Source organism: Carcharodon carcharias, chromosome 2, assembly GCF_017639515.1.
Source record: "Carcharodon carcharias isolate sCarCar2 chromosome 2, sCarCar2.pri, whole genome shotgun sequence".
Lineage (NCBI taxonomy): Eukaryota > Metazoa > Chordata > Chondrichthyes > Lamniformes > Lamnidae > Carcharodon > Carcharodon carcharias.
The window spans coordinates 234,000,733-234,577,448 of record NC_054468.1 but is presented as its reverse complement, the minus strand read 5'-3'; the positions used below and the strand labels follow the sequence as shown (position 1 = coordinate 234,577,448).

The 576,716-nt window shown below is 48.9% G+C and overlaps 4 protein-coding genes across 4 annotated transcripts; 3 read left to right on the top strand and 1 right to left on the bottom strand.

The window, feature by feature from the left end:
* The first annotated feature begins 116,290 nt into the window (after nucleotides 1-116,290).
* On the top strand, nucleotides 116,291-146,668 carry dnajc27 (DnaJ (Hsp40) homolog, subfamily C, member 27). The gene is made up of 7 exons (XM_041176650.1): nucleotides 116,291-116,392; nucleotides 121,902-121,984; nucleotides 132,497-132,566; nucleotides 134,307-134,471; nucleotides 144,328-144,450; nucleotides 145,514-145,671; nucleotides 146,343-146,668. The coding sequence occupies exons 1-7, from the start codon at nucleotides 116,306-116,308 to the stop codon at nucleotides 146,473-146,475; spliced, it is 819 nt and encodes a 272-aa protein (XP_041032584.1). The 5' UTR covers nucleotides 116,291-116,305; the 3' UTR covers nucleotides 146,476-146,668.
* A 21,472-nt stretch (nucleotides 146,669-168,140) lies between these two features.
* LOC121288982 (adenylate cyclase type 8-like) lies at nucleotides 168,141-385,373 on the top strand. Its single transcript, XM_041207846.1, has 18 exons — nucleotides 168,141-168,962; nucleotides 179,088-179,237; nucleotides 188,762-188,886; nucleotides 231,158-231,269; nucleotides 259,876-260,003; nucleotides 274,755-274,913; nucleotides 276,228-276,564; nucleotides 284,135-284,329; nucleotides 294,197-294,297; nucleotides 298,758-298,959; nucleotides 316,349-316,447; nucleotides 320,441-320,607; nucleotides 338,532-338,613; nucleotides 339,254-339,412; nucleotides 357,971-358,117; nucleotides 369,375-369,467; nucleotides 379,617-379,740; nucleotides 384,074-385,373. The coding sequence occupies exons 1-18, from the start codon at nucleotides 168,141-168,143 to the stop codon at nucleotides 384,436-384,438; spliced, it is 3,567 nt and encodes a 1,188-aa protein (XP_041063780.1). The 3' UTR covers nucleotides 384,439-385,373.
* Nucleotides 385,374-399,057: 13,684 nt separating this feature from the next.
* Nucleotides 399,058-454,136, bottom strand: LOC121275426 (TATA element modulatory factor-like). Its single transcript, XM_041183012.1, has 2 exons — nucleotides 454,005-454,136; nucleotides 399,058-401,095 (listed from the first exon to the last, which is right to left on the bottom strand). Exon 2 carries the CDS (start codon nucleotides 401,082-401,084, stop codon nucleotides 399,579-399,581), a length of 1,506 nt encoding a protein of 501 aa, XP_041038946.1. The 5' UTR covers nucleotides 401,085-401,095; nucleotides 454,005-454,136; the 3' UTR covers nucleotides 399,058-399,578.
* A 5,360-nt stretch (nucleotides 454,137-459,496) lies between these two features.
* Nucleotides 459,497-552,628, top strand: LOC121288972. Its single transcript, XM_041207837.1, has 5 exons — nucleotides 459,497-459,577; nucleotides 461,729-462,031; nucleotides 543,227-543,362; nucleotides 549,272-549,349; nucleotides 552,562-552,628. Exons 1-5 carry the CDS (start codon nucleotides 459,526-459,528, stop codon nucleotides 552,626-552,628), a joined length of 636 nt encoding a protein of 211 aa, XP_041063771.1. The 5' UTR covers nucleotides 459,497-459,525.
* The last annotated feature ends 24,088 nt before the right edge of the window (nucleotides 552,629-576,716 follow it).

Below are 576,716 nucleotides of genomic sequence, written 5' to 3'. Positions count from 1 at the left end.
ACATCCAAACTCTCCCAATCCCAAACACTCACAATCCCAAACACTCCCAATCCCAGACTCTCTCCCACATCCCAAACCCTCCCACATCCCAAACCCTCTACAACATCCCAAACAATCCCAATCCCAAACACTCCCAATCCCAAACACTCCCAATCCCAGACTCTCTCCCACATCCCAAACCCTCCCACATCCCAAACCCTTACAACATCCCAAACACTCCAAATCACAAACACTCCCAATCCCAGACTCTGTACCTCATCCCAATCCCAAGCCCTCTACAACATCTCAAACACACCCAATCCCAAACACTCCCACATCCCCAACCCTCTACAACATCCCAAAAACTCCCAATCCCAAACACTCCCAATCCCAAGCACTCCCAATCCCAAACTCTCTCCCATATCCCAAACACTCCCAATCCAAAAACCTCCCAATCCCAAACACTCCCAATCCCAAACACCCTCCCATATCACAAACATTCCCAATCCCAAACACTCCCAATCCCAGATTCATTCACAATCCCAAACACTCCCAATCCCAGACTCTCTACCTCATCCCAATCCCAAACCCTCTACAACATCCCAGACCCTCCCAATCCCAAACCCTCCCACATCCCAAACACACCCATTCCCAAACACACACAATCCCAAACTCTCTCCCAATCCCAAACACTCCCAATCCCAGACTCTCTACCTCATCCCAATCCCAAACCCTCTACAGCATCCCAAACACTCCCAATCCCAAACCCTCCCACATCCCAAACCCTGTCCCACATCCAAACTCTCCCAATCCCAAACACTCCCAATCCCAAGCACTCCCAATCCCAGACTCTCTCCCACATCCCAAACCCTCTACAACATCCCAAACAATCCCAATCCCAAACACTCCCAATCCCAAACACTCCCAATCCCAGACTCTCTCCCACATCCCAAACCCTCCCACATCCCAAACACTCTACGACATCCCAAACACACCCAATCCCAAACACTCCCACATCCCAAACCCTCTACAACATCCCAAACACTCACAATCCCAAACACTCCCAATCCCAAACACTCCCAATCCCAAACTCTCTCCCCCATCCCAAACCCTGTCCCACATCCAAACTCTCCCAATCCCAAACACTCACAATCCCAAACACTCCCAATCCCAGACTCTCTCCCAAATCCCAAACCCTCCCACATCCCAAACCCTCTACAACATCCCAAACAATCCCAATCCCAAACACTCCCAATCCCAAACACTCCCAATCCCAGACTCTCTCCCACATCCCAAACCCTCCCACATTCCAAACCCTTACAACATCCCAAACACTCCAAATCACAAACACTCCCAATCCCAGACTCTGTACCTCATCCCAATCCCAAGCCCTCTACAACATCTCAAACACACCCAATCCCAAACACTCCCACATCCCCAACCCTCTACAACATCCCAAACACACCCAATCCCAAACACTCCCACATCCCAAACCCTCTACAACATCCCAAACACTCCCAATCCCAAATACTCCCTAAACCAAACACACCCAAACACCAACACTCCCAATCCCAAACCCTCCCAATCTCAATCTCTCTCCCAGATCCCAAACACTCCCAATCCCAGACTGTGTACCTCATCCCAATACCAAGCCCTCTACAACATCTCAAACACACCCAATCCCAAACACTCCCACATCCCCAACCCTCTACAACATCCCAAAAACTCCCAATCCCAAACACTCCCAATCCCAAGCACTCCCAATCCCAAACTCTCTCCCATATCCCAAACCCTCCCACATCCCAAACCCTCTACAACATCCCAAACATTCCAAATCCCAAACACTCCCAATCCCAGTTTCTCTACCCCATCCCAATCCCAAGCCCTCTACAACATCCCAAACACACCCAATCCCAAACACTCCCAATCCCAGACTCTCTCCCACATCCCAAACCCTCTACAACATCCCAAACAATCCCAATCCCAAACACTCCCAATCCCAAACACTCCCAATCCCAGACTCTCTCCCACATCCCAAACCCTCCCACATCCCAAACACTCTACAACCTCCCAAACACACCCAATCCCAAACACTCCCACATCCCAAACCCTCTACAACATCCCAAACACTCACAATCCCAAACACTCCCAATCCCAAACACTCCCAATCCCAAACTCTCTCCCCCATCCCAAACCCTGTCCCACATCCAAACTCTCCCAATCCCAAACACTCACAATCCCAAACACTCCCAATCCCAGACTCTCTCCCACATCCCAAACCCTCCCACATCCCAAACCCTCTACAACATCCCAAACAATCCCAATCCCAAACACTCCCAATCCCAAACACTCCCAATCCCAGACTCTCTCCCACATCCCAAATCCTCCCACATCCCAAACCCTTACAACATCCCAAACACTCCAAATCACAAACACTCCCAATCCCAGACTCTGTACCTCATCCCAATCCCAAGCCCTCTACAACATCTCAAACACACCCAATCCCAAACACTCCCACATCCCCAACCCTCTACAACATCCCAAAAACTCCCAATCCCAAACACTCCCAATCCCAAGCACTCCCAATCCCAAACTCTCTCCCATATCCCAAACACTCCCAATCCAAAAACCTCCCAATCCCAAACACTCCCAATCCCAAACACCCTCCCATATCACAAACATTCCCAATCCCAAACACTCCCAATCCCAGATTCATTCACAATCCCAAACACTCCCAATCCCAGACTCTCTACCTCATCCCAATCCCAAACCCTCTACAACATCCCAGACCCTCCCAATCCCAAACCCTCCCACATCCCAAACACACCCAATCCCAAACACACACAATCCCAAACTCTCTCCCAATCCCAAACACTCCCAATCCCAGACTCTCTACCTCATCCCAATCCCAAACCCTCTACAGCATCCCAAACACTCCCAATCCCAAACCCTCCCACATCCCAAACCCTGTCCCACATCCAAACCCTCCCAATCCCAAACACTCCCAATCCCAAGCACTCCCAATCCCAGACTCTCTCCCACATCCCAAACACTCTACAACATCCCAAACAATCCCAATCCCAAACACTCCCAATCCCAAACACTCCCAATCCCAGACTCTCTCCCACATCCCAAACCCTCCCACATCCCAAACACTCTACAACATCCCAAACACACCCAATCCCAAACACTCCCACATCCCAAACCCTCTACAACATCCCAAACACTCACAATCCCAAACACTCCCAATCCCAAACACTCCCAATCCCAAACTCTCTCCCCCATCCCAAACCCTGTCCCACATCCAAACTCTCCCAATCCCAAACACTCACAATCCCAAACACTCCCAATCCCAGACTCTCTCCCACATCCCAAACCCTCCCACATCCCAAACCCTCTACAACATCCCAAACAATCCCAATCCCAAACACTCCCAATCCCAAACACTCCCAATCCCAGACTCTCTCCCACATCCCAAACCCTCCCACATCCCAAACCCTTACAACATCCCAAACACTCCAAATCACAAACACTCCCAATCCCAGACTCTGTACCTCATCCCAATCCCAAGCCCTCTACAACATCTCAAACACACCCAATCCCAAACACTCCCACATCCCCAACCCTCTACAACATCCCAAAAACTCCCAATCCCAAACACTCCCAATCCCAAGCACTCCCAATCCCAAACTCTCTCCCATATCCCAAACACTCCCAATCCAAAAACCTCCCAATCCCAAACACTCCCAATCCCAAACACCCTCCCACATCACAAACATTCCCAATCCCAAACACTCCCAATCCCAGATTCTTTCACAATCCCAAACACTCCCAATCCCAGACTCTCTACCTCATCCCAATCCCAAACCCTCTACAACATCCCAGACCCTCCCAATCCCAAACCCTCCCACATCCCAAACACACCCAATCCCAAACACACACAATCCCAAACTCTCTAGCAATCCCAAACACTCCCAATCCCAGAATCTCTACCTCATCCCAATCCCAAACCCTCTACAGCATCCCAAACACTCCCAATCCCAAACCCTCCCACATCCCAAACACTCCCAATCCCAAACACACCCAATCCAGAACACTCCCAATCCCAAACACTCTACCACATCCCAAACTCTCTCCCAATCCCAAACAATCCCAATCCCAAACCCTCCCATTACCAAACCCTCTCCCAAATCCCAGGCACTCCCAATCCCAAACACTCTCCCACATCCGAAACTCACTCCCAATCCCAAACACACCCAATCCCCAACCCTCCCAATCCCAAATTCTCCCAAACCCAAACTCAATCAGACATCCCAAACAATCCCAATCCCAAACACTCCCAATCCCAAACTCTCTCCCACATCCCAAACATTCCCAATCCCAAACACTCCCAATCTCAAACACACCCATCCCAAACACTCCCAATCCCAAACACTCCCAAACCCACACACTCCCAATCCCAAACTCTCTCAAACATCCCAAACACTACAAATCCCAAACACTCCCAATCCCAAACCCTCCCAATCCCAAACTATCTGCCACATCCCAAACACTCCCAATCCCAAACACTCTCCCACAGCCCAAACTCTCTCCCAATCCCAAACACTCCCAATCCCAAACCCTCAACCACATCCCAAACACTCCCAATCTCAAACACTCCCAATCCCAAACACTCCCAATCCCAAACTCTCTCCCCCATAGCAAGCCCTGTCCCACATCCAAACTCTCCCAATCCCAAACACTCCCAATTCCAAACACTCCCAATCCCAGACTCTCTCCCACATCCCAAACCATCCCACATCCCAAACCCTCTACAACATCCCAAACAATCCCAATCCCAAACACTCCCAATCCCAAACACTCCCAATCCCAGACTCTCTCCCACATCCCAAGCCCTCCCACATCCCAAACCCTCTACAACATCCCAAACATTCCAAATCCCAAACACTCCCAATCCCAGTTTCTCTACCCCATCCCAATCCCAAGCCCTCTACAACATCCCAAACACACCCAATCCCAAACACTCCCACATCCCAAACCCTCTACAACATCCCAAACACTCCCAATCCCAAATACTCCCTAAACCAAACACACCCAAACACCAACACTCCCAATCCCAAACCCTCCCAATCTCAATCTCTCTCCCAGATCCCAAACACTCCCAATCCCAGACTCTGTACCTCATCCCAATACCAAGCCCTCTACAACATCTCAAACACACCCAATCCCAAACACTCCCACATCCCCAACCCTCTACAACATCCCAAAAACTCCCAATCCCAAACACTCCCAATCCCAAGCACTCCCAATCCCAAACTCTCTCCCATATCCCAAACCCTCCCACATCCCAAACCCTCTACAACATCCCAAACATTCCAAATCCCAAACACTCCCAATCCCAGTTTCTCTACCCCATCCCAATCCCAAGCCCTCTACAACATCCCAAACACACCCAATCCCAAACACCCCCACATCCCAAACCCTCTACAACATCCCAAACACTCCCAATCCCAAATACTCCCTAAACCAAACACACCCAAACACCAACACTCCCAATCCCAAACCCTCCCAATCTCAATCTCTCTCCCAGATCCCAAACACTCCCAATCCCAGACTCTGTACCTCATCCCAATCCCAAGCCCTCTACAACATCTCAAACACACCCAATCCCAAACACTCCCACATCCCCAACCCTCTACAACATCCCAAAAACTCCCAATCCCAAACACTCCCAATCCCAAGCACTCCCAATCCCAAACTCTCTCCCATATCCCAAACACTCCCAATCCAAAAACCTCCCAATCCCAAACACTCCCAATCCCAAACACCCTCCCACATCACAAACATTCCCAATCCCAAACACTCCCAATCCCAGATTCATTCACAATCCCAAACACTCCCAATCCCAGACTCTCTACCTCATCCCAATCCCAAACCCTCTACAACATCCCAGACCCTCCCAATCCCAAACCCTCCCACATCCCAAACACACCCAATCCCAAACACACACAATCCCAAACTCTCTCCCAATCCCAAACACTCCCAATCCCAGACTCTCTACCTCATCCCAATCCCAAACCCTCTACAGCATCCCAAACACTCCCAATCCCAAACCCTCCCACATCCCAAACCCTGTCCCACATCCAAACTCTCCCAATCCCAAACACTCCCAATCCCAAGCACTCCCAATCCCAGACTCTCTCCCACATCCCAAACCCTCTACAACATCCCAAACAATCCCAATCCCAAACACTCCCAATCCCAAACACTCCCAATCCCAGACTCTCTCCCACATCCCAAACCCTCCCACATCCCAAACACTCTACGACATCCCAAACACACCCAATCCCAAACACTCCCACATCCCAAACCCTCTACAACATCCCAAACACTCACAATCCCAAACACTCCCAATCCCAAACACTCCCAATCCCAAACTCTCTCCCCCATCCCAAATCCTGTCCCACATCCAAACTCTCCCAATCCCAAACACTCACAATCCCAAACACTCCCAATCCCAGACTCTCTCCCACATCCCAAACCCTCCCACATCCCAAACCCTCTACAACATCCCAAACAATCCCAATCCCAAACACTCCCAATCCCAAACACTCCCAATCCCAGACTCTCTCCCACATCCCAAACCCTCCCACATCCCAAACCCTTACAACATCCCAAACACTCCAAATCACAAACACTCCCAATCCCAGACTCTGTACCTCATCCCAATCCCAAGCCCTCTACAACATCTCAAACACACCCAATCCCAAACACTCCCACATCCCCAACCCTCTACAACATCCCAAAAACTCCCAATCCCAAACACTCCCAATCCCAAGCACTCCCAATCCCAAACTCTCTCCCATATCCCAAACACTCCCAATCCAAAAACCTCCCAATCCCAAACACTCCCAATCCCAAACACCCTCCCACATCACAAACATTCCCAATCCCAAACACTCCCAATCCCAGATTCTTTCTCAATCCCAAACACTCCCAATCCCAGACTCTCTACCTCATCCCAATCCCAAACCCTCTACAACATCCCAGACCCTCCCAATCCCAAACCCTCCCACATCCCAAACACACCCAATCCCAAACACACACAATCCCAAACTCTCTAGCAATCCCAAACACTCCCAATCCCAGAATCTCTACCTCATCCCAATCCCAAACCCTCTACAGCATCCCAAACACTCCCAATCCCAAACCCTCCCACATCCCAAACACTCCCAATCCCAAACACACCCAATCCAGAACACTCCCAATCCCAAACACTCTACCACATCCCAAACTCTCTCCCAATCCCAAACATTCCCAATCCCAAACCCTCCCATTACCAAACCCTCTCCCAAATCCCAGGCACTCCCAATCCCAAACACTCTCCCACATCCGAAACTCACTCCCAATCCCAAACACACCCAATCCCCAACCCTCCCAATCCCAAATTCTCCCAAACCCAAACTCAATCAGACATCCCAAACACTCCCAATCCCAAACACTCCCAATCCCAAACTCTCTCCCACATCCCAAACATTCCCACATCCCAAACACTCCCAATCCCAAATACACACATCCCAAACACTCCCAATCCCAAACACTCCCAATCACACACACTCCCAATCCCAAACTCTCTCCCACATCCCAAACACTACATATCCCAAACACTCCCAATCCCAAACCCTCCCAATCCCAAACTATCTCCCGCATCCCAAACACTCCCAATCCCAAACACTCTCCCACAGCCCAAACTCTCTCCCAATCCCAAACACTCCCAATCCCAAACCCTCTCCCACATCCCAAACACTCCCAATCTCAAACACTCCCAATCCCAAACACTCCCAATCCCAAACTCTCTCCCCCATAGCAAGCCCTGTCCCACATCCAAACTCTCCCAATCCCAAACACTCCCAATTCCAAACACTCCCAATCCCAAACCCTCTCCCACATCCCAAACCCTCCCACATCCCAAACCCTCTACAACATCCCAAACAATCCCAATCCCAAACACTCCCAATCCCAAACACTCCCAATCCCAGACTCTCTCCCACATCCCAAGCCCTCCCACATCCCAAACCCTCTACAACATCCCAAACATTCCAAATCCCAAACACTCCCAATCCCAGTTTCTCTACCCCATCCCAATCCCAAGCCCTCTACAACATCCCAAACACACCCAATCCCAAACATTCCCACATCCCAAACCCTCTACAACATCCCAAACACTCCCAATCCCAAATACTCCCTAAACCAAACACACCCAAACACCAACACTCCCAATCCCAAACCCTCCCAATCTCAATCTCTCTCCCAGATCCCAAACACTCCCAATCCCAGACTCTGTACCTCATCCCAATACCAAGCCCTCTACAACATCTCAAACACACCCAATCCCAAACACTCCCACATCCCCAACCCTCTACAACATCCCAAAAACTCCCAATCCCAAACACTCCCAATCCCAAGCACTCCCAATCCCAAACTCTCTCCCATATCCCAAACCCTCCCACATCCCAAACCCTCTACAACATCCCAAACATTCCAAATCCCAAACACTCCCAATCCCCGTTTCTCTACCCCATCCCAATCCCAAGCCCTCTACAACATCCCAAACACACCCAATCCCAAACACTCCCACATCCCAAACCCTCTACAACATCCCAAACACTCCCAATCCCAAATACTCCCTAAACCAAACACACCCAAACACCAACACTCCCAATCCCAAACCCTCCCAATCTCAATCTCTCTCCCAGATCCCAAACACTCCCAATCCCAGACTCTGTACCTCATCCCAATCCCAAGCCCTCTACAACATCTCAAACACACCCAATCCCAAACACTCCCACATCCCCAACCCTCTACAACATCCCAAAAACTCCCAATCCCAAACACTCCCAATCCCAAGCACTCCCAATCCCAAACCCTCTCCCATATCTCAAACACTCCCAATCCAAAAACCTCCCAATCCCAAACACTCCCAATCCCAAACACCCTCCCACATCACAAACATTCCCAATCCCAAACACTCCCAATCCCAGATTCTTTCACAATCCCAAACACTCCCAATCCCAGACTCTCTAACTCATCCCAATCCCAAACCCTCTACAACATCCCAGACCCTCCAAATCCCAAACCCTCCCACATCCCAAACACACCCAATCCCAAACACACACAATCCCAAACTCTCTCCCAATCCCAAACACTCCCAATCCCAGACTCTCTACCTCATCCCAATCCCAAACCCTCTACAGCATCCCAAACACTCCCAATCCCAAACCCTCCCACATCCCAAACACTCCCAATCCCAAACACTCCCAATCCCAAACACTCCCAATCCCAAACACTCTACCACATCCCAAACTCTCTCCCAATCCCAAACATTCCCAATCCCAAACCCTCCCAATACCACCCCTCTCCCAAATCCCAGGCACTCCCAATCCCAAACACTCTCCCACATCCGAAACTCACTCCCAATCGCAAACACACCCAATCCCCAACCCTCCCAATCCCAAATGCTCCCAAACCCAAACTCACTCAGACATCCCAAACACTCCCAATCCCAAACACTCCCAATCCCAAACTCTCTCCCACATCCCAAACATTCCCAATCCCAAACACTCCCAATCTCAAACACACCCATCCCAAACACTCCCAATCCCAAACACTCCCAAACCAACACACTCCCAATCCCAAACTCTCTCCCACATCCCAAACACTACAAATCCCAAACACTCCCAATCCCAAACCCTCCCAATCCCAAACTATCTGCCACATCCCAAACACTCCCAATCCCAAACACTCTCCCACAGCCCAAACTCTCTCCCAATCCCAAACACTCCCAATCCCAAACCCTCAACCACATCCCAAACACTCCCAATCTCAAACACTCCCAATCCCAAACACTCCCAATCCCAAACTCTCTCCCCCATAGCAAACCCTGTCCCACATCCAAACTCTCCCAATCCCAAACACTCCCAATTCCAAACACTCCCAATCCCAGACTCTCTCCCACATCCCAAACCCTCCCACATCCCAAACCCTCTACAACATCCCAAACAATCCCAATCCCAAACACTCCCAATCCCAAACACTCCCAATCCCAGACTCTCTCCCACATCCCAAACCCTCCCACATCCCAAACCCTCTACAACATCCCAAACATTCCAAATCCCAAACACTCCCAATCCCAGTTTCTCTACCCCATCCCAATCCCAAGCCCTCTACAACATCCCAAACACACCCAATCCCAAACACTCCCACATCCCAAACCCTCTACAACATCCCAAACACTCCCAATCCCAAATACTCCCTAAACCAAACACACCCAAACACCAACACTCCCAATCCCAAACCCTCCCAATCTCAATCTCTCTCCCAGATCCAAAACACTCCCAATCCCAGACACTCTCCCACATCCCAAACTCTCTCCCAATCCCAAAGAGTCCCAATCCCAAACCCTCTCCCACATCCCAAACACTCCCAATCCCAAACACTCCCAATCACAAACACTGCCAATCCCAAACTCTCTCCCACATCCCAAACCCTCTCCCAGATCCCAAACATTCCCAATCCCAAACACTCACAATCCCAAACACACCCAACCCCAAACACTCCCAATCCCAAACACACCAAATCCAAAACCCTCCCAATCCCAAACTCTCTCCCACATCCCAAACACTCCCAATCCCAAACACTCCCAATCCCAAACTCTCTCCCACATCCCAAACAATACGAATCCCAAACACTCCCAATCCCAAACCCTCCCAATCCCAAACCATCTCCCACATCCCAAACACTCCCAATCCCAAACACTCTCCCACAGTCCAAACTCTCTCCCAATCCCAAACACTCCCAATCCCAAACTGTCTCCCACATCCCAAACCCTCTCCCACATCCCAAACCCTCTCCCACATCCCGAACACTCCCAATCCCAAACACTCCCAATCCCAAACACTCCCAATCCCAGACTCTCTCCCACATCCCAAACCCTCCCACATCCCAAACCCTCTACAACATCCCAAACACTCCAAATCCCAAACACTCCCAATCCCAGACTCAATACCTCATCCCAATACCAAGCCCTCTACAACATCCCAAACACACCCAATCCCAAACACCAACATATCCCAAACCCTCTACAACATCCCAAACACTCCCAATCCCAAACACTCCCAATCCCAAACACTCTCCCGCATCCAAAACTCTCTCCCAATCCCAAAGAGTCCCAATACCAAACCCTCTCCCACATACCAAACACTCCCAATCCCAAACACTCCTAATCCCAAACACTACCAATCCCAAACTCTCTCCCACATCCCAAACCCTCTCCAGATCCCAAACATTCCCAATCCCAAACACTCACAATCCCAAACACACCCAACCCCAAACACTCCCAATCCCAAACACACCCAATCCCCAACCCTCCCAATCCCAAACGCTCCCAATCCCAAACTCTCTCCCACATCCCAAACACTCCCAATCCCAAACACTCCCAATCCCAAACTATCTCCCACATCCCAAACACTACCAATCCCAAACACGCCAATTCCCAAACCCTCCCAATCCCAAACTATCTCCCACATCCCAAAAACTCTCAATCCCAAACACTCTCCCAAAGTCCAAACTCTGTCCCAATCCCAAACACTCCCAATCCCAAACCCTCTCCCACATCCCAAAAACTCCCAATCCCAAACACTCCCACTCCCAAACACTCCCAATCCCAAACTGTCTCCCACATCCCAAACCCTCTCCCACATCCCAACCAATCCCAATCCCAAACACTCCCAATCCCAAACACTCCCCATCCCAAACTCTCTCCCACATCCCAAACCCTGTCCCACATCCAAACTCTCCCAATCCCAAACACTCCCAATCCCAAACACTCCCAATCCCAGACTCTCTCCCACATCCCAAACCCTATACAACATCCCAAACAATCCCAATCCCAAACACTCCCAATCCCAAACACTCCCAATCCCAGACTCTCTCCCACATCCCAAACCCTCCCACATCCCAAACACTCTACAACCTCCCAAACACACCCAATCCCAAACACTCCCACATCCCAAACCCTCTACAACATCCCAAACACTCACAATCCCAAACACTCCCAATCCCAAACACTCCCAATCCCAAACTCTCTCCCCCATCCCAAACCCTGTCCCACATCCAAACTCTCCCAATCCCAAACACTCCCGATTCCAAACACTCCCAATCCCAGACTCTCTCCCACATCCCAAACCCTCCCACATCCCAAACCCTCTACAACATCCCAAACAATCCCAGTCCCAAACACTCCCAATCACAAACACTCCCAATCCCAGACTCTCTCCCACATCCCAAACCCTCCCACATCCCAAACCCTCTACAACATCCCAAACATTCCAAATCCCAAACACTCCCAATCCCACTTTCTATACCTCATCCCAATCCCAAACTCTCTCCCACATCCCAAACACACCCAATCCAAAACACTCCCTATCCCAAAAACACCCAAACACCAACACTCCCAATCCCAAACCCTCCCAATCCCAATCTCTCTCCCAGATCCCAAACACTCCCAATGCCAAACACTCTCCCACATCCCAAACTCTCTCCCAATCCCAAAGAGTCCCAATCCCAAACCCTCTCCCACATCCCAAACACTCCCAATCCCAAACACTCCCAATCCCAAACACTCCCAATCCCAAACTCTCTCACACATCCCAAACACTCCCAATCCCAAACACTCACAATCCCAAACACACCCAATCCCAAACACTCCCAATCCCAAACACACCCAATCCCCAACCCTCCCAATCCCAAACGCTCCCAATCTCAAACTCTCTTCCACATCCCAAACACTCCCAATCCCAAACACTCCCAATCCCAAACTCTCTCCCACATCCCAAACACTACCAATCCCAAACACTCCCAATCCCAAACCCTCCCAATCCCAAACTATCTCCCACATCCCAAACACTCCCAATCCCAAACACTCTCCCACAGCCCAAACTCTCTCCCAATCCCAAACACTCCCAATCCCAAACCCTCTCCCACATCCCAAACACTCCCAATCCCAAACACTCCCAATCCCAAACACTCCCAATCCCAAACTGTCTCCCACATCCCAAACCCTCTCCCACATCCCAAACACTCCCAATCCCAAACACTCCCAATCCCAAACACTCCCCATCCCAAACTCTCTCCCACATCCCAAACCCTGTCCCACATCCAAACTCTCCCAATCCCAAACACTCCCAATCCCAAACACTCCCAATCCCAGACTCTCTCCCACATCCCAAACCCTCTACAACATCCCAAACAATCCCAATCCCAAACACTCCCAATCCCAAACACTCCCAATCCCAGACTCTCTCCCACATCCCAAACCCTCCCACATCCCAAACCCTCTACAACATCCCAAACACTCCAAATCCCAAACACTACCAATCCCAGACTCTATACCTCATCCCAATCCCAAGCCCTCTACAACATCCCAAACACACCCAATCCCAAACACTCCCACATCCCAAACCCTCTACAACATCCCAAACACTCCCAAACCCAAACACTCCCAATCCCAGACTCTCTCCCACATCCCAAACCCTCCCACATCCCAAACACTCTACAACATCCCAAACACACCCAATCCCAAACACTCCCACATCCCAAACCCTCTACAACATCCCAAACACTCACAATCCCAAACACTCCCAATCCCAAACACTCCCAATCCCAAACTCGCTCCCCCATCCCAAACCCTGTCCCACATCCAAACTCTCCCAATCCCAAACACTCCCGATTCCAAACACTCCCAATCCCAGACTCTCTCCCACATCCCAAACCCTCCCACATCCCAAACCCTCTACAACATCCCAAACAATCCCAGTCCCAAACACTCCCAATCCCAAACACTCCCAATCCCAGACTCTCTCCCACATCCCAAACCCTCCCACATCCCAAACCCTCTACAACATCCCAAACATTCAAAATCCCAAACACTCCCAATCCCACTTTCTATACCTCATCCCAATCCCAAGCCCTCTACAACATCCCAAACACACCCAATCCCAAACACTCCCACATCCCAAACCCTCTACAACATCCCAAACACTCCCAATCCCAAACACTCCCTAAACCAAACACACCCAAACACCAACACTCCCAATCCCAAACCCTCCCAATCCCAAAATCTCTCCCACATCCCAAACACTCCCAATTCCAAACACTCTCCCGCATCCCAACCTCTCTCCCAATCCAAACAGTCCCAATCCCAAACCCTCTCCCACATCCCAAACACTCCCAATCCCAAACACTCCTAATCCCAAACACTCCCAATCCCAAACTCTCTCCCACATCCCAAACCCTCTCCCAGATCCCAAACATTCCCAATCCCAAACACTCACAATCCCAAACACACCCAACCCCAAACACTCCCAATCCCAAACACACCCAATCCCCAACCCTCCCAATCCCAAACGCTCCCAATCTCAAACTCTCTTCCACATCCCAAACACTCCCAATCCCAAACACTCCCAATCCCAAACTCTCTCCCACATCCCAAACACTACCAATCCCAAACACTCCCAATCCCAAACCCTCCCAATCCCAAACTATATCCCACATCCCAAACACTCCCAATCCCAAACTCTCTCCCCCATAGCAAACCCTGTCCCACATCCAAACTCTCCCAATCCCAAACACTCCCAATTCCAAACACTCCCAATCCCAGACTCTCTCCCACATCCCAAACCCTCCCACATCCCAAACCCTCTACAACATCCCAAACAATCCCAATCCCAAACACTCCCAATCCCAAACACTCCCAATCCCAGACTCTCTCCCACATCCCAAACCCTCCCACATCCCAAACCCTCTACAACATCCCAAACATTCCAAATCCCAAACACTCCCAATCCCAGTTTCTATACCCCATCCCAATCCCAAGCCCTCTACAACATCCCAAACACACCCAATCGCAAACACTCCCACATCCCAAACCCTCTAAAACATCCCAAACACTCCCAATCCCAAACACTCCCTAAACCAAACACACCCAAACACCAACACTCCCAATCCCAAACCCTCCCAATCTCAACCTCTCTCCCAGATCCCAAACACTCCCAATCACAGACACTCTCCCACATCCCAAACTCTCTCCCAATCCCAAAGAGTCCCAATCCCAAACCCTCTTCCACATCCCAAACACTCCCAATCCCAAACACTCCCAATCACAAACACTGCCAATCCCAAACTCTCTCCCACATCCCAAACCCTCTCCCAGATCCCAAACATTCCCAATCCCAAACACTCACAATCCCAAACACACCCAATCCCAAACACTCCCAATCCCAAACACACCAAATCCAAAACCCTCCCAATCCCAAACGCTCCCAATCCCAAACTCTCTCCCACATCCCAAACACTCCCAATCCCAAACACTCCCAATCCCAAACTCTCTCCCACATCCCAAACACTACCAATCCCAAACACTCCCAATCCCAAACCCTCCCAATCCCAAACTATCTCCAACATCCCAAACACTCCCAATCCCAAACACTCTCCCACAGTCCAAACTCTCTCCCAATCCCAAACACTCCCAATCCCAAACTGTCTCCCACATCCCAAACCCTCTCCCACATCCCAAACACTCCCAATCCCAAACACTCCCAATCCCAAACACACCCAATCCTCAACCCTCCCAATCCCAAACGCTCCCAATCTCAAACTCTCTTCCACATCCCAAACACTCCCAATCCCAAACACTCCCAATCCCAAACTCTCTCCCACATCCCAAACACTACCAATCCCAAACACTCCCAATCCCAAACCCTCCCAATCCCAAACTATCTCCCACATCCCAAACACTCCCAATCCCAAACACTCTCCCACAGCCCAAACTCTCTCCCAATCCCAAACACTCCCAATCCCAAACCCTCTCCCACATCCCAAACACTCCCAATCCCAAACACTCCCAATCCCAAACACTCCCAATCCCAAACTGTCTCCCACATCCCAAACCCTCTCCCACATCCCAACCAATCCCAATCCCAAACACTCCCAATCCCAAACACTCCCCATCCCAAACTCTCTCCCACATCCCAAACCCTGTCCCACATCCAAACTCTCCCAATCCCAAACACTCCCAATCCCAAACACTCCCAATCCCAGACTCTCTCCCACATCCCAAACCCTCTACAACATCCCAAACAATCCCAAACCCAAACACTCCCAATCCCAAACACTCCCAATCCCAGACTCTCTACCACATCCCAAACCCTCCCACATCCCAAACCCTCTACAACATCCCAAACACTCCAAATCCCAAACACTACCAATCCCAGACTCTATACCTCATCCCAATCCCAAGCCCTCTACAACATCCCAAACAAACCCAATCCCAAACACTCCCACATCCCAAACCCTCTACAACATCCCAAACACTCCCAAACCCAAACACTCCCATTCCCAGACTCTCTCCCACATCCCAAACCCTCCCACATCCCAAACACTCTACAACATCCCAAACACACCCAATCCCAAACACTCCCACATCCCAAACCCTCTACAACATCCCAAACACTCCCAATCCCAAACACTCCCAATCCCAAACACTCCCAATCCCAAACTCTCTCCCCCATCCCAAACCCTGTCCCACATCCAAACTCTCCCAATCCCAAACACTCCCGATTCCAAACACTCCCAATCCCAGACTCTCTCCCACATCCCAAACCCTCCCACATCCCAAACCCTCTACAACATCCCAAACAATCCCAGTCCCAAACACTCCCAATCCCAAACACTCCCAATCCCAGACTCTCTCCCACATCCCAAACCCTCCCACATCCCAAACCCTCTACAACATCCCAAACAATCAAAATCCCAAACACTCCCAATCCCACTTTCTATACCTCATCCCAATCCCAAGCCCTCTACAACATCCCAAACACACCCAATCCCAAACACTCCCACATCCCAAACCCTCTACAACATCCCAAACAATCCCAATCCCAAACACTCCCTAAACCAAACACACCCAAACACCAACACTCCCAATCCCAAACCCTCCCAATCCCAATCTCTCTCCCAGATCCCAAACACTCCCAATTCCAAACACTCTCCCACATCCAAAACTCTCTCCCAATCCCAAAGAGTCCCAATCCCAAACCTCTCCCACATCCCAAGCACTCCCAATCCCAAACACTCCTAATCCCAAACACTCCCAATCCCAAACTCTCTCCCACGTCCCAAACCCTCTCCCAGATCCCAAACATTCCCAATCCCAAACACTCACAATCCCAAACACACCCAACCCCAAACACTCCCAATCCCAAACAAACCCAATCCCCAACCCTCCCAATCCCAAACGCTCCCAATCTCAAACTCTCTTCCACATCCCAAACACTCCCAATCCCAAACACTCCCAATCCCAAACTCTCTCCCACATCCCAAACACTACCACTCCCAAACACTCCCAATCCCAAACCCTCCCAATCCCAAACTATATCCCACATCCCAAACACTCCCAATCCCAAACTCTGTCCCCCATAGCAAACCCTGTCCCACATCCAAACTCTCCCAATCACAAACACTCCCAATTCCAAACACTCCCAATCCCAGACTCTCTCCCACATCCCAAACCCTCCCACATCCCAAACCCTCTACAACATCCCAAACAATCCCAATCCCAAACACTCCCAATCCCTAACACTCCCAATCCCAGACTCTCTCCCACATCCCAAACCCTCCCACATCCCAAACCCTCTACAACATCCCAAACATTCCAAATCCCAAACACTCCCAATCCCAGTTTCTATACCCCATCCCAATCCCAAGCCCTCTACAACATCCCAAACACACCCAATCCCAAACACTCCCACATCCCAAACCCTCTACAACATCCCAAACACTCCCAATCCCAAACACTCCCTAAACCAAACACACCCAAACACCAACACTCCCAATCCCAAACCCTCCCAATCTCAATCTCTCTCCCAGATCCCAAACACTCCCATCCCAGACACTCTCCCACATCCCAAACTCTCTCCCAATCCCAAAGAGTCCTAATCCCAAACCCTCTCCCACATCCCAAACACTCCCAATCCCAAACACTCCCAATCACAAACACTGCCAATCCGAAACTCTCTCCCACATCCCAAACCCTCTCCCAGATCCCAAACATTCCCAATCCCAAACACTCACAATCCCAAACACACCCAATCCCAAACACTCCCAATCCCAAACACACCAAATCCAAAACCCTCCCAATCCCAAACGCTCCCAATCCCAAACTCTCTCCCACATCCCAAACACTCCCAATCCCAAACACTCCCAATCCCAAACTCTCTCCCACATCCCAAACACTACCAATCCCAAACACTCCCAATCCCAAACCCTCCCAATCCCAAACTCTCTCCCACATCCCAAACACTCCCAATCCCAAACACTCTCCCACAGTCCAAACTCTCTCCCAATCCCAAACACTCCCAATCCCAAACTGTCTCCCACATCCCAAACCCTCTCCCACATCCCAAACACTCCCAATCCCAAACACTCCCAATCCCAAACACTCCCAATCCCAAACTCTCTCCCACATCCCAAACCCTCTCGCACATCCCAAACACTCACAATCCCAAACACTCCCAATCCCAAACACTCCCAATCCCAGACTCTCTCCCACATCCCAAACCCTCTACAACATCCCAAACACTCCCAATCCCAAACACTCCCAATCCCAAACACTCCCAATCCCAGACTCTCTCCCACATACCAAACCCTCCCACATCCCAAACCCTCTACAACATCGCAAACACTCCAAATCACAAACACTCCCAATCCCAGACTCTATACCTCATCCCAATACCAAGCCCTCTACAACATCCCAAACACACCCAATCCCAAACACTCCCATATCCCAAACCCTCTACAACATCCCAAACACTCCCAATCGCAAACACTCCCAATCCCAAACACGCTCCCACATCCAAAACTCTCTCCCAATCCCAAAGAGTCCCAATCCCAAACCCTCTCCCACATACCAAACACTCCCAATCCCAAACACTCCTAATCCCAAACCCTCCCAATCCCAAACTATCTCCCACATCCCAAACACTCCCAATCCAAAACACTCTCCCACAGTCCAAACTCTGTACCAATCCCAAACACTCCCAATCCCAAACCCTCTCCCACATCCCAAAAACTCCCAATCCCAAACACTCCCACTCCCAAACACTCCCAATCCCAAACTGTCTCCCACATCCCAAACCCTCTCCCACATCCCAACCAATCCCAATCCCAAACACTCCCAATCCCAAACACTCCCCATCCCAAACTCTCTCCCACATCCCAAACCCTGTCCCACATCCAAACTCTCCCAATCTCAAACACTCCCAATCCCAAACACTCCCAATCCCAGACTCTCTCCCACATCCCAAACCCTCCCACATCCCAAACCCTCTACAACATCCCAAACACTCCAAATCCCAAACACTCCCAATCCCAGACTCTATACCTCATCCCAATACCAAGCCCTCTACAACATCCCAAACACACCCAATCCCAAACACTCCCATATCCCAAACCCTCTACAACATCCCAAACACTCCCAATCCCAAACACTCCCAATCCCAAACACTCCCAATCCCAAACACTCCCAATCCCAGACTCTCTCCCACATCCCAAACCCTCTACAACATCCCAAACAATCCCAATCCCAAACACTCCCAATCCCAAACACTCCCAATCCCAGACTCTCTCCCACATCCCAAACCCTCCCACATCCCAAACACTCTACAACCTCCCAAACACACCCAATCCCAAACACTGCCACATCCCAAACCCTCTACAACATCCCAAACACTCACAATCCCAAACACTCCCAATCCCAAACACTCCCAATCCCAATCTCTCTCCCCCATCCCAAACCCTGTCCCACATCCAAACTCTCCCAATCCCAAACACTCCCGATTCCAAACACTCCCAATCCCAGACTCTCTCCCACATCCCAAACCCTCCCACATCCCAAACCCTCTACAACATCCCAAACAATCCCAGTCCCAAACACTCCCAATCCCAAACACTCCCAATCCCAAACTCTCTCCCACATCCCAAACCCTCCCACATCCCAAACCCTCTACAACATCCCAAACATTCCAAATCCCAAACACTCCCAATCCCACTTTCTATACCTCATCCCAATCCCAAGCCCTCTACAACATCCCAAACACACCCAATCCCAAACACTCCCACATCCCAAACCCTCTACAACATCCCAAACAATCCCAATCCCAAACACTCCCTAAACCAAACACACCCAAACACCAACACTCCCAATCCCAAACCCTCCCAATCATAATCTCTCTACCAGATCCCAAACACTCCCAATTCCAAACACTCTCCCACATCCAAAACTCTCTCCCAATCCCAAAGAGTCCCAATCCCAAACCCTCTCCCACATCCCAAACACTCCCAATCCCAAACACTCCTAATCCCAAACAAAACCCAATCCCAAACTCTCTCCCACATCCCAAACCCTCTCCCAGATCCCAAACATTCCCAATCCCAAACACTCACAATCCCAAACACACCCAACCCCAAACACTCCCAATCCCAAACACACCCAATCCCCAACCCTCCCAATCCCAAACGCTCCCAATCTCAAACTCTCTTCCACATCCCAAACACTCCCAATCCCAAACACTCCCAATCCCAAACTCTCTCCCACATCCCAAACACTACCAATCCCAAACACTCCCAATCCCAAACCCTCCCAATCCCAAACTATCTCCCACATCCCAAACACTCCCAATCCCAAACACTCCCAATCCCAAACTCTCTCCCCCATCCCAAACCCTGTCCCACATCCAAACTCTCCCAATCCCAAACACTCCCAATTCCAAACACTCCCAATCCCAGACTCTCTCCCACATCCCAAACCCTCCCACATCCCAAACCCTCTACAACATCCCAAACAATCCCAATCCCAAACACTCCCAATCCCAAACACTCCCAATCCCAGACTCTCTCCCACATCCCAAACCCTCCCACATCCCAAACCCTCTACAACATCCCAAACATTCCAAATCCCAAACACTCCCAATCCCAGTTTCTATACCCCATCCCAATCCCAAGCCCTCTACAACATCCCAAACACACCCAATCGCAAACACTCCCACATCCCAAACCCTCTAAAACATCCCAAACACTCCCAATCCCAAACACTCCCTAAACCAAACACACCCAAACACCAACACTACCAATCCCAAACCCTCCCAATCTCAATCTCTCTCCCAGATCCCAAACACTCCCAATCCCAGACACTCTCCCACATCCCAAACTCTCTCCCAATCCCAAAGAGTCCCAATCCCAAACCCTCTTCCACATCCCAAACACTCCCAATCCCAAACACTCCCAATCACAAACACTGCCAATCCCAAACTCTCTCCCACATCCCAAACCCTCTCCCAGATCCCAAACATTCCCAATCCCAAACAGTCACAATCCCAAACACACCCAATCCCAAACACTCCCAATCCCAAACACACCAAATCCAAAACCCTCCCAATCCCAAACGCTCCCAATCCCAAACTCTCTCCCACATCCCAAACACTCCCAATCCCAAACACTCCCAATCCCAAACTCCATCCCACATCCCAAACACTACCAATCCCAAACACTCCCAATCCCAAACCCTCCCAATCCCAAACTATCTCCCACATCCCAAACACTCCCAATCCCAAACACTCTCCCACAGTCCAAACTCTCTCCCAATCCCAAACACTCCCAATCCCAAACTGTCTCCCACATCCCAAACCCTCTCCCACATCCCAAACACTCCCAATCCCAAACACTCCCAATCCCAAACACTCCCAATCCCAAACTCTCTCCCACATCCCAAACCCTGTCCCACATCCAAACTCTCCCAATCCCAAACACTCCCAATCCCAAACACTCCCAATCCCAGACTCTCTCCCACATCCCAAACCCTCTACAACATCCCAAACACTCCCAATCCCAAACACTCCCAATCCCAAACACTCCCAATCCCAGACTCTCTCCCACATACCAAACCCTCCCACATCCCAAACCCTCTACAACATCCCAAACACTCCAAATCCCAAACACTCCCAATCCCAGACTCTATACCTCATCCCAATACCAAGCCCTCTACAACATCCCAAACACACCCAATCCCAAACACTCCCATATCCCAAACCCTCTACAACATCCCAAACACTCCCAATCGCAAACACTCCCAATCCCAAACACGCTCCCACATCCAAAACTCTCTCCCAATCCCAAAGAGTCCCAATCCCAAACCCTCTCCCACATACCAAACACTCCCAATCCCAAACACTCCCAATCCCAAACCCTCCCAATCCCAAACTATCTCCCACATCCCAAACACTCCCAATCCCAAACACTCTCCCACAGTCCAAACTCTGTCCCAATCCCAAACACTCCCAATCCCAAACCCTCTCCCACATCCCAAAAACTCCCAATCCCAAACACTCCCACTCCCAAACACTCCCAATCCCAAACTGTCTCCCACATCCCAAACCCTCTCCCACATCCCAACCAATCCCAATCCCAAACACTCCCAACCCCAAACACTCCCCATCCCAAACTCTCTCCCACATCCCAAACCCTGTCCCACATCCAAACTCTCCCAATCCCAAACACTCCCAATCCCAAACACTCCCAATCCCAGACTCTCTCCCACATCCCAAACCCTCCCACATCCCAAACCCTCTACAACATCCCAAACACTCCAAATCCCAAACACTCCCAATCCCAGACTCTATACCTCATCCCAATACCAAGCCCTCTACAACATCCCAAACACACCCAATCCCAAACACTCCCACATCCCAAACCCTCTACAACATCCCAAACACTCCCAATCCCAAACACTCCCAATCCCAAACACTCCCAATCCCAAACACTCCCAATCCCAGACTCTCTCCCACATCCCAAACCCTCTACAACATCCCAAACACTCACAATCCCAAACACTCCCAATCCCAAACACTCCCAATCCCAATCTCTCTCCCCCATCCCAAACCCTGTCCCACATCCAAACTCTCCCAATCCCAAACACTCCCGATTCCAAACACTCCCAATCCCAGACTCTCTCCCACATCCCAAACCCTCCCACATCCCAAACCCTCTACAACATCCCAAACAATCCCAGTCCCAAACACTCCCAATCCCAAACACTCCCAATCCCAAACTCTCTCCCACATCCCAAACCCTCCCACATCCCAAACCCTCTACAACATCCCAAACATTCCAAATCCCAAACACTCCCAATCCCACTTTCTATACCTCATCCCAATCCCAAGCCCTCTACAACATCCCAAACACACCCAATCCCAAACACTCCCACATCCCAAACCCTCTACAACATCCCAAACAATCCCAATCCCAAACACTCCCTAAACCAAACACACCCAAACACCAACACTCCCAATCCCAAACCCTCCCAATCATAATCTCTCTCCCAGATCCCAAACACTCCCAATTCCAAACACTCTCCCACATCCAAAACTCTCTCCCAATCCCAAAGAGTCCCAATCCCAAACCCTCTCCCACATCCCAAACACTCCCAATCCCAAACACTCCTAATCCCAAACACTCCCAATCCCAAACTCTCTCCCACATCCCAAACCCTCTCCCAGATCCCAAACATTCCCAATCCCAAACACTCACAATCCCAAACACACCCAACCCCAAACACTCCCAATCCCAAACACACCCAATCCCCAACCCTCCCAATCCCAAACACTCCCAATCCCAAACTCTCTCCCACATCCCAAACACTACCAATCCCAAACACTCCCAATCCCAAACCCTCCCAATCCCAAACTATCTCCCACATCCCAAACACTCCCAATCCCAAACACTCCCAATCCCAAACTCTCTCCCCCATCCCAAACCCTGTCCCACATCCAAACTCTCCCAATCCCAAACACTCCCAATTCCAAACACTCCCAATCCCAGACTCTCTCCCACATCCCAAACCCTCCCACATCCCAAAACCTCTACAACATCCCAAACAATCCCAATCCCAAACACTCCCAATCCCAAACACTCCCAATCCCAGACTCTCTCCCACATCCCAAACCCTCCCACATCCCAAACCCTCTACAACATCCCAAACATTCCAAATCCCAAACACTCCCAATCCCAGTTTCTATACCCCATCCCAATCCCAAGCCCTCTACAACATCCCAAACACACCCAATCGCAAACACTCCCACATCCCAAACCCTCTAAAACATCCCAAACACTCCCAATCCCAAACACTCCCTAAACCAAACACACCCAAACACCAACACTCCCAATCCCAAACCCTCCCAATCTCAATCTCTCTCCCAGATCCCAAACACTCCCAATCCCAGACACTCTCCCACATCCCAAACTCTCTCCCAATCCCAAAGAGTCCCAATCCCAAACCCTCTTCCACATCCCAAACACTCCCAATCCCAAACTGTCTCCCACATCCCAAACCCTCTCCCACATCCCAACCAATCCCAATCCCAAACACTCCCAATCCCAAACACTCCCCATCCCAAACTCTCTCCCACATCCCAAACCCTGTCCCACATCCAAACTCTCCCAATCCCAAACACTCCCAATCCCAAACACTCCCAATCCCAGACTCTCTCCCACATCCCAAACCCTCCCACATCCCAAACCCTCTACAACATCCCAAACACTCCAAATCCCAAACACTCCCAATCCCAGACTCTATACCTCATCCCAATACCAAGCCCTCTACAACATCCCAAACACACCCAATCCCAAACACTCCCATATCCCAAACCCTCTACAACATCCCAAACACTCCCAATCCCAAACACTCCCAATCCCAAACACTCCCAATCCCAAACACTCCCAATCCCAGACTCTCTCCCACATCCCAAACCCTCTACAACAACCCAAACAATCCCAATCCCAAACACTCCCAATCCCAAACACACTCAATCCCAAACACTGCCACATCCCAAACCCTCTACAACATCCCAAACACTCACAATCCCAAACACTCCCAATCCCAAACACTCCCAATCCCAATCTCTCTCCCCCATCCCAAACCCTGTCCCACATCCAAACTCTCCCAATCCCAAACACTCCCGATTCCAAACACTCCCAATCCCAGACTCTCTCCCACATCCCAAACCCTCCCACATCCCAAACCCTCTACAACATCCCAAACAATCCCAGTCCCAAACACTCCCAATCCCAAACACTCCCAATCCCAAACTCTCTCCCACATCCCAAACCCTCCCACATCCCAAACCCTCTACAACATCCCAAACATTCCAAATCCCAAACACTCCCAATCCCACTTTCTATACCTCATCCCAATCCCAAGCCCTCTACAACATCCCAAACACACCCAATCCCAAACACTCCCACATCCCAAACCCTCTACAACATCCCAAACAATCCCAATCCCAAACACTCCCTAAACCAAACACACCCAAACACCAACACTCCCAATCCCAAACCCTCCCAATCATAATCTCTCTCCCAGATCCCAAACACTCCCAATTCCAAACACTCTCCCACATCCAAAACTCTCTCCCAATCCCAAAGAGTCCCAATCCCAAACCCTCTCCCACATCCCAAACACTCCCAATCCCAAACACTCCTAATCCCAAACACTCCCAATCCCAAACTCTCTCCCACATCCCAAACCCTCTCCCAGATCCCAAACATTCCCAATCCCAAACACTCACAATCCCAAACACACCCAACCCCAAACACTCCCAATCCCAAACACACCCAATCCCCAACCCTCCCAATCCCAAACACTCCCAATCCCAAACTCTCTCCCACATCCCAAACACTACCAATCCCAAACACTCCCAATCCCAAACCCTCCCAATCCCAAACTATCTCCCACATCCCAAACACTCCCAATCCCAAACACTCCCAATCCCAAACTCTCTCCCCCATCCCAAACCCTGTCCCACATCCAAACTCTCCCAATCCCAAACACTCCCAATTCCAAACACTCCCAATCCCAGACTCTCTCCCACATCCCAAACCCTCCCACATCCCAAAACCTCTACAACATCCCAAACAATCCCAATCCCAAACACTCCCAATCCCAAACACTCCCAATCCCAGACTCTCTCCCACATCCCAAACCCTCCCACATCCCAAACCCTCTACAACATCCCAAACATTCCAAATCCCAAACACTCCCAATCCCAGTTTCTATACCCCATCCCAATCCCAAGCCCTCTACAACATCCCAAACACACCCAATCGCAAACACTCCCACATCCCAAACCCTCTAAAACATCCCAAACACTCCCAATCCCAAACACTCCCTAAACCAAACACACCCAAACACCAACACTCCCAATCCCAAACCCTCCCAATCTCAATCTCTCTCCCAGATCCCAAACACTCCCAATCCCAGACACTCTCCCACATCCCAAACTCTCTCCCAATCCCAAAGAGTCCCAATCCCAAACCCTCTTCCACATCCCAAACACTCCCAATCCCAAACTGTCTCCCACATCCCAAACCCTCTCCCACATCCCAACCAATCCCAATCCCAAACACTCCCAATCCCAAACACTCCCCATCCCAAACTCTCTCCCACATCCCAAACCCTGTCCCACATCCAAACTCTCCCAATCCCAAACACTCCCAATCCCAAACACTCCCAATCCCAGACTCTCTCCCACATCCCAAACCCTCCCACATCCCAAACCCTCTACAACATCCCAAACACTCCAAATCCCAAACACTCCCAATCCCAGACTCTATACCTCATCCCAATACCAAGCCCTCTACAACATCCCAAACACACCCAATCCCAAACACTCCCATATCCCAAACCCTCTACAACATCCCAAACACTCCCAATCCCAAACACTCCCAATCCCAAACACTCCCAATCCCAAACACTCCCAATCCCAGACTCTCTCCCACATCCCAAACCCTCTACAACAACCCAAACAATCCCAATCCCAAACACTCCCAATCCCAAACACACTCAATCCCAAACACTGCCACATCCCAAACCCTCTACAACATCCCAAACACTCACAATCCCAAACACTCCCAATCCCAAACACTCCCAATCCCAATCTCTCTCCCCCATCCCAAACCCTGTCCCACATCCAAACTCTCCCAATCCCAAACACTCCCGATTCCAAACACTCCCAATCCCAGACTCTCTCCCACATCCCAAACCCTCCCACATCCCAAACCCTCTACAACATCCCAAACAATCCCAGTCCCAAACACTCCCAATCCCAAACACTCCCAATCCCAAACTCTCTCCCACATCCCAAACCCTCCCACATCCCAAACCCTCTACAACATCCCAAACATTCCAAATCCCAAACACTCCCAATCCCACTTTCTATACCTCATCCCAATCCCAAGCCCTCTACAACATCCCAAACACACCCAATCCCAAACACTCCCACATCCCAAACCCTCTACAACATCCCAAACAATCCCAATCCCAAACACTCCCTAAACCAAACACACCCAAACACCAACACTCCCAATCCCAAACCCTCCCAATCATAATCTCTCTCCCAGATCCCAAACACTCCCAATTCCAAACACTCTCCCACATCCAAAACTCTCTCCCAATCCCAAAGAGTCCCAATCCCAAACCCTCTCCCACATCCCAAACACTCCCAATCCCAAACACTCCTAATCCCAAACACTCCCAATCCCAAACTCTCTCCCACATCCCAAACCCTCTCCCAGATCCCAAACATTCCCAATCCCAAACACTCCCAAACCCAAACACACCCAGTCCCAAATACTCCCAATCCCAAACACACCCAATCCCAACCCTCCAAATCCCAAACCCTCCCAATCCCAAATTCTCTCCCACATTCCAGACACACCAAATCCCAAACACTCCCAAACCCAAACTCTCCCCCACATCCCAAACACTCCCAATCCCAAACACTCCCAATCCCAAACTCTCTCCCCCATCCCAAACCCTGTCCCACATCCAAACTCTCCCAATCCCAAACACTCCCAATTCCAAACACTCCCAATCCCAGACTCTCTCCCACATCCCAAACCCTCCCACATCCCAAACCCTCTACAACATCCCAAACAATCCCAATCCCAAACACTCCCAATCCCAAACACTCCCAATCCCAGACTCTCTCCCACATCCCAAACCCTCCCACATCCCAAACCCTCTACAACATCCCAAACATTCCAAATCCCAAACACTCCCAATCCCAGTTTCTATACCCCATCCCAATCCCAAGCCCTCTACAACATCCCAAACACACCCAATCGCAAACACTCCCACATCCCAAACCCTCTAAAACATCCCAAACACTCCCAATCCCAAACACTCCCTAAACCAAACACACCCAAACACCAACACTCCCAATCCCAAACCCTCCCAATCCCAATCTCTCTCCCAGATCCCAAACACTCCCAATCCCAAACTCTCTCCCACATCGCAAACCCTCTCCCAATCCCAAAGAGTCCCAATCCCAAACCCTCTTCCACATCCCAAACACTCCCAATCCCAAACACTCCCAATCACAAACACTGCCAATCCCAAACTCTCTCCCACATCCCAAACCCTCTCCCAGATCCCAAACAATCCCAATCCCAAACACTCACAATCCCAAACACACCCAATCCCAAACACTCCCAATCCCAAACACACCAAATCCAAAACCCTCCCAATCCCAAACGCTCCCAATCCCAAACTCTCTCCCACATCCCAAACACTCCCAATCCCAAACACTCCCAATCCCAAACTCTCTCCCACATCCCAAACACTACCAATCCCAAACACTCCCAATCCCAAACCCTCCCAATCCCAAACTATCTCCCACATCCCAAACACTCCCAATCCCAAACACTCTCCCACAGTCCAAACTCTCTCCCAATCCCAAACACTCCCAATCCCAAACTGTCTCCCACATCCCAAACCCTCTCCCACATCCCAAACACTCCCAATCCCAAACACTCCCAATCCCAAACACACCCAATCCTCAACCCTCCCAATCCCAAACGCTCCCAATCTCAAACTCTCTTCCACATCCCAAACACTCCCAATCCCAAACACTCCCAATCCCAAACTCTCTCCCACATCCCAAACACTACCAATCCCAAACACTCCCAATCCCAAACCCTCCCAATCCCAAACTATCTCCCACATCCCAAACACTCCCAATCCCAAACACTCTCCCACAGTCCAAACTCTCTCCCAATCCCAAACACTCCCAATCCCAAACCCTCTCCCACATCCCAAACACTCCCAATCACAAACACTCCCAATCCCAAACACTCCCAATCCCAAACTGTCTCCCACATCCCAAACCCTCTCCCACATCCCAACCAATCCCAATCCCAAACACTCCCAATCCCAAACACTCCCCATCCCAAACTCTCTCCCACATCCCAAACCCTGTCCCACATCCAAACTCTCCCAATCCCAAACACTCCCAATCCCAAACACTCCCAATCCCAGACTCTCTCCCACATCCCAAACCCTCTACAACATCCCAAACAATCCCAATCCCAAACACTCCCAATCCCAAACACTCCCAATCCCAGACTCTCTCCCACATCCCAAACCCTCCCACATCACAAACCCTCTACAACATCCCAAACACTCCAGATCCCAAACACTACCAATCCCAGACTCTATACCTCATCCCAATCCCAAGCCCTCTACAACATCCCAAACACACCCAATCCCAAACACTCCCACATCCCAAACCATCTACAACATCCCAAACACTCCCAAACCCAAACACTCCCAATCCCAGACTCTCTCCCACATCACAAACCCTCCCACATCCCAAACACTCTACAACATCCCAAACACACCCAATCCCAAACACTCCCAATCCCAGACTCTGTACCTCATCCCAATACCAAGCCCTCTACAACATCCCAAACACACCCAATCCCAAACACTCCCATATCCCAAACCCTCTACAACATCCCAAACACTCCCAATCGCAAACACTCCCAATCCCAAACACGCTCCCACATCCAAAACTCTCTCCCAATCCCAAAGAGTCCCAATCCCAAACCCTCTCCCACATACCAAACACTCCCAATCCCAAACACTCCTAATCCCAAACCCTCCCAATCCCAAACTATCTCCCACATCCCAAACACTCCCAATCCAAAACACTCTCCCACAGTCCAAACTCTGTCCCAATCCCAAACACTCCCAATCCCAAACCCTCTCCCACATCCCAAAAACTCCCAATCCCAAACACTCCCACTCCCAAACACTCCCAATCCCAAACTGTCTCCCACATCCCAAACCCTCTCCCACATCCCAACCAATCCCAATCCCAAACACTCCCAATCCCAAACACTCCCCATCCCAAACTCTCTCCCACATCCCAAACCCTGTCCCACATCCAAACTCTCCCAATCCCAAACACTCCCAATCCCAAACACTCCCAATCCCAGACTCTCTCCCACATCCCAAACCCTCCCACATCCCAAACCCTCTACAACATCCCAAACACTCCAAATCCCAAACACTCCCAATCCCAGACTCTATACCTCATCCCAATACCAAGCCCTCTACAACATCCCAAACACACCCAATCCCAAACACTCCCATATCCCAAACCCTCTACAACATCCCAAACACTCCCAATCCCAAACACTCCCAATCCCAAACACTCCCAATCCCAAACACTCCCAATCCCAGACTCTCTCCCACATCCCAAACCCTCTACAACATCCCAAACAATCCCAATCCCAAACACTCCCAATCCCAAACACTCCCAATCCCAGACTCTCTCCCACATTCCAAACCCTCCCACATCCCAAACACTCTACAACCTCCCAAACACACCCAATCCCAAACACTGCCACATCCCAAACCCTCTACAACATCCCAAACACTCACAATCCCAAACACTCCCAATCCCAAACACTCCCAATCCCAATCTCTCTCCCCCATCCCAAACCCTGTCCCACATCCAAACTCTCCCAATCCCAAACACTCCCGATTCCAAACACTCCCAATCCCAGACTCTCTCCCACATCCCAAACCCTCCCACATCCCAAACCCTCTACAACATCCCAAACAATCCCAGTCCCAAACACTCCCAATCCCAAACACTCCCAATCCCAAACTCTCTCCCACATCCCAAACCCTCCCAACATCCCAAACCCTCTACAACATCCCAAACATTCCAAATCCCAAACACTCCCAATCCCACTTTCTATACCTCATCCCAATCCCAAGCCCTCTACAACATCCCAAACACACCCAATCCCAAACACTCCCACATCCCAAACCCTCTACAACATCCCAAACAATCCCAATCCCAAACACTCCCTAAACCAAACACACCCAAACACCAACACTCCCAATCCCAAACCCTCCCAATCATAATCTCTCTCCCAGATCCCAAACACTCCCAATTCCAAACACTCTCCCACATCCAAAACTCTCTCCCAATCCCAAAGAGTCCCAATCCCAAACCCTCTCCCACATCCCAAACACTCCCAATCCCAAACACTCCTAATCCCAAACACTCCCAATCCCAAACTCTCTCCCACATCCCAAACCCTCTCCCAGATCCCAAACATTCCCAATCCCAAACACTCACAATCCCAAACACACCCAACCCCAAACACTCCCAATCCCAAACACACCCAATCCCCAACCCTCCCAATCCCAAACGCTCCCAATCTCAAACTCTCTTCCACATCCCAAACACTCCCAATCCCAAACACTCCCAATCCCAAACTCTCTCCCACATCCCAAACACTACCAATCCCAAACACTCCCAATCCCAAACCCTCCCAATCCCAAACTATCTCCCACATCCCAAACACTCCCAATCCCAAACACTCCCAATCCCAAACTCTCTCCCCCATCCCAAACCCTGTCCCACATCCAAACTCTCCCAATCCCAAACACTCCCAATTCCAAACACTCCCAATCCCAGACTCTCTCCCACATCCCAAACCCTCCCACATCCCAAACCCTCTACAACATCCCAAACAATCCCAATCCCAAACACTCCCAATCCCAAACACTCCCAATCCCAGACTCTCTCCCACATCCCAAACCCTCCCACATCCCAAACCCTCTACAACATCCCAAACATTCCAAATCCCAAACACTCCCAATCCCAGTTTCTATACCCCATCCCAATCCCAAGCCCTCTACAACATCCCAAACACACCCAATCGCAAACACTCCCACATCCCAAACCCTCTAAAACATCCCAAACACTCCCAATCCCAAACACTCCCTAAACCAAACACACCCAAACACCAACACTCCCAATCCCAAACCCTCCCAATCTCAATCTCTCTCCCAGATCCCAAACACTCCCAATCCCAGACACTCTCCCACATCCCAAACTCTCTCCCAATCCCAAAGAGTCCCAATCCCAAACCCTCTTCCACATCCCAAACACTCCCAATCCCAAACACTCCCAATCACAAACACTCCCAATCCCAAACTCTCTCCCACATCCCAAACCCTCTCCCACATCCCAAACACTCCCAATCCCAAACACTCACAATCCCAAACACACCCAATCCCAAACACTCCCAATCCCAAACACACCAAATCCAAAACCCTCCCAATCCCAAACGCTCCCAATCCCAAACTCTCTCCCACATCCCAAACACTCCCAATCCCAAACACTCCCAATCCCAAACTCTCTCCCACATCCCAAACACTACCAATCCCAAACACTCCCAATCCCAAACCCTCCCAATCCCAAACTATCTCCCACATCCCAAACACTCCCAATCCCAAACACTCTCCCACAGTCCAAACTCTCTCCCAATCCCAAACACTCCCAATCCCAAACTGTCTCCCACATCCCAAACCCTCTCCCACATCCCAAACACTCCCAATCCCAAACACTCCCAATCCCAAACACTCCCCATCCCAAACTCTCTCCCACATCCCAAACCCTGTCCCACATCCAAACTCTCCCAATCCCAAACACTCCCAATCCCAAACACTCCCAATCCCAGACTCTCTCCCACATCCCAAACCCTCTACAACATCCCAAACACTCCCAATCCCAAACACTCCCAATCCCAAACACTCCCAATCCCAGACTCTCTCCCACATACCAAACCCTCCCACATCCCAAACCCTCTACAACATCCCAAACACTCCAAATCCCAAACACTCCCAATCCCAGACTCTATACCTCATCCCAATACCAAGCCCTCTACAACATCCCAAACAAACCCAATCCCAAACACTCCCATATCCCAAACCCTCTACAACATCCCAAACACTCCCAATCGCAAACACTCCCAATCCCAAAAACGCTCCCACATCCAAAACTCTCTCCCAATCCCAAAGAGTCCCAATCCCAAACCCTCTCCCACATACCAAACACTCCCAATCCCAAACACTCCTAATCCCAAACCCTCCCAATCCCAAACTATCTCCCACATCCCAAACACTCCCAATCCCAAACACTCTCCCACAGTCCAAACTCTGTCCCAATCCCAAACACTCCCAATCCCAAACCCTCTCCCACATCCCAAAAACTCCCAATCCCAAACACTCCCACTCCCAAACACTCCCAATCCCAAACTGTCTCCCACATCCCAAACCCTCTCCCACATCCCAAACACTCCCAATCCCAAACACTCCCAATCCCAAACACTCCCAATCCCAAACACTCCCAATCCCAAACTCTCTCCCACATCCCAAACACTACCAATCCCAAACACTCCCAATCCCAAACCCTCCCAATCCCAAACTATCTCCCACATCCCAAACACTCCCAATCCCAAACACTCCCAATCCCAAACTCTCTCCCCCATCCCAAACCCTGTCCCACATCCAAACTCTCCCAATCCCAAACACTCCCAATTCCAAACACTCCCAATCCCAGACTCTCTCCCACATCCCAAACCCTCCCACATCCCAAACCCTCTACAACATCCCAAACAATCCCAATCCCAAACACTCCCAATCCCAAACACTCCCAATCCCAGACTCTCTCCCACATCCCAAACCCTCCCACATCCCAAACCCTCTACAACATCCCAAACATTCCAAATCCCAAACACTCCCAATCCCAGTTTCTATACCCCATCCCAATCCCAAGCCCTCTACAACATCCCAAACACACCCAATCGCAAACACTCCCACATCCCAAACCCTCTAAAACATCCCAAACACTCCCAATCCCAAACACTCCCTAAACCAAACACACCCAAACACCAACACTCCCAATCCCAAACCCTCCCAATCTCAATCTCTCTCCCAGATCCCAAACACTCCCAATCCCAGACACTCTCCCACATCCCAAACTCTCTCCCAATCCCAAAGAGTCCCAATCCCAAACCCTCTTCCACATCCCAAACACTCCCAATCCCAAACACTCCCAATCACAAACACTGCCAATCCCAAACTCTCTCCCACATCCCAAACCCTCTCCCAGATCCCAAACAATCCCAATCCCAAACACTCACAATCCCAAACACACCCAATCCCAAACACTCCCAATCCCAAACACACCAAATCCAAAACCCTCCCAATCCCAAACGCTCCCAATCCCAAACTCTCTCCCACATCCCAAACACTCCCAATCCCAAACACTCCCAATCCCAAACTCTCTCCCACATCCCAAACACTACCAATCCCAAACACTCCCAATCCCAAACCCTCCCAATCCCAAACTATCTCCCACATCCCAAACACTCCCAATCCCAAACACTCTCCCACAGTCCAAACTCTCTCCCAATCCCAAACACTCCCAATCCCAAACTGTCTCCCACATCCCAAACCCTCTCCCACATCCCAAACACTCCCAATCCCAAACACTCCCAATCCCAAACACACCCAATCCTCAACCCTCCCAATCCCAAACGCTCCCAATCTCAAACTCTCTTCCACATCCCAAACACTCCCAATCCCAAACACTCCCAATCCCAAACTCTCTCCCACATCCCAAACACTACCAATCCCAAACACTCCCAATCCCAAACCCTCCCAATCCCAAACTATCTCCCACATCCCAAACACTCCCAATCCCAAACACTCTCCCACAGTCCAAACTCTCTCCCAATCCCAAACACTCCCAATCCCAAACCCTCTCCCACATCCCAAACACTCCCAATCACAAACACTCCCAATCCCAAACACTCCCAATCCCAAACTGTCTCCCACATCCCAAACCCTCTCCCACATCCCAACCAATCCCAATCCCAAACACTCCCAATCCCAAACACTCCCCATCCCAAACTCTCTCCCACATCCCAAACCCTGTCCCACATCCAAACTCTCCCAATCCCAAACACTCCCAATCCCAAACACTCCCAATCCCAGACTCTCTCCCACATCCCAAACCCTCTACAACATCCCAAACAATCCCAATCCCAAACACTCCCAATCCCAAACACTCCCAATCCCAGACTCTCTCCCACATCCCAAACCCTCCCACATCACAAACCCTCTACAACATCCCAAACACTCCAGATCCCAAACACTACCAATCCCAGACTCTATACCTCATCCCAATCCCAAGCCCTCTACAACATCCCAAACACACCCAATCCCAAACACTCCCACATCCCAAACCATCTACAACATCCCAAACACTCCCAAACCCAAACACTCCCAATCCCAGACTCTCTCCCACATCACAAACCCTCCCACATCCCAAACACTCTACAACATCCCAAACACACCCAATCCCAAACACTCCCAATCCCAGACTCTGTACCTCATCCCAATACCAAGCCCTCTACAACATCCCAAACACACCCAATCCCAAACACTCCCATATCCCAAACCCTCTACAACATCCCAAACACTCCCAATCGCAAACACTCCCAATCCCAAACACGCTCCCACATCCAAAACTCTCTCCCAATCCCAAAGAGTCCCAATCCCAAACCCTCTCCCACATACCAAACACTCCCAATCCCAAACACTCCTAATCCCAAACCCTCCCAATCCCAAACTATCTCCCACATCCCAAACACTCCCAATCCAAAACACTCTCCCACAGTCCAAACTCTGTCCCAATCCCAAACACTCCCAATCCCAAACCCTCTCCCACATCCCAAAAACTCCCAATCCCAAACACTCCCACTCCCAAACACTCCCAATCCCAAACTGTCTCCCACATCCCAAACCCTCTCCCACATCCCAACCAATCCCAATCCCAAACACTCCCAATCCCAAACACTCCCCATCCCAAACTCTCTCCCACATCCCAAACCCTGTCCCACATCCAAACTCTCCCAATCCCAAACACTCCCAATCCCAAACACTCCCAATCCCAGACTCTCTCCCACATCCCAAACCCTCCCACATCCCAAACCCTCTACAACATCCCAAACACTCCAAATCCCAAACACTCCCAATCCCAGACTCTATACCTCATCCCAATACCAAGCCCTCTACAACATCCCAAACACACCCAATCCCAAACACTCCCATATCCCAAACCCTCTACAACATCCCAAACACTCCCAATCCCAAACACTCCCAATCCCAAACACTCCCAATCCCAAACACTCCCAATCCCAGACTCTCTCCCACATCCCAAACCCTCTACAACATCCCAAACAATCCCAATCCCAAACACTCCCAATCCCAAACACTCCCAATCCCAGACTCTCTCCCACATTCCAAACCCTCCCACATCCCAAACACTCTACAACCTCCCAAACACACCCAATCCCAAACACTGCCACATCCCAAACCCTCTACAACATCCCAAACACTCACAATCCCAAACACTCCCAATCCCAAACACTCCCAATCCCAATCTCTCTCCCCCATCCCAAACCCTGTCCCACATCCAAACTCTCCCAATCCCAAACACTCCCGATTCCAAACACTCCCAATCCCAGACTCTCTCCCACATCCCAAACCCTCCCACATCCCAAACCCTCTACAACATCCCAAACAATCCCAGTCCCAAACACTCCCAATCCCAAACACTCCCAATCCCAAACTCTCTCCCACATCCCAAACCCTCCCAACATCCCAAACCCTCTACAACATCCCAAACATTCAAAATCCCAAACACTCCCAATCCCACTTTCTATACCTCATCCCAATCCCAAGCCCTCTACAACATCCCAAACACACCCAATCCCAAACACTCCCACATCCCAAACCCTCTACAACATCCCAAACAATCCCAATCCCAAACACTCCCTAAACCAAACACACCCAAACACCAACACTCCCAATCCCAAACCCTCCCAATCATAATCTCTCTCCCAGATCCCAAACACTCCCAATTCCAAACACTCTCCCACATCCAAAACTCTCTCCCAATCCCAAAGAGTCCCAATCCCAAACCCTCTCCCACATCCCAAACACTCCCAATCCCAAACACTCCTAATCCCAAACACTCCCAATCCCAAACTCTCTCCCACATCCCAAACCCTCTCCCAGATCCCAAACATTCCCAATCCCAAACACTCACAATCCCAAACACACCCAACCCCAAACACTCCCAATCCCAAACACACCCAATCCCCAACCCTCCCAATCCCAAACGCTCCCAATCTCAAACTCTCTTCCACATCCCAAACACTCCCAATCCCAAACACTCCCAATCCCAAACTCTCTCCCACATCCCAAACACTACCAATCCCAAACACTCCCAATCCCAAACCCTCCCAATCCCAAACTATCTCCCACATCCCAAACACTCCCAATCCCAAACACTCCCAATCCCAAACTCTCTCCCCCATCCCAAACCCTGTCCCACATCCAAACTCTCCCAATCCCAAACACTCCCAATTCCAAACACTCCCAATCCCAGACTCTCTCCCACATCCCAAACCCTCCCACATCCCAAACCCTCTACAACATCCCAAACAATCCCAATCCCAAACACTCCCAATCCCAAACACTCCCAATCCCAGACTCTCTCCCACATCCCAAACCCTCCCACATCCCAAACCCTCTACAACATCCCAAACATTCCAAATCCCAAACACTCCCAATCCCAGTTTCTATACCCCATCCCAATCCCAAGCCCTCTACAACATCCCAAACACACCCAATCGCAAACACTCCCACATCCCAAACCCTCTAAAACATCCCAAACACTCCCAATCCCAAACACTCCCTAAACCAAACACACCCAAACACCAACACTCCCAATCCCAAACCCTCCCAATCTCAATCTCTCTCCCAGATCCCAAACACTCCCAATCCCAGACACTCTCCCACATCCCAAACTCTCTCCCAATCCCAAAGAGTCCCAATCCCAAACCCTCTTCCACATCCCAAACACTCCCAATCCCAAACACTCCCAATCACAAACACTGCCAATCCCAAACTCTCTCCCACATCCCAAACCCTCTCCCAGATCCCAAACATTCCCAATCCCAAACACTCACAATCCCAAACACACCCAATCCCAAACACTCCCAATCCCAAACACACCAAATCCAAAACCCTCCCAATCCCAAACGCTCCCAATCCCAAACTCTCTCCCACATCCCAAACACTCCCAATCCCAAACACTCCCAATCCCAAACTCTCTCCCACATCCCAAACACTACCAATCCCAAACACTCCCAATCCCAAACCCTCCCAATCCCAAACTATCTCCCACATCCCAAACACTCCCAATCCCAAACACTCTCCCACAGTCCAAACTCTCTCCCAATCCCAAACACTCCCAATCCCAAACTGTCTCCCACATCCCAAACCCTCTCCCACATCCCAAACACTCCCAATCCCAAACACTCCCAATCCCAAACACTGCCCATCCCAAACTCTCTCCCACATCCCAAACCCTGTCCCACATCCAAACTCTCCCAATCCCAAACACTCCCAATCCCAAACACTCCCAATCCCAGACTCTCTCCCACATCCCAAACCCTCTACAACATCCCAAACACTCCCAATCCCAAACACTCCCAATCCCAAACACTCCCAATCCCAGACTCTCTCCCACATACCAAACCCTCCCACATCCCAAACCCTCTACAACATCCCAAACACTCCAAATCCCAAACACTCCCAATCCCAGACTCTATACCTCATCCCAATACCAAGCCCTCTACAACATCCCAAACACACCCAATCCCAAACACTCCCATATCCCAAACCCTCTACAACATCCCAAACACTCCCAATCGCAAACACTCCCAATCCCAAACACGCTCCCACATCCAAAACTCTCTCCCAATCCCAAAGAGTCCCAATCCCAAACCCTCTCCCACATACCAAACACTCCCAATCCCAAACACTCCTAATCCCAAACCCTCCCAATCCCAAACTATCTCCCACATCCCAAACACTCCCAATCCCAAACACTCTCCCACAGTCCAAACTCTGTCCCAATCCCAAACACTCCCAAACCCAAACCCTCTCCCACATCCCAAAAACTCCCAATCCCAAACACTCCCACTCCCAAACACTCCCAATCCCAAACTGTCTCCCACATCCCAAACCCTCTCCCACATCCCAACCAATCCCAATCCCAAACACTCCCAATCCCAAACACTCCCCATCCCAAACTCTCTCCCACATCCCAAACCCTGTCCCACATCCAAACTCTCCCAATCCCAAACACTCCCAATCCCAAACACTCCCAATCCCAGACTCTCTCCCACATCCCAAACCCTCCCACATCCCAAACCCTCTACAACATCCCAAACACTCCAAATCCCAAACACTCCCAATCCCAGACACAATACCTCATCCCAATACCAAGCCCTCTACAAAATCCCAAACACACCCAATCCCAAACACTCCCATATCCCAAACCCTCTACAACATCCCAAACACTCCCAATCCCAAACACTCCCAATCCCAAACACTCCCAATCCCAAACACTCCCAATCCCAGACTCTCTCCCACATCCCAAACCCTCTACAACATCCCAAACAATCCCAATCCCAAACACTCCCAATCCCAAACACACCCAATCCCAAACACTGCCACATCCCAAACCCTCTACAACATCCCAAACACTCACAATCCCAAACACTCCCAATCCCAAACACTCCCAATCCCAATCTCTCTCCCCCATCCCAAACCCTGTCCCACATCCAAACTCTCCCAATCCCAAACACTCCCGATTCCAAACACTCCCAATCCCAGACTCTCTCCCACATCCCAAACCCTCCCACATCCCAAACCCTCTACAACATCCCAAACAATCCCAGTCCCAAACACTCCCAATCCCAAACACTCCCAATCCCAAACTCTCTCCCACATCCCAAACCCTCCCACATCCCAAACCCTCTACAACATCCCAAACATTCCAAATCCCAAACACTCCCAATCCCACTTTCTATACCTCATCCCAATCCCAAGCCCTCTACAACATCCCAAACACACCCAATCCCAAACACTCCCACATCCCAAACCCTCTACAACATCCCAAACAATCCCAATCCCAAACACTCCCTAAACCAAACACACCCAAACACCAACACTCCCAATCCCAAACCCTCCCAATCATAATCTCTCTCCCAGATCCCAAACACTCCCAATTCCAAACACTCTCCCACATCCCAAACTCTCTCCCAATCCCAAAGAGTCCCAATCCCAAACCCTCTCCCACATCCCAAACACTCCCAATCCCAAACACTCCCAATCCCAAACACTCCCAATCCCAAACTCTCTCCCACATCCCAAACCCTCTCCCACATCCCAAACACTCCCAATCCCAAACACTCACAATCCCAAACACACCCAACCCCAAACACTCCCAATCCCAAACACACCCAATCCCCAACCCTCCCAATCCCAAACACTCCCAATCCCAAACTCTCTCCCACATCCCAAACACTACCAATCCCAAACACTCCCAATCCCAAACCCTCCCAATCCCAAACTATCTCCCACATCCCAAACACTCCCAATCCCAAACACTCCCAATCCCAAACTCTCTCCCCCATCCCAAACCCTGTCCCACATCCAAACTCTCCTAATCCCAAACACTCCCAATTCCAAACTCTCTCCCACATCCCAAACCCTGTCCCACATCCAAACCCTCCCAATCCCAAACACTCCCAATCCCAAACACTCCCAATCCCAGACTCTCTCCCACATCCCAAACCCTCCCACATCCCAAACCCTCTACAACATCCCAAACAATCCCAATCCCAAACACTCCCAATCCCAAACACTCCCAATCCCAGACTCTCTCCCACATCCCAAACCCTCCCACATCCCAAACCCTCTACAACATCCCAAACATTCCAAATCCCAAACACTCCCAATCCCAGTTTCTATACCCCATCCCAATCCCAAGCCCTCTACAACATCCCAAACACACCCAATCGCAAACACTCCCACATCCCAAACCCTCTAAAACATCCCAAACACTCCCAATCCCAAACACTCCCTAAACCAAACACACCCAAACACCAACACTCCCAATCCCAAACCCTCCCAATCTCAATCTCTCTCCCAGATCCCAAACACTCCCAATCCCAGACACTCTCCCACATCCCAAACTCTCTCCCAATCCCAAAGAGTCCCAATCCCAAACCCTCTTCCACATCCCAAACACTCGCAATCCCAAACACTCCCAATCACAAACACTGCCAATCCCAAACTCTCTCCCACATCCCAAACCCTCTCCCAGATCCCAAACATTCCCAATCCCAAACACTCACAATCCCAAACACACCCAATCCCAAACACTCCCAATCCCAAACACACCAAATCCAAAACCCTCCCAATCCCAAACGCTCCCAATCCCAAACTCTCTCCCACATCCCAAACACTCCCAATCCCAAACACTCCCAATCCCAAACTCTCTCCCACATCCCAAACACTACCAATCCCAAACACTCCCAATCCCAAACCCTCCCAATCCCAAACTATCTCCCACATCCCAAACACTCCCAATCCCAAACACTCTCCCACAGTCCAAACTCTCTCCCAATCCCAAACACTCCCAATCCCAAACTGTCTCCCACATCCCAAACCCTCTCCCACATCCCAAACACTCCCAATCCCAAACACTCCCAATCCCAAAAACACCCAATCCTCAACCCTCCCAATCCCAAACGCTCCCAATCTCAAACTCTCTTCCACATCCCAAACACTCCCAATCCCAAACACTCCCAATCCCAAACTCTCTCCCACATCCCAAACACTACCAATCCCAAACACTCCCAATCCCAAACCCTCCCAATCCCAAACTATCTCCCACATCCCAAACACTCCCAATCCCAAACACTCTCCCACAGTCCAAACTCTCTCCCAATCCCAAACACTCCCAATCCCAAACCCTCTCCCACATCCCAAACACTCCCAATCCCAAACACTCCCAATCCCAAACACTCCCAATCCCAAACTGTCTCCCACATCCCAAACCCTCTCCCACATCCCAACCAATCCCAATCCCAAACACTCCCAATCCCAAACACTCCCCATCCCAAACTCTCTCCCACATCCCAAACCCTGTCCCACATCCAAACTCTCCCAATCCCAAACACTCCCAATTCCAAACACTCCCAATCCCAGACTCTCTCCCACATCCCAAACCCTCTACAACATCCCAAACAATCCCAATCCCAAACACTCCCAATCCCAAACACTCCCAATCCCAGACTCTCTCCCACATCCCAAACCCTCCCACATCCCAAACTCTCTACAACATCCCAAACACTCCAAATCCCAAACACTACCAATCCCAGACTCTATACCTCATCCCAATCCCAAGCCCTCTACAACATCCCAAACACACCCAATCCCAAACACTCCCACATCCCAAACCCTCTACAACATCCCAAACACTCCCAAGCCCAAACACTCCCAATCCCAGACTCTCTCCCACATCCCAAACCCTCCCACATCCCAAACACTCTACAACATCCCAAACACACCCAATCCCAAACACTCCCACATCCCAAACCCTCTACAACATCCCAAACACTCACAATCCCAAACACTCCCAATCCCAAACACTCCCAATCCCAAACTCTCTCCCCCATCCCAAACCCTGTCCCACATCCAAACTCTCCCAATCCCAAACACTCCCGATTCCAAACACTCCCAATCCCAGACTCTCTCCCACATCCCAAACCCTCCCACATCCCAAACCCTCTACAACATCCCAAACAATCCCAGTCCCAAACACTCCCAATCCCAAACACTCCCAATCCCAGACTCTCTCCCACATCCCAAACCCTCCCACATCCCAAACCCTCTACAACATCCCAAACATTCAAAATCCCAAACACTCCCAATCCCACTTTCTATACCTCATCCCAATCCCAAGCCCTCTACAACATCCCAAACACACCCAATCCCAAACACTCCCACATCCCAAACCCTCTACAACATCCCAAACAATCCCAATCCCAAACACTCCCTAAACCAAACACACCCAAACACCAACACTCCCAATCCCAAACCCTCCCAATCCCAATCTCTCTCCCAGATCCGAAACACTCCCCATTCCAAACACTCTCCCACATCCAAAACTCTCTCCCAATCCCAAAGAGTCCCAATCCCAAACCCTCTCCCACATCCCAAGCACTCCCAATCCCAAACACTCCTAATCCCAAACACTCCCAATCCCAAACTCTCTCCCACATCCCAAACCCTCTCCCAGATCCCAAACATTCCCAATCCCAAACACTCACAATCCCAAACACACCCAACCCCAAACACTCCCAATCCCAAACAAACCCAATCCCCAACCCTCCCAATCCCAAACGCTCCCAATCTCAAACTCTCTTCCACATCCCAAACACTCCCAATCCCAAACACTCCCAATCCCAAACTCTCTCCCACATCCCAAACACTACCACTCCCAAACACTCCCAATCCCAAACCCTCCCAATCCCAAACTATATCCCACATCCCAAACACTCCCAATCCCAAACTCTCTCCCCCATAGCAAACCCTGTCCCACATCCAAACTCTCCCAATCCCAAACACTCCCAATTCCAAACACTCCCAGTCCCAGACTCTCTCCCACATCCCAAACCCTCCCACATCCCAAACCCTCTACAACATCCCAAACAATCCCAATCCCAAACACTCCCAATCCCAAACACTCCCAATCCCAGACTCTCTCCCACATCCCAAACCCTCCCACATCCCAAACCCTCTACAACATTCCAAATCCCAAACACTCCCAATCCCAGTTTCTATACCCCATCCCAATCCCAAGCCCTCTACAACATCCCAAACACACCCAATCCCAAACACTCCCACATCCCAAACCCTCTACAACATCCCAAACACTCCCAATCCCAAACACTCCCTAAACCAAACACACCCAAACACCAACACTCCCAATCCCAAACCCTCCCAATCTCAATCTCTCTCCCAGATCCCAAACACTCCCAATCCCAGACACTCTCCCACATCCCAAACTCTCTCCCAATCCCAAAGAGTCCCAATCCCAAACCCTCTCCCACATCCCAAACACTCCCAATCCCAAACACTCCCAATCACAAACACTGCCAATCCGAAACTCTCTCCCACATCCCAAACCCTCTCCCAGATCCCAAACATTCCCAATCCCAAACACTCACAATCCCAAACACACCCAATCCCAAACACTCCCAGTCCCAAACACACCAAATCCAAAACCCTCCCAATCCCAAACGCTCCCAATCCCAAACTCTCTCCCACATCCCAAACACTCCCAATCCCAAACACTCCCAATCCCAAACTCTCTCCCACATCCCAAACACTACCAATCCCAAACACTCCCAATCCCAAACCCTACCAATCCCAAACTATCTCCCACATCCCAAACACTCCCAATCCCAAACACTCTCCCACAGTCCAAACTCTCTCCCAATCCCAAACACTCCCAATCCCAAACTGTCTCCCACATCCCAAACCCTCTCCCACATCCCAAACACTCCCAATCCCAAACACTCCCAATCCCAAACACTCCTCATCCCAAACTCTCTCCCACATCCCAAACCCTGTCCCACATCCAAACTCTCCCAATCCCAAACACTCCCAATCCCAAACACTCCCAATCCCAGACTCTCTCCCACATCCCAAACCCTCTACAACATCCCAAACACTCCCAATCCCAAACACTCCCAATCCCAAACACTCCCAATCTCAGACTCTCTCCCACATACCAAACCCTCCCACATCCCAAACCCTCTACAACATCCCAAACACTCCAAATCCCAAACACTCCCAATCCCAGACTCTATACCTCATCCCAATACCAAGCCCTCTACAACATCCCAAACACACCCAATCCCAAACACTCCCATATCCCAAACCCTCTACAACATCCCAAACACTCCCAATCGCAAACACTCCCAATCCCAAACACGCTCCCACATCCAAAACTCTCTCCCAATCCCAAAGAGTCCCAATCCCAAACCCTCTCCCACATACCAAACACTCCCAATCCCAAACACTCCTAATCCCAAACCCTCCCAATCCCAAACTATCTCCCACATCCCAAACACTCCCAATCCCAAACACTCTCCCACAGTCCAAACTCTGTCCCAATCCCAAACACTCCCAATCCCAAACCCTCTCCCACATCCCAAAAACTCCCAATCCCAAACACTCCCACTCCCAAACACTCCCAATCCCAAACTGTCTCCCACATCCCAAACCCTCTCCCACATCCCAACCAATCCCAATCCCAAACACTCCCAATCCCAAACACTCCCCATCCCAAACTCTCTCCCACATCCCAAACCCTGTCCCACATCCAAACTCTCCCAATCCCAAACACTCCCAATCCCAAACACTCCCAATCCCAGACTCTCTCCCACATCCCAAACCCTCCCACATCCCAAAACCTCTACAACATCCCAAACACTCCAAATCCCAAACACTCCCAATCCCAGACTCTATACCTCATCCCCATACCAAGCCCTCTACAACATCCCAAACACACCCAATCCCAAACACTCCCATATCCCAAACCCTCTACAACATCCCAAACACTCCCAATCCCAAACACTCCCAATCCCAAACACTCCCAATCCCAAACACTCCCAATCCCAGACTCTCTCCCACATCCCAAACCCTCTACAACATCCCAAACAATCCCAATCCCAAACACTCCCAATCCCAAACACTCCCAATCCCAGACTCTCTCCCACATCCCAAACCCTCCCACATCCCAAACACTCTACAACCTCCCAAACACACCCAATCCCAAACACTGCCACATCCCAAACCCTCTACAACATCCCAAACACTCACAATCCCAAACACTCCCAATCCCATACACTCCCAATCCCAATCTCTCTCCCCCATCCCAAACCCTGTCCCACATCCAAACTCTCCCAATCCCAAACACTCCCGATTCCAAACACTCCCAATCCCAGACTCTCTCCCACATCCCAAACCCTCCCACATCCCAAACCCTCTACAACATCCCAAAAAATCCCAGTCCCAAACACTCCCAATCCCAAACACTCCCAATCCCAAACTCTCTCCCACATCCCAAACCCTCCCACATCCCAAACCCTCTACAACATCCCAAACATTCCAAATCCCAAACACTCCCAATCCCACTTTCTATACCTCATCCCAATCCCAAGCCCTCTACAACATCCCAAACACACCCAATCCCAAACACTCCCACATCCCAAACCCTCTACAACATCCCAAACAATCCCAATCCCAAACACTCCCTAAACCAAACACACCCAAACACCAACACTCCCAATCCCAAACCCTCCCAATCCCAATCTCTCTCCCAGATCCCAAAAACTCCCAATTCCAAACACTCTCCCACATTCACAACTCTCTCCCAATCCCAAAGAGTCCCAATCCCAAACCCTCTCCCACATCCCAAACACTCCCAATCCCAAACACTCCCAATCCCAAACACTCCCAATCCCAAACTCTCTCCCACATCCCAAACCCTCTCCCACATCCCAAACACTCCCAACCCCAAACACTCACAATCCCAAACACACCCAACCCCAAACACTCCCAATCCCAAACACACCCAATCCCCAACCCTCCCAATCCCAAACGCTCCCAATCCCAAACTCTCTCCCACATCCCAAACACTCCCAATCCCAAACACTCCCAATCCCAAACTCTCTCCCACATCCCAAACACTACCAATCCCAAACACTCCCAATCCCAAACCCTCCCAATCCCAAACTATCTCCCACATCCCAAACACTCCCAATCCCAAACACTCTCCCACAGCCCAAACTCTCTCCCAATCCCAAACACTCCCAATCCCAAACCCTCTCCCACATCCCAAACACTCCCAATCCCAAACACTCCCAATCCCAAACACTCCCAATCCCAAACTGTCTCCCACATCCCAAACCCTCTCCCACATCCCAACCAATCCCAATCCCAAACACTCCCAATCCCAAACACTCCCCATCCCAAACTCTCTCCCACATCCCAAACCCTGTCCCACATCCAAACTCTCCCAATCCCAAACACTCCCAATCCCAAACACTCCCTATCCCAGACTCTCTCCCACATCCCAAACCCTCTACAACATCCCAAACAATCCCAATCCCAAACACTCCCAATCCCAAACACTTCCAATCCCAGACTCTCTCACACATCCCAAACCCTCCCACATCCCAAACCCTCTACAACATCCCAAACACTCCAAATCCCAAACACTACCAATCCCAGACTCTATACCTCATCCCAATCCCAAGCCCTCTACAACATCCAAAACACACCCAATCCCAAACACTCCCACATCCCAAACCCTCTACAACATCCCAAACACTCCCAATCCCAAACACTCCCAATCCCAAACTCTCTCCCACATCCCAAACCCTCCCACATCCCAAACACTCTACAACATCCCAAACACACCCAATCCCAAACACTCCCACATCCCAAACCCTCTACAACATCCCAAACACTCACAATCCCAAACACTCCCAATCCCAAACACTCCCAATCCCAAACTCTCTCCCCCATCCCAAACCCTGTCCCACATCCAAACTCTCCCAATCCCAAACACTCCCGATTCCAAACACTCCCAATCCCAGACTCTCTCCCACATCCCAAACCCTCCCACATCCCAAACCCTCTACAACATCCCAAACAATCCCAGTCCCAAACACTCCCAATCCCAAACACTCCCAATCCCAGACTCTCTCCCACATCCCAAACCCTCCCACATCCCAAACCCTCTACAACATCCCAAACATTCCAAATCCCAAACACTCCCAATCCCACTTTCTATACCTCATCCCAATCCCAAGCCCTCTACAACATCCCAAACACACCCAATCCCAAACACTCCCACATCCCAAACCCTCTACAACATCCCAAACACTCCCAATCCCAAACACTCCCAATCCCAGACTCTCTCCCACATCCCAAACCCTCCCACATCCCAAACACTCTACAACATCCCAAACACACCCAATCCCAAACACTCCCACATCCCAAACCCTCTACAACATCCCAAACACTCACAATCCCAAACACTCCCAATCCCAAACACTCCCAATCCCAAACTCTCTCCCCCATCCCAAACCCTGTCCCACATCCAAACTCTCCCAATCCCAAACACTCCCAATTCCAAACACTCCCAATCCCAGACTCTCTCCCACATCCCAAACCCTCCCACATCCCAAACCCTCTACAACATCCCAAACAATCCCAGTCCCAAACACTCCCAATCCCAAACACTCCCAATCCCAGACACTCTCCCACATCCCAAACCCTCCCACATCCCAAACCCTCTACAACATCCCATACATTCCAAATCCCAAACACTCCCAATCCCACTTTCTATACCTCATCCCAATCCCAAGCCCTCTACAACATCCCAAACACACCCAATCCCAAACACTCCCACATCCCAAACCCTCTACAACATCCCAAACACTCCCAATCCCAAACACTCCCTAAACCAAACACACCCAAACACCAACACTCCCAATCCCAAACCCTCCCAATCCCAATCTCTCTCCCAGATCCCAAACACTCCCAATTCCAAACACTCTCCCACATCCAAAACTCTCTCCCAATCCCAAAGAGTCCCAATCCCAAACCCTCTCCCACATCCCAAACACTCCCAATCCCAAACACTCCCAATCCCAAACACTCCCAATCGCAAACTCTCTCCCACATCCCAAACCCTCTCCCACATCCCAAACACTCGCAATCCCAAACACTCACAATCCCAAACACACCCAATCCCCAACCCTCCCAATCCCAAACGCTCCCAATCCCAAAACCTCTCCCACATCCCAAACACTCCCAATCCCAAACACTCCCAATCCCAAACTATCTCCCACATCCCAAACACTACCAATCCCAAACACGCCCAATCCCAAACGCTCCCAATCCCAAACTATCTCCCACATCCCAAACACTCCCAATCCCAAATACTCTCCCACAGTCCAAATTCTGTCCCAATCCCAAACACTCCCAATCCCAAACCCTCTCCCACATCCCAAAAACTCCCAATCCCAAACACTCCCACTCCCAAACACTCCCAATCCCAAACTGTCTCCCACATCCCAAACCCTCTCCCACATCCCAACCAATCCCAATCCCAAACACTCCCAATCCCAAACACTCCCCATCCCAAACTCTCTCCCACATCCCAAACCCTGTCCCACATCCAAACTCTCCCAATCCCAAACACTCCCAATCCCAAAAACTCCCAATCCCAGACTCTCTCCCACATCCCAAACCCTCCCACATCCCAAACCCTCTACAACATCCCAAACACTCCAAATCCCAAACACTCCCAATCCCAGACTCTATACCTCATCCCAATACCAAGCCCTCTACAACATCCCAAACACACCCAATCCCAAACACTCCCATATCCCAAACCCTCTACAACATCCCAAACACTCCCAATCCCAAACACTCCCAATCCCAAACACTCCCAATCCCAAACACTCCCAATCCCAGACTCTCTCCCACATCCCAAACCCTCTACAACATCCCAAACAATCCCAATCCCAAACACTCCCAATCCCAAACACTCCCAATCCCAGACTCTCTCCCACATCCCAAACCCTCCCACATCCCAAACACTCTACAACCTCCCAAACACACCCAATCCCAAACACTCCCACATCCCAAACCCTCTACAACATCCCAAACACTCACAATCCCAAACACTCCCAATCCCAAACACTCCCAATCCCAATCTCTCTCCCCCATCCCAAACGCTGTCCCACATCCAAACTCTCCCAATCCCAAACACTCCCGATTCCAAACACTCCCAATCCCAGACTCTCTCCCACATACCAAACCCTCCCACATCCCAAACCCTCTACAACATCCCAAACAATCCCAGACCCAAACACTCCCAATCCCAAACCCTCCCAATCCCAAACTATCTCCCACATCCCAAACACTCCCAATCCCAAATACTCTCCCACAGTCCAAACTCTGTCCCAATGCCAAACACTCCCAATCCCAAACCCTCTCCCACATCCCAAAAACTCCCAATCCCAAACACTCCCACTCCCAAACACTCCCAATCCCAAACTGTCTCCCACATCCCAAACCCTCTCCCCCATCCCAACCAATCCCAATCCCAAACACTCCCAATCCCAAACACTCCCCATCCCAAACTCTCTCCCACATCCCAAACCCTGTCCCACATCCAAACTCTCCCAATCCCAAACACTCCCAATCCCAAACACTCCCAATCCCAGACCCTCTCCCACATCCCAAACCCTCCCACATCCCAAACCCTCTACAACATCCCAAACACTCCAAATCCCAAACACTCCCAATCCCAGACTCTATACCTCATCCCAATACCAAGCCCTCTACAACATCCCAAACACACCCAATCCCAAACACTCCCATATCCCAAACCCTCTACAACATCCCAAAAACTCCCAATCCCAAACACTCCCAATCCCAAACACTCCCAATCCCAAACACTCCCAATCCCAGACTCTCTTCCACATCCCAAACCCTCTACAACATCCCAAACAATCCCAATCCCAAACACTCCCACATCCCCAACCCTCTACAACATCCCAAAAACTCCCAATCCCAAACACTCCCAATCCCAAGCACTCCCAATCCCAAACTCTCTCCCATATCCCAAACATTCCCAATCCCAAACACTCACAATCCCAAACACACCCAATCCCCAACCCTCCCAATCCCAAACGCTCCCAATCCCAAACTATCTCCTACATCCCAAACACTCCCAATCCCAAACACTCCCAATCCCAAACTCTCTCCCACATCCCAAACACTACCAATCCCAAACATGCCCAATCCCAAACCCTCCCAATCCCAAACTATCTCATACATCCCAAACACTCCCAATCCCAAATACTCTCCCACAGTCCAAACTCTCTCCCAATCCCAAACACTCCCAATCCCAAACTGTCTCCCACATCCCAAACCCTCTCCCACATCCCAAACACTCCCAATCCCAAACACTCCCAATCCCAAACACTCCCCATCCCAAACTCTCTCCCACATCCCAAACCCTGTCCCACATCCAAACTCTCCCAATCCCAAACACTCCCAATCCCAAACACTCCCAATCCAAGACTCTCTCCCACATCCCAAACCCTCTACAACATCCCAAACACTCCCAATCCCAAACACTCCAAATCCCAAACACTCCCAATCTCAGACTCTCTCCCACATACCAAACCCTCCCACATCCCAAACCCTCTACAACATCCCAAACACTCCAAATCCCAAACACTCCCAATCCCAGACTCTATACCTCATCCCAATACCAAGCCCTCTACAACATCCCAAACACACCCAATCCCAAACACTCCCATATCCCAAACCCTCTACAACATCCCAAACACTCCCAATCGCAAACACTCCCAATCCCAAACACGCTCCCACATCCAAAACTCTCTCCCAATCCCAAAGAGTCCCAATCCCAAACCCTCTCCCACATACCAAACACTCCCAATCCCAAACACTCCTAATCCCAAACCCTCCCAATCCCAAACTATCTCCCACATCCCAAACACTCCCAATCCCAAACACTCCTCATCCCAAACTCTCTCCCACATCCCAAACCCTGTCCCACATCCAAACTCTCCCAATCCCAAACACTCCCAATCCCAAACACTCCCAATCCCAGACTCTCTCCCACATCCCAAACCCTCTACAACATCCCAAACACTCCCAATCCCAAACACTCCCAATCCCAAACACTCCCAATCGCAGACTCTCTCCCACATACCAAACCCTCCCACATCCCAAACCCTCTACAACATCCCAAACACTCCAAATCCCAAACACTCCCAATCCCAGACTCTATACCTCATCCCAATACCAAGCCCTCTACAACATCCCAAACACACCCAATCCCAAACACTCCCATATCCCAAACCCTCTACAACATCCCAAACACTCCCAATCGCAAACACTCCCAATCCCAAACACGCTCCCACATCCAAAACTCTCTCCCAATCCCAAAGAGTCCCAATCCCAAACCCTCTCCCACATACCAAACACTCCCAATCCCAAACACTCCTAATCCCAAACCCTCCCAATCCCAAACTATCTCCCACATCCCAAACACTCCCAATCCCAAACACTCTCCCACAGTCCAAACTCTGTCCCAATCCCAAACACTCCCAATCCCAAACCCTCTCCCACATCCCAAAAACTCCCAATCCCAAACACTCCCACTCCCAAACACTCCCAATCCCAAACTGTCTCCCACATCCCAAACCCTCTCCCACATCCCAACCAATCCCAATACCAAACACTCCCAATCCCAAACACTCCCCATCCCAAACTCTCTCCCACATCCCAAACCCTGTCCCACATCCAAACTCTCCCAATCCCAAACACTCCCAATCCCAAACACTCCCAATCCCAGACTCTCTCCCACATCCAAAACCCTCCCACATCCCAAAACCTCTACAACATCCCAAACACTCCAAATCCCAAACACTCCCAATCCCAGACTCTATACCTCATCCCCATACCAAGCCCTCTACAACATCCCAAACACACCCAATCCCAAACACTCCCATATCCCAAACCCTCTACAACATCCCAAACACTCCCAATCCCAAACACTCCCAATCCCAAACACTCCCAATCCCAAACACTCCCAATCCAAGACTCTCTCCCACATCCCAAACCCTCTACAACATCCCAAACAATCCCAATCCCAAACACTCCCAATCCCAAACACTCCCAATCCCAGACTCTCTCCCACATCCCAAACCCTCCCACATCCCAAACACTCTACAACATCCCAAACACACCCAATCCCAAACACTGCCACATCCCAAACCCTCTACAACATCCCAAACACTCACAATCCCAAACACTCCCAATCCCAAACACTCCCAATCCCAATCTCTCTCCCCCATCCCAAACCCTGTCCCACATCCAAACTCTCCCAATCCCAAACACTCCCGATTCCAAACACTCCCAATCCCAGACTCTCTCCCACATCCCAAACCCTCCCACATCCCAAACCCTCTACAACATCCCAAACAATCCCAGTCCCAAACACTCCCAATCCCAAACACTCCCAATCCCAAACTCTCTCCCACATCCCAAACCCTCCCACATCCCAAACCCTCTACAACATCCCAAACATTCCAAATCCCAAACACTCCCAATCCCACTTTCTATACCTCATCCCAATCCCAAGCCCTCTACAACATCCCAAACACACCCAATCCCAAACACTCCCACATCCCAAACCCTCTACAACATCCCAAACAATCCCAATCCCAAACACTCCCTAAACCAAACACACCCAAACACCAACACTCCCAATCCCAAACCCTCCCAATCCCAATCTCTCTCCCAGATCCCAAAAACTCCCAATTCCAAACACTCTCCCACATCCAAAACTCTCTCCCAATCCCAAAGAGTCCCAATCCCAAACCCTCTCCCACATCCCAAACACTCCCAATCCCAAACACTCCTAATCCCAAACACTCCCAATCCCAAACTCTCTCCCACATCCCAAACCCTCTCCCAGATCCCAAACATTCCCAATCCCAAACACTCACAATCCCAAACACACCCAACCCCAAACACTCCCAATCCCAAACACACCCAATCCCCAACCCTCCCAATCCCAAACGCTCCCAATCCCAAACTCTCTTCCACATCCCAAACACTCCCAATCCCAAACACTCCCAATCCCAAACTCTCTCCCACATCCCAAACACTACCAATCCCAAACACTCCCAATCCCAAAACCTCCCAATCCCAAACTATCTCCCACATCCCAAACACTCCCAATCCCAAACACTCTCCCACAGCCCAAACTCTCTCCCAATCCCAAACACTCCCAATCCCAAACCCTCTCCCACATCCCAAACACTCCCAATCCCAAACACTCCCAATCCCAAACACTCCCAATCCCAAACTGTCTCCCACATCCCAAACCCTCTCCCACATCCCAAACACTCCCAATCCCAAACACTCCCAATCCCAAACACTCCCCATCCCAAACTCTCTCCCACATCCCAAACCCTGTCCCACATCCAAACTCTCCCAATCCCAAACACTCCCAATCCCAAACACTCCCTATCCCAGACTCTCTCCCACATCCCAAACCCTCTACAACATCCCAAACAATCCCAATCCCAAACACTCCCAATCCCAAACACTCCCAATCCCAGACTCTCTCACACATCCCAAACCCTCCCACATCCCAAACCCTCTACAACATCCCAAACACTCCAAATCCCAAACACTACCAATCCCAGACTCTATACCTCATCCCAATCCCAAGCCCTCTACAACATCCCAAACACACCCAATCCCAAACACTCCCACATCCCAAACACTCTACAACATCCCAAACACTCCCAATCCCAAACACTCCCAATCCCAAACTCTCTCCCACATCCCAAACCCTCCCACATCCCAAACACTCTACAACATCCCAAACACACCCAATCCCAAACACTCCCACATCCCAAACCCTCTACAACATCCCAAACACTCACAATCCCAAACACTCCCAATCCCAAACACTCCCAATCCCAAACTCTCTCCCCCATCCCAAACCCTGTCCCACATCCAAACTCTCCCAATCCCAAACACTCCCGATTCCAAACACTCCCAATCCCAGACTCTCTCCCACATCCCAAACCCTCCCACATCCCAAACCCTCTACAACATCCCAAACAATCCCAGTCCCAAACACTCCCAATCCCAAACACTCCCAATCCCAGACTCTCTCCCACATCCCAAACCCTCCCACATCCCAAACCCTCTACAACATCCCAAACATTCCAAATCCCAAACACTCCCAATCCCACTTTCTATACCTCATCCCAATCCCAAGCCCTCTACAACATCCCAAACACACCCAATCCCAAACACTCCCACATCCCAAACCCTCTACAACATCCCAAACACTCCCAATCCCAAACACTCCCAATCCCAGACTCTCTCCCACATCCCAAACCCTCCCACATCCCAAACACTCTACAACATCCCAAACACACCCAATCCCAAACACTCCCACATCCCAAACCCTCTACAACATCCCAAACACTCACAATCCCAAACACTCCCAATCCCAAACACTCCCAATCCCAAACTCTCTCCCCCATCCCAAACCCTGTCCCACATCCAAACTCTCCCAATCCCAAACACTCCCAATTCCAAACACTCCCAATCCCAGACTCTCTCCCACATCCCAAACCCTCCCACATCCCAAACCCTCTACAACATCCCGAACAATCCCAGTCCCAAACACTCCCAATCCCAAACACTCCCAATCCCAGACTCTCTCCCACATCCCAAACCCTCCCACATCCCAAACCCTCTACAACATCCCATACATTCCAAATCCCAAACACTCCCAATCCCACTTTCTATACCTCATCCCAATCCCAAGCCCTCTACAACATCCCAAACACACCCAATCCCAAACACTCCCACATCCCAAACCCTCTACAACATCCCAAACACTCCCAATCCCAAACACTCCCTAAACCAAACACACCCAAACACCAACACTCCCAATCCCAAACCCTCCCAATCCCAATCTCTCTCCCAGATCCCAAACACTCCCAATTCCAAACACTCTCCCACATCCAAAACTCTCTCCCAATCCCAAAGAGTCCCAATCCCAAACCCTCTCCCACATCCCAAACACTCCCAATCCCAAACACTCCTAATCCCAAACACTCCCAATCCCAAACTCTCTCCCACATCCCAAACCCTCTCCCAGATCCCAAATATTCCCAATCCCAAACACTCACAATCCCAAACACACCCAATCCCCAACCCTCCCAATCCCAAACGCTCCCAATCCCAAACTATCTCCCACATCCCAAGCACTCCCAATCCCAAACACTCCCAATCCCAAACTATCTCCCACATCCCAAACACTACCAATCCCAAACACGCCCAATCCCAAACGCTCCCAATCCCAAACTATCTCCCACATCCCAAACACTCCCAATCCCAAATACTCTCCCACAGTCCAAATTCTGTCCCAATCCCAAACACTCCCAATCCCAAACCCTCTCCCACATCCCAAAAACTCCCAATCCCAAACACTCCCACTCCCAAACACTCTCAATCCCAAACTGTCTCCCACATCCCAAACCCTCTCCCACATCCCAACCAATCCCAATCCCAAACACTCCCAATCCCAAACACTCCCCATCCCAAACTCTCTCCCACATCCCAAACCCTGTCCCACATCCAAACTCTCCCAATCCCAAACACTCCCAATCCCAAACACTCCCAATCCCAGACTCTCTCCCACTTCCCAAACCCTCCCACATCCCAAACCCTCTACAACATCCCAAACACTCCAAATCCCAAACACTCCCAATCCCAGACTCTATACCTCATCCCAATACCAAGCCCTCTACAACATCCCAAACACACCCAATCCCAAACACTCCCATATCCCAAACCCTCTACAACATCCCAAACACTCCAAATCCCAAACACTACCAATCCCAAACACTCCCAATCCCAAACACTCCCAATCCCAGACTCTCTCCCACATCCCAAACCCTCTACAACATCCCAAACAATCCCAATCCCAAACACTCCCAATCCCAAACACTCCCAATCCCAGACTCTCTCCCACATCCCAAACCCTCCCACATCCCAAACACTCTACAACCTCCCAAACACACCCAATCACAAACACTCCCACATCCCAAACCCTCTACAACATCCCAAACACTCACAATCCCAAACACTCCCAATCCCAAACACTCCCAATCCCAATCTCTCTCCCCCATCCCAAACCCTGTCCCACATCCAAACTCTCCCAATCCCAAACACTCCCGATTCCAAACACTCCCAATCCCAGACTCTCTCCCACATACCAAACCCTCCCACATCCCAAACACTCTGCAACATCCCAAACACACCCAATCCCAAACACTCCCACATCCCAAACCCTCTACAACATCCCAAACACTCACAATCCCAAACACTCCCAATCCCAAACACTCCCAATCCCAAACTCTCTCCCCCATCCCAAACCCTGTCCCACATCCAAACTCTCCCAATCCCAAACACTCCCAATTCCAAACACTCCCAATCCCAGACTCTCTCCCACATCCCAAACCCTCCCACATCCCAAACCCTCTACAACATCCCAAACAATCCCTGTCCCAAACACTCCCAATCCCAAACACTCCCAATCCCAGACTCTCTCCCACATCCCAAACCCTCCCACATCCCAAACCCTCTACAACATCCCATACATTCCAAATCCCAAACACTCCCAATCCCACTTTCCATACCTCATCCCAATCCCAAGCCCTCTACAACATCCCAAACACACCCAATCCCAAACACTCCCACATCCCAAACCCTCTACAACATCCCAAACACTCCCAATCCCAAACACTCCCTAAACCAAACACACCCAAACACCAACACTCCCAATCCCAAACCCTCCCAATCCCAATCTCTCTCCCAGATCCCAAACACTCCCAATTCCAAACACTCTCCCACATCCAAAACTCTCTCCCAATCCCAAAGAGTCCCAATCCCAAACCCTCTCCCACATCCCAAACACTCCCAATCCCAAACACTCCTAATCCCAAACACTCCCAATCCCAAACTCTCTCCCACATCCCAAACCCTCTCCCAGATCCCAAACATTCCCAATCCCAAACACTCACAATCCCAAACACACCCAATCCCCAACCCTCCCAATCCCAAACGCTCCCAATCCCAAACTATCTCCCACATCCCAAGCACTCCCAATCCCAAACACTCCCAATCCCAAACTATCTCCCACATCCCAAACACTACCAATCCCAAACACGCCCAATCCCAAACGCTCCCAATCCCAAACTATCTCCCACATCCCAAACACTCCCAATCCCAAATACTCTCCCACAGTCCAAATTCTGTCCCAATCCCAAACACTCCCAATCCCAAACCCTCTCCCACATCCCAAAAACTCCCAATCCCGAACACTCCCACTCCCAAACACTCTCAATCCCAAACTGTCTCCCACATCCCAAACCCTCTCCCACATCCCAACCAATCCCAATCCCAAACACTCCCAATCCCAAACACTCCCCATCCCAAACTCTCTCCCACATCCCAAACCCTGTCCCACATCCAAACTCTCCCAATCCCAAACACTCCCAATCCCAAACACTCCCAATCCCAGACTCTCTCCCACATCCCAAACCCTCCCACATCCCAAACCCTCTACAACATCCCAAACACTCCAAATCCCAAACACTCCCAATCCCAGACTCTATACCTCATCCCAATACCAAGCCCTCTACAACATCCCAAACACACCCAATCCCAAACACTCCCATATCCCAAACCCTCTACAACATCCCAAACACTCCCAATCCCAAACACTCCCAATCCCAAACACTCCCAATCCCAAACACTCCCAATCCCAGACTCTCTCCCACATCCCAAACCCTCTACAACATCCCAAACAATCCCAATCCCAAACACTCCCAATCCCAAACACTCCCAATCCCAGACTCTCTCCCACATCCCAAACCCTCCCACATCCCAAACACTCTACAACCTCCCAAACACACCCAATCCCAAACACTCCCACATCCCAAACCCTCTACAACATCCCAAACACTCACAATCCCAAACACTCCCAATCCCAAACACTCCCAATCCCAATCTCTCTCCCCCATCCCAAACCCTGTCCCACATCCAAACTCTCCCAATCCCAAACACTCCCGATTCCAAACACTCCCAATCCCAGACTCTCTCCCACATACCAAACCCTCCCACATCCCAAACCCTCTACAACATCCCAAACAATCCCAGACCCAAACACTCCCAATCCCAAACCCTCCCAATTCCAAACTATCTCCCACATCCCAAAGACTCCCAATCCCAAATACTCTCCCACAGTCCAAACTCTGTCCCAATGCCAAACACTCCCAATCCCAAACTCTCTCCCACATCCCAAAAACTCCCAATCCCAAACACTCCCACTCCCAAACACTCCCAATCCCAAACTGTCTCCCACATCCCAAACCCTCTCCCCCATCCCAACCAATCCCAATCCCAAACACTCCCAATCCCAAACACTCCCCATCCCAAACTCTCTCCCACATCCCAAACCCTGTCCCACATCCAAACTCTCCCAATCCCAAACACTCCCAATCCCAAACACTCCCAATCCCAGACCCTCTCCCACATCCCAAACCCTCCCACATCCCAAACCCTCTACAACATCCCAAACACTCCAAATCCCAAACACTCCCAATCCCAGACTCTATACCTCATCCCAATACCAAGCCCTCTACAACATCCCAAACACACCCAATCCCAAACACTCCCATATCCCAAACCCTCTACAACATCCCAAACACTCCCAATCCCAAACACTCCCAATCCCAAACACTCCCAATCCCAAACACTCCCAATCCCAGACTCTCTCCCACATCCCAAACCCTCGACAACATCCCAAACAATCCCAATCCCAAACAGTCCCACATCCCCAACCCTCTACAACATCCCAAAAACTCCCAATCCCAAACACTCCCAATCCCAAGCACTCCCAATCCCAAACTCTCTCCCATATCCCAAACCCTGCCACATCCCAAACCCTCTACAACATCCCAAACATTCCAAATCCCAAACACTCCCAATCCCACTTTCTATACCTCATCCCAATCCCAAGCCATCTACAACATCCCAAACACACCCAATCCCAAACACTCCCACATCCCAAACCCTCTACAACATCCCAAACACTCCCAATCCCAAACACTCCATAAACCAAACACACCCAAACACCAACACTCCCAATCCCAAACCCTCCCAATCCCAATCTCTCTCCCAATCCCAAACACTCCCAATCCCAAACACTCCCAATCCCAAACACTCCCAATCCCAGACTCTCTCCCACATCCCAAACCCTCTACAACATCCCAAACAATCCCAATCCCAAACACTCCCACATCCCCACCCCTCTACAACATCCCAAAAACTCCCAATCCCAAACACTCCCAATCCCAAGCACTCCCAATCCCAAACTCTCTCCCATATCCCAAACCCTCCCACATCCCAAACCCTCGACAACATCCCAAACATTCCAAATCCCAAACACTCCCAATCCCACTTTCTATACCTCATCCCAATCCCAAGCCCTCTACAACATCCCAAACACACCCAATCCCAAACACTCCCACATCCCAAACCCTCTACAACATCCCAAACACTCCCAATCCCAAACACTCCCTAAACCAAACACACCCAAACACCAACACTCCCAATCCCAAACCCTCCCAATCCCAATCTCTCTCCCAGATCCCAAACACTCCAAATTCCAAACACTCTCCCACATCCAATACTCTCCCAATCCCAAAGAGTCCCAATCCCAAACCCTCTCCCACATCCCAAACACTCCCAATCCCAAACACTCCTAATCCCAAACACTCCCAATCCCAAACTCTCTCCCAAATCCCAAACCCTCTCCCAGATCCCAAACATTCCCAATCCCAAACACTCACAATCCCAAACACACCCAACCCCAAACACTCCCAATCCCAAACACACCCAATCCCCAACCCTCCCAATCCCAAACGCTCCCAATCTCAAACTCTCTTCCACATCCCAAACACTCCCAATCCCAAACACTCCCAATCCCAAACTCTCTCCCACATCCCAAACACTACCAATCCCAAACACTCCCAATCCCAAACCCTCCCAATCCCAAACTATCTCCCACATCCCAAACACTCCCAATCCCAAACACTCTCCCACAGTCCAAACACTCTACCAATCCCAAACACTCCCAATCCCAAACCCTCTCCCACATCCCAAACACTCCCAATCCCAAACACTCCCAATCCCAAACACTCCCAATCCCAAACTGTCTCCCACATCAAAAAACCCTCTCCCACATCCCAACCAATCCCAATCCCAAACACTCCCAATCCCAAACACTCCCCATCCCAAACTCTCTCCCTCATCCCAAACCCTGTCCCGCATCCAAACTCTCCCAATCCCAAACACTCCCAATCCCAAACACTCCCAATCCCAGACTCTCTCCCACATCCCAAACCCTCTACAACATCCCAAACAATCCCAATCCCAAACACTCCCAATCCCAAACACACCCAATCCCAGACTCTCTCCCACATCCCAAACCCTCCCACATCCCAAACCCTCTACAACATCCCAAACACTCCTAATCCCAAACACTCCCAATCCCAGACTCTATACCTTATCCCAATCCCAAGCCCTCTACAACATCCCAAACACTCCCAATCCCAAAATCTCTCCCACATCCCAAACCCTCTCCCCCATCCCAACCAATCCCAATCCCAAACACTCCCAATCCCAAACACTCCCCATCCCAAAATGTCCCCCACATCCCAAACACAATCCCAGATCCCAAGCCCTCCCAATCCCAAACACTCCCAATCCCAAACACTCCCAATCCCAAACCCTCTCCCACATCCCAAACCCTCCCACATCCCAAACCCTCTACAACATCCCAAACACACCAAATACCTAACACTCCCAATCCCAGACTCTATACATCATCCCAATACCAAGCCCTCTACAACATCCCAAACACACCCAATCCCAAACACTCCCATATCCCAAACCCTCTACAACATCCCAAACACTCCCAATCCCAAACACTCCCAATCCCAAACACTCCCAATCCCAAACACTCCCAATCCCAGACTCTCTCCCACATCCCAAACCCTCTACAACATCCCAAACAATCCCAATCCCAAACACTCCCACATCCCCAACCCTCTACAACATCCCAAAAACTCCCAATCCCAAACACTCCCAATCCCAAGCACTCCCAATCCCAAACTCTCTCCCATATCCCAAACCCTCCCACATCCCAAACCCTCTACAACATCCCAAACATTCCAAATCCCAAACACTCCCAATCCCACTTTCTATACCTCATCACAATCCCAAGCCCTCTACAACATCCCAAACACACCCAATCCCAAACACTCCCACATCCCAAACCCTCGACAACATCCCAAACATTCCAAATCCCAAACACTCCCAATCCCACTTTCTATACCTCATCCCAATCCCAAGCCCTCTACAACATCCCAAACACACCCAATCCCAAACACTCCCACATCCCAAACACTCTACAACATCCCAAACACTCCCAATCCCAAACACTCCCTAAACCAAACACACCCAAACACCAACACTCCCAATCCCAAACCCTCCCAATCCCAATCTCTCTCCCAGATCCCAAACACTCCAAATTCCAAACACTCTCCCACATCCAATACTCTCCCAATCCCAAAGAGTCCCAATCCCAAACCCTCTCCCACATCCCAAACACTCCCAATCCCAAACACTCCTAATCCCAAACACTCCCAATCCCAAACTCTCTCCCAAATCCCAAACCCTCTCCCAGATCCCAAACATTCCCAATCCCAAACACTCACAATCCCAAACACACCCAACCCCAAACACTCCCAATCCCAAACACACCCAATCCCCAACCCTCCCAATCCCAAACGCTCCCAATCTCAAACTCTCTTCCACATCCCAAACACTCCCAATCCCAAACACTCCCAATCCCAAACTCTCTCCCACATCCCAAACACTACCAATCCCAAACACTCCCAATCCCAAACCCTCCCAATCCCAAACTATCTCCCACATCCCAAACACTCCCAATCCCAAACACTCTCCCACAGTCCAAACACTCTACCAATCCCAAACACTCCCAATCCCAAACCCTCTCCCACATCCCAAACACTCCCAATCCCAAACACTCCCAATCCCAAACACTCCCAATCCCAAACTGTCTCCCACATCAAAAAACCCTCTCCCACATCCCAACCAATCCCAATCCCAAACACTCCCAATCCCAAACACTCCCCATCCCAAACTCTCTCCCTCATCCCAAACCCTGTCCCGCATCCAAACTCTCCCAATCCCAAACACTCCCAATCCCAAACACTCCCAATCCCAGACTCTCTCCCACATCCCAAACCCTCTACAACATCCCAAACAATCCCAATCCCAAACACTCCCAATCCCAAACACTCCCAATCCCAGACTCTCTCCCACATCCCAAACCCTCCCACATCCCAAACCCTCTACAACATCCCAGACACTCCAAATCCCAAACACTACCAATCCCAGACTCTATACCTCATCCCAATCCCAAGCCCTCTACAACATCCCAAACACTCCCAATCCCAAACTGTCTCCCACATCCCAAACCCTCTCCCCCATCCCAACCAATCCCAATCCCAAACACTCCCAATCCCAAACACTCCCCATCCCAAACTCTCTCCCACATCCCAAACCCAGTCCCACATCCAAACTCTCCCAATCCCAAACACTCCCAATCCCAAACACTCCCAATCCCAGACCCTCTCCCACATCCCAAACCCTCCCACATCCCAAACCCTCTACAACATCCCAAACACTCCAAATCCCAAACACTCCCAATCCCAGACTCTATACCTCATCCCAATACCAAGCCCTCTACAACATCCCAAACACACCCAATCCCAAACACTCCCATATCCCAAACCCTCTACAACATCCCAAACACTCCCAATCCCAAACACTCCCAATCCCAAACACTCCCAATCCCAAACACTCCCAATCCCAGACTCTCTCCCACATCCCAAACCCTCTACAACATCCCAAACAATCCCAATCCCAAACACTCCCACATCCCCAACCCTCTACAACATCCCAAAAACTCCCAATCCCAAACACTCCCAATCCCAAGCACTCCCAATCCCAAACTCTCTCCCATATCCCAAACCCTCCCACATCCCAAACCCTCTACAACATCCCAAACATTCCAAATCCCAAACACTCCCAATCCCACTTTCTATACCTCATCACAATCCCAAGCCCTCTACAACATCCCAAACACACCCAATCCCAAACACTCCCACATCCCAAACCCTCTACAACATCCCAAACACTCCCAATCCCAAACACTCCATAAACCAAACACACCCAAACACCAACACTCCCAATCCCAAACCCTCCCAATCCCAATCACTCTCCCAATCCCAAACACTCCCAATCCCAAACACTCCCAATCCCAAACTCTCTCCCCCATCCCAAAGCCTGTCCCACATCCAAACTCTCCCAATCCCAAACAATCCCGATTCCAAACACTCCCAATCCCAGACTCTCTCCCACATCCCAAACCCTCCCACATCCCAAACCCTCTACAACATACCAAACAATCCCAGTCCCAAACACTCCCAATCCCAGACTGTCTCCCACATCCCAAACCCTCCCACATCCCAAACCCTCTACAACATCCCAAACATTCCAAATCCCAAACACTCCCAATCCCACTTTCTATACCTCATCCCAATCCCAAGCCCTCTACAACATCCCAAACACACCCAATCCCAAACACTCCCACATCCCAAACCCTCTACAACATCCCAAACACTCCCAATCCCAAACACTCCCAATCCCAGACTCTCTCCCACATCCCAAACCCTCCCACATCCCAAACACTCTACAACATCCCAAACACACCCAATCCCAAACACTCCCACATCCCAAACCCTCTACAACATCCCAAACACTCACAATCCCAAACACTCCCAATCCCAAACACTCCCAATCCCAAACTCTCTCCCCCATCCCAAACCCTGTCCCACATCCAAACTCTCCCAATCCCAAACACTCCCAATTCCAAACACTCCCAATCCCAGACTCTCTCCCACATCCCAAACCCTCCCACATCCCAAACCCTCTACAACATCCCAAACAATCCCAGTCCCAAACACTCCCAATCCCAAACACTCCCAATCCCAAACTATCTCCCACATCCCAAACACTACCAATCCCAAACACGCCCAATCCCAAACCCTCCCAATCCCAAACTATCTCCCACATCCCAAACACTCCCAATCCCAAACACTCTCCCACATCCCAAACACTCTCCCAATCCCAAACACTCCCAATCCCAAACCCTCTCCCACATCCCAAACACTCCCAATCCCAAACACTCCCAATCCCAAACACTCCCAATCCCAAACTGTCTCCCACATCAAAAAACCCTCTCCCACATCCCAACCAATCCCAATCCCAAACACTCCCAATCCCAAACACTCCCCATCCCAAACTCTCTCCCTCATCCCAAACCCTGTCCCGCATCCAAACTCTCCCAATCCCAAACACTCCCAATCCCAAACACTCCCAATCCCAGACTCTCTCCCACATCCCAAACCCTCTACAACATCCCAAACAATCCCAATCCCAAACACTCCCAATCCCAAACACTCCCAATCCCAGACTCTCTCCCACATCCCAAACCCTCCCACATCCCAAACCCTCTACAACATCCCAGACACTCCAAATCCCAAACACTACCAATCCCAGACTCTATACCTCATCCCAATCCCAAGCCCTCTACAACATCCCAAACACTCCCAATCCCAAACTGTCTCCCACATCCCAAACCCTCTCCCCCATCCCAACCAATCCCAATCCCAAACACTCCCAATCCCAAACACTCCCCATCCCAAACTCTCTCCCACATCCCAAACCCTGTCCCACATCCAAACTCTCCCAATCCCAAACACTCCCAATCCCAAACACTCCCAATCCCAGACCCTCTCCCACATCCCAAACCCTCCCACATCCCAAACCCTCTACAACATCCCAAACATTCCAAATCCCAAACACTCCCAATCCCAGACTCTATACCTCATCCCAATCCCAAGCCCTCTACAACATCCCAAACACACCCAATCCCAAACACTCCCACATCCCAAACCCTCTACAACATCCCAAACACTCCCAATCCCAAACACTCCCTAAACCAAACACACCCAAACACCAACACTCCCAATCCCAAACCCTCCCAATCCCAATCTCTCTCCCAATCCCAAACACTCCCAATCCCAAACACTCCCAATCCCAAACACTCCCAATCCCAGACTCTCTCCCACATCCCAAACCCTCTACAACATCCCAAACAATCCCAATCCCAAACACTCCCACATCCCCACCCCTCTACAACAACCCAAAAACTCCCAATCCCAAACACTCCCAATCCCAAGCACTCCCAATCCCAAACTCTCTCCCATATCCCAAACCCTCCCACATCCCAAACCCTCTACAACATCCCAAACATTCCAAATCCCAAACACTCCCAATCCCACTTTCTATACCTCATCCCAATCCCAAGCCCTCTACAACATCCCAAACACACCCAATCCCAAACACTCCCACATCCCAAACCCTCTACAACATCCCAAACACTCCCAATCCCAAACACTCCATAAACCAAACACACCCAAACACCAACACTCCCAATCCCAAACCCTCCCAATCCCAATCTCTCTCCCAGATCCCAAACACTCCAAATTCCAAACACTCTCCCACATCCAATACTCTCTCCCAATCCCAAAGAGTCCCAATCCCAAACCCTCTCCCACATCCCAAACACTCCCAATCCCAAACACTCCTAATCCCAAACACTCCCAATCCCAAACTCTCTCCCAAATCCCAAACCCTCTCCCAGATCCCAAACATTCCCAATCCCAAACACTCACAATCCCAAACACACCCAACCCCAAACACTCCCAATCCCAAACACACCCAATCCCCAACCCTCCCAATCCCAAACGTTCCCAATCTCAAACTCTCTTCCACATCCCAAACACTCCCAATCCCAAACACTCCCAATCCCAAACTCTCTCCCAATCCAAAAATCTCCCAATCCCAAACACTCCCAATCCCAAACCCTCCCAGTCCCAAACTATCTCCCACATCCCAAACACTCCCAATCCCAAACACTCTCCCACAGTCCAAACTCTCTCCCAATCCCAAACACTCCCAATCCCAAACCCTCTCCCACATCCCAAACACTCCCAATCCCAAACACTCCTAATCCCAAACACTCCCAATCCCAAACTCTCTCCCAAATCCCAAACCCTCTCCCAGATCCCAAACATTCCCAATCCCAAACACTCACAATCCCAAACACACCCAACCCCAAACACTCCCAATCCCAAACACACCCAATCCCCAACCCTCCCAATCCCAAACGTTCCCAATCTCAAACTCTCTTCCACATCCCAAACACTCCCAATCCCAAACACTCCCAATCCCAAACTCTCTCCCACATCCCAAACACTACCAATCCCAAACACTCCCAATCCCAAACCCTCCCAGTCCCAAACTATCTCCCACATGCCAAACACTCCCAATCCCAAACACTCTCCCACAGTCCAAACTCTCTCCCAATCCCAAACACTCCCAATCCCAAACCCTCTCCCACATCCCAAACACTCCCAATCCCAAACACTCCCAATCCCAAACACTCCCAATCCCAAACTGTCTCCCACATCAAAAAACCCTCTCCCACATCCCAACCAATCCCAATCCCAAACACTCCCAAACCCAAACACTCCCCATCCCAAACTCTCTCCCTCATCCCAAACCCTGTCCCACATCCAAACTCTCCCAATCCCAAACACTCCCAATCCCAAACACTCCCAATCCCAGACTCTCTCCCACATCCCAAACCCTCTACAACATCCCAAACAACCCCAATCCCAAACACTCCCAATCCCAAACACTCCCAATCCCAGACTCTCTCCCACATCCCAAACCCTCCCACATCCCAAACCCTCTACAACATCCCAGACACTCCAAATCCCAAACACTACCAATCCCAGACTCTATACCTCATCCCAATCCCAAGCCCTCTACAACATCCCAAACACACCCAATCCCAAACACTCCCACATCCCAAACCCTCTACAACATCCCAAACACTCCCAATCCCAAACACTCCCAATCCCAAACTCTCTCCCACATCCCAAACCCTCCCACATCCCAAACACTCTACAACATCCCAAACACACCCAATCCCAAACACTCCCACATCCCAAACCCTCTACAACATCCGAAACACTCACAATCCCAAACACTCCCAATCCCAAACACTCCCAATCCCAAACTCTCTCCCCCATCCCAAAGCCTGTCCCACATCCAAACTCTCCCAATCCCAAACACTCCCGATTCCAAACACTCCCAATCCCAGACTCTCTCCCACATCCCAAACCCTCCCACATCCCAAACCCTCTACAACATACCAAACAATCCCAGTCCCAAACACTCCCAATCCCAGACTGTCTCCCACATCCCAAACCCTCCCACATCCCAAACCCTCTACAACATCCCAAACATTCCAAATCCCAAACACTCCCAATCCCACTTTCTATACCTCATCCCAATCCCAAGCCCTCTACAACATCCCAAACACACCCAATCCCAAACACTCCCACATCCCAAACCCTCTACAACATCCCAAACACTCCCAATCCCAAACACTCCCAATCCCAGACTCTCTCCCACATCCCAAACCCTCCCACATCCCAAACACTCTACAACATCCCAAACACACCCAATCCCAAACACTCCCACATCCCAAACCCTCTACAACATCCCAAAAACTCACAATCCCAAACACTCCCAATCCCAAACACTCCCAATCCCAAACTCTCTCCCCCATCCCAAACCCTGTCCCACATCCAAACTCTCCCAATCCCAAACACTCCCAATTCCAAACACTCCCAATCCCAGACTCTCTCCCACATCCCAAACCCTCCCACATCCCAAACCCTCTACAACATCCCAAACAATCCCAGTCCCAAACACTCCCAATCCCAAACACTCCCAATCCCAGACTCTCTCCCACATCCCAAACCCTCCCACATCCCAAACCCTCTACAACATCCCAAACATTCCAAATCCCAAACACTCCCAATCCCACTATCTATACCTCATCCCAATCCCAAGCCCTCTACAACATCCCAAACACACCCAATCCCAAACACTCCCACATCCCAAACCCTCTACAACATCCCAAACACTCCCAATCCCAAACACTCCCTCAACCAAACACACCCAAACACCAACACTCCCAATCCCAAACCCTCCCAATCCCAATCTCTCTCCCAGATCCCAAACACTCCCAATTCCAAACACTCTCCCACATCCAAAATTCTCTCCCAATCCCAAAGAGTCCCAATCCCAAACTCTCTCCCACATCCCAAACACTCCCAATCCCAAACACTCCTAATCCCAAACACTCCCAATCCCAAACTCTCTCCCACATCCCAAACCCTCTCCCAGATCCCAAACATTCCCAATCCCAAACACTCACAATCCCAAACACACCCAATCCCCAACCCTCCCAATCCCAAACGCTCCCAATCCCAAACTATCTCCCACATCCCAAACACTCCCAATCCCAAACACTCCCAATCCCAAACTATCTCCCACATCCCAAACACTACCAATCCCAAACACGCCCAATCCCAAACCCTCCCAATCCCAAACTATCTCCCACATCCCAAACACTCCCAATCCCAAATACTCTCCCACAGTCCAAACTCTGTCCCAATCCCAAACACTCCCACATCCCAAACCCTCTCCCACATCCCAACCAATCCCAATCCCAAACACTCCCAATCCCAAACACTCCCCATCCCAAACTCTCTCCCACATCCCAAACCCTGTCCCACATCCAAACTCTCCCAATCCCAAACACTCCCAATCCCAAACACTCCCAATCCCAGACTCTCTCCCACATCCCAAACCCTCCCACATCCCAAACCCTCTACAACATCCCAAACACTCCAAATCCCAAACACTCCCAATCCCAGACTCTATACCTCATCCCAATACCAAGCCCTCTACAACATCCCAAACACACCCAATCCCAAACACTCCCATATCCCAAACCCTCTACAACATCCCAAACACTCCCAATCCCAAACACTCCCAATCCCAAACACTCCCAATCCCAAACACTCCCAATCCCAGACTCTCTCCCACATCCCAAACCCTCTACAACATCCCAAACAATCCCAATCCCAAACACTCCCAATCCCAAACACTCCCAATCCCAGACTCTCTCCCACATCCCAAACCCTCCCACATCCCAAACACTCTACAACCTCCCAAACACACCCAATCCCAAACACTCCCACATCCCAAACCCTCTACAACATCCCAAACACTCACAATCCCAAACACTCCCAATCCCAAACACTCCCACATCCCAATCTCTCTCCCCCATCCCAAACCCTGTCCAACATCCAAACTCTCCCAATCCCAAACACTCACGATTCCAAACACTCCCAATCCCAGACTCTCTCCCACATCCCAAACCCTCCCACATCCCAAACCCTCTACAACATCCCAAACATTCCAAATCCCAAACACTCCCAATCCCACTTTCTATACCTCATCCCAATCCCAAGCCCTCTACAACATCCCAAACACACCCAATCCCAAACACTCCCACATCCCAAACCCTCTACAACATCCCAAACACTCCCAATCCCAAACACTCCCTAAACCAAACACACCCGAACACCAACACTCCCAATCCCAAACCCTCCCAATCTCAATCTCTCTCCCAGATCCTAAACACTCCCAATTCCAAACACTCTCCCACATCCAAAACTCTCTCCCAATCCCAAAGAGTCCCAATCCCAAACCCTCTCCCACATCCCAAACACTCCCAATCCCAAACACTCCTAATCCCAAACACTCCCAATCCCAAACTCTCTCCCACATCCCAAACCCTCTCCCAGATCCCAAACATTCCCAATCCCAAACACTCACAATCCCAAACACACCCAACCCCAAACACTCCCAATCCCAAACACACCCAATCCCCAACCCTCCCAATCCCAAACGCTCCCAATCTCAAACTCTCTTCCACATCCCAAACACTCCCAACCCAAACACTCCCAATCCCAAACTCTCTCCCACATCCCAAACACTACCAATCCCAAACACTCCCAATCCCAAACCCTCCCAATCCCAAACTATCTCCCACATCCCAAACACTCCCAATCCCAAACACTCTCCCACAGTCCAAACTCTCTCCCAATCCCAAACACTCCCAATCCCAAACCCTCTCCAACATCCCAAACACACCCAATCCCAAACACTCCCAATCCCAAACACTCCCAATCCCAAACTGTCTCCCACATCCCAAACCCTCTCCCACATCCCAACCAATCCCAATCCCAAACACTCCCAATCCCAAACACTCCCCATCCCAAACTCTCTCCCACATCCCAAACCCTGTCCCACATCCAAACTCTCCCAATCCCAAACACTCCCAATCCCAAACACTCCCAATCCCAGACTCTCTCCCACATCCCAAACCCTCTACAACATCCCAAACACTCCCAATACCAAACACTCCCAATCCCAAACACTCCCAATCCCAGACTCTCTCCCACATCCCAAACCCTCCCACATCCCAAACCCTCTACAACATCCCAAACACTCCAAATCCCAAACACTACCAATCCCAGACTCTATACCTCATCCCAATCCCAAGCCCTCTACAACATCCCAAACACACCCAATCCCAAACACTCCCACATCCCAAACCCTCTACAACATCCCAAACACTCCCAATCCCAAACACTCCCAATCCCAAACTCTCTCCCACATCCCAAACCCTCCCACATCCCAAACACTCTACAACATCCCAAACACACCCAATCCCAAACACTTCCACATCCCAAACCCTCTACAACATCCCAAACACTCACAATCCCAAACACTCCCAATCCCAAACACTCCCAATCCCAAACTCTCTCCCCCATCCCAAACCCTGTCCCACATTCAAACTCTCCCAATCCCAAACACTCCCGATTCCAAACACTCCCAATCCCAGACTCTCTCCCACATCCCAAACCCTCCCACATCCCAAACCCTCTACAACATCCCAAACAATCCCAGTCCCAAACACTCCCAATCCCAAACACTCCCAATCCCAGACTCTCTCCCACATCCCAAACCCTCCCACATCCCAAACCCTCTACAACATCCCAAACATTCCAAATCCCAAACACTCCCAATCCCACTTTCTAAACCTCATCCCAATCCCAAGCCCTCTACAACATCCCAAACACACCCAATCCCAAACACTCCCACATCCCAAACCCTCTACAACATCCCAAACACTCCCAATCCCAAACACTCCCAATCCCAGACTCTCTCCCACATCCCAAACCCTCTACAACATCCCAAACACTCACAATCCCAAACACTCCCAATCCCAAACACTACCAAACCCAAACTCTCTCCCCCATCCCAAACCCTGTCCCACATCCAAACTCTCCCAATCCCAAACACTCCCAATTCCAAACACTCCCAATCCCAGACTCTCTCCCACATCCCAAACCCTCCCACATCCCAAACCCTCTACAACATCCCAAACAATCCCTGTCCCAAACACTCCCAATCCCAAACACTCCCAATCCCAGACTCTCTCCCACATCCCAAGCCCTCCCACATCCCAAACCCTCTACAACATCCCAAACATTCCAAATCCCAAACACTCCCAATCCCACTTTCTATACCTCATCCCAATCCCAAGCCCTCTACAACATCCCAAACACACCCAATCCCAAACACTCCCACATCCCAAACCCTCTACAACATCCCAAACACTCCCAATCCCAAACACTCCCAATCCCAAACTCTCTCCCACATCCCAAACCCTCCCACATCCCAAACACTCTACAACATCCCAAACACACCCAATCCCAAACACTCCCACATCCCAAACCCTCTACAACATCCCAAACACTCACAATCCCAAACACTCCCAATCCCAAACACTCCCAATCCCAAACTCTCTCCCCCATCCCAAACCCTGTCCCACATCCAAACTCTCCCAATCCCAAACACTCCCGATTCCAAACACTCCCAATCCCAGACTCTCTCCCACATCCCAAACCCTCCCACATCCCAAACCCTCTACAACATCCCAAACAATCCCAGTCCCAAACACTCCCAATCCCAAACACTCCCAATCCCAGACTCTCTCCCACATCCCAAACCCTCCCACATCCCAAACCCTCTACAACATCCCAAACATTCCAAATCCCAAACACTCCCAATCCCACTTTCTATACCTCATCCCAATCCCAAGCCCTCTACAACATCCCAAACACACCCAATCCCAAACACTCCCACATCCCAAACCCTCTACAACATCCCAAACAATCCCAATCCCAAACACTCCCTAAACCAAACACACCCAAACACCAACACTCCCAATCCCAAACCCTCCCAATCCCAATCTCTCTCCCAGATCCCAAACACTCCCAATACCAAACACTCTCCCACATCCAAAACTCTCTCCCAATCCCAAAGAGTCCCAATCCCAAACCCTCTCCCACATCCCAAACACTCCCAATCCCAAACACTCCTAATCCCAAACACTCCCAATCCCAAACTCTCTCCCACATCCCAAACCCTCTCCCAGATCCCAAACATTCCCAATCCCAAACACTCACAATCCCAAACACACCCAATCCCCAACCCTCCCAATCCCAAATGCTCCCAATCCCAAACTATCTTCCACATCCCAAACACTCCCAATCCCAAACACTCCCAATCCCAAACTATCTCCCACATCCCAAACACTACCAATCCCAAACACGCCCAATCCCAAACCCTCCCAATCCCAAACTATCTCCCACATCCCAAACACTCCCAATCCCAAACACTCTCCCACAGTCCAAACTCTGTCCCAATCCCAAACACTCCCAATCCCAAACCCTCTCCCACATCCCAAAAACTCCCAATCCCAAACACTCCCACTCCCAAACACTCCCAATCCCAAACTGTCTCCCACATCCCAAACCCTCTCCCACATCCCAACCAATCCCAATCCCAAACACTCCCAATCCCAAACACTCCCCATCCCAAACTCTCTCCCACATCCCAAACCCTGTCCCACATCCAAACTCTCCCAATCCCAAACACTCCCAATCCCAAACACTCCCAATCCCAGAATCTCTCCCACATCCCAAACCCTCCCACATCCCAAACCCTCTACAACATCCCAAACACTCCAAATCCCAAACACTCCCAATCCCAGACTCTATACCTCATCCCAATATCAAGCCCTCTACAACATCCCAAACACACCCAATCCCAAACACTCCCATATCCCAAACCCTCTACAACATCCCAAACACTCCCAATCCCAAACACTCCCAATCCCAAACACTCCCAATCCCAAACACTCCCAATCCCAGACTCTCTCCCACATCCCAAACCCTCTACAACATCCCCAACAATCCCAGTCCCAAACACTCCCAATCCCAAACACTCCCAATCCCAGACTCTCTCCCACATCCCAAACCCACCCACATCCCAAACCCTCTACAACATCCCAAACATTCCAAATCCCAAACACTCCCAATCCCACTTTCTATACCTCATCCCAATCCCAAGCCCTCTACAACATCCCAAACACACCCAATCCCAAACACTCCCACATCCCAAACCCTCTACAACATCCCAAACACTCCCAATCCCAAACACTCCCTAAACCAAACACACCCAAACACCAACACTCCCGATCCCAAACCCTCCCAATCCCAATCTCTCTCCCAGATCCCAAACACTCCCAATTCCAAACACTCTCCCACATCCAAAACTCTCTCCCAATCCCAAAGAGTCCCAATCCCAAACCCTCTCCCACATCCCAAACACTCCCAATCCCAAACACTCCTAATCCCAAACACTCCCAATCCCAAACTCTCTCCCACATCCCAAACCCTCTCCCAGATCCCAAACATTCCCAATCCCAAACACTCACAATCCCAAACACACCCAATCCCCAACCCTCCCAATCCCAAATGCTCCCAATCCCAAACTATCTCCCACATCCCAAACACTCCCAATCCCAATCACTCCCAATCCCAAACTATCTCCCACATCCCAAACACTACCAATCCCAAACACGCCCAATCCCAAACCCTCCCAATCCCAAACTATCTCCCACATCCCAAACACTCCCAATCCCAAACACTCTCCCACAGTCCAAACTCTGTCCCAATCCCAAACACTCCCAATCCCAAACCCTCTCCCACATCCCAAAAACTCCCAATCCCAAACACTCCCACTCCCAAACACTCCCAATCCCAAACTGTCTCCCACATCCCAAACCCTCTCCCACATCCCAACCAATCCCAATCCCAAACACTCCCAATCCCAAACACTCCCCATCCCAAACTCTCTCCCACATCCCAAACCCTGTCCCACATCCAAACTCTCCCAATCCCAAACACTCCCAATCCCAAACACTCCCAATCCCAGACTCTCTCCCACATCCCAAACCCTCCCACATCCCAAACCCTCTACAACATCCCAAACACTCCAAATCCCAAACACTCCCAATCCCAGACTCTATACCTCATCCCAATACCAAGCCCTCTACAACATCCCAAACACACCCAATCCCAAACACTCCCATATCCCAAACCCTCTACAACATCCCAAACACTCACAATCCCAAACACTCCCAATCCCAAACACTCCCAATCCCAGACTCTCTCCCACATCCCAAACCCTCTACAACATCCCAAACAATCCCAATCCCAAACACTCCCAATCCCAAACACTCCCAATCCCAGACTCTCTCCCACATCCCAAACCCTCCCACATCCCAAACACTCTACAACCTCCCAAACACACCCAATCCCAAACACTCCCACATCCCAAACCCTCTACAACATCCCAAACACTCACAATCCCAAACACTCCCAATCCCAAACACTCCCACATCCCAATCTCTCTCCCCCATCCCAAACCCTGTCCCACATCCAAACTCTCCCAATCCCAAACACTCACGATTCCAAACACTCCCAATCCCAGACTCTCTCCCACATCCCAAACCCTCCCACATCCCAAACCCTCTACAACATCCCAAACAATCCCAGTCCCAAACACTCCCAATCCCAAACACTCCCAATCCCAGACTCTCTCCCACATCCCAAACCCTCCCACATCCCAAACCCTCTACAACATCCCAAACATTCCAAATCCCAAACACTCCCAATCCCACTTTCTATACCTCATCCCAATCCCAAGCCCTCTACAACATCCCAAACACACCCAATCCCAAACACTCCCACATCCCAAACCCTCTACAACATCCCAAACACTCCCAATCCCAAACACTCCCTAAACCAAACACACCCGAACACCAACACTCCCAATCCCAAACCCTCCCAATCTCAATCTCTCTCCCAGATCCTAAACACTCCCAATTCCAAACACTCTCCCACATCCAAAACTCTCTCCCAATCCCAAAGAGTCCCAATCCCAAACCCTCTCCCACATCCCAAACACTCCCAATCCCAAACACTCCTAATCCCAAACACACCCAATCCCAAACACTCCCACATCCCAAACCCTCTACAACATCCCAAACACTCCCAATCCCAAACACTCCCAATCCCAAACTCTCTCCCACATCCAAACCCTCCCACATCCCAAACACTCTACAACATCCCAAACACACCCAATCCCAAACACTCCCACATCCCAAAGCCTCTACAACATCCCAAACACTCACAATCCCAAACACTCCCAATCCCAAACACTCCCAATCCCAAACTCTCTCCCCCATCCCAAACCCTGTCCCACATCCAAACTCTCCCAATCCCAAACACTCCCGATTCCAAACACTCCCAATCCCAGACTCTCTCCCACATCCCAAACCCTCCCACATCCCAAACCCTCTACAACATCCCAAACAATCCCAGTCCCAAACACTCCCAATCCCAAACACTCCCAATCCCAGACTCTCTCCCACATCCCAAACCCTCCCACATCCCAAACCCTCTACAACATCCCAAACATTCCAAATCCCAAACACTCCCAATCCCACTTTCTAAACCTCATCCCAATCCCAAGCCCTCTACAACATCCCAAACACACCCAATCCCAAACACTCCCACATCCCAAACCCTCTACAACATCCCAAACACTCCCAATCCCAAACACTCCCAATCCCAGACTCTCTCCCACATCCCAAACCCTCTACAACATCCCAAACACTCACAATCCCAAACACTCCCAATCCCAAACACTACCAAACCCAAACTCTCTCCCCCATCCCAAACCCTGTCCCACATCCAAACTCTCCCAATCCCAAACACTCCCAATTCCAAACACTCCCAATCCCAGACTCTCTCCCACATCCCAAACCCTCCCACATCCCAAAACCCTTACAACATCCCAAACATTCCAAATGCCAAACACTCCCAATCCCACTTTCTATACCTCATCCCAATCCCAAGCCCTCTACAACATCCCAAACACACCCAATCCCAAACACTCCCACATCCCAAACCCTCTACAACATCCCAAACAATCCCAATCCCAAACACTCCCTAAACCAAACACACCCAAACACCAACACTCCCAATCCCAAACCCTCCCAATCCCAATCTCTCTCCCAGATCCCAAAAACTCCCAATTCCAAACACTCTCCCACATCCAAAACTCTCTCCCAATCCCAAAGAGTCCCAATCCCAAACCCTCTCCCACATCCCAAACACTCCCAATCCCAAACACTCCTAATCCCAAACACTCCCAATCCCAAACTCTCTCCCACATCCCAAATCCTCTCCCAGATCCCAAACATTCCCAATCCCAAACACTCACAATCCCAAACACACCCAACACCAAACACTCCCAATCCCAAACACACCCAATCCCCAACCCTCCCAATCCCAAACGCTCCCAATCTCAAACTCTCTTCCACATCCCAAACACTCCCAATCCCAAACACTCCCAATCCCAAACTCTCTCCCACATCCCAAACACTACCAATCCCAAACACTCCCAATCCCAAACCCTCCCAATCCCAAACTATCTCCCACATCCCAAACACTCCCAATCCCAAACACTCTCCCACAGTCCAAACTCTCTCCCAATCCCAAACACTCCCAATCCCAAACCCTCTCCCACATCCCAAACACACCCAATCCCAAACACTCCCAATCCCAAACACTCCCAATCCCAAACTGTCTCCCACATCCCAAACCCTCTCCCACATCCCAACCAATCCCAATCCCAAACACTCCCAATCCCAAACACTCCCCATCCCAAACTCTCTCCCTCATCCCAAACCCTGTCCCACATCCAAACACTCCCAATCCCAAACACACCCAATCCCAAACACTCCCAATCCCAGACTCTCTCCCACATCCCAAACCCTCTACAACATCCCAAACACTCCCAATCCCAAACACTCCCAATCCCAAACACTCCCAATCCCAGACTCTCTCCCACATCCCAAACCCTCCCACATCCCAAACCCTCTACAACATCCCAAACACTCCAAATCCCAAACACTACCAATCCCAGACTCTATACCTCATCCCAATCCCAAGCCCTCTACAACATCCCAAACACACCCAATCCCAAACACTCCCACATCCCAAACCCTCTACAACATCCCAAACACTCCCAATCCCAAACACTCCCAATCCCAAACTCTCTCCCACATCCCAAACCCTCCCACATCGCAAACACTCTACAACATCCCAAACACACCCAATCCCAAACACTCCCACATCCCAAACCCTCTACAACATCCCAAACACTCACAATCCCAAACACTCCCAATCCCAAACACTCCCAATCCCAAACTCTCTCCCCCATCCCAAACCCTGTCCCACATCCAAACTCTCCCAATCCCAAACACTCCCGATTCCAAACACTCCCAATCCCAGACTCTCTCCCACATCCCAAACCCTCCCACATCCCAAACCCTCTACAACATCCCAAACAATCCCTGTCCCAAACACTCCCAATCCCAAACACTCCCAATCCCAGACTCTCTCCCACATCCCAAACCCTCCCACATCCCAAACCCTCTACAACATCCCAAACATTCCAAATCCCAAACACTCCCAATCCCACTTTCTATACCTCATCCCAATCCCAAGCCCTCTACAACATCCCAAACACACCCAATCCCAAACACTCCCACATCCCAAACCCTCTACAACATCCCAAACACTCCCAATCCCAAACACTCCCAATCCCAAACTCTCTCCCACATCCCAAACCCTCCCACATCCCAAACACTCTACAACATCCCAAACACACCCAATCCCAAACACTCCCACATCCCAAACCCTCTACAACATCCCAAACACTCACAATCCCAAACACTCCCAATCCCAAACACTCCCAATCCCAAACTCTCTCCCCCATCCCAAACCCTGTCCCACATCCAAACTCTCCCAATCCCAAACACTCCCGATTCCAAACACTCCCAATCCCAGACTCTCTCCCACATCCCAAACCCTCCCACATCCCAAACCCTCTACAACATCCCAAACAATCCCAGTCCCAAACACTCCCAATCCCAAACACTCCCAATCCCAGACTCTCTCCCACATCCCAAACCCTCCCACATCCCAAACCCTCTACAACATCCCAAACATTCCAAATCCCAAACACTCCCAATCCCACTTTCTATACCTCATCCCAATCCCAAGCCCTCTACAACATCCCAAACACACCCAATCCCAAACACTCCCACATCCCAAACCCTCTACAACATCCCAAACAATCCCAATCCCAAACACTCCCTAAACCAAACACACCCAAACACCAACACTCCCAATCCCAAACCCTCCCAATCCCAATCTCTCTCCCAGATCCCAAACACTCCCAATTCCAAACACTCTCCCACATCCAAAACTCTCTCCCAATCCCAAAGAGTCCCAATCCCAAACCCTCTCCCACATCCCAAACACTCCCAATCCCAAACACTCCTAATCCCAAACACTCCCAATCCCAAACTCTCTCCCACATCCCAAACCCTCTCCCAGATCCCAAACATTCCCAATCCCAAACACTCACAATCCCAAACACACCCAATCCCCAACCCTCCCAATCCCAAATGCTCCCAATCCCAAACTATCTTCCACATCCCAAACACTCCCAATCCCAAACACTCCCAATCCCAAACTATCTCCCACATCCCAAACACTACCAATCCCAAACACGCCCAATCCCAAACCCTCCCAATCCCAAACTATCTCCCACATCCCAAACACTCCCAATCCCAAACACTCTCCCACAGTCCACACTCTGTCCCAATCCCAAACACTCCCAATCCCAAACCCTCTCCCACATCCCAAAAACTCCCAATCCCAAACACTCCCACTCCCAAACACTCCCAATCCCAAACTGTCTCCCACATCCCAAACCCTCTCCCACATCCCAACCAATCCCAATCCCAAACACTCCCAATCCCAAACACTCCCCATCCCAAACTCTCTCCCACATCCCAAACCCTGTCCCACATCCAAACTCTCCCAATCCCAAACACTCCCAATCCCAAACACTCCCAATCCCAGAATCTCTCCCACATCCCAAACCCTCCCACATCCCAAACCCTCTACAACATCCCAAACACTCCAAATCCCAAACACTCCCAATCCCAGACTCTATACCTCATCCCAATACCAAGCCCTCTACAACATCCCAAACACACCCAATCCCAAACACTCCCATATCCCAAACCCTCTACAACATCCCAAACACTCCCAATCCCAAACACTCCCAATCCCAAACACTCCCAATCCCAAACACTCCCAATCCCAGACTCTCTCCCACATCCCAAACCCTCTACAACATCCCCAACAATCCCAGTCCCAAACACTCCCAATCCCAAACACTCCCAATCCCAGACTCTCTCCCACATCCCAAACCCACCCACATCCCAAACCCTCTACAACATCCCAAACATTCCAAATCCCAAACACTCCCAATCCCACTTTCTATACCTCATCCCAATCCCAAGCCCTCTACAACATCCCAAACACACCCAATCCCAAACACTCCCACATCCCAAACCCTCTACAACATCCCAAACACTCCCAATCCCAAACACTCCCTAAACCAAACACACCCAAACACCAACACTCCCGATCCCAAACCCTCCCAATCCCAATCTCTCTCCCAGATCCCAAACACTCCCAATTCCAAACACTCTCCCACATCCAAAACTCTCTCCCAATCCCAAAGAGTCCCAATCCCAAACCCTCTCCCACATCCCAAACACTCCCAATCCCAAACACTCCTAATCCCAAACACTCCCAATCCCAAACTCTCTCCCACATCCCAAACCCTCTCCCAGATCCCAAACATTCCCAATCCCAAACACTCACAATCCCAAACACACCTAATCCCCAACCCTCCCAATCCCAAATGCTCCCAATCCCAAACTATCTCCCACATCCCAAACACTCCCAATCCCAATCACTCCCAATCCCAAACTATCTCCCACATCCCAAACACTACCAATCCCAAACACGCCCAATCCCAAACCCTCCCAATCCCAAACTATCTCCCACATCCCAAACACTCCCAATCCCAAACACTCTCCCACAGTCCAAACTCTGTCCCAATCCCAAACACTCCCAATCCCAAACCCTCTCCCACATCCCAAAAACTCCCAATCCCAAACACTCCCACTCCCAAACACTCCCAATCCCAAACTGTCTCCCACATCCCAAACCCTCTCCCACATCCCAACCAATCCCAATCCCAAACACTCCCAATCCCAAACACTCCCCATCCCAAACTCTCTCCCACATCCCAAACCCTGTCCCACATCCAAACTCTCCCAATCCCAAACACTCCCAATCCCAAACACTCCCAATCCCAGACTCTCTCCCACATCCCAAACCCTCCCACATCCCAAACCCTCTACAACATCCCAAACACTCCAAATCCCAAACACTCCCAATCCCAGACTCTATACCTCATCCCAATACCAAGCCCTCTACAACATCCCAAACACACCCAATCCCAAACACTCCCATATCCCAAACCCTCTACAACATCCCAAACACTCCCAATCCCAAACACTCCCAATCCCAAACACTCCCAATCCCAAACACTCCCAATCCCAGACTCTCTCCCACATCCCAAACCCTCTACAACATCCCAAACAATCCCAATCCCAAACACTCCCAATCCCAAACACTCCCAATCCCAGACTCTCTCCCACATCCCAAACCCTCCCACATCCCAAACACTCTACAACCTCCCAAACACACCCAATCCCAAACACTCCCACATCCAAACCCTCTACAACATCCAAACACTCACAATCCCAAAACGATCCCAATCCAAACACTCCCACATCCCAATCTCTCTCCCCCATCCCAAACCCTGTCCCACATCCAAACTCTCCCAATCCCAAACCTCCACGATTCCAAACCCTCCCAATCCCAGACTCTCTCCCACATCCCAAACCCGCCCACATCCCAAAACCACTCTACAACATCCCAAACAATCCCAGTCCCAAACACTCCCAATCCCAAACACTCCCAATCCCAGACTCTCTCCACATCCCAAACCTCCCACATCCCAAACCCTCTACAACATCCCAAACATTCCAAATCCCAAACACTCCCAATCCCACTTTCTATAACCTCATCCCAATCCCAAGCCCTCTACAACATCCCAAACACACTCAATCCTAAACACTCCAACATCCCAAACCCTCTACAGCACCCAAACACTCCCAATCCCAAACACTCCCTAAACCAAACACACCCAAACACCAACACTCCCAATCCCAAACCCTCCCAATCTCAATCTCTCTCCCAGATCCTAAACACTCCCAATTCCAAACACTCTCCCACATCCAAAACTCTCTCCCAATCCCAAAGAGTCCCAATCCCAAACCCTCTCCCACATCCCAAACACTCCCAATCCCAAACACTCCTAATCCCAAACACTCCCAATCCCAAACTCTCTCCCACATCCCAAACCCTCTCCCAGATCCCAAACATTCCCAATCCCAAACACTCACAATCCCAAACACACCCAACCCCAAACACTCCCAATCCCAAACACACCCAATCCCCAACCCTCCCAATCCCAAACGCTCCCAATCTCAAACTCTCTTCCACATCCCAAACACTCCCAACCCAAACACTCCCAATCCCAAACTCTCTCCCACATCCCAAACACTACCAATCCCAAACACTCCCAATCCCAAACCCTCCCAATCCCAAACTATCTCCCACATCCCAAACACTCCCAATCCCAAACACTCTCCCACAGTCCAAACTCTCTCCCAATCCCAAACACTCCCAATCCCAAACCCTCTCACACATCCCAAACACACCCAATCCCAAACACTCCCAATCCCAAACACTCCCAATCCCAAACTGTCTCCCACATCCCAAACCCTCTCCCACATCCCAACCAATCCCAATCCCAAACACTCCCAATCCCAAACACTCCCCATCCCAAACTCTCTCCCACATCCCAAACCCTGTCCCACATCCAAACTCTCCCAATCCCAAACACTCCCAATCCCAAACACTCCCAATCCCAGACTCTCTCCCACATCCCAAACCCTCTACAACATCCCAAACACTCCCAATCCCAAACACTCCCAATCCCAAACACTCCCAATCCCAGACTCTCTCCCACATCCCAAACCCTCCCACATCCCAAACCCTCTACAACATCCCAAACACTCCAAATCCCAAACACTACCAATCCCAGACTCTATACCTCATCCCAATCCCAAGCCCTCTACAACATCCCAAACACACCCAATCCCAAACACTCCCACATCCCAAACCCTCTACAACATCCCAAACACTCCCAATCCCAAACACTCCCAATCCCAAACTCTCTCCCACATCCCAAACACTCCCACATCCCAAACACTCTACAACATCCCAAACACACCCAATCCCAAACACTCCCACATCCCAAACCCTCTACAACATCCCAAACACTCACAATCCCAAACACTCCCAATCCCAAACACTCCCAATCCCAAACTCTCTCCCCCATCCCAAACCCTGTCCCACATCCAAACTCTCCCAATCCCAAACACTCCCGATTCCAAACACTCCCAATCCCAGACTCTCTCCCACATCCCAAACCCTCCCACATCCCATACCCTCTACAACATCCCAAACAATCCCAGTCCCAAACACTCCCAATCCCAAACACTCCCAATCCCAGACTCTCTCCCACATCCCAAACCCTCCCACATCCCAAACCCTCTACAACATCCCAAACATTCCAAATCCCAAACACTCCCAATCCCACTTTCTAAACCTCATCCCAATCCCAAGCCCTCTACAACATCCCAAACACACCCAATCCCAAACACTCCCACATCCCAAACCCTCTACAACATCCCAAACACTCCCAATCCCAAACACACCCAATCCCAAACACTCCCACATCCCAAACCCTCTACAACATCCCAAACAATCCCAATCCCAAACACTCCCTAAACCAAACACACCCAAACACCAACACTCCCAATCCCAAACCCTCCCAATCCCAATCTCTCTCCCAGATCCCAAAAACTCCCAATTCCAAACACTCTCCCACATCCAAAACTCTCTCCCAATCCCAAAGAGTCCCAATCCCAAACCCTCTCCCACATCCCAAACACTCCCAATCCCAAACACTCCCAATCCCAAACTCTCTCCCACATCCCAAACCCTCTCCGACATCCCAAACACTCCCAATCACAAGCACTCACAATCCCAAACACACCCAATCCCAAACACTCCCAATCCCAAACACAACCAATCCCCAACCCTCCCAATCCCAAACGCTCCCAATCTCAAACTCTCTCCCACATCCCAAACACTCCCAATCCCAAACACTCCCAATCCCAAACTCTCTCCCACATCCCAAACACTACCAATCCCAAACACTCCCAATCCCAAACCCTCCCAATCCCAAACTATCTCCCACATCCCAAACACTCCCAATCCCAAACACTCTCCCACAGCCCAAACTCTCTCCCAATCCCAAACACTCCCAATCCCAAACCCTCTCCCACATCCCAAACACACCCAATCCCAAACACTCCCAATCCCAAACACTCCCAATCCCAAACTGTCTCCCACATCCCAAACCCTCTCCCACATCCCAACCAATCCCAATCCCAAACACTCCCAATCCCAAACACTCCCCATCCCAAACTCTCTCCCTCATCCCAAACCCTGTCCCACATCCAAACTCTCCCAATCCCAAACACTCCCAATCCCAAACACTCCCAATCCCAGACTCTCTCCCACATCCCAAACCCTCTACAACATCCCAAACACTCCCAATCCCAAACACTCCCAATCCCAAACACTCCCAATCCCAGACTCTCTCCCACATCCCAAACCCTCCCACATCCCAAACCCTCTACAACATCCCAAACACTCCAAATCCCAAACACTACCAATCCCAGACTCTATACCTCATCCCAATCCCAAGCCCTCTACAACATACCAAACACACCCAATCCCAAACACTCCCACATCCCAAACCCTCTACAACATCCCAAACACTCCCAATCCCAAACACTCCCAATCCCAAACTCTCTCCCACATCCCAAACCCTCCCACATCCCAAACACTCTACAACATCCCAAACACACCCAATCCCAAACACTCCCACATCCCAAACCCTCTACAACATCCCAAACACTCACAATCCCAAACACTCCCAATCCCAAACACTCCCAATCCCAAACTCTCCCCCCCATCCCAAACCCTGTCCCACATCCAAACTCTCCCAATCCCAAACACTCCCGATTCCAAACACTCCCAATCCCAGACTCTCTCCCACATCCCAAACCCTCCCACATCCCAAACCCTCTACAACATCCCAAACAATCCCTGTCCCAAACACTCCCAATCCCAAACACTCCCAATCCCAGACTCTCTCCCACATCCCAAACCCTCCCACATCCCAAACCCTCTACAACATCCCAAACATTCCAAATCCCAAACACTCCCAATCCCACTTTCTATACCTCATCCCAATCCCAAGCCCTCTACAACATCCCAAACACACCCAATCCCAAACACTCCCACATCCCAAACCCTCTACAACATCCCAAACACTCCCAATCCCAAACACTCCCAATCCCAAACTCTCTCCCACATCCCAAACCCTCCCACATCCCAAACACTCTACAACATCCCAAACACTCCCAATCCCAAACACTCCCACATCCCAAACCCTCTACAACATCCCAAACACTCACAATCCAAACACTCCCAATCCCAAACACTCCCAATCCCAAACTCTCTCCCCCATCCCAAACCCTGTCCCACATCCAAACTCTCCCAATCCCAAACACTCCCGATTCCAAACACTCCCAATCCCAGACTCTCTCACACATCCCAAACCCTCCCACATCCCAAACCCTCTACAACATCCCAAACAATCCCAGTCCCAAACACTCCCAATCCCAAACACTCCCAATCCCAGACTCTCTCCCACATCCCAAACCCTCCCACATCCCAAACCCTCTACAACATCCCAAACATTCCAAATCCCAAACACTCCCAATCCCACTTTCTATACCTCATCCCAATCCCAAGCCCTCTACAACATCCCAAACACACCCAATCCCAAACACTCCCACATCCCAAACCCTCTACAACATCCCAAACAATCCCAATCCCAAACACTCCCTAAACCAAACACAACCAAACACCAACACTCCCAATCCCAAACCCTAACAATCCCAATCTCTCTCCCAGATCCCAAACACTCCCAATTCCAAACACTCTCCCACATCCAAAACTCTCTCCCAATCCCAAAGAGTCCCAATCCCAAACCCTCTCCCACATCCCAAACACTCCCAATCCCAAACACTCCTAATCCCAAACACTCCCAATCCCAAACTCTCTCCCACATCCCAAACCCTCTCCCAGATCCCAAACATTCCCAATCCCAAACACTCACAATCCCAAACACACCCAATCCCCAACCCTCCCAATCCCAAATGCTCCCAATCCCAAACTATCTTCCACATCCCAAACACTCCCAATCCCAAACACTCCCAATCCCAAACTATCTCCCACATCCCAAACACTACCAATCCCAAACACGCCCAATCCCAAACCCTCCCAATCCCAAACTATCTCCCACATCCCAAACACTCCCAATCCCAAACACTCTCCCACAGTCCAAACTCTGTCCCAATCCCAAACACTCCCAATCCCAAACCCTCTCCCACATCCCAAAAACTCCCAATCCCAAACACTCCCACTCCCAAACACTCCCAATCCCAAACTGTCTCCCACATCCCAAACCCTCTCCCACATCCCAACCAATCCCAATCCCAAACACTCCCAATCCCAAACACTCCCCATCCCAAACTCTCTCCCACATCCCAAACCCTGTCCCACATCCAAACTCTCCCAATCCCAAACACTCCCAATCCCAAACACTCCCAATCCCAGAATCTCTCCCACATCCCAAACCCTCCCACATCCCAAACCCTCTACAACATCCCAAACACTCCAAATCCCAAACACTCCCAATCCCAGACTCTATACCTCATCCCAATACCAAGCCCTCTACAACATCCCAAACACACCCAATCCCAAACACTCCCATATCCCAAACCCTCTACAACATCCCAAACACTCCCAATCCCAAACACTCCCAATCCCAAACACTCCCAATCCCAAACACTCCCAATCCCAGACTCTCTCCCACATCCCAAACCCTCTACAACATCCCCAACAATCCCAGTCCCAAACACTCCCAATCCCAAACACTCCCAATCCCAGACTCTCTCCCACATCCCAAACCCTCCCACATCCCAAACCCTCTACAACATCCCAAACATTCCAAATCCCAAACACTCCCAATCCCACTTTCTATACCTCATCCCAATCCCAAGCCCTCTACAACATCCCAAACACACCCAATCCCAAACACTCCCACATCCCAAACCCTCTACAACATCCCAAACACTCCCAATCCCAAACACTCCCTAAACCAAACACACCCAAACACCAACACTCCCGATCCCAAACCCTCCCAATCCCAATCTCTCTCCCAGATCCCAAACACTCCCAATTCCAAACACTCTCCCACATCCAAAACTCTCTCCCAATCCCAAAGAGTCCCAATCCCAAACCCTCTCCCACATCCCAAACACTCCCAATCCCAAACACTCCTAATCCCAAACACTCCCAATCCCAAACTCTCTCCCACATCCCAAACCCTCTCCCAGATCCCAAACATTCCCAATCCCAAACACTCACAATCCCAAACACACCCAATCCCCAACCCTCCCAATCCCAAATGCTCCCAATCCCAAACTATCTCCCACATCCCAAACACTCCCAAACCCAATCACTCCCAATCCCAAACTATCTCCCACATCTCAAACACTACCAATCCCAAACACGCCCAATCCCAAACCCTCCCAATCCCAAACTATCTCCCACATCCCAAACACTCCCAATCCCAAACACTCTCCCACAGTCCAAACTCTGTCCCAATCCCAAACACTCCCAATCCCAAACCCTCTCCCACATCCCAAAAACTCCCAATCCCAAACACTCCCACTCCCAAACACTCCCAATCCCAAACTGCCTCCCACATCACAAACCCTCTCCCACATCCCAACCAATCCCAATCCCAAACACTCCCAATCCCAAACACTCCCCATCCCAAACTCTCTCCCACATCCCAAACCCTGTCCCACATCCAAACTCTCCCAATCCCAAACACTCCCAATCCCAAACACTCCCAATCCCAGACTCTCTCCCACATCCCAAACCCTCCCACATCCCAAACCCTCTACAACATCCCAAACACTCCAAATCCCAAACACTCCCATTCCCAGACTCTATACCTCATCCCAATACCAAGCCCTCTACAACATCCCAAACACACCCAATCCCAAACACTCCCATATCCCAAACCCTCTACAACATCCCAAACACTCCCAATCCCAAACACTCCCAATCCCAAACACTCCCAATCCCAAACACTCCCAATCCCAGACTCTCTCCCACATCCCAAACCCTCTACAACATCCCAAACAATCCCAATCCCAAACACTCCCAATCCCAAACACTCCCAATCCCAGACTCTCTCCCACATCCCAAACCCTCCCACATCCCAAACACTCTACAACATCCCAAACACACCCAATCCCAAACACTCCCACATCCCAAACCCTCTACAACATCCCAAACACTCACAATCCCAAACACTCACAATCCCAAACTCTCCCAATCCCAAACTCTCTCCCCCATCCCAAACACTGTCCCACATCCAAACTCTCCCAATCCCAAACACTCCCGATTCCAAACACTCCCAATCCCAGACTCTCTCCCACATCCCAAACCCTCCCACATCCCAAACCCTCTACAACATCCCAAACAATCCCAGTCCCAAACACTCCCAATCCCAAACACTCCCAATCCCAGACTCTCTCCCACATCCCAAGCCCTCCCACATCCCAAACCCTCTACAACATCCCAAACATTCCAAATCCCAAACACTCCCAATCCCACTTTCTATACCTCATCCCAATCCCAAGCCCTCTACAACATCCCAAACACACCCAAACACCAACACTCCCAATCCCAAACCCTCCCAATCCCAATCTCTCTCCCAGATCCCAAACACTCCCAATTCCAAACACTCTCCCACATCCAAAACTCTCTCCCAATCCCAAAGAGTCCCAACCCCAAACCCTCTCCCACATCCCAAACACTCAAAAATCCCAAACACTCCTAATCCCAAACACTCCCAATCCCAAACTCTCTCCCACATCCCAAACCCTCTCCCAGATCCCAAACATTCCCAATCCCAAACACTCACAATCCCAAACGCACCCAACCCCAAACACTCCCAATCCCAAACACACCCAATCCCCAACCCTCCCAATCCCAAACGCTCCCAATCTCAAACTCTCTTCCACATCCCAAACACTCCCAATCCCAAACACTCCCAATCCCAAACTCTCTCCCACATCCCAAACACTACCAATCCCAAACACTCCCAATCCCAAACCCTCCCAATCCCAAACTATCTCCCACAACCCAAACACTCCCAATCCCAAACACTCTCCCACAGTCCAAACTCTCTCCCAATCCCAAACACTCCCAATCCCAAACCCTCTCCCACATCCCAAACACTCCCAATCCCAAACACTCCCAAGCCCAAACACTCCCAATCAAAACTGTCTCCCATATCCCAAACCCTCTCCCACATCCCAACCAATCCCAATCCCAAACACTCCCAATCCCAAACACTCCCCATCCCAAACTCTCTCCCACATCCCAAACCCTGTCCCACATCCAAACTCTCCCAATCCCAAACACTCCCAATCGCAAACACTCCCAATCCCAGACTCTCTCCCACATCCCAAACCCTCTACAACATCCCAAACAATCCCAATCCCAAACACTCCCAATCCCAAACACTCCCAATCCCAGACTCTCTCCCACATCCCAAACCCTCCCACATCCAAAACCCTCTACAACATCCCAAACACTCCAAATCCCAAACACTACCAATCCCAGACTCTATACCTCATCCCAATCCCAAGCCCTCTACAACATCCCAAACACACCCAATCCCAAACACTCCCACATCCCAAACCCTCTACAACATCCCAAACACTCCCAATCCCAAACACTCCCAATCCCAAACTCTCTCCCACATCCCAAACCCTCCCACATCCCAAACACTCTACAACATCCCAAACACACCCAATCCCAAACACTCCCACATCCCAAACCCTCTACAACATCCCAAACACTCACAATCCCAAACACTCCCAATCCCAAACACTCCCAATCCCAAACTCTCTCCCCCATCCCAAACCCTGTCCCACATCCAAACTCTCCCAATCCCAAACACTCCCGATTCCAAACACTACCAATCCCAGACTCTCTCCCACATCCCAAACCCTCCCACATCCCAAACCCTCTACAACATCCCAAACAATCCCAGTCCCAAACACTCCCAATCCCAAACACTCCCAATCCCAGACTCTCTCCCACATCCCAAACCCTCCCACATCCCAAACCCTCTACAACATCCCAAACATTCCAAATCCCAAACACTCCCAATCCCACTTTATATACCTCATCCCAATCCCAAGCCCTCTACAACATCCCAAACACACCCAATCAAAAACACTCCCACATCCCAAACCCTCTACAACATCCCAAACACTCCCAATCCCAAACACTCCCAATCCCAGACTCTCTCCCACATCCCAAACCCTCCCACATCCCAAACACTCTACAACATCCCAAACACACCCAATCCCAAACACTCCCACATCCCAAACCCTCTACAACATCCCAAACACTCACAATCCCAAACACTCCCAATCCCAAACACTCCCAATCCCAAACTCTCTCCCCCATCCCAAACCCTGTCCCACATCCAAACTCTCCCAATCCCAAACACTCCCGATTCCAAACACTCCCAATCCCAGACTCTCTCCCACATCCCAAACCCTCCCACATCCCAAACCCTCTACAACATCCCAAACAATCCCAGTCCCAAACACTCCCAATCCCAAACACTCCCAATCCCAGACTCTCTCCCACATCCCAAACCCTCCCACATCCCAAACCCTCTACAACATCCCAAACATTCCAAATCCCAAACACTCCCAATCCCACTTTATATACCTCATCCCAATCCCAAGCCCTCTACAACATCCCAAACACACCCAATCAAAAACACTCCCACATCCCAAACCCTCTACAACATCCCAAACACTCCCAATCCCAAACACTCCCAATCCCAGACTCTCTCCCACATCCCAAACCCTCCCACATCCCAAACACTCTACAACATCCCAAACACACCCAATCCCAAACACTCCCACATCCCAAACCCTCTACAACATCCCAAACACTCACAATCCCAAACACTCCCAATCCCAAACACTCCCAATCCCAAACTCTCTCCCCCATCCCAAACCCTGTCCCACATCCAAACTCTCCCAATCCCAAACACTCCCGATTCCAAACACTCCCAATCCCAGACTCTCTCCCACATCCCAAACCCTCCCACATCCCAAACCCTCTACAACATCCCAAACAATCCCAGTCCCAAACACTCCCAATCCCAAACACTCCCAATCCCAGACTCTCTCCCACATCCCAAACCCTCCCACATCCCAAACCCTCTACAACATCCCAAACAATCCCAGTCCCAAACACTCCCAATCCCAAACACTCCCAATCCCAGACTCTCTCCCACATCCCAAACCCTCCCACATCCCAAACCCTCTACAACATCCCAAACATTCCAAATCCCAAACACTCCCAATCCCACTTTCTATACCTCATCCCAATCCCAAGCCCTCTACAACATCCCAAACACACCCAATCCCAAACACTCCCACATCCCAAACCCTCTACAACATCCCAAACACTCCCAATCCCAAACACTCCCTAAACCAAACACACCCAAACACCAACACTCCCAATCCCAAACCCTCCCAATCCCAATCTCTCTCCCAGATCCCAAACACTCCCAATTCCAAACACTCTCCCACATCCAAAACTCTCTCCCAATCCCAAAGAGTCCCAATCCCAAACCCTCTCCCACATCCCAAACACTCCCAATCCCAAACACTCCTAATCCCAAACACACCCAATCCCAAACTCTCTCCCACATCCCAAACCCTCTCCCAGATCCCAAACATTCCCAATCCCAAACACTCACAATCCCAAACACACCCAACCCCAAACACTCCCAATCCCAAACACACCCAATCCCCAACCCTCCCAATCCCAAACGCTCCCAATCTCAAACTCTCTTCCACATCCCAAACACGCCCAATCCCAAACACTCCCAATCCCAAACTCTCTCCCACATCCCAAACACTACCAATCCCAAACACTCCCAATCCCAAACCCTACCAATCCCAAACTATCTCCCACATCCCAAACACTCCCAATCCCAAACTCTCTCCCCCATAGCAAACCCTGTCCCACATCCAAACTCTCCCAATCCCAAACACTCCCAATTCCAAACACTCCCAATCCCAGACTCTCTCCCACATCCCAAACCCTCCCACATCCCAAACCCTCTACAACATCCCAAACAATCCCAATCCCAAACACTCCCAATCCCAAACACTCCCAATCCCAGACTCTCTCCCACATCCCAAACCCTCCCACATCCCAAACCCTCTACAACATCCCAAACATTCCAAATGCCAAACACTCCCAATCCCAGTTTCTCTACCCCATCCCAATCCCAAGCCCTCTACAACATCCCAAACACACCCAATCCCAAACACTCCCACATCCCAAACCCTCTACAACATCCCAAACACTCCCAATCCCAAACACTCCCTAAACCAAACACCAACACTCCCAATCCCAAACCCTCCCAATCTCAATCTCTCTCCCAGATCCCAAACACTCCCAATCCCAGACACTCTCCCACATCCCAAACTCTCTCCCAATCCCAAAGAGTCCCAATCCCAAACCCTCTCCCACATCCCAAACACTCCCAATCCCAAACACTCCCAATCACAAACACTGCCAATCCCAAACTCTCTCCCACATCCCAAACCCTCTCCCAGATCCCAAACATTCCCAATCCCAAACACTCACAATCCCAAACACACCCAACCCCAAACACTCCCAATCCCAAACACACCAAATCCAAAACCCTCCCAATCCCAAACGCTCCCAATCCCAAACTCTCTCCCACATCCCAAACACTCCCAATCCCAAACACTCCCAATCCCAAACTCTCTCCCACATCCCAAACACTCCCAATCCCAAACACTCCCAATCCCAAACCCTCCCAATCCCAAACTATCTCCCACATCCCAAACACTCCCAATCCCAAACACTCTCCCACAGTCCAAACTCTCTCCCAATCCAAAACACTCCCAATCCCAAACTGTCTCCCACATCCCAAACCCTCTCCCACATCCCAAACACTCCCAATCCCAAACACTCCCAATCCCAAACACTCCCCATCCCAAACTCTCTCCCACATCCCAAACCCTGTCCCACATCCAAACTCTCCCAATCCCAAACACTCCCAATCCCAAACACTCCCAATCCCAGACTCTCTCCCACATCCCAAACCCTCTACAACATCCCAAACACTCCCAATCCCAAACACTACCAATCCCAAACACTCCCAATCCCAGACTCTCTCCCACATCCCAAACCCTCCCACATCCCAAACCCTCTACAACATCCCAAACACTCCAAATCCCAAACACTCCCAATCCCAGACTCTATACCTCATCCCAATACCAAGCCCTCTACAACATCCCAAACACACCCAATCCCAAACACTCCCAATCCCAAACACTCTCCCACATCCAAAACTCTCTCCCAATCCCAAAGAGTCCCAATCCCAAAGCCTCTCCCACATACCAAACACTCCCAATCCCAAACACTCCAATCCCAAACACTCCCAATCCCAAACTCTCTCCCACATCCCAAACCCTCTCCAGATCCCAAACATTCCCAATCCCAAACACTCACAATCCCAAACACACCCAACCCCAAACACTCCCAATCCCAAACACACCCAATCCCCAACCCTCCCAATCCCAAACGCTCCCAAACCCAAACTCTCTCCCACATCCCAAACACTCCCAATCCCAAACACTCCCAATCCCAAACTATCTCCCACATCCCAAACACTACCAATCCCAAACACGCCCAACCGCAAACCCTCCCAATCCCAAACTATCTCCCACATCCCAAACACTCTCAATCCCAAACACTCTCCCACAGTCCAAACTCTGTCCCAATCCCAAACACTCCCAATCCCAAACCCTCTCCCACATCCCAAAAACTCCCAATCCCAAACACTCCCACTCCCAAACACTCCCAATCCCACACTGTCTCCCACATCCCAAACCCTCTCCCACATCCCAACCAATCCCAATCCCAAACACTCCCAATCCCAAACACTCCCCATCCCAAACTCTCTCCCACATCCCAAACACTCCCAATCCCAAACTCTCTCCCCCATAGCAAACCCTGTCCCACATCCAAACTCTCCCAATCCCAAACACTCCCAATTCCAAACACTCCCAATCCCAGACTCTCTCCCACATCCCAAACCCTCCCACATCCCAAACCCTCTACAACATCCCAAACAATCCCAATCCCAAACACTCCCAATCCCAAACACTCCCAATCCCAGACTCTCTCCCACATCCCAAACCCTCCCACATCCCAAACCCTCTACAACATCCCAAACATTCCAAATGCCAAACACTCCCAATCCCAGTTTCTCTACCCCATCCCAATCCCAAGCCCTCTACAACATCCCAAACACACCCAATCCCAAACACTCCCACATCCCAAACCCTCTACAACATCCCAAACACTCCCAATCCCAAACACTCCCTAAACCAAACACACCCAAACACCAACACTCCCAATCCCAAACCCTCCCAATCTCAATCTCTCTCCCAGATCCCAAACACTCCCAATCCCAGACACTCTCCCACATCCCAAACTCTCTCCCAATCCCAAAGAGTCCCAATCCCAAACCCTCTCCCACATCCCAAACACTCCCAATCCCAAACACTCCCAATCACAAACACTGCCAATCCCAAACTCTCTCCCACATCCCAAACCCTCTCCCAGATCCCAAACACTCCCAATCACAAACACTCACAATCCCAAACACACCCAACCCCAAACACTCCCAATCCCAAACACACCAAATCCAAAACCCTCCCAATCCCAAACGCTCCCAATCCCAAACTCTCTCCCACATCCCAAACACTCCCAATCCCAAACACTCCCAATCCCAAACTCTCTCCCACATCCCAAACACTACCAATCCCAAACACTCCCAATCCCAAACCCTCCCAATCCCAAACTATCTCCCACATCCCAAACACTCCCAATCCCAAACACTCTCCCACATCCCAAACTCTCTCCCAATCCAAAACACTCCCAATCCCAAACTCTCTCCCACATCCCAAACCCTCTCCCACATCCCAAACACTCCCAATCCCAAACACTCCCAATCCCAAACACTCCCAATCCCAAACTCTCTCCCACATCCCAAACCCTGTCCCACATCCAAACTCTCCCAATCCCAAACACTCCCAATCCCAAACACTCCCAATCCCAGACTCTCTCCCACATCCCAAACCCTCTACAACATCCCAAACACTCCCAATCCCAAACACTCCCAATCCCAAACACTCCCAATCCCAGACTCTCTCCCACATCCCAAACCCTCCCACATCCCAAACCCTCTACAACATCCCAAACACTCCAAATCCCAAACACTCCCAATCCCAGACTCTATACCTCATCCCAATACCAAGCCCTCTACAACATCCCAAACACACCCAATCCCAAACACTCCCAATCCCAAACACTCTCCCACATCCAAAACTCTCTCCCAATCCCAAAGAGTCCCAATCCCAAACCCTCTCCCACATACCAAACACTCCCAATCCCAAACACTCCTAATCCCAAACACTCCCAATCCCAAACTCTCTCCCACATCCCAAACCCTCTCCAGATCCCAAACATTCCCAATCCCAAACACTCACAATCCCAAACACACCCAACCCCAAACACTCCCAATCCCAAACACACCCAATCCCCAACCCTCCCAATCCCAAACGCTCCCAATCCCAAACTCTCTCCCACATCCCAAACACTCCCAATCCCAAACACTCCCAATCCCAAACTATCTCCCACATCCCAAACACTACCAATCCCAAACACGCCCAACCGCAAACCCTCCCAATCCCAAACTATCTCCCACATCCCAAACACTCTCAATCCCAAACACTCACCCACAGTCCAAACTCTGTCCCAATCCCAAACACTCCCAATCCCAAACCCTCTCCCACATCCCAAAAACTCCCAATCCCAAACACTCCCACTCCCAAACACTCCCAATCCCACACTGTCTCCCACATCCCAAACCCTCTCCCACATCCCAACCAATCCCAATCCCAAACACTCCCAATCCCAAACACTCCCCATCCCAAACTCTCTCGCACATCCCAAACCCTGTCCCACATCCAAACTCTCCCAATCCCAAACACTCCCAATCCCAAACACTCCCAATCCCAGACTCTCTCCCACATCCCAAACCCTCTACAACATCCCAAACAATCCCAATCCCAAACACTCCCAATCCCAAACACTCCCAATCCCAGACTCTCTCCCACATCCCAAACCCTCCCACATCCCAAACAGTCTACAACCTCCCAAACACACCCAATCCCAAACACTCCCACATCCCAAACCCTCTACAACATCCCAAACACTCACAATCCCAAACACTCCCAATCCCAAACTCTCTCCCCCATCCCAAACCCTGTCCCACATCCAAACTCTCCCAATCCCAAACACTCCCGATTCCAAACACTCCCAATCCCAGACTCTCTCCCACATCCCAAACCCTCCCACATCCCAAACCCTCTACAACATCCCAAACAATCCCAGTCCCAAACACTCCCAATCCCAAACACTCCCAATCCCAGACTCTCTCCCACATCCCAAACCCTCCCACATCCCAAACCCTCTACAACATCCCAAACATTCCAAATCCCAAACACTCCCAATCCCACTTTCTATACCTCATCCCAATCCCAAGCCCTCTACAACATCCCAAACACACCCAATCCCAAACACTCCCACATCCCAAACCCTCTACAACATCCCAAACACTCCCAATCCCAAACACCCCCTAAACCAAACACACCCAAACACCAACACTCCCAATCCCAAACCCTCCCAATCCCAATCTCTCTCCCAGATCCCAAACACTCCCAATTCCAAACACTCTCCCACATCCAAAACTCTCTCCCAATCCCAAAGAGTCCCAATCCCAAACCCTCTCCCACATCCCAAACACTCCCAATCCCAAACACTCCCAATCCCAAACACTCCCAATCCCAAACTCTCTCCCACATCCCAAACCCTCTCCCAGATCCCAAACATTCCCAATCCCAAACACTCACAATCCCAAACACACCCAACCCCAAACACTCCCAATCCCAAACACACCCAATCCCCAACCCTCCCAATCCCAAACGCTCCCAATCTCAAACTCTCTTCCACATCCCAAACACTCCCAATCCCAATCACTCCCAATCCCAAACTCTCTCCCACATCCCAAACACTACCAATCCCAAACACTCCCAATCCCAAACCCTCCCAATCCCAAACTATCTCCCACATCCCAAACACTCCCAATCCCAAACACTCTCCCACAGTCCAAACTCTCTCCCAATCCCAAACACTCCCAATCCCAAACCCTCTTCCACATCCCAAACACTCCCAATCCCAAACACTCCCAATCCCAAACACTCCCAATCCCAAACTGTCTCCCACATCCCAAACCCTCTCCCACATCCCAACCAATCCCAATCCCAAACACTCCCAATCCCAAACACTCCCCATCCCAAACTATCTCCCACATCCCAAACCCTGTCCCACATCCAAACTCTCCCAATCCCAAACACTCCCAATCCCAAACACTCCCAATCCCAGACTCTCTCCCACATCCCAAACACTACCAATCCCAAACACGCCCAACCGCAAACCCTCCCAATTCCAAACTATCTCCCACATCCCAAACACTCTCAATCCCAAACACTCTCCCACAGTCCAAACTCTGTCCCAATCCCAAACACTCCCAATCCCAAACCCTCTCCCACATCCCAAAAACTCCCAATCCCAAACACTCCCACTCCCAAACACTCCCAATCCCACATTGTCTCCCACATCCCAAACCCTCTCCCACATCCCAACCAATCCCAATCCCAAACACTCCCAATCCCAAACACTCCCCATCCCAAACTCTCTCCCACATCCCAAACCCTGTCCCACATCCAAACTCTCCCAATCCCAAACACTCCCAATCCCAAACACTCCCAATCCCAGACTCTCTCCCACATCCCAAACCCTCTACAACATCCCAAACAATCCCAATCCCAAACACTCCCAATCCCAAACACTCCCAATCCCAGACTCTCTCCCACATCCCAAACCCTCCCACATCCCAAACAGTCTACAACCTCCCAAACACACCCAATCCCAAACACTCCCACATCCCAAACCCTCTACAACATCCCAAACACTCACAATCCCAAACACTCCCAATCCCAAACACTCCCAATCCCAAACTCTCTCCCCCATCCCAAACCCTGTCCCACATCCAAACTCTCCCAATCCCAAACACTCCCGATTCCCAACACTCCCAATCCCAGACTCTCTCCCACATCCCAAACCCTCCCACATCCCAAACCCTCTACAACATCCCAAACAATCCCAGTCCCAAACACTCCCAATCCCAAACACTCCCAATCCCAGACTCTCTCCCACATCCCAAACCCTCCCACATCCCAAACCCTCTACAACATCCCAAACATTCCAAATCCCAAACACTCCCAATCCCACTTTCTATACCTCATCCCAATCCCAAGCCCTCTACAACATCCCAAACACACCCAATCCCAAACACTCCCACATCCCAAACCCTCTACAACATCCCAAACACTCCCAATCCCAAACACTCCCTAAACCAAACACACCCAAACACCAACACTCCCAATCCCAAACCCTCCCAATCCCAATCTCTCTCCCAGATCCCAAACACTCCCAATCCCAAACACTCTCCCACATCCCAAACTCTCTCCCAATCCCAAAGAGTCCCAATCCCAAACCCTCTCCCACATCCCAAACACTCCCAATCCCAAACACTCCCAATCCCAAACACTCCCAATCCCAAACTCTCTCCCACATCCCAAACCCTCTCCCACATCCCAAACACTCGCAATCCCAAACACTCACAATCCCAAACACACCCAATCCCCAACCCTCCCAATCCCAAACGCTCCCAATCCCAAACTCTCTTCCACATCCCAAACACTCCCAATCCCAATCACTCCCAATCCCAAACTCTCTCCCACATCCCAAACACTACCAATCCCAAACACTCCCAATCCCAAACCCTCCCAATCCCAAACTATCTCCCACATCCCAAACACTCCCAATCCCAAACACTCTCCCACAGCCCAAACTCTCTCCCAATCCCAAACACTCCCAATCCCAAACCCTCTCCCACATCCCAAACACTCCCAATCCCAAACACTCCCAATCCCAAACACTCCCAATCCCAAACTGTCTCCCACATCCCAAACCCTCTCCCACATCCCAACCAATCCCAATCCCAAACACTCCCAATCCCAAACACTCCCCATCCCAAACTCTCTCCCACATCCCAAACCCTGTCCCACATCCAAACTCTCCCAATCCCAAACACTCCCAATCCCAAACACTCCCAATCCCAGACTCTCTCCCACATCCCAAACCCTCTACAACATCCCAAACAATCCCAATCCCAAACACTCCCAATCCCATACACTCCCAAACCCAGACTCTCTCCCACATCCCAAACCCTCCCACTTCCCAAACCCTCTACAACATCCCAAACACTCCCAATCCCAAACACTCCCAATCCCAAAATATCTCCCACATCCCAAACCCTCTCCCACATCCCAAACACTCCCAATCCCAAACACTCCCAATCCCAAACACACCCATCCCAAACACTCCCAATCCCGAACACTCCCAATCCCACACACTCCCAATCCCAAACTCTCTCCCACATCGCAAACACTACCAATCCCAAACACTCCCAATCCCAAACACTCCGAATCCCATACTATCTCCCACATCCCAAACACTCCCAATCCCAAACACTCTCCCACAGCCCAAACTCTCTCCCAATCCCAAACACTCCCAATCCCAAACACTGCCAATCCCAAACTCTCTCCCACATCCCAAACCCTCTCGCACATCCCAAACGCACCCAAACCCAAACACTCCCAATCCCAAACTCTCTCCCACATCCCAAACACTACCAATCCCAAACACTCCCAATCCCAAACCCTCCCAATCCCAAACTATCTCCCACATCCCAAACACTCCCAATCCCAAACACTCTCCCACAGCCCAAACTCTCTCCCAATCCCAAACACTCCCAATCCCAAACCCTCTCCCACATCCCAAACACTCCCAATCCCAAACACTCCCAATCCCAAACACTCCCAATCCCAAACTGTCTCCCACATCCCAAACCCTCTCCCACATCCCAAACAATCCCAATCCAAAACACTCCCAATCCCAAACACTCCCCATCCCAAACTCTCTCCCACATCCCAAACCCTGTCCCACATCCAATCTCTCCCAATCCCAAACACTCCCAATCCCAAACACTCCCAATCCCAGACTCTCTCCCACATCCCAAACCCTCTACAACATCCCAAACAATCCCAATCCCAAACACTCCCAATCCCAAACACTCCCAATCCCAGACTCTCTCGCACATCCCAAACCCTCCCACATCCCATACCCTCTACAACATCCCAAACACTCCAAATCCCAAACACTCCCAATCCCAGACTCTATACCTCATCCCAATCCCAAGCCCTCTACAACATCCCAAACACACCCAATCCCAAACACTCCCACATCCCAAACCCTCTACAACATCCCAAACACTCCCAATCCCAAACACTCCCAATCCCAAAATCTCTCCCACATCCCAAACCCTCTCCCACATCCCAAACACTCCCAATCCCAAACACTCCCAATCCCAAACACACCCATCCCAAACACTCCCAATCCCGAACACTCCCAATCCCACACACTCCCAATCACAAACTCTCTCCCACATCCCAAACACTACCAATCCCAAACACTCCCAATCCCAAACACTCCCAATCCCAAACTATCTCCCACATCCCAAACACTCCCAATCCCAAACACTCTCCCACAGCCCAAACTCTCTCCCAATCCCAAACACTCCCAATCCCAAACACTCCCTATCCCAAACTCTCTCCCACATCCCAAACCCTCTCGCACATCCCAAACACACCCAAACCCAAACACTCCCAATCCCAAACACTCTCCCACATCCCAAATTCTCTCCCACATCCCAAACACTCCCAATCCCAAACCCTCCCAATCCCAAACCCCCCAATCCCAAACACTCCCAATCCCAAACACTCCCAATCCCAAACACTCCCAATCCCAAACTCTCTCCCACATCCCAAACTCTCTCCCACATCCCAAACACTCCCAATCCCAGACTCTCTCCCAATCCCAAGGACTCCTAATCCCAGACTCTCTACCTCATCCCAATCCCAAACCCTCTACAACATCCCAAACCTTCCCAATCCCAAACCCTCCCACATCCCAAACACACCCAATCCCAAACACACCCAGTCCCAAACTCTCTCCCAATCCCAAGCACTCCCAATCCCAGACTCTCTACCTCATCCCAATCCCAAACTTTCTACAACATCCCAAGCCCTCCCAATCCCAAACCCTCCCACATCCCAAACATTCCCAATCCCAAACCCTCCCAATCCCAAACACTCCCAATCGCAATCTCTCCCAATCCCAGACTCTCTCCCAATCCCAAACACTCCCAATCCCAGACTCTCTTCCTCATCCCAATCCCAAACCCTCTACAACATCTCAAACCCTCGCAATCCCAAACCCTCCCACATCCCAAACACACCCAATCCCAAGCACACCCAATCCCAAACTCTCTCCCACATCCCAAACACACCCAATCCCAAACACTCCACCCCAGACTTTCTACCACATCCCTAACCCTCCTGACACTTGCCACCCCAATCCCAAACCCTCTACCACATCCCAAACCCTCCCAATCCCACACACTCCACCCCAGAATCTCTACCCCATCCGAAACCCTCCTGACACTCGTCGTCCCAATCCCAAACCCTCTACCCCATCACAAACCTTCGTGGCACTCACCATCCCAATCCTAAACTCTCTTCCACATCCCAATCCTTCCTGACACTCACCATCCCAATCCCAAACTCTCTGCCACACCCCAAACCCTCCTGACACTCACCATCAAAATCGCAAACTCTCGACCACATCCCAAACACTCCCAACCCCAAACACTCCACATCAAACTCTCCATCGCATTCCAAACCCTCTGCCACTTCCCAAACCCTCCTGACATTCACTATCCCAAATCCACCCAATCCCTAATACTCCATCCCAAACTCTCTCCTACATCTCAAACCCTCTACACCATCCCAAACCCTCCTGAAGCTCACCATTCCAAACGCTCCCACGCACATGCCCACATCCTAAACCCTCTACCCCATCCCAAACTCATCCCCCACACACCCCAACTCAATATCCATTATTGGATATTGGACAAGCAGTGTGAGAATTTAGACACAGTGGAGGGGTTGAGAGAGGCCATGTTGACATGGGCTGAGTGTCATCAATACACATGTGGATCTGATGTGTTTTTGGATCATATTGTGGAGGGGCAGCGTACAGATAAGAAATGGAATCAAAGGGACAGTGGCAACATGGATTCAAAATTGTTGAGTGACAGGGAACAGAGTAGTGGTTAATGGATGTTTTTTTGGGCTGGAGGATGTTTTGCAGTGGGGTTCCCCAGGAGTTGCTATTGGGACCTTTGTTTTTCCTGACATATATTAACAATCTAGACTTTATTGTACAAGGCACAATTTCAAACTTTGCGGACAATACAAATCTTGAAAGCGTTGTGAACTGTGAGGAAGACAGTGTAGAACTTCAAAAGGACATAGACAAGGTAATTTTAAAACAAAACTTATTTTAACAAGTTGCAAGTACTGGTTAACACACAATCAGGAAGTATAATTATCTATCTTTTCCTAAAAAATTCCCCCCAGCACACACACACACACACACACACACAGACACACAGACAAACAAAGGACAAACAGATAGAGTCTCACTGCAGAGATGGGCTTTGGAGGATGGGCGTTATAAAATAAGGAATAAAGTCCGCAGGGTCTCGCACTGTTGACCTGGAGTTCTCTCGTGTGCAGTTGGGCTGCTGGTCCCAGTGGGTGCCTGGAAGTTCCCATCACTGGTCTCAGCTCTGCAGGTCGAAATGGAGACTGGTTACACTGAGTTGAGGATCCTCTGGCTACAGGTTGATAGCTAAACATAATTTTAGAAAAGGTAAAGAGAGGGAGCCAGTCAAGGTAGCTTTGTGTCCTCAGCTTGTTCCCCAACAAAACTGCTTTCAAAACAAGCAGGTTCACAACTTCAGTTTTTTTCCTCTCTCCCATGTGATAGCCTTTGTCTCCCAGCTTTTCAATAATTAAAGTGCTTTTCACTTCAACATAAACAAACAACTCCTTCTCAAGTACCATTAGGGTCGTGTGATTTCTTGGAAGAGGCCTGCTTGCTGACTGTTCCAAGGTGAACTTGTGACCCTTAAAAAAAACTCTTAGCAACCTCCAAATGTCCAAATGCTGCAATGTCCTTCCATATTGTAAAAAGAAAAATCTATCTTGTAGAGATATGATTCTAACAGCAGTGAGAGGTTAGGGTCTGGAATGCACTGCCTGAGAATGTGATGGAGGTAGGTTCAACTGAGGTGTTCAAGAGGCAACTGGATGACTATTTGAAAAGAAATAATCTGCAGGGTTACAGGAAAAAGGCACTAGGTGAGATGCTCATTCGGAGAGCTGGTGCAGACACGATAGGCCGAATGGCCTTGTGCATTGTGACAATTCTGTGAAACAGGGCTAGAGATAGATCCTTGAGGTCACGAGAGGTAGGTGTGCAGGAAGAGAAGCCATTGCAGGTGATTCTGTGGCTGCAATTAGATAGATAAGATTAGAACTAATGATGTGCAGTACCATCCAGATGAGAAGCTTTGGAGGAGGATGGTATGGTCAAATGTGTCAAAGGCTGCAAACAAGGTCAAGAAGGATGGGGACTACAGTCATGTAGAATGTCATTTGTAACTTTGATGAAGACGTTTTTGGTACTGTGACAGTATCAAAATATCCTTGATTGGAGAGATTCAAACATGGAATTGTGGGAAAGATGGGCATGGAATTGGAATGTAAAAATGTTCAAGGATTTTGGAGAGAAGAGGGAAGTTGGAGATGGGCCATTAGTTTGCAAAGCATGTTTTTTTTGAGGAGAGGAATCATGAAAACAAATTTTTAGAGAGGGGATAGAACATTAGGAGTAAGAGCCATTAACAATATTAGTTAGCACGGAGCCCAGGAATGGAGGTAGAATGGTCAACAGGTTGGATTAGAGTAGATGGAGCAAATTGGGAGTCATGTAGATAAGATGGGCTCATAGGGAGCAAAGTAAGATATGGGATAGAATCCAGAAAAACATGTGCATTCAGGGCTAGGAAAGTGGGGATGTTTGGTCCAGTGGATAAAGGGAAGGGCGAGAAGAGGGAGAGGCAGCTAAATGGATGGTCTTAACTTTATACACTACCCTAAACCCACCTCAACTTTCCCTTTCCAACCCAAGCTCTGAACCTGTTCAAACCCTCCTCATCCCAACCTCCCTTCACATCTCACACCAGACCAATTACTAAACCTTCCCCCAACCTCCTGACTACAAAATCCATCCCATTTCCCTCAACCCTGCCTCCCCAAACTCCATCCCAATATCTAAGCTCAACCTCACCACTATGTCCCAATCTACCCTCCTCACCCCACATATTCTCACCATTAAAACCACCCCCATTTTCCCCATTTTATCCCTGCCTCCTCTCCAATTATCCCCAAACCTCACTGCAGGCCTTGTGGAGAAATCCCTGTACTCTACCATAACACCAAACTTACATTTATTGAAGCACCTTCAATATAGTAATATATCCCAAGGCACTTCACAGGAGCACAAATGAGACAAATTTTGACAAAGCCACATAAGAAAAGTGTGGGCATGCACTCCCAAGTTCCTTTGTTCCTTTATGCTTCTCAGAATCCTACCATTTATTGTGTATTCCCTGGCCTTCTTTGTCCTCACCAAATTATTAACAAACACTTCTCTAGACTGAACTCCATTTTCCATTTTCTGCCCACCTGACCAGTCCATTGATATCTTCCAGCAGTCTCCAGCTTTCTCCTTCACTATCAACCACAGAGCCAATTTTCATATTTATCTGCAAACTTCCAAACACACTAGTTCTACCATCTAGAAGGACAAGGGCAGCGGATGCATGGGAACACCATCACTTGCAAGTTCCTTTCCAAGCCACATACCATCCTCACTTGGAACTATGTCACCATTCCTTCACTGTCAGTGGATCAAAATCCTGGAACTCTCTTCCTAACAGCACTGTGGGTATTCTTACAGTACGGATGGACTGCAATGGTTGAAGAAGATGGCTTACCACCACCTTTTCAAATGCACTAGGCAACAGCACCCACAACCCATGAATGAATAAATAAAAAAAAACTTCTTAACCTTGTCTGCTTAATCCTGTGGGGTTGAGGGAAATTTGGTAGGAAATAGAGATAGTTAAAGTAAATTATATTTGTGTTTGTGGGTGTTAGGAATGAATTTTAGCTTCAATGTTTAATTTGTATTTCTGTATTTGTGTTAAGAAAAGTTGAGTTTTAGTTTCACTTTAAAAGGTGCCTGCATTCTAATGAGAATTTTATGACTGTTGAAGGGAAGTTAAAACAAACACAAAAGCAGAGAAAAAAACTGTGTGATTGCCTAGCAACAGGGTCCAGAAAGGGAGGCCCCTCCCACACACATGAACACACACACACACACAAACAAAACTAGAAAAATAGTTTCAGTTCAGTAGAAGTCAGGATTCCAGAGAGACTGCTTAGCAGAGGGACAGATAGCAAGTCCCAAACCAAAGCCCAGATGAAGCCAGGATTCCAGAGAGGCTGGACAGGAGAGCGAACTGCAGAGGAAGCAAGTTCCCCCAAACAAACTAAAGAAGAAAGTCTCCAAATCCAGGGGAGTAGAACAGGAAAGGTTCCAAGAGGACAGTGTCATGACATGGCAGATGATGTGTGCCAGGTGAATCAAATCCACGAGGGAAATCTGATCATGCTATCACAACAGTTTTGCAATTTGTATTTATTTTGAGATGTGTGCACTGAATTCAGCAGTAATAACTCCACGAAGACTTTAGAGATTAAAAAAAAACTAAAATTAAAATATTTATTAACAAAAGAAAAGATTTTAAGCACATACATAGGTCTACAAATTATTACTGTAATAACTCTTAAAATCCCTAATTAACCAGAGTCTCAGTTACACCCCCTTTAAGGCAACAGTCCAGAAATAGATTAGAAATTTGAAACAGATCCAGCAAATTAACACAATACCCTGGACAGTGGAATTTCAAATGGTTTTATCCTACAGCTTCAGTTCCTATAGACAGCAGGCATTTGCACAAATACTGGAGGCTTCGCACACTTCTGTTAGATTTTACAATACCTTCTCCTGACACATAGCCTCATTCTCCTTTATACATGTTTCACCCTTTTTAATATGTAAATTCCATTGTTTCCATATGTCTTTGGAACTTTACCTTTCTTATAATATAAACCTTTTCATGTTGCTACTATTCGCATTAACCTCCTTGAAATTCAATCCCTTTCATCTATCTAAAATGCAAATTCCCCTTACATCTTACATGTTTACTCATTAGCTTATTAAAGACATGTCTATTCCTTACTTCTTTTGATAACTTCAGCTTGCAGTCTGCTTGGCTACAAAATATATTTAAATCACACAAACAGAACAACATAATCTCCCATAAACTTACTTTACAATAAACCAGAAAAATATTATGAAAATGATTATATTCCCATGACATCTCCTTTCTTATGATAAAATGAACCATCATAATTTAAAAAGACAACTTCATTTTCTTAGCTCATTTTACACTACCAACTAAATTTATCTATATACTCACACGATTACATTACCAGATGCATGCATTAACCTAACTATATATATATATATATATATATATATACATACATACACACACAAATCCTTTGTATCAACATAAGTCATTTCAATCCAGTGTCCAGGTTTTAAATGTTCAATTTCCCTTTGAGCTTTAAACTCTCAACAATGCATCTGCTATTAGATTTTCTCATCCAGCCACATGGATAAGCTATAGATTAAATTGTTGCAGCAGTAAACTCCATCTGAGCAGCCTTGCATTTCGGTCTCGAAATGTATCCAGAAACTTTAAAGGTCTGTATAAACAATTGTTTCTGATTAATTGTTTCTAATGTAAACCTCAGAATGCTGCAATGCTAACAAAGGGCTGTGGAGTCGCAGTCCTTGTGTGTTTTCAAAGCAGAGGTCGGTAGATTTCTGGATACAATGATATTAAGGGATACGGGGATAGTGCGGGAAGATTGCATTGAGGTCAGTGATCAGCCATGATTTAATTAAACGGCAGAGCAGGCCCTTGGGTCCTAGGCTCTCCCACAAGGGGAAATAACCTCTCGAGAAGCCAAATGGCCTACTCCTGCTCCAATATTCTTACATTTAAATCTAAATCATCGATACATACCGCAAACAGGAAGGGACCCAATACTGAGTCCTGTGGAAGCCCACTAATAACTTACCAGTCATAAAAATACCCATTGACCATGGCTTCCTACCACTGAACCAATTTTGCATCCAACTTGCCATTTTCCTTTGGATCCAATGGAATTTTAATTTTCTGTTGTGTTTGCCATTTGGGACCTTGCCAAATGCCTTGTTAAGATCCACGTTGACTACATGAAATGTTCTACCCAAATCAAGCCTCCTTGTTATCTCCTCAAAAGTTCACTTGTTAGTCAGGCTTGACTTTTCTTTCACAAAGTCATGCTGATTGTCCTTGATTAATCTGTGTCTTTCTAAATGACGATTTATATTGCCTCAGAATTTTTTTCCAATCATTTCCCCACCACCTAGGTTAGGCTGACTGGCCCGTAATTACTTGATAAATCTTTCCTCCCCCTATTTTAAACCAGCACAATGTTAACAGTCCTTGAGCAACATGCCGGTGACCAGAGGGAATTCGAAAACAATGGGCTTCTGCTATTTCTTGTTTTGCTTCCTGGGATACATTTCATCTGGGTCTGGTGATTTATCCATTTTCAAGGATGTTCAACAGTTTAATATTTCACCTCTCACTATGTTTAGCCCATTCAACATTGGGGGGAGTCGTAGTATAGTGGTGTTGTCACTTGACGAGTAATCCAGAGACCCAGGATAATGCTCTGGGATCTGGGGTTTGAATCCCACCACGGCAGATGGTGGAATTCAATCAATAAAAATCTGGAATCAAAAGTAGAAACCACCTAGTTCACTAATGTCCTTTAGAAAAGGAAATCTGCTGTCCTTACCTGGTCTGGCCTACATATGAGTCCAGATCCACAGCAATGTGCCAGACTTTTAAATGGCCTAGCAAGCTACTCAGTTGTATCAAACTACTAGAAAGTCTAAAAAAAAAGAAACCAGATAGAATATCTGGCATCAACCTAGGCATTGGAAACGACAATATCAGCCCTGTTGACCCTGCAAGATCCCCCTTACTAACATCTGGGGGCTTGTGCTAAAACTGGGAGCTTGACAATTATTTTATTCATTCAGGGGATCTGGGCATTGCTAACGAGGCCAGCCATAAGATCATAACACGTAGGAGCAAAATAAAAGCCATCGAGTCTGCTCCGCCATTCAATGAGATCATGACTGATCTGATAATCCTCAACTCCACTTTCCTGCCTTTCCCCATAACCCTTGGTTCCCCTACTGATTAAAAATCTGTCTATCTCAGCCTTGAATATAATTACCGAGCCAACTTCTACAGCCCGCTGCAGTAAAGAATTCCACAGATTCACTACCCTCTGAGAAGAAATTCCTCCTCATCTCTGTTTTAAATGGGCAACCCCTTACTCTGAGATTATGCTCTCTGGTCCTAGACTCTCCCACAAGGGGAAACAACCTCTCAGCATCGCCCCTGTCAAGACCCCTAAGAATCTTATGGGCTGAATTTTCTGTTTGGCGGGAGGGGTGGGCGGAGCAGGAACAGGAGCGGGCGTTGGTGGGCACGGACCTGATCGATGCCCACGGCGAGGTCCGTACTGCCATTTTAAATGGGTGGGCCAATTAAGGCCCGCCCAGTGTAATGTGCGGCTCCCAAGGATAGTGGGAATGGGCAGGCGGCAGTGGGAGTGCAGCATTGTCCGCCAGGTCCAATGGCAACCTGACGGCCTGTTTATCTGAAGTGCTGGCAGCAGCCCCTGCAAGGCTGCTCACAATGGCAAGTGGAAGGGCTCACCAGAGGGCTTCTGGTTAGCAGGCCAGTCCGGAGAGTGGGGCAGGGGGACAGGCCAGTCCGGAGAGTGGGGCAGCGGGACAGGCCAGTCCGGAGAGTGGGGCAGGGGGACAGGCCAGTCCGGAGAGTGGGGCAGCGGGACAGGCCAGTCCAGAGGGTAGGGCAGGGGGACAGGCCAGGCAGGAGGGTAGGGCAGTGGGGCCAGTGTGCCCCTCATTTCTCGGATGACTTCCTTGCTGCCCTCCTCGAGGAGATGGCATCACGTTGCGAGGTGCTGGTTCACCAGGATTGGAGGAGGTGGTGGAGGTGGTGAGCTCCTGTGACGTGGTGCGGCGCACCTGGATCCAGTGTCGCAAGCGCTTCAATGACTTGTTGCTCTCTGGCAGGGTGAGTACCGTGTTGGCATTGGTCATGTAACCCTGCAAGTCGGCTTACCCTCCTGCTGCCCACCTCTTCCCTCTCCCCAGTGACGTCTGAGTGTAGGGACTGCATTGAATCATTAATGTGTCCTTTGCTGATTGGACAAGCAGATACTGCCTATGCTGATGTCAGCCTGAGAGGGTGATGAAGGGATGGGTTTTGCCCCCACGAGTCCCACATGACTGGTTTGGGGGCAATCTGAAGGAGCTGCACCTGGGCACTGTGCTTGAACTCCAGGATTTGTCCAATTCAGCGTGGTGACATGCTGGGAGGGGAGTTTCAAGGTGACTTGGCAACGAACCATCTGCTGCCCTCTGCGCTCCACTTGCTTGTGCCTCCTTGCTATGGAAGGATATACCGTGTGGTGCCTAAAGTGATGTAGGCAGCATGAGTCCGGAGGGGGGGTGGGGAGGGGCTGGGGGGTGTGGAACAGGCCTAACATCTTTGTGAGTGTTTGGCAGCTGCAGGATGAGGAGGCACTGGAGCGCTGATATGTCCCAGTCCGGTTGGGGTGGACTGTGCACGAAGAGAGTCCATGTGCAATTTTTCACTAATCAATGCTGGTCTCTCACTTTCAGGAGAAGAATGCTCATAGTGCAGCCGAGCAGGTGAGGACTAGCGGCAGCCGGGCGCAGATCACCATTCTTAGTCAATTTGAGCAGGAGGCCCTGGATCTGGAGAGGCGCCAAGCGCCCAGGTCCACTGGTGTGGGTGAGGCTGGGGTGCCACGGGCAGGTATTTATGCCCAACAGTGAGGTCAGCATTGTCCTCCCAACAGCCACAGAACTGCTGAATGTTAATTGATTTAATTTTGCAACATGCCTTGACCATTGGTTATGGAAGGATGAGCCCATAATGATCCGGGGGACAGGGATACACATTGTCATTGTCTCCACGGTAACTGATCCAATGTCCTTGTTCTTCCTTTCAGCATCATCAGAACAGGGCCGGGAGGAGGAGCAGCAGAGGCCCCCTCTCACACCCGAGGGCCCTGAAGTCTCACCAGCGTCACACCATCTCTGCCAGGCAGGCACCAGCGCAGATATTGGCATTTCAATGGGAATTCGAACATCGGCTAATGTCCCTGGCACAGCGGTGAGGGCATTTCACAGTCGCTGGAGGAGCTGGCAGAGAGTGCCCATGGCGCCAGCAGTTGGAGGACTGCAGGGGACCAGGCACATGCTCAGTCTGTGCCTGATGTGCCTCTGGAATCGTCCGCGACACAGCAAATGCAGGAAATGCGGCCGGGTGTGCGGGAGCATCTGGGGGAGATACATGAGGCAGTGCTTGGCTTGGTCTCGGTGATGGAGGAGTCTACGCAAACGATTGCTGAAGCAATGAGCCATGCATCCTCCATGGAGAGAGTGGCGACTCTTGTGGAGAGAGTCCTCCAGGAGAGCCATCAGCACTTCCTGGAGATGTGGTCTGACCAGCAAGCCCTGACATCGGCATTGACCTCAGCTGGTCAGTACCTGTGTGGGAGATGGTTTGGGCATCAACTATCTCAGCTCGGTGCCCATCCATCCGTGGTGAGCAGGGAGGTCCAAAGCGACCTCACGTCAGCACAGCAGCTGCCTGTTGTCTCTACAAACTCCTCTCAGGGCGCTCCGGATGAGGGTCCCTCTCCCAGTGACCATATCATCCGGCTAGACTGCGACGACTGGGGAGGTGCCAGCTGTGGAACTGGCAGCTCCCTCCCAGGCGGGGCCAGCACAGGCTCCACGGGCCAGACGATGTCCGCCAAGGTCATCGAGGCCAACAGGACAGCAGAGTCTGCAGGCTGGCTCAGATGCCACTCCGAGTGATGGGGCGGCACCAAGATGCAGCACCAGTAAACATTAGCATAAAGCATGTTAGGCACTCCATCGGTTTTTCACTGGTGCTTTTGTGTTGGCCCGAGGTGAGGTCCTTATGATTTGCTTTGTTTGGTAACACTATTCGCTTTTTTTGGAATAGGTTGGTTCACTTGACATAATAAATTCAGATGTCACCATGGCTGAGGCTGCCTCTTTGCTTCTGCATGTGGATGGTTTTCAAAACTGTAATGAGTGCTTTGTTGGACATTCAGCTTTATTAACAAGGCCCTTAGTGACAGATCCTAACCTAGCAAATTTTGTGCTTAGGTGTCGAGTATCAAGCCTACAGCCCAGGCTTGTCCTGGTGGTCCATCTGTGGTTTGCTAGCTGAAGGTTCATTGCATTAAAGCCTCCCGGGTGTCCCTGCCTCCCTGGAGTATGCCCGGTCAGCGTCTACCCCCTCAGCATTTCCCTGTGTGTGCTCATCCTCGGACTCACTGCTGGACTCATCGTGTGCAGCTGCAGCCACTGCGTCGACATCTTCATCGTCCACTGTGTCCCCTCTATCCAGCGCAAGATTGTGGAGAGCACAGCGTGCAGCCACTATCACCGAGACACAATCTGGGGGGTACTGGAGTGCACCCGCTGAACGGTCCAGGCATCGGAAGCACATCTTGAGAAGACCAATGGTTCTCTCCACCACAGCTCTTGTGGAGCCGTGGCTCCTATTGTAGCGCTGCTCAGCTTCTGTTCTTGGATGGTGGAGAGGTGTCATGAGCCACCTTCTGAGGGGATAGTCCTTGTCACCCAGCAGCCATCCATCCAGCCAGGCTGGAGCACTGAAGAGCCCCGGCACCTGGGAGTGTCTGAGGATGTAGACATCGTGGGAGCTGCCTGGGTACCTTGCACAGACTTGGAGAATCAGCATCCTGTGATCACACACTATCTGCACGTTCATGGAGTGGAAGCCCTTCCTGTTGACGAAGGCACCGGGCTCACCTGCTGGCACCTTGATGGCCACATGTGTACAGTCTATAGCACCCTGGACACGGGGGAAGCCAGCAATGGCCGCGAAGCCTCTAGCTCACTGTGTCTGACTGGCCTGGTCCCAGTGGAAGTGGATGAAGGTCAATGCCCGTCTGAACGGAGCGTCTGTAACCTGCTTGACACAAGTGTGGACAGCTGATTGGGAGACACCACAAAGATCACCTACTGAGCCCTGGAAGCAGCCAGAGGCATAGAAGTTGGGGGCAGCTGTGAGCTTCAGAGCCACTGGCATGGGGTGTTAGCGGAGATCTCAGGTCCAATCATCTGACAGATATAGTTGACTGTCCCCCTTGACAGTCGGAGCCTCCTTCAGCACTGCACCTCAGTCATATTGAAGTAGCTGCTTTGCCGCCTGTAAACCCTGGCAGCAGGATAGTGGCGTCTTCTGCTACTCCTTCCGCCTTGGACAACCTCTTGAGCCTGTGCCCCTTGTGCCTGCGTGTGGCCTCCCAAAGGTGGCTCCCCTGGAGGCTGAATGTACATTCCTGGCCTCCTCCCCCTTCTAGCCCTCCCTTCCTCCTCAGGGGAGCTGCCTCCAGTGGACAGTTTAGCTCCCATTCCCAGGCTAAGGGAAGGCTTCCTGAAACCTGCAGGCCCAGAAAAGATTCCTCACTGCAGAGTGCTGACCTGAAGGTTAAGGAGTCCAGAAAAAGCAGTTGGTGTGCGTTTTGAAGTACTGCAGGCAAGTTTCAAAAACTTTCATAAATAAATACTTGACAGAGCACACTTGCAACCCCACTGAGCCCTTTTATCCCGCCCGTGGATGAGGTTAATACAAATGTGTCCTACCCGCTTTCCCATTGCAGCGACCAGATCGCACGGGCGCCAAAAAATCGGTGTCAATTGGCGCCACAAGGGCCTTAAGTGGCCCGTTAGTTAATGGCGGGCGAAATATCACAATGGCGCGTGGTGATGCTGGGACACTCGCCCAACATCACCGTGAGTCATTTTACACGTGGACATGCGGGGCCCGCCCCTTCACGACAAAGGGAAAATTCTGCCCTATATGTTTCAATAAGGTCACCTCTCATTCTTCTAAACTATGAGTACAGGCCCAACCTACTCAACCTCTCCTCATAAGATAACCCTCCATACCCGGGATCGTCCTCGTGAACCTTCTCTGGACTGCCTCCAATGCCAGTATATCTTTCCTTAGATAAGGGGACCAAAACCGTTCACAGTATTCTGGGTGTGGTGCCTTGTATAGTTTTAGCAAGACTTCCCAATTTTTATATCCTATTCCCTTTGCAATAAAGGCCAACATTCCATTTGCCTTCTGAAACAAAACTAAAATTTGGTGGAAAAACTCAGCAGGTCTGACAGCATCTGTGGAGAGAATGACAGAGTTAACGTTTCGAGTCCGTAGGACTCTTCCTCAGAAGAGTCTTGCTTTTATAATCCATTTGCCTTCCCTATTACCTGCTGAACTTGTATGTTAGCTTTTTGGGATTCATGCACGAGGACTCCCAAATCCCTCTGTGCTGCAGCTTTCTGCAATCTTTCTCCATTTAAATAATATTCAGCTGCTCTATTCTTCCTGCCAAAGTGCATAACCTTTCCCAAATTATATTCCAGCATTTATTGCCCATCCCTAATTGCCCTTGAGAAGGTGGTGGTCAGCTGCCTTCTTAAAGATGGTGGGTTGACATAGTCATACTCACGGAATCATACCTTACAAATAATTTCCCCACACCACCATCACCAACTCTGTATTGGTGCATTGGTTGGAGAAGAGGGGAGGGTGGCTGAAGTGGAGGGGGTTGTGGGTCACTGTCTTTGGGGGAGGGGGTTGTGGGTCACTGTCTGGGGTGGGGTTGAGGGTCACTGTCTGGGATGGAGAGGGTTGTGGGTCACTGTCAGGGGGGTTGTGGGTCACTGACTGGGGGGTTGAGGGTCACTGTCTGGGATGGAGAGGGTTGTGGGTCACTGTCAGGGGGGTTGTGGGTCACTGACTGGGGGGTTGTGGGTCACTGGGTGAGGGGGGTGGGTTCTGTGGGTCACTGGGTGAGGGGGGTGGGTTCTGTGGGTCACTGGGGGGGGGGGGTGGGTTCTGTGGGTCACGGGGCGGGGGGGGCGGGTCAGTGGGTCACTGGGTGAGGGGGGTGTGTGGGTCACTGGGTGAGGGGGCGGGTCTGTGGGTCACTGGGTGAGGGGGGCGGGTCTGTGGGTCACTGGGTGGGGGGGGGGCGGGTCTGTGGGTCACGGGGTGGGGGGGGCGGGTCTGTGGGTCACGGGGCGGGGGGGAGGCGGGTCTGTGGGTCACTGGGTGGGGGGGCGGGTCTGTGGGTCACGGGGCGGGGGGGGCGGGTCTGTGGGTCACTGGGCGGGGGGGGCGGGTCTGTGGGTCACGGGGTGGGGGGGCGGGTCTGTGGGTCACGGGGCGGGGGGGGGGCGGGTCTGTGGGTCACTGGGCGGGGGGGGAGGGTCTGTGGGTCACGGGGTGGGGGGGCGGGTCTGTGGGTCACGGGGCGGGGGGGGGCGGGTCTGTGGGTCACTGGGTGAGGGGGGGCGGGTCTGTGGGTCACTGGGTGGGGGGGCGGGTCTGTGGGTCACGGGGGGGGGGGGGGGGGGGGTCTGGGGGTCACGGGGTGGGGGGGGCGGGTCTGTGGGTCACGGGGCGGGGGGGGGGGGGCGGGTCTGTGGGTCACGGGCTGCCTGGTGCCAGTTGCCGCGTGCGGACATCTCGCGAGAAGGCGGTTGGGGGCGGGCGCGGCCCTCGCGAGATTCCGGCAGCGCCGGTGGCGAAAGCGGCGGCCGGGGCCCGATTCCTGTGGCCGGGGCTCTGAGCAGCTGCAGCGGGGAGAGGCTGCCGGCGGAGCCCGGGGCTCGGAGCTATTGGCCGGTCAGCCGGCCCGGCCCAGGCCCAGGCCAGCGGGAAGAGGCTGCGGGAGGCCGGGCGGAGCCGCCCAGCGGGAGGGCGGGAGGGGGGGAGGGGGAGGGGGAGGCGGCCGCCGTCACCATGGAAACGAACGCGCAGAAACGGAGCGAGAACAAGAAACCGCTCAGGGTGAAGGTGATCAGCCTGGGGAGCGCCGAGGTGGGAAAGGTGAGGGGGGAGGGGGAGGGAGGGGGGGGGGGGAAATGGGGGGGAGGGGGGAAATGGGGGAGGGGAAATGGGGGGGGGAGGGGGAATGGGGGAGGGGGGAAATGGGGGAGGGGGAGGAAATGGGTGGGAGGGGGAATGGGGGAGGGGGGAAATGGGGGGGAGGGGGAATGGGGGAGGGGGAAATGGGGGGGGAGGGGGGAAATGGGGGAGGGGGAGGAAATGGGGGGGAGGGGGAGGAAATGGGTGGGAGGGGGAATGGGGGAGGGGGGAAATGGGGGGGAGGGGGAATGGGGGAGGGGGAGGAATTGTGGAGAGGGGGGGAAATTGGGGAGTGGGGGAGGGGGGGGGGAAATTGGGGAGTGGGGGGGAATTGGGGAGTGGGGGGAGGGGGGTAAAATTGGGGAGTGGGGGGAGGGGGGAGGGGGGTAAAATTGGGGAGTGGGTGAGGGGGGAATCGGGAAGTGGGGGAGAGGTGGAAATTGGGGAGTGGGGGGAGGTGGGGGACAATTGGGGAGTGGGGGGGAATTGGGGAGTGGGGGGAGGGGGGTAAAATTGGGGGAAGGGGGTAAAATTGGGGAGTGGGGTGAGGGGGGTAAAATTGGGGGAAGGGGGTAAAATTGGGGAGTGGGGTGAGGGGGGTAAAATTGGGGAGGGGGGAGGGGGAAATTGGGGAGTGGGGGGAGGGGTGGGAAATTGGGGGAGGGTGGAGGGGAGAAATTGGGGAGTGGGGGGAGGGGGAGGGGGGAAATTGGGGAGTGGGGGGAGGGGGAGGGGGGAAATTGGGGAGTGGGGGAGGGGGAGGGGGAAAAATGGGGAGTGGGGGGAGGGGGGAATTGGGGGAGGGGGGACAATTGGGGAGGGGGAAAAATTGGGGAGGGGGGAAATTGGGGAGTGGGGGGGGAAATTGGGGAGTGGGGGAAATTGGGGAGTGGGGGAGGGGGAAATTGGGGAGTGGGGGGGAAATTGGGAAGTGGGGAGTGGGGGGGGTAAAATTGGGGAGGGGGGTAAAATTGGGGAGTGGGGGGAGGGGGGTAAAATTGGAGAGTGGGGGGAGGGGGGGTAAAATTGGAGAGTGGGGGGAGGTGGGGTAAAATTGGAGAGTGGGGGGAGGGGGGGTAAAATTGGAGAGTGGGGGGAGGGGGGTAAAATTGGGGAGTGGGGGAGGGGGGATTGGGGAGGGGGAAATTGGGGAGTGGGGGGAGGTGGGGATAAAATTGGGGAGTGGGGGAGGGGGTAAAATTGGGGAGTGGGGGAGGGGGTAAAATTGGGGAGTGGGGGGAAAGGGGGTAAAATTGGGGAGTGGGATGGGGGGGTAAAATTGGGGAGTGGGGGGAGGGGTGTAAAATTGGGGAGTGGGGGGAGGGGTGTAAAATTGGGGAGTGCGGGGAGGGGGGTAAACTTGGGGAGTGGGGGGGAGGGGGAAATTGGGGGGAGGGGGTGGGTGGGGAATTGGGGGGAGGGGTGGGAAATTGGGGGGGGGGAATTGTGGAGTGGGGAGAGGGGGGAGAAATTGGGGAGTGGGGGGAGGGGGGGAATTGGGGAGTGGGCAGAGGAAATTGGGGAGTGGGGGGAGGGGGGGAATTGGGGAGTGGGGGGAGGGGGAGGGGGGGAAATTGGGGAGAGGGGGGAATTGGGGAGTGGGGGAGGGCGAAATTGGAGAGTGGTGGAGGGCGAAATTGGAGAGTGGGGGGAGGGGGGAAATTGGGGAGTGGGAGGAGGGGGGAAATTGGGCAGTGGGGGAGGGGAGGTGAATTGGGGGGGAGGGGGGAAATTGGGGAGTGTGGGGAGGGGGCGGGAATTGGGGAGTGGGCGGAGGGAATTGGGGAGTGGGGGGAGGGGGAATTGGGGAGTGGAGGAGGGGGGGCAAATTGGGGAGTGTGGGGAGGGGGGTTGGGGGAGTGGGGGGAAATTGGGGAGTGGGGGGAGGGGGCAATTGGGGAGTGGGGGGGAAATAGAGGAGAGGGGAGGCGGGGGGAAATTGGGGAGGGGGGGCGAAATGGGGGAGGGGGTGAGGGGGGGGAAATGAGGGAAGGGGGAGATGGGGGGAAATGAGGGAAGGGGGAGATGGGGGGGAAATGGGGGAGGGGGGAGATGGGGGGGAAGGGTGGAAATGGGGAGGAGAGAGAGAGGGAAATTGGGGAGATGAGAAATGGGGGAGGGGGGAATTAGGGGTGGAAATTGGGGAGGGGGGAAATTGCGGAGGGGAGGGGGGAAATTGCGGAGGGGGGAGGGGGAGGTGGGGGGGAAATTGGGGAGGGGGGGGAAATTGGGGAGGGGGGCGAATTGGGGGGAGGGGGGAGGGGGTGGAATTGGGGGGAGGGAGGGAGGGGAGGGGGTGAAATTGGGGGGGAAATGGGAGGGGGTGAAATTGAGGGGGAATGGGGGGGGAAATTGGGGGGAGGGGGGAAATTGGGGGGAGGGGGGAATTTGGGGAGGGGGAGGCGGGAAATTTGGGAGGGGGAAAATTGAGGAGTGGGGGGAGGGGGGAAATTGGTGAGGGGGGGGGAAATTGGGGAGAGGGGGAGGGGGGAAATTGGGGAGAGGGGAGGGGGGTGCAATTGGGGGGGAGAGAATTGGGGGAGGAGGAGGGGGAAATTGGGGGGGGGATCTTGGGGGGGAGGGGAGGGGGAAATTGGGGTGGAGGGGAGGGGGTAAATGGGGATGGAGGCGAAATGGGGGGGGGGAAATTGCGGCAGGAGGGGGCGAAATTGGGAGGGGTGAGGGGGGAATTCGGAGGGGGAACGGGGGAAATTGGGGGGAGGGGAGAATGGGGGGAGGGAGGAGGGGAGGAAATTGCGGGGAGGTGGGGGAAATTGGGGGGAGGTGGGAGCGGGGGGAAAATTGGGGGGAGTGGTGAGGGGGGGAAATTGGGGGGAGGGGGCATGGGGAGGAAATTGGGGGGAGGGGGCATGGGGAGGAAATTGGGAGGGGGCATGGGGAGGAAATTGGGGGGAGGGGGCATGGGGAGGAAATTGGGGGGAGGAGGCATAGGGGGAATGGGGGGGAGGGGGAGAAAATTGGGGGGGGTGTATGGGATGGGATGGGGTGGGGTGGAGGGGAGGGGGAATTGGGTTGGAGGGGCGGTGGGATGGTGGAGAGGTGACGGGGGATGGGCGGTGGGGGGAGGAGAGGATGGGAGGGGGGTGGGGAGCGGGTTGGGGAAGGAGGAGAGGGGATGGGGGGTGGGGGTGGGCGGTGGGGAAGTGGAAGCGGAAGCGCAGAGCGCTGAACCCAGAAGACGGACTAGCACATCCCCAATAAAGTGTCGAGGACATCAAAACAATCCAGAACATGGGCAACAAAAGGCCCCAGAGCCAGGGGGCACTTTTCAAGTAAACCACAAGATGGTTGCTTACCATGTCACTGCAATAAAATGCACGAGCCAAAGACTCCAGTGCAGAAGAAAGAAATGGCTGAGAAACAGCCAAAAGGCTTAGAAAGAGTTCTTTGAAAATGCTGACACAATACCCAAACTGCAACAGCAGATGGCAGAGCAGAATGAGATGGCTGTGAATGAAGGAAAGTTATCTGAGGTAACTCAAAAGAAGCAAAACGTGCAAGAAGTAAATTAAGCCGTTGTACAGCAAAATGTTTGCATCAGAGCTGAGCTGGAAGTTTCGAAACAGAAGATTCAAGCTGAGTATATGTCTTTAAAAATGCATGATAAACCGAAGTCTTCAATGCACCCAGCTGTTCGAGATCTGAACAAACAAATTTCAGAGACAACACAAAGGCATCAGGGGGAAATAACAACTCTCAATTCCATTGTTGGCAAATCAAAGCGGGAGTTGGGAAAACTCAACCAGATGTACAGCCAGGTAAAACAGTAAGCAGAGAAGATGTGACCCTGAAAGACTCCATGGAGAATCAATATGTAGCCATAAAAAAACAAGAAGCCAAAAAGGACGTTGAAAATTACTTCAGAAAATGTTGCGTTGGAACTATCAGTAGCAACGAAATGATGCACTGAGGCCGAAGGCAAATGGAGTGTAGCCAACTAACTGAGTAAAGACTTGGAGTTTGGTGAAAGGGGAGTTTTAAGTGTTAATTTTGCTCTTAAAATCTAATCTAGCCTGTAATTAGTAACTGAAAAGTACTTTCTAAGCAGGCTAAGATCCTCGTTTCTTGCAGTTTAGACAGGGTAAACTCACTCACAGCTATAGGAGCTGAGTCGTTAATTAGCTAACTGGTTGAATCTCATTACTGTAGCCCCAGTTCAGTTTATTACAAATTCAGGATTCTTTAGTGAATAAAAACTTATCAACTTGTACTATTTCTGATTCCTTATTTAATCCTGTAATTCTCCTATAAACTAAAAATTTTCTTCTCTGAGACTCCCGCTCTTTCGTCTGGTTTAGCCATTTCCTTATCCAAAATGGGTCCGGCTCTTCTAATTTTCTATTCATAGTTTTTTTTTGTAATAATTGCAGCTTTAAATGTCATTGCCCCTTTAAAGCAGTAACCGTTCTTTTCACTCAGGCTGTCTCTGCAGCTGTTGACCCTCTCTATTTTTCCTGTGCTTTTTTGGGTTTGACAGGATCCCCATGATCACGGACCTTTTTTTTAAACTTTTAAAAATTGCAGCAGTTTCTTCCTTTAATCTCACAAATTATTTTCCCTTTATTTTTACTCTCAGTGCCATTTTTAAAAATCTTCAGAACAGCGACGATTCTGTTTCTTCTTTATGGAAAAACTCAACTACTTTTCCCGACTGAAATGGGTTCCCTTTCTCTTAAACTCTGCAGGCTTTCTACTGTGCTCTGCAGGTTTCTCTCTTTACTCTTCCGTTTTCTTTTTAACTTGTTTTTACTTACAGCTGTCTTACAGCTTCTGCATCTGTTGAGCCCATGGGACTGCCACTTTTTCTATAGTGTAAGTACAGCTTTTTTGTATTTTTGCTCACCTGTATCTGACCAGGATCTTTTTGGACTTTCAAAAGGCATTTGATACAGTGTCACACAACAGACTTGTGAGAAAAGCTATTGCTCATGGAATAAAAGGGGCAGTAGCAAGGTACTACTACTAGTATTACCAGGTATACTACTTCAAGGTATTATTAACCCTTTCTCACCAAAAATGATCCATGATATTGTTAAACTTTACAAACATAAAATTCTTGCAGATGCATTTTAGTGAAAGTTGGGTGCAGGTTCTTGGAGATTGGGGGTGGCATGGAAACAGAGACGTTATTATATTGAAATGTGCCATTGCACCCAACCATAGGTCAAGTGGATGATAGGAGACATCGTTGCCAAAACTTTCCCACCCTTTCCTGATACCCCCCCACACACACACACACACACGCTGGAGTCACTGGGTAATGAGTACAGGCTGAGGATGGAGCCTGGGCACTTTCAGTTCCGTGTGGGGCTCAGCATCACACTGGGTGAGATCAACCAACTGAGCACAGGCTGGAGATGGAATCCTTTCAGTTTAGCATGGCTCAGGCAAGTGTTGCTTTTTTTAGTGCAACTGAAATTGCTGACGCTAATTGTGTTTTTTTTCCCAGAGCTGTATCATTAAACGATACTGTGAGAAGAGGTTTGTCCCAAAATATTTGGCAACTATCGGAATCGACTATGGAGTTACAAAGTACGTACTGTGCTAATTTTCCCCCCATTTTCGGTGATCTGGTTTTGCTTGTAATTTTTTTGAATATTAATAAATGGGTAGGTAACGTGAGAATGGATTGTTACTCTTATTGATTTGAAATGGGCTTAGAGATACTTCCCCCCCCAGCCACAGAAATCAAGAAACTCCCCCATGCATGCCTCCATCCCCCGCCCCACCACATGCTCACCATCCCTTCCCCCATTTCCATTCCCATTCTTTGCTGATCTGGTTACTCACAGCTTGCGTGGAGTTTGGGTGCTCAAATTGGCTTGAGTGCCCTGGGTTAGAGAGCAGAGCAATCGGTGTCCTGTTATAAGCTGCTAATATAATTAGGAGTAATACAGCTGCATTTGTTAAGTGTCTTTAATATAAAGTTCCACAATCTTTTAGAAAGAGGCATTGGGAAAACTGATGCTGAGACAAGAAGGGAGAGGTTGGAGTGAGGCTGGGGGCCTGGGAGTGTGGAGATAGTGGGAGGTGACTGAAAACTAAGTCAAAAGCAGGAGTTGGGCATTCAGCACCTCAATCATTCGATTAGATCTGTACCTCAGCTATTTCCCGATTTAACTTCATGGGGAAAGTTTTTCCTATGGTGGGTGGGCGGGGGCAGGTGCGGAGCCAATCGCTGCCCGCAATCGGCTGCACGCTGCCATTTTACACAGGCGGGCCAATTAAGGCCTGCCCAGTGTAACGCGCGGCCAGTAGAGCTCAGTGCTACCTGGGCGGTAGGTTGGGGCGGCGGGGGGGGGGGGGGGGGGGGGGGGTGGGGGGCGGTGTGCAGAGGAGGAGGAAGATTTGGGGCCTGCGCTCTTGTGTACGCAAGAGTGCAGCAATCTCCACGAGGCACGGAGCTGCCTCAGAGATTGAATGGATTAGAAAACTTTTTAATAAATAAAGTAAAAAATTTACTTAAACATTTCCTCTCATGTGACAGTGTCACATGAGCTGGGACATGTTGGTTAAGTTAGGAAAACTTATTTATTTATTTTATAAAAGCTTCAAGGAAACCTCATCCCGCCCTGGATGAGGTTTCCTGAAAAACATGAAGGCCGCTTGGGCTCTTCGCCTGCCCAATCTTAAAGTTGGATGGGCAGAGTTCTTAACAAACTTAATTACTTTTTTAATGGCCTTGATAGGCGGTTGATAGTTTGATGTGTGCATGCCCGCCGTACGAAATATTTGGATGACACGCCTGATGTCATCGTGCATCATTTTACGTGTTGGTGTGTTGGGCCTGGCTCTGCATGCTGACTGGAAGATTCAGGCCCATATTTCTTGATACTCTTACCAATGTGCCCTCTTAGCTGCATTAGTGCAGCAACAAGAATGTGCTGTGCAGGGAACAAACTGACTGTGCACAAGCAATGTTTCCTTTCAGATGTGCATGTGTGCCTGCATGTCAATCTTAAAGGAACTGCACAGTGCAACAAGCCAACTGTACACGGCAAATGGAAGTTAGAGAAAATGTCGACCAGCGTCAATAAAAATCTATCAGTCCCAGACTTGGAAGCTCCAATTGACCTCCAGTATCCACAGTCTTTATGGGAAGAGTCTATCTGATTTCTATTACCCTTTGTGTGAAGAAGTGCTTCCTGACATTACTCTTGAACTGCCTAGCTCTAATTTTAAATTTGTGTCCCCTGTTCTGGTCTGTTCTGTGGTGGTCAACCCTGTGTTAAGCATCTCCTGTCTCAGGAGCCTCACACTAGTCTCTGCCACATTTGCTGCAGAGGAAGACAGTTGCCTGACAAGGTGCACGATTCACTGGCCTCTGTTTTCTCTGTTGTTTCTGCTCACCTCTTCCAATGTTCCTCCGAACAGTTAGCCTCCAGAAGTCACAGCCGTTTGCCACTGCCTTCCAGTTGTCAGCGTCACTGTCTGTCATTTTCATACTTGTAGCAGAGGAATGGACATCCAGTAGGTCTTGACCCAGTGGCTAGTTCACCGTGCAGCAAGTCTTTGGGTAAAAGGCCGTCATCCATTGATGAATGTGGCCTAGCTAGCACCCACGTTGTTGGTTTAACAACGAGTGCATGCTGATGGAATTAGAAAGCTTCAGACCCTCTGAGTTGGTGACCTTGTTCTGCCAAGAGATGCCGAGGATATGTCTGAGACAATGAAGGTGGAAACTGTTGAGCCTTTTCTCCTGCCTAGCATATGTTATCCAGGACTCTCCACTGTAGAGGAGTGCACTGAGTATGGAGGCTTGTTAGACTCGCAGTTTTGTGTTCTCAGTCAGATTGCTGCTGTTCCACACTCTCTTACTCAGCTTTGACATAATAGCTCTGGCTTTTGTGACGTATGTGTTGATTTCAGCATGATGCAACAGATTGTGGATGATTGTGGAGCCTAAATATACAAAACTATCAACAAGCTCCAGTGTCACATTGTCAATGCTGATAGATGGCAATATGGCAGCATCCTGGACCATGACATTTGTCTTCCTGATGCTAATGGTCAAACCAGACTCTTTACAGGCATGAGAGAGTCTGTCCATTTGCCCCTGCAGATGTTCCTCATATGGAATGTTAATGCAGCACCTATCCTGAGGGGGTATAGTGCCAGGAACTGAAAAGATTTATTTGGGGTTGAGGGAGGTGGGAGGGAGGCGGAGAGATTTGGGGAGGGAGTTCCAAGGTCTGTTAGCATAGTTGAGGATGAGAAGGGGGAATGGGATGCATGAAAATGCCAGAGTCAGAAGGAAGGGCAAGGCCATGGAGATGAGGAAAAAAATGTAAAATTTAATATGTTGGATAAAGGGGAGGCAGGGTAGGTCTACAAGTGTAGGTGTATTAGGTGAATGGGACTTGGTATAGGTTGGGATATGCACAACAGTATTTGGATGAGCTGAAGTTTACAGAAGGGTACAGCACAGGAGGCCCGTGAAGAGAGTATTGGAAGAGTTGAGTCTGGAGTTAATGATCATGAGTCATTAAGGGGCAGAGGTAGGAACAGGTGTACGCTGTGTTCTGGAGATGGCCGTGGGAACGGGTAGATATTGGATTAGAAACTCGGCATAGGGTCGAATAGAATGCTGAGCTTGTGGACAGCCTTAGTCAGCCTAAGAGAAAAGTGAAATTAGAAATTGAGAGGGAAAGTGCTGGAATCAATTATTAAGGGAGTCTTAACAATGCACATAGAAAATCATAGTGTGATCAGACAAAAGGGAAACCATGTTCGTCAAATTTATTAGAGTTTTTTGAGAATGTAACTTGTAGGGTAGTTAAAGGGGAACCAGTAGATTTCCAAAAGGCATTCGATAAAGTGCCAGACAAGAGGTTAATAGGCAAGATAAGGGCTCCTGGAGTTGGGGGTAATATATTAGCATGGATAGAGGATTGGTTAATGGACAGGAAGTAAAGAGTAGGGCTAAATGGGGCATTTTCAAGTTGGAAAGCTATAACTAGTGGAGTGCCTCAAGGATTAGTGCTGGGGCCTCAGCTATGTACAATCTATATTAATGGCTGTGACAGAGTAATGTTTCTAAGTTTACTGATGGTACAAAGCTGGGTGGAAATGTAAGTTGTGAGGAGGATAGAGAGGCTGCAAAGAGATATGGACAGGTCAAATGAGTAAGCAACAAGATGGCAGATGGAGTGTAATGTGAGAAGTGTGAGGTTATTCACTTTGGTCGTAAGAATAGAAAAACAATTTTTTTTTTAAAAAAAGTTGTGAAACTTATAAACATTGATGTTCAAAGAGACTTGGCTGTGCTCGTACAAGGAACACAAAGTTAGCATGCAAGCGCAGCAAGAAATTAGGAAGGTAAATGACATGTTGGCCTTTATTGCTAGGGGATGAGAGTCCAAGAATAAAGAACTCTTGCTACAATTGCTTTGCTGAGACTACACCTGGTGTACTGTGTGCAGTTTTGGTTTCCATATTTAAGGAAGCATTCTCTTTTATTATGCCATTGTTCATTTTCATTCCAAAGTACATAGCTGCAGTTGCTAGTCTATCTACTAATTCTTGTAATCCTCCTCCTGTGTCTTGCTACAAATGCTTTGCCATCTCCAAATCTAACTGATATTATCATTCACCCTCCCAATCTTAGCACCAGATTCTGTGTCTTCAGACATTTCTTTGATCATTACTTCTGCATAGATGTTAAAGAGGACTGATGATAAGCAACACCTGTGTTGAACTACTCTTCCAATTACACATAGTTCGGACTCTCCCTGGCTACTTTCCCTGTTGCCGTTTGACCCATGTACAAATTTCTTATCTATCTCTCCAGTTTATTCCAATGTCTTTCAGCACTGTCAAAAGTTTAATACAGTTAACCAGATCGAATGCTCAAGCATTTTGGAAGCATATTATCTGCAGATGGAGATGCGACAAAGGAATGAGTATTGCTGCAAAAAGAGACATTGCTGAATCCTTGAAAGCACGTGTAACTGATCTAGCGCATTAATTTTGCGGATTCCGAACGACCTGCCTGATTTTCCCATGCAATGCAAATGTCTTAGTGTTGTGAGGCCTTAAGACCAACCTGGACATACACAGAATCACAGAATCTCACATTGCAGAAGAGGCCCTTTGGCTCATCGAGTCGGCACCGACACGTGGGAAACACCTGACTGACCTACCTACCTAATCCCATTTACCAGCACTTGGCCCATAGCCTTGAATGTTATGACGTGCCAAGTGCTCATCCAGGTACTTTTTAAAGGATGTGAGGCAACCTGCCCACACCAGCCTCCCAGGCAGCGCATTCCAGACCGTCACCACCCTTCACATCCCCCCTAAACCTTTTGCCCCTCACCTTGAACTTGTGTCCCCTTGTGACTGACCCTTCAACTAAGCAGAACAGCTGCTCTCTATCCACCCTGTCCATGCCCCTCATGTACATCTCGATCAGGTCGCCCCTCAGTCTTCTCTGCTCCGACGAAAAACAACGCAAGTCTATCCAACCTCTCTTCATAACTTAAATGTTTCATCCCAGGCAACATCCTGGTGAATCTCCTCTGCACCCCCTCCAGTGCAATCACATCCTTCCTATATGGCGACCAGAACTGCACACAGTACTCCAGCTGTTGCCTCACCAAAGTTCTATACAACTCCAACATGACCTCCCTGCTTTTGTAATCTATGCCTCGATTGATAAAGGCAAGTGTCCCATATGCCTTTTTCACCACCCCACTAACATGCCCCTCCGCCTTCAGAGATCTATGGACACACACGCCAAGGTCCCTTTGTCCCTCAGAACTTCCTAGTGTCATGCCGTTCATTGAAGACTTCCTTGTCAAATTACTCCTTCCAAAGTGTATCAACTCACACTTTTCAGGGTTAAATTCCATCTGCCACTTATCTGCCCATTTGACCATCCCGTCTATAACTTCCTGTAGCCTAAGACACTCAACCTCACTGTTAACCACCTGGCCAATCTTTGTGTCGTCTGCAAACTTACTAATCCTACCCTCCCACATAGTCATCTATGTCGTTTATATAAATGACGAATAATAGGGGACCCAGCACACACATAGATTTCTCTTTTCCCACATATTTCCATTATTTTTAAATCTTTTATGCCCTGCTAGTCTTTCCACCCCACCCCCACTAGAGCTGTACCTTGAGTGCCCTACCATCCATTCTTAACTAGCACATTCGTTTAGATAATATCACCAACTTCAACACCTCTGTGTTCTTTTGTTCTTTTGTCTGTGACATCTTTTGATTATCTGCTCCTATCATTGCTTGCTTGTCCCTACAACTACACCACCCCCCAACTTCTCTCCCCCCTCCCCCCTTCCCCACCTTAAAACAGCTTATATTTCACCCCTCTCCTTATATTCGCTCAGTTCTGTGGAAGGGTCACGAGGACTCGAAACGTCAACCCTTTTCTTCTCTGCCGATGCTGCCAGACCTGCTGAGTTTTTCCAGGTAATTCTGTTTTTGACCCAGCACACATCCTTGTGGTACGCCATTGGAGACTGAGCTCTGAAGAAGAATCATACGGATTCAAAATGTTAACTCTGTCTTTCTCTTGACAGATGCTGTTAGACTTGCTGAGTTTTTCCAGCATTTTCTGTTTTTGATACACGTAATAAATATGACAAAGGGACAGGAATAGTCATCCTTAACAAGTGTGACTATATGAACAAAATGCACACCATTCTTAACGACAGGTCCAAATTTGTATCCATTGGACCTGCTGCTCAACGCGATTGGACATCCTTGCTCGAAAGGAAGCTAAAAAAAAACGCTTGCTGGACTTGTGAAAGAGTGATGAGCCATCTGATATATATGACAGGGTTTGTCCTCGTGGCTTGCTGCATCTGTTGTATGTATGGGCTGCCCAAGACACAAAAGTGATGTCCCTTTACACCCTATCTTACCCATGACCAGTTCTGCACAACATGAAATGGCCAAATGGTTGGGTGAGTTGTTATGACTGGTTTTGAGCAGGTTTTCCAGATACATGGTGAAGGATTCCTTCACATTTGCGAAAGCCATCCAGAACTTGCATGTCGATAGCAATGCTGTGTCCATGTGCTCATTTGACATTGCTAGCTTATTCACCAATGTTCCACTTAAGGGAGCCATGGATATTTGTGCTGCAGCACTATATCATGGGGATCTAGACCCGCCACTATCGTGTGAATCAGCGTTCATTGAACTTATGAGCTTGGCAACTCGTGAAGTTGAGTAATGACACCATGTATGCCCAAATAGATGGTGTTGCCATGGGATCCCTTCTAGGCCCAGCTGGTGCAAATATCTTTGTTGGATTCCACAAGAAATGTGTCTTTGGAATGACAGTTAACCTCTTACTCCTCACATATTTCTGATACGTGGATGATATGTTGGCTATATTTAAATCTGCAGCTGCATATAATCATTTGCTTGCATGCCTTAATGGGCTCCATCCTGCGCTCAAATTCACCTTTGAAATGGAGCAGTCAACTTAACTCCCTTTACTTAACTTACTAGTTGAGAAATCTGCTAGGGAGTTCTCGATCATGGTTTACCACAAGCCTACCTTCACTGGTCAATACACGCGATGGGATTCTTACACTTCGATGTGCTAGAAGATCGGCCTTATTGGCAACCTTGTAAATACAGCTGAGCTATTTGTTCACCATACAAGCTTTATGCTGAAATAGGGTGCATCAGAGACATCCTGTGGGATAATGACCACCTTGATCAGATCATTGCAGGTTGTATATTGCGCAAACTCATGAACAGGTCCAAGGTTATCACTTTCAGCTCTGAAAAGTGCCCAACTACTTCAGTTTACCCTGGAAGGGCAAGGTATCTCAAAAAAATTGAGCATCAGGTGAAGCTAGCTGTTTTACGCTGCTACTATGCAGTAGTAACACGAGTGGTATTCACCACTAACAGGATGCTGCCGTCAAGCCAAAAAGACATTCTGCCTATTACAAAAATTTGTAATGTGGTGTATGAACTTTAGTGCCATTGTGATGCTAGGCTGTATGCCCCAAAGACTGGCGGATACGGACCGTATCCAACCAGATCGTGATTGCAAAACTCAAAACAAAGCATCTAACATTAGATACGATTCTGTGATTGGACAATATTTGCTAAATAATCCTCGGTGTGCTAAAAATTACACTGACAACTGATTTAAGATTGTCAATTGGGCTCGCAGTGTGGCGCGTCTGCATGTACTGGAGGCTACATACATTAATGCACAGGGCCCTGTTCATTGCAGACAGAAAGAGCATGTATACACATTGCACTTGTCTCAGCTAAACAAAAGTAAGTGATAGCCATTCACTGGTTCATTCCTCAGGGTAATGCCTTGACTAATCAGAGTCAAACTGCCTGGTTTAAATTTCAAACAACGCTTGGCAGTTAACTGCCAGTCACCATCAACTGCATTCTCAATGGCAATGCCTCTACCAATCAGAGTCTGCATTCCAAACAATCAGCATTCTCCTCTCATACACTATAAATATGTTGTTTCCCCTAAAATTTGCATTTTCTTGCAAATTGTACTGACGAGTGCAAGACAAAAAACTTCAACAAAAACTGTATCTTTTTTTCAGCAATACTCAAGTTCTGTACTACCAAATGACTAAAGAAATACAACAAAGATAACAATGTGAAAGGTGTATTTAGTAAGATTTGGTTGCTCACTCAAAAACTGAATAAACAATTCATTGTCTCTGCCTGTTATTAATTCCTGTCAGTTAACGCTGCAGGCTAACACAATATTCTTACCAATGTTTATTGTTATGGAGTATATTTAAAATATATTAAAGGCCTGGGTTTTGCTCACATCAATAATTCAATTACTACCATTTGATCATTAAAAATCCAGGACAAAATCCAGGATGTTCGTCTCATTCAGTGAAGTTTAACTATGGGAATTAGCTTCACTTTCCATGTGATTTTTAAAAAATATTTTGGGGAATATTTTGTTATTTTGTAAAGAAAACTGGGTGTGTCTGTGTGATTTAATTAAGCTGGCCTAGAGTTTGATAGGAGTCAGGTTTCATGTTTGGAAACATGAAAAGGATAGAGGCGTTAAGTTGAGGTACAAGTAAATTGGTTCGATCTAACATTTGCATTTTTAGATAAGTTGAGAGGTTGTTTGAATATCAAAGGGGAGTCAGAGGTAAGAAGGAAAATGTTTGCATCTTGTGGGAGTTTATAGGTAAACAAGTAGTGCAGGTATGATATTTATTGATCCGAAAGCAAAAATAAGGTGTAAACATGAAAGATCTTACAATTGGAAGGGTTTGAGTTTCAAAGGGGTGAGAGAACAATGGAACTGAGATGAAAGGGACAAAAGGTATATTAGAGTTACTGTGGATAGCTGTTTTTTTTAGCTGTTGAGCTAGAGATGGCTGGGAATAGCTGGAGCTGTTGAGATAGCTGGAACTCGGGGCTGGGAGAGGATGCAGTTTGAATCACCCATCCAGTCAAGCCAGAAAAGTCTTGGGCTGCAGCAAGCAGTTTTATTCAGAAGTGGATTCCACCACAGAGTGGAAGAGGGTAAAGTGGTACACCTTTATTGAAGCTACAGCAGTTTGCCTTGTGTAATATTGAATTTCATGTTTAAACACCTATAAGGGGGCGTTGCCTGGAACGTGATTACTTGTGGGGTTTGACCGAGTAAAGAGTTTTTGGGGGAATGTTTTGTAAGGCTAACCTTAATTGTGTAACTGTAATCGTGTGTGCTTAAGTTGTCTTTTTTTTTTGTTAATAAAACTTTTAATTTAAAAAAACCCCAAAAGTATTACTGTATCTCTTACTGCTGAGATCGGTATGTTTCCTACACATTATCAGAATGCAAAAATAAGGTTGTGGTCCTTAAGCTAAATTTCCCTCTGGGATTTGGTTTGTGCAGCAATTAACACTGGCTGTGGTCATAACAACATGGCCCTGGGAAAGTAACTGCAGGACAGGGAGGTTCCAGACACACAGGGCCTTGGGAAAGTACCCCCAGGACAGGGAGGTTCCAGACACACAGGGCTCTGGGAAAGTACCCTCAGGACAGGGAGGTTCCAGACACACAGGGTTCTGGGAAAGTACTCCCAGGACAGGGAGGTTCCAGACACACAGGGCCTTAGGAAAGTACCCCCAGAACAGGGAGGTTCCAGACACACAGGGCTCTGGCAAAGTACCCTCAGGACAGGGAGGTTCCAGACACACAGGGCTCTGGGAAAATACCCCCAGGACAGGGAGGTTCCAGACACACAGGGCTCTGGGAAAGTACTCCCAGGACAGGGAGGTTCCAGACACACAGGGCCTTGGGAAATTACTCCCAGGACAGGGAGGTTCCAGACACACAGGGCCCTGGGAAAGTACCCTCAGGACAGGGAGGTTCCAGACACACAGGGCCCTGGGAAAGTACCCTCAGGACAGGGAGGTTCCAGACACACAGGGTTCTGGGAAAGTACTCCCAGGACAGGGAGGTTCCAGACACACAGGGCCTTAAGAAAGTACCCCCAGAACAGGGAGGTTCCAGACACACAGGGCTCTGGCAAAGTACCCTCAGGACAGGGAGGTTCCAGACACACAGGGCTCTGGGAAAATACCCCCAGGACAGGGAGGTTCCAGACACACAGGGCTCTGGGAAAGTACTCCCAGGACAGGGAGGTTCCAGACACACAGGGCCTTGGGAAAGTACTCCCAGGACAGGGAGGTTCCAGACACACAGGGCCCTGGGAAAGTACCCTCAGGACAGGGAGGTTCCAGACACACAGGGCCCTGGGAAAGTACCCTCAGGACAGGGAGGTTCCAGACACACAGGGCCCTGGGAAAGTACTCCCAGGACAGGGAGGTTCCAGACACACAGGGCCCTGGGAAAGTACCCACAGGACAGGGAGGTTCCAGACACACAGGGCTCTGGGAAAGTACTACCCCGACTTGGGAAGTCTTCAGTCTCTTGGAGCCTTGGTGAAAGTGTGGGTTGAAGATGTGATTTGGATAAATGTTGCAGAACAACAAGTGTAATTGAGCACAAGAAATGCAAAGCTGCTTACCAGAAGGTTTTATTTTTGTTTCTTGTCCCCTCAGGGTGCAGGTGAGGGATCGAGAGATTAAAGTTAACATCTTTGATATGGCGGGTCATCCTTTCTTTTATGAGGTAGGTAAGAGAGTGAAAGATCTTGCATTTATTATGATTGCTTTCACCTCCAGCGAAGTGTGACAAAGTGCTTTCTAGCCAGTGAAGTATATACAGACAGCCTTATGTAGGCAAATACACCAGCCAGTTTGCACATGCAGGGTCATTCAGCTTGCAATGAGATGACCAGTTCATTTGTTTTTGGTGTTGTTCAAGGAATAAATGTAGCCATTGAAGCTCCCTTGGTCTTCAAATCACGGCATGTGATTCTGTGACATTAAAATGACACAGGTATTGTAACAAGAGATGGGCAGTAGAGCCCAACAACTGTGTTGGTGCTTGTTCTCCATACTAGCAGTATCCAAATCCCTCTTGTTAGACCTCAGCTGGAATATTGTGTACACTTCTGGGCACCACACCATAAGAAGGATATGAACACATTGGAGACAGTGCAGAGGAGGCTTACAAGAATGTTCCAGGGATGAGAAACTTCAGCTATGAGGATATATTGGAGAGATTGGGACTGTCCTCCTTGGAGAGAAGGTGGCCAAGAGGAGATTTGATAGAGATGTTCAAAATCGTGAGGGGGCTGGACAGAGTAGATAGGGAGAAGTTGTTACCGCTCGTAAATGGATCAAGAATGATGGGGCTCAGATTTAAAGTGATTTGCAGAAGGAGCAAATATGACGTGAGAATAATCTTTTTCACACAATAGTTCAAGTCTGGAATGCACTGCCTGGAAGTATGATGGAGGCAGGTTCAATCGAGGCATTCAAGAGGGCATTAGATGATTATTTGAATAGAAACAATGTGCAGTGGTAGGGGGAAAAGGCAGGGCAATGGCACTAGGTCATAATGCTCATTTGGAGAGACGGTGCAGACACAATGGGCTGAATGGCCTCCTGTGCTGTTAAAATTCTCTGATTCTGTGATCCTGCTCTCAGTCTGAAATCTCTCTTATTTAATCTTGTACTATCTCTCCAGTTTGAGAATGGAAACATTCTTTCCATCTGCTGAAACCTATCCTTCCGTAATTTTAAACATCTTTATCAAATCATCATCTTATCTTCTAATCAAAACAGCCCCAATGTTTAAGTCTTGTTTTTATTCCCCTTGCTGTCCCTTCCTTCCTGGTTTAAATGACTCTTCACTTCTCTATGTACCCATTTTGTCAGTTCATTAGCTGCTATCCTGTTCAGTTGTCTCCTATCCTTGCAGAACAACTCTTCATTTTCCTTACAGCTGGTGACAAAGAGGCATTACTTCGAAGGCCTAATGTTTTAGTGGAGGTCTTGTGGAGCAGCGTTTAGCATCCCTGCCTGTGAGCTAGAAGCTCCAAGTTCAAATTCCACTCCAGGCCTTGATGGCCACAGAAGGTGCATTCATAACACGGTCAAACAGGTTGATTAACAACTTACAAATCCTGGTGGTAATAAAGGGAGAGTCTCCTGGTCAGCCATGCTTGATGTGGAGTGGCAGCCCTCAAGCTATAGCCTCTGGTGATAGGCTGGGAACCTGTTCCAGGAAAAACTAGCCATGGAAGCAGACATAAACACATGCTTTTATGCCTTGTGTGTCATCTGTCATGGGAAAGCTCTAAATCTCATATTTTAGCCATGCCTTGTGTTGCCAAATGCTTTCCTAAGCTGGACTGCAAAAGATAGTGTCCACTTTTCAACTGTTGGGTTCCCTATGACCACTGCTCAGGTCAGTAGTACTACTTGGTTGCTTGATTGTCAGTAATAGTTTTGTCTGTAACAGGTGCGCAATGAGTTTTACAAAGACACTCAAGGGGTAATCCTTGCCTATGATGTTGGACAGAAGGACACCTTCGATGCGCTCGAGAGTTGGCTTGCTGAGATGAAGCAGGAATTGGGGCCTCATGGGAACATGGAGAACATTGTGTTCGTTGTCTGTGCTAACAAGGTAATAAATTATGGTGTCACTCATTACACCAGCAGGTCTTGCTTTCTATCCACACTCAGGACAATGTAGAGGAGCTTTACTCTGTATCAAACTTTGAGCTGTACCTGCCCTGGGAGTGTTTAATGGGACAGCATATGTTAATTCTATCAATTGAGGTTAAGTATATTAAGATGAGAGGGCATTGATTAGATACTTACCTGAGCCAGTATGAAGAGACATGTACTGACACAGGGTGGGGTCATGTGTGGAGGTACACCTTTAATGATTTACTCTGTAAATAAACTTATTCCAAATAAAGACTGGCTCTGGTTTCTTCCTTCACCAACTGGCTATCAGGACTGTAACATGGTAACAGAGAATGGTGGCCGAGAGGTGAAGGTTGGAAACTAAGGAAACATTTTTTTTTCAAACAGAAGATTACAATCCTAGTGGCCATTGTGGAAAATGGCAGAAAGCAAGTATAAATTGTCAGGGTATGATTACCCTCCGATGTTCTCAGAGACTGATCCAGATGACCAATGGAAGAATGAAGTCAATATGTGGACACAGGTTACGTCCCTACCAAAGAGGAAACAAGGTATGGCCTTGGCATTGTCACTTCCTAATAAAAAATACAATCCAAAACAAAGTATTTTGTGAGCTGGATGCTGCGTTAGTTGGATATTGATGAAGGTTTGGATTTTCCTATTAGGGTTCATGGATGAAATTTCCAAAAAAGAGGCTGCCCATGAGGCATGTTCAGCTTTTGATAGATTTCAAAAGACACATGGAGGAATATATCATGGATTTGAACAGACTATATAAAAGATTGAAGAAATTCAATTTAGAGATCCCTGGTTCACTGCTAGCATTTAAATTGCTGGATTGTGCTAAGGTGTCACAAACGGACGGACTCCTGGTTCTAACTGGGTTTTGGCTCTCAAAGAGAGATTTCCTGTTGGATCAGATGTGTGGTGCCTTAAAAAATCCTGGGGAAGCAGTCATTTCCAGCTGTCTTGGTGGAACAAAGAATAGAGGACTTGATGATTTTCGAGATTGAGCAGATATTCGATGCAGGCATCAGTACAACAGAAGAGATACAGACAGGAAGAATGAGGATGAAAGCACCTTAGTAGATTTGGATATCACAGCAGAAGACAGGATTGAAATAGCAATAATAGGCGAATGAACTCCAAGGATCCCTGGGGAACAGTTAACAGGTGCTTCAGATGTGACTCAAAATATCATTAAACGATGAACTGCCCAAGGCAAAAAGCAGGGTTTTCAAAGTGACACATGGCACAGAATTCTAAGGCTGAAGATGATGATCAATTAAAAGGCATTGTACTAGTCACAAGGAACTTTAGTCTGGTGATGAGTGTGTTAGTAGTGGACTCTTTCAACTGTGCTATGTTAGATACTGCTTGCACCTCAACATTATGTGGAACTGCTGCTGCTATTTGCAGCTACTCGTGTCAAGAGATCTGCTGTCATAGTATGTCACACTTTTCTGTCTTGCACCATCCTCAAACATCCACTGTAACTTGTCTGCAACCACTTTGTGATGTTTGTCACCCAACAATGTCTAGGCCGACCCTTTTTCTGCTGCCCTCCACTTTGTCCTCTAGATTTTCAGCCCTGTCAACATTTTGGCCATTTGATCATTTTCTTTTCTGGATGTCACTTTTTAGAGTTTTTTTTTGTTCTTGCAACTTCAAGCACCGTTTTTTTTATTCATTTACTGGATGTGGACTTCCAGCATTTATTACCCATCCCTAATTTCCCTGAGAAGGTGGTGGTGAGCTGCCTTCTTGAATCGCTGCAGTCCTTGTGGTGTAAGTACACCTACAGTGCTGTTAGGGAGGGTGTTGCAGGATTTTCATCCAGTGACACTGAAGGAATGGCGATATATTTCCAAGTCGGGATGGTGAGTGGCTCGAAGGGGAACGTGCTGGTGGTGGTGTCCCTTGTATCTGCTGTCCTTGTCCTTCTAGATGGTATCAGGTGCTGTCCAAGGAGCATTGGTGAGTTTCTGCTGTGCATCTTATAGATGGTACACACTGCCACTGTTCATTGGTGGTGGAGGGAGTGAATGTTTGTGGAAGGGGTGCCATTCAAGTGGGCTGCTTTGTCCTGGATGATGTCAAGCCTCTTGAGTGTTGTGGGAGCTGCACTCATCCAGGCAAGTGGGGAGTATTCCATCACATCCTGACCTGTGCCTTGTAGAAGGTGGACAGATTTTGGGGGGGTCAGGTGGTGAGTTACTCACCGCAGGATTCCTAGCCTCTGACCTGCTCTTGTAACCACAGTATTTATGTGGCTTGTCCAGTTCAGTTTCTGGTCAGTGGTAACCCCCAGGTGATAGTGGGGCACTCAGCAATGGTTGGATTCCCTCTTCATTTGTCTTATAGTCTGTATATGGAATTTTAAGCAAGGCCTTTATTTTCTTCCATAGGTCTTTACTTATTGTCCAGGATTCTGAGGCATACAGGAAAGTGGATAAATATAGCACATTATGAGTGGAGTTTTACGGTGGGGGAAAGGACCTAAAATGCAGAGAACCATTCAAAAATCCATTGACTTCGGCAGGACCATAAAGTCCTGCCGGTGTAAAATTCCACCCTATGAATTCTTTCCTTGTGACAAACTTGAGTTTTCTTCTTGTTAATGCTTCATGCATCTTCACAAAAGTACTTCTGGCTATCCCTATCCTCCCCTTAATTTCGGCATTGCATCTGCCATCTTCGGTTATCATATGTCCTAAATAGATAAAGTTATCTACTTTTTCCAGTGCGACACCGTCGACTTCAATCTTCACTAATTTCATTTAACGTATTCCTTCTAACCATTGTTTTTGTCTTTTTGGTGTTCGTACTAAATCCATATTCTAAGCTACTACATTTTACTTGATCCAAGATATTTTGTGGGGCCGCTTCTGATTCTGCAGGTAGAGTTGTGTCAGCATGTTCTTGCCACTGCATTTTACCCCTGGAAGTACATCTAACACTTGGAGTTTGATAGAATTAGATTAGACAACAGTAAGTCATTAGATGGGGTCAGAATAAGGGGGAAAGTAAAAACGCCTAAATCAGGGCTAATGTGCATGTGTGTGAATACACGGAGTGTGGTTAATAAGATTGATGAACTGCAGGCACAGGTTGACAAATGGAATGATATTATTGCTATAACAGAGACCTGGCTCAAAGAAGGGCAGGACTGGGCGTTAAATATTCTGGGGTATAAGGTGTTTAGGAGAGATAGAAAAGGTGGGGAAGGGGAGGGGAGCGGCAATATTGATTAAAGATGGCATTATCGTACTGGAGAGAGAGGATGTTCCAGAGGGGTCAAGAACGAAATCTCTCTGGCTAGATGGAAGGAATGAAGAAGGTGCAATAACATTGATCGGTGTAATATGTAGACCTAGACTAGTGGAAGGAATGTGGAGCAACAAATTTGCAAAGGAATTACAGAGAGGTGCGAGAATTATAGAGTAATCATAATGGGGTCTTCAGTTATCCAAATATAGACTGGAATAGGAATAGTGCAAAGGGACAAGAGAGGTGAGAGTTCCTGGAATGTGTTCAGGATAATTTTCTGCAGGTGTGTGTTTCCAGTCTAATGAGAGGATGTGCACTTTTGGACCTGGTTCTGGGGAATGAGTTGGCCCAAGTGGATCAAATGTCAGTGGGAGAGCCTCTAGGGGACAGTGACCATTGTATCATAAGGTTTAGGTTAATCATGGAAAAGGACAGGGAACAATCCATAATTAACTGGGAGAAAGCCAACTTCGATGGGATGAGAATGCATCTGAGTAACATAGAAAGTGCAGGGTGGAGCTTAAGAAAGCAATTAGGAGAGCAAAGAGGGGATATGATAGAGCTTTGGCTGGTAAAAGTAGGTAAAATCCCAAGATATTCTATAAGTATATCAATGGGAAGAGGAAAACAGGGAAAGAGAAGGGCCCATTAGGGACCAAAGGGGCAAGCTATGGGTGGAGCCAGAGGACATCGGTAGAATGTGGAACGAATACTTCACATCCACTTTCACCCAAGAGAATGAGGATGAAGATATGGAACTCGGGGAGAGGGACTGTGAGGTTCTTGAGCAAATTGATATAGGGAGTGACAAGATATTGGAGGTGTTGGCAGGCTTAAAAGTGGACAAATCTCCAGGTCTGGATGATCAGGGATAGTCAGCATGGCTTTGTCAGAGGGAGGTCATGCCTAACAAATTGGATTGAATGTTTTGAGGGGTGACCAGGTGTGTAGATGAGGGTAGTGCAGTTGATGTAGTTTATATGGATTTCAGCAAAGCCTTTGACAAGGTCCCACATGGGAGATTTATAAAGAAGGCAAAGGCATATGGGATACAGGGTAATTTGATAAGGTGGATTCAAGATTGGCTTAATTGTAGGAGACAGGGTAATGACAGGAAGATGCTTTAGTGACTGGAAGCCAGTGTCCAGTGGCGTACCACAGGGATCTGTGCTGGGTCCCCTATTATTCGTCATTTATATAAACTACATTGATGACTATGTGGGGGGTAGGATTAGTAAGTTTGCGGATGACACAAAGATTGGCCAGGTGGTTGACAGTGAGGTTGAGTGTCTTAGGCTACAGGAAGATATAGACGGGATGGTCAAATGGGCAGATGAGTGGCAGATGGAACTTAACCCTGAAAAGTGTGAGGTGATACACTTTGGAAGGAGTAATTTGACAAGGAAGAATTCAATGAATGGCATGACACTAGGAAGTTCTGAGGAACAAAGGGATCTTGGCATGTATGTCCATAGATCTCTGAAGATGGAGGAGCATGTTAGTGGGGTGGTGAAAAAGGCATTTGGGACACTTGCTTTTATCAATCGAGGCATAGCTTACAAAAGAAGGGAGATCATGTTGGAGTTGTATAGAACCTTGGTGAGGCCACAGCTGGGGTACTGTGTGCAGTTCTGGTCACCACATTATAGGAAGGATGTGATTGCACTGGAGGGGGTGCAGAGGAGATTCACCAGGATGTTGCCTGGGATGAAACATTTAAGTTATGAAGAGAGGTTGGATAGACTTGGGTTGTTTTCGTTGGAGCAGAGAAGACTGAGAGGCAACCTGATCGAGATGTACAAGATTTTGAGGGGCATGGACAGGGTGGATAGGGAGCAGCTATTCCCCTTAGTTGAAGGGTCAGTCACAAGGGGACACAAGTTCAAGGTGAGGGGAAGGAGGTTTGGGGGGAATGTGAGGAAAAACCTTTTTACCCAGAGGGTGGTGACAGTCTGGAATGCACTGCCTGGGAGGGTGGCGGAGGTGGGTTGCCTCACATCCTTTAAAAAGTACCGGGATGAACACTTGGCACGTCATAACATTCAAGGCTATGGGCCAAGTGCTGGTAAATGGGATTAGGTTGGTAGGTCAGGTGTTTCTCATGTGTTTGTGCAGACTCGATGGGCCGAGGGTTATTATGTGATTCTGAGTCGAGTGAGTTGGAATAAAATGTTGGCAGAAAAGATAGTGGCTGAACAATGAGCCACCTTCAAAGAAAAAGTGTTGTACACAATGTCAAGGTATATTTCCTTGACAGGGAAAGGTCGGACAGATAATTCCAGAATGTCCTGGATGACGAGAGATAGAGGTAAAGATGAAAAGCAAGAAATGTACATACTACAAATGTCAGGTAGAAAATACAATGGAGAATCAGGCTGAATATAGAAGGACTAGAGAGGAATTGAAGAAACCAATAAGAAAAGCAAGGAGAGAGCATGAAAAGAGACAGGCAGCAAACATAAAAGGCAATCCCAGGGTCTTCTATTAGAAGTAATTATTAAAAGGATGGCAAAAGAAAGAGTAGAGCCGATTAGCGGCACAAAAGGGGACTTGCATGTGGAGGCTGGAGAAATAGCGGAGGTGTTGAATGAGTATCCTGCACCTGTCTTTACAAAGGAAGAAGATGCTATCCAGGCTGAGGTGAGAGAGGAGGTAACTGGTACTCTAAAAGAACTTGCAATTGAGAGGAAAGTGGTGTTGGAAAGGCTATCTTTATTTAAAATAGATGAGGTACCAGGACCAGATGAGATGCATGCCAAGGGTACTGAGGGAAGTGAGAGTGGAAATTGCAGAGGCACTAGTGATAATCTCTAGTCTTCCTTAGACACAGGGAGGTGCCAGAGGACTGGAGAATTGCGAATGTTACACATTTATTCAAAAAGGATAAAGCTGGCAACTACAGACCAGTCAGTTTGACTTCAGTGGTAGGGAAACTTCTGGAAACTATAGTACGGGATAAAATCAATAGTTACTTGGATAAGTACAGGATAATAAAGGAAAGCCAGCATGAATTCATTAAGGAAAAATCATATTTAATTAACTGGCTGGAGTTTTTTGAGGAGGCAACAGAGAAGGTTAATAAGAGAAACGCTGTTGATGTGGCATATATGGATTTTCAAAAGGTATTTGATACAGTGCCACAGAACTGACTTGTGAGCAAAATTCTAGCTCATGGAATAAAAGGGAAAGTACTCTCTTGGATAAGAAATTGGCTGAGTGACAGGAACAGTAGTAATAAATTATTGCTCTTCATATTGGAGGAAGGTTTGTAGGGTTCTTCTGGGGTCATTGTTGGGACCCTTGCTCTTCCTGATATACATTAATGACCTAGACTGTGGTGTGCAGGGCATGATTTCAAAATTTGCAGATGATACGAAGATTGGAAATGTTGTTAGCTATGGTGGGGATAGTCTTGAACTTTTTCTGCACTTGAAATTTTTGCTGCACATTTGAATGCGTTACATGTAGGGAGATGGACTTTCTTCAAGGATGAGATTTCAGGGGGAAAAAATTCAGAGAGCTCAAAGGCATCATATAAAACCATCATGATAGACTAACTCAGGAGATTTGGTGTGTGCCAAAAGAGAGGCCCAAAGGGAAATTTAAAGGTCCTGGTAAGGTACAGTAATAGGTCTTGATGGTTAAGACAATGGTTATCCAAAATGATAATCAAGCTGTTGAGGTTCATTCCTCATGGTTAATCAGGATTGATTACAAAATGTCAGAATCTGAACAGCTGGTAGAAGGTGCTGAGGCACCTGTACCTCGCATACTCACATGTTTTGTGATCACAGTGCTGAGGAACAGAATGTGATAGACCAAGGGATGGATGATGGTTAGGTGAGTGATCATGATGTATAGGACAAGGCTATCACATTTGAAAGGCCAACTGCCTGGAGTGGGAACTTGGGTGACATATATTTCAGAGAGGGCTAGTGAATAAAGCGATGCAACAATTATGGAACATGCAGGAAAAGTTACTGGTGAGTTTATATTGGTTGAATGTTCAGGATGATGACACAGAAATGAGGTCCATGGACTAGCAGTATGGGGTATAAGAATGGCAAGTAAGAAAGTGCAATGTGAGCTCTAATAGTGGACCTGAGAGTGACTGTTGCATTAGAGAACAATCACGTACTGGAGAAAGAGCCTTCGGCCGTGCGAGAAAGTGATCTTGCAGTAGTAGTCCCAAAAGACATTGCAGTATAAGTAAAGGCCATAGCTGGAATAGATTATACAAATGAAATGAAAGCTACAGAATAGAGTCCCAACAGAACTAGGAGCAGATGTCCTCATGAGCATGAAGTTTTGGTGGCTGCCAAGAGGCTTAAATAGTTAGAATTTTAGTTTATTCTCAGGTACCAGATAGGGGACAACCAGCTTCGTTACAAAGATGGATTTGTACTGAAAAAGTCCTTGCAGATGGGGCTTATAAGGTTAAAGTCGGGCTAATTGTTCGGGCTTTTGAAGAGTGACTGGGTGAAGCAAATGTTAGAGTGGACTCTCTTAACAGTGGGAAAAATAATCCTGAAAATCTTTTTACTTCTTTTGGCCACATACTCGTGGGAGTGTAGATCAGACGACATAAAAGCTGCGTTTCTGTAAGGATGATAACTTTCAGAGAGAAATGTTTCTGAAACTGTGCAAAGAGGCAGGCAACACAGAAGGGAAACTAAACAAATGCGTCTGTGCCCTGAACGATGGCTCGAGAGTGTGGTATTTTTCAGTGTTTTGCTAAAAGTAGGCTCTAGTCAACTAAAAGTAACTCCTGAAGTGTTTTATTGCTATTGAAAAGAGAAACTTTTATACATCTTTATGACACATGTTGATGATTTCTTATGGTGTGGTACTGTGGAATTTGAGAAGTGTGTTATTAAAAAAATTAAAAAAGAATTTAAGATTGGGTGTCAGGTTACTGGGGCTTTTAAATATATTGGTTTAGATATTAAGCAGAGTAGGGCTGGACTAACTTTAAATCGGTAATTCCTGTTTGGACAATGCTACCCCCATCCCGTTTAATTGTGCTAGGTCATCACAGAAAGATGGATCTTACTTCTAAGGAAGAGACAGTGTAGTTGTGAAGTTTGATTGGCCATTTGAATTGGTTATGCACTAAGACAAGACTAGATGCTGGTTTGATTTATTGGAATTAAGTGAAACAATCTATAGTTGAGAATGTTTTAAGAGCAAAAAAACAGTAAAACCTTGAATATGGAGAAATGCGTACTGAAGTTTCCATTCTTGGGTGACTAAAAGAACATGAAATTAGTCACTTTACTGATGCTTGACATGTTAACCTTCCTGATGGGTATTCAAGTGCAGCTGGTTTCATAATATTTTCAGAATTTCACAGAATTTGTACAGCCCAGAAAGAGGCCATTCACCCCATCATGCTACTTTCCCTTTTATTTCATGAGCTATAACTTTGCTCACAAGTCTGTCGTGCAGTACGAGTATCAAATGCCTCTTGAAAGTAAATTATTTTTGATGATTTGAAATGGGGAATATCTATAGGTCTGGGAAGCTTATAAAAAAAGTTGCTCTAAGTACTTTAGTTGCTTTAGCAGTGGATGTGGGATTCTATTTGTCAAATATTTTTGGGGAAATTTTATATAAGGAGTGTATTGAAGAGAGTTTTCCCAATTAATGTTATATAGATAAATGGTTCCCTGCAGGATTGTGTGTACACTACAAAATGTGTGAATGAAAAAAGATTAAAGATTGACTTTGACTGGAAGCAAATGTTGGAGCGAAAGGAAATCCCCAAGATCAAGTGGCTTGATTCAAGTCATCAATTTTCTTATTGTTTCACAAAAAGAAATTGTTGGGTGTTCTAGAAGAGGAGTGTCTTGAAGTATGATGCTTTGTACAGAATATAATGTGGAGGGAGCTTTACTTAGTATCTAACCCCCTGCTGTACCTGTCCTGGGAGTGTTTGATGGGGACAGTGTAGAGGGAGCTTTACTCTGTATCTAACCCCGTGCTGCACCGGTCCTGGAGGTGTTTGATGGGGACAGTGTAGAGGGAGCTTTACTCTGTATCTAACCTTGTGCTGTACCTGTCCTGGGAGTGTTTGATGGGGACAGTGTAGAGGGAGCTTTACTCTGTATCTAACCTTGTGCTGTACCTGTCCTGGGAGTGTTTGATGGGGACAGTGTAGAAGGAGCTTTACTCTGTATCTAACTCTGTACTGTACCTGTCCTGGGAGTGTTTGATGGGGACAGTGTAGAGGGAGCTTTACTCTGTATCTAACCCCGTGCTGTAACTGTCCTGGGAGTGTTTGATGGGGACAGTGTAGAGGGAGCTTTACTCTGTATCTAACCCTGTGCTGTACCTGTCCTGGGAGTATTTGATGGGGACAGTGTAGAAGGAGCTTCTATCTGTGTCTAATCCCTACTTGTCCTGTTTGATCAGATCCAGAGTTCCAGGAATGGAAAGTGTTGCTTTCTCTGGTGCTAACCTCATTTCAGCATAAATTGAATCGAAAAAATGTCTCTGCCTAATGTGTGAGATGTACGCGTTGTTTTCCTAATCCTATGTTGTGAGTTTTCTTTCCGTAGGTTGACTGTGGGAAACGGCGTGTAGTTGATGAGAGTGAGGGGCGGCTCTGGGCAGAGAGCCGGGGATTCCACTACTTTGAAACGTCGGCGCAGTCTGGAGAGGGCATTAATGAGATGTTCCAGGTACCCATAAAGGCTGGAGTTATCTCAATGAGCTATTGAGATAGTCACAGAACTAGATCAGGAGGAAGAGGCATTCAGGAGCAGGGAGCCAGGGAATATGGGTGGCCTATTCACATGTTTGTGATAAGAGCGCATTCACATTCCTTATTTTGGGCACAATACAGAACCCTGTTACAACACAAGCAAGCTCCCCCTACCACTGCCTGCTACGCACACCACCCCCTGCCACTGCTACCAAGCTTCTGTTTACAATCTTGTATTTTATTTCTGCTGCTACCTTTCCAGTACTGGGGGTCCCACTACCGCTGCTGGCCACCAAGGGAAGTGATTTGCTCAAGTGCTTTCAGTGGTAGAAAAGCAGACGAAAATACTCTATCCAAGGAGTGGGGAGGCTGACAAATGTATGATTCCTAGGAGTGGGGTGTACAGGCAATGCTTTAATTCCTAGAAATGCTGTGCTGTCAGTGAGAAACAGGAAGGTGGGAGAGGGGGCCACCATGAAGTGCGAGGAGGTTGGGAAGTTTGGTCAAGGAGTGTGAATTACAGATACTTGAGGCAGGAGTGCCTTACGCAGGATGTGGGGGTAAACTTAAGGCAGAAGCAGGCGCTTTACTGTGTTTACCTTGCGCTCCTGCCAGGTCTGAAGAATGCTTCTGCCGCCACAATGCCCAACAGAAACAGAACAGTTCTCAATAAGGCAAGCAGGAAAGGAGGAACTGGCGAACCTGGCAAGTCCTGCTTGGCCAATGATTGCTGTTGTTCAGAACTGCTTCTTCTGGCAGTGTCCAAAGCAGCCAATCTGGCGCATAGACCACCCCGATTGACAGGCTACTTAGCTAATGATTGCCGTTGTCCTGGCAATGAACCTGGCTCCCACCCCCAGAGCATGGGCCTGGGAGTTTTTGCACCTTGTGCACCCCTGCTCCCGGGCCTTTGCTTGGGACTGTGGCGCTGTGATCCCCGGAGTAGAGTGTCTGGGGAGTGCCATGATCTGTGAAGAACTCTAACCCAAATCCATGTTTAATTCCTGTTTTTCCTTTCTCTACATTCCATCTGGATCCAGATGTTCTTCTCGTCAATTCTTGACATGTGTGAGAATGGTAAACGGCCTCAATCTAGTGTGAGTCTGGGGTTTACCAAGGAGCAGGCAGATACCATCCGCAGGATACGGAACAGCAAGGATAGCTGGGAAATATTGGGAATGAAGCCCGGAGCATCCAGGTAAGGCAAATCCTCATTGGCCTTATCATCACTCAGTCAAAGAACTTTTAGCACACACAACCACAAGGGAACTTTTATGTTCATGCGCAGCCTGCTTGTGGCTCAGTACTGCTTCTAGCACATGCACTTTGCACAGTCAGAAAGCTATTTGACCATATGCATAGGAACATAAGAAATAGGAACCGGAGTAGACCATTTGGCCCCTTCAACTGCTGCACCATTCAGTAAAATCATGGCTGATCATCTACCTCAACTTAAGTCCCTGCATTGACCCTCAATTCTCTCGGTAGACAAATATCTATTGTCCTCAATCTTGAATATGCTTAACGACAGAGCACCCACAACTCTCTAGAGAATTCTAAAGATTCTTGAAATTAAATTCATTTTCACAAACTGTCCTGATGAGGTTTGAAGTGATGTTCAAATCAAGTTCAAACTCATGTTGATTATTAATCCTGTCACTATATTATTGTGGAGACCGTAAAAATATAAAATAATAGAAAAGCACAACAGGCCCGTGAGCATTGGAAAGAGGGAAGACCGTCTAGATCAGAACTGAGTTGTGATGAAAATGTTTGTGTTCCTTATGCCCTGTCAGATACTAAGTGAGCAGCCATTTTGTGTGTAATGGGTGGGTGATTGTGGACCCTGAGACTGTGTCACTTTTACAGGGACGAGGTAAACAAAGCTTATCGGAAGATGGCCATGCTCCTTCACCCAGACAAATGCCTCGCCCCAGGGAGCGAAGATGCCTTCAAAGCAGTTGTCAACGCAAGGACTGTGTTGCTGAAAAACATCAAGTAAAAAAGGAGAGCATCACCAAAGTTGACTTTGACTCTGACACCAGATAAGAAGCCGTCTTCTGCACAGACTGTGTTGCACCATCTGTACTTCAAATTTCAAAGGAAAGGAGTCAGAAAATGTTATTTAATATTTGGATGTAGGTTGCAAGATTAATAAACCTGAACATTTACACTTGGTGTAATTCTTACACTGATCGGCATAATCTTGTTTCACTTATCTAATCACCTTGTAAGAGGAGGCAAGCTGCAACAATGTCCTTTAAAGGGAAAGTGGTTCAGAGATGGTGGGCCACATGTGAGGAGTATTAAAGAGGCAGTTAGAGAGAGATATCTATTCTAGGATGACCAAGGTGGAGATTGAAAAGAACTTTAGACGTACAGAATGCGATTCCTTCAAGGAGCACACATGAGTATCGGAGCAATATTGCATGTGCTTCTCTCCATCTGAACCTCAATAATCTAATTCAGGTGTTGGGCTTAACAATCTCCTGCCTTCGATATACGAACCCTCACTGATATCACCCAAAGAATGTAAACACTCTGTTCATTGCTCCACGAGCCTGCGCCGCCAGCCAGTAACATCACGGCTGATCAGATTGTAACCTCAACCTCACATTCCTGCCTACCTCTGATAACCTTTCACCCCACCCCCTCGCTTATCAAGAATCTATCTAGTTTTGCCTTAAAAATGTTCAAAGACTCTGGGCAGTATTTTCTGCCTGTCGGGCGGGCAGGCCCAACCCAATCTCCGGCGGGTGGGGAGCCGATCCCTGCCAGAGAAGCGGGCGCGGTCGCAATTTTATGTGGGTGGGCCAATTACGGCCCACCCAGCGTGACGTCCAGCAGGAAGCACTATGCACTTCCTGTCCGGGGCGGGGGGGTGGTGGAGTCCCTAAAATCGAGAGTGAGCTCTATCGCGCGTGCGCACGGAAGAGCGCACATCTCCCTGAGGCTAAGTGCAGCCTCAGGGAGATCGCTTACACTTTGAAAAATATGAAAAATAGAAAAATAAAATTCCCTGACAATGTCACATGAGATGGGACATGTTCATAATTTACAGTAAAACTTTATTAAACTTTTAAAAACCCTACATGAAACCTCATTCCACCGGTAGATGAGGCTTCATGACTTATCTATTGCCCGCCAGGGCTTACAGCCTGCCCGCCAACCTTAAGGTTGGGTGGGCAGGTACTTTAATTCTTTAAATGATCCTGTCAATGGCCTCAATTGGCCATTGATAGGTCGGCGGGCCTGCAGCTGATTTTGCTGAGCCCCCGCCTTCCTGAAAATTTAAATGGGGCGGGATAACATCAGGGGTTCTGCTCGATGTCATCCCGCGTCATTTTCCGTGTCAGTGAACGGGCCCCACCCACTGCTCGCCAACAGCAAAATTCTGCCCTCTGCTTCCACTGCCTTTTGAGGAAGAATTTTCCAAAGACTCATGACCCTCAGAGAAAAAAATGCTCCTCACCTCTATCATTCTAGATTCTCCCACAAGGGAAAACATCCTCTCCACATCCACCCTGTCAAGTCTCCTCAGGATCTTAAAGGCTTCAATCAGGTCACCTCTTATTCTTCTAAACTCCAGTGGATACAAGCCTAATCTGTCCATGCTTTCCTTGTAAGACAATAGAGGTGTTACGTTAGATATTTTCCAATGCACTGGGACCCTTCCAGAATCTAAAGAGTTTTGGAAGATTATGACCAATGCATCTACTATTTGTGCCATCACTTTTAAGATCCTAGCATGCAAGCCATCAAGTCCTGGGACTTAACAAGCTTTAGGTCTAATAGTTCTCCCAGATCCCTTTCCCTGGTGATGTTGATTGTTGTTCTTCCCTCCCTATCATCTCTTGATTTTCAAGGATCTTTGGGAAGTTTTCTAAGTCTTTTACTGTGAAGAGAGACACAAAATACCCATTCAATGCCTCCATCATTTTTTTGTTTTTCGTTACCATAGTTATAGGTGATGCATCTTTCCAGTACCTCAGCTGGTTTACCTTTCTTGACCAAGACACTTGGCAGCGGCAAATTGTTTAACAACCGATCCAACCTGATTGGCCTCTGTCTGCACACACAGTCACATACTAGCAATCAGAAGAGTCTGTTTCCTTCCTATCTTTCACAGAAATCATAGCACTTCACCTGGTGCCCTCTCTGAGATGCACAATGGGCCTCCAGGCTGCAGTGTTCTGCTGTATTTAACATAGTGCTACAGTAGAGAGTGTGTTTGCCACTGATCATATGACAAGATTTTAAAGAAATTGGAAATAAATAGTCCATAAGCCATGAGGTAGATTGGCAGTAGTGATAGCCAGATGAGTATCGTCCATTCACGGACAATGCCTCGCTCCTATTTCGCTATTAATATTCATGGTTATCATTGAATCAGGAGCTGGAACTGGTTTTAAGATCATGAAGCCAGTTGGTGCCAATGTGATGAAGATTGCAAACTAATGCTTATAGGTACACCCATCTATGCCACCAGATCTCACCCTGGCACACTTTACCAAGTTGAGGGTGTCAGACATCTGCTGCCCATTTAAGTTTGATAAGGGAGTATACACTTGTGTGCCTGCCTGTTCAATAGTGAATGCTTGATCCATCCTGATCTTCGAGCTTGAGAACTGCTGATCCACAGAGAAGACTATTAAGTACGCTGGTGTTCAGCACAAGTTATTCTGTGCGGAGAAGACTAATTTCATGCTGCTGATAATTGATTGTTACTAACCTGATGGACATGAACCTGGGTAACTATTTTTTGGGTAACTATGTTGAGAGATGCTCTTCTGGAAGAGGGATCTGTTAAAGTGTATAACTTTTAGTTGCAGGCGGTAGTAGTTTTTAATAAGCATAGCAAATTGTAGTTACATAGGATTTATTCTCAGCTAATTAAGAAAGGAACTAAATTAACTAAATAACATGAGTAGCAATGGCAGGGTAGGTGCTATATGAGGGCTTTGGAGGCCAAGGCGATGCAGGACAAACACATCTGCAGAAAATGTAAGCAGTTAGAGGAATTCTGGATCAGGATGTTGATCTGGAGGCTGAACTGCAGACATTGTGCAACATAAGGGAGGGGGAGAAAAACCTGGACACTTTGTTCCAGAAGATGGTCACACCTCTGAGTATAAGGTCATCTGTTTTGGTCAGCAGTGAGGGACAGGAGGATCTGACTGAGAGTGATGGGATTAGTAGGTTGGTCAGGTGTTTCTCACATGTTGGTGGAAACTCGATGGGCCAAAGGGCCTCTTCTGCACTGAGAGATTCTGTGATGCAGGTAAAGGGACCAAGCAAACACTGGTGGAGGAGCCTCAGACTTTGCAATTGTCAAAACAGATACAAGATGCTTGCCTATATGTGTGGATGAAAGCGAGGTCTAAGGGCGGATGAACAGACTGGCCGTGGTACAGGAAGGTGTTCAAGTGGGGAGAGCGAAAAGGAATGTAGTGGTAGTAGGGGACAGTACAGTGAGGGGGTTTGACTAAGAAGCAGAAGCTCAAAGGTAATAATCCCTGGATTATTACCTGAGCAGTGTGCAAATTGGCATAGGGCAAATATTCTTATTCCCTAAATAAGATTAGGGAAATGAATGCATGGCTCAAAATGTATGGGAGAAGTGATTTCCAGTTCATGGAGCACTACCATCAGTACTGGGGACTGTACCGTGGGATGGTCTACACCTGAATCGTGCTGGGACAAGTGCTCCAGTGAGCCATATAACTAGAGACATAGAGAGGGCTTTAAACTAAACAAGGAAGGGGTGGGAGGGGGGCTGCGGGGTGAGGGTCAAGCTTGGGTAGAGGCAGCAAATAAAGGGGTAGAGTCAAGGCAGGAGAACAAAATAGTAATATGGGAAACAGGGTTCAGAGAATGGTAGGAAGGGACAGAGAGAAAAAAACCTAAGAGTTCACCAACAGTCAAGTCTAGATGTTACAGCATTCAGTAAATGAATTGATAGAGCACATTGAAGTAAATAAATATGATCTGATAGCCATTACGGAGATGTGGCTGCAGGATGCAAAGACTGGGTCCTGAATACTGACGGGTACATGACATTCAAGAAGAATAGGAAGCTAGGTAAAGGTGGAGGGGTAGCGTTAATCAAAGAGGGCAATGTTGCAATAGTTAGAGATGACCTTGATTCAGGAGATCAGGATGTAGAATGGGTTTGAGTGGGGATGAGGAATAGTAGGGGAAAGAAGTCACTAGTGGGAATGGTCTACAGGCCCCCTAACAGTCACCATGATGTAGGACAAAATATAAAAGAAGAAATGTGTGCTTGTAACCAAAGGACGGCAATAATCATGGGTGATTTTAATCTACATATAAACTGGAAAAATCAGATTGGCAGTAGTATTCTGAATGAGGAGTTCTTGAATGCTTTGAGAGAGTTTGCGGCACATTCTGGAACATGATTGATCATCTCTGCATCCACCACCCTCGGCAACAAGTTCCAGATCATTACCAGTGGCTGCATAAAAAAATTCCTCTTCACATTCCTCCTGCGTTTCTTGCCCAAAACCTATTTGCCAGTTCTTTGGTATCATTGGCAAATTTTGAAATTTTACAGTGTATTCCAATATCCAAGTCATATATATCAAAAAAAGCTGTGGTCTTTGCACTGACTGTCTACATCTTCCAGTTTGAAAAACATCCATTTATCGTGATTCACTGTTTTCTGCCCTTAAGCCATTTTTTTATTCAGACTGCCACTGATCTTCCTATTTCAAGAGCCTCAATATATGAGATTGTAGAGTTTTATAAGGCTAGTTGAAAGTCCAATTACATGCTCTCCACTGACTTTTTAAAGGCTTTCAATCAATGGCCTTGTGAAGCATGTGCGAAGCTATGGCCATTGGCAGCCCAATTGTGGGTCTCGACATGTTCCTCCATAACCAGGTTTTGTGTAGTGAGAGACGAGACTCACTGAATCTAACTCGTGAAAGAGGAAGATCAATACTTAACATTTTAGAGATTTTGTAAAGGTCTTTTACTATGAACCATGACTTAATTTGTCAGCTTCACTTTTGCCTCTGAGCTAGAAGGTTGAAGGTTCAAGTTACTTTCCAGACTTGAGCATATCGTCCAGGCTTATACTTCAGTATAGCACTGAGAGAGCACTGTACTGCTGAATATGATGTGCTGAGAGTGGAAGCCTGGCTCAAAACAGGACATGGTACTAAGTATTCCTGGATACAAGGTGTTCAGGAAAGATAGGGAGAAAGGAAAGGAGGTTGGGTAGTTGTATTGATTAAAGATAATAAGACAGATCTGGAGAGAAAAGAATTCCTAGAGGGGTTAAAGATAGAAGCTATTAGAGCTAAGAAACAACAGAGGTACCATTACATTATTGGGTGTATTCCACAGTTCACTGACTAATGGGAAAGACATTGAGGATCAAATTTGCAAGGAAATTGCAGGAAAGTGCTGGAACTATAGACTAGTTATCATGAGGGACTGTAACAATGCCTATATAGACTGGGATAGTAAAAGTATAAAGGGTAGAGACAGAGAAAAGTTTATGAAGTGTATTCAGGAGAATTTTCTGGATTAGTATATTTCTGGCCCAAAAATGAAGGAAGCATTGCTGAATCTTATATTGGGAAATGAGATTAACCAAATGGACCAAGGATTAGGTGACAATGATCATAGTAGCATAAGGTTTAGGTTAGCTTTGGAAAAGGATAAGGAGCAATCAGAATAAAAAGTAATTAATTGGAGGAGGGACAACTTCAATGGGGTGAAAACAGATTTGGTCCAGGTAAATGAGAATCAAAGATTGGAAGGCAAAGCTGCAACGGAACAATTGATTGCCTTCAAAGAGGAGATTTTGAAGTACAGTTGAGGTACATTGTAATGAGGGGAAAGGTAGGGCAAACAAATCCTGGACGGCGAAGGTGATAGAGAGCAAAAGAAAGCAGGAAAAGGGTACATATGACATATGTCAGGTAGATAATACAATTGAGAACCAGGCTGACTATAGAAAAACTCAGGGTTGTGAGTTTCTGCCATGGGTCTTGGGAAGATGGAGATGACCTTTTTTTTAATATTTTTGGGAATATGGTGGTATTCTGTAAAGAAGGCTGTGTGTTTGTGTGTGTCCTTGGGTAATTAAACTGGGGTGGTGGGGGTGGAAGTTTAGTAAAGACACCTTGTCTGTGGGAAGTGAGAGATGAAAAGTAGAAAGCTAGATGCATGCATTTGTAATGAGAGGCTATGGTGAAGTTGAATGTACAAGTAAATAGGTTGAGTTTTGAAATTTGCATTATAAGTTAAGTAGGGACTTGACTTTTCAGCTGTTAAATTTCAAAAGGTAGTTTAGAAGTAACAAGGGACTTTTACAACTTCCAAGGGTTTCATAAGTAAATGAAGATGATTAAATTTTATTTGACCCGAAAGTGGAGGCAATAGGAAGACATGAAAGATTTTTATAATCTGGGACTGTTGAGTTCAAAGAGGTGCTTAGGACAATGGAGTCTAAGATGAAAGGGAAAAAAGATATTTAATGAAAGATGTTTAGTTGAGTTGTGTTGGCTGTGGTGGAGATGTCCTGAGACCAGCTCTGTGCTGAGAAGAGTTGTCAATTTGAAGCAGCTATCCAGTTTCAAGCCAGAAAAGTTTGTGTTTTCAGAATGCAGTCTGGTCCTGAACATTTTTTTGGATTTCCACAGCAGAGTGGAAGAGAATGAGAAATCATGTGGTATACTTTATTAAAGTAACAGCAAGTTGTGCCTTGGATAATATTACTGGATTTTTATAGTTAAAAATCTATAAGGGATCTATAAGTTTACTTGTGTGTTCTGACCAAATGGGCTCTTTTTGGTAAGGGTGGGCGGAGGGGAGGATGCTTTTTTAAGACTGTTTTAACTGTGTAATATTAAACTTGTGTGCTTAAGTAAGTTCTTTTTTTCTTCTTGTTAATAAATCTTTTAATTTTAAATTCCTAAAAGTGTTCCTGGGATGCTATGCTTCTGGGATCTGTAGTTTTTCCCTTGTTTTCAAAATACAAGAAAAGCTATGATCAGGAAGACAATTTTCCCTCTGGGATTTAGCTTGTTCAGCGAATAACATTGGCTTCAGTCGTAATAGTCTTCATGTGACTGAACAGGCCGATTCTTGACCAACAGATCTTTGGGCACATGGTCCAGGATGCCTCACAAGCTAGTGGGATCTGGAGTGCAGGATTTGCTTCCTTTCCTTTCCTTCTCTGCCACCACTTTGCCTCATCATTAAGATTTTGTGACTCAAAGCGTGATGCAGCTTGTTAGAGAGGTTTTTGCCATTTTGAATGATTGGTAGCAAGCTCCCTCAGACATTAAGGTCAATTGTGCCGGGCTTCAAGGAGACTGTCTTTGAAGCATTTTCTCTGTTCCCTCTGGAACTTTGGCCATTTGAGACTTGAGAAAATAGAGCCTGGCGGGGCAGACATTTTTCAGCCATCAATCATAGTTGATTTTTCAGGAGTTTTGCCTGAATGCTTGTGGAGCTGGCTTCAAGAGGACACCAGCATTTGTTTAACGGTCCTCCGTTTAAACCAGAAGGATCCAATGGGGTATTGCTGCTGGAATTTCTCTAGCCCTCTTATGTGTCGCTGATACACAGTCCAGGTGTCACTGCAGCACAGGAATGCAGTGATGACAACTCAGGCTTTTATTGACTTGGAGCTTTCTGTTGCCAAACACCCAACACCATAGTTTGTAGAAGGTTGAGTTAGCACAGCTGATCCAGTGTCAGCTGTCCTCATCAGTGTTGGCCTTATGAGAGTGGTGACTGCCAAGATATGGGAAGCCTTAGAGTCATACAGTTTTACAGCACGGAAAGAGGCCCTTCGGCCCATCGTGCCCACACCGGTCATCAAGCACCTATCTACTCTAATCCCATTTTCTACACTTGGCCCGTAGCCTTGTATGCTATGGTGTTTCAAATGTTCACCTAATACTTCTGAAATGTTGCGAGGGTTCCTGCCTCTATCACCCTTTCAGGCAGTGAGTTCCAGATAGCCCCCACCCTCTGGGTGAAAACATTTTTCCCCAAATTCCCTCTAAACCTCCTGCCCCTTACCTTAAATCTATGCCCCCTGGTTATTGACCCCTCCACTAAGCGGTAAAGTTTCTTCCTATCTACTCTATCCATGCTCAAAATTTTGTATACCTCAACCAGGACCCCCTCAGCCTTCTCTGCTCTAAGGAAAATAACCCAAGCCTATCTCATCTCTCTTCATAGCTGAAACGCTCCAGCCCAGGCAGCATTCTGGTGAATCTCCTCTGCACCCTCTCCAGTGTAATCACATCTTTCCTATGGTGTGGCGACCAGAACTGCACACAGTACTCCAGATGTGTCCTAACTAATGCTTTATACATCTCCATCATAACCTCCCTGCTCTTGTATTCAATGGCTCGACTAATAAAGGCAAGTATCCCATATGCCTTCCTAAACACCTTATCTACCTGTCCCCTGCCTTCAAGGATCTATGGACATGTACACCAAGGTCCCTCTGATCCTCTGTACTTCCTAGGGTCCTACCATTCATCGTGTACTCCCTTGCCTTGTTAGTTCTTCCAAAATGTAACATCTCACACTTTTCAGGATTAAACTCCATTTGCCACTGTTCTGCCCATCTGACCAGCATGTTTATATTGTCCTGTAGTCTAAGGCTTTTCTCCTCTCTATTTACCATGCCACCAATTTTCATGTCATCTACGAACTTAGTGATCATACCACCCACATTCATGTCTAGATCATTAAATGTACACTACAAACATCAAGGGACCCAACACTGAACCCTGCGGTAAGCCACTGAACACAGGCTTCCAGTCACAAAAACAATCTTCTACCATCATCCTCTGCCTCTTGCCACTAAGCCAATTTTGGATCCAATTTGTCAAATTGCCCTGGATCCTGGAGAAGTGCTCAACATATGTGAGAGGTGGAATTAGCTGACCAGATGTATGTTGACATCAGTTTTATTTTGGCAGCATTCAAGGACAGGCCGAATTTCTTGTGTGCAGAATTGAAGATATCGAGAGCGGCATGCAAATCTAGTGCAGAGTGGGCAAAGAGACTGCAGTCATCCACAAAGTGTAGATCATTTATATCAATGGTGGTCAGCTTGGCTTAGGCACGGAAGCAACTGAGGTTAAGGAGTTTTCCTTCTAGTTGTTATTTAATACTGACACCAGAGGGCAATACATTCTTGAGAGAGGGTCTTAGATCAGAAGATCAGGTTGTGGAATCCGTTTGGATGGATCTGAGAAACAGCAAGGGACAGCAAACATTGGTGGGATTTATTTATAGACCACCAAACAGTAATGGTAATATAGTACATGGTATAAATCAGGAAATTTGAGGTGCATGTGACAAGGGTAATACAGTAATCATGGGAGAATTCAATCTACATATAGACTGGGATAAGCCAAATTAGCACTAATGCTGTGGAGGATGAATTCCTGGATTTTATACAAGATGGTTCTCTAGAACAGTTTGTTGAGGAACAACTCAGGAACAGGCTATTTTAGATCTAATATTGTTCAATGCGAAAGGATTAATTAATAATCGTTTTGTAAAGGAGCATTTGGGAAAGAATGAGCATAATATGATAGAATTTTACATTAATTTTGAAAGTGATGTAGTTAAATCCAAAACAAGGATCTTAAATCTAAACAACGGAAACTACGAAGGTATGAGGGGCAAGTTGGCTGCAGTAGGTTGGGAAAGTACATTTCAAGGTACGACAGTAGACAGAGAATTAATACATAGTTTGCAACAAATTTATATTCCTTTGAGCATTAAAACCCAACAGAAAAATGTATCCAGCCATGGCTAACAAGAGAAGTTGGAGTAAATTGCCAGATAAACACAGCAGGTCTGGCAGCATCTGTGGAGAGAGAAACAGAGTTAATGTTTTGAGTCCGTATGAATGTTCTTTGGAACTCATTGGTGACTGAGTTCTGAAGAAAAGTCAAATTGAACTCAAAATGTTAACTCTGTTTCTCTCTCCACAGTTGCTGCCAGACCTGAGTTGTTCCAGTATTTTCAGTTTTTATTTCAGATTTCCAGCACTGGAAGTATTTTGTTTTATGATAAAAGAGTTAATGATTATATTAGATGAGGGAAGTGGTTTATAAAGTTGTCAATAAAAAGTAGCAAGCCTGCAGATAGTAAGAGTTTCTACAAGTGCTTAAATGGGATAAGAGTAACTAAAGCTAGTGTTAGTCCTCCTGTGAGTCAGCCTTGGAATTGATAATGGAAAACAAGGGGATGGCAGAGGCATTCAACTGGTATTTTGTGTCTGTCTTCACTGTAGAAAACTTCCCAAAGACACTTGGAAATCAAAAGTTGAATGGGAGGGAAAAACAATCAGCATCACTAGGGAAAAGTTGCTAGGAAAACTATTAGACCTAAAAGCTGTGCTCTAGGATCTTAAAATAAGTGGCTGCAGAGATAAGTAGATGCATTGATTATAATCTTCCAAAAGCCCTTAGATTCTGAAAGAGTCCCAGTGGATTGGGAAATAGCTAATGTAACACCTTTATTCAAGAAAGGAGGGAGACAGAAAACAGGAATATACAGGCCAGTTAGCCTAACATCTGCCATAGAGAAATTGCTAGCATCCATTATTTAAGAGGTTAAAGCAGGATACTTAGAAAATAATAATTTGATCAGGCAGAGTCCATATGGCTTTGTGAAATGGAAATTGTGCTTAACTAATTTATTAACATTTTTTGAGGGAGTAACAAGCAAGGTGAATAAAGGGGAACCTGTAGATGTGGTGTACTTGGATTTTCAAAAGGCAAAAGGCGGACCAAGCTCAAGGGACCAAATGGCCTACTCCTGCTCCTAATTCTTATGTTCGTATTTGGTAAGGTGCCAGATCAAAGGTTACTACACATGATAAAGGAACATGCTGTGGGGGGAAACATGAACATCGATACAGGATCGGTTAGCTAACAGGAAGCAGAAAGTAGGAATAAATGGGTCTTTTTCAAGATTGCAAGCTGTAAGTGGACTGCCATAGGGATCAGTGCTGGGGCCTCGGCTATTTACAATATATAACAATGACTTAGATGATGGGACTAAATGTATGGTAGCTAAATTTGCCAATGACACCAATATATGTAGGAAAGTAAATTGTCAAGAGGAGGTAGAGAGTCTGCAAAGGGATAGTGACAGGTTAAGTGAATGGGCAATAATTTGTCAGATGGAGAATACAGTGGGAAAATGTGAACTTGTCCAATTCAGTAGGAAGAATAAAAAAGCAGCAAATTATTTAAACGGAGAGAGGTTGTAGAACTTGGTGATACAGAGGGATCTGGGTGTCCTGGTACATGAATTACATAAAGTTAGTATGCAAGTACAGCAAGTGATTAGGAAGGCAAATGGAATGTTGGCAGTTATTGAAAGGGGAATGGAATATAAAATTGGGAAGTTTTACTGCAGCTGTACAGGGCCTTGGTGAGACCACATCTGGAATACTGTGTACAGATTTGATCTTATTTGAAAAATATATAATTGCATTGAAGCAGTTCAGAGAAGGTTCACTCGACTTATTCCTGGGGTAAAGAGCTTATGAAGAAAGGTTGCACAGGATGGGCCTGTACTCATTGGAATTTAGAAGAATGAGAAGTGACCTTATTGAAACATATAAGATCCTGAGGACGTTCGATAGGGTAGAGACTAAAAGGATGATTCAACTTGTAGGTGAGACTAAAACTAGGGGACAAAGTTTAAGAATAGGAAGCCTACCTTTTCAGACTGAGATGAGGAGACCTTTTTTTATCTCAGAGGGTTGTTAGTATGTGGAATTCTCTTCCACATAGGGAGCAGTGGAGGTTGGATCATTGAATTTATTCAAAGCTGAGGTAGATAGATTTTTAGTAGACTGGGGAGTCAAAGATTATGGGATGGGGGGGGTGCGGGGTGGTGCACTGGGTGGGCAGACAGTGGAATTGAGACCACAGACAGATCAGCCACGATCTTATTGAAAGGCAGAGCATGTTCAAAAGGTTGAAGGCCTTACTCCTGCTCCTATGTTCCTATGAAAGCTAACATGCAGGTGCAACAAGCAAATAGGAAGGCAAATGGGATGTTGGCCTTCAGGAGTAAAGATGTCTTGATTCAATTGTATAGAGCTTTGGTGAGACCGCACCTGGAGTATTGTGTACAGTTTTGGTCTCCTTACCTAAGGAAGGATATACTGGCCATAGAAGGAGTGCAGCGGAGGTTCACCAGACTAATTCTCAGAATGGTGGGACTGACCTTTTAGGAGAGATTGAGGAGACTGGGCCTGTATTCTCTGGAGTTTAAAAGAATGAGAGATGATCTCATTGAAACTTACAAAATTCTTATGGGGCTAGACAGGGTAGATGCAGAAAGGATGTTTCCCCTCGCTGTGGGATCTGGAACCAGGGAACACAGCTTCAGAATAAGAGGCAAGCCATTTAGGACTGAGATGAGGAGGAATTTCTTCACTCAGAAGGTGGTGACTCTTAGGAATTCTCTACCCCAGAGGGCTATGGAAGCTCAGACATCGAGTATGTTCAAGACAAGAGATCAATAGATTTCTAGATACTAATGACATCAAGGGTTATGGCAATAGCATTGGAAAATGGTGTTGAGGTAGACAATCAGCCATGTCTAGTTGAATGGAGTAAGCTCAAGGGGCTAAATGGCCTACTCCTGCTCCTATGTTCCTATATTCCTATAAATAAGTACTTTGCATCTGTATTTACCAAGGAAGAAGATGCTGCCCAAGTCATAGTGAAAGAGGAGATAGTTGAGTCACTGACTGAAAAATTGATATAGAGGGGGTATTAGGCTGAAATAAAAACAGAAATGATGGCAATACTCAGCAGGTATTGCAGCATCTGTGGAGAGAGAGAGAGCTAGCATTTCAGGTTGTGACCTTTCATTAGAACTGGGAAAACTTAGAAACAGAATAGGTCAGGAAGAGGCGATTGTGAAGTGGTAATGTCACTGGACTAGTACTCCAGAGACCCAGGATAATGCTTTGGGGAACACAGGTTTGAATCCCACCACGGCAGCTGATGGAATTTAAATTTGATTAATTAATCTGGAATTAAAAGTTAATCTTGGTAATAGTACCCATGCAGCCATTGTCAATTGTCATAAAAATCCATCTGGCTCACTAATATTCTTTAGGGAAGGAAATCTGTCATCCTTACCTGCTCTGGCCAACATTGATTCCAGACCCACAGCAAAGTGGTTGACTCTTAATTGCTCTCTGAAATGGCTTAGCAAGCCACTGAGTTGTATTAAACTAGAAATTAACTGAAAAAAAAATTACCAAAAGGAATGAAACAGGATGGATCACCGGGATTGACCTCGACACCAGAACTGACAACGGCAAACCCAGACCTGTTGGCACTGCAAAGTCCTCCTTACTAAAACCTGTGGGGTTGTGCCAAAATTGGGAGAGCTGTCCCAGAGACCAGTTAAGCAACAACCTGACATAGTCATACTCACAGAATCATACCTCACATGCAATGTCCCAGACACCACCATCACCATCCCTGGGTATGTCCTGTCCCACTGACATGACAGACCCAGCAGAGGTGACAGCACAGTGGTATACAGTCAGGATGGAGTTGACCTGGGAGTCCTCAACATCAACTCTGGACTTCATGAAGTCTCTTGGCATTAGGTCAAACATGGGCAAGGAAACCTCTCGCTGATTACCACGTACCAACCCCCTCAGCTGATGAATCAGTGCTCCTCTTTTTGAGCACAACTTACAGGAAACACTGAGAGTGGCAAGGGCGCAGAATGTATGCTCGGTGGGGAATTTGAATGTTCATCACCAAGAATGGCTCAGTAGCAGCACTACTGACCCAGTTGGCCGAGTCCTAAAGGACATAGCTGCTAGACTGGGTCTGTGGCAGGTGGTGAGGGAACCAAAAAGGAAGAAAAACTAATTGACCGTGTCCTCTCAAATGTACCTATTACAGATACATCTGTCCATGACATTATCGGTAGGCATGACCACCGCAGAGTCCTTTTGGAGATGAAGTCCCATCTTCACATTGAGGATACCCTCCATCGTGTTGTGTGGCACTAGCACCATGCTAAATGGGATAGATTTCAAACAGATCTAGCAACTCAAGACTGGGAAACGTTGAGGTGCTGTGGGCCATCAGCAGCAGCAGAATTGTACTCGAACACAATCTGTAACTTCGTGGCCCGGCATATTCCCCACCCTACCATTATATCAAGCTGGTGGATCAAACCTGGTTCAATGAAGAGTGCAGGGAGGCCAGGTGCAGCACCAGATATACCTAAAAATGAGATGCCGACATGGTGAAGCTACAACATAGGGCTACTTGCCTAACAAATAGCAAAAGCAGCTTGTGATACACAGCTAAACAATCCCACAACCAACAGACCAGATCTAAGCTTTGCAGTCCTGCCATATCCAGTTGTGAATGATCCATCTTGGCCTCCTTCTGAGATTCCCAACTTCACAGCTGAATTCAAGAGGTGAGGTGAGAGTGACTGCCTTTGAATCAAGGCAACATTTGACTGGATGTAGCATCAAGGAGCCCTAGCAAAACTTGAATCAATGGAAATCAGTGGGAAAACCCCCCACTGGTTAGAGTCATACCTAGCACAAAGGAAGATGGTTGTGGATGTTGGAGGTCAGTTATCTCAGTTCTAGGACATCACTGCAGGAGTTCTTCAGAGTAGTGTCCTCAGCCCGAGCATCTTCAGCTGCTTCATCAATGATCTTCCTTCCATTATAAGGTCAGAAGTGGGATGTTCGCTGATGATTGTACAATATTCAGCATCATTAGTGATGACTCAGATACTAAAGGAGTCTGTGCCCTTATGCAGCAAGACCTGGACAATATTCAGGATTGGGCTGTTTAGTGGTAAGTAACATTCAAGCCATAGAAGTGCCAGGCAATGACCATCTCCAGCAAGACAGAATCTGACCATTACCCCTTGACATTCAATGGCATTACCATTGCTGAACCCCCCACTATCAACATCCTGGGGGTTACCAGTGACCAGAAACTGAACTGGACTAGCCATATCAATATTATGGTTACAAGAGCAGATCAGAGGCTGTGAATTTTGTAGAAAGTAACTGACCTCCTGACTCCCCAAAGCCTGTCCACCATCTACAAGGCAGAAGTCAGGAGTGTGATGGAATCCTCTCCACTTGCCCGGATAAGTGCAGCTCCAATGACACTCAAGAAACTTTACACTATTCAGGCAAAGTAGCCCATTTGATTGGCACCCCATACACCACCTTCAACATCCCCATCCACTCCCTCCACCACCGACACACAGTGGCAGCAGTGTGTACCATCCACAAGACGCACTGCAGCTACTCACCAAGGCTCCTTCGACAGCACCTTCCAAGCCTCTACCACGCAGAAGGACAAGGGCAGCAGACACATGGGAACATCATCACCTGGAAGTTCCCCTCCAAGCAACAAAACAAGATTAAGGTCGACACATGCAATGAAATGGAAAAAGAATGGGACAGCAGAGATTTATGGTCTGAAATTGTTAAGTCCAGAAGGCTGTAAACTGCCTAATTGAAAGTTGTGATGCTGTTCCTCAAGCTTATTTTGAGCTTCATTGGAACACTGATGTAACCTGAAGACAGAGATGTCAGCATGAAAGCAAGATGGAGAGTTAAAATTACAGGCACTGTCGGTTTGGGGTCATGCTTGCGGACTGAATGTTCCACAAAGTGATCACCCAATCTGTCTTTGGTCTTCCCAGTGTAGAGGAGGCTGCATTGTGAACAGTGAATACAGTATACTAAATTGACAGAAGTACACATAAATCACTGTTTCATCCCGAAGGACAGTGAACAGAGGGCAGATATAAGGGCAGGGATTACATTTCCTGTGCTTGCATGGAAAGCTGCTGTGGGTAGGGAACAGGTTGTTGGGGGTGATGGATGAGTGGACCAGGATGCTGCGGAGGGACATTGGAAAGCTGAAAGTGAGAGGGGAAAAAGTGTTTCTTTGTGATCTCGTTCTAGAGGTGGTGGAAATGGTCTGTTGTATAGGAGTCTGGTGGGGTGGACAATAAGGGAAACCCTATCTTGGGTCTGGAAGGGAGGGGAAGGGGTAAGAACTGAAGTAGAGGAAATGGGTCTGACATGGATAGGCCAGCTGTACTTTAAGTTGATAAGTGATCAGGACCAGATTAGATGCATCTAAGGATACTGAAGGAAGCAAGGGTGGAAATTGGGAGGCACTGGATATAACCCTCTATTCTTTCTTAGTTAAAGGGATCAAAATCATTTGGTTCCAGGATTGGCCTTCTGAGTCACTTGAGGAATCGAATCATGAAGCCTGACAGACACTATCCTCGTTTCAGTGGAATGACGACAATGAGATACATGGGTGGTGCCACGGGACTGGAAATTGCAATTGTTACGCCCTTATTCAAAACAGAGTACAAGGATAAGCTCAGAATCTACAGGTTAGTCCGTTTAACCTGGGTGGTGGGAAAGTTTTTAGAAATGATAATTTGAGCAAAATTATGTCATTTAGACAAATACAGATTAATTAAGGCTGACTTGTAAAGGACACAAAAAGTTTAATTAACTTGCATGAGTTTTGTGATGAGGTAACGGAGGGTTGATGAGGATAATTTGATTGATGGACTTTCAAAAGGCATTTGATAAAGTGCTACATAAAAGACTTATCAACAAAATTAAAGCACATGGAATAAAAGGGACACCAGCAGCATGGATACAAAATTAGCTTAGCGACAGGAAACAAAGTGGTGAATGGTTGTTTTTCAGACTCAAGGAAGGTATATAGTGGGCTTTCCCAGGGGTCAATGTTAGGATCACTGCTTTTCTTGATATATATTAATGACCTAAGCTTGGATGTATAGGGTACAATTTCAAAATTTGCAGACGATACAAAACTTGGAAGTATTGTGAACGATGAAGAGGATAGAGATATACTTCAAGAGGACATTAGCTGATGGAATGTGTGGACAAGTGACAGATGAAATTTAATGCAGAGAAGTGTGAAGTGATTCATTTTTATAGGAAGAACAAGGAGAGGCCATATAAAATAAAGGGAGCAATTTTAAAGGGGGTGCAGCAGCAGAGAGATTTGGGGGTGTATGTGCACAAATCACTGACAGTTGAGAATGTGGTGACAGAATCTTACAGGATTCTGGGCTTTATAATTAGGGGCATTGAGTACAAAAATAAGGAAGTTTTTATGATAAACTTGTATAAAACACAAAACAAAAACAAAAATACCTGGAAAAACTCAGCAGGAGAGGGACACAGTGTCTAGTTCTGGATACCACATTATAGGAAGGATGTGAAGGCAGTATAGAGGGTGTAGAAAAGATTCACAAGAATGGTTCCAGGGATGAGGATAGCTTGGAGAAGCTGGGGTTGTTTACCTTGGCGAAGAGAAGATTAAAAGGAGATTTGATAGGATGTTCAAAATTATGAGGGGTATGAACAGGGTAGATAGAGAGAAACTTCTCATTGGTGGGAGGATCAAAAACCTGAGAGACACAGATTTAAGGTGATTGGCAAAAGAAGCAATGGCGACATAAGGAAAAAACTTTTTATGTAGCAAAGTGGTTAGGATCTGAAATACACTGCCTGAGAGTGTAGTGGAGGCAGATTCGGTCAAAGCCTTCTAAAGATAATTGGGCAATTAATTGGAGAGAAAAAATGTGCAGGCTTCCCAAAGAAGGTGGATGAATGGGACTCTTGCAGAGAGCTGACATGGACACGATGGGCTGAATGGTCTCTTGTGCTGTAACAATTCTCTGATACCTTTCAAAGAGATGTTAAGCTGTGGACCTGTGATGTACCATATAAAACAACACTATACCAAGATGAGTAAGGGAGATCTCACCATTGTCCTAGTCAATACTTATCCTTCAACTAACATAATTAAAGTAGATTATCTGGTTATATATCTCATGACAATATGTAGGATCTTGCTCTGCAAATTCATTGCAGTGATATCCACATTGCAACAATGACAGCACTTCAAAAGTAATTAATTGGCTAGAAAGCATTTTAGGATGCCCTGTGGTCATGAAAGGTGATAAATAAATGTAAATCTTTCTTTATATCACAAAACTCTTAATCAGAATACAAATAATTTGTCCCTCATTGCATGTCAAATGTTTAATATACCCAAGTGCCTTCAGGCTTTAGCTTTGACACTTTAGGATGATGCTTTTAATGCAATTATCACTTTTAGGTGAGCCTGATGTTTTTGTGCTCTGGCTTTCCACTATACTGTGGGCCCCTGATCTTACTGATAGCTATCAGTAAGTCATGATTGATGAGCCTTAAAAGCTGCTAATCTGGGTTAATGTGCTATTATCATGAGAAATGCCATTGACTTCACTAGTCAGAGACTGATGGATGGTTGTTCCCAATGTAATGATTAGACAGCTTGTTCTATCCATGGAGTTGGACCACTTGGGTTTGCTGGCTGTTGCTTGTGACATGCTTACATATGTTAATCCACATTAAGGGAGGTTATTACTGCCAATCAGGTTACAGGTGCCACTATGTCACCAATATAAATCATAGACTCATAGAATGGTTACAGAATAGAAAAAGGTTTAATCAATTTATTGGAGTTCTTTGAAGGAGTAACATGTGCTGTGGATAAAGGGGAGCCTTGGATTTCAAGAAGGCATTTGATAAGGTGCCACATCAAAGGTTATTGAGGAAAATACAAGCTCATGGTGTAGGGGATAACATATTAGCATGGATAGAAGATTGGCTGGTTGGCAGAAAACAGACAGTATGTATAAATGGGTCTTTGATTGGCAGGATGTGACGACTGGAGCCCCACATGTGTCTGTGCTGGGGCCTCAAATTTTTACAATTTCTATCAATGACTTAGATGAGGGGAGTGAAGGCATGGTAGCTAAATATTCAGATGACATAAAAATAGGTAGGAAAGCTTTTTGTGAAGAGGCCATAAGGAGGTTGCAGATAGATATAGATAGGTTGAGTGAGTGGGCAAAAATCTGGCTGATGGGAGTATAATGTGGGAAAATGTGAAGTTGTTCACATTAGCAGGAGAATAAAAAAGCAGAGTACTACTTAAACTGAGAACAGCTGCAGAATTCCGAGGTGCAGAGAGATCAAGTGTTCTTGTCACAAAAAGTTAGTATGCAGGTACAGCAAGTAATTAAGAAGGCGAATGGAATGTTATCCTTTATTATGAAAGGAATTGAACATAAAAGTAAGGATGTTATGCATCAGTTATACAGGGCATTGGTGAGACCACATCTTGAATATCATGTGCAGTTTTGGTCTCCTTATTTATGGAAGGATGTAAAAACGTTGGAGGTGGTTCAGAGGAGGTTTACTAGATTGACACCTGGAGTGAGTGGGTTGTCTTATGAGGAAAGGTTGGACAGACTGGGCTTGTTTCCACTGGAGTTTAGAAGAGTGAAAAGCGATGATTGAAATGTATGAGATCCTGAACGGTATTGACAAAGTGGACGTGGAAAGGATGTTTCCTCTTGTAGTTGAATCCAGAACTAGGGGGCACTGTTTTAAAATTAAGGGCCACTCTTTTAGGATAGGAATGAGGAGAATTTTTGTCTCTCAGAGGGTTGTGTGACTTTGGAACTCTCTGCGTCAGAAGGTGGTGGAGGCGGGGTCATTGTATATTTTTAAGGCAGAGGTAGATAGATTCTTGTTAGGCAAGGGAATCAAAGGTTATCAGGGGTAGATGGGAATGTGGAATTCGAAACACAAACAGATCAACCATGATCTTATTGAATGGCAGACCAAGCTCAAGGGGCTGAATGGCCTACTCCTGCTCCTTTTTTGTATGTTCGTATGTCTGTTTGTAAAGCCATTCAGTCCGTTGTGTCTCTGCTGGCTCTCTGAGACAGCACTACTCCTAGAGCCATTCTCTCACCTTCTACCTGCGGACTTGCACATTTTTTATTTTCCAATAACAGTCTAATTGCTTTTTGAAAGCCTCAAATGAATCTGTCTCCACTACACTTCCAGGCAGAGCATTCCACGTTCTAACCTCTTACTGCATGAAAAAAATGTCCTTGTTTTGCCATTGCTTCTTTTGCCAATTACCTTAAATCTGTGCCCCCCTGGTTCTCAATCCTTACCAATGGAAACAGTTTCTCTCTACCTTTTTTTTATTCGCTCATGGTATGTGGGATTTGCTGGCTGGGCCAGAATTTATTGCCCATCCCTAATTGCCCTTGCGAAGGTGGTGCTGAGCTGCCTTCTTGAACTGTTGCAGTCCATGTGGTGTAAGTACACCCACAGTGCTGTTAGGGAGGGAGTTCCAGGATTTTGACTCAGTGACAGTGAAGGAACGGTGATATATTTCCAAGTCAGGATGGTGAGTGACTTGGAGGGGAACTTCCAGGTGGTGGTGTTCCCATCTATCTGCTGCCTTGTCCTTCTAGATGGTCATGGTTGTGGGTTTGGAAGGTGCTGTCTAAGGAGCTTTGGTGAGCTTCTGCATTGCATCTTGTAGATGGTACACACACTGCTGCTACCGTGTGTCGGTGGCGGAGGGAGAGAATGTTTGTGGATGTGGTGCCAATCAAGCTGGCTGCTTTGTCCTGGATGGTGTCGAGCTTCTTGAGTGTTGTGGGAACTGCATTCATCCAGGCAAGTGGGGAGTATTCCATCACACTCCTGACTTGTGCCTTGTAGATGGCGGATCTACTCTGTCCAGAGTCCTCATGATTTTGAATACCTCTATCAAATCTCCTCTCAGCTTCTCTTCCAAGAAAAACAGTCCCAACTTCTCCAATCTTTTTACCTAACTGAAGAAACTTCAAAGACATTTCATCATGACCAATACGCGCAGGGCTTCCTTACGCTTGCCCCAAACGCAAATAGGCTCCGATGCATTTCTCCGCAGTGAATAGTTGTTGGTGTAGGATCGAAGCTTTCAGTACCGGGAACAGTTGGCTACATTTAGGCCGGAGTTGGTCCTCGGGGTTCTTGGTCTCAATGATGCTTCCCCAGCAGCCGGATCCGTCATCGTCATATTGTCTCATCTAAACTAATGAGATCAGGAATTAGCTGCCCAATGGAATTTAGCGATGCCAGAGCTTTAATCTCATCGCTGATCACTAATAGGACCTGCCGACGCCAACAATGAAGCTCAGTGTGAGGTGAGGCCCTGAACAATCGCATTGTGACTGGACAATGGTTGGGGAGTGTTACAAGTGAGGTGTGGGCAGAGGGCAGAAGGGCTGGGACAAGGGATCAGGCGGAGTCAACAACAACGGCAAGGCGCAGCCACTCTTTAGCACCCTGGATAGCGACAGCTCTCCATCAAACATTGGCAGCTCCATCCAAGGAATCCGAGATTGGTTGAAAGGAGCATCTGAGACACACCAGAAAGTGGGCGCACTCCATTTGTTCTTCCTTAAATACTTGAACTTTGTTTTAATAAAAACTGCAATTCAGTTTAAATAAATCATTTGCTTTGAAGTTAGCAATTAATTTTGAAGTGTTTTGACGCTAATTTAGGTTAACGGAGCTGGGAACAGTCGAACAGTCCCTGAACGATGACGTGGCTTCAGAATCCCTAAGCATTTGAAGATTTAAAAAGCGGTTGTTTCACATACTCGCCCCCAACGTGTTTTCAGACAATCTCTGGCACATTGAGAAGGTGAAGAATGGACACCTTAGTGGAGTCCACCGAATTTGAAGTGGGCACTCTCACCGACGCTCGCCACACCCCCATAACATCCCGGCAGTGGCATAACATGGTCAAGGTCATCAGTAAGCGGAAAGAGCGACTCACCGACATTGATGAACTCCCAAAACGCAGGCTCTCCATCAAAAATGAATACATCCAAGACATCAACCAGCAGATCTTAGCCAAACTCGTCGGCCAGGATAGGGGCTCTGTCTTCCCGACCCTAATGTCCACAATCGTCCCGGGCGAGAGGATGTCCGAAATCTTCGTGTCCACTGGTTACACCTGGCGGGGAGTGTTACTGCCCACCATAAACCAGATATTCAAATCCCATGAATTAGAGAAGCTCTACCAGCGCTACTTTGCCCGTCAGAGACGTATCTCTCTCATGATGATGAATATCATAGACTGTTTCACCAAGTTTAACATTATGATGGTGTTTTTCTTTGCCACGCCCGAACTGATCCAGCCCATAATGAGCGGGGTGACCGGCCTCTTCATCCTGCTCTCCTGCATGTTGTGTTTTCTCGTCCAAGCCGGCAAAGATGCCATATCGCACAACTACCTGCAATATATTGGCCTGGCTACCTGGTTGTACCAGTCTGTACAGGTTCTCATGGACTTGGGTCTGGGCTTGGAATCCAACGAGACCTGGTTCATTCTGTTCATTGTGTTCGGCACTTACACCATGCTCCCTATCCCGCTGCTCTGGTGTATACTTGCTGGTACCATCTCCTCAGTAGTTCACTTGCTGATAGAAGGATTTCGGTACGCCAGAGGCGAAATTCTCCTACATCAGGTACATTTCAATTTCTACCTCTTTTCCGGTCTACCCTAACTTCAGGTCAGATTGGACTAATACAATTTAGCTTAATTACAGAGTTTTAATCAGCCACATAATCAAGGCTGGAACCTAGACAAATTAAACAAAATAATTAATTTAGCCATATAAAGATTGAGATTTTAGTACAGAGAGTGCATAGCGCCTCTTACCTTTTCCATCCTATTTATTTTCTACTTATTTGCTTCTCCATCTATTCCAACAAATATTTAATTTTGGGAACACCTTCAGTCTGTCCGCAAGCATTACCCAGACCTCCCTGTCACTTGCCATTTTAACACTCCACCCTGCTCTCATGCCCACATGTCCGTCCTTGGCCTGCTGCATTGTTCCAGTGAAGCTCAACGCAAACTGGAGGAACAGCACGTCATCTTCCAACTCGGCACTTTACAGCCTTCCGGACTGAATACTGAGTTCAACAACTTTAGATCATGAACTCTCTCCTCCATCCCCATCCCCTTTTTAAATCTGATTTAATTAATTACTTTATTTTATTCTTTTATTTATTTGTTCATTTTTAATCCTTTTTCTCCCAAACCCCCCTCCTCATCTGTCACTTGTTCCATGCTGCTCTTTCACAGAGTGCCGACCCTTGTTCTGCTATTCACACATTCTGCTTTCTTATCTTTATGCCACTATCAGTACCTTCTTTATACTTCACCACTACCATTAACACTCCCATTGTCTTGTGTCAGTGACATCTTTGTCAATATCTCCTTAACTGTCATCAATCTCTGACCTTCTATCTTGTTCCAACTGCTCCACCCCCTCTTAAACAGCATAAAATCCAAAATCCATCACATTTCTACTCTTTAGATCTGAAGAAGTCATACAGACTTGAAACGTTAACTCGCTTTCTCTTTCCATAGAGGCTGCCAGACCTGCTGAGTTTTTTTTCCATCATTTTCTGTTTTTATTTAAGTATTTAACTAATCCTTTCTCCAATATTGTGATTGACTTGGCCACAATGGCTACACCCATTGAGTGCTTGGTCACAGCATTTCTGTCTCTGAATCAAGAGGTGAAAATTTCTTACCCCACTCCAGACAGGCTGCTGAGTGAAGACCAGAGTGCCTAATCTGAATTTGAATCTGAACTGTTGGCATCAGGGTTCTTGTACCCTTGCATGTGGATGTATCCTGTCGTAAGGGTAAGCAGACTCTGTCACCTTGGTTGCAGCCCACACACAGGAAATTCACTGAAGAAAAAGCCATGAGGAAAGTAATGGGAAACAGTCTCAGCTACTCTTCTCTAGTACGTGCCTCAAGAATCTCATGTGGGAGAACATAACACATAGAAGGAGGAGGACGCCATTCCAGCTATGCCATCACTAAGATCATGGCTAATTTGATAGTGGCCTCAACCCCACTTTCCTGCCTGTCCCTCATAACCTTTGGCCCCCTTGTAGCTCAAAAATCTGTCTAACAGAGCCTTGAATAAATTCACTGACCCAGGCTTGGGAGACTTGAGTTAGGACCTCCTTGAGGGCAGGTTACATTGAGCAGATGTACTCTTGCAGTTGTTTGCAGACCACTAAGCTGGTGCATTAAACAAGCTTTCTCATTAAAACCTACCATTTTGTAATATTCTAAGTATAACATTTTTGAGAATTCCAATTTGTTAAACCTATTTCCTAATGCCATGACTTAGTAATGCCTGAAGGTAAGTCCAAATGTGATGCTTGCTTCTAATTGTTTTAATAGCTTCTAAAAATTTATTCTTTCACAGGATGTGGGATCACTGACAAGGCCAGAATTTATTGCCCATCCCTAAATGCCCCTTAGAAGGTGGTGGCGAGCTGCCTTCTTGAACTGCGGCAATCCATGTGGTTAGCAAGCGACAGTGAAGGAACAGTGATATATTTCCAAGTCAGAATGGTGAGGGGTTTGGAGGGTAACTTCCAGGTGGCGGTGTTCCCATGTATCTGCTGCCCTTGTTCTTCTATATGATTTGGTCATGGGTTTGGAAGGTGCTACCTAAGGAGCCTTGTGAGTTGCTGCAGTGCATCTTGTAGATGGTACACACTGCTGCTTCTGTGTGTCGGTGGTGGAGGGAGTAGATGTTGAAAGTGGTGAATGGGGTGCCAATCAAGTGGGCTGCTTCGTATTGGATGGTGTCAAGCTTTTCACCATCCTGACTTGGAAATATATCGCTGTTCCTTCACTGTTGCTGGGTCATAACCCTGGAACTCCCTCCTTACAGCACTGTGGGTGTACCTACACTACATGGGCTGCAGCGCTTCAAGAAGGCAGCTCACCACCACCGTCTCAAGGGCAGTTAGGGATGGGTAATAAATGCTGACCCAGCCAGCGAAGTCCACATCCTTTGAATGAATAAAAAAAGGAATTATAAAAAATCCATTACCTTCAGCTATTTCTTAATATCAGGTGGAATGAATCGAATTGCTTGAAGACTGGCATCTATGATGCTGGGGAACTGAGGAGGAGAGCGAGATGGATCTAACAGCTAACACTGTAATGTCTGCTGTTCTCTTATCACTAGCAAAGATTGCCCTTTTGGCCTATTGTAATCAGCAAACTTAATTCCATGAACTAAATATGAGCTTCACTGGTATTTAATGATATCTTGCAGCAGGGAGTTGCTGGGATATTAGTAAAAGGTTTTCTTTCCTGGCCCAAGCCAATATTCTTCTCTCTGCTGCAGGTGTTGACTCCCTGCTGTGGTACATTTCACTATTACTACTCCTCTTCTGGTGCCAAGGAACCAATCTTCTTAAACAATCTAGATTTCTGTAATTAGTGCAGTTTATACCTAAATGGCTGATGATGGGTTTTAGTCAGTATGTTAGAATTATGATCTTAGTAAAGAATTTTCTGAGGTTATCTCATATACATTGAATGTTAGAATGATACAGCCCAGGAGGAGGCTACTCCACCTATTGTGTCTGTGCAATTGGCTGCATTTATTTGTGCTGCAACACTAGGGGGAGCATTTCCTGCACATGTGCAGATGCAGTGTCAGTCTCAATGGGCTGAAATGTATGGGCCACCCATGTGTGGGAAAACAGGTGGACCTGTAGATTTAGGTGCCATGCCATCAGTGGCATGCCCACCATCAGCTGGCCTGCCCATGCCCCCGCTGCAGTTTCACAGGCGAACAAGGCAGGTGTGGGTGAGTCGCCTACCCATCGCCCAATTGAGACCCTTAATTGGGCAATTAATGCCCAATTAAGAGCCTCAACCCACGGCTGCTTCGATTTTAATGGGCACCAGGAGAGGCTGGTGCCTAAAATGCAGCCAGCAGGTTTAATCCTCCAGGTTACGGGTCAGTGAAAGTAGGTGGATGCCTCCTTCCAGGCCCGTTGTGCCAGTCAGAGGCTCAGAGGCCCCTCACCACAGTTTTGCCTTCCTGTGTCCTTTCTACCCCCTCCCTCCCCACCCACCCCCCCCCCCAAACTATGTCCAACATGCCCCCCTCCCTTTCCCCAGTGAGGCCTGCCAACCTGGCCCCCGTGAAATCCCAGGGTTACGTGGAATCCATTGTTGCTCCTCCTCCCGAGCCTCTGGCAATACCAGTAGTGGTCACCGATCCTGGTTCCTTTTTCCCTGGGCTCCAATTGGCCAACAGCTTTATGAGGCAGACTTACTCCTGGAGATGGACTTAAGTCCTGCTTCATGCTAATTAATGAGTCCTCGTCTGAAAATTAAAGTGGGGTGAACTGGTCAAGTGGAGATGGGCTCACAATTATGCTGGGGTATGAGTGCCAGCCCTCAGCCTATAATCCAATCTGGCATGTCAGAGTCTTCAGAAAGCACCTCAACACATTATTTGTTTTCTGCTGTAAACTTTTCCATCATAACCTTTATCTGCTCCATCTACCCATTCCACCATCAATTATCTCTTCCAGTCTTTTGCTGTCTTCCCCATTCTTTTTCTAAGTCAGATCTTATCAGCAAACTCTAAGATTGTGTTCCCTTCATCCAAGTCCAAATGATCCATATGAACATAGAGCGATAGAATATAAAAGCCAAGAAGCAATAATGAGCATATACAATCTTAGAGTATCATGAGTAGCATTGCACTCCGTCTATCACCTACTCTATGTGTAATACACCCGAATGTCCTCTACTCTACATGTAATACACCTGACTTTACGTGTAATAGACTCAACTGTCCTCTACTTTACATGAAATATGCTGACTGTCCTCTGCTCTACATGTAGTACACCGACTGACTGTCCTCTATGTGTAATACACCAACTGTCCCCAACTCGATGTGTAATAAGACCAAAAGACATAGGAGCAGAAATTAGGCCTTTCGGCCCATCGAGTCTGCTCCGCCATTCAATCATGGCTGATAAGTTTCTCAACCCCATTCTCCCACCTTCTCCCCATAACCTTTGATCCCCTTACCAATCAAGAACCTAACCATCGCGGTCTTAAATACACTCAATGACCTGGCCTCTACTGTGGCAATGAATTCCATAGATTCACCACTCTCTGGCTAAAGAAGTTTCTCCTCATCTCTGTTCTAAAAGGTCTTCCCTTTACTCTGAAGCTGTGCCCTCGGGTCCTAGTCTCTCCTACTAACGGAAACATCTTCCCCACACCCACTCTATCCAGGCCTTTCAGTATTCTGTAAGTTTCAATCAGATCCCCCCTCATCCTTCTAAACTCCATCGTGTATAGACCCAGAGTCCTCAAACGTTCCTCATATGTTAAGCCTTTCATTCCTGGGATCATTCTCGTGAACCTCCTCTGGACCCTCTCCAGGGCCAGCACATTCTTCTTGAGATACGGTGCCCAAAATTGCTCACAATATTCTAAATGTGGTCTGACCAGAGCCTTATAAAGCCTCAGCAGCACATCCCTGCTTTTATGTTCTAGTCCTCTCGAAATAAATGCCAACATTGCATTTGCCTTCCTAACTACCGACTCAACCTGCAAGTTAACCTTAAGAGAATCCAGGACTAGGACTCCCAAGTCCCTTTGCACTCCAGATTTCTGAATTCTCTCCCCATTTAAAAAATAGTCTATGCCTCTATTCTTCCTACCAAAGTGCTTGACCTCACAATTGCCCATGTTGTATTCCATCTGCCATTTTTTTGCCCATTCTCCTAATCTGTCCAAATCCTTCTGCAGCCTCCCCGCCTCCTCAATACTATCTGTCCCTCCACCTATCTTTGTATCATGTGCAAACTTAGCCAGAATGCCCTCAGTTCCTTCATCTAGATCATTAATGTATAAAATGAAAAGTTGTGGTCCCAACACTGACCCCTGCGGAACTCCACTAGTCACCGGCCGCCATCCTGAGAAGGACCCCCTTATCCCCACTCTCTGCCTCCTGCCAGACAGCCAATCTTCTATCCATGCTAGTACCTTGCCTCTAACACCGTGGGCTCTTATCTTACTGAGCAGCCTCCTGTGCAGCACCTTGTCAAAGGCCTTCTGGAAGTCCAAGTAGATAACATCCATTAGCTCTCCTTTGTCTAACCTACTCGTTACCTCCTCAAAAAATTCCAACAGATTTGTCAGGCATGACCTCCCCTTGATGAAACCATGCTGACTTTGCCCTATTTTACCATGCACTTCCAAGTATTCTGAAATCTCATCTTTCATAATGGACTCTAAAATCTTACCAACGACAGTAATACACCGACTGTCCCCTAATCTACATGTAACACACCTAACTGTCCTCTGCTCTGCTTGTAATACACCTAACTGTCCACTACTGTATGTGTAATACACCCAAATTTCCTACATTGTACATGTAATACTCCCAACTGTCCTCAACGTGTAAAACACCGACTGTCCTCTACACATAATATACCGACTGTCCCCCTACTCAACATGTAATACACTGACTGTCCTCCATGTGTAATACACCCGACTTTCCTCCATTGTATGTGTAATACACCTGACTGTCCAAAACATGTAATACACTGCCTGTCCTCTACTCTATGTGTAATAAACCCGACTGTCTTCTGCGTGTAATACAGCCGACTGTCCTCTACTCAATGTGCAATACTCTGACTGTCCCCTACGCTTAGGTGTAATACACTGACTGTCCTCTACGTGCAATCATAGTGTCAGTTATGGCACAAAAGAGTCCATTTGGCCCATCGAGTCCATGTCAGCTCTCTGTGGAGCAATCCAGTCTGTCCCATTCCCCTGGATGTTCCCCATAGCCCTGCAGGTTTAATCCCTTCAAGTGCCCAACAATTTCCTTTTGACATCACTGTCTGTTTCAGCTTCTACCAGAAGCAAGTTCCAGATCATTAGCACTCACTGTGCAAAATGTTCCTCCTCACCTCTCCTGGTATCTCTTTTCCAAAGCCTTAAATCTGTGTCCCCCAGTCTTTGTAGCATCAGCCAATGGGAACTGATTTTCTTTGTCTACCTTATCTAAACCTGTCATCATCTTGTACCCCTCTATCAAACCTCCCCTCAATCCCCTTAGCTCCAAGGACAACAACCCCAGCTTCTCCAATCTGATCTTATAATTAAAATTCCACATGAATGGAATTATTTTGGTCAATCTCTTCTGCACCCTCTTATATCCTTCCTAAAGTGTGGTGACTGGAACTGGATGCAACACTCTGGTTGTGACCTTACCAGAGCTTTATAAACTTCAGCATAACTTCTCTACTTTTGTACTGTAGGAGTTTCTATCTTTTGTAAGACACCCTACTTATAGTTCTTTGATGCCAGATTTACAAGAGAGCAAATTGACTCACTCAAAATGTTGTTATACTTAAAGGAGTTAGTTTATTCGTACCCATGATTACAGATTTAACATGGACACAGTTTTGAAATGATTACAGATTTAATGGGTTGAGAAAGGAAAATAATAATTTAAAAAAGCAGCTGCTTTGTTACCTTACTGCAGCAAAACAACTCTTCACTGAACCACATGGACTGCAGCAGGTCAAGAAGGCAGCTCACCACCTCCTTCTCAAGGGCAACTAGGGATGGGCAATAAATGCTGGCCCAGCCAGTGAAGCCCACATCCCAGGAAATAATAATTGAAAAAATAATCACAGAATCACACATTGCAGAAGAGGCCCTTCGACCCATCGAATCTGCACCTGACCTACCTGCCTAATCCCATTTACTAGCCCTTGGCCTATAGCCTTGAATGTTATGACGTGCCAAGTGCTCATCCAGGTACTTTTTAAAGGATGTGAGGCAACCTGCCTCCACCACCCTCTCAGGCACTGCATTCCAGACCCTCACCACCCTCTGGGTGAAAAAGTTTTCCTTCACATCCCCCCTAAACCTCCTGCCCCTCACCTTGAACTTGTGTCCCCTTGTGACTGACCCTTCAACTAAGGGGAACAGCTGCTCCCTATCCACCCTGTCCATGCCCCTCATAATCTTGTACACCTTGATCAGGTCACCTCTCAGTCTTCTCTGCTCCAACGAAAACAACCCAAGTCTATCCAACCTCTCTTCATAACTTAAATGTTTCATCCCAGGCAACATCCTGGTGAATCTCCTCTGCACCCCCTCCAGTGCAATCACATCCTTCCTATAATGTGGTGACCAGAACTGCACACAGTACTCCAGCTGTGACCTCACCAAGGTTCTATACAACTCCAACATGACCTCCCTACTTTTGTAATCTGTGCCTCGATTGATAAAGGCAAGTGTCCCATATGCCTTTTCACCACCCCACTAACATGCCCCTCCGCCTTGAGAGATCTGTGGACACACATGCCAAGGTCCCTTTGTTCCTCAGAACTTCCTAGTGTCATGCCGTTCATTGAATACTTCCTTGTCAAATTATTCCTACCAAAATTTTATAACCTCACTTTTCAGGGTTAAATTCCATCTGCCACTTATCTGCCCATTTGACCATCCTGTCTATATATTCCTGTAGCCATCACTCAACCTCACTGTTAACCACCTGGCCAATCTTTGTGTCGTCCACAAACTTACTAATCCTTCCCCCCCACATAGTCATCTATGTCGTTTATATAAATGACGAATAATGGGGGACCCAACACAGATCCCTGTGGTACGCCACTGGATACTGGCTTCCAGTCACTAAATCATCCTTATGTCATCACCCTCTGTCTCCTACAACTAAGCCAATTTTGAATCCACCTTATCAAAGTTTGATATTGTTGGCAAATTTTGAAATTCTACTCAGTATTCCAAGATCCAACACATTTATACACAGCAACAAAAGCCATAGTCCTAACTGATCATGGGGATCACCACTGTCTACCACCCTCCAGTCTGAAAAATAACCATTTACCATGACTCACTGCTTTCTGTACTTAAGGCAATTATTTTATCTAATTGGACACTGACCCTTCTATTCCATGAGCCTCAATTTTGTTAACCAGCCTTTTATTTGGTACTTTGTCAAATGCTTTCTTAAAATCCATATAGCCAATTTCCACTGCTTTCCTTCATCAACCTTTTCTGTTACTTCATCAAAAAATGCAATGAGTTAGTCAAACACAATTTGCCTTTTACAAATCAGCACTGGTTCTCCTTAATTAACTCAAGCCTCTCCAACTGCCTGTTGATTTTTTTCCCCTGATTGTTTTTTCTAAAACCGTACCCAGTATTAATGTTAAACTGACCAGCCTTCAATTGCTAGGACTGTCCTTACCTGAATAACAGAGTCACATTTGCTACTCTCCAATACACCTGACCGTCCCCTGTCATGAAGCTATTAATGGATATAATATTATTGGAAACTATTTTTCTTTTAAAATAGAGGTTTAGTCTGTGGGTGTGACTTATTTGGATTAAGACCAGTTAGTCTGGGTGCTTTGATGTGTACAAGCTTTGAGATGTAAACAGAGAATATATTTGCATTTTTTGAATAGAGCATTCAAGAACTGGGGTGAAAACTGACACCAATCTACCAGATACCGAGCAATATATTTATATGACTAATAAAATTGGTACTATGAAAGGGATTTTATTGTTAGAAGACGCTGGTGATACAATGAGAATTTATATTCAATGAGCGATGCTAGATATAACTTCAGCAGTTGTGTGTGTGCAGGGCAGAGGCAATGTAAGATCAAAGCCTGTCAGCGTACCACTGTCTCCACAGGGACCAAAGTGAAAGGAACCTCATTTTGAATTTGTAATGTGAAAATGCTTTGCCTGGTAACAGAATTACCTGGAAAAACTCAGCAGGTCTGGCAGCATCGGCGGAGAAGATGCTGCCAGACCTGCTGAGTTTTTCCAGGTAATTCTGTTTTTGTTTTGGATTTCCAGCATCCGCAGTTTTTTTGTTTTTATGCTTTGCCTGGTGTCTGGTTAAGCCTATGGGTTGCTGTTGCCTTTGGGAATTTGTTAAAAGGTATGACAGTAATTTGTAGCCATGTGTATATATATTTTAACCTGTGTAAATTAATAAAATGTTTCATTTAGTTTAATGTAAAATCTCAAGAACTGGTGATCTGGTTCCTGAATTTAGAGTTGCATCTCAAACATAACACTTAAAATTATAGGTCATGACAGTTGGTTAAAGTTTCCCTCTAGGATTTATAAATAACTAAGCTTTACCAACTGCACAGTCATGACACCCCTGCTCTACTTGTATACATCCGACTATCCATTGTGGCTCAGTGGGCTTTACTCTTTTCTGAACCAGAAGGTTGTAGGTTTAAATCTCACTCCAGAGTGACAGAGTATTGCATGGATTAAGGTGCCAGATGACATGTTAAACTGAGGTCTTACCTGCTCGCTCAGGCAGATGCTAAATATCTCACAGCGCTATTGGAAGAAGAGCAAGGGAGTGGGTGGGTTGTATCTTCAGTGCCTTGGCTAATTTTAGCCCTTAACCAACATAATTGAAATAAATTATCATATAACTATTACATAACTATTTAGAAGTTGGCTGCCATGTTTCTACATTACGACAGTGACTAAAGTACCATTGTGTGTAAAGAACTTTGGAACATCCAGAGGTGGTGAAAGGCACCATAGAAATATAACTTTCCTAATACTATTCTGTATGCAATGCATGACATGTCATTGATCACTGGCCCTGTAGTGCACCTAGCAAGCGTTGCATTCATGTGGCAAGTGGGAGATGCCGTGCTATCATCTCCATGTTTTCTGATCAGGATGCTTTTTGCTGTTCTCACAGGTTTATGTCAAAGTACTGTTACTGACTTGTATGAATATAGTCAGTCTTTTTATCAGCTACCTCTCTGTCCGGGCACAACGAATGGTATTCCTAGAGACCAGGAAAAATATTGAGGGCCGAATCCAATTGGAGGAGGAAAACGAGAGACAGGTAACAAGAGGGGGGATGAATATAGATTTCCACAGGACACTGTTTCCTTCAGTATGCCCACTGCCGAGGACATCCTTCAGTCCTATCCACTCACCTTCTCACCACATGTGTCAGTCCCACCCTGTCACCATATTATTCAGTCAATGGTTCTCACTATATTCCTCAATCCTGGGATGGCAGGATTGTCATATGAGGAGAGATTAGGCCACATAGGTCTGTATTCACTTTTCACAGTATCTCCCGGTCCCACCCACTCATCCTTAGGAGGGAAACTTGCAGGTGGTGAGATTCCCATGTGCCTGCTGCCCTTGTCCTTCTAGGTGGTAGAGGTCATAGAGTTTTATTTTTACATGCTTATGGAAACTTTTATAGTCCACTTTTGTTCCTTGCAGGTTTACTCACATACTCTATTTTCCACCTCTTAATCAATCTCTTGATCCTCCTTTGCTGAATTCTAAACTGCTCCCAATCCTCTGACTTGCTACTTTTTCTAGCAACTTTATATGACTCCTCTTTGGTTCTAATACTATCCTTAATTTCTTTTTGTTAGCTATGGTTGTATTTTTGCACCATAAAGGAATGTATAACTTTTGCAATGCATACATTAGTTCCTTAAATATTAGCCATTATCTATTCACTGTCATGCCTTTTAATGAAGTTCGCCAATCTACCTTAGCCAACTCACACCTCATACCTTTGTAGTTTCTCTTGTTAAGATTCAGGACCCTAATTTAAGATCAGACTACTTCATTTTCCATCCTAATGAAGAATTCTATCATGTTATGGTCATTGTTCCTTCAAGGACCCAGCACAACAAGATTATTAATTAACCCCTTCTCATTGCACAAAACCAAATCCAGGATAGTCTGTCCTCTAGTCGATTCCTCAATGTACTGGTCTAAAACACCATCTCATATGCACTCCAGGAATTCATCTGCCACAGTATTATTGCTAATTTGGCCTCCCCAGTCTATAGTAAATTAAAGTCAGCCATGATTACTGTAGCACCCTTGTTACATGCATCTCTAATTCCCTGTTTAATGCCGTCTACTACCTTACCATTACTGTTTGGCGGCCTATAGATAACTCCCACTAATGTTTTCCACCTCTTGTTGCTTCTTAGCTCCAACCAGATTGACTCTACATCTAGATTTTCTGAGCCAATATCCTCTCTCACTATCGCACTGATATCATCCTTAACTAACAACGCCATGCAACCTCCTTCTCCTTTTTGCCTATCCATGCTAAATATAGAGTATTCTGAATATTCAGATCCCAGTCTTGGTCACCCTGCAGCCATGTCCCTGTAATTGCAATCATATTGTACCTGTTTACATCTATTTGCGCAAATTCATCTACCTTATTGTGAATGCTCCGTGCATTCAGATATAGTGCCCTTAGACTTGTCCTTTTACACATTTTTTTTGTACTATGGCCCTATTTGCTCCTAGCCCTTGTTTCATCTGCCTTCCATTTTTGCTTTCTTCTTTGCTGTCTTTCATTTCTATCTTTGTTTTTATTCATTCCTGGGATGTGGGTGTTGCTGCCTAGGCCAGCATCCCTAATTGCCCTTGTTCAGAGGGCACAGAGGACCCACATTGCTGTGGGTCTAGAGTCACATGTAGGCCAGACCGCGTAGAGACAGCAAGTTTCCTTCCCTAAAGGACATTAGTGAACCGGATGAGTTTTTACGACAAACAGCAATGGTTTTGTGGTCATCAGACTTTTAATTCCATGTTTTTATTGAATTCAAATTTCACCACCTGCCATGGTGGGATTCAGACCCAGGTCCCCAGAAAATCATTCTGGGTCTCTGGAATACCAGTCCAGTGACAATATCACTGTGCCATCGTCTCCCTGTTCAGGTTCCCACCCTTCTGCCAATCTAGTTTAAATCCTCCCCCACAGTACTAGGGAGTACCTCTGCGAGGATATTGGTCCCAGTCCTTCTGGGGTGCAACCTGTCCAGCTTGTACAGGTCCCATCTTCCCTAAAATCGGTCCCAATGCCTCAGGAATCTAAATCCCTCCCTCCTACACCATCTTTCTAGCCATGCATTCATCTGGTCTATTCTCCTATTCCTGATCTCACTAACAGGTGGCACTGGGAGTAATCTTGAGATTACTACCTTTGAGGCCCTGCTTTTTAATTTATTTCCTCACTCCCTTTATTCTGCTTTCAGAACCTCATCCCTCTTTTTACCTATGTCGTTGGTACCAATGTGGACCACAACCTCTGGCTGTTCACCCTCCCCTTCAGAATGTTCTGCAGCCACTCAGTGATATTGTTGACCCTGGCACCAGGGAGGCAACATACCATCTTGATGTCATGTCTACAGCTGCAGAAACGTCTATCTGTTCCCCTTATGATAGAATCTCCTATCACTATTGCTCTCCCACTCTTTTTTCCCCCACTCTGTGCAGCTGAGCCACTTGTGGTGCCACAGACTTGGCTCTTACTGCATTATCCTGAGAATCCATTTCCATTTCCCAGCAGCAGAAATTCTCTTTGAAATGGAGATGGACCCAGGGGACTCCTGCACTACCTGTCTGGTGCCTTCTCTGTCAGGCAGTCACCCATTCCCTTTCTGCTTGTGCACTCTTTGCCTGCGGAGTGACCATCTCACTGTACGTGCTATCCACAATGATCTCATCCTTGTGGTTGCTCTGCAGTGATTCCTGGTGCATCTCCAGCAATAAAACACAGATTTTGAGTAACTGCAGCTGGGGACACTGCCTGAACACATAGTGTACTGGACACTGGAAGTGTCCCTGACTTCCCACATCACACAGGAGGAGCATTCCACTTGGCCGAGCTGTCCTGTCATGACTTACCCTTAAATTACCCCCTTTACTTTTACTTCCTCTAATTTAGAGAATATTAAGGACAGAGGAAATACTCACCAGGTCCTACTTAACAAGGCCGCTGCTCTTCTTACTGAGGAAAGGTAGAAAATGAAAGGATCACCTCCTTCCCTCTTAAGCGAACTCCGTCTCTCACCAAACTCCAACTGAAGCACACTAATGCAGCCTAAAGCAACACTCCAGTGCAGACAAAAGCAGCACTATGGATGGCTTGCTTTTATGCTGTCTGAATTTAGCTTTTGAAAACCTACTTAAACCAGTTAACTAATTTACTAGCTCCAGCTACAAGCAGAGCCTGTATAACCCATATTTTAAAGCTGGACTAAAACTCACCTTCTCCTAAACCAAAGAGCTACTTTTAGTTTGTTGCTAAATTAAAGAAAGATTAGACTTTAGATAGAAATTAACCCTTAAAAGTCCCTCTCTCACCATACTCCGACTGAAGCACTCTAGTGCAGCCCAAAGCAGCTCTCCAATGCAGACAAATATTTTTAAGGAGGAGGGAGATAGATTCTTGTTAGGCAAGGGGATCAAATGTTATTGGGGGTAGATGGGATTCAAAAGTAAACAGATCAGCCATGATCTTATTGAATGGCAGAGCAGGCTCAATGGCCTACGTCTGCTCCTTTTTCATATATTTGTATGTTCATATTATTTATTAACCTTTACTATTTTCTACAAATGAATGTATTCTTCAGTAGTTGAACCATTCTGGTTCAGTCTTTATAATTTGTATAACTATGATATGGGCCTTCATTCACAACAGTTGTTCAGTTTTTGAATCAACACAAAAATAAATAAATAATAATTACAAAATCCTCCATATGAGTCTCCAGGCAATGACTATGGGATTAAAAGCTCCATTAAGTATGAGCTAGCTAGCCTATACAGGAATTGGGATTGATGTAATGCTGATACACCAGCCAGTGGCCAGAAAAGTGTCAGGATTATGACATGCGCCAGCAGCCATAGTGCAGGTCGAGTGTGAATGCACAACCATTCCTGTTGTCTTTCTGGTTGGCGGCCGGAGCTATGGTGAAATACATAAGGACTCACCAGCTACTCACAATCAGCTGTTCTCTTCTGCCAACTTCACTTTATTTTATGGGGAAGCTAACTGAAAGGGTTTTACTTAAGCATTATTTTCTAAATACCTTAGATTTTAATTTACTGAAAAATTCTGTACTCTTTAGGATTTCTATCCCTTCCTATTTGATTTTAACTTCATACCGTAATTTTGATTATTTAATTAAAAACTGATTATAAATGATAGAATTGGCCTTAGGCTAAGCAATTCATCTAGTCTTCCTTTAAAGTTGATTGAATAAGATTATCTTAAAATAAAAATTCACAGCTTATCAGTGTACTCGCCTCACGTGACTCCTTGTCCTATGACGTCACTTTGCGATAGATCCCCACCTTTTACCACTGCTTTTCTCTCCTGCTCTGCATTGCTAGCTGTACTAGCAAACTGTACCAGCACACGTATACTGGAGCTGCAAGGGCAGGTCGGTAACTGGCTACACTGTGACCAGTATCTCATCTCCTGACTCCTCAAAGTATGTCGGCTATGTACAAGGCACAAGCCAGGAATGTGATGGAATACACTCCACTTGCCTGGTTGAATGCAACTCCAACAACACACTAAGCTTGACACTATCCACAGAAAAAAACAGCTTACTTGGTGCCCCATCTACCACCGACGCATAGTAGCAGCAGTGTGTGTACCATCTACAAGATGCACTGCGGGAATTCATCAACACTCCTTCAACAGCACCTTCCAAACTCACGACAGCTACCGTCTAGAAGGACAAGGCAGCAGATACATGGGAACACCACCACCTGGAAGTTCCCTTCCAAGCCACACACCATCCTGACTTTAATATATCATCATTCCTTCACTGTCGCTGGGTTAAAATCCTGGAACTGCCTAACAGCATTTAGTATGTACCTGCACCACACAGACTGGAGTGATTCAAGAAGGCGGCTCACCACGCCTTCTTCTCAAGAGCAGTTAGGGATGGCAATAAATGCTGGCCTAGTGACTTCCATAACTTGTAAATTCACAAAAGGATTGTGCCACCCTCATGACAGAGGTGGCTGACATTCTAGCCTTTGTTCTGAATCACTTTGGAATGCTCTGAGGGTGTGATAATGTGTGACACAGGTGATAGGTATATCTTTTTGTGCTTCCAGGTCCCTCTGTCTCCTACTGAGAACACCTTTCCATTCTCATAGAATCATTGAAATATTGAATCATAAAATGGTTACAGCACAGGTGGAGTCCATTCAGCCTGTTGTACCTTTGCTGACCCTCTGAAAGAACAATTCACCTAGTGCCACTCCCTTGCCTTTTCCCCATAACTGCAACTTTTTCCTTTTCAGATATTGATCTGATTCTCTTTTGAAGGCCTCAATTAACTCTGCCTCTACCACACTCTCAGGCAGTGCATTCCAAACTCTTAACCACTCGCTGCGTGAAAATGTTTTTCTGCATGTTGCCATTGCTTTTTATGCCAATTACTTTAAATCTGTGCTCTCTGGTTCTCAATCCTTTCATGAGTGGGAACAGTTTCTCCATATCTACTCTGTCCAGACCCCTCATGATTTTGAATACCTCTATCAAATCTCCTCTCAACCCAAGGAATGCAGCTCCTTCTCCAAGGAAAACAGTCCCAAGTTCTCTAATCTATGTAACTGAAGTTCCTCATGCCTGGAACCATTTTTATGAATCTTTTCTGCTCTCTTTTTCTCTTGCCTCCACATCCTCCCTGAAGCCTAGGACTAGATGCAATACTGAAGCTGAGGGCAAACCAGTTTTTTACTCAGGTTTAATGTAACTTCCGGTATTCTGTGAAAATTGCTGTAGTCCCATAGGCTACTCTCCATTAGAGAGAGACAACTGATAGTAAGTTTAACCTGAGGGTTACCACACCTCTGGCAAGGTTGAAAAGGCAGGGCCTTCATTGATGACTTCAGTCAGTACAGGAATTGAACCCATGCTATTTGTATCACTCTGCATCACAAACCAGCCACCCAGCCTCCTGAGCTAACTCTATGCCTTTATTAATAAAGCCCAGGATGCTGCATGCCTTATTAACCACTTTCTCCACCTGTCCTGCCACCTTCAATAGTTTATGCATATCTATACCCCAGTCCCTCTGCTACTGCCCACGTTAGAATTGGGTGCTTTATTTTATATTGTGTCTCAGCATTCTTCCTAACAAAATGAATCACTTCACACTTTCCTGCATTGAATTTCACCTGTCACTTGTTTGCCCATTCCATCAACCTGTCTGTGTCCGCTGACATTCTACGTTATCCTCCTCATGGTTCACAACACTTCCAAGTTTGGTATCATCCACATATTTTGAAATTGTGCCCTGTACACCAAGGTTTAGGTCATTAATACTTAGCAGGGAGAGCCAGGATCCTAAAACAGATCCCTGAGGAACTCTAGTTTAAATCTGCCTCCAGCCCCTGTAGTCACTACTCTTTATTCTCTGCCACTCAGTCCATTTTGTACCTGTGTTGCCACTGTCTCTTTTATTCCAGGAGCTCTAACTTTGCTCATGAATCTAATGTGAGGAACTTTATCCACTGCCTTTTGGAAGTCCATGCATACCATATCAACAACATTACCTTCATCAATCCTCTCTGTTAGTTCAAATAAAACCTCAAGCAAGTTAGTTGAACATAATTTTCCCTTAACAAATCCATGCTGACTGTCATTAATTATTCTACATCTGCTCAAGTGAGTATTCATTTTGTTTTGAACGATCATTTCTAGAAGTTTCCCCACTACCGAGGTTAAACTGACTGGCCTGTATTTGCTGGGCTGACCTTTATACCCTCTTTTGAACAAAGATGTAACTTTTGCAATCCTCCCGTTCCCTGGCATTGCCCCTGAGTGTAAGGAAGGCTGAAAAATTATGGCCAATGCCTCTAATTCCCACTCACAATTCCTTCAGTATCCTTGGATGCATCTCATCCGGTTCTGGTTCCTTATCAACTTTAAGTACAGACAGCCTATCCAATACCTCCTCCTAATCAATTCTAAACCCTTCATGTGTCATGGTTTCACCATAATCTGCACAGCATCTTCTTCCTTGGTGAAGACAGATATAAATATTCATTCCATAGCTCAGCCATGCCTCCTGTCTCTATATGTTAATCCCCTTTTTGGCCTCTAATCAGTCCTATTCCTCCTTTTACCACCCTTTTACTACTTATATGGCTTTAGAAGACTATGGGATTCCCTTTTATGCTAACTTCCAGTCTCTTTTCATATTCCCTCATTGCTTCTTGTATTTGCTTTTTCACCTCCCCTCTGAACCCTTACCCCTAAATGTTCCCCTACTGACACTTGATCCACTTGGCCTGCATGATTCCCAACAACCAGGTCTAGCAGTGCCTCCTTTCTTACTGGACTGGACACACACTGCTGTAGAAATACACTCCAGGAACTCTTGCCCCTCTCTGTTCTTTACACTTCTACTATCCTATGTTCAGATAATTAAAGTCCCCCATTATAATTACTCTATAATTTTTGCACCTCTGTTTCCCTGCAGATTTGTTCCTCTGCATCTTTTCATAAGACCATAAGACATAGGAGCAGAAATTAGGCCATTCAGCCCATCGCGTCTGCTCCGCCATTCAATCATGGCTGATAAGTTTCTCAACCCCATTCTCCCGCCTTCTCCCCGTAACCTTTGATCTCCTTACCAATCAAGAACCTATCTATCTCGGTCTTAAATACACTCAATGACCTGGCCTCCACAGCCTTCTGTGGCAATGGGGCACTAGGTGGTGGCCTATAGACTACACCAAGCATTGTAATTGCACCTTTTTTGTTCCTTAGCTCTAGCCAAATAGATTTTATCCTTGACCCCTCTGGGACATTCTCTTTCTCCAACACTGCAATGCTCTCCTTAATCAATACCACCACCCCTCCCTCTTTACTTTCTTTCCTATCTTTCCTGAACACCTTTTGGCAGGAATATTTAATACCCAATGCTGCCCTTTTTTTGGGCCAGGCCTCTGTTATTACCAGAGCATCATATTTCCATATGGCAATCTTTTTCTGTAACTCACCAATCTTAATTTACCACACTCGAGGCATTCATATGCATACAATGTAACCCTGATTTAGACTATTACCTTCACTCTTATGCTGAACCCACCTAATACATTACCATTTCTTACTGTAGCGCTATCTGTCTCTCCCAATATTCTTTGCACGTTTATTCTAGTATTATCTCCTGATTCCACACCCCTGCCAAGTTAGTTTAAACGCTCCCTAATAACACTAGCAAAATTGCCCCGTGAGGAAATTGGTCCTGGCTCTGATTAGCTGTACAGGTGCCATCTCCCTGATAGCTGATCCTAATGTCCCAAGAATCTAAAGCATTTTGCACCATTCCTCCAGCCGTACATTTATTGGCTTTATGCACCTAATTCTATATTCACTCTCATGCAATAATTCTATACATTACCTTGGTGTCCTAGTTGAACTTACCTGGATTTATGATTTCATATTCTTTCCATTACAAAGATTGTCTACTTTCACCTCTATAATTTATGTTTTAATCCCTCCATGTTTGCCACCCCTCCTATCTTTGTCATCTCATCTAGCCTACAATACTTGAAGAAGATTGCACTTCTCCAGCTCCAGCCACTTATCCACCCTCAGCTCCAGTGCTCCACCCTTGGTGACCAAGCTTACAGCTCCTGGGCCCTAAGCTCTGGCTTGATTTCAAAACTCCTTTGATGTGATTTGGGACTTTTTATTAAGTGCTAGTTCGAATGATGTACATTTCTTCGCATAAAAGTGCAATGTTTTCAGCGTTTACTATCATTTGATTTTGAACCAGCCAAGGGTCATGAGTTCCTTTACGCTAGTTTCTGGGTATGAAATGGGCACCAGGCATGGAGGTCACATGCTGCAACTAAGAGGCCTGGTGTAAAACTATAACAGGGCATTGGGCCCCATTATCGTTATTTGGATGAGCAGCTGTTACTTGTCGCCTCACTGCCGGGAAGCTGGCCTTGTTTCAAATCATTAATGTTGACAGCTTGACTTGCAAACAGATGTCTCAAGGTAAGGGGTGGATAAGGAGTGGAGAAGAGCAGGGGGCCTATTGCAAGCTAGCAGGGGGCCCAAGGTAAGGCCCATGAAGGGGTGGGGTGGTAATGAATGGAATGGAGGGCGGGGGGGTGGGGTCAAAACAAAGTGAAGAAAATATTGTGGGAGGAGTTGTGGGAGAACTGTTGCTCCTCCTGGCTCCACGGCAATGAGTTTGTTTTTAAGTGTGCCCAACAAGGGGTAATGTCTTCCCCTAGACCTTTCTATAGATCTTTATCTTGCACTGCCAGTCTGTCCACTTTTCCTATTCTATTAACCATCAACTTCTGCTGCTGCTTATTGTGTGTTCCATTCTCAGAAACTTGTCAGTTGATGTTTGAGAGGCCCAGCCACCCAGCTCTGTCTGAAGCAAATCATCTTCCTCTGCCTTCTGGCCATATCTGGTTTTCTTCCTGCGAGTATTTGTGGTTTTATTATTTTTATGTTTGGAAGGCAAAGGAAAAATTAATTCTTGTACTTCACCCTGGTCCCCTTCTAAAAATAACTTTTCTTTATCTTGTTTCATTTTTGAACAGGAGAGGCTGGTTCTCTCAGTGCTGCCACGTTTCATGATGATGGAGATAATTAATGACATGGCTGATGATGTAGAAAAGCCCGGGGCATTCCACAAAATCTATGTTCACCAATATTATGATGTAAGGTGAGTGTCTGTCGATGAGTATTGAGACAGAGCTAAACATTCAAATGTTGTGCCAGATGTGTGCCAGGAGGAGTCAGAGTTATTAAGTCACAGAAGGAAGCCATTTACTCCATCAATTGTAGCATCAGCTAATGGGCCCAGCTTATTTTTGTCTACCTTAACTGAACTTGTCATAATCTTCTGCACCACGGTCAAATCTCCCCTGAATCTCAGTTGCTCCAAGGAGAGTTATCCAAGGTTTTGCAACCTAACCTTATAGTTCAAATTCCCCATTCCTGGAACCATTCTGATAAGTCTCTTCTTCACCCTCCGAGGACCCTCACATCCTTCCTAAAGTGTGGTGACAAGAACTGGATGCAGTGCTCTAGTTGTGGCCTAACCAGACACGGGCCAGATGTCCATGGGTAGGACAATAGGGACAAATGGTCATTGGTAGGATAGTGGGGCCAGATGTCTGTTGAATCTTAGTTACCAGTTTGTTGGATCCTATTCGCACACTTGTTGTAAGGGGTGGCCGAGTTGGTGTTAATGATAGAGTTGAGCAGCAGGCACTTCATAGATAGAAACTCTTTTATTTACTAAAATACTCAGCAGCAACTAAACATGTGCTTATACTTCAAATTCTATCTTCATACACTCCTGCTACTAACTACTGGCTCCAGAGGTAGCCCGTGCTACTCTGCTATTGGATGCTAAGATTATGTGATCTTCCATTATAACATTCTTCTTAAAGGTATAGTTTACATCAGATTACCACATTCCTCCCCCTTTACTCAGAAATACATTTTATATTTACAAAATAGCAAAATATTTGCACTGATGAGTAATTTACAAATTCAGTCTTTCTGCGGGTTTTCTTATGCGCGTAAACACAGAAACATAGAAACTAGGAGCAGGAGTAGGCCATTCAGCCCTTCGAGCCTGCTCCACCATTCAATATGATCATGGCAGATCATCCAACTCAATAGCCTGCTCCTGCTTTCTCGCCATACCCTTTGATCCCTTTCGCCCCAAGAGCTATATCTAACTCCTTCTTCAAAACATACAATGTTTTGGTCTCAACTACTTTCTGTGGTAGCAAATTCCACAGGCTCACCACTCTCTGGGTGAAGAAATTTCTCCTCATCTCAGTCCTAAATGGTCTACCCCATATCCTCAGACTGTGACCCCTGGTTCTGGACTCCCCCACCATCGGGAACATCCTGCATCTGCCCTGTCTAGTCCTGTTAGAATTTTATAGGTTTCTTTGAGATCCTCCCTCATAAGACCATAAGACATAGGAGCAGAAATTAGGCCATTCGGCCCATCGAGTCTGCTCCGCCATTCAATCATGACTGATAAGTTTCTCAACCCAATTCTCCTGCCTTCTCCCCGTAACCTTTGATCCCCTTACCAATCAAGAACCTATCTTTCTCGGTCTTAAATACACTCAATGACCTGGCCTCCACAGCCTTCTGTGGCAATGAATTCCATAGATTCACCACTCTCTGGCTAAAGAAGTTTCTCCTCATCTCTGTTCTAAAAGGTCTTCCCTTTACTCTGAGGCTGTGCCCTCAGGTCCTAGTCTCTCCTACTAATGGAAACATCTTCTCCACGTTCACTCTATCCAGACCTTTCAGTATTCTGTAAGTTTCAATCAGATCCCCCCTCATTCCTTCTAAACACCATAGAGTATAGACCCAGAGTCCTCAAACGTTCCTCATATGTTAAGCCTTTCATTCCTGGGATCATTCTCGTGAACCTCCTCTGGACCCTCTCCAGGGCCAGCACATCCTTCCTGAGATACGGTGCCCAAAATTGCTCATAATATTCTAAATGTGGACTGACCAGAGCCTTATAAAGCCTCAGCAGCACATCCCTGCTTTTATATTCTAGTCCTCTCGAAATAAATGCCAACATTGTATTTACCTTCCTAACTACCGACTCAACCTGCAAGTTAACCTTAAGAGAATCCAGGACTAGGACTCCAAAGTCCATTTGCACTCCAGATTTCTGAATTCTCTCTCCATTTAGAAAACAGTCTATGCCTGTATTCTTCCTACCAAAGTGCACGACCTCACACTTCCCCACATTGTATTCCATCTGCCACTTCTTCGCCCATTCTCCTAACCTGTCCAAATCCTTCTGCAGCCTCCGCGCCTCCTCAATACTACCTGTCCCTCCACCTATCTTTGTATCATGTGCAAACTTAGCCAGGATGCCCTCAGTTCCTTCATCTAGATCATTAATGTATAAAGTGAAAAGTTGTGGTCCCAACACTGAACCTTGCGGAACTCCACTAGTCACCAGCCGCCATCCTGAGAAGGACCCCCTTATCTCCACTCTCTGCCTCCTGCCAGACAGCCAATCTTCTATCTTGCCTCTAATGCCATGAGCTCTTATCTTACTAAGCAGCCTCCTATGCGGCACCTTGTCAAGGCCTTCTGGAAGTCCAAGTAGATAACATTCATTGGGTCTCCTTTGTCTAACCTACTCGTTACCTCCTCAAAGAATTCTAACAGATTTGTCAGGCATGACCTCCCCTTGATGAAACCATGCTGACTTTGCCCTATTTTACCATGCACTTCCAAGTATTCTGAAATCTCATCCTTAATAATGAACTCTAAAATCTTACCAACGACCGAGGTCAGGCTAATCGGCCTGTAATTTCCCGTCTTTTGCCTCACTCCCTTCTTAAACAGGGGGGTTACATTAGCGATTTTCCAGTCCTCTGGGACCCTCCCTGACTCCAGTAATTCCTGAAAGATCACCACTAACACCTCCACTATCTCTTCAGCTATCTCCTTCAAAACTCTGGGGTGTGATTCATCTGGTCCAGGTGATTTATCCACCTTCAGACCTTTCAGTTTTCCTAGCACCTTCTCCTTGGTAATGGCCACCATACTCACCTCTGTCCCCCGACTCTCTTGAACTTTGGGGATGTTACTTGTGTCTTCCACCATGAAGACTGACGCAAAGTACCTATTTAGTTCCTCTGCCATTTCTTTGTTCCCCATTATTACTTCTCCAGCGTCATTTTCCAGCAGCCCAATGTCTCTTTTGCCTCTCTCTTACTCTTTATATATTAAAAAACTCTTGCAATCTTCTTTTACATTACTGGCTAGTTTACCCTCATATTTAATCTCCTCCTTCCTTATTTCTTTTTTAGTTGGCCTCTGTTGGTCTTTGTAGGCTTCCCAATCCCTTGATTTCCCACTGCTCTTCACCACATTGTTTGCTTTCTCTTTATCTTTTATGCTGTCCCTAACTTCCCTTGTCAGCCATGGTTGCCTCGTCCTCCCTTTAGTATGCTTCTTCTTCCTTGGGATGAATTTTTGCTGTGTCTCCCAAATTACTCTCAGAAACTCCTGCCATTGCTGTTCCACTGTCTTTCCTGCTAGGCTCATCTCCCAGACAATTCTGGCCAGCTCCTCCCTCATGCCTCTGTAGTTATCTTTATTCAACTGTAATACTGTTACATCTGACTCCAGCTTTTTCCTCTCAAATTGCAAGGTAAATTCTATCATATTATGGTCACTTCCTCCTAAGGGTTCCTTCACCTTAAGCTCCCTTATCAAATCTGCCTCATTACACATCACTAAATCTAGAATTGCCTGTTCCCTAGTGGCTCCACCACAAGCTGCTCCAAAAAGCCATCTCGTAGACATTCCACAAATTCCTTTTCTTGGGATCCACTACCAACCTGATTTCCCCAGTCTACCTGCATATTGAAATCCCCCATGATCACTGTAACCTTGCCTTTCTTACACGCCTGTTCTATCTCCTGGTGTATCTTGTGCCCCACATCCTGACCACTGTTCGGAGGCCTGTACATAACTCCCATTATGGTTTTTTTACCTTTGCGGTTCCTCAACTCTACCCACACAGATTCTACATCATCTGACCCTACATCATTTCTTGCTATCGATTTAATTTAATTTCTTACTAACAAAGCAACCCCACCCCCTCTGCCAACCTGCCTATCTTTTCGATAGGATGTATATCCTTGGATATTTAGCTCCCAGTCCTGATCCCCTTGCAGCCATGTCTTCGTAATGCCCACCACATCATACCTGCCAATTTCAATCTGCGCCACAAGCTCATTTACCTTATTTCGTATACTGCGTGCATTCAGATACAACACCTTCAGTCCTGTATTTCCTGTCCCCTTTCTCATCGTCATTCCTTTATCTGATGTGCTTGAAGTTAGATTCCTAGCCCTTTCCAAACAGTCTGTCCTATTTTCTGTTCTGGAGACTTTCATCGCCTCTCCTGGGCTCTCCTTTCTTTTCAGTTTTTTGATAATTTTCCAAGAAGTTGAATCCACCCCCCACACGCTAACCTGCTGAACGAGGATTAGTGTCCTCATTCTTCTGAACTCCAGCGAATATAATCCTAATTGACCTAATCTCTCCTCATATGTCAGTCCTACCGTCCCAGGAATCAGACGGGTAAACCTTCACTGCACTCCCTCTAGAGCAAGTACATCCTTCCTCAGGTAAGGAGATCAAAACTGCACACAATACTCCAGGTGTGGTCTCTACCAAGGCCCTGTACAATTGCAGCAAGACATCCATGTTCCTGTACTCGAATCCTCTGGCTATGAAGGCCAACATACCATTTGCCTTCTTTACCACCTGCTGCACCTGCATACTTACCTTCAGCGACTGGTGTATGAGGACACCCAGGTCTCGTTGCACATTTCCCTCTCAATTTATAGCCATTCAGATAATAATCTGCCTTCCTGTATTTACTACCAAAATGGATAACCTCACATTTATCCACATTATATTGCATCTGTCATGCATTTGCCCACTCACTCAGCTTGTCCAAATCACACTGAAGCATCTCTGCATCCTCCTCACAGCTCACCCTCCCACCCAGCTTTGTGTCATCTGCGAATTTGGAGATATTACATTTAGTTCCCTCATCTAAATCATTAATATATATTGTGAATAACTGGGGTCCCAGCACCAATCCCTGAGGTACCCCACTAGGCACTGCCTGCCATTCGGAAAAAGTCCCATTTATTCCTACTCTTTGTTTCCTGTCTGCCAACCAGTTTTCTATCCATCTCAATACACTACCCCCAATCCCATGCACTTTAATTTTACACGCTAATCTCTTATGTGGGGCTTTGTTGAAAGCCTTCTGAAAGTCCAAATAAACCACCTCCACTGGCTCCCCCTCATCAACTCTACTTGTTACATCCTTGAAAAATTCCAGTAGATTTGTCAAGCATGATTTCCCTTTCATAAATCCATGCTGACTCTGTCTGATCCTGCCACTGTTTTCCAAATGCTCAGCTATTAAATCTTTTATAATGGACTCTAGAATTTTCCCCACTACCGACGTCAGGCTGACCGGTCTATAATTCCCTGTTTTTGCTCTGCCTTCCTTTTTATATAGTAGGGTTACTTTTTGCTACCCTCCAATCTGTAGAAACTGTTCCAGGGTCTATAGAATCTTGGATGATGACCACCAATGCATCCACTATTTCTAGGGCCACTTCCTTAAGTACTCTGTGATGTAGATTATCAGGCCCTGGGGATTTATTGGCCTTCAGTCCCATCAATTTCCCTAACACCATTTCCCTACTAATACTGATTATTTCTGGTATGTTATTAGTGTCCTCCTTTGTGAAGACAGAACCAAAGTCTGTATTTAGTTGGTCAGCCATTTCTTTGTTCCCCATTATAAGTTCCCCTGTTTCTGACTGTAAGGGACCTACATTTGTCTTAACCAATCTTTTTCTCTTCACATACCTATAGACACTTTTACAGTAAGTTTTTATATTCCCTGCAAGCTTACTCTTGTACTCTATTTCCCCTTCTTAATCAACCCCTTGGTCCTCCTTTGCTGATTTCTAAAGTGCTCCCAATCCTCAGGTCTGTTGTTTTTTTCTGGCCAATTTGTATGTTTCTTCCTTGGATCTAATACTATCTCTAATTTCCCTTGTAAGCCATGGTGTGGCCACCTTTCCTGTTTTACTTTTGTGGCAGACAGGAATAAACAATTCTTGCAGTTCACCCATTTACTCTTTGAATGTTTGCCATTGCCTATCCACCATCATCCTTTTTAGTAATGTTTCCCAATCCCTCATAGCCAACTCGCGTCTCATACGATCATAGTTTCCTTTATTAAGATTCAGGACCTATGTCTCAGAATCAACTATGTCACTCTCCATCTTGATGAAGAATTCTATCATATTATGGTCGCTCATCCCCAAGGGGCCTCGCACAACTAGATTGCCAATTATTCCTTTCTCATTACACAAAACCCAGTCTAGGATGGCATGTCCTGTAGTTGGTTCCTCGAGGTGTTGGTCCAGAAAAACATCCCGTATACACTCCGGGAATTCCTCCTCTACGATATTGTTACTAATTTGATTTGCCCAATCTATATGCAGATTAAAGTCACCCATAATTACAGATGTTCTTTTATTACATGTGTCTCTAATTTCCTGTTTAATGCCATTCCCAACATCACTACTACAGTTTGGGGATCTATATATGCAACCCTCACTAACGTTTTTTGCCACTTAATGTTTCTCAGCTCTCCCCATACAGATTCCACATCATCGGAGCTAATATCTTTCCTCACTTTTGCGTTAATTTCCTCTTTAACCAGCAATGCAACTCCACCACCTTTTCCTTTTTGTCTGTCCTTCCTAAATAATGAATACCCCTGGATGTTCAGATCCCATCCCTGGTCACCCTGCAGCCATGTCTCTGTAATCCCGACTATATCATACCTGTTTACATCTATCTGCACGGTTAATTCATCCACTTTATTGCGAATGCTCCTTGTGTTAAGGCACAAAGCCTTAAGGCTTGTCTTTTTAACATTACTTGTCCCATTCCCCTATTTCTCACTGAGACCCTGTTTGATTCTTGCCCTTGATTTCCCTGCCCATCACTTTTCTTATTCCGCTTTCTATTTTTTGTTCTTGTCCTTGATTCCCCCCTCCTCTGACTCCTTTCATAGGTTCCCATCCCCCAGCCATTTTAGGTTAAATCCTCCCCAACCACTCTGGCAGATATTCCCCGAGGACATCAGTCCTGGTCCTGCCCAGGTGTAACCCGTCCAGTTTGTACTGATCCCACCTTCCCCAGAACCAGTCCCAATGTCCCAGGAATCTGAAACCCTCCCCCTCACACCATCTCTTCAGCCACGTATTCATCCAATATATTCTGCTACTTCTACTCTGACTGGCATGTGGCACTGATAGTAACCCTGAGATCACTACCTTTGAGGTCCTACTTTTTAAACTTACTTCCTAACTCCCTATATTCTGCTTTTAGGACCTCATCCCTTTTTTTACCTATGTTGTTTGTACCAATGTGTACCACGACCACTGGCTGTTCACCCTCCCCCTTCAGAATGTCCTTTAGCCGCTCTGAGACATGCTTGACCCTAGCACCAGGGAGGCAACGTACCATCCTGGAGTCTCGTTTGCAGCCACAGAAACACTTATCTATTCCCCTTACAATTGAATCCCCTGTAACTATTACATTCCCACACTTTTTACTCCTCCCCTGTGCAGCAGAGCCAACCGTGGTGCAACAAATTTGGCTGTTGCTGCTTTCCCCTGAGAGGTCATTCCCCTCAACAGTATCCAAAGCGGTATATCTGTTTTGCAGGGGACTAGCCACAGGAGATTCCTGCATTGCCTGCCTAGTCCTCTTGCTCTGCCTGGTGGTCACCCATGTCCTTCCTGCCTGTGGACTCTTAGCCTGCGGTGTGACCACCTCTCTATACGTGCTATCCACAATACTCTCCGCCTTGCGGATGCTCCACCGTGTCCCCAGCTGCTGTTCCAGCTCCAAAACCCGGGCTTCCAGGAGCTGCAGCTGGAGACACTTCCCACACACATGCTGGCCCCGGGCACTGGAAATGTTCCCGGCTTCCCACATAGAGCAGGAGGACCACACCACGGCTTTGCGCTCTCCTGCCATGACTTATCCCTTTAAATTAAATTAAACGTTTTGGAAGATACTTAATATCAAATACTCTTGGGCCCTTCTTTCCTGGTCCTCGTCATTACAGAATATAGCCCCTACAAACGATGAATCACAAAATAAGACCTTAAAAACTATAAGCAATAAAAGTAGGAAGTGCTTACCCGGCCTTACTCACAGTACTCAAAGGATCACCTCGTTCCCTCCTCACTGAACTCCTTCAGTCACCCCTGCTCTCCCAGCTTCTCTTCAACTCCCAGCTCCTCTTACGCTCCTTTTCAACTCCCGACTCCTCTAGGTGCTGCTGACTGCCTGTCCCAGGGCCCTCCTCTCACACTCTCCTCTAGGTGCTGCTGACTGTCTGTCCCAGAGTCCTCCTCTCACACTCTCCTCTAGGTGCTGCTGACTGTCCCAGGGTCCTCCTCTCACACTCTCCTCTAGGTGCTGCTGACTGTCCCAGGGTCCTCCTCTCACACTCTCCTCTAGGTGCTGCTGACTGTCCCAGGGTCCTCCTCTCACACTCTCCTCTAGGTGCTGCTGACTGACTGTCCCAGGGTCCTCCTCTCACACTCTCCTCTAGGTGCTGCTGACTGTCCCAGGGTCCTCCTCTCAGACTCTCCTCTAGGTGCTGCTGACTGTCTGTCCCAGGGTCCTCCTCTCACTCTCTCCTCTAGGTGCTGCTGACTGTCCCAGGGTCCTCCTCTCACACTCTCCTCTAGGTGCTGCTGACTGTCCCAGGGTCCTCCTCTCACACTCTCCTCTAGGTGCTGCTTACTCCCTGTCCCAGGGTCCTCCTCTCACACTCTCCTCTAGGTGCTGCTGACTGCCTATCCCAGGGTCCTCCTCTCGCTCTCTCCTCTAGGTGCTGCTGACTGTCTCAGGGTCCTCCTCTCACTCTCTCCTCTAGGTGCTGCTGACTGCCCCAGGGTCCTCCTCTCACACTCTCCTCTAGGTGCTGCTGACTGTCTGTCCCAGGGTCCTCCTCTCACTCTCTCCTCTAGGTGCTGCTGACTGTCCCAGGGTCCTCCTCTCACACTCTCCTCTAGGTGCTGCTGACTGCCTATCCCAGGGTCCTCCTCTCACACTCTCCTCTAGGTGCTGCTGACTGCCTATCCCAGGGTCCTCCTCTCACACTCTCCTCTAGGTGCTGCTGACTGCCTATCCCAGGGTCCTCCTCTCACACTCTCCTCTAGGTGCTGCTGACTGTCTGTCCCAGGGCCCTCCTCTCACACTCTCCTCTAGGTGCTGCTGACTGTCCCAGGGCCCTCCTCTCACTCTCTCCTCTAGGTGCTGCTGACTGCCTATCCCAGGGTCCTCCTCTCACACTCTCCTCTAGGTGCTGCTGACTGTCCCAGGGCCCTCCTCTCACACTCTCCTCTAGGTGCTGCTGACTGTCCCAGGGTCCTCCTCTCACACTCTCCTCTAGGTGCTGCTGACTGTCCCAGGGTCCTCCTCTCACAGTCTCCTCTAGGTGCTGCTGACTGTCCCAGGGTCCTCCTCTCACACTCTTCTCTAGGTGCTGCTTACTCCCTGTCCCAGGGTCCTCCTCTCACACTCTCCTCTAGGTGCTGCTGACTGCCTATCCCAGGGTCCTCCTCTCGCTCTCTCCTCTAGGTGCTGCTGACTGTCTCAGGGTCCTCCTCTCACTCTCTCCTCTAGGTGCTGCTGACTGTCTCAGGGTCCTCCTCTCACTCTCTCCTCTAGGTGCTGCTGACTGTCTGTCCCAGGGTCCTCCTCTCACTCTCTCCTCTAGGTGCTGCTGACTGCCCCAGGGTCCTCCTCTCACACTCTCCTCTAGGTGCTGCTGACTGCCTATCCCAGGGTCCTCCTCTCACACTCTCCTCTAGGTGCTGCTGAATGCCTATCCCAGGGTCCTCCTCTCACACTCTCCTCTAGGTGCTGCTGACTGCCTATCCCAGGGTCCTCCTCTCACACTCTCCTCTAGGTGCTGCTGACTGCCTATCCCAGGGTCCTCCTCTCACACTCTCCTCTAGGTGCTGCTGACTGCCTGTCCCAGGGTCCTCCTCTCGCTCTCTCCTCTAGGTGCTGCTGACTGTCCCAGGGTCCTCCTCTCACACTCTCCTCTAGGTGCTGCTGACTGTCCCAGGGTCCTCCTCTCACACAATCCTCTAGGTGCTGCTGACTGCCTATCCCATGGTCCTCCTCTCACACTCTCCTCTAGGTGCTGCTGACTGTCTGTCCCTGGGCCCTCCTCTCACACTCTCCTCTAGGTGCTGCTGACTGTCCCAGGGCCCTCCTCTCACTCTCTCCTCTAGGTGCTGCTGACTGCCTATCCCAGGGTCCTCCTCTCACACTCTCCTCTAGGTGCTGCTGACGGCCTATCCCAGGGTCCTCCTCTCACACTCTCCTCTAGGTGCTGCTGACTGACTATTCCAGGGTCCTCCTCTCACACTCTCCTCTAGGTGCTGCTGACTGTCCCAGGGTCCTCCTCTCACACTCTCCTCTAGGTGCTGCTGACTGTCTGTCCCAGGGTCTTCCTCTCACACTCTCCTCTAGGTGCTGCTGACTGTCTGTCCCAGGGTCCTCCTCTCACACTCTCCTCTAGGTGCTGACTGACTGTCCCAGGGTCCTCCTCTCACACTCTCCTCTAGGTGCTGCTGACTGTCTGTCCCAGGGTCCTCCTCTCACACTCTCCTCTAGGTGCTGCTGACTGTCCCAGGGTCCTCCTCTCACACTCTCCTCTAGGTGCTGCTGACTGTCCCAGGGTCCTCCTCTCACACTCTCCTCTAGGTGCTGCTGACTGTCCCAGGGTCCTCCTCTCACACTCTCCTCTAGGTGCTGCTGACTGCCTGTCCCAGGGTCCTCCTCTCGCTCTCTCCTCTAGGTGCTGCTGACTGTCTGTCCCAGGGTCCTCCTCTCACACTCTCCTCTAGGTGCTGCTGACTGTCCCAGGATCCTCCTCTCACACTCTCCTCTAGGTGCTGCTGACTACCCCAGGGTCCTCCTCTCACACTCTCCTCTAGGTGCTGCTGACTGTCTGTCCCAGGGTCCTCCTCTCACACTCACCTCTAGGTGCTGCTGTCTGTCCCAGAGTCCTCCTCTCACACTCTCCTCTAGGTGCTGCTGACGGCCTATCCCAGGGTCCTCCTCTCACACTCTCCTCTAGGTGCTGCTGACTGACTATTCCAGGGTCCTCCTCTCACACTCTCCTCTAGGTGCTGCTGACTGTCTGTCCCAGGGTCCTCCTCTCACACTCTCCTCTAGGTGCTGCTGACTGTCTGTCCCAGGGTCCTCCTCTCACACTCTCCTCTAGGTGCTGACTGACTGTCCCAGGGTCCTCCTCTCACACTCTCCTCTAGGTGCTGCTGACTGTCTGTCCCAGGGTCATCCTCTCACACTCTCCTCTAGGTGCTGACTGACTGTCCCAGGGTCCTCCTCTCACACTCTCCTCTAGGTGCTGCTGACTGTCCCAGGGTCCTCCTCTCACACTCTCCTCTAGATGCTGCTAACTGTCTGTCCCAGGGTCCTCCTCTCACACTCTCCTCTAGGTGCTGCTGACTGTCCCAGGGCCCTCCTCTCACACTCTCCTCTAGGTGCTGCTGACTGTCCCAGGGTCCTCCTCTCACACTCTCCTCTAGGTGCTGCTGACTGTCTGTCCCAGGGTCCTCCTCTCACACTCTCCTCTAGGTGCTGCTGTCTGTCCCAGGGTCCTCCTCTCACACTCTCCTCTAGGTGCTGCTGACTGTCTGTCCCAGGGTCCTCCTCTCACACTCTCCTCTAGGTGCTGCTGACTGTCCCAGGGTCCTCCTCTCACACTCTCCTCTAGGTGCTGCTGACTGTCCCAGAGTCCTCCTCTCACACTCTCCTCTTGGTGCTGCTGACTGTCCCAGGGTCCTCCTCTCACACTCTCCTCTAGGTGCTGCTGACTGCCTATCCCAGGGTCCTCCTCTCACACTCTCCTCTAGGTGCTGCTGACTGCCTATCCCAGGGTCCTCCTCTCACACTCTCCTCTAGGTGCTGCTGACTGTCTGTCCCAGGGTCCTCCTCTCACACTCTCCTCTAGGTGCTGCTGACTGTCCCAGGGCCCTCCTCTCACACTCTCCTCTAGGTGCTGACTGTCTGTCCCAGGGTCCTCCTGTCACACTCTCCTCTAGGTGCTGCTGACTGCCTGTCCCAGGGTCCTCCTCTCACACTCTCCTCTAGGTGCTGCTGACTGCCTATCCCAGGGTCCTCCTCTCACACTCTCCTCTAGGTGCTGCTGACTGTCTGTCCCAGGGTCCTCCTCTCACACTCTCCTCTAGGTGCTGCTGACTGTTCTAGGGTCCTCCTCTCACACGCTCCTCTAGGTGCTGCTGACTGTCCCAGGGTCCTCCTCTCACACTCTCCTCTAGGTGCTGCTGACTGCCTATCCCAGGGTCCTCCTCTCACACTCTCCTCTAGGTGCTGCTGACTGTCCCAGGGTCCTCCTCTCACACTCTCCTCTAGGTGCTGCTGACTGTCCCAGGGTCCTCCTCTCACACTCTCCTCTAGATGCTGCTAACTGTCTGTCCCAGGGTCCTCCTCTCACACTCTCCTCTAGGTGCTGCTGACTGTCCCAGGGCCCTCCTCTCACACTCTCCTCTAGGTGCTGCTGACTGTCCCAGGGTCCTCCTCTCACACTCTCCTCTAGGTGCTGCTGACTGTCTGTCCCAGGGTCCTCCTCTCACACTCTCCTCTAGGTGCTGCTGTCTGTCCCAGGGTCCTCCTCTCACACTCTCCTCTAGGTGCTGCTGACTGTCTGTCCCAGGGTCCTCCTCTCACACTCTCCTCTAGGTGCTGCTGACTGTCCCAGGGTCCTCCTCTCACACTCTCCTCTAGGTGCTGCTGACTGTCCCAGAGTCCTCCTCTCACACTCTCCTCTAGGTGCTGCTGACTGTCCCAGGGTCCTCCTCTCACACTCTCCTCTAGGTGCTGCTGACTGCCTGTTCCAGGGTCCTCCTCTCACACTCTCCTCTAGGTGCTGCTGACTGTCCCAGGGTCCTCCTCTCACACTCTCCTCTAGGTGCTGCTGCCTATCCCAGGGTCCTCCTCTCACACTCTCCTCTAGGTGCTGCTGACTGTCCCAGGGTCCTCCTCTCACACTCTCCTCTAGGTGCTGCTGACTGTCCCAGGGTCCTCCTCTCACTCTCTCCTCTAGGTGCTGCTGACTGTCCCAGGGTCCTACTCTCACACTCTCCTCTAGGTGCTGCTGACTGCCTATCCCAGGGTCCTCCTCTCACACTCTCCTCTAGGTGCTGCTGACTGCCTATCCCAGGGTCCTCCTCTCACACTCTCCTCTAGGTGCTGCTGACTGTCTGTCCCAGGGTCCTCCTCTCACACTCTCCTCTAGGTGCTGCTGACTGTCCCAGGGTCCTCCTCTCACACTCTCCTCTAGGTGCTGCTGACTGTCCCAGGGTCCTCCTCTCACACTCTCCTCTAGGTGCTGCTGTCTGTCCCAGGGCCCTCCTCTCACACTCTCCTCTAGGTGCTGCTGACTGTCTGTCCCAGGGTCCTCCTCTCACACTCTCCTCTAGGTGCTGCTGACTGTCCCAGTGTCCTCCTCTCACTCTCTCCTCTAGGTGCTGCTGACTGACTGTCCCAGGGTCCTCCTCTCACACTCTCTTCTAGGTGCTGCTGACTGCCTGTCCCAGGGCCCTCCTCTCACTCTCTCCTCTAGGTGCTGCTGACTGTCTGTCCCAGGGTCCTCCTCTCACACTCTCCTCTAGGTGCTGCTGACTGTCTGTCCCAGGGTCCTCCTCTCACACTCTCCTCTACGTGCTGCTGACTGTCCCAGGGTCCTCCTCTCACACTCTCCTCTAGGTGCTGACTGTCTGTCCCAGGGTCCTCCTCTCACACTCTCCTCTAGGTGCTGCTGACTGTCCCAGGGTCCTCCTCTCACACTCTCCTCTAGGTGCTGCTGACTGTCTGTCCCAGGGCCCTCCTCTCACACTCTCCTCTAGGCGCTGCTGACTGCCTATCCCAGGGTCCTCCTCTCACACTCTCCTCTAGGTGCTGCTGACTGTCCCAGGATCCTCCTCTCACACTCTCCTCTAGGTGCTGCTGACTGTCCCAGGGTCCTCCTCTCACACTCTCCTCTAGGTGCTGCTGACTGTCCCAGGGTCGTCCTCTCACACACTCCTCTAGGTGCTGCTGACTGTCTGTCCCAGGGTCCTCCTCTCACTCTCTCCTCTAGGTGCTGCTGACTGTCCCAGGGTCCTACTCTCACACTCTCCTCTAGGTGCTGCTGACTGCCTATCCCAGGGTCCTCCTCTCACACTCTCCTCTAGGTGCTGCTGACTGCCTATCCCAGGGTCCTCCTCTCACACTCTCCTCTAGGTGCTGCTGACTGTCTGTCCCAGGGTCCTCCTCTCACACTCTCCTCTAGGTGCTGCTGACTGTCCCAGGGTCCTCCTCTCACACTCTCCTCTAGGTGCTGCTGACTGTCCCAGGGTCCTCCTCTCACACTCTCCTCTAGGTGCTGCTGTCTGTCCCAGGGCCCTCCTCTCACACTCCCCTCTAGGTGCTGCTGACTGTCTGTCCCAGGGTCCTCCTCTCACACTCTCCTCTAGGTGCTGCTGACTGTCCCAGTGTCCTCCTCTCACTCTCTCCTCTAGGTGCTGCTGACTGACTGTCCCAGGGTCCTCCTCTCACACTCTCTTCTAGGTGCTGCTGACTGCCTGTCCCAGGGACCTCCTCTCACTCTCTCCTCTAGGTGCTGCTGACTGTCTGTCCCAGGGTCCTCCTCTCACACTCTCCTCTAGGTGCTGCTGACTGTCTGTCCCAGGGTCCTCCTCTCACACTCTCCTCTACGTGCTGCTGACTGTCCCAGGGTCCTCCTCTCACACTCTCCTCTAGGTGCTGACTGTCTGTCCCAGGGTCCTCCTCTCACACTCTCCTCTAGGTGCTGCTGACTGTCCCAGGGTCCTCCTCTCACACTCTCCTCTAGGTGCTGCTGACTGTCTGTCCCAGGGCCCTCCTCTCACACTCTCCTCTAGGCGCTGCTGACTGCCTATCCCAGGGTCCTCCTCTCACACTCTCCTCTAGGTGCTGCTGACTGTCCCAGGATCCTCCTCTCACACTCTCCTCTAGGTGCTGCTGACTGTCCCAGGGTCCTCCTCTCACACTCTCCTCTAGGTGCTGCTGACTGTCCCAGGGTCGTCCTCTCACACACTCCTCTAGGTGCTGCTGACTGTCTGTCCCAGGGTCCTCCTCTCACACTCTCCTCTAGGTGCTGCTGACTGTCCCAGGGTCCTCCTCTCACACTCTCCCTTAGGTGCTGACTGTCTGTCCCAGGGTCCCCCTCTCACACTCTCCTCTAGGTGCTGCTGTCTGTCCCAGGGTCCTCCTCTCACTCTCTCCTCTAGGTGCTGCTGACTGTCTGTCCCAGGGCCCTCCTCTCACACTCTCCTCTAGGTGCTGCTGACTGCCTGTCCCAGGATCCTCCTCTCACACTCTCCTCTAGGTGCTGCTGACTGCCTATCCCAGGGTCCTCCTCTCACACTTTCCTCTAGGTGCTGCTGACTGTCCCAGGGTCCTCCTCTCACACTCTCCTCTAGGTGCTGCTGACTGTCTGTCCCAGGGTCCTCCTCTCACACTCTCCTCTAGGTGCTGCTGACTGTCCCAGGGTCCTCCTCTCACACTCTCCTCTAGGTGCTGCTGACTGTCCCAGGGTCCTCCTCTCACACTCTCCTCTAGGTGCTGCTGACTGTCCCAGGGTCCTCCTCTCACTATCTCCTCTAGGTGCTGCTGACTGTCCCAGGGTCCTCCTCTCACACTCTCCTCTAGGTGCTGCTGACTGCCTATCCCAGGGTCCTCCTCTCACACTCTCCTCTAGGTGCTGCTGACTGCCTATCCCAGGGTCCTCCTCTCACACTCTCCTCTAGGTGCTGCTGACTGTCCCAGGGTCCTCCTCTCACACTCTCCTCTAGGTGCTGCTGACTGTCCCAGGGTCCTCCTCTCACTATCTCCTCTAGGTGCTGCTGACTGTCCCAGGGTCCTCCTCTCACACTCTCCTCTAGGTGCTGCTGACTGCCTATCCCAGGGTCCTCCTCTCACACTCTCCTCTAGGTGCTGCTGACTGCCTATCCCAGGGTCCTCCTCTCACACTCTCCTCTAGGTGCTGCTGACTGCCTATCCCAGGGTCCTCCTCTCACACTCTCCTCTAGGTGCTGCTGACTGTCTGTCCCAGGGTCCTCCTCTCGCACTCTCCTCTAGGTGCTGCTGACTGTCCCAGGGTCCTCCTCTCACACTCTCCTCTAGGTGCTGACTGTCTGTCCCAGGGTCCTCCTCTCACACTCTCCTCTAGGTGCTGCTGACTGCCTGTTCCAGGGTCCTCCTCTCACACTCTCCTCTAGGTGCTGCTGACTGCCTATCCCAGGGTCCGCCTCTCACACTCTCCTCTAGGTGCTGCTGACTGTCTGTCCCAGGGTCCTCCTCTCACACTCTCCTCTAGGTGCTGCTGACTGTCCCAGGGTCCTCCTCTCACACTCTCCTCTAGGTGCTGCTGACTGTCTGTCCCAGGGTCCTCCTCTCACACTCTCCTCTAGGTGCTGCTGACTGTCCCAGGGTCCTCCTCTCACACTCTCCTCTAGGTGCTGCTGACTGTCCCAGGGTCCTCCTCTCACACTCTCCTCTAGGTGCTGCTGACTGTCCCAGGGTCCTCCTCTCACTATCTCCTCTAGGTGCTGCTGACTGTCCCAGGGTCCTCCTCTCACACTCTCCTCTAGGTGCTGCTGACTGCCTATCCCAGGGTCCTCCTCTCACACTCTCCTCTAGGTGCTGCTGACTGCCTATCCCAGGGTCCTCCTCTCACACTCTCCTCTAGGTGCTGCTGACTGTCCCAGGGTCCTCCTCTCACACTCTCCTCTAGGTGCTGCTGACTGTCCCAGGGTCCTCCTCTCACTATCTCCTCTAGGTGCTGCTGACTGTCCCAGGGTCCTCCTCTCACACTCTCCTCTAGGTGCTGCTGACTGCCTATCCCAGGGTCCTCCTCTCACACTCTCCTCTAGGTGCTGCTGACTGCCTATCCCAGGGTCCTCCTCTCACACTCTCCTCTAGGTGCTGCTGACTGCCTATCCCAGGGTCCTCCTCTCACACTCTCCTCTAGGTGCTGCTGACTGTCTGTCCCAGGGTCCTCCTCTCGCACTCTCCTCTAGGTGCTGCTGACTGTCCCAGGGTCCTCCTCTCACACTCTCCTCTAGGTGCTGACTGTCTGTCCCAGGGTCCTCCTCTCACACTCTCCTCTAGGTGCTGCTGACTGCCTGTTCCAGGGTCCTCCTCTCACACTCTCCTCTAGGTGCTGCTGACTGCCTATCCCAGGGTCCTCCTCTCACACTCTCCTCTAGGTGCTGCTGACTGTCTGTCCCAGGGTCCTCCTCTCACACTCTCCCTTAGGTGCTGACTGTCTGTCCCAGGGTCCCCCTCTCACACTCTCCTCTAGGTGCTGCTGTCTGTCCCAGGGTCCTCCTCTCACTCTCTCCTCTAGGTGCTGCTGACTGTCTGTCCCAGGGCCCTCCTCTCACACTCTCCTCTAGGTGCTGCTGACTGCCTGTCCCAGGATCCTCCTCTCACACTCTCCTCTAGGTGCTGCTGACTGCCTATCCCAGGGTCCTCCTCTCACACTTTCCTCTAGGTGCTGCTGACTGTCCCAGGGTCCTCCTCTCACACTCTCCTCTAGGTGCTGCTGACTGTCTGTCCCAGGGTCCTCCTCTCACACTCTCCTCTAGGTGCTGCTGACTGTCCCAGGGTCCTCCTCTCACACTCTCCTCTAGGTGCTGCTGACTGTCCCAGGGTCCTCCTCTCACACTCTCCTCTAGGTGCTGCTGACTGTCCCAGGGTCCTCCTCTCACTATCTCCTCTAGGTGCTGCTGACTGTCCCAGGGTCCTCCTCTCACACTCTCCTCTAGGTGCTGCTGACTGCCTATCCCAGGGTCCTCCTCTCACACTCTCCTCTAGGTGCTGCTGACTGCCTATCCCAGGGTCCTCCTCTCACACTCTCCTCTAGGTGCTGCTGACTGCCTATCCCAGGGTCCTCCTCTCACACTCTCCTCTAGGTGCTGCTGACTGTCTGTCCCAGGGTCCTCCTCTCACACTCTCCTCTAGGTGCTGCTGACTGTCCCAGGGTCCTCCTCTCACACTCTCCTCTAGGTGCTGACTGTCTGTCCCAGGGTCCTCCTCTCACACTCTCCTCTAGGTGCTGCTGACTGCCTGTCCCAGGGCCCTCCTCTCACACTCTCCTCTAGGTGCTGCTGACTGTCTCTCCCAGGGTCCTCCTCTCACACTCTCCTCTAGGTGCTGCTGACTGCCTATCCCAGGGTCCTCCTCTCACACTCTCCTCTAGGTGCTGCTGACTGCCTATCCCAGGGTCCTCCTCTCACACTCTCCTCTAGGTGCTGCTGACTGTCTGTCCCAGGGTCCTCCTCTCGCACTCTCCTCTAGGTGCTGCTGACTGTCCCAGGGTCCTCCTCTCACACTCTCCTCTAGGTGCTGACTGTCTGTCCCAGGGTCCTCCTCTCACACTCTCCTCTAGGTGCTGCTGACTGCCTGTTCCAGGGTCCTCCTCTCACACTCTCCTCTAGGTGCTGCTGACTGCCTATCCCAGGGTCCTCCTCTCACACTCTCCTCTAGGTGCTGCTGACTGTCTGTCCCAGGGTCCTCCTCTCACACTCTCCTCTAGGTGCTGCTGACTGTCCCAGGGTCCTCCTCTCACACTCTCCTCTAGGTGCTGCTGACTGTCCCAGGGTCCTCCTCTCACACTCTCCTCTAGGTGCTGCTGACTGTCCCAGGGCCCTCCTCTCACACTCTCCTCTAGGTCCTGCTGACTGTCTCTCCCAGGGTCCTCCTCTCACACTCTCCTCTAGGTGCTGCTGACTGCCTGTCCCAGGGTCCTCCTCTCACACTCTCCTCTAGGTGCTGCTGACTGTCCCAGGGTCCTCCTCTCACACTCTCCTCTACGTGCTGCTGACTGTCCCAGGGTCCTCCTCTCACACTCTCCTCTAGGTGCTGCTGACTGTCCCAGGGCCATCCTCTCACTCTCTCCTCCAGGTGCTGCTGACTTCCCAGGGTCCTCCTCTCACACTCTCCTCTAGGTGCTGCTGACTGCCTATCCCAGGGTCCTCCTCTCACACTCTCCTCTAGGTGCTGCTGACTGTCCCAGGGTCCTCCTCTCACACTCTCCTCTAGGTGCTGCTCCCTGTCCCAGGGTCCTCCTCTCACACTCTCCTCTAGGTGCTGCTGACTGTCTCAGGGTCCTCCTCTCACACTCTCCTCTAGATGCTGCTGACTGTCTGTCCCAGGGTCCTCCTCTCACACTCTCCTCTAGGTGCTGCTGCCTGTCCCAGGGCCCTCCTCTCACACTCTCCTCTAGGTGCTGCTGACTGTCCCAGGGTCCTCCTCTCACACTCTCCTCTAGGTGCTGCTGACTGACTGTCCCAGGGTCCTCCTCTCACACTCTCCTCTAGGTGCTGCTGACTGTCTGTCCCAGGGTCCTGCTCTTACACTCTCCTCTAGGTGCTGCTGACTGTCCCAGGGTCCTCCTCTCACACTCTCCTCTAGGTGCTGCTGACTGTCCCAGAGTCCTCCTCTCACACTCTCCTCTAGGTGCTGCTGACTGTCCCAGGGTCCTCCTCTCACACTCTCCTCTAGGTGCTGCTGACTGCCTGTTCCAGGGTCCTCCTCTCACACTCTCCTCTAGGTGCTGCTGACTGTCCCAGGGTCCTCCTCTCACACTCTCCTCTAGGTGCTGCTGACTGTCTGTCCCAGGGTCCTCCTCTCACACTCTCCTCTAGGTGCTGCTGACTGTCCCAGGGTCCTCCTCTCACACTCTCCTCTAGGTGCTGCTGACTGTCCCGGGGTCCTCCTCTCACACTCTCCTCTAGGGGCTGCTGACTGTCCCAGGGTCCTCCTCTCACACTCTCCTCTAGGTGCTGCTGACTGCCTATCCCAGGTTCCTCCTCTCACACTCTCCTCTAGGTGCTGCTGACTGCCTATCCCAGGGTCCTCCTCTCACTCTCTCCTCTAGGTGCTGCTGACTGTCCCAGGGTCCTCCTCTCACACTCTCCTCTAGGTGCTGCTGACTGCCTATCCCAGGGTCCTCCTCTCACACTCTCCTCTAGGTGCTGCTGTCTGTCCCAGGGTCCTCCTCTCACACTCTCCTCTAGGTGCTGCTCCCTGTCCCAGGGTCCTCCTCTCACACTCTCCTCTAGGTGCTGCTGACTGTCCCAGGGTCCTCCTCTCACACTCTCCTCTAGATGCTGCTGACTGTCTGTCCCAGGGTCCTCCTCTCACACTCTCCTCTAGGTGCTGCTGACTGTCCCAGGGCCCTCCTCTCACACTCTCCTCTAGGTGCTGCTGACTTTCCCAGGGTCCTCCTCTCACACTCTCCTCTAGGTGCTGCTGACTGACTGACCCAGGGTCCTCCTCTCACACTCTCCTCTAGGTGCTGCTGACTGTCTGTCCCAGGGTCCTCCTCTCCCACTCTCCTCTAGGTGCTGCTGACTGTCCCAGGGTCCTCCTCTCACACTCTCCTCTAGGTGCTGCTGACTGTCCCAGAGTCCTCCTCTCACACTCTCCTCTAGGTGCTGCTGACTGTCCCAGGGTCCTCCTCTCACACTCTCCTCTAGGTGCTGCTGACTGCCTGTTCCAGGGTCCTCCTCTCACACTCTCCTCTAGGTGCTGCTGACTGTCCCAGGGTCCTCCTCTCACACTCTCCTCTAGGTGCTGCTGACTCTCTGTCCCAGGGTCCTCCTCTCACACTCTCCTCTAGGTGCTGCTGACTGTCCCAGGGTCCTCCTCTTGCTCTCTCCTCTAGGTGCTGCTGACTGTCCCAGGGTCCTCCTCTCACACTCTCCTCTAGGTGCAGCTGACTGTCCCAGGGCCCTCCTCTCGCTCTCTCCTCTAGGTGCTGCTGCCTGTCCCAGGGTCCTCCTCTCACACTATCCTCTAGGTGCTGCTGACTGTCCCAGGGTCCTCCTCTCACACTCTCCTCTAGGTGCTGCTGACTGTCCCAGGGTCCTCCTCTCACACTCTCCTCTAGGTGCTGCTGACTGTCCCAGGGTCCTCCTCTCGCTCTCTCCTCTAGGTGCTGCTGACTGTCCCAGGGTCCTCCTCTCACACTCTCCTCTAGGTGCTGCTGACTGTCCCAGGGTCCTCCTCTCGCTCTCTCCTCTAGGTGCTGCTGACTGTCCGAGGGTCCTCCTCTCACACTCTCCTCTAGGTGCTGCTGACTGTCCCAGGGTCCTCCTCTCACACTCTCCTCTAGGTGCTGCTGACTGCCTGTTCCAGGGCCCTCCTCTCACACTCTCCTCTAGGTGCTGCTGACTGTCCCAGGTTCCTCCTCTCACACTCTCCTCTAGGTGCTGCTGACTGCCCCAGGGTCCTCCTCTCACACTCTCCTCTAGGTGCTGCTGACTGTCCCAGGGTCCTCCTCTCACACTCTCCTCTAGGTGCTGCTGACTGCCCCAGGGTCCTCCTCTCACACTCTCCTCTAGGTGCTGCTGACTGTCTGTCCCAGGGTCCTCCTCTCACACTCTCCTCTAGGCGCTGCTGACTGTCTGTCCCAGGGTCCTCCTCTCACACTCTCCTCTAGGTGCTGCTGACTGTCTGTCCCAGGGTCCTCCTCTCACACTCTCCTCTAGGTGCTGCTGACTGTCCCAGGGTCCTCCTCTCACACTCTCCTCTAGGTGCTGCTGACTGAATGTCCCAGGGTCCTCCTCTCACACTCTCCTCTAGGTGCTGCTGACTGCCTGTCCCAGGGCCCTCCTCTCACTCTCTCCTCTAGGTGCTGCTGACTGTCTGTGCCAGGGTCCTCCTCTCACACTCTCCTCTAGGTGCTGCTGACTGTCCCAGGGTCCTCCTCTCACACTCTCCTCTAGGTGCTGCTGACTGTCCCAGGGTCCTCCTCTCACTCTCTCCTCTAGGTGCTGCTGACTGCCTATGCCAGGGCCCTCCTCTCACACTCTCCTCTAGGTGCTGCTGACTGTCCCAGGGTCCTCCTCTCACTATCTCCTCTAGGTGCTGCTGACTGTCCCAGGGTCCTCCTCTCACACGCTCCTCTAGGTGCTGCTGACTGCCTATCCCAGGGTCCTCCTCTCACACTCTCCTCTAGGTGCTGCTGACTGCCTATCCCAGGGTCCTCCTCTCACACTCTCCTCTAGGTGCTGCTGACTGCCTATCCCAGGGTCCTCCTCTCACACTCTCCTCTAGGTGCTGCTGACTGTCTGTCCCAGGGTCCTCCTCTCACACTCTCCTCTAGGTGCTGCTGACTGTCCCAGGGTCCTCCTCTCACACTCTCCTCTAGGTGCTGTCTGTCTGTCCCAGGGTCCTCCTCTCACACTCTCCTCTAGGTGCTGCTGACTGCCTGTCCCAGGGTCCTCCTCTCACACTCTCCTCTAGGTGCTGCTGACTGTCTCTCCCAGGGTCCTCCTCTCACACTCTCCTCTAGGTGCTGCTGACTGCCTATCCCAGGGTCCTCCTCTCACACTCTCCTCTAGGTGCTGCTGACTGCCTATCCCAGGGTCCTCCTCTCACACTCTCCTCTAGGTGCTGCTGACTGTCTGTCCCAGGGTCCTCCTCTCGCACTCTCCTCTAGGTGCTGCTGACTGTCCCAGGGTCCTCCTCTCACACTCTTGACTAGGTGCTGACTGTCTGTCCCAGGGTCCTCCTCTCACACTCTCCTCTAGGTGCTGCTGACTGCCTGTTCCAGGGTCCTCCTCTCACACTCTCCTCTAGGTGCTGCTGACTGCCTATCCCAGGGTCCTCCTCTCACACTCTCCTCTAGGTGCTGCTGACTGTCTGTCCCAGGGTCCTCCTCTCACACTCTCCTCTAGGTGCTGCTGACTGTCCCAGGGTCCTCCTCTCACACTCTCCTCTAGGTGCTGCTGACTGTCCCAGGGTCCTCCTCTCACACTCTCCTCTAGGTGCTGCTGACTGTCCCAGGGCCCTCCTCTCACACTCTCCTCTAGGTGCTGCTGACTGTCTCTCCCAGGGTCCTCCTCTCACACTCTCCTCTAGGTGCTGCTGACTGCCTGTCCCAGGGTCCTCCTCTCACACTCTCCTCTAGGTGCTGCTGACTGTCCCAGGGTCCTCCTCTCACACTCTCCTCTACGTGCTGCTGACTGTCCCAGGGTCCTCCTCTCACACTCTCCTCTAGGTGCTGCTGACTGTCCCAGGGCCATCCTCTCACTCTCTCCTCTAGGTGCTGCTGACTGTCCCAGGGTCCTCCTCTCACACTCTCCTCTAGGTGCTGCTGACTGCCTATCCCAGGGTCCTCCTCTCACACTCTCCTCTCGGTGCTGCTGTCTGTCCCAGGGTCCTCCTCTCACACTCTCCTCTAGGTGCTGCTGCCAGTCCCAGGGTCCTCCTCTCACACTCTCCTCTAGGTGCTGCTGACTGTCTCAGGGTCCTCCTCTCACACTCTCCTCTAGATGCTGCTGACTGTCTGTCCCAGGGTCCTCCTCTCACACTCTCCTCTAGGTGCTGCTGCCTGTCCCAGGGCCCTCCTCTCACACTCTCCTCTAGGTGCTGCTGACTGACTGTCCCAGGGTCCTCCTCTCACACTCTCCTCTAGGTGCTGCTGACTGTCTGTCCCAGGGTCCTGCTCTTACACTCTCCTCTAGGTGCTGCTGACTGTCCCAGGGTCCTCCTCTCACACTCTCCTCTAGGTGCTGCTGACTGTCCCAGAGTCCTCCTCTCACACTCTCCTCTAGGTGCTGCTGACTGTCCCAGGGTCCTCCTCTCACACTCTCCTCTAGGTGCTGCTGACTGCCTGTTCCAGGGTCCTCCTCTCACACTCTCCTCTAGGTGCTGCTGACTGTCCCAGGGTCCTCCTCTCACACTCTCCTCTAGGTGCTGCTGACTGTCTGTCCCAGGGTCCTCCTCTCACACTCTCCTCTAGGTGCTGCTGACTGTCCCAGGGTCCTCCTCTCACACTCTCCTCTAGGTGCTGCTGACTGTCCCGGGGTCCTCCTCTCACACTCTCCTCTAGGTGCTGCTGACTGTCCCAGGGTCCTCCTCTCACACTCTCCTCTAGGTGCTGCTGACTGCCTATCCCAGGTTCCTCCTCTCACACTCTCCTCTAGGTGCTGCTGACTGCCTATCCCAGGGTCCTCCTCTCACTCTCTCCTCTAGGTGCTGCTGACTGTCCCAGGGTCCTCCTCTCACACTCTCCTCTAGGTGCTGCTGTCTGTCCCAGGGTCCTCCTCTCACACTCTCCTCTAGGTGCTGCTCCCTGTCCCAGGGTCCTCCTCTCACACTCTCCTCTAGGTGCTGCTGACTGTCCCAGGGTCCTCCTCTCACACTCTCCTCTAGATGCTGCTGACTGTCTGTCCCAGGGTCCTCCTCTCACACTCTCCTCTAGGTGCTGCTGACTGTCCCAGGGCCCTCCTCTCACACTCTCCTCTAGGTGCTGCTGACTTTCCCAGGGTCCTCCTCTCACACTCTCCTCTAGGTGCTGCTGACTGACTGACCCAGGGTCCTCCTCTCACACTCTCCTCTAGGTGCTGCTGACTGTCTGTCCCAGGGTCCTCCTCTCCCACTCTCCTCTAGGTGCTGCTGACTGTCCCAGGGTCCTCCTCTCACACTCTCCTCTAGGTGCTGCTGACTGTCCCAGAGTCCTCCTCTCACACTCTCCTCTAGGTGCTGCTGACTGTCCCAGGGTCCTCCTCTCACACTCTCCTCTAGGTGCTGCTGACTGCCTGTTCCAGGGTCCTCCTCTCACACTCTCCTCTAGGTGCTGCTGACTGTCCCAGGGTCCTCCTCTCACACTCTCCTCTAGGTGCTGCTGACTCTCTGTCCCAGGGTCCTCCTCTCACACTCTCCTCTAGGTGCTGCTGACTGTCCCAGGGTCCTCCTCTTGCTCTCTCCTCTAGGTGCTGCTGACTGTCCCAGGGTCCTCCTCTCACACTCTCCTCTAGGTGCAGCTGACTGTCCCAGGGCCCTCCTCTCGCTCTCTCCTCTAGGTGCTGCTGCCTGTCCCAGGGTCCTCCTCTCACACTATCCTCTAGGTGCTGCTGACTGTCCCAGGGTCCTCCTCTCACACTCTCCTCTAGGTGCTGCTGACTGTCCCAGGGTCCTCCTCTCACACTCTCCTCTAGGTGCTGCTGACTGTCCCAGGGTCCTCCTCTCACACTCTCCTCTAGGTGCTGCTGACTGTCCCAGGGTCCTCCTCTCACACTCTCCTCTAGGTGCTGCTGACTGTCCCAGGGTCCTCCTCTCGCTCTCTCCTCTAGGTGCTGCTGACTGTCCCAGGGTCCTCCTCTCACACTCTCCTCTAGGTGCTGCTGACTGTCCCAGGGTCCTCCTCTCGCTCTCTCCTCTAGGTGCTGCTGACTGTCCGAGGGTCCTCCTCTCACACTCTCCTCTAGGTGCTGCTGACTGTCCCAGGGTCCTCCTCTCACACTCTCCTCTAGGTGCTGCTGACTGCCTGTTCCAGGGCCCTCCTCTCACACTCTCCTCTAGGTGCTGCTGACTGTCCCAGGTTCCTCCTCTCACACTCTCCTCTAGGTGCTGCTGACTGCCCCAGGGTCCTCCTCTCACACTCTCCTCTAGGTGCTGCTGACTGTCCCAGGGTCCTCCTCTCACACTCTCCTCTAGGTGCTGCTGACTGCCCCAGGGTCCTCCTCTCACACTCTCCTCTAGGTGCTGCTGACTGTCTGTCCCAGGGTCCTCCTCTCACACTCTCCTCTAGGTGCTGCTGACTGTCTGTCCCAGGGTCCTCCTCTCACACTCTCCTCTAGGTGCTGCTGACTGCCTGTCCCAGGGTCCTCCTCTCACACTCTCCTCTAGGTGCTGCTGACTGTCCCAGGGTCCTCCTCTCACACTTCCTCTAGGTGCTGCTGACTGTCCCAGGGCCCTCCTCTCACACTCTCCTCTAGGTGCTGCTGACTGTCTGTCCCAGGGTCCTCCTCTCACACTCTCCTCTAGGTGCTGCTGACTGTCCCAGGGTCCTCCTCTCACACTCTCCTCTAGGTGCTGCTGACTGACTGTCCCAGGGTCCTCCTCTCACACTCTCCTCTAGGTGCTGCTGATGCCTGTCCCAGGGTCCCTCCTCTCACACTCTCCTCTAGGTGCTGCTGACTGTCTGTCCAGGGTCCTCCTCTCACACTCTCCTCTAGGTGCTGCTGACTGTCCCAGGGTCCTCCTCTCACACTCTCCTCTAGGTGCTGCTGACTGTCCCAGGGTCCTCCTCTCACACTCTCCTCTAGGTGCTGCTGACTGCCTATCCCAGGGTCCTCCTCTCACACTCTCCTCTAGGTGCTGCTGACTGTCCCAGGGTCCTCCTCTCACACTCTCCTCTAGGTGCTGCTGACCTGTCCCAGGGTCCTCCTCTCACACTCTCCTCTAGGTGCTGCTGACTGTCTCAGGGTCCTCCTCTCACACTCTCCTCTAGATGCTGCTGACTGTCGTCCCAGGGTCCTCCTCTCACACTCTCCTCTAGGTGCTGCTGCCTGTCCCAGGGTCCTCCTCTCACACTCTCCTCTAGGTGCTGCTGACTGTCACAGGGTCCTCCTCTCACACTCTCCTCTAGGTGCTGCTGACTGACTGTCCCAGGGTCCTCCTCTCACACTCTCCTCTAGGTGCTGCTGACTGTCTGTCCAGGGTCCTCCTCTCACACTCTCCTCTAGGTGCTGCTGACTGTCCCAGGGTCCTCCTCTCACACTCTCCTCTAGGTGCTGCTGACTGTCCCAGAGTCCTCCTCTCACACTCTCCTCTAGGTGCTGCTGACTGTCCCAGGGTCCTCCTCTCACACTCTCCTCTAGGTGCTGCTGACTGCCTGTTCCAGGGTCCTCCTCTCACACTCTCCTCTAGGTGCTGCTGACTGTCCCAGGGTCCTCCTCTCACACTCTCCTCTAGGTGCTGCTGACTGTCTGTCCCAGGGTCCTCCTCTCACACTCTCCTCTAGGTGCTGCTGACTGTCCCAGGGTCCTCCTCTCACACTCTCCTCTAGGTGCTGCTGACTGTCCCAGGGTCCTCCTCTCACACTCTCCTCTAGGTGCTGCTGACTGTCCCAGGGTCCTCCTCTCACACTCTCCTCTAGGTGCTGCTGACTGCCTATCCCAGGGTCCTCCTCTCACACTCTCCTCTAGGTGCTGCTGACTGCCTATCCCAGGGTCCTCCTCTCACTCTCTCCTCCAGGTGCTGCTGACTTCCCAGGGTCCTCCTCTCACACTCTCCTCTAGGTGCTGCTGACTGCCTATCCCAGGGTCCTCCTCTCACACTCTCCTCTAGGTGCTGCTGACTGTCCCAGGGTCCTCCTCTCACACTCTCCTCTAGGTGCTGCTCCCTGTCCCAGGGTCCTCCTCTCACAATCTCCTCTAGGTGCTGCTGACTGTCTCAGGGTCCTCCTCTCACACTCTCCTCTAGATGCTGCTGACTGTCTGTCCCAGGGTCCTCCTCTCACACTCTCCTCTAGGTGCTGCTGCCTGTCCCAGGGCCCTCCTCTCACACTCTCCTCTAGGTGCTGCTGACTGTCCCAGGGTCCTCCTCTCACACTCTCCTCTAGGTGCTGCTGACTGACTGTCCCAGGGTCCTCCTCTCACACTCTCCTCTAGGTGCTGCTGACTGTCTGTCCCAGGGTCCTCCTCTCACACTCTCCTCTAGGTGCTGCTGACTGTCCCAGGGTCCTCCTCTCACACTCTCCTCTAGGTGCTGCTGACTGTCCCAGAGTCCTCCTCTCACACTCTCCTCTAGGTGCTGCTGACTGTCCCAGGGTCCTCCTCTCACACTCTCCTCTAGGTGCTGCTGACTGCCTGTTCCAGGGTCCTCCTCTCACACTCTCCTCTAGGTGCTGCTGACTGTCCCAGGGTCCTCCTCTCACACTCTCCTCTAGGTGCTGCTGACTGTCTGTCCCAGGGTCCTCCTCTCACACTCTCCTCTAGGTGCTGCTGACTGTCCCAGGGTCCTCCTCTCACACTCTCCTCTAGGTGCTGCTGACTGTCCCGGGGTCCTCCTCTCACACTCTCCTCTAGGTGCTGCTGACTGTCCCAGGGTCCTCCTCTCACACTCTCCTCTAGGTGCTGCTGACTGCCTATCCCAGGGTCCTCCTCTCACACTCTCCTCTAGGTGCTGCTGACTGCCTCTCCCAGGGTCCTCCTCTCACTCTCTCCTCCAGGTGCTGCTGACTGTCCCAGGGTCCTCCTCTCACACTCTCATTTAGGTGCTGCTGACTGCCTATCCCAGGGTCCTCCTCTCACACTCTCCTCTAGGTGCTGCTGACTGTCCCAGGGTCCTCCTCTCACACTCTCCTCTAGGTGCTGCTCCCTGTCCCAGGGTCCTCCTCTCACACTCTCCTCTAGGTGCTGCTGACTGTCCCAGGGTCCTCCTCTCACACTCTCCTCTAGCTGCTGCTGACTGTCTGTCCCAGGGTCCTCCTCTCACACTCTCCTCTAGGTGCTGCTGACTGTCCCAGGGCCCTCCTCTCACACTCTCCTCTAGGTGCTGCTGACTTTCCCAGGGTCCTCCTCTCACACTCTCCTCTAGGTGCTGCTGACTGACTAACCCAGGGTCCTCCTCTCACACTCTCCTCTAGGTGCTGCTGACTGTCTGTCCCAGGGTCCTCCTCTCGCACTCTCCTCTAGGTGCTGCTGACTGTCCCAGGGTCCTCCTCTCACACTCTCCTCTAGGTGCTGCTGACTGTCCCAGAGTCCTCCTCTCACACTCTCCTCTAGGTGCTGCTGACTGTCTGTCCCAGGGTCCTCCTCTCACACTCTCCTCTAGGTGCTGCTGACTGTCCCAGGGTCCTCCTCTCACACTCTCCTCTAGGTGCTGACTGTCTGTCCCAGGGTCCTCCTCTCACACTCTCCTCTAGGTGCTGCTGACTGCCTGTCCCAGGGCCCTCCTCTCACACTCTCCTCTAGGTGCTGCTGACTGTCTCTCCCAGGGTCCTCCTCTCACACTCTCCTCTAGGTGCTGCTGACTGCCCCAGGGTCCTCCTCTCACACTCTCCTCTAGGTGCTGCTGACTGCCTGTCCCAGGGTCCTCCTCTCACACTCTCCTCTAGGCGCTGCTGACTGTCTGTCCCAGGGTCCTCCTCTCACACTCTCCTCTAGGTGCTGCTGACTGTGTGTCCCAGGGTCCTCCTCTCACACTCTCCTCTAGGTGCTGCTGACTGTCCCAGGGTCCTCCTCTCACACTTCCTCTAGGTGCTGCTGACTGCTGTCCCAGGGCCCTCCTCTCACACTCTCCTCTAGGTGCTGCTGACTGCTCCCAGGGTCCTCCTCTCACACTCTCCTCTAGGTGCTGCTGACTGTCCCAGGGCCCTCCTCTCACACTCTCCTCTAGGTGCTGCTGACTGCTGTCCCAGGGTCCTCTCTCACACTCCTCCTCTAGGTGCTGCTGACTGTCCCAGGGTCCTCCTCTCACACTCTCCTCTAGGTGCTGCTGACTGTCCCAGGGTCCTCCTCTCACACTCTCCTCTAGGTGCTGCTGACTGTCTCTCCCAGGGTCCTCCTCTCACACTCTCCTCTAGGTGCTGCTGACTGCCTGTCCCAGGGTCCTCCTCTCACACTCTCCTCTAGGTGCTGCTGACTGTCCCAGGGTCCTCCTCTCACACTCTCCTCTACGTGCTGCTGACTGTCCCAGGGTCCTCCTCTCACACTCTCCTCTAGGTGCTGCTGACTGTCCCAGGGCCATCCTCTCACTCTCTCCTCCAGGTGCTGCTGACTTCCCAGGGTCCTCCTCTCACACTCTCCTCTAGGTGCTGCTGACTGCCTATCCCAGGGTCCTCCTCTCACACTCTCCTCTAGGTGCTGCTGACCGTCCCAGGGTCCTCCTCTCACACTCTCCTCTAGGTGCTGCTCCCTGTCCCAGGGTCCTCCTCTCACACTCTCCTCTAGGTGCTGCTGACTGTCTCAGGGTCCTCCTCTCACACTCTCCTCTAGATGCTGCTGACTGTCTGTCCCAGGGTCCTCCTCTCACACTCTCCTCTAGGTGCTGCTGCCTGTCCCAGGGCCCTCCTCTCACACTCTCCTCTAGGTGCTGCTGACTGCTCCCAGGGTCCTCCTCTCACACTCTCCTCTAGGTGCTGCTGACTGACTGTCCCAGGGTCCTCCTCTCACACTCTCCTCTAGGTGCTGCTGACTGTCTGTCCCAGGGTCCTCCTCTCACACTCTCCTCTAGGTGCTGCTGACTGTCCCAGGGTCCTCCTCTCACACTCTCCTCTAGGTGCTGCTGACTGTCCCAGAGTCCTCCTCTCACACTCTCCTCTAGGTGCTGCTGACTGTCCCAGGGTCCTCCTCTCACACTCTCCTCTAGGTGCTGCTGACTGCCTGTTCCAGGGTCCCTCCTCTCACACTCTCCTCTAGGTGCTGCTGACTGTCCCAGGGTCCTCCTCTCACACTCTCCTCTAGGTGCTGCTGACTGTCTGTCCCAGGGTCCTCCTCTCACACTCTCCTCTAGGTGCTGCTGACTGTCCCAGGGTCCTCCTCTCACACTCTCCTCTAGGTGCTGCTGACTGTCCCGGGGTCCTCCTCTCACACTCTCCTCTAGGTGCTGCTGACTGTCCCAGGGTCCTCCTCTCACACTCTCCTCTAGGTGCTGCTGACTGCCTATCCCAGGGTCCTCCTCTCACACTCTCCTCTAGGTGCTGCTGACTGCCTATCCCAGGGTCCTCCTCTCACTCTCTCCTCCAGGTGCTGCTGACTTCCCAGGGTCCTCCTCTCACACTCTCCTCTAGGTGCTGCTGACTGCCTATCCCAGGGTCCTCCTCTCACACTCTCCTCTAGGTGCTGCTGACTGTCCCAGGGTCCTCCTCTCACACTCTCCTCTAGGTGCTGCTCCCTGTCCCAGGGTCCTCCTCTCACACTCTCCTCTAGGTGCTGCTGACTGTCTCAGGGTCCTCCTCTCACACTCTCCTCTAGATGCTGCTGACTGTCTGTCCCAGGGTCCTCCTCTCACACTCTCCTCTAGGTGCTGCTGCCTGTCCCAGGGCCCTCCTCTCACACTCTCCTCTAGGTGCTGCTGACTGTCCCAGGGTCCTCCTCTCACACTCTCCTCTAGGTGCTGCTGACTGACTGTCCCAGGGTCCTCCTCTCACACTCTCCTCTAGGTGCTGCTGACTGTCTGTCCCAGGGTCCTCCTCTCACACTCTCCTCTAGGTGCTGCTGACTGTCCCAGGGTCCTCCTCTCACACTCTCCTCTAGGTGCTGCTGACTGTCCCAGAGTCCTCCTCTCACACTCTCCTCTAGGTGCTGCTGACTTTCCCAGGGTCCTCCTCTCACACTCTCCTCTAGGTGCTGCTGACTGCCTGTTCCAGGGTCCTCCTCTCACACTCTCCTCTAGGTGCTGCTGACTGTCCCAGGGTCCTCCTCTCACACTCTCCTCTAGGTGCTGCTGACTGTCTGTCCCAGGGTCCTCCTCTCACACTCTCCTCTAGGTGCTGCTGACTGTCCCAGGGTCCTCCTCTCACACTCTCCTCTAGGTGCTGCTGACTGTCCCGGGGTCCTCCTCTCACACTCTCCTCTAGGTGCTGCTGACTGTCCCAGGGTCCTCCTCTCACACTCTCCTCTAGGTGCTGCTGACTGCCTATCCCAGGGTCCTCCTCTCACACTCTCCTCTAGGTGCTGCTGACTGCCTATCCCAGGGTCCTCCTCTCACTCTCTCCTCTAGGTGCTGCTGACTGTCCCAGGGTCCTCCTCTCACACTCTCATCTAGGTGCTGCTGACTGCCTATCCCAGGGTCCTCCTCTCACACTCTCCTCTAGGTGCTGCTGACTGTCCCAGGGTCCTCCTCTCACACTCTCCTCTAGGTGCTGCTCCCTGTCCCAGGGTCCTCCTCTCACACTCTCCTCTAGGTGCTGCTGACTGTCCCAGGGTCCTCCTCTAACACTCTCCTCTAGATGCTCCTGACTGTCTGTCCCAGGGTCCTCCTCTCACACTCTCCTCTAGGTGCTGCTGACTGTCCCAGGGTCCTGCTCTCACACTCTCCTCTAGGTGCTGCTGACTTTCCCAGGGTCCTCCTCTCACACTCTCCTCTAGGTGCTGCTGACTGACTAACCCAGGGTCCTCCTCTCACACTCTCCTCTAGGTGCTGCTGACTGTCTGTCCCAGGGTCCTCCTCTCGCACTCTCCTCTAGGTGCTGCTGACTGTCCCAGGGTCCTCCTCTCACACTCTCCTCTAGGTGCTGCTGACTGTCCCAGAGTCCTCCTCTCACACTCTCCTCTAGGTGCTGCTGACTGTCCCAGGGTCCTCCTCTCACACTCTCCTCTAGGTGCTGCTGACTGCCTGTTCCAGGGTCCTCCTCTCACACTCTCCTCTAGGTGCTGCTGACTGTCCCAGGGTCCTCCTCTCACACTCTCCTCTAGGTGCTGCTGACTCTGTCCCAGGGTCCTCCTCTCACACTCTCCTCTAGGTGCTGCTGACTGTCCCAGGGTCCTCCTCTTGCTCTCTCCTCCAGGTGCTGCTGACTGTCCCAGGGTCCTCCTCTCACACTCTCCTCTAGGTGCAGCTGACTGTCCCAGGGCCCTCCTCTCGCTCTCTCCTCTAGGTGCTGCTGCCTGTCCCAGGGTCCTCCTCTCACACTATCCTCTAGGTGCTGCTGACTGTCCCAGGGTCCTCCTCTCACACTCTCCTCTAGGTGCTGCTGACTGTCCCAGGGTCCTCCTCTCACACTCTCCTCTAGGTGCTGCTGACTGTCCCAGGGTCCTCCTCTCGCTCTCTCCTCTAGGTGCTGCTGACTGTCCCAGGGTCCTCCTCTCACACTCTCCTCTAGGTGCTGCTGACTGTCCCAGGGTCCTCCTCTCGCTCTCTCCTCTAGGTGCTGCTGACTTTCCCAGGGTCCTCCTCTCACACTCTCCTCTAGGTGCTGCTGACTGACTGACCCAGGGCCCTCCTCTCACACTCTCCTCTAGGTGCTGCTGACTGTCCCAGGGTCCTCCTCTCACACTCTCCTCTAGGTGCTGCTGACTGACTGTCCCAGGGTCCTCCTCTCACACTCTCTTCTAGGTGCTGCTGACTGTCTGTCCCAGGGTCCTGCTCTTACACTCTCCTCTAGGTGCTGCTGACTGTCCCAGGGTCCTCCTCTCACACTCTCCTCTAGGTGCTGCTGACTGTCCCAGAGTCCTCCTCTCACACTCTCCTCTAGGTGCTGCTGACTGCTGTCCCAGGGTCCTCCTCTCACACTCTCCTCTAGGTGCTGCTGACTGCCTGTTCCAGGGTCCTCCTCTCACACTCTCCTCTAGGTGCTGCTGACTGTCCCAGGGTCCTCCTCTCACACTCTCCTCTAGGTGCTGCTGACTGTCTGTCCCAGGGTCCTCCTCTCACACTCTCCTCTAGGTGCTGCTGACTGCTCCCAGGGTCCTCCTCTCACACTCTCCTCTAGGTGCTGCTGACTGTCCCAGAGTCCTCCTCTCACACTCTCCTCTAGGTGCTGCTGACTGTCCCAGGGTCCTCCTCTCACACTCTCCTCTAGGTGCTGCTGACTGCCTGTTCCAGGGTCCTCCTCTCACACTCTCCTCTAGGTGCTGCTGACTGTCCCAGGGTCCTCCTCTCACACTCTCCTCTAGGTGCTGCTGACTGTCCCAGGGTCCTCCTCTCGCTCTCTCCTCTAGGTGCTGCTGACTGTCCCAGGGTCCTCCTCTCACACTCTCCTCTAGGTGCTGCTGACTGTCCCAGGGTCCTCCTCTCGCTCTCTCCTCTAGGTGCTGCTGACTTTCCCAGGGTCCTCCTCTCACACTCTCCTCTAGGTGCTGCTGACTGACTGACCCAGGGCCCTCCTCTCACACTCTCCTCTAGGTGCTGCTGACTGTCCCAGGGTCCTCCTCTCACACTCTCCTCTAGGTGCTGCTGACTGTCCCAGAGTCCTCCTCTCACACTCTCCTCTAGGTGCTGCTGACTGTCCCAGGGTCCTCCTCTCACACTCTCCTCTAGGTGCTGCTGACTGCCTGTTCCAGGGTCCTCCTCTCACACTCTCCTCTAGGTGCTGCTGACTGACTGTCCCAGGGTCCTCCTCTCACACTCTCCTCTAGGTGCTGCTGACTGTCTGTCCCAGGGTCCTGCTCTCACACTCTCCTCTAGGTGCTGCTGACTGTCCCAGGGTCCTCCTCTCACACTCTCCTCTAGGTGCTGCTGACTGTCCCAGAGTCCTCCTCTCACACTCTCCTCTAGGTGCTGCTGACTGTCCCAGGGTCCTCCTCTCACACTCTCCTCTAGGTGCTGCTGACTGCCTGTTCCAGGGTCCTCCTCTCACAATCTCCTCTAGGTGCTGCTGACTGTCCCAGGGTCCTCCTCTCACACTCTCCTCTAGGTGCTGCTGACTGTCTGTCCCAGGGTCCTCCTCTCACACTCTCCTCTAGGTGCTGCTGACTGTCCCAGGGTCCTCCTCTCACACTCTCCTCTAGGTGCTGCTGACTGTCCCAGGGTCCTCGTCTCACACTCTCCTCTAGGTGCTGCTGACTGTCCCAGGGTCCTCCTCTCACACTCTCCTCTAGGTGCTGCTGACTGCCTCCCAGGGTCCTCCTCTCACACTCTCCTCTAGGTGCTGCTGACTGCCTCCCAGGGTCCTCCTCTCACACTCTCCTCTAGGTGCTGCTGACTGTCCCAGGGTCCTCGTCTCACACTCTCCTCTAGGTGCTGCTGACTGTCCCAGGGCCCTCCTCTCACACTCTCCTCTAGGTGCTGCTGACTGCCTGTCCCAGGGTCCTCCTCTCACACTCTCCTCTAGGTGCTGCTGACTGTCCCAGGGTCCTCCTCTCACACTCTCCTCTAGGTGCTGCTGACTGTCCCAGCGTCCTCCTCTCACACTCTCCTCTAGGTGCTGCTGACTGTCCCAGGGCCCTCCTCTCACACTCTCCTCTAGGTGCTGCTGACTGTCCCAGGGTCCTCCTCTCACACTCTCCTCTAGGTGCTGCTGACTGTCCCAGGGTCCCTCCTCTCACACTCTCCTCTAGGTGCTGCTGACTGTCTCCCAGGGTCCTCCTCTCGCACTCTCCTCTAGGTGCTGCTGACTGTCCCAGGGTCCTCCTCTCACACTCTCCTCTAGGTGCTGCTGACTGTCCCAGAGTCCTCCTCTCACACTCTCCTCTAGATGCTGCTGACTGTCCCAGGGTCCTCCTCTCACACTCTCCTCTAGGTGCTGCTGACTGCCTGTCCAGGGTCCTCCTCTCACACTCTCCTCTAGGTGCTGCTGACTGTCCCAGGGTCCTCCTCTCACACTCTCCTCTAGGTGCTGCTGACTCTCTGTCCCAGGGTCCTCCTCTCACACTCTCCTCTAGGTGCTGCTGACTGTCCCAGGGTCCTCCTCTTGCTCTCTCCTCTAGGTGCTGCTGACTGTCCCAGGGTCCTCCTCTCACACTCTCCTCTAGGTGCTGGTCCCTGTCCCAGGGTCCTCCTCTCACACTATCCTCTAGGTGCTGCTGACTGTCCCAGGGTCCTCCTCTCACACTCTCCTCTAGGTGCTGCTGACTGTCCCAGGGTCCTCCTCTCACACTCTCCTCTAGGTGCTGCTGACTGTCCCAGGGTCCTCCTCTCGCTCTCTCCTCTAGGTGCTGCTGACTGTCCCAGGGTCCTCCTCTCACACTCTCCTCTAGGTGCTGCTGACTGTCCCAGGGTCCTCCTCTCTCTCTCTCCTCTAGGTGCTGCTGACTGTCCCAGGGCCCTCCTCTCACACTCTCCTCTAGGTGCTGCTGTCTGTCCCAGGGTCCTCCTCTCACACTCTCCTCTAGGTGCTGCTGACTGCCTGTCCAGGGCCCTCCTCTCACACTCTCCTCTAGGTGCTGCTGACTGTCCCAGGGTCCTCCTCTCACACTCTCCTCTAGGTGCTGCTGACTGCCCCAGGGTCCTCCTCTCACACTCTCCTCTAGGTGCTGCTGACTGTCTGTCCCAGGGTCCTCCTCTCACACTCTCCTCTAGGCGCTGCTGACTGTCTGTCCCAGGGTCCTCCTCTCACACTCTCCTCTAGGTGCTGCTGACTGTCTGTCCCAGGGTCCTCCTCTCACACTCTCCTCTAGGTGCTGCTGACTGTCCCAGGGTCCTCCTCTCACACTCTCCTCTAAGTGCTGCTGTCTGTCCCAGGGCCCTCCTCTCACACTCTCCTCTAGGTGCTGCTGACTGTCTGTCCCAGGGTCCTCCTCTCACACTCTCCTCTAGGTGCTGACTGACTGTCCCAGGGTCCTCCTCTCACACTCTCCTCTAGGTGCTGCTGACTGCCTGTCCCAGGGCCCTCCTCTCACTCTCTCCTCTAGGTGCTGCTGACTGTCTGTGCCAGGGTCCTCCTCTCACACTCTCCTCTAGGTGCTGCTGACTGTCCCAGGGTCCTCCTCTCACACTCTCCTCTAGGTGCTGCTGACTGTCCCAGGGTCCTCCTCTCACTCTCTCCTCTAGGTGCTGCTGACTGCCTATCCCAGGGCCCTCCTCTCACACTCTCCTCTAGGTGCTGCTGACTGTCCCAGGGTCCTCCTCTCACACTCTCCTCTAGGTGCTGCTGACTGTCCCAGGGTCCTCCTCTCACACTCTCCTCTAGGTGCTGCTGACTGTCCCAGGGTCCTCCTCTCACACTCTCCTCTAGGTGCTGCTGACTGTCCCAGGGTCCTCGTCTCACACTCTCCTCTAGGTGCTGCTGACTGTCCCAGGGTCCTCCTCTCACACTCTCCTCTAGGTGCTGCTGACTGTCCCAGGGTCCTCCTCTCACACTCTCCTCTAGGTGCTGCTGACTGTCCCAGGGTCCTCCTCTCACACTCTCCTCTAGTTGCTGCTGACTGTCCCAGGGTCGTCCTCTCACACTCTCCTCTAGGTGCTGCTGACTGTCCCAGGGCCCTCCTCTCACACTCTCCTCTAGGTGCTGCTGACTGCCTGTCCCAGGGTCCTTCTCTCACACTCTCCTCTAGGTGCTGCTGACTGTCCCAGGGTCCTCCTCTCACACTCTCCTCTAGGTGCTGCTGACTGTCCCAGGGTCCTCCTCTCACTCTCTCCTCTAGGTGCTGCTAACTGTCCCAGGGTCCTCTCCTCTAGGTACTGCTGTCTGTCCCAGGGTCCTCCTCTCACACTCTCCTCTAGGTGCTGCTGACTGTCCCAGGGCCCTCCTCTCACACTCTCCTCTAGGTGCTGCTGACTGTCCCAGGGTCCTCCCCTCGCTCTCTCCTCTAGGTGCTGCTGACTGTCCCAGGGTCCTCCTCTCACACTCTCCTCTAGGTGCTGCTGACTGACCGTCCCAGGGTCCTCCTCTCACACTCTCCTCTAGGTGCTGCTGACTGCCTATCCCAGGGTCCTCCTCTCACACTCTCCTCTAGGAGCTGCTGACTGCCTGTCCCAGGGTACTCCTCTCGCTGTCTCCTGTAGAGTGTCTCAGCTTTGCAACTTCAGATGCCTTGCCTGGAACCTCATTGCCTGGTGTTGTCTGAATATCAGCTGCTTCAGTGGTCTCCTGCGGATCTGTATCCTCCACTCTTGAAGGAACAACAGATACTTCAGACACATCTGTACTAGGTTGCATTCTCTCAACAGGAAACGCTGAGCTTGTCGTGAACACTGGTGGAGTCATTCCTTGGTGCATAGTTTGTCTCTTCCTGAGATGATCCACATGTCTCCATATGACTCAGCCTTGCTCCTCAACATGGTCCAGTCACTGCACTTATTTCATCCGAAAACCACTTTGGTCCTTCTCCAAAGTTCTTCACATATACCATTTCTCCCACGGTAAATTTCCTCTTGCGACTATGCCAGTCGTGTCCAGTTTTCTGACTTCCCTTACTCCTTACCATCTTCCCCCCTAAATTTGGCATTATTAAACTCAATCTTGTCCTGAGACAGTGTTTCATCAATAATTCCGCAGGTTGACGCCTCTTGTTGTGTGAGGGGTGGTCCTATGATGGAAAAGAAAGTTTGCTAGCTTTGTTGTTAAGAAATCTTCAGTTAATTTCTTCATGCCAGCCTTGAATGTTTGAACTGTCCTTTCGGTCAGTCCATTTGAGGCAGGGTGGTACAGTGAAGTATTTCCACGAGTGATACCATTGAGGCTGATAAACCGTTGAAACTCAGCACTTGTAAATGCAGTGCCATTATCAGAAACGACCACTTCAGGTAGTCTGAAATAGCAGGAGACGTTGGCAATTTCACCTCATATATGTCCATCCATTTTGAGTGGGCATCAACAATGAATAGCAACATGGTTGCATGAAAGGTCCAACATAGTCAATGTATAACCACACCCATGGTCTTCCTGGCCATTCCCAAGGGTTAATGGAGCTGTTGAAGGTAACTTTTGCAGTTGCTGACATTGCACATAATTCTTCACAAACTCTCTATTTCACCATCTATCCCAGGCCACCATAGGTAGCTGCGAGTTATGGTCTTCATTCAGGATATTCCTGCATATACGCTGTGTAATTCAATTAGCAATGGTTCACTTCCCTTTGGAGATACTATTGTACTCTACACAATAAGATGCCATCTTGGCTGGATATTTCATGTCTTCTGTTAAAATACGGTTTCATTGAATCAGATACAGGCTCTTGTGACCAATCATGAAGTACTTGTTCTTGTACTTGTGATAGGACTGGGTCCCCACTTGTCCATTCTCCAATCTGTCGAGTGCATACCAGCGAGGAATCTGAGAAATGTAACAACAAAATAAGCTCTTGGGCTTCCACATCCTTTTCCTGTAAAGACAAACGGTGTTTGCGATTTGACTACCAGGCCTATGTACAAAAGTATATTCGTATGCTGCCAGAATTAAAGCCCATTGTTGTATTCTTGCCAAGGCTATGGGTGGTTTGGCCTTGGCTTCGCTGAATAATCCTAGCAATGGTTTGTAGCCTGAAATGATAGTAAAATGGCAGCCATGGACCTATTGTGAAATTTCTTGACACCAAAGATGATTGATAGGCTTTCCTTTTTTTATCTGTGAGCATCCCTTTTCTGGTGAGGTGACGTTTCTTGATATGTATCCTATAGGCCGTTCTGAGCCATCGTCCATTCGATTGGAGAGCACTGGTTATAATGTACTAATAGGTTGGACAAGTACAGCAATTGTTTGACCTTCTTGAAAGCTTCTTTCTGGGGCGCCTCCCAAAACTAACGTTGGTTCTTTTTGAGTAGGGGGGCCAGTTCTGTAGACAAATTGGGCAAGAACTGCCAATAATAATTGATCATTTATAGGAATGGTTTGAGTTCTGAAGTGCTCTTCGGTGCTGGTGCCTCTTATGGCTCTCATTTTCTCTGGGTGGAGGCTCTGTGAATCTATCCAATGACCCAAATAGATTACCTCCCTCACCTGGAACGTGCACGTTTCTTTTTTTAATGCTCTCCAGCCTGCAAGAAATGTTTTAAGACTTCTTCGAAGTTTGCCATGTACACTTTATCAGTGAATCCTGTCACCAAAACATTATCTAAATAGACTACAGCCTGGGGCAGTCCCTGCAGTAAACTTTCCGTTGTTCTATGGAAGATGGCGCAAGCTGAGGAGATGCCGAAATGCAATCGAGTGTATTAATTGTGGGTATTAATTGTGACCAGTTCCCGGGAGGCATTATCTGACTCTAATTATTGATAAGTGCGACTCATATCAAGCTCATGTATGGGGTTCCACCTGCCGACTTGGCATACTGGTCTTTGATTTTTGGTATGGGGAGTCTTGTCCAACTTAGCTATTTTGTTAACTGTCACCTCGTAGTCTCCCCAAACTCGACACTCATGTTCAGGGACTATGGGCGCTGCCCATTCTGAGAACTGCACGCGTTGTATAACGCCCAGTTCTTCACGTCTGTCCAATTTGGTGTTGAACTTTCTCTCTCAATGTATAAGGTACTGGTCAGGCCTTCATGAATTGAGGGGTGGCCTCTGGATCCATGTGAGATTTCGCCTGCAGACCCTGGATCTTCCCAAGTTTGTCCCTGAAGACTGTGACATACTTTTGTAGTAGCTCTGGTAACCCACTTGCTCTTAATTGGAAAATTTCAGCCCATTCCAATTTGATTTTGTTTAGCCAGTTTCACCCTAGGAGGCTTGGCACCTCACCTGCTACTACCATCAGGGGTAGCTTTACCGATTGGCTCTCATAATTAACAGTTACTAGTTCTGCCTTCAACTTGGATGTCTTCACCTGTGTATGTTTTTAATTGGGCAGTTGTTTCTTCCAAATTTAATTGATGTTCTCCATTGCTCAGATATTTTAAGGTATGTTCCCCAATTACTGTAGTGCAAGCTCCTGTGTCCACTTCCATTCGAACAGGTTCACTTTCACTGTTACGTAGTTTGGTTGTTCTTCCAACCTGCAAGTTATACAATGAATAAATATCTGAATTTATGGCTTTGGGCTCTTCTACACTGTAGATCTCATGGTTTTTTAAATTTTGATTAAAAGTCTGCTTGACTCTTTCCCTACACTGTCTCATTATGTGTCCATTTTTATGACAATAAAAACACTAGTTTTTTAAAGTGCCAATTGTTAGAAGATTGTTTTTTTCCGCCTCTATTGATTTTACACCTCATTTTCGCCGCTGAGTTGTTTTTTTCTCATTTTCCTGCTAGCGGGGGCTGTTTCCCGCCTCTCAGTAGAGTATTGCATTTTCACGTGCTTTTTGGCTGGGGCTTCCTGCCTGATGCGGAGCACAGCCCCATTCCCTGTATGGCTTCCAAATTTCTAACTGCACTTTCCATTGGCAGTGCAATCTTTAGTGCCTTCTTAAAATCCAAATTTGTTTTAGATAACAATCTCTTCTGAGTTGTGTCCTCATTCATACCGCTCACTAAGCGATATCCAAGTATATTGTTTAAGGATGTACCAGTCTTACAATGCTCCATTATTTGCTTCAAGCTTGCTACATTGCTCACAACTGTCTCCCCGGGCTTCTAATTCTTGAATTAAACTTGAACCTTTGCATCTTTGCTGAGGGCTTTGGTTGATAGTGACCCTTCACCAGGTCCACTAATTCATCGAAATTTCTCGAGTCTGGGGCAATGAGTGCCATCAAACTTCGAATCAAGCCATTGGTATTATTCCCACATGTATGTAAGAGGGCCCCCCACCCTCTTCTCTTCCCCCGTAATCTCATTTACTTGGAAAAAGAATGAGAGACGCTCAATATAGTGGGACCAGTCGTCTATTGGTGGATCGCAAGGATCAATTCTCCTGAATTGCAGCATGCTGTGAGGGAGTTACTTCAACAATTTGAAAGGAACTTCTCCTTACAATTGCTGTGCGAGGTATAGTGTCGATTTTGTTTCTCTTGTTTGCTTCTGTTTAGCTTGTTTTATCCACATTGCCAATTTGTTGGATCCTAGTCACCCAGTTTGTTGGATCCTGTTCGCATGCTTGTTGTAAGGGGTGGCTGAATTGGTACTCGTGATACAGTTGAGTAGCAGGCACTTCATAGGTAGAAATTCTGTTCATTTACAAAGATACTCAGTTAAGCATGTGCTTACACTTCAAACTCTATCTCTACACACTGCTGCTACTAACTACTGACTACAGAGATAGCCTGCGCTACTCTGATATTGGATGCTAAAATCATGTGATCTTCCATTATATCATTCTTCTGATAGGTATATAACACATCAGATTACCATAATATCTAATGGAAGGACAGGGGACAGATGAGCATTGGTAGGATGGGGGACGGGTGAACATCAGTAAGATGGTGGCTGGGGTGCCAAACAGGCATTGTTAGGTCGGGAGGGTCCAGATGTATATTGGTGGACATGTAGGGGCTGCAGACATGGGGACCATACATGTCTGGGTCTTTTGTATTTGAACAATACATTTTACAGGATGATATGGTTATGTTGTTTAAATTTCTGTCATGATGAGACAGGGAAGATAAAAGCAGAAGTTGCTTGTAGATGAAAGTCTAGAACAAAAGGCCATAGATACAATATTAGATATAAGAATTTAAAAAAAAAGAGGACAGGAAAATCTTCTTCACACAAAGGGTTATGAGGCTGTGGACTTCAGTTTCAGGGTTAGCTGTTAAGGAAGAAACAATGTCAACATTCGAGATTAGATTGGAGAGGAGAATGGGGGAAAAGGAGATGCAAGGACGTGTAATCAGGGGAGTAAATGTGATTAGAAGTATTTGCTCCTGTGGAGTGTAAAGGCTGACATGATCTGAGTGGGCTGAATGGCCTGTGTCTGTGTTGAGATTACCATGTATTTGTTAGATTTGACTGGAGAGTCCTGTAGGTGTTGAATTGATTCCAACGCCCATTTTGGGGTCATTTGTTCACTGACTGATGCCGTTTGGATCAAGTTAATTTGCTTTCACATGACTGAACAATTAGCTTTACTCCCACTTTCAGAGAGATATTCCCTTCACTGAATCAAGGACTGTGTTGTTTTGGTAACAGGAAGTGCCAGCGGCTGGGAGCGGGGGTGAAGTTACCCTTCAAAGATGAAAAACCATTGTAATCAACAACATGTTCTTCTCCAGCATTCTATTTGCAGATATCAAGGGTTTCACCAAACTGTCGATGATACTGACGCCACACGACTTGATCCACATGCTGAATGAACTCTTCGCACAGTTCGACGATCTAGCTGAGGTTAGTTGAGTTCCATTCTCCACATCTGGAATCGGGGACATTCCATGATAGCTTCTCTATGAACACCCCTCCTGGAGGGATGCTTTCCTGTGTTAGTGGGAGAGGGTGGAGCAAGAGCAGTGGCTCCTCGGGGAGCAGGGTGGTTAAACCCATTCTCTGGAAGCAGCTTGATGATTGGGAGGCAGGAAATTGAATGCTGAGACAGGTTCTTTATGGGCCTGCAGCACCTTAAAGGAGAAGTGCAAATTGCTTTTGTGGTCTAAAGAAAGAAACAAGACTGTGGAGCTCTGGGAAGATGTCTGGGAAAAAAGGAATCCAACAGCCCCAGGTTCTTTAAGTGGAGATGCTGGTGGAGAAAGGAAACAACAGAGGACAACCTGTACAGCACCTGTGGTTCCATAGCAAATGTTGAACAGCCCTAGCAAGAAGTGGCACAATATGTTAAAGTATGCAGCATTATTCCCAGGATCTGATTGCTGAATTGAAAAGAAATTAGTGCTCTCACTTGGACTGTTAAGATAACACTCTCTCTTCAATCTCTCATTATTTCTGCATCACCCCACTTGACCCTTCCTTGGCCTTAGATTCATCAATCCACCCTCTCCCTACTTACTTGGGACAAGACTTCACCATGCCTCCTCTCTGCCTTCACTCCCTCCCTCCCTCCTGTTACTCAGAGCTGTATCTCCCTCTGGGCCTCACTTGCTGCTTGATCCCTCCTTCTTGCTTGTCAACAGCCGCCTGACTAACCACATCCAGATCGGCACTTCACCCTGCTGCCTTTCCCCCACCCCACACACATACTGCAAACTCTTCCCTACCATCCCCAAAACTGCAAACTCATGGCTCCCACAGCTGCCGTCCCACCCCCGTCACCCACCCCTCAACTACAATGCAAAGTTAAAGAGTTGGGGAGAGTTCAGATGAAGGGAAATTTAGAGGCAACAGACCCATTTAGTGATTTGGGTAAAGACAAGCAGAGTAGAGAGGAAAGGACAGAGAATCTGAAGGTAACTGTGCATCATTGAATAACATCTGTGCAAGAAAAGCAGTAAAAAAAAAAATGAAAGGCCTTTATCAGAATGTGTGAAATGTCTGCAGTTTGACAGATGAACTACCAGTGTTAACACTTCAGTTTATGCAATGCCTTTCGGTTTAATTCTTACTTCTCCAAGAATTCTCTTATATGTTAAGATATCTTAAAATTATTTACTTTTGTCGAGAGCACTCAAAAGTATGCCACGGTCCTTTGGAATTTTATTTAATTTTCCTCAGTTCCAGCCATTCTCTGAGGTAAGATCCTGTTTAATACCTCTTGACTGTGGACATTTCAGTCCCTTGTTCTGGTTGCCTTCTCAATGCTTCCCAGCTAATCCTGCTGATTATTTTCCTTGCCACAAAACCCTATGAGCAGATTTTTCCATTGTAGCTAGAAATTTTTCCCACTGCTGGAAGCTAGAGCAAATCCTCCAGTTTCTGTTCCCTCATATCATCCGCACTGAGATTAAGCGATACTTAGATTCCATGCCGCGAATGCTGAAGTTAGCTTTTTCTCTGCTTACAGTGCAGGCCTAGGTACCTTCTCTCAGTCAACTCCACAGCAACCAAAATCCAAGTTGCAACGAAAATTCTCAGCAAACACCCGGATAAAATGAAACCAGAGAATCTCCCTAACCTCCGCCCATCACCCAAGCAGCATGGCATACTCTTGGGATGTCCTCATCTAGACCTTTAGGCTAAGTATGCTTAATTTAAAATTACTTCCTTGATCTGAAGAAAGGAATTGATATTACAACCCTTCACAGTTTGCAGAATGCTTTTAAACTAATTTAGATCTAACTTTCTAAACGAAACCATCTCTCTGGACTGTCCTTACTGTAAGGATTGTAGACATCATGTCTCCAGTTTTTTAGATAATTAAGAACACCTGCTGTCGATAATCTTTCTAACTATTAAACCTCTTAAATCAACGTGACCCCAACCTTTTAAGTCTAATCCATGCGGAGATGGTTGCATAATGGTAATGTCACTGAACTAGTAATTGGGAAGTCTGTGCTAACACTCTGGGAAACACAGGTTCAAATCCCACCAGGGCAGCTGGTGGAACTTAAATTCAATTAATCAAATCTAGCCTCAGTAATAGTGGCACAAATAGTGCTAAGTGTTTAGATCTAATCACTATTATACAGGCATAGGGCGGAATCATCCCAGATTTACACTAAGTGCGGTAGCGGGCAGGTACCTACTGGCTGCGTATCACGCTGTATCGTCCCAATCCTGCCACGTTATTTATGCATTTCCAGGAAACACGCCATTTCCATGGTGGGCGGGCTCTCATTCACCCACCGCACCATTACCTCACCGCTTCATCTCCCCGGGCGCCATATTTAAATCCAGCTGCACGCACACATCTCAGGGTTTCCGGGCCACAACGACTGCAGGCAAGATGCCCACGAAAGGCAGTAAGACTGCAGCTTCCAGGTTTAGTGATGCATCACTGGAATGCCCTTTGGATGCCGTGGAAGCTCGCTGGGATGTCCTCTATCCCCGCTCTGCCCCAGGGTGGGCAGCGGCATCACCAACCAGGCTTGGGAGGCGGTGGTCAGCGCCAATGCCCTGCAAAAGAGGACAGCCACCCAGTGCCGCTACAGGATGAATGGCCTCATTTGTTCACCAGGGTAAGCCTCTCTTCTCATCACTCTCAACTCTCACACTCACAAACCCATCGCACATCCACAGGGATCTCACACCTCAAGAGACAACACCGCTAACTCTCACACAACCCCTCACATCTCCATCAGGCTCATATCCTCTGGAGATCACATCCTCATCTCATCCATGACTCTGCTCACCACACAAACACTCCACGCCGTGCCATGCATCCTGTTCACACTCTCTCTATCTGTTCCCATGCAGAAGAAGCCTACTTACATCAGCAGGGAGAGGTCCCAGATCTGAGGTGGAGTAGCCCACATTAGGCCCCTCAATCACTTTGAGGAGCGTGACTGGTGAGGATGTGGATTGTGCCTGTGATGATGGTGAGGTCGGTTGCGAACACCCACGTGAGGATCCAGCACCACATCATCCCTCCCTCAACGCACTGACAGTGTCTCTCTCCTGCTTTTGACTCTGCTGCCATGCACTCATTATCTCTACTTTGGATCACAGGGAGCTCTGCCAAGGGACCAACACCTTCAGCCAGCCGGTCCCTCAGCTCCATCCACATCCTCATCTGCAGCCAAAAGGACTCCTCCTCCATTGAAGAGGTGGAAATAAGCAGCCCAGGAGACCCCTCACCACAGAGGGAGCAGCCAGCCCACGAGTGATGCTGGAGGGAAAAGTGTGTGTGTGGCAGGGCCTTTCAGAATCTCATGCAAGCACTCTTTCACACGTGGATCCTTCACATTTCACACTCATCTCAATGTCCTGGGCATTTTGAATGCTGCCTGCTGGGGTTTGCTTTCAGTTGTCCATCTGAGCTGACCAGCATCTCTGCCCAACCATTGATCACATTCGCATGAAGCACGTGATCTTTCCCACCACGACTCTCGTTTTACTTTTGATTTGGACAGCATGGTGCTAGTTCGGTTTTACTTTCGCTCCCTGTCCTTTACCCTCCCCCAGTCAGCCATTTCCTTTCCCCCATCACAGTTGACCCCCCCCCACTGGCATCAGATTCCGCCTCCCCTCCGTTACCTACCAGCCCCAATGCTTTTCCTTCGTGGATGTCCAGGTGAACATGCGCATTCCTTCCCAAAAACTCCACCCCATCCACATTCATAGACTCATAGAAGTTTACAGCACAGAAGGAGGCCATTCGGCCCATCATGTCCACGCCAGTCAACAAAGATCTGACTATGTTAATCCCATTTCTTAACCACCTTATCTACCTGCCCTGCTACCTTCAGGGGTTTGTGGATATCCACACCAAGGTCCATCTGATCTTCAGTACTTTCCAGGGCCCTAACATTCATAGTGTAATCCCTTGCCTTGTTAGCCCTTCTCAAGTGCACTACCTTACGCTTTTCTGGGTTGAATTCCATTTGCCACTGCTCTGCCCACCTGACCAGTCTATTGATATCCTCCTGCAGTTTACGGCTATCCTCCTCACTATTTACCACCCTATCAATTTTTGTGTCATCTGTGAACTTCTTGATCATACCCCCTACATTTAAGTCCAAATCATTTATGTACACCACAAACAGCAAGGGCCCCAGCACTGAGCCCTGTGGAACCCTACCAGAAACAGTCTTCCAGTCACAGAAACATCCCTCTACCATCACCCTCTGCTTCCTGCCTCTCAGCCAATTTTGGATCCAATGTGCCACTTTGCCTTGGATCCCATGGGCTTTTACTTTCTTGACCAGTCTGCCATGAGGGACCTTATCAAAAGCCTTGCTAAAGTCCATGTAGACCACATCAAATGTATTACCCTCATCAACAGTCCTGGTTACCTCCTCAAAAAATCCAATCAAATTTGTCAAACACGACCTTCCCTTAACAAATCCATGCTGACTATTCCTGATTAATCTGTGTCTCTCCAAGGGCAGATATATTCTGTCCCTCAGAATTCTTTCCAGTAACTTCTCCCCCACTGAGGTTAGACTGACTGGTCTGTAATTTCCAGGCCTGTCCCTTCCCTTTTTTAATAATGGGACAACGTTAGCAGTCCTCCAGTTGTCTGGCACCTCGCCTGTGGCCAGAGAGGATTTGAACATGATTGCCAGGGCCCCTGATATTTCTTTTCTTGCCTCTCTCAACAGCCTGGGATACATCTCATCCAGGCCTGTGGATTTATCCATTTTTAAGGCCACTAAACCAGCTAGTACCTCTTCTCTCTCTCTGTTAATTGCCTAAAAAATATTTCACAGTCCTCCACCATGATGCCTATACCATCTTCAGTCTTTTCCATTGTGAAGACCAATATAAAGTATTCATTGTGGACTGTACCCATGCCTTCCGGGTCCACACACAGATTATCTCTATGTTCCCTATTTGGCCCTACTCTTTCCCTAGTTATTCTCTTACCTTTTATATATTTAGAAAACTCCTGTGGGTTTTACTTTATTCTACCCACTAATACTTTCTCATGCACTCTCTTAGCTTTCCTAATTCCCTTTCTAAGTTCCCCTCTGCACTTTTTATACTCCTCTAGGGATTCTGCTGTATTGAGCCCTTGGGATCTGCCATTGGTTTCTCTTCTTTTCTTAATCTTGACCTTTATGTCCTTGACATCCAGGGTTCTTGGGACTTGGTCCTCCTCTCTGTCTTTATGGGAGCATGTACCTGTACCCCCGCTATTCCTCCTTGAATGCCTCCCACTGCTCTGACACAGTTTTATCTGCAAGTAGCTGCTCCCAGTCCACTTGGGCCTACTCGTATCTCATCTTAGTAAAATTAGCCTTTCCCCAGTTTAGAGCTTTTATTCCCGGCCCAACCTTATCCTTTTCCATAACTATCCTAAATCTAACTGAGTTATGGTCACTATCTCCAAAGTGCTCCCCTACTGATACGCCTTCCACCTGCCCGGGCTAATTTCCGAATATTAGGCCCAGAACTGCCCCCTCCCTTGTTGGGTTTTCTACATACTGGCTAAGAATGTTCTCCTGGATGCAACTTAAGAATTTTGCTCCCTCCCTACCTTGCACACAAACTATCCCAGTTAATATTTGGATAGTTAAAATCCCCAACTGTTACTGTTTCATTATTCTTACACTTCTCTGAAATGTGATGACATATTTGATCCCCTATCTCTCCCTGACTGTTTGGCGGCCTATAGCACACACCCAACAGCGTGTTTGCCCCTTTTGTGTTTGTTACTTCTACCCATATGGCCTCATTTGATGATCCTTCCAAGATATCATCCCTCCTCACTGCTACAAATGTTTCCTTGATCAATATTGCGATGCCCCCCTTTTCTATCCCCCTCTCTATCTCATCTGAATACCCTATAACCAGGAATGTTGAGCTGCCAATCCTGCCCTGTTAGCTAAGTCTCAGTCACAGGTTTGATATTATACTCCCACATGCCTGTCTGTGCCCTCAGCTCATCTGTCTTATTTCTCAGGCTCCTTGCATTAACATATATTCCACTTAGCCTTGTTAAACTCACTTCTTTCTTATCTAGCCTGTGTTTCCTCTGCTCTCCAGACTCACTCACTAGCGTCTTAACTTCTAATTCTATCTCAGCTTCTCTCCCCTCGGAACCACTTTTCAGGATCCTATCCCCTTGCCAATTTAGGTTAAATCTGTCCCAACAGCATTAGCAAAACTCCCCGTGAGGATGTTGGTCCCGTTCCTGTTCAGATGTAACCTGTCCAACCTGTACAGGTTCCACCTCCCCCAGAAATGGTTCCTATCTCCAGGAACCTGAAGCCGTCCCTCCTGCACCATCTCATTCACCTCCTTGACTTCCTCCTTCCCACCTCCAGGGTCTGTGTCTGTCTCCAGGTCCCTGCCAAGAACCCTCACTGTCCCTTCTATCGCTACCCTCACCCTCATCCTCACCCTCCCTCCCTACTGCCTCACTCTGCCCTCAGTCATTCTCACTCTTCCTCCATTCCATGCCCACCCTCAGTTTGTTCCGCAACAGGCAGATATGGACCTATCTGATCACTCCTATACACGTTCACCTGCACATCCCCTCCTCTGCACCCCTCCCCCCCCCTCCGCACCCCTTCTATCCCTCACCACCCCACTTGGAACCTCCTCCCCTCACCTCGCCTCCTTCTGTGAGCTGCTTCGCAGCAGAGCCATGTCCGTGAGAATCCATCCGGCAAGCCATGGGCGTTCCTCCAATATGCTGTTGCTGTCGGGTTCCAGCATCTTCTACTCCTCTGATGTCTGCGATGTGAGCAAGTCCTGACTTCTGCACGTCACAGTTGTCAAGACGTGTTCTACACTGACGTGTTTTCCCATTGACATGGGCGGACGACCCAGCGGCTGGGGGTGGTGGGGGAGGACAATTCCAGTGCGCAGGCCTAATAATGATATGCTGATGTATTACCATGAGTTTCCCGACACCTGATGCTGGAGAACGTGGCTTTCCAACGATGAGCTGAACGAACAATCATGAACTGGTTTCATGCTATCGTGATCCTGATTGTGCCGTATTTTCTGCTCATACCACCGAACATTTCCAGCAGGCATGGAAAATCCCAGCCAAAGTTTCAAGATGACCTTGATTGGGAACTAAACATTTCAAAAAGACAGACAGGATGGAAAAGGAGGAGGGCTAGTCCTGATAATAAAGGATGATATAAGGATGTTAATGAAGAAGGACCTTGGCTCAAAAGATCAAGAAGTAGAATAAGTCTGTGTGGAGATTGGAATAACAAGGGTCAGAAACTCTGGTGGGAGTAGTTTATAGGATCGTTAGCAGTAGCTATACCATTGGACAGATAATAGTTAAAATAAACATTGATCCCATAGATACAGAGGCAGGAGCCATTATCATGGGTGTGAAAAGGATCCAAGCTGATTGGTGAAGCCAAAACCAAGTGTATAAAATTATGAGGGGCATAGATAGGGTAGACAGGAAGGAACTTTTCCCCTTATTGGATGGATCAATAACCAGGGGGCATAGATTTAAGGTAAGGGGCAGGAGGTTTAGAGGGGGTGCGAGGAAGAATGTTTTCACCCAAAGTGTGTTGGGAATCTGGAACTCACTGCCTGAAAGTGAGGCCACAGCTGGAGTACTGTGTGCAGTTCTGGTCGCCACATTATAGGAAGGATGTGATTGCACTGGAGGGGGTGCAGAGGAGATTCACCAGGATGTTGCCTGGGATGAAACATTTAAGTTATGAAGAGAGGTTAGAAAGACTTGGGTTGTTTTTGTTGGAGCAGAGAAGACTGAGGGGCGACCTGATCGAGGTGTACAAGATTATGAGGGGCATGGACAGGGTGGATAAGGAGCAGCTGTTCCCCTTAGTTGAAGGGTCAGTCACGAGGGGACACAAGTTCAAGGTGAGGGGCAGGAGGTTTAGGGGGGATGTGAGGAAAAACCTTTTTACCCAGAGGGTGGTGACAGTCTGGAATGCACTGCCTGGGAGGGTGGCGGAGGTGGGTTGCCTCACATCCTTTAAAAAGTACCTGGATGAGCACTTGGCACCTCATAACATTCAAGGCTATGGGCCAAGTGCTGGTAAAAGGGATTAGGTAGGTAGGTCAGGTGTTTCTCACATGTTGGTGCAGACTCGATGGGCTGAAGGGCCTCTTCTGCACTGTGTGATTCTGTGAAAGGGTGGTAGAGGCAGAAACTCTCATAACATTTAAGAAGTATTTGGATGTGCACTTGCGATGCCTTTGGCATACAAGGCTATGGGCCTAGTGCTGGAAAATGGGATTAGAATAGTTAGGTATTTGTTTGACCAGTGCAGACTCGATGGGCCGAAGTGCCTTTTTCTGTGCTGTAGCCCTCTATGACCAAGAGACAGAGGTCTTTTTGAGAAAGTTTATTGACTTGTTCAGTTTCACAGCTCTCCTGCCACACAACCCAGTGACCCAGCTATTAACTATTTATATGTGCTCAAAGACAATTAACACCTATCACCTGTTTCTTTCAACCTTAACAATGTAATTGACAATACATTAGTAGATTCTCCTCTTTTCTTTAAATTAAAACTTTTGAAAACACAAGAACAATTTTAAAAATCTAATCTAAAAGAAACAAAATGACATTTTTTCATCTTCTATGTTTAACATTGTAATACAACCATTTACAGATCCTATATTTCCCCTTCTTTAAACAAAACTATTTTTAACATGTATGAATAATTACGAAGCAATCCAAGAAAATATCGGTTTTCCATATTCTCAATATAACACAAGGTGTCCCCTCTTCCAGTACATCTAATAATTTCTTGGAGCAAGTACCTCTCTTCACAAAATACTCTGACAATTGGTAACTTGCATCCACCCATTTTATTTTAAAATCTCTCTTCTTTCCAAGACTTTCTTTCTTCTAGCAAGGTCGATCTTCAGCCTTTTTGCAGTGACATCCTTTGTTGAATGAACATTGTTCCAAAGAGAGCGGTTATCCACATAGCATTCCATAGGCAGACATTTCTCAGATTGCCCCTTGTATAAGATTCCCTTCATAATTTTAGATACGTACACCCCCATCTCTATTGCTTCTACTGAGGCCAGTGTTTTGAACATACAAACATATGCAATAGAGCAGACGTAGGCCATTCATTCCCGTTCACCTGGTCTGTCATTCAATAACATCATGGCTGATCTGTTTGTGTTTCAAGTTACACATACCCATCTACCCCCGATAATCTTAGATTCTTGTTAGGCAAGGGGATTAATCTATCTCTGCCTCAAAAATATTCAATGACCCCAACTCCACCGCCTTTGAGGCAGAGAGTTCCAAAGTTGCACAGCCCTCAGAAAAATATTCTCCTCATCTCTGTCCTAAAAGGGCGATCCCTAATTTTAAAACAGTGCCCCCTAGTTCTGGACTCACCCACAAGAGGAAACATCCTTTCCACATCCAGCTTGTCAAGACTGTTCAGGATCTCATATACTTCAATCAAATCACCCCTCACTCTTCTAACTCACTCCAGTGGAAACAAGCCCAGTCTATCTAACCTTTCCTCATAAGACAACCCGTTCATTCCAGGTTACAATCTAGTAAACCTGCTCTGAACCGTCTCCAACACATTTACATCCTTCCCTAAAAAAGGCGACCAAAACTGTGCACAGTATTTGAGATGTGGCCTCACCAGTGCCCTGTATAACTGAAACATAACATCCTTACTTTCATGTTCAATTCCTCTCAGAATAAAGAATAGCATTCCATTAACCTCCTTTATTGTGTGCTGTACCTGCAAACTAACTTTTTGTGACTCATGCACTAGAACGCCTAGATCCCTCTGCACCTCAGAATTCTGCAGCCGCTCTCTGATTAAGTAATATTCTGCTCTTTTGTTCTTCTTGCCAAATGAACTTCACATTTTCCTAAATAAAAACAAAAAAACTGCGGATGCTGGAAATCCAAAACAAAAACAGAATTACCTGGAAAAACTCAGCAGGTCTGGCAGCATCGGCGGAGAAGAAAAGAGTTGACGTTTCGAGTCCTCATGACCCTTCGACAGGGTCATGAGGACTCGAAACGTCAACTCTTTTCTTCTCCGCCGATGCTGCCAGACCTGCTGAGTTTTTCCAGGTAATTCTGTTTTTGTTTCACATTTTCCTACATTATACTCCATCTGCCAGATTTTTGCCCACATTCACAAGCTATCTATATCCATCTGCAACCTCCTTATGTCCTCTTCAAAACATACTTTCCTACCTATCTTTATGTCATCTGCAAATTTAGCTACCATGCCTTCACCCCCTCCATCTAAGTCATCGATATAAATTGTAAAAGGAGGTCCCAGCATAGGCCCCTATGGAACTCCACTCATCACATCCTGTCAATCGGACAAAGACCCATTTATGCCTACTCTATGTTTTCTGCCAGCCAGGCAATCTTCTATCCATGCTAATATGTTACCCCTCTACATCATGAGCTGTTATTTTCCATATGACCTTTAATGTGGTGCCTTATCAAATGCCTTCTGGAAATCAAAGTATATCATGTCTATAGGCTCCCCTCTATCCACAGCGCATGTTAGTCCTTCCAAGAACTCCAATAAATTGGTTTAGCCATGATTTCCCTTTCACAAAACCATGCTGACTCTACCTGGAATTTCTCTAAGTGCCCAGCTATAACCTCCTGAATGATCAATTCTAACACCTTCCCCATGACAGCCGTCAATCTAACTAGGCTATAGTTTCCTGTTTTCTGCCTTCCTCCCTTCTTGAATTGAGGGGTTATATTTGCTACTTTCCAGTGTGATGGAACCTTTTCAGAATCTAGTGAATTTTGGAAAACTAACACCTCAATAGCCACCTTTTTTATGTCCATCAGGACCTGAAGACTTGTCAGCCCGCAGCTCCATGAGTTTGCTCAGTGCCACTTCCCCAGTGATTGTAATTTCACCAAGTTTCACCCTTCCTTCCACCCCCTGATTACTGGAACATTCTTTATACCCCTTATAGTGAAGACATGAGCAAAATATTTGTTCATTTCATCCACCATTTCCTTACTATTAACTCCACACTGTCACTCTCTAGAGACCAGCGCTCACTTTGCTTACTCTTATCCTTTTTAAATACCTGTAGAAACTCTTGCTATCCGTTTTTACATTTCTAGCTAGCTTCCTGTCATACTTCTGATTAACCTTTTAGTCATTCTCTGCCATTCTTTGTGTTCTGATCAATCGTCTGATCTGCCACTTACCTTTGTGCGGTTATATGATGTTTTCTTAAATTTGATGCTTTCCTTAACTTCTTTAGTTAACCATGGATGGTGGGTTCTCCCCTTAGAATATTTATTCTGAATATTCTGAAATAATGTCTGCCACTGCTTCTCTGTTGACCTATTCTCTAGGCTAGTATCCCAGTTCACTTCAGCTAGCTCAGCCTCGTGCCCACATAGTTGCCCTTATTTAAGTTTAAAATACCAGTCTCAGACCCACCCTTCTCCCTTTAAAATTAGATGTAAAATTCACTCATATTGTGGTCGCTGCCACCTAGGGATGCCTTCAGTCTGAGGTCATTAATTAATGCTGTCACACTGCACAATACTAAGTCTAATATAACCTGCTCTCTGGTTGGCTCCAGAAAGTGCTGCTCTAAGAAACTCTCGAAAACACTATGAACTCCTCATCCTGGCTAATCTGATTTTTCCAGTTTATATGTAGATTACAATCACCCATAATTATTGCTGTCCCTTTATCACAAGCACACAATATTTATTCTTGTATACTTTGTCCTGCATTGTGGTTACTGCTGGAGGCAAGGAATGGGAAATATAGAATAACATTGATTGGTGTAGTATATAAACCACCAATTAGTGGAAGGGATATGGAGAAACAAATTTGCAAAGATATTACACAGAGGTGCAAGACTTATAGAGTAACCATAATGGGGGACTTCAATTATCCAAATATAGGCTGGATATCAATAGTTCAAAAAGGACAAGAAGGACGAGAGTTGCTGGAATGTGATCAAGATAATTTTCTACAGCCATATGTTTCCAGTCCAACAAGAGGACATGCACCTTTGGACGTGGTTCTGGGGCATGAATTGACCAAGTGGATCAAATATCAGTGGGAGAGCCTCTAGGGGACAGTGACCATTGTATCACAAGGTTTTGGTTAATCATGGGAAAGAACAGAGATGAATCCAGACCAATTAATTGGGGGAAAGTCAAATTCGATGGGATGAGAATGCATCTGAGTCGATTGAGTTGGAATCAAACGTTGGCGGAAAAGACAGTGGCTGAACAATGAGCCAACCTCAATGAAAAAGTGTTGCAGGTAACGTCAAGGTATATTCCCTTGAAGGGGAAAGGTTGGACAAATAAATCCAGGGCACCCTGGATGGTGAGAGAGATGGAGGTAAAGATGAAACGGAAAAGTTGCGCATTCTACAGATGTCACGTAGAAAATACAATGGAGAATCAGGCTGAAAATAGAAGGTCCAGAGGGGAAGTGAAGAAAATAATAAGAAAAGCAAGGAGAGAGCATGAAAAGACGCTGGCAGCGAACATAAAAGGGAATCCCAAGGTCTTCTATAAGCATGTAAATGGTAAAAGAAAGAGTAGGGCCAATTAGGGACACAAAAAGGGACTTGCATGTGGAGGCTGGAGAAATTGTGCAGGTGTTGAATGAGTGCTTTGCATCTGTCTTTACAAAGGAAGAACTTGCTACCCAGGCCGAGGTGAGAGAGGAAGTAACTAGTACACTAGACGAGTTTAAAATCGAGATGAAGGAGGTCTTACAAAGGGTATCTTTACTTAAAGTAGATAAGGTAGCAGGACCAGATGAGATGCATCCAAGGGCACTGAGGGATGTGAGTGGAAATTGCAGATGCACTAGTGATAATCTTCCAGTCTTCCATATACACAGAGAGGTGCCAGAGGACTGGAGAATTGTGAATGTCACACTCTCGTTCAAAAAGGGGTGCGAGGATAAAGCTGGCAACTACAGACCAGTCAGTTTGACCTCAGTGGGAGGGAAACTTCTGGAAAATATAGTACGGAATAAAATCAAAAGTCATTTAGACAAGCGCAGGATAATTAAGGAAAACCAGCATGGATTCATTAAGGGAAAATCATGTTTAACTAACTTGCTACAGTTTCTTTGAAGAAGCAACAGGGAAGGTTGATAAAGGAAACACTGGTGATGTGGTGTATATGGATTTTCAAAAGGCATTTGTTACAATGCCACATAACAGATTTGAGCAAATCCTAGGGGGAGAATTTTCTCCATGTTGGGCGGGCTGGGCAGGAGTGGGCACAGGTGGGCGCGCAGCTGATCACCGCCCACAATCGGTTACACGCTGCCACTTTATGTGGGCGGGCCAATGAAAGCCCGCCTGGCGTGACATGCACCCAGAAGCACTCAGTGCTACCTGTGTGGGTGGGGGCGGAGAGAGAGTCAGGGCCTACGCTCTTTCGTGCATGTGTGTGAAAGAGTGCAGAAATCTCCTTGAGGCACGGAGTTGCCTCAGGGAGATTACTTCAATTATGAAAACTTGAAAAAAGAATTAAAAAATTTATTCAGACATGTCCCCTCATGTGAGAGTGTCACATGAGCTGGGACATGTCAATGAATTTTAATAAAAGTTTTTATTAAACTTATAAACCCTTCATGAAAGCTCATCCTGCCCGTGGAGTTTAGACAGGCAGCCCTGACAATCACTTTAAAGAGGTGGTTAATGGCCTTCACAGGCCTTTGACAGTTTGGTGGGCGTGCAGCCGACTCTGGTGTGCACCCGCCGAACTGAGGATCAGAATGACGCGCGATGACACTGGAATGCACACCCAACCTCACTGCGCATCATTTTATGTGTCGTTGAGCGTGGCCTGCTGAAGATCAGAAGATTCAGGCCTAGGTCATGGAATAAAAGGGAAAGTAGACACTTGGATAAGAAATTGGCTGAGTGATGGGAAACAGCGAGTAGTGATAAATGGTTGTTTTTCCAGATTGAAGGAAGGTTTGTAGTGTTGTTCCCTGGGGGGGGATCAGTTTTCAGACCCTTGCTCTTCCTTGCTCTGATACATATTTAATGACCTAGACTGTGGTGTGCAGGGCATGATTTCAAAATTTGCAGATGATACAAAGATTGGAAATGTTGTCAACTGGGAGAGCCTCTAAAGGAGGTGTAGGAACAGAGGGACCTCAGTGTATATGTACATAGATCATTGAAGATGGCAGGGCATGTTGAGAGAGCAGTTAATAAAAGGTATAGTATCTTATGCTTTATTAATAGGGGCATTGAGTACAAGAGTAAGAAGGTTATGTTAAACTTGTATAAGACACTAATTAGGCCTCTTCTGGAGTACTGTGTCTAGTTCTGGGCACCATACTGGAGAAGGGATGTGAAGGCATTGGAGAGAGTACAGAAGAGATTCACAAGAATGATTCCCGGGATGAAGAACTGTAACTATGAGGATAGATTGGCGATGTTGGAACGGTTTTCCTTGGAAAAAAGAAGGCTGAGAAAAGTCTTGATTGAGGTATTAAAGATCCTGAGGGGTATGCACAGGGTAAACAGTGAGAAACTGTCCCCACTCAAGAGAACATGAGGAACCAGAAGGCATAGCTTCAAAGTTATTGGCAAAAGGAGTAAATGTGAAGTGAGGTAAAATGTTTTCACTCGTGGGTGATTGGAGTCTGGAACAAATTCCTTGAAAGGCTGGTGGATGCAGGTTTGATCGAGGCATTCAAAAGGGAATTGGATTACTACTGCAAAGAGAGAATGTGCAAGTTTAGGGGGTTAAGGCAGGGGAGTGGGGCTAGGTGGAATGCTCTTTCAGAGAGCCAGTGCAGACTTGATGGGCCAAATGACTTCCTTCTGCACTAAGTTACTATGATACTGTGGGCTGTAGACCATTTTCACTCGTGACTTCTTTCTCCTACTATTCCTCATCTCCAGCCAAACCTATTCTATATCCTGATCTCCTGAACCAAGAACATCTTTAACTATTGTACCAATGCCCTCTTTGATTAACGGTGCTACCCCCTCTTCTCTACATGTCTTCCTACCCTTCTTGAATATCACATACCCCATAATATACAGAACCCAAACCTCATCATCCTGCAGCCACATCTCCGTAATGGCTAACAGATCATACTTCATTAATTCAGTGTGCTATCAATTAATTTACTTTATGAATGCGATGCACATTCAGATACAGAGCCTTTAGTTTTGTCATCTTTGCAATATCTAGTCTTGACTATTGGCGTATTCTTAGGTTTTATCTCTCTTCTGCTATTCTATGATCCTCACTTCCCTTTTACTATTATGATTTCCTGCCTTGAATTTACCACATCTACCCAAGCCTGTTAGTTTAAAATCGTCTCTACTTCCCTAGTTATGCGATTTGCAAGAACACGCGATCCAGCACAGTTCAGGTGTAAATCGTCCCAATAGTACACCCTCCCTTTCTCCAATACTGCCAGTGCCCCAAGAACGAGAACCCATTTCTCCCACACCAGTCTTTGAGCCATGCATTCATGCCTCTAATCTTATTTGCCCTGTGCCAATTTGCATGTGGCTCAGGTAATAATCCATAGGTTATTACCTTTGAGGTTCTGCTTCTTAATTTGGTACCTAGCTCTTCATACTGACAATGCAGAATGTCTTTCATTATCCAGCCTCTACTGTTGGTACCTACATGGACCACAACAACTGGACCCTCCCCCTCCCACTGCAAGTTTCTCTCCAGCCCTGAGCAGATGTCCTGAACCCTGGCGCTGGGCAGGCAACACAGCTTTCTGAACTCTCGCTCTTTGCTGCAGAGAACAGTGTCAACCCTCCTCGCTATGCTGTCCCCTACCACCGGTATATTTCTGTTTGCTCCCCTGGCTTGAATGGTTTCCTATACCATGGTGTCATGGTCAGTCTGGTGTCATCCACCTTGCAGACCTCCATTTCGTTCACACAGGTTGTGAGCACCTCAAATCTGTTTTGACAACTGCAAAGTCTGAGGCTCCTCCACGACTGTCTGCTTGGTCCCATTACCTGCATCACTCTCGATCACATCCTCCTGTCCCTCACTGCTGACCAAAACAGATGACCCTATTCTGAGAGGTATGACTGTCTTCTGGAATAAAGCATCCAGGTATTTCTCCCCCTCCCTTATGTTGCGCTATATGCAAAAGATGGATGTCCATTTACCGAATCAGGCTGCAGGAGATCTTCTGTGAATCACAACTGTTTTATTGTTAAACTACATTTCAGTACAAATACCAGTTTCCACTCTTTCCCTCTGGATCCTCTCCCAGTCCAGAAGCAAACCCTGCTGCTGGGGAAAAGCCTAGCTGTTAAGTACAGGCTTCAATGAGCATCACCCTCTCAATTCATTCTGAAGCTTGTCCTGGTTTACTCTTAAAAGGACCAGCACTTCTAACATTGTCAGACAGTGTCTGCAGTTTGTCGTCCAGATCAATAACCCTGATCCAAAATTCATATGACTTCTTACACTTCTGCAGACATCCTGGATCACCTAGCCGTCCAAAACCCAACATTCCGCAGCTGCAACATAACACCTGTCCTGCCATTGTTACTTATGTTATTTAGTTAACTTAATTAACTTAGAATAATTCCTATGTATATTATACCTCTTCCCCTGTGCACTGAATTCCCACATGAACCTAATTCGCTATTCACTCAGTCTACATCTGACTCCAGCATGGTCACCTGTCTCATCACAGGCCCCTTCCTCAGCAGCTAAGATGTTTTTAACTATCCTTTTTATTTTCTTCATTTCCCAGGCCAAAGAACAACATTTATTCTTTCCCACCTGCTGTGCTAGAATATCGTTCTGGAAGATTGACATGTGAAGCATCATTATAAATGACTAACCTCATATCTTCTGGATCACCCGAGGCTAGAAGCTTGAATGTACATTTCCATGAATTTAATTTCTTTCATGTTTTATTTGCTCTCAGAATCTCCTCAACTGTAACATGTTTCATCATAGTACTCAGTTCCAAAACATCATAACTGACATCAGGTCCACGACCAGTTCAACTGTCCAATCAAACTACTTAATTAAAAACAAAAAAACTGCGGATGCTGGAAATCCAAAACAAAAACAGAATTACCTGGAAAAACTCAGCAGGTCTGGCAGCATCGGCGGAGAAGAAAAGAGTTGACGTTTCGAGTCCTCATGACCCTTCGACAGTTCTGTCGAAGGGTCATGAGGACTCGAAACGTCAACTCTTTTCTTCTCCGCCGATGCTGCCAGACCTGCTGAGTTTTTCCAGGTAATTCTGTTTTTGTTTCAAACTACTTAATTGGTCTGTTCCTTCGCTGGATGCAGGATCCTCTTTTTGTGAGAAACTGGCCTGATTTATTAGGATACGACTGACATTTTCTAAGTGAGATTGTTGATTCAAGTTCACTCCTGACTTATTCTGCTCAATGTCTAATCCAATTTATCAAAATGCCGCTGAATCCAGACTTCCAATCTTAAACTCATTCTTTATTTTATCAACCAACCATTGCTCAAATTCTGCGAACCTCCCCACAGAAAATCATCAGCATGCATTATAAAGATGCCTGCTAGTTTCTCCTTGTGATGCCAACAGAACATTGACGGGTCTGTCTTTAGCTTTTTAAAAATTCATTCAGGGGATGTGGGCTTCGCTGGCTGGGCCAGCATTTATTGCCCATCCCTAATTGCCCTTGAGAAGGTGGTGGTGAGCTGCCTTCTTGAGCCGCTGCAGTCCATGTAGTGTAGGTACATCCACAGTGCTGTTAGAGAGGGAGTTCCTGGATTTTGACCCAGCAACAGTGAAGGAAGAGTGACATATTTCCAAGTCAGGATGGTGAGTCACTCAGAGGGGAACTTCCAGGTGATGATGTTCCCATGTGTCTACTGCCCGTTCTTTTAGATAGTAGCAGTCATGGGTTTGGAAGGTGCTGTCTATGGAGCCTTGGTGAATTTCTGCAGTGCATCTTGTAAATGGTACACACTGCTGCCACTTGCATTGGTGGTGGAGGGAGTGAATGTTTGTGGATGGGGTGCCAATCAAGTGGGCTGCTTTGTCCTGGATGGTGTCAAGCTCCTTGTGTTGTGGGAGCTGCACTCATCCAGGCCAATGGAGATATTCCATCACATTCCTGACTTATGCCTTGTAGATGATGGACAGGCTTTGGGGAGTCATGCGAGTTACTCGTCACAGGATTCCTAGCCTCTGACCTGCTCTTGTAGCCACAGTATTTATATGGATAGTCCAGTTCAGTTTCTCATCAATGGTAACCCCCAGGATGTTGATAGTGGGGAATTCAGTGATGGTAATGCCATTGAATGGCAAGGATCGATGGTTAGATTCTCTTGTTGAAGATGGTTGTTGTCTGACACTCATGTGGCAGAAATGTTACTTGCTACTTGTCAGCCCCAAGCCTGGATATTGTCCAGGTCTTGCTGCATTTGGACATGGGCTGCTTCAGTATCTGAGGAGTCGCGAATGGTGTTGAACATTGTGCAATCATCAGCAAACTTTCCCACTTCTGACCTTATCATGTTTAACCAATTTATTGAGTTTTTTGAAGGAATAACATGCGCGGTGGATAAAGGGGAGCCTGTAGATGTACTGAACTTGGATTTCCAGAAGGCATTTGATAAAGTGCTACATCAAAGATTATAATGGAAAATAAAATCGCATGGTATAGGTAGTAACATATTAGCATGGGCAGAAAATTGGTTGGCTGGCAGAAAGCAGAGTATGCATAAAGGGTCTTTCAGATTGGCAGGTTGTGACGAGTGATGTCTCTCAGGGGCTTGTACTGGGGCCTCAACATTTTACAATTTACATCAATGTCTTAGATAAGGGGAGTGAAGATATGGTAGCTAAATTTGCAGATGACACAAAAATAGGTAGGAAAGTTTGTTGTGAAGAGGACATGAAGAGGTTGCAGATGGATATAGATATGGGTGGGTGGGAAAAGATCTGGAAAATGGAGTTTAATATTGGAAAACGTGAAGCTGTTCACTTTGGCAGGAAGAACAAAAAAGCAGAGTATTACTTAAATGGAGAATGGCTACATAATTCTGAAGTGCAGAGGGATCTAGGTGTTCTAGTACGTGAGTCATAAAAAGCTAAGAAGGCTAATGGAATGCTATCCTTTATTATGAGAGGCATTGAACATAAAAGTAAGGATGTTATGCTTCAGTTATACAGGGCATTGGTGAGACCGTGCCTCGAATACTGTGTGCAGTTTTGGTCTCCTTATTTAAGGAAGGATGTAAATGCTTTGGAGGCGGTTCAGAGGAGGTTTACTAGATTGATACCTGGAATGAGTGTTTTTTGTTGAGGAAAGGTTGGACAGACTAGGCATGTCTCCACTGGAGTTTAGAAGAGTGAGGGGTGATTTGATTGAAGTTTACAAGGTCCTGAACGGCCTTGACAAGGTGGATTTTGAAAGGATGTTTCCTCTTGTGGGTGAGTCTTGTTAAAGGGGTACAATAATATCCCAATTGTGTGAACTATATATCTACAGATTTCTCCCAAACAATTGCCTTGCTCCATATCTAATTTTATTTGAGCCTTTTTCATAGATGACTAACTCAACAGTAAGGAAACTGCATTTGTGCTAATAAAGTGATTTACTCTGGCTATTTTCACATGGAATCACTGCTCTTTAGTGACTTTAATATGTTGTCATCCCTGAACCTGAAGTAGAACTTTCATATTCATTCACCTTACTTCAGTCTTTCTATTTAGAGAATCCAGATAACGCTTTAACCAACCCACTCCACATACTGTGGATGTGTACCAACTGTCTAACCCAGAACAACTGAATGAGTCTGCAAACAGCACACCCATTACCAGACTAAAGCTTCTTATGACCAGGACAATTCCCTCTGATTGATCAGTATCGTCATCTTCCCCTTCTGAACCTTCAGTGCCATGTGCCATTCCAAAAACCCCATTATTCTGCTTCAGACAGTTCATTGCGTAATGATATCTTGGGTTACATCTGAAACATCTGTTGACCATTCTTGAGATATTCCTGGGGTTCATTCTCCTGCCATCATTATCCAAGTCCAGTTGTCTGTTAGAGATACCGAAAGGTTCTCCATCCTCATTCCTTTTGTTTGTGGTTTTTCTTTCATATTGACACTTGTGCCCCATATCTGAATGGTCTTGAAATGCTGCTAGCATTGAATCCTCTACCTTTTACCACTGGAGGTCTCATTTGTGTTATGAAAGGGGCTGGAAATGAATGTTTCCCCAGAGTTTTATATAAAGCTTCAGAAATCTGTTCCAAGAATGATCTCTTTCTGAGAATCGAACTCGTTAAGATCAGGAACCCACCCATGTTCCATATTAGAGCACAGTCCAACAATTTGAAAGCAAGCACTGAATTAGGAATTTCCAAATCAAATCTCTGCAATCTTGTATAGAATCTATTAACTTCCATAACTTTTATGGAATAACCATCCATCTGTCTAAATTTATCAAAGTCTGACCATGTCTCATATGCTTTTAGCAGATCACCTTTCTTATAAATCTTAAATTTTAAGAGATTGTCCAAATATTCCTCAGCATCCAAATGATGAGCTGCTAGCTATGGAAATCCTTTGCACCTGATCCTGCTTCTGGTGGGAAGTGAAATTGCCAAGGCCATATCTGGTGTTTCTTTTGGTGAGGACGTAAGCCGTGTCCATATATCCACCTCATTCTTCCGTTGGTCATACAATTCAGCTTCACAGAACAACAGTGGAAAATCATATACTGATACTTTACATTCAGCTTCAGCCATTCTTCTCTAAAGGAGCTCTAATTACAGCCTTCTATCCGAAAAGGAGTCCCAGTTTCCAATCTTCACCTTTCAGTCAACCATCCTCCGCTACCAATGTTAATCAGATGCAAACCAGTTGGTGAGGCCAAAACCAAGCCAGAGATTTTCTTTATCAAGCAAGTTTATTGACTTAAAAACAAAAAAACTGCGGATGCTGGAAATCCAAAACAAAAACAGAATTACCTGGAAAAACTCAGCAGGACTGGCAGCATCGGCAGAGAAGAAAAGAGTTGACGTTTCGAGTCCTCAAACGAGGACTCGAAACGTCAACTCTTTTCTTCTCTGCCGATGCTGCCAGACCTGCTGAGTTTTTCCAAGTTTACTGACTTGTTCAGTCTCACAAATCTCCCATTCCACCCCACCCAGTGTCCAAGCTGTCCCCTATTTGTTTGTGCTCAAAGGCAATTAGTACCATCACCTGTTTCTCTTAACCTTAACAATGCAATTGAGATTAACAAGCCTTAAGAATATAATTAACAAGACGTTAACAATGAGGAATAAAGTTTGGCAGAGATGTTGAACAAATATTTTGCATCTGCCTTTACAGTAAAGATGCAAATTACACAGCAGAATTAGAGGGTAACCAAGGGGCTAATAAGAATGAAGAATATAGGTAATTAAATCAACAGTGAAAAAGGATTTGTGATACTGAAGGGATTAAAAGCCAATAAATCCCCAGGACCTGATGGCCTACATCCAGGGGAAGTAATTGCAGAGATGGGAGGTGCACCAATTATGATTTTCCAAAATTCCTTAGATTCTAGAATGGTCTCAGCAGATTGGATGTCAGCAGGCATGACACCACTACTGAAGAAAGGACAGAGAGAGAAAATGGACCTACACACCAGCTAACCTAACATCAGTCAGTGGAAAAAGACTACAGTGCCTGTAATCTATTATAGAATCATAGAATATTTTTACAGCAAAAAAGGAGGCCATTCACCCTGTCAAGTCTGTGTCGGCTCTCTGCAAGAGCAATTAAACTCATCCCACCTCTGCCTTTTCCCCATAATCTGCACAGATTTTATCTCAGCTGCTTATCCAATTCCCTGTTGAAAGTCATAGTTGAAGCTCTCTCCATCGTCCTCTCAGGCAGTACATTTCAGATCCTAAACACTCGATGTGTAGAAAAATGTTTTCTCCTATGCCAATCACCTTAAATGGTTCTCATCCCTTCTGCCAAAGGAAACAATTTCTGTCTATCTACTCTGTCCAGATCCCTCAAAATATTGAAAACCTCTAACTACTCTCAATCTCCTCTTTTGTAAGGAGGACAATTTATCCTTGTGTCTACTTATAGTCCCTCATCTCTGGAACCATTCTCGTAAATCTTCTCTTGCATCCATTCCAATGCCATTGCATCCTTCCTAAATTCTGGTGCCAGAATTGGACACAATACTCCAGTTGAGACAGAAAGTCATGGTAAGTTCCTTTCTTTTGTACAGTATACCATGATTTATAAAGTCAGCAACCCATATTGCAAGGGTACAGAAATCCCTAGGTCCCTCTGTTCCTGCATGCCTTTTAGAATTGCATCCTTTAGATTATAATGCCTCTCCCCAGTCTTCCAGAAAAATTATCACTTCAATTTCTCTGCATTAAATTGCAATTGTAAACATGTCTGCCATTCCATCAACTTGTCTTATGTCCTGTTGAAGTCTATCACTATCCACTTCACAGTTCACAATACTACAAATTTTGTGTCATCTGCAAGTTTTTAAATTGTGCCCTGTATACCCAAGCATAAGTATCAATATACGTCAAAAACAACAGTGGTCCTGGTACTGACCCTAGGGGATCACCACTACATATCTGACACAGTTCAAATCCAACCATTCACCATTTTCATTTATTCGCTTATCAGAAAACTCAATCATGTTAATGAAATAAAATTTTATCTTATCAAATGTTTGCTGGCTTTCCCTAATCAATCCATCTTTGTCCAAATGACTGTTACTTTTGTTCCAAATTATCATCTCTAAAAGCATTTCCATCACTGATGTTAAACTGACTGGCCAGAAGTTGCAGGGTTTATCATTATACTCTTTTTTTTCAACAATGATGTAATATTTGTAATTCTCCAATACTCTGGCACCGCTCCTCTCTCAAAGGAGGGTTGGAAGATTATGGCCAGTGTCTCTGCAGTTTCCACCCTTTCTTCCCTCAGTATCCTGGGATGCATTTCATCTGGTCCTGGGGACTTATCAACTTCAAGTATAGTCAGCCTGTCCACTGCCTCCTCTTTATTATTTTTAGCCCATCCAGTACCAACCTATCCAGTATCTCCTCTTTATCATTTAGCCCATTAAGTGTCTTAAATATCTCCCTTTTCATTATGACTTTGGCAGCATCTTCTTCCTTGGGAAAGACAAATGCTAAATACTTAATTAGTATATCAGCTATGCCCTCTGCCTCCACGTGTGAATCCCCTTTTTGGCCTCTATTCGGCTCCATGCCTCCATTTACCACCCTTTTCCCATTTATACTTTTAGGAAATAGAGATAGTTTTGAGTAAGTTTTATACTTATTTGGAGGTGTTAGAAATAAGGTATATCTTTAAGTTAATTTGTATTTCTGTATTTTATAGGGTTTTTTTTATTCATTCATGGGATGTGGGCTTCGCTGGCTAGGCTAGAATTTATTGCCCATCCCTAGTTTCCCTTGAGAAGGTTATGGTGAGCTGCCTTGAACTACTGCAGTGCATGTGGTGTAGATACACCTACAGTGCTGATAAGAAGGGAATTCCAGGATTTTGACCCAGCGACAGTGAAGGAATGGCGATATATTTCCAAGTCAGGAATGGCGAGTGACGGGAATTTCCAAGTGGTGGTGTTCCCATGTGTCTGCTGCCCTTGTTCTTCTAGACAGTAGTGGTCATGGGTTTGGAAGGTGCTCTCTGAGGAGCCTTGGTGAATTCCTGCAGTGCATCTTGTAGATGGTACACACACTGCTGCTACTGTGCATCATTGATGGAGGGAGTGAATGTTTGTGGATGTGGGATGAAATCTGAGTTTTAGTTTCACTTTAAAAGAAGCCTGGATTTTTAGTGAGATTTATGACCCTTGAAGTGGAGAGATTTGCTATCGGTGGGCGGGTGGGTGCGGGGGAAGTGGTTTAGGGAATTTAAAACAAAATAGGAAAAACTGTGCTGTTGCCTTGCAACAGGGATCCGGAGAGGAAGGCCCCACACACACACAAACATACGCACACACACACATACACACACACACACAGAAACTAAAAGCAGTTTGAGTTCAGTTGGAAGCAAGTGCCAGAAGAGGCTGGACACAGCAGAGGGAACTGCAGAGGAAGTAGGTTTCCCCAAAGAACAGAAGGAAGTCCTCAAGAAGACCTCCTGGTCAAAGGGAACAAACAGGAATTGGGAAAAGGTCTTGGTAAGTGAAGTTAAGAGGATGAGCAGAGAAAGGCTCCAAGTTTAAAGGGAGAAGCTGCAGAATGCAGATTTAAAGCAATATAGGCTCGCAAGAAGCCAGAAGATCCAAGAGGACAGCCAGAGGTCTGTAACTCCTCACTATGGGCATGTGAAGCAGTGGCGTTCTGTTGACATGGCTGAGGCAGTGAGAGGGAATGCATGGAAGAAAGCTTCAAGGCATGTGGCGATCCAAGGGAGAGGAACATAGAAACGTAGAAACTAGGAACAGGAGTAGGCCATTTGGCCCTTCGAGCCTGCTCCGACATTCAATATGATCATGGCTGATCCTCTATCTCAACGCCGTATTCCCGTTTTCTCTCCATACCCCTTGATGCCCCTAATATCCAAAAATTTATCAATTTCTTTCTTGAATATACTCAGTGACCCGGCCTCCACAGCCTCTGTGGTAGAGAATTCCACAGGTTGACCACCCTCTGGGTGAAGAAATGTTTCCTTATCTCAGTCCTAAATGGCCTGCCCCGTGTCCTGAGACTGTGGCCCCTGGTTCTAGACTCCCCATCCAGGGGAAACACCCTCCCTGCATCTGTCTAGCCCTGTTAGAATTTTATACATTTCAATCAGATCCCCCCTCATTCTTCTAAACTCCAGTGAATACAGGCCCAGTAAAATCAATCTCTCTTCATACGACAGTCCTGCCATCCCCGGTATCAGCCTAGTGAACCTTCGCTGCACTCCCTCTATGGCAAGTATATAATTTCTTAGGTAGGGAGACCAAAACTGCATGCAATACTCCAGGTGTGGTCTCACCAAGGCCCTGTATAACCACAGTAAGACATCCCTACTTCTGAACTCAAATCCTCTTGCAATGAAGGCCAACATACCATTTGCCTTCCTAATTGCTTGCTGCACCTGCATGTTTACTTTCATTGACTGGTGTATGGGGACACCCAGACCCCTTTGTACATCCACATTTCCCAATATATCACCAGTTAAATCATACTCTGCCTGTCTCTTTTTCACACAGAAGCATATAACTTCACATTTTTCCACGTTATACTGCATCTGCCATGTGTTTGCCCACACACACAACTTGTCTAAATCACCCTGAAGCCTCCTTGCACCCTCCTTGTATTATGAACATTGGAAGGAGAGTTTGAAACCCTGGAGGTGGACCCTTGCAGAAGGCGTCTGAGAGAAAGCATCATTTGGGAGAAAATTCCAAAGCAGGTTCTTCAAGAGTGGAAATCCTCATGTGAAAGATGGAGTTCAGTGAGACCAGTTGGTTCACAGTGAGACAAGCGCCGGGGGGAATTGATGAAAGATCCATAGCATCTGTTTGGGGTGGCATCTGTTACTTGGTTTCAGAGTGTGGTATGCCTTACCACAGGTCACTTATTGGTTTACGTGGACTGTGTACTTATTGGGAACATTAGAGTATAAGATATAATTTGTAACTTATGTTATCCTGACAAATCTGTATATATCTGTAAAGGTATACTTGTGAGTGAAGGCATATTGGAATATAATTTATTTTTTTCTGTTTAATAAATTTTTTATTCCTGTGTTAAAAGTTCATCAGCTGACTCCTGTGACTCTGTTAGTAGCCACTCTCCATGTTTCTAAACAAAAAATAAAAGTTAGGATCTATCAAGCCGGGTTCCACGCTGGGATATGGCTTGTTCAGTAGTATCATCAGCTGGAATCATAATATGCTTATAGAAGACTTTTAGATTCCCGTTTATGTTGGCTGCCAATCTCTTCTTATATATCCTCCCCACTACCTTTTCAAGAAACTTAAGGATGGGCAATGAATGCTGGTCTTGCCATCATAAGCAAGGGTAGGCAGTGGCATAGTGGTATTGTCCCTGGGCTAGTATGAGAGGCCCAGGGTAATGCTCTGGGGACCTGGGTTCAAATCCCACCACAACAGATGGTGGAATTTGAATGCAATAAATATTTGGAATTATAAATCTGGAACTAATAATGATGATCATGAAACCATTGAGGTAAAAACCCATCTGGTTCACTAATATCCTTTAGGGAAGGAGATCTGCTGTCCTTACCTGGTCTGGCCTACATGTGACTCCAGACCCACAGCAATGTGGTTGACTCTTAAATGCTCTCTGAACAAGGGCAATTAGGGATGGGCAATAAATGCTGGCCCAGCCAGTGATGCTCCCATGCCATGAATGAATAAAAGAAAACAAATTAAAAACTAATCCTAAGGCCCTTGCCTGTTTCAGAATTGAGAGCCATTCTCCTGTTCTGCACAGGTTCCTGGATATGTTTCTTAAGTGCAAAGAAGGTAATAGACCAGTCGAACTTTCTTTTTGCGTAACTCCCCAGTGGACATAGGGGGATGGATTAACATCTCTTAATGGAAGTGGAAATTGGGACATGAAGGACTGAACTTAGTTTTTTTGCTGGAGAGCCAATGTTCCTCAGCTTTTCTGACCCCCGTGCCAATTTGTACGTGGCCTTTTCACTGGCTGGGAAGACCTTTGGTGCAACACATGCACGTACCGCTTTTGATGTCAGAGCCACCATGGGAGGACCATAGCAAGTCTGAATTTCCTTCTCCCTGCCATTTTTGTGTGCTGGTGCGGGTTTTGGAAAAATCACACCATGGTGAGTTTGTTACCAATGGTGGGGGGGGGGGCGGAGTCTGCTGAGGAGTCTGGAACATTCTGACAGCTAACCATTGAATGTTTTGACAACGTCAACTGTCACTATTAGATGCATTATTATAATGTATATGTATCTTTAATGCAGGGATTGATCATAGAGCTCTGTTCTGAAAATGTAAGTTGACCATTACATTGACCACTATTGCGTAAGCATTGACATGCGTTACAGTACTTTTCCAAATGAAGTAAGTGCCATAATGCACTCAAAACTTAGAAAAGTGCTTGAGAATGTTTGGCCTGCAATTTAAATGTCCAGATGTTTTTTTACTTTGAAAAATACAACCCTGCTGGTGAAAATTGAAAAAATAGCACCTACTCCACTCCATTGATTGATGAGAAATCTGGTTTGAAATGGAAATGAAAAACCATCTGGTCTTTCAGTTTCATTGTTTAGAGTGTAATGGTTTTTTAAAGCTGTGGTAATTATGAATGCTTGGCTGAGTTCTAAAAACTATAGAATACTCAGCTCAGTTTACACAGTTACTCAGAGGAGTAATTGACAGTTTTAAAAGGTTGTAATAATATAATCTGCCTTTATGTGGTTCCTGAATACATGGTTATTTGTTTACATGATTGAATGGTCACTTAAGGGATTTAGCAATTTTCTCTATGGGCCTATATTTTTGTAGTATTAATGATGGAGGTTTGAATGGCAGTTTTATTAGACTGTCACAGATTTAATTTTTTTCATCTGCTCCCATTGTTATTGCATGGCTCTTGAGGACTGTACAGAATGGATACCAGGTGAGTGGCTATGGGGAAAGCATGAGCGATATGACTGGGACATGGGATATCTGAGGGATCATGGATGGCATGGGAGGAATGGAGGGGGCATGGGATGTAGGGGGGTCATGGAGGAAGCAAAAGGAGTGGATGGGAGAGGAGAGGGATGAGCTTTCGGGGCCATCAGGATGATATTAGGAGCTGGGCTGTTGTTTCTGAGACCCCAAGCAGGCCTTCTAACTGCCCTGCCTTCTCTCGCACACTCCTCTTGCACTGCACATTGGACTTTGCCCTTGTATAAGAAAACAAAAATCCTGGGCAAAAATCAGACATGAGTCAGGCATGCGTTAGCGAACCCACAAAATCACACAACTTGCATTTCATGAGCCCGAGCCTAAAATCTAGGCCAGGGTATTAACAACAACTTATATTTATAAAGCACCTTTAACATAATGAAACACTACAAGGCACTTCACAGGAGTATTATAAAACAAAGTGTGACAATGACCCTCATAAGGAGATATTAGGTCAGATGACCAAACCTTGGTCAAAGAGGTCGGTTTTAAGGCGCTTTTTAAAGGAGGACTATGAAATAGAGAGGCAGAGAGGAATTCCTGAGCTTGGGGCCGAGAAAATTAAGACATGGCCTGCAGTAGTAGAGCAAATATAACTAGGAATGCCCAGGAGGCCAGAATTAGAGGAACACTGCAGAGGAAAATCCAATCAGCTAGAGAGCACATGAATATCTCCGCATTTTCTCTAACAGACTAGGTGGATCAGATAGTTTCTGGGTTGAAGGACTCCTGCTTCTAGTGTCTAGTAATTCCTGGATTATTTGAGTCAATAAAGGAAAAAGTTCTTCAGAAGAAGAAGGTAAAAATTCACCAAAGAAGAGATTGATTTAAACCTTCTGCCTTCTGCTCAACAGGAACTCAACTGTCTGCGAATCAAGATTCTGGGTGACTGCTACTATGCCGTTTCAGGACTGCCTGAACCACGTAATGATCATGCCCACTGCTGTGTCCAGCTGGGCCTAGGGATGATACGAGCAATTCGGTAAGAAAACAGATTAACACCCACTGCAGGACCACTTCATTCAGGTATTTGCACCTTTCTCTGACTTGGTACAATCACCAAAAACTTTATAGCTTAAAACAAAAATCAAAAATTTCTTTTGTATCTGTGCCTTTTTTAAGTTTAAAGAAGACATTCGGTTACACTACGTAAGTTATAAATTGGGAATAAAAGGACAGGAAAGGAAAAGATTTGCATTTCTATAGTGCCTTCCACCACCTCAGGAGGTCCCAAAGCGTTTCACAACCAGTGAAGTACATTTGAAGTTTAGTCACTGTTGTAGTGTAGGAAATGAAGCAGTCAATTTGCACACAGCAAGCTCCCACAAACAGCAAAGAAATAACTGACCAGATAGCCTGTTTATGTTGGTTGAGGAATGAATATTGGTCACGACACCAGGGAGAACACCCTCTGCTCTTCTTCGAATAGTGACTTGGGATATTTATGCCCACCTGAGAGAACAGGCATATTGTTTGATAGATGGCGCTTCGATAGGCTGGATTTTATGTTTCTCAGTGAGATGAGGGAAGCGGAACGGAAACGAATGGTCTGCTTGCTGCTGTCCCCACCATCTCGGCTCACCCAATTAAGTGTTAGATGGCCATTGGGAAGAAGGCCAATTAGAGGTGCAAAGGGGAAATCCACGCCTAATCGAACTGTAGGCCGGGACGAGAGGGGACCAATCAGACTGTAGGCCAGGATGAGAGGGGACCAATCAGACTGTAGGCCGGGACGAGAGGGGACCAATCAGACTGTAGGCCGGGACGAGAGGGGACCAATCAGACTGTAGGCCGGGACGAGAGGGGACCAATCAGACTGTAGGCCGGGACGAGAGGGGACCAATCAGACTGTAGGCCGGGACGAGAGGGGACCAATCAGACTGTAGGCCGGGACGAGAGGGGACCAATCAGACTGTAGGCCGGGACGCGAGGGGACCAATCAGACTGTAGGCCGGGACGAGAGGGGACCAATCAGACTGTAGGCCGGGACGAGAGGGGACCAATCAGACTGTAGGCCGGGACGAGAGGGGAACTCCACGGCCAATCTGACTGTAGATCAGGACAAGAGGGGAACTCTATGCCCAATTGGACTGTAGGCTGGGAAGAGGGGGATCTCAGTGACCAATCAGATTGCAGGCCAGGACACCATGAGCAGAGTGGCGAGGGGACCAATCAGACTGGGGAGGATGTCCTGCCTCCAAGAGCTGCTGGCCAGTCAAATGGCAGCAGGCAAGTAGGTGCCAGGAAGGGCATCACAGAATTGTTATGGTGCAGAAGGAGGCCATTCGGTCCATCTTGTCTGCACCGGCTCTCTGAGCATTTTAACCCAGAGCCATTCTCCTGCCTTTTCCCTGTAACCCTGCGCATTGTTTCTATTTAAATAATCACCCAATGATGTCTTGAATGCCTCAATTGAACCTGCCTCCACCACACTTCCAGGTGGTGCATTCCAAACCCGAACCACTCACTGTGTGAAAAAGTTTTTTCTCACCTCATATTTGTTTCTTTTGCAAAGCACCTTAAAACTGTGATCCCTAGGCCTCGATCTGTTATGAATGGGACAGGTTTCGCCCTCACCCACCTTCCCTATGCCCCCACCCCCACCCCCCATCCCTCCAACCCTCCACTGCACCCCCATCTCCATCCCCCATTCCCCACCCTCCCACCTTCTCCACACCCTCAACCCCATTGCTCCCTCACCTTTCTCACCCCCACCACCCCTCACCTTTCCCATCCCTCCCACCATTCCCACCCCCCCCACTCCCTCCCCTCCTCACCTTTCCCACCCCCCCATCCCCTCACCTTTCTCACCCCTCACCCTTCCCATCCCTCTACTCTGTCCAGACCCCTCATGATTTTGAAAACTTCTATCAAGTGTCCTCTCAGCCTTCTCCTCTCCAAGGAAAACAGTCCCAACTTCTCCTATCTTTCCTCATAACTGAATTATCTCATCCCTGGAACCATTCTCATAAACCTCTTCTGTACTGTCTCCAGTGTGTTCACATCCTTCCTATAGTGTGGGACCCAGACCTGTACACAACCCTCCAGCTGAGGTCTAACCAGTGTCTTATATAAGCTCATCATAACCTCCCTGCTTTTGTACTCTGTGCCCCTATTAATGAAGTCTAGAATACTGTATGCTTTAGAAACAGCTCTCTCTACCTGTCCTTTAATGACTTATGTGTATATACACCCAGGTCTCTCTGGTCCTGCACAACCTTTAGAATGGTGTCCTTTATTTTATACTGTCTCTCCATGTTCTTTGTACCAAAATGTATCACCTCACACTTCTCCACATTGAACTTCATCTGCCCCCTACCTGCCCACTCCACCAATGTGTCAATGTCCTTTTGAAGTTCTACACTCTCCTCCTCACAGTTTACAATTCTCCCAAGTTTTGTGTCATCCGTGAACTTTGAAATTGTCCCCTGGCATGTGGCACTGGGAGTAACCAGCGATTACTACTTTAGAGGTCCTGCTTGCTAATTTTCTATCTTTTAAAAGAATTAATTCACAGGATGTGGGCTTTGCTGGCTGGGCCAGCTCCCTAAGTTCCGATTGCAGGACCACATGCCCCTTCCTACCTGTGTATTTAGTACCAATGTGGATCACGACCTCTGGCTGTTCACCCTCCCCCACAAGAATATCCTGCAGCTGTTCTGTGACATCCTTGATCCAAGCACCAGGGAGGCCACAAACTATCCTGGAGTCACGTTGACGGCTGCAGAAACGCCTGTCTGTTCCCCTAAGTAAAGAATCCCCTATCAGCACTGCCCTTCTGCTCTTCTTCCTCCCCTCATGTACAGCTGGCCCACCCATGGTGTCACAGGCTTCATGCTTGCTGCACTCTTCCAAGGATCCATCGCCCTCACCGATATCCAGAATGGAAAACCAGTTAGTAATCGGGACCCCTGGGGACTCCTGCACTACTTTCCTGTTTCTCTTGGACTGCCTCGCGGTCACCCATTCCCTATCTGCCGACTTGCCCCTAACGTGGTGTGACCACCTCTCTGAACGTGCTATCCACGTAGATCTCTGCCTCACGGATGCAGCTCAGTGACTCCAGTCGCTGCTCAAGCTCTGAAACACGGAGCTTAAGCTTGTGCAGCCAGTGACACTTCCTGCACATGGAGCTGGTCTGGGTCACGAGAAGGGTCCACAACTCCCCACATGCGACAGGACAGGCATTCTGCTTGGCTGAGCTGTCCTCCCATGCCTTCAACTTAAACCTTTCAATCACCTTATTGCTTAAACTTTACTTACTTTAACTTACTTTAACTTTAATCTTGTACTATTAACTATAAACTGGAGATTAGTAGAAAATAGAAATTCTTTGCCCATTACTCACAAATCAGCTCCCTCTCCTGTGCCTATAAATTCTTACCTTCCGTGTGCTTGTTTAGAAATTTATGTTTCTATATTCGCACTGTTTTCAATTCCCAGCTGTCTCTCCACTCAGCTGTTTTAGCTCCCGAGCTGCTGCTGTTTTATCCAAGTAGAAAATTATTGTAGTTGGTCCTACTTAATAAACCTTACCAAAAAGCACAGTTCCTACTTTATTTTAAACCTTAGGAATAGAATAAATCGTAAATACTTACCAGATACTCACCAAACAGTTAGCTTCTTCCCCAGCCAATCAGATTGTTTCTTTCCTGTGATGTCACAGTTTGTTTTTCTCACTCTCCTTTCGAAGTCAGTGTGGGCCGCAGCCTCCCTGTGCTGTATTTATTCTCTCCTCGCTCCGTGTAAGTCCTGCAGGTCCACCTCTCTGACCGCTCTTCTCAAGGTGAGTGATCATCATTGGGCATAAATGTCATTCCCCAATGTTATGCCCCTGCCTGTCTGCCAACCCGCCCCCTGGACAGAACATAAAGTTTAGCCCAAAGTGTTCATTTAATAGCATGGCCATGTTCTCTGTCTCCTCAAGAAGTTCTCCTTTTTGGTCCCTGATTGCTCCACCCTTCTGTTTGTCTGTCCTTTTACTATTTGTCTGTAAATAAAAAAAACTTTTGAGTTCCCTTTTAAGTACCCACTGTTCTATATTACTCTGTCTGGCTCCCTTAATTCCTTTCTTGGTTCTAAGGATTTTCTGTACTTAGCTTGGTTTTCTACTGTTTTATGATAAACCTTTTTCTTTTCATTTTAATTTACATCTTTAGTCATCCAGGGAGGTCTAGCTTTCTCTCTTTAGCCATGTGTGAACTCTATACCCAAACTATCTCTGTTTGAAGACCTGCTATTGCTCAATTATTGTTTTAGAATCATAGAATGGCTATAGCACAGGAGGCCATTTGGTCCATCATGCCTGTGCATTCTCTCTCAAGCAATTCACCCAGTACCACTCCCCTGCCTTTTCCCTGTAGCCCTGCAAATCTTTCCTTTTCAGATAATGATTCAATTCCTTTCTGAATGAACCTACCTCCACCATACTCTCAGGCAGTGCGGATCCTAACCATTCAATGCATAAAAAAGGTTTTTCTCATATTTGCCTACCAATTTTTGATTCAAATCCACCTGGACCTTTTCACCTCTGTAAAAAAGAAAGCTGTCCTAACATTGAATATTTTCACATTTGATCTCTCCTTGTCCTTTTCCATAAAGATTCTAAACTTAATGAAAGTTCGCAATTGCCCCTTGAGGAGGGATTGAGGAAACTAGGCCTGTACTCCTTAGGGTTTAGGAGATTTCTAAAAGAATTGTTTCATGGGATGTGGGCGTGTCTGGAAAAACCAGCATTTGTTGTCCATCCCTAATTGCCCTTGAACTGAGGGCCTTGCTCAGCCATTTCAGAGTCAACCACATTGCTGTGGGTTTGGAGCTACATATAGGCCAGACCAGGTAAGGATAGCAGATTTCCTCCCCTAAAGAACATTAATTAGACTAGCTTTTTATTCCAGATTTTAAAAACTAAATTTAAATTCCACCAGCTGCTATCATGGGATTTGAACCCATATCTCAAGAGCAGTAGCATGGACTTCTAGGTTACCAGGCCAAAGACATGACCCTTACATCACCATCTTCCCAGGAGGTCATATTGCAGCACATAGAATATCTAATGGGCGTTGACAGGGTAGCTGCTGGGAGGATGTTCCCCTGGCACACAGGATCACAGTCTCAGGATAAGGGTCGGCTATTTTGGTCTGAGAGGAGGAGAAATTTCTTCACTTGTGAATCTTTAGAATTCTCTACCCCAGGGGATTGTGAATGCTCAGTTGCTGAGTATATTCAACAATGCACTCAGTTTCAAAGCTGTCTGGAAGATTTGGGCCAATGTGTTATTGCGATATAAGTAACATTTGTAGACTAGTATTTATAGTCCATCTCTAGCTACCCTGAGGACATTTGACATCAGCCATATAGTGTGGGTCTGGAGTCACATGTTGGCCAGACCAAATAGGGACAGGGGTTTGTCCTCCCTGAAGGACAGTAGTAACCAGTGGGTTTTATTACATTTAGGTAGACCATTTGATCCAGACTTCAATTTGACCTTCAGTGGTGGATCATGAGTGGAACTGTTTTCAACAATGCTCTCTGCCACTATTCACCTCCTGATTCCTCCTCCCATTACCAGTGGTGGCAGTGGGTTTATGTTTTCCCACAAAACAAATGTAAATAAGAGAATTATGCTCTTTTAATTTGCATCATATTGCATCCAGGATTCCAAGGATATCCATTAGACCAAGACACCTGGTATCGGATGGTCAGCAGACACTGGGGAAATTATTTGCAGAGTGCTACATAAATGCTGACAGAGAATGGGCTTGGACTCAGGCAGGTAGGGTTAGGTAATAAAGACTAACCTGCTAGTGTTACTCACTGGAGAGTTTTTGGTTTTGCAGGTCTCCCCCCACAATGAGGTAGGTCACAGCAAACCATTGTGGTGGGAGGATTGACTGGCTTAGGGGTTTCATATTGTCTCCTCAGATTTATCCCTCAGTAGGAGAGTGATTTTGAGAGGTGGGGTAGGGAGAAGGGGGTAGGGAGTCTAGAATAAAATAAATTGACGGGTATAGATGTCAGAGAACTGGAATTAAAAAGGCTTGGAATTTTTTTTATTTTATTAATTCATGGGATGTGGGCTTCGGTGGATGGGCCAGCATTTACTTGCCATCTCTGGTTGCCCTTGGGAATGTGGTGGTGAGCTGCCTTCTTGAACTGCTGCAGTCCATGTGGTGTAGGTACACCCACAGTGCTGTTAGGGAGGGAGTTGCAGGATTTTGACCCAGCGACAGTGAAGGAACAGCTGATATATTTCCAAGTCAGGATGGTGAGTGACTTGGAGGGGAACTTCCAGGTGGTGGTGTTCCCATCTATCTACTGCCCTTGTCCTTCTAGATGGTAGTGGTTGTGGGTTTGGAAGATGCTGTCTAAAGAGCCCTCATGAGTTTCTGCAGTGCATCTTGTAGATGGTACACACTGCTGCTACTGTACGTCGGTGGTGGAGGGAGTGAATGTTTGTGGATATGGTGTCAATCAAGCTGGCTGCTTTGTCCTGGATGGTGTCAAGCTTCTTGAGTGTTGTGGGAGTTGCACTCATCCAGGCCATTGGAGAGTATTCCATCACACTCCTGTCTTGTGCCTTGTAGATGGTGGGCAGGCTTTGAGGAGTCAGGAGGTGAGCCACATGATTCATAGCCCCTGATCTGTTCTTGTAGCCACAGTATTTATATGGCTAGTCCAGTTCAGTTTCTGGTCAGTGGTGACCCCCAGGATGATGATAGTGTGAGATTCCAGTGATGGTAATGCCATTGAACATGAAGGGTCGATGATTGGATTCTCTCTTGTTTGAGATGGTGTATGACCAAAGCAGTTGGTAAAGTGGAGTTATTTTAAAACCCCAGAGGGAAACTTTAAGCGACTGTCATAACCTATAATTTTAAGTGTTATGTTTGAGATGCGACTCTAAATTCAGGAATCAGACCATCAGTTCTTGATGTCTTGCATTAAACTAATTGAAACTTTATTAATTTACAAATTAAAAATATATATACACATGGCTACAAATTACTACTATCATAACTTTTAACAAATTCCCAAACGAATCTCCATTAAGGCAACAGCAACCCTTAGACTTAACCAGATACCAGACAAAGCATTTTCACCTTACACATTCAAAATGGGGTTGTTTTCACTGTGGAGCCAGTTGGACCAGTTGCCTTTTGATCTCTCATTGCCTCTGCCCTTCACACCCAAAAACTACAGATGTTCTACCTACCACCACTGATTGAATTCAAATTCTCATTGTCTCACCAGTCTCTTTGAACTTTACCTTTTAACAATGAAACCCCATTCATTGTACCAATTTTATTAATAATATAAACATAGTGTCATAATTCAGGATTTCCTGGTCGGTGAGTGGGCTCCGCCCCCCCGATCGCCGACATGTAAAAAGACGCGGGATGATGTTGGGCGGAACTCCCGAAATCACCCCACCTCATTTCAATTTTCAGGTGGGTGGGGGCTCAGCCGAATCAGCTGTGCTCCTGCTGACCTGTCAATGGTCTATTGAGGCCATTGACAAACTCATTAATGTAATCAGTGAACCTGCCCGTCCAACCTTAAGGTTAGTGGAGAGGCCGGGAGCCCTGGCGGGCATTAGAAAAAGCATCAAACCTCATCCGGGCAGGATGCGGTTTCATGTAGGTTTTTAAACATTTAATAAAAGTTTACCTAAAAGTGATGGACATGTCCCAAGTGATGGACAGTGTCACATGAGGGGAGGTGTCAGGGAATTTTTTTTTTCTGTTTTTAACATTTTTGATTGTGGAGCTGATATCCCTGAGGCAGCACTTAGCCTCAGGGAGATGAGTGCGCTCTTCCACACGCATAGGAGTCCCTCTTTTCCTGCACAGGGAGAGTACATGGTGCTTCCTTGCGGATGTCACGCTGAGTGGGCCTTAATTAGCTTGCCCATGTAAAATGGTGGCGCGCCCCCAATTGGGGGCACCAATAGGAGGTGCGCCTCCATGTATCCACTCCTGAACTCCCCCCCCCACCTCCCCCCCCCCCACCCCGGCGGGGGGAAAATTCTGCCCATAGAGTCATAGAGGTCTACAGCACAGAACAAGGCCCCTCGGCCCATTGAGTCTGCACAGGCCAAACAAGTACCTAACTATTCTAATCCCATTTACTAGCACCAGGCCCATAGTCTTGTATGCCATGGCATCGCAAGTGCACATGCAAATAATTCTTAAATGTAATGAGGATTTCTGCCTCTATCACCCTTTTAGGCAGTGAGTTCCAGATTCCCACCATCCTCTGGGTGAAAAAATTCTTCCTCACATCCCCTCTAAACCTCCTGCACCTTACCTTCAATCTATGCCACTGGTTATTAATCCTTCCACCAAGGGGAAAAGTTCCTTCCTGTCTACCCTATCTATGTCCCTCATAATTTTATACACCTCAATCATGTCCCCCCTCAACCTTCTCTGCTCCAGGGAAAATAACCCCAGTCTATCCAATCTCTCTTCATAGCTAAAACTCTCCAGCCCAGGCAACATCCTGGTAAATCTCCTCTGCGCTCTCTCTAGTGCAATCACATCCTTCCTATAATGCGGATTCCAGAACTGCATGCAATACACTAGCCGTGGCCTAACCAGCACTTTATACAGTTCCAGCATAACCTCCCTGCTCTTATATTCTATGCCTCAGCTAATAAAGGCAAGGATCCCATATGCCTTCTTAACCACCTTATCTACCTGCCCCGCTATCTTAAGGGACCGGTGGATATGCACACCAAGGTCCCTCTGATCCTCGGTACTTCCCAGGGTCCTACCATTCATCATGTATTCCCGTGCCTTGTTTGTCCTGCCCAAGTGCATCACCTCACACTTATCCAGATTAAATTCCACTTGACACTGATCAGCCCATCTGAGGCTGATCAGCCCATCTGACCAGTCCGTCTATATCCTCCTGTAATCTAAGGCTATCCTCCTCACTATTTACCACCCCACCATTTTTCATGTCATCCGCGAACTTACTGATCAACCCTCCTATATTCAAGTCTAAATCATTTATATTTCCACAAACAGGAAGGGACCCAACACCGATCCCTGTGGAACCCCACTGGACACAGGCATCCAGTCACAAAAACACCCCTCGACCATCACCCTCTGCTTCCTGCCACTCAGCCAATTCTGGATCCAATTTGCCAAATTGCCGTGGATCCCATGGGCTCTTACCTTCGTTATCAGTCTCCCATGTGGGACCTTATCAAAAGCCTTGCTGAAGCCCAAGTAGACTACGTCAAATGCATTGCCCTCATCTACACACCTGGTCACCTCTTCGAAAAATGCAATCAAATTGGTCAGAAATGACCTCCCCTTAACAAAGCCATGCTGACAGTCCTTGATTAATCCCTGCCTCTCCACGTGTAGATTAATTCTGTCCCTCAGAATTGCTTCCAACAGTTTCCCCACCACTGAGGTTGTACTGAATGGCTGTCGTTCCCTGGTTTATCTATCCCTTCCTCCCTTCTTGAATAACAGTACCACATTGGCTGTCCTCCAGTCCTCTGGCAGCTCTCCTGTGGCCAGTGAGGTATTGAAAATTATTGCCAGTGCCCCTGCTATCTCCTCCCTTGCCTCACTCAACAGCCTGGGATACATTTCATCCGGGCCTGGAGATTTGTCTACTTTTAAGCCTGCCAGACCACTTAGAATCTCCTCCCTTTGTATGCTAATTTCTTTAATTATATCACAGTCCTTCTGCCTGATTTCCATACCCACCTCGTCCCTCTCACTTGTGAACATCAACACAAAGTATTCATTTAGAACCCTACCTACATCTTCCGGCTCCACACACAAGTTACCACTATGGTCCTTAATGGGCCCTACTCTTTCCTTAGTTATCCTCTTAGTCTTAAAGCACTTGTAAAATAACTTTAGATTTTCCTTTATTTTACCTGCCAATGTTTTTTCATGCCCCCTGTTTGCTCTCCTAATTTCCCTTTTAAGTTCCCCCCTACACATTCTATATTCTTCTAGGGCTTCAGTTGTTTTGAGCCCTCGGTATCTGCCATAAACCTCCCTTGTTCACTTTATCCAATCCTGTATAGCATATCTCTCGACAACCAGAGTTCCCTGGATTTGTTGGTCCCACCCTTTGTCTTTACTGGAATATGTTGGTCCTGTACTCTCCCTATTTCCTTCTTGAATGAGTCCCACTGCTCTGATGCAGATTTACCTAAAAGTAGCTGCTCTCAGTCCACTCTGGCCAAATCATATCTGATCTTATTAAAATTTGGCCTTCCCCCAATTTAGAACTCTGATTTCAGGCCCATCCTTGTCCTTTTCCATTACAACCTTGAATCTAACAGAGTTATGATCACTATCTGCAAAATGCTCCCCCACTGATACCTCTACCACTTGCCTGGCTTCATTCCCTAAAATTAAGTCCAGGACCACCCCGTCTCTTGTAGAACCTTCTACGTACTGGCTTAAAAAGCTCTCCTGGATGCCTTTTAAGAATTCTGCTCCCTCTAAACCTATCACACTATGACTAACCCAGTTAATGTTGCAGAAGTTGAAATCCCCAAATATTACTAGCCTATTATTTTTACACTTCTCTGAAATTTGCCTACAGATCTGCTCTTCTATTTCTCGCTGTTTGGGGGCCTATTGTACACTCCCAGCAATGCGACTGCTCCTTTTTTGTTTTTCAGTTCTACCCATATAGCTTCATTTGAAGAGCCTTTGAAGATGTCATCCCTCATTACTGTTGTAATTGATTCCTTGATCAATATTGTGATACCCCTCCTCTTTTACCTCCTTCCCTGTCTCACCTGAAGACCCTATATCCTGGAATATTGAGCTGCCAATCCTGCCCTTCTCTCAACCCTGTCTTTGTTACAGCAATGACATCAACTCCTGTATGTTAATTTGTGCCCTCAGCTCATCTGCCTTATTCATCAGACTCCTTGCATTAAAATAAATACCATCCAACCTTGTCAAGCTCCCTTGTGCCTTAACTGGCCTATAATTTCTATTCCTTCCAGACTCACTTGCTCTCTCTTCTAATTTTGGCTGTGAACCTCCTCTCAAGATCCCATCCCCTGCCAAGTTAGTTTAAACCTTCTCCAACAGCACCAGCAAACTTCCCCACAAGGACGTTGGTCTCATTCCGGTTCAGGTGCAACCCATCCACCTTGTACAGCCCCCAGAAATGGTCCCAATGTCCCAGAAATCTAAAGACCTCCATCCTGCACCATCTCTCTAGCCACACATTCATCTGGATTAACCTCTTATTTCTATACTCACTAGTGTGTGGCACCAGAAGTAATCCAGAGATTACTACTTTGAGGCCCTGTTTTTAAATCTGTTTCCTAGCTCCCTAAATTCTGCTTGCAGGGCCTCATCCCCCTTTCTACCTACGTCGTTGGTACCAATAGGTACCACGATCTCTGTCTGTTTGCCCTCCCCCTTTAGAATGCCCTGCAGCCGTTCAGTGACACCCTTGACCCTGACACCAGGGAGACAACATATCATCCTGGAGTCACGTTTAGGGCTGCAGAAATGCCTGTCTGTTCCCCTTATTATCGAGTCTCCTACCACTATTGCTCTTCCCCTCTTTTTCCTCCCCCACTCTGCAGCTGAGCCACTCACAGTGCCATGAGTGTGGCTGCACTCCCCAGAGGAACCGTCACTCTCACCGTTTTCCAACACAGAAAAACTGTTCACGAGCGAGATGCACCCTGGGGATTTCCTGACTATCTGCCTGACACCTTTCTTCTGACTGATGGTCACTCATTCCCTCTCTGTCTGAACTTCTGTAAACTGTGGGGTGACCACGTCTAAAAGTGTGTTATCCACAAAACTCTCAGCCTCGCGATGCACCTCAGTGTCTCCAGCTGCCGCTCAGGCTCCGAAACATGGAGCTCAAGTAACTGCAGCTGGTGGCACTTCCTGCACACGTGATCGGTCAGAGCGCAAGGAGCATCTAGGACTTCCCGTGTGTTATAGGCGATACATAACATGGGACTGAGCTGCCCTGCCATGCTTCTAGTTGAAAGAAAACCCTGTTTTAAGTTAAATACAGTAAAAAAAGTGTTATATTATTTCTGTGCTTTAAATAAAAACTAGAACTCTTACCTTTCCTTAGCTTAATCTATTTTAAACTGGAGAAAAAAACTGGAGAAAAACACTTACCCACTACTCCCAAATCAGTTCTCACCTTTGTGATGACATCACTTTTTGAAGCATCCCCACCCTCGGGCTGGTTCTGATCTCTCCACCGCTCTCTTGCGCTGTCTTGTGATGCCACTCTTGTTATTTTCAAGAAGAATTGACTTCAGGACACTCTTCCCAAACTGCTTCACTGTGATGCTGACTGCAGGACACTCTTCCCAGACTGCTTCACTGTGATGCTGACTGCAGGACACTCTTCCCAGACTGCTTCACTGTGATGCTGACTGCAGGACACTCTTCCCAGACTGCTTCACTGTGATGCTGACTGCAGGACACTCTTCCCAAACTGCTTCACTGTGATGCTGACTGCAGGACACTCTTCCCAGACTGCTTCACTGTGATGCTGACTGCAGGACACTCTTCCCAGACTGCTTCACTGTGATGCTGACTGCAGGACACTCTTCCCAGACTGCTTCACTGTGATGCTGACTGCAGGACACTCTTCCCAGACTGCTTCACTGTGATGCTGACTGCAGGACACTCTTCCCAGACTGCTTCACTGTGATGCTGACTGCAGGACACTCTTCCCAGATTGCTTCACTGTGATGCTGACTGCAGGACACTCTTCCCAGACTGCTTCACTGTGATGCTGACTGCAGGACACTCTTCCCAGCCTGCTTCACTGTGATGCTGACTGCAGGACACTCTTCCCAGATTGCTTCACTGTGATGCTGACTGCAGGACACTCTTCCCAGACTGCTTCACTGTGATGCTGACTGCAGGACACTCTTCCCAGATTGCTTCACTGTGATGCTGACTGCAGGACACTCTTCCCAGATTGCTTCACTGTGATGCTGACTGCAGGACACTCTTCCCAGACTGCTTCACTGTGATGCTGACTGCAGGACACTCTTCCCAGATTGCTTCATTGTGATGCTGACTGCAGGACACTCTTCCCAGACTGCTTCACTGTGATGCTGACTGCAGGACACTCTTCCCAGACTGCTTCACTGTGATGCTGACTACAGGACACTCTTCCCAGACTGCTTCACTGTGATGCTGACTGCAAGTCACTCTTCCCAGACTGCTTCACTGTGATGCTGACTGCAGGACACTCTTCCCAGATTGCTTCACTGTGATGCTGACTGCAGGACACTCTTCCCAGATTGCTTCACTGTGATGCTGACTGCAGGACACTCTTCCCAGACTGCTTCACTGTGATGCTGACTACAGGACACTCTTCCCAGACTGCTTCACTGTGATGCTGACTGCAGGACACTCTTCCCAGACTGCTTCACTGTGATGCTGACTGCAGGACACTCTTCCCAGACTGCTTCACCGTGATGCTGACTGCAGGACACTCTTCCCAGACTGCTTCACCGTGATGCTGACTGCAGGACACTCTTCCCAGACTGCTTCACCGTGATGCTGACTGCAGGACACTCTTCCCAGACTGCTTCACCGTGATGCTGACTGCAGGACACTCTTCCCAGACTGCTTCACCGCAATGCTGACTGCAGGACACTCTTCCCAGACTGTTTCACCGTGATGCTGACTGCAGGACACTTTTCCCAGGAGGTTTAGGGGGGATGTGAGGAAAAACCTTTTTACCCAGAGGGTGGTGACGGTCTGGAATGCGCTGCCTGGGAGGGTGGTGGAGGTGGGTTGCCTCAGATCCTTTAAAAAGTACCTGGATGAGCACTTGGCTCATCATAACATTCAAGGCTATGGGCCAAGTGCTGGTAAATGGGATTAGGTGGGTAGGTCAGGTGTTTCTCACATGTCGGTGCAGACTCGATGGGCCAAAGGTCTTCTTCTGCACTGTGATTCTGTGATTCTGTGATATTGCTTGGAAGCTGCTAGAAAGGCATCAAGTTTTCACCCCACTTCTTGAATGCTCTATTCAAAAAAATGCAAATGCATGCTATCTCCCTTACATATCAAAACTAGTACATATCAAAGCACCCAGACTAACTGTCTTTAATCCAATTAAGACACACCTGCAGATTAAACTTCTATTTTCAAAGAAAAATATTTCCCAAAATATTATATACATTAATAGCTTCATGACAGATGGTCATTGCCTGACACTTGTGTGACGCTAATGTTATTTGCCACTTGTCAGCCCAAACCTGGATAATGTTCAGGTCTTGCTGCATTTGGACATGGACTGCATCAGAATCTGAGGAGTATTAATTTTAATTTTATTTGTTCATGGGATGCGGGTGTCGCTGGCTGGTCCAGCATTTATTGGCCATCCCAAATTGCCCTTGAGAAGGTAGTGATGAGCTGCTTTCTTCAACTGCTGCAGTCCATGTGGTGCAGGCACACCCACAGTGCTTTACACCTGAATAGGTGCTGGGAAGGGAAGTTCATTGATATTGAGTTCAGGTAGGTGTTAGGCTGCTTTATTTAAATGACTATTTTAATTCCTGGGTCTCAGATTGAATTACCCCTCGCCCCTAGTTGTAAAAGGAGAACCGTCTCCAACACTGTGGCATCTCTTCAGCCTTCTTCATGCAGTCAACATCCACTCAACTCTCACTATGGTACCAGCTGGTTCTCCATTAAAAGAAATGAATGAAATAACAATTCATTCTGTCATTTAGGAAGATCCGGTTGAGCTATCAATCAGACATCGATATGCGGATAGGGATCCATTCTGGCTTTGTCCTGTGTGGAGTACTGGGCCTGCGGAAGTGGCAGTTTGATGTGTGGTCATTGGATGTGAACATTGCCGACATGATAGAAACTACTGGTGAACCTGGGTAAGAGTATACCAGAGATGGTGAGATAGAGAAAGAGTTAAAGAGAGCAAACCAAGACATAACGAGTGTGACTGCGGTGCAGAGTGTGTGATCGAGGAACAGAGTAAGCGTCAAAAAGAAAGAAAGATTTGCATTATTTCAGCCTTTTAATGACTCGAGGACATCCCAAAGTGCTTTGCCACCAGTGAAGTAGTTTTGAAGGGCAGTCACTGTAGGATAAGCGGTAGCAAATTTGTTTGCAGCCAAGCTCCCACAAGCAGCAATGTGATAAAAACCCAATGACCTGTTTCAAGAACTCCATTACTCCTCTTCAAATAGTGCCCTGGGGACTTTTACATTCCTCTGATAGGCCAGACCACCAGACAAGGCCTCACTTTAAAGTCTGATCTGAAAAAATAGCATCTGCAGCAATGAAGCACTCCCTCAGAATGTACTGGGGGGCAGGTTAAACTTTTTCCCAGATTGACAAAACAGGAAATATGAATGCAGGTCTAAACGGTTTTTCCGATTGGGTTCATGGCTGAATGAACTACTCCTTCCCCTAGTTCTTGTGTTTAAGTCCTTGCAGTGGAACTTGAACCCCCAAACCTCTGAGTGGGGGTGGGGGGGTGGTGAGAGTGCTACCCACTAAGCCATGACTGAATCTTAAAACAAATGAGGGAGGGAAGGAGAGAGTGACAGGGGGAGGGGAAGGGGGGAGTGTGAGAGACAGTCTGACTGAGACAAAGAAGGGCAGCTGAGGGACAGAGTGTCTGAAGGTTCAATGGAAAGAATGTGACTAATGAACAGAGAAAATTTGAGTGACAGAGAGAAACCGAGATAGAGAGCAACTGCTACACAGAAAGCATGACTGAGGGATAGAGCACAACAGTCAGCCAGACAGAGAGAGAGAGAGAATAGTGCAGGAGGCAGAGGGTAAAGAGTGCAACCCAGCTTCATGTGAGCACAGTCAGAGGTGTAGAGAGAGACTGAGACAGAGACTTGGAACATCAAGCAACTACAGGCGGAGGAGGACAAAGAGAGAAAAAAAGAGATAGACCAATCAAGGTGGAATACAAGGGATAGCGAGCAACTGAAAAACAATTACCAATTGTCAGATAGAGGCCGTGAAAAGGAGGTGGAGAGAGAAAGATACTGAAAGAGGCAGGGAAGCAATGAGGCAGACAAGAAGTCGCAAAGAGAGAGAGAGAGAGAGAGGCAGTTGTGATAAATTTGTAGAATAAGATTGTTTACAAATTGCCAAGATGAACTAGAAAAATGAAAGTACTATTGAAATGTAGGCTGGATAATTAATATTTACCGGTTGTCCCTCAGGCGAATCCACATCTCGGAAGCAACATTGAACTGCTTGGGCAATGAATATGAAACTGAAGAGGCTTATGGCCAGGAACGCAGTGACTTCCTGAGGATGTATCGGATTAAAACTTTCTTCATCAAGCAGCAGGATGAGTTCCGTGGGGTGATGCCTCAAATACGAGTTAGCATTGCAAGATCAGACGGTGGAACTCCAAGATCACTCTTTGAGCGTAGGAAAACGGAGACCATATTCGGTAGCAATTTTCACATTGAGACCAGTCTGCTCCAAGCCATGGACTCTGAGGCTCCATGGAGGCTCGACCATCCCTTCAACAGAATAATTGGCTTGAATAGAGTGAGTAGAAATTGATAGCATCTAGGAATATTCTCTCCCTCCAGCTGCCCGTTGGCAGCTGCACGGTACCCTGTACTAGGACATGTGTCACTACAATTCCCTTTTAGTGCTTGGGATGGGATTGAAGAAGGTTAATTGGATTATACCTTTAAAATAAACAGTGTAGATTGCACAGACAAACATATTAAACTAGGAGCAGGAGTAGGCAATTCAGCCCATCGAGCCTACTCCACCATTCAGTTAGATCACGGCCGATCATCTATCTGAACACCACTTTCCCACACTATCTCCATATCACTTGATATCATTACTCTCCAGAAATCGATCAATTTCTCCTTTGAACAAGCTCAGTGACTGAACTTCTGCAGTCCTCTGGGGTAGAGAATTCCAAAGATTCACCACCCTCTGATTGAAGAAATTCCTCCTCATCTCAGTCCCAAATGGCCTGCCCCTTATTCGGAGATTGTGTCCCCTGGTTCTAGACCCCCCAGCCCGGGGAAATATCCTATGCATATCCACCCTGTTCAGCCCTGTAAGAATTTAGTAAGTTTCAATGAGATCACCTCTCATTCTGCAAAACTCTAGAGAATACAGACCCAGTTTCCTCAATCTCTCCTTAAAAGACAATCCCGCCTTCCCAGGGATTAGTCTGGTGAATCTCCATTGCACTCCCTCTATAGCAAGGATATCCCTCCTTAGATAAGGGGACCAAAACTGTACACAATACTCCAGGTGCAGTCTCACCAAGACTCTATACAATTTCAGCAAGACATCTTTACTCCGTTACTCAAATCCCCTTGCGATGAAGGCCAATATACCATCTACCTTCCTAATTGCTTGCTGCACCTGCATGTTAGCTTTTAGTGACTCGAACAAGGACACCCAGGTCCCTTTGGACCCCAACACTTCCCAACCACTCACCATTTAAGAAATACTCTGCCTTCCTGTTTTTTCTACCAAAGTGAGTAAACTCACAATGTTTCTCATCATATTCCATCTGACATGTTTTGGATAGTCAGTGGGAAATTGAGGAGCAAATATGTGCACAATTTGCGGAGGTGTGTAAAAACAATAACAATAGGGTAATTATATCAGGTGATTTCAACTTTCCCAACATTAATTGGGATAGACATAGTGTTAAGGGCTTGGATGGAGTGGATTTCTTGAAATGTGTACAGGAGAACTTTTTAGGTCAATATATAGAGGGTCCAACAAGGGACGGTGCATTGCTGGACCTAATTCTGGGGAATGAAGCCGGACAGGTGGCTGAGGTGGTGGTGGGGGAGCATTTTAGTGATAGTGATCACAACATGGTACAGTTTAAGTTTGTTATGGACATAGAAATCGACAAATTGCAAAAAAATGTTTTGGATTGGGGGAGAGTGGATTTTTAGTAAAATAAGGCAGGATCTGACCAAGGTAGACTGGGAACAGTTACTTTTGGGGAAATCTACAGAGGAACAGTGGGGGTGTTCAAAAAGGAAATGGGGAGGGTACAGGCTCAACATGTTCCTTCTAGGGTGATAGGAAGGAGTAACAAGCCCAGAGAACCATGGATGACCAGAGATATTCAGGTTACGATGAAAAGGAAAAGAGAGGCTTTTAGCAGGTACATGGGAAGCAAATCAGCAGAGGCATTAGTGGAGAACAGATAGTGCAGGGTGGAGCTTAAGAAAGCAATTAGGAGAGCAAAGAGGAGATATGAGAAAGCTGTGGCTGGTAAAAGTAGGGAAAATCCCAAGATATTCTATAAGTATATCAATGGGAAGAGGATAACCAGGGAAAGAGTAGGGCCCATAAGGGACCAAGGGGGCAATCTATGGGTGGAGCCAGAGGACATCACTAGAGTGTTGAATGAATACTTCACATCTGTCTTCACCCAAGAGAATGAGGATGAAGGTATGGAACTCGGGTAGAGAGACTGCGAGGTTCTTAAGTAAATTGATTTAGGGAGTGACAAGGTATTGGAGGTGTTGGCAGGCTTAAAAGTGGACAAATCTCCAAGTCCGGATGCTTTGTGTCCCAGACTTCTGAGGGAGGCAAGGGACGGGATCGCAGGGTCTCTGACCCAAATTTTTAATTCCTCTCTGGCCACTGGGGAGGTGCCAGAGGACTGGAGAACAGCTAATGTGGTTCCGCTTTTTAAGAAGGGTTGTAGAGATAAGCCAGGGAACTACAGGCCAGTGAGTCTCACGTCAGTGGTAGGGAAACTATTGGAGAAAATTCTGAAGGAGAGTATTTATCTCCACTTGGAGAGGTAAGAGTTGATCAGGGATAGTCAGCATGGCTTTGTCAGAGGGAGGTCATGCCTAACAAATGTGATTGAATGTTTTGAGGGGGTGACCAGGTGTGTAGATGAGGGTAGTGCCGTTGATGTAGTTTATATGGATTTCAGCAAAGCCTTTGACAAGGTCCCACATGGGAGACTTATAAAGAAGGCAAATGCACATGGGATACAGGGTAATTTGATAAGGTGGATTCAAAATTGGCTTAGTTGTAGGAGGCAGAGGGTGATGACAGAAGGATGCTTTAGTGACTGGAAGCCAGTGTCCAGTGGCGTACCACAGGGATCTGTGCTGGGTCCCCTATTATTTGTCATTTATATAAATGACATAGATGACTATGTGGGGGGTAGGATTAGTAAGTTTGAGGATGGCACAAAGATTGTTCGGGTGGTTAACAGTGAGGTTGAGTGTCTTGGGCTACAGGAAGATATAGACGGGATGGTCAAATGGGCAGATAAGTGGCAGATGGAATTTAACCCTGAAAAGTGTGAGGTGAAACACTTTGGAAGGAGTAATTTGACAAGGAAGTATTCAATGAACGGCATGGCACTAGGAAGTTTTGAGGAACAAAGGGATCTTGTCCACAGATCTCTGAAGGCAGAGGGGCATGTTAGTGGGGTGGTGAAAAAGGCATTTGGGACACTTGCCTTTATAATCGAGGCATAGATTACAAAAGTAGGGAGGTCATGTTGGAGTTGTATAGAACCTTGGTGAGGCCACAGCTGGAATACTGTGTGCAGTTCTGGTCACCACATTACAGGAAGGATGTGATTGCACTGGAGGGGGTGCAGAGGAGATTCACCAGGATGTTGTCTGGGATGAAACATTTAAGTTATGAAGAGAGTTTGGATAGACTTGGGTTGTTTTTGTTGGAGCAGAGAAGACGGAGGGGCGATCTGATCGAGGTGTACAAGATTATGAGGGGCATGGACAGGGTGGATAGGGAGCAGCTGTTTCTCTTAGTTGAAGGGTCAGTCACAAGGGGGCATAAGTTCAAGGTGAGGGGCAGGAGGTTTAGGGGGGTTGTGAGGAAAAACGTTTTTACCCAGAGGGTGGGGACGGTCTGGAATGCGCTGCCTGGGAGGGTGGTGGAGGTGCGTTGCCTCACATCCTTTAAAAAGTACCTGGATGAGCACTTGGCATGTCATAACATCCAAGTCTATGGGCCAAGTGCTGGTAAATGGGATTAGGTAGGCAGGTCAGGTGTTTCTCACATTACGGTGCAGACTCGATGGGCCGAAGGGCCTCTTCTGCACTGTGATTCTGGTCTACTCACTTAGCCTCTCCAAATCCCTTTGAATCCTCCTTGCATCCTCCTCACGTTCCCACCTAGTTCTGTGTCATCAGCAAATTTGAAAATATTACACTTGTTCCTCACATCCAAATCATTTATAGAGATAATGAACAGCTGAGGCCCCAGCACTGATCCTTGCGGTACCTCACTAGTAACAGCCTTCCATCCTGAGAATGATTTATTTATTCCTGCTCTTTGTTTTCTGTCTGTTAACCAATTCTCTATCCACACCAGTATATTACCCCTAATCCCATGTGTTCTAATTTTGCTTACTAGCCTCCTGTGTGCAGCCTTATCAAAAGCCTTCTGAAAATCTAAATATACCACACCCACTGGTTCTCCTTTATCGATACAAGTAACATCCTCAAAAAACTCCATTGCTAACCTACTTCTTTCTGGACATCAAAGCACCCAGACTAGCTGGCTTTAATCCAATTAAAAGATACACACATACACACACATAGATAGAAACCGCTAAACTATATTTAAAAAAAATAATTTCCAATAACATTATAGACATTAATCTCTTCTTGACAGAAGAATGTAACTGTGTTGGAAGCAGTTCAGAGAAGGTTTACCAGACTAATACATGGAATGGGCGGTTGTCTTATGAGGAAAGGCTGGACAGGCTTGGTTTGTATCCATTGGAGTTTAGAAGAGTAAGAGGTGACTTGATTGAAACATATAAGGTGCTGAGGTGACTTCACAGGGTGGGTGTGGAGAGGATGTTTCCTCTTGTGGGAGAATCTAGAACGAGGGGTCACTGTTTAAAAATAAGGGGTTGCTCATTTTAAACAGAGATGAGGCAAAATTCTTTCCCTCAGTTGTGAGTCTTTGGAACTCTCTGCCTGAAGAGGTGGTGGAAGCAGTCTTTGAATATTTTTAAGACAGTGCTGGGTGGATTCTTCGTAAGCAAGGGGGTGATAGGTTACTGGGGGTAAGTGGGATGCAGATTTGAGGTTACTACCAGATCAGCCATGAGCAGGCCTGAGAGGGTGTATGGCCTACGCCTGCTCCTTGTTCGTATGTTTGTATGTTCACTCTGTCCTAGCCGCACTCCATTTGAAAATTGAAAGGACTGAGGTTGTAAGCTGCTCAGTGAGCTGAACTGCTGCCAGAATGGGAGGGGTAAGATAGGGTCACCAGCTGAGATACTGGCAGAGATTTATGGGGAAGTGGGGAGACAGGTGGGAGGAGAATTCTAAATCCCAACATGCATGCAGTCTTCAACAGGACTCACAAGGCCTTTGACTGATTTTTCCTCTTCCCTAACCCATGGAACACTGAGACCAAGAGTAAAGAAAGGTAATGCCTTTTACAACCTCAGAGTGTCCCAAAGTGCTTCACAAGCAATGAAACATCTTTTGAAATGTAGTTGCTGTTAGTAGAGCAGTCAATTTGAGCACAGCAGGATCCCCACAAACAGCCATAAGATAAAGAATCAGATGATCAGTTTTTAGCTATGTTGGTTGTGGGGTGGGGAATATTGGTTACAATGCCAGGGAGAACATGCTTGCTAAAGCAAAAAACTGTGGATGCTGGAAATCCAAAACAAAAACAAAAATACCTGGAAAAGCTCAGCAGGTCTGCAGCATCTGCGGAGAGGAACACAGTTAACGTTTCGAGTCCGGATTAATCTTCAACAGAACTAAGGAAAAATAGAAGAGAGGTGAAATATAAGCTTGTTTAAGGGGAGGTGGTGGGACAAGTAGAGCTGGATAGAGGGCCAGTGATAGGGGGAGATAACCAAAAGATGTCACAGACAAAAGGACAAAGAGGTGTTGAAGGTGGTGATATTATCTAAGGAATGTGATAATAAAGGTACAGATAGCCCTAGTGGGGGTGGGGTGGGGTGAAGGAATCGAAAAAGGCTAAAAGGCAAAGATAAAACAATGGATGGAAATAGATTTAAAAATAATGAAAATAGGTGGGAAAAGAAAAATATTTATAAATTATTGGAAAAAAGGGGGATCGGAAAGGGGGTGGGGATGGAGGAGAGAATTCATGATCTAAAATTGTTGAACTCAATATTCAGTCCGGAAGGCTGTAAAGTGCCTAGTCGGAAGATGAGGTGAGGTTCCTCCAGTTTGCGTTGAGCTTCACTGGAACAATGCAGCAGGCCAAGGATGGACATGTGGGCATGTGCAGGGTGGAGTGTTGAAATGGCAAGCGACAGGGAGGTCTGGATCATGCTTGCGGACAGACTGAAGGTGTTCTGCAAAGCGGTCACCCAGTCTGCGTTTGGTCTCTTCAAAGTAGAGGAAACTGCGTTGGGAGCAGTGAATGCAGGAGACTAAATTGAGGGAAGTGCAAGTGAAATGCTGCTTCACTTGAAAGGAGTGTTTGGGCCCTTGGACGGTGAGGAGAGAGGAAGTAAAGGGACAGGCGTTGCACCTTCTGTGGTTGCATGGTAAGTTGCCGTGGGAGGGGGTTGAGGTGTAGGGGGTGATGGAGGAGTGGACCAGGGTGTCCCGGAGGGAATGATCCCTGCGGAATGCTGCCGGTGGGGGGGTGAAGGGAAGATGTGTTTGGTGGTGGCATCATGCTGGAGTTGGCGGAAATGGCGGAGGATGATCCTTTGAATGCGGAGGCTGGTGGGGTGATAAGTGAGGACAAGGGGGACCCTATCATGTTTCTGGGAGGGACAGGAAGGTGTGAGGGCGGATGCGTGGGAGATGGTCCGGACACAGTTGAGGGCCCTGTCAACGACTGTGGGTGGAAAACCTCGGTTAAGGAAGAAGGAGAACATGTCAGGGGAACTGTTTTTGAAAGTGGCATCATCAGAACAGATGAGACGGAGGTGAAGGTACTGAGAGAATGGGATGGAGTCCTTACAGGAAGCGGGGTGTGAGGAGCTGCAGTCGTGCAGTCGAGGTAGCTGTGGGAGTCGGTAGGCTTGTAGTGGATATTGGTGGACAGTCTATCACCAGAAATTGAGACTGAGAGGTCAAGGAAGGGAAGGGAAGTGTCAGAGATGGGCCATGTGAAAATGATGGAGGGGTGGAAATTGGAAGCAAAATTAATAAATTTTTCCAGGTCCAGACGAGAGCATGAAGCAGCACCGAAGCAATCATCGATGTATCGGAGAAAGAGTTGTGGAAGGGGGCCGGAGTAGGACTGGAACAAGGAATGTTCCACATACCCCATAAAGAGACAGGCATAGCTGGGGCCCATGCGGGTACCCATAGCCACACCTTTTATTTGGAGGAAGTGAGAGGAGTTGAAGGAGAAATTATTCAGTGTGAGAACAAGTTCAGCCAGACGGAGGAGAGTAGTGGTGGATGGGGATTGTTCGGGCCTCTGTTCGAGGAAGAAGCTAAGGGCCCTCAGACCATCCTGGTGGGGGATGGAGGTGTAGAGGGATTGGATGTCCATGGTGAAGAGGAGGCGGTTGGGGCCAGGGAACTAAAAATTGTTGATATGATGTAGGGTATCAGAGGAATCACAGATGTATGTGGGAAGGGACTGGACAAGGGGAGAGAGAATGGAGTCAAGATAGCAAGAAATGAGTTCTGTGGGGCAGGAAGAGGCTGACACGATCGGTCTGCCAGGACAGTCCTGTTTGTGGATTTTGGGTAGGAAGATAAGAACATGCTTGTTCTTCTTCAAAGTAGTGCCATATAATATCCACCTGAGAATGCAGAAGATGTCTCTGATATCGTGTTTAAAAGCCAGCACAGCACACCTCAGTAGGGGCTGGGATTGTCAGCTTAGGTTTTGTGTTCAAGTCTCTTGAGTAGGGTGTTGAACTCATAACCTTCTAATATACAGGTTAGAGTGCTATTGGATGAGCCACAGCTGACACTTGTAGTGCCTCAGCCTGAGATCAGCAAACTAAACACAGAAAGGGAAGATTGAAGCTGACACTCTCCTGGTGTACATGGCCTTGCTACTCACAGTACACAGCAAGCCACCAGTTCCATAACTCAGATCTCTCTCTGGTCCAGGATGGTGCATGTTTAAAAACTTTTCCTTTTCACTACTCCTCCAGGTCATTGCAGCTCTGTTGAGAAAAAAGTCCCTGAAATCCGAGAAGTGCATGGTCCCGGGTTCCGTCTCCATCAGGTTTGATGAGATCAACAGGAGAGTCGAACATGCCATTGAAGTGCGCAGCAGTGATAAGTTGCGGGCTGCCTACCTTAATGAGATCACACTAACGTTTAAAGACTCTGATATTGAAAAGAAGGTAATGTGACTGCATCTTGTTGGGTTCCTGTATGAAGGCGTGAATTGTAGATTAATTCTAATGTAGTCCAATGACTGCAAGAGCAGTAAACATGAGCAAAGGTGTTGAAAAGCCCTTGTGATGCATATTTAAGGCTTGAAATGGGAACCGCACAGACATAGTGCACTCTGACTGGGAGACCTGGAAGCAGCCAGAAATTAACATTATGTGTGTGAGCTTCTTTCATCCTTATTCAATTTACCAAAGGAGCTTAAACAAAGCATCTGAGCCCCTCATTTATCAATCTGACGAGCCTAATGTCTGTTTTAGTTGGCTGCCAGGGAGGCCTCAAAACATGGCTCAGTTTGATATCTTTGGTCCCCAGATTCTATTCCCCTTTTGCACCTGTATGGTTTTAAAAATTTATTTTCTAATTGCTACACCAGTGACTGCCCACCAGAGCAATAGGCCTGTCAAAGCAGGGAGGATCTGCTCCATGGTGCGAGCCACAATGATTGCTTGGTTTAACTTCCGTTCTGCAAGCAATTCTAATTGAGGTGAGTAAAATCCCTGCTAATGGAATGGCCCAACCGAAGCTACGTTGAAATCTAGTCCTCTGTATTCAGAGAGTTATGCTTTGTGAGATACCTGCTACCCCACTGTGTGAGTAGGTTCTCATGAAACTACACCTCCTCTTTGCCAGAACATGTCTCCATTTTCAATCAATCCTCAAGGAGCCTGTTTTACAGGAGAGTTTTTAGGAGCAGAAAAAGACAACAGGTGCAACAAATCATCTGATTCTCAATAATAGGAACATAGAACAGGAGTAGGATATACCCCATGCCTGCTCCACCATTGAATGAGATCGTGGCTTAACTGTGACCTAACTCCTTACGCCTTTGTTCAAAATCACTTGATGCCTTTGACAAAATCTATTCATATCAGATTTAAATTTAACATTTGATTGAACATCAATTGCCATTTGTAAAAGAGAGTTCAAACTCCTACCATCCTTTGTATGTAGGAATGTTTCCTAATTTCATTGCTGAAAGGTCGAAGTCTAATTTTTAGTATATGCCCCCTAGTCCTAGACTTTTCAACCAGCTGAAATAGTTAATAAAAACAGAAAATGCTGGAAATACTGCACCTCTGGAGAAGAAAACAGAGTTAATGGGTGGACTTTAATACCCCTGCCCCCAGCAGCAGCTTGGAGGCAGGGACACAATTAATGGGGGACACACTGTCTTCCCACCTCTGCCTGATTAAGTCATGGGCAGCCTTCCAACCCAGATGCAAATTGAGACCCTTAAGCGGGCACTCAATGCTCACTTAAGAGCTTCATACCACTGCTGCTGGTTGAATGCCAGTGGCAGGTAAGGGACTGACCATGCAGGAAGCAAACCTGACAGGGCTTCTGTGGGGGTTCCCTCATTTAAAGGCACTCAGTGGCTGATCAAGGGACCCGGCATCGGGAGGGTGGGGTGGGGGTGGGGGCGGGTGAGAGCCAATACCCTGCTCTTTCTCCCAATCCCCTCCAACATCCCCAACCAGTGACCCACTCCCATTCTGCTCTCACTCACCTGTGGTCTGCGTCTTTTGTTGATTCTAGGCCACTGCTGGGTGCATTAATGGCAGCAGCCATTGCTTCTGGAGATGCTGGTGGAAAATGGAGAGTTGCCGGCCATAAAATGGATCAAGAAAAGCTGTTGTATTAATAATGACCTCTGGGAAACCTCACTGTATAATTTCCCCCAGTCCAATAAACAACTGTACCCCAATGCTCTCTATTTCCTGTCACTCAGCCAATTCATATCCATGCTCCCACTGTCCACTTTATTCCATGGGCTTGAATTTTGCTGACAAGTCTGTTAGGTGGCACTTTATCAAATGCCTTTTGGAATTCCATGTAGAAAACATCAACCATATGACCCTCATCAACCCTGCCTGATACCTTGTCAAAAAAAGCTCATTCAAGTGAGTGAAACATAATTTACCCTTAACAAATCCATCCTTAAATTAACCTCCATTTTGCTTAAGTGACTATTAATTTTGTTCTAACTTATTGTTTCTAAAAGCTTACCTACCTCCTAGGTTAAACTGACTGGTAGTTGCTGGGTCTATCTTTACATCATTTTTTGAACTAGTTTGTAACATTTGCAATTCTCCAGTTCTCTGGCACCAGCCCCTTATCTAGCGAAGGTTGCCAGATCCTGGCCAGTGCCATCATAGTTCCCACCCTAACTTCCCTTAGCATTCTAGGTTGCTTCCTGTCCGGTTCCGGTGATTGATCAACATTAAGCACAGCCAGCCTATCCAATATCTCCTCTTCATCAATTTTGAATCCATGCAGCTACCTCCTCATTCATTTTGATTTGGGCAGCATCTTCCTCCTTGGGAAAGACAGATGCAAAGTACTCATTCAATACCTCAACCATGTACCCCGCCTGCATGCATAAATCCCCTGTTTGGTTCCTAATGGTCTTAGTCTTCCTTTTACCACCTTTTTACTATTTATATGCCTATAGCGAACTTTTGGACTCCCTCTTATGTTGGCTGTCAGTCTTTTCTCATATTCTCCCTTTGCCTCTCTTACTGGTTTTTTCACTTCCATTCTAAACCTTTTATATTCAGCCTGTTTCTCAAATGTATTATCCATCTGGAATCTGTGATATGTCCTCTTTTTCTGCTTCACCTTACTCTCTATGACTTCCATCATCCATGGAGCTCTGGATACCTTTCTCCCTCGTGGGAATGTACCTCAACTATACCCAAACTATCTCCTTTTTGAAGGCAGCCATTTGTTCCATTACAGGTTTGCTATCCAGTCTTTGTTTTCAATGTACCTGGGCCAGATCTGTACTCACCCATTGAAGTTGGCCCAGTTAATTATTGCTCCTTGTCCTTTTCCATTGCCATTCTTAACCGTTTGATACAATGATCGCTATCTCCCAAATATTCCCCAACTGACACTTGATCTACCTTTTTTAAAAATTCATTCAGGTGATGTGGGTCTCGCTGGCTAGGCCAGCATTTATTCCCCATCACAAAAACAGAATTACCTCGAAAAACTCAGCAGGTCTGGCAGCATCGGCGGAGAAGAAAAGAGTTGACATTTTGAGTCCTCATGACCCTTCGACAGAACTGAGTGAATCCAAGAAAGGGGTGAAATATAAGCTGGTTTAGGGGTGGGGGTGGGGGGCTGCGGTTTGGGTGGGGGGAGAGAAGTGGAGGGGGGTGGTGTGGTTGTAGGGACAAACAAGCAGTGATAGAAGCAGATCATCAAATGATGTCACAGACAACAGAACAAAAGAACACATAGGTGTTAAAGTTGGTGATATCTAAACGAATGTGCTAATTAAGAATGGATGGTAGGGCACTCAAGGTATAGCTCTAATGGGGGTGGGGGGAGCATAAAAGATTTAAAAATATTTAAAAATAATGGAAATAGGTGGGAAAAGAAAAATCTATATAATTTATTGGAAAAAACAAAAAGAAAGGGGAAGAAACAGAAAGGGGGTGAGGATGGAGGAGGGAGTTCAAGACCTAAAGTTGTTGAATTCAATATTCAGTCCGGAAGGCTGTAAAGTGCCTAGTCGGAAGATGAGGTGTTGTTCTTCCAGTTTGCATTGGGCTTCACTGGAACAATGCAGCAAGCCAAGGACAGACATGTGGACAAGAGAGCAGGGTGGAGTGTTAAAATGGCAGGCGACAGGGAGGTTTGGGTCATTCTTGCGGACAGACCGCAGGTGTTCTGCAAAGCGGTTGCCCAGTTTACGTTTGGTCTCTCCAATGTAGAGGAGACCGCATTGGGAGCAACGAATGCAGTAGACTAAGTTGGGGGAAATGCAAGTGAAATGCTGCTTCACTTGAAAGGAGTGTTTGGGCCCTTGGACGGTGAGAAGAGAGGAAGTGAAGGGGCAGGTGTTACATCTGTTGCGTGGGCATGGGGTGGTGCCATAGGAGGGGGTTGAGGAGTAGGGGGTGATGGAGGAGTGGACCAGTGTGTCCCGGAGGGAACGATCCCTATGGAATGCCGAAACGGGGGGTGAAGGGAAGATGTGTTTGGTGGTGGCATCATGCTGGAGTTGGCAGAAATGGCGGAGGATGATCCTTTGAATGCGGAGGCTGGTGGGGTGATAAGTGAGGACAAGGGGGACCCTATCATGTTTCTGGGAGGGAGGAGAACGCGTGAGGGCCGATGCGCGGGAGATGGACTGGACACGGTTGAGGGCCCTGTCAACAACAGTGGGTGGAAAACCTCGGTTAAGGAAGAAGGAGGACATGTCAGAGGAACTGTTTTTGAAGGTAGCATCATCGGAACAGATGCGACGGAGGTGAAGGAACTGAGAGAATGGGATGGAGTCCTTACAGGAAGCGGGGTGTGAGGAGCTGTAGTCGAGGTAGCTGTGGGTGTCGGTAGGTTTGTAATGGATATTGGTGGACAGTCTATCACCAGAGATTGAGACAGAGAGGTCAAGGAACGGAAGTAAAGTGTCAAAGATGGGCCATGTGAAAATGATGGAGGGGTGGAGATTGGAAGCAAAATTAATAAATTTTTCCAAGTCTCGACGAGAGCATGAAGCAGCACCAAAGTAATCATCAATGTACCGGAGAAAGAGTTGTGGAAGGGGGCCGGAGTAGGACTAGAACAAGGAATGTTCCACATACCTCATAAAGAGACAAGCATAGCTGGGGCTCATGTGGGTATCCATAGCCACACCTTTTATTTGGAGGAAGTGAGAGGAGTTGAAGGAGAAATTGTTCAGTGTGAGAACAAGTTCAGCCAGATGGAGGAGAGTAGTGGTGGATGGGGATTGTTCGGGCCTCAGTTCGAGGAAGAAGCTAAGGGCCCTCAGACCATCCTGGTGGGGGATGGAGGTGTAGAGGGATTGGACGTCCATGGTGAAGAGGAAGCGGTTGGGGCCAGGGAACTGGAAATTGTTGATGTGGCATAAGGTGTCAGAGGAATCACGGATGTAGGTGGGAAGGGACTGGACAAGGGGAGAGAGAAGGGAGTCAAGATAACGAGAAATGAGTTCCGTGGGGCAGGAGCAAGCTGAGACGATCAGTCTACCGGGACAGTTCTGTTTGTGGATTTTGGGTAGGAGGTAGAAGCGGGCCGTCCGAGGTTGGGCGACTATCAGGTTGGAAGCTGTGGGAGGAAGATTCTCAGAGGAGATGAGGTCAGTGACAGTCCTGGAAACAATGACTTGATGTTCAGTGGTGGGGTCATGGTCCAGAGAGAGGTAGGAGGAAGTGTCTGCGAGTTGACGCTCAGCATCCGCAAGGTAGAGGTCAGTGCGCCAGACAACAACAGCACCACCCTTGTTAGCGGGTTTGATGACAATGTCAGGGTTGGACCTGAGAGAATGGAGTGCAGTAAGTTCAGAGAGAGAGAGATTAGAATGGGTGAGAGGAGCAGAGAAATTGAGACGACTAATGTCGCGCCGACAATTCTCAATGAAAAGATCAAGAGAAGGTAAGAATCCAGAGGGAGGGGTCCAGGTGGAGGGAGAATATTGGAGGTGGGTGAAAGGATCCGTTGAACGGGGAGAGGACTCCTGCCCAAAGAAGTGAGCCCGGAGACGAAGATGGCGGAAGAAGAGTTCAGCATCGTGCCGAGCCCAAAATTCATTGAGGTGAGGGCGTAAGGGTATGAAACTAAGTCCTTTGCTGAGCACTGAATGTTCAGCATCGGAGAGTGGAAGGTTAGGGGGTATAGTGAATACACGGCTGGGGCTGGGATTGGAAGATGGGGTGGGGACGGAGGGACAGGCAGGGGTGGAGGGTCCTAGAAGGGTGTTGGTGTCGATGAGTTGTTGGAGCTTGCGTTCCTTAGCACTTGAGAGAAAGAGAAAAAGTTTCTTGTTGAGGTGTCGGATGAGACGAAGAATAAAATGAAACTGGGGGCACACGCAGCTTTGAAAAAGGGTACGGCGATGCTGCTGGAGGGAGAGGTCGAGTGTGTTCATTTGGCGGCGCATGGCACTGAGAGTGGATCTCAGGATGTGACGGGAACAGTATTCCCCATCCCTAGTTGCCCTTGAGAAGGTGGTGGTGAGCTGCCTTCTTGAATCGCTGCAGCCCTTGTGGTGTAGGTACACCCACAGTGCTGTTGGAGAGGGATTTCCACGATTTTAACCTCATTCCCTAAAATGAAATCAAGCAATATCTCCCTCCTCAATTGACGAAAAACAGATTGACCTAGAAAATCCTGAACACATTTCATGAACTCTTCCCCTTTCTGCTCTTCACACTATTACCATCCTAGGTTATATTAGGGTAATTAAAGATCTCCATTTTAATTACTTTATACTTTTTGCATTCTGTAATTTTCTTGAAAATTTGTTCGTCTACATACTTCCCTCTAGTTGGTGGCCATAGAACACACCCAGCAATATAATGATACCTCTATTGTTTCTTAGCTGCAACCAAATACATTCTGTCCTTGATCCCCCTAGAACATTCGATCTTTTCAGCATTGTAATGTTCTCCTTAATCAATACTGCTACCCCACTTGCTTTCTCTCCTTCCCTATCTTTTTTGAATGCCTTGTATCCAGGAGTATTTAGTACCCGGTCCTGCCAGTTCCCTGTTCTTGCCAAAACATCATATTCCCATGTGGCTATTTGCTCCTGCAACCAACCTCATTTACCACACTTCATATACTCACATACATGTGCAGTGAACCTTAGAAAGTTGTAGTAATATTCTTTACCCCTCTCTTCATCGCACACCAATACACACTTATTTGCCTGAATGTTTTTATGCATTGATAAGTTATTAAAACAATAATCTGATATAATCACAATGTCAACTGCAGCAAATATACTTCATACAATTAAAACAGTTCATATTCTTATATGTTAATTATATGAACTGATTAAATGAAATATTTTGTGGGTTTAATGGCAACCAATACTATTTACTATTGTGCTTTACTATTTCTACTCTTTAATACAGCAGCAAACAACCTCCCTTCCAATGAATATGGAGTCCATTGGAAGTTAAGTCATCTGTCAACACTCCCCTCCTCCCCATAGCAATAGCAGGATCTTCTTCAAATGTAGTCAGAAAGATTTTAGACTTTAGTGCATTCCCTCTTATTCTGGATCGAACTAATATTATTACTATTTAACTATAAAACTATTTTCTACTCCAGTGCTATCTGTCTCTCCTAATTCTTTGTGCACCTTATTTTCCCTTGCTAATACTTCCTGGTCTCCACACCCCTGCCATGTTAGTTTAAACCAGTCCCAATAGCAGTAGCAAATTGACCCACAAAATTATTGGTCCCAGCTCTGTTCAGATGCAACCTGTCTGGCCTGTATAGGTCCCATCTTCCCCAGAAAAGGTCCCAATGTGCCAGGAACCTGAAGCCCTCCCTCCTGCACACATTCATCTGCTCTATCCCCCTATTTCTATACTCACTTGCATGTGATACCAGGAGTAATCTGGAGATTATTACCTTTGAGGTCCTGCTTGCTAGTTTCTTTCCTCGGCCCCTAAATTCTGCCTACAGCACCTCAACTCTCTTTCTATCTATGTCTTTGTATTGTTATGGACCATGAGCACTGGCTCTTCACCCTCCCCTCCAAGCTAAAGGACTTTAATGAACCAGATGGGTTTTTATGACAAACCGGTAGTTTGATGGTCACTATTATTGAGTTTAGCTTTTAGTGCTATTTACAGATTTATTTAATTTAAAAAAATGAAGAACTTGTATTTTTTTAGCATCTTTCATCCCACATAGACTGGTTAAAAAAAAGTGAGATCCCAGGGGATACGGGTGAAGGTGGCAGGTTGGAGCCAAAATTGGCTCAGCGACAGGAAACAAAGGGTAATGGTTGATGGATGTTTTTGTGAATGGAAAGCGATTTACAGTGGTGTTCCACAGGGCTGTGTTAGGTCCCTTTCTGTTTGTTGTATATATTAATGATTTGGACTTAAATGTGGGAGACATGATTGGGGAATTTGCAAATGACACAAAAATTGGCCATGTAGCTCACAGGGAAAAGGATAGCTGTCGACTCCAGAATGAAATCAATGGTTTGCGTGAGTGGGTGGAAAAGTGGCGAATGGAATTCAATCCAGAAAAGTGTAAAGTAATACATTTGGGGAGGGCAAACAAACCAAGGGAATACTCAATAAATCAGAAGTTATTGAGAGGGGTTGAGGAAGTGAGAGAACTTGGGGTGTATGTCTACAGGTCCCTGAAGACGGCAGGACGGGTGACTAAGGTGGTAAAGAAAGCATGTGGAATACTTTCCTTTATTGGGTGAGGTATTGAATACAAAAGCAGGGATGTAATGATGAAATTGTATGAAACGCTGGTTAGGCCACAGCTGGAATTTTGTGGACAGTTCTGGTCACCACATTACAGGAAGGAGAGACTACAGAGGAGATGTACAAGAATGTTGTCAGGACTTGAAAATTGCAGCTATGAGGAGAGATTGGATAAGTTTGGGTTGTTTTCCTTAGAACAGAGGAGGCTGAGGGGTGACGTAATAGAGGTGTACAAAGTTATGAGGATCTTAGATAGGGTAGACAGGAAAGACCGGTCAATGACCAGGGAGCATGGATTTAAGGTGATCGGTAGAAGGATTAGAGGGGACATGAGGAAAAACTTTTTCACCCACAGGGTGGTGAGCATCTGGAATTCACTGCCTAAGTTGGTGGTTGAGGCTGAAATGCTCAATTCATTTAAAAGGTAAAAACAAAAAACAGCGGATGCCGGAAATCCAAAACAAAATCAAAAATACCTGAAAAAACTCAGCAGGTCTGGCAGCATCTGCGGAGAGGAGCACAGTTAACGTTTCGAGTCTGAATGACTCTTCAGCAGAACTAGGTAAAAACAGAAGTAAAAATTTAAAAGGTGCCTGGATCTGCATCTGAAGTGCTGTAACCTGCAAGGACCAGGTGCTGGAAAGTGGGATTGAAAATAAGCGGCTAGTTTCTTTTATCTCTTGTTTTTTGGCCGGTGCAGACAAGATGGGCTTAATGGCCTCTTTCTGTGCTGTAACTTTTCTATGGTTTTATGGCTTACAACCTCAGGATCCACCAAAATGCTCTCCAGGTAATGATATACTTTTTGAAGTGACCTTCCTGTGTAATGCAGGAAAAGCTGCCATCAGTTTGTGCAAAGCAAATTTCCACAAACAGTAATGTGATAATGACCAGGCCATTTGTTTTTGTGATGTTGACTGAGGGACAAATATTGACCAGGACACCAGGGATAATGTTGCTGTTGCTTTGAAATAGTCGCATGGGAATCTTTTATACCCACCCGTGAGGGTAAAGGGGGAAAGACAGATTATAGCTGCTTCGGTGAGATTTGAACTCTCATCTGCTGATTGATGCTTCTGGATTACTAATCCAGTAATACGTGTACTATTCTACTATACCCCTATCAGTAAATGAATGAGGTGCTGAGTGTTTTATTTTACTCTGAGGCATGCACTAGTTTGCTGCACAGAGTTCACTCTCCTCTATATTTTAAGGTCTTCATTGCTTACCTCTCAAGTATCAATTCTCCCATTGGCTTGTCAGTCTCCCAATTGTGCTCCCCTTTCTGCCTTGACTTCTCCCTCCCATCTGTCTCTCACTGCTAGTCTGTGCAGGGCTGAGAGAGAGAGAGTGCCCCACATAAACATTCTGTTCCCTGAGGAACTGCATTGACTGGTGAGAGCTTTTTTTGGGGGTGATGGATGAAGCATAGAGTTTTCAGCTTTTTGGTCAGACATCAGTGAACTGACATGCGCTGCCTTATATCTGGGCACATAGAGAGCCAATGTTCTTACTTTGAATAACACAGCCAATGGGTTGGTGTGCCTTTGATCATGACATTGGTGTTCCGGGCATTCACTGTTTGTTCTTTCTGATGTTCAGTATCGCAGAGTACGAGATGAGGTTTTCACGTCGACCGTGGTCTGTTCCTTCATCGTGATGCTGTTTATTGTTGGTGTGCAGACTTTGTTCTCAGTGCCTGAGTGAGTATTAACTATCATCAATTCTTCCTGTATACTCAGCTCAGACTAAAGCCCGCTCCAATGTAAGTACAATCAACATGAGAGTGTAAAGTACATTGGAGAGTAGTCTCTCTGGAACAAGAAACCTCAATGGTTTTTAAGAAGGAAAAGACAGATTCTGGTCATAACGAGATTTTGGGTTACAGAAATTTACCAAGGAGATATTATGGATTTGACTAGATTAGTGAAAGGCAACCTAGGCTAGAGAGTGGGCCACATGAGTGGCCTTCCTTCATCTCAGTGGGCCACAAAACTGAAATGTGCATTAATTATGACCCCACAAGAGGAAGGGTTTCAGATCAGTCAGAGAAGAAAAGTGCTTCTCAAAACACTTTACCAGTGTAGACAGCACTTGTATGTGAACTGATGGATCATATTCATTTCCTTGATCAGAGTGTTTATCCAACATTTTTTTCAAATTTGGGAAGTGAGTGTAGTCACACGGAGGTAACTGAGTGGACGTTAACTACAGGTGTAGCATGAGTTTTCTGACACTAGCAATAGTGTGGGCAAGAGGTGATTTTTTTCCCCTGCAACAACTCGTTCAACGCGTTCAGTTGACCAGTGATGTTGGCGAGAAAAGCCACATCCAAAATCCAAAGTTAAGGGCAAATTAAATTACCAGCAAAAGTAACATAAAAAGTGCAACCTCACTCGTCCACTGATGTCATAACCAAGATGGTCTCCCAGGATAGGGTCATTTTGCTAAGTGTGCTTGCGGACCTAGGATTTGCAGAGTGTGCCGATTGAGCCGTAGCAGCACTTTGATTGGACACAGAGGGAGTGCACGGCCCTTACTATCAATGTTGTGTGCAACCAGCATGCACCTCACTTCACATGCCCTTGCTATGCATGCACATCACTCTAGTAATACCAGTAGGAAGAAACTATGCAGATGGAAACCAGCAGAATCTGGGAACACTGCACGTGGGCAATGGTCAACAAAGTGTCTCATGGGCTGCACTCAGAACCCTGACTGGCCACAGGTTGTCCACCACTGGCCTAGATGGACCAAGCCTCATCTTGTGCCTAAAACCGGTGCTATGTTAGTTTATCACAATGTCACTATAACTTCTTGTCTGGTCTTTGAGCGGCTACAAAATATTGGGAGAATAGCTTCAGGCTAAATGGAATTTGCAGTGTCATTTTTCTTTGCCAGACTATAATCAAGAATATTTTGGTAGCATGAAGCTCCTCAACTCTGGGTCCACAGTGGCAGCTGATAACTCCAGGCTAACCCCCAATAACCTGTGATAGAATCCACAGGTGAACCACCATCGATGGGAGAGCTGCAACAAGCAATCAGATGGATGAAAAACAACAAATCTGGCAGCCCCAGTGGTATTCCAGCTGAGATCTCCAAAGCTGGTGGGCTTCTGCTCACATCAAGACTTCATGTACTCATCCAGTGGATTTAGAAGGAATGACAACTTTGGCCCATCATAACAGCCAACCAAACTTTGGACAGTGACGGGTACGGGGTCAGGACAGGGGCAGGGATGGAGGGCAGGGGCGGGACAGAGATGGGGCCTAGGACGGGGCTGGGATAGGATCAGGGGCAGGGGCAGGAACAGGGGCAGGAGTAGGGCTGGGAACAATAATACAGACGGGGGCAGGGTCAGAGATGGGGATAGGGACAGAATCATCAAATTACAGAATTTTAACGGCACTGAAGGAGGCCATTTGGCCCATCATGTCTGCACCGGCTCTCCAAATGAGCATCATGACCTAGTGCCATTGCCCTGCCTTTTCCCTGTACCCCTGCACATTGTTTCTATTCAAATAATCATCTAACACCCTCTTGAATGCCTCAATTGAACCTGCCTCCACCACACTTCCAGGCAGCGCATTCCAGACCCAAACCACTCGTATGAAAAAGTTTTTTCTCACGTTATATTTGCTCCTTTTGCAAATCATTTTAAATCTGTGCCCTCTCGTTCTTGATCCTTTTACGAGTAGGAGCAGTTTCTCCCTGTCTACCCTGTCCAGCCCTCATGATTTTGAACGCCTCTATCAAATCTCCTCTCAGCCTTCTCCTCTCCAAGGAGAACAGTCCCAACCTCTCCAATCTATCTTCCTGACTGAAGTTTCTCATCCCTGGAACCGTTCTTGTAAACCTCTTCTGTACTTTCTCCAATGTGTTCACATCCTTCCTATAATGTGGTGCCCAGAACTGTACCCAATATTCCAGCTGAGGTCTAATAAGTGTCTTATATAAATTCAGCACAACCTCCTTGCTCTTGTATTCTATGCCCCTATTAATAAAGCCCAGGATACTAAATGCTTTCTTAACTGCTCTCTCCACCTGTCCTGCCCCTTCAATGATCTATGCACATATACACCCAAGTCTTTCTGCTCCTGCATCCCCTTCAAAATTTCACCCCTTATATTATATTGTCTCCATGTTCTTCTTACCAAAATGAATCACCTCACACTTCTCCGCATTGAACTTCATCTGCCACCTACCTGCCCACTCCATTAACTTGTCTACGTCCTCTTGAAGTTCTACACTGTCCTCCTCGCAGTACACAACTAAGCTTCGTATCATCCACAAACTTTGAAACTGTCCCCTGCACACTAAGATCTACATCATTAATATATATCAGGCAAAGCAAGAGTCCCAATACCAATCTTTGGGGAACTCCACTACAAACCTTCCTCCAGTCTGAAAAATACCCATTGACCATTAATCTCTGCTTCCTATTTTTCAGCCAATTTTGCATCCATGTTGCTACTGTCCCTTTTATTCCATGAGCAATAACTTTTTTCACAAGGCTGTTATGTGACACTGTGTCAAATGTCTTTTGAAAGTCCATGTACACCACATCAACAGCATTACCCTCATCAACCTTTTCTGTTCCCTCTTCAAAAAACTCCAGTAACTTAGTTTAACATGATTTCCCCTTTAGAAATCTATGCTGGATCTTCCTTATAATCCCATATTTTTCCATGTGACTACTAATTCTATCCCGAATAATTGTTCCTAGGATCCTGCCCACCACTGAAGTCAGTGTCAGGAAAAGGGTCAGAGATGGAGACAGGGTCAGAGACGGGGACAGGGTCAGAGACGGGGACACAGACAGGGACAGGGACAGAGATGGGGACACGGTCGGAGACGGGGACAGGGACAGAGTTGGGGACAGGGTCAGAGAAGCGACAGGTTCGGAGACGGGGACAGGGACGGAGATGGAGACAGGGTCAGAGATGGGGACAGGGTCAGAGACGGGGACGGGGACAGGGTCAGAGACGGGGACGGGGACAGGGACAGAGACGGGGACAGGGACAGAGACGGGGATAGGGTCAGAGACGGGGACGGGGACAGGGACAGGGACAGAGACGGGGACAGGGTCAGAGACGGGGATGGGGACAGGGACAGAGATGGGGACTGGGACAGGGTCAGAGACGGGGATAGGGTCAGAGACAGGGACAGGGACGGGGACAGAGTCAGAGACGGGGACAGGGACAGGGTCAGAGATGGGAAAAGGGTCAGAGACAGGGTCAGAGACGGGGACAGGGACAGAGATGGGGACGGGGACGGGGACAGGGTCAGAGACAGGGTCAGAGACGGGGACGGTCACAGGTAGGGACAGGCAATGTTACTGAGACAGAAATAGGTGCTGGGGAAGATGTGAGGTCAGAAGCACAATTCAGGGTCAGATAGGATAGCTAGGTTGTAGACATTTTGTTCAGACAGTGGCCAGGGAGAAGGATGATATTAGAAATTAGGAATGGAGTTTGTGGGAGGCAGTCGAACTCAGAGTGGAAACTGATACTTTGTCTGTGGATAATGTCTTAGGCAGCAAGGAACAACAATGAGGTGCTGAAATGTTCACGGTTTAGGGCTCTTCTGTAGGTAGTGGTCTTGGCAGGGGATCAGTGGCTCTGGATTGCAAAGGACTATCCTGGTCTCTGAACAGACATTCCAGAACCTGTCTTTCAAATATGGGAAATGTGACTTATGATTGCCATAAAGCCTTGGGATATCAGCCTCTATTATCAGTTCGGCTGTGGACAGCATCTGCAAGCCACAGGGGAGAAGTCCAAGGTTGAAAGCCAGGCCCTGGGATCAAACAGCAAGAAGATAGCTCACACACCTCTTCTCACCCTACCAGAGTTCATGGAGTTGATCTTGGCTTTTGGTGATTACTATTCGACTCCATAGCCTTTAACTGGAGGGCTTTAAAACAGGATCTAAACTGAGCTCATTGCAGTAGTGCTGAGCCGTTAGAGTTAAATATTCTGAACATTCCCCCAAAAAAACAAAGCGAGCTTTTCACCTCACTGCTACTTGTGGGATTGTACAATGCACAGGCTGTCTGACTCATTCAGCCACCTAACAAGAGTTTCTGTATCTTGTTGTATGTGAATTGTTTGGAGGGATATCCCACAGATAAATCCACCCATGTGTTTTCTACCCACAGGAAAGAAATGAGGATTGGCCATTTCATCTCCATCGTAATCGTTTACTGCTGGATGCTGCTTTGCACCTTGTCTGAGGGGTTCAAATATTTCCCAAAGGCCATGCACGAACTGTGTGGCTGGATTCAAGAGACGTACAGTGTCAGAACAACCCTCATGTTGCTATCCATCATGCTCAACTTTATCTCATCTTTGTATGACATGGTGAGTGAGAGCTAGTGGGACCCTAACCCCTGGAATTTCGTACAGTATTTCAAATGTAATATTGCCAGATGAGTAGACTACATGGAGCTATTCATTCTCAGGACGTGGGCATCAGTGGGAAGATTAACATCTCTTGCCCATCCTCAATTGTCCTTGAGAAGGTAATCCATTGTTATGATTCCAACTGATGTTAATACTGGGCAAGTCAAATCCCAGAGTGATTTGGTAGATTCTAACTTTGTTGTTTTTAGAAACATGGAGGTCAGTGACTGAACACATTCACAAGAGTCTGTCAGTGTATGTACTTACAGCAAAAAGAATAAAATGTTTATTAAACAGGAAAAATGTGAACTATATTACACTTAGACGGAAAGGTTGGAAAGATTTCAATACAAACACCAGAAAAATGATTCAATCTCACACTATTCCTTTTTCTCAGTAGACACAAAACCTCAGTGATGATTTACCACTATCTCAACACCAAGGCTTCTTGATTGGGCTGGCTCAGTTGCAAACGGTTTTCTTCCTTAAAATTCCTGAACATTTACTAGATGCCTTTCCGCAGCTGGTATCTCTCCCGGAGACATCCAAAAAACCACGATCTCAGCTCACTATTACTTATTCAGAGCAAACACATGTGTTCCCTAAACTCAGTTCCCTAGCAGTCTTGCAGGATTTCTTACCAGAGAGTTTAAAACTCCTGCCTTAACTCTCTGGCATACACACACTGACTATATACATACATACGTACATACATACATACATACATACACACACTGACTATATACATACATACACACACACACTGACTATATCCATACATATGTACATACATACATACACACACTGACTATACACATACATACATACACACACTGACTACATACATACATACGTACATACATACACATACTGACTATATACATACATAAGTACGTACATACATACATAAACGCACACACTGACTATATACATACATATGTACATACATACATACACACACTGACTATATACATACATACATACATACATACACAAACTGACTATATACATATGTACATACATACATACACACACTGACTATATACATACATATGCACATACATACATACACACACTGACTATATACATACATACATACACACACACTGACTATATACATACGTACATACATACATACACACACTGACTATATACATACATATGCACATACATACATACACACACTGACTATATACATACATACATACATACACACACTGACTATATACATACATACGTACATACATACATACACACACTGACTATCTACATACATATGTACATACATACATACACACACTGACTATATACATACATATATACATACATGCACACACTGACTATATACACACATACGTACATACATACATACACATTGACTGCCCTTCTGTCTTTCCCCATGGACCCCTGTTGCTAGGCAACAGCACAGTTTTTTCTACGTTATGTTTTCTTTCCTGAATTCACTAGCTTACTAAACCCTTTGCAACCCACCTCATCACATCAAGGGTTGTAAAACCTCATTAAAAATGCATGTATACATACAGGGCCTCCAAACTGCCCGGCACCAGCCCACAAAATAGCTCTAAATGAAACTAGAACCATCTTTCACCTTTTTTAACGCACACATACAAATATAAATTAAACTTAAGTTATACATTGTGCTTAACATCATCCAAAACTATAGATTGGCACAGAGCTATAGGGAGAGGGTAGGGCACTGGTGTTATATTCCAGAAAACCTGGTGATGGAGGAATACAGCTGGAGCCTAACTTTATGCACTTATTATTTTTTTTTATTCGTTCAAGGGATGTGGGCTTCGCTGGCTGGGCCTGCATTTATTGCCCATCCATAGTTGCCCTTGAGAAGGTGGTAGTGAGCTGCCTACTTGAACCGCTGCAGTCCATGTGGTGTAGGTACACCCATAGTGCTGTTAGGGAGGGAGTTCCAGGATTGTGTCCCAGCGACAGTGAAGGAATGGTGATATATTTCCAAGTCAGGATGGTGAGTGACTTGGAGGGGAACTTCCAGGTGGTGGTGTTCCCATCTATCTGCTACCCTTGTCCTTCTAGATGGTAGTGGTCATGGAAGGTGCTATTGAAGGAGCCTTGGTAAACTTCTGCAGTGCATCTTGTAGATGGTACACACTGCTGCTACTGTGCGATGGCGGTGCAGGGAGTGAATGTTTGTGGATGTGGTGCCAGTCAAGTGAGCTGCTTTGTCCTGGATGATTTTGAGCTTCTTGAGTGATGTGGGAGCTGTACTCATCCAGGCAAGTGGGGAGTATTCCATCACACTCCTGACTTGTGCCTTGTAGATGGTGGGCAGGCTTTGGGGAGTCAGGAGGTCAGTTACTGATCACACGATTCCTAGCCTCTGACCTGCTCTTGTAGCCACAGTATTTATATGGCTAGTCCAGTTCAGTTTCTGGTCAATGGTAACCCCCAGGATCTTGATAGTGGAGGATTCAGTGATGGTAATAATGTTGAATGTCAAGGGCTGTTGGTTGGATTCTCTCTTGTTGGAGATGGTCATTGCAGTACACTTCTGTGGCGTGAATGTCACTTGCCACTTGTCAGCCCAAGTCTGGATATTGTCCAGGTCTTGCTTCATTTGGACATGGACTGCTTCAGTATCTGAGGAATTGTGAATGGTGCTGAACATTGTTCAATCATCAGCGAACATCCCACTTCTGACCTTATGATGGAAGGAAGGTCATTGATGAAGCAGCTGAAGATGGTTGGGCCGAGGACACTACCCTGAGGAACTCCTGCAGTGATGTCCTGGAGCTGAGATGACTGACCTCCAGCAACCACAACCATCTTCCTTTGTGCTAGGTATGACTCCAACCAGCAGAGAGTTTTCTCCTGATTCCCATTGATTCCAGTTTTGCTAGAGCTCCTTGTTGCCACACTCGGTCAAATGCAGTCGTGACATCAAGGACAGTCACTCTCACCTCACCTCTGGAGTTCAGCTATCTTGTCCATGATTGAACCAAGCGCTATAAGCATTTATTTCCAAAGATCCATGTTACAAACACACACACCACCTAACTCAACCACTCAAGTTTCAATCCTTTCCTATTTATACCTCTTGTGGAGAACAAGTGATGGTGACTGATAGTTAACTGCCAAGCATTGTTTAAATTTAAAACAAACAGCTTGATCCTGATTGGTGGCTTGCTGGACTTGTATAAGAGCTACCGTGTGATATATATGACAGAGTTTGTCCTCACGGTTTGCTATGTCTGTGTATGTATGAGCTGCCCAGGACACACAAAAGTGATGTCCCTTTATGCCCCATCTTATCCATGATCAGTTTTGCACAGCATGAATTGGCCAAATGGTGGGGTGAATTATTACACCCAGTTTTGTGCAGGTTTTCCACATACATGGTGAAGCATTCCTTCACATTTGTGAAGACTGTACAGGACTTGCATGTCAATAGCAATGCTGTGTCCAGTGTGCTCGTTTGACATTGCTAGCCTATTCACCAATGTTCCATTTAAGGAATCCATAGCTATTTGTGCTGCAGCTCTATATCATGGGGATCAAGACCCGCCATCATTGTGTGAATCAGCATTCTAATGAACTCAGCAACTTGTGCAGTTTTAGTTCAGTTTTAATGACAGAATGTATGTCCAAAGAGATGGTGTTGTCATGGGATCCCCTCTAGGCCTAGCTCTCGCAAACATCTTTGTTGGGTTCCATGAGAAACATGTTTTCGATGGAATGACACCTAACCTCCTACCCCTCTCATATTTCTGATCTGTGGATGATACGTTTGCTATATTTATATCTGCAGCTGTATGTAATAATATGGACATACGAATTAGGAATAGGAGAAGGTCACTCGGCCCTTCAAGTCTGCTCTGCCATTCAATAAGATTATGGCTGACCTGAATGTAACTTCAATCCCACATTCCTGCCTACCACTGATAACCTTTCACTCCCTTGTTAATTAAGAATCTATCTAGCCCTGCCTGAAAAATATTCAAGGTCTCTGCTTCCACAGCCTTTTCAGGAACAGAGTTCCAAAGACTCTCTACCCTCTAAGAGAAAGAAATTCTCCTAATCTCTGTCTTAAATGAGCGACCCCTTATTTTTAAACAGTGATCCCTAGTTCTAGACTGTCCCACAAGAGGAAACATCTTCTCTACATTCACCCTGTCAAGACCCCACAGGATCTTAGAGGTTTCGATCAAGTTGTCTCTTACTCTTCTAAACTCCAGTGGATACAAGCCTAACCTGTCCAGCCTTTCCTCATAAGACAACCCACCCATTCCTGGTATTAGTCTGGTAAACCTTCTCTGAACTGCTTCTAATGCATTTACATCTTTCTTTAAATAAGGGGACCAGTACTGTACACAATACTCCAGGTGTGGTCGCACCAATGTCCTGTACAACTGAAGATTATTTTTGTAATCAATTCCCCTCACAATAAATGATAACATTCTATTAGCTTTCCTAATTACCTGTTGTACCTGCATACTAATCTTTTGTGATTCATGCACTAGGACACCCAGATCCCTCTGAATCTCAGAGTTCTGCAATCTCTCACCTTTTAAATAATAAGCTTCTTTTTTATTCTTCCTGCTAAAATGAACAATTTCACATTTGCCCACATTATTCTTCATTTGCCAGACCTTTGCCCCCTCACTTAACCTATCTATGTCACTTTGTAGGCTCCTAACGTCCTCTTCACAATTCACTCTCCTACCTATCTTTGTGCCATCAGCAAGTTTAGCCACCATTCCTTCGGTCCCTTCATCCAAGTCATTTATATAAATGGTAAAAAGTTGAGGCCCCAGCACTGATCCCTGTGGCACACCATTCATCAGAGCCTGCCAACCAGAAAAGACTCATTTATGCCAACTCTCTGCCTCCTGTTAACCAGCCAATCTCCTCTCCATGTCAAAACGGTACCCCCTACACCATGAGCTTTTACTTTCTGCAATAACCTTTGATATGGCACTTTATCAAATGCCTTTTGAAATCTAAGTACGGTACGTCCACTGGTTCCCCTTTATCCACAGTTATCAGCGCGCCTGCTGACAATTAACAGGCCTACTAAGGCCATTAAAATCACAAGTGAATGCAAGTTTTCACTGCCTGTCCAACCTTACGCTTGGCGGGCAGCCGAATCGGCCAGGCCGCCTTTGGATTTTTTATGAAACCTCATCCACGGGCGGGATGAGATTTCCAACAGGAATTAAAAATAAAATAAAAATGTTTAAATCTCGTTTGTAACATTTCCCTGCTCATGTGACAGAGTCACGTGAGGGGACATGTTTTTAACATTTGTAAAATCTCTATTTGCTTTTTAAAAAATCTTCAGCTCCTTGAGGCCAACCTGTGCCTTAAGGGAGCTTTCAGTGCGCGCTCCTGTGTGCATGACCAAACTTCCGCACTCACCCTCCTCCCGCCCACCCCCACCCCGGCAGTGCTCAGTGTTGCAGCGCATGATTCATGCTGGCTGCCCGTTGATTGGCCAGCCAGCGTGAAATCGATGTCAGGGCCTGATTGCAGGCTTCACGACCACTCCTGACGAGGTAAAAATCTTGCCCATAGAGTGTACGTTACCCCACAAAGAACATAGCATTCAATGGATATACATTCTTCAGTATGCCGATTGTACAGAACCTCAATGAAAGTATTTACCAGACAGAATCCCAAAGCCACTGCCAGAAAAGCCAGTCTTTCGGCACCCAAAGCACTTTTGACAACTCCTTATCTTTTTAGCTTCCCAAGCTAAAGGACGTTCCCTATTCCCTAAGAAATATTATGAAACTATCTGAAGTCGAATACCCAGTTCAACTGACTAATTGATCAATCAAGCTTCAGAATTGGTTTGCTCCTTCTTTAGCTATAATCTCATCTTTCTGTGATAATCGAGTATGAGGGGGTGTAACACTCTCTAAATAGGATTGGTGATTTAAAGTTATTCCAGGCCTGATTTGCTTAACATCTAAACCAATATGTTTAAAATTCCCACAAACTTGACTCCAATTTTAAATTCTATTCTGATCTTATTAACAACACACTTCTCAAATTCCACATTCCCATAAGAAATCATCAACATGCATCTCGAAGAAGCCTGAAAGTTTTCCCCATGATACAAAAAAAACATTCTGTTTTTTTGTTAAACACAATCTATTTTCAGCACATGGATTACTTTTCCAGCTGTGAGAGAAAATGTGGGCTTTAAAAACTCTAGCAACTAGCCTTGCCTTAAAAGTCACAGCTACAAGGATTTTTGAGTACAAATTCCAACTATGTGACAAGGCTGGTACCTCAGATAAACTCTAATTCCTTTTGTTTTATCTTACTGGTCTTATCTTCAATCTTATTGGCAGCCACCAAACTTCATGCTCATGGGAACATCTGCTGGTTCTGTCAAGAGACTGTTCTGTGACCTTTATTTCATTGTCTAATCTATTCAAGTTACAGCTTCTATTTCCACTTTTGTGTCTTTTGGGACGAGTATTGTGAGATTTCCTTCTTATACTATCAGTCTGTCTTTCTCCACAATACCATCGATTTCTGAAGCAAAAGCTATTTCCAGGCTCACTATCAGTATTTGCATCATGCTTTCTCATTCTGCATTCTACCACCCCAATTTGCCAGTCCATGGACCTCATTTCTTGGCAATCATCATGAACATTCAACCAAGATTCACACTTGTCAGTAACTTTTCCTGAATGTCCTACAATTGTTGCATCCCTCTGTTCACTAGATTCCTTTGGAATATATGTTACCTGAGTACCTACTCTGGGCAATTGGTCTGTGGATATGATAGTCCTGTCATATGTGTCATGATCACTCACATTCCCACTATCCAATCCTTGATCGATCACATTCTGTTCCTCAGGATCTTCATCACAAAACTCTGAGCATTTGTTATGACCCCAGCTGATGTTACTACTGGACAAGACTGATCCCAGGGTGGAACCCTTCTTGATAGATCCAAGGTATGTGGAGAGTGGCTACTGAACAAAGTCACAGGAGTCAGCTGATGAACTTTTAACAAAAAGAATAAAACATTTATTAACTAAGAAAAGATGAACTATATTACAATACTCCTTCACCCACAACTATACGATTACAGATATATACAGATTTGTAAGGATAACACAAGTTGCGAAAGCTATCTTACACTCTAATGTTCACAGTAAGTACATAGTCCATGCAAGCCAATAGACGACCTGTGGCCCGACACACCACTCCCTGAAACCAAGTGATAGATGCCACCTCAACCAGATGCCATGGATCTCTCCTCAACTCCCCCTCCCCCCCCACCCAAGATGCTTGTCACATGGTGAGCCAACTGGTCTCAATGAACTCTGTCTTTCACACAAGGGTTTCCAATCTCCACTTTTCAACAACCCGCTTTAGAATCTTCTCTCAAACGATGCTTTCTATCAGACGCCTTCCACAAGGGTCCTCCTTCAGGGTTTCAAACTCTTCTTCCGATGTTCCTCTCCCCTGGATCACCACATGCATTCAAGCTTTCTTCCACGTACTCTCTCTCTCACTGACTCAGCCATCAGCAGCACCACTGCTTCACATGCCCATTGTAATGAGTTACAGGCCTTCAGCTGTCTCTTTGGGCCTTCTAACTTCTTGCTTTCAATCTGCTTCCTCTTTAAGCCTGAAGCTTGAAGCCTTTCCCTCTGCTCCTTACTTTCACTTCCACAGAACAGAACCTTTTTCAGATTCTTGTCCTTCCTTTGTTTAGAAGGTCTTCTTGGGACCCTCCTTCCTGTCTCACTCCATGGCTTTGGGACCTTTTTTTTTGGGAAATCTGTTCTCTCTGCAGTTTCCTCTCCCAGTATCCAGTCTCCCTGGAAGTGTAGCTTCAACTTTAGTTTGGGACTTGCTATCTGTCCGTCTCTCTGGCAGCTGCTTCCAACTGAACTCAAACTGCTTTTGTTTTAGTATTTCCTGTGTGTGTGTGTGTGTGTGTAAGCGTGTGTGTAAGCATGTGCATGTATCTCCCTCTCTGGAATCTGTTGCCAAGCAACAGCACAGTTTTTCCACTCTTGTGCTTGTTTTACTCCTCTTCAGAAATAGTAAAACTCATTAGAAATGCAGGTATACAAACAAAGCTTCAGACCTGCTCTCTCCACAACAAAAATGAAACTAGATCCCAGGTTTCACCTTTTAACCCACAAATAGGAAAAAAAATAAATTGAACTTAAACTTAAGATACCTCATTCCTAGCGCACCCAAATACACGTACAACTTACTTAAACTATTTTTAGTTCCTAACATTTCAAGTACAAAGCTGGGATTTTCTTGCCCCACCCACCACCTGAATCTTCCGGTCCCATCGAAAATCAATGGATTTTTGGCTCTGGCCCACCACATCCCCTGTGCGTGGGTCCCACCATGGTGGGGCTAGAGGATCCCGGCCAAGGTGCTTTGTTTGCTTCCATCAGCTCAGGGTCTGAGATGATGCGCAGTGGTGTTGTTGCTGGGTTAGAAATCCAGGGACCCAGATGTAATGCTGTGGTTTGAATACTGCCATGGCCAATAGTGAAATTGCCCAGGTATGTCCTGTACACAAAAAGCAGGACAAATCCAACCCAGCCAATTACCACCCCATCTCGATCATCAGTAAAGTAATGGAAGGGGTCATCAATAGTGCTATCAAGCAGCACTTGCTTAGCAATAATCTGTTCACTGACACCAAGTTTGGGTTCCACCAGGGCTTCTCAGTTCACAACCTCATTACAGCCTTGGTTCAAACATGGACAAAAGAGCTGAACTCCCGAGGTGAGGTGAGAGTGACTGCCCTTCACATCAAGGCTGCATTTGACCGAGAGTGGCATTAAGGAGCCCTAGCAAAACTGGAGTCAATGGGAATCGGGGGAAAACTCTCCGCTGGTTGGAGTCATACCTTGCATAAAAGAAAGATGGTTGTGGTTGTTGGAGGTCAATCATCTCAGCTCCAGGACATCACTGTAAGTGTTCCTCAGGGTAGTGCCCTTGGCCCAACCATCTTCAGCTGCTTCATCAATGACGTTCCTTCCATCATAAGGTCAGAAGTGGGGATGTTCGCTGATGATTGCACAACGTTCAGCACCACTCATGACTCCTCAGATACTGAAGCAGTCCATGTCCAAATGCAGCAAGACCAGGACAATATCCAGGCTTGGGCTGACAAGTGGCAAGTAACATTCGCACCACACAAGTGCCAAGTGATGACCATCTTCGACAAGAGAGAATCCAACAATCGCTCCTTGACATTCAATGGCATTACCATCACTGAATCCCTCACTATCAACATCCTGGGGGTTACTATTGACCAAAAACTGAACTGGACCAGCCATATAAATACTGTGGCTACAAGGGCAGGTCAGAGACTAGGAATCATGTAATGAGTAACTCACCTCCCGGCTCCCCAAAGCCTGTCCACAAGGCACAAGTCAGGAGTGTGACGGAATACTCCCCACTTGCCTGGATAAGAGCAATTCCCACAATAATAAAGAAGCTTGACACCGTCCAGGACAAAGCAGCCCGCTTGATAGGGACTCTATCCACAAACATTCACTCCCTCCACCACCGACGCACAGTAGCAACAGTGTGTGTACCATCTACAAGATGCACTGCAGGAACGCACCAAAGTTCCTTCAACAGCACCTTCCAAACCCACAACCACTACCATCCAGAAGGACAAGGGCAGCAGACAGATGGGAACACCAACATCTGGAAGTTCCCCTCCAAGTCACTCACCATCCTGACTTGGAAATATTTCACCGTTCCTTCAATGTTGCTGCGTCAAAATCCTGGAGCTCCCTTCCTAACAGTGCTGTGGGAGTACGTACACCACATGGACTGCAGCGGCTCAAGAAGGCAGCTCACTACCACCTTCTCAAGGGCAATTAGGGATGGGTAATAAATGCTGGCCCAGCCAGCGAAGCCCACATCTCGTGAATGAATAAATAAAAATAATTGTGAAGAATGCACCTTAATAGTTTGATTGCTATGTTTGATAACTACTGTCTTGCCATCATAAGTATTACCTTACCAAGACTTTCAAATTTGCTATGACCGTCTCTTTTATAGTATACCAAATCTTCTGAATTAAATTCTCTCTCAGCTGATCTTGCACGATGCCTCAAATTTCTTCCAATCTTCACTGAGACCTCAGCCTTGATGAAAACTGATCTCCTTGCCTGCATAACATGCAAATCTGCAAAAAAAATGGAATGAATTGTAGCACTTTCTAGAGCAGGAGGACTATCACACAGCACAGAAGGCAATTTGATATTTCTCCTAAAGGCAAATTGATAAGGACTGAATCTGAAGTGGATTCTTTGCATGAACCTCCTGTGCCAGGGTGTTTTTCAACTTGCAGCCTGGTTAAACAGCTAAAATTTTATGCACTGTTTCAACGATCACCACATGATTCCTTTCAGAGTCCAACACTGAAAATACAAGAGTTATTGTCACCGGACTAGTACTCCGGATACGCAGATAATGATCTGGGGACATGGGTTTGAATCCCACCCTGGCTGATGGTAAATTTGAATGCAATAAAACATCTGGAATTAAAAGTCTAATCATGATTGTGAAACCATTGTCAATTGCCATAAAAACCCATCCGGTTCACTAATGTCCTTTAGGGAAGGAAATCTGGCCTACATGTGACTCCAGACCCATAGCAATGTGTTGACTTTTAAAAATAGCCTATCAAGCCACTCAGTTCTCAAGGACAATGAGGGATGGGCAATAAATGCTGGCCCAGCCAGCCACATCCCATGAGTGAATAAAAAAAAATACTGTGTTGTTCATATTTTCACACATATCTCTGAATTCATGGGATGTGGGTGTCACTGGCTGGGCCAGCAATTATTGCCCATCCCTAATTGCCCTTGTTCAGAGGGTATTTAAGAGTCAACCACATTGCTGTGGGTCTAGAGTCACATGTAGGCCAGACCAGGTAAGGACCGCAGATTTCATTCCCTAAAGAGCATTAGTGAATCAGATGGATTTTTGCAACAATCAGGAATGGTCATCATTAGACTTTTAATACCAGATTTTAAAAAAATTGAATTCCACTATCTGCTGTGGCAGTATTCAAACCCTTGCCTTTACTTAGAATTACTCTAGGTCTCTGAATTACTAGTCCAGAGACAATACCATTACACCATCGGTGTCACTTATCCATTTCTCTGTGATTTTGTATGTAATAAGCTTTTTGTCCTGACTGTATTATTGTAGAAGGACTAAATCTGGCCATCAGGTTTACATAATGAACGCTGCAAATGTCCCATGTCTTTAGATCTAAGGCAGCTACCTTGTTAAAATCAAAGTAAGGTTTTTTTTTAGTTCATTCACGGGATGTGGGCTTCGCTGGCTGGGCCCAGCATTTATTTCCCATCCCTACTTGTCCTTGAGAAGGTGGTGGTGAGCTGCCTTCTTGAACCGCTGCAGTCCATGTGGTGTAGGTACACCCACAGTGCTGTTAGGGAGGGAGTTCCAGGATTTTGACCCAGCGACAGTGAAGGAACAGTGATATATTTCCAAGTCAGGATGGTGAGTGACTTGGAGGGGAACTTCCAGGTGGTGGTGTTCCCATGTGTCTGTTGCTCTTGTCCTTCTAGATGGTAGTGGCTGTAGGTTTGGAAGGTGCTGTCTAAGGAGCCTTGGTGAATTCCTGCAGTGTATCTTGTAGATGGTACACACTGCTGCTACTGTGCGTCAATGGTGGAGGGAGTGAATGTTTGTGGATGGGTTGCCAATCAAGCGTTTGCTTTGTTCTGGATGGTGTTGAGTTCCTTGAGTGTTGTTGGAGCTGCACTCATCCAGACAAGTGGGAAGTATCCCATCACACTCCTGACCTGTGCCATGTGAATAGTGGACAGACTTTGAGGGTCAGGAGGTTGTTACTCGCTGCAAGGTTCCCAGTCTCTGACCTGCTGTTGTAGCCACAATATTTATATGGCTGGTCCAGTTCAGTTTCTGGTCAATGGTAACCTCCAGGATGTTGATAGTTGGGGATTCGGTGATGGTAATGCCATTGAATGTCAAGGGCCAATGGTTAGATTCTCTCTTGTTGAAGATGGTCAATGCCTGACACTTGTGTGAAGTGAATGTTACTTGCCACTTGACAGCCCTGTGCCTGGATGTTATCCAGGTCTTGCTGTATTTGGACATAAACTGCTTCAGTATCTGAGGAATCACAAATGGTGCTGACCATGATGCAATCATCAGTGAACATCCCCATTTTTGACCTTATGATGGCAGGATGGTCATTGATGAAGCAGCTGAAGATGGTTGGGCTGAGGACATTGCCCTGAGGAACTCCTGCAGTGATGTCCTGGAGCTGAGATGACTGACCTCCAGCAACCACAACCATCTTCCTTCGTGCTAGGTATGACTCCAACCAGCAGAGAGTTTTTCTCCTGATTCCCATTGACTCCAGTTTTGCTAGGGCTCCTTGATGCCACACTCGGCAACGGCTGCCTTGATGTCAAGGGCAGTCACTCTCACCTCACCTCGGGAGTTCAGCTCTTTTGTCTATGTTTGAACCAAGGTTGTAATGAGATCAGGAGCTGAGTGGTCCTGGCGAAACCCACACTGGGCACCAGTGAGCAGATTATTGCTAAACAAGTGCTGCTTGATAGCACTGTTGATGACCCCTTCTATCACTTTACTGATGATCAAGAGTAGTCTGATGTGACAGTGTTGGACCTGTCCTGCTTTTTGTGTAGTGGACATACCTGGGCAATTTTCCACGTTTCCAGGTAGATGCCAGTGTTGTAGCTGTACTAGAACAGCTTGGCTAGGGGTGTGGCAAGTTTTGGAGCACCAGTTTTCAGTACTATTGCCCGAATATTGTCAGGTCCCATTGTAATACCCAGTGCCTTCAGTCGTTTTTTGATATCTCATAGAGTGAATCGAATAGGCTGAAGATTGGCATCTGTGATGCCAGTAAGCTTGATGTCTATCATTGGGAAGGTGTTAGAATCCATCATTAAAGAGATTATAGCTGGGCACTTAGAAAAGCTCAAGGTAATCGGAAAGGGTCAGTATGGTTTATGTAGGAGAAATTATGTATAAACAATTTGTTAGAGCTCTTTGAAGGAGTGACATGCTGTGGATAAAGGGAAGCCTGTAGATGTGTAGTTCTTGGATTTCCAGAAAGCATTTGATAAGGTGCCTCATCAAAGATTGTTGTGGAAAATAAAAGCTCATGGTGTAGGGGTAACATACTAGCATGGATAGAAGATTGGCTGGCTTGCAAAAAACAGAGAGTATGATAAATGGGTCTTTGTCTGACTGGCAGGATGTGACATGTGGAGTCCCACAGGGGTCTGTGCTGGGGCCTCAACTTTTTACAATTTACATCAATGACTTAGATGAGGGGAGTGAAGGCATGGCAGCTAAATTTGCAGACTATGTAAATCTAGGCAGGAAAGTATGTTGTGAAGAAGCCGTAAGGGGTTTGCAGATGGATATAGATATGTTGAGTGAGTGGACAAAAATCTGGCAGATGGAGTGTGAAGTTGTTCACTTTGGCAGAAAAAATTAGAAAAGCAGAGTATTACTTAAACTGCAGAATTACTTAAACTGCAGAATTACTTAGACTGCAGAATTACTTAAACTGCAGAATTACTTAGACTGCATAATTCCGAGGTACAAAAGTATCTGCGTATTCTAAAGCATGAGTCACAAAAAGTTAGTTTGCATGTAATCAGAAGGCTAATGGAATGCTATCCTTTATTATGAGAGGAATTGAACGTAAAAGTCAGGATGTTATGCTTAAGTTATGCAGGGCATTGGTGAGACCACATCTCACATACTGTGTGCAATTTTGGTCTCCTTATTTAAATAAGGATGTAAATGCATAGGAGGCGGTTGAGAGGATGTTTACTAGATTGATACCTGGAATGAGTGGGTTGTCTTATGAGGAAAGGTTGGACAGACTGGGCTTGTTTCCACTGGAGTTTAGAAGAGTGAGGGGTGATTTGATTGAAGTTTACAAGATCCTGAACGGCCTTGACAAGGTGGATGTGGAAAGGATGTTTCCTCTTGTGGGTGAGTCCAGAACTAGTGGGCACTGTTTTAAAATTAGGAGTCGCTCTATCAGGACAGAGATGAGGAGAATGTTTTTCTCTTGGAGAGTTGTGTGACTTTGGAATTCTCTGCCTCAAAGGCGGTGGAGGCAGGGTCATTGAACCTTTTTAAGACAGAAGTAGATAGATTCTTGTTAGGCAAGGGAATCAAAGATTATGGGGGTTAGATGGGAATGTGGAACTCTAAACACAAACCGATGAGCCATGATCATATTAAATTGCTGAGCAAGCACAAGGGGACGAATGGCCTACTTCAGCTCTTATGTTGGTAATGCTGGGGACTTCCGGAGGAGGCTGGGATGGATCATCCACTTGGCACTTCTGGCTGAAGATTGTTGCAAATGCTTCAGCCTTATCTTTAGCACTAATATGCTGGGCTCCTCCATCATTGAGGATGGGCTTATTTGTGGAGACTCCTCCTCCAGTGAGTTGTTTAATTGTCCATCACCATTCACCACTGGATGTGGCAGGACTGCAGAGCTTAGATCTGATCCGTTGGTTGCAGGATCACTTAGCCTATCACTTGCTGCCTATGCTGTTTGGCACACAAGTAGTCCTGTGTCGTAGCTTCACCAGATTGACAGCTCATTTTTAGTATTGCCTGGGGATGCTATATTGGGTCTGCGGCAGGTGGTGAGAGAATCAACAAGAGGGAAAAACATACTTGACCTCATCCTCACCAATCTGTCTGCTGCAGATGCATCTGTCCATGACAGTATTGGTAGGAGTGACCACAGCACAGTTGTTGTGGAGATAAAATCCCACCTTTACATTGAGGATGCCCTCCATCATGTTGTGTGACACTACCACTGTGTGCTCCTGCCATGCCCTCCTGCATTCTTCCTTGAACCAGGGTTGATCCCCTGGCTTGATGGTAAAGTTAGAGTGGGGGATATGCCGGGCCACGAGGTTACAGATTGTGTTTGAGTACAATTCTGCTGCTGCTGATGGTCCACAGTGCCTCATGGTTACCCAGTCTTGAGTTGCTAGATCTGTTTGAAATCTATCCTATTTAGCATGGTGGTAGTGCCACACAACACGATGTGAAGGTGGGATTTTGTCTCCACAATGACTGAGCGGTGGTCACTCCTACCGATACTGTCATGGACAGATGCATCTACAGCAGACAGGTTGGTGAGGATGAGGTTGAGTGTGTTTTTTCCTCTTGTTGGTTCTGTCACCAACCCAGTCCAGCAACTATGCCTTTAGGACTCAGCCAGCTTGATCAGTAGTGGTACTACCGAGCCACTCTTGGTGATGGACATTGAATTCCACTACCCAGAGTACATTCTGCACCCTTACCACCGTCAGTGTTTCCTCCAAGTGGTGTTCAACATGGAGGAGGTATGCAGGTTCATCAGCTGAGGGGTGACGGTACATGAAAATCAACAGGAGGTTTCCTTGCTCATGTTTGACCTGATGCCATGAGACTCCATGGGGTCCAGAGTCGATGTTGAGGACTCCCAGGGGAATTCACTCCCCATACCTTTGCTGGATCTGTCCTGCTCATGGGATAGGCATACCCACTACTGGTGATTATGGTGTCTGGGGCATTATCTGTAAGGTGTGATTCAGTGAACATCACCCTGCCAGCCTGTTCCTTGACCAGTGGGACAGCTCTCCCAATTTTGCTACACTCCCAGATATTAGTAAGGAGGGCTTTGCAGGGTTGGCAGGGCTGAGTTTGCTGTTGTTGTTTCAGGTAGCTAGGTCGATGGTGGTCCATCTGGTTTTATTCTTTATTGTTTTTACACCTGAGTGGCTTGCCAGGCCATTTAAAAGTCTACCACATTGCTGTGGGTCTGGAGTCACATGTAGGCCAGACCAGGTAAGGGCAGCAGATTTCCTTCCCTAAAGGACATTAGTGAACCAGATGGGTTTTTACAATAATGACTATCATTGGACATATTTTTATTGAGTTCAAATTCCACCATCTGCCATGATGGGATTCAAACCAGGGTCCCCACTAGTCCAGTGACAATACCAATATGTCACCACCTCCCCAAGGTGCTAAAGGAAGGTTTATCACAGGACATGGCAGTGTCCTTTTATACTTTTTGGAGGTTTTGTACTCCTCATTTATCTCTTCATCAGCCAGATCTGCATCTGTTAGCAGAATGTGTAACCTTTAACAAATAGGGTGAACAAGTTAATGACTGATACAGGGTTATGGGAGAGAGTGGGGCAGTGGGATTATTTTGGGATTGATAGAGGTTTATGGGGAGGGATCATGTCAGTGGGACTAGTTTGTGATTGATACAGGGTTATCGAGAGAGAGTAGGGTAGTGAGATTAGTTTGGGATTGATAAAGGTCTACGGGGAGAAGGTGGGACAGTGAGATTAGTTTGTGATTGATACAGGTTTTTGGAAGAGAGTGGGTCAGTGGGAGTAGTTTGGGATTGGCACAGGGCTATAGAAAGAGAGCGGGGTAGTGGAATTAGTTTGGGATTAACACAAGGCTATGGGAAAAGAGCAGGACAGTGAGATTAGTTCGGAATTGGCATGGGTTTATGGGAAGAGAGTGGGGCAATGGGATTAGTTTAGGATTGATACAGGTTTACTAGGAGAGAATGGGACAGTAGGATTAGTTTTGGATTGGCACAGGGCTATGGGGAGAAAGTTGGGCAGTGGGATTAGTTTGGGATTGATACAGAGATTTGGGGAAAGAGTGGGATAGTGGGGTTAGTTTAGGTTTGATATAGGTTTACGAGGAGAGAATGGGGCAGTGGGATTAATTTGGGATTGATACAGGTTTATGGGGAGGGGTCATGTCAGTGGGATTAGTTTGTGATTGATACAGGTCTATGGGGAGAAAGTGGGTCAGTAGGATTAGTCTGGAATTATTATAACATTTTGGGAAGGGAGCATGGCAGGGAGATTAGTTTGGGAAAAAAAAACAGAATTATCTGGAAAAACTCAGCAGGTCTGGCAGCATCGGCGGAGAAGAAAAGAGTTGACGTTTCGAGTCCTCATGACCCTTCAACAGAACTGCTGAGTTTTTCCAGGTAATTCTGTTTTTGTTTTGGATTTCCAGCATCTGCAGTTTTTTGTTTTTATCTCTTCGATTATTTTGGGATTGAGTTGGGACTGTGGAGAGAGTGTTCGGCAAATGAGATTGAAACAGGGCTATGGGGAAAAGGTGAGACAATGGTTTAGTTTCTGAACGGTTTAAGGAAGAAGGTTCAAATGATCTCCATGCATAGTGGTAAATTTGTAAACTCTCGCGGATTTTGGTGATTCTGACTTGTGTGATCTCTCCTCAGATTTGGTGTCCCGAGTTGAATCCATTTGCAAGTTTCAGGGATAACTTAACAAATTGGGATCAGTCAGTGTGGTCAACGAGTATCTGCAACCAGACTGAGGTATGTTGGCCATTGGTTTACACAACTGTTCCTTCATTTATTTCCTTTTACTGAGGGAGGTTGATTGAGGGGCCACATCAAATTGTTGGGAACAGCTGAGATAAGAAGCATTTCATGTTTAAATAACCCTGTTTGCTATGTCCCAGATAGTAGAACTGAGCTGAAATAACAAGAACTTATATTTATATAGCCCCTTTAACAGAATGAAACATCCTAAGGCGCTTTATGGGAGCCATATAAGGAGACATTGGGTCAGATGACCAAAAGTTTGGGCAAAGAGCTAGGGTTTAGAGAGTCTCTTAAAGGAAGAAAGTGAGGTAGAGATGCGAAGAGTTGTAGGAAGTTGTAGGTATTCTAGAGCTTTGGGCCTGGGCAACTGAAGGTACAGCCACCAATATTAGAGCGATTAAAATTGGGGATGTAGAAGGGGTCAGAATCAGAGGAGCACAGAGAGTAGTCCATGTCCACATGCAGCAAGACCTGGACAATATTCAGGCTTGGGTTGACAAGTGGCAAGTAACATTCGTGCCAGGCAATGAACATCTCCAGTAAGAGAGAACCTAACCATCACCCCTTTACATTCAATGGCATTACCATCACTGAATCCCTCACTATTAACATCCTGGGGGTTAGTAACGACCAGAAACTGGACTGAACTGGACTAGTCATATAAATACTGTGGCTACAAGAGCAGGTCAGAGGCTAGGAATCCTGCAGTGAGTAACTCACCTCCTGACAGCCCAAAGCCTGTCCACCATCTACAAGGCATGTCAGGAGTGTGGTTGAATAGTCCCCACTTGCCTGGATGAGTGCAACTCCAACAACACTCAAGAAGCTCAACACCATCCAGGACAATGCAGCTCACTTGATTGGCACCACATCCAGAAACATTCACTCCCTCTGATACACAGTGGGTACCATCCACAAGGTGCACTGCAGAAATTCACCAAGGCTCCTTAGATAGCACCTTCCAACACCACAGCCCCTACCATCTAGAAGGACAAGGGCAGCAGACAAATGGGAACACCACCACCTGCAAGTTCCCCTCCAAGCCAGTCACCATCCTGACTTGGAAATATATCGCTGTTCCTTCACTGTCGCTGGGTCAAAATCCTGGAACTCCCTCCCTAACATCACTGTGGGTGTACCTACACCACATGGACTGCAACGGCTCAAGAAGACAGCTCACCACCACCTTCTCAAGGACAATTTTGAGGAGGTGATGGCCTAGGGGTATTGTTGCTAGACTAGTAATCCAGAGACCCAGGGTAATTATCTGGGGACCTGAGTTTGAATCCCACTATGGCAGATGGTGGAATTTGAATTCAATAAAAACCTGGAATTAAAAGTCTGATAACCATGAAACCATGTCATTAAAAAAAAAACGCCTGGTTCACTAATATCCTTTAGGGAAGGAAATCTGCTGCTCTTACCTGGCCTACCTCAGACCCAATGTGGGTGACTTTTAAATGCCCTCTAAACAAGGGCAATTAGGAATGGGCAATAAATGCTGGCCTAGCCAGCAACATCCATATCCTGTATATGAATAAAAAAAAATCTGAGGGTTGTGGGGCTCGAGGTGATTACAGAGATAGGGAGGACCAAGACCATGGAGGGATTTGAAAACAAGGATGAGAATTTTAAAATCGAGACGTTGCTTGACCAATGTAGGTCAGTGAGCACAGAGGGAAAGGAGAACGGGACTTGCTGTGAGTTAAGACATGGGCAGCAGAGTTTTGGCTGACCTCAAGTTTAAGGAGGGTAGAAAGCAGAGTCCAACCAAGGAGTCCATTGGAATGGTCAATTCTAGAGCCAACAAAGGCATGAATGAAAGTTTCATCAGCAGATGAAATGAGACTGCGATGTTACGGAGTGGAAACTGGCGTTCTTAATGACATCATAAATATGAGGTCAGAAGTTCATCTCGGGGTCAAATCTGACATCAAGGTTCTGAACAGGTTCAGGCTTTATCTCAGACTGTTGGCAGGGAGAGGGATGGAGTCGGCAACTAGCAAGCAGTTTGAAAAGGGGACAGAAACTGGATGATCGATGAGCAGTCTGATAACTTAATGACAGTGGTTGAGAGAGTTTGTGCTGAGGTAGAGCTGGGTTTGATCGGCGTACACGTGAAACCTATTGCTGTACCTTCAAGTGATGTTGCCAAAGGGCAACATGTAGATGAGAAATAGGAAGGAAAAAAATGAGAAAATGAGAATGAAGGAGAAACATCTCTTTTGCCGAGGCCAGACTGAAGGCACAGGCAAAGAGAAAGGTCTTTAGGAGGAAGGGGTAAGGGAAACACAGTGAAGTGGTTTACAGAGAGAATTTGAGGACACATGGTGTTGCAACTGGATGTAGTGGAAAGGATGGTGTACGACTTTGGAGGGTTTCTCGCAGGTTGTGTTTCTTGGCTAATCTGTGGTCATCTCTCCAAATTTTGGCACAAAATCTCAGATATTGGTGAGGAGGACTTTGCAGGATTGACTGGGCAGGATGTGCCATTTTTGTCTACCGTGGCTATGTCAATGTAAGGTGGTCAGTCAGCTTTATTTAACTTTGCTGTAGTAGTTTCATTCAACTTGGCATTTTACAAAGTAGATAGGGGGAACTGTTGCCATTGGCAGAGGGATCAAGAATTAAAGGGCACAGATTTAAGGTAATTGGTGAAAGAAGCAAAAGTGTTATGTGAAAAGACTTTTTCACACAGTGAGCGGTTAGGGACTGGAATGCACTGCCTGGAATTGTGGTGGGGGCAGGTTCAGTCGAGGTTTTCAAAAGGGAATTAGATGATTATTTGAAAAGAAACAATGTGCAGGGGTACGAGGAGAAGGCAGGAGAATGGAACAAGGTGAAATGCTCAATCAGAGAGTCGGTGTCAACACGATGGGCTGAATGGCATTTTTTTGCTATAACAATTCTGTGATTTAGAGGACAGTTAATAGTCAACCACATTGTTGTGGGTTTGGAGTCACAAAGAGGCCAGACCAGGTGAGGATTTAGATTTTGTCCCTTGAAGAAAATTAGTGAACCAGAAGAGTTTTTACAACAATCTGGTAGTTTCATTACTGAGGCTAGCTTTTTATTCTAGATTAATTGAATTTAACTTTCCTAAGTTGCTGTAGTGGGATTTGAACTCATGACTTTGGAAAATTCACCTAGCCCAGTAACATAATGATGTTGAAACTAGAGGCTTATGAGTAATTAAGGAAACCAAAGATTGTTTCTGACATGGAGGCTCGCGAATTGCCAGTGGATAGGTTATGAATGTTCTGTCATGGTCTGAGAGTCTTCCTGTTACGGACATTGACTTGTCTTGGAATATATATTTTTTAATTTGCACTTGGAATGTGAGTGGTGGTGGCAAGGTGATACTGGCGATCCCTTGTCGTCCTGGGAAGGGATGGTAGTCTTTCTCCTCGATTCTCTGCAGTCCTTGTGGTGTTGGTGTTCCCACAGTAGTTTTAGGTTGGGAATTCCAGGACATTGTCTTGGACACATTGAAGGAAGAGTGAAATAAGATCCAAGTCATGATGGTGTGTGACCTGAGGGGGCATTTAACATGATGGTGCCTCAATAACGTTGCTGGTAAAGCCACAGGAAAGGAGAGCAGCTGAAGTGACCTTGATAAGTTATATACTGTAGATTATATTCACTCCTACCATAGTGTGTTAGTGGTTGAGAGGGTGCATGGAGGTACATCTTCAGCTAACTGATCAATGCTGGATAGTGTTGAGTTTCTTGAGAGTTGCTGTGGGTGCACCATCATGGCAAGCTGGGAGGGCAGAACGGTGAGTGGCTAATGGTTAGTCCCAGGAGCAAGTGAAGGGCAGCCTACATCTGTACATTGGCCATTGCTGAATTAGAAGATGCCTCTGGAACCACAGTCCAACACTTCTGAGGGGAGAACACAACTGCTGGACTGAATAATGGAATGCATATGGGCTGTAGGAATGTGAGAAGTTGCTCTAATCCTAACATTGTGTCTTTTCTTAGTATTTTGTCCTGAGCGGGGTGACAGCAATGGTCAGCTGTGCTGTCTTTCTTCATCTACACTCGATGGCGAAACTGTTGTGTCTCATTGTGATCATTGCTGCCTACTGCTACATCACCCACCTCAGTTTCAGATACTTGAATGTGCCACTGAAAGAAGAATTGCCCAGGTAATCTCACAGGGATCGACTGATGGGATATTGCTCAGAAATCAGCACTTTGATCTATCTGAAACTTCCTTCCCATAGTGTGGATTTCAAAATTATACATTGTGCTCCACTGATCTCACAAAAGCTTTTTTCTCAATCCACCTCTACATGTCAGCCTTTATATTCAGGATGACATTAGTAATGTAGTGAATGATGACCTTGGTTTGAAAGAACAAGATGTACAATCAGTTTGGGTAGAGATAAGAAATAGGAAAGGTAAGAGGTCACTTGTGGGAGTCGTTTATAGGTCCCCTAACAGTAGCTATACTGAAAGACAGGGTATACAGGAAGAAATAAATGGGGCATGTCAGAAAAGTACCACAATTATCATGGGTGACTTAACATACATATAGATTGGGAAAATCAGATTGGCAAAGGTAGCCTGGAACGTGAGTTCACGGAGTGGTATTCGGGACAATTTCTTAGCGCAGTATGTCCTAGAGCCAACTAGGGGGCAGACTATTCTAGACCTGGTAATGAGCAATGAGGCAGGATTAATCCCTACAACACCCCACCCCCCACTTCTCTCCCCACACCACCCCCCCCCCCCGCCCCCCCCAACCTTAAACCAGCTTATATTTCACCCCTCTCCTAATATTACTCAGTTCTGTCGAAGGGCCACGATGACTCAAAATGTCAACTCTTCTTCTCCGCCAATGCTGCCAGACCAGCTGAGTTTTTCCAGGTAATTCTGTTTTTGTTTAGGATTAATCAATAACCTCATGGTAAAGGAGTGTCTAGGTAACAACAATCATAACATGATAGAATTTCACATTCAGTTTGAAGGGGTGAAGTGTGGGTCTACTGTTTTAAACCCGAATAAAGTTAATAATAAGGGTACAAAAGCAGAGCTGGTTAAAGTGAACTGGGAAACTAGGTTAAAAGGTAGGACAGTAGAGATTCAGGGCAGAGTTTTAAGGAGATGTTTAATAACATTCAGCAAAGATTTATCCCAGTGAGAAGGAAAGAGTATGAGAAGGATGCATCATCCAGGGCTCAATAAAGAAGTTAAAGATAGTATCAAATTGAAAGAAAGACTGTACAAACCGGCAAAGATTAGAGGTGGGACAGAGAATTGGTCAGATTTTAAGAACCAGCAAAGAATGACTGAAATAAATAGAGTGAAAAAGTTGAACCTGAGAGAAAGTTGGCTAGTAATATAAAAACAGATAGTAAGAGCTTCTACAAACATTGAAATAAGGAAAGAGTAACTAAAGCCAGTGTTGGTCTTCTAGAGAGAGAGTTTGGGGAATTGATAGTAGAAAACAAGGAAATGATAGAGGTGTTGAACAGATATTTTGTATCTGTCTTCACTGTAGAAGACTTAGAAAACTTCCCAAACAGAGGCGAACGAGAGAGAGAGAGGAATTTAAAACAATCACCATCACGATGGAAAAGGTGCTGGCAAGAGGTTTCATGAAGGATTTATAATTTCAAATAAATGTTTTAATTAAAATTAATTGATATGTCATAGCTCATGTGACACTGTCACATGATAGGACATGTCTAAATTTTTTTTTAAAATTTTAAATTTTTCATAATGAAATTAAACTCCCTGAGGCAGCTCTGTGCCCCAGGGAGATTTCTCAGCGACTCAGGCCCTTCCCCCACCCGCACAGGGAGCGCTAAGCGCGTCCGGGTGCGCGTCACACTGGGCGGGCCTTCATTGGCCCCGCCCACGAAGAACAGCAGTGCCCAGCTGATGGCGAGTCATGATCAGCTGCTCACCTGCTCCTGCACAGCACCCCCACTGACAGGGAGAACATTCTGTCCCCCTGAAAGGAAGTGGCTGCAGAGATTGAAGATGCATTGGTTATAATCTTTAAAAATTCCTTAAATTCTGAATGGGCCCCAGTGGATTGGAAAATAGCAAATGTAACACTTTTAATCAAGAAAGCGGGGAGACAGAAAGGCAAAAACTGTGGTGGTCAGTTAGCCTAATATATGTCACAGGGAAATTGCTAAAATTTGCTATCAACATCCTGGGGGTTACCATTGACCAGAAACTGAACCGGACTAGCCATATAAATACTGTGGCTACAAGAGCAGGTCAGAGGCTAGGAATCCTGCAGCAGGTAACTCACCTCCTGACTCCCCAAAGCCTGTCCACCATCTGCAAGGCACAAGTCGGGATGATAACAACGATGTCAATTGGGTTATTTTTAAATACGACGGACACCTTATTGTTTCTGATTCACATAGCATAGAATACGAGGACTTTAAACTTCAATGCACAGATGACTGTATATTATTTGGGTTACTCCTCACTGGCCTGGATGAGAGCAGCTCCCACAACACTCAAGAAGCTCAACACCGTCCAGGCCAAAGCAGCCCCGCTTGATTGGCACCTTTCCATAAACATTCACTCCCTCCACCACCGATGCACAGTAGCAGCAGTGTGTACTGTCTACAAGATACGCTGCAGGGACTCACCAAGGCTCCTTTGACAGCACCTTCCAAACCCACGACCACTACCACCTAGATGAACAAGGGCAGCAGATAGATGGGAACACCAGCACCTGGAAGTTCCCCTCCAAGTCACTCACCATCCTGACTTGGAAATATATCGCCGTTCCTTCACTGTCGCTGGGTCAAAATCCTGGATCTCCCTCCCTAACAGCACTGTGGGTGTACCTATACCACATGGACTGCAGCAGCTCAAGAAGGCAGCTCACCACCACCTTCTCAAGGGCAACTAGGGATGGACAATAAATGCTGTTTTAGCCAGCAAAGCCCATGTTCCAAAAATTAAAAATCCGTTTTTAAGGAGATTATAAGCAGGATGTTTAGAAAAGCATAATTTGATCAGGCAGAGTCAACATGGCTTTGTGAAAGGAAATCGTGTTTAACTAATTTATTAGAGTTTTTAAGGAAGTAGCAAGCAAAATGGATAAAGGGGAATCTGTAGATGTGGTGTACTTGGATTTCCAACAGGCATTGATACGATGCCACATCAAAGGCTGCTACACAAGATAAGATTACATGGTATGAGGGGAACATATTAGCATGGATAAAGGATTGGTTAGCTAACAGGAAGCAGACAGTAGGGATGTGTGCGTCTTTTTCAGATTGGCAAGCTGTAATTAGTGGAGTGCCACAGTGATCTGTGCTGGGGCTTCAACTATTTACAATCTACACCAGTGATTTGAACGAAGGGACTAAATGTACGGTAGTTACATTTTCTGATGACACCAAGATAGGTCAGAAAGTAAATTGTCAAGAGGAGGTAGAGAGTCTGCAAAGGGATAGTGACAGGTTAAGTGAATGGACAAAAATTTGTCAGATGGAGAATAATCTGGGAAACTGTGAACTTGTCCAATTTGGTATGAAAAATAGAAAAGCAGCAAATTATTTAAATGGAGAGAGATTGCAGAACTCGGTGATACAGAGGGATCTAGGTGTCCTGGTGATGAATCAGAAAAAGTTAGTATGCAGGTACAGCAAGTGATTAGGAAGGCAAATGGAATGTTGGTGTTTATTGGAAGGGGAATGGAATATAACAGTAAGGAAGTTTTACTACAGCTGTACAGGGTCCTGGTGAGACCACATCTGGAATGCTGTGTACAGTTTTGTTCTCATTTTAAAAAAGATATAACTGCATTAGAAACAGTTCAGAGAAGGTTCAATTGACTCATTCTTGGGATGAAGAGCTTATCCTATGAAGGAAGGTTGAACAGGTTGGAATATACCCATTGGAGTTTAGGAGAATGAGAGGTGATTTTATTGAAACATATAAGATCCTGAGGGAAGTTGATAGGGTGGATACTGGGAGGATATTTCCTCTTGTGGGAGAGACTAGACCCAGAGGACACAGTTTAATAATAAGAGGTCTCCATTTTAAGACTGAGATGAGAAGAAATTTATTTTCACAAAGGGTCACTAGTCTGTGGAGTTCTCTTCCTCAGAAAGCTGTGGAGGACGAGTCATTGAATTTATTTAAGGCAGAGTTAGACAGATTTTTGTTAGACAAGGGAGTCAAGGGTTATGGGCAAAGTGCAGCTGAGACCACAATCAGATCAGCCATGATCTCATTGAATGGCAGAGCAGACTCGAAGGGTTTAAAGCGGACTCCTGCTCCTCAAGTCCTATGTTCCTCAGAAGGAGACTGTAGCAGTAAATAGTTCAGTAAAACTTGAGGTAAAATGTCTGTTCAGTATCAATATCATCTGTAATTTCAATTTGCTCATCCCTCAGTGGCCCTTTCCCTTTTCAATACAACAACTTTAATTTATATAGCACCTTCCATGTAGTAAAACATTTCAAGGTACAGGAGCGATTATTGAACAAAATATGACACCGAGCCACGTACTAGGACAGGTGATCATAGGGGAGGTGGTGGCATAATGATATTGTCACTGGGCTGGTATTCCAGAGGCACAGAATGATGTTCTGGGGGCTTGGGTTTGAATTCCACCAAGGCAGGTGGTGAAATTTGAATTCATTAAAAATCTGGAATTAAAAGTCTAATGATGACCACGAAACCATTGCCGATTGGCAACAAATTCATGATCTCCAGCAGTGGAGCAAAGGAAATTGGGGATGCAGAAGAGGTTGATATTGGAAGAAAGCAAAAATCTCAGTCAGCTGTAGGTCTGGAGGAGATTACAGCTCCCTTTAACCTTCCAAGGGGAACCATCCCAATCTCGCCTCTTCTCATAACTGAAATTCCTTATTCCTTAATGTTTGTGCAGTCTATATTCTTCTTAATCAGTCCCTTAATCCATCTTATATTGTGATTTACAGGATGTTCTCCGGTAAGTTTTTCTGTTATCGCCTCTGGCTTATTTCCCATTTCTAGGTCCACCAGATCTTTTACACTTGTTGAGTTAATTACACATTGGCCATAAAGGAGCCTTGTACACACTGTGAAAGAATCTGCACCCCTTTCCTCATTTTTACTCCCTCTCCCTGACAGTTTATTTTTTGGGATAATTGACATCCTCTATGATTATGACTTTTTTATGCATTTCATATATTTACCTTCATATTTTTTCCTCCACTTGCTTCCCGCTCTTATTGAAACATACAAAATTCTGAAGGGACTTGACAGGCTGGATCCTGAGACCTTGTTTCCCCTGGCTTGAGAATCTAGTGCACATTTAAGGCTGGGATAGGCAGATTTTTGGTCTCTCAGAGAATCAAGGGATTATGGGTAGCGAGTGGGAAAGTGGAGTTGAAGCCAAAGGTCAGCCATGATTGTATTGAATGGTGGAGCATGCTTGAGAAGCCAACTTGTCTTCTCTTCCTCCTATTTCATATGTTCTTCTGGCAGACGCAGACTGCAGTATTCCCTTCATAATGTGACCTATCTTGAATGGTGGAGCAGGCGTGACAGACCTTACGGTCTACTCCTGCTTCTATTTCTTGTGTTGTGTATCCCTTCCTGCTCTTTTTCTTAATCCATGTGAATCTGTTTCGATTTTTATCAAATATCTTTTCTAGTTACTGCCATTATATTATTTCTGATGAAGATAGGTCTCCCATCTCCAATTCCCCTTTTTCTCTAAATAAATTTTCTGTCAATTCTCTAAATTGTGCCTGAGGCAGACAAAGCACAGTCAAGGCAATCAGACAGAGTCAGCATGGTTTTGTGAAAAGGAAATCATGTTTAACCAATTTATTGGAGTTCTTTGAAGGAGTTACATGTGCTGTGGATAAAGGGCAGCCTGTAAACGTACTGTATTTGGATTTCCATAAGGCTTGACAAGGTGCCACGTCAAAAGTTATTGTGGAAAACAATCCCCATGGTGTTTGGGGTAACAGATTGGCATGGATAAAAGATTGGCTAGGTCTGTTTCCCTAGCTTATTTTTCCTGGAACAGGTCATAAGCCTTTCACCAGCAGACATAGCTTGAGGGGCACTACTCTGGTTCAAGCACGGCTGACCAGGAGACTCTGACCACCTGCCATAGGCATTTTGGAAGGAATTACAGTTTGATAATCAACCTGTTTGGCCACATTATGAACGCACCTTCCATGGCCATCAAGTCCTAGAGTGGGACTTGAACCCAGAGCTTCTGACTTGGAGGCAGGAATGTGACCCATTGCGCCACAAAACCTCTACAAATATGTTTCAACCTGTAATATTTAACTGCCAACCCTGTCCTGTCTGTAGCTATGTTTCTGTCATCCCAATTTATTTCTTCATTTCTAATTACTAGCTCTTAAGTCTTCCAGTTTTTTGCTGAGGCTCTGTACATTGCCTGCTGCACAGGCAAATTTAACATCTATTATCATTTAAACAAATAAACCAGAATCAGATTCCAGTCAGCAATTCACTCACAAATTTCTGTTATATGTAGTAATGAAATAAAATAAGTCTAAAATTCAGGAACAAATTCAGGAAATGTGCATGTTTACACACAGCCTCGGCAGATACAGAACATGACACTTAGAAAATAATGGAAGGATTGGGCAGAGTCAATGCAGATATATGAAAGGAAAATCATGTTTAACAAACCTGTTGGAACTTTCTTGACGATGTAGCTAGCAAACTAGATAAGGTGGATTTTTAGAAGGTTTTTGATAAGGTCCCACCCAGGAGGTTACCAAGCAAAATTAGAGCACATGGGATTGAGGGTGAATATACTGGCATGGACTGAAACTGGTTAATGGGCAGAAAACAGGGTAGGAATAAATGCGTTGTTTTCAGGTTGGCAGGCTGTGACTATTGGGGTACTGCAAGGATCAATGCTTGGGCCCCAGCTATTCACAATCTATATCAATGATTTGGGGATTAAATGTAATATTTCCAAGTTTACTGATGACACAAAACTAGGCTGAAGTGTGATTTGTGAGGAGGATGCAAAGACACTTCAAGGGAATTTGGAGAGACTAAGTGAATCGGCAAAAATTTGCAGAAGGAATACAATGTGAAGAAATGTGAAAATGTTAGAAGCCATTATTAAAGGTGTTCTAGAAGGGCACTTAGAACAGCTTAAGGCAATCAGACAGAGTCAACATGGTTTTGTGAAAAGGAAATCATGTTTAACCAATTTATTGGAGTTCTTTGAAGGAGTTACATGTGCTGTGGATAAAGGGCAGCCTGTAAACGTACTGTACTTAGATTTCCATAAGGCATTTGACAAGGTGCCACATCAAAAGTTATTGTGGAAAAAAATCCCCATGGTGTTTGGGGTAACAGATTGGCATGGATAAAAGATTGGCTGGCTAACAGGACACAGAGAGTAGCCATAAATGGGTCCTTTTCTGGTTGGCAGAATGTAACGACAGTGAAGTCAGAGAAATAGTGCAAGAAGGGGCGAGACTGAGAGCGGAGTCAGGAGTTAAAATAGCACGAGAAGGGGCGAGACTGAGAGTGGAGTCAGGAGTTAAAATAGCACGAGAAGGGGCGAGACTGAGAGTGGAGTCAGGAGTTAAAAAGGCACGAGAAGGGGCAAGACTAGGATAAACACAGTAAATTGTAGTACATGTAGGAATTATTCTAGATTAAGATAATAATTAAAATAAATAAGTAAATACTGTCTGCATTGGAGTGCTGCTTTGGGCTGCACTAGAGTGCTTCAGTTGGAGTTTGGTTAGAGAGGGACTTTTAAGGGTTAATTTCCATCTAAAGTCTAATCTTTCTTTAATTTAGAACAAACTAAAAGTAGCTCTTTGGGTTGGGGGAAGGTGAGTTTTAGCCCAGCTTTAAAATAGAGGTTATATAGGCTCTGCTTGCAGCTGCAGCTAGTTAATTAGCTAACTGGCCTAAACAAGTTTTCAGACACTAGATTCAGGCAGTGTAAAAGCAGGCTAGTTATAGTGCTGCTTTTGTTTGCACCGGAGTGCTGTTTTGGGCTACATTAGTGTGCTTCAGTTGGAGTTTGATGAGAGAGGGAGTTTGCTGAAGAGAGAAGGAGGTGATCCTTTCATTTCCTACCTTTCCTCAATAAGAAGAGCAGTGGCCATGGTAAGTAGGACCTGGTGAGTATTTCTTCTGTCCTTAATATTCTCTAAACTAGAGGAAGTAAAAGTAAAGGGAGTAATTTAAGGGTAAGTCATGGTAGGGATGTAAAATGCTCCTCCTGTGTGATGTGGGAAGTCAGGGACACTTCCAGTGTCCAGGGTGACCATATATGCAGGAAGTTTCTCCATCTGCAGCTACTCAAAATCCATCGTTTGGAGCTGGAGCGGCACCTGGAGTCACTGTGGAGCATCCGCAAGGGTGAGATCTTCGTGGATAGCACATACAGTGAGTAGTTACACCACAGGTAAAGAGTGCACAGGCAGAAAGGGAATGGGTGACTGCCAGACAGTATAAAGGCACTAGGCAGGTAGTGCAGGAGTCTCCTGGGTCCATCTCCCTCTCCAATGGATTTTCCATTTTGGATACTGCTGAGGGGTGGATTCTCATGGGAATGCAGCAAGAGCCAGGTCCGTGGCACAAAGGGGCAGAAAAAGAGTGGGAGAGCAAGAGTGATAGAAGATTCTATTGTAAGAGGAACAGATAGACATTTTGGCAGCCACAGATGTGACTCCAGGATGGTATGTTGCCTCCTTGGTGCCAGGGTCAAGGATGTCACTGAGAGACTGCAGGACATTCTGAAGGGGTGGGTGAACAGCCAGAGGTTGTGGTCCATATTGGTAACAATGACATAGGTAAAAAGAGGGATGAGGTCCTGAAAGCAGTGTGTAGGGAGCTAGGAAAGAAATTAAAAAGCAGGGCCTCAAAGGTAGTAATCTCAGGATTACTTCCAATGCCATGAGTTAGCGAGATCAGGAAAGTGAGAATAGACCAGATGAATGTGTGGCTGGAGAGAGGGTGTAGGAGGGAGGGATTTAGATTCCTGAAGCATTGGGACTGATTCTGGGGAAGATGGGACTGGTACAAGCTGGACGGGTTGCATCCCAGCAGGACCAGGATCAATATTCACTAGTACTTTCAGGGGAGGTTTAAACTAGAGTGGCAGGGGGTTGGGAACCTGAGCAGGGAGACACAAGAGAAGGAAACAAAGATAGGAATGAAAGTGAGAAAAGAAACAGGATCTAGCAGCAAATAGGGCCATAGTACAAAAAATAAGTATAAAAATGTAAAAAAGACAAGTCTAAATGCACTGTATCTGAATGCATGGAGCATTCACAATATGGTAGATGAATCAACAGTGCAAATAGATGTAAACAGGTACAGTATGATTGTGATTACTGAGACATGGCTGCAGGGTGATCAAGGCTGGGAACTGAATATCCAAGGGTACTCGATATTTAGGAAGGACAGGCCAAAAGGAAAAGGAGGTATCATGGCATTGTTAGTTAACAATGATATCGGTCCAATAGTGAGGGAGGATAATGGCTCAGAAAATCTAGATGTAGAATCAGTCTGGGTGGAGCTAAGAAGCAACAAGGGGTGGGAAACATTAGTGGGAGTTATCGAGAGGCCTCCAAACAGTAATGATAAGGTAGGGGATGGCATTAAACCAAGTAATCATGGGTGACTTTAATCTAAATATGGACTGGGCAAATCAAATTAGCAATAATAATGCAGTGAATAAATTCCTGGAGAGTGTATGAGATGGTTTTTTAGACCAGCGTGTTGAGGAACCAACTAAGGAACAGGCTATTCCAGATTTGGTATTGTGTAATGAGATGGGTTTAATTAATAATCTTGTTGTGTGAGGCCCTTTAAGGAACAGTGACCATAACATGATAGAATTCTTCATTAGGATGGAAAGTGAAATGGTCTGATCTGAAACTAGGGTCCTAAATCTTAACAAAGGAAACTACAAAGATATGAGGCGTGAGTTGGCTAAGATAAATTGGGGAACTTCATTAAAAGGCATGATGGTGGATAGGCAATGGCTAACATTTAAAGAATTAATGTATGCATTTCAACAGTTATACATTCCTTCCTGGTGCAAAAACACAACAGGAAAAGCAGCCCAGCCATGGCTAACAAAAGAAATTAAGGATAGTATCAGATCCAAAGAGGAATCAATCAAAGTTGCTAGAAAAAATAGCAAGCCTGAGGATTGGGAGCAGTTTAGAATTCAGCAAAGGAGGACTAAGAGATTAATTAGAGGGGAAAAGTAGAGTATGAGAGCAAACTTGCAACGAACATAAAAGCAGACTGTAAAAGCTTCTATAAGTATGTAAAAAGAAAAGGATGAATGAAGACAAATGTAGTTCCCTCACAGTCTGAAAGAGGAGTTTTTTTAATAGAAAACAAGGAAATGGCAGAGCAATTAACCAACTACTTTAGTTCTGCCTTCATGGAGGAAGACACAAATAACTTCCTAGAAATGTTAAGGAACCAAGGGTATGGTGAGTAGGAGGAATTGAAGGAAATTTGTGTCACTAAAACAATAGTGCTAGAGAAATTAAAGGAACTGAAAGCCAATAAATCTCTAGGGCCTGATAATCTACATCCCAGGGTACTAAAGGAGCTGGCCATGGAAATAATGGATGCGTTGGTTGTCATCTTCCAAAATTCAGTAGACCCTGGCACATTCCTGGCAGGTTGGAGGGTGGCAAATGTAACCCCGCTTTTTAAAAAAGGAGGGAGGGAGGGAGGAAACAGTGAATTACAGACCAGTTAGCCTAACCTCAGTAGTAGGGAGAATGCTAAAGTCTATTATAAAGGATGTGATAACAGGACACTTAGAAAATATCAACGGGATTAGACAAAGTCAACATGGGTTTATGAAAGGGAAATCATGTCTGACAAACCTACTAGAGTTCTTTCAGGGCGTAACTAGCAGAATAGATAAAGGAGATCAATGGTGTGGTGTATTTGGATTTTCAAGAAGCTTTGGATAAAGTCCCACATAAAAACAGATGGGATTGGGGGTAATACATTGGCACAGATTGAGAATTGGTTAGCAGACAGGAAACAGAGTGGAATAAATGGGTCTTTGTTGGATTGGCAGGTGGTGACTAGTGGGGCACCACAAGGACCTGTGCTTGGGTCCTAGCTATTCACAATATATATCAATGATTTGGATAAGGGAACCAAACATAATGATTCCAAGTTTGCTGATGACAATATGAGCAATGAGGAGGGTGTTAAGAGGCTTCAAGACAATTTAGATAGGTTGAGTGAGTGGGCTTGGCCTAAATGGCCAAGTGGTTATGGTACTGGGCTTGTAACCCCAAGATCAAGAGTTCAAATCTCACAATGGCAAACTATGAAACAATGTAATTTCATCTGAATAGGAACAGATGGAAATGTGTTTGTACTCGAAAGAGTTACATGGCAAATGCAGCGTCATGTGGATAAGTGTGACATTATCCACTTTGGTAGGAAAAACAGAATGGCAGAGTATGGTTATAGATTGGGAAATGTTGATGAGCAAAGGGACCTGGGTGTCCTTGTACACTAATCACTGAAAGCAAACATGCCGGTGTAGCAAGCAGTTGAGAAGGCAAATGGTATGTTGGCCTTCATTGCGAGAGGATTAGAGTACAGGAGCAAGGATGTCTTACTGCAGCTGTACAGGGCCTCGGTGAGACCACACCTGGAGCATTGTGTACAGTTTTGGTCTCCTTACCTAAGAAAGGATATAGTTGCCATGGAGGGAGTGCAGCGAAGGTTCAGCAGACTGATTCCTGAGATGGCAAGATTGACGTATGAGGAGAGATTGGGTCAATTAGTAATCATTGCAGTTTTGAAGAATGAGAGGGGATCTCATTGAAACATATAAAATTCTACAGGGATGGACTAGATGCAGGGATGATGTTTCCTCTGGCTGTGGGGGCCTAGAACAAGGAGTTACAGTCTTACAATATGGGATAGGCCATTTAGGACTGAGATGAGGAGAAACTTCTTCACTCAGAGGGTGGTGAACCTATGGAATTCTCTATCACAGAAGCTGTGGAGGCCAAGTCACTTGAATATATTTAAGGAAGAAATAGATAGATTCCTAGACTCTAAAGGTGTCAAGGGGTATGCGGAGAGCGCAGAAGTATGGCGTTGAGTTAGAGGATCAGCTATGATCAGATTGAATGGCGGAGCAGGCTCCGGTGGCTGAATGACCTACTCCTACTCCTATTTTCTATGTTTCTATGAGTGCCACAGGGATCAGTGCTGGTGTCTTAACTTTTTACAATTTATACCAATGACTTGGATGAAGGGACAGATGGTATGGTTGCTAAACTAAATTTGCTGACGGCACAAAGTTAGGAAAAAGGGACATGTTGAAGCTTTTCATCTTGCACTCATCAGGACTTTTTGTAAGAATACCAATATTAGGGCAGAACAACAATTTATACTGTATGTGAAGAGAGTGCTAATTAGTTGGCAAGTAGACTCTGATTGGTAGAGAAGTTGCTTTGGAGAATGCACCAGTGATGGTGACTGACAGTTAACTGCCAAGGATTGTTTAAAATTTAAACCAGGCAACTTGACTTTGATTGGTCAAGGCATTGCCCGGAAGAATAAATTAGCAAATGGCTGTCACTTATTTTGTTTAACTGAAACCGGTGCAATGTGTGTACGTGTTCTTTCTGTCTGCAAAAGAACAGGGCCCCGTGTATTAATATATGCAGCTTCTGGTACACGCAAGTGCGCCACACTGTGAGTCTGACTGACAATCTTAAATGGGTTGTCAGCGTAATTCTTAGCACATTGAGGATTATTTAGCAAAAATAACCTCTACCTCGCGGAGGCTGAGCGTCAACTCGCAGACGCTTCCTCCTACCTCTCCCTGGACCATGACCCCACCACTGAACATCAAGCCACTGTTTCCAGGACTGTCACTGACCTCATCTCCTCTGGGGATCTCCCTCCCACAGCTTCCAACCTGATAGTCGCCCAACCTCGGACGGCCCGCTTCTATCCCCTACCCAAAATCCACAAACAGAACTGCCCCGGTAGACCGATCGTCTCAGCTTGCTCCTGCCCCACAGAACTCATTTCTCGTTATCTTGACTCCCTTCTCTCTCCCCTTGTCCAGTCCCTTCCCACCTACATCCGTGATTCCTCTGACACCTTACGTCACATCAACAATTTCCAGTTCCCTGGCCCCTACCGCTTCCTCTTCACCATGGACATCCAATCCCTCTACACCTCCATCCCCCACCAGGATGGTCTGAGGGCCCTTAGCTTCTTCCTCGAACAGAGACCTGAACAATCCCCATCCACCACTACTCTCCTCCGTCTGGCTGAACTTGTTCTCACGCTGAACAATTTCTCCTTCAACTCCTCTCACTTCCTCCAAATAAAAGGTGTGGCTATGGGTATCCGCATGGGTCCCAGCTATGTCTGTCTCTTTATGGGGTATGTGGAACATTCCTTGTTGCAGTCCTACTCCGGCCCCCTTCCACAACTCTTTCTCCGGTACATCGATGATTACTTCGGTGCCGCTTCATGCTCTCGTCAGGACTTGGAAAAATTTATTAATTTTGCTTCCAATCTCCACCCCTCCATCATTTTCACGTGGTCCATCTCTGACACTTCCCTTCCCTTCCTTGACCTCTCTGTCTCAATCTCTGGTGATAGACGGTCCACCAATATCCATTACAAACCCACCGACTCCCACAGCTATCTCGACTACAGCTCCTCACACCCCGCTTCCTGTAAGGACTCCATCCCATTCTCTCAGTTCCTTCGCCTCCGTCGCATCTATTCCGATGATGTTACATTCAAAAACAGTTCCTCTGACATGTCCTCCTTCTTCCTTAACCGAGGTTTTCCATCCACGGTCGTTGACAGGGCCCTCAACCGTGTCCGGCCTATCTCCCGCGCATCCGCCCTCACGCCTTCTCCTCCCTCCCAGAAACATGATAGGGTCCCCCTTGTCCTCACTTATCACCCCACCAGCCTCCGCATTCAAAGGATCATCCTCTGCCATTTCTGCCAACTCCAGCATGATGCCACCAACAAACATATCTTCCCTTCACCCCCCTTATCGGCATTCCGTAGGGATCGCTCCCTCCGGGACACCCTGGTCCACTCCTCCATCACCCCCTACTCCTCAACCCCCTCCTATGGCACAACCCCATGCCCACGCAAAAGATGTAACACCTGCCCCTTCACTTCCTCTCTCCTCACCGTCCAAGGACCCAAACACTCCTTTCAAGTGAAGCAGCATTTCACTTGCATTTCCCCCAACTTAGTCTACTGCATTCGTTGCTCCCAATGTGGTCTCCTCTACATTGGAGAGACCAAACGTAAACTGGGCGACCGCTTTGCAGAACACCTGCGGTCTGTCCGCAAGAATGACCCAAACCTCCCTGTCGCCTGCCATTTTAACACTCCACCCTGCACTCTTGCCCACATGTCTGTCCTTGGCTTGCTGCATTGTTCCAGTGAAGCCCAACGCAAACTGGAGGAACAACACCTCATCTTCCGACTAGGGACTTTACAGCCTTCTGGACTGAATATTGAATTCAACAACTTTAGGTCGTGAGCTCCCTCCCCCATCCCCACCCCCTTTCTGTTTCCCCCTTCCTTTTCTTTCCAATAAATTATAAAGATATTCCTTTTCCCACCTATTTCCATTTTTAAAAAAAAAACCCCACTAGAGCTATACCTTGAGTGCCCTACCATCCATTCTTAATTAGCACATTCGCTTAGATAATATCACCAACTTTAACTTTAACACCTATGTGTTCTATTGTACTATTGTCGTTGACATCTTTTGATGATCTGCTTCTATCACTGCTTGTTTGTCCCTACAACCACACCACCCCCCCTCCACCTCTCTGTCTCTCTATCTCTCCGCCCCCCACACACACACCTTAAACCAGCTTATATTTCAGCTCTTTCTTGGACTCGAACTCAAGTTCTGTCGAAGGGTCATGAGGACTCAAAACATCAACTCTTTCTTCTCCGCCGATGCTGCCAGACCTGCTGAGTTTTTCCAGGTAATTCTGTTTTTGTTTTTTATTATTTAGCAAATGTTGTCCAATCACTGAATCACATCTAATGTTGGACATTGTGTTTTGTGGTTTGCAAGCATGAGCTGGTTGGGTAGGGTCTGTACCTTGCCCATTGAGAACAGCAGCTGGGGCATTGTCTTTGGTACGATCCGCCAGTCTTTGGGACATACGTCCTACATCCTAGCCTCACGCTGACACTGGGATTCACATACCACAGTCATCATTTGTGCAATAGGCACAACGTCTTTTTGGCTTGATGGCAGCATTGTGTTACTGGTGAATACCACTATGTTGCTACCACATAGTAACAGCGTGAAACAGCTAGCTTCATCTGTTATTCAAATTTTTGGGGTACCTTGTCCTTGCAGGGTAATCTGAGGTAGGCTGGGCATTTTTCAGTGCTGAAAATGACGGCCTTAGGCCCGTCCATGAGTTTGTGTGATACACAGAGTGAAATGACCTGATCAGGGTACCCATTATTCCACAGGATGCCTTTGATGCCCCTATTTCAGCATCAAGCTTGCATGGTGAACAAATGGCTCGGGCCCTATTTACAAGTTTGCCAATGAGACCAATCTTATAGCGCGTGGAACTATAAGAATCCCAACACATATATTGACCAGTGAAGGAACCCACCCCCCTGACCCCGGCAGTTTTCTCAACTAGTACATCAAGGAAGAGGAGTTCATTTAACTGAAACAAAAACAGAATTACCTGGAAAAACTCAGCAGGTCTGGCAGCATCGGCGGGGAAGAAAAGAGTTGACGTTTCGAGTCCTCATGACCCTTCGACAGAACTTGAGTTCAAGTCCAAGAAAGAGTCCACTCTTTCTTGGACTCGAACTCAAGTTCTGTCGAAGGGTCATGAGGACTCAAAACATCAACTCTTTTCTTCTCCGCCTATGCTGCCAGACCTGCTGAGTTTTTCCAGGTAATTCTGTTTTTGTTTTGGATTTCCAGCATCCGCAGTTTTTTTGTTTTTATCTCTGTGTTCATTTAACTGCTCCATTTCAAAGGTGAATTTCAAACAATGCTTGGCAGTTAACTGTTAGTCACCATCACTGGTGCATTCTCCATGAAAATGCATCTACCAGTCAGCATCCACTTGCCAACCCTTCAGCATTATCTTCACATGCATTTTAAATGTTGTTTTCTTTCCCCTTATATTGGTGTTCTTGCAAAGTGCCCTGATGAGTGCAAGGTGAAAAACTTTGACGTCTCTTTTTTCAGCAACAATCAAGTTCTGTATTGCCAAATGAATATACATAGGAAAGTAAGTTGTGAAGAGGACATAAGGAGGCTACAGAGTGACATAGATAGGTTAAGCGAGAGGGCAAAGATCTGGCAAATGGAGTATAATGTGGGAAAATGTGAAATTGTCCATTTTGGCAGGAAGAATAAAAGAGAAACTTATTATCTAAATGGTGAGAGATTACAGAGCTCTGAGATTCAGAGGGATCTGGGTGTCCTGGTGCATGAATCACAAAAGGTTAGTATGCAGGTACAGCATTGGGAAAGCTAATAGAATGTTATCGTTTATTGTGAGGGGAATTGATTATAAAAGTAGGGAGGTTATGCTTCAGTTGTACAGGGCACTGGTGAGACCAGAACTGGAGTATTGTGTACAGTACTGGTTCCTTATTTAAAGAAAGATGTAAATGTCTTAGAAGCAGTTCAGAGGAGGTTTACTTTGCTAATTGCAGGAATGGGTGGGTTGTCTTATGAGGAAAGGTTGGACAGGTTAGGCTTGTATCCACTGGAGTTTGGAAACATAAAAGGCGACTTGTTTGAAACCTTTAAGATCCTAAGGGGTCTTGACAGGGTGGATATGGAGAGGATGTTTCCTCTTGTGGGAGAATCTAGAACTAGGGGTCATTTTTTAAAAATAAGGAGTCGCCCAGTTAAGACAGAGATGAGGAGAAAATTTTTTCTCTCAGAGTGTTGTGAATCTTTGGAACTCTCTTCCTCAAAAAGCTGTGGAAGAAGAGTCTTTGAATATTTTTAAGGCAGAGCTAGATAGATTCTCGATAAACAAGGGGGTGAAAGGTTATTGGGGGTAGGCTGGAAGTTACAATCAGATCAACCATGATATTATGAATGGCGGAGCAGACTTGATGGGCAAGCAGCCTACTCTTGCTCCTAGTTCACATGTTTGTATGTAGGTTATCCACTTTGGTAGGAAAAACAGGAATACAGCGTATTTCTTAAATGGTGAGAGCCTGGGAAGTGTTGAATTTCAAAGAGACTTGGGTGTCCTTGTTCATGAGTCACTGAAAGCTAACATGCAGGTACAGCAAGCAAACATGAAGGCAAATGGTATGTTGGCCTTTAGAACAAGAGGATTTGAGTATAGGAATATAGTTGCCTTACTGCACTTATATAAAGCCTTGGTGAGACCTGGAATATTTTGTACAGTTTTGGTCTCCTTACCTAAGGAAAGATTTGCTTGCCATAGAGGGAGGGCAATGTATGTTCATCAAACTAATTCCTTGGCTGGAGGGATTGTCCTATGCAGAAAGATTAAATTGACCGGACCTTTATTCTCTGGAGTTTAGAAGAATGAGAGGTGATCTCATTCAAACATACAAAATTCTTACAGGGCTCTGACAGGATAGTGTAGGAAGGATGTTTCCACTAGCTTGGGGGCGGGGGGGGGGGTGGTGGGGTGGGTGTCTAGAACCAGGGGAAGCTGTTTCAGAATAAGAGGCAGACCATTTGGGACTGAGGTGAGGAGGAATTTCTTCACTCAGAGGGTGGTGAATCTTTGGAAATCCCTATCCCAGAGGGGTGTGGAGGCTCAGTCATTGAGTATGTTCAAGACTGAAATCGACAGATTTCTACATATTAAAATCATCAAGGGATATGGGGATAGTGCAGGAAAATAGATGAAGTAGATCAGCCATCATCTTATTGAATTGCCTACTTCTGCTCCTATTTCTTATGGTCTTATAACTGGGTCTCTGGGCACCTGGGGAAACACTCATCTCCTGGACCTGGGGGCAGTGAGAATTGGTGATATTTTTGTCAAAGTGTCTAATTATGTTTTTATCTCTCGTTCTCTGCTTTCAGTGCCTATTATGATTGGCAACGGGGAATCACCTTTGTGCTGATGTTCATGTTTGTTGTGACAGTCTTTTACCAAGGACGACAGGTAACCCTACTAAACTCATGACAGCTCTCAGCATTCACTGTGTCTGTGGGCCACTGGGTTGTTGAGGGGGGCGGTGGGGGTGCTGTGACTGCTCTTCCCAGGGAGCACATTTCCTGCAGGTCTTAGAAACCCGGACATCCAGTAATGCTGCCAGTGTTCACACTTACGAGAGGGAAGGGGGGCTGTAGTATCATGGAGTATATTGAAGGCTGAGGTAGATTTTTAGCTTCTCAAGGGATCGGGGATATGGGGAGATGGTGGGAAAGTGGAGATAGAAGATCAGCCATGAATATATTGAAAAGTGAGCAGGCTCAGGGAGCTGAATGATCTGCTCTTGCTCTTATTTCTTAAGTTATTATATTGTGATCAATATTTCCTGAATGTTCCCCCATTAAAACATGATCCACTTGCCCCACTTCATTCTCCAGAACTAGATCCAGCGTTGCTTCCATCTTTGTTGGGCTGGAAACATACTGATCAAGAAAGTTCTCTTGTAGACACGTCGGGAACTCCTGCTGCTCATCTCCCAGTTTAGGGTATTGAAATCTTCCATTACCCCCACTCCAAAGCTTTTGCAGCTGGTAACTTTCTAGCTTCCAGTTTTGTTCTTATGAAGCTCTTTCTCCTCTGTGGCCTACAGATCGAGGCAACTGCTCGACTGGACTTTCTGTGGAGACTGCTGGCCAGAAAGGAAATGGATGAGATGGCAGAATTACGGAAACACAACGAGGCTCTGCTGAACAACATGCTGCCAAGTCACATCGCACGGCATTTCCTCGACAAAGACCCGGAAGATGATGTATGACAATGGCCCCAGTGTAAACTCAGCAGCAAGTATTAGTCAAACCTCAAAACCCTTGATAAACACAGCTCACTCCCACACTCCTAGGGTAGGTAGGGCATGGATTTAGATCCCTCTACACTGTCCACATCAAACACTCCCAGGACAGGTACAGCACGGGGTTAGATACAGAGTAAAGCTCCCTCTACACTGTCCACATCAAACACTCCCAGGGCAGGTACAGCACGGGGTTAGATACAGAGTAAAGCTCCCTCTACACTGTCCACATCAAACACTCCCAGGACAGGTACAGCACGGGGTTAGATACAGAGTAAAGCTCCCTCTACACTGTCCCATCAAACACTCCCAGGACAGGTACAGCACGGGGTTAGATACAGAGTAAAGCTCCCTCTACACTGTCCCCATCAAACACTCCCTGGGCAGGTACAGCGCGGAGTTAGATACAGAGTAAAGCTCCCTCTACACTGTCCCCATCAAACACTCCCTGGGCAGGTACAGCACGGGGTTAGATACAGAGTAAAGCTCCCTCTACACTGTCCCCATCAAACACTCCCAGGACAGGTACAGCATGGGGTTAGATACAGAGTAAAGCTCCCTCTACACTGTCCCCATCAAACACTCCCTGGGCAGGTACAGCACGGAGTTAGATACTAGGAAGTTCTGAGGAACAAAGAGACCTTGGCGTGTGTGTCCATAGGTCTCTGAAAGTGGAGGGGCATGTTAGTGGGGTGGTGAAAAAAGCATATGGGACACTTGCCTTTATCAATCGAGGCACAGATTACAAAAGTAGGGAGGTCATGTTGGAGTTGTATAGAACCTTGGTGAGGCCACAGCTGGAGTACTGTGTGCTGTTCTGGTCGCCACATTATAGGAAGGATGTGATTGCACTGGAGGGGGTGCAGAGGAGATTCACCAGGATGTTGCCTGGGATGAAACATTTAAGTTATGAAGAGAGGCTGGATAGATTTGGGTTGTTTTTGTTGGAGCAGAGAAGACTGAGGGGCGACCTGATCGAGGTGTACAAGATTATGAGGGGTATGGACAGGGTGGATAGGGAGCAGCTGTTCCCGTTAGTTGAAGGGTCAGTCACAAGTGGGCATAAGTTCAAGGTGAGGGGCAGGAGGTTTAGGGGGGATGTGAGGAAAAACGTTTTTACCCAGAGGGTGGTGAGGGTCTGGAATGTGCTGCTTGGGAGGGTGGTGGAGGCGGGGTGCCTCACATCCTTTAAAAAGTACCGGGATGAGCACTTGGCACGTCATAACATTCAAGGCTATGGGCCAAGTGCTGGTAAATGGGATTAGGTAGGTAGGTCAGGTGTTTCTCATGTGTCGGTGCAGACTCGATGGGCCGAAGGGCCTCTTCTGCACTGTGATTCTGTGATTCTGGTATATGTCCAATCCCCGTTTGAAAGCTACTGTGAATTTTCTTCCAGCACACATTCAGGCAACATATTCCAGAGCATAATAAGTCATTGTGTCAAAGATATTTCTTCATCTCACCCTTGATTGTTTTGCAATTACCTCAGGTTATTGACCCTTCTGCAGCAGGAAACAGTTTCTCCTCATTAAATGTATAAAAACTGTTCAAAAGTTTTGAAAATCTCAACTAATCTCTCTTCGAAGGAGAACAATCCTCGTTTGTCTAGTCTCTTGACATTACTCTCATCCCTCATCCTTGGATCCATTCTAATAGATCTCCTCTGCACCCTCTCCAAGGCTTTACCATCCTTCCTAAAGTCTGATACCCAGAATTGAACACAGGAACCCAGCTGTGGCCTAACTGCTGTTGCATAAGAGTTTTGCAAAACTTCCTTGCTTCTGTACTCTGATGATAAAGATAAGGATCTCATTTTATTGCAGTGTTACAGAATGAGTACCTTCCATCTGACTTCACTAAAGAAGAGGATGCTGTCACTATAACAATAAAAAAAAGATTAACTAGAGAAATTGGATATGATAAGACTAGATAGGGCTGAATTTTATGTGGGGGGCCTACTACTCCTGTGTGTACTCCTGGGCATACCCTTGGAAGAATGTTGTAGGATTTGTGTACATACACTCCCAGGTCTCTTTGTAAGTGAATCACTTCTAAACCTTTCTGTGTTACATTTAATCTCCCATGTGTCTGCCAATTTCATCGATCAATCCATATCCTCCTTAAGTCTGGAAAAACTCAGCAGGTCTGGCAGCATCGGCGGAGAAGAAAAGAGTTGACGTTTCGAGTCCTCATGACCCTTCGACAGAACTTGCGTTCAAGTCCAAGAAAGAGTTGAAATATAAGCTGGTTTAAGGTGTGTGTGTGGGGGGCGGAGAGATAGAGAGACAAAGAGGTGGAGGGGGGTGGTGTGGTTGTAGGGACAAACAAGCAGTGATAGAAGCAGATCATCAAAAGATGTCAACGACAATAGTACAATAGAACACATAGGTGTTAAAATTAAAGTTGGTGATATTATCTAAACGAATGTGCTAATTAAGAATGGATGGTAGGGCACTCAAGGTATAGCTCTAGTGGGGGGTTTTTTTTATATAATGGAAATAGGTGGGAAAAGGAAAATCTTTATAATTTATTGGAAAAAAAGGGAAGGGGGAAACAGAAAGGGGGTGGGGATGGGGGAGGGAGCTTACGACCTAAAGTTGTTGAATTCAATATTCAGTCCAGAAGGCTGTAAAGTCCCTAGTCGGAAGATGAGGTGTTGTTCCTCCAGTTTGCGTTGGGCTTCACTGGAACAATGCAGCAAGCCAAGGACAGACATGTGGGCAAGAGAGCAGGGTGGAGTGTTGAAATGGCAAGCGACAGGGAGGTTTGGGTCATTCTTGCGGACAGACCGCAGGTGTTCTGCAAAGCGGTCGCCCAGTTTACGTTTGGTCTCTCCAATGTAGAGGAGACCACATTGGGAGCAACGAATGCAGTACACTAAGTTGGGGGAAATGCAAGTGAAATGCTGCTTCACTTGAAAGGAGTGTTTGGGTCCTTGGACGGTGAGGAGAGAGGAAGTGAAGGGGCAGGTGTTGCATCTTTTGCGTGGGCATGGGGTGGTGCCAAAGGAGGGGGTTGAGGAGTAGGGGGTGATGGAGGAGTGGACCAGGGTGTCCCGGAGGGAGCGATCCCTACGGAATGCCGATAAGGGGGGTGAAGGGAAGATGTGTTTGGTGGTGGCATCATGCTGGAGTTGGCGGAAATGGCGGAGAATGATCCTTTGAATGCGGAGGCTGGTGGGGTGATAAGTGAGGACAAGGGGGACCCTATCATGTTTCTGGGAGGGAGGAGAAGGCGTGAGGGCGGATGCGCGGGAGATGGGCCGGACACGGTTGAGGGCCCTGTCAACGACCGTGGGTGGAAAACCTCGGTTAAGGAAGAAGGAGGACATGTCAGAGGAACTGTTTTTGAATGTAACATCATCGGAACAGATGCGACGGAGGCGAAGGAACTGAGAGAATGGGATGGAGTCCTTACAGGAAGCGGGGTGTGAGGAGCTGTAGTCGAGATAGCTGTGGGAGTCGGTGGGTTTGTAATGGATATTGGTGGACAGTCTATCACCAGAGATTGAGACAGAGAGGTCAAGGAAGGGAAGGGAAGTGTCAGAGATGGACCACGTGAAAATGATGGAGGGGTGGAGATTGGAAGCAAAATTAATAAATTTTTCCAAGTCCTGACGAGAGCATGAAGCGGCACCGAAGTAATCATCGATGTACCAGAGAAAGAGTTGTGGAAGGGGGCCGGAGTAGGACTGCAACAAGGAATGTTCCACATACCCCATAAAGAGACAGGCATAGCTGGGGCCCATGCGGGTACCCATAGCCACACCTTTTATTTGGAGGAAGTGAGAGGAGTTGAAGGAGAAATTGTTCAGTGTGAGAACAAGTTCAGCCAGACGGAGGAGAGTAGTGGTGGATGGGGATTGTTCGGGCCTCTGTTCGAGGAAGAAGCTAAGGGCCCTCAGACTATCCTGGTGGGGGATGGAGGTGTAGAGGGATTGGATGTCCATGGTGAAGAGGAAGCGGTTGGGGCCAGGGAACTGGAAATTGTTGATGTGACGTAAGGTGTCAGAGGAATCACGGATGTAGGTGGGAAGGGACTGGACAAGGGGAGAGAGAAGGGAGTCAAGATAACGAGAAATGAGTTCTGTGGGGCAGGAACAAGCTGAGACGATCGGTCTACCGGGGCAGTTCTGTTTGTGGATTTTGGGTAGGAGATAGAAGCGGGCCGTCCGAGGTTGGGAGACTATCAGGTTGGAAGCTGTGGGAGGGAGATCCCCAGAGGAGATGAGGTCAGTGACAGTCCTGGAAACAATGGCTTGATGTTCAGTGGTGGGGTCATGGTCCAGGGAGAGGTAGGAGGAAGTGTCTGCTCAGCCTCCGCGAGGTAGAGGTCAGTGCGCCAGACAACAACAGCACCACTCTTGTCAGCGGGTTTGATGACAATGTCACTGCCGTCTTCGTCTCCGGGCTCACTTCTTTGGGCAGGAGTCCTCTCCCAGTTCAACGGATCCTTTTACCCATCTCCAATATTCTCCCTCCACCTGGACCCCTCCCTCTGGATTCTTACCTTCTCTTGATCTTTTCATTGAGAACTGTCGGCGCGACATTAGTCGTCTCAATTTCTCTGCTCCTCTCACCCATTCTAACCTGTCTCTCTCTGAACTTACTGCACTCCATTCTCTCAGGTCCAACCCTGACATTGTCATCAAACCCGCTGACAAGGGTGGTGCTGTTGTTGTCTGGCGCACTGACCTCTACCTCGCGGAGGCTGAGCGTCAACTCGCAGACACTTCCTCCTACCTCTCCCTGGACCATGACCCCACCACTGAACATCAAGCCACTGTTTCCAGGACTGTCACTGACCTCATCTCCTCTGGGGATCTCCCTCCCACAGCTTCCAACCTGATAGTCTCCCAACCTCGGACGGCCCGCTTCTATCTCCTACCCAAAATCCACAAACAGAACTGCCCTGGTAGACCGATCGTCTCAGCTTGTTCCTGCCCCACAGAACTCATTTCTCGTTATCTTGACTCCCTTCTCTCTCCCCTTGTCCAGTCCCTTCCCACCTACATCCGTGATTCCTCTGACACCTTACGTCACATCAACAATTTCCAGTTCCCTGGCCCCAACCGCTTCCTCTTCACCATGGACGTCCAATCCCTCTACACCTCCATCCCCCACCAGGATGGTCTGAGGGCCCTTAGCTTCTTCCTCGAACAGAGGCCCGAACAATCCCCATCCACCACTACTCTCCTCCGTCTGGCTGAACTTGTTCTCACACTGAACAATTTCTCCTTCAACTCCTCTCACTTCCTCCAAATAAAAGGTGTGGCTATGGGTACCCGCATGGGCCCCAGCTATGCCTGTCTCTTTATGGGGTATGTGGAACATTCCTTGTTGCAGTCCTACTCCGGCCCCCTTCCACAACTCTTTCTCCGGTACATCGATGATTACTTCGGTGCCGCTTCATGCTCTCGTCAGGACTTGGAAAAATTTATTAATTTTGCTTCCAATTTCCACCCCTCCATCATTTTCACGTGGTCCATCTCTGACACTTCCCTTCCCTTCCCTTCCTTGACCTCTCTGTCTCAATCTCTGGTGATAGACGGTCCACCAATATCCATTACAAACCCACCGACTCCCACAGCTATCTCGACTACAGCTCCTCACACCCCGCTTCCTGTAAGGACTCCATCCCATTCTCTCAGTTCCTTCGCCTCCGTCGCATCTGTTCCGATGATGCTACATTCAAAAACAGTTCCTCTGACATGTCCTCCTTCTTCCTTAACCGAGGTTTTCCACCCACGGTCGTTGACAGGGCCCTCAACCGTGTCCGGCCTATCTCCCGCGCATCCGCCCTCACGCCTTCTCCTCCCTCCCAGAAACATGATAGGGTCCCCCTTGTCCTCACTTATCACCCCACCAGCCTCCGCATTCAAAGGATCATCCTCCGCCATTTCCGCCAACTCCAGCATGATGCCACCACCAAACACATCTTCCCTTCACCCCCCTTATCGGCATTCCGTAGGGATCGCTCCCTCCGGGACACCCTGGTCCACTCCTCCATCACCCCCTACTCCTCAACCCCCTCCTATGGCACCACCCCATGCCCACGCAAATGATGCAACACCTGCCCCTTCACTTCCTCTCTCCTCACCGTCCAAGGACCCAAACACTCCTTTCAAGTGAAGCAGCATTTCACTTGCATTTCCCCCAACTTAGTCTACTGCATTCGTTGCTCCCAATGCGGTCTCCTCTACATTGGAGAGACCAAACGTAAACTGGGCGACCGCTTTGCAGAACACCTGCGGTCTGTCCGCAAGAATGACCCAAGCCTCCCTGTCGCTTGCCATTTCAACACTCCACCCTGCTCTCTTGCCCACATGTCTGTCCTTGGCTTGCTGCATTGTTCCAGTGAAGCCCAACGCAAACTGGAGGAACAACACCTCATCTTCCGACTAGGGACTTTACAGCCTTCTGGACTGAATATTGAATTCAACAACTTTAGGTCGTAAGCTCCCTCCCCCATCCCCACCCCCTTTCTGTTTCCCCCTTCCCTTTTTTTCCAATAAATTATAAAGATTTTCCTTTTCCCACCTATTTCCATTATATAAAAAAAACCCCCACTAGAGCTATACCTTGAGTGCCCTACCATCCATTCTTAATTAGCACATTCGTTTAGATAATATCACCAACTTTAATTTTAACATCTATGTGTTCTATTGTACTATTGTCGTTGACATCTTTTGATGATCTGCTTCTATCACTGCTTGTTTGTCCCTACAACCACACCACCCCCCCCTCCACCTGTTTGTCTCTCTATCTCTCCGCCCCCCACACACACACCTTAAACCAGCTTATATTTCAACTCTTTCTTGGACTTGAACGCAAGTTCTGTCGAAGGGTCATGAGGACTCGAAACATCAACTCTTTTCTTCTCCGCCGATGCTGCCAGACCTGCTGAGTTTTTCCAGGTAATTCTGTTTTTGTTTTGGATTTCCAGCATCCGCAGTTTTTTTGTTTTTATCCTCCTTAAGTCTGTTACTATTTGCCTCATTGTTAACTACATTTCCAAGCTTCATCTCATCTGCAAACTTTGAAATGATCCCCAGTGTATCCAAGTCCAGGTCATTAATGTATGTCAAAAAGGACAGTTGTCCTAATTCTGACCCCTGGGGACACCACTGTATACATCCCTCCAGTCTGAAAAACAACCATTCACCACTGCTTTCTATACTTTAGCCAATTTTATAACCTCACAGTCACTGCTGCTTCAATCACATGGGCTCCCACTTTGACAAGTCTATTCTGAGGCTCATTGTAAATGCCTTGTTAAGGTCCATAAGCACATCATTAACTCTACCACCCTCATTAACCCTCTCGATTATTTAAGAACTCAACCAAGTTGTTCAGACACCAGTTACTTTTAATAAATAATTGGTCATCCCTTATTTTTCCAATTAATTTTGTCTCTGATTATTGTCTCCAAAAGTTTCCACACCACTGCCATAAAGTTTACTTGGCTGTAATGATTGGGTTTATCCCGCTCCCCTTTTTGAACAAAGATGCAACTATTTTTTGATGAATTCATGGGATGTGGGCCTCAGTGGCTGGGCCAGCATCTATTGCCCATCCCTAGTTGCCCTTTAGAAAGTGGTGGTGAGCTGCCTTCTTGAACCGCTGCAGTCCATGTGGTGTAGGTACACCCACAGTGCTGTTAGGGAGGGAGATCCAGGATTTTGACCCAGCGACAGTGAAGGAATAGTGATATATTTACAAGTCAGGATGGTGAGTGACTTGGAGGGGAACTTCCAGGTGGTGGTGTTCCCATCTGTCTGCTGCCCTTGTCCTTCTAGATGGTCCTGGATGTGGCTTTGTAGATGCTGTCTAAGGAGCCTTGGTGAGTCTCTGCTGTGCACCTTGTACATGGTACACACTGCTGTTACTATGCGTTGGTGGTGGAGGGAGTGAATGTTTGCAGATAGGGTGCCAATCCAGCGGGCTGCTTCGTCCTGGATGGTGACGAGCTCCTTGAATATTGTTGGAGCTGCACTCATCCAGGCAAGTGGCGAGTGTTCCATCACACCTGATTTGAGCCTTGTGGATGGTGGACAGGCTTTGGGGAGTCAGGAGGTGAGCTACTCACCACAGGATACCTAGTCTCTGACCTGCTCTTGTAGCCACAGTATTTATATGGCTAGTCCAGTTCAGTTTCTAGCCAATGGTAACCCCCAGGATGTTGATAGTGGGAGATTCAGCGATGGTAATGCTGTTGAAGTCAAGGAGTGATTGTTAGATTCTCTCTTATTAAAGATTGTCATTGTCTGGCACTTGTGTGGCATGAATGTTACTTGTCAGCCCAAGCCTGGATATTGTCCAGATCTTGCTGCATTTGGACATGGACTGCTTCAGTATCTGAGGAGTCATGAATGGTGCTGAACATTGTACAATCATCAGCGAACATCCCCACTTCTGACCTTATGATGGAAGGAAGGTCAGTGATGAAGCAGCTGAAGATGGTTGGGCCGAGGACACGGCCCTGAGGAACTCCTGCAGTGATATCTTGGAATTGAGATGACTGACCTCCAACAACCACAACCATCTTCCTTTGTGCTAGGTATGACTCCAACCAGCGGAGAGTTTTCCCCCTGATTCCCATTGACTCCAGTTTTGCTCGGGCTCCTTGATGCCGCACTCAGTCAAATGCTGCCTTTATATCAAAGGCAGTCACTCTCACCTCACCTCGGGAGTTCAGCTCTTTAGTCCAAGTTTGAACCAAGGCTATAGTGAGGTCAGAAGCTGAGTGGCTCTGACGGAACCCAAACTGGGCGTCAGTGAGCAGGTTACTGCTAAGCAAGTGCTGCTTGATGTAATCCTTCAGTCCTCTGGCATCTCCCCAATGTCTAAGGAAGATTGTGGCTTGAGCTTTTTTTACTCAATAACTAAGCAACCCATGTTTTTATAAAATGACTGGTCTAATTTGTGCATTGTTCATTTTTGAAGTAACTATGGACTAAATTTTATGGTACATTTTTGGTAGGGAGGGGTCACGTAAAATATGACTGGTGGCTGGCCCATCGCCTTCCCACCCACCCCGACCCATTCCCCATAAAACATTAGGTGGACAGGCAGCGGAATCAGCAGCCTACCTGCCACTGTTTGAAAACTAATTAACAGTCAATTGAACTTGTTAACAAGCCAACTGACCTAAATATTAAGCTACCTACACCATAATATGGATGGCATGGGCAGTTGTGCCTTAACTGCTGATAGCTCCAGCGCTGCATTGGCCACTGTCGAACTCTCTCTGTGGTGGTGTTCACTTTGCAATAATGTGTTTTGCAGCTTCTTTGTACTTTTAAGGTACAGCCTGCCTTTAAGAGGAGCCAGCTGGCTGTACCATGTGGTCTGCAAATAATGTTGCTGGATTGTTCCACTGACGAATGCTGCAGGCAGCTTAGAGATGGAGGCAGCAGCGTAGGAGCTGCTTTGGCCAACATTCCAATCATGCAAATGTGGTGGGTACACCAAGTTTACTTGTTGCTTATCTCAATCTGCATGAATGTGGGCAGGTCACGAATTGTGAAATAACCTGCCTAAAAAGTGGGGCTATTTATTTCTAGCCCTTTATCTTTCTAAAAGACTTTCAATGACCCTGTCTCACTCTGTTCTAATCCTGTACCTCTCTCTAAACTAATCTTGTCTACCATCCCCACCTCTTGCTGTTTGGTCTCATTTATATTAACCTGCTGACCACCGATGACACTTCCAGTTCCCACTGCCAACTGACATTGGAAGTCCCTCTCATCAGCTTCTATACTCCTCCCTTTCTGCACCAGCTGTCATTAACCCTTGCCTCAAAACACCCAGCCTTCACCTTTCTGTCTTTGCAAACTACCACCCTATCTCCAGCTCCCCACTTCTATATTACATTCATATACATGCTGTCTTCTCCAGATCAAGGCACACATCTCTCCTTTGTCCATTCAAATGCATCCAATCAGGTCTCTGCCTCTCCTGCAATGCCAAAATATCTTGAACCAACATCATAAATGGCATTTCCCATGTCTCCAGCTCTGTGCTTGACCCCCTCCTCATTGCCTTTGACCAGTTTATATCCATTGATAAGTTCATCTCATCCTCCTTTTGTAACATCTGATACTGTTGAGGCTGATAAACCATTGAAACTTAGCACGACATGGACTGGTTTCAATCCTGTATCTGCTGTGTATATAATCAGGTAGTCTTGAACTATTGGCTTCATTGCTGACCTTCACACTATCACCTTGAGAGATTCCTAAAGACCATTTCCTCATCTACATGTTGTCCGTTATTAACATTATTCCCAGACATTTGGCCAGCATCCAGTAATACAATGGTGAATCCATTGTTTTCTTCCCCACCCAGTTGCAGCTCTCTGCCCCATCTAGCTTCATCTCCCTCCTCACCCTGTTCCACCTCTCTCCACTCTTCCACTCTCTGCCCAACAACCAGGTTTGACTGTAAATGCCATGCCATTATCGGAAACAACTACTTCTGGTGGTCTGTGAATGGCAAAACTCTGACATAGTTTCTCAATTGTAGCAGCAGATGTTGATGACTTCACCTCACATACGTCCAACTGTTTTGAATGGGCATCGCCAATAAGCAGAAATTGTTCCGAGGAAAGGTCCAACGTAGTCAATGTGTAACTGCACCCAGGGTCTGCCTGGCCGCACCCATGGGTGTAATGGAGCTGTCACTGGCAACGTTTGCAGTTGATGACATTGCACACAGCACTTTACTAAACTCTCTATTTCACCATCCATCCCAGGCCACCATAGATAGCTGCGTGCTATGGTCTTCATTTGGGAAATTCCTGGAAGGGCACTGTATAGTTCAATTAAAAGTGGCTACCTTCCCTTTGGAGGAACTGTCACTCATGCTCCCCACAATAAGATGCCATCCTGGCTGGTTATCTCATGCCTTCTGTTGAAGTACGGGTTTCATTTCATCAGATACGGGCTCCTGTGACCAACCATGTAGCACTTGTTCTTGTACCTGAGACAGGACTGAGTCCCAACGTGTCCAGCCACTGATCTGTTGTACCTGAGACAGGACTGAGTCCCAACGTGTCCAGCCACTGATCTGTTGTACCTGAGACAGGACTGGGTCCCAACGTGTCCAGCCACTGATCTGTTGTACCTGAGACAGGACTGAGTCCCAACGTGTCCAGCCACTGATCTGTTGTACCTGAGACAGGACTGAGTCCCAACGTGTCCAGCCACTGATCTATTGAGCACAGACCGGCGAGGAATCTAAGAAATTTAACATTAAAACAAATCCCTGGTGAACTGGGACATGCTCATAATTTTCGTGTAAAGACAAATGATTAGGGCATTGGTCTTTGCGATTTGATTGCCAGGCCTATGTATGAAAGTGTATTTGTATGCTGCCAGAATTAAAGCCCATCGTTGTATTCTTGCTGAGGCTGTGGGTGGTATAGCCTTGTCCTCACCAAACAATCCGAGCAATGGTTTGTGATCTGAAATGATTGTAAAATGTGTACATACTGTTAAAATTTCTTGACACCAAAGATGTGGACAGGCTTTCTTTTTCTATCTGCGAGTATCCCTTTTCCGCTGTGGGGAGCGTTCTTGATAGGTAACCTATTGGCTGTTGTCCATCTGATGAGAGAGCACAGCGCGCACTCTGTCGGGGGATGCATCACATGTCAGCACCAATTCTTTCATCTGGTCACAATGCACTAACAGATTGGACGAGTGCAACAATTGTTTCATCTTTATGAAAGCTTCTTTCTGGGGCGCATCCCAAGACCAAGGTTGGTTCTTTTTGAGTAGAGAATGCAGGGGGCCAGCACTGGAGACAAATTAGGGAAGAGCCGCCCATAATAGTTGATCATTCCTTGGAATGATTTGAGCACTGAGGTGCTCAATGGCACAGGTGCCTCTCTTATGGCTCTCAACCGAGTGGAGGCCCTGCAAATCTACCCAGTGACCTGAATAGATTACCTCTCTCACTTGGAATGTGCACTTTTCTTCTTTCTAGCATAGACTTTAATCTTGGCCTTCTTCTTGACTTTACTATTGGCCAGACGTCTCTCAGATGCCAGCTCAACTTGTCTGAGCTCAGTCACTGAGTCTCCCAATATTTCATTATCCGTCTGCTTCTTGGAAAATTCTGTGACTTTTGCTTCCAAAGCCTCTTTGTCTTCATTTAGCTGCTTCTCCAGCTCTTCCACCTCTTTTTTGTATTTGTTTGCTGCCTTCTTGAAAATTGAGCTTGTTGTGTCTTCTCTGCCAACTGATTCTTCAGTTTGTTCAGAGCAGTGCTGAATCATTCTGTTTCTCCCATACTTTTCCAGAGGTACAAACTTTGACCTGAGGGAATCTTGTCGTGTGTGAAGGTCTTTCAACAGGTTTTCTTTTTCCCTGCGGAGGTTGCTCACCTCGTCTCGAACTCTGTCATCAAGCAGGGTCTCTTCCAGTTTCCCCTGCTGTTCTTCCAGGGTTTGGTTTAAGACAGCCTGCATTTCTTCAGGCTGTTGTGTCCTTACACACTCCTTTTTCAAAATGGGAATGCTTCTAGCTTCCTTTTAGAATCTCAGAGGCCAATCAAGGTTGATTTCCCTTAGCCAATTTCACTCTAGAAGGCTTTGTCCTCTGTCTCTCAATACTAATGCTCATAGCTTTGTTGATTGGCTTCCATAATGGATAGTTACTCTGCTTATGCCTTTTACTTGAATGTCTTCACCCGTATATGTTTTTAGCTTGGCAGCTGTTTCTTGTAAACTTAACTAATGTTCACCATTATTCAAATATCTGAAGATGTGTTCCTCAATTACTGTAGTGGGAGCTCCCGTGTTTGCTTCCATTCTAACAGGTTTGCCATTTACTTTCACTGTGACAAATATTGGTCCTGTCTTTCCAACTTTCAGATTAAACAACGAGTAAATGTCTGAGTTTGTTGGTTCAGGCTCTTTGTAGATTTCACTGGGCTTCTTGCTTTATTTACAAGCCTGCTTGAATCTTTCCTTGCACTGCCTCATCATATTTCCATTTCTGTGACATTAGTAGCATTCGATTTTTTAAAAATTCTAATGGCTAAAAGACTGATTGTCCCACCTCTATTAAAATTATTCTTCAGTTTCGCTGCTGTTATTTTTCTTTATTCTCCGGCTAGCAGGGGTTGTTTCCCACTTCTCGGCAAAGTCTCGCTCTGTCGCGCCTCTTTTGGCTGAGGTTTCCCACCCGATGTGGAGGACGGTGCCATTTTGCACACTCTGTATGGCTTTTGAATCTCTTACTGGGCTTTTCATGGCCAGCGCTATCTCTAGCACCTTCTTGAAATCTAGATTCACTTCAGACAATAATCTTTTCTGAATAGAGTCTGCTTTCACACCACACACTAAACAATCTCTGAGCATGTCATACCGAACTCACAATCTTCTGTTAACTGCTTCAACTTTGCCATGTAGCACGCAATTGTCTCACCCGGTGTTCTATTTTGCAAGTTAAACCTGAACCTCTGCATTGTGACTGAGAGCTTTGATTGAAAATGACCCTTCACAAGGTCCACCAATTCATCCAAATTTTTTGAATCTGGGGCACTGGGTGCCATCAAACTTTGACTCAGACTGTAGATTTTGCTCCCAGAATTACTCAAGGGGACTGCTCGCCTCTTCTCTTCCCCCATAATCTTGTTCACTCGAAAAAAGAACATGATGCGTTCTATGTATTGAGATCAATCGTCTATGGCTGGTTCAAAAGGATAAATTCCCCAAAATTGTGGCATTTTGAGAGAGGATAACTTCTTCAATTCTAATGGAGCTTGCTACTTACAATCACTGGGCGAGGTACAGCGCTGATTTCTTTTTAACTTAACTTCTTCTGTTTTATCCTTGTCGCCAGTTTGTTGTAGGGTGGCCGAGTTGTAGGGTTGATCAGCAGACAGTTCTTGAGTGGAAACTTAAAATTTATTTACAATATAAGCAGCAACTACATGTGTGCTTTTGACACCAACTCTATCTCCGCACTGACTGCTCCTATTGGTTACTACAGATCATGTGATCTTGCCTAACGAGTATAACTCTTAAAGGTACATTACACACTAAATAAAATCATGATCACTACACTTGCTCTTTTAAAAACAATTTGTAATTATCCAGCACCTTAACATAGCAAAACATCCTAAAGTACCTAATATATCAATAAAAACAGTTTTGACACTAAGCCACATAAGAAAATATTAGGTCAGATGACTAAAAGCTTGGTTAAAGAGGTAGGTTTTAAGGAGTGCCTTAAAGGAGGAGAGTGAGGTGGAGCGGTTTGGGGTGGAAATTCGAGGGTTTGGGGCCCAGGCTGCTGCAGGCACGGCCACTGTGAGATGCTCAATCAGGGATGCTCAGGAGGTTGGAATTAGAGGGAAGCAGATATCTCAGAGGGCTGTGGGGCTGGAGGAGATTGAAGAGATAGGCAGGGATTGGAAAACAAGGCTGAGGATTTTAAAATTAAGGCATTGCCAAACCAGGAGCAAGTCTAGGCCAGACAGCACAGGGATGATGGATGAATAGGACTCGATACATTTTAGGACAAGGGTAGCAGAGTTTTGGATGATCTCAAATTTATGGAGGCTGGAAATTGGGAGGCCTGCCAGGAGTAATCATGTCTCGAGATAACAGAGGCATGTAAGAGGTTTGAGCTGCAGATGATTTGAGACAGGGATGGACTTGGGCTGCTGTTACAGAGGTTATCTTGCCGATAGTGCTGATTTGGGTTGGGAAGCACAGCTGGGATCAAAATCAGCGTTGATTTTGCAAACAGTCAGGTTCGGCCTGAGACAATTGCCATGGTTGTCGGGATGGTCATGGAAAGGAGTCTGCGGCTGGAATCAAGACTTTGGGTTGGATTTTCATGTCGGGCGATTTCCTGACATCGTGTTTCTGTTTCTGGTCTGAAGCAGCACACGCATGTTATTTCCCCCCCCCGGGTTGTGGAGTCAGGGTCGCTGCTTCTGGAAGCAGGCCTGAGGTGAGAAAGGGGGTTGGTAGTGGCAAGGCTGGCAGCTGAGAAGGTTTGCCTTCATTTGCTGAATCACGGCCCAATTCTATTCATGAATGTTAGACCCCCTAAGCCATACCCCTCACTCCAGCACTTACCTCCATGCACCCCCTTGCGCCCTCCATGTCCTTCATGCATTCTATATAGTGCCTTGCCCCCCACCCCCCCATATCACCTTGTACTTCCCATGTCGTCTCCATGGTCACAATATTCACTCCATACCTCCCATGCATCTACCATACCCACTCACTCAGTATCCACTCTGGACAGAACCCCTGAGCCTTACAATAAAACTGGGAAGTCTTTGAAATATTTGTGAAACCATGAAAATAAACAATCATCCATTCATTCAATAAAACCTCCACTTATGAGCTCATAAAACTGTCATTTAAACACACAGCCATTCAAACTCCACTTGAAAAAAACTTACTCTTCTTAAGTGCTCAGATATTTATCAAAATAAACAAAAAGCCATTCAAAAACAACCTCAAAGAAACATAATCTTATTAAATGATCATAATAATTGATCACAAAAGTCCACATTCCCCTTGACAGGTGAGGTGAGAGTGACTGTCCTTGGCATCGAGGCAGCATTTGATTGAGTGCAGCATCAAGGAGCCCGAGCAAAACTGGAGTCAATGGGAATCAGGGGGAAAACTCTCTGCTGGTTGGAGTCATACCTAGCACAAAGGAAGATGGTTGTGGTTGTTGGAGGTCAGTCATCTCAATTCCAAGACTTCATTGCAGGAGTTCCTCAGTGTAGTGTCCTAAGCCCAACCATCTTCAGCTGCTTCATCAATGACCTTCCTTCCATTTGGTCAGAAGTGGGAATGTTCCCTGATGATTGCACAATATTCAGCACCATTCGTGACTCCTCAGATACTGAAGCAGTTCAAGTCCAAATGCAAAAAGATCTGGACAATATCCAGGCTTGGGCTGACAAGTGACAAGTAACATTTTCACCACACAAATGCCAGACAATGACCATCTCCAAAAAGAGAGAATCTAAACATCTCCCCTTGACATTCAATGGCATTACCGTTGTTGAATCCCCCACCACCAGTGTCCTGGGGTTACCATTGACCAGAAACTGGACTATCTATATAACTACTGTGGCTATAAGAGCAGATCAGAGGCTAGTAATTCTGTAGAGTTTAACTCATCTCCTAACTCCCCAAAACCTGTCCGGAGTGTGGTGGCATAATCTCCACTTGCCTGGATGAGAGCAACTCCAACAACACTCAAGAAGCTTGACACCACCCAGGACAAAGCAAGCCCGCTTGATTGGCACCCCAACCACAAATATTCACTCCCTCTATCAGTGACGCACAGTGGTAGCAGTGTGTACCATCTACAAGATGCATTGCAGGCACCCTTACCAAGCCTCCTTAGGCAGCACCTTCCAAACCCATTACCTCTACCATCTGGAAAGAAAAGGGCAGTTGCTAGATGGGAACATCACCACCTGGAAGTTCCCCTCCAAGCCACTCCCTTTCTGATTTGGAAATATATTGTTGTCCCTTCAGTGTCGCAGGGTCAAAATCCTGGAATTCCCTTCCTAACAGCATTGCAGGTATACCTATACCACAGGGATTACAGCGGTTCAAGATGGAAACTCTCCACCACTTTCTCAAGGGCAATTAGGGATGGGCAATAAATGCTGGCCTAGCCAGCAAAGTCCATAGCCTGTATATGCATTTTTAGAAAGCTGTGCATATAACCTCTGCTGAGCTAATTCCATTAGTGGGGTTTGAAACTCAGCCAACCATTCATAATAAGATTTCATTGCACAGCTGTATAAAAAACCCTCCAGAGCCGAATACAATAGTGCCTTGACTGAATAGGCGGCTCATCTGTTTCAAAGGCTCAATAGATTTACCTTCAATCAAAGAAATCAGGCAAATGTTCAGTTTTTTCAAAGGCTCAGAAGATATCTAGGCTTTAAATAAATGTAAAAATCGAACCACAGCTCCAGTCAACACAATAATAGCTGATTCTTAATATTGTTGAATGCATAAGAGCCCTTTAGCCTCTAGAGAAAATATTCTACTACATCTGAACACTGACACAACGCTGGTCGATTAAATAGTCACTTACCTTTTAAGTTCTTTGCTCTTTGCTCTGTTACCAATCACTGCATTAAAAATGTACTTAACTTATCTTACAGCATCCAACTACTTTTGAAGTTGGCAACACCTTTTAAACTTACCTGTCATAAGATTTCCAACGCCACAAGTTTCACAAACTGACTGACCTGATGTGATTTAGACAGGCTTCAGGAAACTGCCTGTTTCGCTGAAGTTCTCAAACTCAGGGAAATGCAAAATTGAGGCAGGCATTTAAAGGGCTGAACCTGAAATCATTTTGAATGTGCAAAGTCACAACCCACCAACTTTCTCCCACTGGTCAAAATCATGGAATCAGCGAGGAAATTTAAATCTATGTTCCCTTTGTCTCCAGTTTTGGCCACCTGATGCAGTTATGCTCAGCACTGGACAGTAAAATCCAGCCCAATAGCTTCAATCCTCCCAGTATTACCAATATTTAAGTCTCTTTATCTCCATAGTGAACCTGTTATGTATTCATACTAACCCCACTCTGAGTTAATACTGACCCCATTGTGTGTTAGTACTAACTCTGCTGTGTGTTAATGCTAACCCTGCTGTGGAGTTAGTACTAATCCTACATGAGTTAATACTAACACTCCTCTGTTAATCCTAACCCTGCTGTTAATATTAACCCCGCTGTGAGTTAATACTAATCCTGCTGTGAATTAATATTAATACTCTTGTGTGTTAATCCTAACCCTGCTGTGAGTTAATCCTAACCCTCTGTGCGTTAATCCTAATCCTGCTGTGACTTAATACTAACCCCACTGTAAATTAATGCTATCCCTGCTGTGAGTTGATACTAACCCTCCTATGTGTTAATCCTATCCTTGCTGTGTTAATACTAACCCTATTGTCTGTTAATCCTAACCCCACTGTGTGTTAATGCTACCTGCACTATGAGTTAATGTGATCCCCTCTGCATGTTAATGCTTGCCCCCCTGTGTGCTAAATCTAATCCCACTGTGTGCTAATACTAACCTGCTGTATGTTAATCCAAACCCCTCTATGTGTTAATGCTAACCTCGCTGTTTGTTAATGCAACCCCCGCTGTGAATTAATGATAGCCCCACTCTGTGTGAATACTAACCCTGCTGTGTGTTAATGCTAACCCTGCTGTGAGTTAATGCTAACCCCCCTGCGTATTAATCCTCACCCCACTGTGAGTTAATACTAACCCCACGGTGAGTTAATGCTAACCACACTGTGCGTTAATACTAATCCCGCTGTGAGTTAATACTAATCCACTGTGAGTCAATGCTAACCCCACTGTAGTTAATGCTAACCTCACTGTGAGTTAATGCTAACCCTGCTGTGTTTCAATGAATACATGACTATTCTGACGATGTTGATTATTTTGATCTGATAACAAATTTGACGTGATTTTCCTGCTCGTTTTGCTGTTTCCAGGAGCTGTACTGTGAAACACATGATCATGTCGGAGTGCTGTTTGCTTCAATACCAGAATTTGCTGCTTTTTACTCGCATGCTGAGGGAAATCAACAGGGAATTAAGTGTCTGCAGCTGCTTAATGAGATCATTGCTGACTTTGATGATGTAGGTACCCTAGCTTGAACTCTTGATAATCTTTTAAATGAAAACCAAATCAACAAAATTGGGATAAATCAGGCACAGCCCCTAATTCAGGTCAGCTGTAAAACCAAGAACAAAGTTTAAAGGAAACTTACAAACTTTAAATCAAAATGTGATTAAAGGGGTCAACAAAACACCCCAGTCCCCGCGGTGCCCACCGAGCACGGAAGGCCTCGAGAGTGCCAGCAGACACCGCGTGCTCCTTCTCCAGGGACATCCGGCAGCGAACGTAGCCGCGGAAGAGGGACAAACAATCGGGCGGGACTCCCCCGTCGATCGCCCGCTGCCTGGACCTGTTAATGGCCAACTTGGCCAGGCCCAGGAGCAGGTTCACGAGGAGGTCCTCCTCCTTCCCGACCCCCTTCCGCACCGGGTGCCCATAGATCAGGAGCGTGGGGCTGAAGTGCAAACAAAACATCAATAAAAGGTTTTTCAAATAACTAAAAAGGGAGTGCAGCCTACAACACCCTATGTATACATGGTCCACGGACTCCACAAGACCGCAAAAAGGGCATGTGTCCTGAGAGTCCGTGAACCTATGCATCCTCTTATTATAAGGGACTGCTGCATGCAACACCCTCCAACCCAGGTCCCCGATAGAAAGGGGGAGGACACCTCCGTAGAGGGCCTCCCATCGAGGGCCTCCGCCGCCGGACGGCAACAAGGCACGCCAGGGCGTGTCCGGTCGACGGACAAGGGCGAGAAAATGGAAGGTGTGCAGCAGCAGTCCATACAAAAAGCCCCTCTTTGCTGTGCCAAAAGGCACAGAGGGCATGTCCCCGAGGCGGCTCATATTGCGGGGCACCAGCACCCGAGGGAGGGTTCGGGGCTTGGGGCCAATGTGGAATTCCGTCCGAACAGGGGAACGCTCAGACGGAAGACCACCGCGCACCTGGGCCACCTCAAGACCCAAAATAACGTCGGGTCCGAGCACGACCGTTCTCAGGTCTTGGATGGCATCGGCTGCGACCTGGACACTCACAGACGCGCGTCGCGCCAACTCCTGCGGGAGCATCCAGCCCAGTCCTCCGCCACCCAGCACGTCCCCGATCCTGGTCACCCCTGCGGCCACAGCCCTCCTCTCCGCCAACCACTGAAAAGGACGGAGGGGCGGATTCCTGAGCAGCGGCTCTCTGACGATAGCCGCTACTCCTGACGGGGGAGAGCTGCGTCGCGAGGCGACCACTTTCCAGACTTTGATCAGGTCCTGGTAAAAGACGGGCAACGCCTGCAAGGAGCCACCGAGGCCCAGCTGTTCTATAAACAGGAGCTGCACGTCATAATTCAGGCCGTGCACCTGACGGAAGAAATACGTCATCAGGGCACACCATCTAGGAGGAAGCTCAACGTAGAGGTATCGCTGCAGGGTCTGAAGGCGGAAAGTCGCCACCTGTGTGCATAGGCACACTAGCGCCTGACCACCCTCCCTAAGCGGGAGACTCAGAACCTCGGCAGCAACCCAGTGCAATCTTTTGTCCCAGAAGAAGTCGACTAACAATCTCTGGATTCTTGTGACAAAGTCCGGGGGAGGGGTCAAAGTGACCAGCCGATACCACAACATGGCGGCGATCAGCTGGTTTATGACCAGAACTCGACCCCGGTAAGATAGCACTCGGAGCAGTCCTGTCCAGCGCCGCAGGCGAGCGGTGACTTTCGTCTCCAGTTCCTGCCAGTTTGCCGGCCAGGATTCCTCAGCGGGGCAGAGATGGACACCCAGGTAGAGGAGGCTGGTCCTGCTCCAGGTGAAAGGCCTGAGCTCCTCGGGTAGGGGATCCATCTGCCACTGACCGACCAGGAGTCCAGAACACTTACCCCAGTTGATCCTGGCAGAAGAAGCGGCAGAGTAGACCTCCTGGCACTCGCGCATCCTCCGCAGGTCAGCCGGGTCACTAAACATAAGGAGCACGTCATCGGCGTAAGCCGAAAGGACCACCCCGATGCCCGGCCCGCGCAGAACCAATCCCGACAACCTCCTCCGCAAGAGGCGCAGGAAAGGCTCCACGCAAATAGAATACAACTGGCCAGACAGGGGGCAGCCCTGACGTACCCCTCTCCCAAAGCGAAGGGGCGCCGTCAGGGACCCGTTAACCTTCACTAGACACTCCGCGGCAGTGTACAGAAGTCGGATCCGGGCGACAAAATGCGTCCCGAACCCGAAAGCTCGCAGAGTTCCGAGTAAGTATTCGTGATCCACCCTGTCGAACGCCTTCTCCTGATCGAGAGACAGGAAGGCGCTCGACAGACCAGCCCTCTGGGAATGGTGGATGATGTCCCGGACCAGATGGATGTTATCATAAATGGTTCGGTCCGGGACGGTGTAGGACTGGTCAGGGTGGATCATGTGGTCCAGCACGGTGCCGAGCCGAGAAGACATGGCTCGGGCGAAGATTTTGTAGTCCGTGCTGAGGAGGGAGACCGGGCGCCAGTTTTTAAGAAGGCGGAGATCCCCCTTCTTCGGTAGCAGGGCAATCACGGCCCTGCGCCACGAAAGGGGCATCTCCCCGGTAGCAATGCTCTCCCCCAGGACCCCCGCGAAGTCGCTCCCCAAGACGTCCCAGAACACCCTGAAGAACTCCACGGTCAGCCCGTCTAGTCCCGGGGTTTTGCCCCTAGAAAGACCGTCGAGTGCGCCGGTCAGCTCCCCCAGACTTATAGGGGAGTCGAGCTTTCCGGCGCACTCCGGGCCGACCTGCGGCAGGTCCTCCCACAAAACTCTGCAAGCTTCCTCACTGGACGGATCCGGAGAGAAAAGGGCAGTGTAGTAATCTCGGGCAATGGCCCTGATGCCCTCCGGATCCGAGACAAGTGATCCGTCGTCGGCCAGCAGTGTAAAGAGCTGCTTACGGACCCCGTGCCTTTTTTCCAGTGAGTAGAAGAAGGGAGAGCCACGGTCCATCTCCTTAAGGAAACAGATCCGCGACCTCACGAACGCGCCCCGAGACCCGACCAGTTGCAGGTCCCGCAGCGCGCCCTTCTTCTCATCGTACACCGACCGCAGGGCCGGGTCCGCGTCGGGCTGACGGAGACGTGCCTCCAGGTCGAGCACCTCCTTCTCCAACTCCTCGACCCTGGATTTGCGTCTCTTTGTCGACCCCTTCGCGTACTCTTGACAGAAAACTCGGACGTGAGTCTTGCCCACGTCCCACCATAGCCTCAAGGAGGGGAAGCCTCCCCGCTTCCTTCTCCAGCCGGCCCAGAAGCGACGGAACGAGTCCAGGAACCGCTGGTCTTCCAACAACAGGTTATTAAAATGCCAGTACGCGGACCCCGTCCGAGCGCAGAACGAAGTGAGCTCCGCCCACACCAGACGGTGGTCCGTGCACGGAACCTGCTGTATAGAAGCAGCCGGAACGCAGGACACGTACGCCTTCGAAACGTAAAGGCGGTCGAGTCTGGACGCTCCGACTCCAGGTGACACAAAGGTGAACACGCTGGAGTCAGGATGGAGATTTCGCCAGACGTCCACTAAGTCGAAGGACCTGACCAGGTCCCGCAACTTACTCACACCTCGCGTGCAGTGCGGGGTACCGTGATGGTCCTGGACCCCGAGGGTGCAATTGAAATCCCCCCCGAGGACGATGCACTCGCCAGCGTCGATGGAGCCGAGATGAGTGGACACTTCTTCAAAGAAGCTCGCTTGCTGCTGCATGCCCAGGGGAGCGTACACATTCACAAAGTGAAGCACCGCCCCCCCCAGACGCACAGTCAGGTGCAGCAACCGGCCTGGCACTGGCTCCTTGACCCCCAAGATCTCCGGCTGAAAATGCGGGGCCAACAAGATAGCCACCCCGCCAGAATTGGAGGCTAGGTGACTCATGTAGACCCCCCCTCGCCACTCCAGGAGCCACGTGGCTTCGTCTCCCGGAACGGTATGGGTTTCTTGCAGGAAGCACAACGCGTACTTCCCGTCCCTGAGGACCGAGAAGTTCTGGAACCTGCGCTGTGCGGCCCTGCTGCCGCGGATGTTGAGGCTGGCTATAGTCGTCTTCATTGTCAAAGGTACATCAAACCTTCACCTTAAGTCATTAAAAAGAAGAAGAGGACTTTTTAGTCCTTCCTCTCCTTCAGGAGCCCAGCGAGAAACGTTTGGACCCTCCGCCGCGCGTTCCTATCCAACTCAGGAGACTTGAGAGCCTCGCGAGTGGACCAGAACACCAGCGGAAAAGAATGCCACCGGTCCAAGGCCAACTGAACCCTGTCTCGGCGACCGCGATGACTCGCCAAAAAGTCCCGGAGTTCCCTTGGGGGGATGAGGGGGGAGTCAGTGGAGGGCACCAGGGGATCCACCGCCTCGCTTGAGAGCGACTCAGCGTAATCTCCAGCGCTCACCACGGACACCCCGTCCTCCTCCAGGTCGTCGCCTCCAGCTTCCGACCCCTCCCCCGCATTGAGTACGGGGGCTGAGTCGGAGCTGCCAGCTGGCCCCACCTGTACCTCGATCCCACCCCCAGGATCAAGGCCAGAGGGGTCCTCTCTGGTCTCCTCTAAACGTTTTGGGTCAGAGGGCAGCGGCAGTTCTGATGCCCGCTCTCCTCCCGGCACCGGGTCGTCCGGGGAGCTCAGGACAAGCTCCTGACCTAAAACTAGGACGCCCGGTGCTAAGGTTTGGGAGGGAGCGGGAAGGCCTTCCTTTTCGCCGCCACCCAATGACCCGTTGACATTTTTTAAATTTTGAAAGTTGCAGTCCCCCGATGAGCCAGAAGGTACCTCGGGGGTATCGAGGGTCTCTGAGTCGGGCACCACCTCAAGGGAGGTGCCTTCAGTGACCCCCGAGGGGCCCTGTTCAGGGGACTGCAGCAGGTTGACAGGGGTAATAGTGGTGGGAGTCGGTGCAGGGGTTTTGAGTTCCCCCAGAGGACAGGGCGAGATTTTACTTGGTGGAGACGCCACCACCTCTTCATCGGGGGAAGGGACACACCCAACTTCTTCAGTTTGGGCATCACCCACCTCCTCCTCCGAAGCGTGACGTCTCTTCCGGGTCAGGCTGGGGGCTAGGGAGACCTCCATTTCCGAGGCCCCCTCCTCCTTGTCCAGCCCTCCCGGACACTCCACCCTCTGGGTTTTGGGTGTTAGATACCCCGGCTCGGGGTCCCGCGTCCCTTCCCCGCCGGCCCCGGGAGCACGCGCAGGGACGACGCCGGGCCCAGCACTCGGCGCCTTAGCACCCACGGGCCCGGGAGCACACGCGGACACGACGCCGGGGCCGGATGTTGTCTTTTCCCCCGAGCCGGTGCTTGCAGGTGTTTGGGGGTTTTGGGGCGTTTCAGGGGCCGCCTCCAGGTTGCGGGTCTTCCTCTGCGCCTTCTTACGGCGTGGGGGCTCTCCCCCCGCCTCACCGGCAGCCGAGATGGCAGTGGCCGCCGGCGTCGCTTCCCCTTGCGGGGAGGGAGATGGAGTGGTGGCGGGGGGAGGAGGGGCGGTGCCAGCCATGGCCACTTGGGTGGGGCTCGTAGCCTTGGAGGCGGGGCAGTTCTTCCTCACGTGCCCTGCCTCCTTACAAGCATGGCACCGCACGCCCTCCACGGTCCAGAAGACCCGATAGGCGGTCCCCTCAAAATTGATAACGAAGGCCCCCTCCAGGCACTCCTCCTGGGCCAAGCGGACAAATACCTGGCGCCGGAAGGAGTACACATGGCGGAGGGCCGAGTCTTTGAGGCCGAGCGGGATTGGTGCAACCCCCGACCTGACCTCCCCCAATTTATTAAGGTGGGGGAGGAGGAGCTCACTGGATAGAAAAGGCGGGATGTTCGAAATAATAATTCTCTGGGCGGTGGCCTCAAGGGGGTCCACCGCCAGAAAAGTCCCGCCCACAGTGAGTCCTTTTTGCAGGGCGAGGTGCACCGCCCGCTCGGACCTCAAGAAGAATATGGCCTTCCCATACATTTTAGAGGCCGCGACAATGGCTGAGGGGCCGACGACCCCAGCCATAGCCTTTACGCAGGCCTCTATTGTCATTTCAGGGTGAGCATAGCTCTTTACCCCAAGGGCCCTGGTCAGGAGGCGGAAAGGTGACAGGGCAGCGGGAGCAGCTGGAGCCGCAGAAGCAACCACCCCCGCATAAGTTTTCTTTTTTTGAGGCCCTGCCACCGGTGACAAAACCGCCTCCACATTAGCCCTCGAGGGCCCGGCCACAGGTGATGGTGAATTGGCCTTAGGGCCAGAGCCACGCCCACCCCGGGAAGGATTGGCCATTTTGTTTTTTTCTTTTTATTTTTTTTTAGAAATATAGGGAGGAAAGGGGGTGGGGGAGAGAGGTAGAAACAACCTCCCCTCTTTTAGGCAGGAGAGGAGAGGAGGGAGAGGAGTAAAAGACAGGGAGGCACAGGAGGGAAAGAGGTAAATGTCCAGGTGGGTGTCCTCGATGGTGGATGGACGGTGGGTGGGGGCCTGATGTTCTTCAGGCAGGGGGAGGCGATGTCTTCACCAGCTATTGCTGGCCTTACTGGGAAAAGGGCTGGGTTGGGGGGAGGGGTGGCAGAAAGATGGTTTCAGCACACACACACACCCTCCCGCTCTTCCTTCCCCAACTCCTCTGGCAGTCTTCTTGCCTCCCCCTACAAAAACACAGTCCTTAATTGCCCCCACCTTAAACAAAAATACACAGTTCAGACACCCACCTAGGATGTTGTTTTCCAACTCAGTCCTGGCCTCCTGGCCTTCCTGTCCTGTAGCAACAGTAGCAACTGTTCTCTTCTCTCCCTCTCTCTCCTTTAGCAGCACAGGGGCAAGGCAGCAGCAGCAGCACTGGAGGAGCAGCAGCAGCAGCACACAGCAGAAGCAACAACCCCAAAGGCAGCAGCAGAAACAGTTGAAACACTGAGGAGCAGCAACACCAACACCACACACCTTCTCTCCTCAGTATCAGGAAACCAACTGAATCCACAATTACCTCCTAAAATTTACCTTGAGGTTATTTGCCAAGTAGCCTGCATTGTTTCATAGTTTGCCATTGTGAAATTTGAACTCTTGATCTGGGGGTTACAAACCCAGTACCATAACCACTTGGCTATTGAGGCCAAGCCCACATACATGTTTCCATCTGTTCCTATTCAGATGAAGTTACATTGTTTCATAGTTTGCCCATTGTGAGAATTGGACTCTTGATCTTGGGGTTACAAACCCAGTACCATAACCACTTGAATCTGAAGTGATGGTGACACACATTTCAGTGGTTACAAAGCTGTTTATACTGTACCTGCTTCTGTTCATTCTCAGCTTCTCAGCATCTACACACGTCTGGAATAACCCCATGAGTACTTACTGTCCCTCTGCAATGTGGATTTGGGAATGTCTCCGCAGTGCATCACATTCCTTAAGCTCACATTCTCAATACTTAAGGCATTTGAATTTTTAAAAAATATTTCATGGGAAATGGGTGTCACTGGCTAAGCCAGCATTTGCTTCCTATCCCTAATTGCCCTTTGCGAAGGTGGTGATGAGTCACTTTCTTGAACACACATACCATGTGGTGTAGGTATACCCGCAGTGCTGTTCGGGAGTTCTAGGATTTTGACCCAAAATGTCCCAAAGTTAAGACTGATTGTCAGAAGTCTCTGCTGCTTCTCCTGCCCTTTCTCTGAACCCACAGCTCTATCTAGTTTCTCTCTTATCTCCCCTCACATCCTTTCTAAACTTAGCTTGTCCGTGACACCACCTGCTGCTCCCTCGTTCTTATTCCTTCTAAGCTACTGACTACTTATCTTCCCTTCTTGGCCCCCATGCTAAGATAGGGAATGGTTCCCTTGCCTCAGATACTGTATCCCCTCACTTTCAAATCTACCATTATAACCTCTCGCCTCAAAGAAAATCCTGAGTCCTTCTGTCCTTGCAAATTACAAACCCATTTCCAACTTCCTTTTCCTTTCCAAAGTTCTTGAATGTGCTGTTGCCTTCCAAAGCCACGTCCATCATTCCTGCATTTCCATGTTTGAATTGATGTGTGGGTCACCGGATTCACGTTTTCAGGTCTCTGGTTTCGACCTTGAACCCACTTGTGGAGAATGACAGGTGGCTGTTGTCTCTAGAATCTTCACAATTTGATGGCTAGCAAGGAGACCTTACTGAACCCTGTATGACCATCGCACCATGTCAGAGTCAGGCTATTGTTGATTTTTGGGACCTGCATGGGCCCCAGCTATGCCTGTCACTTTATAGGGTATGTGGAACATTCCTTGTTCCAGTCCTACTCCGGCCCCCTTCTACAACTCTTTCTCCAGTATATCGATGATTGCTTTGGTGCTGCTTCATGTTCTCGTCTGGACCTGGAAAAATTTATTAATTTTGCTTCCAATTTCCACCCCTCCATCATTTTCACATGGTCCATCTCTGACACTTCCCTTCCCTTCCTTGACCTCTCTGTCTCAATCTCTGGTGATAGACTGTCCACCAATATCCATTACAAACCTATTGACACAGCTACCTCGACTACAGCTCCTCACACCCGCTTCCTGTAAGGACTCCATCCCATTCTCTCAGTTCCTTCACCTCCGTCGCATCTGTTCTGATGATGCCACTTTCAAAAACAGTTCCTCTGACATGTCCTCCTTTTTCCTTATCCGAGGTTTTCCACCCATGGTGGTTGACAGCTCCCTCAACCGTGTCCGGCCCATCTCCCGTGCATCTGCCCTCACACCTTCTCCTCCCTCCCAGAAACATGATAGGGTCCCCCTTGTCCTCACTTATCACCCCACCAGCCTCCGCATTCAAAGGATCATTCTCCGCCATTTCTGCCAACTCCAACATGATGCCACCACCAAACACATCTTCCCTTCACCCCCCCCCCCCCCGGCGGCATACCACAGGGATCGTTCCCTCCGGGACACCCTGGTCCACTCCTCCATCACCCCCTACACCTCAAACCCTCCCACGGCACCTTCCCATGCAACCGCAGAAGGTGCAACCCCTGCCCCTTTACTTCCCCTCTCCTCACCGTCCAAGGGCCCAAACACTCCTTTCAAATGTTCAAGTTTCACTTCCCTCAATTTTGTCTACTGCATTCGTTGCTCCCAATGCGGTTTCCTCTACATTGGAGAGACCAAATGCAGACTGGGTGACCACTTTGCAGAACACCTTCGGTCTGTCCCCAAGCGTTACCCAGACCTCCCTGTCGCTTGCCATTTCAACACTCCACACTGCTCTCATGCCCACATGTCTGTCCTTGGCCTGCTGCATTGTTCCAGTGAAGCTCAACGCAAACTGGAGGAACAGCACCTCATCTTCCGACTAGGCACTTTACAGCCTTCCGGACTGAATACTGAGTTCAACAACTTTAGATTATGAACTCTCTCCTCCATCCCCACCCCCTTTCCGATTGCCCCCATTTTTTTTGTCCAATAATTTATATAGATTTTTCTTTTCCCACCTATTTCCATTATTTTTAAATGTATTTCCATCCATTGTTTTATCTCTACCTTTTAGCCTTTTTCGGTTCCTTCCCCCTACCCCACCCCCACTAGGTCTATCTGTACCTTGCTCGTCCTGCTTTCTACCTTTAATTAGCACATTCCTTAGATAATATCACCACCTTCAACACCTCTTTGTCCTTTTGTCTGTGACATCTTTTGGTTATCTCCACCTATCACTGGCCCTCTATCCAGATCTACTTGTCCCACCCTCGCCTTAAACCAGCTTATATTTTACCTCTCTTCTATTTTTCCTTAGTTCTGTTGAAGAGTCATACGGACTCGAAACGTTAACTGTGTTCCTCTCCGTAGATGCTGCCAGACCTGCTGAGTTTTTCCCAAATATTTTTGTTTTTGTTTTGGATTTCCGGCATCCACAGTTTTTTGCTTTTGCCTTATTGTTGATTTTATGCCTGGCTTTTTTTGTTGCTAAGTAAATTTGGTTGGTTCTCATTTACAGCTCTCTAGAGACCACCTGACCTCACTGTCTGAGACAGGAATACAATGGGGTCATTTTACACTGTTCCTTAATCTGATTCTGAACAACTCTCTATTCATTAAGCCAAACTCCAGCAAGGCCATAGTGTACTCTTCCAAGGACCTTATCAGGATTCCAGAAAGATCAACTTGTTTGAGCTGAAATTGCTCTCTCTCGTGAGAGAGAGAGACTTTCGGCTTATACAGTGATTATACTTATAGAGTCATTATACGTTAATATGTAAATGAAAACCCACTCTTTCGAATATGATTATTGATTATATTGATTCATTAATTAAAACTCAATCAATGTTCATTACTTTTATGATCTGTTTCATGACTAGCCAGTAGTTAATACAATAATTTGATTAATTCATGTATTGCTGAAAAAAGAAACATACTATCAAAGCTTTTCGCTTTGTACTCATCAGGAACAGAAGCAAGAATTCCACATTTCAAAGAGAACAATAATTATACTGCATAAGAAAAGGAATGCTGATTGGTTGGCAAATGGACTTTGGTTGAGGCATTAGCCATGGAGAATGCCCCAGGGAATAGCTATTCCCAAAGCTTTTGTTTAAATTCAAAAAAGGCAGGTCAACTCTGATTTTCGAGTTGTTGCAATAGGGAATGCACTGGGGAACAGTTATCCCTCATGCTTTTGTTTAATTGAAAAGATGCAGTTCCCAGGCTTATTATTTCTGTTTGCAGAGGACAAGACCCTGCATGTGAATATATGTAGCTTTTAGCAGGTATAAGTGAGATACATTGTGAGCTCAACAGCTGATGGCTTCCTTGACCTTATTAGAGTGAATAATGTATAAATATGGGCAAGCTGAACTAAAATATTACTACCTTGAGCCTACGTATACTCCTACCTGACTCACATTATGTCCTTTCAGCCATTACCTTGTACCAGCTGACCTACAACGGCACCCATTCTGGTAACGCCTCAATTAAAATTTAAGATGTAATATTTTAAAATTCTCATTCTCTCTTTTCCCAATACCTGTAACCTCCCCCAGCCCTCTTAGGTCTCTGTGTTGCTTCAATTTTGACCTCTTATACATTGATCTTCCTTTTGGCCTACCTTTGCCACATACTCTGTAATTTCCTCTCTACCTCCCTCTGCTCATTCAAAACTTTCCTTAAAATCCACATTGTTGACCAAATTATTGGTTGTTCCCGATCCTGAAATATCCTCATGTTGATTATGTCTCTGTGAAGATCCCGGAGAATGTTACTCCACATTGGAGCTGCCATTGAAATGCAAGTTATTGCTTATTTTGAGTGCAGTAATGTTAATCCAAATTGATTCTGTTTTCCATGGTTTCTTTATGTAGCTGTTGGGTGATACACGTTTTGAGAATATTGAAAAGATCAAGACCATTGGGAGTTCATACATGGCAGTGTCTGGACTGACCTCAGACCAGCAGGTATTCCTGCACCTACATGTTAAAGCTTTTGTAGTACTTATCTGGTAAAATGCATGTATGATGACACATGTGAGATAACACACTCCTTGTAGCAATTGTAGCATATCAGCCCAGAATTTGCTGAAAAGCTGTGCCAGGGTAGAGGCACATTTACAGCCATAATTGTAGTCCTAGAAACTGACACCATTACAAACATCACACCATTATCACCTGGGACTATGTCACCATCGCTGAGAACAGTTTGATAGGTATTATAGTCTTAAAACCATTTAAAATCAATGACTATTACAGATTTGGTGCATTCAAACCATTCCTCAATCTAGCTGAAGAACTCTGGTGCTGGAGAGCCAGCAGCGGCTTGATTTAAAGACAAGGGTGGTTTAATTTCCCAGGGTTTGGGAATCTGTGCCGAGAATGACATGGGGTACACAGGGTCTTGTCCATTGACCCAAATTTTCATGTGATGAACATGGTTAGGAAGCATCCTAAGCACAAAGCTGTTGATTAGAGTCGCTGAATCCATTGTGAGATATATTCACCTCTCTTGACTCTTTGCATCCGAGATGAACCTTGACACAGACAGTGATTTTAAAAGGAAGGCAATTACTGGTCACCTGCCTCAAGGCACAGATTAGAGATAACTGAAATTAAAAGATGTACAGATTAATATTTTATGTTATCATGCCCTGGTTAAACCAGGATCCTCCTAAAATTCCGTGGATTCTGGACCAATATGTTGAGGAACCAACTAGACAACAGGTCATCCTCGACTGGGTATTGGATAATGAGAAAGGAATAATTGGCAGTCTCGTTGTGTGAGGCCCCTTGGGGATGAGCGACCATAATATGATAGAATTCTTCATCAAGATGGACAGTGACGTAGTTGATTCTAGGGTCCTGAATCTTAATAATGGAAACTACGATGGTATGAGGTGCGAGTTGGCTATGAGGGATTGGGAAACATTACTAAAAGGGATGACGGTGGATAGGCAATGGCAAACATTCAAAGAGTAAATGAGTGAACTGCAACAATTGTTTATTCCTGTCTGGCACAAAAGTAAAACAGGAAAGGTGGCCAAACCATGGCTTACAAGGGAAATTAGAGATAGCATTAGGTCTAAGGAAGAGGCATACAAATTGGCCAGAAGAAACAACAGACCTGAGGGTTGGGAGCACTTTAGAATTCAGCAAAGGAGGACCAAGGGATTGATTAAGAAGGGGAAAATAGAGTACGAGAGTAAGCTTGTGGGGAACATAAAAACTGACTGTAAAAGTTTCTATAGGTATGTGAAGAGAAAAAGATTGGTGAAGACAAATGTAGGTCCCTTACAGTCAGAAACAGGGGAATTTATAATGGGTAACAAAGAAATGGCTGACCAACTAAATACATACTTTGGTTCTGTCTTCACAAAGGAGGACACAAATAACATACCAGAAATGTTGTGGAACACAGGGATTAGTGAGAGGGAGGAACTGAAAGAAATCAATATTAGTATGGAAATGGTATTGGGGAAATTGATGGGATTGAAGGCCGATTAATCCCCAGGGCCTGATAAATTACATCCTGGAGTACTTACAGAAGTGGCCCTATAAATATGCATTGGTGGTCATCTTCTGAGATTCTATAGACTCTGGAACAGTTCCTACAGATTGGAGGGTAGCTAATGTAACCCCGCTATTTAAAAAGGGAGGCAGAGGGAAAACAGGGAATTATAGACCAGTCAGCCGGGCGTTGGTAGTGGGGAAAATTCTAGACTCTATTATAAAAGATTTAACAGCTGTGCACATGGAAAACAGTGGCAGAATCGGACACAGTCAGCATGGATTTATGAAAGGGAAATCATGCTTGACAAATCTACTGGAATTTTTTGAGGATGTAACTAGTAGAGTTGATGAGGGGGAGCCAGTGGATGTGGTTTATCTGGACTTTCAGAAGGCTTTTGACAAAGTCCCATAATAGAGATTAGCGTGTAAAATGAAAGCACATGGGGTTGGGGGTAGCGTATTGAGATGGATAGAAAACTGGCTGGCAGACAGGAAACAAAGGGCTGAATTTTGCCTTTGGTGAGCAGGGGGCGGGGCCTGCTCTCTGATATGTAAAATGACGTGGGATGATGTCGGAAGTCATCCAGCCTCATTTAAATTTTCAGGAAGGAGGGGGTGCAGCAAAATCAGCTGCGGGCCCGCCAATCTGTCAATGGCCAATTGAGGCCACTGAGAGGATCATTAAAACAATTAACGGACCTGCCCATCCAACCTTAAGGTTGTCGGGTTCGCCAGGAGCCCCGGCGGGAACTAGAGAAAACATGGAACCTCATCCAGCGGTGGGATGGAGTTTCATATAAGGATTTAAGAAGTTGAATAAAGTTTTAGTGTAAATTATGAACATGTCTCATCTCGTGTGACATTGTCACATGAGGGGCACATATTAAGGATTTTCTTTTCTATTTTCAATGTTTTTAGAGCTGTCAGTGATCACCCTGAGGCAGCACTTAGCCTCAGGGAGATGTGCGCATGCGCGATAAAGCGCACTCACGCATTTGGGGAATCCCGCCCACACAGGGAGTGCATAGCGCTTCCTGCCGGACATCACGCTGGGTGGGCCTTAATTGGCCCGCCCATGTAAAATGGCAGCGGGGCCCGTTTCTCCGGCGGGGATCGGCTCCCCGTCCACCGGAGATTGGGTCAGGCCCGCCCAACAGGCAGAGAATTCTGCTCAAAGAGTAGGAATAAATGGGACTTTTTCCAAATGGCAGGCAGGGACTAGTGGGGTACCGCAGGGATCGGTGCTGGGACCCCAGCTATTCACAATATATATTAATGATTTAGATGAGGGAACTAAATGTAATATCTCCAAGTTTGCAGATGACACAAAGCTGGGTGGGAGGGTGAGCTGTGAGGAGGATGCAGAGGTGCTTCAGTGTGATTTGGACAAGCTGAGTGAGTGGGCAAATGCATGGCAGATGCAGTATAATGTGGATAAATGTGAGGTTATCCACTTTAGTAGCAAAAACAAGAAGGCAGATTATTATCTGAAATGCCTATAAATTGAGAGAGGGGAATGTGCAACGAGACCCGGGTGTCCTTGTACACCAGTCACTGAAGGTAAGCATGCAGGTGCAGCAGGCAGTAAAGAAGGCAAATGGTATGTTGGCCTTCATAGCGAGAGGATTCGAGTACAGGAACAGGGATGTCTTGCTGCAATTGTACAGGGCCTTGGTGAGACCACACCTGGAATATTGTGTGCAGTTTTGGTCTCCTTATCTGAGGAAGGATGTTCTTGCTATAGAGGGAGTGCAGCAAAGGTTTACCCGACTGATTCCTGGGATGGTGGCACTGACATATGAGGAGAGATTGAGTCGGTTAGGATTATATTTTGCTGGAGTTCAGAAGAATGAGGGGGGATCTCATAGAAACCTATAAAATTCTAACAGGACTAGACAGGGTAGATGCAGGAAGGATGTTCCTGATGGTGGGGGAGTCCAGAACCAGAGGTCACAGTCTGAGGATACGGGGTAGACCATTTAGGACTGAGATGAGGAGAAATTTCTTCACCCAGAGAGTGGTGAGCCTGTGGAATTCGCTACCACAGAAAGTAGTTGAGGCCAAAACATTGTATGTTTTCAAGGAGGAGTTAGATATAGCTCTTGGGGCGAAAGGGATCAAAGGTTATGAAAGCGGGGGAAAGCAGGAGCAGGCTATTGAGTTGGATGATCAGCCATGATCATAATGAATGGCAGAGCATGCTCAAAGGGCCGAATGGCCTACTCTTGCTCCTATTTTCTATGTTTGTATGTTTCTATGTTTGGAAGGTGCTGTCAAAGGAGCATTGGTGAATTCCTGCAGTGCATCTTGTAGATGGTACACACTGCTGTTTCTGCGCATTGGTGGTGGATGGAGTGAATGTTGAAGGTGTCAGATGTGTTGTTACTCAATGGGCTGCTTTGTCCTGGACAGTGTTGAGCTTCTTGAATGGTTTTGAAGCTGCACTCACCCAGGCAAGTGGAGAGTATTCCATCACACTCCTGGCTTGTGCCTTGTAGATGGTGGTCAGGCTTTAGGGAGTCATGAGGTGAATTAGACTCTGCAGAATTCCTAGCCTCTGATATGCTGTTGTCGCCACAGTATTTATAATATTTGGTCATGTTCAGTTTCTGGTTAATGGTAACCCCCAGGTTATTGATTGTGGGGGAATTCAGGGGTAATGCCATTGAATGTCAAAGGGAGATAGTTAGATTTTATCTTGTTGGAGATGGCCATTGCCTGACACTTGTTACTTGCAACTTATCAGCCCAAGCCTGGATATTGTCTGGGTCTTGCTGCATTTGGACATGGGCTGCTTCAGTAACTGAGGAGCCGCTAGTGGTGCTGAACATTGTGTAATCATCAGCAAACATCCCCACTTCTGACCTTATGATGGAGGGAAGGTCATTGATGAAGCAGCTAAAGATGGTTGGGCCTAAGACACTACCCTGAGGAACTCCTGCAGTGATGTCTTGGAGCTGAGATGACTGACCTCCAACAACCACAACCATCTTCCTTTGTGCTAGGTATGACTCCAACCAGTTTTCCCACTGATTCCCATTGACTCCAGTTTTGCTAGGGCTCCTTGATGTCACACTCAGTCAAATGCTGCCTTGATGTCAAGTACAGGCACTCTCACCTCACCTCAAGTTCAGCTCTTTTGTCCATGTTTGAACCAAGGCTGTAATGAGGTCAGGAGCTGAGTGGCTCTGGCGAAACCCAAACTGAGCATTAGTGAACAGGTTATTGCTAAGCAATAGCCGCTGTATAGCGTTGTTGATGCCCCTTTCCATCACTTTGCTCTTGATTGAGAGTAGACCGATGGGGTGGTAATTGGCCGGATTGGATTTGTCCTGCTTTTTATGTCCAGGACATACCTGGACAATTTTCCACATAGCCGGGTAAATGCCAATGTTGTGGCTATACTAGAACAGCTTGGCTAAAGTTGCATCTAGTTCTGGACACAAGTCTTCAGTACTATTGCTGGAATATTGTCAGGGCCCATAGCCTTTGCAGTATCCAGTGCCTTCAGCTGTTTCTTGATATCACGTGGAGTGAATCAAATTGGCTGAAAACTGTTGTCTGTGAATCTGGGGACCTCTGGAGGAGGCCCAGATGGATTAACCACTCGGCACTTCTGTCTGAAGATGGCTGCAATTCTTTTACCTTATCTTTTGCACTGATGTGCTGGGCTCCCCCATCACTGAGGTTGGGGATATTTGTGGATCCTCCTCCTCCAGTGAGTTGTTTAATTATCTACCACTGGATGTGGCAGGACTACAGAGCTTAGATCTATCCCTTTGGTTGTAGGATCACTTAGCTCTGTCTATTGCTTGCTTCTTTCACTGTTTAGCACACAAGCAGTCCTGTGTTATAGCTTCACCATGTTGACACCTCATTTTTAGGTATGCCTGGTGCTGCTCCTGACATGCCCTCCTGCACTCTTCATTGAACCAGGGTTGATCCCCTGGCTTGATGGTAATGGTAGAGTGGGAGATATGCCGGGCCATGAGGTTACAGATTGTGGTTGAGTACAATTCTGCTGCTGCCGATGGCCCACAGCACCTCAAGGATGCCCAGTCTTGAGTTGTTAGATCTATTCTGAATCTATCCCATTTAGCACGGTGATAGTGCCACACAACACGATGGAGCATATCCTCAATGTGGAGATCGGACTTTGCCTCCACAAGGATTGTGTGGTGGTCACTCCTACTGATGCTGTCATGGACAGATGTAGCTGTGATGGTAGATTAGTGAGGATGAGGTCAAGTAGGTTTTTCCCTCTTGTTGACTTCCTCACAAACTGCACAGAATTAATCTAGCAGCTATGTCCTTTAGAACTCGGTCAGTAGTGGTGCTACCGAGCCACTCTTGGTGATGGATATTGAAGTCTCCCACCAAAGTGCATTCTGTGCCCTAGCCACTCTCAGTTGTCTTCCACATGGAGGAACACTGTTTCATCAGCTGAGGGAGTAATATGTGGTAATCAGCAGGAGGTTTTCTTGCTCATATTTGACCTGAAGCCATGGGATCCGGAGTTGATATTGAGGACTCCAAGGGCAAGTTCATTCCAACTTTATACCACTGTGCCACCACCTCACGTGTGCCTGTCAGTGGGACAAGACATACCCAGGGGTGGTGATGGTGATTTCTGGGACATTATCTGTGAGCTATGATTCCATGTCAGGCTGTTGCTCTGTGGTCAGCTCTCAAAATTTGGCACAAGCACCCAGATGTTAATGAGGAGAACTTTGCTGGACCGACAGGGCTGCATTTGCCGTTATTGTTTGCGGTGCCTGGCTCGATGCCACATGATCTGTTCAGTTTCATTCTTTTTTGTAGGCTTTGTAGTGGTTTGATAGAACTGAGTGACATATTAGGCCATTTCAGAGAGCATTTAAGAGTCAACCACATCTCTGTGGGTCTGAAATCGCTTCTAGGCTCGCACAGGTGAGAAAGGCAGATTTCCTTTGCTAAAAGACACTAGTGAACCAGATGGATTTTTATGACAATCGTCAATGGCTTCATGGCCACTGTTACTGAGATTAGCTTTTTTTAAAATTCTAGATTTTTTATTAACTGAATTTAAGTATTGCGGGTAAAAGAGACATGCTGTCAAAGCTTTACCTCTTGCACTCATCAGTACAGTTCACAAGATTATCAATAGTAACAACAATTTAAACTGCATAAGAAGAGAGTGCTGATTGGTTAGCAAGTGGACTCTGACCGGTTGAGGCTTTGCCATGGAGATAGCACCAGGGATCAGTTAACTGCCAAAAATTTGTTCAAATTCAAACCAGGCAGGTTGACACTGGTCAAGGCTTGACATGGGGAATGAACCAGTGAATGGCTGTCCCCCAAACTTTTCTTTAATTGAAGAAGGCATAATTTATTGATCTGGTCTTTCTGTCTGTAAAGGACAGGGCCCTGTGTATGAATATACGTAGCCTCTAGCATACATAATAACTCACATTGCAAGCCTGACTGATAATCTTAAATTGGTTTCCAGTGTAATTCTTAGCACAATCAAGATTGTTTAGCAAGTTTTGTCCAATCACGAAATCACATCTAATGTTGGACACTGTTGAATTTTGCAAGCACCGTCTGGTTGGGTATGGTCATTACTTTGCCTATTGTGAACAGCCGAAGGAATGTGTTGTTTGATACGATCCACCAGTCATTGGGACATCCTGCCTACAGACCTGGCATCACACTGACACTGAAATTCGTATATCACATTGAGTATTGCTGAAAAAAGAGACACGTCTAAGCTTTTTGTCTTGCACTTGTCAGGACACTCGCAATAATACCAATATAAGGGGAAATACTTAAAACATACATCGAAACTAGGAGCAGGAATAGGCCATTCGGCCCTTTGAGCATGCTCTGCCATTCATTATGATCATGGCTGATCATCCAACTCAATAGCCTGCTCCCGCTTTCTCCCCATACCCTTTGACCCCTTTCACCCCAAGAGCTATATCTAACTCCTTTGTGAAAACATACAATGTTTTGGCCTCAACTACTTTCTGTGGTAGCGAATTCCACAGGCTCACCACTCTCTGGGTGAAGAAATTTCTCCTCATCTCGGTCCTAAATGGTCTACCCCATATCCTCAGACTGTGACCCCTGGTTCTGGACTCCCCCACCATCGGGAACATCCTTCCTGCATCTACCCTGTCTAGTCCTGTTAGAATTTTATAGGTTTCTATGAGATCCCCCCTCATTCTTCTGAACTCCAGCGAATATAATCCTAACCGACTCAATCTCTCCTTATATGTCAGTCCCGCCATCCCAGGAATCAGTCTGGTAAACTGGCTGCACTCCCTCTATTAGCAAGTACATCCTTCCACAGAGAAGGAGACAAAACCGCACACAATATTCCAGGTGTGGTCTCACCAAGTCCCTGTACAATTGCAGCAAGACATCCCTGTTCCTGTATTCGAATCCTCTCGCTATGAAGGCCAACATACCATTTGCCTTCTTTACCACCTGCTGCACCTGCATGCTTACCTTCAGCGACTGGTGTACAAGGACACCCAGGCCTCGTTGCACATTCCCCTCTCTCAGTTTATAGCCATTTAGGTAATCTGCCTTCCTGTTTTTGCTACCAAAGTGGATAATCTCACATTTATCCACATTATACTGCATCTGCCATGCATTTGCCCACTCACTCAGCTTGTCCAAATCACACTGAAATATTGGTATTCTTGCGAGTATCCTGATGAGTGCAAGAGGAAAAGCTTTGACATGTCTCTTTTTTCAGCAATACTCAAGTTCTATACTATCAAATGACTATTTATTTATCACATTACTCATCTGTGTGAATGCAGAGTGTTTTTTTGTCTTGCCAGCAACATCCTGTTAGTGGTGAAAACCACTTGTGTTGCTATCGCATAGTTACAGCGTGAAACAACTAGCTTCACCTGTTGCTCAAATTTTTGAGATACCTTGCCCTTCCAGGGTAATCTGAGGTAGACTGGGCACTTTTCAGGGCTGAAAGTGGCGGTCTTAGGGTCCATTCATGAGTTTGCGTGATATACAGTGTGAAATGATCTGACCAGGGTCACCATTATCCTGCAGGATGTCTTTGATGTGCCCTATTTCAGCCTCAGGCTTGTCCGGTGATCAATTGTCTTGGTCCCTATTTACGAGGCTGCTGATATAGTCTGTAAGACCATAAGATATAGGAGCAGAAGTAGGCCATTCAGCCCATCGAGTCTGCTCCGCCATTCAATGAGATCATGGCTGATCTGATAATCCTCAACTCCACCTTCCTGCCTTTTCCCCATAGCCCTTGATTCCCTTTCTGATTAAAAATCTGTCTATCTCAGCCTTGAATATACTTAACAACCCAGCCTCTACAGCCCTCTGCGGTAAAGAATTCCACAGATTCACTACCCTCTGAGAGAAGATTTGATAGAGGGTTTCAACATTCTGAGGAGATTGAATAAAGTAAACAGGGTAAAGCTATTTCCACTGGTAAATAAGGCAGTAATAAGAAAGCAGCACATTTCAGATTATACAAACAAAAACTGCGGATGCTGGAAATCCAAAATAAAAACAGAATTACCTGGAAAAACTCAGCAGGTCTGGCAGCATCGGCGGAGAAAAAAAGAGTTGACGTTTCGAGTCCTTATGTGGAAGGGTCATGAGGACTCAAAACGTCAACTCTTTTCTTCTCCGCCGATGCTGCCAGACCTGCTGAGTTTTTCCAGGTAATTACATTTCAGATTATCCCCAGCAAAGAAAGGAAGAGGTAGGAGAATGTTTGAAAGAGATTTTTCTGATGAAAAGGGTTGTCAGGACATTCCTACCAGAAATAAGTTGGGGAGCAGAATCAATGGAAGCTTTTAAAAGAGAAGATAAATGTATCTAAAGGAAAATAGGGAATGAGAAGAGGGCTGAGGTTGGCATTGGGAAGAACTTTTTCAGAGAGGGGACACAGGGATGAAGGGGGATGGGGTAGAAAAAGGGACTGAGGGGAGAATTCTCCCAGAGAGAGAGGGTACAGTATCTGTTGGCCTCTTTCTGTGCTTTACAATTCCCTGATTCTACTTCTGGTGATAACTCTGGATTTCACTTTCATAGTACATGGAAAATCTGTGTTTTTGATGAGTTGAAGGAAGGTTTAGATTTCCTGGATCTTTTCCCTCTCCCACCTCGGCCCCTTCTTCCTATTGACCCAACCCAAACATTCACATTTTGCTGATGACTTCACTCTGCATTCACCCACTTCTTTCAGATCATATGGTCTCAGTGTTTACGGCCCCTCGTACTCTGAGTGCAATAAGTAATTGCTGCTTCATCATTTCTAAACGCTTGAATTGATTCTATTTCAGGCAAAAGCAGGGAATGTGTGTGTGTCAGCAAAGCCCCTAAAGGAACGAATCATCAGACACACTAAAAAGCTGGTCATTGATCCTTTAAATTGCTCCTTGTTCCTATGGGGATGTGGCTCTGTGCTTCCCACAGCAAAACAACTGAGCTCAGTAACTCTCCACATCAGGAACTCCGGGAGCAAATCATGCCCGACATTCCAGGGAATTCCACATTGCTGTGCTGAGTTGTGGCATCATCACTGCGCCCGTGTGAGAAAGGAATAACACTGAGGTTTTGTTTCAGGATTCTGATAGTGATGATGATGAGTGGGCACATCTCTGTAACCTGGCAGACTTTGCACTCTCTCTGGAGAATACCATGGAAGAAATTCACAAACATTCCCTCATCAACTTTAAACTCCGGGTTGGTAAGTCTCTATACAGGGTGTGTGAGGCCAGATAGAGAAAAAGAGGAAAGATTCATTATGGGTAGATTGCAGAGTAGAGGGATTTAAGGATCAGTATAAAAAAAAATGGGAAATGAGATACATGGACCTGTATAATAAGAACAATTTGTATTTATACTCCGACAACAACAAATTATATTTATACAGTACCTTTAACGTAGCACAATGCACTAAGGTACTTCACAGGACCAAGCCACAGAACAACATCATAGGATAGGTGACCAAATGCTTGGTCAAAGAAGTAAGTTCTTAATGAGGAGAGAAAGGTAGAGAAGTTTAGGGAGGGATTAAAATAGGGAATTTACAAGAGGGAAATATTAGGGGAATGCTGAGATCTCTGAGGTTTCTAGAACTGGAGGAGGTTTCAGAGATGGAGGGATTTGAAAACAAGGATGAGGATTTCAATTTAGGAATTTTTGGACTAGAAGCTAATGTATGTCAGTGAGCACAGGAGTGGTATGTGGGTGGGACTTGGTGCATTTTGGATAAAGGCAACTGAATCCTTCGATGAGTCAAGTTTATGGAGGGCACAAAGTTGAAGGCCAGCCTGGGGACTGTTGGAATAGTTGAGTCCAGAAGTAACAAAGGCATGGATGCAAGTCTCAGCAGCAAATGGGCTGAGGTAGGGATGGAGTTAAGGACATCCTCGAAACCAGAGAGAAACTTGGAGTCGGAGGGAAGGGGTCCAGTTGTCGTGGTCCATGGGGTTACCAACCATATAAGAAGAACTAAGAAAGTGATCCTGCTAGGGGAGTATGAGCAGTTTGGGACTAAATTAAAACAAAGAACCAAAAAGGTAATAATCTCTGGATTACTACCAGAGACACAAACAAATTATCATAAGGTAAATAAGATCAGACATTTGAATGTGTGACTAAAAGATTGATGTTGGAGAATGAGTTTTGATTCATGGGGCACTGACACCAGTACTGGGGAAAGAGGGAGCTGTTTAGCTGGGACAGGCTTCATCTGAACCACGATGGGATCAGGGTCCCACAACTAGGGCTGTAGAGAAGGCTTTAAAGTAAATTGTGGGGGTGGGGGAGAGTTCATGTGAGAGGGAGCTTAGAAAGTTAACAAGAAAGGACAAGGCAATAATGCAAGTTAGTGATATGGGTAATGATAATAGTAGTCTAACAGAAAGGGACAGAGTGTACAAACATTATAGCGTACCAGCAAATAGGATCAGAGTAAGGAAAAATGGCAAAAAGATAGAAGTAATTTATCTGAATGCAAATAATAGTCATAACAAGATGGATGAATTGATAGCACAAATAGAAATAAATGGGTATGAATTGATTGCCATTACAGAGATGTGGTTGCAAAGTGGTCAAGGCTGGAAACTGAATATTCAAGGATATTTGACATTTCTAAAGGGCACAAAGAAAGAAGAATGAGGTGGGGTAGCTCTGTTATTAAAGGATGAAATCAGTAGTGAAATATGATCTTGACTTGGAAGATCAAATTATAGAATCAGTTTGGGTGGAGATAAGAAATAATAAGAAAAAGAGGTCACTGGTGGGAATAGTTTATAGGTCCCCTAATATTAGCTATATTGTAGGACAGAGTATACATCAAGAAATAATGGTGCCTTATCAGAAAGCAACTGCAATAATGATGGATGATTTTAATCATGATATTGGACAAATTAAATTTGCAAAAGTAACCTTGAGGATGAGTTCATAGAGTGTACTTGGAGCAATTTCTTAGAACATTGCATTCTGGAACCAGCCAGGGATGGGTCATTTTAGACTTGTTAATGTATATTAAGACAGGATTAATTGGTTATCTTATAGTACAGGATGCTCTAGGCAAGAGTGACCATAACATGATGGAATTTCACATTCAGTTTGAGGATGAGAAACTTAGGTCTTAAACTTACATAAAGATAATTACAAAGGTACGGAGACTGAGTTGGCTACAGTGGACTGGGTAAGTAGGTTAAAAGGGAAGCTGGTAGAGGGTGGCAGACATTTAAGGAAATATTTTGTAGCTTTTAACAAAGATATATTCCATTGAGAAAGAAAAACTATGAGAAGGATGTGTCATCAGTGGCTAAGAAAGTTGAGGATAGTATCAGATTGAAAAAAAAGGCATTCAATGCTCTGAAGATTACTGGTAGGCCAGAAAATTTGGACAATATTAGAAACCAACAGAAGATAACTGAAAAAATAAAGAAAGAGAGATTAGAATATGAGGGTAAGCTATTAGGAAATGTAAAAACAGACAGTAAAAAAGAGTAGCTAAAGTAAACATTGGTCCATTAAAGGGTGAAACTGGGGGATTAATAAAGGGAAGCAAGGAATTGGCAGAGACTGTGAACAAGTATTTTGTACCTGTCTTCACAGTAGGTGACACAGAAAACACCCCAAGAATAGAAGGAAATCAAGAAGTAAACTGGAGGGTGGGAGGGGGCGTGGGGGTGGAACTTAAAACAATGACCATCACTAGAGAAGACGTTCAAGGAAAACTAATTGGACTAAAGACCTGTGGCCTGCATTGTAGGGACATAGAGGAAGTTGCTGCAGAGATAGTGGATGCATTGATTGTAATCTTCCAAAATTCCCTAGACTCTGGAAAGGTCCCAATGGATTGGAAAACTGCAAATATAGCCCCTCTATTTAAGAAAGGATGGAGACAGAATGTAGGAAGCCATAAGCCATTTAGCCTAACATCTGTCATAGGGAAATCATTATTAAGGGAGTAGCAGCAGGACGTTTAGAAAATCTTAAACAATCAAGCAGAGTCAACATGGTTTTGCAAAAGACAAATTGTGTTTGACAAATTTATTAGAGTTTTTTGAGGATGTACTTAGCAGGGTGGGTAAAGGGAACCTGTAGATGTGGTGTATTTGGATTTCCAAAAGGCGTTCAATAAGGTGTCATATAAAAGGTTACTGCACAAGGTAAGAGCTTGAGGTGTTAGGGGTGATATGTTAGCATTTATAAAGGACTGATTAACTAACAGGACAATAGGGATAAATGGATAAATGAAGCACTTTCAGATTAGCAAACTGTAACTAGCGCAGTGCCTCAGGGATCAATGCTGGGGCCTCAGTTATTTATAATGTATATTAATGACTTAGTTGGAGGGATTGAGAGTAGTGTAGTCGAATTTGCTGATAAAAGGATAGGCAGGAAAGCAAGTTTGAGGAGGATGCAAACAGTCTACAAAGGGATTTAGACAAGTTAAGTGAGTGGGCAGAAATTTGGCAAATGGAGTTTAATGCAGGAAAATGTCAACTTGTCCACTTTTGGTGAGAATATGGCGAGAGACTATGGGCAGAATCTTCTGGTCCCGCTGCAAGTCCATGGACTTCTGGCTGGGGTGTCACCTCATCTGCAGTGGATCCCGCCTGTGACTGGGCTGGAAAATCCTGGCCCATAAAATGCTGCAATACAGAGGGATCTGGGTGCCCTTGTCTATAAATCACATATGGCTCGTGCAGGTATAGGAAGTAAATAAGAAGGCAAATTTTTTTTAAATTCATTCATGGGATATGGGCTTCGCTGGCTGGGCCAGCATTTACTGCCCATCCCTAATTGCCCTTGAGAAGGTGGTGGTGAGCTGCCTTCTTGAACTGCTGCATCTCAGATGGTCATGTTCATTATCCCAGAGAGCAGTGGAGGCTGGGTCATTGAATATATTCAAGGTTGGGTTAGATTTTTGATTGACAAGGTAGTCAAGTTATGGGGGGCAGGCAAGAAAGTGGAGTTAAAGTGACAATCAGATCAGCTATGATCTCCAAGCATAGATCCACCTACATCACCTACCCCTCCACCCCACACGGAAGGAAGGCCACTAGTTAGATGATAGAGAGCTGACGAGCATTGGGGTTTTTTTTAGAGTTTAGCAGATACCATCAGCTTCTTTAAAAAAGCAGTGTTAACGCCATGAGATGTGTGAGTGTCACCATCCTCCTCACTGCAGCTTGAAGCACTGACACCTGCTGTATAAGTACTGCAGAGAACAATCCAGAAGCTTTGTCCTAAGGACTAGAATTTCTTTGATTTCTCCAAGGTTAAAGGCTTCAACATGCTGCAGACAGTCTGTGACATTTCACCCACCCTGGTTCCCTAACTTCCAAACCTAAAATTACTTAGCATCTGTTAATGATTCCAGATCATAGAGATTCCCCTCTCCCTCCATCTCCTCTGTCCTCTCTTCTTCTCTCCTACTCCCCACCTACTCCCACCCCTCTCCAGAACAATGTAGGCCCAGATTTGGCTGTGAGTTAGTTGCTGAGAGAGGTTGGTGAGTGTCAGCTGACAACTGCCCTTTTTGCCTTTGCCAGGGTTCACACAAGGACCTGCTATTTCTGGGGTTATTGGAGCTAAGAAGCCACAATTCGACATCTGGGGTCCAACAGTGAATCTTGCCAGCCGCATGGACAGCACTGGCGTCAGTGGCAAGGTACAAGTGCCAAAGGAAACCTGCCAGATTCTTGAGGCTCGGGGCTTTGCTTTCCAGTACAGGGGTCCAGTCTATGTCAAGGGTGTATCTGAGACGTTTGGTGAAGTCGACACGTATTTCCTGGAAGGAAGAATCACGCAGGTGATGAAGCACAGGTGGATGAGGAGGCAGAGTGCCCAGCATTCCTTCTCTGTCATCCTGTCTGGCCTATCACAGAAAAAGGTGCCAATGAAATTCTCTCTATGAGTGGATAAGATGATGCAATGTACTGATTGAACAAATGGTCCAAGTGCCTTGGACTGCTTGGGCTTTTCAGCTGGAAGGGAGCTGCCTCCAAATTTAATTAGTTTCAAAATGTCAGAGACAAAATAATGTTGTGAATTTATAGAGGAAAGACAATGTAAATGGTTATATATAGCTGGACTGGACTGTGATTAAATGGTATGGTGTGAGACCAGGCTGTGAATGGACAATATAGTCCTGGGATCAACAATTTTGTCATGGTACAAAGTACAATCAGTGGGTAAAGGCTGAGTACAACATCCTCTGAAAAGCTGTGAGGTTTCCCCTGACATGTGCTGAATGAGCTGGTTCCAGCTGGCTTCTGAGCTGGGCTGGATGAGGTGGGGATCCTCTGCTTGGTGCTGCAGTGATGAATATGCAGAGACATCTGATGGTACAAACTGATGGGAACACTGGCTGAGGACAGAAATTGCCAGAGCAGTGATGGACTGGAATCACTGTGTCGCTGTCTCACACCATGGACACAGATAGACTGCTGGGTGAAGTGCTGGAGGAGCAGGCATCAAATGAACCGCAACATAGCACAGACTGGAATCTCCACTAGAGCAGCAAATGGAATTGGGAACTTGAAGGGAGAAAATTAGAAGACAAATCTGAGAAGAACAAAAGATCTTGCGATTTTATACATGTTAACAAACTATAGCTGTAGCCATAGTTAGAGTATCAATGTCATACCAATCACATTTGTGCCATAGTTATACCACATTTATACAATATACAAAAGACTAAGAATTGAGCTGATGAGTATTTTGTAAAGACAAGGGTTGGGCTGGGGATTGGTACAGAGGGAGTGATAACTGTGTTGAAGATGGTTACATAGAGCATTTACATTGGAAAGAATCGATAAAGGACTCTTGAATATTAAATCTAGCTTTAAAGAAATTGGATAACCTTGTGCTCAAATCATTTCACTGCAGCATTCCCATTCCTCCAGTTATTCATTCCCATACCCAGAATTCCTATATCCTGGGCCTTAGAGAGTTGAAGGTACGGCCATCAATGGTGGAGTGATTAAATTTGGGAGGACATCCCAAAGGCCATGTGGTCAGATTTGGAGATCACAGAGTTGTTGGGCTGAAGGAGGTTTTTATTTTTATTCACATGACATGGGCTTCGCTGGCTGGGCTAACAATAACTGCCCATCCCTAATTGCCCTTGAGAAGGTGGTGGTGAGCTGCCTTCTTGAACCGCTGCAGTCCATATGGTGTCGGTACACCCATAGTGCTGTTAGGGAGGGAGTTCCAGGATCTTGACCCAACGACGGTGAAGGAACGGTGATATATTTCCAAGTCAGGATGGTGAGTGACTTGGAGGGGAACTTCCAATTGGTGGTGTTCCCATCTATCTGCTGCCCTTTTCCTTCTAGATGGGGGAGGTCACAGCTTTGAAAATTGCTGTCAAAGGAGCCTTGGTCAGTGGAGGGAGTGAATGTTTGTGGATGGGGTGCCAATCAAGCGGGGCTGCTTTGTCCTGGATGGTGTCAAGCTTCTTGAGTTTTGTGGGAGTTGCACTTTTCCAGGCAAGTGGAGAGTATTCCATCACACTCCTGACTTGTGCCTTGTAGATGGTGGACAGGCTTTGGGGAGTCAGGAGGTGAGTTCTTCTCCACAGAATTCCCAGCCTCTGACCTGCTCTTGTAGCCACAGTATTTATATGGCTAGTCCAGTTCAGTTTCTGGTCAATGGTAACCCCCAGGATGTTAATAGTGGAGGATTCAGCAATGCTAATGCCATTGACTGTCAAGGGGCGATGGTTAGAACCTCTCTAGTTGGAGATGGTCATTGCCTGGCCCTTGTGTGGCACAAACATTACTTGCCACTTGTCAGCCCAAGCCTGGATATTGTCCAGGTCTTGCTGCATTTGGACACAGACTGCTTCAGTATCTGAGGAGTCATGAATGGTGCTGGATATTGTGCAATCATCAGTGAACATCTCCACTTATGACCTGATGATGGAAAGAAGGTCATTGATGAAGTGGCTGAAGATGCTTGGGCTGAGGACACTACCCTGAGCAGGAGAAGGGTACCGTTGTGTGAAAGAACAACCTGGAACAAGTGACAGATGGTCCTGTAGGGGATGGGGTGGTGGTGGGGGAAAAAAGGATAGAAAATGGGATGGAAGGAGGATTAAAAAAAGGGGATAAAAAAAGAGATAAAGCCATTGATAAGTGAATAAAAATAAAAGCAAAAATAAGTGGTTAAAAAATAAAAATGAATTAGAAAAAAGGGGATAATAAAGGGGTGAGGATGGAGGAGAGAGTTCATGATCTGAAGTTGTTGAATTCAATATTCAGTCCGGAAGGCTGTAAAGTCCCTAGTCGGAAGATGAGGTGCTGTTCCTCCAGTTTGCGTTGGGCTTCACTGGAACAATGCAGCAAGCCAAGGACGGACATGTGGGCATGAGAGCAGGGTGGAGTGTTGAAATGGCAAGCGACAGGGAGGTCTGGGTAATGCTTGCGGGCAGACCGAAGGTGTTCTGCAAAGCGGTCACCCAGTCTGCGTTTGGTCTCCCCAATGTAGAGGAAACCACATTGGGAGCAACGAATGCAGTAGACTAAATTGAAGGAGGTGCAAGTGAAATGCTGCTTCACTTGAAAGGAGTGTTTGGGCTCTTGGACAGAGAGGAGGGAGGAGGTAAAGGGGTAGGTGTTGAACCTTCTGCGATCGAATGGGAAGGGGGTAAGGTGTAGGGGGTGATGGAGGAGTGGACCAAGATGTCCTGGAGGGAATAGTCCCCGTGGAATGCTGCCGGGGGGATGAAGGGAAGATGTGTTTGGTGGTGCCATCGTGCTGGAGTTGACGGAAATGGCAGAGGATGATCCTTTGAATGTGGAGGCTGGTGGGGTGAAAAGTGAGGACAATGGGGACCTTATCTTGGCCCTTGGAGGGAAACAAAGGAGTGTAGGCAGAGGTGCGTGAGATGGGTCAGACACGGCTGAGGCCTTGTCAACCACAGTGGGGGGGAAACCTCAGTTAAGGAAGAAGGAAGACGTCAGAAGTGCCATTTTGGAATGGTGCTTCTGACATGTCCTTGTTCCATTGTTCTGAACATTCCTTGTTCTGTTGCTCCATGGAACTCATTTCTTCCTATCTTGGCTCTGTTCTCTCTCCCCTTGCCCGATCTCTTCTCACCTACATCCACGATTCCGCTGATGCCCTACATCATATCAACAATTCCCCGTTCTCTGGCCCCAACTGCCTCCCCTTCACCATGGACGTCCAATCCCTCGACACCTCCATCCCCTACCGGGATGGTCTGGTGGCTCTCTGCTTCTTCCTCGAACAGAGGCCCGAACAATCCCCATCCACCACTACTCTCCTCCATCTGGCTGAACTTGTTCTCACACTGAACAACTTCTCCTTAAACTCATCTCATAGCCACACCTTTTACTTGGAGGAAGTGAGTACCCGCATGGGCCCCAGTTACGCCTGTCTCTTTATGGGGTATGTGGAACATTCCTTGTTCCAGTCCTACTCAGGCCCCCTCCAACAAATATTTCTCCGGTACATCGATGACTGTTTTGGTTTCACTTCATGCTCTCGTCTGGATTTGGAAAAATTTATTAATTTAGCTTCCAATTTCCACCCTTGTATCACCTTCACATGGTCCATCTCTGGCACTACCCTTCCCTTCCTTGACCTCTCTGTCTCAATTTCTGGTTATAGACTGTCCACCAATATTCATTACAAGCCTTTTGACACAGCTACCTCGACTACAGCTCCTCACACCCCGCTTCCTGTAAGGACTCCATCCCATTCTCTCAGTTCCTTCGCCTCCGTTGCATCTGTTCTGATGATGCCACTTTCCAAAACAGTTCCTCTGACATGTCTTCCTTCTTCCTTAACCGAGGTTTTCCACCCACGGTCGTTGACAGGGCCCTCAACCATGTCCGGCCCATCTCCCGCGCATCTGCCCTCACACATTCCTCTCCCTCCCAGAAACATGATAGGGTCCCCCTTGTCCTCACTTATCACCCCACCAGCCTCCGCATTCAAAGGTTCAACCTCTGCCATTTCCACCAACTCCAGCATGATGCCACCACCAAACACATCTTCCCTTCAGCCCCCCGGCGGCATTCCGCAGGGATCGTTCCCTCTGGGACTCCCTGGTCCACTCCTCCATCACCCCCTACTCCTCAACCCCCTCCCACGGCACCTTCCCATTCGATCGCAGAAGGTGCAACACCTGCCCCTTTATTCCCTCCTTCCTCACTGTCCAAGGGCCCAAACACTCCTTTCAAGTGAAGCAGCTTTTCACTTGCACTTCCCTCAATTTAGTCTATTGCATTCGCTGCTCCCAATGCGGTTTCCTCTACATTGGAGAGCCCAAGTGCAGACTGGGTGACTGCTTTGTGAACACCTTCTGTCTGTCTGCAAGCATGACCCAGACTCCCTGTCGCTTGCCATTTTAACATTCCACCCTGTTCTCATGCCCACATGTCCGTCCTTGGCTTGCTGCATTGTTCCAGTGAAGCTCAACGCAAACTGGAGGAACAACACCTCATCTTCCGACTAGGCACTTTATAGCTTTCCGGACTGAATATTGACTTCAACAGCATCAGACCATGAACTCTCTCCTCCCTCCCCACCCCCTGTTTTTAATCCCCTTTTTTATACATTCATTTTTTTATCCAGTTATTTTTATGTTTATTCATTTATCAATGGTTTTATCCCCTTTTTAAAATCCCCCTTCTATTCCATTTTCGATCCTTTTTTTCCCCACCTCTGCTCCTTGCCCCCCACCCCATCCCCACAGGGTTATCTGTTACTTGTTCCATGTTGTTCTTTCACAGAATAATACCCTTTTGCTGCTGTTATCACATTCTGCTTCTTACTTTTATAATACTATCAGCACCTTTTTCACCACTAATCACTACCATTAACAACCCCTTTATCCTTTTGTCCTTGACATCTTTGTCAATCTCTCCTTTGCTCCCACCTATCACTGGCCTTCTATCCAGCTTCACCTCCCTTGAAATATATACTGTTTATCACATTTCCACTTCTCCTCATCTCTGAAGAAGGGTCATACGGAATTGAAATGTTAACTCTTGTTTCTCTCTCCACAGATGCTGCCAGAGCTGCTGAGTTTTTCCAGCATTTTTTGTTTTTGTACCACAACCATCTTCCTTTGTGCTAGGTATGACTCCAACCAGCGGAGAGTTTTCCCCCCGATTCCCATTGACTCCAGTTTTGCTAGGGCTCCTTGATGCCACACTCAGTCAAATGCGGCCTTGATGTCGAGGGCAGTCACTCTCACCTCACCTCAGGAGTTCAGCTCCTTTGTCAATGTTTGAACCAAGGCTGTAATGAGGTCAGGATCAGAGTGATCCTGGTGGAACCCAAACTGAGCATCAGTGAGCAGGTTATTGCCAAGCAAGTGCCATTTGATAGCACTGTTGATGACCCCTTCCATCAGTTTGATTTACCACATCTTCCCACATTTGATTCCTTGGCTGCACTTCTCTCTACTTCCCCATTTATGCAGCTCGGAAGAACACCAGCCCATGCACGGTTCAGGTGTAGACTGTCCCAATGGCACAGACCCCACCTTCCCTAATACTGGTGCCAGTGGTCCACGAACTGGGACCCCCTTCTCCCACACCAGTTCTTTAAGCCACACATTCATCTCCCTAACCTGATTTGTCCTTTGCCAATTTGCATGTGGCTCAGGTAATAATCCAGAGATTATGACCTTTGGGGTTTTACTTCTTAATTTGGTGCCTAGGTCCTCATACTGACTATGCAAGAACCTCCTTCTCTGTCCTGCCTTTGTCGTTGGTACCTGCATGGACCATGACGACTCGGTCTTCCCCTTCCCATTGCAAGTTCCTCTCCAGCGCCAAGCAGATGTCCTGAACCCTGGCACTGGGCAGGCAACGCAGCCATCTGGACTCGTGCCCTTTGCTGCAGACTAAGGCCTGAATTTGCAGCTTGGAGGACGGGCCTGAGGGTGGTGGGAAACAGACTGACGGCTGTGATTTCATGCTGGCTGGCCAATTAACAGCTGTCCACTGTGAAGCGTGCACTGAAATGCTCAGTGCTGCTGGGCTGGGTGGGAGGGGAGCGCGGAATGAAAGCTCACTGAAGGTCGAGAGCTGCCTCAGGGGGCTGGAGAATTTAAATACAAAAAAATAAAGGTTTTAAAAACCATGAAAAAATGTCCACGCATCAGAAACAGTTACCGGAACATAGATAAGATGAAAATTCTGCCTAAACATTTTTTTTATTTAACGGCGGAAACCTCATCCTACCCTTAGATGAGGGTTCCTGAAAAATGCAAAGGCTGCCTGGCTGATTCACCTGCCCACCAACCGAAGGTTGGACAGGCAACAAAATATCCCACTTACTTGCGCTGTTAATGGGTTTAATAGCCCTCTTAACTGATAACTGAGTTTAGCGCAGGCCCGTCAACCGAAATATCGTGTGATGACATCGGGATGCTCACCCACCATCATCATGTGCTATTTTACATTAGAGTGTGTCATGTGTGTGAAAAATTTTGCCCTAAGTGGCAGACTAATCACTTTAAACTCAGCAAATGAGGAGGCTATCCCCTGACTTCAGGGAGATAAGGTAGGGGAGTGGGATTAGGTAGAATGCTGTTTCAAAGAGCCAGCTCAGACTTGATGGCCCGAGCAGCCTCCTTCTGCACGTAAAGGTTCTGTAATTTGCATTCACTAAATAAATAAATAGGACACAGAGTTTGCAAAGTGATATACACAGGTTATGTGAGTGACCAACAATGTAGGTACATGGTTTATGATGTGCAGAAGTGTGAACTTGTTCACTTTGGTCATCAGAATAGAAAAGCAGAGTTTTTTTTTAAAAGGTGTGAAACTTGAAAGTGTTGATGTCCAGAGAGAGTTGGGTGCACATGTACAAGGAATGCAGGAAGTTAACATGCAGGTGCAGCAAGCAGTTAGGAAGGCAAACGGCATGTTGGCCTTTATTGCAAGGGGATTGGAGTACAAGAATAAAGAAATCTTGCTACAGTTGTGCAGGGTTTTAGTGAGACCACATCCATCTGGAATACCGTGTCCACATTTAAGAAAGGATACTTACATTGGAGGCACTACAGCGAAGGTTCACTGGATTGGTCCCTGGGATGAGGGGGTTGCCCCTATGATGCAAGGCTGAGTAAATTGGGTCAATGTTCTTTCTTTTTATTCATTCTTGGGATGTGGGCATCACTGGCTGGGCAGAATGCATTTTGAAGAGTCAACCATATTGCTGTAGGTCTGGATTCACATGTGGACAGCAGGTTTCCTTCCCTAAAGGGCCTTAGTAAACCCGATGGGTTTTTACCAACAATCGACAATGGGCATCATTAAACTTTTAATTCCAGATTTTTAGTGAATTCAAACTCCACCATCTGCCTTGGTGGGATTTGGACCCGGATCCCCAGAGCATTACCCTGGGTCTCTGGATTACTAGTCCAGCAACAATACCACCATGCCATCGCCTCTCTGGAGTGCAGAAGAGTGAGGGGTAACCTCATTGAAGCATTCAGGATTCTGAAGGGGTTTGATCAGGTGGACACTGAAAGGATATTTCCACTGTTTGGGGAATCTAAATAAGGTGCTGATCCTTTCGGACTGTGTTATGACATAGAAGGTGGGAAATGCAGAGCCGTTCAAATCCCAGAGGGAAACTTGAAACAACTGTCACAACTAATTTTCAATTTGTCTGTTTTGAGATGTGGGCTTTGAATTCAGTAATAATTCAGAATTTCCTTCTACTCATTTTCCCTGACTACCCACCTTCCTTTCACCTTCCCACTTTCTATCCTTTTCTGATTTAAAAGGATGACAACAAAGAGGTTTAGATCTATGAACTAACTCATAATCATCAGCTATCTCTGCTGCTTGTCTTACCGTTTTAACCCTCTGTTCCTCCACACGGGTTCTCACTACCGAAGGAATTCAATCTTTAAATTCTTCCAAAATAATTACTTCTAAGGGCCACTTATGTCTCTTTCTTTAATGCCCATATCCACTTGTCAAAATTATTTTGTTTTACTCTTTCAAACTCAATATAAATTTACCTAGGCTCTTTTCTCATGTTCCTAAATTTCTGCCTGTGCACCTCAGGAACCAACTCATATGCACTCAAAATGGCCACTGACATTTCTTCTGACAGTAAAGCATAAACCTCATGAGGTCTACCCACCAACCTGGATTGTAACAACAATATCCAGTTTTCCTGTGGCCATTTCATCTGTTTAGTTATCTTCTCAAATGAAGCAAAAAATGCTTCCATATCCCTTTCCTCAACCTTTGGGAGAGCTGATACAAATTTAAACATCTCCCCACCGAGTTTTAGGTTAAAGGCTCTTTCATCATCAGAATGTTCCTCAGAATCTGAGGTCTCTTTTTTAACTTCAAGCTGTTTAAGCTGGTATACCCTTTCTCTTTCCTTCTCTCTTTCGCTTGCCTCTCTTTCTTTATCCTTCACTCATACCTGGAATTTCAGTTCCAGTTTCTTTTCTTTCTCCTGCCTTTCTGATTGCACCCTTTGAAATACCTTTCCTTTTCTGCCCTTTCTCTTTCCTTTTATGCTGCCTCTGGCTCAGGTTCCTTTGCTTGTTCAAGTTCAAGTATCTTCATTTGTAACTGAACTCTCACTACCCCCAGCTGTGACTCACTAGTGTCAGGTATCACAGAATCACACAGTGCAGGAGAGGCCCTTCGGCCCATCGAGTCTGCACCAACATGTGAGAAACACCTGACCTACCTACCTAATCCCATTTACCAGCACTTGGCCCATAGCCTTGAATGTTATGATGTGCCAAGTGCTCATCCAGGTACTTTTTAAAGGATGTGAGGCAACCCACCTCCGCCACCCTCCCAGGCAGTGCATTCCAGACCCTCACCACCCTCTGGGTAAAAAGGTTTTTCCTCACATCCCCTCCTAAACCTCCTGCCCCTCACCTTGAACTTATGTCCCCTTGTGACTGACCCTTCAACTAAGGGGAATAGCTGCTCCCTATCCACCCTGTCCATACCCCTCATAATCTTGTACACCTCGATCAGGTCGCCTCTCAGTCTTCTCTGATCCAACAAAAACAACCCAAGTCTATCCAACCTCTCTTCATAACTTAAATGTTTCATCCCAGGCAACATCCTGGTGAATCTCCTCTGCATTCCCTCCAGTGCAATCACATCCTTCCTATAATGTGGTGACCAGAACTGCACACAGTACTCCAGCTGTGGCCTCACCAAGGTTCTATACAACTCCAACATGACCTCCATACCTTTGTAACCAATACCTTGATTGATAAAGGCAAGTGTCCCATGTGCCTTTTTGCACCACCCCACTAACATGCCCCTCCGCCTTCAGAGATCTATGGACACACACGCCAAGGTCCCTTTGTTCCTCAGAACTTCCTAGTGTCATGCCGTTCATTGAATACTTCCTTGTCAAATTATTCCTTCCAAAGTGTATCACCTCACACTTTTCAGGGTTAAATTCCATCTGCCACTTATCTGTCCATTTGACCATCCCATCTATATCCTCCTGTAGCCCAAGACACTCAAGCTCACTGTTAACCACCCGGCCAATCTTTGTGTCATCCGCAAACTTACTAATCCTACCCCCACATAGTCATCTATGTCATTTATATAAATGATAAATAATAGGGGACCCAGCACAGATCCCTGTGGTACGCCACTGGACACTGGCTTCCAGTCACTAAAGCATCCTTCTGTCATCACCTTCTGTCTCCTACAATTAAGCCAATTTTGAATCCATCTTATCAAATTACCCTGTATCCCATGTGCATTTGCCTTCTTTATAAGTCTCCCATGTGGGACCTTGTCAAAGGTTTTGCTGAAATCCATATAAACTACATCAACTGCACTACCCTCATCTACACACCTGGTCACCCCCTCAAAACATTCAATCAAATTTGTTAGGCATGACCTCCCTCTGACAAAGCCATGCTGTCTATCCCTGATCAAACCCTGTCTCTCCAAGTGGAGATAGATTCTCTCCTTCAGAACTTTTTCCAATAGCTTCCCTACCACTGACGTGAGACTCACTGGCCTGTAGTTTCCTGGTTTATCTCTACAACCCTTCTTAAATAGCGGAAGCACATTAGCTGTTCTCCAGTCCTCTGGCACCTCCCCAGTGGCCAGAGAGGAATTAAAAATTTGGGTCAGAGCCCCTGCGATCTCCTCCCTTGCCTCCCTCAGCTCTCTGGGATATAAACCATCCAGACCTGGAGATTTTTCCACTTTTGAGCCTGCCAGCACCTCCAATACCTTGTCATTCCCTCTATCAATTTGCTTAAGAACCTCGCAGTCTCTCTCCCTGAGTTTGATACCTTCATCCTCATTCTCTTGGGTGAAGACAGATGTGAAGTATTCATTCAACACTCTAGCGATGTCCTCTGGCTCCACCCATAGATTGCCCCCTTGGTCCCTTATGGGCCCTACTCTTTCCCTGGTTATCCTCTTCCCATTGATATACTTATAGAATATCTTGGGATTTTCCCTACTTTTACCAGCCACAACTTTCTCATATCCCCTCTTTGCTCTCCTAATTGCTTTCTTAAGCTCCACCCTGCACTGTCTGTTCTCCACTAATGCCTCTGCTGATTTACTTCTCTTGCACCTGCTAAAAGCCTCTCTTTTCCTTCTCATCGTAACCTGAATATCTCTGGTCATCCATGGTGTTCTGGGCTTGTTGCTCCTTCCTATCACCCTAGAGGGAACATGTTGAGCCTGTTCCCTCCCCATTTCCTTTTTGAACACCCCCCACTGTTCCTCTGTAGGTTTCCCCACAAGTAACTGTTCCCAGTCTACCTTGGCCAGATCCTGCCTTATTTTACTAAAATCCACTTTCCCCCAATTCAAAACATCATTTCCAACTTTAAATACTGTGTCATTCTTTCAATTATATCTGCTTTCTTAGCCCCTGCAGGTAACCCCAATTGTAATTTATCTGCCAATTCCATTAATTTAACTTTAGTTACCTTTTGTAAACCAGCCAAAGTTATAACTTCGACTCTCAGACAAGTCTGAGCAACTGCCAAAGCCGTATTGCAGTCTCACCACTACAAAAAATCCTCACCCCAACTCCTGAATTCCAAGTGCTTCTCATACTTGTAACCTTAAGATTCACCAACTTCAAACCGATCAAGGGATTTCAAATATGCGCTGGATGAGCCCCCAATTTTTGTTATGACATTGCAGATGGTAAATGCTGAGTTGTTCAAATTCCAGAGGGGGATCTTGAAACAGCTGTCACAGCCAATTTTCAATTTGCACATTTTGAGATGCGGGCTTTGAATTCAGTAATAATAAGAACATCGAATCTTATGAGGTTTTCATAATACTAAATTAAACATTAATTAACAAGAAAAATGACTTTCAAGCACATCTATGTCTATAAATTACTACTATAATAACTTCTAAATCCCCCAATTAGCTTAACTCCCAGTTACAATTTCATTAAGGCAACAGTAAGACACAGATTTTAAAAGACCCAGGTAAAGTAAACGATACCCTGAACAGTCGGACTCAAAGTGAGTTCTCTTAACTTCAGTCCCTGGAGGCAGCAGTTTGGTACATACAGGCTGAAGGCATTTCACACTCGTTAGATCTTAAAATGCCTGCCTTTACAAACAGCCTCCTCTCCTTCATACATATTTTCCCCTTTGAATGCAAATTCCCATTGTTTCACTATGTCTTTGGACATTCTGATAATAAAAATCTCTCGCAGCACTAAGCTTTACCAGTAAACTTGTGAAAAATAAAAACCTGGCCAGGTGACACATTTCTCTCCTCCTTTGAAAACAATCTAGCTTGGTTTATTTAAAAATGCAATTTGCCCCCTTTACACTTCACATACTAAAACTTCTCCATGTCTACCTAACTGACATTTCAAACCTAACTTCTCTTCCTACCTCAAAGCACACAGATTAGCTGCCTCTACTTCAATTAAATCTCACACACACATAGGCATATAGACAGAGGCTGTTTTAGAATAAATTCCAATAACCTTATGGACATTATCATATCTTCCTGACAGACTGAAATGGGGAGAAATTACTTCACTGAAAGGGTTGTGAATCTTTGGAATTCTCTACCCCAGAGGGTTGTGGATGCTCCATTGTTGAATATATTTAAGGCTGGGATGGACAGATTTTCGGTTTTCAAGGAATCAATGGATATGGGGAATGGGCAGGAAAGTGGAGTTGAAGCCCAAGATTAACCATGGTCGTATTAGATGGTGGAACAGGCTTGAAAGGCTGTTTGGCTCTCCCCTGCTTCTAGTTCTTCTGTTGTTCTGACTGTTAAAAGTATCTCAAAGTGTGAAGGAAGTAAAAGGTACAGTGACACTTTGTGATCTGTTAATTGGGTATAATGTAATGTTCTTTATTTCATTTTCGATCTCTATATGGTTTTAAAATGATACAGAATACTCAAGCATCAATCAAATGTGAGAAATTTATCTGATTGTATCTTCCAGAATCATTCAAAACTTTGCATTAATTCAAAGAATTCTCCAAACTTACTGTTGGATTTCACAAATTTAGAGACTTCGTTCAAACAACAAATAGGAGCTGACCTGTGGGGAGAGCTGGTTATAGAGTCTTAGAGCCATAGAGGTCTATAGCACAGAACAAGGCCCTTCGGCCCAACAAAGTCTGCGCCGGTCAAACAAGTACCTAACTATTCTAATCCCATTTTCCAGTACTAGGCCCATAACCTTGTATGCCCTGGCATCGCAAGTGCACATCCAAATACTTCTTAAATGTTATGAGGGTTTCTGCCTCTATCACCCTTTCAGGCAGTGAGTTCCAGATTCCCACCACCCTCTGGGTGAAAGAATTCTTCCTCACATCCCCTCTAAACCTCCTGCCCCTTACCTTAAATCTATGCCCCCTGGTTATTGATCCCTCCACCAAGGGGAAAAGTTCCTTCCTGTCTACTCTATCTATGCCCCTTGTAATTTTATACACCTCAATCACATACCCCCCTCAATCTCCTCTGCTCCAGGGAAAATAACCCTAGTTTATCCAATCTCTCCTCATAACTAAAACTCTTGTGATATCACTCTTGTTATTTTCAACAAGAACTAACTGCAGGACACTCTTCCCAGGCAGCTTCACCATGATGCTGACTGCGAGTCACTCTTCCCAGACTGCTTCACCGTGATGCTGACTGCGAGTCACTCTTCCCAGACTGCTTCACCGTGATGCTGACTGTGGGACACTCTTCCCAGACTGCTTCACCACAATGCTGACTGTGGGACACTCTTCCCAGACTGCTTCACCGCGGTGCTGACTGCGGGACACTGAGAAGCACTGAGATTCCAGGGCTGGGGAGAGGTGGTTGGTGATTGGATCAGGGATTCCAGGGGTAGAGGGAGGTGGTTAGTGATTGGATCAGAGATTCCAGGGATGGGGAGAGGTGGTTGGTGTTTGGACAGAGGTTCCAGGTACAGCGAGAGTTTGCTGGTGATTGGACAGGGATTCCAGGGCTGGGGAGAGGTGGTTGGTGATTGGGTAGAGGGAGTGGGTAGAGGGAGGTGGTTAGTGATTGGATCAGAGATTCCAGGGACAGCGAGAGCTGGTTGGTGATTGGACAGAAGTTCCAGGATGGGGAGAAGTGGTTGGTGATTGGACAGATGTTCCAGGATGGGGAGAAGTGGTTGGTGATTGGACAGATGTTCCAGGATGGGGAGAAGTGGTAGGTGATTGGACAGAGGCTCCAGGATGGGGAGAAGTGGTTGGTGATTGGACAGAGGCTCCAGGATGGGGAGAAGTGATTGGTGATTGGACAGATGTTCCAGGATGGGGAGAAGTGGTTGGTGATTGGACAGAGGCTCCAGGATGGGGAGAAGTGGTTGGTGATTGGACAGAGGCTCCAGGATGGGGAGAAGTGGTAGGTGATTGGACAGAGGCTCCAGGATGGGGAGAAGTGGTTGGTGATTGGACAGAGGCTCCAGGATGGGGAGAAGTGATTGGTGATTGGACAGAGGCTCCAGGATGGGGAGAAGTGGTTGGTGCTTGGACAGAGGCTCCAGGATGGGGAGAAGTGGTTGGTGATTGGACAGAGGCTCCAGGATGGGGAGAAGTGGTTGGTGATTGGACAGAGGCTCCAGGATGGGGAGAAGTGGTTGGTGATTGGATCAGGGATTCCAGGGGTAGAGGGAGGTGGTTAGTGATTGGATCAGAGATTCCAGGGATGGGGAGAAGTGGTTGGTGATTGGACAGAGGCTCCAGGATGGGGAGAAGTGGTTGGTGATTGGACAGAGGCTCCAGGATGGGGAGAAGTGGTTGGTGATTGGACAGAGGCTCCAGGATGGGGAGAAGTGGTTGGTGATTGGACAGAGGCTCCAGGATGGGGAGAAGTGGTTGGTGATTGGACAGAGGCTCCAGGATGGGGAGAAGTGGTTGGTGATTGGACAGAGGCTCCAGAATGGGGAGAAGTGGTTGGTGATTGGACCCTGATTCAATGGGATTTTGTATAATTTTGCTGGACCTCAGCCATGAGTACAGCTGCAGAAATGATCCTTTCTGAGATATTAATTCACTTAAAGCTCCTGATAGTCCCCTTATCAGCTTTTAACAAAGGCAATGTTATAATTGTGTTGGACTTTAGTCTTAATTTAGACTGGACAAATTGAAATGGCAAAGTTACTTTGGAAGATGAGTTTGTAGAATTCTTTCATGACAGTTTCCTGGAAAATACATTGTGGAACCAACTGGCAGGTAAAGCTATTTTAGTCTAGAACTGTACAATGAGGCAGGTTTGATTAGTAATCTTATCATAAAAAATTACCTGGAGAAAAGTGGTTGTAAACAACTTAATATGGAATTCAACAGTGAGAGCGACATCTTGGAGCCCAAAACAAGAATTTTAAAGTGAATTACATAGGTATGAGGGGAGAGCTGGCTAACAGCATGATCATTTCAGACTGAGATGAGAAGAAACATCTTCCCTCAAAGGGATGTGAATCTTTGGCATTCTCTTAACTGTGTTCCTCTCCGCAGATGATGTCAGACCTGCTGAGTTTGTCCAGCTATTTTTATTTTTGTTTTGGATTTCCAGCATCTGCAGTTTTTTGCTTTTATGTCAGTTTTTCGATGGCTTCAATTCCATTCTTTCTAAACTCTTCTTGATTCTTAGTGACCTTTTTCTGTATTTCCTCTCTTGCTGCACAACATTTTTTCTGGATCTGCTTAAACTTGTGTTCCGGCCCCTGTCCAAGCAACAATGGCCTCAGGTCTCTCAGTGGATTCTTAAGGTATTTGTCGTAAATCTCCACGTAGTTTTTTGACATGGCACCAATGATGCTTATGGTGCTGACTGCCTGGTATACTTGGATCTGACTCCTGGTTAACATCCCTGGAGCACTCAGTGTGCCTCCATCACCCACAGCACCAAGCTCTTGTAATGCCTTCAGACAATCTTCAATTACCTTGGGTATGATTTGAATGAAGTTGATCATCTTTGACCAGTGGGTTTTGATGCTCCCAAGAGCCCCAAGCCCTTTGACCATCAGCTCCAGACTTGTACTGATATTGCTCTCCTCTGTCCGATTGTCCTTTATCTCTCTCAAAAATGTCTCATTCTCTTCACCCAAACTTTTCATCTTGTCAAGACATTTCTGGTAATTATTGTTTGATTCCTCCAACTTGCATTGGACTTCCTGGATCTTCGCTGCTGCTTGCTCTCTGACTGTCTTGAGGAAATTGTTGATTTCAGTGTTTGATTCCGAAAATTCTTTGCTGCTGAGTTGAGCTGACAGCTCGATGAGGAACATGACCCCTTTTCTCAGCTCCTCTAAGCTCATTATTGGGTTGGTCAACCTGCTCGCTAGCTCAATAATTTTTGGGAGCAGCTCCTTCATCTTCTTCAATCCTTCCAAACAAAGCTCATCAACGAAAGCACTGGAATTTACATCAGTGTATTCATTGCGGAGTTCCTGACGCTTCTGGGAAACCTCATTCCATTCTTTGTCTAAATCTTCCTTCTCTTTCTCTATTAACTCATTCCTTTGTTTGGTTTCCTCCAAGGTTTTCCTTACTTCTTCCAGTTTATCCTGGCTGGCAATCTGAGAAGCTGCACACATCTCTAGGAGCTCACTGAAGAGGTCACTCAGATTGGAGAGCTCAGTTACCACAGAGTCAGCCTTTTCCTTGCACTGATCTGCACAGCTCTTAATGCTGCTCAGTTGACAGTGGAAGTCTTTGTCCTGAGTTGACCCTTCAGCCACATTCTTCACATGGACAGTGATCCCCTCACAGGAGATCTGCATTTGCTCCAGATTATTGCGGGTCTCTTGAAACGACTTTACAGTTTGGTTGCAAATATTCATCAGGCAACTGGATAATGATTGTGGATTTTGAAACTTGGACTTCTTGTTTGCACTTCCTTGATTGAGTTTAATGTCCTTTGATCTTGCAGCCTGCTGAATTAATTCACTTAAAATAGTGATAGATTCAATTGTTGGCAGCAGAAGTTTCTCCCAGCTAAACTGGGACTGCATCATCAGATCAAAGCATTTTGAAACTTGCTCTTTGCTGGGGAGTTGGGTCTTGGGCTGTGTAACCTGGGACTGCTTGTCCGACATACTGATAGTTCCTGCAATGAGAGAGCACAACGAGAAGAACTCAAACATCCTGTCATCCAAGGAGAACAACCTCAGTTTCTCCAACCTAACCTTATAAGTAAAACCCCCATTCCTGGAACCATTCTGGAAAATCTCCTCTGCAACACCATAAGGACCCTTCCTAAAGTATCCTTTTACTATTCATTTGTGGGATGTGGGCTTCGCTGGCTGGGCCAGCATTTATTGCCCGTCCCTAATTGCCCTTGAGAAGGTGGAGGTGAGCTGCCTTCTTGAACCGCTGCAGTCCAGCGACAGTGAAGGAATGGTGATATATTTCCAAGTCAGGATGATGAGTGACCTGGAGGGGAACTTCCAGATGGTGGTGTTCCCATCTGTCTGCTGCCCTTGTCCTACTAGATGACACAGGCTGTGGGTTTAGCGCTTTCCCCCCCACTGCTGAAACACTGAAGCGTGGTGGAGAAGTATTACTGGCGCGGATACATGGCCTCATCTTCCTTATCCTGATGGAGGAGAGCATGTCAGGATATGTCAGACATTGTAATCACGACCACATTCAAGAAAGGTGACAAGTCTGACTGTGGTAACTATAGAAGACTCTCCCTGCTGTCAGCCACAGGGAAAGTCAGCGCAAGAATCCTCCTCAATCACCCTCTCCCTGTGTTTGAAGACCTCCTCCCAGAGCCACATTCCAGATTCCACCTACTAAAGGGCACAACGGATCCTTACTGTGCGACAACTGCAAGAGAAATGCAGGAACAGCACCAACCCTTCCACATGACCTTCTTTGACTTCCCAAAAGTCTTCGGCACACAAACAAGAAGGATTATGGAGCATTCTCCTCTGTTTTGGCTGCCCCCAAGTTTGTCACCATCCTCCATCTGCTCCACGATGAATGCAAGCCACGATCCTGACCAATGGCTCCATAACAGACCCAATCCATGTTTGAACCAGAGTCAAGCAAGGCTGTGTCATCAACACTCTTCTCGACCTTCCTTGCTGCAATGCTCCATCTCACCCTCAGCACGCTCCCCACTGGAGTGCAGCTAAACTATGGAACATGCAGGAACCTGTTCAACCTCCGCTGCCTGCAGGCCAGATCCAAGGTCATTGAAACATAGAACATATAAAACAGGAGCAGGAGTAGGCCATTCGGCCCTTCGAGCCTGCTCCAGCATTCAATTTGATCATGGCTGATCATCCAACTCAATAGCCTGCTTCCACTTTCTCCCCATATCCTTTGATCCCTTTCGCCCCAAGAGCTATATCTAACTCCTTCTTGAAAACATACAATGTTTTGGCCTCAACTACTTTCTGTGGTAGCGAATTCCACAGGCTCACCACTCTCTGGGTGAAGAAATTTCTCCTCATCTCGGTCCTAAATGGTCTACCCCATATCCTCAGACTGTGACCCCTGGTTCTGGACTCCCCCACCATTGGGAACATCCTTCCTGCATCTACCCTGTCTAGTCCTGTTAGAATTTTATAGATTTCTATGAGATCCCCCCTCATTCTTCTGAACTCCAGTGAATATAATCCGAACCGACTCAATCTCTCCTCATATGTCAGTCCCACCATCCCAGGGATCAGTCTAGTAAACCTTCGCTGCACTCCCTCAATAGCAAGAACATCCTTCCTCAGATAAGGAGAGCAAAACTGCACACACTATTCCAGGTGTGGTCTCACCAAGGCCCTGTACAATTGCAGCAAGACATCCCTGTTCCTGTACTCGAATCCTCTCGCTATGAAGGCCAACATACCATTTGCCTTCTTTACTGCCTGCTGCACCTGCATGCTTACCTTCAGCGACTGGTGTACAAGGACACCCAGGTCTCGCTGCACATTCCCCTCTCTCAATTTATAGGCATTCAGATAATAATCTGCCTTCTTGTTTTTGCTACCAAAGTGGATAACCTCACATTTATCCACATTATACTGCATCTGCCATGCATTTGCCCACTCACTCAGCTTGTCCAAATCACCCTGAAGCATCTCTGTATCCTCCTCACAGCTCACCCTCCCACCCAGCTTTGTGTCATCTGCAAATTTGGAGATATTACATTTAGTTCCCTCATCTAAATCATTAATGTATATTGTGAATAGCTGGGGTTCCAGCACCGATCCCTGTGGTACCCCACTAGTCACTGCCTGCCATTTGGAAAAAGACCCATTTATTTCTACTCTTTGTTTCCTGTCTGCCAACCAGTTTTCTATCCATCTCAATATACTACCTCCAACCCCATGTGCTTTAATTTTACACACTAATCTCTTAGGTGGGACTTTGTCGAAAACCTTCTGAAAGTCCAAATAAACCACATCCACTGGCTCCCCCTCATCAAACTCTACTAGTTACATCCACAAAAAATTCCAGTAGATTTGTCAAGCATGATTTCCCTTTCATAAATCCATGCTGACTCTGTCCGAATCTGCCACTGTTTTCCAAGTGCTCAGCTATTAAATCTTTTATAATGAACTCTAGAATTTTCCCCACTGCCGACGTCAGGCTGACTGGTCTATAATTCCCTGCTTTCTCTCTGCCTCCCTTTTTAAATAGTGGGGTTACATTAGCTACTCTCCAATGTGTAGAAACTGTTCCAGAGCCTGTAAATTCTCGGAAGATGATCACCAATGTATCCACTATTTCTAGGGCCTCTTCCTGAAGTACTCTGGGATGTAGATTATCAGGAAAAACTCAGCAGGTCTGGCAGCATCGGCGGAGAAGAAAAGAGTTGACGTTTCGAGTCCTCATGACCCTTCGACAGAGGACTCGAAACATCAACTCTTTTCTTCTCCGTCGATGCTGCCAGACCTGCTGAGTTTTTCCAGGGAGGGTAATTCTGTTTTTGTTTTGGATTTCCAGCATCCTCAGTTTTTTTGTTTTTATTTATGTAGATTATCAGGCCCTGGGGATTTATCAGCCTTCAATCCCATCAATTTCTCCAATACCATTTCCCTACTAATACTGATTTATTTCAGTTCCTCCCTCTCACTAAACCCCGTGTTCCACAACATTTCTGGTATGTTATTTGTGTTCTCCTTTGTGAAGACAGAACAAAAGTATGTATTTAGTTGGTCAGCCATTTCTTTATTCCCCATTATAAATTCCCCTGTTTCTGACTGTAAGGGACCTACATTTGTCTTCACCATTCTTTTTCCTTTCACTGACACCCACTGACCCACCCTCCCTCACTCCCTCACTCTCTCTCATTGACACCCACTGACTCACCCTCCCTCACCCTCTCACACTGACAACCACTAACTTGTCCTCCCTCATTCTCTCACTGACTCGCCCTCCCTCACTCCCTCACTCTCTCTCACTGACACCCACTGACTCACCCTCCCTCACTCTCTCTCACTGACACCCACTGACACACACTCCCTCACTCTCTCACTGACACCCACTGACTCACACTCCCTCACTCTCTCACTGACACCCACTGACTCAACCTCCCTCACTCCCTCACTCTCTCTCACTGACACCCACTGACTCGTCCTCCCTCACTCCCTCACTTACACCCACTGACTCGCCCTCCCTCACTCCCTCACTTACACCCACTGACTCACACTCCCTCACTCTCTCACTGACATCCACTGACTCGCCCTCCCTCATTCCCTCACTTTCTCTCACTGACATCCACTGACTCGCCCTCCCTCACTCCCTCACTTACACCCACTGACTCACACTCCCTCACTCTCTCACTGACACCCACTGACTCAAACTCCCTCACTCTCTCACTGACACCTACTGACTCACACTCCCTCACTCCCTCACTGACACCCACTGACTCACACTCCCTCACTCTCTCACTGACACCCACTGACTCACCCTCCCTTACTCCCTCACTGACACCCACTGATTCAAACTCCCTCACTCTCTCACTGACACCCACTGACTCACCCTCCCTCACTCCCTCACTGACACCCACTGACTCACCCTCACTCACTCTCTCACTGACACCCACTGACTCACCCTCCCTCACTCTCTCACTGACACCCACTGACTCGCCCTCCCTCACTCTCTCACTGACACCCACTGACTCACTCCCTAACTCTCACTGACTCGCTCTCCCTCTCTCACTCCCTCACTCTCTCTCACTGACACCCACTGACTCGTCCTCCCTCATTCCCACTCACTGACACCCACTGACTCGGCCTCCCTCACTCTCACTGACACCCACTGACTCACCCACCCTTACTCTTTCATTGACTCACCCTCCCTCACTCCCTCACTCTCCCTCACTAACACTCACTGACTCGCCCTCCCTCACTCCCATTCACTGACAACTGATTCACCCTCCCTCACTCCCTCACTGACACCCACTGACTCCCCCTCCCTCACTCCCTCACTGACACCCACTGCCTCACCCTCCCTCACTCCCTCACTCTCTCACTGACACCCACTGACTCACCCTCCCTCACTCCCTCACTGACACCCACTGACTCCCCCTCCCTCACTCCCACACTGACACCCACTGACTCACACTCCCTCACTCCCTCACTGACACCCACTGACTCCCCCTCCCTCACTCCCTCACTGACACCCACTGACTCACTCTCCCTCACTCCCTCACTCCCTCACTGACACCCACTGACTTGCCCTCCCTCACTCCCTCACTGACACCCACTGACTCACTCTCCCTCACTCCCTCACTCCCTCACTGACACCCACTGACTCGCCCTCCCTCACTCCCTCACTGACACCCACTGACTCACCCTCCCTCACTGCCTCACTCTCTCACTGACACCCACTGACTCACCCTCCCTCACTCCCTCACTGACACCCACTGACTCACCCACCCTTACTCTTTCATTGACTCACCCTCCCTCACTCCCTCACTCTCCCTCACTAACACTCACTGACTCGCCCTCCCTCACTCCCTCACTGACACCCACTGACTCCCCCTCCCTCACTCCCTCACTGACACCCACTGCCTCACCCTCCCTCACTCCCTCACTCTCTCACTGACACCCACTGACTCACCCTCCCTCACTCTCTCACTGACACCCACTGACTCCCCCTCCCTCACTCCCACACTGACACCCACTGACTCACACTCCCTCACTCCCTCACTGACACCCACTGACTCCCCCTCCCTCACTCCCTCACTGACACCCACTGACTTGCCCTCCCTCACTCCCTCACTGACACCCACTGACTCACTCTCCCTCACTCCCTCACTCCCTCACTGACACCCACTGACTCGCCCTCCCTCACTCCCTCACTGACACCCACTGACTCACCCTCCCTCACTGCCTCACTCTCTCACTGACACCCACTGACTCGCCCTCCCTCACTCCCTCACTCTCTCACTGACACCCACTGACTCCCTCTCTCACTCACTCACTCTCTCACTGACACCCACTGACTCACCCTCCCTCACTCCCTCACTGACACCCACTGACTCACCCTCCCTCACTCGGTCACTAACACCCACTGACTCGCCCTCCCTCACTCCCTCACTCTCACTGACACCCACTGACTCATCCTCCCTCACTCCCTCACCAACACCCACACACTCGCCCTCCTTCACTCTCTCACTGACACCAACTGACTCACCCTCCCTCACTCCCTCACTGACAGAACCTCCCGCTTTCCCTCACTCTCTCACTAACACCCACTGACTTGACCTCCCTCACTCTCTGACCGGCACCCAAATACTCACCCTCCATCACTCTCACTGACACTAAAGACTCAACCTCCCTCAATCCCTCACTGACACCCACACACTCGCCCTCCCTCACTCCCTCACTGACACCCACAGACTCGCCCTCGCTCACTCCCTCACTAACACCCACCGACTCACCCTCCCTCATTCCCTCACTGACACCCACTGACTCACCCTCCCTTACTCCCTCACTGACACCCACTGACTCAAACTCCCTCACTCTCTCACTGACACCCACTGACTCACCCTCCCTCACTCCCTCACTGACACCCACTGACTCACACTCCCTCACTCTCTCACTGACACCCACTGACTCACCCTCCCTCACTCCCTCACTGACACCCACTGACTCACCCTCCCTCACTCTCTCACTGACACCCACTGACTCACTCCCTAACTCTCTCTCACTGACTCGCACTCCCTCATTCCCTCACTCTCCCTCACTAACACTCACTGACTCACCCTCCCTCACTCCCTCACTCTCCCTCACTAACACTCACTGACTCGCCCTCCCTCACTCCCATTCACTGACAACTGATTCACCCTCCCTCACTCCCTCACTGACACCCACTGACTCCCCCTCCCTCACTCCCTCACTGACACCCACTGCCTCACCCTCCCTCACTCCCTCACTCTCTCACTGACACCCACTGACTCACCCTCCCTCACTCCCTCACTGACACCCACTGACTCCCCCTCCCTCACTCCCACACTGACACCCACTGACTCACACTCCCTCACTCCCTCACTCCCTCACTGACACCCACTGACTCCCCCTCCCTCACTCCCTCACTGACACCCACTGAATCACTCTCCCTCACTCCCTCACTTCCTCACTGACACCCACTGAATCGCCCTCCCTCACTCCCTCACTGACACCCACTGACTCACTCTCCCTCACTCCCTCACTCCCTCACTGACACCCACTGACTCACCCTCCCTCACTCCCTCACTGACACCCACTGACTCACCCTCCCTCACTCACTCACTGACACCCACTGACTCACCCTCCCTCACTGCCTCATTCTCTCACTGACACCCACTGACTCGCCCTCCCTCACTCCCTCACTCTCTCACTGACACCCACTGAATCCCTCTCTCACTCACTCACTCTCTCACTGACACCCACTGACTCACCCTCCCGCACTCCCTCACTGACACCCACTGACTCACCCTCCCTCACTCGGTCACTAACACCCACTGACTCGCCCTCCCTCACTCCCTCACTCTCACTGACACCCACAGACTCACCCTCCCTCACTCTCTCACTGACACCCACAGACTCACCCTCCCTCACTCTCTCACTGACACCCACTGACTCACCCTCCCTCACTCCCTCACCAACACCCACACACTCGCCCTCCTTCACTCTCTCACTGACACCAACTGACTCACCCTCCCTCTCTCTCACTGATACCCAGTGACTCACCCTCCCTCACTCCCTCACTGACAGAACCTCCCGCTTTCCCTCACTCTCTCACTAACACCCACTGACTTGACCTCCCTCACTCTCTGACCGGCACCCAAATACTCACCCTCCATCACTCTCACTGACACTAAAGACTCAACCTCCCTCAATCCCTCACTGACACCCACACACTCGCCCTCCCTCACTCCCTCACTGACACCCACAAACTCGCCCTCGCTCACTCCCTCACTAACACCCACCGACTCACCCTCCCTCATTCCCTCACTGACACCCACTGACAAGTCCTCCCGCACTCCATCACTGACACTCACTGACTCACACTCCCTCACTCTCCCTCACTGCCACCCACTGACTCACACTCCCTCACTCCCTCACTGACACCCACTGACTCAACCCCCCTCACTCCTTCACTCTCTCTCACTGTCACCCACTGACTCAACGCCCCTCACTCCTTCACTCTCTCTCACTGTCACCCACTGACTCGCCCGCCCGCACTCCATCACTGACACTCACTGACTCACACTCCCTCACTCTCCCTCACTGCCACCCACTGACTCACACTCCCTCACTCCCTCACTGTCACCCACTGACTCACCCTCCCTCACTCCCTCAATGACACCCACCGACTCACCCTACCTCACTCCCTCACTGAAACCTACACACTCATCCTCCCTCACTCCCTCACTGACACCCACAGACTCGCCCACCCTCACTCCCTCACTGACACCCACAGACTCGCCCTCCCTCACTCCCTCACTGACACCCACCGACTCACCCTCCCTCATTCCCTCACTGACACTCACTGACTCGTCCTCCCTCACTCCCTCACTGACACTCACTGACTCACCCTCCCTCACTCCCTCACTCTCTCTCACTGTCACCCACTGACTTGCCCTCCCGCACTCCATCACTGACACTCACTGACTCACACTCCCTCACTCTCCCTCACGGTCACCCACTGACTCACACTCCCTCACTCTACCTCACTGTCACCCACTGACTCACACTCCCTCACTCTACCTCACTGTCACCCACTGACTCACACTCCCTCACTCTCTCTCACTGACACCCATTGACTTGCCCTCCCTCAATCTCTCAATGATGCCCACTGACTCTTCCTCCCTCATTCCCATTCACTGACACCCACTGACTCACCCTCCCTCACTCTCTCACTGACTCACCCTCCCTCACTCTCTCACTGACTCACACTCCCTCACTCTCTCTCACTCTCTCACTGACTCACCCTCCCTCACTCTCTCTCAATGACACCCACTGACTCGCCCTCCCTCACTCTCTCACTGACTCGCCCTTCCTCACCCTCTCACTCTCTCACTCTCTCTCAATGACACTCACTGACTCGCCCTCCCTCACTCTCTCACTGACTCGCCCTTCCTCACCCCCTCACTCTCTTCTCACTGACACTCACTGACTCGCCCTCCCTCACTCTCTCACTGACTCACCCTCCCTCACTCTCTCTCAGTGACACCCACAGACTCACCCTCCCTCAATCTCTCACTGACTCACCCTCCCTCACTCCCTCACTGACACCCACCGACTCACCCTACCTCACTCCCTCACTGAAACCTACACACTCATCCTCCCTCACTCCCTCACTGACACCCACAGAATCGCCCTCCCTCACTCCCTCACTGACACCCACAGACTCGCCCTCTCTCGCTCCCTCACTGACACTCACTGACTCACCCTCCCTCACTCCCTCACTCTCTCTCACTGTCACCCACTGACTTGCCCTCCCGCACTCCATCATTGACACTCACTGACTCACACTCCCTCACTCGCCCTCACTGTCACCCACTGACTCACACTCCCTCACTCTCCCTCACTGTCACCCACTGACTCACACTCCCTCACTCTCTCTCACTGACACCCATTGACTCACCCTCCCTCATTCCCTCACTGACACTCACTGACTCACCCTCCCTCACTCCCTCACTCTCTCTCACTGTCACCCACTGACTTGCCCTCCCTCACTCCCTCACTCTCTCTAACTGACACACACTGACTTGCCCTCCCTCACTCTCTCACTGATACCTACAGACTCACCCTCCCTCACTCCATCACTGACACTCACTGACTCACACTCCCTCACTCTCCCTCACGGTCACCCACTGACTCACACTCCCTCACTCTACCTCACTGTCACCCACTGACTCACACTCCCTCACTCTCTCTCACTGACACCCATTGACTTGCCCTCCCTCAATCTCTCAATGATGCCCACTGACTCTTCCTCCCTCATTCCCATTCACTGACACCCACTGACTCACCCTCCCTCACTCTCTCACTGACTCACCCTCCCTCACTCTCTCACTGACTCACCCTCCCTCACTCTCTCACTGACTCACCCTCCCTCACTCTCTCTCAATGACACCCACTGACTCGCCCTCCCTCACTCTCTCACTGACTCGCCCTTCCTCACCCCCTCACTCTCTCACTCTCTTCTCACTGACACTCACTGACTCGCCCTCCCTCACTCTCTCACTGACACCCACTGACTCGCCCTCCCTCACTCTCTCTCAATGACACCCACTGACTCGCCCTCCCTCACTCTCTCACTGACTCACACTCCCTCACTCTCTCTCACTCTCTCACTGACTCACCCTCCCTCACTCTCTCTCAATGACACCCACTGACTCGCCCTCCCTCACTCTCTCACTGACTCGCCCTTCCTCACCCCCTCACTCTTTTCTCACTGACACTCACTGACTCGCCCTCCCTCACTCTCTCTCAATGACACCCACTGACTCGCCCTCCCTCACTCTCTCACTGACTCACACTCCCTCACTCTCTCTCACTCTCTCACTGACTCACCCTCCCTCACTCTCTCTCAATGACACCCACTGACTCGCCCTCCCTCACTCTCTCACTGACTCGCCCTTCCTCACCCCCTCACTCTCTTCTCACTGACACTCACTGACTCGCCCTCCCCTACTCTCTCACTGACTCACCCTCCCTCACTCTCAGTGACACCCACAGACTCACCCTCCCTCAATCTCTCACTGACTCACCCTCCCTCTCTCTCTCAATGACACCCACTGACTCGCCCTGCCTCATTCTCTCTCTCTCTCAATGAGACCAACTGACTTGCCCTCCCTCACTCTCTCACTGACTCGCCCTTCCTCACACACTCACTCTCTCACTATCTTCTCAATGACACTCACTGACTCCCCTCCCTCACTCTCTCACTTACACCCACTGACTCACCCTCCCTCACTCTCTCTCAATGACACTCACTGACTCAGCCTCCCTCACTCTCTCACTGACTCACCCTCCCTCACTCCCTCACCGACACTCACAGACTTACCTCCCTCACTCCCTCACTGACACTGACACACACCCTCACACCTTCCCTCACTGACACACACACACTCACCCTCCTTCACTCTCTCACTCTCTCACTGACACCCACTGACTCACCCTCCCTCACTCTCTCTCAATGAGACCCACTGACTCGCCCTCCCTCACTCTCTCACTCTCTCTCAATGACACTCACTGACTCGCCCTCCCTCACTCTCTCACTGACTCGCCCTTCCTCACCCCCTCACTCTCTCACTCTCTTCCCACTGACACTCACTGACTCGCCCTCCCTCACTCTCTCACTGACACCCACTGACTCACCCTCCCTCACTCCCTCACCGACACCCACAGACTTACCTCCCTCACTCCCTCACTGACACTGACACACTCACCCTCACACATTCCCTCACTGACACACACACTCACCCTGCTTCACTCTCTCTCACTCTCTCACTGACACCCACTGACTCGCCCTCCCTCACTCCCTCTCTGACACCCACTGACTAACCCTCACTCCCTCACTCTCTCTTACTGACACTCACTGACTCGCCCTCCCTCACTCCCTCACTCTCTCTTACTGACACCCACTGACTCACCTTCCCTCACTCGCTCACTGACACCCACTGACTCGCCCTACCTCACTCTCTCACTGACACACACTGACTCGCCCTCCCTCACTCCCTCACTGACTCGCCCTTCCTCACCCCCTCACTCTCTCACTCTCTTCTCACTGACACTCACTGAATCGCCCTCCCTCACTCTCTCACTCTCTCTCAATGACACTCACTGACTCGCCCTCCCTCACTCTCTCACTGACTCGCCCTTCCTCACCCCCTCACTCTCTCACTCTCTTTTCACTGACACTCACTGACTCACCCTCCCTCACTCTCTCACTGACTCACCCTCCCTCACTCTCTCTCAATGAGACCCACTAACTCGCCCTCCCTCACTCTCTCACTCTCTCTCAATGACACTCACTGACTCGCCCTCCCTCACTCTCTCACTGACACCCACTGACTCACCCCCTTACTCCCTCACTGACACCCACTGACTCACCCCCCCTCACTCCCTCATTGACACCCACTGACTCACCCTCCCTCACTCCCTCACTGACACCCACTGACTCACCCCCCCTCACTCCCTCATTGACACCCACTGACTCACCCTCCCTCACTCCCTCACTGACACCCACAGACTTGCCCTCCTTCACTCTCTCTCACCGACACCCACTGACTCACCCTCCCTCAATCTCTTTCACTGACACTCAATGACTCGCCTTCCCTCACTCCCTCACTGAGACTCACTGACTCACCCTCCCTCACTCCCTCACTGACACCCACAGACTTGCCCTCCCTCACTCTCTCTCACCGACACCCACTGATTCACCCTCCCTCACTCCCTCACTCTCTTTCACTGACACTCACTGACTTGCCCTCCCTCACTCTCTCATTGACACCCACTGACTCACCCTCCCTCACTCTCTTTCACTGACACTTACTGACTCGCCCTCCCTCACACTCTCACTGACACCCACAGACTTGCCCTACCTCACTCTATCTCACCGACACCCACTGACTCACCCTCCCTCACTTCCTCACTCTCTTTCACTGACCCTCACTGACTCACCCTCCCTCACTCTCTCACTGACACCCGCTGACACCCTCCCTCACTCCCTCACTGACACCTGTTGACTCACCCTCCCGAACTCCTTCACTCTCTCTTACTGACACCCACTGACTCACCCTCCCTCACTCCCTCACTGACACCCTCAGACTTGCCCTCCCTCACTGTATCTAACCGACACCCACTGACTCACCCTCCCTCACTCCCTCACTCTCTTTCACTGACCCTCACTGACTCACCCTCCCTCACTCCCTCACTCTCTCCCTGACACCCACTGACTCACCCTCCCTCACTGCCTCACCGACACCCACTGATTCAGCCTCCCTCACTCTCTCACTCTCTCTTACTGACACCCACTGCCTCGCCCTCCCTCACTCTCTCACTGACACCCACTGACTTGCCCTCCCTCACTCTCTCTCACCGACACCCACTGACTCATCCTCCCTCACACCCTCACTGACACCCACTGACTCACCCTCCCTCACTCTCTCACTGACATCCACTGACTCGCCCTCCCTCACTCTCTCACTGATACCCACTGACTCACCTTCCCTCACTCCGTCACTGACACTTGCGGGCTCACCCTCTCTCACTCCCTCAATCTCTCTGACACCCACTGACTCGCCTTCCCTCACTCCCTCACTGACACCCGCAGGCTCACCCTCTCTCACTCCCTCACTCTCTCTGACCCCAACTGACTCGCCCTCCCTCACTCCCTCACTCCTTCACTGACACCCACTGATTCGCCCTCCCTTACTCTCTCTAACTGACACCCAAAGGCTCACCCTCCCTCACTTCCTCACTCTCTCTAACTGACACACACTGACCTGCCCTCCCTCACTCTCTGACTCCCTCACTGACACACACTCACTCACCCTCCCTCACTCCCTCACTGACACCTACTGACTCACCCTCCCTCACTCCCTCACTGACACCTACTGACTCGCCCTCCCTCACTCCCTCACTGACACATACTGACTCACCCTCCCTCACTCTCGCACTGACACCCACTGACTCACATTCCCTCACTCACTCACTGACACCCACTGACTCGCCCTACCTCACTCTCTTTCACTGACACTCACTGACTCACCCTCCCTCACTCTCTCACTGACACCCACTGACTCACCCTCCCTTACTCTCTCACTGACACCCACTGACTCGCCCTCCCTCACTCTCTCAATGACACCTGCGGGCTCACCCTCTCTCAATCCCTCAATCTCTCTGACACCCACTGACTCACCCTCCCTCACTCCCTCTCTGATACCTACAGACTCACCCTCCCTCACTCCCTCACTCTCTCTTACTGACACCCACTGACTCACCTTCCCTCACTCTCTCACTGACACCCACTGACACACCCTCCCTCACTGATACCTACAGACTCACACTCCCCTACTCCCTCACTTACACTCACTGACTTGCCGTCCCTCACTCTCTCTTACTGACACCCACTGACTCACCCTCCCTCACTCCCTCACTTACACCCACAGACTTGCACTCCCTCACTCTCTCTCACCGACACCCACTGATTCACCCTCCCTCACTCCCACACTCTCTCTCACTGACACTCACTGACTCACACACCCTCACTCCCTGACTGACACTCACTGACTTGCCCTTCCTCACTCTCTCTTACTGACACCCGCTGACTCACCCTACCTCACTCCCTCACTCTCTCTTGCTGACACCCACTGACTCACCCTCCCTCACTCGCTCACTGACACCCACTGACTCACCCTCCCTCACTCCCTCACTCTCTTTCACTGACACTCACTGACTTGCCCTCCCTCACTCCCTCACTCTCTCTTACTGACAGTCACTGACTCACCCTCCCTCACTCGCTCACTGACACTCACTGACTTGCCCTCCCTCACTCCCTCACTCCCTCACTGACACCAACTGACTCGCCCTCCCTCACTCCCTCACTGACACCCACTGACTTTCCCTCCCTCACTCTCTCTTACTGACACCCACTGACTCATCCTCCCTCACTCCCTCACTCCCTCACTGACACCCACTGACTCACCCTCCCTCACTCTTTCACTGACACCCACTGACTTTCCCTCCCTCACTCTCTCTTACTGACACCCACTGACTCATCCTCCCTCACTCCCTCACTCTCTCTAACTGACACCCACTGACTCGCCCTCCCTCACTCCCTCACTGACACCCGCAGGCTAACCCTCTTTCACTCCCTCACTCTCTCTGACCCCCACTGACTCGCCCTCCCTCACTCCCTCACTCCTTCACTGACACCCACTGACTCGCCCTCCCTCACTCTCTCTAACTGACACCCACAGGCTCACCCTCCCTCACTCCCTCACTCTCTCTAACTGACACACACTGACCTGCCCTCCCTCACTCCCTCACTGACACCCGCAGGCTAACCCTCTTTCACTCCCTCACTCTCTCTGACCCCCACTGACTCGCCCTCCCTCACTCCCTCACTCCTTCACTGACACCCACTGACTCGCCCTCCCTCACTCTCTCTAACTGACACCCACAGGCTCACCCTCCCTCACTCCCTCTCTGACACTCACTGACTCACCCTCCCTCACTCCCTCACTGACACTCACTGACTCACCCTCCCTCACTCTTTCACTGACCTTCACTGACTCACCCTCCCTCACTCCCTCACTGACAATCACTGACTTGCCCTCCCTCCCTCTCTCTCACTGACACCCACTGACTCACCCTCCCTCACTCCCTCACTGACACCTACAGACTCACCCTCCCACACTCCCTCACTGACACCCACTGACTCACCCTCCCTCACTCTCTCAATGACACCCACTGACTCGCACTCCCTCACTCCCTCACTCTCTCTAACTGACACCCACTGACTTGCCCTCCCTCACTCCCTCACTCTCTTTCACTGACACTTACTGGCTCGCCCTCCCTCACTCTCTCACTGACACCCACTGACTCACCCCCCCCTCACTCCCTCACTGATACCTACAGACTCACCCTCCCTCACTCCCTCACTGACACTCACTGACTTGGCCTCCTTCACTCTTGCTTACTGACACCCATTGACTCACCCTCCCTCACTCCCTCACTGACACTCACTGACTCAGCCTCCCTCACTCTCTCACTGACACCCACTGACTCACCCTCCCTCAGTGACACCCACAGACTTGCCCTCCCTCACTCTTTCTCACCGACACCCACTGACTCACCCTCCCTCACTCCCTCACTGATACCTACAGAAATACCCTCCCTCACTCCCTCACTGATACTCACTGACTCGCCCTCCCTTACACTCTCACTGACACCCACTGACTCACCCTCCCTCACTCCCTCACTCTCTCTTACTGACACCCACTGACTCACCTTCCCTCACTCTCTCACTGACACCCACTGACACACCCTCCCTCACTGATACCTACAGACTCACACTCCCCTACTCCCTCACTTACACTCACTGACTTGCCGTCCCTCACTCTCTCTTACTGACACCCACTGACTCACCCTCCCTCACTCCCTCACTTACACCCACAGACTTGCACTCCCTCACTCTCTCTCACCGACACCCACTGATTCACCCTCCCTCACTCCCTCACTCTCTTTCACTGACACCTACTGACTCACCCACCCTCACTCCCTCACTGACACTCACTGACTTGCCCTCCCTCACTCTCTCTTCCTGACACCCACTGACTCACCCTCCCTCACTCCCTCACTCTCTTTCACTGACACTCACTGACTCACCCTCACTCTCTCACTGACACCCACTGACTCACCCTCCCTCACTCCCTCACTGACACCTACAGACTCACTCTCCCTCACTCCCTCACTGACACCCACTGACTCACCTTCCTTCACTCTCTCACTGACACCCGCTGACTCACCCTCCTTCACTCCCTCACTCTCTCACAATGACACTCACTGACTTGCCCTCCCTCACTCTCTCACTGACTCGCCCTCCCTCACTCTCTCAATGACACTCACTGACTCAGCCTCCCTCACTCACTCACTGACACACCCTCCCTCACTCCCTCACCGACACCCACAGACTTATCTCCCTCACTGACACTGACACACTCACCCTCACACATTCCCTCACTGACACACACACACTCACCCTCCTTCACTCTTTATCAATCTCTCACTGACACCCACTGACTCGCCCTTCCTCACTCCCTCACTGACACCTGCTGACTCACCCTCCCTCACTCCCTCACTCCCTCACTGACACCCACTGACTCATCCTTCCTCACTCCCTCACTGACCCGCTGACTCACCTCCCTCACTCCCTCAATGACACCCACTGACACGCCCTCCCTCACTCCCTCCCTGACACCCACTGACTCACCCTCCCTCACTCCCTCACTCTCTTGCACTGACACTCACTGACTCGCCCTCCCTCACTCCCTCACTCGATCTTACTGACACCCACTGACTCGCTCTCCCTCACACTCTCACTGACACCTACAGACTCACCCACCCTCACTCCTTCACTGACACTCACTGACTTGCCCTCCCTCACTCTCTTTAACTGACAACTGACTCACCCTCCCTCACTCCCTCACTGACACTCACTGACTTGGCCTCCCTCACTCCCTCACTGACACTCACTGACTGGCCCTACCTCACTCTCTCTTACTGACACCCGCTGACTCACCCTCCCTCACGCCCTCACTCTCTCTTACTGACACCCACAGACTCACCCTCCCTCACTCCCTCACTCTCTTTCACTGACACTCACTGACTTGCCCTCCCTCACTCCCTCACTCTCTCTTACTGACAGTCACTGACTCACCCTCCCTCACTCTCTCACTGACACCCACTGTCTCGCCCTCCCTCACTCCCTCACTCCCTCACTGACACCAACTGACTCGCCCTCCCTCACTCCCTCACTCTCTCTAACTGACACACACTGACTTGCCCTCCCTCACTCTCTCACTGATACCTACAGACTCACCCTCCCTCACTCCGTCACTGACACTCACTGACTTGCCCTCCCTCACTCTCTCTTACTGACACCCATTGACTCAACCTCGCTCACTCCCTCACTGACACTCACTGACTTGCCCTCCTTCACTCTCTCTTAGTGACACCCGCTGACTCACCCTCCCTCACTCCCTCACTCTCTTTCACTGACACTCACTGACTCACCCTCCGTCACTCTCTCACTGACACCCACTGACTCACCCTCCCTCACGCCCTCACTGATACCTACAGACTCACCCTCCCCTACTCCCTCACTTACACTCACTGACTTGCCCTCCCTCACTCTCTCTTACTGCCACCCACTGACTCACCCTCCCTCACTCCCTCACTTACACCCACTGACTCACCCCCTTACTCCCTCACTGACACCCACTGACTCACCCCCCCTCACTCCCTCATTGACACCCACTGACTCACCCTCCCTCACTCCCTCACTGACACCCACTGACTCACCCCCCCTCACTCCCTCATTGACACCCACTGACTCACCCTCCCTCACTCCCTCACTGACACCCACAGACTTGCCCTCCTTCACTCTCTCTCACCGACACCCACTGACTCACCCTCCCTCAATCTCTTTCACTGACACTCAATGACTCGCCTTCCCTCACTCCCTCACTGAGACTCACTGACTCACCCTCCCTCACTCCCTCACTGACACCCACAGACTTGCCCTCCCTCACTCTCTCTCACCGACACCCACTGATTCACCCTCCCTCACTCCCTCACTCTCTTTCACTGACACTCACTGACTCGCCCTCCCTCACTCTCTCATTGACACCCACTGACTCACCCTCCCTCACTCTCTTTCACTGACACTTACTGACTCGCCCTCCCTCACACTCTCACTGACACCCACAGACTTGCCCTACCTCACTCTATCTCACCGACACCCACTGACTCACCCTCCCTCACTTCCTCACTCTCTTTCACTGACCCTCACTGACTCACCCTCCCTCACTCTCTCACTGACACCCGCTGACACCCTCCCTCACTCCCTCACTGACACCTGTTGACTCACCCTCCCGAACTCCTTCACTCTCTCTTACTGACACCCACTGACTCACCCTCCCTCACTCCCTCACTGACACCCTCAGACTTGCCCTCCCTCACTGTATCTAACCGACACCCACTGACTCACCCTCCCTCACTCCCTCACTCTCTTTCACTGACCCTCACTGACTCACCCTCCCTCACTCCCTCACTCTCTCCCTGACACCCACTGACTCACCCTCCCTCACTGCCTCACCGACACCCACTGATTCAGCCTCCCTCACTCTCTCACTCTCTCTTACTGACACCCACTGCCTCGCCCTCCCTCACTCTCTCACTGACACCCACTGACTTGCCCTCCCTCACTCTCTCTCACCGACACCCACTGACTCATCCTCCCTCACACCCTCACTGACACCCACTGACTCACCCTCCCTCACTCTCTCACTGACATCCACTGACTCGCCCTCCCTCACTCTCTCACTGATACCCACTGACTCACCTTCCCTCACTCCGTCACTGACACTTGCGGGCTCACCCTCTCTCACTCCCTCAATCTCTCTGACACCCACTGACTCGCCTTCCCTCACTCCCTCACTGACACCCGCAGGCTCACCCTCTCTCACTCCCTCACTCTCTCTGACCCCAACTGACTCGCCCTCCCTCACTCCCTCACTCCTTCACTGACACCCACTGATTCGCCCTCCCTTACTCTCTCTAACTGACACCCAAAGGCTCACCCTCCCTCACTTCCTCACTCTCTCTAACTGACACACACTGACCTGCCCTCCCTCACTCTCTGACTCCCTCACTGACACACACTCACTCACCCTCCCTCACTCCCTCACTGACACCTACTGACTCACCCTCCCTCACTCCCTCACTGACACCTACTGACTCGCCCTCCCTCACTCCCTCACTGACACATACTGACTCACCCTCCCTCACTCTCGCACTGACACCCACTGACTCACATTCCCTCACTCACTCACTGACACCCACTGACTCGCCCTACCTCACTCTCTTTCACTGACACTCACTGACTCACCCTCCCTCACTCTCTCACTGACACCCACTGACTCACCCTCCCTTACTCTCTCACTGACACCCACTGACTCGCCCTCCCTCACTCTCTCAATGACACCTGCGGGCTCACCCTCTCTCAATCCCTCAATCTCTCTGACACCCACTGACTCACCCTCCCTCACTCCCTCACTCGCTCACTGACACCCACTGACTCGCCCTCCCTCACTCCCTCACTCTCTCTAACTGACACCCACTGACTCACCCTCCCTCACTCCCTCACTGACACCCACTGACTCACCCTCCCTCACTCTTTCACTGACACCCACTGATTTTCCCTCCCTCACTCTCTCTAACTGACACCCACTGACTCACCCTCCCTCACTCCCTCACTGACACCCGCAGGCTAACCCTCTTTCACTCCCTCACTCTCTCTGACCCCCACTGACTCACCCTCCCTCACTCCCTCACTGACACCCGCAGGCTAACCCTCTTTCACTCCCTCACTCTCTCTGACCCCCACTGACTCATCCTCCCTCACTCCCTCACTCCCTTACTGACACCCACTGACTCACCCTCCCTCACTCTTTCACTGACACCCACTGACTTTCCCTCCCTCACACTCTCTTACTGACACCCACTGACTCATCCTCCCTCACTCCCTCACTCTCTCTAACTGACACCCACTGACTCGCCCTCCCTCACTCCCTCACTGACACCCGCAGGCTAACCCTCTTTCACTCCCTCACTCTCTCTGACCCCCACTGACTCGCCCTCCCTCACTCCCTCACTCCTTCACTGACACCCACTGACTCGCCCTCCCTCACTCTCTCTAACTGACACCCACAGGCTCACCCTCCCTCACTCCCTCACTCTCTCTAACTGACACACACTGACCTGCCCTCCCTCACTCCCTCACTGACACCCGCAGGCTAACCCTCTTTCACTCCCTCACTCTCTCTGACCCCCACTGACTCACCCTCCCTCACTCCCTCACTGACACCCGCAGGCTAACCCTCTTTCACTCCCTCACTCTCTCTGACCCCCACTGACTCATCCTCCCTCACTCCCTCACTCCCTTACTGACACCCACTGACTCACCCTCCCTCACTCTTTCACTGACACCCACTGACTTTCCCTCCCTCACTCTCTCTTACTGACACCCACTGACTCATCCTCCCTCACTCCCTCACTCTCTCTAACTGACACCCACTGACTCGCCCTCCCTCACTCCCTCACTGACACCCGCAGGCTAACCCTCTTTCACTCCCTCACTCTCTCTGACCCCCACTGACTCGCCCTCCCTCACTCCCTCACTCCTTCACTGACACCCACTGACTCGCCCTCCCTCACTCTCTCTAACTGACACCCACAGGCTCACCCTCCCTCACTCCCTCACTCTCTCTAACTGACACACACTGACCTGCCCTCCCTCACTCCCTCACTGACACCCGCAGGCTAACCCTCTGTCACTCCCTCACTCTCTCTGACCCCCACTGACTCGCCCTCCCTCACTCCCTCACTCCTTCACTGACACCCACTGACTCGCCCTCCCTCACTCTCTCTAACTGACACCCACAGGCTCACCCTCCCTCACTCCCTCACTCTCTCTAACTGACACACACTGACCTGCCCTCCATCACTCTCTGACTCCCTCACTGACACCCACTCACTCACCCTCCCTCACTCCCCCACTGACACCTACTAACTTGCCCTCCCTCACTCCCTCACTGACACTCACTGACTCACCCTCCCTCACTCCCTCACTGACACTCACTGACTCACCCTCCCTCACTCCTTCACTGACCTTCACTGACTCACCCTCCCTCACTCCCTCACTGACACTCACTGACTCGCCCTACCTCACTCCCTCACTGACACTCACTGACTCACCCTCCCTCACTCCCTCACTGACACTCACTGACTTGCCCTCCCTCCCTCTCTCTCACTGCCACCCACTGACTCACCCTCCCTCACTCCCTCACTGACACCTACAGACTCACCCTCCCTCACTCCCTCACTGACACCCACTGACTCACCCTCCCTCACTCTCTCAATGACACCCACTGACTCGCCCTCCCTCACTCCCTCCCTCTCTTTCACTGACACTTACTGACTCGCCCTCCCTCACTCTCTCACTGACACCCACTGACTCACCCCCCCCTCACTCCCTCACTGATACCTACAGACTCACCCTCCCTCACTCCCTCACTGACACTCACTGACTCAGCCTCCCTCACTCTCTCACTGACACCCACTGACTCACCCTCCCTCAGTGACACCCACAGACTTGCCCTCCCTCACTCTTTCTCACCGACACCCACTGACTCACCCTCCCTCACTCCCTCACTGATACCTACAGACTCACCCTCCCTCACTCCCTCACTGACACTCACTGACTTGGCCTCCTTCACTCTTGCTTACTGACACCCATTGACTCACCCTCCCTCACTCCCTCACTGACACTCACTGACTCAGCCTCCCTCACTCTCTCACTGACACCCACTGACTCACCCTCCCTCAGTGACACCCACAGACTTGCCCTCCCTCACTCTTTCTCACCGACACCCACTGACTCACCCTCCCTCACTCCCTCACTGATACCTACAGACTCACCCTCCCTCACTCCCTCATTGACACCCACTGACTCACCCCCCCCTCACTCCCTCACTGATACCTACAGACTCACCCTCCCTCACTCCCTCACTGACACTCACTGACTTGGCCTCCTTCACTCTTGCTTACTGACACTCATTGACTCACCCTCCCTCACTCCCTCACTGACACACTGACTCAGCCTCCCTCACTCTCTCACTGACACCCACTGACTCACCCTCCCTCACTCTCTCACTGACACCCACTGACTCACCCTCCCTCAGTGACAGCCACAGACTTGCCCTCCCTCACTCTTTCTCACCGACACCCACTGACTCACCCTCCCTCACTCCCTCACTGATACCTACAGACTTACCCTCCCTCACTCCCTCACTGACACTCACTGACTCGCCCTCCCTTACACTCTCACTGACACCCACTGACTCACCCTCCCTCACTCCCTCACTCTCTCTTACTGACACCCACTGACTCACCTTCCCTCACTCTCTCACTGACACCCACTGACACACCCTCCCTCACTGATACCTACAGACTCACACTCCCCTACTCCCTCACTTACACTCACTGACTTGCCGTCCCTCACTCTCTCTTACTGACACCCACTGACTCACCCTCCCTCACTCCCTCACTTACACCCACAGACTTGCACTCCCTCACTCTCTCTCACCGACACCCACTGATTCACCCTCCCTCACTCCCACACTCTCTCTCACTGACACTCACTGACTCACACACCCTCACTCCCTGACTGACACTCACTGACTTGCCCTTCCTCACTCTCTCTTACTGACACCCGCTGACTCACCCTACCTCACTCCCTCACTCTCTCTTGCTGACACCCACTGACTCACCCTCCCTCACTCGCTCACTGACACCCACTGACTCACCCTCCCTCACTCCCTCACTCTCTTTCACTGACACTCACTGACTTGCCCTCCCTCACTCCCTCACTCTCTCTTACTGACAGTCACTGACTCACCCTCCCTCACTCGCTCACTGACACTCACTGACTTGCCCTCCCTCACTCCCTCACTCCCTCACTGACACCAACTGACTCGCCCTCCCTCACTCCCTCACTGACACCCACTGACTTTCCCTCCCTCACTCTCTCTTACTGACACCCACTGACTCATCCTCCCTCACTCCCTCACTCCCTCACTGACACCCACTGACTCACCCTCCCTCACTCTTTCACTGACACCCACTGACTTTCCCTCCCTCACTCTCTCTTACTGACACCCACTGACTCATCCTCCCTCACTCCCTCACTCTCTCTAACTGACACCCACTGACTCGCCCTCCCTCACTCCCTCACTGACACCCGCAGGCTAACCCTCTTTCACTCCCTCACTCTCTCTGACCCCCACTGACTCGCCCTCCCTCACTCCCTCACTCCTTCACTGACACCCACTGACTCGCCCTCCCTCACTCTCTCTAACTGACAAACACAGGCTCACCCTCCCTCACTCCCTCACTCTCTCTAACTGACACACACTGACCTGCCCTCCCTCACTCCCTCACTGACACCCGCAGGCTAACCCTCTTTCACTCCCTCACTCTCTCTGACCCCCACTGACTCGCCCTCCCTCACTCCCTCACTCCTTCACTGACACCCACTGACTCGCCCTCCCTCACTCTCTCTAACTGACACCCACAGGCTCACCCTCCCTCACTCCCTCTCTGACACTCACTGACTCACCCTCCCTCACTCCCTCACTGACACTCACTGACTCACCCTCCCTCACTCTTTCACTGACCTTCACTGACTCACCCTCCCTCACTCCCTCACTGACAATCACTGACTTGCCCTCCCTCCCTCTCTCTCACTGACACCCACTGACTCACCCTCCCTCACTCCCTCACTGACACCTACAGACTCACCCTCCCACACTCCCTCACTGACACCCACTGACTCACCCTCCCTCACTCTCTCAATGACACCCACTGACTCGCACTCCCTCACTCCCTCACTCTCTCTAACTGACACCCACTGACTTGCCCTCCCTCACTCCCTCACTCTCTTTCACTGACACTTACTGGCTCGCCCTCCCTCACTCTCTCACTGACACCCACTGACTCACCCCCCCCTCACTCCCTCACTGATACCTACAGACTCACCCTCCCTCACTCCCTCACTGACACTCACTGACTTGGCCTCCTTCACTCTTGCTTACTGACACCCATTGACTCACCCTCCCTCACTCCCTCACTGACACTCACTGACTCAGCCTCCCTCACTCTCTCACTGACACCCACTGACTCACCCTCCCTCAGTGACACCCACAGACTTGCCCTCCCTCACTCTTTCTCACCGACACCCACTGACTCACCCTCCCTCACTCCCTCACTGATACCTACAGAAATACCCTCCCTCACTCCCTCACTGATACTCACTGACTCGCCCTCCCTTACACTCTCACTGACACCCACTGACTCACCCTCCCTCACTCCCTCACTCTCTCTAACTGACACCCACTGACTCACCTTCCCTCACTCTCTCACTGACACCCACTGACACACCCTCCCTCACTGATACCTACAGACTCACACTCCCCTACTCCCTCACTTACACTCACTGACTTGCCGTCCCTCACTCTCTCTTACTGACACCCACTGACTCACCCTCCCTCACTCCCTCACTTACACCCACAGACTTGCACTCCCTCACTCTCTCTCACCGACACCCACTGATTCACCCTCCCTCACTCCCTCACTCTCTCTCACTGACACTCACTGACTCACACACCCTCACTCCCTCACTGACACTCACTGACTCACCCTCCCTCACTCCCTCACTGACACTCACTGACTTGCCCTTCCTCACTCTCTCTTACTGTCACCCGCTGACTCACCCTACCTCACTCCCTCACTCTCTCTTGCTGACACCCACTGACTCACCCTCCCTCACTCTCTCACTGACTCCCACTGACTCACCATCCCTCACTCGCTCACTGACACCCACTGACTCACCCTCCCTCACTCCCTCACTCTCTTTCACTGACACTCACTGACTTGCCCTCCCTCACTCCCTCACTCTCTCTTACTGACAGTCACTGAGTCACCCTCCCTCACTCGCTCACTGACACTCACTGACTTGCCCTCCCTCACTGACACCAACTGACTCGCCCTCCCTCACTCCCTCACTCTCTCTAACTGACACACACTGACTTGCCCTCCCTCACTCTCTCACTGATACCTACAGACTCACCCTCCCTCACTCCCTCACTGACACTCACTGACTTGCCCTTCCTCACTCTCTCTTACTGACACCCGCTGACTCACCCTACCTCACTCCCTCACTCTCTCTTGCTGACACCCACTGACTCACCCTCCCTCACTCTCTCACTGACTCCCACTGACTCACCATCCCTCACTCTCTCACTGACACCCACTGACTCACCCTCCCTCACTCCCTCACTCTCTTTCACTGACACTCACTGACTTGCCCTCCCTCACTCCCTCACTGTCTCTTACTGACAGTCACAGACTCACCCTCCCTCACTCCGTCACTGACACTCACTGACTTGCCCTCCCTCACTCTCTCTTACTGACACCCATTAACTCAAACTCGCTCACTCCCTCACTGACACTCACTGACTTGCCCTCCTTCACTCTCTCTTAGTGACACCCGCTGACTCACCCTCCCTCACTCCCTCACTCTCTTTCACTGACACTCACTGACTCACCCTCCGTCACTCTCTCACTGACACCCACTGACTCACCCTCCCTCACTGATACCTACAGACTCAGCCTCCCCTACTCCCTCACTTACACTCACTGACTTGCCCTCCCTCACTCTCTCTTACTGCCACCCACTGACTCACCCTCCCTCACTCCCTCACTGCCACCCACTGACTCACCCTCCCTCACACCCTCACTGACACCCACTGACTGAGCCTCCCTCTCTCCCTCACTCTCTCGTACTGACACCCACTGACTCACCCTCCCTCACTCCCTCACTGACACTCACTGACTTGCCGTCCCTCACTCTCTCTCACCGACACCCACTGATTCACCCTCCCTCACTCCCTCACTCTCTCACTGACACCCACTGACTCACCCTCCCTCAATCTTTCACTGACACCCACTGACTCGCCCTCCCTCACTCTCTCAATGACACCTGCGGGCTCACCCTCTCTCAATCCCTCAATCTCTCTGACACCCACTGACTCACACTCCCTCACTCCCTCACTCGCTCACTGACACCCACTGACTCGCCCTCCCTCACTCCCTCACTCTAACTGACACCCACTGACTCACCCTCCCTCACTCCCTCACTGACACCCACTGACTCACCCTCCCTCACTCTTTCACTGACACCCACTGACTTTCCCTCCCTCACTCTCTCTAACTGACACCCACTGACTCCCCCTCCCTCACTCCCTCACTGACACCCGCAGGCTAACCCTCTTTCACTCCCTCACTCTCTCTGACCCCCACTGACTCGCCCTCCCTCACTCCCTCACTCCTTCACTGACACCCACTGACTCGCCCTCCCTCACTCTCTCTAACTGACACCCACAGGCTCACCCTCCCTCACTCCCTCACTCTCTCTAACTGACACACACTGACCTGCCCTCCCTCACTCTCTGACTCCCTCACTGACACCCACTCACTCACCCTCCCTCACTCCCTCACTGACACCTACTGACTCACCCTCCCTCACTCCCTCACTGACACTCACTGACTCACCCTCGCTCACTCCCTCACTGACACCCACTGACTCGCCCTCCCTCACTCTCTCTAACTGACACCCACAGGCTCACCCTCCCTCACTCCCTCACGCTCTCTAACTGACACACACTGACCTGCCCTCCCTCACTCTCTGACTCCCTCACTGACACCCACTCACTCACCCTCCCTCACTCCCCCACTGACACCTACTGACTCGCCCTCCCTCACTCCCTCACTGACACTCACTGACTCACCCTCCCTCACTCCCTCACTGACACTCACTGACTCACCCTCCCTCACTCCTTCACTGACCTTCACTGACTCACCCTCCCTCACTCCCTCACTGACACTCACTGACTCGCCCTACCTCACTCCCTCACTGACACTCACTGACTCACCCTCCCTCACTCCCTCACTGACACTCACTGACTTGCCCTCCCTCCCTCTCTCTCACTGCCACCCACTGACTCACCCTCCCTCACTCCCTCACTGACACCTACAGACTCACCCTCCCTCACTCTCTCAATGACACCCACTGACTCGCACTCCCTCACTCCCTCACTCTCTCTAACTGACACCCACTGACTTGCCCTCCCTCACTCCCTCACTCTCTTTCACTGACACTTACTGACTCGCCCTCCCTCACTCTCTCACTGACACCCACTGACTCACCCCCCCCTCACTCCCTCACTGATAGCTACAGACTCACCCTCCCTCACTCCCTCACTGACACTCACTGACTTGGCCTCCTTCACTCTTGCTTACTGACACCCATTGACTCACCCTCCCTCACTCCCTCACTGACACTCACTGACTCAGCCTCCCTCACTCTCTCACTGACACCCACTGACTCACCCTCCCTCAGTGACACCCACAGACTTGCCCTCCCTCACTCTTTCTCACCGACACCCACTGACTCACCCTCCCTCACTCCCTCACTGACACCTGCGGGCTCACCCTCTCTCACTCCCTCAATCTCTCTGACACCCACTGACTCACCCTCCCTCACTCCCTCACTTGCTCACTAACACCCACTGACTCGCCCTCACTCACACACTCACTCTCTCTAACTGACCCACACTGACCTGCCCTCCCTCACTCTCTCACTCCCTCACTGACACCCACTCACTCACCTTCCCTCACTCACTCACTGACACCCACTGACTCGCCCTACCTCACTCTCTTTCACTGACACCTACTGACTCACCCTCCCTCACTCTCTCACTGACACCCACTGACTCACCCTCCCTCACTCTCTCACTGACACCCACTGGCTCGCCCTCCCTCACTCTCTCAATGACACCTGCGGGCTCACGCTCTCTCAATCCCTCAATCTCTCTGACACCCACTGACTCACCCTCCCTCACTCCCTCACTCGCTCACTGACACCCACTGACTCGCCATCCCTCACTCCCTCACTCTCTCTAACTGACACCCACTGACTCACCCTCCCTCACTCCCTCACTGACACCCACTGACTCACCCTCCCTCACTCTTTCACTGACACCCACTGACTTTCCCTCCCTCACTCCCTCACTGATACCGACAGACTTACCCTCCCTCACTCCCTCACTGAAACTCACTGACTCGCCCTCCCTTACACTCTCACTGACACCCACTGACTCACCCTCCCTCACTCCCTCTCTGATACCTACAGACTCACCCTCCCTCACCCCCTCACTCTCTCTTACTGACACCCACTGACTCACCTTCCCTCACTCTCTCACTGACACCCACTGACACACCCTCCCTCACTGATACCTACAGACTCACACTCCCCTACTCCCTCACTTACACTCACTGACTTGCCGTCCCTCACTCTCTCTTACTGACACCCACTGACTCACCCTCCCTCACTCCCTCACTTACACCCACAGACTTGCACACCCTCACTCTCTCTCACCGACACCCACTGATTCACCCTCCCTCACTCCCTCACTCTCTCTCACTGACACTCACCCCCCCCTCACTCCCTCACTGATACCTACAGACTCACCCTCCCTCACTCCCTCACTGACACTCACTGACTTGGCCTCCTTCACTATTGCTTACTGACACTCATTGACTCACCCTCCCTCACTCCCTCACTGACACACTGACTCAGCCTCCCTCACTCTCTCACTGACACCCACTGACTCACCCTCCCTCACTCCCTCACTGACACTCACTGACTTGGCCTCCTTCACTCTTGCTTACTGACACTCATTGACTCACCCTCCCTCACTCCCTCCTTGACACACTGACTCAGCCTCCCTCACTCTCTCACTGACACCCACTGACTCACCCTCCCTCACTCTCTCACTGACACCCACTGACTCACCCTCCCTCACTCTCTCACTGACACCCACTGACTCACCCTCCCTCAGTGACAGCCACAGACTTGCCCTCCCTCACTCTTTCTCACCGACACCCACTGACTCACCCTCCCTCACTCCCTCACTGATACCGACAGACTTACCCTCCCTCACTCCCTCACTGATACTCACTGACTCGCCCTCCCTTACACTCTCACTGACACCCACTGACTCACCCTCCCTCACTCCCTCTCTGATACCTACAGACTCACCCTCCCTCACTCCCTCACTCTCTCTTACTGACACCCACTGACTCACCTTCCCTCACTCTCTCACTGACACCCACTGACACACCCTCCCTCACTGATACCTAAAGACTCACACTCCCCTACTCCCTCACTTACACTCACTGACTTGACGTCCCTCACTCTCTCTTACTGACACCCACTGACTCACCCTCCCTCACTCCCTCACTTACACCCACAGACTTGCACTCCTCACTCTCTCTCACCGACACCCACTGATTCACCCTCCCTCACTCCCTCACTCTCTCTCACTGACACTCACTGACTCACACACCCTCACTCCCTCACTGACACTCACTGACTCACCCTCCCTCACTCCCTCACTGACACTCACTGACTTGCCCTTCCTCACTCTCTCTTACTGTCACCCGCTGACTCACCCTACCTCACTCCCTCACTCTCTCTTGCTGACACCCACTGACTCACCCTCCCTCACTCGCTCACTGACTCCCACTGACTCACCATCCCTCACTCGCTCACTGACACCCACTGACTCACCCTCCCTCACTCCCTCACTCTCTCTTACTGACAGTCACTGACTCACCCTCCCTCACTCGCTCACTGACACTCACTGACTTGCCCTCCCTCACTCCCTCACTCCCTCACTGACACCAACTGACTCGCCCTCCCTCACTCCCTCACTCTCTCTAACTGACACACACTGACTTGCCCTCCCTCACTCTCTCACTGATACCTACAGACTCACCCTCCCTCACACCGTCACTGACACTCACTGACTCACCCTCCCTCACTCCCTCACTAACACTCACTGACTTGCCCTTCCTCACTCTCTCTTACTGACACCCGCTGACTCACCCTACCTCACTCCCTCACTCTCTCTTGCTGACACCCACTGACTCACCCTCCCTCACTCGCTCACTGACACCCACTGACTCACCCTCCCTCACTCCCTCACTCTCTCACTGACTCCCACTGACTCACCCTCCCTCACTCTCTCACTGACTCCCACTGACTCACCCTCCCTCACTCTCTCACTGACTCCCACTGACTCACCATCCCTCACTCTCTCACTGACACCCACTGACTCACCCTCCCTCACTCCCTCACTCTCTTTCACTGACACTCACTGACTTGCCCTCCTTCACTCCCTCACTCTCTCTTACTGACAGTCACAGACTCACCCTCCCTCACTCCGTCACTGACACTCACTGACTTCCCCTCCCTCACTCTCTCTTACTGACACCCATTAACTCGAACTCGCTCACTCCCTCACTGACACTCACTGACTTGCCCTCCTTCACTCTCTCTTAGTGACACCCGCTGACTCACCCTCCCTCACTCCCTCACTCTCTTTCACTGACACTCACTGACTCGCCCTCCCTTACACTCTCACTGACACCCACTGACTCACCCTCCCTCACTCCCTCACTCTCTCTTACTGACACCCACTGACTCACCTTCCCTCACTCTCTCACTGACACCCACTGACACACCCTCCCTCACTGATACCTACAGACTCACACTCCCCTACTCCCTCACTTACACTCACTGACTTGCCGTCCCTCACTCTCTCTTACTGACACCCACTGACACACCCTCCCTCACTCCCTCACTTACACCCACAGACTTGCACTCCTCACTCTCTCTCACCGACACCCACTGATTCACCCTCCCTCACTCCCTCACTCTCTCTCACTGACACTCACTGACTCACACACCCTCACTCCCTCACTGACACTCACTGACTCACACAGCCTCACTCCCTCACTGACACTCAATGACTCACCCTCCCTCACTCCCTCACTGACACTCACTGACTTGCCCTTCCTCACTCTCTCTTACTGACACCCGCTGACTCACCCTACCTCACTCCCTCACTCTCTCTTGCTGACACCCACTGACTCACCCTCCCTCACTCTCTCACTGACTCCCACTGACTCACCATCCCTCACTCGCTCACTGACACCCACTGACTCACCCTCCCTCACTTCCTCACTCTCTTTCACTGACACTCACTGACTTGCCCTCCCTCACTCCCTCACTCTCTCTTACTGACAGTCACTGACTCACCCTCCCTCACTCGCTCACTGACACTCACTGACTTGCCCTCCCTCACTCCCTCACTCCCTCACTGACACCAACTGACTCGCCCTCCCTCAATCCCTCACTGACACCCACTGACTTTTCCTCCCTCACTCTCTCTTACTGACACCCACTGACTCATCCTCCCTCACTCCCTCACTCCCTCACTGACACCCACTGACTCACCCTCCCTCACTCCCTCACTTACACCCACAGACTTGCACTCCCTCACTCTCTCTCACCGACACCCACTGATTCACCCTCCCTCACTCCCTCACTCTCTCTCACTGACACTCACTGACTCACACACCCTCACTCCCTCACTGACACTCACTGACTCACCCTCCCTCACTCCCTCACTGACACTCACTGACTTGCCCTCTCTCACTCCCTCACTGACACCAACTGACTCGCCCTCCCTCACTCCCTCACTGACACCCACTGACTTTCCCTCCCTCACTCTCTCTTACTGACACCCACTGACTCATCCTCCCTCACTCCCTCACTCCCTCACTGACACCCGCAGGCTAACCCTCTTTCACTCCCTCACTCTCTCTGACCCCCACTGACTCGCCCTCCCTCACTCCCTCACTCCTTCACTGACACCCACTGACTCGCCCTCCCTCACTCTCTCTAACTGACACCCACAGGCTCACCCTCCCTCACTCCCTCACTCTCTCTAACTGACACACACTGACCTGCCCTCCCTCACTCTCTGACTCCCTCACTGACACCCACTCACTCACCCTCCCTCACTCCCTCACTGACACTCACTGACTCACCCTCCCTCACTCCCTCACTGACACTCACTGACTCACCCTCCCTCACTCCCTCACTGACACTCACTGACTCACCCTCCCTCACTCCTTCACTGACCTTCACTGACTCACCCTCCCTCACTCCCTCACTGACAATCACTGACTTGCCCTCCCTCCCTCTCTCTCACTGACACCCACTGACTCACCCTCCCTCACTCCCTCACTGACACCTACAGACTCACCCTCCCTCACTCCCTCACTGACACCCACTGACTCACCCTCCCTCACTCTCTCAATGACACCCACTGACTCGCCCTCCCTCACTCCCTCACTCTCTCTAACTGACACCCACTGACTTGCCCTCCCTCACTCCCTCACTCTCTTTCACTGACACTTACTGACTCGCCCTCCCTCACTCTCTCACTGACACCCACTGACTCACCCCCCCCCTCACTCCCTCACTGATACCTACAGACTCACCCTCCCTCACTCCCTCACTGACACTCACTGACTCAGCCTCCCTCACTCTCTCACTGACGCCCACTGACTCACCCTCCCTCAGTGACACCCACAGACTTGCCCTCCCTCACTCTTTCTCACCGACACCCACTGACTCACCCTCCCTCACTCCCTCACTGATACCTACAGACTTACCCTCCCTCACTCCCTCACTGATACTCACTGACTCGCCCTCCCTTACACTCTCACTGACACCCACTGACTCACCCTCCCTCACTCCCTCACTCTCTCTTACTGACACCCACTGACTCACCTTCCCTCACTCCCTCACTCTCTCTTACTGACACCCACTGACTCACCTTCCCTCACTCTCTCACTGACACCCACTGACACACCCTCCCTCACTGATACCTACAGACTCACACTCCCCTACTCCCTCACTTACACTCACTGACTTGACGTCCCTCACTCTCTCTTACTGACACCCACTGACTCACCCTCCCTCACTCCCTCACTCTCTCTCACTGACACTCACTGACTCACACACCCTCACTCCCTCACTGACACTCACTGACTCACCCTCCCTCACTCCCTCACTGACACTCACTGACTTGCCCTTCCTCACTCTCTCTTACTGTCACCCGCTGACTCACCCTACCTCACTCCCTCACTCTCTCTTGCTGACACCCACTGACTCACCCTCCCTCACTCTCTCACTGACTCCCACTGACTCACCATCCCTCACTCGCTCACTGACACCCACTGACTCACCCTCCCTCACTTCCTCACTCTCTTTCACTGACACTCACTGACTTGCCCTCCCTCACTCCCTCACTCTCTCTTACTGACAGTCACTGACTCACCCTCCCTCACTCGCTCACTGACACTCACTGACTTGCCCTCCCTCACTCCCTCACTCCCTCACTGACACCAACTGACTCGCCCTCCCTCACTCCCTCACTCTCTCTAACTGACACACACTGACTTGCCCTCCCTCACTCTCTCACTGATACCTACAGACTCACCCTCCCTCACTCCGTCACTGACACTCACTGACTCACCCTCCCTCACTCCCTCACTAACACTCACTGACTTGCCCTTCCTCACTCTCTCTTACTGACACCCGCTGACTCACCCTACCTCACTCCCTCACTCTCTCTTGCTGACACCCACTGACTCACCCTCCCTCACTCTCTCACTGACTCCCACTGACTCACCATCCCTCACTCTCTCACTGACACCCACTGACTCACCCTCCCTCACTCCCTCACTCTCTTTCACTGACACTCACTGACTTGCCCTCCCTCACTCCCTCACTCTCTCTTACTGACAGTCACAGACTCACCCTCCCTCACTCCGTCACTGACACTCACTGACTTCCCCTCCCTCACTCTCTCTTACTGACACCCATTAACTCGAACTCGCTCACTCCCTCACTGACACTTACTGACTTGCCCTCCTTCACTCTCTCTTAGTGACACCCGCTGACTCACCCTCCCTCACTCCCTCACTCTCTTTCACTGACACTCACTGACTCACCCTCCGTCACTCTCTCACTGACACCCACTGACTCACCCTCCCTCACTCCCTCACTGATACCTACAGACTCACCCTCCCCTACTCCCTCACTTACACTCACAGACTTGCCCTCCCTCACTCTCTCTTACTGCCACCCACTGACTCACCCTCCCTCACTCCCTCACTGACACCCACTGACTCACCCTCCCTCACACCCTCACTGACACCCACTGACTGAGCCTCCCTCACTCCCTCACTCTGTCTTACTGACACCCACTGACTCACCCTCCCTCACTCCCTCACTGACACCCACTGACTCACCCTCCCTCACTCCCTCACTGACACTCACTGACTTGCCGTCCCTCACTCTCTCTCACCGACACCCACTGATTCACCCTCCCTCACTCCCTCACTCTCTTTCACTGACACTCACTGACTCACCCTCCCTCACTCTCTCACTGACACCCACTGACTCACCCTCCCTCACTCTTTCACTGACACCCACTGACTCACCCTCCCTCACTCTATCTCACCGACACCCACTGACTCACCCTCCCTCACTCCCTCACTGACACCTGCGGGCTCACCCTCTCTCACTCCCTCAATCTCTCTGACACCCACTGACTCACCCTCCCTCACTCCCTCACTTGCTCACTAACACCCACTGACTCGCCCTCACTTACACCCTCACTCTCTCTAACTGACACACACTGACCTGCCCTCCCTCACTCTCTCACTCCCTCACTGACACCCACTCACTCACCCTCCCTCACTCCCTCACTGACACCTACTGACTCCCCCTCCCTCACTCCCTCACTGACACCTACTGACTCGCCCTCCCTCACTCCCTCTCTCTCACTGACAGCCACAGACTCACCCTCCCTTACTCCCTCACTGATACCTACAGACTCACTCTCCCTCACTGACACTCACTGACTCACCCTCCCTCACTCCCTCACTGACACTCACTGACTCACCCTCCCTCACTCCCTCACTGACCCTCACTGACTCGCCCTCCCTCACTCCCTCACTCTCTCTAACTGACACACACTGACTTGCCCTCCCTCACTCCCTCATTGACACTCACTGACACTCACTGACACACCCTCCCTCAATCCCTCACTGACACTCACTGACTTGCTCTCCCTCACTCTTTCTTACTGACACCCATTGACTCACCCTCCCTCACTCTCTCACTGACACCCACTGACTCACCCTCCCTCACTCCCTCACTTTTACATAGAGACTCACCCTCCCTCACTCCCTCATTGATACCTACAGACTCACCCTCCCTCACTCCCTCACTGACACTCACTGACTTGCTCTCCCTCACTCTCTCTTACTGACACTCACTGACTCACCCTCCCTCACTCCCTCACTGACACTCACTGACTCACCCACCCTCACTCTCTCTTACTGACACCCACTGCCTCGCCCTCCCTCACTCCCTCACTGACACCCACTGACTCAAACTCCCTCACTCTCTATCACTGACACTCACTGACTCGCCCTCCCTCACTCTCTCACTGACACCCACTGACTCACCCTCCCTCACTGACACCCACAGACTTGCCCTCCCTCACTCTTTCTCACCGACACCCACTGACTCACCCTCCGTCACTACCTCACTGATACCTACAGACTTACCCTCCCTCACTCCCTCACTGACACTCACTGACTTGCCCTCTCTTACAGTCTCTTACTGACACCCATTGACTCACCCTCCCTCACTCACTGATACTCACTGACTCGCCCTCCCTCACTCTCTCACTGACACCCACTGACTAACCCTCCCTCACTCCCTCTCTGATACCTACAGACTCACCCTCCCTCACTCTCTCTTACTGACACCCACTGACTCGCCCTCCCTCCCTTCCTCACTCTCTCTTACTGACACCCACTGACTCGCCCTCCCTCACTCCCTCACTGACACCCACAGACTTGCTCTCCCTCACTCCCTCACTCTCTCTCACCGACACCCACTGACTCACCCTCCCTCACTCGCTCACTCTCTTTCACTGACCCTCACTGACTCACCCTCCCTCACTCCCTCACTGACACCCACACGCTTGCCCTCCCTCACTCTCTCTCACCGACACCCACTGACTCATCCTCCCTCACTCCCTCACTCTCTTTCACTGACACTCACTGACTCGCCCTCCCTCACTCTCTCACTGACACCCACTGACTCGCCCTCCCTCACTCTCTCACTGATACCCACTGACTCACCCTCCCTCACTCCCTCACTGACACCCGCTGGCTCACCCTCTCTCACTCCCTCACTCTCTCTGACACCCACTGACTTTTCCTCCCTCACTCCCTCACTGACACCCACTGACTCGCCCTCCCTCACTTCCTCACTCTCTCACTGATGGGCCTGTCCTTGAGTACTGTATTTGGCTGCAGTAGAGAACTTCAGTTGGAGTTTGGTGACAGAGGGAGCTCGATGAGGAGGTGCCCTATCCTTTTCAATCCTTCCCCACAAAGAAGAGGATCAGCCTTGGTGAGTCGGAATTGTAGTAAATCAGAAAAGTGTAATATTTTTAATGTTCCTCTACTCGGATTTAACTTTGTAGCCCCAGGGATAAGGGAAGTTTGGGGCCAATATAATAAAGTAAAATAAATAATCCAAAGTAGAATACACTTAACGTAGGGGAAGTAGAGTTAAGACATGGCAGGGCAGCTCAGTTGAGTATAATGCGTGTGCTGTAATATGTGGGAAGTTATGGACGCTACCAGTGTCCTGGACGACCACATGTGCAGGAAGTGCTGTCAGCTGCAGAAACTTGAGCTCCAGGTTTCAGAGCTCGATCAGCGACTGGACTCACTGTGGTACATCCGGGAGACTGAGAGCCTGCTCACAAATCAGTTTTCCATTTTGGAAACTGGTGAGGGTATTGGTCCCTCAGAGGAGTGCAGCCAGGTTTGTGGCACCACGAGCGGCTCAGCTGTACAGGAGGGGAGGAAGAAGAAAGGAAGAGCCATAGTGACAGGGGATTCATTGGTTAGGGGAACAGACAGGCGTTTCTGTCACTGTAGACGTGACTCCAGGATGATATGTCGCCTCCCTGGTGCTTGGATCAAGGATGTCACAGAGTGGCTGCAGGACATTCTTCTGGGGGAGGGTGAACAGCCAGAGGTCGTGATCCACATTGGTACTAAATACATAGGGGCATGTGGTCCTGCAATCGGAATTTAGGGAGCTAGGTAGAAATTTAACAAGCAGGACCTCTAAAGTAGTAATCTCCGGATTACTCCCAGTGCCACATGCCAGTGGGCACAGAAATAGGAGGATAAGACAGATGAATGTGTGGCTGGAAAGATGGTGCAGGAGGGAGGGCTTTAGGTTCCTGGGACACTGGGACTGGCTCTGGGGGAGATGACACCTAGACAAGCTGGACGGGTTGCATCTAAACAGAGCCGGGACTGAATGCCTTGCAGGGCGTTTTGCTAGTGCTGTTGGGGAGGGTTTAAACTAACTCAGCACAGGCGTGGAAACCAGGAGAGAATATCAGAAAATAATACCAGGGCGCACAGAATTTTGGAAGAGGCAGATAGCAATAAAATAGAGAATAGTAAGTTAATAGTTGGAGTTAGAGTAAGGGAGTAAGTAATGAAGTCTAAATCAGGGTTACACTGCATGTGTGTGAATGCACGGAGTATAGCTAATAAAATTGGGGAGTTACAAGCACAGATTGCCTTGTGGGATTATGATGTTGTGGTGATAACAGAGACCTGGCTTAAGGAAGGAAAGATCTGGGTGTTGAATACTCCTAGTTGCAAAGTGTTCAGAAAAGATAAGAAAGGGAAAAAAGGAGGAGGGTGGTGATATTGGTTAAGGAGAGCATTGCAGTACTGGAGAAAGAGGATGTCCCAGCGGGTCAAGGACAGAATCAATTTAGCTAGAGATAAGGAACAAAAAGGGGGGGATTACATTGCTTGGTGTAGTCTACAGAGCACCAAATAGTGAGAACAAAGCTTCAGGGAAACTACAGAGAGATGCAGGCATTATAGAGCAGTTATAATGAGGGACTTTAGTTACCCGAATGGAGACTGGGACATTGGTAGTGTAAAGGGTGGAGAGGGGCAAGAGTTCCTACATTGTGTTAGGGAGAATTTTCTACAACAGTTTGTGTCCAATCCAACTAGAAAAGATGCTGATGAAGTTCTGATGAAGAGTCATACGGACTCGAAACGTTAACTGTGTTCCTCTCCGCAGATGCTGCCAAACCTGCTGAGTTTTTCCAGGTATTTTTGTTTTTGTTTCAGATTTCCAGCATCCGCAGTGTTTTGCTTTTATTTAAGAAAAGATGCTCTGTTGGACCTGGTTCTAGGAAATGAGGTGGGCCAAGTAGATCAAGTGTCAGTGGGGGAACATTTAGGAGACAGTGATCATTGTATTGTATGTTTTAAGACGATGATAGAAAAGGACGATAGGCAATCCAGAGTAAGAATAATTAACTGGACAAGAGCTGACTTCAATGGGGCAAGAACGGAGCTGGGCCGGATAGACTGGAACCAAAGGTTGGCAGGAAAGACTGTAGCTGAACAATGGGCTACCTTCAAAGTAGAATTGTTTTAGGCACAGTCAAGATATATTCCATTGAAAGGGAAAGGTAGGGCAAACAAACCCAGAGCTCTCTGGGTGAAAAAGGAGATTGCAATTAAGATAAAGAAGAAAAAGTGCACTTACGATAGGTGTCAGGTAGAAAAAAGAGTTGAGAACTAAGGAATACAGAAGGTTCAGAGGGGAGGTGAAAAAGCATATTAGAGAAGTGAAGAGGGATTATGAGAAAAGACTGGCAGCCAACATAAAGGGGAATCCCAAAGTCTTCTATAGGCATATAAATAGTAAATGGAGGAGGAGGGCCGATTAGGAACCTCAAAAAGAATTTACACATGGAGGAAGGGGCCATGGCTGAGGTGTTGAATGAATACTTTGCATCTGTCTTTACCAAGGAGGTAGATGCTATCCAGGTCATGGTGACAGATGAGGAGACTCTGTCACTTGAAGGGGTCAAAATTGATAAGGCGGAAGTGTTGAATAGACTGCCTGTACTTGGTTGACAAGGCACTGGGACCAGATGAGATGCATCCAATGGAAGTGAGAGTAGAAACTGCAGGGGCACTGGCCATAATCTTTCAGTCTTCCCTAGATTCAGGAGTGGTGCCAGAGGACTGGAGAATTGCAAACATTACGCTCACATTCAAAAAGGTTGTAAGGATAAGCCCAGCAATTACAGACCAATCAGTTTAACTTCAGTGGTGGGCAGGATTCTAGAAACAATTATTCGGGATAGAATTAGCAGTCATATGGAAAAATATGGGATGATAAGGAAGAGCCAGCATAGATTTCTAAAGGGGAAATTGTATTTAATTAACTTGCTGGAGTTTTTTGAAGAGGTAACAGAAAAGGTCGATGAGGGTAATGCTGTTGATATGGTGTACATGGACTTTCAAAAGGGATTTAACACTGTGTCACACAACAGACTTGTGAGAAAAGTTACTGCTCATGGAATAAAAGAAACAGTAGCAACGTGGATGCAAAACTGGCTGAGGGATAGGAAGCAGAGAGTAATGATCAATGGATATTTTTCAGGCTGGAGGAAGGTTTGTAGTGGAGTTCCCCAGGGGTCAGTATTGGGACCCTTGCTTTTCCTGATATATATTAATGATCTAGGTCTTGGTGTACAGGGGACAGTTTCAAGGAACAGGGAAACTTCAGGGAAACAGGGGAACTTCAGGGAACAGTTTCAAAGTTTACAGATGATACGAAGCTTGGGAGTGTTCTGAGCTGCGAGGAGGATGGTGTGGAACTTCAGAAGGACATAGACAAGTTGGTGCAGTGGGCAGGTAGGTGGCAGATGAAGTTCAATGTGGAGAAGTGTGAGGTGATGCATTTTGGTAGGAAGCACATGGACAGACAATATAAAATAAGGGGTGAAATTTTGAAGGGGATGCAGGAGCAGAAAGACCTGGGTATATGTACATGGATCATTGAAAGTGGCAGGACAGGTGGAGAGAGCAGTTAATAAAGCATATAGTATCCTGGGCTTTATTAATAGGGGCATAGAGTACAAGAGCAAGGAGGTTAAGTTGAATTTATATAAGACACTTGTTAGACCTCAGCTGGAATATTGTGTACAGTTCTGGGCACCACACCATAAGAAGGATGTGAACACATTGGAGACAGTGCAGAGGAGGTTTACAAGAATGTTCTAGGGATGAGAAACTTCAGCTATGAGGATATATTGGAGAGGCTGGGACTGTCCTCCTTGGAGAGAAGATGGCCAAGAGGAGATTTGATAGAGATGTTCAAAATTGTGAGGGGGCTGGACAGAGTAGATAGGGAGAAGCTGTTCCTGCTCGTAAAAGGATCAAGAACGAAAGGGCACAGATTTAAAATGATTTGCAAAAGAAGCAAAAGTGATGTGAGAGAGAACTTTTTCATACGAGTGGTTTGGGTCTGGAATGCACAGCCTGGAAGTGTGGTGGAGGCAGGTTCAGTCGAGGCATTCAAGAGGGTGTTAGATGATTATTTGAATAAAAACAATGTGCAGGGTTAGGGGGAAAAGGCAGGGCAATGGCACTAGGTCATGATGCTCATTTGAAGAGCCAGTGCAGACACGATGGGCCGAATGGCCTCCTTCTGTGCTGTTAAGATTCTGTGATACCTACAGGCTCAACCACCCTCCCTCACTCACTCACTGACACCTACACACACACCTTCCCTCACTGACACCCACACACTCACCCTCCCTCACTCCCTCACTCTCACTGACACCCACAGACTCACCCTCCCTCACTCCCTCACTGACACCCACAGCCTCGCCCCTCACCCTCCCTCACTCCCTCACACCCTCACTGACATCCACACACTCACCCTCCATCAGTCCTTCACTGACACCCACAGACTCACCCTCCCCCACTCCCTCACTGACACTCACAGACTCGCCCTCCCTAACTCTCTCACTGACACCCACAGACTCGCCCTCCCTCACTCTCTCTCACTGACACCCACAGACTCGCCCTCTCTCATAGGGACAGAAGAAGACCATTGGGCCCATCGTCTCCAGGCTAGATTTCCTAAAGAGTGATGCACATACTGCTGCTCTCCTGCCCTCTCCCCATATCCCTGCACATCTTCAATTTCAAATGTTTAGAACATTTAGAAAAGTAGAGAATGCAGAAAAGTTTAGAGCGCAGATGGAGGCCACTCTGCCCATCGTGTCCGCCCAAGCTGAGGGAGCCCCTAAATCTACCCCCCTGCAGCACCCCCACCCCACCCACCCTAACGTCCCCACCCCCACAATCCACCTGCATCTCACCCAGCCCCCACCATAAACCACCACCCCAACCCCCACACCCCCCATCCCCCCCATCCCCATCCCCCCCATCCCCACACACCCCCATCCCCCCCCACACCCCATCCCCCAAAACCCCCCATTCCCCCACGCTCCCATCCCCCACAGACCCCCCCATCCCTCACACACAACCCCGTCCCCCACAACCCCCCAAACCCCTCATCCCGCCACACCCCCAACCCCCACACACCCCCCATTCCCCACACCCCCCCCATCCCCCACACACCCCATCCCCCCATCCCCACCCCCCACACCGCCACACCCCCAACCCCCACACACCCCCCATTCCCCACACCCCCCCCATCCCCACCCCCCACACCCCCCCATCCCCACCCCCCACACCCCCCCATCCCCACCCCCCATCCCCCCAACCCCCTCACCCCCTCATCCCCCACACATCCCCCAACCCCCGCACCCCCCGCACCTCCCATCCCCCACACACCCCCCCATCCCTCACACACAACCCCGTCCCCCACAACCCCCCAAACCCCTCATCCCGCCACACCCCCAACCCCCACACACCCCCCATTCCCCACACCCCCCCCAACCCCCACACAACCCCCATTCCCCACACCCCCCCCAACCCCCACACACCCCATCCCCCCATCCCCCCCACACCCCCTCATCCCCCACACATCCCCCCAACCCCCTCACCCCCCGCACCTCCCATCCCCCACACACCCCATCCCCCCCATCCCCAACCCCACACCGCCACCCCCAACCCCCCCCCACACCCCCCATTCCCCACACACCCCACCCCCAACCCCCCCCCACACCCCCCATCCCCCACATACCCATCCCCCCCATCCCCCCCACACACCCCATCCCCCCATCCCCACCCCCCATCCCCCCAACCCTCTCACCCCCCACACCCCCCATCCCCCCCATCCCCATCCCCCCCATCCCGACCCCCCACACCCCCTCATCCCCCACACCTCCCATCCCCCACACACCCCAACCCAACCCCCACCCCCACCCCCCCCACACACCCCATCCCCCACATACCCATCCCCCCCATCCCCCCCACACACCCCATCCCCCAAAACCCCCCACACACCCCATCCCCCACATACCCATCCCCCCCATCCCCCCCACACACCCCATCCCCCAAAACCCCAAATTCCCCCACGCTCCCATCCCCCACAGACCCCCCCATCCCTCACACCCCACACCCTCCATCCCCCACACACCCCACCCCCCCCACACACCCCACCCCCCACACATCCCCCCAACCCCCTCACCCCCCGAACCTCCCATCCCCCACACACCCCATCCCCCCCCATCCCCACCCCCCACACCGCCACCCCCAACCCCCACACACCCCCATCCCCAACTCAACCCCAACTCCACACACCCCCATCCCCAACTCACCCCCAACTCCACACACCCCCATCCCCAACTCACCCCCAACTCCACACACCCCCATCCCCAACTCAACCCCAACTCCACACACCCCCATCCCCAACTCACCCCCAACTCCACACACCCCCATCCCCAACTCACCCCCAACTCCACACACCCCCATCCCCAACTCAACCCCAACTCCACACACCCCCATCCCCAACTCATCCCCAACTCCACACACCCCCATCCCCAACTCAACCCCAACTCCTCACACCCCCATCCCCAACTCACCCCCAACTCCACACACCCCCATCCCCAACTCACCCCCAACTCCACACACCCCCATCCCCAACTCACCCCCAACTCCACACACCCCCATCCCCAACTCACCCCAAACTCCACACACCCCCATCCCCAACTCAACCCCAACTCCACACACCCCCATCCCCAACTCACTCCCAACTGCACACACCCCCCATCCCCAACTCACCCCCAACTCCACACACCCCCCATCCCCAACTCACCCCCAACTCCACACACCCCCATCCCCAACTCAACCCCAACTCCACACACCTCCATCACCAACTCAACCCCAACTCCACACACCCCCATCCCCAACTCAACCCCAACTCCACACACCCCCATCCCCAACTGACCCCCAACTCCACACACCCCCATCCCCAACTCAACCCCAACTCCACACACCCCCATCCCCAACTCACCCCCAACACCACACACCCCCATCCCCAACTCACTCCCAACTCCACACAAACCATCCCCAACTCACTCCCAACTCCACACACCCCCATCCCCAACTCAACCCCAACTCCACACACCCCCATCCCCAACTCACTCCCAACTCCACACACCCCCATACCCAACTCACCCCCAACTCCACACACCCCCATCCCCAACTCACCCCCAACTCCACACACCCCCATCCCCAACTCAACCCCAACTCCACACACCCCCATCCCCAACTCACCCCCAACTCCACACACCCCCATCCCCAACTCACCCCCAACTCCACAAACCCCCATCCCCAACTCACCCCCAACTCCACACACCCCCATCCCCAACTCAACCCCAACTCCACACACCCCCATCCCCAACTCAACCCCAACTCCACACACCCCCATCCCCAACTCAACCCCAACTCCACACACCCCCATCCCCAACTCACCCCCAACTCCACACACCCCCATCCCCAACTCAACCCCAACTCCACACACCCCCATCCCCAACTCACTCCCAACTCCACACACCCCCATCCCCAACTCAACCCCAACTCCACACACCCCCATCCCCAACTCAACCCCAACTCCACACACCCCCATCCCCAACTCACCCCCAACTCCTCACACCCCCATCCCCAACTCAACCCCAACTCCACACACCCCCATCCCCAACTCAACCCCAACTCCACACACCCCCATCCCCAACTCAACCGCAACTCCACACACCCCCATCCCCAACTCACCCCCAACTCCACACACCCCCATCCCCAACTCACCCCCAACTCCACACACCCCCATCCCCAACTCACCTCCAACTCCACACAACCCCATCCCCAACTCAACCCCAACTCCACACACCCCCATCCCCAACTCACCCCCAACTCCACACACCCCCATCCCCAACTCACCCCCAACTCCACACACCCCCATCCCCAACTCACCCCCAACTCCACACACCCCCATCCCCAACTCAACCCCAACTCCACACACCCCCATCCCCAACTCACCCCCAACTCCACACACCCCCATCCCCAACTCAACCCCAACTCCACATACCCCCATCCCCAACTCACCCCCAACTCCACACACACCCATCCCCAACTCGCCACCAACTCCACACACCCCAATCCCCAACTCAACCCCAACTCCACACACCCCCATCCCCAACTCAACCACAACTCCACACACCCCCATCCCCAACTCACCCCCAACTCCACACACCCCCATCCCCAACTCAACCCCAACTCCACACACCCCCATCCCCAACTCACTCCCAACTCCACACACCCCCATCCCCAACTCAACCCCAACTCCACACACCCCCATCCCCAACTCAACCCCAACTCCACACACCCCCATCCCCAACTCAACCCCAACTCCACACACCCCCATCCCCAACTCACCCCCAACTCCACACACCCCCATCCCCAACTCACCCCCAACTCCACACACCCCCATCCCCAACTCAACCCCAACTCCACACACCCCCATCCCCAACTCAACCCCAACTCCACACACCCCCATCCCCAACTCAACCCCAACTCCACACACCCCCATCCCCAACTCACCCCCAACTCCACACACCCCCATCCCCAACTCAACCCCAACTCCACACACCCCCATCCCCAACTCACCCCCAACTCCACACACCCCCATCCCCAACTCACCCCCAACTCCACACACCCCCATCCCCAACTCAACCCCAACTCCACACACCCCCATCCCCAACTCACCCCCAACTCCACACACCGCCATCCCCAACTCACCCCCATCTCCACACACCCCCATCCCCAACTCACCCCCAACTCCACACACCCCCATCCCCAACTCAACCCCAACTCCACACACCCCCATCCCCAACTCACCCCCAACTCCACACACCCCCATCCCCAACTCACCCCCAACTCCACACACCCCCATCCCCAACTCAACCCCAACTCCTCACACCCCCATCCCCAACTCACCCCCAACTCCACACACCCCCATCCCCAACTCACCCCCAACTCCACACACCCCCATCCCCAACTCAACCCCAACTCCACACACCCCCATCCCCATCTCACCCCCAACTCCACACACCCCCATCCCCAACTCACCCCCAACTCCACAAACCCCCATCCCCAACTCACCCCCAACTCCACACACCCCCATCCCCAACTCAACCCCAACTCCACACACCCCCATCCCCAACTCAACCCCAACTCCACACACCCCCATCCCCAACTCAACCCCAACTCCACACACCCCCATCCCCAACTCACCCCCAACTCCACACACCCCCATCCCCAACTCAACCCCAACTCCACACACCCCCATCCCCAACTCACTCCCAACTCCACACACCCCCATCCCCAACTCAACCCCAACTCCACACACCCCCATCCCCAACTCAACCCCAACTCCACACACCCCCATCCCCAACTCACCCCCAACTCCTCACACCCCCATCCCCAACTCAACCCCAACTCCACACACCCCCATCCCCAACTCAACCCCAACTCCACACACCCCCATCCCCAACTCAACCCCAACTCCACACACCCCCATCCCCAACTCACCCCCAACTCCACACACCCCCATCCCCAACTCACCCCCAACTCCACACACCCCCATCCCCAACTCACCCCCAACTCCACACACCCCCATCCCCAACTCAACCCCAACTCCACACACCCCCATCCCCAACTCACCCCCAACTCCACACACCCCCATCCCCAACTCACCCCCAACTCCACAAACCCCCATCCCCAACTAAACCCCAACTCCACACACCCCCATCCCCAACTCACCCCCAACTCCACACACCCCCATCCCCAACTCAACCCCAACTCCACATACCCCCATCCCCAACTCACCCCCAACTCCACACACCCCCATCCCCAACTCGCCACCAACTCCACACACCACAATCCCCAACTCAACCCCAACTCCACACACCCCCCATCCCCAACTCACCCCCAACTCCACACACCCCCCATCCCCAACTCACCCCCAACTCCACACACCCCCATCCCCAACTCACCCCCAACTCCACACACCCCCATCCCCAACTCAACCCCAACTCCACACACCCCCATCCCCAACTCAACCCCAACTCCACACACCCCCATCCCCAACTCACCCCCAACTCCACACACCCCCATCCCCAACTCAACCCCAACTCCACACACCCCCATCCCCAACTCACTCCCAACTGCACACACCCCCATCCCCAACTCACCCCCAACTCCACACACCCCCATCCCCAACTCAACCCCAACTCCACACACCCCCATCCCCAACTCAACCCCAACTCCACACACCCCCATCCCCAACTCAACCCCAACTCCACACACCCCCATCCCCAACTCACCCCCAACTCCACACACCCCCATCCCCAACTGACCCCCAACTCCACACACCCCCATCCCCAAATCAACCCCAACTCCACACACCCCCATCCCCAACTCACCCCCAACTCCACACACCCCCATCCCCAACTCACCCCCAACTCCACACACCCCCATCCCCAACTCAACCCCAACTCCACACACCCCCATCCCCAACTCACCCCCAACTCCACACACCCCCATCCCCAACTCACCCCCAACTCCACAAACCCCCATCCCCAACTCACCCCCAACTCCACACACCCCCATCCCCAACTCACCCCCAACTCCACACACCCCCATCCCCAACTCAACCCCAACTCCACACACCCCATCCCCAACTCAACCCCAACTCCACACACCCCCATCACCAACTCACCCCCAACTCCAGACACCCCCATCCCCAACTCAACCCCAACTCCACACACCCCCATCCCCAACTCACTCCCAACTCCACACACCCCCATCCCCAACTCAACCCCAACTCCACACACCCCCATCCCCAACTCAACCCCAACTCCACACACCCCCATCCCCAACTCACCCCCAACTCCTCACACCCCCATCCCCAACTCAACCCCAACTCCACACACCCCCATCCCCAACTCAACCCCAACTCCACACACCCCCATCCCCAACTCAACCCCAACTCCACACACCCCCATCCCCAACTCACCCCCAACTCCACACACCCCCATCCCCAACTCACCCCCAACTCCGCACACCCCCATCCCCAACTCACCCCCAACTCCACACACCCCCATCCCCAACTCAACCCCAACTCCACACACCCCCATCCCCAACTCACCCCCAACTCCACACACCCCCATCCCCAACTCACCCCCAACTCCACAAACCCCCATCCCCAACTCAACCCCAACTCCACACACCCCCATCCCCAACTCACCCCCAACTCCACACACCCCCATCCCCAACTCAACCCCAACTCCACATACCCCCATCCCCAACTCACCCCCAACTCCACACACCCCCATCCCCAACTCGCCACCAACTCCACACACCCCAATCCCCAACTCAACCCCAACTCCACACACCCCCATCCCCAACTCAACCCCAACTCCACACACCCCCATCCCCAACTCACCCCCAACTCCACACACCCCCATCCCCAACTCAACCCCAACTCCTCACACCCCCATCCCCAACTCACTCCCAACTCCACACACCCCCATCCCCAACTCAACCCCAACTCCACACACCCCCATCCCCAACTCAACCCCAACTCCACACACCCCCATCCCCAACTCAACCCCAACTCCACACACCCCCATCCCCAACTCACCCCCAACTCCACACACCCCCATCCCCAACTCACCCCCAACTCCACACACCCCCATCCCCAACTCAACCCCAACTCCACACACCCCCATCCCCAACTCAACCCCAACTCCACACACCCCCATCCCCAACTCAACCCCAACTCCACACACCCCCATCCCCAACTCACCCCCAACTCCACACACCCCCATCCCCAACTCAACCCCAACTCCACACACCCCCATCCCCAACTCACCCCCAACTCCACACACCCCCATCCCCAACTCACCCCCAACTCCACACACCCCCATCCCCAACTCACTCCCAACTCCACACACCCCCATCCCCAATTCAACCCCAACTCCACACACCCCCATCCCCAACTCACCCCCAACTCCACACACCCCCCATCCCCAACTCACCCCCAACTCCACACACCCCCATCCCCAACTCACCCCCAACTCCACACACCCCCATCCCCAACTCAACCCCAACTCCACACACCCCCATCCCCAACTCAACCCCAACTCCTCACACCCCCATCCCCAACTCAACCCCAACTCCACACACCCCCATCCCCAACTCACCCCCAACTCCACACACCCCCATCCCCAACTCAACCCCAACTCCACACACCCCCATCCCCAACTCACCCCCAACTCCACACACCCCCATCCCCAACTCACCCCCATCTCCACACACCCCCATCCCCAACTCACCCCCAACTCCACACACCCCCATCCCCAACTCAACCCCATCTCCACACACCCCCATCCCCAACTCACCCCCAACTCCACACACCCCCCATCCCCAACTCACCCCCAACTCCACACACCCCCATCCCCAACTCACCCCCAACTCCACACACCCCCATCCCCAACTCCACACACCCCCATCCCCAACTCAACCCCAACTCCACACACCCCCATCCCCAACTCACCCCCAACTCCACACACCCCCATCCCCAACTCAACCCCAACTCCACACACCCCCATCCCCAACTCAACCCCAACTCCTCACACCCCCATCCCCAACTCAACCCCAACTCCTCACACCCCTCAACCCTCTCACTCTCCACCAGACCCCACCAACTCCACACACCCCCATCCCCAACTCACCCCCAACTCCACACACCCCCCATCCCCAACTCACCCCCAACTCCACACACCCCCATCCCCAACTCACCCCCAACTCCACACACCCCCATCCCCAACTCAACCCCAACTCCACACACCCCCATCCCCAACTCAACCCCAACTCCACACACCCCCATCCCCAACTCACCCCCAACTCCACACACCCCCATCCCCAACTCAACCCCAACTCCACACACCTCCATCCCCAACTCACCCCCAACTCCTCACACCCCCATCCCCAACTCACCCCCAACTCCTCACACCCCCATCCCCAACTCAACCCCAACTCCTCACACCCCCATCCCCAACTCACCCCCAACTCCACACACCCCCATCCCCAACTCAACCCCAACTCCACACACCCCCATCCCCAACTCAACCCCAACTCCACACACCCCCATCCCCAACTCACCCCCAACTCCACACACCTCCATCCCCAACTCACCCCCAACTCCACACACCCCCATCCCCAACTCACTCCCAACTCCACACACCCCCATCCCCAACTCACCCCCAACTCCACACACCCCCATCCCCAACTCACCCCCAACTCCACACACCCCCATCCCCAACTCACCCCCAACTCCACACACCCCCATCCCCAACTCACCCCCAACTCCACACACCCCCATCCCCAACTCAACCCCATCTCCTCACACCCCCATCCCCAACTCAACCCCAACTCCTCACACCCCTCAACCCCAACTCAACCCCAACTCCACACACCCCCATCCCCAACTCAACCCCAACTCCACACACCCCCATCCCCAACTCAACCCCAACTCCACACACCCCCATCCCCAACTCACCCCCAACTCCACACACCCCCATCCCCAACTCACCCCCAACTCCTCACACCCCCATCCCCAACTCAACCCCAACTCCACACACCCCCATCCCCAACTCACCCCCAACTCCACACACCCCCATCCCCAACTCACCCCCAACTCCACACACCCCCATCCCCAACTCAACCCCAACTCCACACACCCCCATCCCCAACTCACCCCCAACTCCACACACCCCCATCCCCAACTCACCCCCATCTCCACACACCCCGATCCCTAACTCACCCCCAACTCCACACACCCCCATCCCCAACTCAACCCCAACTCCACACACCCCCATCCCCAACTCACCCCCAACTCCACACACCCCCCATCCCCAACTCACCCCCAACTCCACACACCCCCATCCCCAACTCACCCCCAACTCCACACACCCCCATCCCCAACTCAACCCCAACTCCACACACCCCCATCCCCAACTCAACCCCAACTCCACACACCCCCATCCCCAACTCACCCCCAACTCCACACACCCCCATCCCAACTCAACCCCAACTCCACACACCCCCATCCCCAACTCAACCCCAACTCCTCACACCCCCATCCCCAACTCAACCCCAACTCCTCACACCCCTCAACCCTCTCACTCTCCACCAGACCCCACCAACTCCACACACCCCCATCCCCAACTCACCCCCAACTCCACACACCCCCCATCCCCAACTCACCCCCAACTCCACACACCCCCATCCCCAACTCACCCCCAACTCCACACACCCCCATCCCCAACTCAACCCCAACTCCACACACCCCCATCCCCAACTCAACCCCAACTCCACACACCCCCATCCCCAACTCACCCCCAACTCCACACACCCCCATCCCCAACTCAACCCCAACTCCACACACCTCCATCCCCAACTCACCCCCAACTCCTCACACCCCCATCCCCAACTCACCCCCAACTCCTCACACCCCCATCCCCAACTCAACCCCAACTCCTCACACCCCCATCCCCAACTCACCCCCAACTCCACACACCCCCATCCCCAACTCAACCCCAACTCCACACACCCCCATCCCCAACTCAACCCCAACTCCACACACCCCCATCCCCAACTCACCCCCAACTCCACACACCTCCATCCCCAACTCACCCCCAACTCCACACACCCCCATCCCCAACTCACTCCCAACTCCACACACCCCCATCCCCAACTCACCCCCAACTCCACACACCCCCATCCCCAACTCACCCCCAACTCCACACACCCCCATCCCCAACTCAACCCCAACTCCACACACCCCCATCCCCAACTCACCCCCAACTCCACACACCCCCATCCCCAACTCAACCCCATCTCCTCACACCCCCATCCCCAACTCAACCCCAACTCCTCACACCCCTCAACCCCAACTCAACCCCAACTCCACACACCCCCATCCCCAACTCAACCCCAACTCCACACACCCCCATCCCCAACTCAACCCCAACTCCACACACCCCCATCCCCAACTCACCCCCAACTCCACACACCCCCATCCCAAACTCACCCCCAACTCCTCACACCCCCATTCCCAACTCAACCCCAACTCCACACACCCCCATCCCCAACTCACCCCCAACTCCACACACCCCCATCCCCAACTCAACCCCATCTCCTCACACCCCCATCCCCAACTCAACCCCAACTCCTCACACCCCTCAACCCCAACTCAACCCCAACTCCACACACCCCCATCCCCAACTCAACCCCAACTCCACACACCCCCATCCCCAACTCAACCCCAACTCCACACACCCCCATCCCCAACTCACCCCCAACTCCACACACCCCCATCCCAAACTCACCCCCAACTCCACACACCCCCATCCCCAACTCACCCCCAACTCCTCACACCCCCATCCCCAACTCAACCCCAACTCCACACACCCCCATCCCCAACTCAACCCCAACTCCACACACCCCCATCCCCAACTCACTCCCAACTCCACACACCCCCATCCCCAACTCACCCCCAACTCCACACACCCCCATCCCCAACTCACCCCCAACTCCACACACCCCCATCCCCAACTCACCCCCAACTCCTCACACCCCTCAACCCTCTCACTCTCCACCAGACCCCACCAACTCCACACACCCATCCCCCACACACACACCCCTCAACCCCCCCCCCGAGCTCCACATACCCCCATTCCCCACACACACCCCTGTCCCCCGCACACACTCACCTCACCCCCCAACCCCCACACACACACCCACCTCACCCCCCACAACCCCCCATCCCCCACGCACACCCCTGTCCCCCGCACACACTCACCTCACCCCCCAAGCCCCACACACACACCCACCTCACCCCCACAACCCCCCATCCCCCACACACACCCACCGCACCCCCCCACACACACCCCTCAACCCCCCCCGAGCTCCACACACCCCCATCCCCCACACACGCCACTGTCGCCCGCACACGCTCACCTCATCCCCCATCCCCGACGCACACCCACCCCACCCCCCCCGAACTCCACACAATTCCCATCCCCCCAACACACGCACCACACCTTCCCGAAACCCCTCACCCTCACCACACCCCTCCCCCAACTCCACCCACCCACCCACCTCCCCACACACCCCCTCACCCCCTCCACAACCACCCCTCCCACCCATCTGTCTCCCAGCGCCCAACATGGTGCCCTGACCACTGACAGTGTTATTAAATTGGTTCTCATCCCTTTATTCATTTTTTACAAAGGAACATATGAATTAGCAGCAGGATTAAGGCCATTTGGTCTCACAAGCTTGCTCTTCTATCCTATAAGATCATTGCTGATCTGAGCTTTTGGGCGTCTGGAATTTTGTTGTAAACAGGATATTAGGATCAGGATTGGCATCTTGCCTGATGTGGGAAACATGTCCAGATTACAGCAGAACTAGGGCCAGGGCAGCTCTACTCAAGAGTTCCATCAATATCAGACTGTGCGGAACAAGGGGCTTCTGTAGAAAATAACAATCTAACCGCCTCACCCAACAACTTGCAAATCTCAGTCCCTGGCACCCACTCGATCACAGCCGTGTAATGTCCTCTTTCTCTGAAGGACTTTGGCCTGAGCGAGTTCCTGTTGGGTACAGGCCGGGCGGTGATGAAAGTTGCTTCCTTTCTACCACTCACTCCCCTGTTCTGGTTGCCCACTCGTTAACAGTATACAAATTCCTGTTAAACCCTCTTACCCTCACAGGCAGTTGGTGTTCAGGCTCCTCTCATCCCTAAATCCCATTAAGGAAGGCACTAGAAGGAAACAAACCCAGTCTGTTTGACTCCCAGGCAGCATGCACAAACACAGCCGGCGGTGTGTGGAGTCTGATCCTGCCTCCCACTTCTCATGGGATTTACTGCTCTGTGCCAATAGAAAGAGGAGGAATTCAAATCCTGGCATGGATTTCTCTCAGGAAATAATGGAGCTGGAATCATATTGTATATTATCGCTGGTACCCCTGAGAGATGGGTTTGGATCTCTTCGCTTATCTTTGTTTAGGAGGTGGGCAAGCTGAAGCCTCCGAGTCAGTCACACAACCACCTCCTGGGACACTGACTGAGGTCCCAGTGACTCGTGAGTATGTGAACTTTCACTAGAAAATAAGGATAGGACAAGAGAGGGGAACAATAGCAAAAATACCTGGAAAAACTCAGCAGGTCTGACAGCATCTGCGGAGAGGAACACAGTTAACGTTTCGAGTCCGCATGACCCTTCAACAGAACGAAAACATAGAGAAATGAGATGAAATATAAGCTGGTGGAAGGGGGTAGTGAAAGGTGTGGCTATGGGTACCCGCATTGGCACCAGTTATTAATTTTGCTTCCAATCTCCACCCCTCCATCATTTTTACAAGGTCCATCTCTGACACTTCCCTTCCCTTCCTTGACCTCTCTGTCTCAATCTCTGGTGATAGACTGTCCACCAATATCCATTGCAAACCTACCGACTCCCACAGCTACCTCGACTACAGCTCCTCACATCCCGCTTCCTGTAAGAACTCCATCCCATTCTCTCAGTTCCTTCGCCTCCGTCGCATCTGTTCCAATGATGCCACTTTCAAAAACAGTTCCCCTGACATGTCCTCCTTCTTCCTTAACCGAGGTTTTCCACCCATGGTGGTTGACAGGGCCCTCAACCGTGTCCGGCCCATCTCCCATGCATCCGCCCTCACGCCTTCTCCTCCCTCCCAGAAACATGATAGGGTCCCCCTTGTCCTCACCTATCACCCCACCAGCCTCCGCATTCAAAGGATCATCCTCCGCCATTTCCGCCAACTCCAGCATGATGCCACCACCAAACCCATCTTCCCTTCACTCCCCCGGCGGCATTCCGTAGGGATCGTTCCCTCCGGGACACCCTGGTCCACTCCTCTATCACCCCCTACTCTTCAACCCCCTCCCACGGCACCTTCCCATACAACCGCAGAAGGTGCAACACCTGCCCCTTCACTTCCCCTCTCCTCACCGTCCAAGGGCCCAAACATTCCTTTCAAGTGAAGCAGCAAATCACTTGCATTTCCCTCAATTTAGTCTACTGCATTTGCTGCTCCCAATGCGGTTTCCTCTACATTGGAGAGACCAAACGCAGACTGGGTGACCGCTTTGCAGAACACCTTCAGTCTGTCTGCAAGCATGACCCAGACCTCCCTGTCACTTGCCATTTTAACACTCCACCCTGCTGTCTTGCCCACATGTCCATCCTTAGCTTGCTGCATTGTTCCAGTGAAGCTCAACACAAACTGGAGGAACAGCACCTCATCTTCCGACTAGGTACTTTACAGCCTTCCAGACTGAATACTGAGTTCAACAATTTTAGATCATGAACTCTCTCCTCCATCCCCACCCCCTTTCCAATCCCCCTTTTTTCCAACAATTTATATAGATTTTTCTTTTCCCACCTATTTCCATTATTTTAAAATGTATTTCCATCCATTGTTTTATCTCTACCTTTTGGCCTTTTTCGATTCCTTCACCCCACCCCACCCCCACTAGGGCTATCTGTACCTTCACCCCACCCCACCCCCCACTAGGGCTATCAGTACCTTCCCCCCACCCCACCCCCACTAGGGCTATCTGTACCTTGCTTGTCCTGTTTTCTACCCTTAATTAGCACATTCCTTATATAATATCACCACCATCAACACCTCTTTATCCTTTTGTCTGAGACATCTTTTGGTTATCTCCACCTATCACTGGCCCTCTATCCAGCTCTACTTGTCCCACCCCCAACTCTACACCCTAAACCAGCTTTTATTTCACCTCTCTTCTATTTTTACTTAGTTCTGATGAAGAGTCATTCAGACTTGAAACGTTAACTGTGTTCCTCTCCGTAGATGCTGCCAGACCTGCTGAGTTTTTCCAGCTATTTTTGTTTTTGTACCACCTACAAGATGCACTGCAGGAATTCACCAAGGCTCCTTAGACAGCACCTTCCAAACCCACGACCACCACCATCTAGAAAGACAAGGGCAGCAGGCAGATGGGAACAACACCACCTGGAAGTTCCTCTCCAAGTCACTCACCATCCTGACTTGGAAATATATCGCCGTTCCTTCACTGTCGCTGGGTCAAAATCCTGGAACTCCCTCCTTAACAGCACTGTGGGTGTACCTACACCACATGGACTGCAGCGGTTCAAGAAGGCAGCTCACCACCACCTTCTCAAGGGCAACTAGGGATGGGCAATAAATGCTGGTCTTGCCTGGCCCATTTGGGGGAGAATTTTCTCCCTGTTGGGGGGTTGCTGGGTTGGAGTGGGTATGGCAGGAGCACAGCCGATCGCTGCCTGTGATTGGTTGCGCTCTACCATTTAATGTGGGCGGGGCCAGTTAAGGACCGCCCAGCGTGACGCGCACCCGGTAGTGCTGAGCGTTCCCTCTGCGGGGGGGAGTACGCTGAATCAGTCGTGCTCTTGATTTTAAAAATTTAAATAAAGAAAGAAAAAGTTTTTAAGAGATGTCCCCTGATGTGACCTGGGACATGTCTATGAATTTTATTTAAAAATTTTGTTGAAGTTTAAAAACCTTCATGAAACCTCTTCCCACCCGTGGATGAGGTTTCATGACAAATACGAAGGCCGCCTGGGCCCTTCCCCTGCCCCCCGCCCTTAAGGTTAGACAGGCAGCTCTGCTAATTCTTTCAATTAGCTTTTAAATGGCCTTAATAGGCCTTTGATATTTCGGTGGGTGCACAGCTGACTCCAGTGCACTCCTGCCAAACTGAGAGTCTGAGTGGCGCGCACTGACATTGGGACACATGCCCAGCGTTACCATGTCAGCGAGCGGGGTCTGACCAGCGTTACCCTGTGTCGGCGAGCAGGGTCTGACCCAGCGTTACCATGTCAGCGAGCGGGGTCTGACCAGCGTTACCCTGTGTCGGCGAGCAGGGTCTGACCCAGCGTTACCATGTCAGCGAGCGGGGTCTGACCAGCGTTACCCTGTGTCGGCGAGCAGGGTCTGACCCAGCGTTACCATGTCAGCGAGCGGGGTCTGACCAGCGTTACCCTGTGTCGGCGAGCAGGGTCTGACCCAGCGTTACCATGTCAGCGAGCGGGGTCTGACCAGCGTTACCCTGTGTCGGCGAGCAGGGTCTGACCCAGCGTTACCCTGTGTCGGCGAGCAGGATCTGACCCAGCGTTACCCTGTGTGGGCGAGTGGAGTCTGACCAGCGTTACCCTGTGTGGGCAAGTGGGGTCTGACTCCACACCCCGACCCGAGGCTTTTGGCCTTGGAAACCATAAAAGAAATAAAATAATGAGGTAGGACGGTACTTCTGATGTTCACAACAGGGTTGATGCTAATAATGAACAACATGGACACTGACTAATTTCCTTTCTCCCAGTTTTAGATCAGCCACAGCCTTTTTGATTGAAGTTTAAATTTAATTCTTTTTAAATTCATTCACAGGATGTGGCCTTCACTGGCTGGGCCCAGCATTTATTGCCCATCCCTAATTGCCCCTTGAGAAGGTGGTGGTGAGCTGCCTTCTTGAGCCGCTGCAGTCCATGTGGTGTAGGTACATCCACAGTGCTGTTAGAGAGGGAGTTCCAGGATTTTGACCCAGTGACAGTGAAGGAATGGTGATATATTTCCAAGTCAGGATGGTGAGTGGCTTGGAGGGGAACTTCCAGGTGGTGGTGTCTCCATGTGTCTGCTGTCCTTGTCCTTCTAGATGGTAGTGGTCGTGGGTTTGGAAGGTGCTGCCTAAGGAGCCTTGGTGAGTTCCTGCAGTGCATCTTGTAGATGGTACACTCACTGCTGCTACTGTGTGTCGGTGGTGGAGGAAGTGAATGTTTAAGGTGGTGAATAGGATGCCAATCAAATGGGCTGCTTTGTCCTGGGTGGTGTTGAGCTTCTTGAGTGTTGGGGCTGCACTCATCCAGGAAAGTGTGGAGTATCCCATCACAGTCGGATGTCACTCACCAGCCCAATCCTGAATGTTGTGCAGATCTTGTTGCATATCAACACAAGGAGTTCTGAATGGTGCTGAACGTTGTGCAATCATCAGTGGATAGCCTCATTTCTGACCTTATGATGGGGTGAAGGTCATCAATGAAGCAGCTGAAGATGGTTGTGTCGAGGACACTAACCCTGAGGAACTCCTGCAGCTCATTAAAAATGCACATTGGACCCTTCCTGGAAGGCAGTGTAAGTGAAACCCTCATCACGGAAGGTGTGTGGTCACCTATTGAACCATGAGTTGCTCTGCAGTGACTGGCAGCTCAAAGCCAGTAAAATAAAATCCTCCCTCTCACTGAGGAGTGAGGCTGGAGTCAAGATATGTAGCCTGGTCAATGAGAAATTGTCCTGCAGAGGCACGAGTCCAGTATGAGAGGGAATAGGCCCTGTCACCATCCCCTCGGCTAGTCCAGGAGTCCAGTATGAGAGGGAATAGGCCCTGTCCCCATCCCCTCGGCTAGTCCAGGAACCCAGTGACAAATCCGTTAGTAACCAACATCACTGAGAACAATCCTATCCAGCTTTATCCCCAGGAAGGGATGAAACATTTAAGTTATGAAGAGAGGTTAGATAGACTTGGGTTGTTTTCGTTGGAGCAGAGAAGACTGAAGGGCGACCTGATCGAGGTGTACAAGATTATGAGGGGCATGGATAGGGTGGATAGGGAGCAGCTGTTCCCCTTAGTTGAAGGGTCAGTCACAAGGGGGCATAAGTTCAAGGTGAGGGGCAGGAGGTTTAGGGGGGATGTGAGGAAAAACCTTTTTACCCAGAGGTTGGTGACGGTCTGGAATGCGCTGCCTGGGAGGGTGGTGGAGGTGGGTTGCCTCACATCCTTTAAAAAGTACCTGGATGAGCACTTGGCACTTCATAACATTCAAGGCTATGGGCCAAGTGCTGGTAAATGGGTTTAGGTAGGTAGGTCAGGTGTTTCTCACGTGTCGGTGCAGACTCGATGGGCCGAAGGGCCTCTTCTGCACTGAGTGATTCTGTGATTCTGTGACGTTCACAACAGGATTGATGTTAGTTATGAACAACATGGACACTGACTAATTTCCTTTCTCCCAATTTTAGATCAGCCACAGCCTTTTGATTGAAGTTTGACACTTCAGTAAAACCACTGGGTGTGTGAGAGAATTAATCTTCCCTTTATTGGCTCCTTCCTCTTCTTGTAATGATGTAAGGAACATTAACACTTGCTTCCTCTGTTATTTGTTAAGACACATTACAGAGGCTAGAGTAACAGGACCTTTACTCTGAAATGTTGCACAAAGTGCTCCCAGCTGTGACCCTGTCCTTCTGTGTGGCTGTGGGTGAGTATGATTCTCAGTTTGTTAACTGAGCTGAGCTGTTTTTAGTTCAATGAAAATGTGAATTCACCCAGTTTCACCCAGGAACGTGTGATATACAAGTGGAATTCACTCCCAAGTCTTCATTCCGAGATCTGTTCAATGTGTTTAAACTATTCTGTTTATACAGTGTATTGGAGAATTTCCATTGCAGTATTATACATCTCCCAAGCGTTATCCCGAATCCATAATGCTTTCGGCTTAGCTAACAGCATTTCATGTGGAACTTTGTCAAATCAATGTTGGACATCAAGAAACACCCAACAAACAATAACCCAGTCCACTTGGATTGTTAATTCCTGAACGAGGTTGGGGAGGTCTGTCAGGCAAGATTTCCCACCTCTGAGTCCACATTGACCACTATTAACTCCTCTCCAGTCCCACTCTGGAGGCTTAAGTACAATCTAGGCTGATAATTCAAGCAACTTCACTAAATTAGATGACATGGTCATTTATCTCACTGCTTTGTGAGACCCTATTGTGCACCAACTGGCTGCCTAATGTTCCAACTACATTTGAGAAGTAATTGGACATCCTATGGTGCTATATAAATGCTATAGCTTTCTTTCTTTGCTATTGTATAGAGAATCCTCTTGCTGATCAATGTTTTACAAATTCATTCATGGGATGTGGGTGTCACTGGCTAGGCCTGCAGTGTACACTATTATAAACGCATGTCTGTGTGTGCATGTGTGTATGTGCGTTTGTGTGTGTGTCTGTGAGTGTGAGTGTGTCTGAGAGTCTGTGAGTGTGTGTGTGTGTCTGTGAGTGTGAGTGTGTCTGTGAGTCTGTGTCTGTGTGTGTCTGTGAGGCTGTGTTTGTGTGTTTAAGAGTGTGTGTGTGTGTGTGTGTGTGTGTGCGTGTGTATCTGTGAGTGTGTGTCTGAGTGTGTGTGTGTGTCTGAGTGTGTGCATGTGTCTGTGATTGTGAGCGTGTGTGTCTGTGGGTGTCTGTAAGTGTGTGTGTGTGTCTGAGTGTGTGTCTGAGTGTGTGTGTGTGTCTGTGTGTGCCTGTGAGTGTGTGCGTGAGTGTGTGTGTGTCTGTGAGTGTGTGTCTGAGTGTGCTGAGTGTGTGCGTGTGTGCCTGTGAGTGTGTGTCTGAGTGTGTGTGTGTCTGTGAGTGTGTTCGTGTGTCGGTGAGTGTGTGTGTGTGTCTGTGAGTGTATGTGTGTGTGTCTTTGAGTGTGTGTGTGTCTGTGAGTGTGAGTGTGTGCCTGTGAGTGTGTATGTGTGTGAGTGTGTGTGTGTCTGTGAGTGTGTGTCTGAGTGTGTGTGTGTGTGTCTGTGAGTGTGTGCGTGTGTCGGTGAGTGTGTGTGTGTGTCTGAGAGTGTATGTGTGTGTGTGTCTTTGAGTGTGAGTGTGTGTCTGTGAGTGTGTGTGTGAGTGTGTGTGTGTGTGTGTGTGTGTGTGTCTTTGAGTGTGAGTGTGTGTCTGTGAGTGTGTGTGTGAGTGTGTGTGAGTGTGTGTGAGTGTGTGTGTGTGTCTTTGAGTGTGAGTGTGTGTCTGTGAGTGTGTGAGTGTGTGTGTGAGTGACAAGTAAGGTTGGTAAGGAGAAGGTCAAGTAACTTTCTCGCTCTTGCTGTTCACACAATATCTAAAGCAGACTCGTCCTTGGGGGTGGGGTTCCTGATGAGTGACTGTCATCCTCAGAATATTTAAAGTTATAAAAAATTTAAATAATGACCCCACCCCCACACCCCCTGTCCCCACCCCCACCCCCACCCCTATCCCCAACCCCAACCCACCCCACCCCCACCATCAAAACACCCTGTCACCAGCCCCACCCACACCAACCCTTGCCCAACTCCCCCACCCCCAACCCCAACCCCCCCACACCCACCCCACCCCCACACACCCAACGGCACCCAAACCCCCAGCCAACCCGACCCGCCCACACCTACCCCCAACCCCCAACCCACCCCACACCCATCCCCGCCTCCCCCACCCCTCCACCCCCTTCCCCAACCCCAACACCCCCACACACCCCACCCCCCCACACCCCTTACCCCTCCAGTCCACACACGCCCCCCATACCCCCGGCCCCCTACGCTCCTAAGCTCCTGTCAGGTGATCAGTTAAATCCCAGTGATGTATTTTAATTTTTAAATGATTCAGGAATTACAATGAAGCCAGTGGCCAATCTGAGTCCGAAGAAACTTAGGGTCCAAGCATGGAGCTCGGTGCAATTGCAATGTGTCCTTGTGAATGGCAGAGTGGAAGACTTTGATGTGCAGTGGATCGTGAGAAACAGGCGCCTACAGCCGATTCAGCGATTTCTATCTTCAGTAGATCCCAAATATAACAGCTACATTCTCAGCATCAGCAAGGTGCAGCAGAAGGATGGTGGGAAATATCATTGTGAAATCCAAGCAAGAAATCAAACCATCAGCACAGCAGAAATGGACATAAAGGTACAAGGTAAATATGTTTGAGGTAAAACAATCACAATCTCATTGACCATGCTGGGAAGCTGTTAAATAACCACTGGAATGCTCACAATGTTGGTAATTTTGGTTGCAAATGGGGCGGGGGAACATGTCACTCCGGTGACCAAAACACTAACCTTGATGGGTGAATTCATATTTACAGTTAAGTTCAATAATTGTTGCTCAAATAATGTAAACCTGGCCGCTGCCAGCTCCTAACTTCAAGTCCCACTTCAAATAATTGAGGACAAAGCAATGCTGACAGTCTCAGTAGATTAGTGAGGGAGTGCTGCACTGTCAGAGGGTCAGTACTGAGGGAGTGCTGCACTGTCGGAAGGTAAGTACTGAGGGAGTGCTGCACTGTCAGAGGGTCAGTACTGAGGGAGTGCTGCACTATCAGAGGGTCAGTACTGAAAGGGAATGCTGCACTGTAAGAGGGTCAGTACTGAGGGAGTGCTAAACTATAAGAGGGTCAGTACTGAGGGAGTGCTGCACTGTCAGAGGGTCAGTACTGAAAGGGAATGCTGCACTGTCAGAGGGTCAGTACTGAGGGAGTGCTGCACTGTCAGAGGGTCAGTACTGAGGGAGTGCTGCACTGTCAGAGGGTCAGTACTGAGGGAGTGCTGCACTGTCAGAGGGTCAGTACTGAGGGAGTGCTGCACTGTCAGAGGGTCAGTACTGAGGGAGTGCTGCACTGTCGGAAGGTAAGTACTGAGGGAGTGCTGCACTGTCAGAGGGTCAGTACTGAGGGAGTGCTGCACTATCAGAGGGTCAGTACTGAAAGGGAATGCTGCACTGTAAGAGGGTCAGTACTGAGGGACTGCTAAACTATAAGAGGGTCAGTACTGAGGGAGTGCTGCACTGTCAGAGGGTCAGTACTGAAAGGGAATGCTGCACTGTCAGAGGGTCAGTACTGAGGGAGTGCTGCACTGTCAGAGGGTCAGTACTGAGGGAGTGCTGCAATGTCGGAGGGTCAGTACTGAGGGAATGCTGCACTGTCAGAGGGTCAGTACTGAGGGAGTGCTGCACTGTCAGAGGGTCAGTACTGAGGGAGTGCTGCACTGTCGGAAGGTAAGTACTGAGGGAGTGCTGCACTGTCGGAGGGTCAGTACTGAGGGAGTGCTGCACTATCAGAGGGTCAGTACTGAAAGGGAATGCTGCACTGTAAGAGGGTCAGTACTGAGGGAGTGCTAAACTATAAGAGGGTCAGTACTGAGGGAGTGCTGCACTGTCAGAGGGTCAGTACTGAAAGGGAATGCTGCACTGTCACAGGGTCAGTACTGAGGGAGTGCTGCACTGTCAGAGGGTCAGTACTGAGGGAGTGCTGCAATGTCGGAGGGTCAGTACTGAGGGAATGCTGCACTGTCAGAGGGTCAGTACTGAGGGAGTGCTGCACTGTCAGAGGGTCAGTACTGAGGGAGTGCTGCACTGTCGGAAGGTAAGTACTGAGGGAGTGCTGCACTGTCGGAGGGTCAGTACTGAGGGAGTGCTGCACTGTCAGAGGGTCAGTAATGAGGGAGTGCTGCACTGTCGGAGGGTCAGTACTGAGGGAGTGTTGCACTGTCAGAGGGTCAGTACTGAGGGAGTGCTGCACTGTCGGAAGGTCAGTACTGAGGGAGTGCTGCACTGTCAGAGGGTCAGTACTAAGGGAGTGCTGCACTGTCAGAGGGTCAGTACTGAGGGAGTGCTGCACTGTCGGAGGGTGAGTGCTGAGGGAGTGCTGCACTGTCAGAAGGTCAGTGCTGAGGGAGTGCTGCACTGTCAGAGGTTCACTACTGAGGGAGTGCTGCACTGTCAGAGGGGCTGTGATAGTGTTACACAGTTGGTGGGCAGTGCTGTGGTTGTGATACACAGTTGGTGGGCAGTGCTCTGGTTGTGTTACAAAGTTGGTGGGCAGTGCTGTGGTAGTGTTACACAGTTGGTGGGCAGTGCTGTGGTAGTGTTACACAGTTGGTGGACAGTGCTGTGGTTGGGTTAAACAGTTGGTGGGCAGTGCTGTGGCAGTGTTACATAGTTGGTGGGCAGTGCTGTGGTTATGTTACACAGTTGGTGGGCAGTGCTGTGGTAGTGTTACACCATTGGTGGGCAGTGCTGTGGTAGTGTTACACAGTTGGTGGGCAGTGCTGTGGTTGCGTTATACTGTTGGTGGTCAGTGCTGTGGTAGTGTAACACAATTGGTGGACAGTGCTGTGGTAGTGTTACACAGCTGGTGGACAGTGCTGTGGTTGTGTTACACAGTTGGTGGACAGTTCTGTGGTTGTGTTACACAGTTGGTGGACAGTTCTGTGGTAGAGTTACAGAGCTGGTGGACAGTGCTGCGGTTGTGTTAAACAGTTGGTGGACAGTCCTGTGGTAGTGTAACACAGTTGGTGGGCAGTAATGTGGTAGTGTTACACAGCTGGTGCGCAGTGCTGTGGTAGTGTTACACAGGTGGTGGACAGTGCTGTGGTAGAGTTACACAGCTGGTGGACAGTGCTGTGGTTGTGTTAAACAGTTGGTGGACAGTCCTGTGGTAGTGCAACACAGTTGGTGGGCAGTAATGTGGTAGTGTTACACAGCTGGTGGGCAGTGCTGTGGTAGTGTTACACAGTCGGTGGGCATTGCTGTGGTGGTGCTACACAGCTGGTGGGCAGTGCTGTGGTAGTGTTGCACAGCTGGTGGGCAGTGCTGTGGTTGTGTTACACAGTTGGTGGGCAGTGTTGTGGTTGCGTTAAACAGTTGTTGGGCAGTGCTGTGGTAGTGTTACACAGTTGGTGGACAGTGCTGTGGTAGTGTTACACAGTTAGTGGACAGTGCTGTGGTTGTGTTACACAGTTGGTGGACAGTGCTGTGGTTGTGTTAAACAGTTGGTGGACAGTGCTGTGGTTGTGTTACACAGTTGGTGGACAGTCCTGTGGTTGTGTTACAGAGCTAGTGGGCAGTGCTGTGGTTGTGTTACACAGTTGGTGGACAGTACTGTGGTAGAGTTACAGAGCTGGTGGACAGTGCTGCGGTTGTGTTAAACAGTTGGTGGACAGTCCTGTGGTAGTGTAACACAGTTGGTGGGCAGTAATGTGGTAGTGTTACACAGCTGGTGGGCAGTGCTGTGGTAGTGTTACACAGTTGGTGGGCATTGCTGTGGTGGTGTTACACAGCTGGTGGGCAGTGCTATGGTAGTGTTGCACAGCTGGTGGGCAGTGCTGTGGTTGTGTTACACAGTTGGTGGGCAGTGTTGTGGTTGTGTTAAACAGTTGTTGGGCAGTGCTGTGGTAGTGTTACACAGTTGGTGGACAGTGCTGTGCTAGTGTTACACAGTTAGTGGACAGTCCTGTGGCTGTGTTACACAGTTGGGGAACAGTGCTGTGGTTCTGTTAAACAGTTGGTGGACAGTCCTGTGGTTGTGTTACACAGCTGGTGGGCAGTGCTGTGGTTGTGTTAAACTGTTGGTGGGCAGTTTTGTGTTTGTGTTACACAGTTGTTGGGCAGTGCTGTGGTAGTGTTACAAAGTTGGTGGACAGTGCTGTGGTTGTGTTACAGAGTAGTTGGGCAGTGCTGTGGTAGTGTTACACAGTTGGTGGACAGTCCTGTGGCTGTGTTACACCGTTGGTGTGCAGTGCTGTGGTAGTGTTACACAGCTGGTGGACAGTCCTGTGGTAGTGTTACACAGTTGGTGGGCATTGCTGTGGTAGTGTCACACAGTTGGTGGGCAGTGCTGTGGTTGTGTTACACAGTTGGTGGACAGTCCTGTGGTTGTGTTACACAGCTGGTGGGCAGTGCTGTGGTTGTGTTACACAGTTGGTGTACAGTGCTGTGGTAGTGTTACACTGTTGGTGGACAGTCCTTTGGTAGTGGTACACAGTTGGTGGACAGTCCTGTGGTAGTGTTACACAGTTGGTGGACAATGCTGTGGTAGATTTACACAGTTGGTGGACAGTGATGTGGTAGTGTTACACTGTTGGTGGACAGTCCTGTGGTAGTGTTACAAAGTTGGTGGACAGTGCTATGGTAGTGTTACACGGCTGGTGTGCAGTGCTGTGGTATTGTTACACAGTTGGTGGATACTGCTGTGGTAGTGTTATAAAGTTGGTGGACAGTGCTATGGTAGCGTTACACAGTTGGTGGGCATTGCTGTTGTTTTGTTACACAGTTGGTGGACAGTGCTGTGGTTGTGTTACACAGTTGGTGGACAGTGCTGTGGTTGTGTTACACAGTTGGTGGACAGTGCTGTGGTAGTGTTAGACAGTTGGTGGACAGTCCTGTGGTAGTGTTACAAAGTTGGTGGGCAGTGCTGTGGTAGTGTTACACAGTTGGTGGACTGTGCTGTGGTTGTGTTACACAGTTGGTGGACAGTGCTGTGGTAGTGTTACACAGTTGGTGGACAGTGCTGTGGTATTGTTACACAGCTGGTGGGCACTGCTGTGGTAGTGTTACACAGTTGGTGGACAGTGCTGTGGTAGTGTTACACAGTTGGTGGGCAGTGCTGTGGTAGTGTTACACAGCTGGTGGCCATTGCTGTGTTATTGTTACACAGCTGGTGGTCAGTGCTGTGGTAGTGTAACACAGTTGGTGGGCAGTGCTGTGGTAGTGTTACACAGCTGGTGGGCAGTGCTGTGTTAGTGTTACACAGCCGGTGGGCATTACTGTGTTAGTGTTACACAGCTGGTGGTCAGTGCTGTGGTAGTGTTACACATTTGGTGGACAGTGCTGTGGTAGTGTTACACAGTTGGTGGACAGTCCTGTGGTAGTGTTACACAGTTGGTGGCAATGCTGTGGTAGATTTATACAGTTGGTGGACAGTGATGTGGTAGTGTTACACTGTTGGTGGACAGTGATGTGGTAGTGTTACACTGTTGGTGGACAGTCCTGTGGTAGTGTTACACAGTTGGTGGACAGTGCTGTGGTATTGTTACACAGTTGGTGGATACTGCTGTGGTAGTGTTACACAGTTGGTGGACAGTGCTATGGTAGCGTTACACAGTTGGTGGGCATTGCTGTTGTTTTGTTACACAGTTGTTGGACAGTGCTGTGGTTGTGTTACTCAGTTGGTGGACAGTGCTGTGGTTGTGTTACACAGTTGGTGGACAGTGCTGTGGTAGTGTTACACAGTTGGTGGACAGTCCTGTGGTAGTGTTACACAGTTGGTGGGCAGTGCTGTGGTAGTGTTACACAGTTGGTGGACTGTGCTGTGGTTGTGTTACACAGTTGGTGGGCAGTGCTGTGGTAGTGTTACACAGTTGGTGGACAGTGCTGTGGTATTGTTACACAGCTGGTGGGCAGTGCTTTGGTAGTGTTATACAGTTGGTGGACAGTGCTGTGGTAGTGTTACACAGTTGGTGGGCAGTGATGTGGTAGTGTTACACAGCTGGTTGGCATTGCTGTGGTAGTGTTACACAACTGGTGGTCAGTGCTGTGGTAGTGTAACACAGTTGGTGGGCAGTGGTGTGGTAGTGTTACACAGCTGGTGTACAGTGCTGTGGTACTGTTACATAGTTGGTGGACACTCCTGTGGTAGTGTTACACAGTTGGTGGGCAGTGCTGTGGTAGTGTTACACAGTTGGTGGACAGTGCTGTGGTAGTGTTACACAGTTGGTGGACAGTGCTGTGGGAGTGTTACACAGTTGGTGGACAGTGCTGTGGTTATGTTACACAGCTGGTGGACAGTGCTGTGGTTGTGTTACACAGTTGGTGGACAGTCCTGTGGTAGTTTTACACAGTTGGTGGGCCCTGCTGTTGTACTGTTACACAGTTGGTGGACAGTGCTGTGGTTGTTTTACTCAGTTGGTGGACAGTGCTCTGATATTGTTACACGGCTGGTGGGCAGTGCTGTGGTATTGTTACACGGCTGGTGGGCAGTGCTCTGGTATTGTTACACGGCTGGTGGGCAGTGCTGTGATATTGTTACATGGCTGGTGGGCACTGCTGTGGTATTGTTACACAGCTGGTGGGCAGTGCTGTGGTAGTGTTACACAGTTGGTGGACAGTGCTATGGTATTGTTACACAGCTGGTGGGCAGTGCTGTGGTAGTGTTACACAGCTGGTTGGCATTGTTGTGGTAATGTAACATAGTTGGTGGGCTGTGCTGTGGTAGTGTTACACAGCTGGTGGACAGTGCTGTGGTAGTGTTACACAGTTGGTGGTCAGTACTGTGGTAGTGTTACACAGTTGGTGGGCAGTGTTGTGGTAGTGTTACACAGTTGGTGGACAGTGCTGTGGTTGTGTTACACAGTTGGTGGACAGTGCGATGGTTGTGTTACACAGTTGGTGGACAGTCCTGTGGTAGTTTTACACAGTTGGTGGGCACTGCTGTTGTAGTGTTACACAGTTGGTGGACAGTGCTGTGCTATTGTTACACGGCTGGTGGGCAGTGCTGTGGTATTGTTACACGGCTGGTGGGCAGTGCTGTGGTATTGTTACACGGCTGGTGGGCACTGCTGTGGTATTGTTACACAGCTGGTGGGCAGTGCTGTGGTATTGTTACACAGCTGGTGGGCAGTGCTGTGGTAGTGTTACACAGTTGGTGGGCAGTGCTGTGGTAGTGTTACACAGTTGGTGGGCATTGCTGTGGTAGTGTTACACGGCTGGTGGACAGTGCTGTGGTATTGTTACACAGTTGGTGGGCAGTGCTGTGGTAGTGTTACACAGTTGGTGGACAGTGCTGTGGTAGTGTTACACTGTTGGTGGACAGTGCTGTGGTAGTGTTACACAGCTGCCGGGCAGTGCTGTGGTAGTGTTACACAGTTGGTGGACAGTGCTGTGGTTGTGTTACACAGCTGGTGGGCAGTGCTGTGGTAGTGTTACACAGTTGGTGGACAGTGCTGTGGCAGTCTTACCCAGCTGGTGGACAGTGCTGTGGTAGTGTTACACAGTTGGTGGACATTGCTGTGGTAGTGTTACACAATTGGTGGGCATTGCTGTGGTAGTGTTACACAGTTGGTGCACAGTCCTGTGGTAGTGTTACACAGTTGGTTGGCAATGCTGTGGTAGAGTTACACAGTTGGTGTACAGTGCTGTGGTAGTTTTACACTGTTGGTGGACAGTCCTTTGGTAGTGTTACACAGTTGGTGGACAATGCTGTGGTAGATTTACACAGTTGGTGGACATTGATGTGGTAGTGTTACACTGTTGGTGGACAGTCCTGTGGTAGTGTTACAAAGTTGGTGGACAGTGCTATGGTAGTGTTACACGGCTGGTGGGCAGTGCTGTGGTATTGTTACACAGTTGGTGGATACTGCTGTGGTAGTGTTACACAGTTGGTGGACAGTGCTATGGTAGTGTTATACAGTTGGTGGGCATTGCTGTTGTTTTGTTACACAGTTGGTGGACAGTGCTGTGCTGTGTTACACAGTTGGTGGACAGTGCTGTGGTTGTGTTACACAGTTGGTGGACAGTGCTGTGGTAGTGTTACACAGTTGGTGGACAGTCCTGTGGTAGTGTTACACAGTTGGTGGGCAGTGCTGTGGTAGTGTTACACAGTTGGTGGACTGTGCTGTGGTTGAGTTACACAGTTGGTGGACAGTGCTGTGGTTGTGTTACACATTTGGTGGACAGTGCTGTGGTTGTGTTACACAGTTGGTGGACAGTCCTGAGGTAGTTTTACACAGTTGGTGGGCAGTGCTTTTGTAGTGTTACACAGTTGATGAACAGTGCTGTGGTTGTGTTAAACAGTTGGTGGAAAGTGCTGTGGTAGTGTTACACAGTTGGTGGACAGTCCTGTGGTAGTGTTACAAAGTTGGTGGGCAGTGCTGTGGTAGTGTTACACAGTTGGTGGACTGTGCTGTGGTTGTGTTACACAGTTGGTGGACAGTGCTGTGGTAGTGTTACACAGTTGGTGGACAGTGCTGTGGTATTGTTACACAGCTGGTGGGCACTGCTGTGGTAGTGTTACACAGTTGGTGGACAGTGCTGTGGTAGTGTTACACAGTTGGTGGACAGTCCTGTGGTAGTGTTACAAAGTTGGTGGGCAGTGCTGTGGTAGTGTTACACAGTTGGTGGACTGTGCTGTGGTAGTGTTACACAGTTGGTGGACAGTCCTGTGGTAGTGTTACAAAGTTGGTGGGCAGTGCTGTGGTAGTGTTACACAGTTGGTGGACTGTGCTGTGGTTGTGTTACACAGTTGGTGGACAGTGCTGTGGTAGTGTTACACAGTTGGTGGACAGTGCTGTGGTATTGTTACACAGCTGGTGGGCACTGCTGTGGTAGTGTTACACAGTTGGTGGACAGTGCTGTGGTAGTGTTACACAGTTGGTGGGCAGTGCTGTGGCAGTGTTACACAGCTGGTGGCCATTGCTGTGTTATTGTTACACAGCTGGTGGTCAGTGCTGTGGTAGTGTAACACAGTTGGTGGGCAGTGCTGTGGTAGTGTTACACAGCTGGTGGGCAGTGCTGTGTTAGTGTTACACAGCCGGTGGGCATTACTGTGTTAGTGTTACACAGCTGGTGGTCAGTGCTGTGGTAGTGTTACACATTTGGTGGACAGTGCTGTGGTAGTGTTACACAGTTGGTGGACAGTCCTGTGGTAGTGTTACACAGTTGGTGGCAATGCTGTTGTAGATTTACACAGTTGGTGGACAGTGATGTGGTAGTGTTACACTGTTGGTGGACAGTGATGTGGTAGTGTTACACTGTTGGTGGACAGTCCTGTGGTAGTGTTACAAAGTTGGTGGACAGTGCTGTGGTAGTGTTACACTGTTGGTGGACAGTCCTTTGGTAGTGGTACACAGTTGGTGGACAGTCCTGTGGTAGTGTTACACAGTTGGTGGACAATGCTGTGGTAGATTTACACAGTTGGTGGACAGTGATGTGGTAGTGTTACACTGTTGGTGGACAGTCCTGTGGTAGTGTTACAAAGTTGGTGGACAGTGCTATGGTAGTGTTACACGGCTGGTGTGCAGTGCTGTGGTATTGTTACACAGTTGGTGGATACTGCTGTGGTAGTGTTACACAGTTGGTGGACAGTGCTATGGTAGCGTTACACAGTTGGTGGGCATTGCTGTTGTTTTGTTACACAGTTGGTGGACAGTGCTGTGGTTGTGTTACACAGTTGGTGGACAGTGCTGTGGTTGTGTTACACAGTTGGTGGACAGTGCTGTGGTAGTGTTACACAGTTGGTGGACAGTCCTGTGGTAGTGTTACACAGTTGGTGGGCAGTGCTGTGGTCGTGTTACACAGTTGGTGGACTGTGCTGTGGTTGTGTTACACAGTTGGTGGACAGTGCTGTGGTAGTGTTACACAGTTGGTGGGCAGTGCTGTGGTATTGTTACACAGCTGGTGGCCATTGCTGTGGTAGTGTTACACAGCTGGTGGGCAGTGCTGTGGTATTGTTCCACTGTTGTTGGGCAGTGCTGTGGTAGTGTTACACGGCTGGTGGGCAGTGCTGTGGTATTGTTACACAGCTGGTGGGCAGTGCTTTGGTAGTGTTATACAGTTGGTGGACAGTGCTGTGGTAGTGTTACACAGTTGGTGGGCAGTGCTGTGGTAGTGTTACACAGCTGGTTGGCATTGCTGTGGTAGTGTTACACAACTGGTGGTCAGTGCTGTGGTAGTGTAACACAGTTGGTGGGCAGTGGTGTGGTAGTGTTACACAGCTGGTGTACAGTGCTGTGGTACTGTTACATAGTTGGTGGACACTCCTGTGGTAGTGTTACACAGTTGGTGGGCAGTGCTGTGGTAGTGTTACACAGTTGGTGGACAGTGCTGTGGATGTGTTACACAGTTGGTGGACAGTGCTGTGGTTATGTTACACAGCTGGTGGACAGTGCTGTGGTTGTGTTACACAGTTGGTGGACAGTCCTGTGGTAGTGTTACACAGTTGGTGGACAGTGCTGTGGTTGTTTTACTCAGTTGGTGGACAGTGCTCTGATATTGTTACACGGCTGGTGGGCAGTGCTGTGGTATTGTTACACGGCTGGTGGGCAGTGCTCTGGTATTGTTACACGGCTGGTGGGCAGTGCTGTGGTATTGTTACATGGCTGGTGGGCACTGCTGTGGTATTGTTACACGGCTGGTGGGCAGTGCTGTGGTAGTGTTACACAGTTGGTGGACAGTGCTGTGGTATTGTTACACAGCTGGTGGGCAGTGCTGTGGTAGTGTTACACAGCTGGTTGGCATTGTTGTGGTAATGTAACATAGTTGGTGGGCTGTGCTGTGGTAGTGTTACACAGCTGGTGGACAGTGCTGTGGTAGTGTTACACAGTTGGTGGTCAGTACTGTGGTAGTGTTACACAGTTGGTGGGCAGTGTTGTGGTAGTGTTACACAGTTGGTGGACAGTGCTGTGGTTGTGTTACACAGTTGGTGGACAGTGCGATGGTTGTGTTACACAGTTGGTGGACAGTCCTGTGGTAGTTTTACACAGTTGGTGGGCACTGCTGTTGTAGTGTTACACAGTTGGTGGACAGTGCTGTGCTATTGTTACACGGCTGGTGGGCAGTGCTGTGGTATTGTTACACGGCTGGTGGGCAGTGCTGTGGTATTGTTACACGGCTGGTGGGCACTGCTGTGGTATTGTTACACAGCTGGTGGGCAGTGCTGTGGTAGTGTTACACAGTTGGTGGGCAGTGCTGTGGTAGTGTTACACAGTTGGTGGGCATTGCTGTGGTAGTGTTACACGGCTGGTGGACAGTGCTGTGGTATTGTTACACAGTTGGTGGGCAGTGCTGTGGTAGTGTTACACAGTTGGTGGACAGTGCTGTGGTAGTGTTACACTGTTGGTGGACAGTGCTGTGGTAGTGTTACACAGCTGCCGGGCAGTGCTGTGGTAGTGTTACACAGTTGGTGGACAGTGCTGTGGTTGTGTTACACAGCTGGTGGGCAGTGCTGTGGTAGTGTTACACAGTTGGTGGACAGTGCTGTGGGAGTCTTACCCAGCTGGTGGACAGTGCTGTGGTAGTGTTACACAGTTGGTGGACAGTGCTGTGGTAGTGTTACACAATTGGTGGGCATTGCTGTGGTAGTGTTACACAGTTGGTGCACAGTCCTGTGGTAGTGTTACACAGTTGGTGGACAATGCTGTGGTAGAGTTACACAGTTGGTGTACAGTGCTGTGGTAGTTTTACACTGTTGGTGGACAGTCCTTTGGTAGTGGTACACAGTTGGTGGACAGTCCTGTGGTAGTGTTACACAGTTGGTGGACAATGCTGTGGTAGATTTACACAGTTGGTGGACATTGATGTGGTAGTGTTACACTGTTTGTGGACAGTCCTGTGGTAGTGTTACAAAGTTGGTGGACAGTGCTATGGTAGTGTTACACGGCTGGTGGGCAGTGCTGTGGTATTGTTAAACAGTTGGTGGGCAGTGCTGTGGTAGTGTTACACAGTTGGTGGACAGTGCTGTGGTAGTGTTACACAGTTGGTGGACAGTGCTGTGGATGTGTTACACAGTTGGTGGACAGTGCTGTGGTTATGTTACACAGCTGGTGGACAGTGCTGTGGTTGTGTTACACAGTTGGTGGACAGTCCTGTGGTAGTGTTACACAGTTGGTGGACAGTGCTGTGGTTGTTTTACTCAGTTGGTGGACAGTGCTCTGATATTGTTACACGGCTGGTGGGCAGTGCTGTGGTATTGTTACACGGCTGGTGGGCAGTGCTCTGGTATTGTTACACGGCTGGTGGGCAGTGCTGTGGTATTGTTACATGGCTGGTGGGCACTGCTGTGGTATTGTTACACGGCTGGTGGGCAGTGCTGTGGTAGTGTTACACAGTTGGTGGACAGTGCTGTGGTATTGTTACACAGCTGGTGGGCAGTGCTGTGGTAGTGTTACACAGCTGGTGGACAGTGCTGTGGTTGTGTTACACAGTTGGTGGACAGTCCTGTGGTAGTGTTACACAGTTGGTGGACAGTGCTGTGGTTGTTTTACTCAGTTGGTGGACAGTGCTCTGATATTGTTACACGGCTGGTGGGCAGTGCTGTGGTATTGTTACACGGCTGGTGGGCAGTGCTCTGGTATTGTTACACGGCTGGTGGGCAGTGCTGTGGTATTGTTACATGGCTGGTGGGCACTGCTGTGGTATTGTTACACGGCTGGTGGGCAGTGCTGTGGTAGTGTTACACAGTTGGTGGACAGTGCTGTGGTATTGTTACACAGCTGGTGGGCAGTGCTGTGGTAGTGTTACACAGCTGGTTGGCATTGTTGTGGTAATGTAACATAGTTGGTGGGCTGTGCTGTGGTAGTGTTACACAGCTGGTGGACAGTGCTGTGGTAGTGTTACACAGTTGGTGGTCAGTACTGTGGTAGTGTTACACAGTTGGTGGGCAGTGTTGTGGTAGTGTTACACAGTTGGTGGACAGTGCTGTGGTTGTGTTACACAGTTGGTGGACAGTGCGATGGTTGTGTTACACAGTTGGTGGACAGTCCTGTGGTAGTTTTACACAGTTGGTGGGCACTGCTGTTGTAGTGTTACACAGTTGGTGGACAGTGCTGTGCTATTGTTACACGGCTGGTGGGCAGTGCTGTGGTATTGTTACACGGCTGGTGGGCAGTGCTGTGGTATTGTTACACGGCTGGTGGGCACTGCTGTGGTATTGTTACACAGCTGGTGGGCAGTGCTGTGGTAGTGTTACACAGTTGGTGGGCAGTGCTGTGGTAGTGTTACACAGTTGGTGGGCATTGCTGTGGTAGTGTTACACGGCTGGTGGACAGTGCTGTGGTATTGTTACACAGTTGGTGGGCAGTGCTGTGGTAGTGTTACACAGTTGGTGGACAGTGCTGTGGTAGTGTTACACTGTTGGTGGACAGTGCTGTGGTAGTGTTACACAGCTGCCGGGCAGTGCTGTGGTAGTGTTACACAGTTGGTGGACAGTGCTGTGGTTGTGTTACACAGCTGGTGGGCAGTGCTGTGGTAGTGTTACACAGTTGGTGGACAGTGCTGTGGGAGTCTTACCCAGCTGGTGGACAGTGCTGTGGTAGTGTTACACAGTTGGTGGACAGTGCTGTGGTAGTGTTACACAATTGGTGGGCATTGCTGTGGTAGTGTTACACAGTTGGTGCACAGTCCTGTGGTAGTGTTACACAGTTGGTGGACAATGCTGTGGTAGAGTTACACAGTTGGTGTACAGTGCTGTGGTAGTTTTACACTGTTGGTGGACAGTCCTTTGGTAGTGGTACACAGTTGGTGGACAGTCCTGTGGTAGTGTTACACAGTTGGTGGACAATGCTGTGGTAGATTTACACAGTTGGTGGACATTGATGTGGTAGTGTTACACTGTTTGTGGACAGTCCTGTGGTAGTGTTACAAAGTTGGTGGACAGTGCTATGGTAGTGTTACACGGCTGGTGGGCAGTGCTGTGGTATTGTTAAACAGTTGGTGGGCAGTGCTGTGGTAGTGTTACACAGTTGGTGGACAGTACTGTGGTAGTGTTACACAGTTGGTGGGCAGTGCTGTGGTAGTGTTACACAGTTGGTGGACTGTGCTGTGGTTGTGTTACACAGTTGGTGGACAGTGCTGTGGTAGTGTTACACAGTTGGTGGGCAGTGCTGTGGTAGTGTTACACAGCTGGTGGCCATTGCTGTGGTAGTGTTACACAGCTGGTGGGCAGTGCTGTGGTATTGTTCCACTGTTGTTGGGCAGTGCTGTGGTAGTGTTACACGGCTGGTGGGCAGTGCTGTGGTATTGTTACACAGCTGGTGGGCAGTGCTTTGGTTGTGTTATACAGTTGGTGGACAGTGCTGTGGTAGTGTTACACAGTTGGTGGGCAGTGCTGTGGTAGTGTTACACAGCTGGTTGGCATTGCTGTGGTAGTGTTACACAACTGGTGGTCAGTGCTGTGGTAGTGTAACACAGTTGGTGGGCAGTGGTGTGGTAGTGTTACACAGCTGGTGTACAGTGCTGTGGTACTGTTACATAGTTGGTGGACACTCCTGTGGTAGTGTTACACAGTTGGTGGGCAGTGCTGTGGTAGTGTTACACAGTTGGTGGACAGTGCTGTGGATGTGTTACACAGTTGGTGGACAGTGCTGTGGTTATGTTACACAGCTGGTGGACAGTGCTGTGGTTGTGTTACACAGTTGGTGGACAGTCCTGTGGTAGTGTTACACAGTTGGTGGACAGTGCTGTGGTTGTTTTACTCAGTTGGTGGACAGTGCTCTGATATTGTTACACGGCTGGTGGGCAGTGCTGTGGTATTGTTACACGGCTGGTGGGCAGTGCTCTGGTATTGTTACACGGCTGGTGGGCAGTGCTGTGGTATTGTTACATGGCTGGTGGGCACTGCTGTGGTATTGTTACGCAGCTGGTGGGCAGTGCTGTGGTAGTGTTACACAGTTGGTGGACAGTGCTGTGGTATTGTTACACAGCTGGTGGGCAGTGCTGTGGTAGTGTTACACAGCTGGTTGGCATTGTTGTGGTAATGTAACATAGTTGGTGGGCTGTGCTGTGGTAGTGTTACACAGCTGGTGGACAGTGCTGTGGTAGTGTTACACAGTTGGTGGTCAGTACTGTGGTAGTGTTACACAGTTGGTGGGCAGTGTTGTGGTAGTGTTACACAGTTGGTGGACAGTGCTGTGGTTGTGTTACACAGTTGGTGGACAGTGCGATGGTTGTGTTACACAGTTGGTGGACAGTCCTGTGGTAGTTTTACACAGTTGGTGGGCACTGCTGTTGTAGTGTTACACAGTTGGTGGACAGTGCTGTGCTATTGTTACACGGCTGGTGGGCAGTGCTGTGGTATTGTTACACGGCTGGTGGGCAGTGCTGTGGAATTGTTACACGGCTGGTGGGCACTGCTGTGGTATTGTTACACGGCTGGTGGGCACTGCTGTGGTATTGTTACACAGCTGGTGGGCAGTGCTGTGGTAGTGTTACACAGTTGGAGGGCAGTGCTGTGGTAGTGTTACACAGTTGGTGGGCATTGCTGTGGTAGTGTTACACGGCTGGTGGACAGTGCTGTGGTATTATTACACAGTTGGTGGGCAGTGCTGTGGTAGTGTTACACAGTTGGTGGACAGTGCTGTGGTAGTGTTACACTGTTGGTGGACAGTGCTGTGGTAGTGTTACACAGCTGCCAGGCAGTGCTGTGGTAGTGTTACACAGTTGGTGGACAGTGCTGTGGTTGTGTTACACAGCTGGTGGGCAGTGCTGTGGTAGTGTTACACAGTTGGTGGACAGTGCTGTGGCAGTCTTACCCAGCTGGTGGACAGTGCTGTGGTAGTGTTACACAGTTGGTGGACAGTGCTGTGGTAGTGTTACACAATTGGTGGGCATTGCTGTGGTAGTGTTACACAGTTGGTGCACAGTCCTGTGGTAGTGTTACACAGTTGGTGGACAATGCTGTGGTAGAGTTACACAGTTGGTGTACAGTGCTGTGGTAGTTTTACACTGTTGGTGGACAGTCCTTTGGTAGTGGTACACAGTTGGTGGACAGTCCTGTGGTAGTGTTACACAGTTGGTGGACAATGCTGTGGTAGATTTACACAGTTGGTGGACATTGATGTGGTAGTGTTACAAAGTTGGTGGACAGTGCTATGGTAGTGTTACACGGCTGGTGGGCAGTGCTGTGGTATTGTTACACAGTTGGTGGATACTGCTGTGGTAGTGTTACACAGTTGGTGGACAGTGCTATGGTAGTGTTATACAGTTGGTGGGCATTGCTGTTGTTTTGTTACACAGTTGGTGGACAGTGCTGTGCTGTGTTACACAGTTGGTGGACAGTGCTGTGGTTGTGTTACACAGTTGGTGGACAGTGCTGTGGTAGTGTTACACAGTTGGTGGACAGTCCTGTGGTAGTGTTACACAGTTGGTGGGCAGTGCTGTGGTAGTGTTACACAGTTGGTGGACTGTGCTGTGGTTGTGTTACACAGTTGGTGGACAGTGCTGTGGTTGCGTTACACATTTGGTGGACAGTGCTGTGGTTGTGTTACACAGTTGGTGGACAGTCCTGAGGTAGTTTTACACAGTTGGTGGGCAGTGCTTTTGTAGTGTTACACAGTTGGTGAACAGTGCTGTGGTTGTGTTAAACAGTTGGTGGAAAGTGCTGTGGTATTGTTACACAGCTGGTTGGCAGTGCTGTGGTAGTGTTACACAGTTGGTGGACAGTGCTGTGGTAGTGTTACACAGTTGGTGGTCAGTGCTGTGGTAGTGTTACACAGCTGGTGGGCATTGCTGTGTTATTGGTACACAGCTGGTGGTCACTGCTGTGGTAGTGTAACACAGTTGGTGGGCAGTGCTGTGGTAGTGTTACACAGCTGGTGGGCAGTGCTGTGTTAGTGTTACACAGCTGGTGGGCATTGCTGTGTTAGTGTTACACAGCTGGTGGACAGTGCTGTGGTAGTGTTACACAGTTGGTGGGCAGTGTTGTGGTAGTGTTACACAGTTGGTGGACAGTGCTATGGTAGTGTTGCACGGCTGGTGGGCAGTGCTGTGGTATTGTTACACTGTTGTTGGGCAGTGCTGTGGTAGTGTTACACGGCTGGTGGGCAGTGCTGTGGTATTGTTACACAAATGGTGGGCAGTGCTGTGGTAGTGTTACACAGTTGGTGGACAGTGCTGTGATAGTGTTACACAGCTGGTGGGCAGTGCTGTGGTAGTGTTACACAGTTGGTGGACAGTGCTGTGGTATTGTTACACAACTGGTGGGCAGTGCTGTGGTAGTGTTACACAGTTGGTGAATAGTACTGTGGTAGTGTTACACAGTTGGTGGGCAGTGTTGTGGTAGTGTTACACAGTTGGTGGACAGTGCTGTGGTTGTGTTACACAGTTGGTGGACAGTGCTGTGGTTGTGTTACACAGCTGGTGGACAGTGCTGTGGTTGTGTTACACAGTTGGTGGACATTCCTGTGGTAGTTTTACACAGTTGGTGGGCACTGCTGTTGTAGTGTTACACAGTTGGTGGACAGTGCTGTGCTATTTTTACACGGCTGGTGGGCAGTGCTCTGGTATTGTTACACGGCTGATGGGCAGTGCTGTGGTATTGTTACACGGATGGTGGGCACTGCTGTGGTATTGTTACACAGCTGGTGGGCAGTGCTGTGGTAGTGTTACACAGTTGGTGGGCAGTGCTGTGGTAGTGTTACACAGTTGGTGGTCATTGCTGTGGTAGTGTTACACGGATGGTGGACAGTGCTGTGGTATTGTTACACAGTTGGTGGACTGTGCTGTGGTTGTGTTACACAGTTGGTGGACAGTGCTGTGGACGTGTTACACAGTTGGTGGACAGTGCTGTGGTATTGTTACACAGCTGGTGGGCAGTGCTGTGGTAGTGTTACACAGTTGGTGGACAGTGCTGTGGTAGTGTTACACAGTTGGTGGGCAGTGCTGTGGTAGTGTTACACAGCTGGTGGCCATTGCTGTGTTATTGTTACACAGCTGGTGGTCAGTGCTGTGGTAGTGTAACACAGTTGGTGGGCAGTGCTGTGGTAGTGTTACACAGCTGGTGGGCAGTGCTGTGTTAGTGTTACACAGCCGGTGGGCATTGCTGTGTTAGTGTTACACAGCTGGTGGTCAGTGCTGTGGTAGTGTTACACATTTGGTGGACAGTGCTGTGGTAGTGTTACACAGTTGGTGGACAGTCCTGTGGTAGTCTTACACAGTTGGTGGCAATGCTGTGGTAGATTTACACAGTTGGTGGACAGTGATGTGGTAGTGTTACACTGTTGGTGGACAGTCCTGTGGTAGTGTTACAAAGTTGGTGGATAGTGCTGTGGTAGTGTTACACTGTTGGTGGACAGTCCTTTGGTAGTGGTACACAGTTGGTGGACAGTCCTGTGGTAGTGTTACACAGTTGGTGGACAATGCTGTGGTAGATTTACACAGTTGGTGGACAGTGATGTGGTAGTGTTACACTGTTGGTGGACAGTCCTGTGGTAGTGTTACAAAGTTGGTGGACAGTGCTATGGTAGTGTTACACGGCTGGTGTGCAGTGCTGTGGTATTGTTACACAGTTGTTGGATACTGCTGTGGTAGTGTTACACAGTTGGTGGACAGTGCTATGGTAGCGTTACACAGTTGGTGGGCTTTGCTGTTGTTTTGTTACACAGTTGGTGGACAGTGCTGTGGTTGTGTTACACAGTTGGTGGACAGTGCTGTGGTTGTGTTACACAGTTGGTGGACAGTGCTGTGGTAGTGTTAGACAGTTGGTGGACAGTCCTGTGGTAGTGTTACACAGTTGGTGGGCAGTGCTGTGGTAGTGTTACACAGCTGGTGGCCATTGCTGTGTTATTGTTACACAGCTGGTGGTCAGTGCTGTGGTAGTGTAACACAGTTGGTGGGCAGTGCTGTGGTAGTGTTACACAGCTGGTGGGCAGTGCTGTGTTAGTGTTACACAGCCGGTGGGCATTGCTGTGTTAGTGTTACACAGCTGGTGGTCAGTGCTGTGGTAGTGTAACTCAGTTGGTGGGCAGTGCTGTGGTAGAGTTACACAGTTGGTGGACAGTGCTGTGGTAGTGTTACACAGTTGGTGGACAGTCCTGTGGTAGTGTTACACAGTTGGTGGGCAATGCTGTGGTAGAGTTACACAGTTGGTGGACAGTGCTGTGGTAGTGTTACACTGTTGGTGGACAGTCCAGTGGTAGTGTTACACAGTTGGTGGACAGTCCTGTGGTAGTGTTACACAGTTGGTGGGCAATGCTGTGGTAGAGTTTCACAGTTGGTGGACAGTGCTGTGGTAGTGTTACACTGTTGGTGGACAGTCCTGTGGTAGTGTTACACAGTTGGTGGACAGTCCTGTGGTAGTGTTACACAGTTGGTGGGCAATGCTGTGGTAGAGTTTCACAGTTGGTGGACAGTGCTGTGGTAGTGTTACACAGTTGGTGGACAGTGCTATGGTAGTGTTACACGGCTGGTGGGCAGTGCTGTGGTATTGTTACACAGTTGGTGGACAGTGCTGTGGTAGTGTTACACAGATGGTGGACAGTGCTATGGTAGTGTTACACAGTTGGTGGGCATTGCTGTGGTAGTGTTACACAGTTGGTGGACAGTGCTGTGTTTGTGTTACACAGTTGGTGGACAGTGTTGTGGTTGTGTTACACAGCTGGTGGGCAGTGCTGTGGTAGTGTTACACATTTGATGGGCAGTGCTGTGGTAGTGTTACACTGTTGGTGGACAGTGTTGTGGTTGTGTTACACAGCTGGTGGGCACTGCTGTGGTAGTGTTACACAGTTGGTGGGCATTGCTGTGGTAGTGTTACACGGCTGGTGGACAGTGCTGTGGTATTGTTACACAGTTGGTGGGCAGTGCTGTGGTAGTGTTACACAGTTGGTGGACAGTGCTGTGGTAGTGTTACACTGTTGGTGGACAGTGCTGTGGTTGTGTTACACAGCTGGTTGGCAGTGCTGTGGTAGTGTTACACAGTTGGTGGACAGTGCTGTGGTTGTGTTACATAGCTGGTGGGCAGTGCTGTGGTAGTGTTACACAGTTGGTGGACAGTGCTGTGGCAGTGTTACCCAGCTGGTGGACAGTGCTGTGGTAGTGTTACACAGTTGGTGGACAGTGCTGTGGTTGTGTTACACAATTGGTGGGCATTGCTGTGGTAGTGTTACACAGTTGGTGGACAATGCTGTGGTAGAGTTACACAGTTGGTGTACAGTGCTGTGGTAGTGTTACACTGTTGGTGGACAGTCCTTTGGTAGTGGTACACAGTTGGTGGACAGTCCTGTGGTAGTGTTACACAGTTGGTGGACAATGCTGTGGTAGATTTACACAGTTGGTGGACAGTGATGTGGTAGTGTTACACTGTTGGTGGACAGTCCTGTGGTAGTGTTACAAAGTTGGTGGACAGTGCTGTGGTTGTGTTACACAGTTGGTGGACAGTGCTGTGGTTGTGTTACACAGTTGGTGGACAGTGCTGTGGTAGTGTTACACAGTTGGTGGAAAGTCCTGTGGTAGTGTTACACAGTTGGTGGGCAGTGCTGTGGTAGTGTTACACAGTTGGTGGACTGTGCTGTGGTTGTGTTACACAGTTGGTGGACAGTGCTGTGGTAGTGTTACACAGTTGGTGGACAGTGCTGTGGTATTGTTACACAGCTGGTGGGCAGTGCTGTGGTAGTGTTACACAGTTGGTGGACAGTGCTGTGGTAGTGTTACACAGTTGGTGGGCAGTGCTGTGGTAGTGTTACACAGCTGGTGGCCATTGCTGTGTTATTGTTACACAGCTGGTTGTCAGTGCTGTGGTAGTGTAACACAGTTGGTGGGCAGTGCTGTGGTAGTGTTACACAGCTGGTGGGCAGTGCTGTGGTAGTGTTACACAGCTGGTGGGCATTGCTGTGTTAGTGTTACACAGCTGGTGGTCAGTGCTGTGGTAGTGTAACACAGTTGGTGGGCAGTGCTGTGGTAGAGTTACACAGTTGGTGGACAGTGCTGTGGTAGTGTTACAGAGTTGGTGGACAGTCCTGTGGTAGTGTTACACAGTTGGTGGGCAGTGCTGTGATAGTGTTACACAGTTGGTGGACAGTGCTGTGGTTATGTTACACAGTTGGTGGACAGTGCTGTGGTTGTGTTACACAGCTGGTGGACAGTGCTGTGGTTGTGTTACACAGTTGGTTGACAGTCCTGTGGTAGTTTTACACAGTTGGTGGGCACTGCTGTTGTAGTGTTACACAGTTGGTGGACAGTGGTGTGGTTGTGTTACACAGTTGGTGGACAGTGCTGTGGTAGTGTTACACAGCTGGTGGGCAGTGCTGTGGTATTGTTGCACTGTTGTTGGGCAGTGCTGTAGTAGTGTTACACGGCTGGTGGGCAGTGCTGTGGTATTGTTACACAGCTGGTGGGCAGTGCTGTGGTAGTGTTATACAGTTGGAGGACAGTGCTGTGGTAGTGTTACACAGTTGGTGGGCAGTGCTGTGGTAGTGTTACACAGCTGGTTGGCATTGCTGTGGTAGTGTTACACAACTGGTGGTCAGTGCTGTGGTAGTGTAACACAGTTGGTGGGCAGTGGTGTGGTAGTGTTACACAGCTGGTGTACAGTGCTGTGGTACTGTTACATAGTTGGTGGACACTCCTGTGGTAGTGTTACACAGTTGGTGGGCCCTGCTGTTGTACTGTTACACAGTTGGTGGACAGTGCTGTGGTTGTTTTACTCAGTTGGTGGACAGTGCTCTGATATTGTTACACGGCTGGTGGGCAGTGCTGTGGTATTGTTACACGGCTGGTGGGCAGTGCTGTGGTATTGTTACACGGCAGGTGGGCAGTGCTGTTGTATTGTTACACAGCTGGTGGGCAGTGCTGTGGTAGTGTTACACAGTTGGTGGACAGTGCTGTGGTAGTGTTACACTGTTGGTGGACAGTGCTGTGGTTGTGTTACACAGCTGGTGGGCACTGCTGTGGTAGTGTTACACAGTTGGTGGGCATTGTTGTGGTAGAGTTACACAGTTGGTGGACAGTGCTATGGTAGTGTTACACAGTTGGTGGACATTTCTGTGGTAGTATTACACAGTTGGTGGACAGTGCTGTGGTAGTGTTACTCTGTTGGTGGACAGTCCTGTGGTAGTGTTACACAGTTGGTGGACAGTCCTGTGGTAGTGTTACACAGTTGGTGGGCAATGCTGTGGTAGAGTTTCACAGTTGGTGGACAGTGCTGTGGTAGTGTTACACTGTTGGTGGACAGTCCTGTGGTAGTGTTACACAGTTGGTGGACAGTGCTATGGTAGTGTTACACGGCTGGTGGGCAGTGCTGTGGTATTGTTACACAGTTGGTGGACAGTGCTGTGGTAGTGTTACACAGTTGGTGGACAGTGCTATGGTAGTGTTACACAGTTGGTGGGCATTGCTGTGGTAGTGTTACACAGTTGGTGGACAATGCTGTGTTTGTGTTACACAGTTGGTGGACAGTGTTGTGGTTGTGTTACACAGCTGGTGGGCAGTGCTGTGGTGGTGTTACACATTTGATGGGCAGTGCTGTGGTAGTGTTACACTGTTGGTGGACAGTGCTGTGGTTGTGTTACACAGGTGGTGGGCAGTGCTGTGGTAGTGTTACACAGTTGTTGGGCATTGCTGTGGTAGTGTTACACGGCTGGTGGACAGTGCTGTGGTATTGTTACACAGTTGGTGGGCAGTGCTGTGGTAGTGTTACACAGTTGGTGGACAGTGCTGTGGTAGTGTTACACTGTTGGTGGACAGTGCTGTGGTTGTGTTACACAGCTGGTGGGCAGTGCTGTGGTAGTGTTACACAGTTGGTGGACAGTGCTGTGGTTGTGTTAAATAGCTGGTGGGCAGTGCTGTGGTAGTGTTACACAGTTGGTGGACAGTGCTGTGGTAGTGTTACACAGCTGGTGGACAGTGCTGTGGTAGTGTTACACAGTTGGTGGACAGTCCTGTGGTAATGTTACACAGTTGGTGGGCATTGCTGTGGTAGTGTTACACAGTTGGTGGACTGTGCTGTGGTAGTGTTAAACAGTTGGTGGGCATTGCTGTGGTGGTGTTACACAGTTGGTGGACAGTGCTATGGTAGTGTTACACAGTTGGTGGACAGTCCTGTGTTAGTGTTACACAGTTGGTGGGCATTGCTATGGTAGTGTTACAAAGTTGGTGGACAGTCCTGTGGTAGTGTTACACAGTTGGTGGACAGTCCTGTGGTAGTGTTACACAGTTGGTGGGCAATGCTGTGGTAGAGTTACACAGTTGGTAGACAGTGCTGTGGTAGTGTTACACTGTTGTTGGACAGTCCTGTGGTAGTGTTACACAGTTGGTGGACAGTCCTGTGGTAGTGTTACACAGTTGGTGGGCAATGCTGTGGTAGATTTTCACAGTTGGTGGACAGTGCTGTGGTAGTGTTACACTGTTGGTGGACAGTCCTGTGGTAGTGTTACACAGTTGGTGGACAGTGCTGTGGTAGTGTTACACAGTTGGTGGGCATTGCTGTGGTAGTGTTACACAGTTGGTGGACAGTGCTGTGGTTGTGTTACACAGTTGGTGGACAGTGTTGTGGTTGTGTTACACAGTTGGTGGACAGTGCTGTGGTAGTGTTACTCAGTTGGTTGACAGTCCTGTGGTACTGTTACACAGTTGGTGTGCAGTGCGGTGGTAGTGTTACACAGTTGGTGGACAGTGCTGTGGTTGTGTTACACAGTTGGTGGACAGTGCTGTGGTTGTGTTACATAGTTGGTGGACAGTGCTGTGGTTGTGTTACACAGTTGGTGGACAGTCCTGTGGTAGTTTTACACAGTTGCTGGGCAGTGCTGTTTTAGTGTTACACAGTTGGTGGACAGTGCTGTGGTTGTGTTACACAGTTGGTGGACAGTGCTGTGGTAGTGTTACACGGCTGGTGGACATTGCTTTGGTATTGTTACACAGTTGGTGGGCAGTGCTGTGGTAGTGTTACACAATTGGTGGACATTGCTGTGGTAGTGTTACACGGCTGGTGGCCAGTGCTGTGTTATTGTTACACAGTTGGTGGGCAATGCTGTGGTAGTGTTACACAGTTGGTGGACAGTGCTGTTTTAGTGTTACACGGTTGGTGGACAGTGCTGTTGTTGTGTTACACAGCTGGTGGGCAGTGCTGTGGTAGTGTTACACAGTTTTTGGAGAGTGCTGTGGTTGTGTTAAACAGCTGGTGGGCAGTGCTGTGGTAGTGTTACACAGTTGGTGGACAGGGCTGTGGTAGTGTTACACAGCTGGTGGACAGTGCTGTGGTAGTGTTACACAGTTGGTGGACAGTGCTGTGGTGGTGTTACACAGTTGGTGGACAGTGCTGTGGTAGTGTTACACAGTTGGTGGGCATTGCTGTGGTAGTGTTACACTGTTGGTGGACAATCCTGTGGTAGTGTTACACAGTTGGTGGGCATTGCTGTGGTAGTGTTACACAGTTGGTGGACAGTCCTGTGGTAGTGTTACACAGTTGGTGGACAGTCCTGTGGTAGAGTTACACAGTTGGTGGGCAATGCTGTGGTAGATTTACACAGTTGGTGGACAGTGCTGTGGTAGTTTTACACTGTTGGTGGACAGTCCTGTGGTAGTGTTACACAGTTGGTGGACAGTCCTGTGGTAGTGTTACACAGTTGGTGGACAATGCTGTGGTAGAGTTACACAGTTGGTGGACAGTGCTGTGGTAGTGTTACTCTGTTGGTGGACAGTCCTGTGGTAGTGTTACACAGTTGGTGGACAGTGCTATGGTAGTGTTACACGGCTGGTGGGCAGTGCTGTGGTATTGTTACACAGTTGGTGGACAGTGCTGTGGGAGTGTTACACAGTGGGTGGACAGTGCTATGGTAGTGTTACACAGTTGGTGGGCATTGCTGTTGTAGTGTTACACAGTTGGTGGACAGTGCTGTGGTTGTGTTACACAGTTGGTGGACAGTGTTGTGGTTGTGTTACACAGTTGGTGGACAGTGCTGTGGTAGTGTTACACAGTTGGTGGACAGTCCTGTGGTAGTGTTACACAGTTGGTGGGCAGTGCGGTGGTCGTGTTACCTAGTTGGTGGACAGTGCTGTGGTTGTGTTACACAGTTGGTGGACAGTGCTGTGGTTGTGTTACACTGGTGGTGGACAGTCCTGTGGTAGTTTTACGCAGTTGGTGGGCAGTGCTGTTTTAGTGTTACACATTTGGTGGACAGTGCTGTGGTTGTGTTACACACTTGGTGGACAGTGCTGTGGTATTGTTACACGGCTGGTGGGCAGTGCAGTGGTATTGTTACACGGCTGTTGGGCAGTGCTGTGGCATTGTTACACGGCTGGTGGGCAGTGCTGTGGTATTGTTACACAGCTGGTGGGCAGTGCTGTGGTAGTGTTACACAGTTGGTGGACAGTCCTGTGGTAGTGTAACACAGTTGGTGGACAGTGCTATGGTAGTGTTACACGGCTGGTGGGCAGTGCTGTGGTATTGTTACACAGTTGGTGGACAGTGCTGTGGTAGTGTTACACAGTTGGTGGACAGTGCTATGGTAGTATTTCACAGTTGGTGGGCATTGCTGTGGTAGTGTTACACAGTTGTTGGACAGCGCTGTGGTTGTGTTACACAGTTGGTGGACAGTGCTGTGGTTGTGTTACACAGTTGGTGGACAGTGCTGTGGTAGTGTTACACAGTTTGTGGGCATTGCTGTGGTAGTGTTACACAGTTGGTGGACAGTGCTATGGTAGTGTTACACAGTTGGTGGACAATCCTGTGGTAGTGTTACACAGTTGGTTGGCATTGCTGTGGTAGTGTTACACAGTTGGTGGACAGTGCTGTGGTAGTGTTAAGCAGTTGGTGGGCATTGCTGTGGTGGTGTTACACAGTTGGTGGACAGTGCTATGGCAGTGTTACACAGTTGGTGGACAGTCCTGTGGTAGTGTTACACAGTTGGTGGGAATTGCTATGGTAGTGTTACACAGTTGGTGGGCAATGCTGTGGTAGAGTTACACAGTTGGTAGACAGTGCTGTGGTAGTGTTACACTGTTGTTGGACAGTCCTGTGGTAGTGTTACACAGTTAGTGGACAGTCCTGTGGTAGTGTTACACAGTTGGTGGGCAATGCTGTGGTAGAGTTTCACAGTTGGTGGACAGTGCTGTGGTAGTGTTACACTGTTGGTGGACAGTCCTGTGGTAGTGTTACACAGTTGGTGGACAGTGCTATGGTAGTGTTACACGGCTGGTGGGCAGTGCTGTGGTATTGTTACACAGTTGGTGGACAGTGCTGTGGTAGTGTTACACAGTTGGTGGACAGTGCTGTGGTAGTGTTACACAGTTGGTGGGCATTGCTGTGGTAGTGTTACACAGTTGGTGGACAGTGCTGTGGTTTTGTTAAACAGTTGGTGGACAGTGTTGTGGTTGTGTTACACAGTTGGTGGACAGTGCTGTGGTAGTGTTACTCAGTTGGTTGACAGTCCTGTGGTACTGTTACACAGTTGGTGTGCAGTGCGGTGGTAGTGTTACACAGTTGGTGGACAGTGCTGTGGTTGTGTTACACAGTTGGTGGACAGTGCTGTGGTTGTGTTACATAGTTGGTGGACACTGCTCTGGTTGTGTTACACAGTTGGTGGACAGTCCTGTGGTAGTTTTACACAGTTGCTGGGAAGTGCTGTTTTAGTGTTAAACAGTTGGTGGACAGTGCTGTGGTTGTGTTACACAGTTGGTGGACAGTGCTGTGGTAGTGTTACACGGCTGGTGGACATTGCTTTGGTATTGTTACACAGTTGGTGGGCAGTGCTGTGGTAGTGTTACACAGTTGGTGGACATTGCTGTGGTAGTGTTACACAGATGGTGGCCAGTGCTGTGGTAGTGTTACACAGTTGGTGGACAGTGCTGTGGTAGTGTTACACTGTTGGTGGACAGTGCTGTGGTTGTGTTACACAGCTGGTGGGCAGTGCTGTGGTAGTGTTACACAGTTTTTGGAGAGTGCTGTGGTTGTGTTAAACAGCTGGTGGGCAGTGCTGTGGTAGTGTTACACAGTTGGTGGACAGTGCTGTGGTTGTGTTACACAGCTGGTGGACAGTGCTGTGGTAGTGTTACACAGTTGGTGGACAGTGCTGTGGTGGTGTTACACAGTTGGTGGGCATTGCTGTGGTAGTGTTACACAGTTGGTGGACAGTGCTGTGGTAGTGTTACACAGTTGGTGGGCATTGCTGTGGTAGTGTTACACAGTTGGTGGACAGTGCTATGGTAGTGTTACACAGCTGGTGGACAATCCTGTGGTAGTGTTACACAGTTGGTGGGCATTGCTGTGGTAGTGTTACACAGTTGGTGGACAGTCCTGTGGTAGTGTTACACAGTTGGTGGACAGTCCTGTGGTACTGTTACACAGTTGGTGGGCAATGCTGTGGTAGATTTACACAGTTGGTGGACAGTGCTGTGGTAGTGTTACACTGTTGGTGGACAGTCCTGTGGTAGTGTTACACAGTTGGTGGACAGTCCTGTGGTAGTGTTACACAGTTGGTGGACAATGCTGTGGTAGAGTTACACAGTTGGTGGACAGTGCTGTGGTAGTGTTACTCTGTTGGTGGACAGTCCTGTGGTAGTGTTACACAGTTGGTGGACAGTGCTATGGTAGTGTTACACGGCTGGTGGGCAGTGCTGTGGTATTGTTACACAGTTGGTGGACAGTGCTGTGGTAGTGTTACACAGTTGGTGGACAGTGCTATGGTAGTGTTACACAGTTGGTGGACAGTGCTGTGGTTGTGTTACACAGTTGGTGGACAGTGTTGTGGTTGTGTTACACAGTTGGTGGACAGTGCTGTGGTAGTGTTACACAGTTGGTGGACAGTCCTGTGTTAGTGTTACACAGTTGGTGGGCAGTGCGGTGGTAGTGTTACCTAGTTGGTGGACAGTGCTGTGGTTGTGTTACACAGTTGGTGGACAGTGCTGTGGTAGTGTTACACAGTTGGTGGACAGTCCTGTGGTAGTGTTACACAGTTGGTGGACAGTGCTGTGGTAGTGTTACACAGTTGGTGGACAGTGCTGTGGTAGTGTTACACAGTTGGTGGACAGTGCTGTGGTTGTGTTACACAGTTGGTGGACAGTGCTGTGGTAGTGTTACACAGTTGGTGGACAGTGCTGTGGTAGTGTTACACAGTTGGTGGCAGTGCTGTGGTAGTGTTACACAGTTGGTGGCAGTGCTGTGGTAGTGTTACACAGTTGGTGGACAGTGCTGTGGTAGTGTTACACAGTTGGTGGACAGTGCTGTGGTTGTGTTACACAGTTGGTGGACAGTGCTGTGGTAGTGTTACACAGTTGGTGGACAGTGCTGTGGTAGTGTTACACAGTTGGTGGACAGTGCTGTGGTAGTGTTACACAGTTGGTGGACAGTGCTGTGGTAGTGTTACACAGTTGGTGGACAGTGCTGTGGTAGTGTTACACAGTTGGTGGACAGTGCTATGGTAGTGTTACACAGTTGGTGGACATTGCTGTGGTAGTGTTACACAGTTGGTGGCATTGCTGTGGTAGTGTTACACAGTTGGTGGACAGTGCTGTGTAGTGTTACACAGTTGGTGGACAGTGCTGTGGTAGTGTTACACAGTTGGTGGACAGTGCTGTGTTAGTGTTACACTGTTGGTGGACAGTGCTGTGGTAGTGTTACACAGTTGGTGGCAGTGCTGTGGTAGTGTTACACAGTTGGTGGACAGTGCTGTGGTAGTGTTACACAGCTGGTGGAGCAGTGCTGTGGTAGTGTTACACAGTTGGTGGACAGTGCTGTGGTAGTGTTACACAGTTGGTGGACAGTGCTGTGGTAGTGTTACACAGTTGGTGGACAGTGCTGTGGTAGTGTTACACAGTTGGTGGACAGTGCTGTGGTAGTGTTACACAGTTGGTGGGCAGTGCTGTGGTAGTGTTACACAGTTGGTGGACAATCCTGTGGTAGTGTTACACAGTTGGTGGGCATTGCTGTGGTAGTGTTACACAGTTGGTGGACAGTCCTGTGGTAGTGTTACACAGTTGGTGGACAGTCCTGTGGTACTGTTACACCGTTGGTGGGCAATGCTGTGGTAGATTTACACAGTTGGTGGACAGTGCTGTGGTAGTTTTACACTGTTGGTGGACAGTCCTGTGGTAGTGTTACACAGTTGGTGGACAGTCCTGTGGTAGTGTTACACAGTTGGTGGACAATGCTGTGGTAGAGTTACACAGTTGGTGGACAGTGCTGTGGTAGTGTTACACTGTTGGTGGACAGTCCTGTGGTAGTGTTACACAGTTGGTGGACAGTGCTATGGTAGTGTTACACGGCTGGTGGGCAGTGCTGTGGTATTGTTACACAGTTGGTGGACAGTGCTGTGGGAGTGTTACACAGTGGGTGGACAGTGCTATGGTAGTGTTACACAGTTGGTGGGCATTGCTGTTGTAGTGTTACACAGTTGGTGGACAGTGCTGTGGTTGTGTTACACAGTTGGTGGACAGTGTTGTGGTTGTGTTACACAGTTGGTGGACAGTGCTGTGGTAGTGTTACACAGTTGGTGGACAGTCCTGTGGTAGTGTTACACAGTTGGTGGGCAGTGCGGTGGTAGTGTTACCTAGTTGGTGGACAGTGCTGTGGTTGTGTTACACAGTTGGTGGACAGTGCTGTGGTTGTGTTACACTGGTGGTGGACAGTCCTGTGGTAGTTTTACGCAGTTGGTGGGCAGTGCTGTTTTAGTGTTACACATTTGGTGGACAGTGCTGTGGTTGTGTTACACACTTGGTGGACAGTGCTGTGGTATTGTTACACGGCTGGTGGGCAGTGCAGTGGTATTGTTACACGGCTGTTGGGCAGTGCTGTGGCATTGTTACACGGCTGGTGGGCAGTGCTGTGGTATTGTTACACAGCTGGTGGGCAGTGCTGTGGTAGTGTTAGACAGTTGGTGGACAGTGCTGTGGTAGTGTAACACAGTTGGTGGACAGTGCTATGGTAGTGTTACACAGGCTGGTGGCAGTGCTGTGGTATTGTTACACAGTTGGTGGACAGTGCTGTGGTAGTGTTACACTGCTGGTGGACAGTGCTGTGGTAGTGTTACACAGTTGGTGGGCATTGCTGTGGTAGTGTTACACAGTTGGTGGACAGTGCTGTGGTTGTGTTACACAGTTGGTGGACAGTGCTGTGGTTGTGTTACACAGTTGGTGGACAGTGCTGTGGTAGTGTTACACAGTTTGTGGGCATTGCTGTGGTAGTGTTACACAGTTGGTGGACAGTGCTATGGTAGTGTTACACAGTTGGTGGACAATGCCTGTGGTAGTGTTACACAGTTGGTGGCATTGCTGTGGTAGTGTTACACAGTTGGTGGACAGTGCTGTGGTAGTGTTACACAGTTGGTGGGACAGTGCTGTGGTTGTGTTACACAGTTGGTGGACAGTGCTGTGGTAGTGTTACACAGTTGGTGGACAGTCCTGTGGTAGTGTTACACAGTTGGTGGGAATTGCTATGGTAGTGTTACACAGTTGGTGGGCAATGCTGTGGTAGAGTTACACAGTTGGTAGACAGTGCTGTGGTAGTGTTACACTGTTGTTGGACAGTCCTGTGGTAGTGTTACACAGTTAGTGGACAGTCCTGTGGTAGTGTTACACAGTTGGTGGGCAATGCTGTGGTAGAGTTTCACAGTTGGTGGACAGTGCTGTGGTAGTGTTACACTGTTGGTGGACAGTCCTGTGGTAGTGTTACACAGTTGGTGGACAGTGCTATGGTAGTGTTACACGGCTGGTGGGCAGTGCTGTGGTATTGTTACACAGTTGGTGGACAGTGCTGTGGTAGTGTTACACAGTTGGTGGACAGTGCTGTGGTAGTGTTACACAGTTGGTGGGCATTGCTGTGGTAGTGTTACACAGTTGGTGGACAGTGCTGTGGTTGTGTTAAACAGTTGGTGGACAGTGTTGTGGTTGTGTTACACAGTTGGTGGACAGTGCTGTGGTAGTGTTACTCAGTTGGTTGACAGTCCTGTGGTACTGTTACACAGTTGGTGTGCAGTGCGGTGGTAGTGTTACACAGTTGGTGGACAGTGCTGTGGTTGTGTTACACAGTTGGTGGACAGTGCTGTGGTTGTGTTACATAGTTGGTGGACACTGCTCTGGTTGTGTTACACAGTTGGTGGACAGTCCTGTGGTAGTTTTACACAGTTGCTGGGAAGTGCTGTTTTAGTGTTAAACAGTTGGTGGACAGTGCTGTGGTTGTGTTACACAGTTGGTGGACAGTGCTGTGGTAGTGTTACACGGCTGGTGGACATTGCTTTGGTATTGTTACACAGTTGGTGGGCAGTGCTGTGGTAGTGTTACACAGTTGGTGGACATTGCTGTGGTAGTGTTACACGGCTGGTGGCCAGTGCTGTGTTATTGTTACACAGTTGGTGGACAGTGCTGTGGTAGTGTTACACTGTTGGTGGACAGTGCTGTGGTTGTGTTACACAGCTGGTGGGCAGTGCTGTGGTAGTGTTACACAGTTTTTGGAGAGTGCTGTGGTTGTGTTAAACAGCTGGTGGGCAGTGCTGTGGTAGTGTTACACAGTTGGTGGACAGTGCTGTGGTTGTGTTACACAGCTGGTGGACAGTGCTGTGGTAGTGTTACACAGTTGGTGGACAGTGCTGTGGTGGTGTTACACAGTTGGTGGGCATTGCTGTGGTAGTGTTACACAGTTGGTGGACAGTGCTGTGGTAGTGTTACACAGTTGGTGGGCATTGCTGTGGTAGTGTTACACAGTTGGTGGACAGTGCTATGGTAGTGTTACACAGCTGGTGGACAATCCTGTGGTAGTGTTACACAGTTGGTGGGCATTGCTGTGGTAGTGTTACACAGTTGGTGGACAGTCCTGTGGTAGTGTTACACAGTTGGTGGACAGTCCTGTGGTAGTGTTACACAGTTGGTGGGCAATGCTGTGGTAGATTTACACAGTTGGTGGACAGTGCTGTGGTAGTGTTACACTGTTGGTGGACAGTCCTGTGGTAGTGTTACACAGTTGGTGGACAGTCCTGTGGTAGTGTTACACAGTTGGTGGACAATGCTGTGGTAGAGTTACACAGTTGGTGGACAGTGCTGTGGTAGTGTTACTCTGTTGGTGGACAGTCCTGTGGTAGTGTTACACAGTTGGTGGACAGTGCTATGGTAGTGTTACACGGCTGGTGGGCAGTGCTGTGGTATTGTTACACAGTTGGTGGACAGTGCTGTGGGAGTGTTACACAGTTGGTGGACAGTGCTATGGTAGTGTTACACAGTTGGTGGACAGTGCTGTGGTTGTGTTACACAGTTGGTGGACAGTGTTGTGGTTGTGTTACACAGTTGGTGGACAGTGCTGTGGTAGTGTTACACAGTTGGTGGACAGTCCTGTGTTAGTGTTACACAGTTGGTGGGCAGTGCGGTGGTAGTGTTACCTAGTTGGTGGACAGTGCTGTGGTTGTGTTACACAGTTGGTGGACAGTGCTGTGGTTGTGTTACACTGCTGGTGGACAGTCCTGTGGTAGTTTTACGCAGTTGGTGGGCAGTGCTGTTTTAGTGTTACACATTTGGTGGACAGTGCTGTGGTTGTGTTACACACTTGGTGGACAGTGCTGTGGTATTGTTACACGGCTGGTGGGCAGTGCTGTGGCATTGTTACACGGCTGGTGGGCAGTGCTGTGGTATTGTTACACAGCTGGTGGGCAGTGCTGTGGTAGTGTTACACAGTTGGTGGACAGTCCTGTGGTAGTGTAACACAGTTGGTGGACAGTGCTATGGTAGTGTTACACGGCTGGTGGGCAGTGCTGTGGTATTGTTACACAGTTGGTAGGCTTTGCTGTGGTAGTGTTACACAGTTGGTGGACAGTGCTGTGGTTGTGTTACACAGTTGGTGGACAGTGCTGTGGTTGTGTTACACAGTTGGTGGACAGTGCTGTGGTAGTGTTACATTTGCTGTGGTAGTGTTACACAGTTGGTGGACAGTGCTGTGGTTGTGTTACACAGTTGGTGGACAGTGCTGTGGTTGTGTTACACAGTTGGTGGACAGTGCTGTGGTAGTGTTACACAGTTTGTGGGCATTGCTGTGGTAGTGTTACACAGTTGGTGGACAGTGCTATGGTAGTGTTACACAGTTGGTGGACAATCCTGTGGTAGTATTACACAGTTGGTTGGCATTGCTGTGGTAGATTTACACAGTTGGTGGACAGTGCTGTTGTAGTGTTACACTGTTGGTGGACAGTCCTGTAGTAGTGTTACACAGTTGGTGGACAGTCCTGTGGTAGTGTTACACATTTGGTGGACAATGCTGTGGTAGAGTTACACAGTTGGTGGACAGTGCTGTGGTTGTGTTACACAGTTGGTGGACAGTGCTGTGGTAGTGTTACACAGTTGGTGAGCAGTGCGGTGGTAGTGTTACACAGTTGGTGGACAGTGCTGTGGTAGTGTTACACAGTTGGTGGACAGTGCTGTGGTTGTGTTACACAGTTGGTGGACAGTGCTGTGGTTGTGTTACACAGCTGGTGGACAGTGCTGTGGTAGTGTTACACAGTTGGTGGGCAGTGCTGTGTAGTGTTACACAGTTGGTGGACAGTGCTGTGGTTGTGTTACACAGTTGGTGGACAGTGCTGTGGTATTGTTACACGGCTTGGTGGGCAGTGCTGTGGTATTGTTACACGGCTGGTGGGCAGTGCTGTGGTATTGTTACACGGCTAGAGTGGCAGTGCTGTGGTATTGTTACACAGCTGGTGGGCAGTGCTGTGGTAGTGTTACACAGTTGGTGGACAGTGCCTGTGGTAGTGTTACACAGTTGGTGGACAGTGCTGTGGTAGTGTTACACAGTTGGTGGGCAGTGCTGTGGTAGTGTTACACAGTTGGTGGCAGTGCTGTGGTAGTGTTACACAGTTGGTGGACAGTGCTGTGGTAGTGTTACACAGTTGGTGGACAGTCCTGTGGTAGTGTTACACAGTTGGTGGACAGTGCTGTGGTAGTGTTACACAGTTGGTGGACAGTGCTGTGGTAGTGTTACACAGTTGGTGGACAGTGCTGTGGTAGTGTTACACAGTTGGTGGACAGTCCTGTGGTAGTGTTACACAGTTGGTGGACAGTGCTGTGGTAGTGTTACACAGTTGGTGGACAGTGCTGTGGTAGTGTTACACAGTTGGTGGACAGTGCTGTGGTAGTGTTACACAGTTGGTGGACAGTGCTGTGGTAGTGTTACACAGTTGGTGGACAGTGCTGTGGTAGTGTTACACAGTTGGTGGACAGTGCTGTGGTAGTGTTACACAGTTGGTGGACAGTGCTGTGGTAGTGTTACACAGTTGGTGGACAGTGCTGTGGTAGTGTTACACAGTTGGTGGACAGTGCTGTGGTAGTGTTACACAGTTGGTGGACAGTGCTGTGGTAGTGTTACACAGTTGGTGGACAGTGCTGTGGTAGTGTTACACAGTTGGTGGACAGTGCTGTGGTAGTGTTACACAGTTGGTGGACAGTGCTGTGGTTGTGTTACACAGTTGGTGGACAGTGCTGTGGTAGTGTTACACAGTTGGTGGACAGTGCTGTGGTAGTGTTACACAGTTGGTGGACAGTGCTGTGGTAGTGTTACACAGTTGGTGGACAGTGCTGTGGTAGTGTTACACAGTTGGGTGGACAGTGCTGTGGTTGTGTTACACAGTTGGTGGACAGTGCTGTGGTAGTGTTACACAGTTGGTGGACAGTGCCTGTGTAGTGTTACACAGTTGGTGGGCAGTGCTGTGGTAGTGTTACACAGTTGGTGGACAGTGCTGTGGTAGTGTTACACAGCTTGGTGGCAGTGCTGTGGTAGTGTTACACAGTTGGTGGACAGTGCCTGTGGTAGTGTTACACAGTTGGTGGACAGTGCTATGGTAGTGTTACACTGTTGGTGGGACAGTGCTGTGGTAGTGTTACACAGTTGGTGGACAGTGCTGTGGTAGTGTTACACAGTTGGTGGGACAGTGCTGTGGTAGTGTTACACAGTTGGTGGACAGTGCTGTGGTAGTGTTACACAGTTGGTGGACAGTGCTGTGGTAGTGTTACACAGTTGGTGGACATTGCTGTGGTAGTGTTACACAGTTGGTGGACAGTGCTGTGGTAGTGTTACACAGTTGGTGGGCAGTGCTGTGGTAGTGTTACACAGTTGGTGGACAGTGCTGTGGTAGTGTTACACAGTTGGTGGACAGTGCTGTGGTAGTGTTACACAGTTGGTGGACAGTGCTGTGGTAGTGTTACACAGTTGGTGGACAGTGCTGTGGTAGTGTTACACAGTTGGTGGACAGTGCTGTGGTAGTGTTACACAGTTGGTGGACAGTGCTGTGGTAGTGTTACACAGTTGGTGGACAGTGCTGTGGTAGTGTTACACAGTTGGTGGACAGTGCTGTGGTAGTGTTACACAGTTGGTGGACAGTGCTGTGGTAGTGTTACACAGTTGGTGGACAGTGCTGTGGTAGTGTTACACAGTTGGTGGACAGTGCTGTGGTAGTGTTACACAGTTGGTGGACAGTGCTGTGGTAGTGTTACACAGTTGGTGGACAGTGCTGTGGTAGTGTTACACAGTTGTGGACAGTGCTGTGGTAGTGTTACACAGTTGGTGGACAGTGCTGTGGTAGTGTTACACAGTTGGTGGACAGTGCTGTGGTAGTGTTACACAGTTGGTGGACAGTGCTGTGGTAGTGTTACACAGTTGGTGGGCAGTGCTGTGGTAGTGTTACACAGTTGGTGGACAGTGCTGTGGTAGTGTTACACAGTTGGTGGACAGTGCTGTGGTAGTGTTACACAGTTGGTGGGCAGTGCTGTGGTAGTGTTACACAGTTGGTGGACAGTGCTGTGGTAGTGTTACACAGTTGGTGGACAGTGCTGTGGTAGTGTTACACAGTTGGTGGACAGTGCTGTGGTAGTGTTACACAGTTGGTGGACAGTGCTGTGGTAGTGTTACACAGTTGGTGGACAGTGCTGTGGTAGTGTTACACAGTTGGTGGACAGTGCTGTGGTAGTGTTACACAGTTGGTGGACAGTGCTGTGGTAGTGTTACACAGTTGGTGGGACAGTGCTGTGGTAGTGTTACACAGTTGGTGGACAGTGCTGTGGTAGTGTTACACAGTTGGTGGCAGTGCTGTGGTAGTGTTACACAGTTGGTGGACAGTGCTGTGGTAGTGTTACACAGTTGGTGGACAGTGCTGTGGTAGTGTTACACAGTTGGTGGACAGTGCTGTGGTAGTGTTACACAGTTGGTGGGACAGTGCTGTGGTAGTGTTACACAGTTGGTGGACAGTGCTGTGGTAGTGTTACACAGTTGGTGGACAGTGCTGTGGTAGTGTTACACAGTTGGTGGACAGTGCTGTGGTAGTGTTACACAGTTGGTGGGCAGTGCTGTGGTAGTGTTACACAGTTGGTGGACAGTGCTGTGGTAGTGTTACACAGTTGGTGGACAGTGCTGTGGTAGTGTTACACAGTTGGTGGACAGTGCTGTGGTAGTGTTACACAGTTGGTGGACAGTGCTGTGGTAGTGTTACACAGTTGGTGGCAGTGCTGTGGTAGTGTTACACAGTTGGTGGACAGTGCTGTGGTAGTGTTACACAGTTGGTGGACAGTGCTGTGGTTGTGTTACACAGTTGGTGGACAGTCTGTGGTAGTGTTACACAGTTGGTGGACAGTGCTGTGGTAGTGTTACACAGTTGGTGGGCAGTGCTGTGGTAGTGTTACACAGTTGGTGGACAGTGCTGTGGTTGTGTTACACAGTTGGTGGACAGTGCTGGGGTAGTGTTACACAGGTGGTGGACAGTGCTGTGGTAGTGTTACACAGTTGGTGGACAGTGCTGTGGTAGTGTTACACAGTTGGTGGACAGTGCTGTGGTAGTGTTACACAGTTGGTGGACAGTGCTGTGGTAGTGTTACACAGTTGGTGGACAGTGCTGTGGTAGTGTTACACAGCTGGTGGGCAGTGCTGTGGTATTGTTACACAGTTGGTGGGCAGTGCTGTGGTAGTGTTACACAGTTGGTGGGCAGTGCTGTGGTAGTGTTACACAGTTGGTGGACAGTGCTGTGGTAGTGTTACACAGTTGGTGGACAGTGCTGTGGTAGTGTTACACAGTTGGTGGGCAGTGCTGTGGTATTGTTACACAGTTGGTGGCAGTGCTGTGGTAGTGTTACACGCTTGGTGGACAGTGCTGTGGTAGTGTTACACAGTTGGTGGCAGTGCTGTGGTAGTGTTACACAGTTGGTGGACATTGCTGTGGTAGTGTTACACAGTTGGTGGACAGTGCTGTGTTAGTGTTACACAGTTGGTGGACAGTGCTGTGGTAGTGTTACACAGTTGGTGGACAGTGCTGTGGTAGTGTTACACAGTTGGTGACAGTGCTGTGGTAGGTGTTACACAGCTGGTGGGCAGTGCTGTGGTAGTGTTACACAGTTGGTTGGACAGTGCTGTGGTAGTGTTACACAGTTGGTGGGCAGTGCTGTGGTAGTGTTACACAGTTGGTGGACAGTGCTGTGGTAGTGTTACACAGTTGGTGGGCAGTGCTGTGGTAGTGTTACACAGTTGGTGGACAGTGCTGTGGTAGTGTTACACAGTTGGTGGACAGTGCTGTGGTAGTGTTACACAGTTGGTGGGACAGTGCTGTGGTAGTGTTACACAGTTGGTGGACAGTGCTGTGGTAGTGTTACACAGTTGGTGGACAGTGCTGTGGTAGTGTTACACAGTTGGTGGGCAGTGCTGTGGTAGTGTTACACAGTTGGTGGACAGTGCTGTGGTAGTGTTACACAGTTGGTGGACAGTGCTGTGGTAGTGTTACACAGTTGGTGGACAGTGCTGTGGTAGTGTTACACAGTTGGTGGACAGTGCTGTGGTAGTGTTACACAGCTTGGTGGGCAGTGCTGTGGTAGTGTTACACAGTTGGTGGACAGTGCTGTGGTAGTGTTACACGGCTGGTGGACAGTGCTGTGGTATTGTTACACAGTTGGTGGGCAGTGCTGTGGTAGTGTTACACAGTTGGTGGACAGTGCTGTGGTAGTGTTACACAGTTGGTGGACAGTCCTGTGGTAATGTTACACAGTTGGTGGGCATTGCTGTGGTAGTGTTACACAGTTGGTGGACTGTGCTATGGTAGTGTTACACAGCTGGTGGACAGTGCTATGGTAGTGTTACACAGTTGGTGGACAGTCCTGTGGTAGTGTTACACAGTTGGTGGGCAGTGCTGTGGTAGTGTTACACAGTTGGTGGACAGTGCTGTGGTAGTGTTACACAGTTGGTGGACAGTGCTGTGGTAGTGTTACACAGTTGGTGGGACAGTGCTGTGGTAGTGTTACACAGTTGGTGGACAGTGCTGTGTAGTGTTACACAGTTGGTGGACAGTGCTGTGGTAGTGTTACACAGTTGGTGGACAGTGCTGTGGTAGTGTTACACAGTTGGTGGACAGTCCTGTGGTAGTGTTACACAGTTGGTGGACAGTGCTGTGGTAGTGTTACACAGTTGGTGGACAGTGCTGTGGTAGTGTTACACAGTTGGTGGACAGTGCTGTGGTAGTGTTACACAGTTGGTGGACAGTGCTGTGGTAGTGTTACACAGTTGGTGGACAGTGCTGTGGTAGTGTTACACAGTTGGTGGACAGTGCTGTGGTAGTGTTACACAGTTGGTGGGACAGTGCTGTGGTAGTGTTACACAGTTGGTGGACAGTGCTGTGGTAGTGTTACACAGTTGGTGGGACAGTGCTGTGGTAGTGTTACACAGTTGGTGGACAGTGCTGTGGTAGTGTTACACAGTTGGTGGACAGTCTGTGGTAGTGTTACACAGTTGGTGGACAGTGCTGTGGTAGTGTTACACAGGTGGTGGGACAGTGCTGTGGTAGTGTTACACAGTTGGTGGACAGTGCTGTGGTAGTGTTACACAGTTGGTGGACAGTGCTGTGGTAGTGTTACACAGTTGGTGGACAGTGCTGTGGTAGTGTTACACAGTTGGTGGACAGTGCTGTGGTAGTGTTACACAGTTGGTGGACAGTGCTGTGGTAGTGTTACACAGTTGGTGGACAGTGCTGTGGTAGTGTTACACAGTTGGTGGACAGTGCTGTGGTAGTGTTACACAGTTGGTGGACAGTGCTGTGGTAGTGTTACACAGTTGGTGGACAGTGCTGTGGTAGTGTTACACAGTTGGTGGACAGTGCTGTGGTAGTGTTACACAGTTGGTGGGACAGTGCTGTGGTAGTGTTACACAGTTGGTGGACAGTGCTGTGGTAGTGTTACACAGTTGGTGGACAGTGCTGTGGTAGTGTTACACAGTTGGTGGACAGTGCTGTGGTAGTGTTACACAGTTGGTGGACAGTGCTGTGGTAGTGTTACACAGTTGGTGGACAGTGCTGTGGTAGTGTTACACAGTTGGTGGACAGTGCTGTGGTAGTGTTACACAGTTGGTGGACAGTGCTGTGGGAGTGTTACACAGTTGGTGGACAGTGCTGTGGTTGTGTTACACAGTTGGTGGACAGTGCTGTGGTGGTGTTACACAGTTGGTGGGCATTGCTGTGGTAGTGTTACACAGTTGGTGGACAGTGCTGTGGTAGTGTTACACAGTTGGTGGACAGTGCTGTGGTAGTGTTACACAGTTGGTGGACAGTGCTGTGGTAGTGTTACACAGTTGGTGGACAGTGCTGTGGTAGTGTTACACAGTTGGTGGACAGTGCTGTGGTAGTGTTACACAGTTGGTGGACAGTGCTGTGGTAGTGTTACACAGTTGGTGGACAGTGCTGTGGTAGTGTTACACAGTTGGTGGACAGTGCCTGTGGTAGTGTTACACAGTTGGTGGGCATTGCTGTGGTAGTGTTACACAGTTGGTGGACAGTGCTGTGGTAGTGTTACACAGTTGGTGGACAGTGCTGTGGTAGTGTTACACAGTTGGTGGGCAGTGCTGTGGTAGTGTTACACAGTTGGTGGGCAGTGCTGTGGTAGTGTTACACAGTTGGTGGACAGTGCTGTGGTAGTGTTACACAGTTGGTGGACAGTGCTGTGGTTGTGTTACACAGTTGGTGGGACAGTGCTGTGGTAGTGTTACACAGCTGGTGGACAGTGCTGTGGTAGTGTTACACAGTTGGTGGGCAGTGCTGTGGTAGTGTTACACAGTTGGTGGACAGTGCTGTGGTAGTGTTACACAGTTGGTGGACAGTGCTGTGGTAGTGTTACACAGTTGGTGGACAGTGCTGTGGTAGTGTTACACAGTTGGTGGACAGTCCTGTGGTAGTGTTACACAGTTGGTGGACAGTGCTGTGGTAGTGTTACACAGTTGGTGGGCAGTGCTGTGGTAGTGTTACACAGTTGGTGGACAGTGCTGTGGTAGTGTTACACAGTTGGTGGACAGTGCTGTGGTAGTGTTACACAGTTGGTGGACAGTGCTGTGGTAGTGTTACACAGTTGGTGGACAGTGCTGTGGTAGTGTTACACAGTTGGTGGGACAGTGCTGTGGTAGTGTTACACAGTTGGTGGACAGTGCTGTGGTAGTGTTACACAGTTGGTGGACAGTCCTGTGGTAGTGTTACACAGTTGGTGGACAGTGCCTGTGGTAGTGTTACACAGTTGGTGGACAGTGCTGTGGTAGTGTTACACAGTTGGTGGACAGTGCCTGTGGTAGTGTTACACAGTTGGTGGGACAGTGCCTGTGGTAGTGTTACACAGTTGGTGGACAGTGCTGTGGTAGTGTTACACAGTTGGTGGACAGTGCTGTGGTAGTGTTACACGTTGGTGGGACAGTGCTGTGGTAGTGTTACACAGTTGGTGGACAGTGCTGTGGTAGTGTTACACAGTTGGTGGACAGTGCTGTGGTAGTGTTACACAGTTGGTGGCAGTGCTGTGGTAGTGTTACACAGTTGGTGGACAGTGCTGTGGTAGTGTTACACAGTTGGTGGCAGTGCTGTGGTAGTGTTACACAGTTGGTGGACAGTGCTGTGGTAGTGTTACACAGTTGTTGGGCAGTGCTGTGGTAGAGTTACACAGTTGGTGGGCAGTGCTGTGGTAGTGTTACACAGTTGGTGGATAGTGCTGTGGTAGTGTTACACAGTTGGTGGACAGTGCTGTGGTAGTGTTACACAGTTGGTCGACAGTGCTGTGGTAGTGTTACACAGTTGGTGGGCAGTGCTGTGGTAGTGTTACACAGTTGGTGGGCAGTGTTGTGGTAGTGTTACACAGTTGGTGGACAGTGCTGTGGTAGTGTTACACAGTTGGTGGACATTGCTGTGGTAGTGTTACACAGGCTGGTGGGCAGTGCTGTGGTAGTGTTACACAGTTGGTGGACAGTGCTGTGGTAGTGTTACACAGTTGGTGGACAGTGCTGTGGTAGTGTTACACAGTTGGTGGGCAGTGCTGTGGTAGTGTTACACAGTTGGTGGACAGTGCTGTGGTAGTGTTACACAGTTGGTGGACAGTGCTGTGGTAGTGTTACACAGTTGGTGGACAGTGCTGTGGTAGTGTTACACAGTTGGTGGACAGTGCTGTGGTAGTGTTACACAGTTGGTGGGCAGTGCTGTGGTAGTGTTACACAGTGGTGGACAGTGCTGTGGTTGTGTTACACAGTTGGTGGACAGTGCTGTGGTAGTGTTACACAGTTGGTGGACAGTGCTGTGGTAGTGTTACACAGTTGGTGGACAGTCCTGTGGTAGTGTTACACAGCTTGGTGGACAGTGCTGTGGTAGTGTTACACAGTTGGTGGACAGTGCTGTGGTTGTGTTACACAGTTGGTGGACAGTGCTGTGGTAGTGTTACACAGCTGGTGGGCAGTGCTGTGGTTGTGTTACACAGTTGGTGGGCAGTGCTGTGGTAGTGTTACACAGTTGGTGGGCAGTGCTGTGGTAGTGTTACACAGTTGGTGGACAGTGCTGTGGTTGTGTTACACAGTTGGTGGACAGTGCTATGGTAGTGTTACACGGCTGGTGGACAGTGCTGTGGTAGTGTTACACAGTTGGTGGGCAGTGCTGTGGTAGTGTTACACAGTTGGTGGCAGTGCTGTGGTAGTGTTACACAGTTGGTGGACAGTGCCTGTGGTAGTGTTACACAGTTGGTGGGACAGTGCTGTGGTAGTGTTACACAGTTGGTGGACAGTGCTGTGGTAGTGTTACACAGTTGGTGGACAGTGCTGTGGTAGTGTTACACAGTTGGTGGACAGTGCTGTGGTAGTGTTACACAGTTGGTGGCAGTGCTGTGGTAGTGTTACACAGTTGGTGGACAGTGCTGTGGTAGTGTTACACAGTTGGTGGACAGTGCTGTGGTAGTGTTACACAGTTTGGTGGGCAGTGCTGTGGTAGTGTTACACAGTTGGTGGACAGTGCTGTGGTAGTGTTACACAGTTGGTGGACAGTGCTGTGGTAGTGTTACACAGTTGGTGGGACAGTGCTGTGGTAGTGTTACACAGTTGGTGGACAGTGCTGTGGTAGTGTTACACAGTTGGTGGACAGTCCTGTGGTAGTGTTACACAGTTGGTGGACAGTGCTGTGGTAGTGTTACACAGTTGGTGGGCAGTGCTGTGGTAGTGTTACACAGTTGGTGGACAGTGCTGTGGTAGTGTTACACAGTTGGTGGACAGTGCTGTGGTAGTGTTACACAGTTGGTGGACAGTGCTGTGGTAGTGTTACACAGTTGGTGGACAGTGCTGTGGTAGTGTTACACAGTTGGTGGACAGTGCTGTGGTAGTGTTACACAGTTGGTGGACAGTGCTGTGGTAGTGTTACACAGTTGGTGGGCATTGCTGTGGTAGTGTTACACAGTTGGTGGGACAGTGCTGTGGTAGTGTTACACAGTTGGTGGACAGTCCTGTGGTAGTGTTACACAGTTGGTGGCAGTGCCTGTGGTAGTGTTACACAGTTGGTGGACAGTGCTGTGGTAGTGTTACACAGTTGGTGGACAGTGCTGTGGTAGTGTTACACAGTTGGTGGACAGTGCTGTGGTAGTGTTACACAGTTGGTGGGACAGTGCTGTGGTAGTGTTACACAGTTGGTGGACAGTGCCTGTGGTAGTGTTACACAGTTGGTGGACAGTGCCTGTGGTAGTGTTACACAGTTGGTGGACAGTGCTGTGGTAGTGTTACACAGTTGGTGGACAGTGCTGTGGTAGTGTTACACTGTGGTGGACAGTGCTGTGGTAGTGTTACACAGTTGGTGGACAGTCCTGTGGTAGTGTTACACAGTTGGTGGACAGTGCTGTGGTAGTGTTACACAGTTGGTGGACAGTGCTGTGGTAGTGTTACACTGTTGGTGGACAGTGCTGTGGTAGTGTTACACAGTTGGTGGACAGTGCTGTGGTAGTGTTACACAGTTGGTGGGCAGTGCTGTGGTAGTGTTACACAGTTGGTGGACAGTGCTGTGGTAGTGTTACACAGTTGGTGGACAGTGCTGTGGTAGTGTTACACAGTTGGTGGACAGTGCTGTGGTAGTGTTACACAGTTGGTGGACAGTGCTGTGGTAGTGTTACACAGTTGGTGGGCAGTGCTGTGGTAGTGTTACACAGTTGGTGGACAGTGCTGTGGTAGTGTTACACAGTTGGTGGACAGTGCTGTGGTAGTGTTACACAGTTGGTGGACAGTGCTGTGGTTGTGTTACACAGTTGGTGGACAGTGCTGTGGTAGTGTTACACAGTTGGTGGACAGTGCTGTGGTAGTGTTACACAGTTGGTGGGCATTGCTGTGGTAGTGTTACACAGTTGGTGGACAGTGCTGTGGTAGTGTTACACAGTTGGTGGACAGTGCTGTGGTAGTGTTACACAGTTGGTGGACAGTGCTGTGGTAGTGTTACACAGTTGGTGGGCATTGCTGTGGTAGTGTTACACAGTTGGTGGACAGTGCTGTGGTAGTGTTACACAGTTGGTGGGCAGTGCTGTGGTAGTGTTACACAGTTGGTGGACAGTGCTGTGGTAGTGTTACACAGTTGGTGGACAGTCCTGTGGTAGTGTTACACAGTTGGTGTGCATTGCTGTGGTAGTGTTACAAAGTTGGTGGACAGTCCTGTGTTAGTGTTACACAGTTGGTGGTCAGTGCTGTGGTAGTGTTACACAGTTGGTGGACATTGCTGTGGTTGTGTTACACAGTTGGTGACAGTCCTGTGGTTGTGTTACACAGTTGATGGACAGTGCTGTGGTAGTGTTACACAGTTGGTGGACAGTGCTGTGGTAGTGTTACACTGTTGGTGGACATTGCTGTGGTAGTGTTACACAGTTGGTGGACAGTGCTATGGTAGTGTTACACAGTTGGTGGGCAGTGCTGTGGTATTGTTACACAGTTGGTGGACAGTGCTGTGGTAGTTGTTACACAGGCTGGTGGCCAGTGCTGTGGTTTTGTTACACAGTTGGTGGACAGTGCTGTGGTGGTAGTGTGTTACACAGTTGGTGGACATGGCTGTGGTAGTGTTACACAGTTGGTGGGACAGTGCTGTGGTGTGTTACACAGTTGGTGGACAGTGCTGTGGTAGTGTTACACAGTTGGTGGACAGTGCTGTGGTAGTGTTACACAGTTGGTGGACAGTGCTGTGGTAGTGTTACACAGTTGGTGGACAGTGCTGTGGTAGTGTTACACAGTTGGTGGACAGTGCTGTGGTAGTGTTACACAGTTGGTGGACAGTGCTGTGGTAGTGTTACACAGGTTGGTGGACAGTGCTATGGTATTGTTACACAGTTGGTGGACAGTGCTGTGGTAGTGTTACACTGTTGGTGGACAGTGCTGTGGTTGTGTTACACAGTTGGTGGACAGTGCTGTGGTAGTGTTACACACTGTTGGTGGACAGTGCTGTGGTAGTGTTACACAGTTGGTGGGCAGTGCTGTGGTAGTGTTACACAGTTGGTGGACAGTGCTGTGGTTGTGTTACACAGCTTGGTGGACAGTGCTGTGGTAGTGTTACACAGTTGGTGGACAGTGCTGTGGTAGTGTTACACAGTTGGTGGGCAGTGCTGTGGTAGTGTTACACAGTTGGTGGGCAGTGCTGTGGTAGTGTTACACAGTTGGTGGACAGTGCTGTGGTAGTGTTACACAGTTGGTGGACAGTGCCTGTGGTAGTGTTACACAGTTGGTGGACAGTCTGTGGTAGTGTTACACAGTTGGGTGGACAGTGCTGTGGTAGTGTTACACAGTTGGTGGACAGTGCTGTGGTAGTGTTACACAGTTGGTGGACAGTCCTGTGTAGTGTTACACAGTTGGTGGGACATGCTGTGTAGTGTTACACAGTTGGTGGGACAGTGCTGTGGTAGTGTTACACAGGTAATGTGGACAGTGCTGTGGTTGTGTTACACAGTTGGTGGACAGTGCTGTGGTAGTGTTACACAGTTGGTGGACAGTGCTGGTGGTAGTGTTACACAGTTGGTGGACAGTCCTGTGGTAGTGTTACACAGTTGGTGGACAGTGCTGTGGTAGTGTTACACAGTTGGTGGACAGTGCTGTGGTAGTGTTACACAGTTGGTGGACAGTGCTGTGGTAGTGTTACACAGTTGGTGGACAGTGCTGTGGTAGTGTTACACAGTTGGTGGGACAGTGCTGTGGTAGTGTTACACAGTTGGTGGACAGTGCTGTGGTTGTGTTACACAGTTGGTGGACAGTGCTTGTGGTTGTGTTACACAGTTGGTGGACAGTGCTGTGGTAGTGTTACACAGTTGGTGAGCAGTGCGGTGGTAGTGTTACACAGTTGGTGGACAGTGCTGTGGTTGTGTTACACAGTTGGTGGACAGTGCTGTGGTTGTGTTACACAGTTGGTGGACAGTGCTGTGGTTGTGTTACACAGCTGTTGGACAGTCCTGTGGTAGTTTTACACAGTTGATGGGCAGTGCTCTTTTAGTGTTACACATTTGGTGGACAGTGCTGTGGTTGTGTTACACAGTTGGTGGACAGTGCTGTGGTATTGTTACACGGCTAGTGGGCAGTGCTGTGGTATTGTTACACGGCTGGTGGGCAGTGCTGTGGTAGTGTTACACGGCTTGGAGGCAGTGCTGTGGTATTGTTACACAGTTGGTGGGCAGTGCTGTGGTAGTGTTACACAGTTGGTGGACAGTCCTGTGGTAGTGTTACACAGTTGGTGGACAGTGCTATGGTAGTGTTACACTGCTGGTGGGCAGTGCTGTGGTAGTGTTACACAGTTGGTGGACAGTGCTGTGGTAGTGTTACACAGTTGGTGGACAGTGCTGTGGTAGTGTTACACAGTTGGTGGGCATTGCTGTGGTAGTGTTACACAGTTGGTGGACAGTGCTGTGGTTGTGTTACACAGTTGGTGGACAGTGTTGTGGTTGTGTTACACAGTTGGTGGACAGTGCTGTGGGAGTGTTACACAGTTGGTGGACAGTGCTATGGTAGTGTTACACAGTTGGTGGACAGTGCTGTGGTTGTGTTACACAGTTGGTGGACAGTGTTGTGGTTGTGTTACACAGTTGGTGGACAGTGCTGTGGTAGTGTTACACAGTTGGTGGACAGTGCCTGTGGTAGTGTTACACAGTTGGTGGACAGTGCTGTGGTAGTGTTACACAGTTGGTGGACAGTGCTGTGGTAGTGTTACACAGTTGGTGGACAGTGCTGTGGTAGTGTTACACAGTTGGTGGACAGTGCTGTGGTAGTGTTACACAGTTGGTGGACAGTGCTGTGGTAGTGTTACACAGTTGGTGGACAGTGCTGTGGTAGTGTTACACAGTTGGTGGACAGTGCTGTGGTAGTGTTACACAGTTGGTGGACAGTGCTGTGGTAGTGTTACACAGTTGGTGGGCAGTGCTGTGGTAGTGTTACACAGTTGGTGGACAGTGCTGTGGTAGTGTTACACAGTTGGTGGACAGTGCTGTGGTAGTGTTACACAGTTGGTGGGACAGTGCTGTGGTAGTGTTACACAGTTGGTGGACAGTGCTGTGGTAGTGTTACACAGTTGGTGGACAGTGCTGTGGTAGTGTTACACAGTTGGTGGACAGTGCTGTGGTAGTGTTACACAGTTGGTGGACAGTGCTGTGGTAGTGTTACACAGTTGGTGGACAGTGCTGTGGTAGTGTTACACAGTTGGTGGACAGTCCTGTGGTAGTGTTACACAGTTGGTGGACAGTGCTGTGGTAGTGTTACACAGTTGGTGGGCAGTGCTGTGGTAGTGTTACACAGTTGGTGGACAGTGCTGTGGTAGTGTTACACAGTTGGTGGACAGTGCCTGTGGTAGTGTTACACAGTTGGTGGACAGTGCTGTGGTAGTGTTACACAGTTGGTGGACAGTGCTGTGGTAGTGTTACACAGTTGGTGGACAGTGCTGTGGTAGTGTTACACAGTTGGTGGACAGTGCTGTGGTAGTGTTACACAGTTGGTGGACAGTGCTGTGGTAGTGTTACACAGTTGGTGGGCAGTGCTGTGGTAGTGTTACACAGTTGGTGGACAGTGCTGTGGTAGTGTTACACAGTTGGTGGACAGTGCTGTGGTAGTGTTACACAGTTGGTGGACAGTGCTGTGGTAGTGTTACACAGTTGGTGGACAGTGCTGTGGTAGTGTTACACAGTTGGTGGACAGTGCTGTGGTAGTGTTACACAGTTGGTGGACAGTGCTGTGGTTGTGTTACACAGTTGGTGGACAGTGCTGTGGTAGTGTTACACAGTTGGTGGACAGTGCTGTGGTAGTGTTACACAGTTGGTGGGACAGTGCTGTGGTAGTGTTACACAGTTGGTGGACAGTGCTGTGGTTGTGTTACACAGTTGGTGGGACAGTGCTGTGGTAGTGTTACACAGTTGGTGGACAGTGCCTGTGGTAGTGTTACACAGTTGGTGGACAGTGCTGTGGTAGTGTTACACAGTTGGTGGCAGTGCTGTGGTAGTGTTACACAGTTGTGGGCAGTGCTGTGGTAGTGTTACACAGTTGGTGGACAGTGCTGTGGTAGTGTTACACAGTTGGTGGACAGTGCCTGTGGTAGTGTTACACAGTTGGTGGACATTGCTGTGGTAGTGTTACACAGTTGGTGGACAGTGCTGTGGTAGTGTTACACAGTTGGTGGACAGTGCTGTGGTAGTGTTACACAGCTGGTGGACAGTGCTGTGGTAGTGTTACACAGTTGGTGGACAGTGCTGTGGTTGTGTTACACAGATGGTGGACAGTGCTGTGGTAGTGTTACACAGTTGGTGGACAGTGCTGTGGTAGTGTTACACAGATGGTGGGCATTGCTGTGGTAGTGTTACACAGTTGGTGGACAGTGCTGTGGTAGTGTTACACAGTTGGTGGACAGTGCTGTGGTAGTGTTACACAGTTGGTGGGCATTGCTGTGGTAGTGTTACACAGTTGGTGGACAGTCCTGTGGTAGTGTTACACAGTTGGTGGACAGTCCTGTGGTAGTGTTACACAGTTGGTGGGCAATGCTGTGGTAGAGTTACACAGTTGGTGGACAGTGCTGTGGTAGTGTTACACTGTTGGTGGACAGTCCTGTGGTAGTGTTACACAGTTGGTGGACAGTCCTGTGGTAGTGTTACACAGTTGGTGGACAATGCTGTGGTAGAGTTACACAGTTGGTGGACAGTGCTGTGGTAGTGTTACACTGTTGGTGGACAGTCCTGTGGTAGTGTTACACAGTTGGTGGACAGTGCTGTGGTAGTGTTACACAGTTGGTGGACAGTGCTGTGGTAGTGTTACACAGTTGGTGGACAGTGCTGTGGTAGTGTTACACAGTTGGTGGACAGTGCTGTGGTAGTGTTACACAGTTGGTGGACAGTGCTGTGGTAGTGTTACACAGTTGGTGGACAGTGCTGTGGTAGTGTTACACAGTTGGTGGACAGTGCTGTGGTAGTGTTACACAGTTGGTGGTCAGTGCTGTGGTAGTGTAACACAATTGGTGGACAGTGCTGTGGTAGTGTTACACAGGTGGTGGACAGTGCTGTGGTAGTGTTACACAGCTGGTGGACAGTGCTGTGGTTGTGTTACACAGTTGGTGGACAGTGCTGTGGTTGTGTTACACAGTTGGTGGACAGTCCTGTGGTAGTTTTACACAGTTGCTGGGCAGTGCTGTTTTAGTGTTACACAGTTGGTGGACAGTGCTGTGGTTGTGTTACACAGTTGGTGGACAGTGCTGTGGTAGTGTTACACAGCTGGTGGGCAGTGCTGTGTTATTGTTACACAGTTGGTGGGCAGTGCTGTGGTAGTGTTACACAGTTGGTGGGCAGTGCTGTGGTAGTGTTACACAGTTGGTGGACAGTGCTGTGGTTGTGTTACACAGTTGGTGGACAGTGCTGTGGTAGTGTTACACAGCTGGTGGGCAGTGCTGTGTTATTGTTACACAGTTGGTTGGCAGTGCTGTGGTAGTGTTACACGGCTGGTGGACATTGCTGTGGTAGTGTTACACAGTTGGTGGGCAGTGCTGTGGTAGTGTTACACAGTTGGTGGACATTGCTGTGGTAGTGTTACACGGCTGGTGGCCAGTGCTGTGGTAGTGTTACACAGTTGGTGGGCAGTGCTGTGGTAGTGTTACACAGTTGGTGGACAGTGCTGTGGTAGTGTTACACAGTTGGTGGACAGTGCTGTGGTAGTGTTACACAGTTGGTGGACAGTGCTGTGGTAGTGTTACACAGCTGGTGGGCAGTGCTGTGGTAGTGTTACACAGTTGGTGGACAGTGCTGTGGTAGTGTTACACAGTTGGTGGACAGTGCTGTGGTAGTGTTACACAGTTGGTGGACAGTGCTGTGGTAGTGTTACACAGTTGGTGGACAGTGCTGTGGTAGTGTTACACAGTTGGTGGACAGTGCTGTGGTAGTGTTACACAGTTGGTGGACAGTGCTGTGGTAGTGTTACACAGTTGGTGGACAGTGCTGTGGTAGTGTTACACAGTTGGTGGACAGTGCTGTGGTAGTGTTACACAGTTGGTGGACAGTGCTGTGGTAGTGTTACACAGTTGGTGGACAGTGCTGTGGTAGTGTTACACAGTTGGTGGACAGTGCTGTGGTAGTGTTACACAGTTGGTGGACAGTGCTGTGGTAGTGTTACACAGTTGGTGGACAGTGCTGTGGTAGTGTTACACAGTTGGTGGACAGTGCTGTGGTTGTGTTACACAGTTGGTGGACAGTGCTGTGGTAGTGTTACACAGTTGGTGGACAGTGCTGTGGTAGTGTTACACAGTTGGTGGCAGTGCTGTGGTAGTGTTACACAGTTGGTGGACAGTGCTGTGGTAGTGTTACACAGTTGGTGGACAGTGCTGTGGTAGTGTTACACAGTTGGTGGACAGTGCTGTGGTAGTGTTACACAGTTGGTGGACAGTGCTGTGGTAGTGTTACACAGTTGGTGGACAGTGCTGTGGTAGTGTTACACAGTTGGTGGACAGTGCTGTGGTAGTGTTACACAGTTGGTGGACAGTGCTGTGGTAGTGTTACACAGTTGGTGGACAGTGCTGTGGTAGTGTTACACAGTTGGTGGACAGTGCTGTGGTAGTGTTACACAGCTTGGTGGGCAGTGCTGTGGTAGTGTTACACAGTTGGTGGACAGTGCTGTGGTAGTGTTACACAGTTGGTGGGACAGTGCTGTGGTAGTGTTACACAGTTGGTGGACAGTGCTGTGGTAGTGTTACACAGTTGGTGGACAGTGCTGTGGTAGTGTTACACAGTTGGTGGACAGTGCTGTGGTTGTGTTACACAGTTGGTGGACAGTGCTGTGGTAGTGTTACACAGTTGGTGGACAGTGCTGTGGTAGTGTTACACAGTTGGTGGGCATTGCTGTGGTAGTGTTACACAGTTGGTGGACAGTGCTATGGTAGTGTTACACAGTGGTGGACAGTGCCTGTGGTAGTGTTACACAGTTGGTGGACAGTCCTGTGGTAGTGTTACACAGTTGGTGGACAGTCCTGTGGTAGTGTTACACAGTTGGTGGACAGTGCTGTGGTAGTGTTACACAGTTGGTGGGCAGTGCTGTGGTAGTGTTACACAGTTGGTGGACAGTGCTGTGGTAGTGTTACACTGTTGGTGGACAGTCCTGTGGTAGTGTTACACAGTTGGTGGACAGTCCTGTGGTAGTGTTACACAGTTGGTGGACAATGCTGTGGTAGAGTTACACAGTTGGTGGACAGTGCTGTGGTAGTGTTACACTGTTGGTGGACAGTCCTGTGGTAGTGTTACACAGTTGGTGGACAGTGCTATGGTAGTGTTACACGGCTGGTGGGCAGTGCTGTGGTATTGTTACACAGTTGGTGGACAGTGCTGTGGTAGTGTTACACAGTTGGTGGACAGTGCTGTGGTAGTGTTACACAGTTGGTGGACAGTGCTGTGGTAGTGTTACACAGTTGGTGGACAGTGCTGTGGTTGTGTTACACAGTTGGTGGACAGTGCTGTGGTAGTGTTACACAGTTGGTGGACAGTCCTGTGTTAGTGTTACACAGTTGGTGGGCAGTGCGGTGGTAGTGTTACACAGTTGGTGGACAGTGCTGTGGTTGTGTTACACAGTTGGTGGACAGTGCTGTGGTTGTGTTACACTGCTGGTGGACAGTCCTGTGGTAGTTTTACGCAGTTGGTGGGCAGTGCTGTTTTAGTGTTACACATTTGGTGGACAGTGCTGTGGTTGTGTTACACACTTGGTGGACAGTGCTGTGGTATTGTTACACGGCTGGTGGACATTGCTGTGGTATTGTTACACGGCTGGTGGGCAGTGCTGTGGTATTGTTACACGGCTGTTGGGCAGTGCTGTGGCATTGTTACACGGCTGGTGGGCAGTGCTGTGGTATTGTTACACAGCTGGTGGGCAGTGCTGTGGTAGTGTTACACAGTTGGTGGACAGTCCGGTGGTAGTGTAACACAGTTGGTGGACAGTGCTATGGTAGTGTTACACGGCTGGTGGGCAGTGCTGTGGTATTGTTACACAGTTGGTGGGCATTGCTGTGGTAGTGTTACACAGATGGTGGACAGTGCTGTGGTTGTGTTACACAGTTGGTGGACAGTGCTGTGGTTGTGTTACACAGTTGGTGGACAGTGCTGTGGTAGTGTTACACAGTTGGTGGGCAGTGCTGTGGTAGTGTTACACAGTTGGTGGACAGTGCTGTGGTAGTGTTACACAGTTGGTGGACAGTGCTGTGGTAGTGTTACACAGTTGGTGGGCAGTGCTGTGGTAGTGTTACACAGTTGGTGGACAGTGCTGTGGTAGTGTTACACAGTTGGTGGACAGTGCTGTGGTAGTGTTACACAGTTGGTGGGCAGTGCTGTGGTAGTGTTACACAGTTGGTGGACAGTGCTGTGGTAGTGTTACACTGTTGGTGGACAGTGCTGTGGTAGTGTTACACTGTTGGTGGACAGTGCTGTGGTGGTGTTACACAGCTGGTGGGCAGTGCTGTGGTAGTGTTACACAGTTGGTGGACAGTGCTGTGGTAGTGTTACACAGTTGGTGGACAGTGCTGTGGTAGTGTTACACAGTTGGTGGACAGTGCTGTGGTAGTGTTACACAGCTTGGTGGGCAGTGCTGTGGTAGTGTTACACAGTTGGTGGGCAGTGCTGTGGTAGTGTTACACAGTTGGTGGACAGTGCTATGGTAGTGTTACACAGTTGGTGGACAGTGCTGTGGTTGTGTTACACAGCTGTTGGACAGTCCTGTGGTAGTTTTACACAGTTGATGGGCAGTGCTCTTTTAGTGTTACACAGTTGGTGGACAGTGCTGTGGTAGTGTTACACAGTTGGTGAGCAGTGCGGTGGTAGTGTTACACAGTTGGTGGACAGTGCTGTGGTTGTGTTACACAGTTGGTGGACAGTGCTGTGGTAGTGTTACACAGTTGGTGGACAGTGCTGTGGTAGTGTTACACAGCTGGTGGACAGTGCTGTGGTAGTGTTACACAGTTGGTGGACAGTGCTGTGGTAGTGTTACACAGTTGGTGGACAGTGCTGTGGTTGTGTTACACAGTTGGTGGACAGTGCTGTGGTAGTGTTACACAGTTGTTGTACAGTGCTGTGGTTGTGTTACACAGTTGGTGGACAGTGCTGTGGTTGTGTTACACAGTTGGTGGACAGTGCTGTGGTTGTGTTACACAGTTGGTGGACAGTGCTGTGGTAGTGTTACACAGTTGGTGGGCATTGCTGTGGTAGTGTTACACAGTTGGTGGACAGTGCTATGGTAGTGTTACACAGTTGGTGGACAATCCTGTGGTAGTGTTACACAGTTGGTTGGCATTGCTGTGGTAGTGTTACACAGTTGGTGGACAGTCCTGTGGTAGTGTTACACAGTTGGTGGACAGTCCTGTGGTAGTGTTACACAGTTGGTGGGCAATGCTGTGGTAGATTTACACAGTTGGTGGACAGTGCTGTGGTAGTGTTACACTATTGGTGGACAGTCCTGTGGTAGTGTTACACAGTTGGTGGACAGTCCTGTGGTAGTGTTACACATTTGGTGGACAATGCTGTGGTAGAGTTACACAGTTGGTGGACAGTGCTGTGGTAGTGTTACACTGTTGGTGGACAGTCCTGTGGTAGTGTTACACAGTTGGTGGACAGTGCTATGGTAGTGTTACACGGCTGGTGGGCACTGCTGTGGTATTGTTACACAGTTGGTGGACAGTGCTGTGGTAGTGTTACACAGTTGGTGGACAGTGCTATGGTAGTGTTACACAGTTGGTGGGCATTGCTGTGGTAGTGTTACACAGTTGGTGGACAGTGCTGTGGTTGTGTTACACAGTTGGTGGACAGTGTTGTGGTTGTGTTACACAGTTGGTGGACAGTGCTGTGGTAGTGTTACACAGTTGGTGAGCAGTGCGGTGGTAGTGTTACACAGTTGGTGGACAGTGCTGTGGTTGTGTTACACAGTTGGTGGACAGTGCTGTGGTTGTGTTACACAGTTGGTGGACAGTGCTGTGGTTGTGTTACACAGCTGTTGGACAGTCCTGTGGTAGTTTTACACAGTTGATGGGCAGTGCTCTTTTAGTGTTACACATTTGGTGGACAGTGCTGTGGTTGTGTTACACAGTTGGTGGACAGTGCTGTGGTATTGTTACACGGCTAGTGGGCAGTGCTGTGGTATTGTTACACGGCTGGTGGGCAGTGCTGTGGTATTGTTACACAGCTGGTGGGCAGTGCTGTGGTAGTGTTACACATTTGGTGGACAGTCCTGTGGTAGTGTTACACAGTTGGTGGACAGTGCTATGGTAGTGTTACACGGCTGGTGGGCAGTGCTGTGGTATTGTTACACAGTTGGTGGACAGTGCTGTGGTAGTGTTACACAGTTGGTGGACAGTGCTATGGTAGTGTTACACAGTTGGTGTGCATTGCTGTGGTAGTGTTACACAGTTGGTGGACAGTGCTGTGTTTGTGTTACACAGTTGGTGGACAGTGTTGTGGTTGTGTTACACAGCTGGTGGGCAGTGCTGTGGTAGTGTTACACATTTGATGGGCAGTGCTGTGGTAGTGTTACACTGTTGGTGGACAGTGCTGTGGTTGTGTTACACCGCTGGTGGGCAGTGCTGTGGTAGTGTTACACAGTTGGTGGGCATTGCTGTGGTAGTGTTACACGGCTGGTGGACAGTGCTGTGGTATTGTTACACACTTGGTGGGCAGTGCTGTGGTAGTGTTACACAGTTGGTGGACAGTGCTGTGGTAGTGTTACACTGTTGGTGGACAGTGCTGTGGTTGTGTTACACAGCTGGTGGGCAGTGCTGTGGTAGTGTTACACAGTTGGTGGACAGTGCTGTGGTAGTGTTACATAGCTGGTGGGCAGTGCTGTGGTAGTGTTACACAGTTGGTGGACAGTGCTGTGGTAGTGTTACACAGTTGGTGGACAGTGCTGTGGTAGTGTTACACAGTTGGTGGACAGTCCTGTGGTAATGTTACACAGTTGGTGGGCATTGCTGTGGTAGTGTTACACAGTTGGTGGACAGTGCTGTGGTAGTGTTACACAGTTGGTGGGCATTGCTGTGGTTGTGTTACACAGTTGGTGGACAGTGCTGTGGTAGTGTTACACAGTTGGTGGACAGTCCTGTGGTAGTGTTACACAGTTGGTGGGCATTGCTGTGGTAGTGTTACACAGTTGGTGGACAGTCCTGTGGTAGTGTTACACAGTTGGTGGACAGTCCTGTGGTAGTGTTACACAGTTGGTGGGCAATGCTGTGGTAGAGTTACACAGTTGGTGGACAGTGCTGTGGTAGTGTTACACTGTTGGTGGACAGTCCTGTGGTAGTGTTACACAGTTGGTGGACAGTCCTGTGGTAGTGTTACACAGTTGGTGGGCAATGCTGTGGTAGAGTTTCACAGTTGGTGGACAGTGCTGTGGTAGTGTTACACTGTTGGTGGACAGTCCTGTGGTAGTGTTACACAGTTGGTGGACAGTGCTATGGTAGTGTTACACGGCTGGTGGGCAGTGCTGTGGTATTGTTACACAGCTGGTGGACAGTGCTGTGGTAGTGTTACACAGTTGGTGGACAGTGCTGTGGTAGTGTTACACAGTTGGTGGGCATTGCTGTGGTAGTGTTACACAGTTGGTGGACAGTGCTGTGGTTGTGTTACACAGTTGGTGGACAGTGTTGTGGTTGTGTTACACAGTTGGTGGACAGTGCTGTGGTAGTGTTACACAGTTGGTGGACAGTCTGTGGTAGTGTTACACAGTTGGTGGCAGTGCTGTGGTAGTGTTACACAGTTGGTGGACAGTGCTGTGGTTGTGTTACACAGTTGGTGGACAGTGCGGTGGTAGTGTTACACAGTTGGTGGACAGGCTGTGGTTGTGATACACAGTTGGTGGACAGTGCTGTGGTAGTGTTACACAGTTGGTGGACAGTGCTGTGGTAGTGTTACACAGTTGGTGGACAGTGCTGTGGTAGTGTTACACAGCTGGTGGGCAGTGCTGTGGTAGTGTTACACAGTTGGTGGACAGTGCTGTGGTAGTGTTACACAGCTGGTGGACAGTGCTGTGTTAGTGTTACACAGTTGGTGGACAGTGCTGTGGTAGTGTTACACAGTTGGTGGGACAGTGCTGTGGTAGTGTTACACAGTTGGTGGACAGTGCTGTGGTTGTGTTACACAGTTGGTGGGCAGTGCTGTGGTAGTGTTACACAGTTGGTGGACAGTGCTAGTGGTAGTGTTACACAGTTGGTGGACAGTCTGTGGTAGTGTTACACAGTTGGTGGGCAGTGCTGTGGTAGTGTTACACAGTTGGTGGACAGTCCTGTGGTAGTGTTACACAGTTGGTGGACAGTCCTGTGGTACTGTTACACAGTTGGTGGGCAATGCTGTGGTAGATTTACACAGTTGGTGGACAGTGCTGTGGTAGTGTTACACAGCTTGGTGGACAGTACTGTGGTAGTGTTACACAGTTGGTGGACAGTCCTGTGATAGTGTTACACAGTTGGTGGACAATGCTGTGGTAGAGTTACACAGTTGGTGGACAGTGCTGTGGTAGTGTTACTCTGTTGGTGGACAGTCCTGTGGTAGTGTTACACAGTTGGTGGACAGTGCTATGGTAGTGTTACACGGCTGGTGGGCAGTGCTGTGGTATTGTTACACAGTTGGTGGACAGTGCGGTGGTAGTGTTACCTAGTTGGTGGACAGTGCTGTGGTTGTGTTACACAGTTGGTGGACAGTGTTGTGGTTGTGTTACACTGCTGGTGGACAGTCCTGTGGTAGTTTTACGCAGTTGGTGGGCAGTGCTGTTTTAGTGTTACACATTTGGTGGACAGTGCTGTGGTTGTGTTACACACTTGGTGGACAGTGCTGTGGTATTGTTACACGGCTGGTGGGCAGTGCAGTGGTATTGTTACATGTCTGTTGGGCAGTGCTGTGGCATTGTTACACGGCTGGTGGGCAGTGCTGTGGTATTGTTACACAGCTGGTGGGCAGTGCTGTGGTAGTGTTACACAGTTGGTGGACAGTCCTGTGGTAGTGTAACACAGTTGGTGGACAGTGCTATGGTAGTGTTACACGGCTGGTGGGCATTGCTGTGGTATTGTTACACATTAGGTGGACAGTGCTGTGGTAGTGTTACACAGTTGGTGGACAGTGCTGTGGTAGTGTTACACGGCTGGTGGACAGTGCTGTGGTATTGTTACACATTAGGTGGACAGTGCTGTGGTAGTGTTACACAGTTGGTGGACAGTGCTATGGTAGTATTTCACAGTTGGTGGGCATTGCTGTGGTAGTGTTACACAGTTGTTGTACAGTGCTGTGGTTGTGTTACACAGTTGGTGGACAGTGCTGTGGTTGTGTTACACAGTTGGTGGACAGTGCTGTGGTAGTGTTACACAGTTTGTGGGCATTGCTGTGGTAGTGTTACACAGTTGGTGGACAGTGCTATGGTAGTGTTACACAGTTGGTGGACAATCCTGTGGTAGTGTTACACAGTTGGTTGGCATTGCTGTGGTAGTGTTACACAGTTGGTGGACAGTCCTGTGGTAGTGTTACACAGTTGGTGGACAGTCCTGTGGTAGTGTTACACAGTTGGTGGGCAATGCTGTGGTAGATTTACACAGTTGGTGGACAGTGCTGTGGTAGTGTTACACTGTTGGTGGACAGTCCTGTGGTAGTGTTACACAGTTGGTGGACAGTCCTGTGGTAGTGTTACACATTTGGTGGACAATGCTGTGGTAGAATTACACAGTTGGTGGACAGTGCTGTGGTAGTGTTACACTGTTGGTGGACAGTCCTGTGGTAGTGTTACACAGTTGGTGGACAGTGCTATGGTAGTGTTACACGGCTGGTGGGCACTGCTGTGGTATTGTTACACAGTTGGTGGACAGTGCTGTGGTAGTGTTACACAGTTGGTGGACAGTGCTATGGTAGTGTTACACAGTTGGTGGGCATTGCTGTGGTAGTGTTACACAGTTGGTGGACAGTGCTGTGGTTGTGTTACACAGTTGGTGGACAGTGTTGTGGTTGTGTTACACAGTTGGTGGACAGTGCTGTGGTAGTGTTACACAGTTGGTGAGCAGTGCGGTGGTAGTGTTACACAGTTGGTGGACAGTGCTGTGGTTGTGTTACACAGTTGGTGGACAGTGCTGTGGTTGTGTTACACAGCTGTTGGACAGTCCTGTGGTAGTTTTACACAGTTGGTGGGCAGTGCTCTTTTAGTGTTACACATTTGGTGGACAGTGCTGTGGTTGTGTTACACAGTTGGTGGACAGTGCTGTGGTATTGTTACACGGCTAGTGGGCAGTGCTGTGGTATTGTTACACGGCTGGTGGGCAGTGCTGTGGCATTGTTACACGGCTAGAGGGCAGTGCTGTGGTATTGTTACACAGCTGGTGGGCAGTGCTGTGGTAGTGTTACACATTTGGTGGACAGTCCTGTGGTAGTGTTACACAGCTGGTGGACAGTGCTGTGTTAGTGTTACACATTTGGTGGACAGTGCTGTGGTAGTGTTACACAGTTGGTGGACAGTGCTGTGGTAGTCTTACTCAGTTGGTGGACAGTTCTGTGGTAGTGTTACACAGTTGGTGGGCAGTGCTGTGGTAGTGTTACACTGTTGGTGGGCAGTGTTGTGGTAGTGTTACACAGTTGGTGGGCATTGCTGTGGTAGTGTTACACGGCTGGTGGACAGTGCTGTGGTATTGTTACACAGTTGGTGGGCATTGCTGTGGTAGAGTTACACAGCTGGTGGGCAATGCTGTGGTAGTGTTACAAAGTTGGTGGGCAATGTTGTGGTAGTGTTACACAGTTGGTGGGCATTGCTGTGGTAGTCTTACACGGCTGTTGGACAGTGCTGTGGTGGTGTTACACTGTTGGTGGGCAGTGTTGTGGTAGTGTTACACAGTTGGTGGACAGTGCTATGGTAGTGTTACACTGCCGGTGGGCAGTGCTGTGGTAGTGTTACACAGCTGGTGGGCAGTGCTGTGGTATTGTTACACTGTTGTTGGGCAGTGCTGTGGTAGTGTTACACAGCTGGTGGTCAGTGCTCTGGTAGTGTTATACTGTTGGTGGACAGTGCTGTGGTTGTGTTACACAGTTGTTGGGCAGTGCTGTGGTATTGTTACACACCTGGTGGGCATTGCTGTGGTAGTGTTACACAGCTGGTGGTCAGTGCTGTGGTAGTGTAACACAGTTGGCGGGCAGTGCTGTGGTAGTGTTACACAGCTGGTGGACAGTGCTGTGTTAGTGTTACACATTTGGTGGACAGTGCTGTGGTAGTGTTACACTGTTGGTGGACAGTGCTGTGGTAGTGTTACACAGTTGGTGGACAGTGCTGTGGTTGTGTTACACAGTTGGTGGACAGTGCTGTGGTAGTGTTACACAGCTGGTGGGCAGTGCTGTGTTATTGTTACACAGTTGGTTGGCAGTGCTGTGGTAGTGTTACACGGCTGGTGGACATTGCTTTGGTATTGTTACACAGTTGGTGGGCAGTGCTGTGGTAGTGTTACACAGTTGGTGGACATTGCTGTGGTAGTGTTACACGGCTGGTGGCCAGTGCTGTGTTATTGTTACACAGTTGGTGGGCTGTGCTGTGGTAGTGTTACACAGTTGGTGGACAGTGCTGTGGTAGTGTTACACTGTTGGTGGACAGTGCTGTGGTGGTGTTACACAGCTGGTGGGCAGTGCTGTGGTAGTGTTACACAGTTTTTGGAGAGTGCTGTGGTTGTGTTAAACAGCTGGTGGGCAGTGCTGTGGTAGTGTTACACAGTTGGTGGACAGTGCTGTGGTAGTGTTACACAGCTGGTGGACAGTGCTGTGGTAGTGTTACACAGTTGGTGGACAGTGCTGTGGTGGTGTTACACAGTTGGTGGGCATTGCTGTGGTAGTGTTAAACAGTTGGTGGACAGTGCTGTGGTTGTGTTACACAGTTGGTGGGCATTGCTGTGGTAGTGTTACACAGTTGGTGGACAGTGCTATGGTAGTGTTACACAGTTGGTGGACAATCCTGTGGTAGTGTTACACAGTTGGTGGGCATTGCTGTGGTAGTGTTACACAGTTGGTGGACAGTCCTGTGGTAGTGTTACACAGTTGGTGGACAGTGCTGTGGTAGTGTTACACAGTTGGTGGACAGTGCTATGGTAGTGTTACTCAGTTGGTGGACAGTTCTGTGGTAGTGTTACACAGTTGGTGGGCAGTGCTGTGGTAGTGTTGCACAGTTGGTGGGCAGTGTTGTGGTAGTGTTACACAGTTGGTGGGCATTGCTGTGGTAGTGTTACACGGCTGGTGGACAGTGCTGTGGTATTGTTACACAGTTGGTGGGCATTGCTGTGGTAGAGTTACACAGTTGGTGGGCAGTGCTGTGGTAGTGTTACACAGCTGGTGGGCAGTGCTGTGGTAGTGTTACACAGCTGGTGGGCATTGCTGTGTTAGTGTTACACGGCTGGTGGACAGTTTTGTGGTATTGTTACACAGTTGGTGGGCAGTGCTGTGGTAGTGTTACACAGCTGGTGGGCAGTGCTGTGGTAGTGTTACACAGCTGGTGGGCAGTGCTGTGGTAGCGTTACACAGTTGGTGGACAGTGCTGTGGTAGTGTTACACAGTTGGTGGACATTGCTGTGGTAGTGTTACACAGTTGGTGGGCAGTGCTGTGGTAGTGTTACACAGTTGGTGGGCAGTGTTGTGGTAGTGTTACACAGTTGGTGGGCATTGCTGTGGTAGTGTTACACGGCTGGTGGACAGTGCTGTGGTAGTGTTACACACTTGGTGGACAGTGCTGTGGTATTGTTACACAGTTGGTGGGCAGTGCTCTTGTAGAGTTACACAGCTGCTTGTCAGTGCTGTGGTATTGTTACACAGTTGGTTGGCAGTGCTGTGGTAGTGTTACACAGTTGGTGGACAGTGCTGTGGTAGTGTTACACAGTTGGTGGGCAGTGCTGTGGTAGTGTTACACAGTTGGTGGGCAGTGTTGTGGTAGTGTTACACAGTTGGTGGGCAGTGTTGTGGTAGTGTAACACAGTTGGTGGACAGTGCTGTGGTAGTGTTACACGGCTGGTGGACAGTGCTGTGGTAGTGTTACACAGTTGGTGGACAGTGCTGTGGTAGAGTTACACAGCTGGTGGGCAGTGCTGTGGTATTGTTACACAGTTGGTGGGCAGTGTTGTGGTAGTGTTACACAGTTGGTGGACAGTGCTATGGTAGTGTTACACTGCCGGTGGGCAGTGCTGTGGTAGTGTTACACAGCTGGTGGGCAGTGCTGTGGTATTGTTACACTGTTGTTGGGCAGTGCTGTGGTAGTGTTACACGGCTGGTGGGCAGTGCTGTGGTATTGTTACACAGCTGGTGGTCAGTGCTCTGGTAGTGTTATACTGTTGGTGGACAGTGCTGTGGTTGTGTTACACAGTTGTTGGGCAGTGCTGTGGTATTGTTACACACCTGGTGGGCATTGCTGTGGTAGTGTTACACAGCTGGTGGTCAGTGCTGTGGTAGTGTAACACAGTTGGCGGGCAGTGCTGTGGTAGTTTTACACAGCTGGTGGACAGTGCTGTGTTAGTGTTACACATTTGGTGGACAGTGCTGTGGTAGTGTTACACTGTTGGTGGACAGTGCTGTGGTAGTGTTACTCAGTTGGTGGACAGTTCTGTGGTAGTGTTACACAGTTGGTGGGCAGTGCTGTGGTAGTGTTACACAGTTGGTGGGCAGTGTTGTGGTAGTGTTACACAGTTGGTGGGCATTGCTGTGGTAGTGTTACACGGCTGGTGGACAGTGCTGTGGTATTGTTACACAGTTGGTGGGCATTGCTGTGGTAGAGTTACACAGTTGGTGGGCAGTGCTGTGGTAGTGTTACACAGCTGGTGGGCAGTGCTGTGGTAGTGTTACACAGCTGGTGGGCATTGCTGTGTTAGTGTTACACGGCTGGTGGACAGTTTTGTGGTATTGTTACACAGTTGGTGGGCAGTGCTGTGGTAGTGTTACACAGTTGGTGGACAGTGCTGTGGTAGTGTTACACAGTTGGTGGGCAGTGCTGTGGTAGTGTTACACAGTTGGTGGGCAGTGTTGTGGTAGTGTTACACAGTTGGTGGGCAGTGTTGTGGTAGTGTTACACAGTTGGTGGACAGTGCTATGGTAGTGTTACACGGCTGGTGGACAGTGCTGTGGTATGTTACACAGTTGGTGGACAGTGCTGTGGTAGAGTTACACAGCTGGTGGGCAGTGCTGTAGTATTGTTACACAGTTGGTGGGCAGTGCTGTGGTAGTGTTACACAGTTGGTGGGCAGTGCTGTGGTAGTGTAACACACTTAGTGGTCCGTGCTTTGGTTGTGTTACACAGCTGGTGGGCAGTGCTATGATTGTGTTATACTGTTGGTGGGCAGTGCTGTGGTAGTGTTACACGGCTGGTGGGCAGTGCTGTGGTATTGTTACACAGCTGGTGGGCAGTGCTGTGGTAGTGTTATATTGTTGGTGGACAGTGCTGTGGTTGTGTTACACAGTTGGTGGACAGTGCTGTGGTAGTGTTACAGAGCTGGTGGGCATTGCTGTGGTAGTGTTACACAGCTGGTGGTCAGTGCTGTGGTAGTGTAACACAGTTGGTGGGCAGCGCTGTGGTAGTGTTACACAGCTGGTGGACAGTGCTGTGGTAGTGTTACACATTTGGTGGACAGTGCTGTGGTAGTGTTACACAGTTGGTGGACAGTGCTGTGGTAGTGTTACTCAGTTGGTGGACAGTGCTGTGGTAGTGTTACACAGTTGGTGGGCAGTGCTCTGGTAGTGTTACACAGTTGGTGGGCAGTGTTGTGGTAGTGTTACACAGTTGGTGGGCATTGCTGTGGTAGTGTTACACGGCTGGTGGACAGTGCTGTGGTATTGTTACACAGTTGGTGGGCAGTGCTGTGGTAGAGTTACACAGTTGGTGGGCAGTGCTGTGGTAGTGTTACACAGCTGGTGGGCAGTGCTGTGGTAGTGTTACACAGCTGGTGGGCATTGCTGTGTTAGTGTTACATGGCTGGTGGACAGTGTTGTGGTATTGTTACACAGTTGGTGGGCTGTGCTGTGGTAGTGTTACACACCTGTTGGGCAGTGCTGTGGTAGTGTTACACAGCTGGTGGGCAGTGCTGTGGTAGCGTTACACAGTTGGTGGACAGTGCTGTGGTAGTGTTACACAGTTGGTGGACATTGCTGTGGTAGTGTTACACAGTTGGTGGGCAGTGCTGTGGTAGTGTTACACAGTTGTTGGGCGGTGTTGTGGTAGTGTTACACAGTTGGTGGGCATTGCTGTGGTAGTGTTACACGGCTGGTGGACAGTGCTGTGGTATTGTTACACAGTTGGTGGGCAGTGCTGTTGTAGAGTTACACAGCTGGTGGGCTGTGCTGTGGTATTGTTACACAGTTGGTGGACAGTGCTGTGGTAGTGTTACACAGTTGGTGGACAGTGCTGTGGTAGTGTTACACAGTTGGTCGACAGTGCTGTGGTAGTGTTACACAGTTGGTGGGCAGTGCTGTGGTAGTGTTACACAGTTGGTGGGCAGTGTTGTGGTAGTGTAACACAGTTGGTGGGCATTGCTGTGGTAGTGTTACACAGCTGGTGGACAGTGCTGTGTTAGTGTTACACATTTGGTGGACAGTGCTTTGGTAGTGTTACACTGTTGGTGGACAGTGCTGTGGTAGTGTTACTCAGTTGGTGGACAGTTCTGTGGTAGTGTTACACAGTTGGTGGGCAGTGCTGTGGTAGTGTTACACAGTTGGTGGGCAGTGTTGTGGTAGTGTTACACAGTTGGTGGGCATTGCTGTGGTAGTGTTACACGGCTGGTGGACAGTGCTGTGGTATTGTTACACAGTTGGTGGGCATTGCTGTGGTAGAGTTACACAGTTGGTGGGCAGTGCTGTGGTAGTGTTACACAGCTGGTGGGCAGTGCTGTGGTAGTGTTACACAGCTGGTGGGCATTGCTGTGTTAGTGTTACACGGCTGGTGGACAGTGTTGTGGTATTGTTACACAGTTGGTGGGCAGTGCTGTGGTAGTGTTACACAGCTGGTGGGCAGTGCTGTGGTAGTGTTACACAGCTGGTGGGCAGTGCTGTGGTAGCGTTACACAGTTGGTGGACAGTGCTGTGGTAGTGTTACACAGTTGGTGGACATTGCTGTGGTAGTGTTACACAGTTGGTGGGCAGTGCTGTGGTAGTGTTACACAGTTGGTGGGCAGTGTTGTGGTAGTGTTACACAGTTGGTGGGCATTGCTGTGGTAGTGTTACACGGCTGGTGGACAGTGCGTGGTAGTGTTACACACTTGGTGGACAGTCCTGTGGTATTGTTACACAGTTGGTGGGCAGTGCTCTTGTAGAGTTACACAGCTGGTTGTCAGTGCTGTGGTATTGTTACACAGTTGGTTGGCAGTGCTGTGGTAGTGTTACACAGTTGGTGGACAGTGCTGTGGTAGTGTTACACAGTTGGTGGGCAGTGCTGTGGTAGTGTTACACAGTTGGTGGGCAGTGTTGTGGTAGTGTTACACAGTTGGTGGGCAGTGTTGTGGTAGTGTTACACAGTTGGTGGACAGTGCTATGGTAGTGTTACACGGCTGGTGGACAGTGCTGTGGTATGTTACACAGTTGGTGGACAGTGCTGTGGTAGAGTTACACAGCTGGTGGGCAGTGCTGTGGTATTGTTACACAGTTGGTGGGCAGTGCTGTGGTAGTGTTACACAGTTGGTGGACAGTGCTGTGGTAGAGTTACACAGCTGGTTGGCAGTGCTGTGGTATTGTTACACAGTTGGTGGGCATTGCTGTGGTTGTGTTACACTGTTGGTGGACCGTGCTTTGGTTGTGTTACACAGCTGGTGGGCAGTGCTATGATTGTGTTATACTGTTGGTGGGCAGTGCTGTGGTATTGTTACACAGCTGGTGGGCAGTGCTGTGCTAGTGTAACACCATCATGTGTTAGACTTGTCTTTCAGATGAGATATGAAATTGAGACACTCTCTGACCTCAGCTTGCGCTATAAAAACCCATGACAGCTGTGTCCAAGAAGAAAAGGATTTTTCTCCCTGAATCCAGACCAGCCGTTATCCCTCAACCAACATCATTACTTCTCATTCCCTGACTGGCCCTAGCTCTGGGTCATGTGCCTTGTTACATCACCATGAGGGTGGTACTGTACTCAGTCTCATGTTAACCGTTTAGGTACCAGATCCTTCTACTCCAGACATCACGGTACACCCTCCCCACTGTATGACCAAGAACAGTGTATACAGATACCTCAGGGAGGACACTGAGTTATCACAGCTTCACTTCCAATGATTGACATGGAACTGCAGCAATAACTGATGTATGCCAAGGGGCGGAGATCGAGTCCTGTCATCCAATCCGTGAGGGAGAAAACATTTTGGAAGGATTCAAATAAAGGGGGTGATGTGGCAGGAAGGGCAGACCCCAGATTCCTGATGATGGGGTATTATTATTGGGTGATTTTCTATGATTTTTATTGCTGCTTTGGGAATGAAATTTCTTGTCTTTGGCCATTATTTTATAAAATGATAAATGAGTGGATATATTTATACATATTTTTACCTTTATCTACAACTCTTATCCCACTGACTCAGTCTGTGCTTTTTTACACCGTTAGAGAATAACCATTAGGAACTCGTGGTCATTATAGCTTTCTCGTTTGGTTTCAAAATTTAACTCATTTGTTACAGATTCAAATTCAAACCACAACTGATATTCCGTTTATCTCTCTATCTGGCTCTCATTGAAAATAAAAAACAGCAGGTATCTGATCAGCCTGTTTGACTTGCTCTCCTTCCATTCCACTCACTCACATTCACACCCACACACACTCTCACACACGCCTACACACTGACACACACTCTCTCACTCACTGACACACACACTCTCTCACACACTGACACACACACTCTCACACACTGACACACTGACACACACACTGACACACAGTCTCACACACACTGACACACTGACACACACGCTCTCACACACTGACACACACACTCTCTCACACACTGACACACTGACACACACACTGACACACAGTCTCACACACACTGACACACTGACACACACGCTCTCACACACTGACACACACTCTCTCTCACACACTGACACACACACTGACACACAGTCTCACACACACTGACACACTGACACACACACTCTCACACACTGACACACTGACACACACACTCTCTCACACACTGACACACACACTCTCACACACTGACACACTGACACACACACTGACACACAGTCTCACACACACTGACACACTGACACACACGCTCTCACACACACTGACACACACACTCCCACACACTGACACACACTCTCTCTCACACACTGACACACTGACACACACACTCTCTCACACACTGACACACTGACACACACACTCTCCCACACACTGACACAAACACTCCCACACACTGACACAATGACACACACACACTCTCACACACTGACACACTGACACACACACTCTCTCACACACTGACACACTGACACACACACTCTCACACATACTGACACACACACTCTCCCACATGCTGACACACTGACACACACTCTCACACACTGACACACTGACACACACTCTCCCACACACTGACACACACACTCCCACACACTGACACACTGACACACACACTCTCTCATACACTGACACACACACTCTCACACATACTGACACACACTCTCCCACATGCTGACACACTGACACACAATCTCACACACTGACACACTGACACACACACTCTCACACATTGACCCACTGACATACACAATATCCCACACACTGACACACACACACTCACACACTGACACACACTCTCCCACACACTGACACACTGACACACACACTCTCCCACACACTGACACGCACTCTCTCTCACACACTGACACACTGACACACACACTCTCTCACACACTGACACACTGACACACACACTCCCACACACTAACACACACACTCTCCCACACACTAACACACACACTCTCCCACACACTGACACATACACTCTCCCACACACTGACACACTGACACACACACTCCCACACACTAACACACACACACTCCCATACACTGAGACACACTCTCTCTCACACACTCTCCCACACACTGACACACACACTCTCTCACACACTGACACACAGTCTCTCTCACACACTGACACACACTCTCTCACACACTGACACACTGACACACACAAACTCTCACACACTGACACACTGACACACACACTCCCACAAACTGACACACACAAACTCTCACACACTGACACACACACTCCCACACACTGACACACACACTCTCCCACACACTGACACACTGACACACTCCCACACACTGACACACAAACTCTCCCACACACTGACAAAACTGACACACACCCACACACACTGACACACACACTCTCTCACACACACTGACACACTGACGCACAAACTCCCACACACTGACACACACTCTCTCTCACAAACTGACACACACACTCTCACAAACTGACACACACACTCTCTCACACACTGACACACTGACACACACACTCCCACACACTGACACACACTCTCTCCCACACACTGTCACACTGACATACACACTCTGTCACACACTCCCACACATTGACACACTCTCTCACACACTGACACACTGACGCACACATTCCCACACACTGACACACACACTCCCACACACTGACAAAACTGACACACACACTCCCACACACTGACACACACTCTCTCTCACACACTGACACACTGATGCACACATTCCCACACACTGACACACCCTCTTTCTAACACACTGACACACTGACACACACACTCTCCCACACACTGACACACTGACACACTCCCACACACTGACACACACACTCTCTCACACACTGACCCGCTGACACACACACTCTCCCACACACTGACACACACACTCTCACAAACTGACACACCACTCTCTCTCACACTGACACACTGACACACACACTGACACACACACTCCCACACACTGACACACACACTCTCCCACACACTGACACACTGACACACACGGTCTCCCACACACTGACATACTGTCACACACACTCCCACACAATGACACACACACTCTCCCACACACTGACACACTGACACACACACTCTCCCACACACTGACACAAACACTCTCTCACACACTGACACACTGACACACACACTCTTCCACACTCTCACACACTGACACACACACACTCACACACACTGACACAATGACACACACTCTCACGCACTAACACACAGTCTCTCACACACTGACACACAGTCTCTCACACACTGACACACTGACACACATACTCTCCCACCTATTGACACACACTCTCACACACTGACTCACTGACACACACTCCCACACACACTGACACACACACTCTCTCACACACTCCCACACATTGACACACTCTCTCACACACTGACACACTGACACACACACCCTCTCACACACTGACACACTGACGCACACACTCCCACACATTGACACACACACACTCCCACACACTGACAAAACTGACACACACACACTCTCACACACTGACACACTGACACACACACTCTCCCACACACTGACACACACACTCTCACACACTGACACACACACTCTCCCAGACACTGACACACACACTCTCCCACACACTGACACACTGACACACACACTCTCCCACACACTGACACACACACTCTCACAAACTGACACACACACTCTCCCACACACTGACACACTGACACACTGACGCACACACTCCCACACACTGACACACACACACTCCCACACACTGACAAAACTGACACACACACACCCACACACTGACACACACTCTCACACACTGACACACTGACACACACACTCTCCGACACTCTGACACACACACTCTCACAAACTGACACACACACTCTCTCACACACTGACACACTGACACACACACTCTCCCACACACTGACACACTGACACACACACTCTCCCACACACTGACAAAACTGACACACACACTCCCACACACTGACATACACACTCTCCCAGACACTGAAACACACGCTCTCTCACACACTGACACACTGACACACACACTCTGTCACACACTGACACACTGTCACACGCACTCTCACACACTGACACACACACTCTCCCAGACACTGACACACACACTTTGTCACACACTGACACACACACTCTCCCAGACACTGAAACACACACTCTCTCACACACTGACACACACACTCTCCCACACACTGACACACTGACACACATACGCTCCCACACACTGACACACACACTCTCCCAGACACTGACACACACACTCTCACACACTGACACACACACTCTCTCACACACTGACACACTGATACACACACACTCCCAGACACTGACACGCTCTCTCACACGCTGACAAACTGACACACACACCGTCTCACACACTGACACACTGACACACACACTCCCACACACTGACACACTGATACATACACTCACACACACTGACACACACTCTCTTACACACTGACACGCTGACACACACACACACACACTGACACACACTCTCTTACACACTGACACACTGACACACACTCTCTCACACACTGACACACTGACACACACACTCCCACACACTGACACACACTCTCTCACACACTGACACACTGACACACACTCTCTCACACACTGACACACTGACACACACACTCCCACACACTGACACACTGACACACACACTCCCACACACTGACACACACTCTCTCTCACACACTGACACACTGACACACACACTCTCACAAACTGACACACACACTCTCTCACACACTGACACACTGACACACACACTCTCCCACACACTGACGCACACACTCTCCCACACACTGACAAAACTGACACACACACTCCCACACACTGACATACACACTCTCCCAGACACTGAAACACACGCTCTCTCACACACTGACACACTGACACACACACTCTGTCACACACTGACACACTGTCACACGCACTCCCACACACTGACACACACACTCTCCCAGACACTGGCACACTCACTCTCACACACTGACACACACACTCCCACACACTGACACACACTCTCTCTCACACACTGACACACTGACACACACACTCCCACACACCGACACACACACTCTCTATCACACACTGACACACACACCCTCTCACACACTGACACACTGACGCACACACTCACACACACTGACACACACTCTCTTACACACTGACACACTGACACACACACACACACTGACACACACTCTCTTACACACTGACACACACTCTCTCACACACTGACACACTGACACACACACTCCCACACACTGACACACACTCTCTCACACACTGACACACTGACACACACACTCTCCCACACACTGACACACACACTCTCCCACACACTGACACACACTCTCTCTCACACACTGACACACTGACACACACACTCTGTCACACACTGACACACTGTCACACGCACTCCCACACACTGACACACACACTCTCCCAGACACTGGCACACTCACTCTCACACACTGACACACACACTCCCACACACTGACACACACTCTCTCTCACACACTGACACACTGACACACACACTCCCACACACCGACACACACACTCTCTATCACACACTGACACACACACCCTCTCACACACTGACACACTGACGCACACACTCACACACACTGACACACACTCTCTTACACACTGACACACTGACACACACACACACACTGACACACACTCTCTTACACACTGACACACACTCTCTCACACACTGACACACTGACACACACACTCCCACACACTGACACACACTCTCTCACACACTGACACACTGACACACACTCTCTCACACACTGACACACTGACACACACACTCCCACACACTGACACACTGACACACACACTCCCACACACTGACACACACTCTCTATCACACACTGACACACTGACACACACACCCTCTCACACACTGACACACTGACGCACACACTCCCACACATTGACACACACACACTCCCACACACTGACAAACACTCTCTCTCACACACTGACACACTGACACACACACTCTCCCACAAACTGACACACACACTCTCCCACACACTGACACACTGACACACTGACACACACACACCCACACACTGACAAACACTCTCTCTCACACACTGACACACTGACACACACACTCTCCCACAAACTGACACACACACTCTCCCACACACTGACACACTGACACACTGACGCACACACTCCCACACACTGACACACACACTCTCCCACATACTGACAAAACTGACACACACACACCCACACACTCTCTCACACACTGACACACTGACACACACACTCTCCCACACACTGGCACACTGACACACATACGCTCCCACACACTGACACACACACCCTCCCAGACACTGACACACACACTCTCACACACTGACACACACACTCTCTCACACACTGACACACTGATACACACACACTCCCAGACACTGACACGCTCTCTCACACGCTGACAAACTGACACACACACACCGTCTCACACACTGACACGCTGACACACACACTCCCACACACTGACACACTGACACACACACTCACACACACTGACACACACTCTCTTACACACTGACACACTGACACACACACTCACACACACTGACACACACTCTCTTACACACTGACACACTGACACACACTCTCTCACACACTGACACATTGACACACACACTCCCACACACTGACACACCGACACACACACTCCCACACACTGACACACACTCTCTCTCACACACTGACACACTGACACACACACTCCCACACACCGACACACACTCTCTATCACACACTGACACACACTCTCTCTCACACAATGACGCACTGACACACACACTCTCCCACACACTGACACACACACTCTCACACACTGACACACACACTCTCTCACACACTGACACACTGACACTCACACTCTCCCACACACTGACACACTGACACACTGACACACACTCTCTCACACACTGACACACTGACACACACACTCCCACACACTGACACACACACTCTCCCAGACACTGACACACTGACACACACACTCTCCCACACACTGACACACTGACACACACACTGTATCACACACTGACACATTGACACACACACTCCCACACACTGACACACACACTCTCCCACACACTGACACACTGACACACACACACACTCACACACTGACACACACACTCCCACACACTGACACACACACTCTCCCACACACTGACATACTGACACACACCCTCCCACACACTGACACACTGACACACACACTCCCACACACTGACACACACACTCCCACACACTGACACACACACTCTCCCAGACACTGACACACACACTCTCCCACACACTGACACACTGACACACACACTCCCACACACTGACACACATACTGTATCACACACCGACACACACACTCTCCCACTCACTGACACACACACACACTCTCACACTGACACACACACTCCCACACACTGTCACACACACTCTCCCAGACACTGACACACACTCTCTCTCACACACTGACACACTGTCACACACACTCCTACACACTGACACACTGACACAGACACTCTCCCAGACACTGACACACACACTCTCTCACACACTGCCACACTGACACACACTCTCTCTCACACAATGACACGCTGTCACACACACTCTCCCAGACACTGACACACACACTCTCCCACACACTGACACACTGACTCACACACTCTCTCACACACTGACACACACACTTTATCACACACTGACACACACACTCTCCCAGACACTGACACACACACACTCTCACACAATGACACACTGACACACACACTCCCGCACACTGACACACTGACACACACACTCCCACACACACTGACACACACACTCCCACACACTGTCACACTCTCTCACACACTGATGCACTGACACACACACTCCCACCTCTGAAGCAGTGTCATACGTACTCGAAACATTAACTCTGTTGCTATTGCCACAGATGCTACCAGACCTGCTGTGATTTTCCAACGTTTTCTGTTCTTGTCTCTCACACTCACATACATTCTCTCACAAAAGTTCACTCTGACACTCACAATTTCACACTCACACACCCTCACTCTCTTGCACTCACACTCTCACACACTCTCTCAAACACACACTCTCTCACACACACACCCTCACTCTCTTACACTCATACTCACACGCACTCACTCTTTCACACTCACATTCACACACACTCCCTTGCACACACCCTCTCACACTCAACACTCACACTCACTCACACAAACTCTCTTGCACACCCACACAATCACACACTCTCTCACACACACATTCACATTCTCACACATACTGTCTCTCACTCAGACTCTCTTTCACAATCATTCTTTCACACATACTTGTACTGTCGCACTCACACCTACACTCAGTCACACTCTCACAAAAACTCACCTCCTGACTCCACAAATCCTGTCCACCATCTACAAGGCACAAGTCAGGAATGTGATGGAATACTCCCCACTTGCCTGGATGAGTGTGGCTCCCACAACACTCAAGAAGCTTGACACTGTCCAGGACAAAGCAGCCCCACTTGATTAGCACCCCATCCACAAACATTCACTCCCTCCACCACCGACGCACAGTAGCAGCAGTGTGTGTACCATCTACAAGACGCACTGCAGGAATTCACCAAGGCTCCTTAGACAGCACCTTCCAAACCCACAACCACTACCATCTAGAAGGACAAGGGCAGCAGACAGATGGGAACACCACCACCTGGAAGTTCCCCTCCAAGTCACTCAGCATCCTGACTTGGAAATATATCTCCGTTCCTTCACAGTCGCGGGGTCAAAATACCCTTGGGTTATTACTCTTCAGCAAATACCCCTGGGCTTTTACTCTACATCAAACACTCCTAGATTATTACTCTACTTCTAATACTCCTGTGTAATTAACCAAGGCCTCTGCATTATTATTCTGCTACAATACTCCTGGATTATTATTCTACAGCTAATACTCCTGGGTTATTAATCTATGGCTAAAACTTCTGGATTGTTGCTCATCAGCTAATACTTCTTGATTATTACTCTACAACTGATACTCCTAAGTTACTACTCTAAAGCTGATACTCCTGGGTTATTACTGTATAGCTGATACTTCTGGTTTATAACTCTACAGCTAATATTCCTCGATTATTGCTCCACAGATAATACTCCTGGATTACTTCTCTTCAACAAATACTCCTGGGTTATTAATCTTCAGCAAATACTCTGGGGTTATTACTCTACAGTTATTACAGCTGTGTTATTACTATACAGCTAACACTCCCGGCTCAGGGAACCCATAAGACCATAAGACATAGGAGCAGAAATTAGGCCATTCAGCCCATCGAGTCTGCTCCGCCATTCAATCATGGTTGATAAGTTTCTCAACCCCATTCTCCCACCTTCTCCCCGTAACCTTTGATCCCCTTACCAATCAAGAACCTAACTATCTCGGTCTTAAATACACTCAATGACCTGGCCTCCACAGCCTTCTGTGACAATGAATTCCATTGATTCACCACTCTCTGGCTAAAGAAGTTTCTCCTTATCTCTGTTCTAAAAGATCTTCTCTTTACTCTGAGGCTGTGCCCTCGGGTCCTAGTCTCTCCTACTAATGGAAACATCTTCCCCACGTCCATTTTATCCAGGCCTTTCAGTATTCTGTAAGCTTCAATCAGATCCCCCCTCATCCTTCTAAACTCCATCGAGTATAGATCCAGAGTCCTCAAACGTTCCTCATATGTTAAGCCTTTCATTCCTGGGATCATTCTCGTGAACCTCCTCTGGACCCTCTCCAGGGCCAGCACATCCTTCCTGAGATACGGGGCCCAAAATTGCTCACAATATTCTAAATGTGGTCTGATCAGAGCCTTATAAAGCCTCAGCAGCACATCCCTGCTTTTATATTCTAGTCCACTTGAAGTAAGTGCCAACATTGCATTTGCCTTCCTAACTACCGACTCAACCTGCAAGTTAACCTTAAGAGAATCCTGGACTAGGACTCCAAAGTCCATTTGCACTCCAGATTTCTGAATTCTCTCCCCATTTAGAAAATAGTCTATGCCTCTATTCTTCCTACCAAAGTGCATGACCTCACACTTCCCCACGTTGTATTCCATCTGCCACTTCTTTGCCCGTTCTCCTAACCTATCCAAATCCTTCTGCAGCCTCCCCGCCTCCTCAATACTACCTGTCCCTCCACCTATCTTTGTATCATCTGCAAACTTAGCCAGGATGCCCTCAGTTCTTTCATCTAGATCGTTAATGTATAACACCCCCACCACACACCCCCCCTCACCCCCCAACACAGGGAGCGCTCAGTGCTTCTGGGCGCGCGCCACGCTTGGGCCTTAATTGGCCTGCCCACTGCAAATGGCGACGCGGACCTGATCGGGGGTGTGGATCAGGTCTGCGGCCGCCACACACCCAACCCATTCCCGCCCCCACCCCCGCCCCCACCCACACCCCCACACCCGCCCCCACCCCCACACCCACCCCCACACCCACACCCACCCACACACACACCACCACCCCACCCCCACGCCCACCCCATCCCAACACCCACCCCCACCCCCACCCCCACACACACACCCACCCCCACACCCACACCCACACCCACCCACACACCCACCCCCACCCCCACCCCCACACCCACACCCACACCCACCCACACACCCACACCCACACCCACACCCACCCCCACCCCCACACCCACCCCCACACCCACCGCCACCCCCACACCCACCCCAACACCCACCCCCACCCACACACCCACACCCACACCCACCCCCACCCACACACCCACACCCACACCCACACCCACCCCCACCCCCACACCCACCCCCACACCCACTGCCACCCCCACACCCACGCCCACACCCACCCACACACCCACCAGCACCCACCCCCACCCCACACCCACACCCACACCCACACCCACCCCCACACCCACACCCACCCCCACACCCACGCCCACCCCCACCCCCACCCCACCCCCACACCCACACCCACACCCACACCCACCCCCACACCCACACCCACACCCACCCCCACACCCACCCCCGCCCCACCCCCACACCCAAACCCACCCCCGCCCCACCCCCACACCCACCCCCACCCCCACACCCACACCCACACCCACCCACACACCCACACCCACCCCCACACCCACCCCCACCCCCACCCCCACCCCCACACCCACACCCACACCCACCCCCACACCCACCCCCACCCCCACCCCCACCCCCACACCCACACCCACACCCACCCACACCCCCACACCCCCACCCCCACCCCACCCCACACCCACACCCACCCCCCACCCCCACCCCCCACCACCCCCACACCCCACCCACCCCACACCCACCCCCACACCACCCCACCCCCCCACCCCCACCCCCACCCACACCCACCCACACACCCACCCCCCCACCCCCCCCACCCCCCCACCCCACACCCCACCCCCACCCCCCCCACCCCCACCCCCACACACCAACCCACCCACACACCCCCACCCACCCACCCACACCCCACACCCCCACCCCCCCCCCACACCCCACCCACCCCACCCACACCCCCCCCACCCCCACCACACCCCACCCCACACCCACCCACCCCACCCCCCCCACCCCCCCACACCCACCCCACCACCCCCCCCCCCCCACCACCCACACCCACACACCCCCACACCCACCCCCACCCCCCCCCCACCCCCCCACACCCACCCCCACACCCACCCCCACCCCCGCCCCCACCCACACCCCCACACCCACCCCACACACACCCACACACACACAGCCACCCCCACCCCACCCCCGCCCCCACCCACACCCCCACACCCATCCCCACACCCACACCCACACCCACACCCACACCCACCCCACACACACCCACACACACACAGCCACCCCCGCCCCACCCCCACCCCCACACCCACCCCCACACCCACCCCCACCCCACACCCACCCCCAAAACCCATCCCCACCCCCACCCCCACCCCCCACCCCACCCCCACCCCACACCCACCCCCACACCCACCCCCACACCCACCCCCACCCCCACACCCACACCCACACCCCACCCACCCCCACACCCACACCACCCCCACACCCACCCCCACCCCCACCCCCACACCCACACCCACACCCACCCACACACCCACACCCACCCCCACACCCACCCCCACCCCCACCCCCACACCCACACCCACACCCACCCACACACCCACACCCACACCCACCCCCGCCCCACCCCCCCAACCACCCCCACACCCACCCCCACCCCACACCCACCCCCACACTCATCCCCACCCCCACCCCCAAACCCACCCCCACACACGCCACCCCACACACCCACCCCGCCATCCCCCACACCCACACCCACCCCCACCCACACCCCCACACCCGCCCCCACCCCACACCCACCCCCATTCCCGCCCACCCCCCCCCGCCCCCACCCCCGCCCCCACCCACACCCCCACACCCATCCCCACACCCACACCCACACCCACACCCACACCCACCCCACACACACCCACACACACACAGCCACCCCCGCCCCACCCCCACCCCCACACCCACCCCCACACCCACCCCCACCCCACACCCACCCCCACCCCCACACCCACAACCACCCCCACACCCACCCCCACACCCACCCCCACCCCCACCCCCACACCCATACCCACCCCACCCCCACACCCACCCCCATCCCCACACCCACCCCCACACCCACCCCCACCCCCACACCCACACCCACCCCCACACCCACCCCCACACCCACACCCACACCCACCCCCACACCCACCCCCACACCCACACCCACACCCACCCCCACACCCACCCCCACACCCACACCCACCCCCACACCCACCCCCACACCCACACCCACACCCACCCCCACACCCACGCCCACCCCCACACCCACCCCCACACCCACACCCACATGATGCCCCTGACAGGGATAAAATTCTATCCTTAGATTATTATGCTGCAGATAAAACTTCTGGGATTATTACTCTTTAGCAAATACTCCTGGGTTATTACTCTGTAGCTAATAGTCCTGGATTATTATTCCACAGCTAATGTTCCTGGGTTATTACTGTACAGCTGATACTTCTGATTTATTACTCTTACAGCTAATACTCCTGGATTATTATTCTACAGATAATACTCTTGGATTATTACATTGCAGATAAAACTCATGGGTTATTACTATTCAACAAATATTCCTGAATTATTATTCTTCAGCAAATACACTGGGGTTATAAATCTACAGCTAATACTCCTGGATTATTACTCTACAGCTAATACTCGTGCATTATTACTCTTTAGCTAATACTCCTGGGTTATTACTTTTCAGCAAATACTCCTGAATTAATACACTACAGCTATTGCTCTATCTTAAATTCTGACCATCAATTCCTTTATTATATACAGCTGTGATGTGAGACTGAACCAGTGTTACGGACTCTCCTTTTACTTAGATATCTAATCTATGCTTCTCCAACCATCACTTTAAAGACTCAGGATGTGCTGAATACTGATTTTGAGTTTTTGATTTTTTTTCCCTTTAAAGATGACAACTTTGCCACCCTAACTCAGCCTGAAGTGTTGGATATCAGAGAGGATCACACTGCCCAGTTACAATGCTTTGTGCAGAATTTCAATTTGATCAAGACTGACGTCCACTGGTATCGGCGCAGTCTGAGAGGTTATGAGTGGTTTGTAACACACCACAAAGATGGCTCTGTGGAAATAACAGCGGATTTAAAGGCCCGTTTTCAATCTACCAAAAGCATCTCCAATAATGTAGCCACTCTAATAATCACAAATATTCAACTTGAAGATGCAAGTGTCTATTACTGTAACGTGTGGACAGATGTGTATGGAAGTGGAACCCAACTACATGTAATCAGTAAGTACCTTTGGAAAATGTGTTCTCTCTCTGTCCTGAGCCGACGGGGTTGGTCTTTCTGCTAGTATAACTCAGGTCTTTGTGCTGATTGGGGGTCTGCACATTGAGGTTGGGTAGGGAATTATAGAATTCCTGCCTCAGTGATGGTGAAGGATCTGTGATATTTACCCAAGTCAGGCTGATGTGCAATTTGAAGCAAACCTTGGAGGTGATGACTTCCCCATTAAAGTTCTGACCTGAATGGTAAAGTTTGCAGTCCCAGAGGAATTATTGCCCAATTTCTACTGTTTTTACCTTCGTGGGGGGGTGGGGGTTGGGGGTTGGTGGGGGGGGAGGTGCTGCGCTGCTTCCTAGAGCAGGCGTTAATCACAAAACCATCACCACAGGCCGGGACCTGTTGTTCAGACGCCTGACACCAAACTCCTGAAGGAACCACTGTACTTGGAGCTTGGCGGCAGTGAGAGACCACCACCACCACCACGGGGACAGTCGGAACGTTTTAGGAACGTCCTCAAAATATCCCTGAAAGGGTCAAACACACCCACTGCCTTATGGGAGTCCCAGGCTTGTGACTGACTGAAATGGAGAGGGTTTAATCGGGAAGGCACCGAGCACATCGAGAGACTTTGTCGGGAACGCACAGAGGCGAAGTTGAGGTGTTGGAGGGAGCGTGCAATCCTCCACTCACCTCATCTACCCAACCCTTCAAACACCAGCTGCCCACATGTGGCAGAGTCTGCAGTGTGCACATTGGATTTATCCCTGAAACCAGCCAACTAGAGTGGAAGCAAATCACCCTCGACCAAGAGGGACTGTCAAAGATAGAGGACCAGCATTTCTAACTCATCCATTTTATTCCTTACATTTTTTGTGTTTGTATCCAGATGATTATCTTTCAACAACTCACATTATCTTTCCTGTTTATTCTGATCCTCGGTCTCTCATTCTGATCTGCTTTCCTCCCCTTGTTATACTTATTTAAATACACTTCCACTGCTTTATTTACTCTTTCTGCCCGGACTCTGATACCCTTTCTGATCAGGTGAAACCCGTCTACCATGAACAGCTTCTCTCTGTTTTAATGCCCCAGAAATCTAAAACCATTTCACAAGCCATGCATTCATGGGCCTTTCTCATTGACCATTGGTTCCTACACAACACATGAATCTGGCCGCAGCCCCACCCTGTCCAAAGGCTCCCCCCACCTTTACATTATAGATGTAATCACCCCAGATTTGCAACAAATGCAGACACAGGGAGGCTAAAGGGCATTTTACGCACCAGCCACAATGGTGGCTTTTCAGGTCGTTTTGGCCCAAACCTGCTGCATTAATGATGCATTCCCAGGATACACTCTGTTATTGATGGTGGGCAGGCTCCGATTCGCCTGTCACACTGTCACCTCGCCGGGCACCACATTTAATGTCCAGCCGAGCTCAGTGCTTCCAGCCCAGGGCTGCAGCAAAGAAGACATGGCCCCGAAAGACAAGGAGACTACAGCCTTCCAGCACTGTCTTCCATGTTGTGGAGGTCACTGTGATGTCCCCAAACCCCCAGCTCTGGCTGCAGGATGGGCAGCGGTGTCACCAATCCAGCTTGGTAGGTGGTAGCAGTGGTGTCAGTGCCAATGCTGCACAGAAGAGGTCGGCCACCCAGTGCAGAAAGAGGATGAATGATCTCATCTGTGCAGCCAGGGTAAGGCAACCATCTCATCCCTCTAAACTCACACACTCACAAACCCATCACACATTCACTGGCATCTCACTCACTGCCAGCTCAAGGGATATCACCACTCACTCTCTCACACACACCCTCACATCTCCATCTGGCCTCATCTCCTCTGGAGGCTGCCTCCTCAGCCCTCACTATCTTGAGGCCACTTGTACAGATCAACATGTGCCCCCCACACACACCCTGGGATACCCTCCTCCTCCAGTACAGCCCTCGCCCTGCAGCCTCTTCCCTTACCTGGGGCCACTTCTCCCCCTTCCTCAAGCTCTAGCCCTGCAGCTATTGGAAAGCCCCCCACGCACGGCTGGTCTGGTAGGTAGAGACCTGCCTGTGAGCCCCCCCTAACAGTGATGTGGTGCTGTCAGTGAAGCCTGGTGCTGATGACTGTGAGTACTGTCCGAAGCAAGGTAGGCAAACAAACCTTGAAGTCCCGAGTGAAGTGCAGCTCACCAGGTACACGTCGCTAATGTGCTATTGTGGAAAATGTCGGCGTGTAACCTAGCTGTTGTGGGCGAATGATCCTACGAGGGGGGATGAGTCCAGCGGGCTGGCATTATAATGATAGGCTGATGTATTACAGTGAGGTTCCCAATGTCCCAATGGTGCGGAGCGCAGCCTGCAGGCTGAACAAATGATCACAAACTGGTTTCATGACGTCGTGAAACCAATTTTTGGCCTTCTTGCCACATTGACCCCTCACGCCACTAAACATGCCCAACATTGGCGGGCACAGAAAATCCCAGCCCATACCTTTTATTGTGGTAACAACAACTTTCATTTATATAGCACCTTAGGCTTAGTAAAATGTTCCAAATCTCTTTACAGTTGTTACCAAACAACATGGACACTGAACCACAATAGGAGATATTTGGGACAGGTGATCAAAAGATGGATTAAAGAGCGAAGATTTAGGAGCATCTTAAAGAGTGGAAGCCAGGCCACGCTGTTCAGGGGTAATTGCAGAGCTTAGGGAGCAGACCAGCTGAATGCACAACCACTGATTGTGGAGAAATTAAAATCAAGAGTTGTTGACAAGCCAGGAGAAGGGTGATGGAGCTGAAAGGCTTACATCTATTATTGTAAAGTGTGGGGAGATATCAGTGGGAATTGAACAAAACTGAATATGACCAATAAATCCAGACTACACTATCTTCATGGATTTCTAATGGGAATATTAAATATGTATTCACTGTGTCTTTGAGACTAGAGTTGGGAAAAAGCGATGGTGCATTTGTATGTTTAGAGCTATGATAATTTATGCCAACACAAAGTTTAACAAGCACTGAAGACTCCTAGAGATCACAGAGTATATACAAGGACCATCAACAATCAGATTAAATGACTGGACACTCGGTTGGATAGTTGATTGTTTCTGTTTGAATGGCTGAGGTGGTCTGTCCCCGGGTGAATGATACACTGTCCCTAGGCATTTGTATCTCCTTCCAATGCTCCATGTCCATTACTGATCTGTGTGAACATTGCTGATATTTTTCAGAAGCCGGGTCTCCAGATTTGGTTCCTGCTATCCTGGGATGTATGCTGGGTTTCCTTCTGCTCCTGATCATTGCTGTAATCATTTTGTTCTATGTAAAACGATGGGTGTGTTTCACAAACACATCAACACACAACAGGTAAATAGAAATAGTTCAATCCTTAGATTCTGTATGTCTGCGTGTTCTGTTGTTATTTGAAATTGGTAATTTTTTTCAACTGTGAGCTTATCTACATCTATCCCTATCTTCTCTTTCTTTATCATGCTCTCTGACCTCCTCTCTCCATCTCTCTCCATTTAACATTGTTTTTTCTCTCTCTCTGCTCTTGGCAGATTGGGGGATTCTCTGATATCCACTGTTCTTTTAAAATCTCATTCTATTTCTGTTTCTCTGGCCCTGATACAATATGGAGGTGTGATGGAGTGTCTGGGAACATCAGCAAACGGCAATCTGAGAACGTGGTGACATGAGGAACCCTAATTGATATTAATGCATAGGCTCATTTCAATATTGTTTGTGGATTTGATATCTTCTATGGATATTAACATTAACCACTGCAGACCATTGACAACATGGACTGCAGCGGCTCAAGGAGGCAGCTCACCACCACCTTCTCAAGGACAACTAGGGATGGGCAATAAATGCTGGGCCCAGCCCAGCGAAGCCCACATCACGTGAATGAATAATGTATAGAGGCCTGATGAATCATTGAAATGGAGGAAGACGTGTGGGACTTTCGATAGAGAGGGAAGAAGAAGAAGTGGAAGAATGAGGTAATTGTGAAAAGAGGGAAGTTGAACCCTCTTTCCCCTACTCTCCTTTCACAGATGTTCTGCTGAATGTTGCAAAGATCAGGAAGGACCTGTTTCCCAATGGCAGGGAGAAAACGCTTGCAGAAGTAATGGGTAAATGTGGTAATAGAGGTCAGCAGTAATAATGTGACCATGAGATTGTGGGTTCAAAGTTGTAGATGGCTCAGCGATCTGACTAGGTCAAGTACAAAAACAGAAATATCCGGAAAAACTCAGCAGGTCCGGCAGCATTGGCGGACAGGAGCACAGTTGACGTTTCGAGTCCTCATGACACTTCAACAGAACTAAGTAAAAATAGGAGAGGGGTGAAATATAAGCTGGTTTAACGTGGGGTGGGGGGGGGGGGGTGGTGGGGGGAGAAGGGGGGGTGGGGGCGGTGGTTGTAGGGACAAGCAAGCAGTGATAGGAGCAGATAACCAAAAGATGCCACAGACAAAAGAACAAAGAGGTGTTGAAGGTGGTGATATTACCTAAAAGAATGTGCTAATTAAGAAAGGATAGCAGGACACGCAAGGTACAGATAGCTCTAGTCGGGGTGGGGTTAAAAAAGACTAAAAGGGCATAAAAGGTATAGATTTAAAAATAATGGAAACAGGTGGGAAAAGAAAAATCTATACAAATTATTGGAAAAAAACAAAAGGGGGAAGAAACGGAAAGGGGGCAGGGGTGGAGGAGGGAGTTCAAGATCTAAAGTTGTTGAACTCAATATTCAGTCCGGAAGGCTGTAAAGTGCCTAGTCGGAAGATGAGGTGCTGTTCCTCCAGTTTGCGTTGAGCTTCACTGGAACAATGCAGCAGGCCAAGGACAGACATGTGGGCATGAGAGCAGGGTGGAGTGTTGAAATGGCAAGCTTCAGGGAGGTCTGGGTCATGCTTGCGGACAGACCGAAGGTGTTCTGCAAAGCGGTTGCCCAGTTTACGTTTGGTCTCTCCAATGTAGAGGAAACCACATTGGGAGCAACGAATGCAGTAGACTAAGTTGAGGGAATTGCAAGTGAAATGCTGCTTCACTTGAAAGGAGTGTTTGGGCCCTTGGACGGTGAGGAGAGAGGAAGTGAAGAGGCAGGTGTTGCATCTTTTGCGTGGGCATGGGCAGGTGCCGTAGGTGGGGGTTGAGGAGGAGGGGGTGATGGAGGAGTGGACCAGGGTATCCCGGAGGGAACGATCCCTAAGGAATGCCGACAGTGGGGGTGAAGGGAAGATGTGTTTGGTGGTGGCATCATGCTGGAGTTGGCGGAAATGGCGGAGGATGATCCTTTGAATGCGGAGGCTGGTGGGGTGATAAGTGAGGACAAGGGGGACCCTATCATGTTTCTGGGAGGGAGGAGAAGGCATGAGGGCGGATGCGTGGGAGAAGGGCCGGACACGGTTGAGGGCCCTGTCAACGACCGCAGATGGAAAACCTCGGTTAAGGAAGAAGGAGGACATGTCAGAGGAACTGTTTTTGAAGGTAGCATCTTCGGAACAGATGCGACGGAGGCGAAGGAACTGAGAGAATGGGATGGAGTCCTTACAGGAAGCGGGGTGTGAGGAGCTGTAGTCGAGGTAGCTGTGGGAGTCGGTAGGCTTGTAATGGATGTTGGTGGACAATCTATCACCAGAAATTGAGACAGAGAGGTCAAGGAAGGGAAGGGAAGTGTCAGAGATGGACCACGTGAAAATGATGGAGGGGTGGAAATTGGAAGCAAAATTAATACATTTTTCCAGGTCCCGACGAGAGCGTGAAGCAGCACCGACGTAATCATCGATGTACCGGAGAAAGAGTTGTGGGAGGGGGCCGGAGTAGGACTGGAACAAGGAATGTTCCACATACCCCATAAAGAGACAGGCATAGCTGGGGCCCATGCGGGTACCCATAGCCACACCTTTTATTTGGAGGAAGTGAGAGGAGTTGAAGGAGAAATTGTTCAGCGTGAGAACAAGTTCAGCCAGCCGGAGGAGAGTAGTGGTGGATGGGGATTGTTCGGGCCTCTGTTCGAGGAAGAAGCTAAGGGCCCTCAGACCATCCTGGTGGGGGATGGAGGTGTAGAGGGATTGGACGTCCATGGTGAAGAGGAAGCGGTTGGGGCCAGGGAACTGGAAATTGTTGATGTGACGTAAGGTGTCAGAGGAATCACGGATGTAGGTGGGAAGGGACTGGACAAGGGGAGAGAGAAGGGAGTCAAGATAATGAGAAATGAGTTCTGTGGGGCAGGAACAGGCTGACACGATCGGTCTACCGGGACAGTTCTGTTTGTGGATTTTGGGTAGGAGGTAGAAGCGGGCCGTCCGAGGTTGGGAGACTATCAGGTTGGAAGCTGTGGAATGACTAGCTCAGGTGATGAGTACACACCTAAATCCTACAACAAACTCTCCATGTCAGGCCTCCTTAAGCACTGTTATGAATTTGCAAACAATCCCACCTCTGCTTCCCTAACAACTTTTATCTGTCACCTGTGCTCTCTCCTCAGCCTCATGGTCTTTAAGAAACTCAGCATCGTCTTTATTGATCAGTTTTTTGAAAAGCTATGATCTGGCTCAGTGCCCATCTCTTGCTTTCTCTCCATGTCACCTATTCACAATATATATTAATGATTTAGATGAGGGAATTAAATGTAATATCTCCAAATTTGCAGATGACACAAAGCTGGGTGGGAGGGTGAGCTGTGAGGAGGATGCAGAGATGCTTCAGGGTGATTTGGACAAGCTGAGAGAGTGGGCAAATGCATGGCAGATGCAGTATAATGTGGATAAATGTGAGGTTATCCACTTTGGTAGCAAAAACAGGAAGGCAGATTATTATCTGAATGGCTATAAATTGAGAGAGGGGAATGTGCAACGAGACCTGGGTGTCCTTGTACACCAGTCGCTGAAGGTAAGCATGCAGGTGCAGCAGGTGGTAAAGAAGGCAAATGGTATGTTGGCCTTCATAGCGAGAGGATTCGAGTACAGGAACAGGGATGTCTTACTGCAATTGTACAGGGCCTTGGTGAGACCACACCTGGAATATTGTGTGCAGTTTTGGTCTCCTTATCTGAGGAAGGATGTTCTTGCTATAGAGGGAGTGCAGCGAAGGTTTACCAGACTGATTCCTGGGATGGTGGGACTGACATATGAGGAGAGATTGAGTCGGTTAGGATTATATTCACTGGAGTTCAGAAGAATGAAGGGGGATCTCATAGAAACCTATAAAATTCTAACGGGACTAGACAGGTTAGATGCAGGAAGGATGTTCCCGATGGTGGGAGAGTCCAGAACCAGGGGTCACAGTCTGAGAATACGGGGTAGACCATTTAGGACTGAGATGAGGAGAAATTTCTTCACCCAGAGAGTGGTGAGCCTGTGGAATTCACTACCACAGAAAGTAGTTGAGACCAAAATATTGTATGTTTTGAAGAAGGAGTTAGATATAGTTCTTGGGGCGAAAGGGATCAAAGGATATGGGGAGAAAGCGGGAGCAGGCTATTGAGTTGGATGATCAGCCATGATCATAATGAATGGCGGAGCAGGCTCGAAGGGCCGAATGGCCTACTCCTGCTCCTAGTTTCCCAAAGTGAGCATGTTAGGTACAGCGAACGATTAGGAAGACTGACGACTGGAGTACAGAAGTTTTCCTACAATTGTACAGGTTCTTAGTCAGACTACACCTGGAATACAGTATGCCTGTTTGGCCTCCATATTTAAGGGAAGGTGTATTTACATTCTTCAAACATATTAGCCATGCAGGAGGGTTGGAATACCTACTAACCGCTGGAAGGATTAGCTGAAGAAGAGCAAGAGGCCGACAGTGAAAGAAGCAGCTAGACAACATTAACGTCTGGCTTAACCAGAACTCCAACAACCAGGTCATCCACAGTTGTTATGGTCTGGATGTTTGGAAGACCATGGTTGCCTACACCACTCAGCGGCACTTAGGCAATAATGATGGTTGCACTAAGGCAGTACAGTGACGGTTCACTGGATTGGTCCCTGGGATGAGGGGGTTGTCCTATGATGGAGGCTTCGTAAATTGGGTTTCTTTTCTCTGGAGTTTAGAAGAATGAGAGACAATTTGATGGAAACATACAAGATTCTGAAGGGGTTTGACAGGGTGGACTCAGCTTGTCTCTGACTTGTCCTTGTACCCATGGAGTTGATGTGACTGGTCTAGTGAAACATCCAACAGTGGTGACCCCTCCAGCCACTTCCACCTCCTAACCCAAGGTGTTGGTGGTGGAGAACTCGCTGATGGTGATTCCATCGATGGTGATGAGGAGCTGGCTGGGCTTTTCATTCTTGGGAACAGACCTTGCTAATCCAAGCTGGGAAGTTATTCAGACCTTGCTGTAAACTGGAATGAATTGCTTCATTATTGGAGGAACTAAACACTGCAGAGTTGTTAGGGGAGGGGGGCCCACTCCTGACCTTCGGATGGAGGGAAGGTTATTGAAAAGGCAGCTAAGGATGACTGGGCAGAGGATTCTTCCCTGAGGAATTCCTACAGCAATGTACTGAGGCGATTGACCTCCAACAACCATAACAATCTTCCCGAGTTAGGTATGAGTCAGCCACTGATGGGATATTTCCCTCCTGAGCTGGGCCCAGTCTGCTAGAGCTACTTAACAAACATACAAATTAGGAGCAGGACTAGGTCACTCAACCCCTCGAGACTGCTCCGTTATTTGATAAAATCATGGCTGATCTGATTGTAGTCTCAACTCCGCTTTCCCGCCAAGACTGATACCCTTTGATTCCCTTGTTAGTCAAGAGTCTAACCCTGCATTAAAAATATTCAATGACCCTGCCTCCATTGGTCTTTGAGAAAGAGAGTTCCAAAGACACACTACCCCTGGAGAGGAAAAAAATTCTCCTCAACTCCATCTTAAACAGGCGACCCCTTATTTTTAAACATTTCCCCTGGTTCTAGTCTCTCACATTTGGTGGCACCTTTTACCACCAGCTCCACAGGAAGAAGATTAAAGACATTCAGCCAACCTGGAATCAATTTGGGAATGTTTCCCAGATGGTCTATTACTCACTTTTAGCAGAGTGGGGCTGACCAGTCCGAGCTGTGGAACAGGAACAGGGAGGATAGACTATTGGAAGGTCCGTCGATCAGGGTGGGGGCCGGAGATTGTAAAGGTGCTCAGATTCTTATTGTCTCTCTATCACTGCCTCTCCCGTTGGGCGATTTGTGTGCATTTTGTTGGGTAAATATACAGTAAAACACTGCTCTGTGATAAATGAATCTCTGTTTACCTGATGTAACATCATTTAGGGCTACAGATGAAGAGGCCAACGCCACAGTTGATGCAACAGTTTATGGTGAGCAAACACTGAAATTTTATGGTAACAGGTGCAGAGAGAGGGAATTGCAGCCACTCAGTTTCATGATGAAATTTTATGGTTTAACTAACGTCTGTTCCATCTTGCGGATGTGTTTCAGCATGAATTTATCATGTGATTTATCTAGTGCTATTCCTTCCTAGTTGATTACTGGGAAGTATTTGTTCCTCGCAGTGTAACATTGATTTTCCTGCTCCCCATCTTGTGCCCTTCATTCATTACATCTGGAACTGGATCCACAGGGTAGGAGGCAGCTGGATTAAATAATTGCTTCCAAGAACTCCCCATGGCTCTGCCGCGTTCCTTCCCTGAGACCAGAAACCAATTGGGAAATGGGAGTCTGTTCATCGAGGCTTCTTGTCCATTCTTTTAGGACATTTCCACAATGAGTTCAATGGCTCATTTTACAAAACTCAGGGTGGAATTTCCAGTGCTCGCTGGTGGCGGGTGTGAGCGGACAATATGGCGGTGGGAAGGCAGGTGGTGATTGTCTGCTCAGCCCGCTGATGGTGGGCCACGATCATCGGGAACCTCATTGTAATACTCCAGCGTATCATTATCCGGCCATCCCATCAGGATCTTGCCCCCCCGCTGGATCATCCACCCAACTCGGTGGGAAAGCACTCCAACGTGTTTCACAGCAGCACAGAGGAACCTGCACTTGGCGGCCTTCACTTTGGGTAACCTGGAGCTGAGTGAACAGCAACGTCCTGCAGAGCTCACCAGGGTCGCCTGTTGCTTTGCAGGCTTCAGGGGCGCAGGTGGGTTGGGGTTAAATACTGCTCTGCCTGACTGGTAGTGGAGGGAGGAATCAGGGGGCAAGTGCAGCCCTACCTCTGCGGTGACATTTGAGGGTGTGTGTGAGCGCTATGATGGGACTTCAGGGAAGGTGCCTCCAAATTCCTCTTCAGAGGTTTCTTCGGAGCCTGATTGGAGGTCCTGGATCATGGGCTCTGTCGGCTGTTTCCCAGATGTGCCTGCGGAAGCAAGGGGAGATAATGAGTGCCTGGCAGTGGCCTGTGAAAGAGGACACATCACTCACAGCGTGGACGTCTGATGGATGTTGCACTGCTGGATCCTCACCTGGTAGAGCAGCACCAACCTCACTGTCAGCACAGAACCGGTCCCGGTCATCGCCGGCCAGCTGGATGGCTCTGTTTTTAAAGTCCTTAAGGCCTTAATTTCAGGCATTCCACAGGCCTGTGGCCTCCCTCTCCTGTTGTGTGCCACTTTGTCCTGCATGGGTAGAGATGGGGAGATTATATCAGGACACCTGCCGGACCAGATGGTAAGTATACCTGGCCTGTGTGGGTGGTGAGTGGTCCCATGGACGGGATGAGGACAATGACGGTGTGTGTGTGAGAGAGTGAATGGTGATGTCCCTCGCACTGGCAGTGAGCGAGGGCCCTGTGGGTGTGTGATGGGTTTGTGTGAATGTGTGAGTTGGGAGTGATGAAAACAGTGACTTACCCTGGGGAATGGAGGAGATCATTCATCCTCTCGCGGCACAAGGTAGCTGTCCTCCTCTGAAGGGCATTGCCGCTGCCACCGCTTCCGAAGCCGGGTTAGTGATGTTGCTGTTCATCCTGCAGCCAGAGCGTGGGGGGGTGGGGTACAGGACATCCCAGCGGACTCCACGGTATCCAACAGTCGCGTGAGAGATGCCTCGCTGATCCTGGGGGCTGCGTCTTTTCCAGTTTTAGTGCCATGTCCTCTGTGCAGCGGTGGTGAGCTGGAAGCAAGGAGCGCTGTGCGTGTGACTGGACTGCAAACATGGTGCCTGGGGGTGATGGAGCAACCAGGTGACGATGGGAGGGTGAATGAGAGCTCGCCTGCCATGGAAATGGCGTGTTTCCCAGGAGTGTATTAATAATGAGGCAGGTTCAAGACGATACGGTGTGAGAACCCACCAAGGCAGCCAGCGGGTACCACCCCCTACCGCACTCAGTGCAAATTTGGGAAAATTCCACCCTCAGTGTTTAAAGAGATCCAGCCCAGGCTGGTCTGTATCCTCAGAGATATTGGACATGCTTTTAAAGCTGAAGAGGGAGCATGGCAAAGTGAGTCAGTGCCTGGGTGAAAGATGCAGTAGGAAGCAGGCAGAGGAGAGTGCAGGGCAGTGGGCATCATCTGGCATCAGGCAGCGGACAGCAGGAAGCGGGCAGTGGGGAGAGGACAGTGGGTAGTGGGCAGTAGGTGGGTTCAGCTGAGAAGTTAGTGGACAGTGAGAGCTCAACTGTAAAACTCAGGCACAAACCCACAGGAACAGGCCCTGCTACAAGGGATGTGCTCTGGGAGGAGAATCTCATCTGAGGAAGCCTGGGATTTACCTCGTTGGGCCACTTTCACCCTTGGAAGCTGTTCCAAACAGGTTTGGTCCAACAGTGGAGATGAGGCTGCTCACCAATTTGGACCTCATGTACCGAAGTCACCATCAGAGACACATCTGCATTTAAACATATTGCAATTCCTTGTTTCTGAAGCTGAAGAGTTGCAGTTGAATGTAGTGGGTTAAGTTCCCCCTCCATTTTAACTGATCTCACCCAGCTGTCCCGGTCACTGCCAGCAGTACTGAGGGTGAGGTGGGGGGACGTGGTGGTGGTTAATAGACCCCATTGCATTTCCCTTCCAATAGAGTTTTGGCTGCTCCAGCCCCAATAGATTTGTATCTGATGGGACATTTTATCTTTCAGGTCTAAAACCCACCAACAATCTACCAGCTCCTTCTTCTGCTGTGGTAAGTAAATGGATCAAGGTGTAGACTTCAGCAATAAGTAAAACTATAAAACAAATGATATATTTAATATATTCCTAAATTATCAAGTTACCAGTGATATTGTAGCAATGATAATGGAGTGGCAGAATGTATCACTGCTATATTTTTATATTTGCATTGCACATCCAGTTACATTAATCTTTCAGTTACAGTGATCATTTACTCATAGTAATAATTAACATGAAGCTATGAAGTGATCATTCACTTAGATTAATAATTCAGTAACAGATTATTCACATACAATAATCATTCTGTTATAGTAATAATTCAGAGTGAGCCATCATTTACAGTGAACATTCATTTAAAGTCATTATTCAACTACAGTATAAAGTAAATTCAGGTGATATTCACCCAAAGAAACAACTAATTTAAAGTGATTATTTGCATGTTTCTCAAATTAAATGGAACAGTGAAATTCCACATCTGATGTTTTTATTACATTCCAGTCAAATGATGATCAAATCCATTATGCTGAACTGCAGCTCGGACAAGGCACTAACAGTCCACCAGTAACACCGTGTGAAACATACTCCGGGTATGCTTCTGTGAAATGCAGTTAATCACCTGAGTATTTTGGTCACTACTGCCAGACAAACATACTCTCTGAAACATTCTGCTCTCGTTCCTAAGCTGAAATGGGATGGACTCAGCCCTTCTTAAACTCTGATATTACTGGACAGTCAGACTCTCCCAGACTCACTCTACTGCTCTTTCCTCTTAGCTCTGCAAATGTTTCTTTTAAAAGTATTTATCCATTTGAAGACTTGCCACACCCCTAGCCCCCTTCCACAACTCTTTCTCCGGTACATCGATGATTACTTCGGTGCTGCTTCATGCTCTCGTCAGGAGTTGGAAAAATGTATTAATTTTGCTTCCAATCTCCACCCCTCCATTATTTTCACGTGGTCCATCTCTGACACTTCCCTTCCCTTCCTTGACCTCTCTGTCTCAATCTCTGGTGATAGACTGTCCACCAATATCCATTACAAGCCTACCGACTCCCACAGCTACCTTGACTACAGCTCCTCACACCCCGCTTCCTGTAAGGACTCCATCCCATTCTCTCAGTTCCTTCGCCTCCGTCGCATCTGTTCTGATGATGCTACCTTCAAAAACAGTTCCTCTGACATGTCCTCCTTCTTCCTTAACCGAGGTTTTCCACCCACGGTCGTTGACAGAGCCCTCAACCGTGTCCAGCCCATCTCCCGCGCATTCGCCCTCACGCCTTCTCCTCCCTCCCAGAGACATGATAGGGTCCCCCTTGTCCTCACTTATCACCCCACCAGCCTCCGCATTCAAAGGATCATCCTCAGCCATTTCCGCCAACTCCAGCATGATGCCACCACCAAACACATCTTCCCTTCACCCCCCCTATCGGCATTCCATACGGATCGTTCCCTCCGGGACACCCTGGTCCACTCCTCCATCACCCCCTACTCACCAACCCCCACCTATGGCACCACCCCATGCCCACGCAAAAGATGTAACACCTGCCCCTTCACTTCCTCTCTCCTCACCGTCCAAGGGCCCAAACACTCCTTTCAAGTGAAGCAGCATTTCACTTGCATTTCCCCCAACTTAGTCTACTGCATTCGTTGCTCCCAATGCGGTCTCCTCTACATTGGAGAGACCAAACGTAAACTGGGCGACCGCTTTGCAGAACACCTGCGATCTGTCCACAAGAATGACCCAAACCTCCCTGTCTCTTGCCATTTCAACACTCCACCCTGCTCTCTTGCCCACATGTCTGTCCTTGGCCTGCTGCATTGTTCCAGTGAAGCCCAATGCAAACTGGAGGAACAGCACCTCATCTTCCGACTAGGCACTTTACAGCCTTCCGGACTGAATATTGAATTCAACAACTTTAGGTCTTGACCTCCCCTCTCCATCCCCACCCCCGTTCTGTTTCTTCCCCCTTCCTTTTATTTTTTTCCAATAAATTATATAGATTTTTCTTTTTCCCAGCTATTTCCATTATTTTAAAATATTTTTAAATCTTTTATGCTCCCCCACCCCCACTAGAGCTATACCTTGAGTGCCCTACCATCCATTCTTAATTAGCACATTCGTTTAGATAATATCACCAACTTCGACACCTATGTGTTCTTTTGTTCTGCCGTCTGTGACATCTTTTTAAGATCTGCTTCTATCACTGCTTTTGCCTACAACCACCACCCCCCCCCACCCCACCCCACCCCCAACCACCTTAAACCAGCTTATATTTCAACCCATCCTGGGATTCACCTAGTTCTGTCGAAGGGTCATGAGGACTCAAAACGTCAACTCTTTTCTTCTCCGCCGATGCTGCCAGACCTGCTGAGTTTTTCCAGGTAATTCTGTTTTTGTTTTAGATTTCCAGTATCCGCAGTTTTTTGTTTTTTTTTTTGTTTTTATCCCTAGCCAAGCTGTTCCAGTACAGCTACAACTGGCATCTACCCGGCTATGTGGAAAATTGCCCAGGTATGTCCTGTACACAAAAAGCAGGACAAATCCAACCCAGCCAATTACCGGCCCATCAGTCTACTCTCCATCATCATTAAAGTAATGGAAGGGGGTCATCGACTGTGCTGTCAAGTGGCACTTAGTCAGCAATAACCTGCTGACTGACACCCAGTTTGGGTTCTGCCAGGGCCACTCAGCTCCTGACCTCATTACAGCCTTGGTTCAAACATGGACAAAAGAGCTGAACTCCCGAGGTGAGGTGAGAGTGACTGCCTTTGAGTTTAAGGCAGCATTTGACCAAATGTAGCATCAAGGGGCCCTAGCAAAACTGGAGTCAATGGGAATCAGGGGCAAAAACTCTCCACTGGTTGGAGTCATACCCAGCACAAAGGTTGTGGTTGTTGGAGGTCAGTCATCTCAGTTCCAGGACATCACTGCAGGAGTTCCTCAGGGTAGTGTCCTCGGCCCAACCATCTTCAGCTGCTTCATCAATGACCTTCCTTCCATCATAAGGTCAGAAGTGGGGATGTTCGCTGATGATTGCACAATGTTCAGCACCATTCACAACTCCTCAGATACTGAAGCAGTCCATGTCCAAATGCAGCAAGACCTGGACAATATCCAGGCTTGGGCTGACAAATCTAAAATCTATTTTGGACTGTTGCCTTAAAGAGGGTATGTAATTGGGAGTCAGGTTAATTAGGGATTTTAGGAGTTATAGTATTACACAATTGTAGTCTTATGTATGTGTTTGAAATCTTTTAATTTGTTAATAAATATTTTAAGTTTAACTGTAAAATCTCTAAAGGTCTTGATGGACTCATTACTTCTGAATTCAGTGCTCACATCTTCTTGTAATAGATACAAATTGCAAAACCGTTGTGATAGCGTGACCAAGTTTCCCTTGTGGATTTGGTCAGTCTGGCACATATCACCTGCCACGTTATAACAGTGTGTGCATTTCTGTGTGTGTGTGTATATATACATATATATGGTGTTTTAAATATTTTTGAACTCTTTCTGATTAGTGATGATTCTATAGTTTATATTCAGGTTGTCCTATTCCACTTGAATCTTTGTAAAGAGCTCACGGACATTCTGTTGTTTTGTAAACAGCTTTTGCTTCTTTTTATAATAGGTTCTGCTGTGGTTTGTGAGAAGTTTATATAAAGTTTATCGGCTTGAAGGGGATTTGGGGTGTCAGTCTCTGAAGTCAGGGGTCTGGGTCACAGTGGTCAGTATCGTAGAATTAATGAATGGTGTAAGCACAGAAGAACAAGACCATTCGACTCATTGTGTGTGCACCTCCTGCCACCCTCCAGACCTGTTTGTGACAGGAAATCGAGCATCTCTGACACCACATGAAGGCATTCTGGCTCAGGCACGAGGACCATACTGAAAGGTAAAATATGCCAGGGAAAGATTCAGACAGGGTACCCAGGATTTTCGATGTTGCATTGGAGTCAACATCCAGGCGAGGAACAGATGGAAGGGGATCCTGTTCCCCAAAGGGGCAGAATTCCCAGAAGCAACATCTCCACTGAAGATTGTGAGTTAGAGTCCAAGTCCAGGGCTTTATCCGGAAACTAAGGCCAACACTTCCAATGTCCTATTGAGGGAGTGTTGCAGTATCGGAGATGCCAACCCTCTGATGTGATTTTAAACCAAGGCCCCATTTGCTCTCTCAGGGGCACTTAAAAGGTTCCATGGCACTATTTTGTAGAAGAGTAGGGGAGGTCTCCCTGGTGTCCAGATCAACCTTTATCCCTCAATCACAAAAACAGATTAATCTACATTATCACATTGCTGTTTGTGGGAGCTTGCTGTGCACAAGTTAGCTGCCTCATTTCCTACACTACACAGCGGTAACAACGGTTCAGAAGTATTTTTGAATTGACATGTTGGACTCAAAATGTTGGGCGGAATCGAATGCTCTGGCTGGTGTTGAGTTTGGAGGCGGGAAGGGTTTGTAATTTGGCAGGACGATGGCTTTACCAGAGCACCGGTCACCTCCCAGCTTCACCTTCATTAAGATCTGCGCTGGGAAGGCCCATGGTCGACCTTCCTGCTCTAGCGCCAGTGAGACCCTTAAATGGTCAAGTGATGACGACACAATCCACGGCATCAATTTTATTAACCCAGCTGCAGGTGAAGCTGTCACCATGCAGCACGTACGACAGGTACAACCATGCAGCCAGCGCAGGTGGAGCAGTCATCATGCAGCACGTAAGACAGGTACAACCGTGCAGCCAGTGCAGGTGGAGCTGTCACCATGCAGCACGTACAACAGGTACAACCGTGCAGCCAGCGCAGGTGGAGCTGTCACCATGCAGCACGTACGACAGGTACAACCGTGCAGCCAGCGCAGGTGGAGCTGTCACCATGCAGCACGTACGACAGGTACAACCGTGCAGCCAGCGCAGGTGGAGCAGTCCCTTGGTCAAAGGCACTTGGTGCCTGATCAAAGAGCTGGACCTCGGGAAAGGGGGGGCCTGCTGAAAGCCACCCACATGCCCTTCTTACTAACCCCCCCGACCCTGGGAAAGCAACCCTGCATCCCCCGCCCCTGCCTCCACCCTCCCACCCCCTCTGAGTCTGGGTTGCTCTGTGATCCTCGGACTCTGGTTCCTGTCCTTCCGTCAGCAGCCACTGCCTCCCTGGTGGCGCTGATGAGCACAAGAGCTGCCAGTCTCTGACTGGCCGGTTGGTGTCAGTCGGTGAGACCTCCCTCCCCGGGGGCCTTGATTCCAGGGCAAGGCCAGCCACTGGCCCCGTTGCTTTGTGCTTTGGCGGACTTTCCAAAAAAGAGGCAACGTGGGTCTCTCTCCGGCTCTCCAGCTGGCAGGAAAGACCCCCAACACCACAACAAAGGTCCACCAATTAACCCTGTCTCTCTCTACACAGATGCTACCAGACCTGCTGAGTTTTTTCTGTTTTTATTTCAGATTTCCAGCATCTGCAGTATTTTGCTTTTCTTCAGAAGTGCTTAAATTGAGTATGAGGTGCTCTGGGGGCATCCCAAAGTCACGAAAGGTGCTATATAAATGGAAGTCTTTGTTTTAAACTCTCGCAAGGACCAACTCAGAGACTGGCACCATGGGGCCTACAGCGGCCTCGAGGTCACCCAACATGGGGACTCATCAATGAGGCATCATCATCAGGGGATGTTCAGCTCCTGCCAGATTCCAAAGTGTAAACACTAGGAAAACACAGAGTAGGAAAAGCAAAATAGAGAAAGGAGGGTGGGAACAGGAAGTGGAGGATGCTCGAAGCCAGTAATGTTTTGCATGAGGCTGATTCATATTTGCCTCGAATGGAATTGAGTTATTGGGTAAATTTCTTACTTTGAATATCACGTGAGGCTATTAGGTTTCAAGTTTTACAGAAAATCAAACAGAATTACTGAATCTAAACATAACAAAAATCCAGTATTTTAAACTTTATAAAGAATTTAACTCAATTTGTTAACCTTGTGAAGACATGTCTTAGAACGAGAGCTTCCCTCAGACTGTTTGCTCTGATTAATTATCTGGCTCTTGGTTATAATATTTACGGATGGGTCTCAGAGACTGATTGTCATAAAACAGTCCTGAAATTATTCCCCTCCTTGGGGAGGTTCTGTTTTGGGGAGACTCTGTGACTGTGCAAAGATTGTTGGGAGAGAGTGGGTCAGTAACCTCTGCGTCCCCTCAAGAGCAGTGTTGTCGTGACTGGGTGTGTAGGTGATGGGTCTCGGGCTCTGGTATCACAGGCTCTCTGAGTGAACTCCATTCTACCCTGTGTCACATGTTAATTCCAAGTGAAGCTTCAGCAGAGGAACTTGGTGCCTAGTGTGGTGCTTTGTGACCAGAAGAGCTATTTCACCATCTGCAGTCTGTACTTCACTGTGATTGAAACACGTATTAACAGGAACTGAAAGGGAATGTTTTCTTTGATTAGACCTCCAGCGCTCACAGACTTTTGGAAGGGAGAGTTCCATATTTCCACTACCCTTTGTGTGAAGTTCCTTATTTCCATTACCCTTTGAACTGATTCCTGAATCACTTAGCTTCCACCTTGCTCAGGACTCCTGACATGACAGGAATTAATTTCTCTCCATCTGATCGAAGCCTTTAACCATTTTAAACACCTCAGACAGATTACCCCCTCGGCCTTCTTTATTCAAGGGAATCCAGGCCCAAAGCCTGCCCTGGTAACCTAACCCTTTTAAGCCAGGCACCATTCCGATGAATCGACATCGCCAGCCCAACCTTCCTGAAGTACAGGGCCCTAGAACTGAACACAGTTACTCAGGGGCTAACCAGAGCTTCATACAACTGGACTTGCTCCAGGGTTCAACAGGGTGAAGGTGGATCATCCACTTTGGATCTGAGAAAGAGGGTGAGAAATGGTCCATTGGGCAACAGAGGAAGAGGACACATGAGTGTTGTTAAAAGGAAAACTAAGATTAAATCAAGAAGCGGAACTTACTGGTAAGTGTAAAAATGAGATCAGAAATAACACCAAGTTAAATAAAAATACAAATACAACAGATTGAAAAATCTCCAAAAGCAGTGAGTTATAGGAAGAAAATAAGGAATGATTCCAAAATAAATCTTGGAAGAAAAAGTGACAAAAGGTATCAAAGCTAACAGTATTTTTTTTTTATAAATATATTCTGGCTTTGGAAGTCCGTTATATACTAACGTAGTTGGTCCTTGTTATAAAGGGACTTAGGCAGGCTGGATTTTGACTTATCTTCTAATCAAAGGAGCATGAGATGTGTACAATGTAACACACTCTAGATGTTTAACAGAAATTGAGCTAACATGGGAGGGCAGTGCCTCCTCCTTCTTTCCCTCTCTCACAATGCACAGTCTGTGTCAGAAGCAAAACTCAGAGGCAGTTTAGTGAACTGGCCACACTGCCACACTGCAGACAGCAAAGCATGAGGCAACAGCACTAAACAGGCTGAGGCTGCCCACCAACAGGAGGAAATGGTGGGGTACAGACATGGAAATAGTGGGGCACAGCCAGAGATTAGTGAGGTACACACCAGGGAACTAGTGGGGTACAGTCAGAAAAGCAGTCATGTATAGTCGGGGAAATAGTAGGGTACAGACAGGGAAACTGTGGGGTACAGATAGGGAAACATTGGGGTACAGAAAGGGAAACATTGGGGTACAGAAAGGGAAACAGTGGGGTACAGATAGGGAAACATTGCGGTACAGACAGGGAAACAGTGGGGTACAGAAAGGGAAACAGTGGGGTACAGATAGGGAAACATTGGGGTACAGAAAGGGAAACAGTGGGGTACAGACAGGGAAACATTGGGGTACAGACAGGAAAACATTGGGGTACAGACAGGGAAACATTGGGGTACAGAAAGGGAAACATTGGGGTACAGACAGGGAAACATTGGGGTACAGAAAGGGAAACAGTGGGGTACAGATAGGGAAACATTGGGGTACAGACAGGGAAACATTGGGGTACAGAAAGGGAAACATTGGGGTACAGACAGGGAAACATTGGGGTACAGAAAGGGAAACAGTGGGGCACAGATAGGGAAACATTGGGGTACAGACAGGGAAACATTGGGGTACAGAAAGGGAAACATTGGGGTACAGACAGGGAAACATTGGGGTACAGAAAGGGAAACAGTGGGGTACAGATAGGGAAACATTGGGGTACAGACAGGGAAACATTGGGGTACAGAAAGGGAAACATTGGGGTACAGACAGGGAAACATTGGGGTACAGAAAGGGAAACAGTGGGGTACAGATAGGGAAACATTGGGGTACAGAAAGGGAAACATTGGGGTACAGATAGGGAAACATTGGGGTACAGAAAGGGAAACAGTGGGGTACAGAAAGGGAAACATTGGGGTACAGAAAGGGAAACATTGGGGTACAGACAGGAAAACATTGGGGTACAGACAGGGAAACATTGGGGTACAGAAAGGGAAACAGTGGGGTACAGACAGGGAAACATTGGGGTACAGACAGGGAAACATTGGGGTACAGACAGGGAAACAGTTGGGTACAGATAGGGAAACATTGGGGTACAGAAAGGGAAACATTGGGGTACAGAAAGGGAAACAGTGGGGTACAGATAGGGAAACATTGGGGTACAGATAGGGAAACATTGGGGTACAGAAAGGGAAACAGTGGGGTACAGATAGGGAAACATTGGGGTACAGACAGGGAAACATTGGGGTACAGACAGGAAAACATTGGGGTACAGACAGGGAAACATTGGGGTACAGAAAGGGAAACAGTGGGGTACAGAAAGGGAAACATTGAGGCACAGCCAGAGAATTCATGGAGTACAGACTGGGAAAGAGTGGAGTGCATTGAGAGAAATAACAGGGAACAGCTGGGTAAATGGTGGGGCATAGTCAGGAAAAATGGGGTACAGTCAGGGAAATAGTGGGGTACAGTCACGGAAGTAGTGGGACACAGTCATGGAAATAGTGGGACACAGTCAGGGAAATAGTGGGGTACAGTCAGGGAAATAGTGGGGTACAGTCAGGGAAATAGTGGGCCACAGTCAGGGAAATAGTGGGGTACAGACAGGGAAATAGTGGGGTACAGTCATGGAAATAGTGGGACACAGTCAGGGAAATAGTGGGCCACAGTCAGGGATATAGTGGGGTGCAGACAGGGAAATAGTGGGGTACAGTCAGGGATATAGTGGGGTACAGTCAGGGAAATAGTGGGGTACAGTCAAGGAAATAGTGGGATACAGTCAGGGAAATAGTGGGGACACAGTCATGGAAATAATAGGGTACATTCAGGGATATAGTGGGGTACAGTCAAGGAAATAGTGGGATACAGACAGGGAAATAGTGGGGACACAGTCAGGGAAATAGTGGGGTACAGTCAGGGAAATAGTGGGGAACAGTCAGGGATATAGTGGGGTACAATCAAGGAAATAGTGGGATACAGACAGGGAAATAGTGGGGACACAGTCATGGAAATAATGGGGTACAGTCAGGGAAATAGTGGGATACAGACAGGGAAATAGTGGGGACACAGTCAGGGAAATAGTGGGGTACAGTCAGGGAAATAGTGAGGTACAGTCAGGGATATAGTGGGGTACAGTCAGGGAAATAGTGAGGTACAGTCAGGGATATAGTGGGGTACAGTCAGGGAAATAGTGGGGTACAGTCAGGGAAATAGTGGGGTACAGTCAGGGAAATAGTGGGCCACAGTCAGGGAAATAGTGGGGTACAGTCATGGAAATAGTGGGACACAGTCAGGGAAATAGTGGGCCACAGTCAGGGAAATAATGAGGTACAGTCAGGGAAATAGTGAGGTACTGTCAGGGAAATAGTGGGGTACAGTCAGGGAAATAATGAGGTACAGTCAGGGAAATAGTGAGGTACAGTCAGGGAAATAGTGGGGTACTGTCAGGGAAATAGTGAGGTACAGTCAGGGAAATAATGAGGTACAGTCAGGGAAATAGTGGGACACACTCATGGAAATGGTGGGGTACAGTCAGGGAAATAGTGGGACACAGACAGGGAAATAGTGAGGTACAGACAGGGAAATAGTGAGGTACAGTCAGGGAAATAGTGAGGTACAGACAGGGAAATAGTGAGGTACAGTCAGGGAAATAGTGGGACACAGTCAGGGATAAAGTGAGGTACAGTCAGGGAAATAGTGGGACACAGTCAGGGATATAGTGGGGTACAGACAGGGAAATAGTGAGGTACAGTCAGGGAAATAGTGGGACACAGTCAGGGATATAGTGAGGTACAGTCAGGGAAATAGTGGGACACAGTCAGGGATATAGTGGGGTACAGTCAGGGAAATAGTGGGACACAGTCAGGGATATAGTGGGGTGCAGACAGGGAAATAGTGGGGTACAGTCAGGGATATAGTGGGGTACAGTCAGGGAAATAGTGGGGTACAGTCAAGGAAATAGTGGGATACAGTCAGGGAAATAGTGGGGACACAGTCATGGAAATAATGGGGTACAGTCAGGGATATAGTGGGGTACAGTCAGGGAAATAGTGGGACACAGTCAGGGATATAGTGAGGTACAGACAGGGAAATAGTGGGGTACAGTCAGGGAAATAGTGGGGTACAGTCAGGGATATAGTGGGGTACAATCAAGGAAATAGTGGGATACAGACAGGGAAATAGTGGGGACACAGACATGGAAATAATGGGGTACAGTCAGGGAAATAGTGGGATACAGACAGGGAAATAGTGGGGACACAGTCAGGGAAATAGTGGGGTACAGTCAGGGAAATAGTGAGGTACAGTCAGGGATATAGTGGGGTACAGTCAGGGAAATAGTGAGGTACAGTCAGGGATATAGTGGGGTACAGTCAGGGAAATAGTGGGGTACAGTCAGGGAAATAGTGAGCCACAATCAGGGAAATAGTGGGGTACAGACAGGGAAATAGTGGGGTACAGTCATGGAAATAGTGGTATACAGTCAGGGAAATACTGGGGACACAGTCATGGAAATAATGGGGTACAGTCAGGGATATAGTGGGGTACAGTCAAGGAAATAGTGGGACACAGTCAGGGATATAGTGAGGTACAGACAGGGAAATAGTGGGGTACAGTCAGGGATATAGTGGGGTACAGTCAGGGAAATAGTGGGGTACAGTCAGGGATATAGTGGGGTACAGTCAAGGAAATAGTGGGATACAGACAGGGAAATAGTGGGGACACAGTCATGGAAATAATGGGGTACAGTCAGGGAAATAGTGGGATACAGACAGGGAAATAGTGGGGACACAGTCAGGGAAATAGTGGGGTACAGTCAGGGAAATAGTGAGGTACAGTCAGGGATATAGTGGGGTACAGTCAGGGAAATAGTGAGGTACAGTAAGGGATATAGTGGGGTACAGTCAGGGAAATAGTGGGGTACAGTCAGGGAAATAGTGGGCCACAGTCAGGGAAATAGTGGGGTACAGACAGGGAAATAGTGGGGTACAGTCATGGAAATAGTGGGACACAGTCAGGGAAATAGTGGGGTACAGTCAGGGAAATAATGAGGTACAGTCAGGGAAATAGTGGGGTACTGTCAGGGAAATAGTGGGGTACAGTCAGGGAAATAATGAGGTACAGTCAGGGAAATAGTGGGGTACAGTCATGGAAATAGTGGGACACAGTCAGGGAAATAGTGGGGTACAGTCAGGGAAATAGTGAGGTACAGTCAGGGAAATAGTGGGGTACTGTCAGGGAAATAGTGGGACACAGTCAGGGAAATAGTGAGGTACAGACAGGGAAATAGTGAGGTACAGACAGGGAAATAGTGAGGTACAGTCAGGGAAATAGTGAGGTACAGACAGGGAAATACTGAGGTACAGTCAGGGAAATAGTGGGACACAGTCAGGTATATAGTGAGGTACAGCCAGGGAAATAGTGGGACACAGTCAGGGATATAGTGGGGTACAGTCAAGGAAATAGTGGGATACAGTTAGGGAAATAGTGGGGACACAGTCATGGAAATAATGGGGTACAGTCAGGGATATAGTGGGGTACAGTCAGGGATATAGTGGGGTACAGTCAGGGATATAGTGGGGTACAGTCAAGGAAATAGTGGGATACAGTCAGGGAAATAGTGGGGACACAGTCATGGAAATAATGGGGTACAGTCAGGGATATAGTGGGGTACAGTCAAGGAAATAGTGGGATACAGACAGGGAAATACTGGGGACACAGTCATGGAAATAATGGGGTACAGTCAGGGATATAGTGGGGTACAGTCAAGGAAATAGTGGGATACAGACAGGGAAATAGTGGGGACACAGTCATGGAAATAATGGGGTACAGTCAGGGATATAGTGGGGTACAGTCAAGGAAATAGTGGGATACAGACAGGGAAATAGTGGGTCACAGTCAGGGAAATAGTGGGGTACAGTCAGGGAAATAGTGAGGTACAGTCAGGGAAATAGTGGGACACAGGGAAATAGTGGGACACAGTCAGGGATATAGTGGGGTACAGTCAGGGAAATAGTGGGACACAGTCAGGGAAATAGTGGGGTACAGACAGGGAAATAGTGGGGTACAGTCAGGGAAATAGTGGGGTACAGTCAGGGATATAGTGGGGTACAGTCAGGGAAATAGTGGGGTACAGTCAGGGATATAGTGGCGTGCAGTCAGGGAAATAGTGGGGTACAGTCAGGGAAATAGTGGGGTACAGTCAGGGATATAGTGGGGTACTGTCAGGGAAATAGTGGGGTACAGTCAGGGTATAGTGGGGTACAGTCAGGGAAATAGTGGGACACAGTCAGGGAAATAGTGGGGTACAGTCAGGGAAATCGTGGGGTACAGTCAGGGAAATAGTGGGGTACAGTCAGGGAAATAGTGGGGTACAGTCATGGAAATAGTGGGACACAGTCAGGGAAATAGTGGGCCACAGTCAGGGAAATAATGAGGTACAGTCAGGGAAATAGTGAGGTACTGTCAGGGAAATAGTGGGGTACAGTCAGGGAAATAATGAGGTACAGTCAGGGAAATAGTGAGGTACAGTCAGGGAAATAGTGGGGTACTGTCAGGGAAATAGTGAGGTACAGTCAGGGAAATAATGAGGTACAGTCAGGGAAATAGTGGGACACACTCATGGAAATGGTGGGGTACAGTCAGGGAAATAGTGGGACACAGACAGGGAAATAGTGAGGTACAGACAGGGAAATAGTGAGGTACAGACAGGGAAATAGTGGGACACAGACAGGGATATAGTGAGGTACAGTCAGGGAAATAGTGGGACACAGTCAGGGATATAGTGGGGTACAGACAGGGAAATAGTGAGGTACAGTCAGGGAAATAGTGGGACACAGTCAGGGATATAGTGAGGTACAGTCAGGGAAATAGTGGGACACAGTCAGGGATATAGTGGGGTACAGTCAGGGAAATAGTGGGACACAGTCAGGGATATAGTGGGGTGCAGACAGGGAAATAGTGGGGTACAGTCAGGGATATAGTGGGGTACAGTCAGGGAAATAGTGGGGTACAGTCAAGGAAATAGTGGGATTCAGTCAGGGAAATAGTGGGGACACAGTCATGGAAATAATGGGGTACAGTCAGGGATATAGTGGGGTACAGTCAAGGAAATAGTGGGACACAGTCAGGGATATAGTGAGGTACAGACAGGGAAATAGTGGGGTACAGTCAGGGATATAGTGGGGTACAGTCAGGGAAATAGTGGGGTACAGTCAGGGAAATAGTGGGCCACAGTCAGGGAAATAGTGGGGACACAGTCATGGAAATAAGTGGGTGCAGTCAGGGAAATAGTGGGATACAGACAGGGAAATAGTGGGGACACAGTCAGGGATATAGTGGGGTACAGTCAGGGAAATAGTGAGGTACAGTCAGGGATATAGTGGGGTACAGTCAGGGAAATAGTGGGGTACAGTCAGGGATATAGTGGGGTACAGTCAGGGATATAGTGGGGTACAGTCAGGGAAATAGTGGGGCTACAGTCAGGGAAATAGTGGCGTGCAGTCAGGGAAATAGTGGGGTACAGTCAGGGAAATAGTGGGGTACAGTCAGGGATATAGTGGGGACACAGTCAGGGAAATAATGGGGTACAGTCAGGGATATAGTGGGGTACAGTCAGGGAAATAGTGGGACACAGTCAGGGAAATAGTGGGGTACAGTCAGGGAAATCGTGGGGTACAGTCAGGGAAATAGTGGGGTACAGTCAGGGAAATAGTGGGGTACAGTCATGGAAATAGTGGGACACAGTCAGGGAAATAGTGGGCCACAGTCAGGGAAATAATGAGGTACAGTCAGGGAAATAGTGAGGTACTGTCAGGGAAATAGTGGGGTACAGTCAGGGAAATAATGAGGTACAGTCAGGGAAATAGTGAGGTACAGTCAGGGAAATAGTGGGGTACTGTCAGGGAAATAGTGAGGTACAGTCAGGGAAATAATGAGGTACAGTCAGGGAAATAGTGGGACACACTCATGGAAATGGTGGGGTACAGTCAGGGAAATAGTGGGACACAGACAGGGAAATAGTGAGGTACAGACAGGGAAATAGTGAGGTACAGTCAGGGAAATAGTGAGGTACAGACAGGGAAATAGTGAGGTACAGTCAGGGAAATAGTGGGACACAGTCAGGGATATAGTGAGGTACAGTCAGGGAAATAGTGGGACACAGTCAGGGATATAGTGGGGTACAGACAGGGAAATAGTGAGGTACAGTCAGGGAAATAGTGGGACACAGTCAGGGATATAGTGAGGTACAGTCAGGGAAATAGTGGGACACAGTCAGGGATATAGTGGGGTACAGTCAGGGAAATAGTGGGACACAGTCAGGGATATAGTGGGGTGCAGACAGGGAAATAGTGGGGTACAGTCAGGGATATAGTGGGGTACAGTCAGGGAAATAGTGGGGTACAGTCAAGGAAATAGTGGGATTCAGTCAGGGAAATAGTGGGGACACAGTCATGGAAATAATGGGGTACAGTCAGGGATATAGTGGGGTACAGTCAAGGAAATAGTGGGACACAGTCAGGGATATAGTGAGGTACAGACAGGGAAATAGTGGGGTACAGTCAGGGATATAGTGGGGTACATTCAGGGAAATAGTGGGGTACAGTCAGGGATATAGTGAGGTACAGACAGGGAAATAGTGGGGACACAGTCATGGAAATAATGGGGTGCAGTCAGGGAAATAGTGGGATACAGACAGGGAAATAGTGGGGACACAGTCAGGGAAATAGTGGGGTACAGTCAGGGAAATAGTGAGGTACAGTCAAGGATATAGTGGGGTACAGTCAGGGAAATAGTGAGGTACAGTCAGGGATATAGTGGGGTACAGTCAGGGAAATAGTGGGGTACAGTCAGGGAAATAGTGGGCCACAGTCAGGGAAATAGTGGGCTACAGACAGGGAAATAGTGGGGTACAGTCTTGGAAATAGTGGGATAAAGTCAGGGAAATACTGGGGACACAGTCATGGAAATAATGGGGTACAGTCAGGGATATAGTGGGGTACAGTCAAGGAAATAGTGGGACACAGTCAGGGATATAGTGAGGTACAGACAGGGAAATAGTGGGGTACAGTCAGGGATATAGTGGGGTACAGTCAGGGAAATAGTGGGGTACAGTCAGGGATATAGTGGGGTACAGTCAAGGAAATAGTGGGATACAGACAGGGAAATAGTGGGGACACAGTCATGGAAATAATGGGGTACAGTCAGGGAAATAGTGGGATACAGACAGGGAAATAGTGGGGACACAGTCAGGGAAATAGTGGGGTACAGTCAGGGAAATAGTGAGGTACAGTCAGGGATATAGTGGGGTACAGTCAGGGAAATAGTGAGGTACAGTCAGGGATATAGTGGGGTACAGTCAGGGAAATAGTGGGGTACTGTCAGGGAAATAGTGAGGTACAGTCAGGGAAATAATGAGGTACAGTCAGGGAAATAGTGGGGTACTGTCAGGGAAATAGTGAGGTACTGTCAGGGAAATAGTGGGACACAGTCAGGGAAATAGTGAGGTACAGACAGGGAAATAGTGAGGTACAGACAGGGAAATAGTGAGGTACAGTCAAGGAAATAGTGGGATACAGACAGGGAAATAGTGGGGACACAGTCATGGAAATAATGGGGTGCAGTCAGGGAAATAGTGGGATACAGACAGGGAAATAGTGGGGACACAGTCAGGGAAATAGTGGGGTACAGTCAGGGAAATAGTGAGGTACAGTCAGGGATATAGTGGGGTACAGTCAGGGAAATAGTGAGGTACAGTCAGGGATATAGTGGGGTACAGTCAGGGAAATAGTGGGGTACAGTCAGGGAAATAGTGGGCCACAGTCAGGGAAATAGTGGGGTACAGACAGGGAAATAGTGGGGTACAGTCATGGAAATAGTGGGACACAGTCAGGGAAATAGTGGGGTACAGTCAGGGAAATATTGAGGTACAGTCAGGGAAATAGTGGGGTACTGTCAGGGAAATAGTGGGGTACAGTCAGGGAAATAATGAGGTACAGTCAGGGAAATAGTGAGGTACAGTCAGGGAAATAGTGGGGTACTGTCAGGGAAATAGTGAGGTACAGTCAGGGAAATAATGAGGTACAGTCAGGGAAATAGTGGGGTACTGTCAGGGAAATAGTGAGGTACTGTCAGGGAAATAGTGGGACACAGTCAGGGAAATAGTGAGGTACAGACAGGGAAATAGTGAGGTACAGACAGGGAAATAGTGAGGTACAGTCAGGGAAATAGTGAGGTACAGACAGGGAAATACTGAGGTACAGTCAGGGAAATAGTGGGACACAGTCAGGGATATAGTGAGGTACAGCCAGGGAAATAGTGGGACACAGTCAGGGATATAGTGGGGTACAGTCAAGGAAATAGTGGGATACAGTCAGGGAAATAGTGGGGACACAGTCATGGAAACAATGGGGTACAGTCAGGGATATAGTGGGGTACAGTCAGGGATATAGTGGGGTACAGTCAGGGATATAGTGGGGTACAGTCAAGGAAATAGTGGGATACAGTCAGGGAAATAGTGGGGACACAGTCATGGAAATAATGGGGTACAGTCAGGGATATAGTGGGGTACAGTCAAGGAAATAGTGGGATACAGACAGGGAAATACTGGGGACACAGTCATGGAAATAATGGGGTACAGTCAGGGATATAGTGGGGTACAGTCAAGGAAGTAGTGGGATACAGACAGGGAAATAGTGGGGACACAGTCATGGAAATAATGGGGTACAGTCAGGGATATAGTGGGGTACAGTCAAGGAAATAGTGGGATACAGACAGGGAAATAGTGGGGACACAGTCAGGGAAATAGTGGGGTACAGTCAGGGAAATAGTGAGGTACAGTCAGGGAAATAAAGGGACACAGGGAAATAGTGGGACACAGTCAGGGATATAGTGGGGTACAGTCAGGGAAATAGTGGGACACAGTCAGGGAAATAGTGGGGTACAGACAGGGAAATAGTGGGGTACACTCAGGGATATAGTGGGGTACAGTCAGGGAAATAGTGGGGTACAGTCAGGGAAATCGTGGGGTACAGTCAGGGAAATAGTGGGGTACAGTCAGGGATATAGTGGGGTACAGTCAGGGAAATAGTGGGGTACAGTCAGGAAAATCGTGGGGTACAGTCAGGGAAATAGTGGGGTACAGTCAGGGAAATAGTGGGGTACAGACAGGGAAATAGTGGGACACAGTCAGGGAAATAGTGAGGTACAGTCAGGGATATAGTGAGGTACAGTCAGGGAAATAGTGGGGACACAGTCATGGAAATAATGGGGTACAGTCAGGGATATAGTGGGGTATAGTCAAGGAAATAGTAGGGTACAGTCAGGGAAATAGTGGGACACACTCATGGAAATAGTGGGGTACAGTCAGGGAAATAGTGGGACACACTCATGGAAATAGTGGGATACAGTCAGGGAAATAGTAGGGTACAGTCAGGGAAATAGTGGGCCACAGTCAGGGAAATAGTGGGGTACAGACAGGGAAATAGTGGGGTACAGTCATGGAAATAGTGGGACACAGTCAGGGAAATAGTGGGCCACAGTCAGGGATATAGTGGGGTGCAGACAGGGAAATAGTGGGGTACAGTCAGGGATATAGTGGGGTACAGTCAGGGAAATAGTGGGGTACAGTCAAGGAAATAGTGGGATACAGACAGGGAAATACTGGGGACACAGTCATGGAAATAATGGGGTACATTCAGGGATATAGTGGGGTACAGTCAAGGAAATAGTGGGATACAGACAGGGAAATAGTGGGGACACAGTCAGGGAAATAGTGGGGTACAGTCAGGGAAATAGTGGGGTACAGTCAGGGAAATAGTGGGGTACAATCAAGGAAATAGTGGGATACAGACAGGGAAATAGTGGGGACACAGTCATGGAAATAATGGGGTACAGTCAGGGAAATAGTGGGATACAGACAGGGAAATAGTGGGGACACAGTCAGGGAAATAGTGGGGTACAGTCAGGGAAATAGTGAGGTACAGTCAGGGATATAGTGGGGTACAGTCAGGGAAATAGTGAGGTACAGTCAGGGATATAGTGGGGTACAGTCAGGGAAATAGTGGGGTACAGTCAGGGAAATAGTGGGGTACAGTCAGGGAAATAGTGGGCCACAGTCAGGGAAATAGTGGGGTACAGTCATGGAAATAGTGGGACACAGTCAGGGAAATAGTGGGCCACAGTCAGGGAAATAATGAGGTACAGTCAGGGAAATAGTGAGGTACTGTCAGGGAAATAGTGGGGTACAGTCAGGGAAATAATGAGGTACAGTCAGGGAAATAATGAGGTACAGTCAGGGAAATAGTGGGACACACTCATGGAAATGGTGGGGTACAGTCAGGGAAATAGTGGGACACAGACAGGGAAATAGTGAGGTACAGACAGGGAAATAGTGAGGTACAGTCAGGGAAATAGTGAGGTACAGACAGGGAAATAGTGAGGTACAGTCAGGGAAATAGTGGGACACAGTCAGGGATATAGTGAGGTACAGTCAGGGAAATAGTGGGACACAGTCAGGGATATAGTGGGGTACAGACAGGGAAATAGTGAGGTACAGTCAGGGAAATAGTGGGACACAGTCAGGGATATAGTGAGGTACAGTCAGGGAAATAGTGGGACACAGTCAGGGATATAGTGGGGTACAGTCAGGGAAATAGTGGGACACAGTCAGGGATATAGTGGGGTGCAGACAGGGAAATAGTGGGGTACAGTCAGGGATATAGTGGGGTACAGTCAGGGAAATAGTGGGGTACAGTCAAGGAAATAGTGGGATACAGTCAGGGAAATAGTGGGGACACAGTCATGGAAATAATGGGGTACAGTCAGGGATATAGTGGGGTACAGTCAGGGAAATAGTGGGACACAGTCAGGGCTATAGTGAGGTACAGACAGGGAAATAGTGGGGTACAGTCAGGGAAATAGTGGGGTACAGTCAGGGATATAGTGGGGTACAATCAAGGAAATAGTGGGATACAGACAGGGAAATAGTGGGGACACAGACATGGAAATAATGGGGTACAGTCAGGGAAATAGTGGGATACAGACAGGGAAATAGTGGGGACACAGTCAGGGAAATAGTGGGGTACAGTCAGGGAAATAGTGAGGTACAGTCAGGGATATAGTGGGGTACAGTCAGGGAAATAGTGAGGTACAGTCAGGGATATAGTGGGGTACAGTCAGGGAAATAGTGGGGTACAGTCAGGGAAATAGTGAGCCACAATCAGGGAAATAGTGGGGTACAGACAGGGAAATAGTGGGGTACAGTCATGGAAATAGTGGGATACAGTCAGGGAAATACTGGGGACACAGTCATGGAAATAATGGGGTACAGTCAGGGATATAGTGGGGTACAGTCAAGGAAATAGTGGGACACAGTCAGGGATATAGTGAGGTACAGACAGGGAAATAGTGGGGTACAGTCAGGGATATAGTGGGGTACAGTCAGGGAAATAGTGGGGTACAGTCAGGGATATAGTGGGGTACAGTCAAGGAAATAGTGGGATACAGACAGGGAAATAGTGGGGACACAGTCATGGAAATAATGGGGTACAGTCAGGGAAATAGTGGGATACAGACAGGGAAATAGTGGGGACACAGTCAGGGAAATAGTGGGGTACAGTCAGGGAAATAGTGACGTACAGTCAGGGATATAGTGGGGTACAGTCAGGGAAATAGTGAGGTACAGTCAGGGATATAGTGGGGTACAGTCAGGGAAATAGTGGGGTACAGTCAGGGAAATAGTGGGCCACAGTCAGGGAAATAGTGGGGTACAGACAGGGAAATAGTGGGGTACAGTCATGGAAATAGTGGGACACAGTCAGGGAAATAGTGGGGTACAGTCAGGGAAATAATGAGGTACAGTCAGGGAAATAGTGGGGTACTGTCAGGGAAATAGTGGGGTACAGTCAGGGAAATAATGAGGTACAGTCAGGGAAATAGTGGGGTACAGTCATGGAAATAGTGGGACACAGTCAGGGAAATAGTGGGGTACAGTCAGGGAAATAGTGAGGTACAGACAGGGAAATAGTGAGGTACAGTCAGGGAAATAGTGAGGTACAGACAGGGAAATAGTGAGGTACAGTCAGGGAAATAGTGGGACACAGTCAGGTATATAGTGAGGTACAGCCAGGGAAATAGTGGGACACAGTCAGGGATATAGTGGGGTATAGTCAAGGAAATAGTGGGATACAGTCAGGGAAATAGTGGGGACACAGTCATGGAAATAATGGGGTACAGTCAGGGATATAGTGGGGTACAGTCAGGGATATAGTGGGGTACAGTCAGGGATATAGTGGGGTACAGTCAAGGAAATAGTGGGATAGAGTCAGGGATATAGTGGGGTACAGTCAAGGAAATAGTGGGATACAGACAGGGAAATAGTGGGGACACAGTCATGGAAATAATGGGGTACAGTCAGGGATATAGTGGGGTACAGTCAATGAAATAGTGGGATACAGACAGGGAAATAGTGGGGACACAGTCATGGAAATAATGGGGTACAGTCAGGGATATAGTGGGGTACAGTCAAGGAAATAGTGGGATACAGACAGGGAAATAGTGGGTCACAGTCAGGGAAATAGTGGGGTACAGTCAGGGAAATAGTGAGGTACAGTCAGGGAAATAGTGGGACACAGGGAAATAGTGGGACACAGTCAGGGATATAGTGGGGTACAGTCAGGGAAATAGTGGGACACAGTCAGGGAAATAGTGGGGTACAGACAGGGAAATAGTGGGGTACAGTCAGGGAAATAGTGGGGTACAGTCAGGGATATAGTGGGGTACAGTCAGGGAAATAGTGGGGTACAGTCAGGGATATAGTGGCGTGCAGTCAGGGAAATAGTGGGGTACAGTCAGGGAAATAGTGGGGTACAGTCAGGGATATAGTGGGGTACTGTCAGGGAAATAGTGGGGTACAGTCAGGGATATAGTGGGGTACAGTCAGGGAAATAGTGGGACACAGTCAGGGAAATAGTGGGGTACAGTCAGGGAAATCGTGGGGTACAGTCAGGGAAATAGTGGGGTACAGTCAGGGAAATAGTGGGGTACAGTCATGGAAATAGTGGGACACAGTCAGGGAAATAGTGGGCCACAGTCAGGGAAATAATGAGGTACAGTCAGGGAAATAGTGAGGTACTGTCAGGGAAATAGTGGGGTACAGTCAGGGAAATAATGAGGTACAGTCAGGGAAATAGTGCGGTACAGTCAGGGAAATAGTGGGGTACTGTCAGGGAAATAGTGAGGTACAGTCAGGGAAATAATGAGGTACAGTCAGGGAAATAGTGGGACACACTCATGGAAATGGTGGGGTACAGTCAGGGAAATAGTGGGACACAGAAAGGGAAATAGTGAGGTACAGACAGGGAAATAGTGAGGTACAGTCAGGGAAATAGTGAGGTACAGACAGGGAAATAGTGAGGTACAGTCAGGGAAATAGTGGGACACAGTCAGGGATATAGTGAGGTACAGTCAGGGAAATAGTGGGACACAGTCAGGGATATAGTGGGGTACAGACAGGGAAATAGTGAGGTACAGTCAGGGAAATAGTGGGACACAGTCAGGGATATAGTGAGGTACAGTCAGGGAAATAGTGGGACACAGTCAGGGATATAGTGGGGTACAGTCAGGGAAATAGTGGGACACAGTCAGGGATATAGTGGGGTGCAGACAGGGAAATAGTGGGGTACAGTCAGGGATATAGTGGGGTACAGTCAGGGAAATAGTGGGGTACAGTCAAGGAAATATTGGGATTCAGTCAGGGAAATAGTGGGGACACAGTCATGGAAATAATGGGGTACAGTCAGGGATATAGTGGGGTACAGTCAAGGAAATAGTGGGACACAGTCAGGGATATAGTGAGGTACAGACAGGGAAATAGTGGGGTACAGTCAGGGATATAGTGGGGTACAGTCAGGGAAATAGTGGGGTACAGTCAGGGATATAGTGAGGTACAGACAGGGAAATAGTGGGGTACAGTCAGGGATATAGTGGGGTACAGTCAGGGAAATAGTGGGGTACAGTCAGGGATATAGTGGGGTACAGTCAAGGAAATAGTGGGATACAGACAGGGAAATAGTGGGGACACAGTCATGGAAATAATGGGGTGCAGTCAGGGAAATAGTGGGATACAGACAGGGAAATAGTGGGGACACAGTCAGGGAAATAGTGGGGTACAGTCAGGGAAATAGTGAGGTACAGTCAGGGATATAGTGGGGTACAGTCAGGGAAATAGTGAGGTACAGTCAGGGATATAGTGGGGTACAGTCAGGGAAATAGTGGGGTACAGTCAGGGAAATAGTGGGCCACAGTCAGGGAAATAGTGGGGTACAGACAGGGAAATAGTGGGGTACAGTCATGGAAATAGTGGGATACAGTCAGGGAAATACTGGGGACACAGTCATGGAAATAATGGGGTACAGTCAGGGATATAGTGGGGTACAGTCAAGGAAATAGTGGGACACAGTCAGGGATATAGTGAGGTACAGACAGGGAAATAGTGTGGTACAGTCAGGGATATAGTGGGGTACAGTCAGGGAAATAGTGGGGTACAGTCAGGGATATAGTGGGTTACAGTCAAGGAAATAGTGGGATACAGACAGGGAAATAGTGGGGACACAGTCATGGAAATAATGGGGTACAGTCAGGGAAATAGTGGGATACAGACAGGGAAATAGTGGGGACACAGTCAGGGAAATAGTGGGGTACAGTCAGGGAAATAGTGAGGTACAGTCAGGGATATAGTGGGGTACAGTCAGGGAAATAGTGAAGTACAGTCAGGGATATAGTGGGGTACAGTCAGGGAAATAGTGGGATACAGACAGGGAAATAGTGGGCCACAGTCAGGGAAATAGTGGGGTACAGACAGGGACATAGTGGGGTACAGTCATGGAAATAGTGGGACACTGTCAGGGAAATAGTGGGGTACAGTCAGGGAAATAATGAGGTACAGTCAGGGAAATAGTGGGGTACTGTCAGGGAAATAGTGGGGTACAGTCAGGGAAATAATGAGGTACAGTCAGGGAAATAGTGAGGTACAGTCAGGGAAATAGTGGGGTACTGTCAGGGAAATAGTGGGACACAGTCAGGGTAATAGTGAGGTACAGACAGGGAAATAGTGAGGTACAGACAGGGAAATAGTGAGGTACAGTCAGGGAAATAGTGAGGTACAGACAGGGAAATACTGAGGTACAGTCAGGGAAATAGTGGGACACAGTCAGGTATATAGTGAGGTACAGCCAGGGAAATAGTGGGACACAGTCAGGGATATAGTGGGGTACAGTCAAGGAAATAGTGGGATACAGTCAGGGAAATAGTGGGGACACAGTCAGGGAAATAGTGGGGTACAGTCAGGGAAATAGTGACGTACAGTCAGGGATATAGTGGGGTACAGTCAGGGAAATAGTGAGGTACAGTCAGGGATATAGTGGGGTACAGTCAGGGAAATAGTGGGGTACAGTCAGGGAAATAGTGGGCCACAGTCAGGGAAATAGTGGGGTACAGACAGGGAAATAGTGGGGTACAGTCATGGAAATAGTGGGACACAGTCAGGGAAATAGTGGGGTACAGTCAGGGAAATAATGAGGTACAGTCAGGGAAATAGTGGGGTACTGTCAGGGAAATAGTGGGGTACAGTCAGGGAAATAATGAGGTACAGTCAGGGAAATAGTGGGGTACAGTCATGGAAATAGTGGGACACAGTCAGGGAAATAGTGGGGTACAGTCAGGGAAATAGTGAGGTACAGACAGGGAAATAGTGAGGTACAGTCAGGGAAATAGTGAGGTACAGACAGGGAAATAGTGAGGTACAGTCAGGGAAATAGTGGGGACACAGTCAGGTATATAGTGAGGTACAGCCAGGGAAATAGTGGGACACAGTCAGGGATATAGTGGGGTATAGTCAAGGAAATAGTGGGATACAGTCAGGGAAATAGTGGGGACACAGTCATGGAAATAATGGGGTACAGTCAGGGATATAGTGGGGTACAGTCAGGGATATAGTGGGGTACAGTCAGGGATATAGTGGGGTACAGTCAAGGAAATAGTGGGATAGAGTCAGGGATATAGTGGGGTACAGTCAAGGAAATAGTGGGATACAGACAGGGAAATAGTGGGGACACAGTCATGGAAATAATGGGGTACAGTCAGGGATATAGTGGGGTACAGTCAATGAAATAGTGGGATACAGACAGGGAAATAGTGGGGACACAGTCATGGAAATA

Bases quoted from the DNA above. Each gene is read 5' to 3' on its own strand.
- dnajc27 (XM_041176650.1), top strand. From the start codon at position 116,306: ATGGAAACGAACGCGCAGAAACGGAGCGAGAACAAGAAACCGCTCAGG. The intron at 116,393-121,901 runs GTGAGGGGGGAG...TTTTTTTCCCAG, and splicing joins GGAGCGCCGAGGTGGGAAAG to AGCTGTATCATTAAACGATA. The intron at 134,472-144,327 runs GTAATAAATTAT...TTCTTTCCGTAG, and splicing joins TCGTTGTCTGTGCTAACAAG to GTTGACTGTGGGAAACGGCG.
- LOC121288982 (XM_041207846.1), top strand. From the start codon at position 168,141: ATGGACACCTTAGTGGAGTCCACCGAATTTGAAGTGGGCACTCTCACC. The intron at 231,270-259,875 runs GTTAGTTGAGTT...TCTGCTCAACAG, and splicing joins AGTTCGACGATCTAGCTGAG to GAACTCAACTGTCTGCGAAT. The intron at 260,004-274,754 runs GTAAGAAAACAG...TCTGTCATTTAG, and splicing joins GGGATGATACGAGCAATTCG to GAAGATCCGGTTGAGCTATC.
- LOC121275426 (XM_041183012.1), bottom strand. From the start codon at position 401,084: ATGTCGGACAAGCAGTCCCAGGTTACACAGCCCAAGACCCAACTCCCC.
- LOC121288972 (XM_041207837.1), top strand. From the start codon at position 459,526: ATGTTGCACAAAGTGCTCCCAGCTGTGACCCTGTCCTTCTGTGTGGCT. The intron at 459,578-461,728 runs GTGAGTATGATT...TAAATGATTCAG, and splicing joins GTCCTTCTGTGTGGCTGTGG to GAATTACAATGAAGCCAGTG. The intron at 543,363-549,271 runs GTAAATAGAAAT...AACATCATTTAG, and splicing joins AACACATCAACACACAACAG to GGCTACAGATGAAGAGGCCA.